This window comes from Mirounga angustirostris, unplaced genomic scaffold (assembly GCF_029215605.1).
Source record: "Mirounga angustirostris isolate CCGP_5_RB_7025 unplaced genomic scaffold, mMirAng1.0.hap1 SCAF_5, whole genome shotgun sequence".
Classification (NCBI taxonomy): Eukaryota; Metazoa; Chordata; class Mammalia; order Carnivora; family Phocidae; genus Mirounga; species Mirounga angustirostris.
Genome location: NW_026991713.1, coordinates 25,823,114 through 26,385,000, shown reverse-complemented (window position 1 = coordinate 26,385,000; position 561,887 = coordinate 25,823,114). Strand labels below are relative to the sequence as shown.

The window sequence follows — 561,887 nt, the reverse complement described above, 5'->3', positions numbered from 1 at the left end:
ATAATGTCCTGTAGGCAATAAAATCGTAACCCTTAGGAGATGTCTTTTCCAATGGACAGAAATCATCTACATCTCTCCCAGACAAAAACCATTTGCAACTTATAAATTTCTTGCAAATTAAGATCTAAGTTTTCAAGGTCTAGACCCTAACCAGTAGTAATAGTTAGCCAAATTAAGGGTGTCAGATGGCCTTTGGGCTGACCTATTAGACAATGCTTTAGTATGACATTGAAAGGGCACACAGTCATCTTTCTGGATGATTCTTTTTTTTTTTTTTTTTTTTTTTTACCAGTAGCATGTATTGGCTATTGTAATGACTTGTTATCTTGTCCGAAATTCCAGCCAGTTGAAAACTTCTTAGAGGCCAGGAATGTGTTTTGTTCACTCTCATAGTCTCCAATCTTAGTTCAGTGCCTAGGATGTGGTAGGCACACGGATAATTATTATTGGATGAATTAAAAGGTTTTCTCTTGGAAGATTAAAGTGCCTCCTCCAAGGAGCTTTATCCATTGCTCATAGATCAGGTTCCGAGTGATGAGAAATCTGTGTGGCGATCACAGATCACAGCCCAGCTACCTCTCCCACCCCAGCCAGCCTCCCCACCCCCGGTGGCCCCAGCCCCTTGAGCATTTCTCCTGCTTCCTACTGCTGCAGGGAGCCCGAACTGTCAGCCGCAGAAAGCCAGATGAAAGAAGCTCACCTCGTCTACCGTCTCCACTTCAGAATCAGGAAGAATCAGGTGGTTCCCCCCCACCAAGGCCCCCTGCCAGCCCTCAGTCCCAGCAGGTTTCCAGCCTCTCTCGCTGGCTGCCTCACTTCTTTGTGCTGCTCTTGAGAGCACAAGGGCTCCTTCTATTCCTGGAGTCAGCTCCCCAGGGACAGCTAGGCACAAAGCTTATCACTGGAAAGGGTGTATGGGGCAGCTGGGTTTTCTCACAGATAATGGGCCTGCATAATTTAAATCAAGGCTGATCTGTGCACTTAAATACTTGTTGCCAGCATGGATAACCTGCCCGGTTGGTGGTCGGTTTGCATTGGCACAGGAGACCAGTCAAGCCTGCTCCGCTGGAAGGGGGGGTGGGGGGGGGGAGGCAGGTCTGATTTTCAGTTATTTGGGGTCAGGAAATGGGCATGAAAAGGAGGGAGCGGGGATGGCGTGCACTCTGAAGTTTTGAGGGGTCTGAAAGGTCTGGCAAAAACAGACTTGAAATAGCATGAGTGAGAGGGACTTTATCACTTCACATAACAGCTGTGTCAATCTTGTGGGGACCTTGGAAAGATTTCGGAGAAACAGGGAGTTACTGGGTTTGGACAAAAAAACACAAGCGAGAGTTCGAGACTCCTAGACTCCTTTGACAAGAGGTGGGCTCCAGTGAGCCCCTGGCGCCGGTGAAGGTGGATCGGGCTTGTGGAGAAAAAATAAAGAAAGAATAACAACATAGCAACAAAAGCTTTGTATGTTCTCAGCAGCAGAGTAGATTGCTGGAAAATGTAGGAAGTGGGTGAAGTTTGCCTTTAGAGCTCCCAGTTTCTTATTTCTGGGCCCTCTCCCCGCTCTAGGGAACCCCTTCCCCCACCCCCCCAGTCTAAAACCCTGGTGTGAGCCATTTATCCCTTTATTGTGAATGGAAAGCTAGGTGCTTGCTCTCTCCCTTGCAGTGGTATTCACACTTAATAAGCCTTTCCTCTTTGAAAAAGGAATAGAGTGGCCATATAATTTATCATCCATCCAGGAATATTTTTGGTGCTCTTTGAAGTTACACCAGAACAGGGGCACCTGGGTGCTGCAGTCAGTTAAAGTCTGCCTCTTGGTTTTGGCTCAGGTCAAGATCTCAGGGTCGTGGGATCCAGCCCCACGTCAGGATCTGCACTCAGTGCAGAGTCTGCTTAAGACTCTCTCTCTCCCTTTGCCCCTCCCTCCCACTCTCTCTCTCTGACATAAATAAATCAATCTTTAAAAAAATAAAAATAAAAAAATAAAATCCAGAACAACAGAAATAAACCAGAGCTGTCCCAGAAGAATCCCGGGCAAGCTAGACCTTAGGTCATCCTAGAAATGCAAGGTCTTGTTTTCTGTTGGAGGCACTGTGGACATCACTGAGCAGGTAGCGAGAGGTTTCTGATTCTTTCCAAAGGTGAGGGTAATGGAAGGAAGTGAACGGGAGCAGAGATGTATTAGAATGTTCCCGAGATTAAGAATTCCTCATATCAGTGAGATCATATGATACACGTCTTTCTCTGATTGACTTATTTCACTCAGCATAATACCCTCCAGTTCCATCCACGTCATTGCAAATAGCAAGATTTCATTCCTTTTGATGGCTGCATAATATTCCATGGTGTGTATGTATATGTATGTGTATATATATATATCACATCTTCTTTATCCATTCATCTGTCGATGGACATCTTGGCTCTTTCCATAGTTTGGCTATTGTGGACATTGCTGCTATAAACATCGGGGTGCACGTACCCCTTCGGATCCCTACATTTGTATCTTTGGGTGTGGGAGGGATGGGGTGGCTAGGTGATAGACACTGGGGAGGGTATGTGCTATGGTGAGTGCTGTGAATTGTGTAAGACTGTTGAATCACAGACCTGTACCCCTGAAACAAATAATACATTATATATTAAAAAAAAGAAGATAGTAGGAAGGGTAAAATGAAGGAGGGGAAATCGGAGGGGGAGATGAACCATGAGAGACTATGGACTCTGAGAAACAAACTGAGGGTTCTAGAGAGTAGGGGGGTGGGGGGATGGGTTAGCCTGGTGATGGGTATTAAAGAGGGCACATACTGCATGGAGCACTGGGTGTTATATGCAAACAATGAATCATGGAACACTACATCAAAAAAAAAAAGAAAAGAAAAGAAGAATGTTCCCAACTGCCCATAACAAAGTATCCAACTATGATGGGCTTAAATTAAAGAGATTTACTTTTCTCACATAACAAGTGGTCCACAGGGAGGTGATTCCAAGCAGGAGCAGTGGCTCAACCATGTCAGGCCTTCTCTGAGAATCTCTTGGCACTCTTCCTCATTATCACGAGATGGCTGCCAAGGCTCTGTACAACATGTCTTGACAAAAGTGCGTTCAGATGTAGGAAGAAGGAGATGCAGCTTCTCCGCTTATCTCTTTCTTTTGTCACAAAGATTATATCTGCCCAGAATTTGCCCAGGAGAGTTCCCCTCTGGTTTAATTTACACATGACATTGCCAGCTACAAAGGAAGCCATGAGAGTGAGAACCTGCATTTTCTGCCTCTGTGGTGGGTACAGGTTTTGCAAATTATTGGTCATTTTATTAGTAAATGCATTATTAGTAATTATTAAAGTTATCCCTTGCTCCTTACTCCCAAGTCCTTACAGGTCCTGTGTGATTTCTTTTCTCTTTCCATTGTCCACTTTCCCCCTCAGCCACTATGCATCAGCAATAAAGAGCTTATGTCTACTTCCTGACTGGCCCAAGCCGTGTCCTGCCTCAGGACCTTGGCACTTGCTATTTCCTCTGCCTGGAATGCTCCTGACCCAGCTCCTCTCTTTTCAAGTTTTAACTCAAAGAAGCTTTCCCTGGCCACCCTAATTAAAGTGCCCCTCTTGTTTTCTGTAACGGCACCCTAATTATTTCCCTCATTGGCTTTAACACTGACATTATCTTTTTACTTTTATGTTTCTCTTTCTCCTCCAACCCCTGCTGAAGCTTCCCCGAGGTCAGAGACTTTGTTCTTGACTTATCCCTTTTCAGCTAGAACAATGCCCAATACATAGTAGTTGCTCAATAAATTTACTAAATACTTAAGTGATTTTAAAAATTGAGGCCCAGATCCAAGGCTGAGCGGCTTCATCACCTGTGGCTGTATGACCCCCTTAGAGCACACTTGGGAAACACTGGTCTGATCTAATCCCGGCATTTAATTTTTAATTTTTTAATTTTTTATTAACATATAATGTATTATTTGTTTCAGAGGTACAGGTCTGTGATTCAACAGTCTTGCACAATTCACAGCGCTCACCATAGCACATGCCCTCCCCAGTGTCCATCACCAGCCACCCCATCCCTCCCACCCCCCTCCACTCCAGCAACCCTCAGTTTGTTTCCTGAGATTAAGAGTCTCTTATGGTTTGTCTCCCTCTCTGGTTTCATCTTGTTTCATTTTTCCCTCCCTCCCCTATGATCCTCTGTCTTGTTTCTCAAAATCCTTACATCAGTGAGATCATATGATACTTATCTTTCTCTGATCGACTTATTTCACTTAGCATAATACCCTCTAGTTCCATCCACGTTGTTGCAAATGGCAAGGTTTCATTTTTTGATGGCGGCATAATATTCCATTGTATATATATACACCACATCTTTATCCATTTATCTTTTGATGGACATCTAGGCTCTTTCCATAGTTTGGCTATTGTGGACATTGCTGCTATAAACATTGGGGTGCATGTGCCCCTTCAGATCACTACATTTGTATCTTTGGGGTAAATACCTAATAGAGCAATTGCTGGGTCATAGGGTAGCTCTATTTTTAACTTCTTGAGGAACCTCCATACTGTTTTCCAGAGTGGCTGCACCAGCTTGCATTCCCACCAACAGTGTAGGAGGGTTCCCCTTTCTCTGCATCTTCACCAACATCTATTGTTTCCTGACTTGTTAATTTTAGCCATTCTGACTGGTGTGAGGTGGTATCTCATTGAGGTTTTGATTTGGATTTCCCTGATGCCAAGCAATGTTGAACACTTTTTCATGTGTCTGTTGGCCATTTGGATGTCTTCTTTGCAGAAATGTCTGTTCATGTCTTCTGCCCATTTCTTGACTGGATTATTTGTTCTTTGGGTGTTGAATTTGAGAAGTTCTTTATAGATTTTGGATACTAGCCCTTTATCTGATATGTCATTTGCAAATATCTTCTCCCATTCTGTCGGTTGTCTTTGATTTTGTTGACTGTTTCCTTTGCTGTGCAAAAGCTTTTTATCTTGATGAAGTCCCAAGAGTTCATTTTAATCCCTGCATTTTAAACATGAACATGAGGCCAAGAATTTTTCCCTGTAAGATTATAAATTGGTAACAGAGATAAGGAAAAAACATTGGAGTTAGAGACTGAATAGTCCATGTACAGGCCAAATAGCCTTTGAGAGAAGCTCGCCTCAGTGGCCTCATGGGTAAAATATCAGTTAGACAGCCTACGTCACCAAGTGAGTTTGAGGCTTACCTGAGATCAGGCAGGCAGAGGAATCTAATATGGGCCCTAAATGACAGGGGTGCTCAGAGAAAGATAGCCTCCCTTGAATCCCAGGCTGAAGCCCTTCATTTCCACCACGTTCTCTGGCCAAGCGTCTCTTCCCACGTGACAGGTTTTGCAAGGTGGTGTTTTTGCAGACTTAGTTTCTCGTGGGAGGACTATAGGAAACCCCGACAATAAATGAGTGGGACTCTAATCGTTCGTTGTGAATCCCTATTTCAGAGCCTGGATCCCAGTGTCCTATACCCGGGGTAGGGGGGGCTTGTCTGAGGCCGGCCAACCAAGGCTGAGTTGACCCTGTACTGCAGCTGAAGCTCTGAAGGAGAAGAGGGGGACATAGTACTTTGCAGAACCCAGTAGCTCCCCAGGGAGAAAACCAGCAACCTGGTGTGTCAGGAATCAGGTGGGGTGACAGAGACCCGCAAAGGGGGAGAGGAGATGACAGCAGGTCTGGATCAGCTTATTTCAGGGGAAAGGGAGGGGTTTCCCCCAGCTGGGTGTCGTTTGCTTTCCACAGCACAGACGGCCGTGGTGGGGAACGTGGTGGGGAGGAGCACCTGGAGATTGTGTACAAACTCTCCGCTGCCCGTGTGAACAAGCAGTAGGGTACTAGGGCTACCCCTGCAGGCTCTGGGGTCACAAAGGATGGGGTTCAAAAGCTGGCTCTGTCCCTCCCTTGAACACACAACCTTAACTTCTTGGAGCCTCCATTTCCTCATCTGTGAAATGGGGATAACGGCACCTACGGCAACAAGTTGCTGGTGAGTTTCAAAAGGGAGAATGCATGGAAAGCTCCCTGCAGAGTTCTTGACATCAACCCAGGTTCAGTAAGGTCAGCAATTTATATCAGTGTAGACTGCTCTAGACAGACAAGATTTTTAAAGTCAAAGAATGAGAGAGAGGGGTACAGATCTCAAAGGTGGGTCATTTTGCGTTCTCTGCTCATCCTTTTCCATTTTGCAACTAAGGAGGCAGGCAAGATTCAGCCTGTACTCAGCCTTTATGGCCACCCCATTTTGAGATGACCTCGGGTTACAGAGTTGGACAGTATGTTTCCCAGAAACCAGACTTGTCCTTTCAGCCCATATAAATGGACCATGAGAACACCCTATGGCCTGGATTTGCTGCGTGTTTCTGTGGATGCCGGCAAAGTCAGACTTCTAGTAATCTAGTAATGGGATCAGTAACCCAAGTAAGAGAACTGAAAAAGCAAGTCTGAATTTATCCCCGCCTGTCGTGTTCCAGTAAACAAGGAAAGCCCAGTAATGGGAAACGCTGCTGTCTTACAAGTTCCAGCCAGCCCACCCCTGCTAGGTACTATTATTAGCACTGATATTAATAAATGCTTCTGACACGCAGACAAGGTTCAGAGTGCTGGAGAGCTGCAGAGCATGCCAAACACATAAACTGCTTACCTCTGGAGGCTCCCAGGCATGAAGGATATAAGACAAGGCCCAAATGGCAGAAAACATGGTGACTAGGGAGGGGTCATTGCAAGGGAGGCAGAGAGATTTTCCAGGGCTGTGCTGGAAACGAGAGCAACAAGGCTTGGCCCCTGCTGTCTGGTCACTGATCTTGTTCAAAGAGCCATTCTTGGAAAATTATTGGAGAGATGATAGAAGATGAGTGACAGTCCCCTTTGAATGTCACCTCTACCATCTTGGAGTCTTGAAGGAAGAAGTTAAGATGTCCGGCCTTATAGCTAACTAAGGTTAGGCTGGGACAGAAATTGCTAGCTGTTCCCTGGAGGCTATTCTTTCTTTCTTCTCTTTTCTTCTTTTTAAAGATTTATTTATTTATTTTAGAGAGAGAGGGAGAGAGAGAGAGAGAACAGGGGAAGGGGCAGAGGGAGAGAGAGAGAGAATCCTCAAGCAGACTCCCCACTGAGCACGGAGCCTGATGCTGGGCTCGATGCAGGGTTCGATCCCAGGACCCTGAGAGCATGACCTGAGCCGAAATCAAGAGTCAGCTGCTTAACCAACTGAGCCATCCAGGCGCCCTTCTTTCTTACCTTTAGAAACACAACTTTCCAAGTTAGCAAGGAATTCTCAAACATAGGACTCCTAGAGTGGTAGCTAGCAACCCCCCATCCTAGCAACAGGTGTAGTCACCCAGCTGAGCTCTGGCCAGGGGTGGAGAGCAGAAACCCTGTGTCCAACTTCCAAACCACATGTCTTGGTACAGAAGCTTCACACTTCCATTTTTTTCTTCCTCCTCCTGTCACTGGTTGGGGCATGGCACCGACTGGAAGAACGACCTGGGACCAGAGAAGGAAGCCATGCATTGAAAATGGCCAATTTATCTGGCAGCATCCAATTCTACCCACTCTAGACCTCTCATCTTCCTTTGCTCCATTGGATGGAAGAAAAACAAACTTTTCTCCTACTTAAGCCATGATATTTGTAAGGTCCCTTTCTTACAATAGCTTATCCAAGACCTCGTTCACTGGCCCGGCTTTGGACTCAAGTAAATGTTTACACACATCCGCTTCACCTTGCTCTCCTCTCTCTCCCTCACCCACTGGGCTCCAGCTGAATGGGCTGCTTTTGTATTCCTTGAACTCATTAGCTTCTTCCTCACCTCAAGCCCTTTCCCCTGTTTTAGTTTGCTGGGGCTGCTGTAACAAAGGCCCACAGGCTGGGTGGCTTAAGCAACAGAAATATATTGTCTAACCGTGCTGGAGGCTGGAAGTCCAAAATGAAGGTGTTGGCAGAGTTGGTTCTTTCTGAGGCTGTGATGGCAAATCTGTTCTAGGTCTTCTCCTTGGTTTGTAGATGGCTTTCTTGTCCCCGTGCCTCTTCATAATATCCTCCCTCTATGTGTGCCTCTGTCTGAATTTCCCGTTTCTAAGGACACCAGTCATATTGTTTTAGGGCCCACTCTAACAACCTCATTTGTACTTAAATACCTCTGGAAAGACTGTCTTTCTCCAAATAAGATCACATTCTGAGCTACTATGGGTTAGGACTTCAACATGAGAATGGGGGCAGGGGTGGGGACATAATCCAGACAGTAACAACATCCCCTTAGAATATAAACTTCCTTTATCTGGTACATAGAACTATTCGATCTTTACTGAATGAATCAGTATACAAATATTCATCCTTTCTATTACATCAACATCATTATCATTGTCAATTAGAAATATTTAACTGGTGTATCTCTACTTCTATACAGTTGATATTAATTGATATTGATGTGATAGGTAATAATTCATATTAATAATAATATTCTGGAATTATGGAAAGATCCTAAAATGCAATTCAAATAATTGGACAGAGATTATACTAAGTTTGATATGATTTTAATGTTGATTTTATCTTATTAATATAAAATTTGGTCATTCATAGATGAGATTTCTAATAATCACCAAATATCAAGAATGTTTGTTTTTACTCTAGTCTAAAATAACATGAGGGTTTAAGTAATGTGCCCAAAATAGGATTTCAATAAAATGAGAATAAAAACAGATGAAGTGGGATTAAGCAAAAATAAAGAATAAAGCAAATGTTCTGACCATGAGAGTCACTATAATTGCTCTACTAGAGCATAAAATTGTATTTAAAATTTTGGACAACATGGCAGCAGATACAAACAATGAGATTGTTTGAAACAATGGAACCTGAGAGGCAGATTTGAAGCAATTTTTCAGGAGACAGAAGATTTTTACCTTGTAGAAAACTCAGAGAAACTTCCATAGGGCGCAGTCTGTAGGGCATAGTTGTCCATTGGATCATTCAGTGTCTTCCACAATGGTTTCACCAAGAATTCAGACAAGGACTTTCTGCTTTTTTTTGTACCAGCATTGTAATAGTCAGGCAACAACATTAAAACATAATTTAGTGAAGGTAGTTTCTGAGGTGTGTGGTGTAGATATGAAACCTTCCACCCAAGAGCACTTAGAACATGTAGATGAATAAATAGATACCACATCCCGTCCCTTCCCCTTCCCTAAACCTCGTCTCCATCCCACTGGGCTCTTTGCAGGAATGAGCTCGAGTGCAGTGGTTAAAGGAGCCAGACATCTGGGTCTGAATTCAGGCTCCACCACTTCTGAGCTGTGTGACATCAGGTGTTACTTATGTATAAAATGAGGATGATTATAATGCTTATTTCACATGTTGGTTGTGGTAGAGTTCACATTCCCTTATGAGAATCAAAGTGCTCAAATGGTATTCCTGCTTAGATGGAAGACTGCTTAGTGGAGAGCTTCATGTTCATGTATAGGAAAAGTACAGGAGACTCTGTTCTGGTTTCACTGGAATAGCTTGATCTCTGATAGAAAACAGTGTGTTAACTCCATTGGCAACTTTCCAATAGCAATACCCTCATTGTAATCCCTTGTTTTATTTCCTGGCATTAATTCACCTGATTAAATGGAAAACAGACTTTAATTTACCCAACTCTAATTACAAACAAACAAACAAAAAAAAACCCTTTGTATAGATAACCCACCTTTTGTACAATAAATAATTTGGCTTGTCTTTGTCCCTGGTTCCTGGGAGGGAGATCCAAAGTCCTTGGAATTCCCCATGTATGAAAATGTCTTTGTTACTCATGAGCCTCTTGGATCACACCTGAGTTTGAACTGAAAGATAAGATTATTCAGAATGGGAGCTGGTCACCAGAAAGATCAACTGTGTAATTAGAAGTTTGGGGCTATGAACCAGTCCAGCCTCTGGGGAGAGGAGGAAAGCTAGAGATTGAGTTTAATCCCATGGCCAATGATTTAATCAATCATGGCCATATACTGAAACCCCAATAGAAACTCTGAACATGGATCCTTGGTGGAGCTTCCAGTGTGCTTGATGAATGCACTGATATGTCAAAAGGATGATGTGCCCTGATGCTACAGGGAGAAGGCACAAAAGATCTCTCAGAGATTGCTCTATGTGTCTCTTCTTTTGATGGGTCCTGACTCGCATCCTTTATAATAAAACTAAAATTGTAAGTACACTACTTTCCTGAGTTCTGTGAGTCATTCTAGCAAACAATCAAAGGTGAGGGGTTCTGAGAACCCCCAGATTTGTATTTTTAAAAATATTTATGTATTTATTGAGAGAGAACAGGGGGGAGGGGCAGGGAGAAAGGGAAAGAGAGAATCTCAAGCAGACTCTGCTCTGAGCACGGAGCCCAATGTGGGGCTCGATCTCACGACCCTGAGATCATGACCTGAGCCAAAACCAGGAGTGGGATGCTTAACCAACTGTGCCACCCAGGTGCCCCTCTAGTTTATTGATTAGAAGTGCAGATGGTCTTGAAACTGAAGTGGGGGCATCTTTCTGGGGACTGTGCCCTGAAACCTGTGGTGTCTGATGCTAATTCCTCAAGGTAGTAACAGAATTGAATTTCAATGTAGTACCACCTGATGTCCACATACCATCTAAAAGCCCTTGGGTCTTCAGAACCCCTGGTCCTGCCTGTGGAATAAAAACCATGAGAGAAGCCTCAGGATGTTTGGGGTCCTAAGAAAGTCCATTAACAATCCCTTGCTGCTCCCCCAGCAAAGGGATCAGTAGGGCATGGAGGGCAAACACTCCCAACAGCATTGCTTCTGAGCCCTTGGAGCAGGTCTTCTGTTTATTCTAAGACAGAATCCTTCCCTTAAGAGGGAACTTGAGAAAGCTTATAAGACTGATGAAACTATCATTCAGATCGTGGGCTCAAATTAAGCCCCTATTTATGATGATGCAACATTGCAAACGTTTTATTAGTGGTAATAAATCACAAAATAGTTACTAATTGTTGTAGATTATACTAGTTATTTCCTTGTTCATTTATCATATTTCCTACATGTTTCTTCTCTCCCCTTCCTTCTGGTAACAGATTCTGCCTGTTTTCCATTGTGTCACAAGAATGGGCTTGAGGCCAGGCCAGGCCAATCACAGTACTTGTTTTAGTTAGGGTAGGTCAATTGTTATAACAGGCCCCAAAATGTATAATGGCTCAACTACCATAGAAGTTTTCTTTTTGCTCACATAAACAGTCCAGAGCCGTCAGGATCAGATTGGGAAAGGAGGTGGTTTTACTCCACACAGTCATTCAGGGATCAACGGTCAGTGTCTCCTTCAACAAATATTCCCAAGATATCCCTAGGCATTAATATCTACTGATTGAAGGGGACCAAAGGGGTGGAAAAGGTGCAGTGTTTCATAACCTCCATGGCTGGGGAGTTACACGTATTAGTTTTGTTCACATTCCTCTGATAAGAATTAGCAAAGACGAGGCCATGTGACTAATGGGGCTAGGAAAGGAAGCCCTTGTCTGGGCTGCTGTCTTCCCCAGAAAGAGGTCTGTAATTTGGAAAAGGAACACAAATCTTGGTGGACCATTAGCCATCAGGGATTGGTCAAAGGGTAGACCTATGACATGACCTAAACTGGACCAACTGAAGAACACCTGTGGTATTGATATTTGAAAACTGGGAGAAAAGAGAGATTTTGTTGTTGTTATTTTGGGGTGGGTGGGTGGGTGGAAGATATGAATTTAGACTTCTGCAGCCATGGTCTCTTCCATGAGGTGACAGTCTGCAAATGAAGCCCGGCAGAGAGGGAAAGAAGGAGAGAGACAGAGAGACAGGGATCAAGGCACAACACAGAGAGAGAAAGAGAGTTAGCAAGTGAGTCCTGGTGACCTCAACTTCCTGCTCTGGTCCCAGAGGCCCAGGTGCTCATTCTCCCCCTTTGGTCCTCCGAGTCACCCCACTCTCCTTTCCACCTGCATGAGCCAGTGACTTCCCCTCCTTATTAGCGATAAAATTGGGTGTCTGTCACCTACATCATCCTTTGAGCCTCAGCCACATGCCAGAAGCTACAATGGGCATTTTACATACATTTCCAAATGGATCCTTAAACTGATCATACATATCATCAGGTCTATTTTATAGATAAGAAAATAATATTCGGAAATGTGAAGTACATAGAGGAGCCAGAACTAAAATCTGGATCTATGGTATAGGATAAGAGTTGACAAACTTTTCTGTAAATGGCCAGAGAGTCAAATATGTTAGGCTTTGCGGGCCTTACATCATTGTTGTAACTACTCACAAAAGCAGCAGGGCCAACAGTAAACTAAAGGGCGGGGCCGGGTTCCAATAAAACTTTATTTACAAATCAGGTGGTAGGCTGAATTTGGCCTGCAGGCTGGAGTTTGCTGACCCCGACTTTGGGGAAAAAAATGAACAATACTAACCTGAAAGTCAAGAGAACTATGGTTTTGTCAGTAACTAAATTGGTGACCTTGAACAAATTCCCTGATATCTGAGGTCCATTGATACCAGTTTCCTTATTTATTTCAGTACCTTCATCAGCCTTTTTTATTCTCGTCTCCTTTTCAATGTCCCCATGCAGAATGCACATAATTGATTCATGAGGATCCCATTTTTAAGTTGGGACCCAACTGAGACCTACAGATGCATTTTTATGTTAACTTTGCCTTCTTATTGCATGCTGTACAAACACCAATTATTCTTTTCTCCCTGTGCTCCCCGTTCATGGCGGGCATCAGTCATTCTGTGTGCTTCCCTCGCTTGGGTGCCCCTGGGATGCCTGGGGACACGGGCTCCACACTCCGTGGCCTCAGCCCACCGTGCTGTGAAGCCGGTCTGTCTGCTCTCTGGCAGCTCTGCCCACTCCCGCTGTCATTTCGCCCTGCTGCTAAGCTGCTCCCTATGAACACTCGTGGCTTAGATCAAGGTCCAAGAATGTGTCCTTGTCTGTCCCAGCTTCGAGTAAACTACAACTCTGTCCCCAGAGACCCTTTCCTCTGACTTCAAAGTGCAGTTCTAGGTGCTGGGTGGTTGGCATTCCTAGAAATATGATCCTGGAAAAGCAGGACATTATTTAAATGCCTGCCTGTTTACTATTTAGCAAAAATATGACACTCAAGTCATAAGACTAATTTTACAAACCACTCTCTCCTTAAGTGATTAGGCTTTCAGAAATCTTCAGCACCTGAAAATTTTCCATGAACCCTGAAAGCCAATGAAAAGAGAAGCAAACAGAAGCTGATGACTCCATATTCTTCATCCTCAGCAGGGGCACGGAGAGCCCCCTGGGGTTTTCGGGAGAAAGCCCACACTTAGGTGTTGTCAACAGGAGCAAAACAAGCATCAGATCTCTTGGGGGATATTTAGAAATACAGACCTGAGGGTTAGAATGTGTCAAGGAAGGTGAGATAGTAAATGCTCTCCCTCCTTGGTAAAGGACGGGTCACTGACAGACGAATTGTGTTTTGTAAGGGGCCAGACAGGAAAAATTTCAGGCACTGCACTCTACATATGGTCTTTGTTGCAAATTATTCTTCCTTTGTGTGTGTGTCTATGTGTGGGGTGGGGATTTGTTTAAACCCTTTAAAATTGTAAAAACTATTATGAGCTCCCGGGATGTACAGAAACAGGCAAGATCTGGCCCCCAGGTTGTAGTTTGCTGACCTATCTCAGAGCGCAGAGACATTGACTGGCTTTGCTGCTACCAGCTGTATGGTAAGGGATGGGCAAACTAAACTTTTAAAGCCTCACTTTGATCACCTATAAAATGAGAATAGCACCAGCTTGGGGCACGTGGGTGGCTCAGTCGGTTAAGCGTCTGACTCTTGATCTCAGCTCAGGTCTTGATCTCAGCTCAGGTCTTGATCTCAGGGTCGTGAGTTCAAGCCCCACGTTGGGCTCCACGCTGGGCATAGAGCCTACTTAAAAAAGAGAGAGAGAGAAAGAATACCACCAGCTTGTTGACTGGGATGCTTTATCACAGTACCTGGCACGTAGTGGCATGTGTCCATGAGTGGTGGCTGGCATTGCTATTTCCTGGATCATTGTGAGTCTGTTTTAATTGACATATACACACAACAGGTTATTATTCAGCCTTTAAAACGAAGGAAATTCTGGGGCGCCTGGGTGGCTCAGTTGGTTAAGCGACTGCCTTCGGCTCAGGTCAGGATCCTGGAGTCCCAGGATCGAGTCCCGCATCGGGCTCCCTGCTCGGCAGGGAGTCTGCTTCTCCCTCTGACCTTCCTCCCTCTCATGCTCTCTGTCTCTCATTCTCTCTCTCTCAAATAAATAAATAAAATCTTTAAAAAAAAAAAAAAACGAAGGAAATTCTGACCCACACTACAACATGGATGAACTCTGAGGACATTATGCTAAGTGAGAAAAGCCCGTCACAGAAAGACAAGTACCATATGATTCCACTTACAAGAGATCCCGAGTGTAGGCAAATTCATAGAGACAAAAAATACAATGGTGGTTGCCAGAGGCTGAGGGAAGGGAAAGGGCGTTTGTTTAATGAGGACTGTTTCGCTTGTGCAAGATGAAAAGCATTCTGGAGATGGAGGGTGGTGATGGTTGCACAACAGTGTGGATGCACTGAAATGACACGGAGCTCTGACTATTTAAAAATAGTCAGGTGGCGTGCTTGTTCTGCCACAGTTTTTTTTTTTTTTTTTTTTTTTTAAAGATTTTATTTTTATTATTATTATTTATTTGACAGAGAGACACAGCGAGAGAGGGAACACAAGCAGGGGGAGTGGGAGAGGGAGAAGCAGGCTTCCCGCCAAGCAGGAAGCCCGATGCGGGACTCGATCCCGGGACTCCAGGATCATGACCTGAGCCGAAGGCAGTCGCTTAACCAACTGAGCCACCCAGGCGCCCTTGCCACAGTTTTAAAAACACATAGACACATATCTGCGATCTGGAAAAATAAAATGAGGGGAGCAGGGAGTGCTGTGAGGGGGTGCAGTTTTAAACAGGGCCACTGAAGAAGACCTCCCTGAGAAGGAGATATTTGAGCAGGAGGGAGGGAGGAGACCATGAGGTTTGGTGGGTGGTGGGTGGGAGGGTGCTCTCCCCAGCAGGTGTGGTTAGATGTCTCCTTCTCGCTCTGAGGTGGGAGTGCTCCAGGGCTGTCCACCTCCCCCTCACCCCTAAGCACACACCGGAGCGGAGCGAGTGAGGGGAAGATGAAACCCAGGAAGGAAGAGGAGTGTCGGGTCATGGGGGACAAGGGCACAGAACTCGCTGGCCGCTAGGGGCACCTAACTTTTACTCTCCGTGAAATGGTGAGCTACTGCAGTTTTGAGCAGAGGAGTTCCGAAAGCCGAGCTATATTTGAACAGAAGCCCTGTGGCCACTATGTTGAGGGAAGACCACAGGGACCGAGGGTGGAGGCTGGGGGACCAGACAGGAGGTTCTAGAATCATCCAGGCCAGGGACAATGGAGGAGCGGATGGGGGTGCTGGCAAGGGGAGAATTCGTTGGATTAGGGATGTATTTTGAGGGAGAGTCAAGAGGATTTGTGGAAGGATTGGAAGTCGGGTGTGAGAGGAAGAGAAGAATCAAGGACTGCTCCCAGGTTTGGGACCTGAGCTAAAGCTGGTTAACATGGTTTATGTGACACATTCATGTTAATGATCTCATTTCCATCTCACAATCGCGGCCTCTCGGAGGTCGAAACTCCAGGGCTCGGGTGAGGTTGCTGCCAGGCCTGGGTTAGCATCCCGCTTCCGGTGCTCATTAGCAGCGTGGCCTAGGCCAAAGGCCTTGACATCTTTGCTCTGTAGAGGGGAGACACTGAGGCACAGGACATGCGTTATTGTGAGGAGCGCAGCGCCTGGTGCCCAGGAATTGGTCTGTAGTAACAACAGTTACTATTGTTTTGCTACAGCCGGAATTGCCCCCAGCGCTTTGTTCTTCCCCCCACGTTCTCTTTTCCTGCTTTCTGGACAGCGTCTGGTCAGTCGGTCGTTTTGGGGAGTAGCATTCCACTTTCAAACATTTTTTTAAAAATATTTTATTTATTTATTTGACAGAGAGATAGAGAGAAAGCACAAGCAGGCAGAGAGGCAGGCAGAGGGAGAGGGAGAAGCAGACTCCCCACCGAGCAGGGAGCAAACATTTTAATTATACTGGATCTCATTGAAGAAAAGTTTTCTTCAACCAAGAGACTCTTTCCTAAGAGCCAGAGGGAGTTCTGGAATGGGGGCACAGTTCTCTGTGGGCTTGGTGATAAGGGGCAGGCAGATCTTTGAGTGATTTTTTTTGGTATTGCCACCTTCCAGGCAGGAACAACGTGCTCTAGACCCTTCTTCTCTCCCGGCTTAAAGCATTGGGTTGGACAGACTGGACATTTGAACATTTATCAAGCACAGCTTCGCTCTGGCTAAAGATTTAATTCCTTTTTTTTTTTTTAAGATTGATTGATTGATTGATTTGACAGAGAGAGACACAGCGAGAGAGGGAACACAAGCAGGGGGAGTGGGAGAGGGAGAAGCAGGCTTCCGGCTGAGCAGGGAGCCCGATGTGGGGCTCGATCCCAGGACCCCGGGATCATGACCTGAGCCGAAGGCAGACGCTTAACGACTGAGCCACCCAGGTGCCCCGAAAGATTTAGTTCTAACATAACAGTACAGAGAACCTTTTCCTCTCCCTCCTTTCACCATTTAGTACATAGACAAAGAGATGGAAAGAAATGCTGATGCAGCACACAGCGGGCCACAAGGGCTGAAGGTCGGGGGGCAGAGCCTCACAGAAAGAGCACTGCGCGAGGAGTCTCCCCCCTTGCGTGCTTCCCAGCTGTGAATCACAAATCACAGCCGCTCTGAGCTTTAGAGTCTTTGCCATAAAATAAGAATAATATCTGCCCCTGCACCTCATAGCGAATCAGATTAGAGAAAGCGGGTGAATGTCAGATGTCAGATGTCATAGGTCATGAAATGCAATCTTCAGGTTCAGGTGCATAAACCATCATCCCAATCGTCTTCTGCTCTATCTCAAATCATGGTCTGTGGACTTCCTTCATTAGGATTGTCTGGGGTTCTTAATAAAATGCTGAATTCTGCGGCCCAGTCCAGCCCAAGCCTCCACCAACCACGCAATTCTTAAAAACAAGAAAGCTTAGACCCACTGGTCCAGGAGTTAACTTTGATGGAATAGAAAAAGGGCTAAAGGATAATTAAGCGCCCAAAGATTCTTGGCATTCAGATATAGGTGCTAACCTACAATATAAATGATGGACCTAATTCATCGTGTTTGAATCTTCTCAATGGGTGGGACATAGAGTTCTATTAAAAACAGCTGGGTGAGGGGTGCCTGGGTGGCTCAGTCGTTAAGCGTCTGCCTTCGGCTCAGGTCATGTGGGATCGAGCCCCACATCGAGCCCCACATCGGGCTCCCTGCTCCGCGGGGAGCCTGCTTCTCTCTCTCCCACTCCCCCTGCTTGTGTTCCCTCTCTCTGTGTGTCTGTCAAATAAATAAATAAAATCTTTAAAAAAAAACCAAAACAGCTGGGTGAGGCCACTTGTCAGGATTTTTAATAGGCATTGTGAATTGTTACACACTTCCCTTCTGAAGGGAAATTTTTAATGTAGAATTTTTTTTTTTTTTAAGATGAACTTCCAGTGTTCTTTCCAGATGTTTCTTATGCCCCCAGAACACTCAGCCTTGGCTTTTCTCGGTACTTTGCTAAGTATCACAAAATCAAGGACTCGCCCCTTTTATGCCAGCATTTCAGAACCGGCCCTTCTCCCGCAGCCATTCCATCATGGTGGCCAAATGAGCCATCACACCTGCGCCATGGATCTGGGCAAGTGCCCAGAGGACAGCCAGTCCCGGTTGAGGGCAGGCGCAAAAGTTCTAGCAGCACACTGACTCGGCAGGACCCAGATGCTTTCACAAGCCAGATGGGCATGGGGGTTTCTAAACCCTCCATCTTCTAACCATCTAATAGGCCCATCAATTCAGCTGCCAGTCCTGAAGTTTTCAGCTGGGCATCTCTTCATCTCCTCCGGAGACACAAGCTTTGTGGGCACCTCGATGCTGCAGAATCCATTTGGCATACATTGAGCACGTGGCAGAGGAAAAGGGCAGGCAGGTTGCAGGAAGGACCAGCAGCTCTGGGCGGGGGGTTGTTCCTTGTGTGTCAGCCACAGCTCCTTTGCTGCTCCCATCCTGTGGTCCGACGTGAGGTGACTAGGGACTTCCCTCCAGGGACTCCACACATGCATGTGCCCGTGCACGCGCCCTGCGGAGGGCTACAGGCGCATGCGCAGCACTCCGTTGCCCTGAGGCTCCGGCCTTTCATTGGCCACTAGAAGGGAGGGTGGAGCAGACACATTGCGTGCCAAAGTGGAGCCCAGAGCCTGGGGTGACTTTAGGGAGCAATCTCTGCCCAGGAGACACAGACACCTTGAGAATGGTGCCAAATGTGTGCATGTGTTGAGGTTGTCTAGATATTGGGGACCAGGATACTCCAACAGATAGCTGGTTTACATTGTTTTTGGTATTATCATCATCATAATTCCTCTGGACCCAGTGTGGGGGCCCTGGCCCATGGCATCTCCCCATCTGGAATGCCCTTCTTCTCTCCATCTAAGTTCTACCCATGATTCTCAGGGCTCACCTCTCCAGGCTGTCTTCCAGGACCACCAGAGACCTCAGTGATCCCCCACAGCTCCCCAAGGTCCTAACAGTCATCTTCCTCATGTTATTCTGTGCATGTGACTGTCACATTCCCAATTACATTCTGTGGCAGGCACCATGCCTGGGTGTCCTTGGTTATCGCCCTCACCACCTAGCATGATGTTCAGCCACAGCAGGTACTTGCTCAATGCCTGTTGACTCATTAGCAAGGGCTGGGACTTGGAAATCATCTTTAAAAACGGAGTTGGGTAACATCATGGGCTTTCTGAAAATAAGACACCACCTGAATGAATGGCAAAAGGAGCACTGTAGGATTATTCCATGATTCTGCACCTAAAGGAATGAGAGGTTGAGAGCAAATGAAGGCCCCTGGTGACATCACTTTTGGCAGTCCCCAGTGGAAAGTGACCCCGCCAGGGCCCGGCTCCCTCATTCAGTCCGGGAACGCTTTCCATTAACGCTGTTAACCCGACACAAAGGTCAGGGGCATCACGGGCCGGCCAAACAGGCTCGGTTCCAATTGCTGAGTCATCTCCATCTTGTCTGCCCTTTCTCATATCTTCAAGAATGAGAAGCAGCAGAGGAGGGGAGAGGAGCACCAGGGACTATCCCACTTTAGCAAATCCTCCGTAGGAAGCAGTCTGGCCCATTCCTTCTAGCCCTGCGAACTCTTTCCATTAAAAACATTTCCCCACCACTGCCATCTTTTCAACTTCTCATTGTATCCTCAGCCCAAAGAGAAATTCTCAGCTCTCCGCCCCCAACCACTTATAGGGAGCAATTCCCTTCGAGGGCGGAACTCACTCTTTTCAGTGTACAGCTTGCTTGCTTCACATCAACCAAGAGACGCAGGAACATCTTGACCTTGGGAAAGCAGACTGGAAGATCAAAGAAGGCTTTCCTTGCTGCCCCCCTGGACTCAGCCTCATCAAGAAATGCAAAAAGCCCCCAGGACTGAAGATGGAAAACAACACAAGAAGGAAATGGAAATCAGACATAACCAAAATAGGCAAATTCAGTCTTCTCTGAGCTGGGAAATTAGAGACAAGGGAGTTCTACTATTCAGAGAACCTCCTTGCAAGGCAGGAAGGGGTAGATTGCAAAGAAGGCCACACTGCCCTCTATTGGGGGCCTGCCAGCATTCAGCCAAGGGCTTTCATTCATGATCTCTGTTGTCATTGCACAACCCATGGGAGCCATTAGTATTGAAACAAACACGCTACTGAGACCAGACACGTCAAGTAATCCACCCAAGGCCATGCAGCTAAGACACAGCACAAGCAAGGATGCCAAACCAGGGATAAATGACTTCAACGTTCATTTTCTTGCCATTTATCTGCATAGATAAGCTTTCCTTCTTGGACTCAGCTTCCCACTCTGAGAGTTGGCCAGCGCTTCTTTCTACTGTGGGGGTTCTCAGGGCTCGCTACATATTAGAATCACCTGGACACAGGCTCAAGCTGGCCAAGTGCTCAAGCCCCACCTCTAGAAATTCTGATTTTAAGTGACGTGGGGTGGATCCTGGCTTAGGTAGGTTTTAAAAGTTCTCCAGGTGATTCTAGTACATAGCCAGCACTGAGAATTCCTCCTAGCTGCAGAAGAGATGCGAGCAGGAACAGGTGGCCCCTCGAAACTAGGATGCACTATGTAATAGTAAGTTGGGAGGGCTTCACTAAAGGAAAATCACTCTTGAAGGATGTAGGCTCAATAGTGGAAAGTTACAGTTATACTTTGTGACATTGTGGTAGGGTGAATAATAGACCCCCAAAGAGCTCCACATCCTAATTGCTGGATCCTATAAATAGGTTACCTGACATGGAAAAAGGGACTTTGCAGGTGCGATTAAGTTAAAGATCTTGAGATGGGGAGATTATCCTGAATTATCAGGGTCTCCCTGAGGTAATCACAAGGGTCCTATAAGGGAGGCAGGGGAGTCAGTCAGAGAAGATGTGATGACAGAATCAGAGGCTGGAATGGTGTGAGAAAGGGATCCAAGGATGTGGCAGTGTCCAGAAGAGAAAGAAGACAGAGGAAACAGATCGTCTCCTAGAGCCTCCAGAAGGAACAGTTCAGCCAATACCTTAACTCTAGCCCACTGAGACTGATTTTGGACTTCTGACTTCCAGATCTATCAGAATAAATAAATTTGTATTGTTTTAAGCCACTAGGTTTATGGTCATTTGTTAGAGCACCAATAGGAACTAATATAGATGTAGTGTAACTGACTTCACTTGTCTGAAGCTTGGTTTCCCCATCTCTAAAATGGGATCATCTTACTTACTTCTATAGGGTAGTTGTGAGGATTAAGTGCATTAACTAAAAGCAAAATGCTTGATACAGTGGCTGGCACACAGGAAGTGCTCAGTAAACAAGGCTTACTCTTATGATTATGGCCAGAGGTCTTGTGAGGCAGGAAGTGAAATCATGAAATGAGACGTGAGAAGAGAGACAGAGCTGGCTGTGCCCAAATACATTCCTACAGGGCGAGGGACTGAGGTGAGGGGAAAGCAAACTAGCAAAGGCTGGTACAGAAGGGCAGTGGCAGCAGGACTCCCTAGCCAGCTGGTCTTTGGAGGGGCCTTGCACCTGCCTGTTCTGAGCGTCTCGTCATATTCCCAGCACAATTGGGTTTACCCCCAACCCCCAAAAGTCAGCTCCACCATTGTAAGAATTCTCCCAGGGAAAGAGAAAAGGGGTAGGAATCATCAAGACACCTAAAAGGCCCAGAAATACAGGTTCCCCAACATTTCATTCACAGTCCAAATACAGGCAACAGGTCAATTTCTGAGCTTAAAGAAAATTTCAAGTTCTTACATCTTCCCAAGAATAAACATCGTTTTCTACCTATTTCATTTCTGTTGAATTATGAAAAGTGATACGCGTTCTACCACCCATTAGACTTGTGATCTTGGGCAAATGACTGTTCTTCTTCACCTATAAAATAGGGACAGGAATAGCACCTACCTGTAGGGTTGTTGTAAGCAAAAAATGCTTTATACACACAAAGAGCATAATAAAGTGCCTGGAATGTCAAGTGCTCAGCAAGTTAGCCATTAGCATTCTTATCATGGTTATTTTTATTTTGGAAAAAAAAAAGTGAGGCAAGGTGGAGGAACCACCCACTTAGAAGACTTGACATGAAGGACAGTAATTTTTAATATGCTTTCATTGTGTTATTCAGTTTAAGATATTTATTTATTTATTGAGAAAGTGCTTGAGTGGGGTGAGGGGCAGAGGGCGGTAGAGAGAATCTCAAGCAGACACCATGCCAAGTGTGGAGCCTGATGCAGGGCTCGATCCCATGACCCCGAGATCATGACTTGAACTCAAATCAAGAATCAGCCACTTAACCAACTGAGATACCCAGGTGCTCCGTGGTTTTTTCAGTTTCTTTTAAGGAGTTACAAGAGAAAGTAGCCTAAAATAAGAGCCAGATACAGTCACTGATTCACTCAACCCATAATTACTGAGTGCCTATTATGTACCAAGCCCTTTTCTAGGAACAAGGAACCTAATGGTAAACAAGATCTGTTCCCTATCCTCAGGGAATGTCCAGTCTAGTGGTGTAAAGAGACATGGTAGATTTCCATTAAAGACAGCAGGATACATACTACAATTAGGGTAGGTAGGGTGTGATGAAATGTACATAAGAGAGACCTAAATGTAGATCTAGGGGAGGGGGCACCAGGGAGGGCTTCCTGGAGAAAGTAACCTCTAAGATGGCTGAGTGGTTTCCCAGAGGAAGGGATAGGGATATGGAGAGTTTTAGGGGACACCAGCTCTTCTGAAAGTTTGCAGTCAAGAACAAGTAGTGTTTTTAGAGAACTGCAGAGACTCCTTACAAGCATAATATGTAGGGCCAGACCTGGAAGGGTGAGATGTTGAGAGGTCTGGCTGGAGATCTAAGTGCCATTCAGATCATGAGCAGCTTAAGAACCATGATAAGGAGTTAGAATTTTAGACTGGGACAGTGAGGAGCTGTTGAAAGACTTTAAGCAGGACAATTTTGTAATAAGATTTGAACTTTAGAAAGATCACTCTCTGGGGAGCAATTGAAGAGGGACAAGATAAAAATCAAAAGACAAACTAGGAGGCTACCGCAATAATTCTCACGGAAGATTATAGATGATGGAGCCAATGTACTGGCAATGGCATGATCAGGGGTGGATAGATTTAGAGATATTGGAGCAAAGAGCTGCAGGCTGTGTGGTAGGATAAGGGGAGGGGAGACAAAACCTGTCTTCCAGGTTTGCCTTCTAGGAAATACCAGAACCAGCAGTTTGAGTGGCCAGTGACATCTTACCTTTAGACACATTGACTTGAACACGTTGAAGTCCTATGGGATCTTCAAGCAGTAATGTGCAGTTGGCAGTTAGATGTGTGTCCGGAGTTCAGGAGAGAGATTTGGGATGAAAACAAAGATGTGAGAATCATCAGCCCATGGGTGGTCTACTTGAAACTATGGAAGTGATGAGATCACCTAAGGAGAGTAAAGGGCAGGAGGAGAAGATGGTCGATGACCTAAGGTCAGGCAGAGGAAGAGAGGACAGTCAAAAAAGGGAGACTGAGGCTAATCACCCCAAGAGGAGAAGGACCAGGGCAGCATGATGCCCAGAATCCAGGAAGTGAGTGCTTCGAGGATGGGACTGGCTCACGGTCCTGAATGCTTCGTTGAGGCCGAAGGAGATGAGGACATGGACTTCACAAAATGAAAGCCATTACCAACTTTGGTAAGAGCAGTTTCAGTAGAGTGTGGGGGGTGAAAAAGCCTGAGGGATATGGCAAGAAGCAGGAGATAACAGGTAGAGAGCACAAATGGGGACCTCTCTCTCAAGATGAGGACTTGACATTCTCGCAAGAACTTTGAGAAGGAGAGCAGAGAGAGACATTCCTCAAACTAAAAGGAAGTAGGAGGTTTTTTTTAACATAAGAAGAATTTGAATATTGAGATGCTGCTGAGCTGGAAGAAGGGGAGAAAGGAAGAGTTGAAAGTACCGTGGAGCTCTATAATTCTTGGATTCCAGATTTGCAAATTCTCCTGCTTCATCAGATTTATTTGTAATTCTAGAAGCAATACTTGCAGTGCTGTCCTGGTCATTCTTGAATGTGCACATGCTCAGAACAGCGAAACGTTTGAGTTCCCCAATGCACGTATTCACGTATTCCCAGCTGAGGTTGAGCAAGGCAGTGCTCAGCCTTCCTGCTTCCGTTCTCATACTGTAGATGCTCTCAGACTGTTATGGGGCTTGCATTTGTGTGCTTTTTTATTGGTTATGTCAGTGTTTAAAATTGCCCCCCTGCGTGATGCTAAAGTGGTTCCTAGGGTTCCTGAGTGCACGAAGGCTGCAATATGCCTTAGGGAGAAAACACATGTTAGATACGCTTCTTTCAGGCTTGAATTACGGTGCTGTTGGCCGTGAGTTCAATGTTAATGAATCAACAGTATATTTTAAATAAAAATTTGAACAGAAACCCATGTGAGACTGGGTTAGGTATTGATTGATTATGTATTGATTATGTATTGATGTGGCCAGAGGCTCCCGGGAACCTAACCCTGTATTTCCCCCAGAAGAAGTGGTTCAGGAGTCACTAATTCAGTGTTCACGGTGACTTTATAGAACATAACTCTTGTGAGTAATAGGAGTGGACTTGGCAAGAGAGAAGAGTCAGAAAGAGGTCTCAGAAATGAACTTAGGGGACATGCTTTTGCGTAATGGGTCACCTAGAGTCCCTGATCTTGCCATCCAATAAGTTTGCAAGACCAAATATTCCTTTCAAATAAAAACCCAGGGAGATAGCTGTCACTGGGCTTTGCTCTGAACAAGCAGTCCTGGGATATGATGAGTGGAAGGATGGGTAGTGGCAGGGAATGATATCAACAAGAAGACACTGAAACTAAGATGTGGGAAAGAGAGAGGTCTCATTTTGTTGTGCTCTCTCTACATTGTGCAATTTATTAAGTTAAAGGGGGGGCCTTTTTTGGGGACTTCCCGGGGAGGCTCAGATTTGACTTTCCTGCCTCTTCTGGTGATGCCAAACTTTGTTTTGACCCCTACTCTAAAACAGTACAGTTTAATCTTTACTTTGTTCATACCTGGATCGAGGAGGAAGTTAATTCCAGACAACTGAGACTTGGCATTACACAGTAATCTCCTTTTTATTAACTCATCTCAGCAGTTGAAAGCATTGGAAAACACTCTAAAAACATTGCAAACAAAAACCAAAAAAACTTTGCAACCAAGCATGTATCCTGTGGGAAACACTTAAGAACTTTTCCTTCCCACTGCCTTTTCCCTATATTAGAAAAGCAAAGCTTCTCTACTCCCAAAGTGAGTTCAAATAACGGGGAAAAACTACTTTGGTTTAAATGGTGCTGTGCATGTTCTGAAGATTAGAAGCAGGATTTCAGACAGGAGGAAAAGCAAGTTCTCAGATATTCCCTTGCTAGTCTAGGTGAAATTACCAGGAAGTTCTGATAGTGGGAGAAACTGACAACTATGTAGTTCCATGTCAGGTCACAAAAGGTGGGTGCCTTCTGTTGGCAAGTATAGGGGATCACACTTACCTGACCCCAGTGATGTGTGATCTATGATTTATCAGGGAGGCTGGACCAAAGCTCGCTTTTGTTCTATCTGAAAAAAGTCTTCTCTTAGCAGACTAACAGGGTAAACAAGTTCAGTTTAGTCTTTAACAAAATACACCTTTCCTTGGCAGATTATAAATTTAACAGACTGGTGATACTAAGGAATTTTTTGATCTTTTTTTAATGCACGGACCCAGTTTTTTTAGAGCATTTCTAGGTTTACAGAAAACTTGAGCAGAAAGTACTCAGAGTTCCCATATTTTCCTCTCCCCCTCTTCACACACAATTTTCCCTGTTATTAGCATCTTGCATATCCAAAGGCATTTGTTACAACTGACAAACTAATATTGACACATTATTATTAACTCTGGTCTATAGTTTACGTTGATTCACTCTTTGTATCCAAAATATCCTTTTAATACGTTTTAGAAGCATGGAATTCATAATAATAAAGTTAACCAGATACAGAGGCATTTCTAGGGCACTATTGGTTACATCATTAACTCACCCTAACAGTCTTGAAAGATAGGCTGAGACTCTTGCTTAAAGAAAAGGAGCTGAGGTTCAGGGAGGCAAGTGACCTGCCGAAGCTCACACGGTTATTAAGTAGGAGAGACAAGAACCTAGGTCTTCTTACTTCTTTTTCAGTTATGCTAATGCTAATTTTTAAGAGGTCACTCTTAGCCTCATTTCTCAAATCCATGTTTACATTTCTAAGCAGAGGATTATGATGCACACCTGCTAGTATTTCCACTGAGAAGCAAACTGTGACAAAGTGAACAAGATAATACTTAGTCAAATACTTGGCAGGTGAGCGTGTGTAAATGCTAATTCATCTTTTGGACTTCGATATTTAAGGTCTATACTTTCCTGCTAATTTATGTGTCTGTTTCCTCCACCATACAGGAAGTTTTGGGAGAAAAGGAACCATGTCTGTCTTGCTTACTGTTGTCTCTCTGTTGCTTATGTATTACCTGGATCATAATAGTGTCCAAACAGCAGTTATTTAGCAAATGAATGGAAGGATGGTATGTTAGCATGTATGTGTGTGTGTGTGTGTATTATATATATATATATAATACACACACACACACAGATTGATTTATTATGATATGAGGAATTGACCCACGTGATTACAGAGGCTGAGAAGTCCCATGATCCGCTATCTATAAGCTGGAGGCCCGGGAAAGCTGGGGGTATTGTTCTGGCTCAAACCTGAAATGCCAGAGAACCAGGGGAACCAATGGTGTAACTCCCAGACCAAGTCCAAGGGCCTGAGAACCAGGTGTGAGGGCAGGATAAGATGGACGTCTCAGCTCAGGCAGATATCAAATTCACCCTTCCTCCACCTTTTTGTTCTATTCAGGCCCTCAGCCATTTGGAAGGTGCCTACCTAATTGGGGTGGGCAATCTTCTTTACTCAGTCTACTGATTCAAATGCTCATCTTCTCCAGAAACACCCTTACAGACATGCCTAGAAGTAGTATTACCAGCTATCTGGGCATCCCTTGGCCCAGTCAAGTGGACACATAAGATGAACCCATTCAGATATTGTCATCTGTGAGTAATAATAACCATACATAATCACCTCTGAAATCCCTTTTGATATCTTTGCTTTTGCTTTTCTGGTCGTTTTCCAATTACTATTTCATATGACCTTTTCTACTTCTTCTGATATTTTGGTCCTCACAATTTCAACCACATCCTGTAATTACAAGATAACTTGAATGAACACCAAATTTCTCAATCATTTTCATTTCCTGCTACATAACAAGGTTCAGATGCAACCTACCACTGCTCTTAAGATAATATTTATACCTTTGGGCTGCTTCCAGTACTGCAATCCACATGCATGTGGACATGTTGATGCACATAGCTTTTGCCTGGTAACTTCTCCTCAGTATGAATGACAGAAGGAGGTAATGGAAGGAACACCAGGTAGAGTCAGGAAATCTAAGTCTTAAATCTAAATTGTGCTTGCAGCTCTTTCAAATAATGGAAACTTGTTTCCTTTTGGTTTCTTAACCACAAGAGGGAGATAATATCATGTGTTCTTAAGACACCCCCTAAAATAATTTTTTTCCCCATATAAATGAGCAAACAAGGGATGTTAAAATGCTGGGGTATTTCATTAGCTGTTTATTAGTTTTAGTAAACAATGACTCCAAGGTCCTAAAGCAAAGATTATAAATGGGTATCTCGAGGGACCATATCGAGTAAAAGAAGTGTTTTGTTGGTCCAGCAGTGTTGTTTTTTAAATTGTAATTCAGTTACTAAAATGTTTAGACTTTGAGAGACTTCACATTAAAATCCTGGCTTCCTTTGAAAAATCTGGGGATTTGGCACTCCAGGCCCATTGCCGTTTAGCAACAATGGCCAGAGCTGAGCAAGATTGCCTCCCGGTAAGGACAAAGGGACCCTCTCATTTCCCACAGCCCCCACGTCCCCCAAGTTAACACACCCAGTCTTTGCCATGGCCCCCACCACTCCTCTTTTATCATACCCAGTGTGTTTGACTTACTTATGTTACTCTCTGGTTCCTGAAGGCATTTGAATTTGGCAATTCCCGTTTTGAAGGGATATTATACAGCCTGTAGTTGACTCCGTAAGCTGCATCTTGATTGACCCTATTCACATAGTTCCAAAGAGAAAAGCCATATTACTTGATAAGCCACTAGAACATTACAACCTCTCTCTTCCATCCAGCAAATTTTCCTCACTGTAAATAAACCATCTAGAGCTAGATGACATCTTATAGCCCATCTGGTCCAACCCCCCCTTATGTAACAGATGAGAAAACTAAAGTACCAGATGGTGAAGATGCCTGCTTACAGCCCAACGGCCCAACAGAACTGTAACCAAGAGGCAGAACTAAAAGCAGAACCAGCCTCCCGGTGGAAAGCTTGCCAAGCAGCCTCCTCCCATTCTTTCCAGTGTAGGCACAGGAAGCAGCTGCTTACTTTCCTTTACGAAAAGCACGTCAAGCTTGGACTCAAGGACAAAAAGTGGGTTTTTGTCCTCTGGTTCTAGGCTTTAGATTCTCAGACAGCTTGTCTTCCTAATCTTAATGACCATGAAGATTCTTTTGAATCTCGTACTCACTTCGTAGAGCTGCCATCACCCAATGCCATAAACCATGTGGCTTCATTCAACAGAAATTCATTCTCTCACAGTTCTAGGGGCTACAACTGTGACCTCAAGAGGTCAACAGGGCAGGGCTCCCTTTGAATTCTCCCAGGGATAATCTTTCCTTGCCCCTTCCTAGCTTCTGGTGTCCCCTGGAAATCCTTGCCTTCCCAGGCTTGTAGTGGCACGGCTGTCATCTCTGCCTCCTTCTCCTCCCCATATCTGTAGACACCAGTCATTGGACTTAAGCTCCCCCCCCCAAATTCAGTACAACTTCATTTTAGGTAATTAATTACATCTGCAAAGACTTTAGTCCCAAGTAAGGTCACATGCCGAGATTCCAGATGGACCTAAGTTGGTTGGTGGGAGAGGCGGAGAAGGGGAAAGGACACTATTCAAGCCACTACAGCCCCTCTCCAAATGTTCCTAAAACTGTAGGCCAGTCCACTGAGGCTGATGATCCCATGTCTCCCACGTGCTCTAGCCCCACTCCTATAGGCCATCACAATGCTAGCTGTTAGAGATGATCTATATGGACCTTTGTTACCTGTCAGGTTCTTGAGGCATTTACCTGCCATTCTTACAGTGAGCAACGATAGATTGTAATAGTCAACACTTGGGCTTTGGTGTTGGGTGGGACCTGAGTTACCAGCTATTTGGCTTTAATGCTCAGCTCGCCACCTCATGGTAGTAAGACAGGCTGTCTCAACTACAAGAAGACCACTCCAGTCCATATAGACTTTTCTCAGGTCCTACTGGCCAAGATGGAATCACATGACAATGTCCTGACTCAGGGTTCTCAAACTTTTTTTGTCTCAGGACCCTTTTACAATATTAAAAAATATCAAAGACCCTAAAGAGTTTTTGTTTTTGTGTTGTATCTACCAATGGTTACCATATTAGAAATTAAAACTATGACATTTTAAAAAGCATTCACTTAAGAATAATAATAGTAAGTTCATTATAGGTGAAAAAGAAATATTTTTATGAAAAATAACTATAATTTCCAAAGAAAAATTTAGTGGGAAGAACTGCATCATTTTCCATTTTGCAAATCTCTTCAATGTCTAGCCTAAGAAAACTAATAGAGGAAAGCTATATTCTCAAACCTGCTTCTGCACTCAGTCTCTCGTGATATGTTCTTTTAGTTGAAGAATGTATAGAAAATCCAGCTCATACAGATATATAGTTTGGAAAGGGAAAATTATGTTAACAACTTTTTCAGATAATTGTGAATATTTTTCTTTGATATTGCTCCAAAATTTGACAAGTAGCAGTTTCTTAAAGGTTAGTTGCAATGTGGAATCTGACTACATATCAAGGAATTTTCCATACTTGACTACATTAAAATCTTGTACTTCAAACTTTGTAACCTATGCATTAGTCATTTGGAAAATATGAGTTCACTGAGTTATGTAGATCTTCCACGTGTTGACACATTTCATTGTACAATATAAAAATATCACATTTATTAATATCACTACCAATCTCATTCTAATTCCTTTTGAAAGCTTAAATTTTATTATTAGCAGCAAATACAGCCAGTTGTTTTCCTAGATATGCTTAACTCACTTCATTTTTTGAAAATATTTCTATCAAATACCTAAGCCTGGATGAGTATAGTTCGTTCATCACTTGTTGTTTTAAGTAACAGTGGTGGTGTACCAAAGAACTGGCTAGTTCAGCTTGCAACTCAAACAGTTGAACAGATGCTTTTCCTTGGGACAACCAGCATCTGCTATGCAGTAGAAATGCTTCTTGCATACTTCCCAAGTCAAGGGGCGAGAAGTAATAAAATTAGTAACTTTTACCACTTCAGGGACATTCTTTTTTTTTTTTTTTTTAAGATTTTATTTATTTATTTGAGAGAGAGAATGAGAGTGAGAGAGCATGAGAGGGGGAGGATCAGAGGGAGAAGCAGACTCCCTGCTGAGCAGGGAGCCCGATGCGGGACTCGATCCCTGGACTCCAGGATCATGACCTGAGCCGAAGTCAGTCGCCCAACCAACTGAGCCACCCAGGCACCCCGCTTCAGGGACACTCTTAAGTAAAATGCTTTTGTATTACTCTGTGTGGTGGTGAAGAAAACAGGGAGTACTTTTGGTACCATGATTCATGCTAAGCCACCAGCAATCTACCCACCATTGCTTTTGCAACATCAGTGTAAAAATGACGTGGGGAAAAAGGCAAATAATATCTTGAAATAATTATATATGTATACTTTGTTGGATCTGTATGTTCACTGGAGATATGTATGTTATATATTAATATTAATATAATATATATATATATGCTTGGCGCAGAGAAAAACACTCCTTGATGGTGGATGTTGTTGTAATAAGTATTATATTGTATACGAGCAGTTTGATTTTCCTTCCTACTCCCTCCTTTCACCAAGTTTTTCTAGGTAACTAATTTATTTGATCTTTTCAATACCCTATGAGATATAATAGGTATTTTTTCAGAGAAATAGTTAAGTAATCTAAGATCCCACACAAATTAGGGGGGAATGACAACATCCCCCAGCATGATTTAGGGCCCCACACCTAGTCCTGTGGCCAACCCTATAATCCTCTGGGCCCAAGAATCATAGCTGGTGAAATCATGTCAACTCAGACCTCTAGAAGCTTCTTCAGAGAGTTTGATCCAGAGCTAGGTATAGTATTCCCAGATTTTTGTTTTTTTTGTTTTTTTTCTCTGTGGTGCTAAATATCTCTTCCTAGTTGGCGGAATGTCTCAAACGAACATTCTTTAAATTCTACCTCAGTGTTATATTATGTCATGAGAGAGCCTACATTCTTTATTATATTACTTTATCTCCTTGAAGAAACGTATTCATTAAGTGGGTACCATATATGACTGGTATTAAGATGTACTTTTTTTGGGCGCCTGGGTGGCTCAGTTGGTTAAGCGACTGCCTTCGGCTCAGGTCATGATCCCGGGGTCCTGGGACCGAGCCCCGCATCGGGCTCCCTGCTCGGCGGGAAGCCTGCTTCTCCCTCTCCCACTCCCCCTGCTTGTGTTCCCTCTCTCACTGTGTCTTTCTCTGTCAAATAAATAAATAAAATCTTTAAAAAAAAAAAAAGATGTACTTTTTTCACATTTTAACATCTTGTAAATTAGAATGCATCTTATATTCTATGGGAAGCCATTATTTGGCAGTGTTTTCCCTTTCTTAGTGATACATAAAATAGTGGTGTAGCTGTTAACAATGGTGTCTTAGAGCCAACAAAACTTGGTGTTGAAAAATCTAACTCTAGACTTTTCCAGACCTGATATAAGACATAACTATCTGAACACCACCTCCACACTTTCTGCAGAATTATTATTATGCATCATATGTTTTAGGATTTGATGTCTCTAACACAAATCTGCCCCAATAAATCTCAGAGTTCCATGCTGAGGAAAGCCCTTGTTTCTCTTACTGAACTGCCAGTCCTCTCTTGCTAGATAGTCACGGGAATGGAACCGTGTACACTTTCTTTTTGATGAAGACAGCCAAGAAGCTCAGAGCTAAGTTTTGTGTTAAGTTGCAATAGTCTTCTTCAACCGAGATTCTCTCTTCTGAACTTCCATTTACCATCTTTACCCTCGTTTGATCACAGTGAAGAAGGTTCTGCTTTGTTCTTTTTCAGCAGTGGGGCACAACTCGCCAAATAGGATATGCAGGTTTTCTAAAATACACGAGCTGTGACAGAAATGCCCTCTTAGATCTGGGATTCTCAATCTTTGTTTTTGCATCTACACATGTGTGACACCGTCATTACTCACAGTGAATCAGCCGGAGGGTCGAGGGAAGAGGAAACACAGTGTATCTGCCTAGAGACGCACACTCGAGTTCCTGAGGTCTGTGCCAAGAGCCCCTTGTGATTCTAACCGATCCCCATCCCTGCGTTTGGTCATCTTTCTATACCTGGGATAGTGATGTACGCACAGTAATGGCTTCATAAATCATACCTGAAGATGACTGAAAATAATACGAAGTTAGAGATACAACTTGGGCATTAACATTGGAAAGAGATCCTAGCAATGAATGGCTCTCAGGTTTAAGCTTTATTAGCCTCTCGGTGAGGTCGTGTGCGCTTTTTGTTCTAGCCAATGGGAAGAGAACAGAAGTGCTGTGTGACACCTCCCAGAAATCTCCCTAAAGGGAAGAAGGAAGCTTCTCTTCTTTGCTGCCTCCATTCTGCTGCCTGGAACTCACCTAAGATGGTTCGGGCTCCAACAACCATCTTGAACCAAGAAAACGAAGGTCATAGTTCAGAGAGTGGGGAACAAAGTTGAAAGAATCCAAGTCTTTGGTGACTTTGTAAAGCTGCCCACACCCCCAGGCTGCTTCCCTCCCAGACCTCCTTTTTTGTGAAAGCATAAAGCTTTGGGTGTTCAAACCACCATCCTGGGGATCTCTTTTACTGTCAGCCAAACGTAGTTCCTCACTGATACATCATAAAATGAGCCATACAAGGTCATAGAGCAGGGCAGGGATGAAGGTCATCAAATGAGGCCAGGCCTGGAGCTCAGAAACCCTCTTTCTGGTCTTCGCCGTGATAGTTATGCCTTTAGCTTGCTTCATTAATTTAAGTAACCCACTTAACCTCTATTTACTTACGTTTCCTCATTTAAAAAAAAAAATAGAATTTCCTCCCACAGAGTTATGATGGCTAAATGATATGCCCATGGGAAAGTCCTTTGAGATGGTGAAACCATTCATCTTTATTATGGTTAGTTGTAGTAATGATGCACTATGGAATAATCCCTCTGTTATCCCATTACCTGCCAAATGGGTTCAATTCTAGATTCCTGTGTCCTGGGCAGTGGTGTTGACATTAAGATGAAACCATGGTGGTTAACAGAGCTAGAATTGTTTAACTGGGGAATAGAGGTGGGAGAGAAGCCGGCATTGACAAAGTCTTGAGAAGGAGAGGTAGTTGCAAAGAGTGATCAGCTGTTTTCTATAACCCCCAAGGATAGCCTGTGATTAGGAGAATAAGAATTTCCTAGTGGGTACTGTTTTGGAGCTGGGTCCCTAGAAGCAGAGACTGGTATTCTTATGTGAGAGATTTCAGGAGAAGGATGTAAGGAAGTTAGGGAAGCAGGTGAGAGCCAGGGAAGAAGACAAAGATGTGGGCTCAGAGCAAGTCTAGCCTCACCCTGACCCCAGAGGGAGCTGTGGAGCCTGAATAACATCAAGGAATATGCCACTTCAAGGCCAGGGGCCCAGGCTTGTTATCAGTCTGTCACTGGTGCAGACCACCCCTGAAAAAGAGAGGAAACTATCATCTTCCAAGTGATTCTGAGTGAGGAGGGTCTCGCTGGCCAAGGACAATTCTTGAGAAAGGGTGCAGCTGACATTGGATAGCAGCTAACCCTTGCAGCTGCTGAGGGATGGATGCACTGGCCCAGTGAAGGGGAGCTGGTGGTGCACCCCAGCGTCTACTGTGGGAACACAACACTGAAACAGTAGACTGGGTCATGGAGGAAGCATCTGACCGCCTCTCTAGGGACACTGAAAAATAGAACCAACTTGGTGAGCCTGCGTGGCTCAGTAGGTTAAGCATCTGAATCTTGATTTCAGCTCAGGTCACGATCTCGGGGTTGTGGGATCAAACCCCACGTAGGGCTCCCCGCTCAGCAGGGTGTCTGCTTGGATTCTCTCTCTCCCTCTCCCTCTGCCTCTCCCTGCCCTCTCAAATAAATAAATAAATAAGTAAATAAGTAAATAAATAAATAAATAAATCTTTAAAAAAAAAAAAAAGAACCAACTCACCTGTCTGGCAGAATCAAAATAAATGGGCTTGCCATGAAGCAATAGCGGATGAGACACCTTCACAATAGATTATGGAGTGCTGCAGGTCTGTTTTTCTGCATCCTGGGAATTCAACGGCAAACCTGACAGAAATGCGAATGTGTGGCACTCAGAGCTCCATCTGGCGAGTGCCCACAAACAGGAGAGAGAAGAGCCAGAGGGACATTTTCTCCTAATTCCTTCTCTTCTTTCCCCCATTGTCAGTGCCTGCTGTCTGAAGCAGTTTGGAATGATCATTAAAATGGCAAGCTCTACAGTTAACCCCCCCAGTTGGTTCTGCCCTTGGACTAGTTAGTTAAGCTCGCTAACTCAGTTTCTCCAGCTGTGAATAGGGACAATTCTTGTGGCAGAGGCCGCTGGCTGGGCGCCCATCCCCGGTCGAGGCACCTGGCTGCCCAGCAGTAGGAAACTGCGTTTCCAGTCCCCTTGTGGCCACACGTGTCTCCTGCTCACCAGTGGAATGTGAGTGGGACTGATCAGAGCAGGGGAGGAGTAGGTAACCCCCCCACCCCCCGACCAACTCCTTCCCCAACCAGCAGCTGAAAGGAGAAAATTTTTAAGCCCTTAGAGGAGGGTCAAAGCTTAGGTAAAAGGAACTTCAGTTCCTGTGTTACACAGATGGCTGCCCACCCAGGATTACTCAGAATAGACTGAAGTGAGGGAGAAATCAACTTCTTGTTAGGTTAAAGCACGGTGATGGAGATGATCTCTGTAAAGAATTTTAGGCCCCTCAATATTCTCCATCGTCTTCTCTCACAAAGTACCCCAAAATGAACATAGAGTCTGTGTAAGGGCAGCGTGCTGATGTTTCTCAATATTTGGCTAAATATGGAAATGGGGCTGAAAGACAAATTCCCTAGCCCCTCTTAAAATCTGATATATGGAAACCCAGGAGTCACTGTTGCTTAGCAACCTAGCAGATAATCAGCACTTACAATTGTCAGTTACGAGTATTAATGGAGAAGGGATATAATTTTTTACGGAAACAATAATAAGAAATAGTTAATTGAATGCTTATTGTGTACTAGACACTGTACTAAGAACTTGGGTATGTTATTCATTTGATTCTAATCATAAACTGATTAAGGTATGGATATTCTTATCCCCATTTTACAGACAAGAAAACTGATGTTCAAAAAGTTTAAGTAATTTGCTGAGTTAGTAAGTGGTAAACCTGGACTTGAATCCAGGTCTGTTCAGCCCCAAAGCCTGTGTCCTTTCCTCTCTATGGCATAACTGGTTCCAAAGCTGCCCCTCAAAGCTAAGGGCTCCAGTCACTTGGGGTAATTAAATCACCACAAAGCCATAGCCAGATCCCTGTCCCTTGGTAGATTTTTTTTTTTTAAATCTCCCTAAAGTCAACAGACCATCCAAGATGGAAAGCTTTTTTTTAAAAGCCATAACTTATATAGCTCATCTCACTGTGACATTTTTCAGTCTTGTCTTCATTTCAGCCCCTCCCCACAGATTGGCACATCATGGGGAAAAAGGACCAGAAAACTTATAATGGGAGAGCTAGGAGGGGTGAGTGATTTTTGCCCCAAGATTAAAGATGCTGTCCTCAGAGGTTCCCTCTGACTTCCCACGTGAGCTCTTGGCGTCTGTGATTTTCAGGATAACCCTTCAGAGCTGGGGGCTCTGACTGCCAGACATCCCTACACAGGAGGGTGACCCGGACAGGCCCTTGGCCCAGCCCAATAAACCAGGTGAAGACAATGCTCTGCGTCACTCTGGGCAAGGTAAAGGCCTCTCAGACCATGAGTGCCCCTGTCCCGGGGGGCCCCAGTGTGAGAGACCACTGCTAACAGTAAGTGATGGGGGTGGGGGGTAGGGGGCTAAAGCACTGTCTCTTCCTAAAGAATGAGGGGGCGCTGTTCTCTCCAGAGCCGACTGGACTTGCCTTAAGTCCACCAGGCTTCCCTATTCCCAGGACGTTCATACGTTCATACATTGTAAGCCTTCCCAGCCTGCTCCGCTGCACAACCTTGTGTCAAGAACAGGTGCTCTCAGTGCTACATTCTGATCTGGCTCTTTAATAGCAACTCAAGGCAAGAGAAACAAAGAAGATGTAATTGACACTCACACTTAGAGTTTCACTGCCCGGATTTCTCCATGGCACTGGGGATTTGCGGGTGTTATTGAATCACTTTTCTCCTCCCTTCTGGGTTCAGAACCAATGGAGAAATAATCCATGAGAATCAAATATCGCATGAATGGTGTTCTTGCTGAGAAGGCTGGTTTGAAGACTCGGCTGGGCTCCAAGGGCAACAGGACCGGCTTCCCTTCCCCCTGAACTGAAATGGTGAACTGGTCCCAGAGTGCACAACAGTGTGGCCGTCAGGTGCAGGACTCTGGCAGAGTGGCAGGGAGGACCCTGCGTGGAGCCTGCGGGCAGGCAGGAGGTGCTCAGCAAGATCAGCTTCATGCACTCTCCCCATCTTCCCAAGGAAAACAAGAAAGAAGGGTCTCAGCCCTTTGGGGAGGGGTCCCCTATTCTGTAGGAATCACGAGCAGTGGAGCACGCAAGCTTCCCTCCCAACAGACTGCCGAAGACAAAGAGAAAGAATCTAATTTTGGAGGCCATGTGGAAGACCCTGAGGAGGAAAGCCCAATCTGGACCTCCTGCATCCACCACACCATCTCCATCTGTCAGCGGCCCCGGGTCTCCTTTTTTACACCAAGAAGCTGACCAGCTTTGTAACTCTTGGTTGAATAGCTGGGACACATCAGCGTCTACTGATCCAAATTGCCTCTGTCAGAGTCCCCCAGCCTGTGCCCAAGGGCTGTTTTTCCGCGTCCCCTCTCCTGAAAGCATCATGCAGCCTGGAGTAGAGGTTGACATTTTGAAGGATTGCTTTTCCTGAATTTGCTGCATTTTCCCTTCTTGGGGTAAGAGACGGGCTGCAGACAGCTCTGTGGTCGCCATAGCTCCAGAATGCATTAGCGGATTAGGCAGGGTGAAAATGACAGCATCCTGGGCTCCACATGCTTTCCTGATTGGCGTGGTGTTTGCCAATCTGCTAGCATTTCACAAACAAAACATTATTTTAATTACTTTTGGCTATACTGGTGGGTCGTATTTTGCTCTGCCTTTTCTCCTCCTTGGCCCCAAATCCCCATGCCTGTCACCGCGCCGTCCCCTGTAACGACACACCTGCAGTTATGAGTGCCAGAGGAGGCCAAGGACGGGGCCCTTCTGGTGCCTCTCCCAGGCCCTCGGGATCTTAAGAAACTGGTTCCAGCCCAGTGTTGCCCCGGGGTGGGTTTGTTTGGGTGCCTGAAGTGTCAAAGATTTCTAAAACAGGTGTGACTCACAGGTTTGGTTGATTTGGTTTTCTACCCACCATAAATGATCTTTTACTTAAAATACTTGTGCATTTCAAACTGTCCAGCTGCCCAGGCAGGGTAGAATGTGCCAGAAGAAGCCACAAAAGTGCAGAGGTTTAACGCAGTGGGTTCTGCCTGGTTGTGCAACGCTGTCTTCCTGACAGGCCAGGCTGCTGCCGGGGAGTCAAGGAGATCTAGATCCCGCAGGAGCCAACAAGAATTGTAGGCAAATATCCTCAGGCCGCGATGCTATCTTGACTTTGTCTTGCTTCCAGAAACTCCATAAGACCAGGGGGGATTTTCATATACGTAATCTCTGCTTCATGGGGTTTTTTTTCTTTTGTCTTCATTTTGATGAAAAAAAAAATCCTGTGAAGAGTCTCTAAAACACCGCCTTAGCCCACCCAAGTTCAGGCCATTGCCGTCTGTCACCCGGATTGGCCTCAGGTCTTCCACCCTGGCTCCTGAGCTCCAGCTCTCTCCCCCACGCCTGCCAGCTTCAGTCTCCCAGTGCCCAGTTTTAATCTTGTTTGTCTCTTGGTTGAAACTTGTCGGAGGCTTGCCTTACTGAATGGAGTATTAGTGCCCCAGTGCTGGTCCGAGGCCCTCTGTGAAGTGGTATTGACTGAACTTTCTGAGCTTCACCTGCCCCCAGGCACTTACCCTCTGCGCGGAGATTAGGCTGCATCTGTTCTCCAAACACACGTCTCTCTCCTCTGCCAGGACAGCCCCCCCCCCTCCTTCTCGCAGAATCCTACCCACCCTTCTAGGCCACCCCTAAATGCTACCTTCTTCCCAAACCTCCCCTGTCGCTCCAGGCAGACACACTTTCTTTGGGTGTTCACGTGGAAACACCATTTCCCGTTCTGTTCTCTATCCATCTGTGTGCTTGTCTTACCCTTCTCTCTGAGGGCAGTTTCTCCATTTATCTTGTATTCCCCTCAGCATGTAGCACAGTGTCTTACATTTAGGAATGGCTCAATAAATTAAATTGATTCGGAGTCGGAGTACTTTACTAATCATGTGTACTGATACACTATCTTCCCAAATATTTTCTTTCTTTCTTTCTTTCTTTCTTTCTTTCTTTCTTTCTTTCTTTCTTTCTTTCTTTCTTTCTTTCTTTCTTTCTTTCTTTCTTTCTTTCTTTCTTTCTTTTTAAAGATTTTATTTATTTAAGAGAGAGAGAGAGAGAACGAGTGGAGGGGAGCGGCAGAGGGAGAGGGAGAAGCAGGCTCCCCGCTGAGCAGGGAGCCGGATGACGCAGGACTTGATCCCAGGACCCCGAGATCATGACCTGAGCCAAAGGGAGATGTTTAACTGACTGACCCACCCAGGCGCCCCTTCCCAAATATTTTCTATCCTATGTTCAGAAATTAAAATATCCATTCCAAATGACATCAAGGGAGAAAATTTCTGCTCTGCAATTTTTAGAACAGTTTCTGGTTTTTTCATCAGATTTTAGAAAGCGTAGAGGCATGTGGGGGCTGGGGGCTGGGGAACAGAGCTTAGCAACTGAGTGGGTATTTCAAGAGCTTTGAAGTTAGGTTGGAATCCTTATTCCATCACTGACCACTTGTGTGACATTGAGGAAGTTCCTCATCTCTCTGAACCTCAGTTTCTCATCTCTAAATTGACAAAACTACCTATTTTAAAAGCTTATTTGTAAGACTATTAAATCAGAAAATTTCTATTAAGCCCTAATTCAGTGCCTAGTATATAGACGGTATAAATCATAGTTGTCATAATCATCCTTATCCTAGTAGAAAATCAGCTTCCGGGGCGCCTGGGTGGCTCAGTTGGTTAAGCAACTACCTTCAGCTCAGGTCATGATCCTGGAGTCCCAGGATCGAGTCCCGCATCGGGCTCCCTGCTCAGCAGAGAGTCTGCTTCTCCGTCTCCCACTCCCCTGTCTTGTGCTCTGTCTCTAAAATAAATAAATAAAATCTTTAAAAAAAAAAAAAAGAAAAGAAAATCAGCTTTCATAATCATCCTATGCTACCTATATTTTGCTCGAGAATCAATTACTGAATCTTTTAATGAGTATATATTGAGTACCTGTATATTTACCCAGCATGCTACTGACTGTGGGGGTGAGTAGAGATGGAGATCCAAAAATCAAATACTACAAGATTCTAATCTGTTTGAATGGACAATAACAGCATAAGAACGTTTACTGAACTGTGCTATGGACAGGTGTTCAAGTTCATGTTAAAAGGTAAAGGTGAGGGGCGCCTGGGTGGCTCAGTCGTTAAGCGTCTGCCTTCGGCTCAGGTCATGATCCCGGGGTCCTGGGATCGAGCCCCGCATCGGGCTCCCTGCTCCGCGGGAAGCCTGCTTCTCCCTCTCCCCCTCCCCCTGCTTGTGTTCCCTCTCTCGCTGTCTCTCTCTCTCTGTCAAATAAATAAAAAATAAAATAAATAAATTTTAAAAAATCTTTAAAAAAAAGGTAAAGGAGATTTACTGAAACCAAAGTGAGGTGCAATGTAACACGACAATGAGAAGCCCCTATTCTCAGGGCCTTGCTGATGCTGTCCACAGACTGACCCCTGTTACCCTGTGGCCGCATGAGACCCAGCCCTCTGCAGGTGGCTGACCCTTCCCCACCCCCACTCCTGCGCCTGGAAGAACCCCATGCTTGGCTTAGTGCTCTCCTGTCATCACCTTGAAATTCTTCATACTGTTCTAACAGGCTCTGCTTTTGCATTTTGTGCTGGGCCCCACAAATTATGGAGCCATTCCTGCTTATAGGAATGTGAAGGGTTATGCTGAATACATTTTCTGTCCCCAGAGCCTGACACATCATGTGCTCATAAATATTTCTGAAATGAATGAATTCACTTCCACAGTCATCTGGGTGACAAATGCTCATACCTCTGCTTTTACCTTTAGACTTGAAACTTATAAAGTTATGTACATCTATGCCTTAGACTTTGAATTTTGTGAAATAGGACATGTACCATTTTCTACAAAATCTCTATTCAGGGGAAGCAAAGAGAGAAGCCAGCAGCTGGGTGACTTCTCCACCTCAGTTTCTAACACCTCGGTTCTTTCTATACACACAGTTATGACCTAGATCCCCTCACACTCAACACACACACACACACACACACACATTCATGTGCACATACATACCTCTTCCTGAGCTTGTTTTGGGACCGACTGGACCTCTGAAGTAAACAAATTCATAGCATATATTTAAAAAGCAGTTCCAGGGGCGCCTGGGTGGCTCAGTCAGTTAAGCGTCTGCCTTCGGCTCAGGTCATGATCCCAGGGTCCTGGGATCGAGTGCCATGTTGGGCTCCCTGCTCAGCAGGGAGTCTGCTTCTCTCTCTCCCTCTGCCTCCTCCTCCCTGCTCTGTCTCTCACTCTTTCTGTAAGATAAATAAATAAAATCTTTTAAAAAATAAAATGAAAAGCAATTCAAGTACAATTTCTGAAATCTGTTGGAGTAACAGTAGACAAGTCAAAGACACATTGAAAAACATATTTTGACATACATTTTTTTGTGGTGGTAAAATATACATAACATAAAATTTACCATTTTAACCATTTTAAAGTTACAGCTTTGTAGCATTAAGTACATTCATGCTGTCATGCTCCCAGCACCAGCATCGGTCTCCAGGCCTTCCCATCACCCCCAACTCAACATCCAACAATAAGCTCCCATTTCCCACTGTCCCCCAGCCCCTGGTAACCACTCTCTACTTTCTGTCTCTATGAACTTGACCATTCTGAGCACCTCACATAAGCAGAATTGTGCAATATTTATTCTTTTGTATCTGTCTTGTTTTACCTAGTGTAATGTCTTCAAAGTTTACCCATGCCATAGTGTGTGTGAGAACTTTATTCTTCTTAAAGGCCGAATAATATTCCTCTAGGAGTACATGCCATGTTTTGTTTATTCATTCCTCTGTCAATGGACATTTCAGTTGTTTCAGATATATTTTTTTAAATTTTTATTTTATTATGTTATGTTAATCATCATACATTACATCATTAGTTTTTGAGGTAGTGTTCCATGATTCATTGTTTGCATATAACACCCAGTGCTCCATTTAATTCGTGCCCTCTTTAATACGCATCACCAGGCTAACCCATCCCCCTGTACCTCTGAAACAAATAATACATTATATGTTAAAAAAAAGAAAGAGAGAGAAGATAGTAGGAAGGGAAAAATGAAGTGGGGGGAAATCAGATATATTTTTAAAAGAAAACTTCCCTGAGAGTTTTTAAATTTTACAACATGCAACATAAAGTCTTGAGGATGATGGGGGCCAATTTCTCTCAGCGCCAGTGAGCTAGCCAGTGCTTCTTGCCCATATAGCCTGGGAGATCTTCTGCGATCACAAAGAGAAAACTGCCAGAAAGAAAGAAGGAAAGGTAACCTCTCTGGAGGTAAACTTTGGTCAAACCTGGGTTTATCAGCAGTGTTTCAGAAATGTCCATTGAACACCCACATACCCAGCAGGAACACGAGCCTTATACAAAGGACACAGATGCACTCATCAACAGTTTTACACCCTTAGAGATAATTTCCATATAACCCAAATCAGCCCCAAATCATGACAGCAGGTTTGCCTTGAAGCTGATTCAGGCAAGTGAGATATGGAGACTCTCTCAAGAAAAGTTGATTTTTCATTCCCGGAGCATGTGGTGTATGTGGGATGAGGCGTGGGTTCCAAGAGTTGATGTAAATACTTGCATTTATGGCCTATCTGTTATGGAACATGCCAACCTTGTTGCCATATTATATTTACCCAAGTCAGTAAAAGGCCTTGATAAACCAAACAACAATCCATTGAATAACAGTGTCTGGTGGAGTTTGGTGATAGTTCTCCTTCTTTCCTATTTTCACTCATTTATCACATATTTGTAGAGAACCCACTATACGGGGGCCAGGCAGCCTTGTAGTCACTACAAAAGTGAGCAAGGTGGGGAAGGAGGTTATACACTTAGGAACAGTAAACAAGCAAATAAACAAGATAACTTTGGAGCATGCAAGTCCTACCAGGGACATAATGGAGGAGATGTGACAGGGAGTGGCTAGGGGCCAGGAGTGGGAGAGTCACTGTTGACCAGGCCATCGGGGAAGGCTGCTCTTAGGAGGAGAGCCTGGAGCAGAGATCCACAGCTAACGGGAGCAAGCCATAGGGAGCCGCAGGGAGGGCCTTCCAGGAAGAGGAAACTGCAAATGGGCAGGTCTACATCTAGAAAGAGCTTGCTGTGTTCAAGCAGTGGAAGGAAGGCAGACAACTGTGGCAGACACGATGGTGGAGGAAGGAGGACCGTGCAGGCTTGAGGAAGGATTCTGACCAGGTACAGGAAGCTGGAGGTAGATGATGAGCAGGAAAATGACCTGAATTACAAATTACATATTTAAAGGAGTACTCAGAGGGCAGCGGCTGTGTGGAGAAAGCGGCGTGTAAGTCTCCCCTTTCTCCCTTCTTTCTTCTGGGAAGATCACAGGCTGCAGAAAGCTCAGCCTCGCCTCTCCTTCACTCAGCAGGACCTCCATCAAAGCCTGAAACCCAATGCTCTCCTGTGGCAGGAGCCCTGCTGGAGGTGGCAGCCCGGGGGGACATCTGGATGCCTTTATCCGGAGCTGTCCCTGACTTGCTGACAGGTCTTCTGTCCTGAGTATTCTGTTGCTTCACACTTCCCTTGGGGAAAAAGGAGGAGGAAGGTTTCTGTCTCCAAGAAAGCTCTTGAGGGAAATTACATGAAGCCCTGAGACTAGATGTGCTGAGAGGGAAAATCTTGGCTGGTGGCCCTTTCTAGATGGGGTGCACACCCTGCACCAAGGGGCAAGCAAAGGCAGAGGGTCATCTTCCAGACTCCTGGCCTGCAGTAGGCAATGATACTTTGGGGTGCGGGTGGGGCTAGGGGTGGGAGGGTGAAGCTGCATCACTTCCTTTTTGGGAAATGCCCCTCCCTAATCCATGTCTTCAGTAGATAGTTTGACATTCACGTCCAAAGCTCCGAAGAGAAATCTAATTTGGAAATCGAGATTTAGAACTCGATGGGTGGCACGTGAAGTCATAAAGGGGAATGAAGAATCTTGGGGAATGTCTGTGGAATAAGAAGAGAAGACCAAAACCCTATCTCTAGACACATCAACATTTCAGGGTGAGCAGAATAAGAAGAAACAGAGAGAAAGGGCATGGAGGGCCAGGGGAGAGGCATGACCAAGGAGAGGGAGAGTCTTTCAAGGGAGGGTGTGGCCAACATGCCAACCAGAAATCCACGACCAGAAGCCCCACTGCAAATGTGGCTGGTGCTTCAACCATTGGATGGTACTCACTGTTACCCAGGCAACAGCATCCAGTTCTTCGACTAGGTCTGGCTTTGTGCGTGGAGGTAAGGGGTGGGGGAGGAGGGAGGAGGAGATGTCAGAGGCGTGGGACACAGACTTGGCAAAGGTTTGTTTCCCAATGAGGATTAACCTCAGCCAAGTTCTGTAGAAACTGGCCAGATGCCAAGATTGGAGGAGAAACTATTCCAAGCAGAGGAGGTAGCAAGGGAACATCCTGGCCACTGCCTCTCATCTAGTATGCCCGGACTGTTGGGTGTACGTGGGGAAGTTGTGAGAGATCCGGCTACAGAAGACAACGGTGGGACAACAGGGCTTTCGGTCTTATTAAAGAGTTTACATTTTCTTTCAAGGCAATAGGGATCCACCAAGACATTTTAAGCAGACGGCTGATATGATTAAATTTACATCTTGGACTGATCACCCTGGCAACAGAGAGAGGCTGTTGCATTAATGCAAGGTGAGAAATTACAAAAGCCTGTGGCTTTGAGGGTGGATTTGTGATATATTGCAGAAGAAGATTTGTCAGGGCATTTCATATTTACTGGCAAAATTAGATGTTGACACCCTAAGTCAGGCTTGATGGCAAAGGCTGCCAGTAGCAGAATTTCCAGTTATTAGCTGGGCACACAGCTCCGCAAAATAAGAACTGCATATCCACCTTCCTTGCAACTGTAAGGGCCATGTGACTAAGTTCCGTCCAATAACTTGTAAAGTGCATGAGTCTTAACCTGGGAGCCTTCTTTGTAAATGACCCATTCCCTACCCTCTGCCTCTCTTATCTTTTCCTCCTTCCTACTGGAAGTGATGACTGGAACTGGGGCAACCATTTTGGACCTTGAGAGGACCATGACCTTAAGGATAGAGGTCAAACACAGCAGAGAAATAAGGCAGAAAGAGTCTCTGCGTCCCTGAGGCCTTCTTGGAGCAGAGCATCCTTATCAACGAAGGAGCACCTACCTCCAGCACCTACCTATCCTGGTAGAGATAAACTTTTTTTTTTTTTTAATCTTATTTAAGACACTGTTATCTTAGACCTCTTTTAACCTTTTAACTAAGAGAGCTCTCTTTTTCAGCTGTTGATAAAATCCCAAACTCTGAGGGCCATGATTCGGTACCACCCCTCAGCTTTTAGCATATTCCTCCTTTTGTCTCTAGTGTTGTTTTGGATCCTTGGCACTGAATGCACAGCCCTATACCTAGTAGGTGCTCAGTAAACACTGAAGAGGAGGAGGAGGATGCAGTACCCAGAACTGTTTTCTTGTTTTCAGACCTAGTTAATCATCAGGTCACAGAAGAAATTTGCAATGTGAATTTCATCATGCACAATAGTTAATGCCTTGCCAAGCGCATTCATCCCAGGAGTGTAAATGAGTAGGGAGGCGACTCCAGGAAGACTGACTCTGTTTACCTCACCTGGAGACATGCAGCCTTGAAAACACTGACTCATGCACTCCTGGGGGGCCCTGATTTGCATCCATTTACAGCAGGAACAGAAGGGAATTCAGCATCAGGGTGAACTTGGAGGAAAGCTGTGGCTAAGATTCAGGTGAGGACATTGGCTGACTCCAGGCTGGCCCCTCTCCCAGCAGCCTCTGCTTCTTCTTTGTAGCATACAACCCCTTTACAACAAATTCATGTTTCCTGCACTTCTTTGCTCAATATGTCTCCTCTACTAGAGCACTAGCTCCACCAAAATCAGGACCCAAGCCTGTCTTCCTCACCCTGACACCTGAAGCACTTCAGTGCTCAATAAAATCCTGGTTGAGAAATAAACGAATCAACCTTTTCAGGCAAAGAGGAAAGAGATTCACCGACAAAATCAGTCAAGCTGTACGTGGGAAAACCTTTGCAAGTTGTAAGGAAATTATTGTATTGATACATAAGATTATTCACTCTATGGGTGAGCCCTGGTGGGAGTCTGCATCCCGAGTCAGCTTCCTGAGCTCAACTCCTATCCAGACACATAAGCTTTCTTACCCAGTACTCCAGGAAATGCGAATGATTTTCAATATTCACTTAAAATAAAAATGAACAGTAAATCAGTTGGGGACAAAAGGAACAGGACAATCAAAGGCTGTGCCCGAAGTCAGACCGAAATGACTGTGAGATTATCCCCGCGCCCGGGCTTAGGAGCCGGGCCTGGGCGCGGCGGAGCCGGGGCTGAGCCCGGTGGGGAGCAGAGCGCGTTTGCCCGGGGGGAGCGGGTGCGGGGGGAGGGCGCCCTCTGCCGGGGGTGAAGGAAGAGGCGTCCGCACGCGCGGCGCGCGGGTCCGCGCTCCGTCCCGGACCTGGGAGTGAACACCAGCTTCTTCCAGGGGGAAAGGTAAAGGGGAAGAAAAACCCACTCCAAGTCCCGCCGAGGAGGTGTTCTTCACAGATCTTTTTCGTCCCCCGCCTTTACAGCCCCAAACTTCCCCCGGCTCAAGGGGAAGGACCGCGGTTCCCTGCAGTTACTGATCGCCCTGGTCCCAGAAAGCTGGGGTGCGCCCCACTTCCCATCCCTGAAGTCCAAAGAATGAAGAGATTGCTTGAAACGATCAGAAATGGCAGGTCTTAAAGGACCCGCAGGACCCTCTTTTGACCACGTTCCCTTCCCCTCCCCGGGTTGTGAAGCGCAGGGGCCGGAGACCCTCGGGCTGGATCTCCGCGTGGGAAAGGGGACCGAGTGGGGCCTGAGCGCCTGGAACTGGTTGGTCCTGGGGGTCCCGGGGGACCGCCTCCGGGAGGTTGCCCGAAGGCAAGGGAGAGGCGCGCCGGACCCACGTGGGGGCCGAAGCCGGGCTCTGTTCCCGCCTCACCAGCCCCCCACTCTGCTTGCTCATCTACAGAATCGGGAGGCCGGATGCGATGGTCAGGTGGCCCCAGCCCTGTAACCCCTGAGCGGTTGTCTGCCCTATTTTAGACCCAGACTGTGGCAGTGAGGGGAGCTGAAGAACAGGATGGTTTGGAGTGTGACCCAGAAGAAAACAAGGGGTGGGACCAAGTCACCAGCTCCCTTCACAAGGAAGGCATAAAAGGCCCTCCTTAAGGACCCGGTCTCTCTTTATTGAATCGGGGGTGACACCTAGTGGCTCATCCGCCTCACCGTCACGGTGGTGCTGGTTCTCGGGTACTGGGTACTCGTTCTCGGGTACTGGGTACTCTCTGCTGAAAGCTTTGGAAGCACCGGTGGCTACGGGACTTCCGGGGCTCTGGCCACAGCCTTTTTCCCGCCGGGTATGCAACTCGAAGTTAAATGCTCTTCTGTCTGTCGAGCTGGCTTGGACACATCCCTCCCTCTCAGGCAGCAAGTAGGTAGTGAGCGATACAAAGATAGCTAAAGCTTGGTCCCTGCCCTCAAGTAACTCACAGCCCAGCTTGGGGAGAATGGAGCTGTAAACAAATATGATATTACATTGGACAAATGTTGAGTGTTTGTTGGATGCTGTGGGGGTCACAGAGGGGGACTTTAACTCTGCCTAGAGGCATGGAGGAAGGCAATAATCCTTGAGCTAAGTGGTTTTCCACCCCAATTTTATTTAAATTCAAGTTAGTTAACATCTAGCATATTATTCGTTTCAAGGGTAGAATTCAGTGATTCATCAGTTGTATATATATTAGATGATGTGGTAGGAAGAAGTCTATGGTGACCCCCAAGGTTCCCAGCCCCCAATGTACACACACCTTCTTCCAGTTATTCAAACACCTGATTTAGGTTCAGCTGTAAGAGATTTTGCAGATGCAATGAAGATTCCCAAATCAGCTGACTAAAATCTGGAAATTATCCTTGGTGGTCCTGACCTAATCAGGCAACTTTTAAAAGAGACTAGGCTTGTCCTGGCAAAGCAGATTTAAAGCATGAAAAGAATGTATCCTGGGCGAGATTCTCAACTGCTAGCTCTAGAGATGAAGGGGGACACATGGCAAAGAATGTGGGCAGCCTTTAGGAGCTGAGAACAACCCCTAGCTGACAGCCAGCAGAGAAAGAGGAGAAACTGAATTCTGCCAACAACCAATGAGCTTGGAAGAGAACCCTGAGCTCTACATGAGAACACAGCCCCAGCTAACACCGTGATTTTAGCTTGTGGGAACCTGAGCAAAGAACCAGCCATATTGTGCCCAGCTGCTAACTTCGTGGTAATTTGTTACACAGCCATAGAAAATAGTACAGATGGCAATTTGAAAGAGAGGAACAGCATGGACGAAGGCTCAGAGGCATAAAGCAGCAAGATGCATTTGGAAAACGGAAGTCATTCGGGATAGGTGAATGGGAAGCAAGGGAGGTGGTAAAATGTAATGCTGAGAACTTGGCTTTGAGTCAGAGAGACTGTGCCCTTGGGTTAGTTAACTTAGTTTTCTGTGCCTCAGTTTTCTCAAAGGTAAAATGGGGCTCATACTAGTAGTTAAAACAAAGCATTGTTTAGTGGGGCATATGCATTTGGAAGGTTCAACACAGTCTTGAGATATGATAAGTGTTTGAAAAATAGTGGGTAGTCATAGCTGTAGCAATTAATCATGTGCAGAATGGACGAGACTAAGGAGAGGCTAAGTGATGTGGTTTCCTACAGTGCAGTTGGAGACCCCCTTACTGGGATGGGCTGGAGAGCTTATTAAAAATGCAGATGACTGAATCCTACCTTGAGGCCAGACTACATCAGACTCCTGGGACGGGGACAGAATCTGCAATTTCAGAAACTTCCCAGGTGACCTTTATGAGAACTAGGCCTTGGTAATAGTGCGGGTGAGAGCCAGTGACTGACAGAATCAAGCAGGGCATCGGCAGTGAGAACGGGAAGAGGGTGGCAGACTCTGAGGTAGTTAAGATCTGCAGAACGGGATAACTGAGCAGGAGGGACGGTGAAAGAGGCCAGGCAAAGGATTAGCTACGGACAATTGGGGGGGGGGGTAGGTGGAGGCAGGGACATTGACTCAGGTTGAGTCCTGAGAGTCCAGGCATCCATGGACATCCTGCTGGAAAGTCATGTAGACGGATGGAAGGACTAAAATTTAGGAAGTAAGTTGGGGCTGGAAATAAAATTTTGAGTGTCTGCGAGGATAAGAGGCCATGGGACGGTGCCTGCAGAATGAGAAGGTGCTCCGGAACTGAACATCACATGGGCCCGTCAGAAGGGCTGGCTGCGTGCTGTGTGGGGAGGGGTCCAGGAAGGTGGCCATGACAGTGTCGCTGGCCTTGGAGCAATCCAGATGGAGAAAGTGTGAACGCAGCCCAAGACCTAGCGACCAGCCGCTTATTGGCAGGATGGGTGAGGCCCATTTCGGTGGGGTGAGGAAGGAGGAGGCAGACCTCCTCAGCAGCAAGTAGGGCTTGCGCTTCAGAATCATGGCTATGAGGAGGAGAGAAATCAGGTGGGGCCTTGAGGAGTACACGGCCTTCCCCTCATACCCGTTGGTGTGAACCCAGACACATGGTGAACAACACAGTGGCTCTGGCTGGGACCCCCTGTGCCCGTCGGCCCGGACTCAGGCTCTCAAGAAGGGGTGCCTAGGTGCCCGAGGCTGAGGGTGCAGATACGTTTATAGGTATGGGGCTGGGCCCATGACGCAGGAAAGAAGAGTGGGATCGAGTCAGGCTTCTCCCTGGAGAGAGGAAGGCAGGGAAAAGAGGAGGGCCCACAGGCCGAAGGGTCGCTGAGCTCTGTTGAGGGCCCAGCTGGGATTAAGTACAAGAATCCCACACTGGTGATGCTTACCTGACACTTACCCGGATTCTCCGGGATGACACCCATAGTGATCGGCCTCGGAAGCACTAAGAAGTGGCAGCTATCCCAGGGTTACCATTGTTGTTATTTGATAAGCCAGGCAATGGCACCTCTCTGCCCAGAACCTTCTGATTGCTTCCTACCTCACACAGAGTGAGAGCCGAGGTCCTAAACTAGGAGCTGAGCCTTCCTCTGCCGGCCCCCCACCCCACCCCCCGCCCCAGTCCTCTCTGCACCAACCACACGGGTCTCGGTGCTGTTCATCCAGCACAGCAGGCTAGCTCCCACCTCCACGCCTTTGTCCCTGATGTCCCTTCTCCCTGCGACACTCTTGTTGCGGTCATCCCATGGTTTGTTCCGTCCCTCCTTTGGAACTTTGCTCAAACGTCACCCTCAGTAAGACCTGCCTTGATCTGCCTGATCCCAGCTTGCCACACCCTTGTCTGGGTCCCAGACCTCCCCACCTGCCTTTCTGCTTTATTTGGTCCCACAGTGCTTTCTACCAGGGCCAGGCTCCAGGGCTTATTCTTCTGTCTGTTGCCTCTGTCTCCTCACTAGAACACCTGTCTTTGGTTCACCAGAGTGCCCCCGGAGCCTACATCCGTGCCCGGCATGGAGTTGGCGCTCAGCAAATATCTGTCATGCAGGAATGAATGATCCCTTCACTAAGGTCTTGGATCAAATGCCACATCTTCAGAGAGCCCCACTGCCACCACCTAAAGTAGCCCTCCTGTTCTCTCCCTCTCTATCCTCACTCAGATTTTTTTTAAAGAGTTTATTTATTTATTTGAGAGAGAGAGAGAGTGCAAGCAGTGTGAGGGGCAGAGGGAGAAGCAGACTCCCCACTGAGCAGGGAGCCCTATCCTTATTCTGCTTTGCTTTTCTTCCACAAACTTACCCACAGCTGGTGGATATATTTGTCTATTTGCTTATTGTCGACCTCCCCAGCTAGATAACAGCTCCTGGAGGGCAAGGGCATAGTTTAGTTCACTGTATATCCCAAATGCCCATAATGGCACCAGGCTTAAAGTAAGCACAGGATACATATTTACTGAAAGTCCGTGTTATCGTCATTGTTTCCTATCATTATTAATGGTGGTATTGGAAAGCAGAAGGTAAGGAGGAATTGCCCTGTGGGGAATTGATGAGGGCAGGAGGAAGGTCTTCAGGCAGGACATCCTAAATGCATTTCCAGTGGAAACTACAAGAGGGAACAAGGATCCTCACCGCCCCCCCCCCCCCCCGAGCCTGGACTATTCACTACCCCCAGCACTCTGGGCACCAGAAGCATGGACTCCAGCACAAGCAGTGCCCAGAGAGTTTTCTTTTCTCTCCTCCCGAAGCCCCTGGGGCAGCACACACTGGTGCTCTTTAAATACTTGTGAACTGAATGTGCGGGGACTTCCTGGAGCTTTAGAAGGAGCAGTATTAACACCAACATCCGGTCCGTCTGTTCCTGGACATGTAACAAGCAACACTTTATTTTCAAAGTGGATCTCAGCAGCTGGGGCAAGCTCTGGGGTCTTCCGCCCAAGAGAGGAGAGCAAAGAAGCAGAGATCAGATACCAGAACCACATTGCCTGGTCCAAACCCGAGATCCACTGCCTACTTGGGTAACCTCTCTGCCTCAGTTTCCTCATCTGTAAAATAAGGATAATTATAATAATTCATAAGGTTGTTATGTGAGAATATATATAATATACATACATATTTAACACATATATAATAGATAAATATTTCTGTGTGTATGTGTGTATACACACACACATACATTTTTTTAACAGTTCCTGGTATATGCCAAAAACTGGGAAGGTTTGAGAATTTACCCTACTTGTAAGCTCATAAGTTACCCCACCACCCTTTCGTAAATGTTGGCAGATGACGCAAGATTCTGGTCAGAGGCAAAGGATGAAGGACTTTATTGCTCTCATCAATAGCAACGGCCAGAGTATCAGCATTTGTGCCAGTTTCCTGAGCCCGATTCTCATGGATCCAGGCAAAGATGATGCCCTCACGTACAGTGGGTTGTATTATAGGAGCTGAGCCCTGAGCTTAGGGAGCCAAATATTTTATCATGGGCAGTAAGCATTGCTCTTTGCTTCAGTGGGAGATACTATCTCTATCCTTCAAGGATCTTTGCTAACCAACATCTCTGAAAAGATAATCTGGAACAAAGAGTCAGGACCCCTGCTTATGGGATGTACGGCAATATAAGAGATCCCTGAGAACTGTCTCCCAAGAGCATGTGGTCAGAACTACTAGAATTACTAATAGTAAGAATACTATGGAAAAATGGAAAATGTAACTTCATTTCTTTTGGTGACTCTGAGATGGATAGAAATTATAACAAAGCAAACCAAGACAGGGACTAAAGAAAAGTTACAAAGACTAATGGCAAGTCATGGCATATGAGTTAACATTCAGTGACTAGACTACCAAATGCTCTTCACAAATGGATTTCTGGGGGGGGAAAAAAACTGCTGTCAGCAATTGATTGTGATCTTGGGCAAATGAGTTTGCAATTTCATGCTGAATAATCTATCACTCCGTATCTTGGAAACTCAGGCACTCAATCTTTTTTGACAGGCAGCATGTATATTCTATTGCCAGGAAGGAAGGCGGTTGTCAAATTCCTAATTTTTCTCTGTGAAAAATTAACATTTAACTCAAATATAAGATCTGGAGGAGCACATAAGACCTTAATTACATAGCACAATCCATGATTTGTGCTAATTAATAAGCTGATGAAAATTTCATTGGAATTCAGAGAAGAATCAAGGGGAAAAAATTGGCCAGTGTGAACACTGAGTTTCTATAAAATGTTTAAGTCTTTCCAAATGGGCAGCCACTCCTCTGTCATAATTATAATTTAATCATTCACATGATTATTTCATTTCGTCAGACTTTACACATCAAAATCTATGCAGAGAGAGTATTTCTTTAAACTTTGTGATTTCGAACAGTTATAAGAGCATGTTAGAGATTTTTGAAGAAGGCCGGCTCGTCTACCTGAAATATGAATTTTTTTAAAGATGTGAGAGAGGACATCTGTTTGAATCCTGGCTTTGCCATTCACTAGCTGTGACCTCCAGCAAGTTCTGTGAGCTCTTTGAGCCTGTTCCCCCTATGCAAATGGAGATGATAATGAGGCATGGGGTTGTGGTGAAGGTGAATGGTTATTGCTGTGAATTAATCATATGCCTCCTCCCCTCCAGAATCTTAACCAAACCAGACCAGGAACCAGATGGAGATTGAAATGCAGCAACTGGCTTGTTATCAGTACAGCTGGACTGGTTGATGAGATAGTACTTAGGCAGAAAATGGGCTCCCTGCATCCACCCTCCCCACCCTGGGACCTGGCTCTGAGTGACACCAGGCAGCCGCAGGGAGGATGCCAGGCTGTCCCACATCCTTTGAAGAGCAGGAAAGAGAGCAGCCAGCGAGAGGCCTGCTGTTTTCTGTCCTTCATGTGGTATGTTCTGGCTTCTTAAACACTGCTTGATGCGTTCAATTACATCCACTTATCCATTTATCCCACAAGTAATTATAGAGAGTGTATGACTTGTCAAGGGTACTTTTTGCAAACTATTTGCAAACTAAATCATGAGCCAGGCTTTCGCGCCTGCCTTCATGCAGCTTATAATCTTGAGTGCAGATGGACATGGGATCAAACCACTGCAGTTTTTCTTCAGGAATGAGGAGTGGATATTATACAAGAAAAATATTTGTAAAACATTTACCAAAAGTACCTGGCCCATACTAAGCAATCTTAACTACTGGTGGCTACTACTATCACTGCTTACTATTATGAACCAACTTTGCGATTTTGCATATCACAATACCGCTTGGTCTATTAATAATTATTTCTGAAAATCAGCTTCACCAGCCCCCCAAGCAAGTGTCTGTGAAATGACAGGGCGGAAGGGCTAGTTCTGTTTCTATAATACACATGAAAATAAAATATGCAATTATTCAGATAAAACCTGATCATCTGAAGACCTGCCACAATCATTTCCTCTCCTAGCACACCTGGAGGGACGCTGTTTCATGAAAGGCTTCAGTCTCCTTCCGTCTGCCGGCAGAAGTTAAACTGCACGAAGGCAGGCATCAAAGCCTGGTTTATTTTTTAGTGTTGCAAATCGTTTGCAAGTACCCTCGACAAGCAGTACGCCCTCAATAATTGTTTGTGGGGAATGAATGAATGGATGTAACTGAATGCATCATCCGATGTTCAGGAAGCCAGAACATTCTAGGTGAAGGACAGAAAATAAGAGGCAAATTAAGAATCGCAGTGAGCTGCCTTCTGCTTCTCCTAGCCTCTGCCTCTCGGATAACTGACCTGACCTGCCCTCCCAATTTTCTCTCTCCCCTTTCAACAAACCAACCTCCTGGCTTATTTGACAGCAAGGTGGAACGGGGTTTAGGATGGAATGAATCTTGTAGTTGTAATGAATCAGAAACTGGGCACAAAAATCAGATCTCAGAAACAGCAGAATCCTCTCACTGTTTAAAAAGCTCTCGTCCCTTAGGCTTGAACAGATTAGAAGCTAATAATTTATGTTGAAATCCCACGAAGCCCTCCACAAAGTCCTATTGCTGGTCCCTGCCTTTTGACTGGCGGATATGAAAACAGGGACTGATTTGAAAACCTAAGGCTATTTAGGTAGAGCAGCATTAATTTCTCCATTAGAAACTGAGAAATGAGAGGGTAGGGAGGCCCCAGACAACCACAAAGAAACAGATGTTGCCAGTGGTAGGCCACGCCTTTTTCCAAATAGGAAACTCACACCAGCTCTTGCAGCTTGAGTTAGCTCTCTGAGCCTCCCCGACCTCAAATTGGCAACAATAATTTTTTTCCGTGCTAGTTAAAATGCCCTTAAGCTACAGTCATTAGATTTGCTGGACAGCGGCATCATTCTGATGTTATCGGCTCTGTCTTCCTGTTTTCATGAATAATGTATAAGAAGGAGCTGTTAGAAATGAACTCTTCCTCCATGGCTGACGGTATCGCCACCAGACAGGTCCCTGAATCCTCAGTCATTTCATCTGCAGCACGAACAGATCTCCCTCGTCTGCCGGCTAACCCCTCGGCTGCCTGCCATGCTTGGAGAGCCTTCCAAAGACACCCTTTTGCCCCTTCTAATCTCGATAGTAAGGAAACAGGCAGCAGGGAGACAAGAAGAGGTGCCCACCACCTTCCTTCCTTTTCATTTTTGCTCCATGTCAGAGGAGCGGTGTGGGGGCTGCTGATTGCCAAGTTCATGGGTTTGATTCCTGGTCCTGCCTGATGTGGGCCAGCCCGCCTTGCTCTGTCTGTATCCAGGTGCCTTCAGAGAAAGCGCTTCTCCTGGGGCGTGGGTGAGGGCTGGGGAGGCTAAGCTCTTTGCCTTTTCTTTTGTTTTCTTCTCTATTTCTCTGGGCTCGCATCTATCATATCTTTACAAAGAAAAGGCACATCTTTCAGCCGTGCACCTTCACTCATTCATTCAACATATTTTTATTATCTGCGAGGCTCCAGTGGAGGAGGCATGCAGTAATCAAGGATTATAGAAATGAATAGCAAATGTGTACAAAGAAGAGCATCCATTGTGGGTGTATAATAGAGGGAAGCAGCCGAGTCAGGGAAGGCGGTGAAGGGATGTGAGAGTGAACTAAGAGCTGAAAGACAGGGACCATAAGTCAGTGGATGTCATCCAGGCAACAAGGACGGCATGTACAAAGTCCCTGTGGCAGGAGGGGGCAGGGCTCCCATCAGAGGAAGTAGAAGGTGACCAAGGGGCCACAGGATAGTTTGTAAATAAGAGCCAACACTTCTCCGCCGCCTTTGACATCTTATCCACTCATCTACTTTCTCCTTCCCGACAGTCTCCCTCTCCCTTGGAGTCCAAGAATTGCTCAGTTCTGGCTCTTCCCTGCCATCCTGGCTGTTCCTACCCTTCCAGATTCGTCTATGATTGCCTCTTGAACCGCAGGCGTTAACTTAGAACTTTCCTACGCCTCTGTCCCCTGGTGTCAGGTGCAGTGCCTGTCATCTAGAGGGATCCCAATGAATGCAATGGTCATTTATTGTTCTGAGTCACAACGGAGAACTGGAAGGCATTCTGAATACCCAGCATGGGAGTGGATAAACTGTTACACCCACACGCTGGAGGGTCGCACAGTCATTAAAAGTGATGTTTTGGGAAATGAATGATCTTGGACATTTCTCACGATATAACATGAACTTAAAAACAGAATATAAAATTCATCCTAAAGTATGATCTCAATTTATGTGGGAAAAAAAAGACCAGAAACAAATTCATCAACATATTGATAGGATATCTCTGTGGGTAGAATTATTCGTGGTTTTAATTTCCTTTTTTATACTGCTCCATCTTCCCCTTAAATGGGTTAACTAATTTAGTTCATAAATCATTTCAATCAGTTAATTTAATTGAACTAATAGTCAAGCACTTATTACATGCTAGGCATCACTAACAATTCAACGATGGGCAGAACACAAACATGGTCTCTGTCCTAGAGAATTGCTTTTATAAATTAAAAAAAAATTTTTTCAAAAAACAAGATGACTTAAAAACATCACTCTGAGAAAACCACTCAAAAGTGCTTTCTCCTGTGGATGTCAGTGGGGAAACTCCATTCAGCAGGACGTTGATATTACCAGCTCAGGGTGCCAAGGACTGAACCTTGATGAATGTCCATTTGTCATTGTGCCTGAGGCAAGATGCTGGGAACAAGGACTCCCTCCTGTCAACACCTATTACTCTGGAGTGGAAAACTCTGTACCACCGTCTTATAAAATTTAGCAACCCCTCCCTGGATGCTTGCAGTCACTTCATTCCAGCCCTCCCATGGGGACGTTTCCAGGGATTTTCCTCCGTTGCCATCAGGCCTCGAAGATTCGAGATGAAAATGCTGCCTCCTCCCACGTCTGAAGCCTGGCTCCACTACCTGATGCTTCCTAACCATACCCAAAGCAGGGGCTTGCGATCAAACCACAGCAAATGCTGCAGCCTGAGTGAGCAAGAAGACGGCAGGAGCCCAAAGGCTCCTGTAAACTGAGTCTGACCGTTTTCAGTAGAAGGGAGATAACCGGCAAATGAGATATGGAAGACAGAGGCTTCCCTGAACCAAGGAAGAGCTTTTTAGGGGTGAAGAGTTCTTTAATAAAAGCACAGCACCTGTATGAACCATTAAACTATCAAGTTCCATGTTTCTTGTCAAGTGGGATAAGATTTCTCTCTCCTGTGTTTCTCCTGCTCCTCTTCCAGCCCAGCAGTCTTGTCTCTTCCTGCTTCTCCAATATTCCATCTTAGTCTTGTCTGAAAGACAATTGTAGCTGAATTCCTGGGTCCAGACAAAATTTAGGTTTCCTACCCCTCCACCATCTTGCTCCTCCCTCCCATTTGCTCTCCTTCTGGATCCTCCATAAGCCTTTCCAGTTCTGGCGCCCTGGGCCTACACCCCTGCATGGTGACAATCAGGTGACCACAGGCCCCGGGCGTCGCTGTTCTCTGACACAAGGTCCTATGGGCGCACTTCTGTTCCTGGGGCTGCCCTGGGACTAAGGGGGAAGAGCGGGTTCACCTTCTGTAAGGTTTCTCTTCCCCTGCTTCTCATCCTTCTCCCTCTTCTCTCACCTCTGTTCCCTAGCAATCCCTCCCCACCCACCCACCCACACACTCATACATACATCTCCAGGAAATGGCTGCGAGAGTAAAACTTCTCTCTCCTCCCACGGATGCCCATGGCTCTCCTTGCCTGAATGATGGCCCAGATTCACTGATGAGTCCCAGCTTGATGACTGATTGCCTTTTAGCCACTTGACTGGCACAGGATCATTTGAAACTGCCTTATGTGTTATTTTTGGGTAGGCTGTGTGGTGGGTGTAAAAATTCCATTTTCTTCCTACTACAGTATTGTAAGGGAAAGGACCCATGATTTAGAGCCAGAGTGTCTGAGTTCAAATCCTGACTCCCTCATTCCCGGGCTATGTGATCTTGGGAAAGTCATGTAACTTCTCTGCTCCTCAGTTTCCTTATCTGTAAAATGGGGATCGTAGCACAGGATTTGTATGAAGATGAAATGAACATATATAAAGTGCTTGGAGTAGAGCCTGGCACATGGTAAGGGTTGTAAAAATGTGGGCCTATTTTATGAGTAATAAATAGTCTTCCCTTCTATGAACTGCCATTGGGGGAAGTTCTAACCCTGTACCCTGGATCTGATAATATTAGTCATATTCCTTTTATCCACTCCTTATTACTCTCACGTAAGTGCTAGGCACTCCACTGAGCCTTAGAGACACAAGAAAATAAGAAAGTGACTTTTCAAAAGTCACCTTTCAAAAAGCTTCCTATCCCTGGTTGATTTGGAATTTAAGGTTAGATTAAATAAATATCATATGACAATTGTTTAAATAATTACAAGGTTAAATTAAGCAAACATCATATGATAATTGTTTAAATAAGCAGGAGGCTTATGGAGAAAAAAGCATTGCATTATCCTAGATTCAGTCCACCAGATTCAGTCTCCCAAAGAGTTAGAGACAAACTGCCATCTTGAAAGGTACCCCTACTATGGGAACTTATGACCAGAAGAGTGGGAGCCAGCAGAGACTAGCGGAGGCTATCACAAGAAGATAATCAAGAGTATGTGGGTCACGCACACACACCCCCACCCTGTTTGAGGGAACACAGGCTGGGGTTGGGACTGGGGGTGGGGAGGAATAGGTCCTGGATTCAGAGCAGTGGGGATCTATGCATTTCTGTTTCTTTGTGTGATTTAAAGTTAATTGAATTCACTGTGCCTCAGTTTCCCTATTATAATGGAAGCATGCTACGCCTTCTCTCATTTGTACTGAAGTACTTTATAATGATCAGGGTGACATGCCGTATCTGTTAGGTGGTCATGCTGCTTGAATGCAGAATCTGAGGGGGGTCTACTAGAATTATAGCAGGGCTTGCCAGCTCCAGGGGCAGCTGCGAATCCTTCTGCAATCGATATCTCCACCAACAACCAGGGATGTGTTAATTAGCATATTGAATATCAGAATTTGTTTTTTATTGCTGAAATTAGTGACTTATTAATTTGCATAATGCATGTTAGAAACAACTCTCAGCAAAGACAGTCAAGGCGTGTGATTGGGCTAAAATGGTTCAGAGACAGCCCCAGCCCCATCCCCCACTCCCCCCACACACCTGGAACAATTAGGGAGTGAGAATCCAGCCAGGCCCTAAGACCTATACAGTTGGGATAGCAACTGAGGCTTGACCCCGAGTCAGTTTCTGGCCAGTGGCAGAGGGGATTTCTGATGGCACCGAGCCTGCTGGGGGTCCAGCATCGTGCCTCAGAAACCAAAAAGGATGGGGAGCTGGAATTTCATCAGGATTATGTCGTCAAGGTTTTATGCCTGGGTGGCTAAAGAAATTCTGTCTAAAAGTGGAAGCGTGGCAGAATTTTGCTTGAAGCTTGCCTCAGTTCAGCCAGGACGTGGGGTTTGGGGGAAGAGCCAACATCACCACCTGGGGCTCTCTCTCGTGGCTGCTAGTCACTGTCCAGAGAAGACACGAGTGCTGTGCCTGACCAAATTGGCCTAGGTCTGTTCCCAAGAAGGGGGTGGGGTGGGCTACGTGGGCTCCAGGGCCCTGCCCAGATAACCTCTTTGATTTTCCGGGGATTCTCTCCCCAGCCATCCTTGACGGGTGGGTCCTGAAAGGCTGATGGGTGGGTCAGCACTTGGCAGCGGCGGCTGGAGTGTCTAGAGGGCTGGTGGTGAAGGAAGGCTCTCAGTGGTTTTCATCAGGTGTACATATGCTTTCCACTTCCTCCTGGCTGTTCCCAAGGGTCCAAGGAAGGGCCTCACTCTCCTTGCTACCATGAGTAGGTCCCCTCCAGCACTTCCCTACTCCAGCTTTACCTAGAGAGCGGCTCCCATCAGTGTTTCCCAGTCTCCAGGCTGAATCAGAGGGAGGGGGTGGGGCAGGCCAGAAAGAATACAGACATATCTGAGTTTCCCGGGCCTTCCGGCGCAAATGCTGTTCTCAGACTGAAATCCGGCCACAGAACGGAAACGGTCAACCTCTGTCGACTGCTCAGAAGGCCTGGAACAGAGCTGTCGACAGAACTTTCTACAGCAATGAGCACGTTCTCTATCAGACGGGCCAATATGGCAGCCGCTCCCCACCCGTAGCTGTTGAGCATTAGAAATGTGACTAGTGTGGCCAAGGAACTGAATTTCAAATTTTATTTCATTGTAATTAAACTAAATAGCCACATGTGGCCAATGGCTACTGTATTGGATAGCACAAGCCTGGAGCCTGGCCGCCCTCCCCAGCCCTCAGGACTTTGTCTCAGGCCTGAATCAGTCTGATCTACCGCCAGCCTCATTCTCCTAATCTCTTGTCACGAGCGGACTCGCCTGGCTCTCTCCCCGTACTTCAACTCTCCAGAGTGTTCTGGTTTGGATACTTAAAAGGAAGGAACCCGGTGCTTTCCGAACATTCTCACAGCAGGGACAGACAAGAGATTAGGCGTCCAGGACATGGAAGAGTTAAGGATATACGGGACTAACAGAATGCACTATTTGGCACCAATGAATCTCGTGGTGGGTGTTATTAGAGTAATAGCTGCAACGCATTGCACCCCACTCGTATATACGTATGAGTGTGTCATTACAGTGCATCCTGCATGCAAGGCAAGGAGAGCAAGAATTAGACTCCCCATTTCAAAGATAAGAAAACTGAAGGTCAGTTCAGCTGAGGGGATCACACAGCAGGTAATGAGAGAGCTGCGACCAGAACCAGCTGTTTCGACTCATAACTCCTCACCACTAGGATATCTGCATCAGCCCTGCTTAGAGACGGAACATGGACGGGAGAAGAGAGAAGACAATCACCCCAACAGAATGACAGTGTCTTAAATGGGGCCCTTTTGTTTTACACCCAAAGAGAGCCACACTGGATACCCCATATATTGTTTCATTCTCTAGCACTGTAGAAGCCCACATGAGTTCAGGCAATTTAGGTGGGGATCTGCTTTCCAGAGCCCCAAGAGAGTCGTCTTGATCCCTCTTGCATTCTTACTGTTTTCTTAGGGATCTTATTAATGAATCTCTTCCTAGCAGATTCTCTCCCCTTTGCACAACTCCAGAGGGTGCCTTCATATAAGATACAATATGCAACACAGTCATTTTGCTCTAATGGACTTTATTCCTGCATTGGACAAACTAGGTTTCTTTCCTTCCACTTCAGTTCATTTTCCCATTATTTTTCTTGGGTGTTTTAATGAAGCACGTATTAGGCTAAGGGTTCACAACCTTGGCTGTTTATCTGAATTTGTGGTGCTTTTTTAAAAAACACAAGGTTTCACCCCTTGAGAAGCTGGGGTTGGGTTGGGCATCTGCTTTTTCTCAAAGTTCCCCCAGATGATCCCAATGCTGAGAACTGAGACTCTTAGAACACTGGACTGGTAATCAGGACACTCAAATTTCCCACACGCTAGCCTCCCTGAGCCTGTTTCCTATTCTGTAAAATGAAGAGGTCTGTCCTACTTTTATTAGCTTTAAGCCTGAGAGCTTGTACGAAAGAATTTTGATAAGTAATCTGCGTATTTACTCTGGTAGGGAGCTCGTGGCCAGCAGTCAGGCCCCACCTGCAAAGAGGCCAGGCGTTCAGTCAACTGGTGACATTTCCACATGGGTGCTCATGGCTTGCTTGCCTCCATCACACCATGCTAAAATTGGGCAGAGGGTGGGTGGAGCTCAAAATACTTTAACTAGAGTGTAATTGTGTGGGCAGCTTCCACTTTCGCTAGGTAATTCTGGACAAATGGAAGCTCGCCTGCAGGAAGCTATATTTATTTCCAAAATAGCTGGTGAGAGCCCCCAGGAATTTTAGACATTCATTTCAGTTTTATCTGTTTTGAGACCTTTAGGCCATAGGATTAGAAAGCTCCAGGCATGAATCAGAAGGCAGAAATACACAGTTATTTACACCCAACCTCAGAGCTAATGCTCAGGGTAAACCCACAGCCATTTGATGTGGGAACATTTTAATCTGAGAAATCAAATACAGGACAGATACTACCCCCTTACTCTTCATTTCCAGTAACACACACACACACACACACTAAATGCCCAGAATTAGGCTGCTATTAAAACCCTAGCTATATACAAATTACAGATTACATAATACTCAAAAACGCTGACAGTACTTTCTTTTGAAACTTCATGGTTTTACCTCTGACAAACAGATCTGAGTCATTTCCATTAATTACATTTTGTGTATTCAGTGTATCACAAATTATCCATAGCAGGAAAAGAAATGCATTAAGGATTTTGCATTGATAAAGATACTGGGAAGAGGAAGTCAACTTTTGATGGTCCTGACGCAACTCTCAAACTTCTTATGTAGCAAATTCAGATTCTCTCCGCTAAGACAGACATTTTCAAACTATAGCTTCTACCAAAATTACTATGAGAAATAGTTGTCAGGATCCTATCCCAGACCTAGAGAACCAGAAACTATTGGATGGGGGCTGAGTCATCTGCATTTTAAACAAGTGTTAAAACCCAGTCACCCAGTATGCCTGCAGGGGGCTGTTCAGAAGTATCAAAGTAAGATAGGGTAAATAAACCATGAGAAGTCACAATCCCCATCTGAGCACCTCTGGAACACCTTTTGCTAAAGACTGCTGGCATGAGAGGGACCCCAGAGATCATCTCCCTGTCTTCCTGATAGATCATAGGTTGGGCACCACTGAAGCACATTAGAACTCTGGATTTCTGACAGGATTGCCCAATACAGTTGTTCAAGTTGAGCGCTGCACAAGAGGACCACATCTAGCAGACCATCATTTATAACAAAGGCATTTGATTTGTATATTTATTACTACACTTTTCTGGCAGATGGCACTATGTGTCCTGTTCCAACAAATCAGCCCATAACAATTTTCCAGCAGGTATAAGCAAAGTGTCTTGGAGAAAAGGAGGGGGTTGTGCTTTTGTAATTCATACATATGTGCAGTTTGGGCTAGCCCCAACCCAGTTCTAGTTCCTGTCCAACTGGCTTCTTCCCTGAGCATCCCTGGCCTGGGGGGAAAGGCCGCTTCTGCCTCTGGGAGGGCGAAGTTAGCGGCAGCCTGGCTTTCACACCCCGGGAGCCCCTCCACCCGCTCCCAGGGCAGGCTCCCTGAGCACTGCTGGCCAGAGCATAAAAGCGAAGCAAGCAGTCTGGCTTCTTACTGGTCAGTCTCCAGGTGTGGCCAGTTTTTCTCGAGCTACCCTGCAAGAGCAGAAGACCTCACCTCTTATCTTTCCTTCCTTCCCTGAGTTCTGCTTGGGTTATGCCTGTGATATAAAAAGACCCATTCTTGGACCCTTTTTCAGTTTTTCCTTTCCTTCACATCTGGCCTTTACCTTCAAGACATCCAGGCCATTCCTGTATCTTACCTGGGTGTCCAAACCCTCCCTGTTCAGGGATTTTTAGGGTACTGTTGATTACCCCAAAACTCTGAGGTTTGGGCCTATACTTCCCGCCTCCCAAGGATGTATCAAAAAGGCAGTTTTGTTCTTTTTTAAGACTTATTTATTTATTTTAGAGAGAGAGAGCACACACTCGTGTGAGTGGGCAGGGGGAAGATCTTCAAGCAGACTCCCCGCTGAGCGAGGATCTGCACACGAGGCTCAATCTCATGACCCATGTGATCATGACCTGAGCCAAAACCAAGAGTCAGGCCCTTAACTGACTGAGCCACCCAGATGCCCCAAAAAGGAAGTGTTTCTTAGTGAGAAGTTGATGGACCCTCAAATTCTATCTTGCCCCTGCCCCTGCACTTTCACACGCCAACTGCCGTCAGGGTAACCTCCCTTTCCGTCTCATCTTCACACCTCTCTTTGTAAGCCAGAGCAGAATGAGGAAGTACATGCTGGTAGGGCTAGTTGAAAATTCTCTGAAGGGGGGACACACAACTCCTGGGATCCACGTGGATGCCATGCTGGCTGGAGGGAAACTTGCCTACAACAGGAACCCTGCTACACTCATTTATTCCATGTGTGCACAACAGGGACACTGATCATTCATTCACTGAGCATCTCTATGTGCAGGGCATTCGGCTAGGAGTCAAGGATAAATCGGTAACACAACCGGTCCCTGCCTGCAGGTAGTGAACAGTCTAGAGGTAGAGACACTCCACAGACGGGTAAACGAAGAATGCCACAAGCAATTACACACTGCATGAAATGCTCTAAAGGGAACAAACCCTGTGCTGGAAGAGGGGATCATAGGAGGGGACCTACTTTAGACTGAGCAAGGGAAGGCTTGTCTGAGCAGAGGCTGGGAGATCTGAAGAATGAGAGAACCAGGAAGCTTGTTCCAGCACCAAGGACAGTAATACAGAGACTGAGAACGGAGCACCTCCAGGACATAAGTTTCTGTCCTTTTTTCCCTCCTCGGGTTTCTCTCCATCCTGGCTCCTTTGTGATTTCTTCTTCTTCTTTTTTTTTTAAGATTTAATTTACTTATTTGATAGAGAGAGACACAAGGAGAGAGGGAACACAAGCAGAGGGAGTGGGAGAGGGAGAAGCAGGCTTCCCGCGGATCAGGGAGCCTGATGCGGGGCTTGATCCCAGGACCTTGGGATCATGACCTGAGCCAAAGGCAGACGCTTAACGACTGAGCCACCCAGGTGCCCTGTGACTTCTAGTAAAGCATGAAAGCGCCATTCTCGGCAAATATAATAATGAACACCTGTTACGGGCCCGTGGCGATTCTAAGCGTGTTCCATGCGTTAACTCAGTTAATCCTCTCAACAACCCCATGATGGAGGTGCTGTGCATGTCCCCACTTTACAGATGAGGAAACTACATGAGTCAGTACGCAAGAATTGTCAGTATTAATATTAGAATTAGTAATTTATTCAACCATGACATATTGAGCATTGTCAGGTTCCTGGAAGACTTCATTTTATTCATTTCTGACCTTTTCGCTGCCCAGTTAGATCCTCCCTCCTGGGCTCTCTTCTGTGTGACTTGCAAATTTCAAGCTTGTTTTTAAAATCCATTGTTCAAGTTATTGGTGGGAAATCTTTTTACACATTGCTGATCAGGTTTTACAGAAAAAAATCATTTGCTGGATCCTCCCTAGCCAATTCTGTAAATGCTTTTTGAGAACCTATAATTGTCCAGCATGACCCTGGATGCCAGGATCAGATCTAGAAATTTTAAACCAAGGAAAGAAACACACACACACACACAAATAGCTGTAATAGAATAAGATCTATGCCCTCCTTGTCTTATCATTGAAAACCAAATACAAATAAGGAAGTGACTCTGTGGCTGCTGACTGGGAAAAATATGACCGACGGTCAAGTAGACAACTGCCCAGCAGGTATGTTCTCAATCTTAGTTCACTTTCTTGTTGTATAAATACTAAATATGTAGCTGGTCAAAAGACTTTTCAACATGAAGAGGTAACAACTCCATATTTTGGAATGTGTTGCCCTTATTAATCTGATTTGTCTGAGAATTGCTCCCCACCCCCAAGCCACCTCGTTTTCTCCTAATATCTACTGTGTAGATATAGATTCAGATGTCAAATAGTTTTACCTTTTAAAAAAAAATCACAGGTACAGAAGCTAAACTTTGAAGACACACCGAATAAGTGAAATAGTAATTGTTGAAGAATTGGTGCCTGGTGGGCTTCTTTCTAAGTTGAGAAGGAACTTCATTTTTGCAACAATAAAATAGTGATCTGCCCTTCCCAACAGTGTTGGGACACTTCCCCTTGAGCTCCCCTCCCCTCTCATTTAGGTAAGTCCTGAAATAAACAGGAAAGAGGAACTATGAATCAGCCCAGGCAATTATTACAGTTTTTTTATTTGCAAAAAAAAAAAAAAAGAGAGAGAGAGAGAGAGAAAGAAAAATTACAGGAGTTTCTCATTTGTATTGTAATGGGCACAAAATTCCCCTTCCAAGGGGACCTGGGCTCCTTCTGGATCCATTTTCAGAGTGACCTCATGCAACGGGCAAACTCTTCTCTAGGGGGATAGCGTGAATGTCTGCTCCCTGAGCCATTTTCTATCTCTGAAATGTCCACATTTGATGAGGCAAGAATACCACAGAGGATGTAAAGGACCGAACAGCTACTAAATCAGCAGAAAACACAGTAACCCTCGCATTAGAGAACCACATTCCAAGGACAGTTCATGGGGGTGGATTTTAAAAAGTCTTTTCCAACTAGCATCCTGATAGGGCCATATCCCCCTTTCTGTTGTTGAATCACTCTATCTAAGAACCTAATTTTTTTTAAGGAGCAGAATACAAATTATAATGTAATGACTCGAATAGGCGGGAAATGACATCTTAGACCCGTGTCCACGGATGGCAGGGAAACACATGCTGACCCTGGTTTTCGGTTTGGTCACCCTGTGGTAGAGGGACCTTGGGACAATAGTGTTTAATCCAGATCTGTGAACTTGGATGGTAAAACAAAATTACATCTTCATTTTCCCTAACTGCAATGTAACGTTTCCTTTCATTATGAATGTAGGCAAAAATTAGAATAGTAAAGGAGCACCTATGACTGTCACCAAGAGAAACCACAGATTTTTTTTTCAAATCCCATGACAACTGTTGCAGATCTCTGGATTTAGACTTATCCCTACTTCAGGTCATGATTAAATATTAGAGCTGCTATTAGGTCTGTTATTTAAAATATTACTAAAGAAGCACATCTGTTACCATGTCATAATGTTATTATTTTGTAACAGTATTTCAACATAGTCAGCTTCCTTTGTAATTCTATGTATTTTGTTTCTTTTAACTTTTTAGAAAAGTATTTAAAAATTGGGGTGCCTGGGTGTCTCAGTTGGTTAAGCCTCAGACACTTGATTTTGGCTCAGGTCATGGTCTCATGGGTCATGAGATCAAGCCCTACATGGAGCTCTGTGCTGGGCATGGAGCCTACTTGATTTTTCTCTCCCTCTCCGTCTCCCCCCCACCCCACTCCCATGTGCTTTCTCTCTAAAAAAAAAGAAGTTTAAAAATTGGAGCACCTGGGTGGCTCAGTCGTTGAGTGTCTGCCTTTGGCTCAGGTCATGGTCCCAGGGTCCTGGGATCGAGCCCCGCATTGGGCTCCCTGCTCTGCGGGAGGCCTGCTTCTCCCTCTCCCACTCCCTCTGCTTGTGTTCCCTCTCTCGCTGTGTCTCTCTCTGTCAAATAAATAAATAAAATCTTAAAAAAAAAAAGAAGTTTAAAAATTGAAAAACATTCTGAGACGTATCTATAGATTTCAGCAGACTGTCAAAGAAGTCCATGCCCCCATGCCCCTCCCTGCCAAAAAAAAAAGTTAAGAACCTCTTAGGAGACTCTCAGTATTGTCCCCATTGCTTTAGGAGACTTCATATTGCCCCATTGCAAAAACCCAGCTTCCATGCAGCGAGGGGCCTATAAAATCAATCATTTAGTGCATTTCACTGTGCCTTTCACATGGTTTTGGCTACCACTTCTCCAATAACACACCTCAACAAAACCCTCAAATGCAGTACCGTTGTGAAATACAGAACCATGTGATCTTCAAATCACTGGTTAAAACTGCATCAGCTTTCAGCTATTCAAGAGCTGACTGTCTGAGCTGTGAATGACCGAGGCCCCCTTTTCTCCCTGGTTTCCTCTTTGGCTGTTTACCATGTGGTTCTTTTACGATGGGTCACAGGTGCACTGGCAGATAGGCATGCACCCAGGGGAAATGGTGTTCAAATATGACAATTTTCCTACATCCCTAAGAAGTTGTGGATGGGTGGAGGTTGAAAGTGTTGATTAAATTAAGATTTGGGGTTACCTGCGGATTTTAATTCCTATGCCATTCCTGTCCCAGGGCCCTCTGTCTCTCCCCACCACCACCACCACTGCCCTCCTGTAGCTCTAATGAGACACTTATCAGATGCTGTTTTGTATTGTTAGTTATCTTTGCAGTGCACATGCTCTCTGAGATCACAGAGCCTATGTTATCCTCTTGGGTTGCCCTGGTGCTTGGCAGACAATAGACCTGCTGGAAATAGGTGTGGCTGAATTGAATGGCTGTCTACTGCGCACATTTAGTGGGCCATCAGGCTTGAAGATGCCAGAGCTAAGATGATTATTTTCTACCTTGGATTTGTTTATGCAACATCTATTCCGCAAATACTGAACACTTACTATGTGCCAGACATCATGCTAGACATTAGAGACAAAGATGAATATGATCTAACCACTTCCTCCAAGGAGGCTACGGCCATAGGGACACTCCATTGCAACGGAGTGTAATGACAGCAGAGATAAGGGTGTGAACCCGGTAGTGTTGGTGGCACCGAGGGGGCAGTGGTGAGTTCTGAAGAATGAAAGTCCGAGAACGTGCTAGACTGGGAATCCCATGAGTAGGACTTAGCTGCTAAGAAGAGGGGGCTGGAGACCTTCCTGGAACGGAGAACCACACATCTTTGAATGCTAGAGGAACAGACATCATTCTTTACCTATCCATCCCCCATTTCCTCCCCTTCCATCCTTCTTCCCCGCTAACGGAACTTTAGTTCTGTATCTGGAATGATCTGGGATGACCTCAAAGGAGGCAAGTTCCTCCCCTCCCCCAGGCTCCTGAGCCAGTCGGGAACCAGTCATGGCCATTCCTTTCCGCGTTGCCAGTGATTGGTCTAGAGCAGGCATGTGACCACATTCTGGTCAATGAGAAGTAAAGGGAAGTCAAAGCAGGTCCTTGCTTTGGATATAAAAAGACAGAGTCATGCCAGGAGAAAGCTAGCTTTCCCCTTCTTGGCTTGATATTTGCAAACGCGGTAGCTGCCATGTGACAGCAGAAAGATAATAAGAGCCTCGGGGTTCTTTGATTTTAACACTGAACAGCAACCAATACTGGCAACTGGACTCCTTGTGTGCAAAAATTTAACCCCTCTTTGTCTATGCTACAAGTAGCTAGATTTTTTTTCCCTTCTAGCAAAACACCTCACAACAGATTTACACAGCTCTCCTTAACTACTTTTCACAGGTCTCCCTGATAGAGAACAATGAGATCACATGACTAATACTCCTGAGTTTTATTGGCTGATTATCCCCCACCTGCATAGCTCTAGGACTCCTTCTTCAGTCTCTCCAGTCATTGTAGGGAGACCCCAGCCAAGGATCTTTGAGAATGTGGCTTCCTCCCTGCTACTCTGTATCACCACCACCAACCCCCCCCCCCCCCCCCGCCCCCCATGCTGAAGCAGTGTTCTATGCAAAGGCAGGAAGGAAGCCCTACTCTCTGTCTCTGTGTTCACTATGTCACTGACTCCATGATGGTGTGAATGCCTTGAAGATCATAAGCCTTGGTCAAGGTACACCTTCCAGCCCCTGCCTACCCCTGCTCTTTGTTGGGGAATGTCTACTTTTCTTTGTGTCTTTCCTCAGAAGCCTAGCATTAACCCCCTCCTTTAGACAGAACAAAACAACACACCCTGAGGCATATCAACCCATACCAACAGATGCCTCAGCGTTCAGGTTCACTGGCCCTGCACAATTACTCTCCAATAAGCTCAGCCCAGAGTGTGGTTACATGTGTCTATGAAGGAATGGGAACGTAATATTTCAAAGATAGGTAGGCAGGGAACTTGTATATCAAGCTAAGAAGTGTAAGCTGTAATTTCTAAGCCAGAGATTCCCAACAAGTACGTTATATGGCATGTTGAGATACTACCCTACTCTCTCAGCCCTTGGGACGGCTGGGCAGAGCCTGGCAGCCAGAACCCCTAGTCCAGTTACCGCCGGCAACAAGTGGCCTTGTGTGGGTCTAGGAGGGTGGGGGGAGGCAGAGAGGAGCCTGATGGGGCCATGACATAAAAAAACATTGTAAAACAATGAGGAGTCACTGAAGGATTTTTAAAAAGAAGCAATCTGATGAACTTGCCATTTTGGAAGAAGATGAGAGGGCAATGGATAGGAGGGGTGGACAGGGAGCCTGGAACCAGGAATACCAATCTCACCTAAAAGAGCCCAGGTCTGAAGTGAGGACAGACCAAATTATGGAGTAGAAATGAGAGCACAGAAGGGATCTGGGATATGAGGAATCTTAAGTAGATAACTAATGGACTTGCTGGCTGATTAGATATAAAGAGGGAGGGAAGTGTCCAAGATGACTTTCCAGCTTTTGGACTGAGAACATGGGCGGACAATGGTATCATCAATATTGGGAACATGGTGGGGGGGCGGGGGGAGGTGTGGACGAAAACTGGTTTGAGATGCGTGTGGAATGTCAAGAGAGATGACCAGTAGGCATTTAGACACATGGATCTAACACTCAAGAGATCACACTGGTGTAGAGATTTTAGAGTTTTCAGCAGCTAAGTAATAGCAGAAGCTCAGGAGCATTGGTGATACTGACCAGGGAGACTAGAGTAGTGACAGGAGAATGCCAAAGACAGAGCAGGTGATAAAAGCCCTAACCAGCTAGTCAAAGGGCCAGTCCTAGTGGGCCTCAGTCTATGCCTCTGTCTGTCTCTCTCTCTCTGTGACTGTCTTCATCTGTACTTCTCTTGGAGTGTTGGCCTCATTGTCTGCTATTTCAGACAGGATTTTCTACTAGGCAGAGAACAAAGTCACTGGTAGCCCCAGATTAGCCACGTCAGTAAGAGACATTTTTCCTCCTACCATCTGTATAGCAATCCTAGAAAGAACTCTGATTGGTTTTGCTTGGATGACATGACCTAGGCTTAGACCAAACACAATTGGATTGACCAGACTGGGTCATGTGTCCACATCTGGTTGGGGGTGGGACATAAGGGCGGGTTCAATTAGCAGCCAAAGGGGGATGGTAAAGCTTTCTGGGCAGATAAATATAGTTACCATAATCCCTTCCACATCAACATTTAAAGAGGTAGGTAGAAGAAGCGGAACCAGTAAAGGAGACAGAAAATTGACATGTCAGAGTAGATTATCCGCTTTACAAAGCCCAAGAACTGTGTCTTCCTTGTATCTGTTTCCTCCTTCCACCCATCCTCTGGTACCTAGTGCTATGCCTGTAATCAACAAGTGTGTATAGACTGAATTTACAAACACTCCACATGATAAGTAGTAGGGATTTGTTAGAAGACATAACAAAGACTAACACCCAGAAATCAGATTTGGACAATATACAAAAGTACATTTTTAGAAGTGGCTGGCCATCACTGACATAGTTATTACCAGATTCTCTGGAAAGAGCTGACTTTTTCCATGATTTGGATGGAGGTACCATATCAGTTTGGGCCAAAATAGTTACAGTTGAGAATTTGATCTGGGGAGTATCTTATGGAAATCAGGTGGCATTGTTTTAAAGAATGTTCATTTTACTGCTCTGTTCTGGGGCTGACTGTAATTTCATGCTGCATTTGCAAGCCTGCAGGCAGGCACCTTAATTACAGCAGAAGCCACATTGAAAGAGGAGTGCTAATAAAACTTTTATTAATCAGTGACATACTTCCACTTTTGGGGAACAGATGCTAGGAAAGAATGGAAGCTTGAAACCATAGTACCCAACAACTCAAGTCCCTCAGGTAGTGGTGAAGGGGTCTTCATTTTTATCAAGTACCTTTTATATCCACTAGGGGGAACCCTAGTGCACATCAAAAGTTGGCTGTTTCTGTGTGTAATGGAATGAGACACCCATGAAAACTTGCTTGTCTGTCCGTGGGTGTGTCCTCGACAGGGTTCAGAGATCTGGCATGTTGTCATATTTTTCCAACATATGAGAGAATATCATTCAAGGTATGTTCAAGAAAATCAATTGTTTAAATTCTTACTGGATTTAGAGGGGATCCACTAACCATCTTAGATGAAAGTTTTTATTGTGAACAGAAATTTCTACCATGAAAAGGAGGGTTTTTATTTGTTAGATAGAATCTTTGCTTATTAAAAAATAGAAAATGCTGACTCTGTGTCCTTTCAATTTGAAAGAGCTTAATTTTAAATACCTGTTAGGCACTAGTGTGATCTTAATGCTCAGTGGGGTTCTTAAAGTATTATTGGCACTCAGTTGATAATTATTATAAGCGTGTCTAACAAAATTACAGTATAAGACTCTTCCCTTTTCAACACAAAGCCATTTTCAAACAAAGTTTGAAAGGTGCTGCAAATTAACAAATAATCCAAATGCAATGCTCAGAATTAGAGTCAGTGGTTCTTCCTCCATATTGTCAATAATATTTTTATGGGATATTGTTTATCTCCTTTTGTCTTCCCTGTCTCTAACAGAGATAATCAATTCACAAATTGATACATATGTATTGTGCATTTGCCGGTTAAGTCATTGTATCTGGGGCTGTGGGTACCCCCAAAGAATGACCCCCTGCCCCTAAAGAATTTAGTCTTTATGTTCATCAACAGATGGATAAAGAAGATGTGGTATATATATACAATGGAATATTATGCAGCCATCAAAAAACCCCCGAAATCTTGCCATTTGCAACGACGTGGATGGAACTAGAAGGTATTATGCTAAGTGAAATAAGCCAATCAGAGAGAGACAATTATCATATGATCTCAATGATATGAGGAATTTGAGAAACAAGACAGAGGATCATAGGGGAAGGGAGGGACTAAGACGAAACCAGAGAGGGAAACAAACCATGAGAGACTCTTAATCTCAGGAAACAAACTGAGGGTTGCTGGAGTGGAGGGGGGTGGGAGGGATGGGGTGGCTGGTGATGGACACTGGGGAGGGTATGTGCTATGGTGAGCGCCGTGAATTGTGTAAGACTGATGAATCACGGACTTGTACTCCTGAAGCAAATAATACATTAAATGTTAATAAAAAAAGAAAACAAAACAAAAAAAGAATTTAGTCTTTAGCGTACAATTCAACCGATGTTTCTTGAACATTGAGTCTGTCCAAGGCCCAGTAAGCTGCATAGAGATAGAACCATCAGTCCAGCTCACTGCCCCAAGCCCCCAGCTCTCAGCACGTGTTTGGTGCCCGGTAGGTTCTCAGAAGGTATTTGTTAAAGAAATGAGAAGGTAAATGAACAAAAAGTTTGAAGCATACAAGAAATTATGGAGAGAAACTGCATGAGACACCATCCCCTGACCTCAAGGAATCTACAATCGAGTAAAAGATAGGTACATGATTAATGTATAGTGTATAATGTAACTTGCAAGATGTAAATGCTATCATAGACTGGTAAATAAGGTGCTATTCAATGTCAGAGGAGGGAATTTGGAACCAAATGGAGGAATCAGTTCAGTTAAACAAATTTAACAGGCAAGTTTGAGTACAATACTAGAATGGAGCCTGACAAGCAAGAGATACTCATTATCATTCTGGAATAAATGAATCAACACTTACTATACACCAGGCCCTGTGCTCATTCCTGGTGGCACAAAGATGAATCAGAACTTGATTTCTCTTTTAATCTTTTAAGGGACTCGTAGTCTGGTAGAGAACTTCTAGTATATTTTCAAGAAAGACTCCCAGAAGGAAGTGGCTTTTAAACTAAGCCTTGACGAATGAATAGGAGGTTGCAAGGTGGAAAAGAGGGGTAGGATATGCTGGATAATGTAGAGCATATGCAAGAGCATGGAGGCATGAAAGGCTTGGCTTGTTTAAAGAATATCCCACTGCTAAGAATGAAAGACAGTACGTGGTATGTCCCTAGCTCTTAGTATAAAGCCCTATAAATGGGAGTCCCTTAGTAAATACTTGTTGTTTTTTATAATAGTGATGGTAAGAGCCAATAGATGAGCATAAGTCATAAGTGCTGGTCAAACCCAAGTAAGATGCTCAGTGCTGGGCATGTGCCCCAGAAATGCTAGTTAAAATTCCTTCTTAAGGATGAGATTTGAAATGGTATTATGGGCTACTTTGTGTCTCTCCTCTCCCCTATTCATATGTTGAAGTCCTAACCTCCAGTACCTCAACATGTGACTGTATTTGGAGATGGGGTCTTTGATGAAGTAAAATGAAGTCGGTCATTGTGGGTCCCCATCCAGTATGACTGGTGCCCTTAGAAGAAGAGGAGATTTGGACACAGATGTGTACAGAGGGAAGACCATGTGAAGACATGGGGAGAAAAGAAGGCCATGTACAAGCCAAGGAGAGAAGCCTCAGAAGAAACTCTGCTGATACCTTGGTCTCAGACCTGGAGGCCCCAGAACTGTGAAGAAATAGATTCTTGTTGTATCAGCCACGCAGTCTGTGGTGTTTGGTTTTGGTAGCCCTAGCAAACTCCTACAATGGGTTAACATAGCCCTGGAGCCCCCTGGTATCTAATAATGGTGTTAATAATAATGAGGTTATTATTTATTGAGCATTTCCTGTGTGCCGGGCATTGTACTAAATGACATGCCCATATTATCTCATTTAATATGTTTGGAAACCCCATGAGATAGAAGCTCAGAGAGCCCAAGCCTGCATCATTATTGAGTGGTGGCACTGGGTCTGGAACCTAGGCCTGCCTAGGGCCACAGCTAGCCTACAGAGTCTTTATACATGGAAAAGTCATCTCTTCCTTTGGACATACCCAGCCCCATGCCAGGGATCAGGGCATGGTGAGCAGAAGGCAGGCTGGATTTCAGTCCTAGTGGGTGGGCTTCCTGGGATTCTATAACCACAAGGGGGGTCTTGATCCAGCCTTATTCTAATTGGCCTCAGAACAGCTGTCTTTAGTCCTCATTCAGCAAGAAAATCAACTTGCTGGGATCACACACCTGCCCTGTCACCAACATCTCCCCCTCACCCCCAATTAAAGAGACTGACAAATGCGTCTTTGATTATTTTGACTATGAATGTAAGTGTGCCTTTCTTGACAATTAAAGCTCCTGAATGTTCCAAATGTGCAGCTTTCATGTTGGGGAAAAAAAAAGGCCACTGACAGTGTAAATATTTAATCACCATTAAGAATGTCCAATAAATGAGGGGAGGTGGGTTTCAGATTTGCTGGTTCAGATGATTAAAGCACAGAAATCATAGCAGGGTAAAAATAAAGTACCCTCAAAAAAAGTACCGTCTTTAGAACTCAAGATGATTTCTATTTCTACTCCACAGAATGCTGTGTGGGTCACCTGTCCTTGAGCCATGAGGGAACCAAGAATATCCAATTTATCTTTAAAGGTTAGTGGGGGGTGGGATGGGGAAAGGTCTGGAGATGAGGAAATTTGGCAATCTCTTAATAATCCTGTGTCAGTAATAATGAATAAAAATGGAATTTCTCAACTGAATTGAAGGGACAGCTGAAGCTCACTCTTAAGGAGAAATGTCGAAAAAGGAAAAAGCAGTATGTTCAGTTTCGTGTCTTATTTGAAAATATACTTCAAACGTTCAGCAGTGTTTTAGAGATCATAACCACCCCCGTCCCTGCATCACCTTCTGAACCCTTAGCTCCCAGTAGTTCCTGGTTTACTTTTAAGGTAAAGCTTTCAGTTTTATGATTTAGCTGGAAAAAAAATATAATCCTACCCAGTCGAGTTTCCATTTCTCTGTATCACCAGGTTGAACTTAGTGTAGGAAAGTCTGTGCCAAGAGAAGAAAAGTAGAGCTTTTCCATTGCCAGATTTTGGGAGAACCAAACATTTGGAAAGACTAGGAGTTCCACTGTGCCTGCCTGTTTCTTGTGTTTTCCATCGATGGACAAAGAGAACATCTGGATTTAGACATCATGCTAAGTCATTTCTCTATCCATGTTTGGATGGAGGTGGAGATATGGTTCTGACAGGAAACGGGGGACACATGCAAATGGATACATTAATGAAGGGACCATGGCAGACATGTGTGCAGGATGAAGGGAGAACAGCAAGGGCTAGTGACCGAGGAAGAGACTGGCGGTCACAGGCCTGAGGGTGAGGGAGTGGTTGTAAGCCAGAGAAGGCTCGGGGAGAAGGCTGCCCACAGGATCCATGGCCTTCAGAGGGACACAGCCACCGCCCATAAACAGAGCAGCTGGGAGGGAGCTAGGAGAAGAACTATCTGGATGTCACCCCTAGCCATCTACCTCTGGATCTCCTGCTGGCACCTCTCATTGGCTGAATCCAACCAGAAGCCAAAAGGCAAGGGAGATGTCCATAAATGTCAAACCTCTGGGCAGAAAGCAGGATGGGGAAGAGTGGGAAATGGGATGTGGAGAGAAATGGAGACTATCCAGCACAGATGGGGGAAGAACACAGAAATAGGAAGCATTAGAAAGAGCGCAGAAGGCGAGGTGAATGTTTGGTCTTCCATGGGATCTGCAGGTGGGATTGTGTGCACGAGGCTGCCGGTGTCCAAGAGAGGCTGTCTGGACCTCCATGCTCCCAGTGCCTTCCTCAGATGGGGGATGAGCAGGGATGTCCTTCCCATGGAGACCAAATGCTGAGCTTCCTGACAGCCACGAGCCATGCTCAAAGCTAATGCCAGTTGCTTCTGGACCACCTTGGTGGAACTATTTTCTAGGGAGTGGCAAGGGCACTAGAATCAGAGGGGCTGCCAGTTAGGGGGTGAGCAGCAGGCCGCTCACCACCAAGTTCAGAAACTTTATTGTCAGCTCAGAGCATCTCCCCCTGTCAGGATCTCAAGGAAATGGAAGTATGAGTGACTGTGAAGTTATCTGTGTGTTTATCTTATCTTCTGTTATTCATTTCAAGAGTTTGAGTTATTATTAATATGAGGGCCTGGTTTCTGGCAGCTCTTCTCTTTGAATGGGTTTATGCCACGCTGCCAGTTATCAAAGGATTCGGGGCCTAGGATTATACTGGCAGGGAGCCTTGGAGCTGTGACGGCAGAACAGAGATGCAGGAAAACACACCATATTAAAGGGGGATCAGCATTTTGTGTCTAGTCCTTGATACCCTTTTGGCTCCATATTTCAAAAGAATAGCAAGGAAAGTATGAGCAGGGGCAGACTTGAATCTTGTAAAAATCAGACAAAAGCTGGTGACCAAGAGACTGCTCAGCAAATTGCAGAGATTCCCCAAATTGGAAGAAATAATTAACCAATGATTTTGTGTACTTCATGCAAGGTGAACTCCAGCTGGTCTGGGAAAACACTGTGATGATTTACCCTATTTTGCTCTCAACCAGCAAGGGTCTCAGACTCTTAACCACTGATGGTTTTGGTGAATGTTTTGGAGAAAGGGCTCAAGAGAAACTTCATGACACCGAGTGTACTACCTGAGAAGGGAGGTACTAGGGGCCAGGATGATGTCCTAGACACCAGTCTCTTAAAAACAACCGACAGTTGACATCCCCACTATAGGAAATAACTCATTGGTCCCTAAAGCTGACTGAAGGCTCTTATTTAGTTTAAAGGAAGTGTTTGGACCTTGAGTCAAAAATTGTTTATTTGTACCTCCAACTCATTCTCCCATCTACAACTGTAACTCTGCTGGTGAATGACCATGAGCTAGTAAGCCATGACCCAGGAAAGAGGACAACAGTGATGCCTCCCTACCGAAGGAACACCACGGGGCCTTCATCACTTTAACCAAAGGCATGGGGCAGTATCGCCAAGCATAAAAATGCTCAACAACTGTCTGGGGCCATGTTGGGCGGGCAAGAAGATGAAGCATTGTGTTCCTTCAGCCACATCTTAACTGTGCGGCATTTGACTGACTTTTCATGTTGATTGAATTGCATTCAACTCGCCTCTCAGCATCAATTCAAACTTATTAAATGGCTCTTCATCTTATCTGCTTTCAACCATCTACTCATCAGCAGACTAGAAAGGAGGCTGGCTCATTTCTTTTTCCTGTCAGTCACCAAAAGGGGTTGGGAGCTTTGATAAGGGCCTGGATGTGGAAGACCACATAGACTTGAGCCAAGCTGTGAAGAAGGAAGTGTCCTGTCTTAAGTCTTAGGAGGACAACGCTGGTACTATTCGACCCACTGGCATTTCCCAAATGCTGCCTAAGGGGTTGTAATTCCTTAGAAAAAGGCAGAGAATTCGCTGACCATCAGAACCAATATCTCCGTTGCTTTCTATCTCTACCAGCCCAGTCATCCTACAGATCACTGTCAGATTTGTTTTTTTTAAGTCAGAAAGAAAACTGAAAACACCAATGATAGCTATCTTGTGACTGTGACCAATTGCCTACTGAACAGTCCTTAATGTCCTGAGCCTCAGCAGGAAACCACTGAATCTATAAAGTCCTGTCCGGCAGAAACGAGTCTGATTGTGGATGGTCTGGTTAACCCAGATTGCCTTAGATGCCTGAGGGAGTTGATATTTTCTCATTATGAAGACTTGCCCATCTAGTGAATGCTACAAATAAAACTGCTCGGAATCAGTCTGAACTGCCTGTTTCCGTGGTAGCAGGCCTCTGTCTGGAGAATAAATCTGCACCATCTTCTTTTTCTTTGGGTTTCAGCCAGTTGTGTGACAAGGAGTTCCGAATGTGCAGTGAGTGACACCCACCAGAATGGGCTCCATCAGTGCGAGAAGGAAGCTGTGTCACCAATGGGACTCGCACCCCTGGCTAGACACCAGCGTCCGGGAGAAAGCGAGCCGAGACAGAATCCACATGCCCAAATATTGATTTCTGTTGTTCATATTTCCCACACTTTTCAAATGTGAACTTGTGTCCTGAAGGTGGAGCTTTAGTACACAGGAAAATTGGAAAGGGGCAAACATGTTTGTACAAAATGGGGTAGACTCAGCACAGAATACATTTATACGCTTCCTAGTCTCCTGCATTTTTCGTGCCAAAAAGCAGGCACAGCTTCTGATTTCCTTCACCATAGGCGCCTGCAGACAATTACATGGGAAGAAAAAGAAGCGTGCTTTCAAGAGTGGGGCTTGCGGTCCTAGATTCTAGAATGGTGAGAAACTGTAGCCATCAGAGCCGTTTATACTTCTTGCTGGTGGTATTTTTAAGATGTTTCTGTCTCAGAATGAGGCGGCAATGAATTGAGTAGTGATCAAAATGCTGCACCATAGAGTGTGTTTAATCCAAATAGCTCCCAAGATGGTCTGCTATTCGTTGTCGCAGCTCCGCAGGACTTAGAGAAATTATGTGGTTACCAGTGAAGTAAAACTATCTCCAGAATGGAATTGGACTGTTGCTTCTCAGCACATAACAGCCCTGTCACGGCAGGTTCACGGCGGCGGCGAAGACCCTTGTGTTCTTCATCATTCACAGGGAAAATTGCCAACATGTCCACAGCGGAAATCCCCTCCTAGGCTGTGAGGGCTTCGGTGAGTTTCTGCAGATGTTTCGCAGGTACTACTTTTCCCATTTCCAGCAGGGCGGAAGTTCTTAAAACATTTCAGGTGGGCAGGGAAGGGGGGAATGAGGCCTGATTATCTCGGAGCAGAGAGAGCATCTGATGTGTGCATCTGATGTGCCTTAGGGACAGTCTCCTGACTAATGTCAGCCTGGGGTCCCAGGCCTTTTCCCTCACTCCTTCACTCTCCCCAGCACCCCGGCTGCCACCACCACCTCCGCACAGCTCATGGGAAAGTATTTCCAGCCCACTGGCAGGCAGAGATAATGTCATCCAATTTCAGACAAGGAAATTATGAATGGGACAACGACCACTCTGAATTCAGAATATGAAAGCCACCGCTGGGATGATAGGATCCTTTAACTGCACAGCAAGGCCAGAAAGTTTTGTTTCTCTTCTGCTTCCTGCCTCACCCCACCCTCTCTTCCTTCAGCCTCCCCGAGCTCCTTCTCCTGCCTCATCCGCCAGCACTGGGGAGAACCTGAAGCGCAATCGCAGAAGCTGGAAACCTACAGCAGCAGCTCCTTCAAGAGGGTTCAGCATCTGGAGGAAGCCTACTCGCCCCATTCCCCACTGCAAATAGAGTCCATCTAGACTTGGGGAGCCAAGAGGGGAAGGAATAAAGGCGATGCAACCAGCTACTCTCCCTGGGCCCCCTGTGGCCTGGAAGTAGCCAGGGAAGGGACAGAGATCTTTTTGCAAGGATGCATCGGGGTCCTCAGGAGCGCCCCTGGCATATCCCCTGGGTCATCTGCCAGACTCGAAGTGTGCTGGTGGTGCCATCAGGTGCCTCAGGAAGCTGGGAGGCATTTGTGCATCCTCTGAGAAATCATGAACCTACACCCAGGTGTGCGGTAATTCGGAAATTCATTGTGCTCCAGAAATTCTTGGTGGCTTTGGGGCACCCCTGGGTGAGTTGGTGAGACCTCAGAGGGTCCAAAGAAAAGAAGTAGGAAAGGATGAGACAGAGGGAGAGACTCTAGGGAATGAAGGGTACCTGGCTCTAAAATTAGAAGGCTGGGCTGGGGAGCATTTAACTTGGGGAACTTCGCAGTCCCACCTGCTGAAAATCATCTCGCAGCCTTATCCGATCGGCCACAGGTGGCACCTGGCTAGAGCGGGATGTGTAAGCGGCCCGGCAGCTAGATACGGATTGGAATCTCACCTCTACTGTTAACCAGCAGTAGGACCCCGGTGAGTTCCATAACCTCACCATGATCATTCTCACTACTAAATGGGGATGATGATAATAACAGTCACTAATTAAAAGCGTTATTAGGGTATTAAATGAGTCTTAATCCACGGGGCAAATTTGGAACAGTACCCGGCACGTAGTAAATGCTCAATAAATGTTAGCCAGGATCATTAAGGCTAGATGGTGAGTAGAACTTTCTAAGCTCCAGGTCTGGGAGCCTGGGACTCCGTTGCCAAGGGAGATTAGAGAACCTTTTCAAATATGGGAGCTCTGGCCCCGGGGATTGTCCAGAACCGGAGTCTCGGCGCCTGTCTTTCCCCCACCTCACTCCTCTGACCCGGGGAAACTCAGGCCCTGTGGCAGGGACGCCTCGGTCCCCCGAGCCTCCGGCTCGTCCACGTCTCCCGCGCGCCTCCCCAGGGCCTCCCTCCCGCCGCTCCACACCTGTCAGCCGCCCTGCAGCCTCCCTCTGGCCTGAGCCCTGGGCCTCAGCTGCAAACCCTCGGCGCCCTGGGTCCTCGCTCCCCCGTGCCTGGCGCACCCCCCGGCTGCTCTCATAAACAAAACCCGAGCGTTGGAGCGGCCCCGCGGGCAGACGGGCGCGGGAGCCCGCTCGGCGTACTGCTAGCGCGCCCCGGGAGCCCGGGGAGAACCAAGGGGCGATGGTGGCGGCCGCGGCGGCAACAGCAGGCGGCTCAGCTTTGTTATGAATAGATGAAAGAGGCCACCTACACAGTAACCCAAATTACGAGACCTTCCTCCTCCCTATCTCGCCGAATCAAGAGGGGAGGGGAGATGGGCGTGGAGGGCGGGCGGGCGGGCGGGCAGGAGGCGGAGGGCGGAGGAGGAAGAGGATGAGGAAGGGGCCAGTTGCATCCCACTTTCACAATGGGAAAGTGAAACGCACAAGCGCACCCAACCTCTCCAGCCCTCCCCGCCTGCCGCGCTCCCCTCCGCGCGTCCCCTCCCTCACCCTCCGCGCCTCCCCGCGAGCGCCAGCGCTGCACAGAGGAACTCTCCGGAGAAGCAGGGCGAGGAGGAAGCGGCGCCGGAGCGCGCAGGGCTTGCCGCCGCCGCCACAGCCGCCGCACAGGCTGCCGGAGCGACCCCGCCGCGTGCCGCCCTCCCCGCTCTCCTTCCCGGGCGAGCCGCGGGGATGGGGCGGCCGCGGGAGCCCGAGCGCGCGCAGGAGCCGCCGCCGCCGCCGCCCGCGTCTCCGTCGCCGCGCGCCTGAGCCGCCGTCGCCGCCGCGCGCCCTGCCTGGGGGCGGCCCCCCCAGCCCCATGGAGGTCTCCCGGAGGAAGGCACCGCCGCGCCCCCCGCGCCCCGCCGCGCCGCTGCCCCTGCTCGCCTATCTGCTGGCGCTGGCGGCGCCAAGCCGGGGCGCGGACGAGCCCGTGTGGCGGTCGGAGCAAGCCATCGGAGCCATCGCGGCGAGCCGGGAGGACGGCGTGTTCGTGGCGAGCGGCAGCTGCCTGGACCAGCTGGACTACAGCCTGGAGCACAGGCTCTCGCGCCTGTACCGGGACCAAGCGGGCAACTGCACGGAGCCCGTCTCGCTGGCGCCCCCCGCGCGGCCCCGGCCGGGGAGCAGCTTCAGCAAGCTGCTGCTGCCCTACAGCGAGGGGGCGGGCGACCTCCAGGGGCTGCTGCTCACCGGCTGGACCTTCGACCGGGGCGCCTGCGAGGTGCGGCTCCTGGGCAACCTGAGCCACAGCTCCCTGCGCAACGGCACCGAGGTGGTGTCGTGTCACCCGCAGGGCTCGACGGCCGGCGTGGTGTACCGCGCGGGGGACCAGAACCGCTGGTACCTGGCCGTGGCCGCCACCTACGTGCTGCCGGAGCCCGAGACGGCGAGCCGCTGCAACCCGGCGGCGTCCGACCGCGACACCGCCATCGCCCTCAAGGACACGGAGGGACGCAGCTTGGCCACGGAGGAGCTGGGCCGCCTCAAGCTGCGCGGGGGCGCGGGCAGCCTGCACTTCGTGGACGCCTTTCTCTGGAACGGCAGCGTCTACTTCCCCTACTATCCCTACAACTACACGAGCGGCGCCGCCACCGGCTGGCCCAGCATGGTGCGCATCGCGCAGAGCGCCAAGGTGCTGCAGTTCCAGGGCCAGGCGGCCCTCGACTGCGGCCACGGGCACCCCGACGGCCGGCGCCTGCTCCTCTCCTCCAGCCTGGTGGAGGCCCTGGGCGTCTGGGCGGGCGTGTTCAGCGCGGCCACCGGGGAGGGCCAGGAGAGGCGCTCCCCCGCCACCACGGCGCTCTGCCTCTTCAGGATGAGTGAGATCCAGGAGCGCGCCAAGAGCTGCCCCTGGGACTTCCAGACGGCCGAGCACAACTGCGTAAGTCCTGCCCCCGGGACGCGGCGGGGGGTGCTTGTGTTGGGGAGCCGCCGCCGAGGCCGAGCGGGAGGGAGACCCGTTGCCATTTACCAGGTCCCGGATCCACACAGCCCGGTGGCTGCCGAAGAGCCGTGCTTTACGGTCTCCGAGACCTCGGGCTACCCTAAAGCACAGCCAGAGGTCCCCAAAGGGAGTGTAAAAAGGGAGACGGAGAGGGTAGGAGTTTGGCTCAAAACTCCAGTGATTGCATCCCAGTGCCATCCTTCTCTGTCCAAACGACGCTTGTTTGGGGCTGAGCCTCTGCAGGCAGCCTCCTCCCACCCACCCCTTCCCTAACCGCTTCCCCAGGTGTATGGTCTTAGCAGGCGTGGGGGTTTGACCCTTCTCTACAGGGTCACCAAATACGGCGCCCTGGGCAGAGAAGCCTGTGAACCTAAAGGGCGCGCTGCCACACCCCAGCCTTTGCGCCCCCCCTCCCCAAACCGGCAACACACGTAATGTGGTCAGAAGAGTTACTAGCCTGCTCAACATGGGTCAGAGCGAGCCTAGCAGAGGGGCTCACGCTTGGTGGAACAGAATCCTCAGCGTGACCCGGTGTGAGGGGGCGGGGCTGTGGCCCCTCCGGGAGTGCTCTGTGGTCTCGGGGGGGGAGAGGCAGGGGAGGTTGAGGTGGCTTTGTGGATAAAAGCTTCAGCCTGGAGGGGAGAGCAAGATAAGATGTTGGGATGCCACACAGTTTCTGGGCTCCACATTGCCGCACTCGGCTGGGGGGCTCAGAGACACCACCCTTGGGTTGTGCCCCACCAGCAAGAGCACAGGCTTCCCTGGGTTCCCAGGGCAGCCACAGCTTGACTCTCAGAGTGGCGGTTCTTTGACTGGACAATAAAGCGGCGGTTCAAGAGGGTCCAGTGGATGGGGATTATGGAGCCATTGTGCGCTTCTCAGAGGCCGTTTTCCTTCCAAGGCTGCTGGCAAATCGACTCCACATATGGCTCCTGAGAGGGGAGCCTGCTGAGAGCCTCCTTTATAACTGGACAGAAACCAAAGAGCAGAAATTAACGGCTACAGGTGTTGCCATTGTTTTGGTATAAAATGCATCAGAGAGGAAGGCGAGAAGTCTCCACTTGGAAAACGTGCTGTAGTGATACATTGTTGTGTAGGCATACAGGGGACCATTGGCTCTAAGGTATGGTAATATGTGTACAGAAAGACCCTCCCACCTCCACCCACCCCTTTCTCTGCAAAGCACATCCTACCAAATATTCGCCCTGTTATCCAGGGAGAAAAAAAACCGAGGTCTTTTGCAAGGTTCCTTAGATGGTCATTTGCTTCTCCCTCCTTGCCTATCAGTTAGTTGTGTGCTGGGACACACACCTAATGCCTTCATTTAGTTACTGGTATAATTTTTTAAAGCATAAATAATCTCCCTAAATGCTTTCATCTTGCCGTACATGTATAATATTTAATATGTGTTTATTGGATCTTTATCATCTAAGAGTTCAAGTTGGGCAGAAACCATTGCCTTCTACTCCTCTGTTGAAAGACTTGAATGTACCCCCAAATGTTACTTCGTGCCGGGCTTTAGGCATACTTGGTTTCTGGGATTAATGACAAGAGAGCTCAGAGGCCCACAGCAGGTAATAACAGCGGAGGTCCAGGCTCTGCCATCTGACAGCTGTGTAGATGTGCGGAGCCAAAACATTTCCCTTGACTGCATCTCTCTGCCCGTTTGGTCCTGGAGGACTTAGTTCCCTTCCAAACCCAGCAGGCACCCTGAGTGTGCTCTGAATCCCCTTTTTGGCTCGATCAGGTGTTTCTACTTGCTCTGGGATGAGGAGGGGGAAGGGGCGGCCAGAGAGCTGTTTATCCATCTTCACGGGAGCTTCTGGGAGAGAGCTGTCCTTTGGAAATCAAGCCAGGTATAAATACATGCTGCCAAAAATCTGGAATTGGAAAAATAAATAATTAAAAGAGGTCCCTCCACAGCCTTTCTTGCTGCTGTTATTTATCAAGAATTCCCAGTGTGCTCAGAGCTGTGTATTCTGAAAGACAGGGTCCCTACCTCCTGAGCTTGTCATCCAAGTTAAATAATATACTCTGGTTCAAACAATAGCATGTCATGGCTGCACAGGTGGGAGCTTGGAGTTTTGCTTTTTTTTCTTTCATTTAAGTAAATTCCTTGCTGCTAGTACGCATTAAAAAGCCTTAATGGAAGTGAATTTCAAGAGGGGTTTGAATGAAGAAAAAAAAAAGGTGGTAGTTTTGATGAAAAAGCTGACAATTTTTCTAACCTATTAAATAGGTAGATAAGATACTTAACATATTTGTTTGATGCGTGCCTATGTAAGCAATGCTCTGTGCTGGGTGCTACTAATTTTGCCACGGAAAGGACAATAGCAGGTTGCAGCCCCATTTAATGGGGTCACGGGATCAGAGTGCCCCTGGTTGTCACTCAGAACAATGATGTCATTTGATTGCATTTGTTCTGCATTTTATTTTCAGGTTTTGAACGCATTTTGGAAAAGGCATGCTGAATTACAGGTGCCTAAAACAAGAGACTGACTTGAAACGCTCTAGAGGGAGTCTCAATAGATTCCAACAGCGATTCCTTCAGAGCAGACACAGGAATCTTAACAGCAGTCCATAGGCAGTGAGACACAGCAGTTGGATTTGCTTGCCTTCTCCTTTCCTACTAGATGGCTCTCTCTTCTTGTCCATCTTCAATCAACCACAGGTAGCAAAGTGACAGGAGTGACTGGGTTGTGTTTTCTCCTTTCTTGGCTCTCATAGGTCAGTTGCTTCTGCTGAGGATTAATTTACGAGGTGCTTGTGCAATGAGTGTGTACCCAGCCATTTACACGCTGGGTCGTTACTTTTTCTGCCTTGCCACCAACTTTGAATCACTTTCATAACTAGAGCAGGTTACCTTCAGCACCCATGCCAAGGCAGCTGATTTTCATAGACCCTTTCTCTGATGATCCTAATAAGTATTTGTACAGCACTTCCCCGTACATTGTTTCTTCTGAGCCCCTGATCAAGTCTAAAGTTGATTCCATGAGGAACATTCCCATTTACCTATGAGAAAACTCAAGTAACTTGCTCAAGATAGTAAGCGCCTGAGCCTTCCAGCTTAAACTCAAATCTTGAAATGTCTACTTTTGTATTCTTTCCACCATTCTACTGCTTTTCAAACTTTCCCTTGGATGTCCTAATTAAAGAGGCAGCAGCCAACCTCTCCTACAACGTGGGGGTGAGGCTGGAGGGTGCCCCTTGAAGTGCTTTAAAACTTCATGTGATTTTTCCCCCCCATTCTGTTCCATAACCTATCTGTGTGCTTGGGTTAATATAAAAAAATGCTTTAAATTATGTACAAGTTCATTGACTTCCTCCCCCTCTGAACTCCTGCTATCCTTGGCACACCAATGCACTCAGAGAAAAGTGGACCCAAGTTTCAAAGTCTTGTTGTTCCACAGTGGTTTGGCTGCCATAGTTGGGTCCTGGGGTTGCTTGTGGTCTAAATATGGCGTCCACCCCCTCTGTAGACACTGAGGGTGGTGTGTTTTTAATAACTGTCGGCTAATAGGATGGACGCTGTAGTTCATTCTACCCCTTGTGGGGAGACACACCCCCTTCCACACTCGCATAATTCCCCTGCCTGATAGAATTCAACTGTCAGGCAGACAACCACAAAAACACTCACATGCTCTCCAGCAGACAGTAACCCAAGATACTTCTAGCTGTTGTGTGCAGAAGTGATGTCCCAGGATCACTCAGCAATGCAGCCTTGTGCATTGCCTCTTGACCTCAAAATCCACAGTCTTCCTGTGATGTTTATTCCTCCTTTAGTTTCTGTTATGATCCTGTCTAGCCATTTTGCCATCTAAAGACTAGATGGTGAATTTTCCCCCTCTACATGCATCTGAAAAGCAAGGGTAGATCTAAAAAAACCCCAACACCCAATTAGAGGGAAAAAGCAATCATAACTACTATCTACTGGGTAGTTATAATGGCCAGGCTTTGGGCTAAGCACTTGACATGCCTTATTGTCGGTTGATTCTCACAGTCCTCTGGGGCAAGGACTGTAGTTGCTACTATGATTTTAGAAGTGAGAAAATTGAGGCCTGGAGAACTTTGATTAGGTTCCACAGCTGCTGATTTAGAACCTGGGTGGTCTGACTTGTGGTCCTGAGCTTTTACACCACCGCTGCGGACAGTCCAGCATGTGGATGTTGGGTTCTGGTGTCAGTCCTACCTTGTGTGGAGCAACTCAGGCGCTTGCAACTGCTCTGATAAGATCAGCTGTTTGTGGACAGTAGACATGATAGAGCAGAGAATCCATGACTGTGAACGGAGTTTCTTGATTTGCAGACTGTACAACCGAAAGTTCAGACTCTAAGAGGGTTTTAGCTCCTCAGCTGTCAACTTTTGGACTGTTTTGACATTCTTTATATTAAGGCTCACAAAGGACCTCAGGGAGACCAACAAGGCCTCAAGGGGCTGCTCCCAGTCTTTCTTCTTGGACACAACCTAGCTCATGTCCTGAATCCGGAGGTCTCAGCCTGTTAAGTCTGGGTTATAGGCCCTCTTGTCTTTGTTAGCAGCAACAATTAAAAGGCAAGCCCCAGAAGGTCAGGAACCAATAACATTTTGTTCTTTGTTGAATGCAGAGTACCTAGTACGGTACCTGGTGCGTAGTTGGGACTTGAGAAATATTTGTGGAATGAATAAATGCAAGGTCTTAGAGCATCACGTTGGAAATGTTTCCTGTGCTTAACGGCAACATTTTCCTGAGTCTGGCCACTTCATACCCCCTTAACCATTGGCTTTTTCTTAATGTCTGATGTGCCAGGACCTCTTTCTTCCTGAGTCCCAGGCTATCAGGTATCCTCCATCCCTCCAGCTCTTCCCAGGAATCCCCATTTATTGGAAGAATCAGGCTTCTTGTCTTACCAATCTGGGAGTTAACTTTGGCCATAGAAACCCAGCATGGTTGGAATTTCCATGGTATAATTTCATAACATGCATGATCATGCTTTTCAGTGACAGGAGGAAAGGGCTTTATGCTGTAGGCCAATGGTTCTCAAAGCATAGTCTCTGGACCAACAGCATCAGATCAGCATCGCTTGGGAACTTGTAAGAAAGGCACATTCTTAGGCCCCACATCAGACTTACTAAATCAGAAACTGAGTGGGTAGTATTTTCATTTTCTTTGGGTAAATACCCAGTATTCCAATGGAATTACTGGATTCTATGGCAATTCTATTTTTAACTTTTTGAGGGACCTCCATACTGTTTTCCAGAGTGGCTGCACCAATTTGCATTCCCACCAACAGTGTAGGAGGGTTCCTTTTTCTCCACATCCTCACCAACACCTGTTGTTTCTTGTGTTGATTTTAGCCATTCTGACAGGTGTGAGGTGATACCTCATTGTGGTTTTGATTTGCATTTCCCTGATGGCTGATGTTGAGCATCTTTTCATATGTCTGCTATATTCCTTATACTCTTCTAATTGCTCAAAGCAAATACCTAGAAAACCTTCTAAAGCCTTTCCATTTTTGAGCTTGTAGTCTGAGTCTCAAGAACCTAAAGGTCACAGTTTAATTAGCTCTTCCACTCTTGTATACAGCAGTCTATTTGCAATTCATTCCAGGATTTGGGGGGGGGGATTTCCAGAGTCTTCTACCTTCCTGTACATCAGAACCAGCTCCACACATTGAAATTCTCTGAGGATCTACTCTTTAGAGCATCAGTCCTCATCCGAATTTCTATCTTAGGCACAGTTGGTTACATGAAACAAACATCTACTGGAGCAAGCTCAAATCAGGGGGTGGAGGTCTTAGTGGAAAGAACTAGGTGGAATTCCATGGAAATCTGGGAATAGGAGCAGGACTGTGTAGTGGTTACAGGACAGACTCCAGAGCCAGGTCAACTGGGACCAAAGCTGCCATGTACGAGTTGTGGGACCTTGAGCAAATTACTTAACCTTTCTGTGTCTCAGTTTCTTCATCTATAAATAGGCATCCTATTTGCTTCATAGGATTATTGTCTGGATTAAGGAGTTAATGTGTCTTGGGTAAACACTACCTGACCCATAGTAAATGCTATGTATGTATTTATTATTCTCACCATCAGGATTATTAATAGTAATAGGATGAAGCTTCCTTGATATAGAATTGGAAGGAGGTTCTGGACCCAAGGCAGCTGGAAGCAGCAGGAAGTAATAGATACTCATTCTAAGGTTTCACTGTCAACATGACTTAACATGGCTACTTCCCCTCTGTCCTGCCATCCAATGGCCTCTTCTTCCTCAAACATCTGCCCCTCAAACCCTCCACCTGAATACTGCAGTCTGCTTTGATATCCACTCTGCCTTTCAACAGCGTTTAACCTTCTGTATTGGCTATCCACTGGCAACAACAATTTGTATTATTTATTCAAATTACCAAGAAAGAGATAGCATTGGGTCCAACTCACCTTTTCACACCAGATTAGAGCCCTAGTTCAGGGTAGGGATTTCTTGTCCTTGGGGCAGGTTGCCTGGCCCATCAGAAGAAGGGGGGGGTCAACATGGCCCCCAGAAGGTGCAGTGGGCAGTTTCCCTGAGAATGGAATGGTGAAGAGCCCCACTGTGACCACCATGTTGACTACAGTAGCATGGAACCATCTCTACCTCCCTTTAAGCTGCTTGATGTTCTCTGTGTGCCCTGAACATGTGGTGGTACGTGGGTGATAAAGACTGAGGCCTGTTCTGAGGAATCCCAAAGTCTGCTTGTTGCCGGGGGTGGGGGGGCAATTTGCAGGCGTTATGGGTCTAACCTGTTTGTAGGAGTGTAGTAGTATTAAGTTTTTTGTTTTGCTTTTTATGAAATGTGCTCATAGTGGGGTTCTTTTAGTCTTAATTTTCTGTTTGGGTGAAAATGCTGATTTTTATACTGTCACAAAACTAAATTGAATTGTGACCATTTACCTCACAGTCTGTGGTTGCATTTTATATTGGTTTGTCTACCTAATCGTTATAGATACTGTTTTCCTTGGAGGAGTTATGATGAGGATTTGACCCCAGGAATCCCAGTCTCACTCCCCTGGCCAATGCTCTCATGCAGATGTCACCAGACCTCTCCTGTAAAGGTCAGATCATCGATATCTTAGGCTATGCATGCCATTTACAGTCTCTGTTGCATTTGCTCAGCTCTGCTGCTATAGTGGGAAAGCAACTGTAGACGATACATAAATGAGCAAATGGGACAGTGTTCTAATAAAACCTTATGTGCACTGAAATCTGAATTTCACATAATTTCCACTTATGAAATATCCTTTTCATTTTTCTTCCCAGCCATTTAAAAATGTAAAAACTATTCTTAGCTCCTGGGCCATTCAAAAAAAAAAAAAGACAAAACCCAAACAGGCGGCAGCCAGATTTGGCCCACAGGTGGGAGTCGCCCATCCTGCCCTGATGGCAAGAGGGACAGTAAAGCAAGCCCATACAATGCCAGGAGACATGATGAGAGGTAGCAAAAAGACGCTGTGGAAGCCCTTAGGTGGAGTGTCAGACTCAGCCTGGAAAGATCTCGGAGGCTTCGGGGAGGTGATGCTGGAGCTGTGGAGGTGTGTCTCGAAGCCATGTGGAGGAGGCAAGGAAGGGAGTTCCAGAGAGAGGGGACAGCTTGCACACAGGCGGGACGTTGAATAAGCTTGTGAACCGCAGGTAGCTCACCCTGGCTGGGAAGCGTCCAGAAATGAGCATGCAGGGCCAGATGGCCACAGGCTTAATGAGACAGGCAAAGGCGGCTGGATTTTATCCTGATGGTCAGTCGCTTTCAGATCTTCCAAACCTGGTCCTTACAATCAGTCTTAACCAGGAGCTCCATATGAGAGAAAGGTTAATAGATCACCATTGACCTGCTGCTCTGGGTGAGACCACGGCCAAGCGCTGGGACACAGAGGGCAACAGGGGTTAGGAGGTTCCCAGAACCCTGTGGCATGGCCCTCCCCACCCCTGCCTGTCCCTGAGGCATCTCAGAGGAACTTCTAGGATTCTGCCAAACAGGGTGTGAAAACCATAGCCATGGCTGATGGAGGACAAGAGCAGGGCGATATGCAGACGCGATCTGATGTTGTTCTAGAGCGATGGCTCAGAAGAATGGAGAGGCAAAACAGCTGATTAGAAGGATGCTCACCAGTTCAAACGAACAATTTCTCGAGTTTCTATTACATGCCGAGCACTGTACAAAAATATTTCTGTCAGTGGTAAATAGAGACAACATGTAGCGCATAAAGAAGCTATTTTGATATTGAAATGATAGCTAGCATTTATGGAGCACCTACTGTGTACCAAGTGGTGTTCTAAGCACTTTACCAACATTAACTCATTTAATCCTCACCGCACTTTATGAGGTGGGTAATACTGCTACTTCCATTTCACAGATGGGGAACCAGAGGCACAGGCTGAGGTTGGGACTGCAAATGAGCTTAGTAGGTGCTGGGGAAGGCTCTCTTTAAGAAGGTTGAGTTGACACCGGGAAGAGGAGAAAGGATGGTTGTAGATGTCCCCATGGGGGACGGGGACATGAGCACTCCTCGCACACTGCACAAGGGCAGGGGCTCACAGGGGAACGAGGTAAGCGTGGCTGGGCACCGGGGAGGTGGTGAAGGCAGAGCGTTGGGCGAGGAGGTTGGAGAATGCAGCAATAGCCAGATCCTGTGGGCCTTGCAGGCTGTGGGAAGGAGCGGATGTTTTACTCCTAAAGCACAGAGGAGCCTTGGAAGGGAAGTGAAATGATGGGCATTGCGTCCCTGATAATGAGGTTCTGTGGGGAATGGGTGGGAGGTGGGCCCTGGAGGAAGCAGGAGAAAAGCTGGATGTGCCTTGAGGGGAGTGGCCAGGTCTGTCGTCATAAGACGGTCTCACGCCTAGTGGGCCCTCAATAAACATTTGTCAAATGGAAAAGGTGTTCTCCATTTCGTGGAGAAGATTGGGATTCTAGCACAGCGATCTGAGAGCTTCCAAGAAGGGGCGACACTGGAGCTATGTTGATAGGAAGCCAGGTAGCCCAGAGGGAAGGGCATTTCCCTGTGAGGGAATGAAGCCCGATTCCTTGTTGTTCCTCTATCACTGCCCCCCCGCCCCCGACCCCCACCTGGTCTTGGAAGAGTCCGCTTGAGAAGCAGTTTCTCAGACACACCAGCTGTTCCTAATCATTGCTCATTGACATCTTCCTGAGGCTCCTTTTTCATCAGTGACCAGTCTTAAGAATTGGATTCCAAGTGCTGAGCCTTGCTTCTCTGAGGCAACAGGAGGGGTACATGGCCTGCGAGCAGCCCAAGGTTGTAGGTCAGACTAATGTGGGCAGCAATATCTCTGTGTCCTCTACCCCCAGGGCTCCAACCCCCGTGGAGCCCTTGTGCTGTGGACTTCTGTGAAGCCTGTAGATCCTTCTCAGAATAATGGTTTTAGATGCACAAAATAAAAACAGAATTATAAAATGAACCAGTGATGTGGGTGCAAAGATCTATCAAATTGCTTTTCAATTTGAGATATAGTAAAAAGATGGATTTATTTGAGAGAGAAAGAGAGCATGCATGCGTGAGTGGGGGGAGGGGCCGAGGGAGAGAATCTCCAAGCAGTCTCCCCGCTGAGCTAGAAGCCAGTTGTGGGACTCGATCTCATGACCCATAAGATCATGACCCATGAGATCGTGACCTAAGCCAAAACCAAGAGTTGGACGTTCAACCGACTGAGCCACCCAGGTGCCCTGAGATGGAGTAATTATCTTAGCACGTTACATTGCAGGATCTAACAGCAGGAACTCCCGTAATTTCAAAGTAGAGATGAGCATAAATGATATTTTGAGATATCTGAACAACTATAAAATGATATATCTGATTTCTTTTGGTGACAAAGTCACAGGTTCAGTTAATACTACTGTGTCCTGCATTTATAATTAAAGAAAATGCTAAATTTCCATTGAAGTTAGCTAAAATATAGTTGACCCTTTAACAACACGGGTTTGAACTGTGCAGGTCCACTTGGATTTTTTTGATAAATACAGTACTGTCAATGTATTTTCCTTATGATTTTCTTAATAACATTTTCTTTGCTCTAGCTTACTTTATCTTAATACAGTATATAATACATACAACATACAAAATCTGTGTTAATTGGTAAGGCTTTGGGTCAACAGGTTATTAGTTAAGTTTGGGGGGAGTCAAAAGTTATACACAGATTTTCATTGGCACAAGGGGTTGGCTCCCCAACACCTGTGCTGTTCAAGGCTCAGCTGTAAGTTTATTTTTTTTTTATCCCTGAATTCTATCCATGAACTGTGGATGCCAATGGAACCCCTACTCAAACCATTCATTTCAGGATGGAGAGAAGGCTCAGACACGTTAAATGATCTGCCTAAAGACTCATAACTCATAAGTGATAGAGCTTGAACTTGAACCCACATTTTTAAACTCTAAATCTCTTGTTCTTTCTATTCTTCCACGCTACTATTATGCTATTTTTATTTTAAAGAGTTAACCCAATGCGAGGCCATGTTCATAAATTATGCTATTCTAATCATGAAAAACCAGTCCAATTATTATTACTATTATCTCTTTTTTTTGGTCAGAGAACAACCTAAAGTACTTTGTTCACATGGTAGGGCCATATTTTCAGTAAACTGACTCTGTTGACTGCCTATGGACTGAGAAGGCAAGAGACCCAGAAACTTTCTCTTACAACTTGTGCATGAACTATTGATATAAAATTTGGAGAAGGCCAAGATGCATGGTAGTAAGAGGTGTGGGGTAATTTAGTATTGCTCCCTAAGGCAGAACCAAGGTCCAGAGTTTACAAGGACAAATTTTGGCTCAACTGCAGAACTCGGTATTGATTAGATCTACTTAGCAATGTACCAAGGTTGCTTGATAAGATATTGACTGAAAGAATTCAAACATTGATCCACGTATTTATTCATGCATTCAATAAACATTTATTGACAACCTAGTACATATCAGATGCCTAGGTGTATGCTGCCTTCAAAGTGCAGAATCAGATAAATGATTGTTAGAGCTTGGAGTCTACCAGGAGACAGAGAATAAATAAAATTGTAAAACAATCTTGAAGGGAAAAGTGGAGTGCTATGATTCATAATAACTGGAATAGGGATGGAAAGGTCTCTAGTTACATGTCTGCGAGGAGGTGACATTGAATTCGAGACCTGAAAGATTAGAAAGATCCAGCCTACGAGGGGAACTAGAAATAGCATGTGCAAAGGCCCTGAGGCAGAAATATGGTAACATGTTAAAAAGTCTGAAAGACAGTCACTGTGGGAACTGAAGTGGAATGGAAGAGAGGAGTGGTGGGAATAAATGTGAAGAAGTCAGCAGGGATGAGCTCAAGTAGGATTTGGGGAGACATTTGGATTTAGTTCGAAGTGTGAGGGGAAGGTGGTAAAGAACTTTAGGCAAGGGAGTAACATCACTTGTTTTATATTTTAAAGGCTCACTCTGACTGCTAGTTGGAGAAAGATTGTAGGTTGAAAGGGAGAGATCAGGAGGCTCTTGCAGTAGATCAGGAGAGAGATGGAGGGTGCTTAGCCTGGATGCTGGCTATGGAGATGGAGAAGACAGGCAAGATTTTTGGCAAATCCAGCTGAGATTTTTCATATATGGCTGTGGGGAGTGACAGAAAGAGAGGAGCTAGGGTGATTGGTGGTACCTTTCATCATGATGGGGAAGACGAGGGAGGAACAGGGTTGGAGGCAAGAAACATCTAGATAATCGTTTTCCAGCAATTCTGAAACCTTGTGATAGATTCCAGTGGTTCTCAAGGAGGAGGAGGCCATTTACTTGGTATATAGAGATGTGGAGGAAGGAGCTTTCATACTTAATCAAATGACAGGATGGGGCACTACTGACATTTTATGGACAGGGGTCAGGATGCTAAAAGTCCTGTATCACGCAGGACAGCTCCCATGATAAAGAAATATCCCATCTAGAATGCAAGCAGCTTCCTCATGGGAAAATATTGGTGGACTGAGAGCTTTTCAACTGTAAGAATGTAGAAAAATGTGTTGGTTTTTTTTTTCTCCCCACACTGTCAGCCATTCATCTTTTTGTGGATTATTTGAGTCAGGTTCTTTTCATAACTAATTGACTGAAATTAGCCTCAAGGAGCGAGATGGAGATTTTGATGGGGGAAAGGGTGTAAAGCCGGAAGAAGGAAGGATAAATCTTGGAGAGTGGGACTTTGGTGGTGGGTAGGGCTTCGAGGCTGAAGGACACTGAGGGGTTTGGAGGGAGGAGAGAAGGTAGAAGAGCAAGTGGGAACAGGCAACATTCAAACTTTACTCTGTTTCCTGTGATTTCACTGCAAGCTGCCTGATGCCTGCCGGGGTATATGCTGCCCAGCCATGTCCCTGAACTTCACTTCTCCACCCCTTGTGCACACTTTGAGCTTTTCCTTTTGATCATTTGAGTCCCCAGGGTAAATTCTTCCTTCAGATGATCAGAGAGATGCCATAAACTTAGAACCCAAGCAATGCTGTATACTCCAGAAGAATAAAGAGAAGCAACAGGAGTCTTACTGGCTAATGAAATCACTAACTTGGGTGAAAAATTGTTCTTTCCATCTCTCTAGCTTAATAAAGATAGTTTTCTACTCATTTTCACACACATAGTTTCATTTGAGCCTCACAACAATGCTAATAAGCAGGGCATATATATTATTATGTCCATTTTATAGATTTATAGTCCATTGAGGTTCAGAGACTTATCAAAATCAAGCAGCCTGTAGGGGACAGAATGGGTGTGTGTGTGTACATGTTCGCAGACAGGTCTTGAGTGTAGGGCTCCAACTGAGGTTTCCCAGCTGCACGTGGACCCCTGGCAAGTCATAGGAAATGGTGAAGAAACTGTTTCAAAATAAGTATATGCCAAAGGAGAGCAGAATACAAAAGTAATTGCCCAAGAGGCATTTCATCAAGGTGTCCGTAGTTAATAGGCCCCCGGTTGGTACCTTTCCTGGAAAAACCAAATGAGGGAGTCTTTTTAGCACCTTGGGAGTAGAAGACTTGACTCTTGCTGGGTCCCCACCACTTAAGGTCCCACTGTTGTGCACGTTTCCTCCTGCTGTTCCCATAATAGCCAAAGCGGGGCTGTGAACACCCTGCATAAGGCCTTGATGAGCCAGGCCATCTTTTGCATGGCGGGAGCAGGGCCACAGTGCTACTCAGCTCCAGAGGGTGCCATTCACCCTAGAATACATGACCGGAGCCCCCTGGAGTTGTGCACTGGGGGTGTTTGTTGTCGATGAAAGGTCGTATAAGGGTGCTGGAAGGAGGTCAAGCTGTTTCCCCTTGCGATAGGCCACCACTCCCTGTACGCACTCCCACCCACACACGCACACCAGCGCTCACCCTTCTCAGTAGCCTTAGTTCCACTTTGGTGTGTCGAGCCCAAGGCTCTCTCTTTTTGAGCCCAAACATTGTTTGAGACCAGGTGGCTTTTTCCCTCAAACTGAGAAAACTTTCCCTCTTAGGGCTAAAGTGTAGGTGTGACGCTATGGTTAGACATGGCAGGCAGGAGAAGCAGAATGACAACTCTGAGGGAACCAAGAAAGCCCAAAGGGGAGACAAGGTTTAGAGCTAAATCAAGATTGGATTTTGTCATGAAAGGCAGAACTGGCAAAAGCATCATTACAAGGCATTAACCTTGTTATACGCAGACGAACAAGCAGAGGCTGGGATTCAGAAATAAATTACACATAATAAACTAGACAGAATAGGCTGAGAGCAACATTAGCGATTATGCCCTAAGGGGAGAGAAGGGCAAGAGAGGAAAATAGGCCAAAAAAGAAAGAGTAAGAATAATCTCTGGACACAGGGGGCCGACTGCCCACTTCACCCCTTTTTCGGCTTGACTCCCTAGGTATTAACTTCACTTTTGTGAGGAGGTTTCTCTGAAGGCTGTCTTTCTTTTGTTTTCATTTGCTGAAATGAGCGTAAGAAAGCCACTCAGAGGGCCCCTTTTTCCATTCACAGGGACTTGTCCATTTCTGTGTGTTTCTAGCACAAAAGAATCCATTTCCATTCAGCCAGAGCAGCCCTTAGAGTTTACGTGAGGTCCAGAACGGCTCTTTCCTATTTTCTTCCAGGCTCGCTGTTGTAATTGGCTATACAATCCTGACTGTGGCCAAGGTCCTCCACGGTGAGAGGAACAAGCGCTTAGCCAGTTCTTGGTCCCTCGTAGCTGAGGAAAAGCGAGTCTGGTGTCATGTCCAACATGACTCTCATTTCTTGCAGCGACTTGCTTTTGGTTGCAAGTAACAGAAAACCCATTCAACAGCAACTTAAATCATAACATCTGTTGTTAGTAAACGTTTAAAGGTTGGAAGCTGTGCTCCATGGTGTCCTCAAGAACCTAGAGCCTTTCTTTTCCCGTGCACCGATTTTAGCATGTTGCTTTTCATCCTCCATCTTGAATTTCATGGGAGGAAAATGGCCACCACCTCTCTGTGCATGGTAGCCTCACACAGCGGATTTCAAAGGGAGCAAGTGAGCGGAGAGGGCAGACAGGCTCCTCCCAAGAGCCACTTCTTATCTTGGAGGAGATTTATTCTCAGAAGCCCCTCCAGTGAATTTCCATCTCACTGGTCCAAACTGGACCACATGGCCACCCAGAGCTCAAAGGAGCAGGAAAGCAAATACCTGGCAGTGGGGAATGGGATTACTGTGTGGCTTAGACCAATCATGGTTTCCCAGGTTACCTGGACAAAATCAGGGTTCTCGTGGCAAAGAAGGTGGGAATAACTGCCACAAGTATGGCAGCAACTGTTGGTGTTTTAAAATGAGGTAATGAAAACAAATATGGATCGTGTATTTCTGTGCGCCAAACACTGTTCTAAGCTTCACTGGGGCTTGCCTACTCAGTCGTTGTCATCACTTCCATTGTGTAGGGGAGTCACAGAGAGGTTAAATAATGTGCACAAAGTGGAAGTGACAGAGCCAGGATTAGGTAAGGTGATAAAATACTGCAAGTAGCACACAGAAGTACCAGCTCGCATGTATCAGCATGTTAGTGTTACTATCACTACAGTCTCTTCTTCATAACCCTCCTACCAATCAGGCTTACTCATGAGCCTTATTCATGAATGAGGAAGCCAACCCCCGACAGGGTTACATAAATTGCCCCCGTCAGCCAGTGGGCGAGAACTGAACTTGAATGCAGACCTAAGCTGTCTGACCGCCTAGATCCAGGAGGTTTGTTTATGCCGCCAGCTCCCAAGTTCAGGGCTGTTGATTTCACAGCTCTGCTACTTACCTGAGCTACTGATCCAGGACTTAATCTGGAAAACTACAATTAAGGAATGGTCAAAAGTCAGGGAAGGATGCTGAAAAAGATGGCATGGTAATTTGGAAGCAATTTTTGTCCTTGTACTATAGCTTTTGAGACACTTCTGGGGTTTTTTGGTTTCTTTTGTTTGGGGTTTCTTTTGTTTTGTTTTTGTTTTTGCTCTAAGCAGAATATCACAAACAGAATATCTCATCCAGCCTCAGCAAAGGCTCCCTGTGATGTCATAGTTCTTGGCTAATCAGAATGGCAACACTTATTAAGCACCTATTGTATGCCAGAGGTAGGCGTACACTGTCCCATTTGGTCCTCGCGGATGAATAATCAACCATCTATAGCCATAACTTTTTCTGTGCCGTGAGATGAGGGAGAATGGAGTCTTCCAGTCAAAGATAGCAGTATTAGAACATTCCAGATGCCCAGACAGATGACACCCAATTCTCTGAGTTAGCCTCTCTGTAATGCTCAAATATTTAATAAGAGTAGTAGGCATGGTCAGCTGATCTTAAGTTTGAACAATTCTGGTTTTATTTTAAAGCAAGATGTGTGGTGTGGTTTTATTATTTTTTTCAGTCTAAAGGTCACCCGATTTTTCTCTTTCTGCTCATAGTCATGAGGCATCCTTATCTAAACAGTGATCTATTGTTCTGGTTCTAAGACCCACAGAGATTTTTACTTCCTTTTTTTTTTTTTTTTTTAAAGATTTTATTTATTTGACAGAGAGAGATAGCGAGAGCAGGAACACAAGCAGGGGGAGTGGGAGAGGGAGAAGCAGGCTTCCAGCCTAGCACGGAGCCCGATGCGGGGCTTGATCCCATGACCCTGGGATCATGACCTGAGCCGAACACAGACGCTTAACAACTGAGCCACCCAGGCGCCCCAGATTTTTTCTTCTTAACTTCAATTTTAACAGGACAGTTCGTCATTTTCCCCGACTGCATGTAAAGTATTTAACAGGAAAAAAAATAGTCTCTAATGGGCTTTCCAAAAATTTTCTTAAACTGAGTTCACTATGGAATATTTTATGCAAAAAGTCACTTTCTCTTAGGTTACAACATCTTTCCCTTGAAAAGTGATCATGGCATTGGAGAAGTCCTTGCTAGCTTATCTTTTCTTCCCTGCGCAACCTCAACAAAGAAATACAGACGGCACTTTAAAGGCTTCAGAAGTCGATTTAGTCCATGAATCCATTTACTTCAGATGTTAATGAAACTTGGTGGGTTTAAAAATAATGAATGTTTAATAAGACATAAATTGAAAGACATAAACACTGTCAGCAATAATATAATGAAGTTAATAAGTCTTAGCCTCCGCCTGCACACCTCCCCTGTCCCCAGACAGGACAATTGTAAGAGTTCCAGTGAGGCTTACTGGAGTTTACCAGCTCTCCCATTGGCTAAGACTTAAATGTGAGTTTGGAAACCTGAGTACGATTGGGAACTGAGCTCTGGCAGATGAAGTATGCTATCACACTGTACTGAACAGCCACAGACGGCAATGGCTCTCTCTAGCTCCATATCTTCCAGAGATTTGTGTAACAAACTCAGTTTCCTGTTGTTGAAGGCAGGAAGCAGCGTGAAGCTCTTCGTGCCTTGAACCAAGAAAGACCAGGACATTTTGGTCGACACTCGCTCTGCCCTGGGTTTAAGAGGGGCTTTTATCTAACGATCGGGAGCAAGCATGTGATTATATGTGCTCAATACTGCCGACCATTGAAATGCCTTTGGGTTGGAAGTTGAGCTTTGTGTTTCTTCTTCAAGAGCATCAGCACCACATCCAGGCCTTGTGCTTAGTTCCTCTTTAGCTCTGTGGTTCTGTCCTAACCCACCAGCCATGACTATATCTTTCCCTTTTTACCTCTGAATTAATGACCCTGTCTTTGGGCTTTGCATTGCATCAGTCTGGTAAATCCGCAGTCCCTCCTCTCTGCCATCACACCCAATAGGACGGTCTGCCTCACATCTTGGGAAGTGGCTTGTTTAACCTCACAGGAGCCAGTCCCAGCTAAAATAATTTGCAGCAGGATCGTGCAAACCGCCAAGCATGAGATTGTCTCCCTCCCAATTCAGCGGTGGGCTCTTTCTTGGCAATAAAGTGGAACTCGGTTTCATATATCAGCTGGGGGAGTGTTAAATGGATGGCTAGCTCACTGCTGGCAATCAATACATGTTAATACATAGTAAACAAATGGCTTTTCATGGGTTGGGCAAGTGTGGTGATCCTGCAGATAAAGGGGCTAAGCGGTTGCTCCTCGGGATCTTGTCTAAGAAAATGTATTTGGGGCTCAAGGAGGATCCTTCCTAGGTGGGCATGAGCGATTACTGTTGTTAAAAATGATCTTTTTTCCATTTGTGCGTTTGTGTGCATGTTCAGAAAGAAGGGGAGCAACCTGAGAGAGTCCAACCAATCGCCTCATCTACCTTGATCCATTCCGACCTGACATCCGTTTATGGCACCGTGGTAATGAACAGGACTGTTTTGTTCTTGGGGACAGGAGATGGCCAGTTACTTAAGGTTGGTTTTCTGTGCCTTCTTCAATGTCAATTTTCATAGTGATCCATTTTGTGCTTTTAAATTTATTTTTTTCTATTGTTTCTGGGTTATACACGAGATCATACCAACTGCTTTGTGAACTGCTCAGAGACCCTCAGAAATGACCACAAAGAGGTTTCTGGAAATCTGTATGTGATGGCCTCCTTAACTGTGTAATGAAACTCCAGCCGTCTCGCTTCCCAGGAGCGTGCAAGTTATCCTCCCTCCCTTACTCATGAGCTGCCTCAGGGAGGTAAATGGGGGTCTGGCCCTCCCCGTCCCTCAGACCACCTTCTTAAGACATTTAACCTTTCGGTTCATATCTCCTTTGTAATGGAAAGGTACAATGCACCTGATTTCTCACAACTTGAAACAGATGAGGGATCATAAGGCTTGAAAAGTAGGAAAAAACAGGTGTTCCTTCCCTCCAGCCTACTTGCCACCCACGGAGGGGTTTTGTTTTCTGCCTTTTGTGCCCACACCATGGAGAGGTTAGAGACCTGAAATCCTCTGAGACTCCCCCTGACTTTTGTCTCGGACGACTATTTTTTTCCCCACTGTATGGGTATACCACTGGTCAAGTTGGGATTTTTATTCACTGGGGGGCGGGGAGGCAGTGGGAGGGGGAGAAAATAAACTCAGGGATACCTAATGACTTGTCTGAAGTGATAGAGCGGCCAGCCTCTCAATTTCATCAGCAAGTGTTTATTGAACACCTCCTGTGGCCTCCATCAACATGCGTGGCTGGGAACGGCGCAGTTTCTGTCACCTTAGGCTGATGTTCCTCTGCCTTCCGGTGGCCAGTTGATTTACTGTCAGCTCAGATTCTAAATTGAGTACAAATAGATTTGATTTCTCAACTGATCTCCCATCGACCACTAGCTGTGTGACTGTAGGTGAATTGCCTAACCTCTCTGAGCTTCCCTGTCCTCATCTGTAAAAGGAGATTGTGCTAGACAGCCCAGAAAACCCCTTTCTCTCCTGAAGGTCTCTAATTCCATCTGCCGTGCACTTAGCCCCCACTCCAGCCAAAACCTATTTGCTTGTCCCCCTGATGTGCCTTGTGTAGTCCAGGCCCCCCCAATTTGTTCACCCTGTGCCCCATTCCGGGATGGCTTTTTTTCCTCTACTGAATCCTATGTACCTGTGCTTTGGCTCAGCTCACGCTCCCCCTCGTCTTTGAGGCCTCCGAAGCCCAGAGTGATCATGTTTTCCCCTCCTCTGAAATACTCATTAGCTGTCTCATTCTTTTGGCTCATTACAAATGTCTTGTTTTGATGCCCAACCTTTTCACTCATGTTTGTCTTGTCTCCCCAACTTGATTTTTTAAGCTTCTCGAGAAGGGGGTCCTGAATCCCCACAGCCTAATACAACGCTCCGTGTCTGGTAGGCATTTGATTTAATCTGTTTTCTTTGGAGGAAACCCAGTAACATATGGGAGGGAGTTTGTTTGTATACACGTTCTTTTAAAATATACATTGATCGTCTTTCCTGTTGCATTAGCCTGATTTCCCGGGGAAAGGTGAACCCTCGTCAGTCATTCTACACAAGTCGCTTGGAGTCATGCGGTGACATCCGTGGCTCAGGCAGATTGGGCCCATTTCACCTGACCGAGGAAGTGGCCACCAATCCTTCCCGGGCCTCCTCGCCAATTATCTCTTCAGATTGAGGATATTTCTCATGAGTTTTGTGACAAGAACACAGTTTCCCCAAAGCTGAGCCAAACAAATGGCTACATGGTAAATTGGAGGTGAAGGCACCTCGGCTGTCGATCGTCCCCTGGGGGAACGGCCTGGTCTCGCCTGTCCTGTTGGCTCCCCTCAGGAGGTGGTGTGTAGCTGGCCAGTTTGCAGTGACGGTTTGGGGCCCAGACGGCTGGGGCCCTCGAGCTGCCGAGAGAGAGGTAGCTGACTGAAGCGTGGCTTTCCTCAGCGTCTGTGTGGGCTATGCCTTCCTAAGCTGTCCCTGCCACCTTGTTTTCAGAATCCAAATAACATGGGCAGGTTGGTTTTTGGGTTTATTTTGTGACTGCGGACATTTGTGCATCGTTTCCCTTGTGCCTGTCACTCTACGTGTTCTAGCTAATTCCGTCCAATCCACGACGCTGGGAGATAGTTATAGACTGGGCCCATTTTACAGATAAGGGAAGGGAGGCCCAGAGAACACGGGTGTTTTGCCCAAGGTACACAGGGCAGAGCAGAGATTTGAACCTGGTGTGGCTCCAGAGTCTGCACTAATATCCCCCGAGCTACACTGAGTTTGTAATCTCTGCCCCAACCACTGTCTGAGGGTTCCCTGGGGAGAATGGGAAGCATGTTGACAGGGATCCATGGAGGGGCGGTGGCAGTGGAACCCATGCTCCTAGGCTGTCAGTCAGGGTTTTTAGAAGCTCTGGGAAGAATCCCAGCTCTAGAAGGAGGCAGACCATCTGACTGAATGGATACCTGAATGGCATGAAAACTTCCTGGGAGCTAAGCCCTGCTCCCGGCTTCACTCAGGAAGGTCCCTTCCCTCAGGAGGAAGTTGTGAGGGACAAATCTGAACTGACTTGGCCCCACCAGGCTCCCTAGACCAGCCCAGTAATTCCCAAGGCTTCCCCATGTATCCTGTGTGCAGATTCTTGGAGGCAGCCTGTGAAATTACCCAGAGCCCCAAGCCCCAGGATTGTGTCGATGATTGGGAAGGCACAGATAATCCCCGAATCCCTTTATTCAAATACTTCAAGCTTCTCCCTTGCCAGACTCGTCACCAGAACTGTTAGAAAAGATGAACATTGATAGACACAAGCTTGGCTTCTTAAGCCACAGAGTGGAGGTACTAATGAGCAACGAGAAACAAAACCCAACCCGAGGCAGCCTGTGGGAGCAGGAGAAGAAAGAAGGCTTGGATCACCCACAGCCTGACTCATCAGTATCCCAGTGATCAAGAGTTGGCAGCATTTTGACAGACGCCAGGCACTGTAGTATATGCCTGGTTGGATGAGGGGCAGGAAAACAGCAGTTGGGGGCCAATTGCTGGTGTTTTTTTTTTTTTACCACCACACACACACACACACTCACACTCACACTCACACTCACACACACTCTGACTTAAGTCTCTGAAAAACCTCACGGAATTTTAGCATAGTTTGGTGCAGTTTTAAACCTCAGGTTATTTAAATAATTTTTTCTTATCACAAAAGTAATATATGTTCCTAGAGAAAGTTACAAGTAACAGGGGGTGAGGAGAAAACAGAAAAAAACCCACCCCTAGTTCTGTTATGCAGAGGCAACTGATGACAGCATTTTAGAGTTTTGTTTTTTTTTTTTTGCACAGTTGAGGTCAGACTCTATCCAGTTCTGCACCCATTTTTTTCCTTTAGTTAATGAGGGGGAAATGCCTGTATTAAAATGTTATGGCAAACCCTTTGTAAACAGTATTTTTAAATAGCTGGATCATATTCTGTAATGTGGAAACGTGACGTTGGGCTTAGGCAGGGATACTGGGTCGCTTTGCCAGTGACCTTAAAGCCCCGTGCAGCCTCCAGGATATCTGGGCCACCTCCAAAGGGAAGATTTACTGAGGACAAGTGAAGAGCCTGAAGACTTGACGATATGCCGATGCCTTCACCGCACTCTTGCTCCTGCCTTTATTCTTAGGTCCCCTTGTAAGATTTTTAGAAAAACGGAAGGAATTTAGAACTTGCAAGGGTCCTTTTCACAGTGTAATCCCCCCTTGCTTTATTGAAGCGTGATCCTAGTGGCCGGGAGTTGGGTTGTGTCATCACTCTCCCACCCACCCCCCACCCCCGCCTCGGGGTTATTTCCTCATTTTACTTCCTTTCTGGAGAAGATTGCTTGCTGTACTTTCTCAGTTGTCAGCGTCTCCACCGGGATCAGCTGAGCGAGGATGGGCACGCTGAAGTCAGCTTTTGGGGCTTCACGGCTCACGTGCTGCAAGCCCACACAGAGCAGAACGCACCCGGGTTTATACACACGAGCCGAGTCTTTGTCCGGATTGTGGTACAGCCTATCATGGGGCTTGGATTCTTTGAGCTGACTGTCGCATCTAGAAAATTGTCCTTACTTCAAGGGCAGAATTGAATATTTTGAGCTTTTCCAGGTGGTAAAATAAGTAATAATGGAATATGCATGAAATTTGAAATTTGTAACTTTATGCATGCCCATTAACCTTTCTTGTAAGCGTAAAAGATAAGGCAGTAGGCGAGGCGTAATAATAGCTGACATTTCTGAGCTCTAACTTCTGTGCCGGGCATTAGGACCAGTGTCTGCCTGGTTTAACTTGTTTCATTCTCATGAGTCAATAGTGTTACCATCCCTAACCTTATGAATGAAAAAGACCTTGCTCAGAGCAAGTTACCTCACTTGCTCAAAGTGATTGGAACTAAAGCAACTCATCCCTCAACCAAACTGCACTGCTAATTAAAAATGCAGTCTGCAGAGCTTGGTGGAATTTGTGGAACTGTTTTTGTTTTGTTTTTAAAATTTTCTTTCACATATTAGAGTATCTGGGTTAATACCAAGATGCAAGCATTTGAGGTTTCATGAGAAGGGGCTCTGGCTTCTGTGGGTTTCATTTGTTCCTATTTGGGGACGGCATCTGGCAGCCCAGCAGAGTGTAGACATCTGTATTAGAAGAAGGCAGAGGCTCTTCCTCTGAGCTGCAAGTAGCTCATGGGAGTCTCTGAATCCCCTGTGGGACAGCTTTTCCTCTGTGGGCTCTTGGAGAACAAAGGTAGGAAATCTGTGTTCAAGTTGATTTTTGGAGTGGCTCTCGTGGTAGGAGGCTAGTGTTGGGTTTCTCAAACGTCCCTAGGACTGAAGTAGGTTTCAGGGTTCAGAAGCCCTATCATGCGTGTCCCTTCCCTGTGTTGAGCAGAGAAGCACCGCTCACGCTGCTTAGAGTGAGGACTGATTATCTATGTGGCCCTCAAAGCTCTATTCCCACAGGTGGATTTCATTTATCCAAGCCATGGAGCAAAATTCAGACCAGTTCCAGAAAGTTCTTCTGTATCCTCGCAGAAGGCAAAGTGTGTGATACCTGAAGTCAGCCTTGATTCTGGTTTTAAAGTTGTCAAATGAAAATAAGACATAACAAAAATAATAAAATATCAGGACAAGCTCTCTTTATATTCCCATAGAATGTTCAAATAAAGGAAAGGAGGGCATGCAGAACCCAGGACAGGACCTGGGCCCGGAAGTAGGGGTAGTGCGGATGGCTGAGCTGAGGTAACAGACCAAAAAGCCAAAACAGCAGGAAGTGCCAAAACTTGGAAATGGCCTCCATGATTGGCTGCTTAGAGTGGCATGTGAAGCTAGTGCAAGTTCACCTCCATCTCATTCTTTCTAGTTCGTAAGTTTGCAAGGACTCCCCAGTTTAGAACTATTACTGCCCTGTAATCCACAAATTGAGAATTTGTGGCTCAAGCTGTACTCTTCTCTTACTTACTATTACACTGAAATAAGTAGATTGGAAATAAAAGAGGAATTTGCCTTAATCTTTATATTTCACCTTTGTTACTCCTAACTACGGAAGCCCATTAAACACTGTTGGATAATTGCCTTGCTTTCTCGCGTGTGTGTATGTGTGGTTTCTGTCCCCTTTGCAGCATTTCTTAGAAATTATTTATTTAAAAAAAAATGAGAAGATTGGCTTGGTTGCCCTTTAACTGGTTAGCCCCACAGAGTAAGGCATAAGGAAAGAAATTTGGAGTATGTATTTTAGCTTTTTGAACACCCATGGCTTTTCCTGTCATGGTAATGGTAAAGAGAAAAGAAATAGTCTTTTGTTTAATTTTTCTCTCCTACACCACCTCCCCCCGCCCCCCCACCATTTTCCTCAGCAGGCTATCTTTTCCGTGGGTGGTGTTGAACTTGAAATGTAACTGTCTGGTATAGAAGTCTCACACACCACACATTTTGGGACTGGAGTTGGGAGGTTTTTTTTGCATGCAACAAAAATTCTAAGGCTAGTTAATAGCCTACCGTGAGGCTTCAGGAAGATGTCAACAGAAACAATATGTTGACCCAAACTGAAATTCTCTATTAGGGAAAATTTGTTTTCTACACAGGCTTCAGCTGGAAAAAATCTGAAGAGTCTTATAAAAATCTCAAATACTAATAGAATTTTTTTCATTTAATAAATATTTATTGGGCACCTTTTATGTGCCAGACACTATCCTGGGTGCCGAGGATACAAAAATGAATAAAACAGGCAACCCCCTTGCTCTCGTGATGGGAAGAAGAAGACAGAAAATACATAACTGAATTCATCAGCAATAAAGCCATTTCAGACAGTAGTAAGTGGTCTGAAGGAAATGGACTGATGGGTAGACAACGACAGTGGGGTAAGGTAGAAAGGCAACCAGGGAAAGCTTCTCAGAGGAAGTGATATCTGAGACTCAAAGGATGAAGGGATAAATGAGAATATGCCTGGCAGAGGCTCAGGTTGACTTCAGATCAGAGCTATATTGAAGGGGAATTCTGGAAGCAAAAGATAAAAATCCACATCATGCCCAAGGAACGCGTATGAATTGGATGAGTTGCTTTTATACAAAACTATACCCATTTTGGGTTTCTGTGACTCATTGTTACTTCCTGCGTCACTTCACGGATCGAGTTCTTTCTCCAAAGCTGCCCAGCTAAACTGAGCTTAGGAAGGAACATTTCCCATGCTCCAGTCTTGCTGGCTTTCTTCTCTGTGTTGATGTTGACATGAATTTTGCAGTTAGAAGATCCAAGTGTTGCTTTGATGCCCCTGGGATGGGCTGTGTGGATGGGAGGGGGAGGAGGTGATATTAATAGAAATCTAGAGGGGAAAGAAAGCCATGTCTCTCCTGACCTGGAGTCACCTGAGGGAGAACCACAGCAGCAGAGACCCCGACCCCTCCATGTAGCATGTTTGGGCCCCCTTGTGATGTAAATGAGAAGCTCCTATTGTCCTGTCCTTGGGGTTATGGAGATCCTTCTCCGCAGAATCTAGCAAAAAGAAAAACAATTTGGGGGGCGCCTGGGTGGCTCAGTTGGTTAAGCGACTGCCTTCGGCTCAGGTCATGATCCCAGGGTCCTGGGATCGAGTCCCGCATCGGGCTCCCTGCTCTGCCGGGAGCCTGCTTCTCCCTCTCCCACTCCCCCTGCTTGTGTTCCCTCTCTCGCTGTGTCTCTCTCTGTCAAATAAATAAATAAAATCTTTAAAAAAAAAAAAAAAAGAAAAAAGAAAAACAATTTGGTCCACTCACCCTCACTTTTCAAATTTAAATCTTATGTATTTATTTTCTGAGATAATACATTGGCATTGTTCCAAATTCAAAAGAACCAGGAGAATAGACAGTGAAAGTCACACGTTCCTGACGTGTGGAGCAAACAGGGATATGGGTTTCTTGGATATATCCTCCCAGAGATATTTTATAGATGTCTGCAAGCAAAAGGGGGAAGATAGTCTTTCTCCCATTTTGTCAATTATACAATGTATTAAACATGCTATATATGTATATAAACATGTTTATGCTGTGTATATATATACATACACACGCACACATAATATAATGTGTTAAACATATACACAAAGAGCTTCCTAATTATTTTTATGGCTAAATAGTACTATACTGTTTATACTATATTTAATCAGCTCCCTATGATTGGACCTTTAGGTTGTTTCAATCTTTTGCTTATAATGTGTGATGCATTAAATCTCCATGTACATATGTCATTCAACATACGTATGAGGGGCTGTGGGGTCTAAGGGTATGTGCTTTATAATTTTGATAGATAATGCCCAGTTACCTTTCAGGGAAGTCTCACTCCCACCATCAATGAAACATAATCAATTTCAGCCCAGCATCCATAGTTATCAGGACAAGGTTTCAGTGTAAACCACTCTAGGAAGCTCATTTAGGAAACTGGTTGGTAAAGCCTGGTACACGGTACCGCAGAAAGGCTTTCCTGCCATAATTCGGAGTTCCAGAGAAAATCCTGGTGCCTCATCTGCAGGTGAATCAAAGCTCCCCCAAACTAGATTTTGCCAGCCCTTACCCATCTGCATCAACCATGCTCCAAAGTCCCGATAAAAACTGCAACGTAGCTCCTAACTCACTTAAAATGGATGAGTGGTGGTGTTTTGTAAATTATGTTTTTATTTTGAAGCAAATCCCGGACTGTGGCATTTCACCCCCCTGTGTTGCATTACACATCTCTAAAAAACGATGGGCAGTTTAAGTAACCATTCCCATGATGCTATTAAAACAAAGTTATCAGTCGTTCTTTAGAGTTACCTAATGTTGCGTTTGCATAGCTGAATTTTCTTCATTAGCTCAAGAATATCTTCTGAAAGCTATTTTTGTTCAAACTGGTATCCAGACAGGATCCTCAAATCACACGTGGCTGCCCTGTCTCTCTCAGTCTAGAGTGGCCCCCTCCCATCCTTTAGCCACCACCATTGACTGACTGGGGAAATGAAGTCTGTTGTCTTGTCCAATGTCTCACATTGTAGATTTGGCTGTTTGTTTCCCTGTGGTGTCACTCAGCGGCTTCCTCCCCTTTCTGCTTCCTAATACTAAATGAAAGTTTGCACTGAAGGCTTGATTAGATTCAGGTTTGGTTTTATTGGCACGAATCATAGGTGGTTCTGCCCAATGATGCCTTTGACGTGATGAATTCCTCCTGGACGGCAACCTGTCTTCTCTTGAGCTGCACTTGAGAACATTTTTATCAATTTTTTTTTTAACTGGTTTCCTGTTTCCTCTCTTCTCTATGACCACTTTCTAGAGCCTGATCAATTGTTTGTCTCTGAGCTGATTAATAAGGACTATGAATTAGAGACGGGAAGACAAGAAACTGGCAGGCCCACACTTGGGCAGTGCCTGCCCAATGTTTCCCTACATTCATTGTTCTCGGTAGGCTGATGTTGTCCAATAGAACTTTCCATGATGATGGCAATGTTCTGTATCTGTACTTTCAGTATGGTAGTCACTAGCCAGATGTGGCTAGCGAGCACTTGAAATGTGGCTAGTGTAACGGAAGTTATACATTCTCAATTAAATTTAAATTTAAATAGCCATATGTGGCTGGTGGCTACCGGACTGAATGGCGCAGCTATTGTCATTTTTAGAAGACTTGAGGTGCAGACCTTTTCCACCTCCCTTGGGACCTAACTGCTGCTACTTTTTTTTTTTAAAGTCCTATTTTAGTTATTGAGATTGACTCTTGCAGAGCTGCTCCTGCATTTAATGGCAGTTCATGGGCTCCTAGTGAGCTACCAGTTGTACCAAATCCAAATGGACTTGACCCAGAGCAGATGATTGGAAGGAAGTCACCACTGCAAGACAAACTCAGGGCCAGGTCCTGGGAGCAGGGACACATGCAGGAAGATGCTCCATGTGCCCAAAATGATAAGGAGTCTTTGATAAAATAGCAAATATGTAATTACCATCAGGATATGTGGTACAGGATTGTTCTTGCTCAGTAGATGCATGAATGTAGACTTTGTCTGAAAAGAGTCTCAGGTGCCAGTTTTTCTTTTACAACCATGTGCCCAACATCACTGCTGTTCTCAGTGATAGAGACACAAATGTGGATATCATATATGGATGTGTTCAAACTGATGAAGTAATCAAACACCTTCGACTTTGAAAGTATTGCATTGGGCAAGGGGAGGGTATAAAGAACATTAAGACATGGTGTCTACTCAAGAGGAGCTTGCAGTCTACTAACATTAACATCCACTGTATATTTATTACGTGCTAAGCATCTTTCATAATTCTCCTTTGATCCTTAACAGTTGTATATAAGAAAGGCATTCTTAGCCCCATTTTGGAGATAAGAAAGTTGAGGCCCAGGAAGGTTAAGTAAGTTACTAGTTCAAGGTAGCACATCGTACTCAAAGCATAGAGCCAGGACATACACCTGAGCTCAAGCTACCATTCTGTTTCTCCAGGACTGTGGTAATGGTCTCCTGACACATCTTCACACCCATGCTTCCAGCCTGCCCCCAACCATGTCAGTGCTCTGCTCAAACCCTGCAGTGGTTCCCTCTCTCTCACCTGGAGTAAGAGTAAGGTCTTTATACGGGCCTACAAGAACTTATGTTCCATACCTCTTACCTCACTGCCCACTGCGCTCTGCCTCACTTGTTCTGCTCAAGCCACACTGGCCACCTCAGGTTTTAGGGCCTCAGGACCAGTGGGTTGCTTGTCCAAGATGTCACCCAGACATCCAAATGACCCACTCCATCATCTCCTGCAAGTAGCTACCTAAATATCACCTTTCAATGAGACCTACCCTGAACATGCCTCCTTATGTCTTTACCCACTTTATTTTGACCTACATCACCTTCTAATAGAGTTTATAATTTCCTTATTGTTGGCCACCACTCCCCTACACACACACCCAAGTTCTATGAGGGTAGGATTCTACTCCCCCACCCTCCACTCATTTGTTCAATGCCATTTTCCAAACATCTAGAACATGCCAGATACATTGGGGCTATTCAGTAGACATTTATTGACTGAGGTGAGTGAAACTCAGGTGTGTCCAATTTCAAAGCCACACTTAGCTATTTTTATATATAAACACATACCTACCTGTTTGGGCCTGTTCAGTTGTCCTGGTTACTTTAAAATGTGTAAGTATGTAGAATTGTATAGGAGAATCAGAGTCTATGTCAAGCCGACTTCCTTTGGTTTTAAAATCACCTGGCATAGTATTTTTTTTTTTTTAAGATTTTATTTATTTGACAGAGAGAGACACAGTGAGAGAGGGAACACAAGCAGGGGGAGTGGGAGAGGGAGAGGCAGGCTTCCTGCCGAGCAGGGAGCCCGATGCGGGGCTCGATCCCAGGACCCTGGAATCATGACCTGAGCCGAAGGCAGATGCTTAACAACTGAGCCACCCAGGTGCCCCCACCTGGCATAGTATTAAGGGAGCTGTCTCTTGTAGCTTCTTGTAAAGCCAGAAGGGGTAGGGAATTGTGGACTTCGAGCTTCTACCTGTGAGGATACTGACCCAGCACCTAAGTTTGGGGTGTGTGGGTGCGTGTGCTCGCGCATGACTGTGCTTGTTCTTACCAGCCTTGTGGAAGACTGAGACAGCAGATGCTTAAGGACTTGGTACCTCAGCCCATATATGTAGTGAGTAAAAGAGCACGTGGTCTTAGAATTAAACTACAAGTCTTGCCACCCCGCTGTTTGATGTATTTAATAGAAATCGTATTTCTCTTTTTGAAAAAAAAATAGGTTATTCTTGGTGAGAATTTGACTTCAAATTGTCCAGAGGTTATTTATGAAATTAAAGAAGAAACACCTGTTTTCTACAAACTGGTTCCTCATCCTAAGAAGAATATCTACATCTATCTAACAGCCGGGAAAGAGGTAGGTAAAAATGCTAACTATTGCTTCTGACTTCTGAGTAAAAAGTGTTTAATTAATGTCATTATCTAGTAGTGAAGCTTTTACTTTGAACTATCGAGTTTAAACCCTGCTGCAGGCTTCAGGAAGACCCGCAGTGGCTCACAGACATGGAATTAAAAACCTTACTATCAGCAAGTAAGCAAGAAATATTACCTATTTAGACAATTTTATTATTGGCTGTATTTCCAATGCCAAGTTTTTCAGAAGAGGATGTGCTTGCAAATGGGCGCATAATCAGCAAGGTAACTGAATTTACCCATTTATTGTGTGGGCACTGAACGGTTAGATGCATTTATGAATATACCGAATGGGATTGGCTTTGGAATTTGGGGTTAATATCAGGCCACAGTCTCATACACATTCATGAACCAGGAAATGTATGGCACTCACCCTCCTCTCTTAATTTATCTGGCTGTTCTAGTTTTTCTTCTTGCTTCTGCTTACTGAAATAAAGAGAATATCTTTTTCCATTTTCTTCATTTTTACAAAGTGCTTTCACCAAGGGAAGGAAAGAAAACGAATTTGTATTCAATCCCTACTGACCATGTACTAGTTACTATTCTAAATATGGTCTCTCTGTGTGCATACCGTGTGCTTGTTCACCCCCATAAAAACAATGTTGGTGAAATAGGTTAATAATTTAATGAGATAAAATTACCCTTGTTTTATATATGAAGAGCCTAAGACTTGGAGAGGTTAAATAACTCACCCGGGGTGTGTGTGTGTGTGTGTGTGTGTGTGTGTGTGTGTGTGTGTTAGACCTTGTCAGGGCTGGGATTTAAACTCTGGCCAGACATTAAAGCCCGTGATAAATGAGACCAGATCCCAAACTTGTGCAAACTAGCAGCCTATTCTGGCACAGTAATTTGGACCCATGGCCACCAGAACATACAAAGTGCAAAGGAAATCATTGAGACTTACGGAATGATATAATGGGATAACAGCGGCCCTTGGCCCATCCCCACTTTCCATTCTTTGTCTCTCATTCTAAGGGGAATGGCAGTGATAGCAAGCTACATGTGCTGTTAGAGTCACAAGGTAGGTACACAAGCACTTTGTAGTCTCCAGAATTCCTAGAAAGGCCATATTGCCTTTTGCATGTTGCAAAGTCAGTTATGTCAGAATGACCACGTTGGGAGGGACAGTGGACCTGGTCTACGTTGGTAAACCAGTTGTTCACCCTATAGACTCTTCTTGAGTGGCTTGTTTCACCACTCAACGCTCTCCATTCTATTTCTTCCCTGGGCTTCCTGCACTTGAAAGATTTTTGTCTGCTCCACAAACTGCATGTATCAAGTAACTATTCCCATTCCCAGGCTTTATTTATCAAGGGCATCTGAAAACTGCCAGCCAGGGAACGGACTGTGCTACCACATGGAGCTGATAAAATTCCAGCCCAAAGCAGAGACTCTTGAAGTCTTGCTTGGCCCGTGCATGTTTTTTCCATTCAACTTTTTGAAACATTGTGAATAGCTCATAAATTCTCATTACTACTTTCCTAGGAACTCAAGACTCTAATCTGGGAAGCACTGGGAGAGCCACAGATAGCTGACAGGTCCTCACTTTCAGGAAGGTAAAAACTGCTTAGCCTCTGGTCACTCAAAGCCTGAAGTCCTAGGGAGGGTTTTTGACTGGGCATCAAAGCCAGTTATTTGTACATTCTTCACTTAGGTTTACTGCTGGGGATCCTATTAGTAAGATTCTGGTTGAGCCAGTATAATCCCTAGAGAGGCAAAACCTAAGGAAGGTTCTTTCCCAGACTCTTGGGGAGATAGTAACAGCCAAACTAATATGCCCTGGTACATCCATAGAATATGTGGCCATTGAAAATAACCACATGAAGATTTATGCATTGCTGTGGAATAGTCACTAGAATGTGTTATTAAGTTAGAGAAGCAGATCCAATGTAAGTACTTACAGTGTTCTCTCTTTTACATAGAGTTATGTTGTTTGTTTAAGTACACTGTATAATGGTTCTCACAGAATGTTCTAGAGACTCATATTCCACTAAGTGTTCTGGGCAAAAGTGGCCCTTGGAGGAGATGTTATTGACTATATCCCTCCTGGAGTATCATGAGCATATTCAAAGGCTCTCAGAAGCCTGTTCTAAGGAAATCTATTTGCCTTTTCAGTATAAGGTTTCACATGTTTGTTGGACTGTGGGACTTTTCTTCACACAATAGCAATAGCCAACATTTATTGAGCACTTAGTATGTGCCAGACAGTGTAATAACCCCATGAAGTCAGCAGCACCATCACCATTTCACAGATGAGAAAACAAGGTTAGAGAGATTACATATTTATGAACACCCCCCCCCCCCAGCATTAAAAAGATGTGGTGTGAGCTACAAGGAAATAGCCACATTCTGGTCAACTCTGGCTCAGGCTGGTGGTCTGCCCCCACATCTTTCAGCAACACTGAGGATGTGAGAAATGGACAAGTGTATCCTCCATGAAGTCAACTTAGAATTGAGGAGTACTCCTCAGGATAGCCTATTTTCCTCACGAACCCTTTCTAGAACTCTCTGTTTCTCTAACCTTTTAAAGAAGTTACTTCTACCTTCTAGCATGTAGCGCTTCCTGGCTTAATGAGTTCTGCAAGTTCCTTACTACCTGCTGTGGGATTTTGCCTGCAGAAAATGTGCCATGCGACACTGGGGTCCTCTCTGCCTCCTGCCACCCCACTTCCAGGCTCTGACTGACTGTCTCAGATGCCTGGGTGTGCCCAGCATGGGCACCTGCTCTGTGGGGTTGCTGTTTCCTGACAACTAGAAGAGGCAGCTCGAGGGGCAGGCAGTGATTTCTTTTCTTTTCAACTCCAGTGGAGAGAATGCGAGCAAGCGAGCCAGGAGCTGAAGCGATGGAGTTACCCTGGAGGGGGTGTGGGATTCTCCTCATGTCCATGTCCAGCACCAGCCTTGTGCGGACACTCCTGGGTCAGAGCCTTTGCCATCCCCAGGTGCTCATTTCCAAAGCACCACTGACCGTAGGTCAACTGTCTCTGTGTGAGGACCAGGTGACCTGATTCCATGGCCCCTTTGGAAATCATTATTAGCCGGTCAGAAACCTGACTGCGTATCAGACTCACCTGGGAGAGCACCGGAGAATACAGACCCCTCGGCTGGGTCCCAGACCTACCAGCAGGAGTCTCTGCAGCGGGGGCAGCAGGGTATCCGGGGATCTGCACTTTCAAAAGCTTCCCCAGGGGATTCTGAGGACTGCTGCCCCATGTCATTACAGAGTCATTCCGAGTTCAAGTTGATAAATGTGCTCTTTGTGGCCCTACATCAGATAAGGTGTTGCCGTTTTTCTGGTGTTGCTTATGATTCCGTCTGAAGCGCTGTGGTATTTATTTTTAGGTGAGGAGAATTCGTGTTGCCAACTGCAGTAAGCATCAATCCTGCACCGAGTGTTTAACGGCAGCAGACCCTCACTGCGGTTGGTGCCGTTTGCTACAAAGGTATTTCCTGATTCCTTCTCACCAACTCACTTTTTTGGGGCGGGGGGCCGGGGAAGGGTTATGCGGCAGAACACTTGTTGCCCTGCTCTGACGACCCGTTCCAGTGACCTGGGGGCACCGAGCGCTTGGCCACCGACTGAGCTACCCTGGGGTAATCCTCCCCATTCTCAGCGATGTTCCCAGCTGTGCCAGGGCCGCGAGACGGTTGGACCCGAGCACTCAGGGGTGCCCAGCCTGGGGGTGCGCGCGGGCCGGGCGGCGACAGGAGGAAGGAGAGGCTGGAGATGTCAGCTCTGCTTGTACTTTCTACAGAGCTCTCCAAGACTCTGGGGAGACAGGCAAAAGGTTTTCCCTCCGAGGAGATAAAAGAACAGGGATGTTTGAAAATTTTCAACGGGATCCTCATAATGTGTCGCCTGCGGTTGGCTCGGGGGAAGCCTCGTTATTGATGGTGCTGTCTCCGAATGCGTGGTTCGGCTGGCGGGCCTGCTGTACAGCCTGAGTCTCGGGGCAGAATGGGCCGGGCCTGGTCTTGAATTGCGATGGTCACGACCCACCCAGGCTCTGGGGCGACTTGTAGTGGCTTCCTCCCTGCCTCGGCAGCTCCTGGTCGCTGGGACCGGCCTGGTTGGGTTCGCTGTTGCCGTGGCAACCGAGTACTCGGGCTCCCACTACAGAAGCGAGGAGGAGAGTGAGCGCCTGAGCTGTAGCTTGGTCGGGGAAAGAAAGAAAGAACAAACCAAACCAAACCAAACCATAACAGTGTCTGTCAGTTTGGTGCTTTCAGTTTTTAAAGGTGAAAAAGGATAAGGAGGAGTAGAACAGGTGCAGAGAAGCCGAAGGCTGAACAAGGGGGCAGTTTGGGGAAAGAAGAGAGGACTGGGAAGAGAACCGGGGAGCCTCTGGGGATGGAAGCCCAGGGCAATGAAGGGAGAGGGCGAGAATGCAGTATAAGCAAGAGGTTCCGGAAACAAACTAAAAACGTGGGGACAGAATTAATTAGGAGTTCCCGGAGGAAGTCGAAAGCTGCGATGCAGCAAGACCAGCAAGACGCATACTTGCCCTTGCCTTTTGCTGCGCTTCCTCATGGGACTGTTGCCCTCAGAATCACTGGCAGACAGAAGAAGCAGGGCCGGGAAGATGCTCATGCATCATTGTAATTGGGTAGGAATGTTTCCTTCGTGTCGCTTGCCGAGTCTAGAGTTTAAAGAAATTAACTGATCCTGAACAGCATTTCATCGTCACACGCCCACTACACAGTTTGCCGTGTTCTTTCCCACCCGTTCCATTTAGGTAGGTTCCCTGTCTATACTTGCAGAGCTCCCTGCAGGGGTTAATTAGAGCAGTGGCCAGGATTCATCAGCCACGCAGAGCTAGTGGCTACTATTTTGGCAAACATAGGTCTGGAGCTCGTGGGCGAGGTGTCCGGGCTGGTGAGATGAATTTTGGGGGTTAGATGTGTCTAGATGGGGTGTAAAGAAGCCTGAAGACCAGACAAGGGAGGCCATGTTGATTGAGGGGAGCAGTAGTTGGGGAACTGAGCACAGAGGTGGTGCAGTGGCTGGGGGTCAGGGAGATGAAGAGGGGGAGGGAACATCCAGAAAGGGAGGAGGAAAGACTGAAGAAGGTGGCTTCCATTATGCCAAGGCAAGAAAGGAGGGAGCAGTCCGCTGTGCCAGATGGTGCTGAGGGTTTGGGCAAGAGAAGGGAACTGATCCACTGGACTTAGCAGGTGATGGTTGGTGACCATGACAGGGGCCGTTGTGGCAAGTGGTGCTAACGCAGCAAGAGAAACTAAGGAGAGAGCAGAGCAGAGACAACTCTTCAGAGGAGCTTTGCTCAGGAAAACAGCAGAAAGATGGAGCAGACACTGGAGGAGAAAGTAAAATCCAGAGGGTCTTGTTGTTTTTAAGATGCATGAAAGCACACTGTGCTTTGGGGCTATTGGGGAAGTTCCAGTAGAGAAGGGGAAACTGATGGTGCAAGAAAGAGAAAGGGTTGCACAGTGTCGTGTCTCAGAAGATGAAAGAAAATGCGATCTAGCGTGAGCGTGGGGAGGCAAGCCTCGGGCAGGAGGTGCGCAAGTCATCCTTGGTCACAGGAGGGAAGGTGCAGAATGTGGGTCCTGGGGCAGGTGGGTGGGGGAGGTGTGTGCAGCGTCAGTTTGTATTGCTTATGTCATGTTCAGTGACTTCGGACCAGTGAGAGTGAGGTGGGGGAGGAAGTGCTGGAGGTTTGAAGGGAGAGGAGAGAGAAGATAGGAAAGAGAGCTGGACGGAGAATGGAGATGGGAAATACAGAATGATTGCCAGGTAGCAGGAGGGTCCCATTGAGGACAGTCGTCTTGCCTTTGAAGCGAGAACACTCAGCGTGGTTTTGCTTCCGAAGGCTGCATTCAGCTCTGCTGGTGTAGTCATAGAGTTGGGGAGAGCTAGATTTAGCAAGGTAGGGCTTTGCAGGAAATACATCAAGAGAGGGGAGAGGGGCCTAGGAACTGAGGGTGTATCCAAGGGATGGATGATGGTATTGACGTGGATATTTTTACTTAAAGTAGTGGACTCTGGGCTCTCAGCTGGACGTGAACTCCAAGGAGGGGAGTGGGGTATGGGAAGAGGGGGCAGGATCTGTGCATGGAAGGTTGCGGTTGGATTTAAGATTTGTTGGAACTGGGGAACTGGAAAGGGTAGTAGTTGGACTGCAGGGAGGTCGTGGATGGGGGTGGTGCTATTGGTAATGACAAGGTCTAGGGTACGGTCGTGCACTTGAAGTAGGATGGAAGACAAGATCGTTGGTAGGGAGAGGGTCAAGGAACTGAGGTAGCAGAGTGTTAGATCAGTCATCTGTTTGGAAATTACAGTCCCCAAGACTGACTGTGGAAACAGTGTCAGAGCAAAATAGTCCAGAAGAGGAAGGAATTGGCAGGGGTGGGGGTGAGCTGTAGAAGGTTGCAACACGGAGGGCTTCGGGGTGGTGTGGGCTGATGGTGTGACTGCCTGAGCTTCCAAGCTGGGGTGCATTGGGGGGCAGGCTTGGAAAAGGGGAGGAAAGAAGAAGCATCCAGAAAAGGCAGCAGGACACAAGCAGGACACTTAGGACGAGTGAGAGGAAGCAGCCAGCCCCTGAGCTGGCTTCGAGGAAACTGTATCCCCAGGGGAGAGGCTGGTTTCGTAAGCACAAGAAAGTAAGAGGTATGGTCAGAGAAGAGGTTGGAGACACCAGGGCATTTATTGACGACGGGCTAGGAGTTCTAGCCTTCTGTAAAACTAGGACTCAGGCTTCCCCTGGTTCTCCTCTTGCTCCCTCACCCCTGTCCCAGTACTTTCCGAGAGGAAGGGTGCTTTTAAAATCTAAACCAGGTCATGTCATTCCCCGGTTTAAAACTTGCCCTGGCTTTCTCTCTTAGAATCCAGTCTAACTCTCTTACTACAGGACCTACATACATTGTCTGACCGTTCTGTGCCTCCCATGCCTCCCTCCCTTCTGTTCACTCCACCCCCCCACACTGGCTTTCTTTCTGACTTAGGACTATACCAGGCTTGTTCCTGCCTCTGGTACTTTGCCCTTGTTGTTGCCTTAGTCTAGAATATTCTCCCCCAGATCTTTCCGTGGCTGGCGCTTTCCTGATCTCCCAGTCTGAAGTGGCCTCACCTCACTCATAATCACCTCACTGTTTTATTTTCATCACCGCCCCATCACTGGTCTGAAACGATCTTATTTCTCTGCCTCTCTTGTTAAAATGTAAGTTCCACGAACAGAGGGTCCTTGTCTGTCTTGTTCACTACTATATCCCCAGAGTCTAGAACAGTGCCTGACACAGAGTAGATGCTCAAAAAATATACGTTAAGTGAATGAAGTAGATTGAGTGATTGAGAAACTCTATCAGTTGTGGGTTGAAACTTGTGCATAGAACATTCTAGACTGATGGCCCTTCCCAGCCACATCAGATCACTTGGTTTCAAACTGGCTTGATTGTGGCCTAAGACGAAATAAAACTAAGCCTCAGATCTGTGACTCATATTGAGTTCCAGTACCATTCAAAATTAGGAATTCTAAAGGGGAATGTTTTCTTATAACTGTAGAGCATCCTACTGTGTTTATTTTAAATGTCACAGATTTATTTAGAAAAATAATTTATTTTCCCTTTCGAGAAGGTTGAGCTTTCTTGCATATGTGTCTAGAAAATGGATTTGTTGGGAGTGGGGGGTGGGCAAGAAAACTATCTTAACTTCCTTTTGATTGGGTGTTAAGAATAGGCATCTAGTATAAGCAGATAAAAAGCAATTAGATAAACAATGAGCTCTAAAATGTCTAGTATTTTATTGTTAGAACCTCAAATCCAACCTGTGCTGAATTTGTCTGTGTGGGTGGAAAGCGAATTTTTGCAGGCTGAATATCTTGGGTTTGGAAGCAGTTTCTCAGTTTTTCCCATATTGCAAAGCATAGCACATGTGTTCAGTTATGGATTTCCACAAAACTGGCAATCCTGAACCAATGAACGGGTGAGGTTCCAAAAGTTCATTTGCAAGTTTGTTTGGCACTCAGAATACATTTTCCCATAGAAACAATGTCATAAATTAAGGACTCAGTCCCAAGCCAGCCCACAAAATCCCATTTATTTGGTTTTAACAAATATTTATCGAGTATCTACCAAGAACCCAGTGTGGGAAATGAGACAGCTAGGTGTTGCTGAGAGAAATCAGATGCCATTCTTGGCCTGAAGGAATTCACATGCTAGCTAGGGAGACAGACATGTCAATAGCCCACATGCATTCATTCAGTCATACATCCAACTGACCAATATTTATTGAGCACCTGCGATGTGATGAGGCCTACGCTGGGTGCTCGGCTCAGAGTTGTTTCTTGCCTTCATAGAGCCTGCAATCTAGTGAGGAATGTAGGCCAGTGTATCAGTCAGGTTTCTGGTCCAGTGATACTGTGTTAACAAACTCTTAGTGGCTTAAAATAAAAAACATTTATTCCTCTTGTTCATGGGTCCGCTCCAGTGGGAGAGGATGGGGTTGGGGGTAGGGATGTCCTCTGCCTCAAGATGCTGGTGGAGAGGCTGATTCGGGTCGTCTTCACACATCTCTCATCCTGCACATACCGTTGCCCAGGCAGACAGCAAGCAGAAGTACGAGAGGCGTGCTCAACTGGGCAGCACATGCAAAGACTCTGCTCATGTCATGTCTGCTGGTACTCCACTGGTGAGCACAGCCCAAGGCCAAGCCCAGCATCAGTGGGGTGGGGAATATGCTCTGCCTACTCTAGTAGGAGACCATGGAAATGGGGCCAAGGGTAGGGACGGGTCATTCCAGTACAGGAGAGAGTGAAGAGCTGGGCACACAGTCCAGTCTACCTTAACAAGTAAAAGAGCTCCCAATCTACCAATAAGTACATAGTGTATATAATAAGGGTTTGCACAGAGGCAGTGGAGGATTCCATGGGGGCACATAAAAAACGTCTAGCCCACCTTCACAGTAAGGTGGGCATTTGCTGCAAGAAGAAATGTCTCAGCTGAACCTGAGGCGTGAGCATGTATCAGCCAGATAAAGCCGAGGCAGGTGACAGGTGAGGGAACAGGTGGGCCGGAAGCTGTAGGAGCACCTGGCCCGATGCTCAGTGTGGATGGAGCATACAGCCTTGGGGTGCGGGGTGGAGGGGGGAGCCGTTGAGAAAGTGGCATGGTAGGCAGGAGCAGTGGAGGACTGGCCTTATAAGCTGTGTTAAAGAATTTCCATTTTGTTGGAAGGACTTTGGGGAGCTATTGCAGAGCTTAATTAGAAGAGTGACCAGTTCAGATGTGTGTTTTAGAATAAGCATTCTGGTGAAGATAGACTAGAGGGGCTCTGCTGGATGCTGGCAGACCACTTAGAAAGTGGTTTTAAAACAGCAAGAGATGGGGAACTGGTTAGAGGGATGATAGTAGCAATGGGAAGAAATGGATGGACTCAAGAGCTATTTGGGAGATTGGATTGACAGGACTTGGTGATTAATTAGATTCCCCCTTGAGTCTGACACACTCAGAATAGGGTTATAAAATGAAAAATAAAATATCAAGGTGGCCATGGCCACTGTTTTCCTGGAAGATGTATTCTTTCTCCCTGATCTAAGTCCTCATAAAGACAATGAAGAAGTGATACCCAAACATATGATGTATTCTTAGTGTGTCCCAGGCATTGGACTAGGCACTAGATTGGAGCCCAATGGATGAGAACTTGTCCCAGGGGCAAGGACTTGGGAGTGATGTCAGAGCTGAGTCTCAGAGGGTGCAGTGGGGTGAGTTCCTGTTCTTTTCCCAGCAACACAGTGACCTTGATGTTGAGATGGTAGAGGAAGGAGTGCGGGTGTCTGGCTTGGGTGACCAGAACGACAAGGGTGTCATTACTGAGCAGGAATGTAGGGGGGGGGAGTGGCCTGTTTGGGATGCACAGCAATGCCGGGGGTGACTTCCACTCTGGCAGTCCAGGCGAGGAGGAAGAGTGCAGGGCCTGGAGTCGGCTTGCTTGGGATTGAATCCAGGTTTCTTTGTGACTTGCAGATTCCTTATCTTCACTGTGCCAATCTCCTCTTCCATAAAGTAGGGCTAATAATACCTTAGAGGGTGGCTGAGAAGATTAAATCAGATCATGTGCATAAATCGTTAGTTGTAACCAAGGTTGGGAAAGGCTTCAGAGAGGAGGTGGCATTAAAATTAGGTCTTGACTAAAATTAGCACAAGAGACAACAGGTGTTTGTGAGGATGCAGAGAAAGGGGAACCCTCTTGCACTGTTGGTGGGAATGCAAACTGGTGTAGCCACTCTGGGGGACAGTATGGAGGTTCCTCAAAAAGCTAAAAATAGAACTACCCTATGATCCAGCAATCGCACTGCTAGGTATTTACCCAAAGGAAACAAAAATACAGATCCAAAGGAGTGCATGTACCCTGGTGTTTATAGCAGCATTATCAAAAATAGCCAAACTATGGAGAGAGCCCAAATGTCCCTTGACTGCTGAATGGATAAAGATGTGGTATATATATATTTAAACACACACACACACACACACACACTGGAATATTACTCAGCCATCAAAAAAATGAAATCTTGCCATTTGCAACGACATGGACAGAGCTAGAATGTATTTTGCTAAGCAAAATAAGTCAATCAGAGAAAGATGAACCATATGATTTCACTCATATGTGGAATTTAAGAAAGAAAATGGATGAACATTCAGCAAGGGGATAAAAAGAAGGAAACAAATCATGAGAGTCTCTTAACAATAGAGAATGAACAGGGTTGATGGAAGGGGAGGTTGGGGTGGGATAGGTGGGGGATGGGGATTAAGGGCACTTGTTGTGATGAGCACTGGGTATTATGTGTAAATGACGAACCACTCAACTCTACTCCTGAACCAACACTGAACTGTATGTCAATTAACTAGAATGTAAATTAAAAAAAGATTAAAAAAAAAAAATCAGGCCTTGAAGCCTGAGTAGACTTTCCGGAGGGGAAGGCATTTTAGAGGATCCATCATAGTGAGTGGTCTTCTGAGGGAGCGGCAGATTGGATCGAAGCCCTAGAGCGCAGTGGCTCTAGAAAGAAGGACGGGCATGGGGGCTTGGGTGGGACCAGGATGTGAAGGGCTCTGAGTTTGGACTTCATATCAGTGGGTGCTGGAAACCCACTAAAGGATTTTCAGCAGAGGACACGATCATATTTGTGTTTTAAAAAGATCATCCTGATGGCAGGGTCCAGCACGAACCGCACTAACCCGAGCACCAGCTTTATCAGACTTCCCAACCATCCACCTTCCAGGCTCCACTGTCTTTTGGTATATCTCGTAACGAACGAGCTTATCTCCTGTCTCGTCCTGAGTCATCTACTTGGCCACTCTTCCTCCAGCCTTCATATACCTCCCCGCCTCTCCCAGCGCCACCATGGGGCTCCGCTTGCTCTGGTCCTAGTCACGTAATGGAACCGGGGTTGGGTCCTCTTGAGAAAACGGGTCGTGCAGGAAAGACCAAGCTTCTTTACCGTCCCTCGCTGTCATGCCTCACTCTGCACAGGGAGTATATAGGGTAAGGCTGTACTAATCATAATCAGCAGGCATGTGAACTAGACGGTGTCTGCGGTTCCCCTTGATGATTTGTATAAACCTGACACTTGCCCATAGTCTTTTCCAGGTTTCTTCCATGTAGACACATGGAAAACCTTCAAGCAGCCCCAGCCAGCAGCAGCTGGTAGATCATTCCTTGACCCGGCCTGACGACAGGGCTCTGGCCAGTCCTACTGTCAGCCTTCCTGAAAGGGTGGGGGTAACAGAAGGGGATTTTGAATACAAGAGAGAAAAACCGAAATGTGACTGCTAAACATATTTGTCCCCAGCACTCCAGAGTAACCAACAACAACAACAACAACAACAAAAGGAGTTAAATGATTTGCTTATGGCCACATCCAGTTCCTTACACTGCTCTCCTGTGCCGGGGTCTGCCTCCCCTCTCTCCTCCAAGAGACACTCCCTCCTCAAGCCTCCGCGGCCATTTTTTAGCTCTAAGGGCCCTAGGCTGTGACTGCCCAAAAACTTGGCCAAGGCAACCCCTGGGGAATGGTAAGCCGTAACCACACTCTCGTGAGGTCGGCGTTCCTGCGGCCCGGTCTGTCCTCCTGAGGGGTGGGCGGTATGCAGCAGAGACGCCCACTGAGGGCTTCTCGGTAGAGGAGCCCCCTGGGGTGTGCCCACCGACCCTTCAGGACACAGTTGCAGTGCACCTCCCCCGAGAAGCCTGCCCCAACCCCAGGCCCACTCTGCGTGGGGGGGTGGGGGTGGGAACATGCTTACCCTACACCGGACGCTGTGCCCTGCGTGCCATGCCCTGTTCCAGGTAGGCCCCCTGCTGCCCTGTGAAGTCAGCACTAGGACAATGCCCACATTCGGGATGAGGAAACAGCCTTAGGTTGTGTATTGCTCTCCCACTGCTGCTGTAACAGATGGTCACAACCTTAGGGGCTTAAAACAGCATATGTTTAGTATCTTACAGTTCGGGAAGCCGGAGTCTGTAGTGGGTCTCACTGGGCTACGGTCAAGGTGTTGAAGGGGCAGTGTTTCTTCGCGAGGCTGCAGGGAGACTGCATGTCCTTGTCTTTTCTAGCCTCCGGAGGCAGCCTGCCTGCCTTAGCTCGTGCCTCCTCGAGGTCGGCATCCTCGAAGTTGGCAGTGGGGCACCTTCTTGCATCCTCGAAGTCGGCAGTGGGGCACCTTTACATCTCTTGGGCTCTGAATTCTGTTTCCATTGTCAGGTCCCCTTCTCTGACTCTGACCTTCCTGCCTCCTCTTGATCCCCATGTGATTACTGTGGGCCCACACAGATCATCTACGACCGTTTCCCCATCTTGAGATCCTTAATCACATCTGCAAGGTCTTTTAGCCGTGCAAGAGAACATAAGCCCAGGTCCCAGGGATGGAGATGTGGGTATCTTTGGGGGCCGTTACTCTGCCGACATCGGGTTGCACAGGTAGTGGAATCTAGCTTGAACTCTCAAGCCAGCGCCTTCACCCCCCACCATAGGGAAAGGGAAGAGGAATGAGGAAGAGATATCATCCCTTGTGGCAGGGGCAATAAAGAGAAGAGCCTGGTCTAAATGGACCCTTGGTGGATGCCTGGCTATGCCTAAGAAAGATGATGGGACTCGGAGCCAACCTGACTTGTAGAAAGCCTTCCACCTTGAAAGTGTAAGCATCCATGCTTTCAGTTAACAAGTATCTATCGAGACCCTAGGGTGTGGCTGGCGCTGTTCTAAGCACTAGGATTCTGCAGCAGTGAACAGCACTGCCCTAAATCTTTACCCTCGTGGAGGTCCTTCTAACGGGGTGTTCAGTTCCTAAGGCTGCCCTAGCCAATGACCACAGCGTCAGTGGCTTACAACAACACAGATGTATTCCCTCACAGTTCTGGAGGCTAGAAATCCACAACCGAAGGCTCTAGGGGAGAGTGCTCCCTCTCTTCTTCCAGCTTTAGGGGCTCCTGGTGTTCCTGGCTTGTAGCAGCAGAACTGTGAGCCCCGCCTCTCTCACGACATGGGCTTTTCCTCTTTGTGTCTCCAAATCTCCTTCTCCTTTCTCTTTTCCAGACACCAGGCATTGGATACCTTAAATCCAGGAGGATCTCCTCTTGAGATCCTTGCATTACATCTGCACAGACCCTCTTTCCAAACAAGGTCACCTTCTGAGGTTCTGGGTGGACATGAATGTTGAGGGAGCATTGTTCAACTCACCACATGGGGGAAGAGGGACCATGTAAGCATAAAGAAAGAAACAGCATGTCAGATGGTGATCAGTGTTCTGAAGAAAAATACAGCCAAGGACGGGGGTAAGGGGTGCTGGCTGGAGGCCCCAGAGGTTGCAGTTTGAACCGGAGTGGTTCCCGAAGGCCTCACAGAGCACGTCTGAGCCAAGACCTGAAGGAGCACATTCAGCTCTGGAGATGTCCCCCTTCGTGGGTTATGGCCAGCCCTAACTGAGTGGCCAGAAAGACAGTTTGAGACAGAAAATGGTTCTCATTCTGCCTTCATTCCTCCTTTCTTTCCAATCCGGGATGTGTCCTCGTGCTTGCAGCCTGGACAGTGACCCTCCTTGATGGTCCAGTGTGGTTCCAATGACAGCGATCATGGTAATCATGGGATTTGGCGGGGGGGCCCTCCTTCTTGGATGAGGACCCCACTGTGCCGACTAATTGTGTAGAAGCAAGTAGGACAACTGTCTGTGGGGAGGAAGCAATGGGGAGCAAAGAGGAATACACTATTCGGACCTCAGGGCATTCCTGAATTACCCTGGCCAAAGCCCAGCCCATGCACGCGGGTTAGCCAGAATGCTGAAAGGGGTTTGGGGGCCTTCTAACAGTGGAGACAGGTTTTGGGTGAACCGAGATCCCCTGGGTTGTTCTGCATTTGTATCCACTGTTAGGAGCTGTGAACAAATCCTACTCTTTCGAAGCAGAAGGAAGAGAGGGGGTGAAATCATGGAGGGGCAGAGCTCTTGGTACCCTGAGAGCTGATAGAGGTCGACACAGGGAAAAGGCTCACCTTACTCAGAAGCCAGTTTTGTTTGGAAGCTCTGGCCGCCAAGGTCCTCCGAGCGCAGCATCCAAACTGCTTACCCACACCATCTTGTTAATTGATGTTCCCTGACTCGGAACAAGTACCATTAGGAACGCCCCTTTTAGTAAATACATGTTTTAATGGAATAGATTTTTTTGAAATGACCTTATCTCAGGCAGCAGGCACTTTCATAAGTATGTATTGATTGGCTTTTAAAAATTCCTCAAATGTTTTCACTTGTCTTTGTGACCTAGAAGATGTCTTGTTCCCAGCACCTTCTCCACCTTCAAGCACAACGTTCCCATCTTCTTTGGAAGCCTTCCAGGCAGGCTTTCATGTTTTTGCTTTTGTAACATTTGTAACATTTTGTAAAGCTTGGGTGCTTATGTTCTGCTATATAGAGAGGGGACCGTTTCTGATAGGACAAGCGGGGCATTCAGTATTGCTCTCAGGTGGGGAAATGGAGGCCCAGAGAGGGGAAGGTATGTGCCCCCAGCTGCACAGGGCATGTGGAGAAGAGCAGCTTTGAATCCAGATCTTCTTGACTCAAAAGGCATCATTTTCCCATGTTTATTTCCATCTTATGTATTTTAAAAACACCTCCCTTAAGTTCTTCAGCTCATGGTTTATGTTTGGAAGCAAAAACCACCAGCTTCAGTAAGCTCATCACCCACAAAAGAACCACATGGGGTGAAGGCTACAAATCCCTTTTGTGTGAGTGTTTCAGTCTGCAAATGTGTTTTATGTGTGCTAAATAGCTCTGAGTTTCAAGACAAAGGCTGGTTTTCTACCATGCCAGTTAACAGGCCAGCCCAGTGAACAAAAATCAATGAAACAACTTATGCTGGTATCATGGAGACGTAGTCAAGAATTTTAGTCGCTTTAAAATTGAATTCTTTTTTTTTTTTTTTAAAGATTTTATTTATTTTTTAGAGAGTGAGAGAGAAACAGCATGAGAGGGGCAAGGGTCAGAGGGAGAAGCAGGCTCCCCGCCGAGCCAGGAGCCCAACGTGGGACTCGATCCCAGGACCCTGGGATCATGACCCGAGCCAAAGGCAGACGCTTAACCATCTGAGCCACCCAGGCGCCCTAAAATTGAATTCTTAATCCAATTCAGCTAACGCTTGTTGGATACGGGCTGTGGGTCAGGCCCTGAACTAGGCCCTTGGGGAAGAGAGATGAATGAGGCTCTGCCCTGGAGAATCTCACAGGTTACGGTGTGAAGCATACACCAAGCAAATACTGTCCATACACCATGGAAAGTGTGCCTAGCTGGTGCTCAAGGCATGGGGAGACCCCAGAGAGCCCTTTAGTCTTGGGAGGAAGGCATGTTGTGATTGAGCATCCTCCAAGAAGCCTTGCACTTGGTCTGCCTCCTTACGGAGGAAAGGTACACTGCATGTTGCCCCCGTGTGTGTGAGCAATGCCCGTGGACAGTCTGATGCGCCTTATTGCCCGGATCCCTGTCTCATCACTACCATTTTGTGTGTGTGTGGCTTATGTCACCCAAATTTTTCCCTAAAGTCTGTTTCACTTGCCTGAGGAATAAGTATCACAACAACCACTACTATTTACTGAGGCATTACTGTAAGCCTCAGTTAAATAGATGCACATTTTGCTAACAACTCCATGCGGTAGAAACCATTCATATCTGCATTTCTGCAGATGGACAGCCTGAGACACAGAGAGGGCACGTGACTTGGCCAATGTCGCAGGCTTATAATTGACAGAAGCGCTCTTCCCTTTGTTTACTAGCCAGTCTGGTCTTCAGTCAGTTCCTTGCAGAGAACAGAGTTCCAAGCTTTAAGTGAACTCAGGGTCCTCGCACGTGCTGCCCCTTCTCCCTAGAATGCTGTTCTGGTTATTCTTGATGTGGCTCAATGGTTTTCATCCTAGAACTCTGAGCTGAAATGTCACCTTTCTTGACCAATCTAAAGTAACTCCTCCGTGTTACATTTTTGGGTTCTGCAGAAGACTTACCTTAATTTGAAATTATTTTAAATTATTGTTTATTTGGTTTATGTCTGTGTGTCTCACTGGAATGTAAGCTTATTAACAGGGGGGACTTTAACTGGTTTATATGTTGATATGTCCACAGTGCCTACTATGGTCTTTGGTGTTTGGTGGCACTCAGTAAATATTTGTGGTGTGAATGCCAAATACGGCACTCGGTCCTGGGGTTTGCCAAGGTGAATAAGGGGTATTCCCTTGGGGGACCTGCAGTCTGCTGGGAGAGACAGGCAATCAGCAACTAATGCGATATGCTGTATACACCTGGAGCACGTGTAAGGTGCCACAGGGACACAAAGGAGGGAGCTACTGTTTTGCCTGGAGCTTGGGCAGACATCATGGAGGAAGTGACATTGAACTCGCCTTAACCAAGGAACATAATTTCACCAAGTATACTGCAGGCCCAAGGGCCCTCTGGGTGCCGTGGGAACAGCATATGCTAGGAAGAGCCAGGCAGGTTTGCACTGCATGTGTTAATCAAATAGACTCATCAATCCACAGTTGCCTAGGGATGAGTTTGTAGAAGAAGGCAGGAGCTATATCATAGTGCCAGGATAGAGACATGACCATGGAAACTTGTGTTCTAGGCTTCTGGTCATAAAAGACACATAGGTAGAGGAGTTTGGTGCAGGCAAAAGGGTGCCATTGAAGGTTTTTAAGTGGGAAGTGCTATGAGCAGCTCTGTGTTTGAGAATAACCTAGATGTCTGTATGGAGGCACTGGAGGTGGGAAGGCAGGAGCCCAGCTACAAGGTGATGGATGAGGGTAGGATGCAGATAACGTAGAGGATGCTTAGAATTAATAGGTCATTATCAACTGAATATGAGAGTTGAGAAAAGAAGCCAAGGAAGGCCCAAAGTTTTCTAATTTGATCCACTATTTGAATTACTGCTCATTAGCCAAGTTCAGGCAGTGTTTCCCAGTGTGCATGACTAGAATGTCTAAAAATTTTGGAAGATGTTGCATCATTCATTCCTGTCTTGGAAAGTTGCAAGGTACTCCAGCATAGTCAAGGTTCTGAGAAGTCCTGCAGCAGAGAAATTAGTTTAATTTTATTTGCCCAGTGTCTCCCAAACCTCTTCACAACAGAACCCTACTTTAACACTAACACCCCCCCCCAAAAAAAACAACCCAAAGAACATGTTTTCTGAGAAGTGACTAAAACCTATATTTTCCTATATGAGCCATGCTCAGGGAGGACCTGCTGACTTTTATCTTGGCATTTATGATGCCACTCTCCTGGCAAGCCTTTGGAAACTTTGAGGAATTTGGCACAGGAGTAAAGACCGCCGAGGTTCATGCTGTGCCACCTGATCGCTCTGCCTCACAGTTTCCTCATCCTTGCAGTGGAGCTGATAATAATAATGTCTATTTCCTGAGGTGGTTGTGAGGATCAATGAGTTAATTTCCAGAAAGCCCGAGGAGCAGTGGCTGGCCTGTGGGAAGGGCTCAGTAAGCGTTAGCTTTTGTGTGAGGCCATAGAGCTGCAGAAATGTGAGCTACACTGCCTGGTTTTTGTGTCCCGGGCCCTCCACTTGCTAACTCTGTGACCTTGGGAAAGCAATATGGTACCTTTCCCCACCTCAGTTTCCCCAATCTGTAAAGGAGAGACAACGATCATTCTTACTTCATAGGTTTGTTATGAAGAACAAATGAATCTCATCATGTGAAAGAAGGTGGCCCTGGCATGTGAGATGGTTTCATTTTTTAAAAAAAAAGTCCTCTAAATTGCCTCTGGAATTAGCATAATTTTATCACATAGATTGACTTTTGGCTCCAGTGACGAAGGTCCAATTTTTCAGCTTCCCTAGCATGTTATTTTGATCTGGTATTTTGGCATCCCCCCTTCCTGACCCCGGAGCCCTTGGATTCAGGGTGTAGTTTGCCATAGGGGCATCCTATTCTCTTCTATTCGGTCGAGTTTGGTTTCTTCATCTCTTGGACTGACAATGTCAATAAAAGCCCCCCCGCCCTTTCCTAAAAATGCAGGCATTTGCTTGAAATCCCTTAGCAGAAGACCTTGGGATGCTCTTACAGTGACACCTTTCCCCCCGGTATGGACACAGCCTCCTGTGCCCTGAGAGAGAGGCTGGATCGTTTCCTTGTTAAAAGTTTTCTGATATTATATCAGTATAGAATCTTTGGAATAGGTCACACCGACCCCATGTTCAAGCCAATTACCTGATATTTAGTTATCAGTTTCCTTCAGGGACTATCTGCTCTTGGTGAACAATGAGATTAGGGGATGCTGATGAAATTTGAGCGGCAGGAAGTAGAAGTGTTATTTCTGAGCTCAGAGTTTCTATTTCAAGTTTGAGTAAATGGGCTTTTTGAGGATGGAGGCAGGGAGGATGCCTCCTCCCCCTGCACTGCCCCTTCTGGAACCTGCCAGGCGCCTGTGGGTTCTGAATGTGAAGTTTGAGGTCTACTCGATTTCCCTGGGCGCTGCAGGTGGCAGGACAGAGTCCTAGGCTGTCTCCAGAGGAAGGGCCATGACACCGTGTTCTAGATTTTGACCTTCGGAGTGGCTGCCAGGGATCCAGCAGAGACATCAGGTGTAGTAGGTTCCTTAGGGACAGGCAGAAGTCCTCCAGGGGCTTACGTGCTTTTTGCCAACGTTCCTATTAGCAGCTTCCGTTTTAGATCAGCCAGAGGCCTGATCTATGGGCTGCTTTATGGGTTAGTTTACATGTTGATGTGGGATTTTTTTTTTCTTTTTTTAATTGGAAGGAGGCCAAAATCAGAGAAAAGAGATCACCCTAGGGAGGGGCTCCCGGCAAGGAGTCTAGTTGGCCCCATCCGAGCCTAGGGGCCTCTCTGACCTCAGGCCAGGACACTGGGCCCTGCGGGGCACAAGAAAAACTTCCCTCCTAAATTCTGTTAGGATTTTGGACAATTTTTGCACAGTAATAAGCACTGAGTTGCTCTTTGGGCTTCTCAAAAGGGAAAAGTTATGGGCGCCTGGGTGGCTCAGTTGGTTAAGCGACTGCCTTCGGCTCAGGTCATGATCCTGGAGTCCCTGGATCGAGTCCCGCATCGGGCTCCCTGCTTGGCAGAGAGTCTGCTTCTCCCTCTGACCCTAACCCCTCTCATATGCTCTCTCTCATTCTCTCTCTCTCAAATAAATAAATAAAATCTTAAAAAAAAAGAAAAGGGAAAAATTAACTCAAAGATTGTAAACTTAAGTATTCCAGCATGTTGCTGACCTAGGTGGATAGTCATACCTCAAGAAGTAGGTGAGAAAGGGCTTCCATTGTCCCAGGCTGTCAAATACTAATGACAGAAGAGCTCACTTATGTGCCAAAATTCACTTTTATCCTAGTTTTTCAGTGCTTTAATATCTGTCACTTAAATTTTAAAACTCATATTTACGAACACTACTCTAATTTCAGTGACACTGAATTGTGGGATTGAAGCTTTTTGCTTATTGTAGCATTTATTGCACTACTTAATTCAGTAAATATATAAAAGTAGCCTTCAATATATTTTTATATTATTTTACATGTTTTTACCTGCAGTCGTGTATGTGAAATTTACCTTGGTAACTGAGATGTCATTCTAAGGACCAATAAAGTCTCACTGAACAAGAGAAAAAAAAAAAGAGAGAGATCCTGGCCTAATAGAGTCAGATTCCAAGGTCCCCTAGCCCAGCCTACAGGCATTTTACCTGCCTGGGAACTTCAGCTCCTTTTCAGAGGTGGGTCTCCCTATTCTTTATGTTGGCATGAAAACAATTAATAATTTAAATCCTGCCCATTAAAAAACCAGAAATACTGTATAAATATAATAGTGTAGTAATAAATTTAAAAGTCGATCCAGCTGGGCACTGTTCCCAGACTACCAGCTGAACAGAAAAACAAATAAGTAAAATAGAAGAAAAACTGCTATATAATGCAAATGGCTGTAATCTCATTGTTTCTTGCTACTCTTTATTGCAAATATATAGCATTGAAGTTACATTACGGGTAAATAGGTTTTGTGGGCTAAACTGGAGACCTAATCACTGTTCATAACATTATTTCTATGGGGAGAAAAGTGTATTCCATATTACAAACAGATGGGTAGCAAGCAAATTGGGGGGTGCGTAATAGGTTTGTGAATTGGGAACCTCCTGGGATTTTAACCTGCAGATGGATGTTTTGTATTCAGGGCTAGCGATAGTTGAAAATCAGAGGCCTCTCAGAATCCCCCCTCTCCCTCAAGTCCTTGCTGTCCTTTCAACCTCGAGAGACTCTGTCCTGGGGTGCTCATCCTGGCCCAGCCCCACCCTCCCCAACCCCTGTTGAGGCCCCAGGAAGCCAGGAGGAACCCTGAATGTCTTCACCCTTTCACACCTTATTAAGTGAGTAGTTAGGGTTCATAGGAGGCCGTGCGGCAGGGTGGCCAAGTGGGTGGCTCTGTAGGCAGACTTCTGTCACTTGTGGCTGCGTGACGTTGGCATGTTATTGCACTTCTCTGAGCCTCTGTTTCGTGCCTATAGAATGAGGTGGTTGGGAGGACTAACGTGGGAGTGCCACCTGTAAGCACGCAGACCAGGGCCTGGGATGGGGCAGTGCTCCCTCCTTGCAGGTGCATGCTGAGCTAGTTATTCGGGGATATTTGGGTTTAGCCAGATTTCCATGAACTCGGGAAGCAAACCCATACCGTGAAAATACTTTCTGAACTCCAAACAGCAAACTTAGAAACAAGGGTCTGGAACCTTTCTGTTCAAGAGTTCAAGCCTGGATAGGTTTTGAACATACTTTTTTGTGAGCTGGGGGTGAGGCGAGGGGGTGGTCCATGTACTTACATAGTTGAATGGACAGCATCAAAGTCTGTTCTTGTTTTGAATAGATTAGGCTTTACAGCAGATTTCATAGAAACTAATAAGAACAAGCCTTCTTAACTAGTTTTTTTCACTAAAGTATTTCCACATACTGTGTTTTTCACCTAAGGAAAATGGTTTTGTTTTTTGTTTTATTTTTGGTTTGGGTTTGTGTTCTTCAGACAGTCTTTTCTTTGCATTTGAGCAGGTTCTATTTCCTGATTTGCAAATAGGCGAGTGCCTACATATTGGCCTTATGGTGTAGGCATGAGATCAGCTGGAAATAAGGACTTGGAAAAAGAAAATAGTGATTGGGGGCACCTGGGTGGCTCAGTCATGAAGCGTCTGCCTTCGGCTCAGGTCATGATCCCAGGGTCCTGGGATCGAGCCCCGCATCGGGCTCCCTGCTCGGCGGGAAGTCTGCTTCTCCCTCTCCCTCGCTCCCCCTGCTTGTGTTCCCTCTCACTGTCTCTCTCTCTCTGTCAAATAAATAAATAAAATCTTAAAAAAAAAAAAAAGAAAATAGTGATTGGATGTCTGAGGGCTTTTGGGTAGACCGTCAGTAGAAGTTGGGGTCGTAGCCATATCACAGAGAAAGGGAAGCAAATCTGTCGCTTGCTGTTCTCTCCAGAATGTGCTCATTCTAATCTGAATCCAATTTTCCCCTTATCTGTGGCCTGAAGAAATTGAAATGAAGCCACTTAAGAGATCAGCCTACCTGAGAGCACCTCACTGAGGATCGCCTCACTGAGAGTTGTGTCCGACCATGAGATTTTAATTTCATTTGGACAAAGGTTTAAGTATCTTTGCCACCTGACCATTGATTTTGTGATACATAGGATTAAGAACGATAGCTTTCGGAAGGGATAATTTCAAAATAACTGCTTTTATTTTACTAAAATGCGGGGGCTCTAAGATCTGCTCCCCCTCCTTAGGAAATCTGAATGTGTGGGTAACATGCTGTCATGAAGACTTTATAATCTGCAATATTGGAGAAGTAATAAGATGCTGTTGTTGGTTGACCATCTGGTTGCACATTCTTGGTGTCAAGGTTTGCTGTGTTATTTTTTTAAATTAATTATTTTTACTGGTGAAAAGCAAGAAATGGGAGTTCAGCAATTTCAGAGGTGTTTTAGAAGTGAGAAATATATGTTTAGTTGCTTAACATGGTTAGATTTTGTTTCTACCTTGTACAAAATAGGAAGTAAAAGGTTCGCTATATGTTTTCTTTTTTTTTCCCTAAAAGATAAACTGAAAACTTCTAATCGGCTCCCTCTCTGGCCCCAGATTTGAACTTTTAGCTTACATTAAAAACAGTCTCTTTATCATAAGTAGGAATTAGACTTACATTAGAAGAAAACTTTAGAAAGAAAAATCACCCACAGAAAGGACCTATAGAGATTTCATATTTCATCCATCCATTCAAAAATATTTATTGAAACCCTAGTATTCGCCTATCATGCTGCCAGACACTGAGAGATTTGCTGAAGAAACCTTAAAGACGTTCTCCCTGGGGCGCCTGGGTGGCTCAGTTGGTTAAGCGACTGCCTTCGGCTCAGGTCATGATCCTGGAGTCCCTGGATCGAGTCCCGCGTCGGGCTCCCTGCTCGGCGGGGGGTCTGCTTCGTCCTCTGACCCTATCCCCTCTCATGTGTTCTTTCTCTCTCATTCTCTCTCTCTCAAATAAATAAATAAAATCTTAAAAAAAAAAAAGACATTCTCCCTTCCTTCGAGGAGCTTAGAGCTTCCTTGGGGGGCGGGGGGGGAGAAATGACACCAACATATGAAACAGTTAAGTTGTAATTCAACACAGCATATGATTAAATACCAAAATGTGTGGTTCCGACAAGAAAAGCTAGAGGAGTTCAGCAAAGGGGGTGATAACTCGGTGGCACTACTGTGTTCTGCCTACAAATTGGCAAATTGCAGCAGTTTTTGTGTGAAATATTTTACACTTGTTTTTTTGGCAGCCTTAGGCCTTGACTTCCAGGCAGCATTAGGAGCCTACGACAATATTTGTACTCCATTCGCTCTAGAACTGGCTTTGTTGTTGTTTTGTTTTTCAAATAGAGGGAGCGTCTTATTCGAACCAGAGTGCCCAAGAGAGGCCGGTAGTTTTGACAGTCGTAATCTCTTTCAAATCCAGAATAAGGAACCAACTTCGTCATCCTGTTTTTCAATCCAGCCGCACTCGTCCCTCTGTGGCCAACTCTCCCTGACACCAAAAGGCGGTTTAATTTGAACTTAATGTCCGTGACGGACGAGCTAGCCATCAAGGGTCGGATGAATTGATGGCTTTGGAAAACTGCTGATGAAAATCCCAACGGTCAGGACGTTGGAGAAGGAGCCCACACAGATGTAGGGGAGTTCGGACACAGATGTGCTCCTAGCAAACAGGGTTCCCCAACACTTGCTCAAAGCACTGTGCCCGAGGATGATGTTTAATGAAACTCACCAGCTTCCTGTTCTATTTTGGTCATATTCAAATTAGCACAGAGCTCAAAAACGAAGGCTTGGGGCCTACATTCTTACAAATTGAAAAAAGGAGAGAAGAGGAAGAAGAGGAAGTAAAAATGTCTGTGAAGTCAGATACTCTTTCAGGGACCACATCCCGCCCCACTCTGACCCTTTGAGGGACTCCCCACAGACGAATGCCTTTATCACTTCGTTGCTTTTCAATCTTGTGATTCATGAATTTTCCACTTCTTTTCAAACTTACTGTCACTCGTTCTCCTCTACCCCTCCATTTTAACCTCAGGCCTTGAGGAGGCATAGGTAACAGGGATGTTTTGGTCTCTTCTTGATATCATCCAGTGGAATGTTTGTGGAGTTCAACACCTTTGAGAATACCATGGCCCTTGCTGTTCATTCTTTTTGTCGGTTTGCTGGCCCTTCCAGTGAGGCAGGAGTTCCCAAGTTAGCGTGACCTAAAGTGGCTGAGACATCCAGCAGAGGAGTGCTCTCCCCCTTTAGCTCCTGGTCATGTTTACTAGAGGAATTGGCCCAGGCCACAGTTTAAGATTTATTCGGGACATCTTCTGTGCTGACAGACTTGGGAAGGTGGCCCTGGAAAGTGTTGCACCCATATCTTTTGATATAATTGGGTGTCTGTCTAAATAAATGTTATGTAGCAGATGGTTATGAAATGGCTTATCACATTCTTGGGAAGACTCTGCCCTTGAAATATTTATATTTAATTATCAGACTACAAAGCACAAGACAGCTTTATTTTTTTCTTAATAACGAAAAGATTTCCACAGTAGGCTGATATTCTGGGAATGAACCACAAACCTAAAATTTATACAGTATGTAAACCCTTTCTTGGGCTGTCCTTTGCACCAGGTTTTTCTCGAAGGGAGCTCTTTAATTTTAGAATCCACTAGAGGATGTGCTTTGGGTGTATTTGGTGACGTCATCCTGAGAGAGGCCACGGGAGCCGAAGTCCAGCGTGTTGTCTACATTTGTTTTCTGCTCATAGACATGATGGAAAAAACGCCCTGCAGTTGTCCTGTTGCTTTTCATGGTTTTAGCATCACGTTCCCATTGTCGCTCAAAATCAATAACCCTCTGCCCAAAGCCTGGCATTCTGTACTCAAGCCAAGTGTGAGAAGTTTTAACTAATGCATGTGTGGGGTTGCTGTTTTGTTGCCTTTTCCATTTTTTGATAGGTGTACTTTTAAAGAAGATTGTGTACATCCAGAGAACTATGAAAACTGGCTGGATATTTCATCGGGAGCCAAAAGATGCCCTCAAATTAACCTATTTCGAAGCAGTAAAGATGAGGTAAGAGGAAAGATTTTAATTTGTCTCTAATGTCTCATTTTGCACAACTGATGCTAACTTCCTTCCGTGTGTGAAATATCTACTAGCATTAAAGAAGCTTAGTTAGGAGAGTCCATTCATTTAGTTACTGATATTGAGTGGTGGCAGATGCCATACACTCTACGAGACGCTAAGGAAATAGCAGAGAACAAGACATACGGCGAGCCTGCCCTCGTGGAGTCTGTCATCTCGTAGACCTCGTTCATTGAATTTAAAGAAAAAAATGGACTATTAATGTAGTAGGAAAATGTATTGATAAAAAAAAGGAAGAAAAAAGTTCAGATTCATGGTCAACAAGATTCCTTAAATGTGACTTAAGTGTAGAATTTTATTTTAGGGTTGTTTCCCTAATTTGTGCAGGCTTCTCCTGATAACTTTCTTATATACATGGCTTTAAGCACTACTGGGAGAGAGGGCAAGAAACCACTACAGGCAGTGACTATCACGAGTGGGGTTCCTTGGCAAGCCAGGGGGCTCTTGTTCTGGCCGTACCACCATGGGTAGCTCTTCAGCCCTATCACTGGATGAGAGAGAGGACACGATGAACAGCATATGATTGGAGCATCTTCTGATTCACACACCATCCATACCCTATGGGAATATGGAATTCCTGCCTTGTAATCTCAGTGGTGCTGTAAGGAGACATTTTCTCCCTAATTATAGTTCTTGTATTATGAATAATTGTACAGAATCCCCATCAGCAGCCAGTTGACTTGTCTGTTGAGCTCACTCTGTTTTATTTGAATGCCACATTAACAAGGAAATGGACCACTTTCTCTTTTCCTGTACACTTTACCATTTCAAATAGCAAGAACCATACCACTTAAGATGATTTAACATTTAATAAAGGAGAGCCAGAGCATTTAATGAGCGATAAATAATAAAAGAATAAAGCTTTCAAGTCATAACTGATCAGAACTTAAGGATTTAAAGTTCTTTGGCTGTTGTCACTTTCTACTGTGTTCCGGCAGGTTGAGGGGGGAGGCGGTGAAGAAAGAACTTTCAAAGCCTTCATCCAAACCTCCACCAGCCCTGAGTCAGAGTGAAAAAAATGTGTGAAGAGAGGCTTAGGTATCTCAGCATAGGTGTGGTCAAATTTTTCTCTTATCAGTCTGAAAAATAGCTAACTTTGGTCCTGATAGAGAATGATAAAAAAGAAATACCATGATGTTTGAATATACCCAGGACTCTGATAAATGGTTAAGATTACCCAAGATTTTTTTTTAATCATTTTGAAAATTTTAAGGGTGATACTTCAGCTAAATGTAGTAAGAGAAAGTCACTTGTTCATTATATGAAAGATGCTGTCTACACAATTTGCTTACCAGTCTTTGGGTTCACTTGTATAAATTAATCACCATTTCTATCTGGTTTGGAACGTTGCAAAAAATATTTACCACCCAAACAACCACCAGTGCTTTCTTCTCTACCCTGAGTCCCACTGTGGTTTACCCAAATCCCTGTAGAACCTTCCCACACAACCATTACCTTGCTCTCCAGCTACCATCACTCTCAAGGTAAAGGAGATAAGAATTTAGTAAGCTTTGAAGCCAACTTTAGACTGATTATTTTGATAACGTTGATAAAACATGTGATGCCATCTCTTAGTCATATTGTTTCAAAATATTTCCTACTCTTATGGTCATCTGTGACTTACCTGAAAGTTCCAGATCTTTGTTGATTTAAATAATACCTGACCCTGATCTACAGAGATGGTAGTCTATGGCTCGGGTCAAAGAGTGTTGGCTACCTGCCCGTCATATGCCTAGTAACATTCTAGTAACTTTCTGAGTACAGAAAGACCCTGATATAATGCAGAGCCTCTGCTTCCAAGAATCATCATCTCTTTACACAAAACAATTAGAAGATTGTATATCCTCATCCTCATTACAGAATCGTCATTAACAAGAAATAATTGGAACAATTCCAGTTGGCTTGGAGGGATTTCGTGAGGTTTTGTTGAGCAAAAACAGCAAGATGCAGAAAAGTATGTGTAGCATGATCTTGTATTGATCGAAAACTCAATATATGCTATTGATATATATAGCATATATGATATGCTATTGATATAGCATGATCTGTATATGTTTATGTCTCTATATAATTATTTGCGCATGAAGAAAAATATGAGAGAATTCTTACTAGGTCGTAAACATGGGCTCTCCTGATGGTGTGACTGATGATGTGGTGAGAGGGAAGGCTGAGACAGGTAGGAAAAAAAAAAGAAGAAAAATGAAATTCTCATATACACAAACACAAAAAAAGGATGTGTGACATCCCATTTTTGCATTATGCAAAATTGTTTGTATACTTATAAAGAGATTGTGACAATCAGTGAAAATGGCTAATACTGATAAAAACAGAAAAGACAGAAATAGAAGTATTTCCTACAAACAGCAGGACTCTTAAGGCAGACACACTAGAAACATTCTTTTACAAATCCGAATGAAAACAAGGAATTCCACCATCACTGGTACAACCGGCATTGTTTTTAAAGTTGTGTCTAGTGCAGTAATACAAGAGACAAGTAATATAAATAACTATGGGAAAGGAATAGATTAAAAAATATCACTATTTGCTCATCTTAAGTGGTTGTGTATCTTCCAAATCTAAATATATTAGCTTTTAAAACTATTCAAATTAGAAGTAAAAGTGCTAAATGTTCAGTAAACATTCAAGGATCAATAACGTTAGGTGAGCTAAAGGAGTTGAGGTCAATTAGGAAAAGATCCCATTCATTAAAAACAACCAAACACTCAGGCATAAACTTAAAGGGTGAGGTGTATACCCTATATTTTAAAATCACTTTTACTAGAAGATACATGTTAAAGACAGCTACCACAAATAGTAATTTGGGCTATGCAATAGCTTGCTTTAAGCAATTCTTTCTAACAGTAATTAGTGGGGCAGTGGTCTATTGAGGCTGTTTATAACTCATGATAGGGAAACCTTACCAATTAGAAACATAAGCATAAATAAAAATAAAAATAAAAACACACAAAGTATTTTCTTGGAAGGTAGGAAAAACATCTTGAATATATCCAGATACATACTACATTTCTGGGCAGGAAGATACCATAAAAATGTCATTTCTTCCTCAACCTATTTTCTAGATTGCATGTCATCCCAGTGAAGATTTGAATAGACTTCTTCTTAAAAGTAATTTAAAATCAGCTGGAATAATGCGAACTGGTCAAGAATATCCAAAATGTATTTTGAAAAAACAGAAATGTACTTAAGCTAGACCATTTCCATATGATTATAAACTTGTAGATAGTGACAATAACTCAATCCATGATTCCGTTTAAAAGTAAGAACATAGATCGTGGAAATAGGCTAGAAAGCTCAGAAAGAAATGTAAAAATTGTAAAGATCAGATATCATAAAATAAGAGGAAACAAAATTATTTCATAAAAGGTGCTGAGATAACAGACTTACAATATGGAAACATAACTTAATTCACATTTTACATTAAATACAAAAATTTAAGCTGATTAAGAAATAATAAAAAGCTAACACGTAAAAACAGAAAATAGAAATAGGTACCAGATAATTGGAAATATAATTTTCTTAGCTCTGAACCAATGTAGTATGTAATAACAAAGGAAAAATATTCATATACTTGACATTTAAAAATATACAACAAAAAAGATAACTATAGCACAATTCAGGAAAACATTTGCAACAGGAAAGATATTCATTGCAAGATATTAAAACGAGGAGAAATTGAAAAGAGAAATAGCAGGACACCAAAGAGTGGGCAAAAGCATACATTCTCACAAGAGGAGGTTTAGAGAGTTAGACATAGTTAGTGGAATATGTTCACTTCACTAATTATCTAATAAATACAAATTAAAGTGAAAAGAATATGCTAACACCTGGCATTGGCAATGCCAATTAGCATAGCCTTTTTGGAGAGCGATTTGATGTTCTGTTTCAAAAGTCATAAGTAAATTCATTCTATCTGAAACACTAATTCCACTAATCTTTGAATTCTGAAGAAGTAACTTGAAAGAAGCAAAACTGTAAGCATGCAGACGCCACTTCAGTAGCTTTGTAGACTGAGAAACCTAGAAATAAAAAAACTGTTTGGCAATAAGCAGAATGGTTAAGTAAAATAAGGTCTGCTACCTGCTAGAATGTTACGCAGCAAGCTCTCTGGCGCCGTGGACATGACTAGCTAATTGACACTCAAACTTTCTATCTCATCTGATTCTTTGTGTCTTCACTCCCTCTCTATCCAGCTTAGTTGGAGAAGGAACTATATTCTAAGTTGAAGAACCTGGTAAGGATTCCCAGGTTGGATTTATTAAGCCAAGGCGTCAGCTTTTTATCTATACTTGCCTGGAACCCATACCCACACAAAAATACCTTCGGCTCCCTGGCTACACTCTCCTTCCATTGCACTTGAAAAAACTTGCTATTTTCAGATCAACTCCAACCTGGCTTCTGCCCCAGGGTTCCCCTGTAACTGTTCTTGCTGAGGTCACTAGCAAACTCCTCGTATCCATTCCAGCAGACACTATAAGTCCTCCTCTTACTTGGTCTGTTGTCTGCGTTCTTGAAAGCCCCTCTCCCGTCGCCCTCCCTCCCTTGGCACACCCTGTCCGTGCTTACTTCCTTCTCTCTGGCCATGCCTCAGCCTCCCTTGCTGGCTTCATCTCTCCCTGACTCTAAATACTGGAGTTGTTGTAGACCCAGTTTAGGCTCTTCTTGTCTTTAGCTCTCTAGTTTGTCTATAGACCATTTTACCCACTCCTTTGTTTTTATATCTCATCTCTGTGTTCATGTCTCCTTTATCTCTAGCCCAGATTGCTCCTCTGAGTTCCGGGCCCATATCTAACTTGACCTATCTCTTGATTATTACACAAGTATCTTGAACTAAACACAACCAAAATTGAAATCTTGCATTTTTCCACCCAAAGTCTACCTCTCCCTCTGTGTGTCACATTTCAGTAGACGGTACTTCCATCCATCCATTTTTCTTACCAAAATTCTCCATATCAACATGCCCTACTTCTGGTCTCACCCCATGCTACTTCTAAAGGGTATCCTGAATCTGTCAGTTCTTTCTGTCTCTACTGTACCATCCTAGTCCAGGCTTCTATCCCCTCTTGAAGATCTCTTCATACTGTATGGCCTCCAGTTTCCAAAAGGTGACATCCCCATGTTTCTACTAGACAATAAGCTCTTTGAGGGCAGGGACCATAGCTATTTGGTTCACTAAAGCATTTAACACCTTGCACAGCACTCGGCACATGTTAAGAGCTTGATAAATAGGGAACAAATAAATGCAATGATTACAGTTACGTAAAAGCTATGTGAGAACTGGAAGGACATATGGAAAATTTAAAACTGGTGAAAAAAGGATTTCAAAAAAAATTTCTGATTCTGTTGTTGTAGTGTTTGAGTAATGAAATAAATTTAAGACCTGTATGTACACAGGATAATATGTGATCATGTGCTGAGATGTATGTGAAGTTATAAGTGCTGGGTCAAAGAAGGCAGTGTGAATGAGAGCTCAGCCATTTGTTGGAGGTGAGTTAGTGGGAGCAGTTTGGGCTTCGTTGCTATGCTCAAGTCTGCTACAGATGGTTGGACTTCAGTCCAGTTAAAGCTGGATTATAAGAACTTGCCTTCTCTGGCAAGATTTATGGCTGAGAAACAGAATGTTTTGAAAATGGAAAGATGGAACTGACCCCAGGACTAGATTAGACATAGCAAGCTGATTTGAGGACAAGAGACAACAGAGTTTGAGGCTGGGTTAAAGTTTGGGTTAAAGTCAGATGTATAACAGAAGATGGACACCTCCCAGGTTGTCTGGGACTATAGCTCTTCATCATAGTTGGCAGGTTACCACTTCCTCTGCTCCCATCTTCCTAATGCTTAGCCCACCTTCCCACCAGATACCCTTTGTGCACCTGCCACCAAAGGGGTCGACCATTGGCATATTAATTCTTTTAGTTTCCTTTTTTTTCTAACCTTCATTTTCTTTTTTTAACTGAAATACAATCACATCGAACATTGTGCAAGTTTAAGATGCACAGTGGGTTGGTTTGATACATTGATATATTGCCATATGATTACCACCGTAACATTAGCTAACACCTCTATCCCATCACATTGCATTTCCTTTTTTGTGGTGGGATAATTTCCCTCTTTCAACATGAGAACTGGCTGCCTTGTTTCTTTAGATAATTCATTTGGGAAAAAGTTGCTTTAGGGGAGATTTCAAGATTTTCTCTTGGTATCCAGTTCTGTACACACACAGCCTCCCGCTCCAAAACTCCGATCGTATGTTTGCCCACAAACAAAACCTTAATTTTAAGCAGACTTCATAGGTCACCTTCTTTAAAACTATAATCTAATAACAGTACCAGTAAGAAATAAAGAAATGAAAAATGTATCTTAGCACCCGGGAAGTGAACGTACATCTTCTTAAATAAACCCCGGCCCAAACAGAAACAAATGAAAAAAAAAAAAAATCATGTGTTTGGATGGGAATACTTAATATCACAAATATATAAGATCTCCTAAAACTAATGCATATATTTAATACAATTGCAATTAAACTCATGGTCTCCTCACCCCATTTGGGTAAGATAATCTTAAAATTTATATGGAAGAGCAATGTTAGGAGATGCTAAGAAGATTATGAAAATAAAGATAGAGTTTGCCTTTTTAGATGTTAAATATATTTAAAATCACAGTAGTAAAAGCTTGACATTGGAATAGAAGTAAATCAATAGATAATTGGAACAGAGCAGAATTCAGACTTAGATTCCAGATACACGGTCACTTAATATATGACAAAAGCGGTATTTCAGTTCAGTGGGAAAAGGAAGGTATTTTTTAAGTAAATGGTTATGACATAGCTGATTAGTCATCTGGATAAAAATAAAGTTGGACCCTTATACATAATATAAATATAATATAAATATATAAATATAATATAATATATAAATATATAAATAAATATAAATATAAATTCCAGATAGATTACAGATAGAAGTTTAAAAAACAAAACAAAGATCACAATTTTGTATTTGTCTATAAGCTAAAGTTTGGGAATAACTTTATAACAAAACGCAAAGCAAAAACACGACGACATAAAACACATTGTGTGGGGTAAAAGATACCACACATACAAGTTGCAAGATAAACAGATTAGGAGAAAACATGTGTCAGAAATATGACAGATAAGGATTAATATCTATACAGAGCGCTCTTAAAAACTGATAAGAAAAATACAGAGCAGAAAAATGGTCCAAGAATATGAATATGTGATTGACAAAAGGGCAAATAAAGTAGTCAAAACATCTCTTTCTTTACATCAGCAGTCTGAGAAGTTCTCCTTCTCTGGCATGTCAAAGGGTGAGTTCACTTAAGGCTCGAGGATGGATGGAGAGAGTACCAAAACAATGACATGGTTCCTGAATCTTCTTCTTCCCCACACAGACTACAGTCACTGTGGTGGGAAGCTTCCCTCCCAGACGCTCGGAGTGGGAGTGTGTGGTGAAGAACCTGGACACAGGCAGGCAGCTCTGCAGGGGTAAAAGTCCGCCAGGCAAGACCTGCACGTGCAGCATCCCCACCAGAGCGACCTACAAAGGTAGGCGGACTCTTTGCTAGTTTTTTGTTTGAAAGTGAAGAAGGCAGGAGAACCTCCTGAGTCCAGATGGCTCAGGAAGCGAGTTGAATGTGAGGGAGTCTGTATAGTCCCACCCTATAGATTCAGTCTCTGCCTACCTCCTGCTCTCCCTCCTCCCAGGACTCCAGCATCCCACTCTTACGTGTGAGTGGAGAATGACAGAGGAGGGGATGCTCGAGACGACAGTGGGGTAAAGCTAGAGATCATTGGGCTTCCCCTACCCAAAGGGTTCAGATAATTCAGAGATCAGAAAAGCTGGGAATGCCCTTGATGGGATGAGAAAATAGAACAGCTAATGTTCTATCATCTTAAGATCATTGCATTCATTCAGAAAGGAAGTGTTTATTGAATATCTACTATGTGTTGGGCACTGTGCTAGGTGCTAGGGATACAGTGACCAAAAAAGACAGACCTGGTTCTTGCTCGCAGTATTTATAGCTTCTTGGGGTAGAGACAAGTAGATGGCTTGTTATAATGAAGCATGTAAATGCATAGAGAGCCATGGGAAGTAGAGGAAAGGGGCACCTAACCGAACCTGGGAGGTGGCTGAGGGGATGGGGAGAACTTCCTAGAAGATGAATAGAGTGGAGCCAAAGAAAAGGGGGAGGAGCATTCCAGGCAGAGACTAACTAGTGTGATGGCTAGAAAGAGAGAAAAAAGCTTTGTTTGAAAAGCCATAAGAGGTTCTATATGGTTCAGGCAAATGGGGTAGGGACAGATGGAAAGCAATAGATACCAAAGAAGGCACAGAGTATCTGGTGTAAAGAGCCATTTACAATCAATAAATTTTTGTTGAATGAATGAATGAATGAATGAATGGCTGCAGGTGGAGGATGGCTAGAAAAGGAAAGGAGTGCGCTGTGAAAAATCAGATAGAAGGAAAGCTGTTGGGGTGATCCTGGTGGGGGGTGACTGTGAGAGCGGGTGCAGAGACAGGGATGGAGAGAAGTAGGCAGATTCCAGAGAATCTGGATGGTTATGAGTTATGGTGGACGTACTGAGGATTCAGGAATCCCTGTGGGAGAGAAAGACTAGAAGTAGGGTCACAAGATTGGTGCAGGCCTCCTAAAAAGGGGGAAAATCATGATGGACCTGAGTTTCGTGGTGAGAACTGGTGTTACTCAGTTCATCCCAAATCTCTCCAAAGGGAATTTAGAGCACCAGGCCAGAGACCCAAGCTTAAAAAATGCCTCTCAGCCCCTGGGCTCTTGGTGACTTGGAAAATGATTTCAGTTCTCCACTTTTCTTTGTTTACCCTATGCAGCCTTTGTGATGGGCTTCTAGTTAATTTGCTCATTATAATGCAGATCTTACTCATGTATAAAATCTGTTTTTCGAGTATTTGAGATCACCTTGTAAAGCCCTTTGGTTGCGTTTAGAGCCTCCATCCGTTGCACCCGACCTCTGCCTGCCCTTTTCTTGGAATGCCTTGCATATTCTGAGCCAGCAAACAAACTCCCATCCCACCTCGTGCATTCAGCCAGTGGGTGGTCATTGCCAAACCTCTGTCCGTGCCCTCACCCCTTTCATCAAATCCTGTTGCCCTTCTGCTTTGAAACCGTGGAGGAAGTATCACTTCCTTCATAACGGTCCAAGCTCTTCGGGCACCCCCCACAGTCCCCACAGGCACCTCCATCTGCGTAGCCAGGTGCTACATGGAACTCAAACCACTCATGGGCTGTTTCCTTGAGTCCTGTCATTGTTGGGCTTTTCCACCTAAGCCATTTTATCTCTAGCAGAATCACTGTAAATGCTGCCAGAGCAGAGATCAAATATATTTGTTTCCTTGTGATATTTCCCAGTAGTGTTTTGTGCATGGCTGACATGAAGAAAAGTACAAATTTTCCTGGTGTTCATCACTGAACATTGTAGATTCCACTGAAGTGTGCTTTCCCTGGGAGTCTCTCTGTGCTTCCTGTCTGTATGTCCGTTCTCCTAACATTTACGAACAGCTGTGCCAATGCTCTTGCTGAGAGGTCACGCCAGCCCTCAGACCTCCTTGTCTTTACAGTTGAGGGTTATCCTTTCGTACGTAACCACTTTATGTGAGCAGAGTTGTATGTGGTATCCCGGCTTTCAGAATGAATTTTTTCACTGTAGAGAAGTATCTTAAGTTAAGGGTTCTCAGACTTTGGGAATCACACACTAATAAAATTTCGCTATAGAAAAGTAAAGGGTGCCAACAAACTTATGCCAACTTCTTATTTGGCTAAGTGAAGCCTTTCATTTTTAAAGTCTCATCCTCTGTCTCCATTAACTCATAAAAGGAAGACAGTATCCTCCCAAATGGATGACACTGAAAACCTCACCGAGGAGCACCAGTCCCTGGACACAGTGGGCTTCGAGGGGACCGCTCCAGGCTCTGTGTCCAGCCCCGGCTGCATACAATCATATCATGGGGCACGTTGCCCACCACAGAGTCCCAGAGGCTCTCCAGGTGTGTTAAGTCAGGATATCGAGGCACGTGGCTCTGGGATCTGTTTCCATCAGCTTCTCAAGTGATTCTGATACACTCCTGGGATTGGGAATCACCTCGGATAGAATATAGAAGTTGAGGACATACAGGAACAATGACATTTTTCTAATGCTGATTGAGCACGGTTTTTATCTTTCTTGTTACTTTATTCTTTTGAGGGGTTTCTACCCAGTGAGTATGTTTTCCAAAGCAAATAAGAAAACTTTTTATCATAGATTTGGCAACAGTTGACTCCAAGAGGATCATGGAACCCAGCCCACGGGAAGCACACTTAGAGTCTGTTAGGCAAATATCGGCAGTGTGGATTTTGCTGAAGCTACAGGATTTTTGTCTCCAACATTCTGGTTGTCATGTTCCAGGCAGTTCTTGCTCGGTGACTTGTTTTATTCTTAGGCTGTGGCCAATTACAAGCTGAGATAGTGATCCCGGGGAGAGTATGAGATGTAAATGGGCTGTAAAATGGCTTTTTCCTAGTGATTATCCATGGGAGGCTTGGAACGCAAGGTGGGCCTGGGTCTGTTTGGAGGCTTGTGCTTGCACTTCGGCTGCCTGACGCAAACGGCCCCCGGGAACAAACCACATGCCAGCAGCTGGGACACCGCCACCCTCTGTGCAAAGGAGGCAAAAATATTTATTTTTTGCATTTACAGCTTTGCTTGACGATAGCGGGACTCCATCGTAAATGACATTTTTTTCCCCTTTGCTCCAGATGTTTTGGTTGTCAACGTGACATTCTCCGTCGGTTCTTGGCATTTATCAAAAAGATTCAACTTTACCAACTGCTCGTCATTAAGAGAGTAAGATTTTATTTGAAATTTAAATATTCTTTCATTGGTTTTAATTTATTTGTTTGCTTTATGCCTCCATTTCCTCCTTAAAGAACTCTTTTGTGGAGTAGAACTTTCTAAAGGGCCTTTTGGAGCATGGCCCAACGGGAGATAGGAGGGCCCCTGAGCTAATAAGCTGGCTCCTTCAAGCCCTAATAAGTAAGGTGCAGCAGCTAAGGAACAAACAGCTGTGCTTAAGTGTTCCTACCAATAGGGAAATACGTTTTCCCAGACCAAGAGATGCCTTCAAGTGAGTACAGCGGGGGGTGGGGGGTGGGGTGGCTGTTATGTTCTCCCCTGATCAGAACGGCTTTGGGAATTTGAGTCAAGGGAGAGGGGGTGAGCATGAGGCAAGGGAAATCATCAAGGAGAAGGAGAAGATGAAATCTCTTCCATCGAAGGAACATGTTAATTCCCACCCAACCTACCGCTCTCCCCCCGCCAACCTTTTTGTACCACCTTTGGCCATGTTGGGCTACGTACCCCCCTGAGTTAGGGCCACACCGCACTCCTTGCTTCTAAAGCAGAGAGAAGACAGGGAGGAAACGTGTTTCTCAGATTCCTGATTTTCCAGTTGAAAGATGGGTTGGAGGTTCCCATGGAAACAATGGGAAGCTGTATTATTAGTGATTCTATAGTTCATTCAGTCGTTTGATTGACCAACTCTGTGGGTATCGAATGCGAGTTTCATTTGGCCTGGCCTGAGAACCACTGTTGCTAGGGGGAAAATGAATTCAGGCTTGAAACTGAGTTGGAGGGCCCCTCTACCGCTAGCCGAATAGAAGCCGCTGGACCCTGTCTTCACCACCGTGGCACTCTTAAAGAGGGATCAAATTCAGTTATTTCTAATAAACTGGATGCATTTTGGGAGGGAGAAGAAACCAAACTTGATACAGAAAGCCTCGGAAGTCTGTGGAAATAGGAAAAAAGGGGGAGAGTTACAAAGGATTTTATAGCTCAAAGAGAGCTGAAACATAAAGCAGGTCCTCCCTCCCCAGTGTAGAGGCCAGGCGGAAGGAAGTGACTGTCCCTGGGTCCCACAACTAGGTAATTACAAACCAGCTGCTCAGACGCACAGCTCCCCAGAGGGTGAGTGTGCCCTGTCCTTGAGTACTTACTTCCCTTAGTAAAGCACTCAGTACAGGACTCACACCGGAGGGGCATCAAATGCAGATCACAAGCCTGCTTCTAGCTCACTTAGGTGGCTGGATAAACACTTCAGTGAGCCTGCGTTTCCTCCTCCCATCAAAGCTGCAGTTTTCTCTAGATCGGAGTCACAGAATGCTTTGGCATTTCTTGAAGACTCTAAAATATGAGCGGTGTCCCCGCTCCCTGCACTGGCCCTCTTGCTGTCCCAGGCTGACCTCCCATGGCTGTGTTCCCAGACCAACCTCAGTTTCTGTTTCATTGTTCCTTCAACTCCGATTTTCCTATGACAAGCTTTTCAAGTCCTCCGCTGTTATCCTCACGTGATAGGTTATTTGATTAGTAGACACAGTTCTTCCTTAATTTGATTAAAAAGCAAACAGTGGCGCCCCCTTCCCTCTACTTGCCAGGCCATACTTTTGGTCTCGCCTCTTCCAGGCAGTTGAGGGGTGTTACTAGTCCAGCGAGGGAGGGCATGCTGATCTAGGGGTGGAGACGGGGAGGTCAGTCTCCGGAGGGAAACTTCCCTGAGGGTAGACAAATAGCAGAACCCGATTCAGAAACAGAGCCGGTGGGTTCCTGTTATCTACCAGCTCGGCAGGTGACCCCAGCTTCAGGTTTCCATGGCAACAGCCCTGCAGGTATGATGACGGTCCATCAGCCCCGGGGGCTGCCCAGAGCAGGGCACAAATTCGGTGCTCTAGCCCTAGCCTCAGAGGACTGTCCTCTCTCCCCTGGGTTCATCAGTCTGTCCAGGGCTTTGGTGGTGGTGGTGGTTGTTTTCCCATCTTCTTTTAATTGCTTGCACACCACATCACAGAGGGAAATTCTAGGATATGAACATTTTCCTAAAAATGCAGGCATTAAGTTGGTTTTCCGTTTTGCCAGATGCCCAATATGTATTGGAACTGGCTGTGCTTGGTGTAAAAGTGAGAGAAGGTGTATCCACCCCTTCACAGCTTGTGACCCTTCTGATTACAAGCAAAACCAGGTAAAGTACCATTTTTGTTATTATAAGGTTTTACCAAAAATAAATGTTTGTGGCCACCCAGTCCCAGTCTGTCTTTTGTGTTTGTTTCAAGCTCTAAATTTCCCATCTGTTTAGATGTTGTTGAAGGGCTGTTCTTCATTTCAGGAACACTGTCAGGTTGCTGTTGAGAAACGGACGCCACCCAAGACAGCAGGAGGAGGAAGATTCATGGAGAATAAGAGTAATAGGACCCATCAGGGCTTGCAGGTCAGACCCTGGTTTTGGACTCATAATGGAAAAAATTCCCCTTTTAAATGACAATAACAACTCCTCCAACTTTGGGTTCCTTTTAAAAATTCCTTGTTTTACTTTCTACCAAAATTCCCTTTTTTACCTTTGATTTTTAACCAAGTTTCACTTAATTGGCTCAATACATGAAAGGCTGCACACTCACATAAAAGAAATTAAAATTCGGTAATTATGAAAAATGGTATCGTTCCAGTAGGAGTAAAATTTTCAGGGTGACTTCACGGCTCACTCTGGAGGAGTTAGAAGGAAGCAGATAGCACCCGGCACTGAGGGGATTTCAGTTTGAACCTCGCATTGCAATGGCATTCCTGGGGGTTACGTGGGGTGAGGGGAGTCTATGCAAAGGATACAAACTCCTTCAGATTGCCTCTCTTTACTTTGTAGAGGTGATCTGACCCATAGTTAACAGTGCCAAAGCAAAGTGTTGTGTCTTATGAGATATTTATTTATTTATTTGTTTGTTTGTTTGTTTATTTATTTATTTATTTTAACTCTCCATTTCCCCAAAATTTTCTTCATGAAAAAATATTTTCTATGAAATTTCCTTGGAAATTCCTCTGATTTTCTTCATAGCACATCACCAAGTTCAACCAACAGACATGTTTGAAAAGAAAGGATATGACAACCTAAACGTTCTGGGCAAAGAATAGTGGCTGTGCTGGGAGTTGGCTGGCTCCTCCGAGCCACCGGGAGTTAATTGAGCATGTACTATGTGGTGACAAACAAGAAAGGATAGGTTCTTGCTCTTATTAATCTGGAGGTCGAGCAGGAGCAGACAAATTAAAACACAACATTTCTTTTTCTAAAAAAAGTCTCTGTTTTCTATTTCATGATTAATCTATGGTTTTGATTTATCCATTTGCTGGTATTTAAGGTCAAGTGCGAATATGGATCAGTAGCACATTTTTCATCGCTCCTGAAAAGTTGATAGTAACTTTAGGTGAATAACTAACAGGCAGAGGGAATGTGAATCAGAATGGATTATGAAGTTAATTAAAGGCATTAGAAAGGCTTGGTGGGCCGATATCTCCAGATTTGAAGTCTTCGAGGTTTTATTAAGAGATGGGCTAGTACTCTTCTCTTCCCTTAGCTTATAAAACTAAGACATAATGACAGGTATTTGGATCAAGGAGGCAGTGGCTTTTTAAAATAATCAAATTTCTCTTTTGTTGTTGTTTTAGTTGTTTCTTTTCAGTTTTAGTAAGGTACACCTAACAAAATTCACCACCTTTGCCACTTCTAAACGTACGGGTCAGGAGTGTTAAGGACATGCACGCTGTTGTGCAACCATCACCACATTCCATCTCCAGAACACATTTCGTCTTGCAAAACTGAAACTTTGTACCCATTAAAAAATAACTTCCCGTTTTCTATCCCCTCCCCTCCCTGCCAGTCCCTGGCAACCACCATTCTACTTCCTGTCTCTATGAATTTGGTTACACTAGGTACTTCATCTAAGTGGAATCATATAGGAATTGTCTTTTTGTGATTGACTTATTTCATTTAACATAATGTCCTCAAGGTTCATCCATATTATTAGCATGGAACACAATTTCCTCCCTCTTGAAGGCTGAAAAATATTCCACTATATGCACATACTACGTTTTGTTTATCCGTTCATCTGTGGATGGACACTTGGGTTGCTTCTACCTTTTGCCTATTGTAAATAATGCTACTATAAACATGGGTGTACAGATATCTCTTGAGGATCCTGTTTTCAATCCTTGTGGGTATATATCCAAAAGGGGAATTGCCAAATCATATTGTAATCCTGTTTTTAATTTGGGGGGGAATGTCATGCTGTTTTTCATAGTGTCCTGCCATGTTACATTCCCACCAACACTGGACAAGCATCCCAATTTCTCCACATCCTTCCAACTCTTGTTATTTTTGTGGTTGTCTTTATGGTAGCCATCCTAAGTGGGTGTAAGGTGGTATCTCATTATGGATTTGAGTTTCTTTTCCCTAAAGATTAGTGATATTGAGCATCTTTTATTGTGCTTGTTGGCCCTTTGTGTGTCTTCTTTGGAGAAATGTCTATTCAAGTCCTTTGCCCGTTTTTTAATCAGGTGGTTGTTTGTTGTTGATTTATAGTTCTTTATATATTCTGGATATCAACCCCTTATCAGATACATGATTTGCAAATATTTTCTCCCATTCCATAGGTTGCCTTTTCAATCTGTTGATTGTATCCTTTGATGCACAGAAATTCTTAACTTTGAAGTCCAGTTTTTCTTTTTTTTTTCTTTTGTTTCCTGTGCTTTGGTTGTCCTATCCAAGAAATCATTGCCAAATCCAATGTCATGAAGCTTTTCACCCATGTTTTCTTCTAACAGTTTTATATTTAGAACTTTAGTCCATTTTGAGTTAATCTTCATATATGGCATAAAGTAAGGGTCCAGCTTCATTCTTTTCCATGTGGATATCCAGTTTTCCCAACATCACTTGTTGAAAAGACTCTCCTTTTCCCATTTAATGGCCTTGGCACCCTTATCAAAAATCATTTGACCAGATATGCAAGGGTTTACTTCTGGCTATCTGTTCTGTTCCACTGGTCTACATGTCTGTCTTTATACCCATATCACGCTGTTTTCGTTACTATAGCTTTGTAATAAGTTTTGAAATCAGAAAGTGTGAGTCCTTTAACTTTGTTCATCTTTTTCAAGACTGGGAAAAAGTTAAACTTTTATTTTGAGGTAATTGTAGATTACATGTACTTGTCAGAAAATAAGACAGAGAGATCTTTTGCCCAGTTTCCCCCAATAGTAACATCTTGCAAAACGATCACACAATATCACAACCAAGATACTGACAGTGACAAGAGTCAAGATACAGAACAGCTCTATCACCACATCCCCTTTCCTCCTCCCTCCTACTCCCCATTTCTGACCCCTGGCATCTACTAATCTGTTCTCCATTTCTATAATTTTATAATTGCAAGGAGTCTATATAAATGGAATCATCCAGACATGCCCTTTTGGGATTGGCCTTTTTAACTCAACATAATTCTCTGGAAATTCATCCAAGTTCTTTTACAGATCAATAGTGTGTTCCTTTTTATTGCTGAGTGGTAGTCCAGGCAATGACTTTTAAAAATTTCTTTTATGTTAGTGTCTTCCTGTGCCTTTTGACCTTTGACACTGGGTGGTTAAAAGAACTGGCTGGGTTACCAAGTGGGCAGGACAAGGCTGAACATAACCAAAAGCCTAGGCCTGTCTCCAGTGCTGCTGTGTGAATGACCCTTCTTAGTTTGGAGAAAGGTATTTTGTTGATACTGGAATGTTTTCTTTAAATATGTGGCTCAGAACAGAATCTTGATTTCAGTTCATAGGGAGTGGTATAATATTACTGGTCACAGGGGGGTTTCTCATGCTCTGGCGTATACTGCTATCTTTCAGTATCATGTGGATGTGTAACTCCACGTTTCCAGTTTGGGTCCTATGTTGGCCTTGAATGAAGTACTGAACACTTTTCCTAGCAGAGAAGGCACTGAGAGCTCTCCCTCAATGCATCTTCCCACATCACCCGTGTATCGAGTGCTTCCTGCATGCCAGGGGCTGGGATGGTGCAGACATGCTGGGATAGGAATGGTGCAGACATGCTTTTAGGCTTCATGATGCTGAGCTGGAGTTGATTCTTACTACAGGTGTATATTGAGCACCTAGTCGATGCCATTATATTGAGCTTCGTGGCTACAATGAGGAGGACACAAATGAATCCGGCACATGTCTTGCCAACAGTCTCAAGAATCATGTACATGAGTACATAAGTAAGAATATAAGATAAAAAATATTAACATAGGAGAGGTACCAGAAAGTACACAATCTCAGAGAGCCTGGCTATTCCCGCAGCCTCGGCTTAGTCATTCCTGTTTATTTAAGCCCAGTGCCTGGCAGCTAAAAACACTTAATCAGTGTAGTTGGTTTAGGTTTTGATGGATGGATGGATTGATAGACAGAGATGGCATTTCAGCCAACAGTTGAGGGATGAGACTCATGGAGACAGAGGAGTGGGTATTCTGAGCAGAGGGGCTAGTATTAGCAAAAGATAGTGGGTCGCCAGAAAATTCCAGGTCATCCATACCTGAGGTCCAGGAGACCCAAGTAATTCAGTCTGGCTGGAGCAGAAGGGTACAGGAAATCCTGGGGCACAGGGCTGACATGACCCCGTAGCCGGCATCTGGGGGGCCTTACACACCAGGCCGAGGAGCTTGGGGTTTGTTCTTCAGCAGCCACAGAATGCTACTCAAGACATTTACCTTTTAAGGTGCGAATTTGCTCATCTAAGGAGGTGGCACTTAGGAGACAGAGTTTCTGGTGTCTTGGGTTGGGCGGGTTGCCCTCATGCTGTTTCATGCCCCTATCCCCAATCCCTTTATCCCAGCTACAAATATGTGTTGTCGTTTATCGGGGAGGGGGCTGCATTAAGGAAAGGCACGACCAAAACAGGGAAATGAACTCAAAACCCGATGTTTGCCCTTTGGGTGAGAAGTATTTTCAGCTGTAGAGGCCAGTTTCTCTCAGATGGTTGGCCCTGTGGCCCTGCACTCACCTCTCTTCCTTTTCTTAACAGTCTTCCACCTGCTGAGAGAACTGGCCACTCTCCCTCTCCTGTTCGCACAGAAAGGTTGTGCAGATCTCTGATATGATGTTGTTCTCGTATTTGTTATTCTTCGCCGTCTGCTTATCTTGGTGGGGTGGAAATACACCCTACAAAGCCGTGTCTCCTGCTCTCGAGGGACCTACATTCACAGTGTTCTTTCTTTGTCTTCCTCACACCCCCTCTTCTCGTCCTCCACCACTGCTGAATGTGCATCCTAATTTCTCACAGGCTATCCAAGTCGACTCCTTTGGAGACTGTGCTTTTAACAGTGAAATTAAGTTGAAGATCTACCTTGTTGAGTGGCTTCTGTGGCCCTAGCAGTGGGCTCGGTGCCATGGAATGCACTGGCAACCATTCATTTATCCGTTCATTCAAAATGTGTTTATTGAGCACTTACTATGTGCTAGACAGGTGGGCGAAGTGTGTGCCCTCATGAGCTTACACTGTGGCACTTACAATATTTTGGAGGAAGTAAAACTCATTTTCGTGAAGCAGTCGAGTGTGTACAACAGAAGACGTAAGAAGGAATGCCAGAGGGCGCCTGGGTGGCTCAGTCGGTTAAGCGACTGCCTTCGGCTCAGGTCATGATCCCAGAGTCCCAAGATCGAGTCCCACATCGGGCTCCCGGCTCGGCGGGGAGCCTGCTTCTCCCTCTGACCCTCTCCCCTCTCATGCTGTTTCTCTCTCTCTCTCTCAAATAAATAAATAAATAAATAAAATCTTAAAAAAAAAAAAAAAGAAGGAATGCCAGAATGTACTAAACTGAATCATGGTGACCCTTAGTTGCTGAGCCTGTGCTATGTCCTGAGCTCAGAGTATCTCTATGGAAGCCTCACAGTGGACCTATTTTCCCCATTTTATAGGCAAAGAGATGTTGGCTTGCAGAGGACAGGTAGGTTGTAAATGATAAGCAAGGGCTTTGAACCTAGGCAGTCTGACGCCAGAGCCCACAGTTTTAACCACTGCTCTACACTGTATGACCTCAGTGAATATAAGCCAGTATTAAATGATGTAGAGTTGCTGATACGAGTCAGTCTAGAAGGGAGAAAACTAATACTGGCTTCTCGTGGCATTAGACTGGCACGGCCTGTCCCATGTGTGGACAAACGTGGGTGGGCCGAAGACCTACAGCCGGGGCAGGTGCTTTAGTAGCCTCAGAGCCTCCAGAGAGGGGAGGGTGGGCGTGGTGAGAGTGGAGGATGCAGACCCAGGCAAGACTAGCATCTTCTCCAAGACGGGGAGAGCAAAAGAGGCCCAAGATGGGAAACTGAGGCCTGGAGGAGAGTGGAGCAGCAAGAGCTTCGTGCTGAAGTCAAAACTCAGCCGAGGGGCGGATTTGGAGTGGCTGGGTCTAATTTACAGTCAAGGGTCTCTGCCGGGGTGGAGCCACCCGCCCTGGTCATGGAGTCCCAGTCACCCAGGCCAGTTCTGAGTTGCCACACTCGGAAAGTTCAGTGGCCAAGAGTAACAACTTTGTGGAGTGGCCTTGGCAGCCCCGCCTGGGGCCAGGTCAGCCTCCCCTTAGAGTCCCTGGGTCAGAGAAGTGAGCCTTGGTCTCTTAGCACAGGACCTTGGTCTGTCATCTTCTGGTTGTCTCAGTTGCCACTCTGACTCTTGGTACGTCCTGGGACCCACCGGAGATTGGAGGTTATATCCCAAGTTTCCTGGGGTCTGTATCGGGGCCCCCATGAGAGAACATTCACCTGGGGGCTGAGCATCAGATGCATGACCATGCTGTTCTATCTAGTGCTCTTATTTTTCTTCGGCAGGATTGTATTTTCTTTCAATATCTCACCTCCTTTTATGCTTTCCCATTTCCGCTGCTGGTCACCGCTTTTTTCGATTTCTACATTTCATGAATACATTACTTCTGTCCTTCTGAGTCATTAATAAAGATGTTAAATAATTCTGAACCAAATATTCACTCCTGTAGGGCCCTACAGGACACTTTCCTTTAATTAGTTGTGCTACCTTTCATCTCTCTAATGTCCTTTGGTTTCAGATTTCCAGCTGGTTTTGAATTCATGTGACTTTTTATCCAGTTCTGTTTGAACTAATTTCACCAGTGAAACTCTGAGAGACGTTTTACTGAGCGTTGATTCAGGTCCAGGCCTACCGAGAGCTCTGCTATATTCAGATTTTTTTTTTTAAACAGATTAATAGAGTACAATTTGGTCTTAATAAATGGAGCCTTCCTAATGCACCTCTTTCCAATATTCTTTTCAATCATAGCAGTATTTTCTCTTTTAATGTCATGGTAATTTGAATTGTGTTGACGTCAGACTTCACAAAAAGTACTCTTACTGTCAGAAGTGATCCTTTTAGACCTTTTCAGAGAGAGCTATTTCTTAGTGGCTGTGCTGTTTCCAATATCTTACGGTGACTTTGTTTTAAGAAAATAAAAATAAGTGGGTGTTCTGTAATCACCTAATTAACCAGTTTCTAATGTGCTTTCATACACAAAATAGGGAGTAATTTAAACTGGTAAGCGACCAGAATTCATAGTGTTTTATTAAATAATTTAACATTGGGCAGCCATTTAAAAAGAACTCTTATGTCTTTAAAACGTAACTGGCAAGAAGTGGACTATTCTGAGGTTAATTGCTGAACAACACAGGTTGTGAAGGTTACCAGCAGTGGTATTTGGCGCATGGAAATCCTTGGACCTAAGATGAGGGTGCAATCCTACTGTATGGCTGGAAGAAGGCATCTCTTTGTATCAAAGTAGATTCTGTTTTTATTTATTTATTTTTATTTATTTTTTTTTTAAAGATTTCTATTTATTTGACAGAGGGAGCACAAACAGAAGGAGAGAGAGGGAGAAGCAGGCTCCCTGCTGAGCAAGGAGCCTGATGTGGGACTCGATCCCAGGACCCTGGGATCATGACCCAGGCCGAAGGCAGCCGCTTAACTGACTGAGCCACCCAGGCGTCCCTAGATTCTGTTTTTAAATTAACCCCTTCTGTGTGTCAGCTCAGGGAGCCCACTACTTCATACCAGGCTGTGAGATTAACTCTTGATTAAAATATAAAAATAGATCTAAAATAAGTGTGTGAAACATTTGTCGGGAGGTCATTCTTTGCCTTCTGTCTGTACGGGATTTTTAAAAACCTTTATCAGTAAAAATAGAAAATGTTATAGTTCTAAGAATTGTTGCAGCCATATGGTACAGCCATATAGCTACCCTCTCCCTCTTTTTTTTTTTTCTTGTATACCTGCACGGTATATTTGATGAGGTCCTCTTGCTAGCTCTTTAACTCACTAACATTAAGAGAAGTTCTCCAAGCAAACAAAGGGCAACTAATTTGACCCTCTTTGCAAACAGACTAGAAGCATCTGCATTCAGGAGATAGACCAGGGCTGGATTTCATCCTAGACAGTCGATGGATACTTCTCTAAACAATAAGGTTTAAAAATAAAATCCTCTTGAAGTAGCAGGGCTGTCTCTGCTCAGGAGAAATAAAAAGTTAATAAGGCAACGTGGTGGGTCCACTGATGGTGTTTATAGAACCGTTTAAGAAGCAAAATATAACCCCCTTAAAAAAAATTTTTTTTTTTTACATTAGTTATAAGGTTCTTTTTATCCTCTCCCAAGAGTAGAGAAGTAGCACTTACTTGGGGTGTGCGAGAGTCTTTCTGGAACAGATATTACAGTCTAAGTACAGGAATCCAGAAGGGCTGCCCAGAAAGAACCATGGGGATCACAGTGGACTTGGGTGTAAATGGGAGTCTTTGCTGGGATTTACATAAAACAAAACCGCAGGCTCTCTTTCCGCCCTAAGGAGGCAGAGGCCTTCTACTGCGCAGGGGTTGGCCCATTTTTCCGACAAAGAGCCAGACGGAGAATGGGCTGGGCTTCGGGAGCCCCGCGGCTCCGCCCTGCTGTGGTGTTAGCAGCCACTGGCAACACGTCCACGAATGGGTGTCCTGCGGGCCAGAAACTCTCCATTTGTGGACGCCAGGATCGGGATTTCATGTATTTTCGCATGTCATGGAATGTTGTTACTTTTTTGACGTTTCCTTCACGGGCCATACAACGCAAGCGGTGGCCTGGATTTGGCTTGGTACAGGCAAAGCCACTAGGTGGCCAGTTCCTGCTCTGGCGCGTGCATAGATCATGTGTCCCCCACACACGTGGGGCTCTTCCGGGGACCCCGTACATGCTCAGTAAACACGTGTTCACTTAGCTGTCACCGAGTCAGGGCGAAGAGCAAGCCTTCAGCTGTCTGGCACACACTTGACATCTGCAAGGGATTTACCTGGCAGTCTTCGCTGACCCCCCCATTCCAAGTACCACTCTTGCAGATAATTCCCCCCATAAAATGCAGTCAAGTATAACAGAATAATCAAAGTGACCCTTTCAGACCCTTCATGATTCTATAAATATGGGGCGAAAGTCCTCTACTGAGTGATTAAAGAAATTCTGCCCCTGAAATCCACTCTCTGTCACGTTACATCATTGCTGTGATGACACGAACGAGGGATTCACCTCCGTCGGCAGAACCAGTCCGTAGTGCTGACGGGCGACGGCGGCCGCTCCACCGTACAGCACCCGTGTTTGCCGAGGAGCGGAATCAGACCTCCCTCTCAGCGGGCGGGTCAGCCCGAACAGCCCCGAAAGTCCATCGTTGCATCCCACATACAACGGAGCGGAGAATAGTAGGCTGCTTCAGGAAGCAGGTGTAGGCTGGGGTTGGGCATGACTGATGCCCTCCCAGGGCTGTCAGAGGCTTCTGCCTAGACTTGATCCTCCACGCGGATACATTTGGCATCTATGGCGTAGCCCGATTTCACCTGGTTTTGTGTCTCTGGCCCTGGAGGTTGTTTCCAAATGTCAAGAGTGTGAGTATGAAATGCTCTCATGCTAAAGATCTGCTGTACTTTATATCGGCCAGAAGCAGAGTTTTCTGTCCTGTTTTGGTCACCATATTGTAGAAGAATACAGACATGCTGGAAATGGTCTACAGAAGAACAACAAAATGATCAAAACGATAGACGGTAACATCTGTAGAAGAAAACTGAAAGAAATCAGGATTGTCTCATCTTTGAAAGGGAAAGTGATTCTTGCCATCAAATAAAGGCCTTTTTCTTTTAAGGAGAATTTGTAATTTTTTTTTTTTTTTTTAGCTGTGTGGAATACTTGATTTGTTTTTAGATTTTATTTATTTATTTGAGAAAGAGAGAGAGAAGGAAAGCATGAGTGGCGGGGCGGGGGGGAAGGGGTTGGTAGAAAGAGAGAATCCCAAGCAGACTCTATGCTGAGTGCAGAGCCCGACGTGGGGCTCGATCCCACGACCCTGAGATCATGACCTGAGCCAAAACCAAGAGTCAGACTTTTAAGGAGATTTTGATTAGACATTGCAAACAGAGAAGTAAGGTGCATAAGCCTACATGAATGGGTACCACTGGAGAAGAAACAGTTGACCACAGTGGTTTGGCATCTGACTACTGGGTATTAGGTGGCTGACTGGGTTGATTTCTTGAAGTTTTTCCCTGCAGTATACTCCTTGATTCAAATAGCCCAACTGCGGGGTGCCTGGGTGGCTCAGTCATTAAGCATCTGCGTTCCGCTCAGGTCATGATTCCGAGGTCCTTAGATCGAGTCCCGCATCGGGCTCCCTGCTCTGCGGGAAGCCTGCTTCTCCCTCTCCCTCTCCCCCTGCTTGTGTTCCCTCTCTCACTGTGTGTCTCTCTCTGTCAAATAAATAAAATCTTTAAAAAAAAAAAACACAAAAAAAAACGAATAGCCCAACTGAGACAGACAAAAAAATAGGCACTACTTTCTAGGGAATTAAATTTATCCAGAATGATGTTTATTCCAGCTTACTGATGATGCTTGTGGGCCTAGCGCCAGCAGACTCCTTGTCCTTCCCTTCATGTTGTTGTACGGTGAGCCTCCAGAGGCTGTAAGGTAGTGAGTATTTTCGAGACTCTGTGAGATCTCACTCTTCAGACAGAATGTCAGACTCTTCAACTGTATTTTCAACTGTCTTGTGAGATGAAGACTAATTGGTTTGACCTCACGGTGTCGCATGTTGAGAGACATGAATCTTCAGCACTCTTCCTTGAATTCATTGATTTCATTAAACACTGTCTGCTTGTGTTTGCAAAATGTTGTAATTTCCCAGTGATTTCTTCGAACGGCAGCGCATAAACAGATTTTTTGGAACAATGCCATTTCTTAGCTTTGATCTTGTATGTGAATCTTTATTTCCAACAGGTCTTTTACATTAAGTCCATTGAGCCACAGAAGATATCGACTTTAGGGAAAAGTAACGTGATCGTCACGGGGGCAAACTTTACCCAGGCATCCAACATTACGATGATCCTGAAAGGAACCAGTACTTGCGAGAAGGATGTGTAAGTTGACATAATAGTAATTTATCCTTGATAATATAGTAAAAAGCTCAAACTTATGCCAGAGGCATATCATTGTGACTATAATCTTTTCAAAGTATTGCCATGGGCCAAAGTGGGCCATCGGTCTGCATATTTGATAAGACATAATTTCAAGAAGCAGAATATTTTAAACACCACATTTGAAGTTAATTGTGAGAGAATCTGTTCCCTCTTACCACCCAAAACCTCAGGGTGTTGCCTATTTGAGGTCTTGATTTATATCCATTAACAAAATCAAGTATTTTGAGTAGCAAACATCATCTTGAAGATGATCCCCTTAGAAAAATAGTTGCATACTTAGGACTTTGATGGTAAGATAGGACAGCTCTTCCAAAGTATCACTCAAGATTGGAAAAAGAAATTTCCTGATCTGTTTTATTCTTTGTAGCCTTCTCTTCATTGGATTGGTGTCAGGCTAAATAAACTAAATGGAGCATGTATTAGTAGTTAAAGAAAAAAAGACCAAACACCCCAACACAGATATCTGGTCAGTGTACCATTTGAATATCATTATTTCTATCACTTCTTTCCCCCTAACTCATCCTTTCAATGAAACTTGGAGAGAAAATAATTTTTCAGTGTCTCCCTGACATCCTTGTGCAAATGTTACCCCCAAGAGAGATGTCATAATAATAACACAATAGACAATTTGAGTTTTCTGCTTGTTAGCTTTTATAAGTTTGGGTTAATTTGAAGTAAAAGGCATCACGGTCTATATGAAATGTAACACTGAGCTCGTTCTCATCATGGAAATGCATTGGAGACAATGTGCTGAAGCGTGGTGTTTTGGTTGTTAACTACTACAACAGATTTGTACAGCATTTTAATCGGCCACACTTATTTACTGAATTTTCTGTTTTAATTCATTTGCTGCATATAACTGCCGTCCTCTTCCCCCTCCTCACAGTAAATCTGGGATGCCTGTCATCTTGATGGAGAAAGCTGTTCATGGGTGGCTCTGCTATTTACCAGAATTATCCAGCACACATCAGCAGCTATATCTTTGCAGCATGGGCATTTTTGTGCCGTTGGTCCTGGCTAAATACCTTATTGTGAAAATCTTTCATTATGTGTAGCAAAATCTGTGAAGTTCGACACCTGTGTGTTCACTGAAAGGCAATCACCTTCACCGGAAAATAAGTTGGTGTTCAGAGCATTACCCTATTTTGGACTCTCTATGCTCTCATTTCAATTCTGAATGTGTCTCAAGATACTGCAGTTATTAAATTAAATGACTCAGAGGCCTTTCTGCATGTAGCATTTCAGTAACCACATCAGAGTGGTGAACCCAAGTTCACGAGAAGTAAACATAATACCCAGTTAATCCTATATCTGAGTTCATGCCATAATCCCAAACTCTTTTCATAAGGTATTCTTCAAATGCCTTATTATTCTGAAGGGAAAAATACAAGAATAATAGCAGAACGACCCACATTTCCCCCTCTCTCCTTCCAAAATTTATAAACAAGCCTAGATTTTAATGATCAGCCATTTTACGATGAATTTCCTAGAGCGTGGCTCTGAATATAAAGTTTAGAATGTAAATCCTAGGTAGTGTGACTACACACTGACTCAGATGATTTCTGAACTTACCTTATTGTTAGGATTTATTATTACTACGTAAAGGGTATGTGCGTTAACGTTAATAATCATGCACATATCCTTTAGTAACAGTAGATTCACACGTAACATACTGAGCATTATTCAGCACAACCCAGCCTTAATGATTTTTTGCTTTAGAGGCTCATTGTAGATGTGATGTACAGAGGAAGCGCAGGTTACAGAGGGAATAATGTAGAAGGCTTTGCTTTGTCCCCTGAAGGGTGTCAAAGGCAGGTCCTGTGGATGTCAGAAGCACCCAGGATAGTCCCAACTAATTTCTCATCTGGAGTTCCTTGGGAGGCAGCTTCGCTCTGATGCTGATTGAACCCCGAGACCCCTGGATTCTTGGCATAGACTCTGGTCATGGGCTCTCTGCTCTCCGAATGGCAGGATCTTCTATCTCTGCCTGGGATGGGGTTCTACCCTTCTACCGCTCAACTGGAACTTCTCTTTTTTTAAGCTTTCCATTACAGAAATTTCCAGTCATACCCAAGAGTGAAGAGTGCATCAAACCTCTCTGTACCCATCCTCCACCTCCAAAACTTAGCAACATTTTGCCAGTCTCATTTCGTTTTTGGAGGGGAGGGACGGATGGTGCCTGGAGTAAGCATATTGCAGATGCCGTATCCTTTCCCTCACACACATCTCAGTATATGTCTCCAGCAGATGAGCATAGTGCCGTTCTCATACTCAGCAAAATTAACAGGAATTCCTTAGTACAACTTAGTACCCAGTCCATGTTCCACTTTCTGTTAGGACTTCTCCTTTCCCCATTTCTAAGGTAAATGCAAAAACATAAAAGAAACATAAAAATGCATAGAAGAAAGAGGACCCCTGCCCCAGATGATGCCCACAGTGGTCAGGGGCCTCTGATGAACCAGCAGTTGCCTCCAACTACTCTGATAGTTTGTGAACTGTTGCAGTTCAAGTAAAATTCATACACAGTCATGTTCAGAAGCCAACTATGCTAAGCGTCTGGGTCCTTTAAGAGTTGTTTTTCTGCCCTTTTCTAGGATACAGGTTAGCCATGTGCTAAATGACACCCATATGAAATTCTCTCTACCATCAAGCCGAAAAGAAATGAAGGATGTGTGTATCCAGTTTGACGGCGGGAACTGTACATCTGTGGGACCCTTGTCGTATATTGCTCTGCCACACTGTTCCCTCATATACCCTGCCACCACCTGGATCAGGTGCTTTCTGGATTCATACTTTTCTGTCTTTGTGTTTAAAGGGGTCATGATCTCAGGGTTGTGAGATTGAGCCCCACATTGGGCTCCATGCTGGGTGTGAGGCCTGCTTAAGATGATCTCTCTCTCCCTCTGCCCCCTTCCCCCCATCCTGCTCTCTCTTTCTCCCTCTCTTAAAAAAAAAAAAAAGAAGAAGAAAAGAAAAGGGTCATATGCATAAAGATCATGGATTTCACTCAGATAAATATAGAAATAATAGTCCTATGTAAATTCCTCTCACAGAAGTCCCCTTAGGATTTATTCCTAGAAAACACACACATACCTGACCAGCAGTTGTCCCCGTGAACACTGTGAGCATATCCTGCTTTCCTCTGAGCTGTGGCTGCCAGGAAGCTCACAGCTAATATGTGTGTTCATACTATGGTTTCTCGTCAGATTGTATAAGTCTTTTGCCTTTTAAAATGTTCGTTTCATTGAGGTACCTACTCTTAGCCTACGTTTCCAATACAAATATACAACATCTCACCCCTGCCTGTGACACAAAGCTTCTCTCTTACAACTTTCATTTTATAACCTTTAGAGTAAGCTGTTTTGAATAATTCGAGGAAATATTGGGAGTTATCTAAATGAAAAGCAGTATCTACATTTCAAAGATACTCCCTCAGAGAGAGATTGACATTCCAAAATAAACTCTTCCAGATGACTCCAGTATATTAAAAAAAAAAAAATTGTCTGCCTAGTTGAATTTAAATTCACATTGGATTTGGAATATAACCCTAAAGATATTTTCATAATAAGAGATTTCACCTAACACAGCATGAAGCTGATTTTCAAAGTACTGTCTAGATGAAAATGTAGATGAACCTTTGTTTTTTTTAAAAAAAAAAGAAAAAACAGGAGCAAAACACTTGTAGTCCAGTGTTCAGAGGCAGATGTTGGGGTTGGTCTCTTCCAAGGCTTCTTTTCCTAGCTTGAAGATAAATGGTTTCCTCCCTATGTCTTCACGTTGTCTTCCCTCTGTGACTGTGTCCTTATCTCCTCTTTTATGAGGGCACCAGTCATATTATTGGATTAGGGCCCACCCCAATGACCTCATTTAATCTTAATTACCGCTTTAAAGACCCTGTCTTCAGATACAGTCAAATTCCAAGGGACTGGGGGGTTGGGACTTCACCAGTTCTGCCTCTAACAGTGGCATGAGAAAACCGGAAATTTCTAAACCAAGCCTCTAGCACTGCACTCCCCGCTCGGGGTCTAAATCCTTCCTATAAATAAAAGCAAACATTGACGTGGCACTCCCCACATGCCTTGTGTGTTACATCTAGTAACTCAGTTAATGGTCACAGAAGGACTAGCAGTAGCCCCTTTAGCAGGAGAGGAAACTGAGGCATAGAGCATTCAAACGACTTGCTTGGGCGCCCAGGCTGCTGTGCTCTGAGCCACCAGCGTTCTGTTTTGCCATCAAATAAGAGGCTTCTTTATTATCTTTTTAATTGAAGTATAGTTGGCCTACAATATTATATTAGTTTCCAGTGCACAGCGTAGTGATCCGATTAGGCTTCTTCTTCTTTTTTTTTTTTTAAAGATTTTATTTATTTATTTGAGAGAGAGAGAATGAGAGAGAGCACATAAGAGGGGGGAGGGTCAGAGGGAGAAGCAGACTCCCTGCCGAGCAGGGAGCCCGATGCGGGACTCGATCCCGGGACTCCAGGATCATGACCTGAGCCGAAGGCAGTCGCTTAACCAACTGAGCCACCCAGGCGCCCCGATCCGATTAGGCTTCTTAGTGTCCAGTCATCTGTGCTATTCTCAGCCCGTGACTCTGAGTTATGCCCGGGCAAGGGCGAGGCTCTGCAGTCTGGCCGTCGGCAGAGCGTGCTCGGCTCCGCTTTCTAGTAATGGTGACAGGCTGGCAGGAGGCCAGCTTGACCCTTCCCCCTTGTGACTGGTTCGGGGCCTAATGTCTTCCTTCTGTCCTACACAAATTGGCCGCCTCATGCTCACCTCGAGGTCTTGTCATCCTGGCTGGGCCCAGCTGGCGCACAGAGCGGACATTCCCAGGCTCCTGTCCCCTGGAATGACCTACATGAACGGGGCAGGGGGTTGGGGGGGGGTCGAGGGCAGCCAGAGCTGTGGACAGCTGTTTATTTCACATCTAATGACCACTTTGCTTATATGCGATTATGTGGTGAGAATATGTGAAATCATTTGGCTTGGTTTTGGAGAGAGAGAACGTAGCTGTTATTTATATGGCCTACCAAATGGGAATTTATAGTTTTAATGTCATTTATAATTTTACCTTGTCCAAAATGTTCCCTATCTCCCTAAATAAAGTATAATTGGTAGGTTGGGAGTTTGATTTTGAAAATTGTTAGATTGAAGTATCTTAATATAGATTAAACAGCAATCAAACAAAATTCTGTTTAGTGAAACCTTTTCAGGGTATAGCCGATGATCTGATTATATGTGGCAACATGACACAGCAAAGCTCCAAATTCTGTAAAAGAACTTGGGCATTTTCCTAGAATTAAAACAGGATCTGATCTGAATTTTTATATTTATGTATCTTAAAAACTATACATTTGTGGCCAGCATCATTAAAAGACTTCTAGAATTGTCCTGCATTGGAAATTAAAATGTATTACTTGGCTCTCAAACATAACTGAGTTTAAGTGTGAATAAGGTGATAGCTTTGTTCATAAATGCAAAATGCCTGTATGTTTACTATGAAACTCCTGTTGTTGCTTTTTCTCTTTGCAGTGGTGGTCAAAATATAACTATCGTGGGCAGAAATTTTGACGTAATTGACAACTTAATCGTTTCACATGAGTTAAAAGGAAACATAAATGTAAGTCTTCAGCTACCTTGTAATAATAGTAATTTTCAAGGATGATGTTGTTTTCATCACACGAACATCTCTTGGGGAATATCTTTTATTTCTGTGCCTTTGTGATATTACAAGCTTTTACCTGTTGGGGGATATACACCATCTGGGCTATAATGGAAATAATAAGACCTTCTCCTTGCAGTGGAATATTTCCAATTGTGGTGCAGAGGAGAGAGGAATGAGGTTGGTATGACAAGGCCTCCCATTTCCGCCAGCTGGGCTTTTTAGGGAGGCACTTTAATGAGACAGCGTTTAGGAATACATGTGAAAATGCCTTGTGAGGGGCAAAGGTGAGATGTCCAGAAGAATAGCAGTTCTGTGCAGTCAGTGGTGAAGTTCCCATCGTGCCCACAGAGCTGTGGTGTGGAGGCCAAGTGACCTGCCCGAGTCCCAGAAATCTTGTCATATATTCCTCCTGCTCCTGCCATTGTCTGGCTTGGTCCCTTTCCTTCTCACCTGGCCTCCTCTTACCTTGCATGTCCCCACACAAGGGTCTGGTCCCCAGCCCTTGTCCACTTGCTAACACCCACAGGAGTCACGGGAGGGCCTCGTCACACAAAATGATGCATTTCAGATACAGGTTGGGGCCTCCAAGTACACTCCTACCCTCTTCTCGAATTCTCTCCCCATTCTCTCTTCCCCTTTCTCTCCTTCCTCAACAAGAGATGTGAAGGTACAGCCTCTCCGGGCCCCACCTGACCACTTCCTGCCAAAGCTGGCTGGTCTGCCTGTGGCCACAGACATGGCCGTGCTTGGGACCAGTGTGGGTTTGGGCCTAGGCACAGACAGCCTTCCTGAGTCACCCTTACAGCCTCGTCATACACACATCCGCCTCCTGACACACCCAGCGCCAGTTCCAGGCCTCACCTTGTATCTGATTCTAGGCCACGTCTCCACAATGTGAACACACACTGTTTTTTGGTTCTTCATATCGCCAGAAATGTGAACGAGAGATCCAGGGCTGGACAGGTGTTAAGGGGGAAGGAGGTTTTGTTTATCTCAGCCCCTTGCATCAGATCTTCCCACCTATGGCCTCTTCCTACTCTCTCTTTTCTTTTTCTTTCTTTCTTTTTTTTTTTTTAAGATTTATTTATTTATTTTATTTTAGAGAAAGAGAGCATATGGGGGTGCAGGGCAGAGAGAAAGGGAGAGAGAGAATCCCAAGCAGATCCCATGCTGAATACGGAGCCTGATGTGGGGTTCAGTCCCACAACCCCAAGATCATGACCCGAGCTGAAATCAAGTCAGACACTTAACCAACTGAGGCACCCAGGTGCTCCCCTACCCTCTCTTTTTACCACCAATATTAGAAAGTAAAAAACAGGTAAACTCCCACCTGACAAATTTTTTTTTCACAAGTTTTATTGCTATTTATTTATTTATTTATTTATTTATTTATTTATTTATTTATTTTTTGAGATTTATCTTTAAGCAAGCCATACCAAACGTGGGGCTCGAACTCCCAGCCCCATGGTCAAGAGTTGCACACTCCACAGACTGAGCCAGCCAGGCGCCCCTTATTGTTCTTCTTTAAGACCTTTGTCAACCTCTTCTTTTCCAGAGGCTTTCTGTGTCCATCTCTCTGCACCCCTAAAAATGACAGTATTTATGTTTTTGTTTTTTTTTTTTAATAAATAAAGCTGTGAAGCAGGCCACACTTTCTGTATTCTTTCCAGCCTTCATGCTCCACGTTTTCCTGGGGGCCCACATTGTCTCTTTTGCTTTTGCTTCCCTGATTTCCTGTTAGGCCTGCAAAACCTTTTCCTCACTTGGGGTCAGTGACTTCCGCTAAGCGCCAGGGGACGTTCCCCGACAAGGACGGATGCATCCGGCGGTGGTGTGCAGTTCCCTGCGGCCTCCCTGGGGGGTGCTCCCCTCCCTGCCCGCATTTCCCAACCCACCTCGAGGGCTCCAGGACACACAGACCCTGCAAAGTCTTTGGTGCCGCGTGTCCCTCTTACGCTAGGCTCTTCTCTCTGCACATCCCTTCTCCGTTGCATGACCTCTGGCTGCCCCCATTACCGCTAAGTGTGTTCGCAGTGATAGCAAGTAGGGTTCCTTGAGTGCTGACTGGGTGCCCGGCATGATTCCAAGCATTTCTGCACATGTAATCCCATGTAAATTAGCCCCCATTTAGTTGAATGAGCCCTCATTGCATTTAATTTGATTTCGGGTTCATTCAGCCCTGTGAGGGGAGGGTAGTATCACTCTCCCCATTTTACAGATGAGAAATTGGGAGCACCGAGAAGTTCAGTTGTCCGGGTTACCTCGCTCCTCCATCGCAGGGCTGGGGCTCGGTAATGAAGTTCTTAAAAATGCTCTTTTCTCCTCCCTCAGGTCTCTGAATATTGTATGGCGAATTCCTGCAGGTTTTTAGCCCCCAGTTTAAAGAGTTCAAAAGCGCGTACAAACGTCACTGTGAAGCTGAGAGTCCAGGAGACCTACTTGGACTGCGGAAGCCTGCAGTATCTTGAGGACCCCAGGTTCACAGGGTGTCGGGTCGAACCCGAGGGGGACACAGAACTGGAAGTGAAAATTCAAGTATGTTTCTCACTTCCTTCGGGTGGGACACGCCCCCCGCCTTGATGGGCAAGGTGTGCTTGTGTCTGTGGGTTCCCTCCGGCGCCCTCATTACTTCATCTCCTCTTTGTTCTTCACAGAAAGAAAACGATGAGTTCAACATCTCCAAGACAGACATTGAAATCACCCTCTTCCACGGGGAAAATGAGCAATTAAATTGCAGTTTTGAAAATATTACGAGAAATCAAGATCTCACCATCATCCTTTGCAAAATTAAGGGCATCAGTAACGCAAACAGCATTGACACCTCTTCCAAGAAAGTTCGCGTAAGTCACCTGACACTCCTACCTGTTGGTTGTACCTTATTTGGGGCACTTCTCAGTGACACTGAAGCCAGAATGGCATCTGTTATGGATCTTTAGATCTTCACTTTAAATAGCAGATAAACAAAGCTGCTGTTGCAGGCGCAAGCGTAATTCCTCCAAAAGAGCGGGTCGAATCCATCCATGTGCCCATTCGAATGTCAAAGCACTGAACACACCATTGTCTATAATACTAATGAGTCTTGATAGTTTTGTTCTAGCCATACATTTAGACCGTAGCACCTGCACACAGAATCGTCCGAGATAGCTCGGACGAACGAGCTATCATTCTTTTGCCAAATGTAGGGATGACATGTCTTAGCGGAAACCCAGCACATTCAGAGTAGCATCCAATTCTGATGGAGACCAGATGATCTCTGGGCCGGGGGCTGCTTCCTCTGTCATGGAGTCATGCCGCAATTCATCTCCTCCTGACATGTTTGAGGGTCCCATCAGAGGTATATTTATGTCCCACAATAAAGATGTGAGACCCTTGGGAACAGAACCATATTAGAAGTCTTTCTTTATGGTGTTCATGCCATATGAGGCTCTCCACAGTCTATACCCCCCCAAAATGCTTTATGATCTGTAGTCATAAATATTGAATAAAAGTCAAGAAAAAAGAACATCAGACTGTAAGACCAAAAAAAAAAAAAATGTGTTCATGTCCCAGCTGCACCAGCTAATAGCTGCATGGCCTTAGGTAAGTCGCTTGGCTTGGCTGAGCCTCCAGTGGTCCATCTGTGTGATAAAGAGGGTACTAATTATTATCAAATCAGTAACATAACTGAACTCACAAGTGCCCCCACATGTCACACCGGGTGAGGAGAGTAACGCTAGCAATCTCTAGTCGTGAAATGGTCCCTGAGGGCCTCTTCTATGATGGGAACACAGCGGAGAAGAAAACAGACCCCAGGTTCTGCCTTTGTGGGGGTTACCTAAAGACACATGGAGTGAAGAAAGTAAATGAAAATGTGTGAGGTGGTGGTGATCGCCATGGAGAAGCATGAAGCAGGGACAGGCAGTGCTGCAAGGTGTGCAAGGGTGGGCAGCCAAGATCTGTTTAGGAAGATGACATTTGAGTAAGGACCTCAAGGAGGAGAGGGAGTGAGCCATGGGCTCTCTGGGGTAGAGGGTTCTAGACCTGCAGGTTTAACATGAGGAGCAAAAAGGATGCCAGTGTGGCTAGAGCAGAGGGAGCAAGGGGGAATATTCAAGGAGGCTGGAGAGTTACCAGAGGGAGCGAGGAGCTGGGCACCTGGGTGGCTCAGTCAGTTAAGCATTTGCCTTCAGCTCAGGTCATGATCAAGTCCCACATCGAGCTCCCTGCTCAGCGGGGAGTCTGCTTCTCCCTCTGCCCCTCCCCCCTGCTTGTGATCTCTCTCTCTCTCTCTCTCTCAAATAAATAAATAAAATCTTGGGGAAAAATTTAAAAAAAAAAAAAGGAACATGTGAGCCATCACAAGGGCTTGGCTTTGAGCTCTGGGAAGCCACTGGAGAGTTTTGGGAGGACTACCATGAGCCACTCACTCAAATGATGAAGTACATTTAGTCTTCACGACAACCCTACGAAGAGGCACTATCTACATCCCACTTTAGAGATGAGGAAAGTAAGGATGGGATGGCTGAGTTAAACCCCTAGGGCAAAGAGAACTCAATTCTAAAATCTCCAGGTATAGTCCAGTGCACCTCAACTGTGACATATCTGAAAATCAAGGCACGGTGAATGTTCTCAATGTGCTCAAGTTCACAGAGCCAATCTGCCTGAGCTGGGACTTGAATTCATATATCCTACCTAGCTTGTCACCTTTTTGTATCTTGGGGAAAACAATTTGGAGGAAAAAGTGTGTACATAAATATGGCGCCCAATTCAATTGAGTCTAATGACTTTCTGTCCCATTAGGTCAAACTGGGAAACTTGGAGCTCTACGTTGAGCAGGAAACAGTTCCAACCACTTGGTATTTTCTGATTGTGCTTCCCGTCTTGCTAGTGATTGTCATCTTTGGTAAGTGCCCTGTTTGATTTTGTCAGAGAAATGATTCCCTGGGGCCTCTCGTCAGGCAGGCAGACTCTCAGCTTTCAGGGGCTGTTTGCCTCAGTTGAGTATTGATGGGTAAAAACCCAAATCACAACTTTGGGAAAGGAATCATAGGTACATGTTGAGGGCTTTCTAACCATTTTTTAGGATTCCTCATCGATACAAAGCTGGATTGCAAAGATGGCGTCTTGGTGTTTGAGAAATATAGTCCAACTCACTTCCCCAGTACTGTGAATGGCGATTACAAATCTCCCATTTACGTTATTCCTTCAGAATTCCTCTGGCATTTTGGACTTTCACAATCTGGTCATCTCCTCCTGCCTTCTCACCTCACCAAACACCACCCCCTGCTCCCACCCCAGCTCTGCTTTTCCTGGCAGAACTATGTTTTAGAAGCGTGATTTGTACCATCTATTAAAATATCGCAAGGCTCATCCGAGCACGATGATCCCAGGGTGGTTGCTCGCGGGCTGAATCTGGCCCAACAATCTGTTTTGTTTGGCCCGCACAGCATTTTTTTTTAAAACTGTGAACTAGTTGACGGCATTTTAAAATTAGGTGAGTCACCTATGTTCTACACCTGAAATCAACGTAACATTTGTGTCCGCTGTACTTCAGTTAAAAAAAAAAAAGTTGATTCACATTTTTAAAAATATCTCTTGAAAATTTGAAAGCTCTGGATCATTGGATCTCCACTTTTCCATAGCATCGGTTTCCTGGAACTGAATGACAGCCGCCCCTTGAGAGAGCATGTGGGCGCTGGGGTTTTGCTGAAGTCCCCACCACTCCCTGTTGTCTCCACCTGGGCCACGTGACTCATCTGCCTACCTGGTCCCTGTAGCCATTTAGTGTGCGACCTGGTTCTGAGCAGCTTTTCATCCAAAGTCTGGTTCCTCTTGTCCATCTCAGAAATAGAACTCCTCTCCACCAACTAAGAGAACACTTCACATACGTTGATTTAACACAGGCGTTGCCTTTCCAACGCTCTGTTACTAGTTGCTCCTGTTCCCTTCCATGCACTCCTTCATTCATCCATCCCCGCATCCACTTACCTTGTGTCTATGAACACACGTTGTGTTGCTGATAACTGCGCAAGCCTCCGGAGCTGGACAGCACGAGGGAAGGCCTGGCCCTTTCTCCTGGCGGGTTCTCAGTCCAGAGAGGGAAAGACTTCTGTGTGTGATGAACTGGCCCAATGGAATGAATTCATTTTGCAGAGGCCCTCTTTTGCCCTGCTGATGATCATTTCAGGTATTTTCTTGTGCTGCTTCTCCAGTTGACCACCCCTGCTCTATAGCTGGAATCCAGAATTGGGCTTGATATTTTAATAATGTTCTGGCTGGCACTGGCTTCGAGTAAGAAGATTACTTATAAATTCTAAGTGCTGAGCTCTATTTTGAGAATCTGCTAGTGTTAAGCATCTGTAGACACCAGTCTCCCCATAGAATCCTCTCCACTTTGTGACTTACTAGAAGTCTCTGATCTCTTCCTGTGCCGTGTGTGACTCACCCCTCCCATCCCCGCACTGTCATAGAGACTGTTTGTGCTTTTTATGGTGAGGTGGGCTCAGTTTGACCCATGGCTTTGGCTTCATTGGTAGCTGCCCTTTAAAATTCTCATCCCCTTCTTGCCATGATTCCAGGCCAGCATGTGTGACCAGAAGCTTGAGCAGGTGTAAAGTGTACAAATATTTTAACCCATCTGTCACGTCATTAGTGAAAACACGAAGCACCCTGGCCTAGGCCTGCCACCTTCTAAACATCCCCACTGTGGCTTCCCCTGGAGACGTCAGCCATCAAAAACCCACTGCTGGCTGGATGTGGCTGCCTCATTCCCTTTGCCTGCCCTGAGCCCCTGTAGCCTGAAGTGTGGCCTGAGGAACGCTAACCCCAAATCATGCTCCCGGAGAAAGGGGTTCCGTGGTCACATAAATTTGGAAATCACTGTGCGCCCCACCCTTTTTTGAAGATGCACAATGCATGTTACGGTGAAGACTGTTGACTTTGTGAAATGGTCCAGTGAAGAACCCTACTGAGTTTTGTTTCCTCCAGGATCATTCGTATCTACTGGTAGTGGGTCCTTTTATCATGAAGTTGCTGTTGAAGGAGGAAAATCTTTTCCAGAATAATAATGTAGTTGACAGTTGTTGAATATTCTTTTTAAAGAACAACTTCTGAATGCTTTCTGTGGGTTGCTTCTTGCAGTCCTCTCAACATCACAGTGAGGTGTGGGCCCTTTGACAGATAAGGCAACCGGGCACAGAGATGCTAAGGAACTTACTTGAAGTCACACAGCTCATAATTGGCAGAGTGGGGATGTGAACCGAGTACCAAGCCTGTTCAGGGCACTGTCTCAGTTAGAAGCACAGTTAGCAGCAAGACGAAGTGGGGAAAGAAGCCATGTCCCAGTTCCAAGGGTTCATTGTGGACCTCTCCCCATATCAGCCAACTTGATCTATGCAAGTTTGGCTTACAGAGCGTGGATCTGTGATTTCCTTCTGCAGTTGTGGCTCAGCTTTATTTCTCCAGGGATGTTTAGAAACATTGAAAAAAGAATGGAACAATATCAGCGGCCTGTGGCTGCAGGGAAACGTGGCTTATTTCATTACTTTTCAGCCAGCTGGGATCTTTGGTTACAAGTGGAGGTTATTTGATTTAGTTTTTACTTTAAGGTGGGTAGTTTTTTGTTTTCCTGTTGCGCTTTAGCATCTTCCTCTTTAGAGTGTCCCCTCACTGGGAATTTTTCCTTTTAGAAATTCCACCTCTTAAATGCTGTTCTTTCTCTCTCTTCCTCTGTCTCTGTAAAAGAAATGTCAAGGTTGACTTCGTTTTCCTTTTTGTTTTTGAAGTTAACATGTCAGTCTGACACTAGATCTCTGTCTCCTCAGCGGCTGTGGGGGTAACCAGGCACAAATCGAAGGAGCTGAGCCGCAAACAGAGCCAACAGCTGGAGCTCCTGGAGAGTGAGCTCCGGAAAGAGATACGTGATGGTAGGCTCCAAAATTTTATTTGTGGAAAAACAAGCCTTTTTTTTTTATCATCCCCCCCCCCCCCCCAAATGGAGCTGGCCACAGTAATGAGAACTGTTTGTATAATAGAAGACATCTGAGCGGCAGGGTCTAGGCCTGGCTCTGTGTTTATTCCAGCCCTGCTCTGCAGCCAACCAAGTAATTATCTCTTGTTTCTTCTTTAATGAAAACCAAGGTCATCCTCCATGTTAGACAAAACAGCAGAAGATCTTATCCATTGTTTGTTGAGTTAAAGTATTGCTCTTGGGATTCTGTTTTGCAGGCTTTGCTGAGCTGCAGATGGATAAATTGGATGTGGTTGATAGTTTTGGAACTGTTCCCTTCCTTGACTACAAACATTTTGCTCTGAGAACTTTCTTCCCCGAGGTAAAAGAGCATTGATCATATTCCTAAGGTTGAGTCTTGAATAATAACGAAGGTGCTTGTTGCTGTCGTCAGAACAGGTGTTTGCTTCCAAGGTGGCTGTAGATAGTGTGCTTGGTGCGAAATAAGGGCTTACGTCTGAGCAGAGCTGGGAGAAGGGTAATTATTAATTGGATTGATTAGGGTATAAAGCAGTGATGGGTCACTGACGATTATTCTTTGTCCAGTAACAAAAACCTAGGAGGGACAGAAGTTCAGAGTGATGATTTTTGTTTTGTTTTACTACCTGTTTAGAGCTGAATTTGTAGTTGGGAAGCGAGCTAGTTCATTTAAAAATCAATAAATTGTGGGCTGGCCAATTTGTTGTGTTTATCTGCATGACTTCCATTGCAGCTACTAGATTATTCACTATTATTTCTCAGTTGGAAATGAAAAGTACTATGGGCCGAGAGGGAGGGAGGGAGACATGTATAGACTTTGAGTTGATAGCAGGCATCTTTAGCAATGTTGTGTTCTTAATGGTTCTCTGCAGCAGTTGTTCTTCTGCTGATCAGTCCATATCATCCTCATTTAGCAGAAATAGCTGCACGAAATGATTGATTAAGCCATCCTGGGACTCCGAGGAGCAGTCTCCTTTAACCCTTTGGGTTTTCGGTCTCGCTCTGTTCTGACACCTCCATCTTCTCCCCTACCCACTCAACCTTCCTCCTTTACACTCCCAAGTCTTGAGCAAAGGGCACTCATCTGCCTGTCATCACCTCCACATCCTGATGCCCCCACTTCACCATGCTGCCCTTTTTTGTCCAGAACTGGTGACCACAGAGGGGCCCAACCTCTGGAACATCAACACAGATGATCATATTTCAGTCTAGACTTCTAAGCAAAGCCAGGTCAAAACAGAGCTGGTATCACCTTACCAGAAGCTTCTCAGCTACATTTGGCCAGAAGCCTAGAGTTCAGAAACACAGACACATGCAGTAAGCAATTTCCAGGTTCTCTATAATTCTAGAAGCAGACACCATGATATGTGATGCTGTGTCTGGAGGTTGGGATACCTCCATAAAACACCCGCCATATATATACATATATTTATTTATTTATTTATTTATTTTTTGGTCCAAGCCTTACTGTTGTAAATCAAGAAGGCTATAAATAAGACTTCAGTTTTTTGTGCTTGTACAATATACTTTTTTAAACTTCTCCTCCAAGAGTACCAGGCAGCAAGACTTGTATTTGCCACCTCATCTATCCATTTCTACAGCAGAACACTACCTAGGGAGGGAGGTCAATTCCCTGAATCAGGATGACTATGCAGGACATCATGAGTCTATTTCTCAGCTATCTGAGATCCCCATTAAGAATTTAATAGCAATAAAACAACAGAGATTTCTACCATCAACATGAGGCTTGTGTGGGCTTTTACAGTTAATGATTGCCCTTGAGTGCTGAAGAGAGTAATCTGTGGCCTGAAAAAGAAATTGTCCTATATTCTAAATTCAGTAATCAAGAGCAAGGTAAGTGATGAATGCAAAAGACACTATTGCAAGTTGAGTGTTTTGAGGGAAAAAAAAAAAATCCCAGGAAAAATGCTGTATTATTTTAGAAGAGAGATATAGTTGACCCTTGAACAACACAGGTTTGAACTGCATGGGTCCACTTACACACGGATTTTTTTTTTTCAATAAAACAGTACCATCCTATAAATGTATGTCCTCTTCCCTATGATTTTATTAATAACATTTTCTTTTCTCCAGCTTACTCTATTGTAAGAGTACAGTATATAATACAGAAAACTTATAAAATATGTGTTAGTTGACATACAAAAGATGTGTTCATTGGTAAGGCTTCTGGTCAGCAGTAGGCAATATATTAGTAGTTAAGTTTTGGGGAAAAGTTACATGCCAATTTTCGACCGCACGGAGGGTCAGCGTCCCTCACCTCCCCCCCCACCCCACCACCGCATTGTTCAAGCCAAACAGACTTAACTCAGGGTTATGAATAATCTTGAACAGCAACTGAGAAAGCCAGGAAAACTGAAGTCAGTAAACAAGAGGAGTGGAAAAACAGGCGTAACTATCAGAACCCTAGCAAGACCTAAGTTAAAATTCGAATTTATAATGCAAGATATAGAGGACGGAGGAGCATAGTCTGTGATGACAGCACCAGCTGAAATCCTTTCTAGGCTGCAGATCCGTCCTTGTGTCAATTAGGCCCTTTACTGATGGATCAGGAGCCACATCCTCTAGGCCTGGAGGTCGGCTGGTAGACCAAGAACTTGAGCAGTCAACACCTACCGGATAGCAGTAGACAGAACCAGAGGAAATTGTAGGTTCACAGAGGCCAAGATATTCCCAATTCCTGGCTCTGTACCAGTTTTTGGTTCTCCAAAGCCTGCCTTTTCATTGTATTGACTGCATTGTTTTGCTGAAAATAGGAGGAGAAATAAGGGTGAGCAAGGCATCCTATCTCCTAGAAGAGGGAAATTTAAATGAAAGGAGGAAGGAGCTTCAGAAAACAGGGAGCCATGGTGGCATTTCTCTATGTAAGGTCAGGACTCAATCTGTTTAAACGGTCTGTCCATATCAAGTTGGTTCAGCAGAAAAATGTTAGGAACTAGAAAATGCAAACCCAGGGTATGATTTTTCTACATATTACTAAGGGAGAGTATGACCAAAATAGTTTGAGGTCTTCTGCTTAGGCTAACAAATTTGAAACTATAAAGCAAAAATTCTCTGCAGAAGAAATTTACTTTAACGAGGTATAAAAATAGCCTAAAGTTTCAAATATTACCCCCAAAAAAGAGGAAGAGAAAAACCTGAATGTTCAAGTTTTTATTTTCATTCTGTTGACTCATTTAAAGTGTTACTCATGCTTTTAAAATTTAATCCTTTAATTCCAAGAAGACTTATGATACATTAAAAAGGGAAACTCGAATTGAAAAGTCTATATCCAGGAGCAACATAGCATAGCACATAAAAATAATTGTAGAAGCCAGCAGGACAATAACTTTGTGATCTAGTTTGCCATAAGTTAGTGATAAAAGCAATAAACATAGCTGAGATAGAACTTACTGTGCACGTGTGCATTTTCTTTTCACACCAAGCTTAGGAGATGGGAGTCGGTGGTGTCCTCATTTTGAGGATGAGCAATGTCAGGCACAGAGAGGTTACATAACTTGCCCAAAGTCATGTGACCAGTAGGTGCTAAAACCAAGAGTGAAACCCAAGTAATTTGGCTCCAGATTTCTAACTTTTAACCACCCAGCTCACCCCGTCTCCATAACATTGTCTCTTGAGACAGTGGATACTACTAAGCTAAGGCTTGTAAAAACTTACGGACACAACTCAGTATTTATCCCGAGAGGGCAAACTGCTTAAGGAGGGGTCTGCACATTCGCATAATCTTCTTTACCACTTCTTTCACTTTTGAGTCTGTTCTTTGAAAGTGTGAGATGCCTTCCTCCACTAAAAATGGGACTGATGCAGTGATAATGATTCTTCTTAGAGGCTTTCAGAATTCACCGGTGCTTCTTGAGAGCTGAATAATTATTTATTATGTATTAGAGGATATAAAATGAACATAAGCCCAGGGGCCCTTCAGATTAGCAAACAGTGTCTCTACTTTATTAAAACGGACTTGGGTATTGTAACAAAAATACACTATTCATTTCCTTTGGATGTTATGAATAATAAAAGTGTCTCCTTCCTCTCAGTCAGGTGGCTTCACACACATCTTCACTGAAGATATGCATGTAAGTCTATAAGTTTTCATTTTTAGCCCATGACTGCCTGACTTTCATAGTGTCCTCATTGTCATCATCATCTTCATTATTGAATTTTTGTGAGTTTTTTTGGAATCATGGATTCAGTATTAAATCATTGTCTTGGAAAACCCATTGTGGATCTACCTCCTAACTTTAAGTTTCTAATATTATATCATGTCATATTGTATCATATCATATTCATTTTTTTTTTTCCAGAACAGAGATGCCACTGACAAGAATGAAAGTCTCACAGCTTTGGATGCCCTGATTTGTAATAAAAGTTTCCTTGTTACTGTCATCCACACCCTTGAGAAGCAGAAGAACTTTTCAGTGAAGGACAGGTATTAGTCAATTTATTTATATTTTGAAAGTCTTTAAATAGAGAAAATAAAAACATGTGCTCCTTATTTCCAAACTGCAACCTGAACCTGGTATCTACATCCCTTGAAAACGTGGATTTATCCAGAGGCCGTCTGGTCGGGGTCATGAGGCCACGATAACTCTACTTCGGATCACACGACCCCAACACATATTCTGTTTTGAAGACACACACATACCCTCCTCCCCCACAAAAAAAGCCCTGAAAAACCCCAACACCAAGAAAAAACATGAGTCCTGAATCAAAAAAGCAGAAGTGCTATTTTCTGTCTTTAAAACACCTAAAAATTTGGGAAAGACATTCACTTCTTGTTTACCACTCTAGTTTAAAGTCTAAGAGCTGAAAACACATAAAATGTCCTGGGGTGAACACTGGTGCATGGTTTTTATGAATTGAGGACAAAGGTGGTTGACCTAAGACATTAAAAAAACACACATGCCCACAGGAGAGCACCCCACTGCCCCTCAGTTTCCGTGGAAACTCCCATCAGCATCAACTTAGCCATGGCTGATAGTTAACCTCATTAACCGAGGGTCTTTTTTTATGTGCTTCTTTGTCATCTGTATATCTTCTTTTTTTTCCTCTCTCTCCGTTTTATTAAGATGGAATTGGCATATAGCACTGTAGAAGTTTAAGGTGTACGGCATAATGATCTTCCTTACACCTAGTGCAAAATGATGACCATAATGAGTTTAGTTAGCATCCATCATCTCATACAGCTACAAAAAAAAAAAAAGGAAAAAAATGAACTTTTAAGATTTACTCTCTTGGAACTTTCAAATTATGCAGCAGTGTTAACTGTAGTCACCATGTTATACATTATATCCCTAGCATTTACTTCTCTTTTAATTGGAAGTTTTTGTATTTTGTCCACCTTCCTCCAACTCCCCCTCCATTCTCCACCTCTGGTAACCACAGATCTGATCTCTTTTTTCCATGAGTTTGGTTATTTTTCTTTTTTCTTTTTTTTTTTAGATTCCACATATAAGTGAGATCATACGGTATTTGTCTTTGTCTGACTTAATTTAACATACTGCCTGCAAGATCCATCCATGTTGTCACAAATGGCAAGATTTCATTCTCTTGTGTGGCGGAACAGTATTCTGGTGTGTGTATGTGTGTGTGTGTGTGTGTGTGTGTGTGTGTGAACACACATATACCACATTTTCTTTATCTGGCCATCTGCTAATGGACAGTTGGGTTGTTTTGATGTCTTGACTATTGTAACCAAGGCTCTATTTTTCAACAGGTGTCTGTTCGCCTCCTTCTTGACCATTGCACTGCAAACCAAGCTGGTCTACCTGACCAGCATCCTGGAGGTGCTGACCAGGGACTTGATGGAACAGTCCAGTAACATGCAGCCTAAACTCATGCTAAGACGCACGGAGTCTGTGGTAGAAAAACTCCTCACAAACTGGATGTCTGTCTGCCTTTCTGGTTTTCTGCGGGTAAGTGTCACCTCCCTTGGTAGTGTCAGAGGTAAGACAATAGGTGGTTATTTTTAGCAGATGCTGATGTCTTTGCCAGGATAAGTCCTGAGCACTCCATGGTGTCAGCATTTAACCTCTTTTAGACATGGTCCTTCCTAGGAGCACGTGGAGGGGAAAATAAAATTGTTTTTGCTGTAACTGGCCTATGCAAATGCAGTTCATTTAGATGTTTTTCTCTTTTAAACAACTTTATTGCAAACAAAACAAGAACAATTAACATGAAACCTCCCCTCTTACCAGATTTTTAAAGGGTGCAAAACAGCGTTGTTATCTGTAGGCACAATGTTGTACAACAGATTTCTAGAACTTATTTATCTTGCATAACTGAAATTTTATACCATTGACTTTTGAGCCCACCTTGACATCATTAATTGACAACCAGAGCCCAGGAAATGTGCTGAGTGGAAGGGGTATTTCAGATATTGAAGAGAACGCAATGCTTGCAGGGTCTCTGAAGCATCTTGGAAATACCCATTTACCTACTAATACTGGAAGCTAATTAAACTCAGTTCTAACTAGTCATTCCACATTATTCCGTTTGTTTAGCAAGTCCCCAAAGAGCCACCCATCCCTCGAGTTTCCTTTGTTGCGGTTATTGCATGAATGTGGTTGTAGTCTGATTGAATCTTAAAATTATTTTTGAATGCCAACTTGGCGTGGGTCCAGCGGGTAAGGAAGTGGGTCTTGGAGTCCACGGCCTGGTCTGCATCTGGACCCCGTCACTCACTAGAGGAGGCTTCCGCACCTATCTGAGCCTTGGGTTTATAGCCTGGAGCACTGGAAGAAGACTATCTTAGGGCCGCTCTGAAGCCTAGAGGAGAAAATGGAGGCAGTGGCTTAGCACCAAGTAAACACTCCATAAATGTTGACCGGTACTGTTCTAAAATATTAATAGGACAAGAAGAGTGTTCTGTTGAACCCGATCTTCGTTCAGCCCCTCTGAGGCCCCTGGTACAGAAGGTTCTTATCCTTCTTTAATTTCACCAGCCATCCAGATTCCAGCAAAACTGCCTAATTGTGTGTTTGTAGCTAGTTCCAAAATCTAATTAAGCTTTGAATAAGATACACTGCTATATGCCACAGGTTTTAACAGTGCTACTTAAGTTTAGATCCAAGAGCAGCACTTTAAATAGACTGTGCTTAGTTTAATGTTTAATGCAATCTTACAAGTAGATGCACAACATTTTTTTTTTTTTTTTACCAACACCTTCCTCTCCCAAGGCACTACCCATTTATTAAGATTAATGAAATCTGCCTTATTTTCTGTTTACTTGGTATAAATCATCATACGCTTTGGGGAGGTGTTGAGCAGTTATTTCTGGGGCGAATATTTTCGCTTCCCACCATCCTTGCTTCAGCCACAACTGCATCTAAACAGAGGCGGCAGGACCCACACCCAGTTCTGGGTCTTAGTCTTGGAAGTCAGATTCCTGCCCTACCAATGCCACTGAATCAGAAGCCCGGGCCGTGGGGCCCGAAAATGCACGTTTGCCAAGCTCCTCCGGGTAATTGTATGTGCCTTACATTTGAGAATCCTGGGGTAGTAGAAAGAGCACTGGACTAGGAGTGTTGGTTAGAAGCAGCAGGTTCAGGCTCTAAAGTCATCTCAGCCCCAGTTAGCTGTGTGTCTCTGGCCCTTTTCCTCTGGGCAACTGTTATCTACTCATGGAATGAAGAGCCTAGTCACCGGTTTTAAATTTCTTCCCAGCTCTTTCTTGGGGGATCTTGTGGTTGGAGACTTGCCCTTGCTGCCCTTGAGCCTTAAATGGGTGAGATGTTCCAAAAATCTGGGCCCTGAGCCCAAACGGCTCCTCAAGCAGAGGATTCTGGGTCAAGCTTTTGCAGTGCTGATTCAAGAGTATCTTGAGCACTTGAGATGGTGAGGGGTGGCACGCTTACCAGGAGGAAGTGACTGTGAGCCGGCCAGAGATGCTTTCAGTTTCTGTGGAAAAATCCCCTCTGGTGCAGGGGGTCTGACTTCCCACACCGGGTGCCCAAGGAGATGTGGGACTCGGACAGCCTTGGTCCTCCTGCCCTGTCCCACAGACATTTGCCTAGATGCCACTAGCTCTGTGACCCCCAGGTAACCTCCTCCTCAGAGCTTCCAGGGCTCTGTGAGTGAAGTAATAATACCAACTGTCTTTACTGAGCATGCCAGATATTATGTGAAGAGTTTTGCTTACTTTTCTCACTGAATCCTCTCATTTGATCCTGTGAGGTAAGGATCGTTATGACCATTTTGCACTTGGGGGATTGGGAGCACGCAGAATGGATGTGCCTTCCGCCAGATCCCACAGCGGGCATGGGATGGCACCAGGGTTTGAGAGCTCCTAGCTACTACCTCCCCAGTGAGGCAGGCACCTTCTTATGGGCTTAGGGAGGATTTAGGGATGGATCGAGATCACAGGCATGAAGGCCTCTGGCTGAGCCAGGGCCAGAGTCTGGTCTCACAAAGGAAAGGAAGGTGAAGGGGCCGAGCTTAGTTCCCATCCCAGGAGAGGGAGGGTAGGCGTGGTCCGGTCAGGTGCACTTGGCCACAGCCAGCCACCCGAGGAGCTGAGTGTTCCCTGCTCTGTAAGACACCTAAGCCCCCAGCAGGTATGACTGAGGACTCGTGTTCCATAGTGACAGAGAAACTTCATGGTTTTCGAAGCTGGCCCCATATCAGAATCCCCTGGGAAGGTGTTCAAACCACAGATGCCCAGGCCTCGGTTCCAGACGTTCCGGCTCTGTGGGTCTAATGGAGGGTCCAGGCATCTGAATTTTTTATGGGAGCCCCAGGGAATTCTGGTAATGATCACCCAGGGTTAGAACCGTGGGTGCGGGTAACAGTATAAGACAAAATATCACTTCTCTCAGTCTGGCTGCACTCTGGAGAATTCTGGGGAATTCCTGACTACAGAGCCAGTGAGTCTGTAGCTGCCCTTCCACACAGCCCGGCAGAGTCCACCTGGCCCCCAACTGCACCCTTGGTGGCCCATCCAGCCCACAAGGCTCACAAGGACACTCACCCCTGTCTCTGATGTGTGCTGGAGGGAAAAGGAGAAGTAGAAGTTCTGGGTTTGCAGTCGGGACATTACCCCAGAGGGCAGAGGGAAAGAGAAGAGAGCAGTGTGGTTGTGAACCACTAAATAAAGGATATTTCCCATAAGAATTAAAATGTCAGGTGCTGGTCCCAATGCTCTCCCCACCTGGGAAATTTTCGAACATTCCACCTCTGTCCTACACTAAGGAAGAGACTCAAGGATATGTCAGCAGGGAAGAGAAAAGTGGTGACTATCCCACGCCAGCTGTGGGATCAGGGGAAAATCACAGCTATTCCGTGTGCCCCAGCTCCCCCTCTGTGCAAAATGGTCATAACGATACTTACCTCACAGGATTAAATGAGAGGATTCAATGAGAAAAGGTAATGGGAAAAGTGACGGGAAGCCAGTGGAGAGTGGGGTGGCAGAAGGGGGCCGAAGGGAGCCCTGGGACTGGGGAGAGCACATGTTCCTGCAGGGAGGGGATGGGACAGGCGGTGGGGAGGGGGGATGCCAGGAGTCTTACATGAGGTCTCCATTTACTTGGTCAGGGCAAAGCAGGGGAGAGAGCTAACGGAACCCTCCTTTGCAAGCTAGGCCGTGAAGCTTGGCTGGAAACGGTGCTTCCAGCCTCAGTCGCTTGGCTGGCCTCTTCATCACGGAGGGTTTGGCTTCTGGCCCTAGCTCTCCCTCTTCCACATATTTGGTTAATGTCCGTTGATTGTAGACACGGATTACCTGGCACGTGTGCTGTGGCCGACCCAGGGCTGCATGCTCTGGGCGGCTTCCATGGCAGCAGAACACCCAAGCCTCCCCCGGGAGCCGCTCAGAGTCCACGCAAGTGCAGTGTGGCTACAGGTTTGAGGCATCTCATGAACCATGAGCGGGCGAGCCCCGGTCGAGGAGTAAGTGCCCACGGCAGAAGTTTGGAGACAGACGCCATCGGGATGGGCCGAATCCTGGGGACAAGCCTTCAAGCAGTGGACTTGGCTCTGGTCCAGGGAAGGGAGTTCAAGTGCATCAGTGGCCGCGTACCAGCCAAGGTGCACAGACGAGGTGCCCAGGGGTGTCTGGGCACGCCCAGCTCTGCAAACCACAGCGAGCTGGCCGGGATGGCTGCAGGTTGTGGTCACTAAAGGCCACTTCCTTCATTAGAACCTCTTAACACCAAAAAGCATCCTCCTTGGCAAGTCTACAAAATGTTCTGACATTTATTCTGGTTACCAAGGCTAATTGTTGTGTATTTTTTTAAATGCCATTTATTTTTGGTTTGCTCAAAAAGGCAATTAAATAGGAATATAAACGAAGGTTAAACCTCCGCATCTACTCTAGGCATTAGCCAGCTGATGAGCATCAGTCTGCCATATAGAAGCTGAAACATAAAAGAACCATCCGCTGAGGATTTCTTGTTGCTGTGGACTGTAAATGCTGGGAGTCTATGCGCGGGCACGGGCGCGCGTGCATGTGTGCGCGGGCGTGTGCGCGGGCGCGCGCCTGCGCAGCTGGCGGGAGAGGCCACGTCTCCTGAGTTTTGCGCCCGATCCTGAGCGGAGCAGTGTGTATTTTCTTGGGAGTCTCATGTTGATTGTTAGAAAACATTGCCTCCTGCCTCCTGTCGCACTGCCATAAACTGAAACTTTAACTCTTCGGAAAGTACAGTGGCTTCCGCAGACAGCTGACTTTCCCTTTTGTGTCTCTTCCAAGGAAACTGTTGGAGAGCCGTTCTATTTGCTGGTGACGACTTTGAACCAGAAAATAAACAAGGGTCCCGTGGATGTAATCACCTGCAAAGCCCTGTACACCCTGAACGAAGACTGGCTGCTGTGGCAGGTTCCAGAGTTCAGTACTGTGGTATGTGCGCGATGAAGCCTCCCCCCAGCCCCGGAAAGAAGCCTGGCTGGGAGCTCGGTGGCGGGGTGGGGGCAGGGGGGTCACTTAAAACAAAGCGATGTCATTCCTACTGCGGGAGGCCTCAGACGATGAGTTAATTAAAAACAGTAGTTGATAAAATATTAACACGTGTTCACATAATAGATTTTAATTACTTGGTTGGGGGGAGAGCATTGTAATGATGCCTGGGGTACTCATCAATTTCCAAAGATTTTAATATCAGGATAGCTTATAGCTTTTCAGCATCGTCAAAGGAAATGCAAAGCACTCCCTATTCAGCACTTATAATTGCAATCAGAATTTCTCAAACGGCTCTGCTTTGGAAGACAATGTGTGAAGATATATTTCAACCAAATTGAGGCCGTCTTATTTTAGAACGATAACACAAGACAAATTCCACTGTGTTCCCCGTGCAATATGACACCCTTACTTTATTTTCATGGATTAGTTACAAATGTTTGGTGTCACGCACTTAATGTTCTGTGATCTCATAGATATTTTTAGAGGAACGCTGTAAATCACTACAGGAAGATGATTGCCTGGCTGCCGGAGGGTTTCACCCATTCGAGAACTTCTTTTCACCCATCCCCATCCCACCCCCACCCCCTTCCCTTCCTAAAGGAAGAGAGACCAATTTCTTGCACATTCACGAATTGTAGAGAGAGGGCCAAGCGTGACAAGTGTCTCCAAAATTACTTAGGCATTTTCTGTGCTTTTCCGTTCATAGAGACTGGGGAAAAAGATCGCTGTCATTTGGTTTGATCCTTAGCCTTATGGAGACTTGGGGCTTCTTCACAATCTTGTTAGTGGAGGAGGAGGGAAAAAAGACAGTGGGGTTTTGGGATTACTCAGTAAGGGGGCTGAGTCTCCTGTGGCTTAGCTCTGGACGGCGAAACCCTTGGTATCATCCTAGAGGAATTCATTCCCTAATTGGAGAAGGCACCATGTCGCTGTGGGCTGTGTTATGGTTATGTGCTCTGGTGGGAGAATAGTCCACAGCAGCTGTTTCCAGTTCTAGGTCACTGCCAGATGTAGTTTACCCTCCGCTGAAGACAGTACCCTGCTCAGCGGCCATCCACAAGCCAGGAGCCTGAGTAGAAAGTTAACATTTCTTATGTTCTGATTTCTGTGTATATAACTGTCTATGGCCGAGCTGGTGAGGAGCAGTGGTTCTCAAACTAGCATGCAGCGGTGAAGAGCACAGACTCTGGCCGGGCACACTTGCAATCCACCCCTGCCCATCTGTGTGACATGGGGCAAGTTTCCAAACCTCCCTGTGCCTCAGGCTCCTCGCCTGTAAAATGGGGAGGATGATCACTGTGCGGGTTTCATGGCGGCCTCACAGCGGTTAAGAGCATTGACTGCCGGGCGCCTGGGTGGCTCAGTCGTTAAACGTCTGCCTTCGGCTCGGGTCATGATCCCAGGGGCCTGGGATTGAGCCCCACATCGGGCTCCCTGCTCAGTGGAGAGTCTGCTTCTCCCTCTCCCTCTGCCTGTCCTCGTTTTGGCTCAGGTCATGATCTCAGGGTTGTGGGATCGAGTCCTGCATCGGGCTCCATGCTGGGCATGGAACCTGCTTGGGATTTTCTCTCTCTCTCTCTGCCTCTGCCCCTCCCCCTGCTCTCATGCCCGCACATGCTGTCTCTCGCTCTCTTTTTCTCTCTCTCAAAGAAATAAATCTTTTAAAAAAAGGAAAAAGAAATGCAGATCCAGACAAACCAATGCCTGGGTCTTCCATCGGGACTGATGAAATCAGAACTGCTGGGGACGAAGGCCAGGCATAGACAGACATTTCTTAAACACCCCAGGTAGTACCGAGGATGTACAGCGTGCGTGGAGAGGGCCCCTGGGTATCTTGGAGAATGAAAGACAAGCTTTGCATCAGGGCCTGTTGATACCTTTCCCTACGATTGTTGGAGGACAAATGCAGGGCCTTGGTCCCACTCCAAAGATGTGTATGCTTTTACTTTGAAACATTTTGGAAGCCCCACAGATTCCCAAAGAGAGACGTTGGCGAGTGTCTGTAGGTTGGGGGAATCACGTTCATGAAAATGTGAACCCCGACAGGAAGGAGAGGAAAGGAGAGGACCAGACTGGGAGTGGGGCAAGAAGTCAAATGCCTGAAGCCGCTTTTGAGGTTTGAGTCCTTTTTAATGCTTTACATGGCAACACTTTTTCTGCCTTTCATTTTGAAACATTATTTCACAGTCAATTAAGACCATGTGTTTCAGATTTGTTAACTCTCAACTGTCATCAAAATGTTTCTTGATGTTGAAGGAATTCATGTTGACTCTTGGCGTCTTTTTTACTTCATAGCCCCTGGGGAAAAGGCTAACGGGAAATTATGATTTTAGAAATCCAGATAAATCTTGCTTTTCAAATGCAGATTTGCCAGTAGACAGAGACTAGAAAAGGGGTGGGCCACTGGTTTCTAGGGGCCTTGCTTTAAAAATGATTTTTAATGCCTTTTATTGTACCTGTCCCAACCTGTTTCATGGTAGATGGTTATATTAGAAGCTCCAGAGGAGGCACATGATCTGGGCCATGCTTGTGTGACAAAATGTTAGCAGAAGGTCAATATAAAAAATTTAAGGTTTTTCATTTCCTTTCAGGCAAGTTCCCCCAGTCTTAACCATCATATTACAATTTGCTTCCTTCCTCCCCCCTTCCCTCTCCCCCTTTCTCCCTCCTCCCTCCTCCTCCTCTCTCCTCCCCCTTTCCTCTCCCTCCTCCTTTCCTCTCCCTCCTCCTTTCCTCCCTGCTTCTCCCTCTCCTTCCTCCCCTTCACCTCTCCCTCCCCTCCCCTTCTCCTCCCTCCTCCCCTCCCCCCTTTCTCCTCCCTCTCCCCCTTTCTCCTCCCCCTCCCCCTTTCTCCTCCCTCTCCCCCTTTCTCCTCCCTCTCCCCCTTTCTCCTCCCTCTCCCCCTCTCTCCTCCCTCTTTCTCTCTTACCTCCCTCCAAACCCCCCACCCCAGTCATGTATACCCAGTGGTTTACAATCCTGATTTTCTAAGTTTGCCTGAGGTGGTTTATGTAATTGAAAACCAAGGTATGCTGAACAAACTCAATTCTGTGTGTGTGTGTGTGTGTGTGTAAATTCTTTCAAGGAAAGAAAAAAAATCAAGAGCAGCCACATTTAGTAACTTGAAATGCCAGACCCTGGTGCCATGGCAGGGACACATTTAAAAGAGGCCCCAAACTCCTGTGTGGCTCGGTTCTCAGAAACATAGCACCTCACATAACAGCCTGAAAGTTAGGTTTCACACCTCTAAGATTAGGATATGTTCTCCCTGAGGTATGGGGTGTTTTCTAGAACATGAAGACATGAAGAACATGTAAGGAATGTACAATTCCTTATACATGAAATCATTATACTGACAAATGGGCTCGGAGAAGTAACCCTTCCGTGCCTCCTGGGGGGAAAATTCCTCTGTCTTTCCTCAAATCTGAGCAAAGCTCCATACAGTCACACTTGCTCTACTATGGCAAGAACCCTCCTCCATCACGGCGCTGCAGGCTGGCGGTCGGTGAAGAGCCTGCCCTGACGTGATCAACCCCCTGAATGCCTGCATAAGGGAGGGCCTACGCACACGCAGGACTCTGTCTTCCTCCAACATCAGGGGATTTAGATTTGACAGCTGGCCCAGGAATAAGCCTGATTGCTCCGTGGTTTTTCTCCCTTTGCAGCATTTTAGGCAATGTTCGATTTCATTGCTGGAGAATCTCGGGCCAGCCTCATGTGCACCCTGTCTTGTGTTGCGAGGGTGATTTCAGAGCAGATGGCCTGAAACTTTGGGAGAGCTAAGGAAGGCATGAGCATTTCAGTTCCAGGAAAGTACACCACACGCTAGAAGGGACGGGAGAAGGGACATGGGCTTCACTTTCAAGAGGAGATGAGAAAACCCAATAACTCGGAGAAGGGAGAAGGGACATGGGCTTCACTTTCAAGAGGAGATGAGAAAACCCAATAACTCGTAGCAAGTGTGCTGAATTAGCAAGAGAAGGTTGACTTATAATCAAAGTTAAGCGAGAAATGGTTTTTTGAACTCTTAAACCCAGGAAATGAGCCTGCCAATCTGCTGTATCTGAGAGATAGCATCTTGGCACCCTGGGAAACAGTGTTCTGACAAACATATTATTGCCCTCCTTCTCATATCTATAAGAAAGTCTTTAAGATTATTAGAAATTCTTAGAAAAAGCGCAGATACATGCCTGTAGAAATCTTTACGCCTGCACTATGGTCTGTTGACGATTTCTGCCAGCCTGCCCCACTGGGTCTTTTTGCACCCAGTCGTTACATTTCGGGGACAGTCCTGTTGTTTAATATTTCCTCGGTAACAGAGTGCTCACTACCTCTCATGAGAGTTTCACGTCTCCACGCTTCCTCGAACACAGCGGCTCTCCCCACCACTCCCCAGCTCCTTCTGTTCCATTTAGTTTGTCCCTTTCAGAAGATCCATTATCCCCATAATTAAACAACCCACTGTCCCGATTAAGTCATTCTCTGTTACTTCAATTACATCCCATTGTTCATTAAATCCTGATGTTTGCACTTCAGCAACCTTGTTTTTAATACTCCTAGCATTTGTGGAGAAACAGTGAAGTTAATTAACAATTCTTAGGATTTTTTTTTTCTTTTTCTCTCTACCATAGTGCAAATCATTTCCATTATGACTTGCAATAATACCGAAACCATTACTAACTTCATAGTTACTGTTCTGAGCTTCCTGATCAAAGAAGTGAAACCATTTTTTTATAATCATTTAGGTAAGTCATTCCCTAGTTGATGGCAAGCAGTGGAAAATGAAAAATTAACATTAAATGAGTGCTTGAAATGACTTTCCTCTTCATACCCTTTCTTCTCATACCCATAATCTTGGGATTAGAAAATAATTTAGTTACCTAAATACAAAGGTATTTAATTTCCTTCTTTATAGCTCAAATGTGACTTTATTATTTCATTGTTAAGGATCCTTATTTATACTTCTACTCCTCAGAGAATGGTAACTTGTATAGCAAATCGTGGTGGAGATAAAAGGCATTTTTTTCCCTTTTTTTTTTTTTTTTTTTGACATTGTCAAAGTCAGCATTCCATTTGAAGTCACCATTGTCTAGAGCAGGGATCACCAAACAAGAACCTGTGGGCCAAATGTGGCCATGCGGTCTATTGTTATAAATAAAGTTTTATTGAAATGCAGCCATGCACATTCATTGACTGTTGTCTATGGCTGTTTTCCTGCTACAACTGCAGAGTCGAGTAGAGGTAACAGAGACCGTATAGGCTGCAGAGTCTTAAATAGTTACTATCTGGCTTTTTACAGAAAGTTTGCCAGCTCTTAATCTAGAGCCTGACAAAATAAGAAAAAGAACTAGAATCTGCCCTCCCCCTAAACCCTAAAACCCCAAAAGCCTTGGCCCTCTTTCCTCTTTTTCTGGAGACACACCAGTGGAAATGCCTCATCACTCTACATCAGTCTGAAACTCATGGGCGTGCTTTGCCAAAAAACAAACTGTGACATATTCATATTAAGCCGAAAGTACTGAAACCAGTCATTTTGGGCTAAATAAGACAGATTCTTACTTGACTCTATCATGAACAAATGTTAGCAAATGCTAGCAAGTATAGAAATTTTATGACAGAAACTTACATTTGAGGAAATTCTCTCCATTAACTTAATTTTCTTCTTCAAGATGGAAAAGGCCTTCCTTCCTCATTATTCTGCGGGGGGGGCAAGCAAAATTCCTTGATCCAGGAATCTTTGGGCTCTCTGTCTTTGCGGGAAGGAAAAAGAGGGGAGAGGGGATGTAGGGCAGCCAAGAGCAGCATTGCAGGGGGCATCCAGTAGCCGTCCCAGGGCTGCCAACTCCAGCTTAAGGAAAACCTCAGCTCAGAAGCTTCTGAGCCTTGCACTTGCAGCTCTGGGCTCAGGCTGCTTCTACGAACCTCTGGAAGCAGTGTTCTTCTCTCTTACTTCAAACCCCCTCTAAATCCACTTGGGTATAAGAACCAGATTTTTTCTCTCTCTCTCTCTTTTTTTAAAAAATTTTATTTATTTGACAGAGAGCAAGAGAGCACAAGCCAGCGCGGGGGGGTGAGGAGGTCTCAGAGAGGCAGAGGGAGAGGGGGACACAGGCTCTCTACTGAGTAGGACCCTGGGATCATGGCCTGAGCCGAAGGCAGACGCTTCACTGAAGGAGCCACCCAGGTTCCCCCAGACTTTTCTCTTGACCTTCATTTGGCTCTAATATGAAATTAGAAAAATATATTTTATAGGTTTTATATAATGAAAGCAATTATTGGCCTAAGACCTTTTGTGATAAAGTGGCTGGCTTGTAATACATTCTTTTAAAATTACTTTCTAGGTATTATAAGACACCACAGAAAGGATGCAGCAACATCTCTGCCCTTACAAGCCAAGAAGGTGGTTGAGGAGTTAATAAGGTAGCTGGATCAGCCTCTCCCCACCAAAGTGTGCAAAACGTATGGGGAAATGCCTCTTCCCCTGCCTTTGAGTCACCTTGCCAGCTCCCCACTCCCCCGCCCACGGCCTTATTTTTTTCTATCTCCTTGATACCTTAAACCACCAAGCTGTGTGAAGGAGTGGTGGGCAAAGCCGCTAGTGAATCTGCATACTTGTACGTCTTGTACGTCTAGCTACTGTGTAGCTTAGTGCACGAGAGGTGTGGGGTTAGAGTCAGACAGTCGTGGGTGTGAATCCGAGCTCAACCCCTTTACTAATGGGCTGTTAGTGACCTTGGGCAAGTCACCAAGCCTCTCTAAACCTGTTTCTTCATATAGAAACAGGTGATCATAAATCCTAAACTTGTATGCTTGTTATGAGGTCAGAAAATAATCTGTGTCAGATGGCTAGAGAAGTTCTCATCATTTATTTATAATCGTTTTTCTTGTCTGAGCAGTTTTTGTCATCAACTGTAAGATCTACTAAGCACAGTGTCCTCTCACCATTCTTCCTGGTTGGTGATTCACTGACGATGGGTGATACGGGGAGTTGATTAGCTGAATCCAGTGTCATTAAAAGCTCATGTTACTATTAGAAATGTTACCCATAATCCCTCCATCTGTGTGTTTACAATCTGCACACAGCATCCCACCAGACAGATGTGAACAGAAGACCACAGTGATAAATCTGAGCAACGACCTACCTAAAGGGCTGGTTTGTGACCTGCTTACAGAAGAACCAGGTCCTTCCCATCTGGTCCTTTCTCTGGGTTCTGGGCCATGCATCTTCCAAATACCCTTCCAAGAACCCTTCTGGGTAATAGGCACATTACTGAATCCATTAGGATTCAGTTTTGCTGCAGGAAACAGACGCAAGCTACCTGGGGCTCAAGCAACAGGCAAGTTGATTTCTGTCCCACATGAAGTTCTGCGGTGGGCAGTCTGCTGCTGGTGGGTGCCTCTGCTCTGGGACATCCTCACAGACCCAGGCCCCCAGTCTCTTGTCCTCAGGCCACCTCATGGTCTAAAGTGTTTTCTCACCCCTCACGCAGCCTTCTTCCACATTCCAGCCAGCAGGACATCAGTAGGGCTGTAGGAAATGGGACAGATGGTCACCAGCTGTCTTTTGAGGAAGTTTCCCAGAGGCTGCCACAGAACACATCTGCTTAATCTCATTGGCCAGAGTGTAGTCACGTGGCCACAGCAGGCTGTGGTAGAGGCTGGGAAAGGTCCTCTTTCCTCTGGGTGAATGTGAGCTCCATAAAAATGCCAGTGGGTGGTACTTGCACCAGCCCACGGGGTCCTCCAGACTGAGTGCGTTCCACGGGGTTCCGTGCCAAGCCAAGCCAGGGAGGTTCAGCCTCCTCTTCGAGGCTGTCTGCATCCACTCTGTCTGCTCTAAGAGCATTTATCAAGAATCTCAGGCAGACTGGGACTGCCGTTGGATGTTTATCACCTTGATTGGCCTTTTGGGTTTGCTAAAAGTATGGACACATCCTAGTGATGACCCTCAGCAGTTCTGTGATCTCAGACACATTTCTGAATCTCCTTCTGTCTCAGTTTCTTCATCTGTTAAGTGAGGCTAATAATAGTGTCCACTTCACTGAGCAGTTATTAAATGCACAGAGCAAGATTAAATGAATTAGCACAGCATGTAAGACAACTCCTAGTAAATGGTAAGTGTTCAACATGCTGTATGTGAGAGCTATGATTATTAGAAACCTAAAACAGTGTTCTCGTCTTCAGTTTTTGTTTCCATAAATAGTAATGGAAACCCTCAGACGGCAGATGGTGATTTTGGAAGGGCAAGCACGGTTCTTCAAGTCCTCCAACCTCCATTCTACCCAAAGGAAGTGGGATTCTTTTTATCTAGATTTCCTGACCTAGTAGCCTGAATAAAAGATTAAGCTTGTTATTCACCAGTTAGAATTGAAGCCAAGTATGTCATGGTCCAGAGGCCTCCTCATGTATTGCTGCTCATGCAGCTCCTTTCCAGACCCAATTCAAATGTCCCTTCCTCCATGCAGCCTTCTCTGATTTCTCTCGCTTTGAAAAACTTCCTCTAAGCTAGAAGTAATCTCTCTCTGAACCCCTAAAGCATTCTACCTAACCTACTATTTTCTACCTGGTATTAGAATTCTTTGTATACATCCCACAGTTGTTCTATCAGTCTTCAAATACTTCCCAGTCAGAATCCGGGCTAGCTTTCTACTTTGTATATTCTACAATGCCCTGTTCACAACAGGTGCAAAGTAGATGGGTATCACTGAGTGAAGTTAGCTACCTTAGCATCAACAAAGTGAGCTCTGTCAGGTTGGGTACATTCAGCTGTAAGTAAGAGAAAAACCAGAATGATGGTGCTTGAAATAGTAAGAACATGGAATTGCATTCTAGAGCAGAAAGTTGGGAGGTGAGCAGCCCAAGGCTGGTCCATCTGCTCATCTGGGTCACCATCGTTGTGCTCTTCTTCAGCCTCCCACCTAGTCACAAAATAGCTGCCACAGCTCCTAGCACTACACTTCCCTTCTGTTAGAGTAGAAACCCTTTCCCTTTCTATCTCATTGGCCAGAACTGGGTTACATGGCCATATACCACTAACCATATCTGTTGTCCCAGCTTTGTTGATACATTTATGCCAAAGAAATAGGGAAAGCCAGAGTTATTCAGGGACAGATTTCTGGAGAAAAGATCAGTATAGATTTTTGAGCACTTTAGCCTTTTGTGGGTATTGAAGACTAATTGCCATCCTATAGATTTGGACGTGCTTAGTTTACAAAACATTTTCATATTTTAAAAGGCAGGATCACCAAAGGTTTAAGAACATGGAGCTAGAGTGCCACTTCTACCATTTTCTTGCTGGGTGATCTTGTGCAATTTCTATAACTTCTCTGTGCCTCAGTTTGTCATCTGTAAAATGGGAATAATAGAATCTATGAGATAAGGTTTCTGAGATTCTTACATACAAATACACAGACATACTTTACAATAGTGCTTGGCACACAGGAAGCACTCCTTAATTTGCTATTATTATGTCATTATTCAGTAACCTTGTCACTCCTTTTAAATAGAAACAGAGTGTAGGAGTGCCTGGCTGGCTCAGTCGGTAGAGCATGTGACTCAATCTTAGGGTTGTGAATTTGAGCCCCACATTGGGTGTAGAGTTTATAAGAAAAAGGAAAGGAAGGGAAGGGAAGGGAGGGAAGGGGGAGGGGAGGGGGGAGGGGAGGGGGGGAGGGGAGGGGGGAGGGGAGGGGAGGGGGGAAGGGGGAGGGGAAGGGGGATGGGAGAGGAGAAGGGGGATGGGAGAGGGGAAAGGGGAGGGCAAGGGGAAGGAAAGGAAGTGTTAAGGCTCAGAGAAATGAGATAACTTACCCACACTCTCACAGCTAAGTACCAGAAGGGGATGATCCAGATGGTCTGATGCCTGTGCTCAGAGCTCTCAGCTCTCCCGTCCTTCCTTCTTGAATTTTCTGTCAACACTGACTGAGGGGGATGCTGTTGCACCTGGGGGCTAAATACTGTTTCAAAGACGATGCTTTAGTGTGTCAAACGTATTGTGAATTATCCAAAAACAACGACTATGTCTTTTTTTTTTTTTTAAGATTTTATTTATTTATTTGAGAGAGAGAGTGAGAGAGAGAAAGAGCACAAGAGGAGGAGGGTCAGAGGGAGGAGCAGACTCCCTGCCGAGCAGGGAGCCCGATGCGGGACTCGATCCCGGGACTCGATTCCGGGACTCCAGGATCATGACCTGAGCCGAAGGCAGTCGCTCAACCAACTGAGCCACCCAGGCGCCCAACAACGACTATGTCTTAAGGTCTACCCTATACCCCAGCCCCTAACACTGAGTAGGTCACAGGGAAGATTCTGGCTAAATGGGTTTGTAAGGGGAGAGACGGCGCTTCCATGGGGGATCTTCCCCAGTGGCGGACGAAGCCCAGTGTGTGCTCTCGGAGCCTGGGGTGGGGTGAAGAGCTAGGGCCCACTCTGGGAGCCCCTGACCCCACTTACACTTTAGGAAATTGCTGGTGGAGCACTAAGCGTTAGCAGCATACAGAATCAATTGGTGTCTGGATTGACTCTCAGAATCCCCTGTGGCCTCTATCAAACACCATTTTACTGTTTCCACCCATCTAGCTGTGGTGGCAGTGGCAGATTTACATTATTTTACATCCAGTTAAGGTTTTTTTTTTCTCCTTTTGGTTATGTTTTTAAGTAGAACATTTATTGCCTATAAAGAGGTGTTTTTGTTAAAGACAGTGGTGCCCTATAGGTAGTCACAGAGTGCGATTTCACAAATACCTATCAAGCTATTAAACAAGCTGGGATCACTGGAGCTCCGATTAAAAGGTGCTTTCCAGTTGTCTTTATCTTTGGACGCCCCGTGAAATAGCGTAACCACCCCCATCCCCCCTGTGCGGCACCAGCTCGCAGACGTATGTGGGAAGACACGGGCAGGTCTACACAGACTGTGAGGGCAGGACCCGCGTTTACGCCTCCAGAACCCCCGTTTGTGCCGGGAGTCTCGCTCAGGACTTGGCTTGCAGCCTGACCTAAAACAGGGCTCCTGGAGGCCCAGGGTTCCTGGGCTGTGGGTGGGAGCAGGAATGGGGGGGAGAACCCCGTCACTGAGTGGTTTGCGGTGCCCACTGGCCTCCCCGGTGCAGGTTATTTGGCCCCTCTGTGCCTCCATTTCCTCACTCAAAAATGGGGATAATACTACTTAATAAAGTAGGGGGTGCCTGGTGGCTCAGTTAGTTAAGCGTCTGACTCTTGATCTCAGTTCAGGTCTTGATCTCAGGGCCGCGAGTTCAAGCCCCGCGATGGCCTTGGAGCCTACTTAAAAAAAAAAAGGGGGGGGGATAATAAGAGCACAGCCCCCAAGCCAGGATGTTGGGAAGGTTAAAATAGGTGTGCCTGGAAGTGAAGTTGGCAGGGTGTCGATAAATGTGCTGAACCAAGAAGGTGGAGGGAGAGGACTCTGGTTCCTTCTAGACGGTCCGCCCAGCGCATGCCCTCCTGCCAACACTCCCGGCCTTCTGTCCTGTCCTGTGTGTCTGGGTTTGTGCACGGAGGGGCCCTCGGCCTCCCTTCCTGGCTGTGACTGGCCCCGATCCGCAGTGTGCCCAGACTGCAGGCGAGGGAGGGACCCTCTCGGGAAGAAGGGAACTGCGGGGCTGAGATCCCCGCTTAACCCCAGAGTTCAGACTCCACGGCCTCAGAGTGTTAATCGTTTAATTGGGACTGGACCAAAGTTTACTGCATGTAATTGTAAGCAGGAGTGCGGGAGCAAGGTGTAAAGGCCATGACAAGAAGACATGCCTCTGAGACCCTCCCAGAGTTTGCAATCCCCTCTCCCATGTCCCTAGTCCTTCTGTCATCCTATCTCCTGAGGGCTCGCCAGCTGGACCCTGTGCTCCGCACCCTGAGGTTAATTCAGTTCATCAGCACCGGAGCCCAGGGGCAGTTGCCATTGTGACTCCCACTGTGCGGCAGAGGAAACTGAGGGGTTGGCCCCCAGAACGGCTGCTCGCCCCACTGGGTACAGGGCGTGGAGTCTGAGCCCTGGCTGCTCAGCTTCGGCGGGCTCTCGCAGTCTCCTAAGGAAGGCACACAACACTAGCCACAGTAAGGATTCTGAAAAGTTACAGGAAACCGTCACTTACCACTTTGATCATCACCATCCTCATCATCAGCATCGAGCCCTTCCCAGCAGTCCAGCCCCGTGCCAAGCCTGTGACGTGCATCATCTCATTTAATCTCTGTAACAACACTAGAAGGCACGTACTGTTACTATACCCATTTGAAAGTTGAATGAATCCTAAGGATCCCCAATCTCCCCTTAATTGTGTTTCCATTTTTAAAAAACATTTCCAGTAATCATTTTACATCCCCTCATGGTAGCCAGGTTCACTGTGCATTTCACACCCGACCCTTGATTCTGCGATCACCGCGGTGCCTTCACATCCAAACTGTGTGCTATGCTAATTACAGAATACTCTTAGCCTTTCCCTGAGTCGGTTCCCCCGAGGAGCTGTAGTAGGTAAACTTTGTTGTGTTAGGGTGTGTGTGTGCCCGTGTGCGTGCGCACGTTCTCAGAGTAAACCCGAAATGGCTTTTCAGTTTGTTCTGAAATACTCCCTTGTTCTGTCTTTTCACACATTCACGAAAGCCTTCCTTCCTTCCCCCATCCATCCGATTCTGAGGGTTTGCTGCACTGGGAGAGTGTTAACTGATGAAACATTAAATAACAGCACTGAAATGTAAAGTAATTCATGCAAGAATAATAGCACAGGGTGGGGACCTCGGGGTCTTAATGAGGGCTTGGGAAGCTGTCTGAGGATGTCGAAGTGGAGGGGGGAGATAAATGTTCTCATCATTAATACTGCACAATAAAAAGTGACCTCCTTCAGCAGGATCAATACAGGGACCCCCTGACCTTTCTTGTCACCTGGAACTTCACTTCTGGGACACTGTGGTCCTGTTAATAAAACAGATAATCACCAGCCTGCCCTCATCTGCTGTGGAAGCTTTTCCAATTTTTTTTTTTTTTTGAGGATGAAATTAGAAGTCACCACTTCTAGAATATTTATGTGTATATATGTTTTACTCTCATATATTTATTCAGTGCTTGCTCTGTAATGAGAGTTTTCACTTTTCTGTTTTCCTTTCCATTATCCCTGAAAAGAATGGATTATCGAGAAAAGATTAAAGTAGTATAATGCGACACAGTGTTTGCTAATGTGCTGTCAGGTATTAGTAGGACTCGCCAAGGTTTGTGTCTTTTATGAATGCCTTTCAGATCGCAATTATCTAATAGACTTGGAAACCTGTTTGTATTCTTTCAGGCATTAAACGTCATCTTTGAAAAGATCCCGGAAAATGAGAGTGCAGATGTCTGTCGGAACATTTCAGTCAATGTTCTTGATTGTGACACCATAGGCCAAGCGAAAGAAAAGATTTTCCAGGCTTTCCTAAGCAAAAATGGCTCTCCTTATGGACTTCAGCTGAATGAAATTGGTCTCGGTAAGGCAATGAAGGAGCTATTTCATCCCAGTCCCCGGTGAATGTCTCTCCCACCATCTCTCCCTTTCTCCCTGCCCACGGCATGTAAGTCTCTGCTTGTTGAAGCTCCCAGGGGGCACGTCTGGGGGCCCAGAGCCTGCACGGCTCTCCCACGAGCAGCATGATTCTTCCTAGGAAGCATTATCCTTCAAAGACACTGGTTTTTTTTTAAAAAAATATTATGTTTGTAAATCAGATTCATGAGATTGCTCACCCTGAGACTGAATGGATTCACCTTGCATCACGAAGTACAAGAAGGCGTAAACCCCGCGCCCTCTCTGTGTGTTGCATTTCGCGTTGGCATTTGATTTGTTTGTTGTGATACGGAGTGTGTCATTAGCGGGTGGCTCAGACTCTGGGTGTTAACTCCAGCACACTAGAAAGGTCATCTTCCTCGCTGCTAATCGCATCCTGCATTAAGTATGGTCTCCATCCTTCCTCCCACCCCAAAGCAGCATCTGCTCTGAATTCGTTCTCGGGCATTGTTGGTATCTGCAAAGGAGAGCATATGCCTGAGCGAGCTAACGGAGTTCCACTCCACTCAAATGTTCATCACTGTTTTAAAGTTGAGCTCCCTGCAGCCCTCCCCAGAGACTGTCGTGGGATTTTATAGCAGATAATGGGACAGGAAAGAAGAGTAAAATCACAGCAGTGACAGACAAGCGTAACAAGGCTCATCTCCCCTCAATGTAGACTTGCGGCCCGACTGAGCAGGCAATTAAAATCCTCCCACCTGGCCCTCCAAGGCCAAAGCTCCCGCTAAACGGCCATTTAGAGAAGCCTGGGGGCAGGGCCTGGCAGCTGCGGGAAGCCAGGCAGAGGTGCCGCAAACTATGTGACTGGGCTTCAAAGAGAGGGCCGCCAGGCCCCTCTCCTGGCCTCTCTTCTGTTTCCTTCTGTTGGGTGGACTGTCGGACGCTTGAAGGCCGAGGTAGCTGACTCGGTTAGAGGCGGGGTCGCAGAGGCAGCCCCAGACGGGAGGCCGTTGTCACCTGACCCAGAACCATCACCTTCCTTGCCGTGAGGCTGCCTCCCGCCAGTGTGGCTCTGGCTGCCAGGAGCTGGGCACAGGGGGCCCACAGCCCGGGGGCCTCCGTCCTGCCAGGCGGAGTAAGCAGGAGCATCCTCTTGCCATTCCTGAGCTTGAGCCCATCAGTTCCTCGTGATAGGGGAAGGCAGGCAGCAGAACAAGTCTCCTAGAGGCTTCACGTTGTAGTCTGATGGGAAATGGGAGCAGAGCATCCCAGCCTGTCAGGCTTCTGCTGCCGTGATCATCTTGCAAACGATCTCCAAGGCTGGCCTCGGAAAACCAAGGCAAACCCTCGAAGCCAGCCTTAGGTCGTATTGAAATCCTATCCCAGAGCCGCTGTGGGAGACCTCCTCTAGCAGAGGCTCACGAACTTGGAGGCCCGGAGGGGCAGCGACTGTCAAAAATAAGGGGTGCTGGCCCACCTAGGACACCAGGAAATGGTGGGGCCCAACTTCACTGGGGCAGGACACCTCATCTAACGGGGTAGTGCCCCGTAGCTTCAGCCAATGGTTGCATGCAGGCCGCTGGGGTCAGTGATATCGGATGATCCCATTTTTTAGAAGAGAACTCAGTCTGAATTTTTCTGATCTTTGACTGTTGGTGCTGAATTGACATTAGTTATAAGCAAAACACTGTGAAGGTTCACACACACACACAAAAAATACACATTGGTGGGCCACATTCTGGCCCTAGGGCACAAGTTGGCAACCTCCATAAAAGAGCTTGAGGCGTGTGGTTTGGAATATGAGCCCACCAGCGCACTCCCACACAGGGACCTACAGGAGACCGTTCACAGTGCACCTGCTTGGGAACATACAAATTTGTTGTTGGAATTTTCTGCAGAGCTTCGTCCCTCTAAGGATACATTATTTTGTTCTCATTGGCTTTACTTCCAGGCTTAGCCTCAGAGTATAAGCTTCAGGGAAACATAGTCTTAAAAGTCAAAGCCCTAAACACAAAACAAAAACAAAACAAAACTCAGGCTACCTGTCTGGCTGAGATATCTCCAAATCTTCAAACAAATATTAACCACTTTATTTAAGCTGTATCCCTAAATAATAATTGCTACTGTTATTACAGAGTAGCATTTAAACTTTCTCACTATAATGTCAGAGGAGAACAAAATACACTCTCTCTCTCTTTTTTTTTTTTCCTTCCCAGAGCTGCAAGTGGGGACACGACAAAAAGAACTGCTGGATATTGACAGTTCATCTGTGATTCTCGAAGATGGAATAACTAAGCTAAATACCATCGGCCATTACGAGGTAAGAGCGGGGCTGAGCCCTCGACGTCTTCTTCCCCGAGCCCCATCCTGACTCAATTAGATCATCTCCAGGTAAACCAGGACAATTCTTTTAAAAAAATTACACAACTCCCACCGTTTTCTGGCATAGTTGGTAGATTGCTTTCTCAGTTGCTCATTTGGAAGAGCCCAGGAATCCCTGTCTGTCGTGGTGTGTGGTCCCCCTGGGTCCTCCTCTGCGAGGCCTTTGTTTTCATGCGACTGATTGCTCTCCGTCCTGCAGTTTGGGTGGGAAACGTCACCTCACGGCTCTCCACGGTGTTCACAGAACCACGTAGCCTTTGTGTAGGGTCCTTTTTTTTTTTTTTTTTCTGAAGAAGTTCTACATTTCCTGTTTGTTTACGGTATTCAGTCATACCTCCTGTGGCCCCTGACCCACATGCTGGCTGAGTGCCGAGGTGGGTACAGGGCGCCCGTGTCCGAGATCTGTGTGCCGGAGAAGCCTGCACAGAACAGGAGAAAGGAGGCAGGGAAGGTTCCTGAACATGCTGGGATCGTGGGAGTCATTCAGCAACATTGTCCAAATCTTTGTTGAATATCTGCTCTGTGCCGAGTGCTGGGGTTGCATGCAAGAGCAAGAGAGACCTAGCTCCTGCCTTCAGGGAGCCTACCGCCTCAGGAAGGGGGGGGGAGGGCAGGGGAGACGAGGACGGAGGCAGCACCTACGGCATAGCAGTGCTGTGGCTCAGAGCAGCCGAGAAGCTTCCTGGAGGACGCTGGGACTAAGCGGAGACCTGAAGAGCGAGGAGAACTTAACCGGGCCGGGATGGGGCGCCGGCACACCCCACATGTTCTTGCACAGAAAGACTTGTCAGCCGGCTAAAACTCGAGAGGCGCGGGCGTGGCAGTGAGGGCCAGCAATCCAACAACAGCCAACGTGATGGAGGCCTCACCCTGCCAGACGCTGTCCTCGGCACTGCGCCCTCTTTGGGCTTATTCCATCCTTTATACAGCAGACCTCTGAGGTAGGCGCCGTTATTAACCCTCTTTATAGATGGGTACACTGAGGCGCGGGGAGGTGTACTAGCAGCTAGCCAGCGGCAGAGCCAAGATCTGGACCCAGACAGTTGGGCCCCAGGGTCTGTGGCCTAACCAGCATCCCCCACGGCCTGTCAGGGAGGACGGCAGAGAAGCGGGGAGGGAGGCGAGAAGGGGAGGCACACATTGGGCAGCCCTGTCAGCTTCGTCGGGAGTTTGACTTTGGTCCCCACAATAGGCCCAAGAAGCCATTGGAGGATCTTGAGGGATTTGTGTCTCAGAAATGCCCATGGTGGGTATGGACCATGGATGGAAGAGGAGCAAACCTGGTAATAGGGGGGCCCTTGGAAGCTGTCACTAGAAGCAGTTCAGGTGAGGCCCGATGTTGGCCAGAAATGACGTCGTGGCTCTTGAGACGGAGACGAGCAGAGGGACTCAGGGACGGGCAGGAGTTGGGCGCCGCAAGCCACGCCGATGGGAGAGTTTCTGGGTGAAGGAGGGTCAAGATGGCGCTCGGGGATGGGGCGCAGATGCACAGATGCGGGTGCCCTTCCGGGTAGCGGAGCCGCAGGAGCAGCTGCCCAGGCCACCTGGAAAGTCGGCGCCGCCTGTCTTTCACGCCTGTGGAGTCCCAGGAAAATGTGTTTGCACAAGAAGGCCTTCGGACCCTGCAGGCTCTCCCCTCAAAGCAGAGACTATCCTTGAGGAACAGAGGACAGGGGACGCCTCTTCCTTGGGCTCTTTGGCTGAGCGGTTCCCCGAGCCAGTTTGGGCACAGCTGCTTCGGGTGACACCTGGCTGGGTGCGTCCCTGGAGCCCTTGCTGGAGAGCAGCCAGCAGAGAAAGCTACGGAGAAAGGACTCGCCTCCGTGCTCACCCTCCTGCAGCGCAGACTTTGCAGCCCTGGAGTCATCTCGCCAAGAGCTGTTGGAGTTTGTAAAACTCCTCGGGGGACCTTGCTGTTTGTGCGCCACACTCCGAGATGAGCCGCACTGCCGTAGAGGGAATTTAATGGAGGGGAGGAGGGTTAGGGTCGGGGATGCTGCCCTGCGTGTGTAGGTCCTTAGGGGGGGGCTTAGCGTGGCTTCAGTTTGAAGTTCAGGGTTGCCACCTGGCAGCCATCTCCTTCCCCCCCTGCGTCTGGGGAGCGAGTTTGTCTCAGCAAGTCTGGAAGGAACACCACCACAGACGCCCTCCTTGGGTGCTCTTGACTGACGTGCTTGCCTTGCTCGGCTGTGCGGAGACGGCGGGGCCACCCTGGTCAGGCTTCTTGGAGTCCCCCAGCAACCGCGGGGCGCGAGGTGGGCCACAAAGGAAGGGGGTGTGTCCACGCACTGCCCTTCACAGGAAAAGGCAGGACAGGCCCCTCCAGCAGGGAAAGGGAAGAACCACCGTAGCTGTCCGCGAGGCCAGGGGAAGGCTGTCAGGACAGAGAACATCAGTCCTCACTGGAGACATCGGCCGTGCTAGACACCTATCTGCTTAAGGATGATAATGAAATTAATCCGGCCTGGAGTCACTTCCCATCCAAATGATTTATTGGCTTCATACCCTAGCATTGCCACATGGTGGTAATAAATGACAAGACTAGGACACAAGGGCTTAAAGGATTCTCCTTATGTTTAAAAAGCTAAGCCGTGAGGCAAATAAACTCAGAGAGCTTGAAGGAAACTGGGGAGGTCACCGGCCGTGTGCTCTCTATGCCTGGACCATCTCAAATGCCCTGTTTTTCAAAGACTGCTCAGAAAAAAGTATCCACCAGCACCCTCAGCCACCTAAATCTATACTCAGTTTAGTAGATCCCCCGCAGATTTAAAATCTGGAGTAATTTGACAGGGGTAGGCTGAAGCTTACTTTTGCCCTTTCGTTAAAAAATTTTCTCCTGGAGCTTGCGTTTCTCTCCAAAGAGACAAGATGCTAATTACCACTCTTATTCATTTACTAAAGCACGCTAGTTTGAGTCACTGTAAGTGCTTGAAAGCAAAAAACTATATTTCATTTAAAAATAGGGTCTAACTCAGAATTTTAAGTGATTTAGACTCATCTCCCTCCAATTAGCCCAAATTAGTTAGGTTTTAAAGTTAATCTTTAGTGACGGCCAGTTCCTCCTACTATCTAAACAAAGTCCTGTTGCTGGAGTGGGAGGCTCTTTCTTCTTGCCTGTTCTGTCCTTAGGGCAAATAGAGTGTAGCTGGTCTCCTCTGAATGATTTACTGTCCAAATATTTGAAGAACAGGTTTCTAGAGGGGATCTGAAGGCACAGCAAAAATATAGAATCTCATGGGCCAGATGCAACCTCCATAGCCCCCAGTTGCTGGCCATGCTCTGTCCTCTATGGGATGGCATCCTCGCCAAACCTGGGCATGGGCAAGACTGCTTTCTACCATGACCACAGCGCCGTTCGTGTGCATAAGCGCAGTTCACATTCACAACGATCTTATGAAGGTGCTCTTCTTGCCTTCCTTTTCCATCAGATGAGTGCAGAGGAGGGTAAATTTCTGCTACAGTCTCCTGTCCCATGCAAACAAGGGGTAAAATCAGCGTCTCTACAAACACATGAGGCCAGAGGCATCTTTCTCCCCTATGATTACATCCTCCCCAAACGCTTCCTTAACTGACCGTCGCTGTGTGTCATTTACTATGAAGGAAACTGCAGTGTGTTCTGGAGCTGATGAGATCAGTTGTGTGTGTGTGTGTGTTGGATGGGGCGGGAGGGGGGGTGTCTCTGGGTCCAGGCTCTCTTCTCCTCCCCTGCACCCCCGTGTGACCCTTCGCTGGATGGTGTTACCGCCCTCACACCTTGCTAGAGAGTGGCATCGGGTGGGCGGAACAGGTGTTGTGTCCGGCAGGAAATGTCCTCTGCAGATTGCACCTCTCCTTCTGAGCTGCGAGAGTCTGAGGGGCAGAAAAGACGGCTAACCACTGTGGTGTTGAAGAATATTCTCGTAACAGGCCTGGGCTAATGCCACAGTGGTCCCCGCTAATGCCAAAGCTGTCATTCAGATGACATTTAAAGCTCATAAGAATGTTCCAAAGTGTCTGCTAGGTGAAGTCAGGGGTCCTTCCAATCAGGTGTGTCATCCGTGACACTACAGTGAAGGGATTTGACTATCTCTAAAGGTCTCTCACAGCGTGGGTGATTTATTTAACACGCAGGGAGTGCTTCTTGTCCACTGGGCACTGTTCCAGGGGCTCTTACAAACAGCCACCACTTTAGTCCTCGCTACAGCCCGGCAAGGTAGAGCCTGTCATTATTCCCATTCTAGGGCGCAGGGAGGCTGGGAAACTTGCCCGAGTCCACGTGGCTCTTCTCACTGAGGCTCCAAGGCTCGAAGCAGATGCAAAAGGAATCGTGCTAGAGACAGTGGCCCCGCTCGTTGCTTGGAGCCCGGCCTGGAGCCCACGGCCCTGGCCTCAAAGGCAGCCTTGGCTAGGGAACCGGACCATGTCGTGAGAAACCCTGGTGGTTACATTCTCTGAGGTCCAATTCGAAAAGGTAATGTCTCTTAAAATCTTCTGATGAACCTCATGTCTGTGAGTTTATCAAAATGCTTCCTTCCTTCCAATTCTGCTTTAACGTCATTGACATCCAGTATTCCTTGAACACGACGGTGGTTGCCCTTGTCAGATAGGAGGCCTCTTTCAGCATCCAAGAGCCCAAGAAGAAGCAGGGGAGCGCTTAGGTTCCCAATTTCAGGCATACTCCTGGAGGCCAGACTCGCTCCCAGGGGACAAGGTTAGGGTTCTCTCTAATGGTCCTCAGAGGGAGTCTGCTACTGGCCCAGGCTTAATTCCAAGTACCCAAAGAAGCAGCAGGAGCCCTACTGGCATTTTAACTAGTTTCAAGAATCCTTTGGGGTTCTGTCTTGGGTGTCAAAAACCGCACGTGTGATTTGTGTGTTGAGAATGTTCTGATGGGTCCCTTCCAAACGCTCTGATGAGCCCTGAGCCTCCTTTGCTAATGGACTGAGCAAGGGTATCCCTCTGGCCCGGCGAAATAAGATTCTTTTTCATTTGCCTCCAGCTTTGGCGTGTCAGTGAGAAGAGCTAAGGGGATAGGCGGGGAGAGCAGAATTGCTGAGTGGTCGCAGGGACAACGCTAGTTGAATAAAGTTCTGTGTTTTTTTTTTGTTTTTTTTTTTAAGATTTTATTTATTTGTCAGAGAGAGAGAGCACAAGCAGGGAGAGCGGCAGGCAGAGGGAGAAGCAGGCTCCCCGCGGAGCAGGGAGCCCGATGCGGGGCTCGATCCCAGGACCCTGGGATCATGACCTGAGCCGAAGGCAAGACGCTCAATGACTGAGCCACCCAGGCACCCGAATCTTTTTTTTTTTTTTTAAGATTTTATTTATTTATTTGACAGAGAGAGACACAGCAAGAGAGGGAACACAAGCAGGGCGAGTGGGAGAGGGAGAAGCAGGCTTCCCGCCGAGCAGGGAGCCCGATGTGGGTCTCGATCCCAGGACCTGGGATCATGACCTGAGCCGAAGGCAGACGCTTAACTGACTGAGCCACCCAGGCGCCCTAAATTTCTGTTTTCATATAATACGTTTTAGGAATGAGAGATACTGGTAAGGGTTTCCACATGGTGATTTGTATTGGTTACTCTGTTTTCCTTTTTTTTGAGAAAAAAAGTATCACAGTATTTCATAATTTTCCATAGAATTCTTAGGCTCAAATTCCAGCTTTTCTCTTAGGCTAAACAATATGAAATTACCAATATTAGACCATTTTAATATACAAAAATGGCAGTTTTGTAAGGTTAAATAGAAGTTCCATCTTATATATGTAGAAAATCTATTTTTATGGAATTTTCTTCAACCTATGCCACAGAAATCCCACCTTCACTTGCACATTGGAGGATATGTACCTTCTGTTTATTTCAGGAGTGATTTACATTGTTGACATGAGTCCTTTTCGCCCTGTGTGGTCACAGTTCCTAATGCTGGTAATGGAGGAGTCTACAGTTTTCTCCACCCTGTTCCAACATGGGCCAGTCATCATTGAAGGGGTATAGCCTTCTTGTCTCCTTGAATCGTGGAGCACTGTGAGACTGGAAGGAATTTAATTTGAAATTGCCCTGTGTTACCAGTTCTGCTCTGGCTGGAGAAACATTCCTGCCGCAGATCCATCTAGTGACATTAATCTTTCTTTGATTTAATTTGGTTTTCATTCCTAAAGTAGGGGTCCAGAGGATGCTCCCTGCCTCACAGGAGTACAGGAGGATTAATGAGTCCCTCTTAGGAAAGCATTTAGAGCTCCTCAGATGGAACAAACAGCATCATACTTTTAACACTTTAGGTTCTGTGGCACTTTTCAAAAAGGCATTTCTGTCCTTAACTGGGCAGGAGCTGACTTATGCAAAATAGAAAATGGAAACCTTCCCCCCCACCCTGTCCCCAACATCTGTAAATAAACTAGTTTCTGTCTTACAACGGAGTTAGTGTCACGTGGCGGGGGGTGGGTGTTCCAGCCGGAGAGCAGCTGTGAAAGTTAGAAATACACTTCACACACAGGCTCAGACACACACACAGCTCACCCACTAATAAAATGCTTTTGCACTTGCTCTTGGGAGATAATTTCAGAGTAGAATTTCCTTGGTACAAGCTGCGTCTGCGCTCTCCCAGTGCCTGAGCTCAGCGCCAGCAGTGAGTCGTTGCCAGCTCTTGAAAAGACATTTGAACTTTTGGCAGCACTCCTTATCGGGAAGGCCCATCCGTGGTGGTTGTGATTATAGAGTAAGGGTGAGCACGTTTAGCAAAACAAAGCATCTGACAGTAGTGGAGTATTGGCTCAACACTCAACAGGATCCATTTGGGATTCATTCTTTGACAATTACCCAGAATGAATCACCAGCTTCCTTTTATAAAAAGATACTTATTGGCTTAGAAACCGAGCATATCCAGCTCTTCATGGGGAGGGACTTCGTAACGCTGTTCAAACATTCTCATAAACTTGGTGTCTGAATGTTGCTAAGGGAGTGCCTGTGCTGAGTGTTTACTTGCATCCAATATGGAGGAGAATGGAAAAATCAACCAGAAAACAACGAATGGCTCAAGGGGAAAGGAAAGGATGTTTGGCAATCACAGCAGAACAGAATTCAGTGAGAGTTCAGAATCCACGCTGGAGACACTTGTCGGAGGCCTGATGGCCCAGCCAGCCCCCGCCCAGTACTCCCGCTCCCTCCGAGATGTCATGAACCCCAGCGGTTGGGGGCCTCTGGCCTCAAGGTAGCAGGTGGCTAGACACAGCTGGCTGGACCGCTTCGCTCGGGGCGTCTCTGCAGGGTTGGCTCTCCTCTGTGTTCCTTCCTCTGTGGGTGCAACCTGAAGGAGATTCGGCTTTAATCCTTTGGTGCTTGCTAGGCAGGTTTGTACATTCTGATAACAAAATGTGCAGCAGGCCAGAGGAGAAACTCTAGGTTTCTACTTTTTTCCCAGCTGGGGAAGGCTGGGTCCAAAGTAGTATTAGAACTTGAGAATGGAGGGGAAAAGCACTGAGCTGACAGTGTTCTAAAGCGAAGGCGTTAATCCTCCCTCCACAATCCCAGAATGAAGGCAAGGATTTGTGTATCCCTGACCTGCCTCTTCCTCAAGGCCCCTTTGTCTTAAATTTTTGTGGACTTAGCCCCTCAGAACAGTGAGGGCTGCCCTCTGCATCTTAGCATCTAGTCCCCTTGGCCTGAAGGGTGCTTCTTCTCCTGGTTGGTTGTAGGGGAGGGCTGCACTGGAGGGCCATTTGGCACTGGGTTCCACAGTCTTTCCAAAAGGCCTCAGGTGAGAACTCTTGACTTTATTGACAAAAGAGGGTATGCATGGGCATTGCAATAGTGTGTCAGTGTGGTAAAAGCATTTATTTGTCAAATGTGTGAATTTAAAATCTGTGGCAATTTTTTTTAGCAGCTCTATTGAGATATAATTTATATACCATAAAGGTCACCTTTTAAAATGTACAATTCAATGGTTTTCGGTGCATTTACAGAGTTGTGCAATCATCACCACAATCTAATTTTAGAACATTTTCATCACCCCAAAGAGAAACTTGAACTCATTAGCAGTCACTCCTCATTCTTCCGACCCCTGCTTTAGGCAACTAGTAATCTTTCTGTATGTATAAATCTGTCTATTCTGGACATTTTATATAAATAGGATCATACAATATGTGGTCTTTTGTGACTGGCTTCTTTCACTTAGCATATTGTTTTTGAGGTTCCTGTTGTAGCATGTATCAATACTTCCTTTTTACTGTATGGCAGTTTTTTTGTATATTCATACAATGCAATGATACAAAGTAATTTTAAAAGAAAGAACTACTGGTAGCTGCAACAATATGGATAAACATCACAGACCTTATGTTGACCCTAAGAAGCCAGACATAAGAATATATTTATACAGTTTGACCCTTGAACAATGCGGGTTTGAACTGTGCAGGTCCACTTACATGCAGATTTTTTTCAATAAATAAAATACATAAGATACTATAAATGTATCTTATGATTTTAATATTTTTTCTCTAGCTTTATTGCAAGAATACAGTATATAATACACAAACATACAAAATATGTGTTAACTGTTCTTGGTAAGGCTTCCTATCGGGCTATTAGCAGTTAAGTTTTAGGGGAATCAAAAGTTCTATGTAGAGTTTCAAATGTGCGGGGGGGGGGGGGGAGTACCACCTACCCCCCATGTTGTTCAAGTGTCAGCTGTATTATATGATTCCATTTATAAATGAAGTTCAAGAACAGATGGAAGTCAGACCAGTGATTACCTCTGGCTGAGGATGCAGTGGTTACTGACTGGGAGGAGATAACGGGGTACTTCTTGGGACCTTGAAATATTTTATATCTTGATGTGGGTAGTGCTTATATAGGTATTTATTTAAATGAACATTGAGCTGCACACTTAATATTAGTGAACATTAAGTGCCTTCCTGTAAGTTATACTTAAATTTTAAAGTTTTTATTTAAAAGTATATGCAATTCTTATTATTTCAAAAGCTCCTTTTTAAAAATATGATATAGCTGCAGAAAAGAGAAGAAATCATAAGTGTACCGCTGGATGAATGATCACAAAGTGAGCACGTCCTGTTAACTACCACTCAGGTCAAGAAGTAGAACGTTATGGGTACTTTAGAAGTCCCCTCCTGGTCCCTAACCCCTCTCTCTCCTGCAAATATCTAACATTGTAGTTTGACTGTTTTTGTGTTCACTTAGGTTTTTTTTAGCTTTATGTGAATGGAATCACACAGTATACATTCCTTTGTGTGGCTTCTTTTGCTCGGTATTATCATTATGAGGTTTACCCATGTAGTGTGTAGAAATAATTTGCTCACTTCCATTGTTCTATATTCTGTGGTATGGACATACTCCCAGTTATTTATTCATTGATGATATTTGGTTGTTTCCAATATGGGGCAATTACAAATAGTTAACTATCAGGATATGTACTTCTTTCTGTTGGGCATATATCTAGATGTGAAATTGCTCTGTCATAGGATTAGACACCTGCTCTAGATAACAGTTTTTGAACACCTGTTTCAGCATTTCTTAATATAGTAGGAACCTCAAAAAGTTAGTGGCCCAAGCCTCTCTTGACCTCTGAGAGGCTGGGGTACATCCTAGCCCAGCCTCATCTTCCCCTCCTCCAGGGCTGGCCCACCTCCCATTGGCCCCAAGACCCTGGCCTCCCTCTCCCAGCCTCACTACACCTCACTGCCTTGTCCATCTCCTCCACAGGACTGTGAGCTCCTTGAGGGTGGAGATAGTGTCTTGGTCATCATTACAGCCCCAGCCTCCAGCACATGCCCAGAACACAGAATTTCTTGATAAATATTTAATAAGTGAGAGAATGTAAGATCCATCCAGCGATCTAATTCCTGGATGAAGTTGAGAAATACATTAAATTTTGAAAACTCATATATTTTTTATCTTTGCTTTCAGATATCAAATGGATCCACTATAAAGGTCTTTAAGAAGATAGCAAATTTTCCTTCAGGTAACCAATATAATGTTAACCTTTTGATCTCACCCACCTTTCTAAAGTATCGCTTTTTGCCTCTCTCAGGTGTATTGTCACAAAGGTGAGACTGAGTTGTTGCTATGTAATTCTCTGAAATCGGAGAAAAGCCATTTGATCTGTTTCTGTTCCTAAAAATGTAAGCCTTGCAAGGAGGCAGACAGGAAACAGTAAAGAGCAGTTGGCCGGGACTGCCCAGTACTAAGGAAGTTGCTGCCTCTTGACAGCCCTAAACTCAGGACAGAATCTCAGCCTTCCTCGCTCTGTGACAACTCCTCAGTAGAATGGGGGCTAATAGAGGAGACCCCTCTGGCAAACTAAGAGGAAAGTTTGTAGATAGTCACACAGCCCTGCAAGTGCTGAACAAACAAGATAATCTACTTAGAAATCCAAATCTCCTTTGATAGCATCTGCAAAATTCCCAGAAAGTGATCGAGACAAACCAAATGGGGAGCTTTTATGGGAAAGTCTATAAGCTAGTCTCTAAACTCTCTACCACCTCCCTGATAGCCTCAGGACAAGAAAACATTGTGATGGTGCCTTGAGAAAAACCCTAGATCCTGGTTCAGGTTGGTCTCCAGAGAAATCATACCCCAGCCAAGACAATCAGTCCTCAGCCCTTAGAAGGGTTCTGGGCCTCACCGACAGGACTTCTCACACACACAACCGGAGGGGAGGCTTCCTGATTCCTGGATTCAATACTAAGGGCAGCCTGGTAGGTCCCAAGACCTAGTCAGTGCAAACAGGGAATGCAGGGACTCCAGTTAAATGGAAAGGATAATTTGGCAGGTTGTAGGACACCCTTTTGGGGACCCCCCCAGTCCATCATTACATCTGGCTATAGTGAGAGAAGGCATCTTGCAGAGGGTGATGGTCATTCTGGCATAGGGGAATTGGTGTCCTTGTGTTATAAAAAGTGGAAGAGCTTTGTATTTTAAGCTTCAAAGATCAGGCCTTTGGCAGAGCTTGCTCTTTGGGGATCTTGCATTTGGATTTCTTCATGGGACCTTAGGGCAGTCAATGCCTCTGCTTCTTCCCTGTCCAGTTCAGCTGAGAACCATCATTTTGATCACTCCCCTGCTAACCCTTCAAACCTCCTGCCCCTGTTCCCTTTCACTACTGTCTCAGTCACAACCCCAGCCCTAGATGAACCCAACTACTGGCCTTTTCTGAACTATACCCAGGCAGCCACTGGAGGAAAGTACGATTGGAGTTATTATAAATTCATGGTGCCCACATGACGGGGGACCCTCAATGCAGCCTACACCCACTATTTCTCTAGGTAACTCATTCTGTGTTCTCCAGAATTCTACCTTCTCTCCTCAGAGCTCTCTGACCCACACAGCTCTATCAGCAGCTGATTTGATCCTGCACCTCACAGAGAAAACAGGAGTCACAACTCCCTCAACGTCCAGCACCAAACCTCCCACCCCACCTGTGTCTGCCCATTTCTTCCTCTGTGGCTCCCCTGGCATTCCAGGGTTTTCCTTCCTCATGTCCAAGGCCAGTCTCTCATTCTTTCCAACCTTCCACACATTCTTACACCACAGATAATCTTCTCTCCCCTAAACTTTCTATAGCTCCCTGCCTACTGCAGTTTTTTCCTTAGTGTTTCAAGGTGTTCTAGTCTCCCTCATCTTCAATACAAAAAACCTAGTGCCTTAATCCCTCTTTTCCTCCCATTTACTGCCACATTGCTTTCAGGGCTGTCCTCACTCTGTGCTACTCTCGCACTTGCTCTGGGAGCTCCAACTCATTGCCCTTCTTTTGGATCCCAGGAGGGCGTCAGTTCTTCCCGCCTTAGGGTCTCCTCCATTTGCCTGGCTAACTCCAGTCATTAAGTTCAGCTCCAACATCCCTTCCTCTGAGAAACCTCCCAGAGTAGGTTGGACCCTCGTTAGTTACTTTCTTAGCATATACTTCTTCATAAGCCTTATCACAATTCCAGGTAAATAACTGTATAATTAGTCATAGAAAGTTTCTCATCGGCTAGGATGTAAACGCCATTGAAGGGAACTAGGTCTGTCTTATCACTACCTTTTGCCTGGGAGCCCCTGGCACTCAATAGGTGCCCCGGGTGCATTTGTTAATAAGGCTTGAACCTCTCCTACCCCACCCCCAGCAAACCTGCTTCCTACTCCAGGCCCTGGCCCATTCTGTCTTCACGTTGTTAAGATCTTAACACGCAGCAGGGTGAAAAAAAAATGTAGCTATGAAGAGCTCAAGTGGAAGAGCTCGAGTAACCTCTTCTGTTCATAGCACAAATGGGGCATTTTATGAGAAGGCCAATTAGCCCGTGGTTGTTTTTTTAATAGACTGTTTTCTCTCCCTTTCTCTGGTGTTCAGATGTGGAATACTCAGAAGACCACTGCCATTTGGTGAGTTCAGGCTTTCTTGTGCTTGCCCCTGAATTGGATGCCTTCTGTAGCCCGAACGGTCTCCGTGGGTAACGCTTCTACTGTCTTCCCGTTAGATTTTACCAGATTCCGAAGCATTCCAAGATGTGCAAGGAAAAAGACATCGAGGAAAACACAAGTTCAAAGTAAAAGAAATGTATCTGACAAAGCTGCTGTCGACCAAGGTACACTTACTGTTCTGGGAGTGCTTTTATGGCTACCTTGGGGGTGTATGATGTGTTTGACTTAATTTCCACTGAAGTGTGAAAATGTTACAAATCCCTTGTGCCTTCTAGCAAAGCAAAATGAAAGTTTAAATTGTAAACACTTCCTACCCTCTTTTTATAAATGACGAAGATAACAGTACTTTACAAATTTTGACTGTTGTGTCTTCAATCAGGGATTTAATATTGTTCCCAATCCCTTTACCTACCATTTCACTATTGTTATTTTTTAGGTTGATGGCATAATTACTTTTTTGTTTACTTGTTATTATAGATGAGCAATAAAACTCCCTCTGAATTGCAAATAAATGAAGGGTGGGGTCAGTGACTATAAACCTAGTAAATCTTTTTTTTTTTCCCCATTTTAAAGTTAAGGATGCTGTTCATCTGTAAAAATGTCAGATGTAAAAGCCGATGGAATACCAAATCAGAAGCAAATTTTACTTTATCTGGCTTGTAGTGGGATTAACAGAAGTCTGTGGTGATACTTTTTTTTTTCCTGAAATGACTAGCAATATAAATGCTATTATCTACACCTGGCCCTGGTCTCCTGATGGGCATGCATCTTCAGATTATAGCAGAGGGTATGCTTAGAGCTCAGTAGATTTGTTTAGTGTACAGGGGCCAGCCAGAGCTCTTGATTTTCTCCTCTGTCCCAGAGAGCTCTGACTATTTGGCTTTTGTAAAAGACTCAAATATTTTGGAAAGTACATAATAAAAACCTATAATGGAAATACATGCAACGAAAAAATTCAGGGAACTGAGCAACGTTGAGTTTTTCCATGCTGAACATAACCAATAAAAGCTAAACATCCGTGGCATCTTGGTTTCTGTATACAGCCCTACAATTGACATTTCAACTGCTAGAGATTTTTCTAAGATATCCTCTCTGTTGACTAAACAGTCTTGTTATCAGCAAGAAGCTGATGAACCAAATGTAAACCTGGGCATAGATTTTCAGGGCCCTTGTCCCATACTGTGAGTGTTGGCCTCATTTGATAATTTGACATATTTTCTCTTATATACATCATTTTCTCTGAACTGGGATTTCATTTTCCATTGTATTCAAAAAAAAAATTTTTTTTTAAATCTCCCAAGTCTGATGTTCTCTTTCAGGTGGCAATTCATTCTGTGCTTGAGAAACTTTTTAGAAGCATTTGGAGTTTACCCAACAGCAAAGCCCCATTTGCTATAAAATACTTTTTTGACTTTTTGGATGCCCAAGCTGAAAACAAAAAAATCACAGATCCTGATGTCGTACATATTTGGAAAACAAACAGGTAGGAACAAACAGTAGGTGATTACTATTTTCAGAATCTGGGACAGAATCTTAACTGAAAGGAGGGCATGGATAGTCACAGGATTCATTATCCCTAGATCAGAATCTTTTGGCGTGGTAAGCTATCAGGTCAGAGCAGATTCTTCCTCTGTTACTATTTTTAAATAAGAAACAAACCCTTCCTATGCTGAGATCCTATTCTTTAGGATAAAATAAACAAACTTTATTATCTTTAATGCGTGAAAAATACCTTATGTGGAATGTTAAATTTAGCTTGACCAGCAAAAGAAATCAGTATTTTGTGGTTTTATTATACAGTTTTCCATTACAGAGTACTTAATCATTTTGCAGTTACCAAGCTGTCTATACTCTGATTCTGCATGGACATTTCTGTTTTTATGTGATCAAGTGCAGTGTTTAGATACCATGAGAATTTGCCAAAGGACTGTGTTTTGTTTTCTAACATTTTATCTAAAGCTAAGGCAAGGCATCTGGGTCTCTTCTCAACTTCTTCTCAGTAAAGAAACATGGCTCATTACCTCTATTTGAAATACTTTGTGCGTGAGCTGTGAATAAGACTCGGTGTTAAGGTGTAATAGAAGTTTCCAATGCAATCTCAAGCCCTCCTGAGCACTGAGGGTGGGCAGACCAATTTAAATAAATATTAAAAGCTGAAGTTCCAGAGCTCTAGGTCTCATCTTCTCCCATTTAATCCAGGTCTGTCCCAACTATCTACACAGGCCTCACTGCCATCCTGTGCTCTAGGCTCTGATTCCCTGGTCCTGCTACTCCCACACCAAGCTTGGGTGCTGCAAGCACCCATTTCACTGGGAAGATTGTGGCATCTGACCAGGGGCAGTAGTCAGGAGAGTAGAGCTATGGAGAGGCCCAACGGCTTTATGATGCAGGTAGTTTGCTAGGCCAGAGCTGAGAAAGAGATAATAATGGAAGGGCTCTGAATGATTCCCAAGTTCATATTCAAATATTTGAGTACCTACTCTGTGCCAAGCACTGTTAGGTAGTGGAAATATAGCAATGAACTGAATAGACAAAAATCCATGTTCACACAGAGCTTGCATTCTAATGGGTGGAAGAGATCATAAATAGGTGATTTATAGGATATTAGGTTAGTACAGCAGACAAGGTGGGAAAGGAGGATAGAGAGTAATAGGGCAGAGTGGTCAGAGGAGGCCTCACGGAGAGGATATTCAAGTCAGGTCTTGAAAGAGGTGAGGGCATAAACCATGAGACTGTCTGGTTGAAGATAATGTCTGGAAGATGGACAACAAAATCAAAAGTCCTCTGAGGCACACACTTGCCTGGTATGCATGAACAGTGAAGAGGCCAATGGTGGAGTTAGAAGGAATAAGGGGAAAAGTAGCAGATGGGGGCCTGGGCCCAGACCATGCAGTGGCTTTATCCCCAGGCGGAGGGAGAACACAGAGGGTTTTGAGTAGAGGAGAGACATGATCTGACACCAGGTTAAGAAGATTGCTGGTAGTTGTGGGAGAATTAACTGTGGGGACCTAGGGAGCTAATAACCCAGGTGAGAGGCGACGGTGCCTTACGCCAGGATGTAGCACTTAGAGGGGGTGAGAAGAGGTGAAGGTCTGGAGACATGATGAAATGTTTTCATGGGTAGCCATCATCTAACACAATTGAAAACTATGTGGAGAAAATTCTCGTCAGTGGTCACTTTCGCGTTTCTCCTCTTCTAGTCCTCCCATCCAGCAGCGCTTGTCTGTTTAACCCTTTCTTGTTCTGAGTGATGCTGCCATCTGTCACTTGGTATATTTGGCAAAGCAGACTTGCATACTTCAATAACAAGGGCAAAAACACCCATTTACAAACTGTGATAAAGAGAGCATCTGCCTCCTACGAAGGGCTGTATCTGAAAAGAGATTTCTCTTCAACAGCCTTCCTCTTCGCTTCTGGGTAAACATCCTGAAGAACCCTCAGTTTGTCTTTGACATTAAGAAGACACCACACATAGACGGCTGTTTATCTGTGATTGCCCAGGCATTCATGGACGCATTTTCTCTCACAGAGCAGCAACTCGGGAAGGTAAGGCCTAGCTTTAGTATTTCTTCTATGTACTCCTGTGAGTCTGAAGCATTCTTTCTTGTAAACATCCAAACAAAAAACCATAGCAGCTAAAAAGAAATAGTCAGTGGTAGTAACTGAAAATTTGCTTTTCTTTAAAAGCTCTCATTTATTTTTCATCTAGTTAAAAAAATTATTCTCCCCATCCTACTGCAGAACTCTGCCTGTGATACCTTTACCACAAAAAGTATAAATTTTGTTTCCTAGAAAAACATTCTGCAGGCAGTACTAAACTATGAAACTACTGAAATTTGCTTAGCAAATTAATCCCATCTGAATATAGTTGACCCTTGAATAATGGGGGATGATGGGCACCAATCCTTCATGTAGTCGAAATTACCCTGTAACTTTTGGCTTTCCCAACACTTAACTATTAATAGCCTACTGCTGACTGGAAGCTTTGCTGTTAGTATAAATAGTCCATTAATACATACTTTATATATGTTATATATATTATACACTGTATTCTTAAAGCTAGAGAAAACATCAAGGAAATCATAAGAGAAAATGTATTTACAGTACTATGTCGAAAAAACTCCACAAAGAGTAAAACAGACCCACATAGTTCAAAAACATGTTGTTCAAGGGTCAACTGTACACCTAAGAGTCTATCTGAATATAACAAGTTGCTCATGGGGAAGAAAATCTTGCCTGAGATTTCTATCACCACCAGTTTATCAATTCATAATCAAAACATCGATATTGTTTTTCTTTTGGCTTTCTTTGCTGAGCAAAAGCCCCAGGAAATCAAAGAAAGATAAAAATACAGAGCAGACTTTGAAAGGGATGTTTTGGTCTTATTCAAGCACTCCAAAATGTATTAAACTGAGGAGTAGCTGTACCTAATGGATTTCAAAAAATCTTTTAATACTGAGTAGTGTCCCTTTGGTGTAAGGATTGAGAGAGTGCATGGAATGAAATGTGGTTGATGTTTCATAGATGCCTCAGCATCCTAGTCTGAATCTATTAATATCACCACTATTTCTGCAAAACAAACCTGTCTTTACTTTTGTCTTCCTAGCATCACCTTGTCTCTCAAGGTAAAATCCTTTGGGTTATCTTTGACTCCTTCTTCTTCCTCCCTTACCCTAATTGGTTAGTACTCATTGCCATCTCCAAAATGTCTTTTTTTTTCTCATTCTATCCTATCCCCTCATCCCCTCTCCCCTACCTTTTCCTTTTCACTGTGTCTCATGTTGTCATTCTAAAACAAAAATCTGATCTTTTCAGTCTCCTGTTTAAATATTGTAAATACTTCCCATTACCTACCAGGTAAAATCTTCACAGTGCCACGTGGCCCTTCCTGATTGGGTGTCAAGTCTCTTTTCTGGCAAAGTCCATATACCTTCTATGCTACAGCTTTTACTTTTCCCAAATTTACCATGAACTTGTTTTCATATCCCTTTCCTGTCTCATAACCCCTCTGTCTTGTAAAACCATTCATTCATTCACTCCACAAACACAACTTCCTAATGTGTACCAGAAACTGTAGGAGGCTATGATCAGTCTAAATATACCTACTCCGTGAACTTTTTCCCTATACATTGCCCACCCCGGTTCTTCATTTGACCCATGCAATGAAACACTAAAATGCTTCCTTATTCACAGTAAAAAAATTACTGTTAACTCATTACTGTGTGTTCTTGGTATATTTCACTTAATCATCACAAGAACCACATAAGGTAGTTATTATTACCTTCATTTTATAGATGAAGAAATTGATTTTCTGAGAAGTTACAAGTCTTGGTTAAGATCCCTCAAAGTTGTTAGGATCCCTGATTTGTCCAATTCCACGGTGCTTTTCTTTACACCCTGCTACTAATTATTGGTGTCATAGTAACCACTATGTAAGTTTGTCTTCTGAACTAGATTATAAGCTTCTCAAAGGCAGGTACTGGTCTTTACCTTTTTACATTCAATGTCTGCCACACTGCCAAGCTAAATAAATTTTATTAATGCATGATCACATGATTTGTGGATTCTACTTAAACTTGACAAAGAATCTCAGTAATATCTCCATGTAGGCATCCTTCAGAATGATGCAGCCACTGATATGGCTATTCGTGTCCTCAATACATTGAAAAATGTACTGGGACATTAGCCCTATCATTAACTCACCCATTTTCCCTGAGTAGGAATTCCAAAAATTTTGTGAAAAATGGTTTTTAAAAATAAAATCTTAATTTTTAGTATTATCACTATTATAATTACATAAAAACATTCAAGCTGACAGGGAACTTTTGTGAAATCAGACATTAGAGCCCCCAATACTAATGACCATGTACTTCCTTGAGAACAGTAGAAGATCTTTATAATCTAATAAAAGGGACAAGCAGAAAAATCCACCACTGCCAATTACTTACCACTTTCATGGTTATATAAAGGGCTCAATCAGACCTACAATCAAGTCTTTCATAAATGCCAAAATTCACTGGTGGGTGAGGATGAGAGCAAATGTTTTAATTCAGGCTTTTTACAACCATTAGTAATGAACTATGATTGAAGTAAGTTCCATTGTTACAGTAACTCAAAATCATGCAAAAATAATTTTAGTTCTTTTATGAGGAAGGCAGAATGTATTAGCATTTAATCCGCCTGAAAAGAATAGTGACTCACCAGAACTATCTATATAGCAGTCAGTCATTCAGTCAACAACATTTATGAAGGCCCACTGCATGAAAAAGCTTTGTTACTAGGAGGTAATAATGGAGGTTCAGCTACACTAGTACTGTTATAAATGCCCCATGGCTGTTCTATTTTTCAGGAAGCACCAACTAATAAACTTCTCTATGCCAAGGATATCCCAACCTACAAAGAGGAAGTAAAATCGTATTACAAAGCAATCAGGGATTTGCCTCCATTGTCATCTTCAGAAATGGAAGAATTCTTAACTCAGGAATCTAAGGTATTGTTAGAAAGTAGAAATAAGAGGGGTGCCTGGGTGGCTCAGTTGGTTCAGCTTTTGACTTTTTTTTTTTTAAAAGATTTTATTTATTTATTTGACAGAGAGATAGCACAGATAGAGTGGCAGGCAGAGGGAGAGGGAGAAGCAGGCTTCCTGCTGTGCAGTGAGCCCAATGCGGGGCTCGATCCCAGGGCCCTGGGATCATGACCTGAGCTGAAAGCAGACACTTAACCGACTGAGCCACCCAGGCGCCCCCAGCTTTTGACTCTTGATTTTGGCTCGGGTCATGATCTCAGGGTCCTGGGATCAGACTCCGCGCTGGATGTGGAGCCTGCTTAAGATTCTCTCCCTCTCTTAAAAAAAAAAAAAAAAAAGTAGAAATAAGATAATATTTGGTTACTTCTTTTTTAAAAAGTCATTTCAGAATCTCTAAACAAGACTCTCTTTCTTTAAGAAACATGAAAATGAATTTAATGAAGAAGTGGCCTTGACAGAAATCTACAAATACATCGTAAAATATTTTGATGAGGTAAGATTTTAAATAACATTTTAAAAAATTGATATGAGTCAGTCACCAGGATTTGGTTGTCAAGCGTTCTATAGGTCTCAGGACAGCTCTGGCATCCCTAATGGCCAGAAAGGGAAGCCAGGAAGCCTGTCTGAGATGGGGGATCCTGGCACCAAGCCAGACCCTGCCTGTGGCTGCCCCTCTTCTAGTTTTATCATGCTGCCCACCTTTGGACCAGCCTGAATTTACATTGGTGTTAATGGGGTCTGTAGCCACACTGACTCAGGATAACTTTGATGAATAAGTAGTGGTCCTATTAAATAGGGCCAGCTTATGCTTGATTGTAATCTGCTAAAATGAAAGCTAAGCTTGTTAAATTGCCTAGATTCTGTATTCGATAGGTATATGAAAGTATAACATTATTTCTAACTTAAGCAACTATTTCAATAAACCATTCTCCTTTATGATTAATTCTCCTTAATCTGGATTTTTTTCTTTGGGAATTCACACAGACTCAGTCATCAGATGCGCTGTTTCCAAATATATGTTAATTCCCCTTCCCTGATTCCCCCCCACTCAGTCATGCTGGGACAGGCTATCCATGTCAATGGTGAGAATAGCTCACCAATTCCATTTGCTACTTGAAGATCAAGTGAAGCGCTAAGGTAGGGTAGAGGCAATGAGTTCCTTAAACATGATAAGCATCCCTCTTTCCAGGGGCCAGGGGTTAGAAGGGAAACACTGGGGAGGGCAGGGGAGGGGAGAGGAGGCACTACACTGCCCAGGAGGGGAGGGGAGGGCAATATTCAACTCTGACCAGGATGCCCCTGCCTGCTGCATTTAAGAAGAAATACTTGCCTGCATGTTGGCTGCTCAGAATGCTTGCTGTGCTTGGAATGGCTGTGACATAATGCATAAAATAGGGCCTTGGAAGTCTGGCCCCATATTTGTAAGCAAATAGTTGGTATTTCTTGCTAGCTTCTATTTTAAGCCAAAGTGTTGTTGATCCTGTGATAATGACTTAGCAAAACAACTTGCAAAGTGAGTATGTAAATGATTGAAGAAAACGTTGGCATCTGTTTCATACAGATTTTACCACTCACAGCATCAGGAATGCAAAAAAACCCCCAGAATTGTAATGCTAAAACCACAATATCTAAAATAACTGTTCTAATTGTCAACAGATTCTAAATAAACTAGAAAGAGAACGAGGGCTGGAAGAAGCTCAGAAACAACTCTTGCATGTAAAAGTCTTATTTGATGAAAAGAAGAAATGCAAGTGGATGTAAGCACTCTGGGGACTGGCTTAATCTGGCAAAATTCTTCAGACAACTTGGGAGCAAAATGGCTGCTTGAGCTACTCTGTGTCGTTAATTTTTAAAGTTTGCACATAGGTTCCACTTTGAGCACTGTCTTTTAGAGACCAAGGCACATGCACAGCTTTTAGAAAGCATACCAACCACTGTGCCTGTGCATATACTGTGGGAACCTTTCTGTAAATAGAGTCGAAGTGGTTGTTGCAAACAGCCTCCTTGTTTACAGAGAATACAGGGCCAGTAAGCAAGTGTCAGTTAACTACAGTCTTCACTTAAGCACAATGACAGCAGTGGTTTTGTGTCTGAAAACTACAGTTATGTAGCACTTGTGACTACACTGCACCTCTGCAGAAAAGGGACACTGCCAGTGATCACAAGAAAATGTGAAATGAGTCATTTGGAAACAAGGTGGGAGTGTTAGGGCAACCTCGAGGATTTGCAGCATTGAAACTTTCCCCAGTAGTTCTTGGAAAAGCTGACCACAGAATTTGGTAGTGTGTACACTTAGCATTCGTGAGTGTGTGTGTGTGTGTGTTTTTAAACCAAAAACTGACAGTGTTGCAACATTGTTGAAAGGGCTCGTGTTTTTCAGTGGTCGCCAACTGCACTCCATCAACTCACCTCCATCTCACGAAGGAGCTCTAAAGCAAGGAGAGTGAGGAGGCTTTATTTAAATGCAACAGCATTTTACCCACTTTGTCCTGATGTGTTCCTTTTTTTCATTTTTTCATACTAAATGTATTTGATAGTGGACATGTTGGCTATTGTAAAACAAAACAAAACATCATTAGTTTATTTCTGTCTAAAAACTTTGATCAGAACTATCTGTAGAAGAGTAACTCCCTCCCCTAATCCTACATTTCTATACTTGGTGTCTCCTTGCTTTAGATTTCTGGTGAACCCTGTGGTTATAAATACTTGTGTGTGATTTAAAAAAAAAAAAAATACATTTTACATTTCATGAAATTGCTGTTCACACTGGAGTACTATATATGAATATATATATTTGAGGCCCAAGGCCTGAAAAATATTAGTATACAACTTGGTATCTTAGTCTTACTATGTACTTTTTGAAAGTATTCCTCACAAGAGAAAGAATTCAAAATACCCATTTTATTCATACCTTTCTTTTTAAAGAATTCCCTATCCAGTTATATTGTAACTGTAGTCTTTTTATTGATTTTTTTATTCCTGAATTTTTGCTGCTCATGACCAATTTTAATACCACTGTGTTTTCCTTCTATTAAATCAAAAGTAAAAAATGTAATTGGCAACTCTCAACCTTCCTTGTGGCACCTTTTACCCTTGGTGTTCCAAATCCCAGATTAAGGAAAGACATTTTTTCAAGTAGCAAATAAAACATTGATCATATATTCCTTAAAATCTTTTTACCAACGTTGTATGGGATATCAGGATTTAAATGTGAATTTGTCTTCGAAAATGAAATTCTTTTTGCTCCTCAGTATCTGGCAAAGAGTAAGAGGTGATACCTCAACAAAATGATCAAATAAGCAGTTATTACCCTGATAGGCACCTTCCCAATCCTGTCACTTTTGACCACTGTCTGTCCAATGGACACACCTCAAAAATACTACCAAATAGGTTACTTACAAGTATAAAGGTGAGAGGTCTGGTCCCCATCTAAGGCTGCTACAGTCTTGATGTGAAGGCATTCATAAGAGAGTAACAGGAGGACAGTTGAGAGCCAAGGGTAGGAGAGTTGCCCAAAAAACTTCCCCTTCTTTAGGGTACAGAAATGCTAAGAAAAGGATCAGCTACAGCTTTAAGTATTCAGTAAATGCTACATGAGGGTGTCCCTGTCCAGCTCTCTGGCACATGAGTCCCATGTGGAGCCTTACCTCCTCTTGCAGGGACGATGCTGCTGGGAACTTTGGGCAAGTCACTTACCTCTTTGTGCCTCAATTTCTAATATTTCTAACCTACCTCATTGAGGTGGTGTGAAGATTCACTAATGTATGTAGCGTGTTTGTCAATCCTCCAGTGAAAAGCACTATCTAGATCACATTTTGGATCACATTAGCCAAATGCAGTAATGGCCAAATTAGATGTGTGCTGAAGACAATCAGTCACTGGGTCTATATTAAACTGCAACCAGAGAAATAAATGGCAAACAATTTCTATTTTCAAGTTTCTTTGCATATTTTTTTGGTGCAAACCATTTATAAACTTTTTTTTCTAACACTAGTGTCTACAGCAGCATTTAAAAATTAATTCTGTTACCTTTTCCGTATTAGGGATTTAAAGTCTATTTCTTACTGTATACCTGATTGAAGTTGTACTTGGAGATGAATGTTTTAAATGTCTATATCCAAAAATAAACATTTTGATGTAAATGTGGACTGTCTTTTTTTTTCCTTCAAATGTTCTAGTTATAATAGATTTTTTATTCTAAGTAGCTCCACGGAAATTATCTAGGTGCCAACGCGAATGTGAGTAAGCAGCTCTGTATGTAGTAAGTACATCTAGTTTCTTCTAAATGATGCTAAGGAATGCTCATTTACATCCCTGGCCTCCACTATCTACCTGGACTTTTTGATCCTGAAGACTTCTGGATAATGAACATTCCACTTAGTTTGGCAGACTTGAGCTGTGCCTTGTTGACGTGAAGTTATTCCAGCAGAATTCCTTTAAAAGAGGTTAGGGATACACAGAAATAAAACATTTATAATAATTTGGTTAGATCCAAAACAGTGGGAGGCAACATTAAATACCAACAATATTTCTAAGGGACCCCATGGGGTTCAAGTTTTACAACGAATGGCCCTTGTTTTATACGGTCACGGGTTTATTTGTACTTTGTGGTTTTGGGTTAGAATAGAAAATAACAATGAGACTGTGACATTGCTAAATACACAATGTATGGTCAAGATTAAGACAATAAAGAAAAATATTTATTAAGCTCTTTAATTATTTGACAGAGAGATAGACAGAAGAGCACAAGCAGAGGGAATGGCAGAGGGAGAGGGAGAAGCAGGCTCCGCACTGAGCAGGGAGCCTGATGCGGGACTCGATCCTAGGACCCTGGGATCATGACCTGAGCCGAAGGCAGATGCTTAACCATCTGTGCCACCCAGGCGCTCTGCACACAGCTTTTAGAACGGTAGCATTTGATAATATTTATATATCTTCAAGTTTTGTTTTTTAATGCTTTTAAGTCATCTTTTTTCAAGAACTAGAGAACTCTTGTATATAATAAACCGGAAAATGTTTACTGACCCTATTACTGCCAACTATCTCAAAGAGGCAGAACGAATTCAACATAGGCATATTTCAGGCAAAATGCCAAAAAAAAAAAAGCCAAAAAATTTCAAAGTGAAAATAATTTAAAAACTTGATTCCCTAATTCACTCATCCTTTTTTTTTTTAACATTCTCAAAGGATTGTCAATAAATATTCTAAATATCTCTGGAGCTGTTTTAATGCTTCACTTGTCATTAGCATAACCCTAAAATCCTGACACTGATGCAATATATAGCATGTAGCCAGTACCTTTACTTGAGGCACAAATGTCCTGGCAAACGGTAATACAATATCTAAATGCCACATATGTTAAAACTTCAAGCTTTATTGAGTCACAATGATTTCATCCCTTTTGATCTGCTTTTTCTCCAAGAACATCATTCCCCAGGAGATCCAAGTTCCTCTAGCTGTTTCCTTTGTGTTGTTTCTAGTTCTTCTAGTCTTTTGCGAAGTAGAGAGAGTTCCCTTTGATGCTGTTCCTCCTTAAAAGCACAGAAAAAGAATAAAATAAAAATAAAAAGAATAAAATAAAATAAACTCAGAAAAATGGCTGGAAAAATACAGCCTGAGCGGCTCTTTCACTCGGGCCTGCAACATCTGGCACGGAAAGGATGACCATTTTAGCAGTGAGAAGACAGCAGTGCAGGCCAGCTACTAACTAGTCCTCGCTTCTCTCCTGCCTCAGGCACTAGCCTTCAGCAAATCCCAAAGTCTGTTCTATCTAGGTATAAAACTCACCAGGGAGTGAATCAGAAAATACTAATGCTTACAGGCCAACGTTCTAACAAGGCTGGAGTTTAATAGCAGTTTAATATAAACAAAGCACTTGGTCAGATTCAATTCAGTGACTAAAATCTTTGGTGCTTATAACATTATAAAATGTAATTACTTATTAAGAGTTCATCTTTTGGAAAATCATCCCATCAATTTGATTCCTTCAACATCTCAGGGAACTAATACAATACAGTAGAACGAGCCCAGGATTTGGAATCAGATTTAGGTTTGACACTCAGTTCTGTCACTTATTAACTATGACCTTAGGCAAGTCACTCCACCTCTGACTCAGCTTCCTCATCTGTAAATTGGAATAACAACACCTTCCCTCAAAGTATTTTCCATTAGGATTAAATATTGTATGGAAAATGCATAATGCAGAGCATTAGTAAATGCTCAGTAGTAGTTAGTAATCGAGTGAGCTGTAAACTCTAGGTTACTCAAAGACTCATCAATCAAGTTTCTTCTTTTCAATTGCCCAGGAGATTTCACTCCTAGCACCATCACTAAGGGAAAGAATAGATTCAAATCCACTTTGCTTCCACCAGCAAATTTCTATGGTAAAGAAAGATTTGAGTTTTTAACTCTGAATTTAAACAGGTAAAAACTTACAGAAATGTGCCTTTTTTTTTTTTAAACATAAATGCTCATACCTGCATATGAGGAGGAAAGGATAGGTCCATGCCTGGAACCATGGCTGATGACTGAAAGCTAACAGGATTGACAGATGCTGTTGGAGGTATGTTAGGAACCAAAATTAAACTTCGAAATTCATTATGTCTTCTCTGTATGTCCTTTAGTCTTTTTTGAAGCCTTGTATATTCTTCAAATGGAACGTTTTGTCTTAAAAAAGAAAAAAAGTGTTTCTATTCTTTAATAGTTATACTGTTTTGTACAACAGTATGATTCACAGAATTCCAAACTGGAAGAAAACGGACTTCAAAATTGTAAGATTTATCTGTATATGATATATACATAAAACTCTATCTAGAAAAATAAACAGAAATATGACATCTTAATCATATTACCGTTAGCACTGCAAGCTTTCAACTCATTTTTATTTTTTTTTTAAAGATTTATTTATTTTAGGGTGCCTGGGTGGCTCAGTCTGTTAAACGTCTGCCTTTGGCTCAGGTCATGATCCCAGGGGCTCCCTGCTCAGTGTCTGCTTCTCCCTCTGCCCCTCCCCCTGCTCGTGCTCCCTCTCCCTCAAATAAATTAAATCAAATCTTTAAAAAAAAAAAAGACTTATTTGAGAGAGAGAGGGTGAGAGAGCGCATGCATGCGCGTGCACGCATGCAGGGAGGGGGAGGGAGAGAGGGAGAGAGAATCTCCAGCAGACCCCAATAAGCGGGAAGCACAACTCAGGGCCTTGATCTCATGACCCTGAGATCATGACCTGAGCCAAAATCAAGAGGTGGATGCTTCACCAACTGAGCCACCCAGGCAGCCCAACTATCAACTCATTTTAAAGTTTTATTTGCCGATTAATCAAAGACTAAAAATCTTTCAATACTTTTATTTCCATTCCACTCTACCAACGCATGAATCCTGAAACTAAAGACTCCTTAAACCAAAAGGGTGCCTTATTTTATAGAAAGAATCAAGTAGAAAATAGAGAAAATAGTAGGTTGAGTCTTATGAAATTATCATTTTTATAGGTAAAATATAGTCCAATATAGGGAATTACATGTTGTTCAACCTAATTATTAAAAATGTAGCTAATGGGGGTGCCTAGGTGGCACTTAAGCCAACTCTTGGTTTCGGCTCAGGTCATAATCTCAGGGTTGGGAGATCAAGCCCACATGGGACTCTGAGCTGAGCAGAAGCCTGCTAAAGTTTCTTTCTCCCTCTCCCCGCCCCAACCCACCCACACGCACACACACTCCCTATCTCTCTCTCTCAAATAATTCTTAAAAAAGAAATGTAACTAATGACAAAGGTGAAGCTACCCACCAACTTTAGGGGAAAATTTTCAGGCCTTTACATACCATCACCTTTTTGGACATGAATTTCCTGACCATCAACCACACCACTAATTAAATACAGTTTTCAAAACCACTCAGAGTTCTAGATGATCAGTGCCATGGCTGCCCATTCTTGATAATATTGATAATATTTCAAAATTAATGGTTATAGAAGAGGTAGGAAATTGAATTTTGATTTAAAAGAAATTTGGTGGCTTCTTACTTTGGAACAGAGTATTATAAAGCTGGCATGAATTTGGGACCCCTGGATAGCTCAGTCAGTTAAGCATCTGACTCTTGATTTTGACTCAGGTCACAATCTCAGGGTTGTGAGACTGAGCCCCATCTGCTTAAGATTTTCTCTCTCCCTCTGCTCTCCCCCCGACTCTCCCGTTCGGAAAGGAAAGGAAAGGAAAGAAAGAAAAGAAAAAAGAAAAGAAAGGGCATGAATTCCATAGTCTATAAACTTCAGGTGTTCCAGAAAAACAACTTTCACATTTTGGTAACAATCACATCCAAGGAAGACAGGTGCACATTCTAAATAAAACATCACTGCTTGGTATTATAGGCAATTTCAGAAAAGTCTGACACTCTCTCATGCTGAAGGCTACCACTGAAATTAGCTGAATTTAAAAAGTCTGTATTAACTAGAATCAAATAGGTCATACAATGCCACTACCACTAAGTTAATATGGCAAATCATCTCTGCTCAAACATGCTCATCATGCAGATTAGCTATGTTTGTATGTAAATGAAAAACCAGAAGCTTTGGGCCAATAATATTTTTCCACAACAAGAAATCAAAAATCTTGATTCAAAATTCCAGACACATTTTTGGAACTATGCAATGCTACAACTCTCTTGTCTCAGTAGCAAGAACTCACACCACTCCTGGCTACCAAAGCCAGTGACCTTTCCTGTCAGTCCCAACCATAACACAAATGCCTGGCATGTGTTAAAGACCTTCTGGTTTGAAGAAACATTCAGCCAGAAAAAAAAAAATAAGGATAATGAATTAGGAGTACAACAGTTTTAGAATTCTTTTAAACATAAAAGAAAACAAGTGCATTATAGAGGAAACAATGAAAAAGTACATTTTAAAAGAAAACAAAGTGCATTGTACTCAGTATCAAAGTTCTATAATGTCACTATGTGGGAGATGTATTTATACAATTACCTATTTAACACCTGATTTTCTGTTTCTAATTCTTCTCTCTTTGCCTCTAAGACTTCTACTTTCTCCTGCAGTCTCTTCAATTTGTTTTCATGAAGAGATTTTCTCTAGAAAAAAAACAATGTGAGCAGATACATTAATACAAAATCTCCTCTTTGAACAAAATATAGAGAGAATATTTTACTCAACAAGAGAAATTTTACTTAGAGGTAAGTATTTTCAGTGAATACTAGGAGGAAAGATTAGTAGATATGATTCTTATTGAAAACTGCAAAGATAATAAGCCACAAATGTACCTCATATCCTCATTGTGACAAATAACTATTATGAATGCCAAACCAGAAAATGGGTATCAATAACTAAATTGCTGCAAGTAAAATACTTAAAAAAGGAAGGAGTCAAATTTTACTAATGAGTTTACCTGTCACCTGATAAGGAATCACAAGCTATTTTCCCAAAAGATACATGTTTTATGAAAGAACTAAAACTTTAAAATTAAAAGCATGCTTACAATTGATAAATTGTTACCAAAGCAATAAAGGATCAGAAAGCTAAGACAGATTATGGATGCATCTCAGTTTGAAAGTATGCCTTTCTAAATATTAAAAAGAAAAAATTTAAACTTTACAAAGGGAAAATTTTCCAATATGGAAAAATCAGCGTATAATGCAAAAGTGGTATATAAACAAAGGTAATTAGTTTTTCATTTTTATATGAGGTTTTGTTTTTTTATAGAAAAATATATATAAATGTTGCAATTGATTTAGTAGCTACAGACCTTTCAGGTATTTGTTTTGTAACTCTTTTACTGAAGTGTATCAGGCTTATAGAAAAATGCACAAAATGTAAATGTAAAGCAAAATGTAAAAGCACAAAGCAAATGCTGACCCTCTTACCTCATGGGTCAAGAGCACTGCCATACCAGAAGTGCCCCGACCCCTCCTCTTTTCAGTCTCTACCCCCTTCTGTTCTCTGAAAAGGCAACCAACTAATTTACTTCCAAAGCCAGAGCACAGTTTTGCTGATTTTCATATGACCAGAATCATAGTCTATTAGAAATTCTTTTACAAATGGCTTTTTTCACTCAAGATTATGAGATGTATTCGTGTTCTTGCTTACAGGAATAGTACCTTACCACATGTTGTCCTGTACTTACGAATATCACATAGTTTAATATATCTACCTGGTCCACCACTGGGGGTCATCTTTGGTTATTTCCAATTGGGAAATAACACTGCTTTGGGCATTCTTTCTCATGCTTCCCATCACTTCCCATCCTCCAGCACCCCAAAAGGTTGCCTTGTGCCTCCTCCCCTCTACCCTGGCAAAGGAACCATTCTTCTGTCCTTAATCACCATAAGTATATATTTATATGTTTACAGGTAATTTAGAACTCTATCTACCAATCTACCCGAATTTAAAGAATCATACACTATATACTCTTCAGTCTCTGGGGTTTTTTGTTGTTGTTAAATATGTTGTCCATATGACTAAGCCATGTTACTGTATGGCAGTTCTTTTCCATTGTTATGTTGTCATCCATTTTATAAATATACATCTTACCCATTCTCATAATGAAAACCAGAACTGTTTCAATGTTGAGGTTATTATGAATACAGTTTCTATGAACATTCCTTAACATGTTTTTGGTTGATATATGCACTCATTTCTCTTGAGTATATACTCAGGAGTGAGTCACAGCTTTAATAAATACCACCAGTTTTCTAAAGTGGTTCCATTAATTACATGCTCACCAGCAATCTGTGAGTGCAGCCACTATGGAAAACAGTACGCTGGTTCCTAAAAAAATTAAAAATGGAACTACCATATAATCCAGCAATTACATACACAATGGAATATGATTCGGTCATAAAAAAGAAGGAAATCTTGTCATTTGTGGCAACATGGATGGACCCTGAGGGCGTTATGGCAGGCAAAGAAAGAAAAAATACTGTATAACCTCACTTATCTGGAGAATCTAAACAAATGAAACAAGCGCACAGATACAAACAACAAATTGGTGGTTGCCAGAGGCAGGCGGTGAGGGATGGGCAAAATGGGTGAAGGGAGTCAAAAGATACAAATCTTATGTTATAAAGTAAGTCCCAGGGACGTAATACAGCATGATAACTATACTGTATCACATATTTGGAAGTTGCTACAAGAGTAAACCGTAAAAGTTCTCATCAGAAGAAAAAAATTTTTTTATTTATGTATGGTGATGGATATTAACTAGACTCATTTATTGTGATCATTTCACAATATATAAAAATATCAAATCATTATGTTGTCTACCTGAAACTGACATGTTAATGTCAATTATCTCTCAAAAAAAAAAAAAAAAGACTGTTGAACTCTGTAATAGCCTAAGAAGGCAAACACAACAAAATGATTCATATGAGTACTTAAATTTAGTTATTATTCATAGAATTGCTAGAAATAGTAAAACAGGATAACAAAAAAATCCATTTGTTACTTGACCTTTTTCCAGCAATTTTAAATTGTACATAACAGCTTGATGTTTGCATTTTTATTCATATACAATCATGTCATGTGTGAATGACAATTTTACTTCCTCCTTTCCACTCTTTATAAATCTTTTATTTCTTTTTCTTATTATACTAGCTAGGACCTCCAATGAAATGTTAAACAAAATGGTGATAGTTCACATACTTGTCTTGTTCCTGGACTTGGGTGGGTAGAGGGACACATTCAATATTTAATCAGTAAGTATGATGTTAGATGTAGGATTTCTGTAGTTACAAAATCCCTTCTATTCCTATTTTAATGAGTTTACTGTGAAAGGATGTTAAATTTTGTCAGATTTTTATGTCTATTAAGATGATCACAATAGTTTTTCTTCTTTGTTCTGTTACAGTGTTGAATTATACTAATCAATTTTGAATGTTAAGCTACTTTATATTCCTAGAATAAACCCTACATGTTCATGGTATATTATTTTTATATATCACCAGATTCAGTTTACTAGTATTTAAGACTTTTACATCTGTTTATGATGTCATAAACCCAACAATGTTGGGTTCTAACCTTATATAAGCAGTGGGGATGTTTTCCTTTCTTTTCTATTTCCTGAGAAAGTCTGTGTTAAGAATGGTATTATTTCTTAAGTATTTGGTAGAATTTATCAGTGAAGCCAAATGAGCCAGGCATTTTCTCTATGGAAGGTTTTAAATTATGGATTCCATTTACTTAACAGATACAGGACTATTCAGATTACCTAATTCTTCCTGTATTAGTTTTGTTAAGATGTTCCTCAAAGAATTTGTTCATTTCATCTAAACTGCATAATTACCACAGTTGTTTATATAATATTCTTACTGTTTTAATATCTATAATAGGGCCACCTGACTGGCTTGGTCGGTAGAGCAAGCAACTCTTGATCTCAGAGTTGTAATTTGAGCCCCATGTTGGGTGTAGAGATTACTTAGAATCTTGGGAAAAAAAAGAAAGAAAGAAATATAGTGATACCCCTTTTTCATTCATGATATTGTTCGTCTGTGTTTACTTCCTACCTATTTTGTGGGGAGTTAGGAAAAAATGAGTCTAAGGCTTTATCAATTTTATTAATCTTTTAAAAGCTGATTTAAAAAAAAAATTAGCCCTTGGTATTTAAAATTTCTCTAGCGTATATTTTGTTTCATTGATTTCTGGTCATATCTTGAGAATGATGATGGTGTCTGCAGTTAAATCTATCCACTAAGTTCATAATTCAGTTATTGTGTATTTTAGTTCTAAACTTGCTATTTATTTTAATGGTTTTGTTTTCTGGAGCCATTCTCAAGCTTTTATTTTCTAAGCCTATAACAATATGTTAGTTTTAAATTCTATATCTGATAATTTCATTACCTGGATCCTCTACTGGGGAGTCTGTTTTTATTGGTTATCATTTCTCTTGCTTTTCAGTGTTATTTCCTCATGTGGTTGGGATGATGATGATGATGATGACAATTATTCTTTATTAACAGTTAAGGTAGTTTTGGGTTTGCACAGAAAAATGTAACAGTAGAGAGTTCCCATATACTATCCCCTTCAGTTTCCCCTATTATTAACATCTTACATGGATGTGGTACGTTTACTAATGAATCAATACTGAAATAATATTAACTAAAGTCCATAGGTGACATTAAGTTTCAATCTTTGTGTTGTACAGTTCTATAGGTTTTGACAAATGCATGATATCATGTATCCACTATTATGGTATTATACGGAATAGTTTCACAGCCCTACAAAATTCCCTTGCTCTACCTATTCATCCTTACCCCTACCCCCTCCACCCCTGGCAACCACTGGAGTTTTTTTCTGTCTCCATAGTTTTGCCTTTTCCAGAATGTCACACAGTTGAAATCATTCAGTATATAGTCTTTTCAGACTGGTTTCCTTCACACCAAGCAACATGAACTTAAGGTTCCTCCACATCTTTGCATGGGTTGACAGCTCATTTGTTTTTATTGCTAAATAAAAATATCCACTGTATGGACATAGAACAGTTCTTTTTTTTTAATCCATTTAGCTATTGAAGGACATCTTGCTTACTTCCAAGTTTTGACAAATAATGAATAAAGCTGCTATAAACGTTTATGTGTTTTTTTGTGTGTGAACATAAGTTTTCAATGCATTTGAATAAATATCTAGGAGCATGATTGCCGGATGGTCTGGTTTGACCATGTCTAACTTTGTAAGAAACTACCAAAGTGTATTCCAAAATGGCTGTACCCTGTTCCAATTCCACACAATGAATGAGAGTTTCTATTTGTTCCCTATCTTCGTCATTGTTTAGTACAGTCGATGTTTCAGATTTTAGCCATTCTAATAGGTATGCAGTGGTATTTGTGTTTATTATTTATATTTTATTTATGCTTTTTAATTTTTTATTTATTATATATTTTAAAACTATGGAAACAATTTGAAGTTTATAATGTTATTTTCCCCCAAAGTAGATTTACATTTGTTTCTTACAGGCAGCTAGAAACACTAACAATTTGGATAAATTTAATCTAATTATAAGGACTGACATTATCTGAATCTATGTTTCAATACTTGCAAGGGCTAGGCTATTTCCAGTTCATTCTTAGTCCAAGGGTATATCCTTCCCCTTCGGGGTCCCAACCCAAAGTACTAGCATACTTAGACCTGAGATCTTCTCTCTGGCAAATTCTGAACTCCAATTTTTGTTCCCCAAGCCCTGTGAAGTTGTCAAAAGCTTTGCTTCACTTCTCAGCCTCTCAGCTGTCTCTTCTAGAAACAGCAGTTTCCTCTAAGGGAAAAGCAACCTCACATGGCCATGCTCACCTCTGTTTCCTACCTCTCCAGGATCTTGGCCTCCCAATTCTTCGCTGCCCTCTGTGGAGATATTTTTTTAAATACTTTGTCCGATTCTTCTAGTTTTCATGTGGAGAGCTGATCCACATTATTTCCTAGTCTGTCATTATCAAAAGCATATGCTCCTTTTAGGAATTTTAGTCCAACTAGTAGCAGACATTTTAAAGATGGAAATGCTTAATATTTCATTACTATATGATTGTTATAAACCTGCAATCTTAAAACTTCTCCATTATATCTCCAAATAGTTATATTTCTCCATTTTTATTGCTCATTTAAACTGTAATACAAAATTTATCATCAAATCTTAAGTATACACACACACACAGAGTACACATTAACTGGGCCCTATATTAACTATGGGCAATACAAAATATAGGGATTTCTGAAGGGAATTCCAGTCTATAAGTACCAAATCATGAGAAAGGGCTTTCTGGAAAGGATAAGAAATTAATTAGGGAGAATCTGTAATACTATGGGGATGTGGATTTGCCTGAAGGTTCTCCAGCAAGGGACTGATAAGTAAAAGATATTGTTTTGAGAAGTTTGATATGGCATCAGTATATGAGATAGACTCTGAAGTTTGCCTCTTAAGAGGCAAATCTGGAGATAAAGCTTCAAGTCCGAGTTCAGGACAATGGTGTCTTCATCCTGATCACTGTAAAACAACCAACCATTTACTGAGCACTTACTAGGTGCCAGGAAATGAGCTAGAATGCAATAAAAGCACTGGTTGGTTAGTTAACTAAAAGACCCAGTGAATGCCTTAGACCCCCTCACTATAATCATTTCTTTGCAGACACCCTCAGTACCTTGACCCAAGTCTCCCTCTTCTTCAAACTCACCTGGAAAAACTTGGACTTTCATTAAATACAACTCTCTACTGACTGCGTGTCTGGACCTACACAACTGAACATAGTTGGCAAACACACATACAATTATGCACTGTGCTACCTGACACTCCTCCCTAATTTCCCTAATCCAATCACTCTCCCAAACTCTCATATTCTTTTACAACTTCTTGTCTCTCCTCAGATATCTAACACCTGCATTCTTCACAGTCTGAGCTAAAGACGTGGATTCTTTTTTGCACTAAGAAAACTGTAGCCATCAGGAGAAAATTTCCACACATCTATCAATTTACCAGAAATTTATAATCATATATTTTGCCTTTTTCCCAGTTATAATAGATACACTGTGTTTCTACGCCTTCCACCTCTCAATTGCTGCTAAAGAATATCATTTGTGCAATTGTCCCCTTTCTCCTGCATCACTGATTTTCCCCTTGCTACTGAATCATTCTGTAATTCACCCCTCCCTTAAAAGAAGTCTTTGAACTCACAACCCTCCCTAGCTACCACCCCAGTTCTCTACTTTTTACGATGAAATTCCTTAGACAAACTATCTTCCACTTCAATCTGGCAACAACTCTTGACAAGGCCACCAACAATCACTGCAAAGCCAAACGAACCCCTGGTCTTCATAGTGCTATTTTATCATCTTACTCGCAACGTCATTTGATATAGTTGATCTTTCTTGAAGCACTTTTCTTCACTTGGCATCCAGTAGCTTCTTGGTTCTACTTTTCTTTTCTTATTCCTTTTCTTCTCAACTTCTAAACTTCGGCATTCCTCAAAGCTCAATCCTCAGACCCATTCTCTTCTTAGTCTTCCTTTACTTCCTAGTTGACTTCATTCAACCCCTTTGCTTTCAATACCACTTATCTGATGAGAACTCCCAAGTCTTTATCTCTAGTCTAGTCTTCCTTCCTGAATTCCCAATTCATGTATCCACCAGACTAGTGAACATCTCCACGTGGAAGTCTAATGGGTACCTCAAAGAGCTAACATGTCCAAAAGAAGCATCTTTATTTTACTGCCAAACCCATTCCTTCTAAAGTCTTTCCCATGTCAGTAAATAGCAACTCTATTTTAACAAAGTGCTCAAGCCCAGCATCTTAGGTCATCTTTGATTTACATCTTTCATGCTCTATAACTATTGTAAACTCCACCTTTAAAATATAGACAGAATCTGACTACCACTCCACTATTTGTCCCTCTACACAACAGCCACAGATTCTTCTAATATATAATTCAGATTTTATTATTTTTCAATTTAGAACTCTCCATTGTGTTCCTACCACATTTAGAATAAAAACCAAAGAATAAAAACATCACCTGGTCTACTACTTCTCTCCATTCCAGCTACCTAGCTCTCCTTCTTTGCATTCCTTCAACATACAAAGCAGACTCCTGCCACTCTCTTTTTACTTGCTATTCTGTCTGGAATACTGTTCCCCTACATATAGAACACGGCATCTTCCCTTCAGGTCTCTGCTCAAATGTTACCTTATCAAAAAAGCCTTCCCTGACTACCTATTTAAAAAAGCACCCTCTATCCCCCTTAGTTTTCCTGTTAGCACACATCTCCACCTGACAAATATTTGTTTACTCTGTCATCCACCCACTGCAATGTAAACTCCTCAGCACAATCTTTATTTCTCTATTCCAGTGAACGAAACTACCGGATGGATACAGAAGTAGGTATTCAATAAATTTCTTGAATAAATTGGCTAAATGAATACAGAGAAACCTGGTAGTGGAGAGAGCCTGAGTTAGGATGTTAGCAACAGGAATAAAAGGAAATGAGGTGAGGGGAAAAAATGCAAGACACATTATAAAGGAAGAATTCATAGGCCTGAGTGACTGTACTGGGTTGAGTGGTGTCTCCCAAATATTCATGTCCACCGAGAACCTCAGAATGTGACCATCATATAGAAAGAAATTTATTTGGTCTTTGTCCTGCGTTTCTAGCACAGAGTTCCTAAAATCCTTGGAATTTCCTGAGTGACAGGAGTGTCTTTTGTTATTCATAGACTAACAATGGATAGTTGTCATCTTTGATTTACATCTTTCATGCTCTACAACTATTGTAAACTCCACATGACACATAGGGAGAACACCAGATGAGGACAGAGGGACAGAATGAAATGATATGCCTACAAGCCAAGGAAAACTCAGGGATTGCTAGCAACCACCAGAAGCTAGGAGAGAAGTGTGGAACAGATCCAGCCTTTGGAGGGAGCATGGCCCTACAGGCATCTTGATTTTGGACTTCTGACCTCCAAGACTATGAAGTAATACCGTTCTGATGTTTTAAGCCACACAGTTTGCAGTATTTGTTACAGCAGCCCTTGGAAACCAATACAGTGACTAGATGTGGGGGAGGGGTCAATCAAAGGTTTGAAGCATAAGTGATAGGAAGAATGACATTCTACTGAAAGAAATGAAAGTTCAGAGGGGAAATTGGCTGTAAGGAATGATTTTAATTTTGATTTTAGTGGTCCAATACAATCACAGGATTGTCAAGTGGATGCCTTAGTGTTACAAGTATTATTACAACACAAAGGAGCAATAGAAAAATCAAAAGAACACTAATACAAGAACCAAACCTGGGATTCCTCTTTTACCACCTTATTGCCAAATTCAATGAACTCTTTTCAGTAATCATGCTAAATGACCATTTATCTTTGATACCTTTCTTTTCCTGTGACTTTTACAACACCATACCATAGCTTCTACCTCTATGACCATTCCTCTACTAAATCTAGTTCCTCTTTCTAAGTCAACTTAATTCTTAGTCCTTTTATTCTTCAGTCATCTCCAAAATCTCAAGGGTCTAATTCTTTATCTTTAATCTGAATTACTGATCTCCATGCTTTACATTCCATTATTTCTAGTTACTTACATCCTAGTTAGGTGGGATGTGCCACCTTCACTTCAGTTCTGACATGTGTTTGGTGGAACTTATCTTCTCTTTCTACTCCAGTTGACATGTGTTCTCTCTCTACTCCATCATGACAACTCCATTTATATCCTCTCACAACTAAAACACTTCATATTTTTTCTTCCTTCTTATTTAGCACCATATGCTATAACTTTTAAAATAATTCTAAAATGTCACCTTTTACCTTCATTCCTATATCACAAGCCCAAATTCCACACTTCTTACCTCATTGTATTAAAATAGCTTCCTAACTGGTCTTCCTGTCTTCAGGCTTTCTTCTCCCTGAACCTGGTCTCAAACTTTAGTGTCCAAACAGATCACCTGAGAGTGACTATTAGTATTCTTTAGGTATTGCATGTATCTTATTTCTCCAACTAGATTATATGGTCATCAAAAGCAGGAATTAATCATGGCTTCTATTTTCCCCTACGTGTAGAATATAATGCTAGGCCACACAACATATTCAACGATATTTTACAACTTCAAGACTACAGTTCATTTTTTTTCCCCAAAAAACATTCATAACAATAATCTAATCAAGAATAATTTCAGAGAAATATACCTTAGAATATAAATAACAAGTTGTCATCTCAAGTGCCTCAAAAGGAAAAGTACAACCCATTGTGCTCAAACCAAGAGATCTCTCTTCATACTCACACTTCAACAATGTATAGAGAAAAATATACCCAGAAGCCAACAGTCACAGAAAGGCATTCCAACTCAAGATACCTGGTCAAGTTTTTCCAAACAAATCAACACAGCAAAATATCATTACACAAAGATCTTACCCAAAAACACTTATCAGAAATGACATAAGCTTTGTGCATAAACAAATATACTCAGATGGCAGTAAGCCATCTTTTCTAGCCTCAGGGGAAAAATAAAGCTGTTACTCCCCAGTTATAAGAATCACACACTAAAGGATTATGATTTCTGCCCTACAGTTAATATTTTCTGACTTGTTTTAAGTCTTACTGCATAACAAAGTTATGATTTTTGTCATGTAAAGAACTTAAAAAGTCTATTGCACTCTTAAGAATTATTTGTGTAATCTTACAGCCAAAATTTTCATTTAGAAGCATTATCTTTAACTTGAATGGGAAAGAGTTTGAATTAAAGAAATTAACTTTATAGTGATTATTCTACCACAAGAAATAAGACCCATATGGGTACAATGAAGAAAAAAGCAGTTAAGTATTTGGAAATCAAAGAAATTGGGAAATTAAAAGAGTAAAAGCACAGAAAGAACACAGGATTAAGAACAGAAAAATATAAATTTTAGTTATGGCAACGAATCCTACTAGTCAAGTTATCTTGGCTACCTACCACTTCAGTTGCCTAATCTATAAGAACTATCTGAATGTTAAAATCCCCCAGCCCTAAAATTATATGTACTCACAGACTTTTTATAGTATTTCCATGTAACATATATTGTCTATTTTCCCACTTTAAAGCTGTAAGCCTCTAAGGAAGTGTCCCACAAGCTCTGGGTCATAATTATTCACTGAATTGAACTTAACAATTTCCTATGACTTAAAATCATAACTCACAGATCTTATTTCTTAAAATGATATGGATATTTCCTATGTTCACACCCATAATTTGGCAGGTATTTCAGTAGAAAAAAAAAGTTCACCCCAGGTCACAATATTGATGAAAGGTTATTTTGCCAGGTTTCTTAAATTATTAGCTCTTCCCCTCTTTCTAGTATACCTATGATTAGCTGGTAATCTCTCTCACCACCGGATGTCACTTTTGCTCCAAAAGAAGTCAACCCAAACTAACCTCAGTAGTAATTAGAATCTGATCTCTAGAATACTTACCTCTAAAACCTTAACATAAACGTTTCTCTGTGAAAGATAAAATCAGCTCTTATAATTTCTACCGATTTTTGGCTAAAATCTGGCTTTAGATGCTTCTAGGCTTCAAACAGTACAAGTTACCATAAGTAAAATTTCTAAGATCATCCCAAGCCATAAAACACTTCACTGAAATCCCATTTAATACCCATAAGTACTCAGTACTTATATGGACAGAAAGAAAAAGAAATGACAGACACAGGGGGGAAAATCAAAGACAGTGTTTGTATCTGAGTATAAAACACTGAGAGTCCCAGACAGTAAATGCTGTTTTCTAATCTCAATGTTATACTACTTCCAGCATTATGGGAAGAGAGAAGCAATATTCAGAAATCAAGAAAGTGGGGAAACAATGACTTGTAGACTTCTCCTACTGTCACTCCAACTATCAGGATGCATTTGGCAGTTAGATCCAGTTACCATAAATGGGTGACTAGAAACTGTGTCTTTGGTTTCCGAATTCAGGATATGTAAATGATATACAGTTCTCTTCTCTTATGCAAATATGAAGAGCTAACCTTCCCAATAAACATACAGACTAATATTAAAGATACTGGTGTGCCTATGCCTAGAAGCGCCTTCCTCTCATCTCAGACCTTCTTGCCTCCCCAAAACAAATGCCCTTACTAATGGAACTTATCAAATGGGGGCATGTTACATCATTTATGGGATTTTTTTACTGCTACTCCCCACCCCCCACTTCCATACACATGCACCAAATCTTGTTGAAAATAAGTGCTGAATCACTGCACCATGAGTCATGGTTATTGATGGGGCCATGCTACATTCCTTGGGTTTTCTGCAATAGAAAAGAAGTTGTAAACCACTGACTTAGATGAATCATCTGATTACATTATTTCCATGATGCTCTGAACTATTTCCAAGAAAAGTTTTTAGGTTATGGAGCAAATACGCTTGCAAAGTGAAACTTAAAAAAGATCACAGCTGTGGTAACTATAACGGCTGTTTCAGAAGCCGGGGCGGGGGTGGGGGGGGCAACTTTCTCCTGGGGCAAGGAGATACTTGCTCCTTCATTTCTGAGTTGGAAACAAAAAAAGCATTTTAACCACAAAAAGGATGTTACAAACAAGTATTAGTTAAGCATAGCTAAAACGGACCCAATCGCCCTGTAATCTTATTAAGTGCAGAATGAGTTAAATAAGACTTATATGGGCTGGTCTAGAAACTTTATCAATGAAAAAACACCATGGGGAAAATGCATTTCGGCTCTGAAAAACCGACTTGGAACAAGAAATTTAGAAATAAACCTGTTGAGCAGTTTGCATTTTCCCAATTTATCTCTGCAAGGTTGACAGCAAAATGTCACGTTTAAATATCAAATTAAACATACATGAAATCTCAGTTTTAATTACATTTTATTCTCCCAGAATAGTTAATTATATTTTACTCTATAGCAATCACTTTAATAAGAACCACTTGCCTTTTTCTGGGCAATTGCAGCTCGCTGCAGTTTTTCTTTAGCTTGATTATACTTTTCTTCTCTGTCAGTGATACGTTCCTGAAGCTTATGCTTTTCTTCTAACCACTGTATCTGTTTCTCTTCCAAAGTCCTGTCAAAAGAATGTATGCAAAACAGGGAAGTTAACTCTTAAGATTAAATAGATATTATTCCAAGTATAATCAAACTCACTACCTGCTTCACTACATTGTTAAGTATCCAACTGCGGGTTCTCTTACATGGTCACGTATTTGCTAATTCTCTCATTACTGAATACCTCTTGTGAACCAGGCACTGTGCTGACAACAGTGTGTATACTACACCATTTATTCTTCACAATAACCCCTTGAGTTAGGTACTTCTATCATCTCCATTTTATAGATAAGGAAACTGAAGCCTAGAAAATAAACAAATTTGCTTAAAGACTTACACCTAGGGGGCGCCTGAGTGGCTTAGTGGATTAAGCGTCCGGCCACGGCTCAGGTCATGATCTCAGGGTCCTGGGATAGAGCCCCAGGTCGGGCTCTCTGCTCATCGAGGAGTCTGCTTAAGACTTACACCTAATTAACAGCAGGACAAACACTTGATAACCAGCTTTGAACCATGATAACCACCAAGCTATAAAAACTGAATCTAGCATGGGTGATGGGTATTAAGAAGGGCACTTGTGATGAGCACTGGGTGTTATATCTAAGTGATAAATCACTAAACTCTACTCCTGAAACTAAAACTACTATATGCCAACTAACTAGAATTTAAATAAAAACTTGAAACATTAAAAAAAAGCAAACCAACTGGGTCTAATAAAACTGGCTAAAAATCAACCCAGGATTGAAAAATCAACGCAGGATGTTTTCTGAATAAAATTCATATAAATGGTATTTTAAGATACTATAACAACTTATATATTTAAAGTTCTTCTGCACACCTTGCATAATTTTTAGTATCATTACTACATATAATACGGCAGTACAAATGAGATTTATAAAATGAGATATCAGATTTTGTGTCTAAGGTCATACAAGACTTTAAATATTTTAGCTGGGACCAAAATCATATTTGATTAACACTTACTCCAGCTATTTTCTACTACATAATCCTATGAGTAACATTCAGAAACCAATGATAAATTATTTAAATTTGCTAGGCATACTGTCATTACAATTCTTAAGTGCATTTTAATCAAACACTTGGGGATTCCAAGATATAAATTTCTATTTTTTGCAAAATATAAGCAAAATAATTTGGACCCTGTGGAATGTCACAATGTACTACAAACACCTTGCTTACTTTCTTTTCTTAAAATTTGCATGTGTGAAACTATGGAAAGCCTTAAAATATGAAATAATGAGAAACTAAAGGAAAAAAAAAGTTTTATGTGGCAAAGTAACCTTCAGAAGAGAAAATCCAAAAAGAATGTTTTGTAGAAACAAAAAAAAATACTAACATGTTATCAAGACAAAGCAAATACAAAAAAGCAGCTTTCTATCATATCTAAACAAAATTTTCCAGAGAATATAAGAGCTTGAATATCACCAAAATCACCTCCTTGCCAGTTTACTATACACTGTCTACTACTAACAAATTTCAAGGCCAAAAAATAAACAAATAAATGAACTATTAAAAGGAAAAATCCAAGAGATTATAGTTCCAATTTTAGGGAGTTTTGCAAGTCACAGAATTTCTTTTCTGTTCTCTGGCATTCAGAAGAAGAATTTAGATACTTGAAGTGAAAAATGTATTAATGTATTGGTTTACTCAATGACTAAAGAAGTGTTTCTCTGAGGTTTTGCAGAATATCGTGGTTAGGCAGAATTTTAAAAAAGTCTTCTGCCCTAAATGCCTTAAAAAAAAAAAAAATCAAGAGTCCATAAAGCTCATTCTCTAGAAACAAAGTACATTACCTAATACCATTGTACACTGTCAAAGGGTATTTGTAACTAGTTCCCAGAACACATTCAATACTGGAATCATCACTAGAGGAACTACATATAATATAGCAGAAAGAAGAAGTAGTTTGTATATAAAAAAGAGCAAACTCTACTTTTCAACTTCTAGTTGTGCTTTTTCAGCTTGGCTTCTTAAATTTCGGCATTCTTGTTTTAACCTCTCCACCATTTCCTTCAGCATTTGGTTTGAATTCAGCAACTCATTCTCTGACTGTGCAAGCGAGGTCACTTGGCTCTGCAAACTACTGATTTGCTTAAAAGAAAGGAAAGAGAAACATAAGGCCGCATATGTAATACCATATGAGAAAGGAAGAGGATAGTAAGCATCTTCCTTCACAAATGCCCCACCCAACTGATGTGTCCTTGAGGACACTCTGAAATTAAATAACAAACAGCAGCATCATAAGGATCCAATAGTATAGGATCATTTCCTAATAATAACCAGAGACTATCATGAACCAGATTCCTTAGTCTGCCACTAAGTCCTCTCCTCTTCTTCCCAAAATAAGTAGGTCGGAAGAGGTATTGGGAGTAGGAAAAGGGTTATAAGAAGGAGAGGAGAGAAGTGAGAAAGGAGAATCCAACCATTAGAGAGATTCTCCATTGAACTTCCTATAGCCTCCTAGGAAAGAAGAGATTTTAAAAGCACATCAGCTGGGAAAGCTGCTAAGGAAATCCATTCTCCCATTTCCATATACCCTATGATCAGCAACCCTTCCAGGAGTTCTGCTTTCTAAGTAGTTAGGAATCATAAACACAGAAGGGATTGCTCTTACATTGTTTTTAAGTAGTTTCAAAGCATTCCAAACATCCAGCACTGGGCAGAAGAAAGATATTCTAAGAAACTTAAAGAATGGCAAGGATTCCTTGGCCCGTACAGCTATTTATCAAACCATGAAATGTCACTCAGGTTTTTTCTCCATCCTAATTTACCTTTATCTGGGAGTGATTTTTCTCATGAAAAGTAGCTAATTATCTAGTTACAAATTAACAGGCTTTTAAGTTACATCCAAATAATCTTCACTTGGAGTACAGTTATACCTACTTCCTCCATAAGCCATTTTACCAATTAATTAACAAATACTCATTTTCTATTTTTTTAAAAGATTTTATTCATTTATTTGAGAGAGAGAGAGAGCGCACAGTTGGGGGGGGGGGAGAGGGAGAAGCAGAAGCAGACTCCCAGACGAGGAAGGAGCCCAATGTGGGGCTCAATCTTAGGACCTGGGATCATAACCTGAGCTGAAGAGAGATGCTTAACGGATTGAGCCACCCAAGTGCCCCAGCAAATACTCATTTTCTTTCACCTTGTCTTACCTCTTAGCCATTCTCTGAGAAAAGGTGGAAGGAGAGAATCAAGAAGACACAGGACCAAAAGAACCCATTATGAGACTCAAGAGTCAAAAGAAACCAGATTCTTTACTCAATAAAATGAATAAATGCAAAATAATTCCTGCATTTCCTGATGGCAGCGAAGCCAATAAGACAATTGTCATAATAAAGTAAAATGGTATGTCTCAGATTTGTACTTCAGAATAAATTTCCCCTTAAGAACGAGTCAGTCTTTATTTTTAACTGGAGTTGTAAATATTAAATCTGTATTACAGTTGACTGAACAAGCAACTTTCAAGGAGCTTAGTATCTCTCATTATCTAATAAATGACAGAAAGCCCAATGCATATGGTACTAAATAACTTCTCTCGAGTATCAAACATTATGTCCTCCTAGTTGAGACTTAGAAACCACAACTGCATATGCAAAGCAATTCCAGCTAGTTTGCAAGCATAAATCCTAAAAATGGAATCTTCACTACCTCGTAACTTTAAACAAAAAAGAAAATAGAATCAAGGAAAGAACATTCTTCCATGTTTTGCCCATATAAATTTTTCTTAAACCCAAATAACTCTTTAAATATAAATTTCTTTCCATAAATACCACCCTTAGATTTCACATTTCATAGGGATATAACAAGATGCAGCTCATGGAGTAAGAAATAAAAAGTTACAAGTCAATGCTACATGGAACTTAAAATCTAGATGATCTTTCTAATCAATTTTTTAAATCAGAATATTAAAATACTGTTCTTTAAACTACAATTTAAAAAAATTCATGTGGGTCACAGCATATAAAGACCTTAAGGAAAACAGCAGTTAGGAAAAGCAGCTTACTAACTAGAGCTTAAAGAGGTTTAAAAATTTTATCTTTATCAACCTCATCAATACATTATCAATTGTAATGATTATATTTTCAAAATGTGAAATGTGAATAGATTCAAAACACACACACACACACACACACACAAGCAACCTAAGTGTCCATCCACGGATTAACTGATACAGAAGAGGTGGTATATACATACAATAGAATATTACTCAGCCCTAAAAAAGAATTAAATCTTGCCATTTGCAAAAACATGGATGGATCTAGGGGGTATAATGCTAAGTGAAATAAGTCACACAGACAAAGACAAATACCATATGATTTCACTCATATGTGGAATTTAAGAAATAAAACAAAAGAAAAAAAGAGACAAAAAACCAGATCCTTCAATAAAGAGAACAAACTGGTGAAACAGATAAAGGGGATTAAGAGTATAGTTACCGTGATGGGAAAAAAAAAAAAGAGTATACTTATCATGATGAGCACTGAGTAATGTATAGAATTATTGAATGATTACATTGTATACCTCAATCTAATATAAAACACTGTATGTTAATTAGACTTCAATAAAAAAAATCAAAAACACATTCAAAATACAGATTTAAAGAAGCACTTAAAGAAATAAAAGCAAAATGTTTGCTAAGATCATACCTGTTTCAGGTCAGAATTTTCATTTTTTTCTTTCTCTGCATTTTCAATATTCCCAATTTGTTGTTGAAGTTTTAACCTAAATATCACAACCCAACAAAAAAATATTATTAAGAATCCATAGTTCACATATTTCAATGAATTAGATAATCACATTAGGGTACCCATACTGACACCAGACATTGTGCTTGCAAAGTGGCAGATAAAACAATAAATATTTTGACTTCAGGCAGTTAAGTGTGTTCACATATAACTAAGATGTAACAAATTTCTGCTTTTGCTATGGAAAAATCTACAAACTACTGGCATAGAGAAGATGAGAAATCAAGTATGTCTAAGAAGATGAGAGACTGTTTATATGGACATACAAATCTGATGAGTAGGATTTTGATAAACATAGAGAACAACCTGAACAGATGGCCTTTGGTGGAAGAGTGAACAATGTGTCGCTAAGGCCTCAGAAAGTTGTCCAGTGTGGGAGAAGCCATCTTTATCACCATACAATATTTCATAGCTTTCAGACACACTGCTACTCACTTGCTCCCTACAAGATTATGGAGCTCCTCAGTGTATCTTTTTTTTTTTTTTTTTAAGATTTTATTTATTTATTCATCAGAGACAGAGGCAGAGGGAGAAGCAGGCTCCCCGTGGAGCAGAGAGCGCAATGTGGGACTCGATCCCAGGACCCTGGGATCATGACCTGAGCCGAAGGCAGACGCTTAACCGACTGAGCCACCCAGGCATCCCTCCTCAGTGTATCTTTAATGCCTACTCTGATATAGCTATAGTAGAAGAGGCATTTAATTAAGGCTGATCATTTTTTAAAAATTTTATTTATTTATTTGAGAGAGAGCAGCGAGAGAGAGAGAGAGCACAGAGAGAGAGGAAGAAGCTGACTCCCCGCTGAGCATGGAGCTGACTCAGGGCTCGATCCAAGGACCCCGAGATCATGACCTGAGCTAAAGGCAGATGCTTAACCAACTGAGCCACCCAGTCGCCCCAAGGTCATTTTTTTTTTTTTTTAAAGATTTTATTCATTTATTTTGACAGAGAGAGACACAGCGAGAGAGGGAACACAAGCAGGGGGAGTGGGAGAGGGAGAAGCAGGCCTCCCGCCGAGCAGGGAGCCCAATGCGGGGCTCGATCCCAGGACCCTGGGATCATGACCTGAGCCGAAGGCAGACGCTTAATGACTGAGCCACCCAGGCGCCCCTCATTTTTAACTATAGTAATTTCTCACAATAATTCTATGAAAGTAAGCAGAGTCATTTCAATTTTATAAATAAAGAGATTGAGGCTCAGGCCCAAATCATATTGGTTACCAACCAACCAACTTGGGTCTTCTAACCCAAGTAAGTGTTCCTCTCCCATTTCATTATGCAGCAATTTTAATGATTTTAAGTTCAAAATTTACAAGAAAACTATCTAGTATAAGACACCATAGTATATTTTAAAAAATATAAGCTTTTATCCCTGAAATGAATGTTTATATAATGTGTGTCCTTTTCAAAAGGAATGATACATTTTCAACCAGAACCTTGAAATGTAGAGTATCTCTGGTAACCAAATGACTAACCATATGTGAAAGACTTTAAGCTAAAAGGATATGCCAATATGTGATAGGATATGCCCTTAACCTCTCCCTTTTTAAAATTCCTTAAACACTTATCTGAAATACAAGTCATTTGGCATTTAGTATATATAGTTTGGCATTATTAGCACTTATCAATCCAATTAGAACTGCTTATTGGAAAGACAACAGTCTCAAGAGCCTAGGGCTGTGCTTTAAACCCTAATAAGTATTCAATAAATATTTGTAGATGGACTGAATGACCCAACCCAAATCCTGGGTTAGACATTTAAATGTGTAAGGTGACTGGACAATATGACATGGCAGAAAACAAAGACCCAATGCTTCCTAAAATATTTGCATACAAATGCCAGACACAATGGATCTAAAGGAAAAGGGACGTCTTGCTCTTACTTTCACTCCTTTAACAGTACCAGTCATACTCTTACTTCATAATTCCAACTATATTATTACTCTCTCAAACTTTCTGTGCATTTTAACCTTAAATGTTTATAGATGTTATTAACTTGGTGCTTTTAGATTATGGAGTTAATAAAGGTTTCTTTCTACAAAATCATGACAATACAAACAGAGGACAAAATACTGTGGGTCCCAGCTGAGCTCCAGAGTTAGAAAGTTAGGCCCCAAGTAATTCTTAACTCTGGTCAAGATTTTGGATACACCTGGTAAATCAATTAGAAACAAAATCCTGTTAAGCAAGCAGTGTGCCTAAATGTTTTCTAAATAAGTTATATAGATAAGAAAGGAAACAATGCCCTACAAATAAAAACTGAAGCCAAAGAAACCAATGATAAAGAGTATTTGACTTTCATTAAAATATGAAAGGAGTTAGGACTATTAAAAGAGGACATACAAAGTTTTCTTCAGTTCACTTCACTAAAGCAGTGCAGGGTCAGAATCTACAACTGATATGATGGTTTTTTTAAAAAGAAAATTAGTCCATGATTTGAGATCATTACAGCTAGGCTTATAAGGATAGTGGAATTTAACATAAATAAAAATTAATAGAGCTGATTAGGGTTTAGGAATAAATTCAATGGTCTTAATCTCAGTAACAAAAGTGTTCAGAACAAATTATTTCAAAAGGCAATGCTGCACTTAGGAATAAAGTATAGTATCTCTTTTGGTGAGAAGGTTTTGAATATTTAAGGTATGTCACAACAAATCAAAAGAAAGCAAGTCTTAAAATAGACAGTACAGAATAAAGTGCAATTAACTAACTTTCATTAGGATATCAGTAAAGGCAGGGGCACCTGGGTAGTTCAGTTGGTTAAGCCTCCGACTCTTGATTTCAGCTCAGGTCATGATCTTAGGGTTGTGAGATTGAGCCCTGTGGAGCCTGCTTAAGATTCTCTCTCCCTCTCCCCCACTCCTCTCTCTCTGTCTCAAAAAAAAAAAAAAAAAAAAAAAAAAAAGGCTATCAGTACAGTAAAGGCTACATAAGACAAATGCAATTTGAGCTGGACCTTGAAGGCAAAATAAGAGTTTGGGGTAAAGAAATTAGACACAGATGAAGAAGATAATCAATGAAGTAAGACTCTAGAGAAACAAAAGGGATGGGATTCAGAACTCTTGAGAAGTAAAGGGAGAATGGATATCTTCATTAAAATAGAAAGGGAGGAGAATGGATGAGGATACAGAAATTCTCAGTGAGAAGTTAAGAGAATTTACATCCAGGAGCTTTTGCTCAGACATAAGTGAGAGCACAGCTGAATAGTGGACAAATAGATTCCAAGCTGAATGGGAAACAAGGGAGCCAGGCTGAGACTAGAAGAAGAAAGTATAAGAACTAGTTTCAATATCAATTTGAATATCAAACTGCAGTGTCTTCAGTGAGATTGAAGGGGATAAGAGAAAAAAATTTACGTCTTTGAAATGATCAGTTCTAAGGGATGACAAAGTCCAAGAAATGGCTAAGTGTAGGGTCTGTTAAAGTGGAATAAAGAAAAGAGTACCAGAGAGAAGATAAACTATAAGGCTAAGTTGTTAGATGGGTCAACAATATGAATGGTGCAGTCACAAAGAACAATGACAAAGGATAGAAAATAAAAACAAATTGAGTCAGAAGTCAAGGTCTTCAGCGACTGTTGGGGAACATCTTGTAGGTTAGTCAATGACAGAGAAGAAAATAGGAGTAAGATGGATGCAATGAGTATCAAAAGCAAAACCATTTTAACTCAAGTTAGTCAAACAATTGTCTAGAAGCAAAAGTGGGGTTCATAAACACAGATTTCCTTCTTGGTCCCTAGTTGCAGGAAAGAGGAAGGAAGACTAATTCCACTTAAAAGGGTTGCCAGGACCAGGTCAGGTTTCAGTGAGGGTGTATTTTTTTAAAATGTGGAGACTGCAAAAAAAATTATTGGTAATGGAATAGAGATTTCAGAGATACAGCAAATACTGTTGAAAAGACAGGTTTAATGGGTTGGCCACGAGGAGAAATCAAAAGGTGAAGGATGAGTAAGTTGCCAAATGAGAAACTATGAGATCAAGTACTTTATATTTTTGAAGTAATTACAGAAATAATGGAAGAAGAAATAGTTGATAGACCAGAGGGCCTAGGTACAACAGAGAATGGAACTACAGAAAAGTTTAAACAGAAACAATAGGAATAACAGTGAGATGGAGTCATTCCAAGTTCTCTTCACAGTACAGGTAGCTAATTATGATGATTATTGCCTAGGTTTTCTGTGGCAGGCAGCTCATGTGTGTCATTTCATCATTTAACAAATATTTACTGACTACCTACAAATGCTAAGCCTAGTCCTAAGTGTTACAGATATACCAGAGAATAACAAAAACTGAATTCCTATCCTTAAGAAATTTACAATCCATGGGCGCCTGGGTGGCTCAGTTAGTTAAGCGACTGCCTTCGGCTCAGGTCATGATCCTGGAGTCCCGGGATCGAGTCCCGCATCGGGCTCCCTGCTCGGCAGGGAGTCTGCTTCTCCCTCTGACCTTCCCGCCTCTCATGTGCTCTCTCTCTCTCTCACTCTCTCAAATAAATGAATAAATAAAATCTTAAAAAAAAAAAAAAAGAAATTTACAATCCAATGGTACTATGTGATTAAGTTTTTTTAATGATGGAAATGTTCTATAATTTGTAACACCCAATATGATAGCCACTAGCTAGTTATATGTAGCTACTTCAAATAGTGCACATTTCAAATAGTACAACTGAAGAACTAAATTTTTATTTTTTTAAAATTTTTATTAATTTAAAATTAGATTTAAATAGTTCTGTGTGACTAGTAATACCGTATCAGGCACCCAAGTTCTGATTCTGGCCATTATTAGCAAAAAGAGACTTTCCCGGGAAGGTACGAGACTCACTGAATTAACACCACAACCAGGCTAAAATAATTGACCAGAATCACCAGCAAGGACATACCAAAGAACCATCTGTCCTCCAAATGTTGCCACATATTCTTCTATCACTTACTTTGCAGTTCAAATTCTGGAACAGAACTTGCCCAACTGGCCAAGTATAAGTCCCTTCCTCTCCACTAAGATGATACACAACAGATAATTCATCTAAAGATGAAATATAAATAGAAAGGAGATATATTAAGTAGCAAATACTTTTTTTCAATGTTTCTGAAAAAATCACAAAGCCACAAATGGAAAATAAGAGCTCTGGCTTTAAGCAATGCAAAAAATAAGGGATTCACTACAGGATTAACTTAAATGATCAAGTTCCCTTTCCTTGAGCTGGTAATTGCTGCTATTTCCCCAACAAAGCTCCTCCTCACTTCTGATAACAAAATATACTTCCCCCACCCCCCACCACTCTGAAATAGGCATAAACCTAGGCTGAATCAGAGTGCCCCTATCCCCCTAGCCATAGTGATGGACCCAGGAATGGGCATGTGAACCAGGCCCAACTTCTTTTCTAGATTTTTCTGACTTACATCATCAAGTAAGAATCCTATCTTCTTTGATCTCAAAAATAAAGTCTTGGCTTCACAGAGAAAGCAGTAAGAGAGAAACAGACATAAGAGTTAGAAGAGAGGAGTGAGATGAAAGGAGGGAAGAATGTTTCTAGATTCAGGTGTCCATGAGACCAGCACAATCCCTGTTCTTTCCACAATTTATGTCTGCTAATAAAGACCCTTTTTTCACTTAACTTAGTTGGAGTTGTGTTACTGTCATAACCAAAAGTTGAATAAATATTTTCTTATTTAAAATCCTTTTCAAGGGATGCCTGGGTGGCTCAATTGATTAAGCATCTGCCTTCGGCTCGGGTCGTGATCCCAGGGGCCTGGGATAGAGCCCGGCATCGGAGAGCCTGTTTCTCCTTCTGCCTCTGCCCTCCCTGCTGCTTGTGCTTTCTCTTTCTCTCTCTCTCTCTCATGTTCTCTCTCAAATAAACAAAATCTTTAAAAATAAATAAAATCCTTTTAAAAATATTTTAAAATTTTAAATAATTTTTCCATGTTTTTAATTTACAGGTAACTATGAATTTTATAAACTCATTGTGGGGTGGGACAGTCTCCTGAAATACAGAATACTGTTAGAATAATACTTTTGTTATTTAGTCTAGTGAAGAAGAAACCACTTTAATGAGGACAGGAGACTGGTATATAATTAATAATTTAAAGCATCTGCCAAAGCAGTAATTAATCTTACTTATCACAGATATTTGTTGTTTGTAAATAAATGAATACTTCTGGTTTATATGACTTAGACTTTTCAGCTCCTTAAGCAAGACCTTTTTCTCTATAGGTAGTCTCTTGCTGACCTATTATAAATTCTAAATAAGACAAGCTTGCAATTACGATTATTTTAATGAATGACCAAAATAGATCTGGTTTATGTAGCTAGACTTATAAATCAGAAAATCAGACCTGCCTTGAGAAAAACAAAATTGTAGATCATTTTTTAAAAAGTCATATAGGGACGCCAGGGTGGTTCAGTTGGTTAACCGACTGCCTTCAGCTCAGGTCATGATCCCAGGGTCCTGAGATCAAGCCCTGCTTCAGGGTTCCTATTCCTTGGGGAGCCTGCTTCTCCCTCTCCCTCTGCCTGCCACTCCCCCTGCTTGTGCTCTGTCAAATAAATAAAATTTTTTTTTTTTTAGAAAAAAAAAGTCATATAAATTTTGCAAATTACTCCTTCTGCTACATTTTGTGTTAGTTACTAGGTCCTTATTTTAAAATAAGTTCGGGTCAATTATACATTATAAATGATCTGGAGAAACTGAAATAAAAAAATTATTGAAGTGACTAATGGAACAGAAAATGATTTCTGTTAAAGAAAGGCTAAAGAAATGAATGCTATTTTATATAGCAAAAAAACCCCCACAAAACCCAAGGGCCACATTCATTATTGTCTCCAAGTAACAACAGTTTGCTTGACATCTGTCACTATGTCAACAGAAGCCAAACCAGGAGAAACAGGCTTAAATTCTCACAGAAAAGATCCTAACTGGCTAAACTGTGGAACCATAGTGGGATAAAACATTTAGAGTGGGGTTTTTCTGGGGAAAGTATCTCTCTCCTTTCTAAATATTGTCAAGGAGAAATAAAATAAACAAACAAAAAAAAGCTTTACCTGTCTGGAACAGTTAAAAAAAAAGTACTCCTCTAAAAGCAAAGAATAGGACAAAATTGGCTCTCCAAATCCATTACAGATTTGTGATTCTAGAATTGTAGCAGCCAACATTTAATCATTCATAAAACCTGACATGAGTAAATAATATATCTCTGCCTGAAGTAATTTTTTCCTTAGTAATGAGATTAATATAACACTGTACATTAACTAAACTATAATTTAAATTTTAATTTAAAAAACACCTTGTCCCAAAACATAACCTATACCTTAATGAACATGATTTTAAAAAACCTCTCAACTTTAATCTATGTAATTATGAAATCATTTAAGATTTTAGAAACTTAAAAGCAGATATAGGGATTTCCAGGTAGCTGAAGACAACAGCAGATGTCTAAATCTGTGCTATCCATATGTCCTGTAAAATAATACAGAAAAGCAAAGAGAACAAATAAAGTCACACAAAACCACATTCTTTCCATAAGACAAAAAAAGCCTAAACTTCAAAGCATTTTTAAGTAAAAAGAGGAAAATAATTCTAAATCCCAGCAAGTTACTACTCATGCTCCTGCCAGAGTCTTTGCAGTGAGCATGGGCTCACTCCATGTAAATGAACTTAACTCATACATTAAAATAAAAAGATCACTAAGGGGTTCCATAGCAAGACCCAACTACATGCTACACATACAAGACACATTTAAAAAAAACCAAAATGATTCAGAAAGACTAAAAATAAGGGGATGAACAAAGGCATACCAGGCAAATGGAAACAATAAGAAAACAGGAATAATGATATCAATGTGGAACTCAAGCAAATTACATTAAATGATAAAAGAAAAGCACTTTTAAAATGCTAAAAACCACAATTCACAATTAAGATTGTAACTATTATAATCATCTATATGCCAAATAATACAGCAATCATCTTTTTGAAGAAATCCACAAGAAATGCAAGGAGTCACAGAGAGAAACGTGCTAATAATAATAATAGACTTAACGCCTACAATTGAACACTTTCTATTCTAGTGCTTACGTAGCAGTAACAAAAACTGATGCAAAGCGAAATGTAAAATTTAAAAAGACTCACTTTAGAGCTCCTTTAAAGCTCACTTTAGAGCATGTTCAGTGTTGACATACAAGAGTGTCTCCTTAAATTTTTTACCCTGGGTGTCTCAGTTGCTTAACCCTAGTCCTGGCCTTAATATATTAGGTCACACACACACACACACACACACACACACACACACACAAATCAGTGCATTCCATAAAATAGAAATAATAGAAACAATACTTTCTGATTACAATGCACTAAAACTATAAATTAACAAAATAAAAAAACAAAAAGGCCTCCTACCTGGAAAGTCAAAAACCTTCTGTTATGGATTGAGCTATGTCTCCCCAAAATTTGTATGTTGAAGTCTCAACCACAGCACTTTAGATAGGGATTGCATTTGGAGACAGGACCTTTAAAGAGGTACCTAAGGTTAAATAAAGCTATCTGGGTGAGTCCTAATCCGTATGACTGGTATCCTCACAAGAAGAGGGAAAGTTATTAGAGACACAGGCACACAGAGGAAAGACCATATGGGAACAGAGCAAGAAAGTAACCATCTACGAGCCTACGACAAAAGAGACCTCAGGAGAAACCAAATCTGACACCACCCTGAGATCTCAAACTTCTAGTGTCCAGAACTATCAGAAAATAAATTTCTATTGTTTAAACCCTCCTGACTGTGGTACTTTATTATGACAGTCCCAGCAAACTATTAATTTCATCTCTTACTAAACAACTATACCTTCTATTAATACATCTATTAATTCTTGGGTGAAAAGGAAAATATAAATTGAAATTAGAGAATCCTAAAAGATAATGATAATTAAAACACTACAGAATATACTTAATATACTTAAAACAGGGATAAGAAAAATCTCATACTAGAAACTTTACCAATAAAAATGAAACAACGAACACTTGTTGAGTTAAACTCCCAACTCAAAATATACCAAAAAAAATGAACAAAGTAAACTGAAATTAAGCATAAGGTATACAACATGATCTTAGAAAACTCAAAATCTACAAAGCAGTTAGTAGAAAATACATGACTTTAGTTAGGTCACAGGATTCAAGGTCATTACATAAAAGTCCACTAACTATATTTCCACATGCCAGCAATAAACAGAAAGTGTAATTTTTAAAAAAACACTCCCATTTATAATCACATAAAAATGCTGAGGAATAAAATGTAACATAAGATATGCATGACATATTCAATGAAAACTATAAAACTCTGATGACAGAAATTAAATATGACCTAATTAAATGAAGAGACATGCCATATTCATGGATTGGATAGGCACAATATTGTTGAGATGACAACTCTTCTCAAACTGAGCTACAATACAGATTCATTGCAATTCCAATCAAAACGCTAACAAGCCTTTTTGAAAAAGGTGACAGTCTGATTTTAAAATTTATGTGGAAAGGTAAAGGACCTAGAAAAGCCAAAACAATCTTTATAAGAAAGAACAAGGTGGAGAGGACTTGCACTACCTGCATCAAACTTACTATGAGGCCACAGTGGTCAAGACAGTGTGATAGTCATGTGAAGACGGACAAACAGGTCACTGCAATAGGACGGAGTCCAGAAACAGAAACACTTAAATGGTCAACTGATTTTCAACAAAGGAACCGAAATAATTCAATAGAGGAAAAGAGAGTGTTCAACAAATGATGCTGGAACAACAGGATACCTATATGGAAATAAAAAATGAATGTCTACCATCACCTCACACTACACAGAAATTAACATGAATTGGATCATAAAACCTAAGTGTAAGAAACAAAATATTAATCTTTTAGAAGAAAACAAAATAGAAATCTTTGTAACACAAGATTAGGCAAAGCTTTCTTTTAAAGAGAACACACAAAAGGGGTGGCTGGAGGGCTCAGTCCATAGAGCATGCAACTTGACCTCAGGGTCGTGAGTTCAAATCCCATGTGGGGCATAAAGATCACTTAAATAAGTTTTTTAAAAATTAAAAAAAAAACCCCACACACACAAAACAAACTAGAAAAAAAATGATAAAACAGACATCAAAATAAATTTGGCTTTCAATAGACACAATTAAACAAAGCAATCCACAGACAAGGGGCTTGTTGCAAAATAAAGAGCTGTTACAACTCAATATGAAAATAATTTCCCAATTTTAAATATGGGCAAAATATTTGGATGAATACTTCAAAAAATCACATTACAAGATGCTAACCAACATTAGCCATTGGGGAAAATCAAATTAAGACCACAATGATATATTACTCCACATCTTCTAGAGTTAAGTTAAAAAGACGGACAATAACAAATATCAGTTAAGATGTGTGAATCATATGGAATTGTCATGGGGAACTCTCATACGTTGCTACAGGAATGCAAAACAGCATAACTACTTTGTAAAACAGTTTTGCTATGTATGTTATAAAACAGTATTGCTATATGTCATCACTCAGAAATGTCATTCCTAGGGCGCCTGGGTGGCTCAGTTGGTTAAGCGACTGCCTTCGGCTCAGGTCATGATCCTGGAGTCCCGGGATCGAGTCCCGCATCGGGCTCCCTGCTCAGCAGGGGGTCTGCTTCTCCCTCTGACCCTCTTCCCTCTTGTGCTGTCTCTCATTCTCTCTCTCAAATAAATAAATAAAATCTTTAAAAACAAAGAAATGTCATTCCTAGACATTTAACCAAGAGAAATAAAAATGTATGCCCAAAGACTTGTACATGAATGTTCATAGCAACATTAATCATAATAGCCCCAAACTAATAACCCAAATATCTGTCCATCAAAAGGAAAATGAATAAACAAATGTTACATCCATTCAATGGAATATTAATCAGCAATAGAAAGGAATGAACTACTGATATATGCAACAACATGGATAAATCTGGGGGTGCCTAAGGCTGGGGATCAGAGGAGAGGTCAATTGCAAATAGACATGGGGAAACTTCTAGGGTAATAGAACTGTTCTATGCTTTTACTGTGGTGATGATTACAAAACTTTATACAATTACCAAAAAGCATCGAGCTGCACATTATTTAAATGGATGAATTTTATTTTATGTATGCTAAACACTAATAAAACTATAAAAACTTTTTAATGGCAGAAAAACACAGAAAGAAGAGAGTAGAAATTAATGAGGTAGGAAATAGAAAAACAATTGACTCCATAAATCAAATTCCTAATTTAAAAAATACTGAAACGTACGCTTAAAATGATTAAAATAGTGAATTCTGTAATGTATATTTTATCACAATAAAAAGAATAAAATCAACAAAGCACTAGCTGACTAGATTAACAAAGAGAGGAAGAAAGCACATATACAAATAAGAAATGGCTCCAGGGAAAGTAAGCATTGAAACAGAACAAATTGAAAAATAAAAACTATTCTGCAGATCTCTATGCAGACAAATTTGAAAACCAAGATGAAATAATTTCATATGAAAACACAGATTATAAAAATTGATCCCAATAGAGACAGAGAGCTTTAATAGATTGTTTTCTATAAAATAAACAGATAATTATTCCAGAAGTTAAGTTGGTTCAAGATTAAGAAATCCATTAACACACAATATTAACAGTATAAGAGAGGAAAAATTATGATTGTCTCCAGAGATGCTGAAAACCTTTGAAAATTTTTGACATCATGCCTATCATTTCTACTATAGTGTTTGCCAAATGATCTTTTCCTATTTCCATCATTCTTTCTACGTTTATTAGTTGGAATTCTCCTGAAAAGAGCTTTCCTTCTCTCTAAATATTATACATTATACCATCTGGACACACAGATTTTTATTTTATCCTATGGATTATAACCTTTTATTACAACTTATTTCTTTGCTCAAATTGTCTCAGATTTGGCCACTGGGTGCTAAGAGTAGTGGAAGAATGTATGATGAGAAAGTATGATGAGAAAATTTACATAGTCTCAAAGTATTTCCCCATAAGATAATTATATATCACAAAGAGAAAAAAAGTCATTTTATACCGGAAAAATCTGGCCAACACCACCTTAACCAAATGATCAAAGTGAACATCACCAGTAAGGGGACAAATAATATACCTCCTAATATAATGCACTGAGGACACATGACTTTGACTCTAGTATTATTTTTGCTAAAAATATACAACCTGAATTTAATCATAAAGAATTTAAGACAAACTCAAATTGAGGGACAAGCTACAAAAATAACTGGTCAGCACTCTTCAAGGAAAGGCAATGTATGATTCTGGACTGGATCTTGGACCAGAAAAACGGTATCAGTAGGACAACTGGTAAAATTTGAATAAAGTCTATAGGTTTGATAACACTAATATTTATTTCCTGATTATATTAATGTTAGTATCTTAGCTTTGACTATTGTAATATGGTCATGTAAGATGTCAATCTTTATAAAGATCTCGGTGAAGACCATGTGGGAATTTTACAATGTTTTGTTACCTCTGAAATTATTTCAAAATGAAGTTTAAAATATATACATGCATATATAACCTAATACTCTGAAGTTCCCTTCTGGCCAACTCTTCTGCCATCTGTGAAGCCCGCAATTTCTCTTCACACTGATCCTTTTCAGATTGCCTCCAGACATCATGTTCCACTTTCATTTTCTCTAAATCCGCTAATCTGTTCTCAAGTTCTATCCTAAAACAACAGATGATAATTATGTTACAAGAACTACAATGAGGATGATATGACAGCAAAATATTTTCATTTGCAAGGAGATTGAACACAAAATAAGGTAATTAAGTACTTACTTTTCATCTTGTAATACCACAAGTTTTTGATAACCTTCTTCCTTGGCAGCTTGTACTTTACGTATTAATTCACGATCCTTTTCTACTAGGAGAGCTTTGTGGTGTTCAACAGCCGACTTGAGAATTTCATTGTCTGACTGTAATCCTAATATTTTTTTTAAGGAAAAAGATATGCTGTATTCAGTGTTATTAAGCTGAAAAAATCTAACAGCAAGCATCCATAAACTCGTAAGACGACTAAAAAAGCGTAGAAAGTCTGGATATGTATTCTCAAAGATCTATACATTACTAATAAACCTTTCAAGAATGAAACCTACTAAAACTCAGAATTAACTATTCTGTCATTATTTTATTTAGCATACATATACAAATGCTTTAATAAAAGACTACATACATTTACTCACTTGACTCTTGAGAGCTGGGGACATCAACCCAGGTGATATCCAAAGAGATATAAATACTTACTTCACTTCTAAAAGGGTTTTATAACCTTAGCCCCACAGACAGCATCATCATAAAGCTGGCTGGAAGTAGAGTGAATAAAATCATAGAACCCATCAAAACCTATCATTCTAGCAGATGTGTTATATATTTCCAATGGAAATATAAATTGGAGGGGCGCTTGAGTGGCTCAGTCAGTTAAGTCGGGAGCCTTCAGGTCAGGTCATGATCCCAGGGTCCTGGGATCAAGCAAGCCCTGCATCAGGCTCCTTGCTCAGTGGGGAGCCTGCTTCTCCCTCTCCCTCTCTCAGCTCATGCTCTCGCTCTATTTCAAATAAATAAATAAAATCTTAAAAAAAAAAAAAAAGAAATATAAATTGGAAACTTTCAAGTTTATCCAATGAATTCACAAATTTTCCTTATATTGATATGGCAAGTATTTTGCAGATGAAATAACTAAAACAAATTCATATCTAACACAAAATTTAAAAAGAACGCATAACTAGATCATAAACTCTTTAAGTCCCTTGAAAAGTTACTCCCTAAGTCTACAGAAATTCATGAATCAACATCAAGTAGAGATTAATGATGAAAACAGTAATTCATCATAAGCTCTGTCTGAAACTACATAGGCCAGGTCAACTAAAGACCAACTTGAGGACAGTTATAGGCCAAAGGTAGCTTAAACACCTCTTAAGAAAAATCAGAAATAATATAATTCTGAGGAATCTTGATGAGAAGGACATTCTAAGACTACACTGGAGCTTAAAAATAGGCCCAATAACTAGCCTACTGTTTACATAAAAACAAAAACTGGGCTGGGGATCCACCTATCTTCCTTACTTTCTTAAGTCTTAAAATGGTCTGGGACTAATAATCACATGATCTAAATAGATTCACAACTATAAACCCAGAAAGTATGAAATCCCATTTGTAAAGTTTCACTTAATTTATGTATTAATCAAATAACTGACATAAACATAAGATTTTTTTTAAAAAGACACATCACAAAATGAACATTCAACACAAATAAAAATAATCCATATGTGCTCTCAAATTAAAATTCAATTAGGCTGAAAATCTGGAAATAAAAATTCAGTTTGATTTATTTTAATAATTTGTATGTAAAAATAATAGTAAAAAGCACGGGAAATCATATATTACCATCCAGTTCACTCTGAATCTTATTCCTTTCTCTTTCTAGCTCACTCTTAGCTCTTGCTGCCTCCAGTTTGATGTCTGTTATTTCTAGTTTGTTTGAATGTTTAAGTTCTTTTACCTGTTGATAATTAGAAATTGAAATTACTATAGGTCATTTTCTTGCCATTAACTGCTTACCCAAAAACATCAGTAGAAATGAGAAAACGTTTTGGTAGCAGAGTACACAGTGTAAGTACCTTCCAATGGGAAGGTGCTTCAGGGCCTTGAACAGTATTTGGTACCAAGAAAACAGCCTTTTCCTAACAGAATTGAGTTATTTCTTTACAAATATCTGGCTGGGATCATCTGGCTTAATCTTGCCTTAAAAGGCTTAACTGCAAGTACCTAAAATCCAATAGTCAACGACGGACACATCTTCAGAGAAAAAAACCTGAAACCTCCCTTTAAAAAAAAGTGCTGGTGACAAGAAGGCATTCTAGATATAAGGAACAGCACATAAAATGTTATAAAGGCATAACATCACACAGTATGCCTGCAAGAAACAATGAGCAATGTGTTAGAACAGAGGAAGGCAGGAAATCTGTAGACTGGCAGAGAAGAAACTTTATATGCCGTACAAAAGGGCTGCGTATCCTGTTAGCTACTGAAGGGGACACAATCAACTTTGTTTCAGAAAATTAACTCTAATTGCAAATTAAGATTAAGAAACTGAAGGTAAAGACACCAATTAAGAGGCAAAGGATTGACCAAGTGGGCAAGAAGGAAGAATCAATTGAATTGTGTGTGTGTGTGTGTGTGTGGTGGCAGTGGGAAGAATGAGCATAAAACATATGAATCTAATTTAAACTTTTACTGCCCAAACCTGATTCTTTTAAAGCCCTGAGTGAATGGAGACAATTGTCAATATTTTCCATATAATTAACCAATCACAGACTAATTTTTAGTTTTCTCTGAGACAAGTTGAATGATTCTAGTTCATGAGTAGTATTCATTCATTGGATAAATATTTACTGAGTACCTATTATGTGCCCTAGCACAGTTGTAGGAGCTGGGGTTACAGAAGCAAACAAAAAAGCTTAATCTCTCCAGTTATCTGCACTACCCTCTAATATTTTCCATTTCCTTTCCTTTTGGTAAGGTGCTTCTAAAGTTAGTCCTACAGTTAATCCTCTAATGAGGATTTAACCAATACAGATATAAAAATTAGATAAACCTGTACTCTGACATACTGATGCATAAAACGATGAAATTAGAGTAGAAAACCACAAATATATACAAGCCAAATATGTAAAATGTAAGATGATGGGAACAGGAGGGAAGAGGATAATATCCTTGAGTGCAACAGAAATCTATAAAAACTGAAGATGGGAGTTAGAAACAAATGAGAAAGAGCTCCTAGAGCCAAAGAGGGGAAGGATGAGAAACAGAAGTGTCTTACCAAAAGAGACTCCATCTATGAAAGGTCTTAAAAACATGTAAGGAAGGGTTTGGTCAAAATCCTCACTTAAAGAACAACAGAAAAGCAAGTACTCTGCTGCCTTTGTACTGCTAACCACATTTAAGATGCATGCTTTGCTTCCAAATAAACTTAGAGATTTTTAAATGACACTACAGAGGCTGCTGGGAAGATGGCGGAGTAGGACGACCCTGGGCTCACCTCTTGCCACGTGGCCACCTGGAGAGCACCCACATCGGCATAAATAACCCAGAAAACAACCGGAAAACTGGCAGAACAGACTCCCCGCAGCCCGACGTAGACAAAAGGCCATAGCAAAGCAGATCCACCCCCTCCGATCGCTCTTGGCAAGATCCCATCAAAGCGGTGCCACAAGCCTGGCAGTGTGCGCGTGGCCCAAACAAGGGCCGGCACCACTCCAAAGTGAGTCCTGCTCCAGGGAGCGGGGAAGATAACCACACGCCAGTCTGACTGTGACCCCAGCAGTGCGCTGGGGGCAGGCAGATGGTCTGATTGCAGGCCCCACCCACCAACAAAAACTTCTCAGGGGACAACACAGGGAAAGTGCCTGTAGTTTGGTGCTACTTCATCTCCGGCCAACACCTGGTCTGACTCAACTCGAGCCCAAGGCAGCCCCAGACCGGCTCACTAACACCACAGGCACCAGACTCTACTCACAACAGGCAGAGAGCCATCGCAGGCCGGACTGAAGGCAAACACATCCCAGCCACAATGGTAGGACACCTTGTAGCAACACACGTATAGGAGACACCCCGTGAAGCACCATTTTCTGATGAAAAGGAGACACTGTGCTGCAGGACCTCTTCTTCACAAAGCCACTACTTTCAAGTGCGGGAGACACAGCTGACTTTCCTAACACAGAAAAACAGACACAGCAACAGACAGAATGAGGAGACAGAGGAATATGTCCCAAATGAAAGAGTGGAACAAAATCAGAGCAGGAGATCTAAGCGAAATGGAGATAAGTAATATGTCTGATAGAGAATTTAAAGTAATGCTCATAAAGATACTCACTGGACTTGAGAAAAGAGTGCAGAACCTTCATGAGACCCTCCACCAAGAGATAGGAGACGTAAAAAAGCACCAATTAGAGCTACTGGACTCAGTAAATGGAAATAAAAATAGACCACCTGGAATAAGTAGCAAACAAGAGGAAGAACGGATCAGCCACCTGCAAGAAAGAGTAATCAAGCTGAGCAGATGAGAGGGGAAAAAAATACGCAAAATGAGAATAGACCCAGGGAACTCAGCGACACTGTCAAGCATAACAGTTGCATGACAGGGCTCCCAGAAGGAGAAGAGCAAGAAAAGAGGGCAGAAGATCTGTCTGAAGAAATAATTGAAAGTTCAAAATTTCCTGAATCTGGGGAATGAAAGAAATCCAGAATCCAGGAGGCACAGAGAGCCCCCAACAAAACCAATCCAAAGAGGTCTGCACCAAGACACAAAGTAAATAAGATGGCCAAAAGTAGTGATAAAGAGAGAATTTTAAAAGCAGCAAGAGAAAGGAAAGCAGTGACATACAAGGGAAACCCCATAACGGCTATCATGGGTTTTTCAGCAGAAACTCTGCAAGCCAGAAGACAGCGGCATGATAATTCCAACTGCTAAAAGGAAAAAAATCTACAGCCAAGAATACTCTATCCAGCAAGGCTTTCATTTAGAATAGAAGGAGAGATGGAGTGTCCCAGAAAAATAAAAGTTAAAAGCAAAACCAGCCATGTCCCTGTCACACATGATGCCATCGGCCTGTGGGTCCCAAATCCACAGTCCAGCCGCCCTCCTGCCCGAGTCAGCATGCACAGCCTGTCACCTGCTCAATGCCAAGTCAACACGCCTTCACCTCAGACTGCCAAGGGCTCAAACTGGCACTCTTCCCCTCAAATTCCAGCCCCTGTGCTCAAGTTTGTGTACAAAAGTAGGCATAATTATAACAGCAGAATGAAGCAACCCAAACAGTGACATTATTTCTGTGGAATATAGAATGGATAAAAGGAGTGTGCAAGGCTGAGAACATCACCAACAAGCACATCAAAGAACAATACATACAGCATGATTCTGGTTAGTAAAAAAACCAAACAAACCTGGGAAGAATAAAACAAGATGAAATCAGAGAGGGAGAAAAACCATAAGAGACTCTTAACTATAGGAAAGAAACTGAGGGGGGTGCCTGGGTGGCTCAGTTGGTTAAGTGACTGCCTTCGGCTCAGGTCATGATCCTGGAATCCCGGGATAGAGTCCCACATCGGGCTCCCTGCTCAGCAGGGAGTCTGCTTCTCCCTCTGACCCTCCTCCCTCTCATGCTCTCTGTTTCTCATTCTCTCTCTCGCAAATAAATAAAATCTTAAAAAAAAAAAAAAAAAAGAAAAACTGAGGGTTGCTGGAGGGGAGGTAGGTGGGGGGTATGGGGTAACTGGGTGATGGGCATGAAGGAGGGCAAGTGATGGAATGAGCACTGGGTGTTCTATGCAACTGATGAATCACTGAACTCTACCTCTGAAACTAATACACTATATGTTAATTAATTGAATTTAAATTTAAAAAAGGACCCCCCCCAAAATAAAAAAATAAATGACACTACATAAAATGAATACCTTGTGCTGACCCCAGCTTTGCAGTTTTAAACACTTCTGAAAGCAAGTCTCACAGAACAATGTTTAACTACATGAAAGCAGCTAAGAAACTGTATTTATTTTAACAACTTAACCTTTCTGTGGATTGGACTCTACTACATTATAATTTCATGGACAGACAGAATTTACACTATAAATGTTTTAAAATTTTGAAGAAATACAACTACAATGAAAATCCAATTTCTATAACAAATGAAATTATAACCTGCTATTATATACTAGCTGTAAAAGGTTAAGAATGACATAACAATTAACAAACCACACCGCAGCTTCTCTAAATATGAGGTGGAAAATTAGAGCCATCTTATTTTGCAAAAACTTGATTCAACAAGAACTACGAAATATATAAAAAACCTATTTCTTAATTCATTTCAACCTGAGAAAATATTTTTCAACTGAAATATAATTATTGAAACTGAAAGAACAGTAGACAGGAAGTCAAACAAGTAAAGTCTGACTTCAGGCCTACTTTTATTATTAAACTAGTGGTATATGCTCAAAGTGTTTGTCCTCGCTGCATTTGAATTTACTCATCTATGAACCTATAGGAGTTTCAGTTTTCCTATAGTGCCAAATTTCTATAATCCTAAAATAATGAATGCACTTATAGTAATTGTTAACTTCCTAAAAATACATTAAAAGGATTTATTAAAAATGAAAAACTTACAGGAATTTTATTACTAAACTATGACAAACAGTAGCACTTTCTATAAGTAATCTGAACCAAATCCCAACTAGTCCCAATAAACTTTTCTTTCTGACTCTAGATCCCTGGTTCTTCACCTTTTTTGTGATCAGGCCTCAAATTCCTAGGAGAACTAGAGATCATTTCCTAAACAAAATGAGTAATGTTAAAATGTTCCATGGGCCAAGGTACCCTGTTTCTCTTTTTTTTTTTCCACAATACATTTTCCATTTTGGCCTTCATGTTGCCAATTTGCTTTATGCTTTTGACATAACAGAAGCAAGTATCCAGAAAGTACTACCTAGTGCTACTAAGTTTAAGAAACAAAAAAAATAGCAATATTAGGCATTTCACAAGGGTTCAGAATCTGTTAAATTACACATACACATATACACAGACATGCAAGAAAACAATATATGTAAGCAAGAAAGGTAAAATGTATTACTCAAGAAGCTCTTGACACAAATTCTGAAGAGACAGTACTTAAACTCTGATCTTTTTCAAAGGTCTGAGATGGTATGACCTCATTAATGTAGCTAATAAGGATATCTGAGTGGGACGATTTCCTTAAACTGCATATTTTATTGGAGTTTTAAAGATCAAACACTTCCTGAGGTACCTAGAATTTATCTCATTGAATGTTAAGCATCTTTTTTTTTTTTAAAGATTTTATTTATTTATTTGACAGAGAGAGACACAGCAAGAGAGGGAACGCAAGCAGGGGAGTGGGAAAGGGAGAAGCAGGCTTCCCACTGAGCAGGGAACCCGACGCGGGGCTCGATCCCAGGACCCTGGGATCATGACCTGAGCGGAAGGCAGACACTTAACAACTGAGCCACCCTGGCAACCTGAATGTTAAGTATCTTTAAGGTCACCATTTTCAGGCAATCTTTGGTAATACTTTTTAATCCAAGACACTGCGAATCACACTGACATAATTCTGTTCAAAAACATGACATTTACAAATTTGAATAACTTAGACAATACATCCCAGGTGCTCCTTTGCATTGCAAACAACCATTTGCTAGAGCTGCAAAATATTGATGAAAATTTCAAGTTGCAAAGAAAACTGTGACAATCATGTTTGAAATATCATTTTAAAATTTATCCTTCCAATGAAACCTTTTTACATGCATGATTCCAAATGAAAACTTGGTTTGTCTAAAGCTGAAGGTGGTTTTTAATATGCCATTTATATGCAAAAAACCAAGTGTGCCCTTAAAATTAGGTAACTCTTAGCAATACCAGAATTGGAAGAAAGGCATAAGAGAACTTCCTGAATTTACTTCTTGGTATACTCTATTTCTTTGTATACTCTATCACTGTAGGAACTCAGTTTATCTCTCTCAATATGTATACATTTGAATGTATAAATAATCTACTTAGGATAATCAGGAAGCAATTAAATTATTAATTTATTTTCCAATAGGACTTATACAATCCTAGTAGGCTGGATGAGTTGCTAGGGACGAGCTAGAACAATGTTTCATTTCATCTATGAGGAAACTTGCTTAAAGTTCTACACACAGTTATTGATATAGTGAGGAATGGAACTAGTCAATGGGCTCAAAGGCCAGTGTCTTTATGTATATCATTTTCTCATTTAAGGATAACACCAGTGTAAAACTGTTGCCTTTATTTTCATCATAGGCTACTATTTACTGCATTCAATACCATCTTTTTTTTTTTTTTTAAAGATTTTTATTTTATTTATTTGACAGAGAGAGAAAGAGACAGCTAGAGAGGGAACACAAGCAGGGTGAGTGGGAGAGGGAGAAGCAGGCTCCCGGCCGAGCAGAGAGCCCGATGTGGGGCTCGATCCCAGGACCCTGGGATCATGACCTGAGCCGAAGGCAGACGCTTAACGACTGAGCCACCCAGGCGCCCCAATACCATCTTTAATCTTAGAAAAATCCTGTAAGAGATAGGCATTGTTCCCACTTAAAAGTTAAGCAAATCAGAAGTCACACAGGTAATGAGTGAGATAAATGAGTCAGGATCAAAAGACAGATTTATCTGATTCCAAGTCCATGGACTTTTCTATTGTACTTCATTACCTCCTCCAAGATGAGTTTTTAATTTCTAAATACATCTTAGTCTCAACCTATAAGCTAGACTAGAAGACATTTGAATAAAAGTATTTCAACAATTAAAAATCTTCTTGCCTAATTTTCTTTTTTTTTTTCTTTTTTTAAAGATTTTATTTATTTATTTGACAGAGAGAGACAGCGAGAGAGGGAACACAGCAAGGGGACTGGGAGAGAGAGAAGCAGGCTTCCTACCGAGCAGGGAGCCCGATGCGGGGCTCGATCCCAGGACCCTGGGATCATGACCTGAGCTGAAGGCAGACGCTTAATGACTGAGCCACCCAGGCACCCCCTTCTTGCCTAATTTTCACTTATTCTTTCTAGTGTCAGCCATGTCTAATGAATTAAATGATACACTGGCTACAAAACCACTTTGTAAACTGTAAAGTATAAAAATTCAAACAAAAATTTTTAATGTCACTAGAGACAGAATCTGCAAACATAAAAGAGTATGTGTTTGCCATGGAAAAAACTGGGTAGACTATCTCCCAAGGGTGGCATCTAATACATATAGTATTATGGCTTATGGCCTTTCTGACACAGAAATCACCACTCTTAAGGCTGCACTCACATTAATAAAGTTTACAAAGATTGGTCTATAAAATCAGAACTGTGAGAAAAAAACTATAATGGAGAATAGAACACTCTAAGTCTGAAGGACCAGTGTGCATTCTCTCCCTGTAGACAAAATTATATGGGAAGTCAAATAACAGAAAGTTGTTTGGTGATCATACAATCAGAAAAATGGAATGAAATGAAATGATAGTTTCATGCTCACCATTTAAAACAGATTGGTGTTGGGGCGCCTGGGTAGCTCAGTTGGTTAAGCGACTGCCTTCGGCTCAGGTCATGCTCCTGGAGTCCCGGGATCGAGTCCCGCATCGGACTCCCTGCTCAGCAGGGAGTCTGCTTCTCCCTCTGATCCACCCCCCTCTCATGCTCGCTCTGTCTCATTCTCTCTCTCAAATAAATAAATAAAATCTTTAAAAAAAAAAAACAACAACAGATTGGTGTATTCCTTCCCACAGTAAGAATTATCTCTCCAATGGGACAGAATACTTACATTCTACTGACTAAAACTCTATCTTCTCTCTGTCATGAACACTGCCTAAGTCCTCTCAAGTAATTCCTTGGCCAAGGAATTTATGATGACTACATTACTCCTTTAGATAAGTTCATTTCTACTATGCTACAGTAAGTTCCTTCTGGTCTGGGAGCCATTTTGTTTTTCAAGGTAATTTTACATAATTCTGCTCTGATGGAAAATAATTGATTCCACTGATTCAGAAACCAAACTTATTTCCAAGATCTTGAAGATGCCCCCAAGTACTACCATTAGTAATAGCTAATATTTGGGTAATTATCTACTAGACCTTATGCAAAGTGCTTTATGCATAATATTGCATTTAATTTTGCCATAATCTATAAGGTAGATATTAGTCTGCTTATAAAGAAAAACACTAAAATTTTCAGAGAGAAAGTAAATTGCTCAAGGTCTCACAGCTACTAAGGAAAATAAATGGAATTTGAATCTAGTCTGTCTTGACTCCAGAGAAGTTATTGTTATTCACTACAGTTTTCTACAGAATACTTTTATCATTGCTCTATTTCTGGTTACCAGATTCCTTATATATAGAGCATGTGAAGGGGAAAAACTGTAAGTTCCTGAGAAAACTTGGTATATAAAAGATGTGTACACCATTATATATATTCTTTTAAATATAACGTAGGAGCACTTGGGTAGCTTAGTCGATTAAGTTGATGGCTCTGGATTTCAGCTCAGATCGTGATCTTGGGGATCCTGGGATCAAGCCCTGTGTCGGGCTCCATGCTCAGCGGGGAGTCTGCTGGAGATTCTCTCTCTCCCTCTGCCCTCCCCCTCCTCTTTCTCACACACACTCTCTCTCTCTAAAATAAATAATCTTTCAAAAAATAACATAAAAATAACATAAATGCACACCATGCTGCTGTTATTAAAATACTCATTTAACAAGTATTTATAGAGTGCCTGTTGTGTGTCAGCACTGTTGCAGGAGATGGAGGTACAAGGAGTAATAAAAGCAATGTCCCTGTTCTTAAAGCTTCTATTTGGTTGAAGGAAAGGGGGTGGGAGAGAAGAGAAGAGACAAAAAATAAACAAATATAAATATATCAAATGCTGTTAAGAGCTATGAAGAAAAATAAAGCAGGTAAAGAAGACAGACAGTGAGGCAGGAAGAGGGAAGATGGTATTTTATATGTGTAAACAAGGAAGGCCTCTCTAAAAAAAGAGGCAAGAAAGCAAGCTATATGGATCTGAGGGAAGACCATGTCAGCAGGCAAGTGCAAAGGCCCTAGGACAGATTTAAGTAAGAGTGAGAAGAAGGCCAGTAAGGCTGAAGCAAACTGAACAGGAGGGAAAATGGACTGTGATGGCTCTGGAAAGACTGCAGAGGCCAGATCATGCAGAGCTCTGAATAGGTAGAGAGTTAGGAGGCTACTGTAAAAATTGAACCTAGAGAAATCATGGCTTGGACAAGAGTAGTCACAGTAAAGGCAGTAAAAACTCTTCAGTTTCTATATATATTTGGAAGGCAGAATGATAGGATAAAAAAAGATTTCAATATAGAGAAGTAAACAATTTGAATACAAAATTTGTCATTATGCAATATCAAGCATTCTAAAGAATGAAGTAGAAACATTAAAATGACTTACTTTACTGGTCAACGTATTTATTTCCCGCTCAGCTTTATGCAATTTACTGATTAGAACAGTATTTTGTTCACTGCTTGATTGTAGCTCTTTTTCCAAGCGTTCAGCCTGTAGTTTAGCTGACTGCTTTTCAGCCTTGTATTAAAAAAAATTTTTTATTCATAATTTTTATAATTATATAAAAATAAAATAAGCACTATTTTAAATATATGTATAATCATACTACCCCAAATTATTCAAAACCTCAACAATATTAACATGTACCAAAGCAACAAGAGTTTTCTCAAAGTAACTGGTAGAATTCAGACGAAAGATATTTGCTCCAAGAAATATGCAACAGTCTCTGGACAAACGACATATCAACAGCCACCAACAAAACAAAACATATACACGTCTCTCATGAAAGAGTACCTAATGCACTCACTTGATACCTATTTACTCTTATTGTTGACACAATTTGAAGCAAACATTTTTGGGGGTTTCAATGCATAAGAGAAATACAAAAGTATAATAGAAAGTAGAAGAAAGGGTTCATTTGTAATAATAAGTGAGAACTAAAAATGTGAAAATCAAGGCAGATTAAAAAATAAAAACAAGAGATTTAAAAATTCAAAATCCTCAACTAATCTGGAGACTCTGGAAGTATGAACAAAGAGCTCAATAGCTCTTGAACCCAACATATCAAAGATTTCTTAAGTCTTTAAATTGTCGAGAAAATTTCTGGTTGGTAACACTCATAGTACTCTTTCATTAGAAAGTGAAAACTAAATGCTTTTTAAAAATAAATTTCTACTCAAAATAGTTAAAATTAAAATGTTTGACATTTCAGAATAAGTACAGTTTTATAAGATCTCATTTCCTATATATCTTAAATATGATTAAGAATATATTCAACAAATAATTCAGAAAAAAGCTATTTTCCTCACATACAAAATGATACTCTTTGGGCACAATGACAGCCAAAAAAATCAAAGAAAGGAATGCTTCTTTTCATTTCATCTGACAAATGATAAAATTAACTACAAGCTATTTTGAAAATGTCACAAAGGAACCTCCCACCTTTTGTAATCATTCAACCTGTCCTGAAAATCATCACTCTAAATGACCTCAATGAAAAGCTTTGCATTGGGATCATATGCTATATTCAACTGCATTCATCCCACTTATTCTGTCACTATTAATACATTAAGGATGGGAGGGTAGCAACATAACAGTACCATTCTGAACTGCCTCATGTCTAAGGTCCAATGATACAACTTTACTTCAGGAAACCAGTAAATACTGTCAGAGGCTTCATCCAAAAATAAAAAGGTGACTTCTATGCTTCAAAACATATCAATGTGCTCCCTGTACCCAGTCTGTTGGCTAAAAAAAAAAAAAATCATTATTTTGCTAGGTGCCCACTAATTTCCCTACAACTCTAATCATTTCACAACTATTCTAACACACACACACACACACACACTCTTTCTTTCTCTCTCTCTGGATTGCTCAAAATAAATCAAAACAATTAAACTGGTATATCTGTTACGTGTTAGACACTAAGAACTAGGAAAAATAAGCACACCTAAACAAGATGGTTAAGGGATGCAGAATATGCCACAGTGGCATAAAAATTATTTTGAGCTGAAGGCATTTGATTCAATAGACACAGGAAAAGGTTTTTCCCTGAACTTCTCTTAGCTGCCAAAAAGCAGAGCCTCCAAAAAGAATTATAAATCCCCTCCCCTGGGGTTTCATAGCCAGGGAAGACTGACTCCTATTAAGGAAGAAATCAGTACCAGGATAAGAAATCACCTACACATTGTCACAAAACTGTCATATCTCCCATATATTTTCCTAAAGGCCCATTTATCTTTCCTAAAAGTCATTTGTGTTCCTGTAAGTGCCCTTTCTCCCCCTCTCCTTTCTCTATTAAGGTGGTATGTAAGCCCCAAATTCTAACTACCACTTGTAGCCACATTTTTCTGTGAACTCCTGTACACAAACACAAATAAATATTTTTTCTCTTGTTAATCTGTCTTTTGTCAGTTTAATTCACAACTTCCAACCTGTGAACCTAGGAGGATAAAGAAAAAGGTTTTCCTCTCCAACAATGGAAAACAAGAATTTTCAGAGAATACCTCTAGGAGTACCAGCCTACCTCTCCCAGCTCTTATCTTTCTCTAATGAACTCAGGGAAATATTTCACTAAAGGCTTATATACATTAGCACCAAGTTGAATTGTATTACTCCAGCAAGAAACTATCATAAGATATAAAAGTATGGTATTTTTATTTAAACAAGATTTATAATTTTAATATCCTGAATCCCATGAAAGGAAATAACTATCTAGGAAGAAACTGTTTTTTCTGGTTTGAGAGGACTTTAATCCTCAGAGCTCAAATTTTGAAAATTTGGCATATTCTACTTTCTGGCACTTCAAGGGTTAATTCATTCTCCCAAAGAATAAATAATCCCTTTGTAAATATGGCAGCATAGCTACTGCTTATGAATCAATAGCTTTCTTCTTTACAAAAAGAATATATATACTCTTGGGACTCTCAAATACGTCAGCATTAGATTGGTGAGCATACATTTATGGTCTAAAAATCAAAGGCTTGTCAATTGCACTTTTAAAAAAGCATGCCATACTCTACTGGGAAGCAATTAAAATCTTACCTCCAGGGATCTGACTGTAGCCTGCATCTCAGCCAACTGCCGCACCTGAATTCTTTGGGCATTTTCTACCTGAGCACCAGAATTCTCTTTTTCAGCCCTTAATTCTGCTACTTCAGCCTCTAAACCTTTTAATTTCTGACACAAATGGACATTCTCTCGAGCAAGTAGCTCCGTTCGTTTGCTTTCTCCTGGGGGATCAACCTTAATCAGTTGATTAAGTAGTTCTTCTTTATCTTTCTCCAGGCTTGCAACCTAATAATAATTTGAAAGAAAGCACAGAACCTTAAATTATTGAATTTTCAGTCGTGAATATGCTTTTGTACAAGTCAGTAAATTAAAATTAAAAATTACACAATATAAAAAAGAAAGCTCAGGTGGTGAAATCAAGTACAAAGGAAAAAAACCTAAAATGTCACGTTCTTCATTCTGCACTCAGCATGACTCAAATGTGAGGGCAGGGACCTGGCCTATTTTCCTTCTATCTCCCCATGGTGTCTAAAACAGGGCTTCATCAGTTGCTGACTAAAATCCAAAATTATAAATAATACTAGAAAAACAATTAAAAATGTGTCAAGTATTTTACAATTCATCAGAATATTATAGCGGTTTATGCAAGATCAATATGCTGATTGCTGCTAAGCTTTTCCTCATGTGACAATAATTCTTGGGCTATGTCTATACTATTAAAATTATCTATTCCAAGCCACTTAATTCACAAAAAAGCTGCTTGTCTGTGTAAATAACTACAAATGTGACTGATGAGAGTTTTTAAATGATGGCTGGGAGTTTATTAAGACCCCAGTTGCACTGATGGCCTCATTCTTACTTCTTAGATTCAAAAAGAACTAAAAATCATTACTCCAGGGTACGTGGAAGTCACGGGGGAACTTGATGAGGAGAAACACCACCAACCTTCTCATTCGTGCCAACCACCACTCCCGGATCCCACATGCCTCCAAATCAGTGAGTTTCAGACTGCTTCCTAACCTCAGGGGCACTCCGAAGGACCCTCACCCCTAGCGCCAAGTTATCAGAGTAAAATTCTTCCTTTCCCTTTCCTGATCTCCCCAACCACCACCATATCTTAGCTAACCAGGGCACCTCCTCTTGTTAGTCTCTTTTTACATATGGGGTTTCTTCATATGATTCAACTTAAAGGATTCAGCTGTTTGAAGAAAAAAAATAAAAAGAGAAAAATGAAAAAACAAAAAACAGCAACAAAACAACAAAAACCCACTGCTCTTAAAAACTAGCCAGGATGAGCTTAGAAGGATCACTCTAAGCCAAAAGGACTTTAAGTAATGCTCTGCAACCTAGGCAAAAGTGACCCAAGAGATGAATGATGGCTCATGTTACTATAAATGAATCTAAGAAGGGTGAGATCTCCACCCCAGTACAGAATCTGTTTTCCTCTTCTGTAAAATGAGAGTTTAGAATGGAAACCCTCAAAACTCTTTTTCAGTTTTAACATGTAGTGATTCCAGTTTGGTTTTAGACATGTTGAAATAAAGATGTCAATGGGAAAGGTAGAGCTATCTAGCAGGCAAATATCATTTTTTTCCAGAAAATAAAATTCATTATAGGAGGCAGCTGTAAAAGTCAGTGTCAAGCCCAACTAATTAGTGTCTCTCTCCTATTTTTCCTCCCACTCTTTACATGTAAACATTAGCCCCATATTTGGTCCCTGAATACCTTTTTCCCCTCCATATTTTGTTTCCTTCAGCTAGCTGTGTGACTTTGTGCAAGTTACTTTTTCACTTTGGCACAAATTAAAATGAAGGTCTTAGGCTGGATATCTTTAAAATACCATTTAGCTTTTTGCATGAGGTAACTCAAACACAGTTTTAATGTGCTATATCAGAGGTGTGGTGGCTCATCTAGATCAGGAGCCCATGTGTAACTCAAGTTCAGACAATGGTGCCCTGTATTGAGTACAATGGACCAAATGCTGAGCTAAGTGCACTAGACATAAAATTGCACTTACTAACAATCATTTCTCTTGTCCTCTTCATTTTACATATGGGGTCAGACAGCTAATGTTCTTCATCAGCATGTTTCCTATATTATTGCTCTCTCCAGTAGTTTTGAGAGCCATCTGTGTGACAGCTGGAGTGGTAGCTGAAACTATGGTCAGACCTGGCTAATGGCGTAGTGAGGATTAGATTCCACATTTATAACTCTCCAACTAGAGCTCACCATCAAATCATTCTTACAAAATCTGGTGATCGCTGCCTTCTAATTTCTCTGTTTACTCATTCATGTAACAAATACTGAGTACTTACTATGTACCCAGCACTGTTCTAGGTAGTAAGGATACATTGCAGAACCTAGCCGACAAGCAAATAATCACAAAACCTGTGCTATCCAAGAACTTCTATTTAACCACCACGATGACACTGCTCTCGGCCCAGTCATCAGGACACAGATCTCGGACATCCTCAGCTCTTCCCTCTTCCTCCACTCTCAGATTCACAAGCAATCTTCCTTGATACCTGTAATTTGTTGTACTCTCAATCCTTGCTCTAAATTTCCCAAAGGCTTTGTCTGAATTTCTACTTTATGACATTTAGCCAAATTTGCCTGTATTACAGTTACCTCTATATTTATTCTCTTCTTGAACATAAGCTTACTTGACAGCAAACATGATTTATTAACCAATTTTACTTTTAAAAGATTGATGAAGTAAAGGAAACAACAGAAACAAATCCAGGACTAGGAATAGTTGTTGTTTATCTTTTCAAAGGATGGGCGTACCATTCTAACTCCCCAGGCACACAAAAGGAGAAAGTGGTATATGTAATTGCTCTATCCATCTCTGTTTTTATTACCTTTAGGATGCAGCATAGAGAAATGGCTGAGAGTACAGGCTCTGGAATCAAACAGCCTAACTTGTTGTCATTGTTGCTTTTAATATTTTAAAGATATTTCTCTACTGTCTTTGGGCTTGTATTTCCAAAAGGAAATCTGTTGTCATTCTTACCTTTGTTCTTCTGCAGAAAATAACTTTTTTCTGTTTATCTTTAAGATTTGAGAGAGAGAGAGAGAGAGTGCACAAGCAGGAGGGGCAGAGGGAGAGGGAGAGAAAAATCTCAAGCAGACTCCAGCTGAGCGAGGAGGCTGACGTGGGCTCGATCTCATGACCCTGAGATCATGACCTCAGCTGAAACCAAGAGTTGGTTGCTTAACTGACTGCACCACCTAGGCGCCCCCCCCTTTTTAATTAAACTTTATTTTTCGATGATGGTAGGTTCATATGCAATTGTAAAAAATAAAGAGTTTCTGTGTACCCTTTGTCCAGTTTCCCCACCTGGTAACATCCCTCTCCTCTTCTATTTCCTGAAAGACACTGTATAGAACTGGTTTTCATTCCTCTTTAAACACTTCATAGAATTCTCCAGTGACACCATTCTTTGGTCAGTTTTTCAATATGAATTCAGTTTTCTTAATAGCTATATGGCTATTCACATGATTTATTTCATATGGGGTGAGTTACAGTAGTATCTGCCTTTTGATCCATTTCATCTATGTTTGACAAATTTGTTTGGGTAGAGTTGTTCACCAGATTTCTTTATTATCCTTTTGATGTCTGCAAGATCTGTAGTGATACTCTGTTTCATTCCTGACATAGGTAATCTGTGTCTTCCCTCTTTTTTGGCAGTCTTGCTAGAGGTTTGTCAATTTTATTAATCCTTTCAAAGAATAGCTCTTTGCTTCACTGATTCTGTTTTCAATTTCATTGTTTCTACTCTTATCTTTCTTATTTCCTTCCCTCTCCTTATTTGTGTTTATTTTGATCCTCTTTTTCTAGGTTCTTAAGGTGGGAGCTTAGAGTACTAATTTGATGTTTTTCTCCTCTTTTCTAATGAATGCATTTAATGCCATACATTTTCTCTCAGCACTGCTTTAGCTGTATCCTGAATATTTTAACATGTTACATTTTCATTCAGGCTAATGAATTTTTTAAAATTATTTTTGATTAATATGTTTTCACTGAAATTTCCTCTTTGACTCATGAATTATTTGAGGTGTGTCATTTCATTTCCAACTGTTTGAGGATTTCTCTACTATCTTTCTGATACTGATTTCTAGTTTGATTCTGTTGTGGTTAGAGAACTCACTCTGTATAATCTCAATTTTTATAAATCTGTAGAGGTTTATTTTATGGCCCAGGATATAGCCTGTTTTGGTATATATTCAGTAGCCACTTGAAAAAAATATGTTTAGGTGCTCTTGTTGGGTTGAGTGTTCTATAAATATCAATTAGATTTTTCTGGTTAATGGTGTTGTTGAGTTCTAGATCCTCCCTGATTTTCTAATTTTTCTATCAATTGTTGAAACAAGGATGTCAAATCTCCAACAATAATTATGGATTCATCTATTTCTCCTCTTAGTTCTATCAGTTTTTGCTTCACATATTTTGCAGTTCTATTTGGTTCATACACATTTAGTATTCTTGTCTTCATGATGGACTGACATTTTTTATAATTATATATAATCTTCTACCTCTGGCATTTTTCTTTGCTCTGAAGTCTACTTTATCTGATATTAATATAGCCACTTCTACTTCTTTTAACTAATATCTGAATATTTACAAGACATTTTTTTCTAACCTTTTACTAACTACCTATATTGTTATATTTGAAGTTTCCCGTGGACAGCATACAGTTGTCTTTCATTTTTAAAATCAACTCTGCAGGGGCGTCTGGGCGGCTCAGTGGGTTAAACGTCCAACTCTTGATTTTGGCTCAGGTCATGTCCCCCTATAAGTTAAGTATCATACCTCTCACTGCTTTCAAGATCTTATTCCCTATAGTTTTTATAAGTTTGAGTATGATGTTTCTTAGGTAGATTACTTTCGTTTGATCCTATTTTGATATTCACTTAGCTTCTTGAATCTATGTTTTGGGTCTATCAAATTTGGGGAGGTTTCAGCCTTTAAATACTTTTTCAACACTGCCCTCTCTTTTCCTTTCAAAAACAAAAATCTTAGATCTTTTGTGATAGTCCACAGGTATCTACGGCTCTCTGTGCTCATTTCTTTTTTTAATCCATTTTCTGTAGCTTATTAAGATTGGGTAATTTCTAATGTTCTATCTTCAAGTTCACAAATTCTTTCCTCTATGCCCTCCATTCTGCTGTTAAACCCAACAACTGAAGGTTTGTTTTGTTTTGTTTTGTTTGGGGGGTTCAATGGTCATCATATTTTTCAGTTCTAAAATTTTTATTTGGTTCTTTACATTGTCTATTTCTTTGCTAAGACTCTATTTTTTTCATTTGTTTCACGTTTGTAATTGCATATTAAAACATTTTTACCATGGCTGCTTTGAAATCTTTGTCAGATAATTCTAATAATATCTCTGTCATCTCAGTGTTAGTATCTATTGTCTTTCATTTAGTTTGAGATTTTATTTCAAATTTTTATTTAAATTCTAGTTAACAAGTATGGCAAAATTGGTTTCAGGTGTAGAATTTAGTGATTCATCACTTACATATAACACCCATTGCTCATCACAGTAAGTGCCCTCCTTAATACCCATCACCCACTTAGCCCATCCCCCACCCACCTCCCTCCACCACCTCTCAATTTTGTTCTCTATAGTTAAGTGTCTCTTATGGTTTGCTTCCGCCTCTTTTTTTCTTTTATTCTTCCCCTATGTTCATCTGTTTTGTTTCTTAAATTCCAGTTATGAGTAAAATCATACGGTAATTGTCTTTCTCTGACTTATTCACTTAGCATAATACACTCTAGCTCTATACACATCATTGCAAATGGCAAGATATCATTCTTTTTGATGGGTAATATTCCAAGATATGTGCATACACACACACACACACACACACACGCACACCACCCACATCTTCTTTATCCATTCATTGGTCAATGGACATTTGGGTTCCCTCCATGGTTTGGCTATTGTTGATAATGCTAACATCAGGGTGCATGTGCCCCTCCAAATCAGTATTTTTGTGTCCTTTGGGTAAATACCTAGTAGTGCAATTGCTGGGTCATAGGGTAATTCTATTGTTAACTTTCTGAGGAACCGCCATACTGTTTTCCATAGTGGCTGTACCAGTTTGCATTCCCACTGACAGTGCAAGAGGGTTCCCCTTTCTCCACACCTTCACCAACACATGTTGTTTCTTGTGTTAATTTTAACCATTCTGATAGGTGTGAGGTGGTATCTCTCACTGTGGTTTTGATTTGTATTTCCCTGATGATGAGTGATGTTGAACATCTTTTCATGTGTCTGTTAGCCATTTTTATGTCTTCTTTGGAAAAATGTTCATTTCTTAACTGGATTGTTTGTTTTTTTGGGTGTTGAGTTTGGTAAGTTCCTTACAGATTTTGGACACTAACCCTTTATCAGATACGTCATTTGAAAATATCTTCTCCCATTCCATAGGCTTTTAGTTTTGAGATCGTCCAGGTTCTCAGTATGACAAGTGATTTTCTACTGAAATTTAGACTTTTGGGGGTATTGTATTAGGAGACTCTGGATCTTATCTAAAGTTTGTTTTAGCTGGCTTTTTAGAACATGGCTCTGGCAGGGAAAGGATGGTGTCATCACCTCATTACTACCAGGTGGAGGTAGTAGTATAGATTCCCCACTTTAGCTCTATGACGCCCAAGATGGGAGAGGTTCCTCATGACACCCATGCTGGGTAGAATTAAGAGTTCCAGCTCCTGGGCACCTGGGTGGCTCAGTCGTTAAGCGTCTGCCTTCGGCTCAGGTCATGATCCCAGGGTCCTGGGATCGAGTCCCACATTGGGCTCCTGCTCCCTGGGAGCCTGCTTCTCCCTCTGCCTCTCTCTCTCTGTCTCTCATGAATAAATAAATAAAATCTTAAAAAAAAAAAAAAAAAAGAGTTCCAGCTCCCAACTAAGCACATAGATAGCTCCCTAAATGGCAGGGGTAGGAATGACTTGTTACTGCTCCCCATGTGACCTCAATGACACCACAGAGTCAGATGTAGCTTCCATTAACACTCCAGGGCTGGATAATAGTGAAAATCCTGATTCTGCACTAGGCCTTCTCTGCCATGACCCAAGCTGAAAGGGGAGGGGTACCTTGTTACTGCCAATGAGGCAGTGGAAATCTAGGCTCTGATGTCATCTCCAACACCATCATGGCAGAAAGGTGGAAACCCTAGTTATTGACAAGTGTGAATGAAAGTCCTGGCTCCCTACCTTGCCTTCTCTGGTAATCATCTTGGCTGAAAATTAGGGCTCCACATTACAGCCTGGGGAAGACTTAAAGTTGGGATGGGGCTGGTTTTTACTGCAGTATTTGGCTGCTCTTTTCCTAGTGCTTTAGCTGGAGAGAACAGGACTCTCCTGTCCTATAATATCCAGAGTTTTTTGTTTTCCTTAGTAAGATGAAGAGGGGAAAGTACATCTACTCCATGTTCCTGGGAGAAGTCTTCTGGGTGCTTTTTAAGATTTACTCTTTATCACTAGTTTTAACTAATATGAACCTATGTGCCCTTGGTATAGTTTTGTGTTTTCTGTCCATGTGTTTCTTTGAGAGTTTCAGATCTGTGGATTTATATTTTTCATGAAATCTGAAAAATTTAGCCATTATTTCTTCAAATATTTTTTCTGTTCTTCCCTTCTCATTTTAGAATTTGACTTATCTGACATTATCCCACTATGTATTATAACCATTTTTTTCCTATCCTTTTTCTCTATATATTCCATCTTGGATAGTTTCTACTGCAAAATCTTCAATTTAGCCATTATTTTTTCTTCTGCAGTGTCTAATCCATTTATAGTGTATTTTCCACTTAGATTGTTGACCCTTGAACAAAGCAGGGGGTAGGGGCACCAACGCCCCGTGCAGTCAAAAATCCATATATAACTTTTGCCCCCCCACCAGAAACTTAACTACTAATAATAGCCTACTGTTGACCAGAAACCTTACCAATAATACAGTCAACTGACATATTTTGTATGTTATATGTATATATAATACTGTATTCTTACAATAAAGCAACCTAGAGAAAAAAATGTTAAGAACATTATGAGAATATATTTACAGTATTATACTCTATTTATCAAAAAGAAAATCTGCTTATAAGTGGATCTGCGCAGTACTAACCCACGCTGTTCAAGGGTTAGCTGTATTTTTTATCACAAGAATCTTTTCTTTTTTTTTTTTTTAAAGATTTTTATTTATTTATTTGAGAGAGAGAATGAGCTAGAGAGAGCGAGCACATGAGAGGGGGAGGGTCAGAGGGAGAAGCAGACTCCCTGCCGAGCAGGGTGCCCGATGCGGGACTCGATCCCGGGACTCCAGGATCATGACCTGAGCCGAAGGCCGTCGCTTAACCAACTGAGCCACCCAGGCGCCCCTCACAAGAATCTTTTCTTAAAAATGTGTTCCATGTGTCTCATTATGTTCAAGGTTTCCTTTAACTTTTTGAACTTATGGAGTATATCTATATGGTTTAATGACCCTGTCTACTAATTCTGTAATTTACAGGTCTGTTTCTGTCGACTTTTTCTCCATTATGAAATAAATTCTCCTGTTTCTCTGCATGCCCAGTCAATTTAAAAAAAAAAAAAATAGCCTTTATTCCATGCTCATGGATTGGGAGAACAAATGTTGCTGAAATGTTGATACTACCCATAGCCATCTACAGATTTCATGCAATCCCTATCAAAATACCAACAGCATTTTTCACCAAACTAGAACAAATAATCCTAAAAATTTTATGGAACCACAAAAGACCCTGAATAGCCAAAGCAATCCTGAAGAAAAGAACAAAACAGAAGAGATCCCAATCCCAGATTTCAAGATATACTACAAAGCTGTAGTAATCAAAATAGTACAGTACTGGCATAAAAACAGACACACAGATCAAGAGAACAGAAATAGCCCAGAAATAAACCCATGATTATATGGTCAATTAATCTTCAATGAAGGAGGAAAGAATATCCAATAAGAAAAAGACAGTCTCTTCAATGAATGGTGTTGGGAAAACTGGAAAGCTATATGCAAAAGAATGAAACTGGACCACTTTCTTATACCATACACAAAAATAAACTCAAACTGGATTAAAGACCTAAATGTGAGACCTAAAACCATAAAAATCCTGTAAGAGAGCACAAGCAGTAATTTCTTTGACATCAGCTGTAGCAACATTTTTCTAGATAAGTCTCCTGAGGCAAGAGAAACAAAAGCAAAAATAAACTATTGGAACTACATCAAAATAAAAGCTTCTGCACCGCTAAGGAAACCACAAAACTTAAAAGGCGACCTACAGAATGGGAGAAAATATTTGCAAATGATGTATCTGATAAAGGGTTAGTATCCAAAATATAGAAAGAACTTCTACAACGCAGCAGAAAAAAAACCACAAATAATTCAATTAAAAATGGGCAGAAGGCATGAACAGATATTTCTCCAAAGAAGACATACAGATAGCCAACAGACACATGAAAAGATGCTCAACATCACTCATCATCAGGGAAATGAAAATCAAAACTACAATGAGATATCACCTCACACCTGTCAGAATGGCTAAAATAACAAACACAAGAACCAAGTGTTGACGAGGTTGTAGAAAAAAAGGACCTCTCTTGCACTGTCAGTGGGAATGCAAACTGGTACAGCCACTGTGGAAAACAGTATGGAGGTGCCTCAGAAAGCTAAAAATTGAATTACCCTACAATCCAGTAATTGCACTACTGGGTATTTACCCAAAGAAAATGAAAACGCTAATTTGAAAAGATATGCAACCCTATGTTTTTTGCAGCATTATTTACAATAGCGAAATTATGGAAGCAATCCAAGTGTCCACTGATAGATGAATGGATAAAGACAATGTGCTATGTATAAATACAATGAAGTATTACTCAGCCATAAAAAAGAATGAAATCTTGCCATTTGCAACAACATGGATGGATCTAAAGGGTTTAATCTAAGTGAAGTAAGTCAAAGAAAGACAAATGCCATATGAGTTCACTCTTATGTAGAAGAAACAAAACAAATGAACAAAGAAAAAAAGAGACAAACAAAAAATAAACTCTTAACTATATAGAACAAGCTGGTGGTTACCAGAGGGGAGATGGGTGGGGAAATGGGTGAAACAGGTAAAGGGGATTAAGAGACACTTATCATGATAAGCACTGAGTAATGTATAGAACTGCTAAATCACTATATTGTACATCTAAAACTACCATAACACTGTACTTTAATTATATTGGAATTCAAAAACTTAAGTCTTTATTTATTTATTTAGTTTTATTTATTTGACAGAGAGAGACACAGTGAGAGAGGGAACACAAGCAGGGGGAGGGGGAGAGGGAGAAGCAGGCTCCCTGCTGAGCAGGGAGCCCAACACGGGGCTGGAGCCCAACGCGGGGCTCAATCCCAGGACCCTGGGATCATGACCTGAGCCGAAGGCAGACGCTTAACGACTGAGCCACCCAGGCGCCCCAAAAACTAAGTCTTTATTTTTTAAAAAGGCTTTACATTTTAGAGCAGTTTTAGGTTCACATCAAAACTGAGCAGAAAGTACAGAATTCCCTTATGTCCCTACCCTTACCTGCCCACAGCCTCCCCCACTAATCAGCATCACACACCAGAGGGGTATATTTGCTACAACTCATGAACATATAACAACGTATCATATGACCAAAAGTCTGTAGTTTATATGAGGGTTCACTCCTGGTAATTGGTAAGTTAGACTTTATTAAATTTATATAATGGATGGATATTGATGGATATATACTGACATGGATATTGATGGATATATACTGACATGTAGCCACCACTTTAGTATCACACAGAATAGTGTCACTGCTCTAAAAATCCTCTGTGTTCCACCTATTCACCCCCCCTCTCCCCTAATCCCTGGCAACCACTGATATTTTCAATGTCTCCATAGCATTGCCTCTTCCTGAAGGTCATGTAGTTGGAATTCTACAGTATACAGCCTTTCCAGATTGGCTTCTTTCACTTAGTAATATGTAATAAAGGTTCCACCATGTCTTTTCATGTCTACATGTAACACAGTTCATTTAACTACTCACCTACTGAAGGACATATTGGTTAAGTTTTGGCAATTAGGAATAAAGGTGCTAAAAATAACTGCACAAGTTGTTAGGCAGACATAAATTCTCAGTTCTTTTAAGTAAATATCAAGAAGTATGACTGCTGCATCTTATGGTAAGATTATGTTTAAGATTATGTTTAGTTTTGTAAGAAACTGTCACACTGTCTTCCAAAGTTGCTGTACCATTTTGCATTCCCACCATTACTGGTGGGAAGTCCTGTTGCTCCACATCCTCACTGGCAATTAGTATCAGGTGTTTTGGATCTGGCCATTCTCAATATGTGTGTTGTAGTATCTTGTTCTAATTTGCAATTCCCTAATAACGTATAATGTTGAACATATTTTCATAAGCTGATTTGCCATGTGTATATCTTCTTTGGTGAGATATCTGTTCAAGTCCGTGGCCCATTTTTAAACTTTAAATAAGGCTGTTTTCTTATCATCGAGTTTCATAGTTCTTTGTATAATCTGAGTAACAATCCTTTATCATATGTCCCTGTAGTAAATATTCTCTACCAGTCAATGGCTTCTCTTCTCATTCTCTTTACAATGTCTTTCACAGTGGTTTTTAATTTTAATAAAGTCTAACTTACCAATTACTTCTTTTGCGTATCATGTTTTTGGTGTTGCATCTAAAAAGTCATCGCTAAAGCCAAGGTCATCTAGGTTTTCCCCTGTTATTTTCTAGGAGTTTGATAATTTTAAGTTTTACATTTAGGTCTATGTTCTACTTTTAACTTTTTGTGAAAGGTGTATGGTCTGTGTCTAGATTCATTTTTTCTTGCATGTGCATATCCAGTTGTTTTAGCACCATTTGTTGAAAAGGCTTTTTCTCCATTCTGCCTTTTCTCTTTGTCAAAGACCAAATGGCTATATTTGTATAAGTCTATTTCTAGACTCTCTGGTCTGTTCTTTCAATCTATTTGTCTATTCTTTTGCCAATAGCAAAGCTGGTTACAACAGCTTTATAGCAAATCCCGACATTAGACAGTATCAGTCATCTGACTTTGTTCTTTAATATTGTGTTGGCTATTCTGGGTCTTTTGTTTCTCTACATAAACTTTAGATGTAGTCTGACAACATCAACAAAATAACTTGCTGGCATTTTGATTGGGATTGCACTGAAACTACAGATCAAGTTGGGAAGAACAGACATGTTGACAACATTGAGTCTTCCTATCCACAAACATGGACTAGTACTCCATTTATTTAGTTAATTTTGTTCATCAGTTTTGCAGTTTTTTCATACAGATCTCCCTTTTTTTTTTTTTTTTTCAGATTTATATCTCAGTATTTCATTTGGGGGGATGCCAACATAAGTCATATTATGTTTTTAATTTCAAATTCCACCTGTTCATTCCTATTACACAGGGAAGTGTCTTTTGTACATTAACCTTGTATCCTGCAATTTCACTGTAACTGATTATTAATTTCAAGAGTTTTTTGTTCACTGTTTCAGATTTTCTACATAGACAATCATGTATCTGCAAGCAAAATGTTTTATTTCTCCCTACCAAATCTGTATGTCTTTTATCTCCTTTTCTTGTCTTACAATATTGAATAAGACTCCCAGCATGATGTTGAAAAGGCATGGTAAAAGGATATCCATGCACTGTTCCTGATCTTAGTGGGAAAGCCCTAAGTTTCTCATCATTAAGTATGATGTTAGCTATAGGTTTTTTGTAGATGTTCTTTAACAAGCTAAGGTAGTTTCCCCCTCTATTCTTAGTCTGCTGAGAGTTTCTATCAAGAATGGATATTGGAGGGGCACCTGGGTGGCTCACAGTTGTTAAGCATCTGCCTTTGGCTCAGGTCATGATCCCAGGGTCCTGGGATCGAGACCCACATTGGGCTCTCTGCTCAGCGGGAAGCCTGCTTCTCCCTCTCCCACTCCCCTTGCTTGTGTTCCTTCTCTCGCTGTGTCTCTGTCAAATAAATAAATAAAATCTTTAAAACAAAAGAATGGATATTGGATTCTCTCAAATGATTCTTCTGCATCTACTGATATGATCATGTGATTTTTCTTTTTTGGCCTGTGGGGTGATGGATTACATTAATTCATTTCCTAATGTTGAACCAGGTTTGCATGCCTGACATAAATCCTACTTGTTCATGGTGTATTATTCTTTTTATACACTGTTGGATTTGATTTGCTAATATTTTGTTCAGGATTCTTGAATCTTTGTTCATGAGAGGCAGTGGTCTATAGTTGTTTCTTTTTTTTTTTTTTTTCCTTATAATGTCTATTTGGTTTAGGTATTAAGTATCTGGCTTCTTAGAATGAGTTACGAAATATTACCTCTCATTCTATTTTCTGAAAAAGACTGTAGAGACCTAAATGTTTTGTAGAGTTCACTTATGAACCCATCTGGGCTGCCCAGTCATTTTTTATTGGATGTCTGACATTGTGAATTTTATGGTTTGCTTTTTTTTTCCATTGCTGGATTCTTCTGGATTCCTTTACATACTTTTAAATCTTCATTCTGTTATGCTTTTAAATTACTTAGAAATAGTTCGATCCTTTCAAATCTTGCTTTTACACTTGTTAGGGAGAACCAGAGTAGCCTTTAGTGTAGGGCTAATTTGGCTGTACTACTGAAGTAAAACCCTTCTGAGTCTTGCACTCAATGCACCATGCACTGTAAAGCCTTTCCACTCTGATGGACATAATATGGGGCAATCGTAGGGCTTACTTCATTTGTTTTCCTTCCTTCAGGGATCACTGCACCTCATACTACCTGTTTTCCAGTGTCTGAACACCACGGTTTCCTATATCTTGTCTCAGTTTTTAGGCGAGGCCTTAGGAAAATTCAGTCCCTATTACTCCATCATGGCCAGAAACAGAAACTCCCAGACAAGGTGAATCATGGTTCTATCACCTACCACCTTTACAACCTTGAACTAATCTCTCAGTGCTTCATGAGTGTTTTTTCATGAGTGTTTTCTCATTTATAAAATGGGAATAATGACTAATTCCCACAGCTGACAGAATTCAAATAAGTATATATAAAGTGATTCTCTCAATAAACTAAGTATGAATTTGTGCCCCAGCTCTATGTATTTTACTTTTTCAACTTCTGCAGCTTGTCATTTATAAATCTGAAATCTAGAAAATATCAGCTATGTGTATTATGATAATTAGTACTATGACTAATGCTGTCAAGTACTAACAGTAGTAACACCATTAATGTGAACATTTACTATGTGTCAGGCATTATGGTAACTATTTTGCACATGAAGTTCCACGTTCTGAGATCTCAGTTTTTAAAATCAAATTAGTTGACCTTTTTTATGTTTCTACTAAGTTTCCCCTCTTCCCCTATATGCACTAGAATTAATTTTTCCTAAATTAATGATGGAATACAAAAACACTGTCATTTGTTTATATTGAGGAGAAAGTGGCACTTAAATTATTTACAAATCTAAAGTGCATATTTTAATCTAGTTTTGGATGTTATAATTTCCTTTCCTTATACCCTTATTTTCTCCTAGTAAAAGAAAGATAGTCACAGGGAGAAAGCAATTCCCAGAACTACGTACTTGCCCCCCAGACATAGTTACAGAAAGATTAGGGAATGGAATACAAGAAATATTGGGAAACGAGCTGATGTTCACTGTGTCTTAAAAAGAATTGTATTGAGACGGAACAAGAGAATAAGGATAATAAAACATATGCCACCAGGGCACAGAGCACCTGAAAGCAGAGCAGTCCAAATGCTGGAGTGAGATGAAGGTGGGGGCAGAGGAACTGAAATGAGAGATGCCCTGGAACTATTTAGATCATCTAGAGAACAAACCTGACACTGAAGACTCCAGCATGCTAAACAACAGGATCATACACTCCAAAATTTTGGTATGTGCTAACATTTACTGAATATTTACTATGTGCTAGGTACTTATATAAGTACTTTACACATACTAATTTATTAAATCTCACAGATCCATGAGATAGATATTATTAACACCATTTTACAAATAAGGACACTGAGGCACAGAGAAGTTCAGTTCTCAATGTCACATTAAATAAACATCTTCAACATTTTAAAATTTACATGTAAAAAGTTTAGTTTTTGAGGCAGTCTAAACTGTATCCATACAGAGAATTATTATTTTTTTATTCATTTTTGAGAGAGAGCAAGTGAGAGCATGAGTGGGGGAGGGGTCAGAGGGAGAGGGAGAAGGAGACTCCCCGCTGAGCAGGGAGCCTGATGCAGGGCTCGATCCTAGGACTCTGGGATCATGACCTGAGCCAAAGGCAGATGCTTAACCGACTGAGCCACCCAGACGCCCCATACAGAGAATTTTAATGAGTAAGATTCCACAGAGCCCTTCTAAAAGGTTTGCCAAAATCCATTCCAGAGAATTCCCATTGGGAGGTACCTTAGTTTTAATTTGGGAGACTTTTGCCTATTATAATATGGTTTATAATATCTGAGAAGGGTGCTAGTCAGAGAACTTGGAATATTTTAGATAAAGGAGCCTTACAGGCCACCTAGAGGTTCAGAACATACCAGGACAAATTTAGGATGTGTTTTAAGAGGTTTCATGATATGTGTGTCAGAATAAAGACCAAAACTTGAAAATGATTATCAGTTTTGTGCTACCAGTGTTGTAAGAAAAAATAGCATGTGGTAACAAGGACCCAGAAAAGTTCTCCTTTCTGCCACAGGAATTCTGCCTTCTCACCAGCCCCATAAAAACCAAGGTACAGGGGTACCTGGGTGGCTCAGTCAGTTGAGTATCAGCAGGGAGTCTGCTTTTGTCTCAGACTCTCACCCGGGTCGTACGCACATGCTCGCTCGCTCTCTCTCGCTTGCTCTCTCTCTCAAATAAATAAAAAGGGCACCTACGCAGCTCAGTTGGTTAAGCGTCTGCCTTCGGCTCAGGTCATGATCCCAGAATCCTGGGATCGAATCCCAGAGTCCTGGGATCGAATCCCAGAGTCCTGGGATCGAATCCCGAGTTGGGCTCCCTGCTCCATGGGGAGTCGGGGAGTCTGCTTCTCCCTCTACCCCTCCCTCCACTCGTTCTCTCTCTCTCTCTCAAATAAATGAAATCTTAAAAACAACAACAACAAAACAAACAAACAAAAAAACCAAGGTACAGCTCAGTTTGGAAAGCCAGACGGAATAATCTCAGGCACTTGTCATTATAATATTGTCATTCTAAAGTTTTTCATATGATTCAGTACTCACTGCCCCTCTCTCAAAATCTACATACTTCCCCACTGAATTACTCCTGCTTCTTGCACTCATTCAGTTGACCAGTATAATCACCTATACCTATAACTCTTTGTATTGTTCATTACTATTTGCAGAATATAAAATTAGACACCAAATAACATAGTAAAACACAACAGTACCACTTTGAATAATGCTTATATATACAACTTCAGAATTTCATCTGTATGAAGTCCCAGACTTAATATGTTCTTATAGCTGAATGCATTGAGAAACCATGACATTATCTTACTTATAAAGACATCTACTTTCATATATTCCTTTTAATTCAGAGTATCATGAGGAAAATGTGAATCACTAGAGTGCTTCTCATGAAAACACTAACAAAATCTTCCTGAAGTATTCACCTAAGAACACAGTAAAGAATATTCAGTTACTTCTTTTATCTGTAGAAGTGAAAATGCGGGGCACCTGGGTGGCTCAGTCGTTAAGCGTCTGCCTTCAGCTCAAGTCATGATCCCAGGGTCCTGGGATGGAGCCCTGCATCGGGCTCCCTGCTCAGCGGGAAGCCTGCTTCTCCCTCTCCCACTCCCCCTGCTTGTGTTCCCTCTCTGTGTTTCTCTGTCTAATAAATAAAGTCTTAAAAAAAAAAAAGTGAAAATGCACAAGTATTGTGTGAATCCTTAATGCAAGAAAAGTCAATTATTTTTAGTACAAACTAAAATATTTTATACCAGTTTAAATTGTAAAATTGGCAGATGGCAAGAGTAGGCTTTTCTTTGAAGTTTCAATGCTGTTTCATGATCCACAATCATATCACTAAGATAACTGATGGAATGAAAGAACAATTACCGATTATCCACTAATTAATACTGTTCCTGCATACTCAGTCAGGAAGTAGAAAGAAAAGAACTTTGGTCTTATCAGAAAGTTTTATTTTTCTAGTCTCTACAAATTATGGCTTCTTAGCTACCTGTTTATCTTCAGATTTCTGCATAAGACATTTAAATTAGGAAAACTAATGATGCCAGTAACCCCTTAAAAATTTTTATAAATATTATTTGGCCTCTCATGGGTGAAAAATAGATTAGTCATCAGATTTCAGATGCAAGTTTCATTCTTTAGAAAAACAATAAAACTAAGAAACTAGAGAACACAAATAATCATTACCAGATAAACATCATTAGGTTTTAAATGCAAAATATAAACTAAAGCACCAGTATCCTTAACCTCAGTGGTTGGTTACTCTTTAATACACTAAACCAATTTTTAGGCTGGAAATCTTTATCATTCCTATTTTCCACAAGAAAATTTTTAAATGTAATTCCTTTAAGTCTGTCATGATTACAGATTCAAAACCTTTCATCATCATTAGTTTAAACTGACAGATCTCTTGAACAAAATTGGTTTTTGGATGGCTCCTAAATGAAATTACCAATGATTGGGGCGCCTGGGTGGCTCAGTTGGTTAAACGACTGCCTTCGGCTCAGGTCATGATCCTGGAGTCCCGGGATCGAGTCCCGCATCGGGCTCCCTGCTCAGCGGGGAGTCTGCTTCTCCCTCTGACCCTCCCCGCTCTCATGTGCTCTCTCTCTCTCTCTCTCTCTTTCAAATAAATAAATAAAATCTTTAAAAAAAAAAAAAAAGAAATTACCAATGATTTGAAATTGCCACACCAAACTAAAAACTTTGGGCTGGTAGTTGGGGCACCTGAGTTCTATGGTAAACTTGGCTGCTGACTTTTTGTGAGACTCTGGGCAAGGTGCTTACCTTATGCTTCAAGTGTCCTCATTTTAAAACGGATAAAATAATACAGTGTGCTTCACTGCAGTGACTATTATAACAAGACATCATATGTGAATAGAGCTGTAAAGAAGTTTTTAATAAAAAAGGCTATTATAAATATTTATAGTTTTCTAGTACTGTATTACCAATGGACTCAAATGTTCCAATGTTCATCTAGCTTCTTACTTATCAATCATGAAGCAGTCTGCTCAGTAATTAAACATAAATATTGTTAAAAATCGATGCTACCCAGAGCAATCTACACACTGAATGCAATCCCTATCAAAATACCAACGACATATTTCACAGAGATGGAACAAATACTCCTAAAATTTGTATGGAACCAGAAAAGACCCCAAACAGCCAGAGGAATGTTGAAAAAGAAAAGCAAAGCTGGTGGCATCACAATGCCGGACTTCAAACTCTATTACAAAGCTGTCATCAGCAAGACAGTATGGTACTGGCACAAAAACAGACACATAGATCAATGGAACAGAATAGAGAATCCAGAAATGGACCCTCCACTCTATGGTCAATTAATCTTCAACAAAGCAGGAAAGAATATCCAATGGAAAAAAGACAGTCTCTTCAACAAATGGTGTTGGGAAAATTGGACAGCCACATGCAGAAGAATGAAACTGGACCATTTTCTTACACCATATACAAAAATAGACTCAGAATGGATGAAAGACCTAAACGTGAGACAGGAATCCATCAAAATCCTAGAGGAGAACACAGGCAGCAAGCTCTTCGACCTTGGCTGCAGCAACTTCTTGTTAGACACATCTCCATAGGCATGGGAAGCAAGGGCAAAAATGAACTATTGGGACTTCATCAAGACAAAAAGCTTTTTTTTTTTTTTTTTTAAAGATTTTATTTATTTATTCATGAGAGACAGAGACAGAGAGAGAGAGGCAGAGGGAGAAGCAGGCTCCCAAGGAGCAGGGAGCCCGATGCGGGACTCGATCCCAGGACCCTGAGATCATCATCTGAGCCACCCAGGCGCCCAAGACAAAAAGCTTTTGCACAGCAAAGGAAACAGTCAACAAAACTAAAAGGCAACCTACAGAATGGGAGAAGATATTTGCAAATGACATATGAGATAAAGGGCTAGTATCCAAGATCTATAAAGAACTTATCCAACTCAACACCCAAAAAACAAATAATCCAGTCAAGAAATGAGCAGAAGACATGAACAGACATTTCTCCAAAGAAGACATACAGATGGCCAACAGACACATGAAAAAATGCTCAACGTCACTCAGCATCAGGGAAATACAAACCAAAATTACAATGAGATACCATCTGATACCTGTCAGAATGGCTAAAATGAACAAGTCAGGAAATGACAGATGTTGGCGTGGATGTGGAGAAAGGGGAACCCTCCTACACTGTTGGTGGGAATGCAGGCTGGTACAGCCACTCTGGAAAACAGTATGGAGGTTCCTCAAAAAGTTGAAAATAGAGCTACTCTATGACCCAGCAATTGCACTACTGGGTATTTACCCCGAAGATACAAATGTAGTGATCCGAAGGGGTACGTGCACCCCAATGTTTATAGCACCAATGTCCATAATAGCCAAACTATGGAAAGAGTGGAGATGTCCACCAACAGATGAATGGATAATATACAATGAAATTATTACTCAGCCATCAGAAAGGATGAAATCTTACCATTTACACCAAAGTGGATGGAACTGGAGGGTACTATGCTGAGTGAAATAAGTCAACCAGAGAAAGACAATTATCATATGGTTTCACTCATATGAGGAATATAAGAAACAGCACAGAGGATCATAGGGGAAGGGAGAGAAAAACGGAATGGGAAGAAATCAGAGAGGGAGACAAACCATGAAAGACTCTTACCTATAGGGAAGAAATTGAGGGTTGCTGGAGGGGAGGGGAGTGGGGGGATAGGGTAATTAGGTGATGGGCATTAAGGAGGGCATGTGATGTGATGAGCACTAAGTGTTATATACAACTGATGAATTACTAAACTCTACATCTGAAACTAATAATATTCTATATGTTGGCCAACTGAATTTAAAGTTAAAAAATAATAAAAAGAATAGATCAGTTTGATCCAATTAGTAATTGATAAAGGAAGGTGAGTGTATTCTAATTCTTAATTTCAAATAAGGATGATGCAATAAATACATAATGCAGATGTGTTTGTACAAAGAATATTTCACATAACTACAGATACCAAGTTTTTTGTTGTTGTTGTTTACAAATTCCACTAGTGTTAGATTTCTTACTTGAATATAGCAGGACAAAACTGATATTTCTTTTTATCCTGAAAAATCACATATAAGTCCATAAAGAATGATAAACACAAATTTCATTTTTGGCAAAATTAGGAGATGAAACATAAAATGAGTAGAAAGGCTGTCTAAGCAGTAGAAACAGAGTAGGAGAACATGCTGCAGGCAGCAGAGAGAAAATTCTGCAATTGTAGATGTCAGAAAGAACAAGGTACACTTCTTGAATGTGATGGGCACACCCTAAAGTATAAACCCCTTATTTCTGTCAGTAGAAACAAGGTACATGGGCTGATAGCCAGAGCTCTCCTGGACGTGGTTTGGTTCCAAAAAGTAGAGGGGGAAAGTTCTACATAAAAAAAGTCATATAAAAAACTGTATTTGTAGAAAGAAGTCTGTCTCTCTATGAAAGAAAAGAGACTATCTCCATTGACTAGGGCAAAATAAAGGAGGAACAAAAGAGGAAAAGCTAACAGCCAAAAAGAATGTTCACAAAAAACAATGTTACTGTAGAACAGATGAATATCATGCCAAATACTTTACCATTAATGAATGAAACTTAATTATGCAATCAACTCTAACTTGGAATTTACAAAAAATCATAAAATTTTACAGACTAGAAGGATAATGACTCAACTAGTATAATCACTCACCTCTGATTCATATTTTATTTTTTCTTCTTCTAAAATACGTGCAAATTCTTCTTTCTGGTGTTCAAATTCTGATTTGAGAAATGTATGTTCATAGCGAAGCTTATTATATTCAGTTCTATACTTTTCCACTTCCTAAATTAAAAGGAGAGTGTAATTTATGACACGTTTATAAATGAAATTTGTACTCACTGCAAAAATCACTTTTGCAAATATAATTTTATTGAAAGCCATTCTAAAAAGCAAAAAATAAGCTTAATAGAAATATAAGTAAACCCTGGAAAATTTTTTTCTTTTTTTAAGGATTTTTTATTTATTTGACATAGAGAGACACAGCGAGAGAGAGAATTAGGCCTCCCACTGAGCAGGGAGCCCGATGTGGGGCTCAATCCCAGGACTCTGGGATCATGACCTGAGCCAAAGGCAGACGCTTAACCATCTGAGCCACCCAGGCGCCCCTAAACCCTGGAAAAATCTTATGGCAAGTATCCTACATAAAGAATCAGTACATTCTTGAGAAGGTGCCAATAGAGCAAATTACCATTCAGTTTACCTTATTTCCTCACTGATTCTCATAATAATAAAAACGAATAGCACATTAAAAGTTTTGACCTGTGGGCCTAACAGAATAATATTTAAAAATGTAGTATACCTTTCAAAATTAGTTAAATTTTAAAAATTAACTCTATAGTAAAATATAAAATAGCCTCCTAACAGTCAGGATGAATTCTAAGTAGATAAAATATTATTTGAATATTTAGTACAATAACTTAAGGTTCAATCAAGTATGACAATGATAGTTCAACACAGCAGTCTAAAGAATATATGTAGCACCAACTTTCCTGACTAACCAGAACACATGTGAATCTCTGGTATGTTCCAATTCTGCTTACTAACACTACAAAAGTTCTTGGCATTCTAAAATCAGTAAGAACTTAGGCAATAGAGAAGATGAAGGAGATGCTATTTCAACATTCATCAGGAAATTAAGTAATAAGAACACCTTCTAAAATATTCAGCTCACTGTAACTCTTCGGTTGAAAGATTTCTCCAAGCAAGTTTACAAACCAAGAAAATGGGTTTCATGATTTTACTAAAAAAAAAAAAAGCTTTTACTTAACTTGATCATTTAACTTTAGGTCTAAATGGCTTTGTTTAAATCCAAAAATTAAATCTACTCCCAAGCATAATGCTTTGGTTACCCACCAGGAGGATATTCAAAAGACGACTTTACCAAGCCAATAAGCCATTTATAAAAGTGGATTCTACAGCTATTTTGTGCCATGGCAGCATCACTAGACAACAGCTTTCCAAAGGGGTCCATTTTGAAGGGGACAATATTCATGTGTTATGTATAAGGCCCAGTCTATTCATTAAATAAGGTTACATATATAAATTGTCTGGCATAGTACTTAATATATGTCTTTTACTATTCCATTTATTAAACATTTAATCATATTATACCAACATGAAATTTCATAAGAGGAAGGAAACATTTCAGTCTGAAGGAAAACTGTAACAAATTTTAATTTTTCTGAGGTTGCATGAAATACACTCTTTCATTCCACAAATATTAACTAAGCACCTATTGCATGCTAGGAACTTAGACTATACAGTGAACCAAACAGATAAAGGTTCCTCCTCTCATGCAACTTACATTCTAGAGATGGTAATAAAGAAAATAATAAGCACAATAAATGTACAGAATATTAGAGGATAAGTACTAGAGAAAAATAAAAAGTAGAGCAGGGTAAATGGGGATCTAAAGGTCTAAGAAGTGATGGTGGAACACTACATCAAAAACTAATGATGTATGGTGATTAACATAACAATAAAAAATTTTTAAAAAGTGGTGGGAAGGGCAGGAAGCAGTATTAAATGGAGATACAGGTTGGTCACAAAGTAGGCCACACTGAGAGCAAAGTCTTTCAGCAAAGACTTAAAAGAGATGAGAAAGGGGCGCCTGGGTGGCCCAATTGCTTAAGCGTCTGACTTCAGCTCAGGTCATGATCCCAGAATCCTGGGATCAAGCGCCAAGTTGGGCTCCCTGCTCAGCGGGGAGCCTGCTTCGCCCTCTCCCTCTGCCCTCCACCCCCTGCTCATGCTCTCTCATATGCGCGCACTCTCTCTCAAATAATTTTAAAAATCTTAAAAAAAGAGAGAGAGAAATGAGGAAGTTGGCTAAGAGATATCTGGAAGGATACTGTTCATGCCAGAAGTAAGAGCTATAGCAAAGATTCTCGATCTGTTTCATTTCTGGAGTGCCAAAGAAACATCAAAGAGGCCAATATGGATGGGGGGAAGGAAGTCAGAGAGATAATGGGATCTGATCTTGTGCAGCCCTAAAAGCCCCTTGAGTTAGAAGGGGAGCTACTGCAGGGTTTCTGAATAAGAGAATGGGGCTTTTGATCAGTCATATAAAGATAAATGCACAGTTCCTTCTACATAAATTACTTACTTCATCCAGATTCCTAAAACGTTCTCTCATTGGAGTTTCTAATTCTTGTTGTATTTGGGCTTGTAACAATTCCAACTTTTGTGGAGTTAATACCTAGTATGTAGAGGAAAAAAGCATTCTAAGTATAAAATCACAAATACTAAAATCAAGAATACACCAAATTGCAATGCTTAATTATAATAAAATCCAATTCATAGAAATTTCACAATATACCTAATTCTACAGTAATCACTATATAAATAGAACTATCATTTGAAACAATACTTGAAGATCTCAATTTCAGGCTCTCAGATGTGTCAAAAATTCCATTAACATGAGATAAAGATAGTAACTGATTATTATTGATTATTATTATTATTGTGTCTGTTAGGAATAACTCTGTTGGCAGCTAAGGTTACCATGTTTTATATAATGGCTAACAGTCTATCTCCTAAAGAAATCAAAACAAAGGTGTAATAATCTGGTACACCATAGAGAATTCTTCAGACTTATTTTTGATCAGAAAAGGCTGACTTTTACTTTGAGCACCAAAACAAGGCTCCTCCCTGTTATGTTCTCTTATAGAACTCATATTTCAAAAAATGATTAAGTATTTATGTAAGCTCCTGAAGGGCAAACACAGTCTTTATTCACCATGATGTGTTCCCAACACCTCACACCACTGCCTGGGCACATAGGATCACTCAATTACAAACAAACAAAGACCTAGTATGGAGGGGCGCCTGGCTAGCTCAGTCATTGGGTGTCTGCCTTCGGCTCAGGTCATGATCCCGGGGTTCTGGGATCGAGACCCGCATCGGGCTCCCTGCTTGGCGGGAAGCCTGCTTCTCCCTCTCCCACTCCCCCTGCTTATGTTCCCTCTCTCGCTGTATCTCTTTCTGTCAAATAAATAAAATATTAAAAAAAAAAAACAAAAAAAACCCTAGCATGTACTTACATTAACCTCTGAAAGTGAAGAGTAATATTCAGTTTAATTCATTCATTTATTCATAAATACTCCAAACAGTCCAAAAACTTCACTGAATGAATACTTACTACATACAAAACATTCTGCAACATACTATATAATCTATATAACATACTGTTCTAAATATCTTCCATGCATTAACTGATTTAATCCCTGTAATGATCCTCAATGTAGCTATATTATCATCCCCCTTTTTTTTACAGAAACTGAAGCATACACAGAGTCTAACTTTGTAAAGATCACAAAAACCCACAGGAAGCATTTCTTGCCCCATAAGAAGTTCAAACTCTCATGTGAAAAATAACATACATACAAATAACTATAAAAATAACCAATATAGGCTTATCAGACAGGTAAAGACCAACAGAAAAAATATTAAGTATAGAAATAGTGGCACATCAAAGGTATGGGAAAACTAAAGCTTAAACAGAGCCGGAAACTTAAGAATGGATAACATTTTAAATTCCCTGGGGGGAAAAAAGTGCTCCTCAAAGGTATGCTAAAGGCATTTTGGATTGAACTGCACTAAGCACTACAGACAATTTAGAATCCTGGATCCTTGTGCACTGATGCTCTCTAGATACTGTGACAATCAAGGCCATGCTGAAACATTTCCAAATGCCACTTAGGAGAGCTACATCCTGGCTGGGAACAAAAGGGAAAGAGATGCGAGCTATAAGTAGAAGATTCCTAAATATCAGATTCAGACTCTTATAATTTACTCAGTATTCAACAGTACTTATTTTTTTTTTTACTTAAAATGAATAAATATAATTACATACATAATTCAAACAAAAAAAGTATTAAAAAACTAAGTCTTCTCCCTTCAGTTATCCAGTTTCCCTCTTAAGAAGCAATCATGGCTAACCTCTTATATATCCTTCTTGAAACAACATACAAATATATAAGCATAAACACCACTTTTTAATTTTTACATAAAGAAAGGCATACTATACACATTTTTCTGTACTTTGCTTATTCACTGAAGGTATTCAAGCTTAAGAATGGCATCACCATATCTATATTTTAGGAAGAAGCAAGATGGATCAAAACCTTTGGTGAGAGAAAACTGGTGACTAGGGCAGGAGTGGGGGAGGCAGTGAGTGGAGCTGGGAAATCACATAGAAAGCTCTTATTATAATCTGGTTTATGATGTCAAGAGTCTGGGTGATAGTATCAAGAGTCCAAAGTGAGAAGGGTGGTAATTAAAAGGTAAAGAATAATAGATAAACCTTTAGATCCTGTTTCAAACAAAACAACTTTAAAAATAAGCAAAACTGGGGGCACCTGGGTGGCTCAGTTGGTTACGCATCTGCCTTTGGCTCAGGGCATGATCCTGGGATCCTGGGATGGAGCCCCACGTTGGGCTCCCTGCTTAGCGGGGAGTCTGCTTCTCCCTTTGCCCCTCTCCCCTGCTCATGCTCGCTCTCTCACTCTCTCGCTCACGCTCTCTCTCGAATAAATAAATAAAATCTTTTTTTAAAAAATAAGCAGAACTGTGGGGAAATTAGGGAAATGTGAACAAAGATGCAGCATTAAAAGACATTAGGGAATAAGTACTTTTAGGTATGATAATTGTATTGTGGCTATGCTTTTAAAGGAGAGATTACCTTGATATAAAGATATATACTAAAATACTAGAGTTGAGATGATTTGCTTCAAAATAATCCAGAAGGGTTGAAAGACAGAGCAGGGATGTCAGAAGATAAAACAAGTATTGATGGGTATGTGAGGATGCAACACAACCACCCTTTCTACTTTAACCTTTAATTACAGAAATCTCAAACAAGTACCAATTAGAAATAAAAGGGCTTCCACTTCCAACAGATGTCATAATAGAGATCAGATTTATTCTCCTGCCTAAAACAAATAAAAGAATAAACAAAAATCAAACGTTTTCAAGAAAGTGGGCATAATTAAGCAACAAAGATCCCTGAGAGACAACAAAGAAAGTAAGCTTTGAGAATGCTTCCAGGCCATGCACAGGAAGGGATATCCAGGCAGAATCTGATGGGACTCTCTGACTTAAAAGCAAATGGAACAAAAATCCAGGGAGAGCAGTGTGGCTAGAATCACAAGCAGGGTAGCAGAAAAGAGGGTGGCACAGAAACAAAATTATGAAGATCTGCAAAAGGCTCATTCAGAAGAGTACCCCGATCAGCACATGTATGTAAGGAAAATATTTAATTAAGGCCAGGAAAAGAATGAATCACATGGATGAGTAATCTGAGCTCACAGAGCTATGAATAGTTCCTTTTTCCAAAAGCCAGACTGAAAACCTTCATTTCATTGAGAAATGAGTACTCAGAAGGTTCTCAGCAGTGGCAAGTAGTGAGCACTAAATATTAATCTGCTCTCACTTAACAAATCTTTAAAAGCAAGACCCAAAAAGATGAAACTGTTTCCAAGTAACTGTCCCAGAACAAAATTCAAGAATATCAGAATACAAAAATATCTAGCACTCAACATAAAATTTACAATGTCTAGCATCCAATAAAAATTTATCAGGCATGCAAAGAAGCAGGAAAATACTACCCACAATAAACAAGAAAATCAATCAACCAAAACCAACCCAGAAGTGATACAGGCGTTAGAATTAGCAAAGACATTAAAATAGTTATTATAACTGAATTCCGTATGTTCAAAAAGCTAGAGAAAAGACTGAACATGTTAAGTAGATATAAGGAAGTTATTAAAAAGACCTAAATTGGACTTCAGTGTAAAAACTACAATTTCTGAGATGAAAAATATATACTATATGGGATTAATGGAAGATGAGATCCTGCAGAAGAAAAAAGATCAGTGAACTTGAAGACAGGACAACAGAATCTACCCAAAATCCAACAAGGAGACAAAAAAGATTGAAAATAAATAAACTGAGCATCAGTGAGTTATGGGAGAAGTTTAAGTGGCCTAATAATGGAATCCCCAAAGGAGATCAAAGAGGAGGCAGAAAAAAATATTTTCAGAAGTCACGTACAAAAATTTTCTCAAGGTGATGAAAACTGTAAACCCACAGACCCAAGAAGCTCAATAAACCCTAAGCACCGTAAATATGAAGCACAAAGTCATATCAATCAAATTGCTCAAAATCAGCAATAAAGAGAAAATCTTAAGGGCAGCCATGAAGAAAAGACTCACTGTATACACAGAACAAAGATAAAGATGACAGCAAATTTCTTATGTGAAACAACATAAGTGAGGAGACAGAAGAGCAACATCTTTAAAGTACTAGGGGGGAAAATAGTCAACCTAGAAATAAATACTCAGCAAAACTATCTTTAAAATCAATTATTTTTAGATATATAAGAGCTGAAAAAATTTCTCATATAGATCTTACTTTAGAAACATTAAAGAAAGTCCTTAAGACAGTAGGAAAATGGTACCAATGGAAATATGATCCACACAAAGGAGAAAAGAACACTGAAGTTGGTAACTACACAAGAATCTTGTAATCTATAAGGTCTCTGATTTAAAAAAAAAAAAATCTCAACAAGATCTTTTTGTTATCTCCTAAGAATCTTATAAAAAACAAGCACACACACATAAGAAAAATCTATCTTCCCTCCCAACCCTGCCAAAGCACACATACACCAAAGACACAGAATTAGAGGATTTTCTCCATGCCATTTTAGGAGAAAAGTATGCTGTGTCTTAGACTTCTAATGGAATACAGCCACCACTTGTCTCAAAAGAAACTTACAAGAATGCTTTATCATACAACAGTCCATGTGTCATTACCTATATTAAATCTATATTACATCAACACTTGTCATGTTAATAAAATAGACCACTATTTTTCAAAGAATGTTTTAATTTAAGAAGGCAGATACTGCTGTGCCAGAGATTCCTAAAAAAACTAATGACAAACTGAATAATAAATTTAGCTCTGAGCTTCCTAGCAGCCAAATAAAATGGGAAACATACTGGGTTATATAGTTTCCATTGCCTGGCACAAAGAAAGCATATAAATTTTTGGTAAAGTAACTTTTAAAATTTGTAACAGAAATATTATCAAATAACTCATAACATGGTACATAATAACACTATAACAACAGCTAACATGTTCTATCCACTTTCTGTATCAAAGCATTGTACTAACACTTTCTTTTTTTTTCTTCTAATATTTATTTGACAGAGAGACAGCAAGAGAGGGAACACAAGCAGGGGGAGTGGGAGAGGGAGAAGCAGGCTTCCCACTGAGCAGGGAGCCCGGTGCGGGGCTTGATCCCAGGACCCTGCGACCATGACCCGAGCCGAAGGCAGACGCTTAACGACTGAGCCACTCAGGCGCCCCTGTACTAACACTTTCTATGCACTAACTCATTTCGTCTTTACAATCATCATATAAGTTAGGCACTATTATTATTTCCATTCACTACAACTACACAAGTGACATAGAAATATTCTTTAATTGATTATCTTTTATATCATTTTTCTATAAAAGCCGAAGGGATATTAAATCTTAGCTCAGAAAAGGCATTTTGTAGGTAGACAAGATAATACATGTATATCTTGAAAATAATCATCTTTCATAAACATTTACTAACATATTTCTTATTGCTTCTACTTTGTTGAGTTTACTTAATTTTATTGAACTCGTACAAATTGCTAACATCCATAAAGCAAATAGCTAAATTTAGCTTCAACATGCATACATAATATAGATCTCTATTTTAGTTTATTTTTGCCAGATAAATATCATAGAGAAACCACTTACGTTTATCTTGAAAAACAGAAACTTTACCAGACAAAATATATTTGTCAGCAAACATCTGGGAAGTTATCACATGGAGAAATGTCTAAAGTTATTTTGTGTAGATCCAAGGAACAGTACAAGAAGCAAGAGAGAGGCTACAGGGAGGATGATTTCATTTCAATATGACAGGGAAAATACTTAACATACTCCAATCCATAAATGAAACTGGATCACTTTAAACATTCACTAAGTTCTCTCCCACTGAAAGCACGGAGGCAGAGAATAAAGATCCCTGTGTCACAAATGTTCCAAAAAGGAATTCGGCTTTGAATAGTGTATTAGTTTCCTAGAGCTACGACAACAAAATACCACAAACTGGCTATCTTAAAACAACAGAAATTTATTGTCTCACAGCTCTGGAGGCTAGAAGTCCGAAATCAAGTTGTCAGCAAGGCCACACTCCCTGAAGGGAAGGATCCTTCTTTGCTTCACCCTAGCTTCTGGTGGTGTGCCGTTGATCCCTGTCCTTGCTTGGCAGCTGCAGCCCTTCAATCTCTGCTTCTGTCATGACAGGACATTCGCCCCACCTCACTCCCTGCCCTTCACCCTGTGTTTCTGTCCTTGTGTCTGTTCTCCTCTTCTTAGAAGGACACCAGTCACACTGGATTAAGGGCCCATCATCCTTCGGTATGACCTCATCTTAACTAATTACATCAGCAAAGACTATTTTCAAACAAGGTCACATTCTGAGGTACTGGGCATTAGAAGTTTAACATATTTTTTGGTGGACACAAGTTAACTCATTACAGATATGAAACAATGAGAGCATCATTAACTCTAAGATGCTGAAGCTTTAGGTACATATGAGACAAGAAAGAACATTGTATTATATATGAACAGAACCTCAATTCCGAGTCATCCATTTATTCTACTTCTTCATGTCATTCATTCAACAAAAATTTGCTAACATATTATAAAATATATAAATACAAAGAGAAATCTACTTGAGCACTGAAGACACACTGAAAGAGTTCCTGCCCTTACAGAGCCTGCATTCAAATAGAATAAATGCCATCATTCATGAGTATCTACTATGTGTCAGACACTATACTAAAAATATACATGTTATTTCATCAGTCCTCACAAAAACCACTGTTAACAACTTTTATCCTCTTTACCACATGACAAAACTAAGGCATAAAAACAGATGTTTGTTGAAGGTCATCATCTCACTGGTGAACTGACCGTTTTTTTGGTTATAAAAATGACCTTTTTACCTTAAGTGACACTTTTTGTCTTGAAGTAAATTTTATCTGCTATTAATATAATTACTGTTTCTTCAAACTGACATGGAGACATGCTTATTTGTACCAAGCATGTGCAAACAATATGCTAAAGAAGACTAGAGTGTTTATATCTACAGTGCCAGAAGAATATTTGGAAGAATTCCTTGGAATCAGTGCTCACAGATTCTCATTTCTATGGCCGCTCAATTTTTGCAAAACAAATTAATCCACCAATTCTATAGGCTTAAATTACATTTGCCTATTCAACTCCTATTTGTGAGGTTTTTGTTTAAATGTCCTAAATACACCTAAGAATAAAACACCACAATAGAGGCTCCAACCCAAGCTTAGTGATGGTGTTCCCAACAATGGAAGATTTCAAAAAGATACTGAATAACCAACTTCTAACACTGCTGTCAAAGGAATCCATGAATTGGGCAATATGCCATATTAGATGACTGAAAAGGTAGCTTTTTACTCTTATCAACTTCTGACTCCAGTATTAAAAATACTTATCATTTGTACCAAGCACTAAACAGAAATACACAGCTGGTACCATTTAGAGATTAAATGAACACAGGAAAATATAATTGCTAATATCTACTAATTTGAAATTTATAGTAAGTTTAGTTTTGGTCTCCTTTCTAGGCAAATGAGAAATGAAATGATAGTACTATCCTCTGCTTTAGAAACTCCATTTACCCTGCACACATAAAATAAGTGCACATATTGTTTTTATAGTCTTTTAAGAAGTCCCTTAAAAATAACTATCAGTCTTATCAACTATACCTCAGTAATGAAAAAAATTTTTAATGTCTTTTTTAGCTCAGCTGCAGTTATAATACTTAAAAGAAAATCAGTAAAACTTTCTTTAAAAAAATATTTTTAACTCTCAATATTTATCAATTCAAACCAGCCTTTCCCGCAATTATTCTGAAGAGTGAAATATTTAAATCAGGACAGGTAATATAATACAAATTTACATGAAACAACAGTTTCATGGCTAAATCCCACATGGTAACTAACATTCCAGAATATATGAAAGAATATTAAATTATACCATGTGGACAACAGCAAAATACTCATTAAGAATGTAGGCAGAATTCACCAAATTTAGCAACATCGGACTACTTTTGTATCACAGGTGCAAAAGGCAGGCCTCCCCAGGATGGGCTGTTTTGGTATGAAGATTGTTTTGATTTAAAAGCTATCAAAACCCAGCAGATTTAGGAAAAGCTCTTTACCTCCCTCTCAACTGCCTAAGTTTAATTGGAAAGAGAGGCTATACCAAGAAGAGAGCTATTAACAGAGGTTCCTTTTTACCTAAGAAATTTATCTGCTTAACAGGGCAACTTTGTTTTCCAAAATTCTCTCACCATCCTGCTAATGATCTGCTTTCCCTTTGTATCCCCAGCTCAGGATGTCATATAAGCCTACTGTTGCCTATCTTTGGAATTTCATGTTTGTGATGTTTGTGTGGATTCTGCATACTTTTGAAACTAAATTTGATTTTCTCTTATTAATCTAATCTCATGCCAATTTGATTCTTATCCAGTTTAGAAGGACCCAGAAGGGCAGAGGAAATTTTTTCCCCAATAGTACTAACTGAAATGTATTTTCTTACCTGCAGTTTCATTTCTTCTAAGTCTTTAGTTTTCTCTACTAATTCCCCTCTTAGTTCTTCAAGCAGCAGCTGAAATTTTTCCTGGTCAGTCTTCTTTTCATTTAACAGGCGCTTTAGCTCATGTCGTGACTTTATGTACTCATCTTGCAATCTGATTTTTAAAAAAAGAAAAAATTCAACTTTAAGGATATCCTTTGCTTTATCCTAATTGCATTACTTTATGTGAAGTCAACCAACACTACAGAACAAGACCAATTTCATATATTCCATTAAGTCCATAAACCTCTTTTCTTTATAGAGTTTAATTATTAACACTATAGTTTATTAATACAATTTTACTTGGGGGAAAGGAAAAACACACTTAGCCACCTAGACATTTTATATGTCTTGCTACTTTCAAAGCAAGACTTATAAATTCATAGCACACTTGGGACCATGTTTAGTTTAGTTTTGAATAAAGTAATCTTAAAGCAAAAATTTCACTGTATTAAATGTTTTGGGTTTTTTTTAAAGATTTTATTTATTTGTTTGACAGAGAGAGACACAGCAAGAGAGGAAACACAAGCAAGGGGAGTGGGAGAGGGAGAAGCAGGCTTCCCGCGGAGCAGGCAGTCAGATGCAGAGCCCAATCCCAGGACCCTGGGATCATGACCTGAGCCGAAGGCAGACGCTTAACAACCGAGCCACCCAGGCACCCCAAGAAGTTTTAAATGTATATACTGCAAACTAACAAAATTATACTGTATGTTCCAGAGCAAACGTTCGGACAAAAATAATTTTCTTAATAAAGCCCCTTACCTCCAAATTTAAGCAATTTACCTTGTGTGTTCAGCTTTAAGAGTCTGATAGTTAGTTTTATGACGTGCACATCGTAACCTTTCATCAATTAACATTTTTTGGAACTCAGATTGAGAATCTGTCACCCCGCTGTCTCCACCAGGAGGAAAAATAGTGGGAAAAGTATCCATATTGGTAAGTGAGCAGTTGACCATGTAAAAGTAAGTCTGGCTTCCTTTTTGTCTTAGCTTTCTTTTTTTCAAGGGTATTTTCCACTTCCTTCTTCCTAAGACAGATTCTCAGGATGCCAAATTATACCTGCACAGAGAAATGCACTTAGTTAGTGATGAATTAAACTCATTCACTGTGACATTCTTTTTATCCCTTCTTGTTATTCAACTATCATTTCTATAACAAAACCCAAATTTTCCGATTTTTTAATTGTTCATAAAACAAAAAGAACAAAGTTGAATCGTACCTTAACACATTTTCTTTACTCCACACTAAGTTTCTGTGACCATCAATGTCACATCTTCAATTATTAACCTAACTAGAATTACTGACTCTTCTAGTTTAGGTACTCCCGGATTCACAAACCATGGATATTCCCTGAAGCTACTACGGTAAACTTCATAGAATGATCCTACTACAAAATCCATACTCTGAAATCAGAGAAAAGCCACTTAGAACTTGACAAATGGTTAGAGAAAATTATAATCTTCACAAAGATGACCTTCAGCAAGTAACTATGTGATTAATGCTACAAAGGGTCTTTTATCTGACACAAGGTGAACTGTACTCATGCTGCAGACTCATGAGAAATCAGTCAACACAAAAATGTTAATCACCTATGTGTTATGCACTAAGAACAGGAAAGTAAATCACTTCAGCTATCCCCAAAAGCACTGATCCAGGATTATGAAAGTAACTGTTTGTTGTATTTAGAAGTAAAAAAAAAATGATGACAGTGTTCTTATTGTAAATAATTAAAAACAAAAGTTTTCATCAAAATAATTCTCTCCCCTTTAGCTTCATGAATCTTTGTGAAGATTATATGTATTTTTTTCTAATAGCATCTCCCTCAGTCATGAGTCATCATGAAATACCTTTTCCTACTACAAGATCTTTAGCACATAAAACCAACCATCAAATTACTTAGTCTTTCTTTTAATATACCATTTCTGATAAATTAATGTGATGTCTGCATATTACCTAAGACTTTTAAACTAAAATTGAAGTTACTTTGGTTTCCTGTCAAATCACATTTTAATAGAAGGGACAAAGTCCTCCAAGAAAAGTTCTTACTCATGTTAAACGTGCAACAATGCACTGTAACAGCTGCCACAACATTATCCTATCGAAAGTAAGTTATTTGTCAGGGAATTAATTAACTGGATCATAAAACTGGCATGTAATTTTGACCTGCTTTTTGATCCAAATAATTTTTAAAAGATAGAAACATATAATAAACTTACCTCATACTTTGTAATAATAGCACCAAAAAGTATTATAAGGTCTTTTTTTTTTAAGATTTTATTTATTCATTCACGAGAGACCGGGGTGGGGGGCAGAGGCAGAGGGAGAAACAGGCTCCCCATGAAGCAGGGAGCCCAATGCAGGACTCGATCCCAGGACCCCAGATCATGACCTGAGCGGAAGGCAGACACTTAACTAACTGAGCCATCCAGGTGTCCCAGGTTTTAATTTTAATTAGCTAAAAGCTTAAACTACATAAGAAAAACCAAGACCTATTCTTCAATCCCACTACCAATGAAACAAAGATTTCTAAGATAAAATGAGTAATTTTTTTTTCTTATTCCAGTTGACAGTAAATATTCTAACTCCTACTTTAAAATGGAAGTTCAGTCCCATCGCACATAAAATTCACAAAGACCTGAACATTTTAGGAAAACAGGGTTAAAATTATTTAAATCCTTCCCTTTTGGCACTAAAATCTACTACAAGTGCTTTTCAGGACTAATTGCAGGATATCCATTTCTCAGTCACCACCACCATTACCTTATTAACCTTAAAAAAAAAAAAGTTTCTTCCTCCAGTTGGGATTGTAAAGGAGCAACCAGGTGCAAAATCAAGTACATATCTTCCTGTTGGGTCTACAACTGACTATGAGTGGTAGGGAGTGAGAGCTCCCCTTGCTGAATCTCCCATCTCCATTTTAATGAGGTTTCCCATTATTAATTTTCACAGCCTCATCTCCAACTCTAGTTCCATTGCAAACATGTGTACTGCCCTCTGGGATCTTCTTGACTCAAAGTTATGAACTCCTGGGCTGCATCTGCCAATAGTCATTTTCAGACTTTTCTCCTCTAGGAATATTTCAGAATCACAGAAAACTGTCCATTTGCACAAGTCTTACCAAGGTCAGAATAAATTTTATATCTGTTTTTAGTGTTTTGAACATATATTCAGCTCTCCAGTCCAGTAATAATCAACTTATCAATGATAATCTTGGAAAATATGGTATCCTCCAAATAGATATCTAGTAATATAGACGGAAAGTCCTCATAAAACATTAATTCTTTCTCTGACCTTCAAAAGTGGTTCCACAATTCTATATTCCAAGTTTACAAAGAACTTGTACCTTTTATGCTAATTATATAAAAATGCTTTTAGCTAAAAACAAAAACCCCAACTACCTCAAACACCGTGGGAAATGTATTACCAATCTCTTACACCAAGAAATCTGAAGATAGTCTTCACTTCCAGTACTAGAGGAAAAGGTAATTTAGATCAAGCCTCCTGCTTAGGACAAGAAAAGCTGGACATGTATTTTAATAATCTGAAGACAATGGAAACTAACAAAAGAATAAATATTTACTGAAATGGGAACAGAAGAGAATGTGGATGCAGGAAGATGAGACTGGCAGTTGGGGCCACTCTTCCCATAGAGGCATCTGCCAGTTCCAGAGAGGTGGCTGGGAGACTGAATGCCTGCTGACAGTCTTCAAATTCAAAGATACACAGATTACACCAGCAAAGAGTGGAGAAGCCCTGGTGAACACCCCCTTCATTTTGGATACAGACTTTAAAGGTTTGCCCTTATTATTCCTAACAAAGGTAATTTAGATGAATGATATTAGAATAGGCTGCAACTTGCTCTAAAAAACAATTTCACAAATAAATGTGACACAATAAAGAATTTTTTTTAATTTTAAAGCTCAAGTACCTGGGAAGATAAGGTGACATGAATTAAAGTCACAAGAAGCAAAAAGACAATAGACAAAAGGGCCTCACTATTAGAATTATTAAACAACGATTCTAAAAGAAATTTTCTTACATTATTGTGTATAAGACAATAGAAAACAAGGCTGAGAATTTTGTGAGAATAAGAAACCATAAAAAGAAACCAAGGGAAATCTCTAAAACTGAAAAATTCTACAACCAAAAGTAAAAACTCAATGAGCAAGCATAACAGCCTAGATAAGACATAGCTTAAAGTAGTAATTAGAAGGGGTGCCTGGGTGGCTCAGATGGTTAAGCGTCTGCCTTCAGCTCAGGTCATGGTCTCCAGGTCCTGGGATAGAGCCCCGCATCAGGCTCCCTGCTCCACGGGGAGCCTGCTTCTCCCTCTTCCTCTGCCTTCCCCCCTGCTTATGTGCACTCTCTCTCTAATGATTAAATAAAATCTTTAAAAACAAAAATAAGTAATTAAAAGATAAGTTAAAAGAATATAAGAGAAATAAGGATGAAAAAAAAAAAAAAAAAGGAGGACCCACAACCGTATGGCCAACTAATCTTCAACAAAGCAGGAAAGAATATCCAGTGGAGGGACGCCTGGGTGGCTCAGTCAGTTGAGCACTGACTCTTGGTTTTGGCCCACGTCATGATCTCCTAGGTCGTGAATCAAGCCCCACTTCAGGCTCCATGCTCAGTGGGGAGTCTGCTTCTCTCCTTCTCCCTCTACCCCTCTATGAGCATACATGTGTGCTCTCCCTCTCAAATAAATAAATAAATCTTAAAAAAATCTTCAAAAAAATATATCCAATGGAAAAAAGACAGTCTCTTCAAGGTGTTGGGCAAACTGGACAGCAACATGCAGAAAAATGAAACTAGACCATTTTCTTACACCGTACACAAAAATAAATTCGAAATGGATGAAACACCTAAACGTAAAACAGGAAACCATCAGAATTCTAGAGCAGAAAGCAGGAGAAATTCTCTGACTTTGGCAACACCTACTTCTTACTAGGCATGTCTCTAGAGGCATGGGAAACAAAAGCAAAAATGAACTATTGGGACCTCATCAAGATAAAAACCTTCTGCACAGTGAAGGAAACAATCAACAAAACTAAAAGGCAACCAATGGAATGAGAGAAGATATTTGCAAATGACATAACAGATAAAGGGCTAGTGTCCAAAATCTGTAAAGAACTTACAAACTCAACACCCAACAAATAATCCAGTTAAGAAATGGGCAGAAGACATGAATAGACACTTTCTGAAAGAAGACATCCAGATGGCTAACAGACACGTGAAAAGATACTCAACATCACTCATCATCACGGAAAAATAAATCAAAACCACAATCAGACACCACCTCACACCTGTCATAATGACTAAAATTAATAACTCAGGAAACAACAGACATTGGTGAGGATGTGGAGAAAGGGGAACCCTTTTACACTGTTCGTAGGAATGCAAACTGGTGCAGTCACTTTGGAAAACAGTATGGCGTTTCCTCAAAAAGTTAAAAATAGAACTATCCTATGACCCAGCAATTGCACTTCTAGGTATTTATCCAAAGGATACAAAAATGTTGATTCAAAGGGGCACATGCACCCCATTGTTTACAGCTGTACTATCAAAAATAGCCAAATTATAAAAAGAGCCCAAATGTCCATCGACTAATGAACGGATAAAGAAGACATGGGGGGGGGGGGGATGTGTGTGTATGATAGAGTATTACTCCCCATCAAAAAGAATGAAATCTTGACATTTGCTATGACATGGATGGAACTAGAGTATTATGCTAGATGAAAAATGTCGTTCAGAGAAAGACAAGTATATGGTTTCACTCATATGTGGAATTTAAGAAACAAAACAGATAAACATAGGGGAAGGGAAGGAAAAATAAAAACAGAGAGGCAGGCAAACCATAAGAGACTCTTAAATATAGAGAACTGAGGGTTGCTAGAGGGGAGGTAGGTGGCAGGACTGGCTAAATGGGTCATGGACATTAAGGAGGACACTTGTTGGCATGAGCACTGGGTGTTACATGTAAGTGATGAATCACTAAATTCTCCTAAAACCAATGCTACACTATATGTTAACTAACTTGAATTTAAATAAAAATAAGTAAGAAAAATACAAAAAAGGAAAGAAATACAGAGAATAAAGTTAAAATGTTATTGTAACAGATATGCCACTGGAGTCCCAGAAGGAGAGAAAATAGTACAGAAACAATAACTGCCGCCCCCAAAAAAGTTGCCAACTTCCACCAAAAATGTTCTATAACCACAAGCACATAAATAAAAAGAAATCTACATACATCCCATTAAGAAATCCACATCTAAGAACATCACCTTAAGATTTTACTAAAGAAAAAGGAAAAATCTTAAGATTAGCCAGGAAAAGAACCGAAGTGCATTGAAAAAAGGCAACAAAAGAACTGACTTGGGGCGATTGGGTGGCTCAGACAGTTAAGCATCTGCTTTCAGCTCAGGTCATGATCTCGGGGTCCTGGGATCAAGCCCCACATCAGGCCCCCTGCTCAGTAGGGAGCCTATTTCTCTCTCTCCCCCTGTTCTCTCTCTTGCTTGTTATTTTTGTCTCTCTCAAATAAATAAAATCTTAAAAAAAAAAAAGGACTTCAACAATGAATGCCAGAACACATGTAATATTACCTTTACAGTGCTGAAAGAAAATAACTGCCAAAGTTTCTATAAATATAGCAAAAATATATCTTTCAAGAATATCGGTAAAATAAAGACATTTTCAGATAAACAAAACAAATTCATCCCAGAAGATGCACAATAAAAGAAACAGTAAAGGAGTCCTTCATACACAAGGAAAATTATCTTAGATGTGGACAATACAAAAATAAAGATAAATGAAAATTGGAAATATGTGCATAATACTATTTATGACTGCATAATGCTGACTGCATAAAATAATATCTTGGGGATTTTAACATATATAGACTTAAAATATATAACTAAATGGTATATAAGTCAATAAAGGTAGAATTACAAGTGTTGTACAGCCCTTGCACTGTATGGGAAAAGGCTAAAAGTATCAACAAATATTACACTTTAATAAGTCAAGAATGCATATTGTAATCTCTAGGAAAGGGGTTGACAAACTATAACACATGAGCCAAATTTGGCCTGCAGCCTTGTTTTGAATGGCCCCAAACTATGAATGTTATCTTTTAAGAGCTTAAAAAAATTAATATAGATGCAAAAATCCTCAACAAAATATTAGCAAATTGAATTAACAATGTATAAAAAGATTTATACACCATGACCATGTAGAATTTATTCCAGGCATGCAAGGCTGGTTCAACATTAAAAAAATCAATTAATGTAATCTATTACATGAATAGACTAAAGCAAAAAAAAAAAAAAAAAAAAAATCACATGATCATATCAGTGGATGCAGAAAAAGCGTTTGACAAAATCCAACACATATCCATGAAAAAAACTCAACAAATCAGGTATGGAGGGGAACTTTCTCAACTTGATAAAGAACATCTATAAAAAATCTGCAGGTAATGTCATATTTAGGGTGAGAAAATGGAAATTTTCTCACTAAGATCAAGAACAAACAAGAATATCCCCTCTCACCACTCCTTTTCAACATCATAGTGGGAAGTCTTAGCTAATGTAGTTAAGAATAAATAAAATAAAATAAAAGGCATATAAATACAGGAGGAATAAAACCATCTTTCTTTGCAGATGACATGACAGTCTGTGTAGAAGACCCAATTAAAAAAAAATCCTCCTGGAACTGATAAGCAATTATAGCAAGGTTGCAGGATAGAGAGTTAATATACAAAAAAGTCCATCACTTTCCTATATATCAGCAATGAACAGATGGAATTTGAAATTTATAATACCATTTACATTAGTAACCCCCCAAAATGAAACAGCTCTATACTTAACAAAATGTTTTTTTAATATGAAGAAAATTACTAAACTCCGATAAAAAAAATCAAAGAATTAAATAAATGAAAAGATATTTATTCTATGTTCATGGATAGGAAGACTCAATACTGTCAAGAGGTAAGTTCTTCCAAACTTGATCTACAGATTCAATATGATCCCCAGAAGTTATTTTATGGGTATCGACAAACTAATTCAAAAATTTATGTGGGGAGGCAAAAGACCCAGAATAGCCAATACAGTATTGCAAAAGAACAAAGTCAGAAAACTGACACTATCTGACTTTGAGACTTACTATAAAAGCAACAGAAAATAAGACAGTATAATCCTGGGGCACCTGGGTGGCTCAGTCAGGTAAACCTCGACATCTGACTCTTGGTTTTGGCTCAGGTCATGACCTCAGGGTCATAAGACCAAGCCCCACATCGGACTCTGGACTCAGCAGGGAGTCTGCTTGATATTACTCCCTCTCCCTCTGCTCCTACCCCCAATTGTGTGCATATTCTCTCTGTCTCTGTCTCTCTCAAATAAATCTTTTTTTAAGATTTTATTATTTGTGAGAGAGAGAGCACACAAGCAGGGAGACAGGCAGAGGGAGAAGAAGCAGGCTCCCCGCTGAGCAGGGAGCCCGATGTGGGGCTTGACCCCAGGACTATGGGATCATGACCTGAGCCGAAGGCAGAGGCTTAATGCACTGAGCCACCCAGGTGCCCCTAAATAAAGCCTCCTTAAAAAGTGTGATATGGGCAATATAATAGACAGATCAATGAAACAAAATAGAGTCCACATATCCATTAAAACAGTCAACTGATCTTTGACACAGGAGCACATGCCAAAAAAGAAAAGTGGATCTAGGCAGACATTACGCCCTTCACAAAAATTAGCTCAAATGGGTTATGCACTTAAATGTAAAATGCAAAATTATCCAATTCCTAGAAGATAACAAACGTCTCTGATATGACAGTAACTTCACCAAAGGCAAGATCCACAAAAAAAAATAATTGGTAAGTTAGACTTCATTAAAATTTAAAACTTCTGCTCTAGGAAAGACACTGCCAAGACAATGAGAAGAGAAGTCACAGACTGGGAGGAAAGTATCTGAAAAAGACCTATCTGATAAAGGACTGTTAACCAAATATACAAAGTCAAACTCAGCAAGAAAAAAAACTGAATTAAAAACTGGCTCGGGGCGCCTGGGTGGCTCAGTCGGTTAAGCGACTGCCTTCAGCTCAGGTCATGATCCTGGAGTCCCGGAATCGAGTCCCGCATCAGGCTCCCTGCTCGGCGGGGAGTCTGCTTCTCCCTCTGACCTTCCTCCCTCTCGTGCTCTCTGTCTCTCATTCTCTCTCTCACAGATAAATAAATAAAATCTTTAAAAAAAAAAGAAAAACTGGCTCAAATACCTTAACAGACATCTCACCAAAGAAGACACACAAATGGCAAATAAGCATATGAAAAGATATGGAACATCATATGTCATTAGGGAATTGCAAACTGAAACAATGAGATACTAGTACAAACCTATTAGGATGGCCCAAATCCAAACACGGACAATACCGAATGCTGGTGAAAATGTGGAGCAATAGGAACTCTAATTCATTAGTTTTACCATACAGTCCAGCAACAGCACTCCTTGGTATTTACCCAAATTACTTGAAAAGTTACATCCACACAAAAAAACTGCACATTAATGCCTATAGCATCTTTATTCATAATTGCCAAACCCGGAAGCAACCGAGATGTACTTCAGTAGGTGAATGGATAAACTGTGGTATATCCCAATAACGAAGTATCATTCAGCCCTAAAAAGAAATGAGCCATCAAGCCATGAAAAGATATGAAGGAACCTTAAGTGTATATTACCAAATGAAAGAAAGCCATCTAAAAGTGATGTAGGACTCCAACTCTAGGACATTCTGGAAACATCAAAACTATAAAGACATTTTAAAAAGTAGTGGTTGCCAGGGATTAGGAAAGAGGCAGATGTTGCAATTAATGTAGAGCATGAAATCAGCCATAATACCTGGCTTGCTAAAATGTAACACAGAGGCTGCTGAGGGCAATGGAAGGTTTCAGAGAAGGACATGGGCCTTTGGAATGCCGAGGGCTGCGTGATCACTCTGCCATTGGAATGCCACGGGGAGTTGCCTTCCCCGAAGCTTTCTTAGCCCAAACAGCCGCCCTGTGATCTAAGAGATGTATGCATTATCTCTTAGGCTATGTTTAGCAGAACTCCCATAGAACATGCATATTAGCATAATCTGCATGTCGTATCTTTCCCATAAACAGATCCTCCTAGTTTCAGTAAGACCCCTTGTCACACATCATGTGCTTGAGAAACAGTGATAAGGATTTGTGATTATCCTGAAGGACCAATAAAAGCAGGAGCAAAGAAGAGCAAAGGGTCTTCGTCTTTGAGCGTGACCCCCTTGCCTTCTCCTCTCTTTTAGGGCAAAGTCTGGAGTAATCTTTTCATCCGTCAGTACAGGGATTGCTGGCCATTCCCAGCAGGAAGAGATGAACAGGCAGAACACAGAGGATTTTTAGAGTAGTGAAATTATTCTGTATGATACTATAATCACAGAATACATATCAACAAACATTTGTTAAAACCTACAGAATGTACAACACCAAGAGTGAACCTTAATGTAAACTATGGACTATGAGTGATAATGACATGTCAGTGTAGGTTCATCGACTGTAACAAATGTACCACTCTGCTGTGGGATGCAAAAGTGAGGGATGCTGTGCCTGTGTGGTGGCAGGGGGTATATGGGAACTCTGTACTTTCTGCTCGATTTTTATATAAACCTAAAACAACTCTAAAAACGGAAAGGTAGAGAGGGAAAGAACACATAACAAACTATACATGGCCTGAAAAATCTAAAATACTTACTATAAAATATGCTGAACCTTCCTATAGGATAACCATTAAAAATGCTCAAAGAGTGGGGAAATTTACATTATTCAAAACACTAAAAAAGGGTTTCTCAACCTTTGCACTACTGACCTTTTAGATCAGATAATTCTTTGGACAAGGTGGGGGGCCTATCTTGTACACTGTAGGATATTTAGTAACAGTTCTAGTCTCTACCCATTAGATGCCAGTAGTACCACTCCCCCCAGAAGTGAAAAACAAAAGGTCTGCACATTTTGACAAATGTACCCTAGACGGGCAAAAATCACCTCTGTCCCTCCTTTGAGAATCACCCCTCCATTAAGAATTCCATTTAAAAGAAGGTAAGCAGGGAGATAAGATAGAACATAAACAAGTAGGAAAATAGGAAAAGTAAAACAGTAGCCTTAGACACATATCAGTGATTACATTAAATTATATAGATTAATGCTTCAAATAAATGAGAAATTTAAGAGAAAAAATATAACCCAACTATATAACTTTTTTATAACATTTTTAAAACAGAAGGGCACAAAGGTTGGAAAAAAAAAAGCAAAAACTTAATTAAACATTAATCTAAAGACAGATGACAGAACTACATTAATATTAGATAAAGTAGATTTTTAAGGCCAAAAAAAAAAAAACAACCAAACAGAAACAGTCCTAGAGATGAAAAAATACATTTGTAAAGATAAAAGGTTAAATACACCAGAAAGATAGGACAATTTTAATTTATACACAGTAAGTATATAAATTAGAAGGGGTCAGAACTACAGGGAAAAATAGACAAATTCACAATCATAGGGGGATAATTTAACCACTATTCTTGGTAACTAATAGAACAAGCACAAAAAAGTAATCAGTAAGAATACAGACAATATAATTAACCCACCTGAGCTAACATATAGAAAACCACTCCCAGTAACTATAGAATACAAATTCTTTATAAACATACACATACATTTATAAATACTGACCACACACTGGGTATTTCAAAAAATCTAAAAAATGTTTAAAAACCAAAATTATACAGAATATTTTTCTGACCGAAGTCCAATTAAACTAAAACTTAATACAAAAAGGTAACTGAAAAAGCTACATATGCTTAGAAAGAAGACATTTCTAAATAACATAAATTAAAGGTCACAATAGAAATCAGAAAATATCCAGAAGTAAATGAAAACTGATAACACAACTTAAACTTTTGGAATAAGACTTCTACTTCTGGGATGATGGAGCAGAGGCACATTTCCACATTAATCCCACTAATACAAATCAAAGTCCTAAATGGTGTGTGTGTGTATACATGACATATATAACACAACTCTGAAAAATGGAGACCAGAGGCAAAACAGCTAACAACCTCAGGATATAAGAACTGACACACAGGTGGGTTCCCAGTGTTTTCTTTTAATACATGATCAAGTGTAGTATCTTTTCTTATCAGTTTAATACATGATCTCCAACCTGGAGCTGAAGAAGCTGGCAATGGGTTCAGACTGGGGGAAAAAAAAAAGGCCTTAACAAAAGCCTGCTCTCTAGCCAAAGTAACAAGAAAGTAGCAAGACAAAAATGTTCTAAACAATAACAATATCCTCCAGGAAAGTACTACAGAAAACACTGTGACTCCACCACCAACCCGCCAGCAAAGGCCAGATTGTAATGAGGTACCCTAATACCCTGATTGGATGGGATACAAGAAGGCCAACTAGAAAGCTGGTACTTTCATCCCTGCTGAGCAGTAATACAGCCCCATACTTCTGCAATATCAGGGGAGACTACATGGGACACCTGCACTTTCACCCCTACCAACAGGAAGGAAGAACACCTAAACCCTCACCCTGCTGAAGTGCCATCAGATAAGCACTAGTAGAGAGTTAGGTCTGGCACTACCACTCAGCAGTAACAAAGCTATTCTTTCTAGGGGATGACAGTGGAGACCACATAAGGAACCAGAATTCCATGCCACCCAGCAATGATGATGATCTCCCACAATTCAGGTGTCAACAGAAGCCAACTGGGGAACCTAGACTTCTACCCCCATCTGGCAATAATGAAGTAGCATTTCCCCTCTTTCTTGTGCCAGAGAGGTGTCAGGAAAAGCTAGGATTAGGAAACACAGTCTCATAACATGATACCCCAAAATGTTCAGGTTTCAACAGAAAAATCACTAGTCACACCAACAATGAGGAAGATCTCGGGGCGTTTGGGTGGCTCAGTCAGTTAAGCCTTCAGATCTTGATTTTGGCTGAGGTCATGACCTCATGGGTCGTGAGATGGAGCCCCCTGTCCGGCTCCACACTCAGCGGGGATCTGCTTCAGGATTCTCTCCCTGTGCACACACGCTCTCTCCGCTCTCTTTCTCTCCCTCTCTAATAAATAAATCTCAAAAAAAAAAAAAAAAAAAAAGAACAAGGAAGATCTCAAATTGAATGTAAAAGGACCATGATAGACGTCAACACTGAGACGACAGATAAAGTTATCCAACAAAGACTTCAAACAAGTCATGTTAAAAATATCTCAATGAGCAAGTGCAAACAAGCTTGAAATAAACAAAAAAAGAGAAAGACACAGCAAAGAAATACAAGTATCAGCAAAGAATAAAAGATATAAAAAAGAACCAAGTAGAAACTTTAGAACTGAAAAAATATAATGACCAAAATAAAAATCTAACTATGAGCTCAACAGCAGAAATAGAGAAGAATTAATGAACTGGAAGACAGAACAGAGATTACTCAACTTGAACAATAGAAAATAAACATAAAAAGTAAATAATACATGTTCAAGAACTTGTGGGACTAAAAGAAAACATTTATCATTTGTGTCATCAGAGTATGGTTCCATTTATAAGTAATATCCAAAATCCACAGAGAGAGAAAGTATATTGGTGGCTGCAAGGGGCTGGGGGAAGAGAGAAAGAGTGACTGCTTAATGGACATAGAGTTATCTTTGGAGGTGATAAAATGTTTTGGAACTAGACAGAGGTGGTAGATGTACAACACAATGAACACATGGAATGCCACCCAACTGCACACTTTAAAACATTAAATTTTATGTTATATGAATTTACCACAGGATAAAAAAAGAAACTTAGCAAACTAGGAACTGAAAAGCACATCAATTTGGTAAAAGATGTATACAAAAAGAATACAGTAGGGGCACTTGGGGGGCACAGTTGGCTGAGCATCAGACTCTTGGTTTCAGCTCGGGTCATGATCTCAGGGTCATTAGATAAAGCCCTATGTCGGACTTCATGCAGCATCTGCTTAGGACTCTCTTTCCTTCCCCACCTTCCCCCCTGCCCGCCCTGCTCAATCTCTCAGTCAATTAAATAAAACTTAAGAAAAAAAAAGAATAAACTCTTGATTCTAAATTCTTCAATGCCTTCCTTTCAAAATGTGATCAAAACAAGGATGTCCATGATCAATTTTATTTGACACTGTACAAAAAATGTGGAACAAAAGTATAAAAGGTAAAAATAATTGGAAAAGGAAAAATAAAACTTTCCTTATATATAGCTGTTCTAATTGTGTATGTAGAAAACCCAAAAGAATTTAAAGAGAAATCATTAGAAGTTAATATAATTGCGAGGTAGATGAATATATAAAAAATTAATTGCATTCTACATATCAGCAATAAAATTATTTTTTTAAAGATTTATTTATTAATTTATTTGACAGAGAGAGAGATCACAAGCAGATAGACAGGCAAGCAGAAGAAGGAGAAGCAGGCCCCCCACTGAGCAGGGAGCCCGACGTGGGGCTCGATCCCAGGACCCTGGGATCATGAGCTGAGCCGAAGGCAGATGCTTAACCAACTGAGCCACCCAGGCGCCCCAGCAACAAAATATTTTAAAGACATTCTTAACAGCATCAAAAAACATCAAATGCCTAGGCAAAAGATGTGCTAACCATTATATAGATACCATTAGAGAAACTAAAAAAGACCTAGGTAAATAGAGATACATACCATACATTGGAAAATAATGTTCTAAAGATATAAATTCTCCCCCAAACTGATCTATAGATGCAACACCAATCAATATCCTAGCAAATAGGTGTGTGTGTGTGCGTGTGAAATTTAGCACATTGATTCAGAAATTTACATGGAAATACAAAGGCCAGAAACATTTTTAAAGAACAGCAGAAACAATTTTTAAAAACAAGACAGGAGGACTTTAACTACTGGATATCAAGATATTTTAAATCTACAGTAATTAAGCTGGTATGGCACTGAATTAATTATAGACAAAGATATCAAGAGATCAGAATACAGCCCAGAAACACATCCACCCATGTAAGACATTTAAGAACACAGGCAGTTTTGCTAATCAGCGAAGAAACAGAAGTCTGCAATAAAAGGTACTGAGACAACCAGATCACCTTATATAAAAAAAGGAAACTGGGCCCAACTTTGCAATACACTCTAAAATTAACTGTAGTTGGACTGAAGCTTTAAATGTGAAAAAGCAAAAGAACAAAGTTGCTAGAGAATATTTTCAGTAACCCAGGGCAGGAAAAAAACATACCAAAGAAAGCTAAAACGCAATTTCCCTGAAAAGGAAGAAAACTGAGCAACTTTTCTTTGTCAATGGGCCATTTGGATGTCCTCTTTTGTGAAATGTTTATTTGAACCTTTTGCCCAACTATTTTTATTGAATTCTTTTTATATATTCATGTGTAGGATTTCTTTATAAAATTAAAATCACAATGAGAAAACTAAAAAGACTGACCATAACACGTTGAAAAAGATGGGAAGCAACAAGCTGTGGTGTAAAGTGGCATATCCATGTTAGAAAAAACTGAGCATTCTCTACTTAAGTTAAAGATATTTATATACTATGACTCAACAATTCCTCTACTTGAAATATACTCAACTGAAATGTGAGTACAGGTACACCAAGAGATTTCTGTTGTATTATTACTGTTCATAACAGTACTATTCCCAAATGAAACCTAGAAACAAACCAAATGTCCATTAACAGCTCTTGAAGACACAAATTGTGGCATAATGAAACTAGCACTATACAGCAATGAAAATAACCTACAGATACACTCTACACAAGTGAACATCAAACACATATTGTGCAAATGAAAGAAGCCAGGCACAAAAGCATACAAAATTTTTCTAAACATAAAGTTCAGAAAAAATTAAAAACAGGCAAAACTCTAATATTTAGTGGATACATGTTTAGGTTTGTTTAGGCTATAAAACTATAAAGAGACGGGGCGCCTGGGTGGCTCGGTCGGTTAAGCATCTGCCTTTGGCTCAGGTCATGATCCTGGAGTCCCTGGATCAAGCCCCATGTCGGGCTCCCTGCTCAGCAGGGAGTCCGCTTCTCCCTCTGCCCCTCCCCCCTCTCCTGCTCGCTCTCTCTCTCTCTCTCTCACACAATCTCCCTCTCAAATAAATAAAACTATAAAGAGAGAAAGTGATTGACATAAGAGTCAGGATAGTATTACTTGAGAAAAGACTGGCAGTGTTCTACTCTTAATACTTGTGGTTACATGGGGGGTTTGCTTTGTAAATCACTCAAAAGGACAGTTTTTGTGCACTTTTCTGCTTTTTTATAATTCAGGTGTTGTTTTTTTTTTTAAGCATTCAGAATTTTGAATTCTAAAATTCAAAGTTTTAAATTTTCATTCAAAAATTGGGCTCAGTATCATCAATGATTCTGGTCTTTTTCACTGAAAATGAGTAAAGAAAACCTCATTTAAGAGGGAAATAGGAGGCCTTCAAGGAAGAGATCTCCCTTGAAGATCTCTCCAAGATCTCTCTCAATCCCACCACTCACTGCTGTTTACAAACCCCAACAGGAAGAAGAAGCTTACTTTACTACTCCAAGCAGGAGGAAATAAGATCTTCTCCTTCCAGCAACAAACCAACCATTGAGACCTACCTCAACTCAGCCAATGAAAAGCTGCCACAACCCCAAACTCTCACTCCTCTCTGATGGACTTTCCAAACAACCCCTCTCAAATCCCTCCTTTTCTATATAAAAGAATGCTCCTCTCCTTTGTTCTTTGGACGTGCTTATGGTTTGCCATAGTTTCTATGTCCCAAACTGCATTTGGGGGTATTTCCCCTGCTATTCCTAAATAAACTCTTCTTGCTAGTGAAATAACTGGATATTTTATGTTTAAAATTGACACCATACTTCTGCCAACACATTCTGTAGGCTTACTTCTCCTTATGGTTGTGAAGCTACCACAACTTCAGCCATCACATGGATATAGAAAACAGACCATCCAATCCACCAGTTCTCTTAGGTGTAGTCTTTTTGTTTTCAAGGTAAAATTTACATTTAATAAAATGCACAAGTTTAAGTATACAATTCCATGAGCTCACAAATGAAGAATCCAAAAGTATTCTACTGTTAAGTATCATATTTTGTTTACCCATTTTCTTATTGATGGGCATTTGGACTATTTCTGGTTATTATGAATATTAATTATGAATAAATCTACTATGAGCATTCTTGTACAAAACTTTTTGTGGACATGTTTTCAGTTGGGGAGGGGGTAAATATATAAGTGTAAGTAATTGTTGGATCATGGAGTGTATGTTTAACTTTATAAGAAACTGACAAATCTTTTTCCATAGTGGTTATACTATTTTCTGTTTCAACCAAAAACATGAGAGTTGTTTGCTTCACATTTTTGCCAAAATTTGGTGTTGCCTGTTGTCAGAAGACAAACAATAAGACATCTGGGGAAGATGGCAAAATATGAAGACCCATAGCTCACCTTGTCCCACAGATACAAAAACAACTGTAAAACAGGTAACAAAATGGCAACAAGTACATACCTATCAACAATTACTTTATATATAAATGGACTAAATGCTCCAATCAAAAGACACACAGTGATGAAATGGATTAAAAAACAAGACCCATCTATATGCTGCCTACAAGAGACTCATTTCAGACCTAAAGACACCAGCAGATTTAAAGTGAAGGGATGGAGAAACATTTATCATATAAATGGATGTGAGAAGAAGTACCAGAGGAGAAATACTTACATCAGGCAAAACAGACTTTAAAACAAAGACTGTAACAAGAGACAAAGAAAAATACTATATAATCATAAAGGGGACAACCCAACAAGAAGATATAACAATTGTAAATATTTATAAGCTATTATTATAAGCAATTATAAACTATATTGATAGTAATACAGTAATAGTAGGGGACTTTAACAACCCAGTTACATCAATGGTCAGATCATCCAAACAATCAACAAGGAAATAGAGACTTTGGATGACACACTGGACCAGATGGATTTAACAGATATATTCAGAACATTCCACCCTAAAACAGCAGAATACATATTCTTTCCAAGTGCATATTCTCCAGAACAGAACATTCTCCAGAACAGGTCACATATTAGATAATAAAACAAGTCTCAACAAATTAAAAAAGATTAAAGTCATACCAGGCATCTTTTCTGCCCACAATGCTATGAAACTATAAAACAACCACAAGAAAAAAATCTGGAAAGAGCACAAATACATGGAGATTAAATAACATGCTACTAAACAATGGGTCAACCAAGAAATTAAAGAGAAAATAAAAAATACATAGAGACAAATGAAAAAGAAAACAATGATCCAAAATCTTTGGGATGCAGGAAAAGCTGTTCTAACAGGAAAGTTTATAGCAATATAGGCTTACATCAAGAAGGAAGAAAAGTCTCAAATAACATAACCTTACACCTAAAGGAATTAGAAAAAGAACAAACAAAACCCAAACCAAGTAGAAGAAAGGACAATAATAAAGATTAGAGCAGAAATAAAGAAAACAGAAACTGAAAAAAATAATAGATCAATGAAACCAGGAGCTAGTTCATTGAAAGGATCAACAAAACTGATGAACCTTTAGCGATTCTCATAAAAAAAAAAAAAAAGGAAAAAGAATCAAAGAGGACTCAAACAAAATCAAAAGTGAAAGAGGAAAAATAACAAGTGACACCACAGAAATACAACTGTAAGAGAATATTATAAAAAATTATGTGCCAACAAATGGACATACCTAGAAGAAATTGATAAATTCCTAGGAACAGGTAACCTCCTAAAACTGAACTAGGAAGAAACAGAAAATCTGAACAGACCAATTACCTAAGTTTGCACTTGTTGTGATGAGCACCAGTGATGTATGGAAGTGCTGAATCACTATACTCTATACCTGAAACTAATATCAACTGCATGTTAACTGGAATTTATATAAAACCTTTTAAAAAATTAAAAAATACTGTCCTTTTAAAAAAAATTTCACCAATTTCTTTTTACTTTCTTTAAATTCCATTGTAGTTAACATACAGTGTTATATTAGGTTCAGTATACAATATAGTGACTCAACAATTTTACATATTACTCAGTGTTCATCTAAATAAGCATACTCTTAATCCCCTTCACCTTTCACCCATTCCCCCTCAATCTCCACTCTGGTAACCATCTGTTTTCTATAGTCCAGAGTTGTTTTTTTGGTTTGCCTTTTTATATTTTTCTTTTGTTCATTTGCTTTGTTTCTTAAATTCCACATATGAGTAAAATCATATGGTATTTGTCTTTCTCTGACTTATTTAGCTTTATATCCTCTAAATTCATCTACGTCATTGCAAATGGCAAGCTTGCTTTCTTTTTATGGCTAAATATTATTCCATTGTGTATATGATCATACACACACACACACACACACACATATATATATTCCATTGTGTATATGGTTAGGTTTATTCCTAGGTACCTTACTGTGGTACAATTGTAAATGGGCTTGATTCCTTAATTTTCTTTGTGCTGCTTCATTATTGGTGTACAGAAATGTAACAGACGTCTGTACACTGATCTTGTAGCATGCAACTTTACTGAATTCATTTATCAGTTCTAGCAGTTTTTTGGTGGAGTCTTTCGGTTTTCTCTATATACCATCACGTCATCTGCAAATAATGAAAGTTTTACTGAAACTTCCTTGCCGATTTAAATGCCTTTTATTTATTTTTGTTATCTGATTTCTGTGGCTAGAACTTCCAGTACTATGTTGAATAAAAGTGGTGATAGTGGACATTCCTGTCTAAGACAAAATTTTCAAGAGTTTATTTGAGCATACACATCAATTCCAATCAGGCAGTGCCAGAGTGAAAGTGGTTAGGAGCACACCACCAAGAGGAGTAAGTGGAGTGGTTTTTATACAGAAAATATGGAAGTAAAGGAAGGAAATTATGTGATGAATATAGCTTAAAGAGTTGCCTTAATCAGGAAAGCCTACTTGGTTGTGATTAGTTGTTTCATTTTCTTGAATTCGAGTGCATGGATTCTGGCTTAGGCTCTGGTTTGCTTATATAGGCTAACAGGGCATTAGAGCCACCTCAGTCTAAGAGCCTCCTTGTTTAATTACTTTAACACAGTCTTTTTAATTTTAGCCATTCTAAGGGATGTAAAGTGATATCTCATTGTGGTTGTAATTTGCATTTCCCTGAAGCGCTACCCACCCCCCCCACTCCTATATTTAATGGCCAAAGATCTTCTTAATCTAGGAAAAGATCTGTACTTTAAAAATGTTTGCAACAAAGAACATTTACTTTGCAACTGGTAAAATGAGAGCAATTTGTATATTAGAAACAAATGCAAATTTTAAAAATTTATCTCATACACTCCTGAGCACACCCTGCTGTTTTTTACCTCCATGTCTTTGCAAATACTAATTTTCTTGTCCTGAAGGCCTTTTCTATCCCTCTGTAATCGTTCTAGTGAATTCCTCATCAGCCTTCAAAATCTTGTTCAGGAGCACATTACTTCTTCCATGAAGTACTTTCTGACTTTCCCAAACATAATTAGGTAACCATTCTGTCTTCCATCTTTTATTTTAGTATATGTAACAAATGCAGTGTAACTTTTTCCAGGGCAAGAAACAGGTCTTACTCATCTCTATAACCCCACACCTAAAACAAACACAGGCACATAATAGCTCAAAAATATCAAATAACTATGTTCACCATTCTAATACTGCTTTAGGTCTGATTCACTTTTACATCCACTTCCGTAACTGTGGCTTCCAGACTGTACTGGGCTGAATGCTGGCCCAAAGGAAGCTATGTCACTTCCTAATCTCTGTAACCTAAGGATATTATCTTATATAGCAAAACATGTGATTAAGGATTTTAAAAGGAGTTTATCCTGGATATGGGTGGGCCCTAAATGCAATCACATGTATCCTTGTAAGAGTGAGGCAGGAGAATTTTTCAGTCTGAAGAGGTAGCACCAATGGGACCAAAAAGGCAGAGATGCTGGAGCTACAGCATGCCTGGAGCCATAAGAAGCTGGAAGGAAAGATTCTTCCTTAGAGCCTTTGCAGAAAGTGCAACCCTTGATTTCAGTCTTCTGGTCTCTAAGCTGTGAAAGAATAAATTTTTATGTTCTAAGCCCAGTCAGTATGTGTTCCAATAGCTACAGGTAATTAATACACTGGCTTTCTCTTCATTCTATTACTCATAATAAATTTTACGCAAACACAAAATTTCTATCACAATTTTCAATTCATACCATAATCAGGTTTTTCTGATTTCAACCAGTCAATATACAGGTATCAATTACAGAACACAGAAATGTTATTAGGCACTCAAACCATATAATAAAAGAAGCAATTCTTATTGTACAGAGTTTACCAAATACACTTACAACGCAAATTTTTAAAAGTACATGGTTGAAACAAACTTTTAAAAAACAACAGTGAGGGCGCCTGGGTAGCTCAGTCAGTTAAGGGTCTGCCTTTGTCTCAGGTCATGATCCTGGAGTCCAGGGACAGAGTTCCCTCTAGTCGGCTAATCCCTCTGACCCTCCTCCCTATTATGCTTTCTCTCTCTCACACTTGCACTCTCTCTCTCTCAAATAAATAAAGTCGAAGGAAGGAAGGAAGGAAGGGAGGAAGGGAGGAAGGGAGGAAGTTGGTTGGTTAAACAGATTACTTTGATCAGCCTGTTAATCAGGGAGCACTTATTAGATGAACTACTCTCTGTGAAAGACAGTTTTTTTAAAGACTCAGCACAACCCCTCTCCAAATACCTCATCTTCCTCTCCTTACAGCTCTTACTACCATATAGCCATACCCAGTTGTCCTTCCTACCACTTCTTTTGACTAGTCCCAGCTCTAGAGACCTACCTATGACATTCTCTTTTGTACAGGAGCTGTATTTCTTAAGCAGTGGTACAATGTCTGCCCAAAAGGATGGAAACTCAAAATATTCTAAAAGCACAGCTGCTGATACTCATGGAAAGCTTCCAAAACACATTCCATTAAAAAGCAAATGCTATGCCTTTGAACATTTCAAAACAATGCTTTAAATACTACATGCCCCTGAAGTGAATGTTGTTTTTTAAAAACATTAAAAGTCTAAGGAGAACTGCATCAGGCATTACACTGCACTTAAAACAAAACGTTAGAAATTAATGTCTTTAAAATCCAGAGAGCATATTACAAGTCACCCAAAAAGCTTTTGGATAGCCATCCCAGGGTGTCCTGTATACAAAAAAATGTCACAACTTGACACCCTGCCAAAACCTGAAGTGCAGCTGGGAACAGACCCTTCAAAACCCTGGTAAGGTGCCAGGCCCCATAACTGTGTCTTAGAATGAAACGGGACGGCAAGGAAAGAGGAAGGGAAGAAGATATGTATTAGAGTGGTTAGCAATCAACCACCAAGCACTCTGAATTAAAATGTTATTTTATTCTTATAATTGCACTGCCTGCCTCCGCACAGCTTAATTCACACAAAAGAATTTTAGAAAATAGGATATAGTAACCAGTCAACCTCAAATACTTAGAAATAAGTTACAAAAGTCTCCAAAAAGTTGTGATCTGAAAAACAAAGATGACGGTTGCCTAAACCATACTTCAAATTCATTTTGTTTCTTAGTGTAGGCTCTCTTGCATATAACATGGGACTTGCCAAAAGATTTATGAGTACTTACTACCTCTGTGTGAGTTGTAGAGGCGTCTTTGCTCATAGGCCCATATACTTGAAATAGATAAAACTACCACATAGCTTGTAATACAAAATGAAGCCCTTCTGATCTGACAACATATGCTGGAAATTATTTGTATTTTTTTTTAATAAATCTGAATTATTTCCATGAGCTTTATGCCTTAGTATGAAAAGTTAAAAGAAAAAAAAATTGAAAAAAAATGTGTTGATGTATTCAACTGATATGTTTGCTCGAGTTTACATAAACATGCTCTTTTTCATCTTTGAGGCTCTACCAGAAAGTATAAAATTTTTCCGAACTAGAAAAAGGAAATAAATAAAAGTCATTCTCAAGGCATACAGGTTAATTTTAAAACCATATCTTACAAAAAAAAAAAAAGGCAATTAAACAACCAGTATTTATGAAGTGGCCACCACACCATATTTACTGACTGGTCCACTTATACTAAGAGAGCTCTGAGGGGCATATAGAAATAAGCAGATCACAAGGAAGAACTTGCCCATATCAAGAGTATTACAGGGGTGCATGGATGGCTCAGCCGTTAAGCACCTGCCTTTGGCTCAGGTCAAGATCCCAGGGTTCTGGGATCGAGCCCCGCATCGGGCTCCCTGCTCGGCGGGAAGCCTGCTTCTGCCTCTCCCACTCCCCCTGCTTGTGTTCCCTCTCTCACTGTGTCTCTCTCTGTCAAATAAATAAAATCTTTAAAAAAAAAGAGAGAGAGAGAGTATTACAGATGAATGCCTGCCTAGGTGGCTCAGTCAGTTGAGTGTCTGCCTTCAGCTCAGGTCACAATCCCAGGGTCCTGAGATGGAGTCCCACATAGGGCTCCTTGCTCAGCAGGGAGCCTACTTCTCCCTCTGCCTGCCACTCCCCCTGCTTGTGTGCTCTCTCTCTCTGACAAATAAATAAAATCTTTAAAAATAAATACATAAAATAAAATGCTGGTGTTGGAAAGAGTAGGGCATTGTCTTCCACCTCATTAAAAAAAAAAGTATTACAGACATTTTCCAAGTGTCTATTATATGCTAGACTCTGTTGGGTATAGGGATACAGTAATAAATAAGTGAAAATCCTTGCCCTCAATGAGTTCATGTGGGTCAGTGAAATATACATGTTAACCAACAATTGCTTACTGAACAAGGATAAGAGAAAACTTACTATTTATTAAGTCCTTTTTGTACTTAAAAATTTTTTTGCCATGTGCATATATTACCAATTCCAAGTAATATATAAATTCAAAACTTTTAAAAGTATAAAACAATGCAATATATTTATAGATAGCAGGGAATTCTTTTTTTTTTTTTTTTAAAGATTTTATTTATTTATTTGAGAGAGAGAGAATGAGAGACAGAGAGCATGAGAGGGAGGAGGGTCAGAGGGAGAAGCAGACTCCCCGCTGAGCAGGGAGCCCGATGTGGGACTCGATCCCGGGACTCCAGGATCATGACCTGAGCCGAAGGCCGTCGCTTAACCAACTGAGCCACCCAGGTGCCCCGAGAGGCCTAATTCTGCTAGAGAAGCTGTCAAGAAAGACTTCACAAAGAGGGTAATCCTGAGATAAAGAAAGAAGCAGAGAAGAAATATCCAGTAAGGAAGGCATGGAGATGGAAGACAACTCTGTGGGTAGGAGATAAAGGGGCGGGGAACAGATGAGCCTGCAGAGGTAGGGCAGGGCCTTGAAGGCAATGCAATGTGCAAGAGACTGGAGTTTATCCTGGGGTCTAGAAGAGCCAATGGAATGTTTTAAGCTTGTGGGTGGATGAGAGACAGTATAGGGTGGTTTCAGATTTGTATTTAAGAAAAATAACTAGGTTATCCAAGGTGTGTAGAATAAACTGGGGTGGAGTAGAGGGGCGATCCTAGAGAAAAGAAGATGAAAAGGCTGGGACAGTAAAGATAAAGATATGAACTAAAATAGTGGCAGCAAGTAGTCAACAGGGAATGGTCCTGAAAATAAATTTAGAGGTAGAAGTAAAAGAAATTAGTAGGGTATTTTAACATTATTAGTTAAAAGACCAACCAGAAAATCAGGAAAGAAAAAGCAAAAGCAAAATGAAATCCAGTTAAAGTAGAAGAAAGGTTGTTTCAAAGATTACAAGCACCAATTCTCCATATGAAAAAAGAATCAAGCAAGGAACCTTTGCAAAATCATCTTAGTAAATGCAAATACCATCATAGTACAACACTCAAAATATCTACCTTTCTTCCATAGGGATTTTATCAGGAGAGGGGTAAACACTAAAGCTTGCTCTGTCAAGAACAAAGACATAAAATAAGTATTTTGTTCTTTAAATGTCCACCTCCTGTAACTCCTCCTCATTCTTTCCTTCAAACAATCATCTCTATAGCAACATAGTCTTAAGAAATTCGTGGGTGGAAAGCATATGTTTTTGCAAAAATATGAGAACTGAAGAACACGACTACTCTATTTTTCCCTTTAATATAAGAGATTCACAATATACCCTAAAAGATAACTGCAAAATATGGAACAAAAAAAGAGACTTAAAAATACAAGGAAATATAGGGGTGCCTGGGTGGCTCAGATGGTTAAGCATCTGCCTTCGGCTCAGGTCATGATCCCAGGGACCTGGGATCGAGCCCCACCATCAGGCTCCCTGCTCAGTGCAGAGCCTGCTTCTCCCTCTCCCGCTGCCATTCCCTCCGCTTGTGCTCTCTAGCTCTGTCTATCTCTCTGTCAAATAAATAAAACCTTTAAAAAAAAAAAAATACAAGGAAATATAAAAATTGGTACTGCACATGTTTACATGGAAATTCTTTTTATAGGTTACAATGACACCTTGTGGTAAGGCTTTTTAAACAATAACTTACCTTGGAAAGTATTTTTACACCAGAAGTATAATAAAACTGGTTTAGAAAATAGGAAAGACCAAGATCATATGTTGAGGTGGAATGAACATGTACAATAATCCATTTGGAAAAATAAGGTAATGGAGGCTCTTCAAAAATTAAAAATAGAACTACTATATGATCCAGCAATTCCATTCTTGCTATTTATCAGAAGAAAATGAAAACGCTAACCTGAAAAGATATATGCACCCCCATACGTGCTGCAGCAATATTCACTATGGCCAAGATACAGGAACAACCTAAGTATCCATGAATGGATAAATAGAGAAGAAAATTGGGATACAGACACACAATGGAATATTATTCGGCCATTAAAAAAGAATGAAATCTTGCCATTTGTGATAACTTGGAAGGATACTGAGGGCATTACGCTAAGTGAAGTAAGTCAGACAGAGATAAACAAGTGAATAAGTAAAATAAGTGCCCTCCCCGCACACACACAAACACCCCAAGCTCATAGACTGGTGGTTGCCAAAGGCAGGAGATGAAGGGTGGGGAAAAATGAATGATCTGTTTTGATTGTTTAAATAAACTGAATTTTTAAAAAAGAAAAGAAGGGGCACCTGGCTGGCTCAGTTGGTGGAGCATGTGACTCTTGATCTCGGGGTTGTGAGTTCAAGCCCCACGTGGGGTGTAGAGACTACTTCACAAAATAAAATCTTAAAAAAAAAGAAAAGAAAATTAAAGACAAAAAAAAAACTTTAAATAGCATCATATTACATAGGCTAAAGCACCTTACAAACTATAAAGTATTATATTATTCCCTTCAATTAAGCTAAAATTAGTAGTGTAAGTTTGTTTGTTTTTTTTTAATGATGCAACAATAAACTACTTTTGAAATCTGGGGCAAAATTTCTAACAATGGCAATCCCTTTACATGAGAATACTAACTGACATATGGTTTATGAGCTATGACAATAATTTTGTCATTACTCCTTTCTTCTCAAATAGATATTACATTAAAAATTTCAATCTTGATTAACCCAATAATTAACAGAACTTATAATCATCTTTCATCAAGTTTGTTTACTAAACTATGCTAATACTAGTAAACATAAAGGTTAATAACACCCTTTGCACACAATCACCTTTATGAATCTCTGAAATATTCTTCTCACAGGACCATGATCACCTTCTCTTTGACCTCTCTCTCCCTTATTTTTTCCCTTTCTCCCAGTCACCAGAGAATCTCTGATCCACTGATGCATCTCTATAAGAAAAGTCAAGTTGCTTCTCTCACTGCTTCATTTTTTACACCTATTTGAATGACACTCAAATTTACACCCACATTCCTAACGCACCTCATAACTCCCACTCTAATCACATGTCCCATCCACAACGGAAGCTCAACATAGGAATTAAACTCATTAACTTCAAATTTCCATCTACCTCCTTTAAAAAAAAATTACCACTATCCTCTCCTTATTTCTTAGTACACAACTCATTCCCCGACTCCCGTTAGTAATAAATTATTAATCTTGCTGATTCTTCTTCATCTGTCTCTTGATTTTAATCATTCTTCTTCATTTCTAGAGCCATCACCCTCTAGGGCAAAACTGCAAATATTTTACACTTGGTTTATTTTAAGAGAAGCCTCCTAAACATGTGCCAGATTTTGGTCTTTCCTCATCCTTATATAATCTACAAATATCCACCAGGACAATCTTTCTCATACAATGTGTTCATCACTATAACTACACTTTTATAATCCTCCTATTATTTACTGGATCAAAGCTAAACTTCTCAGCCAAACTCAAAACCCTGCATCAGCCAACTCCCTATACAAAAGCAAACATTTCATTTTGCTGCCTCCCAGCACTCCTTTGCTAGAGTCAATTAAGTATGCTTTACAGTCCCTCATACATGTTGATAACTCTTGCCTTCAAAACTGTGTTCATATAGTTATGCCAAATTAAAATACCTTCTTAAACTCTTCAATTAATCCACAAATCAAGGTCAGAATCAAACCTAAAACCCTATGGTCTAAACAATCAAGAAACTACTTTCAGAGCTTACAGTTACTCTAAAAGTAAACATAAATAGCTTCTTCCCGTCTTTCTGCTCCACTGTTTTCTGCCTTCTTGGGCTTATCTCAGAATATTTACTCTATATTCTATCACATCTGCACTTTTCCCCTCTAGTGCTTTACAATTATGTAAACTATCTTTCTAAAGAAACTGTAAGTTCCTCAAAGGAAAGACTATATAATCTTCTACTTTTTGCGTCATCTTCCTAACTCCCAAGTCCAGTAAAATTAGTTATGATGGGACACCTGGGTGGCTCAGTTGGTTAAGCATCTGCCTTCGGCTCAGGTCATGATCCTGGGGTCCTGGGATCGAGTCCTGCATCGGACTCCCTGCTCAGCGGGGAATCTGCTTCTCCCTTTCCTTCTGCCTCCCCCCTCCCTCTGCTTGTGCTCTCTGTCAAATAAATATTTTTTAAAAATTAGTCAATGACAAAAGTGAACCACAAAATTTCTGTGATTATGAATCCTACTTTCCCACAGGCTTACAATGTAGTTTCAGAGAAGGGGAAGGATGCCACCAAGAACACTGTTTGCTAATCAGTTATGCATGCCTTGTAACAATTATCCATCAAGATATTTCAGCTGAAAAAAAATTCTGGAGACATTATGGTAATCAAAAGCCTTAAAAATGAACATATCCTTTGACCTAGCACTTCCGCATGTAGGAACTAACTCTAAGAAACTAATCAGAGATGTGTACCAACATTTGTGTTCAGGGATCACCTTCATTTATCATTCTGTGAATATTTACTGAGTACATCACAAGGGCCAGGTAGAAGTGGAAGGCACCGTGCCTTCATGATGCTTGTACCATCATGCTATTTATTATGGGAAAACGGGCTATTTTTCAAAAAGCATGTTTAATAGTAAGTTATACCACATGCACGGATCAGATAGTAATCTGATTGTTAAGATATTATTAAGATGTTAATTTCTCCCCAAAATCAATGCAATGCCATTCAAAATCCCAGAAAACTTTATAGAAATTAACAAGCTAATACTAAAATTCATATGTAGGGATGCCTGGGTGGCAGTCCGTTAAGCATCTGCCTTTGGCCATGATCCCAGGGTCCTGGGATCAAGCCCCACATCAGGCTCCCTGCTCAGCTGGGAGTCTGCTTCTCCCTCTCCCTCTGCTGCTCCCCCCTGCTTGTGCTGACTCTCTGTCAAATAAAATAAAATCTTAAAATAAAATAATAAAATTCATATGGAAACACAAAAGACCTGGAATAGCCAAAAGAACAAAGTTGGAGAACCTGCACTACCGGATTTCACGACTTACTAAAAGCAACAAAAATCAAAACTGCGCAGCATTCATGTCAACACAGACACATAAATCCACTAAAAAAGAGAATAAAGTTCAGAAATAGATTCAAACATATATGGCCAATTAATCTGACAAAAACACAACGTCAATTCAATGGAGCCAGGAAAGTCTTTTCAACAAATCATCCTGGGACAACTGCCTATTCATATGCAAAAAATGAATTTCAAGTTGTACCTCTCACCATAAACAAAAATTGACTCCAAATGTATACATAAACATAAAACTATAAAACTCTTAGAGAAAACATAGAAGAAAATCATTTTAATCATGGGTTAGGTAAAGATTTCTTTAAATTGGTTGTTTATTAAAATTAACAAGTTAATTTTTAAATCAAAATTAGGAACTTACATATTTAAAAGACACCATAACACAAATGAAGGTAAGCAAGATTGGAGGATTTATAAATCATATATTGATAAAGGACTTACATTCAGAATAAAGAATTAGAAAACCAAATAAGAATACAATTCAATTCAACAACAACAAAAATGGCCAAAAGATTTCGACACTTTGCCAAAGACGATACACAAATGGTAAAATAAACACTTGAAAAGACATTAAATATCATTAGTTATTAGTGAAATACAAACTAAAAACACAATGTAATACTACCATACACCTATTAAAATGTTAAAACTTAAAAGGCTGATCTTACAAAGTATGGACTAGAATGTAGAAGAATTGAAACTGTTATAAACTACTGGTGGAAATATAAAATTGGAAAATCACTTAATTTTTAAGAAACTGTCAGATACTTGCCATATAATCCAGCCATTTCATGTATAAGTATTCACCCAAGAGAAATCAGAGTATATCCATGTGAAGACTTCTACACAAATGTTTGTAGCAGCCTTTTTTCTGAGACTCAAACACAGGTTCATCAAAAAGTGAATGGCTAGGGAGAGTCCAAGATGGCGGAGGAGTAGGAGACCTTAATTTGGTCTGGTCCCAGGAATTCAGCTACATAGCTATCAAATCATTCTGAACACCCGTGAAATCAACTGGAGATATAAGAAAATAGCTGCAACACTACAAAAGGAAAAGCGACCACTTTCTGTAAGGTAGAAGGTGCAGAGAAATGAATCTGAGGCAACATACGGGAAGACAGAAGGGGGGGGGGGCGCCTCCATCAGCTGGCTACCGGCAAGTGATACAGCAGTGGAGCACAAAATCAGAACTTTTGTAAGTCTGCTCCAATGAGGGATGTTTGCTCAGGCAGCTAAGTGGGGGGTGGAGCCCTCACTTGGACAGTTATGGTCTCAGGATCCTCAGGGTCACAGAAGACCGGGGGTGCCTGAGTGCGGCAGAGCTCCCAGGCATCGGAGCAGGGAAGCCGCCTGCAGAGTGAGCCAAGGAGTGGGCTCTCGGCTGGGGGTTGTCATAAACTGCGAACCACAGCACAGTCAGGCCACTGCTCTTCAAGCAGGGGCCCAACAAGCAACAGAACCAGCGAGAATCCCCTTCTCCCTTGGGAGCACGCCGCAGGAGTCTGCAGGATTTGAAGATTCCAAATGGCTCGTATGCCAGAGATAGAAACGCTTGGCCACAGGCCAAGTGAGCAAAGAGTGAGGTCGGAGACTAGGGAGACAGGAGCAATTGACTGCTTTTCTCTGAGCGCTCACTGAGGAGTGGGGCCCCGAGCCTTTGGCTCTGGGACCAGAAATTGGGAGGCCACCATTTTCATTCTCATCCTCTAAAGCTTCGAGGAAAGCCTTCAGGGAACAAAAGCCACACTGAGCAAATGGAAGCAGATTACTTAGCTGGGCCCCTGGCAAGGGTGGTACAATTCCACCCGGGGCAAAGACACTTGAGAAACAACACCAACAGCGTCCTCCCCCAGAAGATCAGCAAGAACATCCAGCCAAGACCAAGTTCACCGATCAATGACAACTGCAGAACTCCAGCACTAGGGGAATATAGCACATAGCATTCATGGCTTTTTTCCCATGATTCTTTAGTATTTCAACTTGCATTTTTTTCTTTCCTTTTTCAACCAATTTATCAATTCCTTTTTTAAATCTTTTTTAACTTTCATTTTTACACTTACACTCTATCCCTTCATTGTATTTAATCTATAAGTTTTCCTTTCTTTACAATTTTGGGATGTAGTTTCTTCAAACAGACCAAGTATGTCCAACATCTAGTGTATGGTTCTGTTCTACTCACCTGTCCGATCATACTCACTTTTTTGTTGTTCTGTTTTTCTTTTTCTCTCTCTTTTTTTTTTTGGTTTTCTTTTTTTGTTGAAGTCTTTTTTATTTTTCATCTTTATATTATAGCCTTTCAATGTATTTAATTTTTGTATATATAAGTTTTTCCTTCTTTACAATTTTGAGATGTAGTTTCTTCTAGCAAACTGACCAAATTATATTCAAGAGATAGTGTATTGCTCTGTTCTCTTCACCTGTTTATATCCCTTCTTTTTCTTTTGTTGTTGGGCTTTTTTTCCTCTATTGTTTTTTGTCTTTTAATTTCCATTTTTAGAGTTACATTCTATCCTTTCATTGTATTTAATTTTATTTTTGTACTTAAGTTTTTCTTTCTTTACAATTTTGGGATCTAGTTTTCTAAAAAAACAAACCAAAATACACACAGAGCCCAGTGTATTACTCTATTCTGCTCATCTTTCTGATATATTCTCTTCCCCACCCCACCCCCGCCACTGGGTCTCATCTGATTTGTTTAGTGTGTATTTCTCTGGGGTAGTTGCCATTTTAGTATTTATTTTGTTCTCTCGTTCATCTATTTTCTGGGCAGAAGGACAAGACGGGAAAACTCACATCAAAAAAGAACAAAAGGGGTACCTGGGTGGCTCAGTCAGTTAAGCATCTGCCTTCAGCTGAGGTTACGATCCCAGGGTCCTGGGATGAAGCCCCACATCGGGCTCCTTGCTCAACGGGGAGCCTGCTACTCCCTCACCCTCTCCCTCTGCCTGCAGCTCCCCCTGCTTGTGCTCTCAGTCAAGTAAATGGAAAAAATAAAAGAGAGAACAAGAGGCAATACTGACTGCCAGGGACCTAATCAGTATGGGCATAAGTAAGATGTCAGAACTAGAGTTCAGAATAATGATTATAAAGATACTAGCTGGGCTTGGAAAAAAGCGTAGAAGACACTAGAGAATCCCTTTCTGGAGAAATATAAGAACTAAAATCTAACCAAGTCAAAATCAAAAAGGCTATTAATGAGATGCAATCAAAAATGTAGATTCTAACTGCTAGAATAAATGAGGCAGAAGAGAGAATTATTGATACAGAAGACCAAATGATAGAGAATAAAGAAGCAGAGAAAAAAAGAGATAAACAACTACTGGATCATGAGGGGAGAACTTAAGAGATAAGTGATACCATAAAGCTAAAGAGTATTAGAATAATTGGGATCCCAGAAGAAGAGGAAAGAGAGAGGGGGGCAGAAAGTATATTGGAGCAAATTATAGTGGAGAACTTCCCTAATCTGTTAAAGGGAACAGGCATCCAAGTCCAGGAGGCACAGAGAATCCCCCTCAAAATCATTAAAAACAGATCAACACCTAGACTTATAATAGTGAAACTCACAAATCTCAGAGACAAAGAGAAAATCCTAACTGCAGCTCCGGACAAGAGGTTGGTAACCTACAAGGATAGAAACATTAGATTGCCAGCAGACCTATCCACAGAGACCTGGCAGGCCAGAAAGGACTGGCATGATATATTCAGGGTGCTAAGTGGGAAAAATATGCAGCCAAGAATACTTTATCTAGCTAGGATGTCATTCAAAATAGGAGGGATTAAAAAGCTCCCAGGACAAACATAAACTTAAAGAATTTGTGATCACCATACCAGTCCTACAAGAAATATTAAAAAGGATCCTCTAAGCAAAGAGAGAGCCCAAAAGTAACACAGACCAGAAAGGAACAGAGACCGTATAAAGTAACACTCACTTTACAGGTAATACAATGGCATTAAAGTTGTATCTCTGGATAGTTACTCTGAATATAAATGGGCTAAATGCCCCAATTAAAAGACACAGGGTATCAGATGGGATAAAAAAGCAAGACCCATTGATATGCTGTCTGCAAGAGACTCATTTTAGACCCAAAGACACCTCCAGATTTAAAGTGAGGGGGTGGAAAACAATTTATCATGCTAACAGACATCAAAAGAAAGCTGGGGTGACGATCCTTATATGAGACAAATTAGATTTTAAACCAAAGACTGTAATAAGAGATGAGGAAGGACACTATATCATACTTAAAGGGTCTATCCAACAAGAAGATTTAAAAGTTGTAAATATTTACACCCCTAACATGGGAGCAGCCAAATACTTTTAAGCCAATTAACAACAAAATCAAAGAAACACACCGATAATAATACAGTAACAGTGGGGGCTTTAACAACCCCCTCACTGCAATGGACAGATCATCTAAGCAAAAGATCAACAAGGAAATAAGGGCTTTGAACAACACACTGGACCATATGGACTTCATAGATATATTCAGAGCATTCCATCCTAAAGCAACAGAATACACATTCTTCTCGAGTGCACGTGGAACATTGTCCAGAATAGATCACATCCTGCATCACAACTCAGGTCTCAACTGGTACAAAAAGACTGGGATCATTCCCTGCATATTTGCAGACCACAATGCTTTGAAACTGGAACTCAATCACAAGAGAAAAGTTGAAAAGAACCCAAATGCATGGAGGCTAAAGAGCATCCTACTAAAGAATGAATGGGTCAACCAGAAAATTAAAGAAGAATTTTAAAAATTCATGGAAACAAGTGAAAATGAAAACACAACTATTCAAAATCTTTGGGATGCAGCAAAGGCGGTCCTAAGAGGGAAGCATATAGCAATACAAGCCTTTCTCAAGAAACAAGAAAGGTTTCAAATACACAACCTAATCTTACACCTAAAGGAACTGGAGAAAGAACCACAAATAAAGCCTAAACCCACCAAGAGAAGAGAAGTAATAAAGATTAGAGCAGAAATCAATTAAATAGAAACCAAAAGAACAGTAGAACAGATCAACAGAACTAGGAGCTGGTTCTTTGAAAGAATTAATAAGATTGATAAACCCCTGGCCAGACTTATAAAAAAGACAAAGGACCCAAATAAATAAGATCATGAATGAAAGATCACAACCAACACCAAAGAAATACAATTATAAGAACATATTATGAGCAACTATATGCCAACAAATTAGGCAATCTGGAAGAAATGGTTGCATTCCTAGAGATGTATAAACTACCAAAACTGAACCAGGAAGAAATAAAAAATCTGAACAGACCCATAACCAGCAAGGAAAATGAAGCAGTAATCAAAATTCTCCCAATGAACAAGAACCCAGGGCCAGATGGCTTCCCAGGGGAATTCTACCGAACATTTAAAGAATTCATACCTATTCTTCTGAAGCAGTTTCAAAAAACAGAAATGGAAGGAAAACTTCCAAACTCTTTCTATGAGGTCAGCATTACCCTGATCCCAAAACCAGACAAAGACCCCACCAAAAAAGGAGAATTACAGACCAATATCCCTGATGAACATGGATGCAAAAATTCTCACCAAAATACTAGCCAATAGGATCCAACATTACATTATAAGGATTATTCACTACGACCAAGTGGGATTTATTCCTGGGCTGCAAGGCTGGCTCAACATCCACAAATCAATGTGATAAATTACATAAATAAAAGGAAAAGAACCATATGATCTTCTCAACAGATGCAGAAAAAGCATTTGACAAAGTACAGCATCCTTTCTTCATTAAAACTCGTTACAGGGGCGCCTGGGTGGCTCAGCTGGTTAAGCGACTGCCTTCGGCTCAGGTCATGATCCTGGAGTCCCGGGATAGAGTCCCGCGTCGGGCTCCCTGCTCGGCAGGGAATCTGCTTCTCCCTCTGACCTTCCTCCCTCTCGTGGTCTCTGTCTCTCATTCTCTCTCTCTCAAATAAATAAATAAATAAATCTTTAAAAAAAAACAAAAAACAAAAACTCGTTACAGTTTGGGACAGAGGGAACATACTTCAATATCATAAAAGCCATATATGAAAAGCCCACAACAAATATCATTCTCAATGGGGAAAAACTGAGATCTTTTCCCCTATGGTCAGGAACACGACAGGGATGTCCACTCTCACCACTGCTGTTCAACATAGTACTAGAAGTCCTAGCCTCAGCAATCAGACAACAAAAAGACATAAGAGGCATCAGATTTGGCAAAGAAGAAGTCAAACTCTCACTCTTTGCAGATGACATGATACTCTATGTGAAAACCCAAAAGACCACCCCAAAATTGCTAGAACTCATACAGGAATTCAGCAAAGTGGCAGGATATAAAATCAATGCACAGAAATCAGTAGCTTTCCTATATACTAACAATGAGACAGAAGAAAGAGAAATTGAGGAGTTAATGCCATTTATAATTGCACCCAAAACCAAAAGATACCTAGGAATAAACCTAACCAAAGAGGCAAATGATCTGTACTCAGAAAACTACACAACACTTATGAAAGAAATTGAGGAAGACAAAAAGAAATGGAAAAATGTTCCATGCTCATGGATTGGAAGGATAAATATTGTTAAAATGTCTATGCTACCTAGAGCAATCTACACATTCAATGCAATCCCTATCAAAATACCATCAACTTTTTTCACAGAGATGGAACAAATAATCCTAAAATTTGTATGGAACCAGAAAAGACCCCAAATAGCCAGAGGAATGTTGAAAAAGAAAACCAAAGCTGGTGGCATCACAATGCCAGACTTCAAGCTCTATTACAAAGCTGTCATCAGCAAGACAGTATGGTACTGGCACAAAAACACACTCACAGATCAATGGAACAGAATAGAGAGCCCAGAAATGGACCCTCCATTCTATGGTCAACTAATCTTGAACAAAGCAGGAAAGAATATCCAATGGGGGGGTGGAAAAAAAGCAGACTCTTCAACAAATGGTGTTGGGGAAATGGGATAGCCACATGCAGAAGAATGAAACTGCACCATTTTCTTACACCATACATAAAAACAGACTCAAAATGGATGAAAGACCTAAATATGAGACAGGAATCTATCAAAATCCTAGAGGAGAACACAGGCAGCAAGCTCTTCAACCTTGGCTGCAGCAACTTCTTGTTAGACACGCCTCCAGAGGCAAGGGAAGCAAGGGCAAAAATGAACTATTGGGACTTCATCAAGACAAAAAGCTTTTGCACAGCAAAGGAAACAATCGACAAAAACCAAAAGGCAACTGACAGAATGGGAGAAGGTATCTGCAAATGACATATCAGATAAAGCGCTAGTATCCAAAATCTATAAAGAACTTAACAAAGTTAACACCCAAAGAACAAATAATCCAATCAAGAAATGGGCAGAAGACATGAACAGACATTTCTTCAAAGAAGACATACGAATGGCCAACAGACACATGAAAAAATGCTCCACATCACTTGGCATCAGGGAAATACAAATCAAAATTACAATGAGATACCACCTCACACCAGTCAGAATGGCTAAAATTAACCAGTCAGGAAATGACAGATGCTGGCAAGGATGTGGAGAAAGGGGGACCCTCCTACACTGCTGGGAGGAATGCAAGCTGGTGCAGCCACTCTGGAAAACAGTATGGAGGTTCCTCAAAAAGTTGAAAATAGAGCTACCCTATGACCCAGCAATTGCACTACTGGGTATTTACCCCAAAGATACAAATGTGGTGATCCGAAGGGGCACCTGCACCCCAATGTTTATAGCAGCAATGTCCACAATAGCCAAACTATGGAAAGAGCCTAGATGTCCATCGACAGATGAGTGGATAAAGAATGGATAAAGAAACAGAGTATTACTCAGCCATCAAAAATGAAATCTTGCCATTTGCAATGACAGGGATGGAACTACAGGGTATTATGCTAAGTGAAATAAGTCAATCAGAGAAAGACAATTATCATATGATCTCCCTCATATGTGTAATTTAAGAAACAAAACAGAGGATCATACGGTGAGGGAGGAAAAAATAAATCAAGACAAAACCAGAGAGGGAGATAAACCATAAGGGACTCTTAATCATAGGAAACAAACTGAGGGTTGCTGGAAGGGAGGGTGGGTGGAAGGATGGCGGAACTGAATGATGGACATTAGGAGGGCATGTGATGTAATGAGCACTATGTATTATATAAAACCGATGAATCACAGACCTGTATCTCTGAAATCAATAATATATTATTTGTTAATTGAATTTAAGTAAAAAAAATTTTAAAGTTGAAAAAAAGTGAGTGGATAAACAAATTGAGATACAGCCATAAAATGGAAAACTATTCAATAAACATGAATTCCTCACCATGAATGAATCTCAAGATAATTATGCTTAGTGAAAAAAATCTAAACAAAAAAAGAGTACATGTTATATGATTTTATTTATATAAAATGCAAACCAATCAAAATGCCAGAAAGCAGATGAATGGTTGCCTGAAAATGGAAAAGAGTGAGCAGTTGGAGAGGGCAGGAGCAAAAGGGAAAGATCACAAAGGGGCATAAGAAAACTTCTGGGGGTGGGGCGCCTGGGTGGCTCAGTCGTTAAGTGTCTGCCTTCAGCTCGGGTCACGATCCCAGGGTTCTGGGACCGAGCCCCGCATCGGGCTCCCTGCTCGGGGGGAAGCCTGCTTCTCCCTCTCCCACTCCCCCTGCTTGTGTTCCCTCTCTTGCTGTCTGTCAAATAAATAAATAAAATCTTTAAAAAAAAAAAAAAAAACTTTTGGGGGTGATGGATATATTTAATATCTTGACTGTGGTGATAGTTTCATAGTGTACACATAAAACAAAACTTAATTTTAAAAATGTACAATTTGTTAATTATCAATTACATTCAATAAAGCTTTTTCAAAAATAAACATTGTAAACTATAGGAAAAAAAACTTTCCTGAAAGTGAATTCTAGGTTCAAATGTCACAGTTAAGTTTTTCTTTAAAAAAAAAAAAGGTTATGGAAGAGTATTTAATAACATCAGGAAATGTTTGTTACAGAAGTAGAAAATGCAGGGGTGCCTAAGTGGCTCAGTCAGTTAAGTATCCAACTCTTGACTTCAGCTCAGATCTTGATCTCAGGGTCATGAGTTCAAGCCCCATCCTCGGCTCTATGCTGGGCATGAAGCCTACTAAAACAAACAAATCATCAGAAGTAGAAAACACAGACTACAAAATACTGTTATATAATCCTTATTTTGTAAAATGCCTATTTACATGCCTATATATGCATAGGGAAAAAAAAACACAAAAAAGATAAGCACTAAAATATTAAGATTTTATGTGTGGACGGACAATAGGTGTGATTTTTTTATTTGTTTGCATGTTTCCTGCACATTTCTTATTTTACAACAAACATACACTATATTTATAACCAGAGGGAAAATGTCAAATCCACTTGAAGACCAAAGGAGGAGGTAAAAAGGCTTCCTTCTGTCCTTTGCACATCAGAAAACAGTGACCAAATATAAAAGAAAATGAGACTTGAAGTTAAAGCCTCCACTTCAAGAAATAACCCAGAAGTCCTCAAATTCCATTCCTCTCCATGCAAGTTTACACAATACTCAAAAATATATTCAACAAAAACAACTGGTTGTTGTCCAACCTTACTCTACAGAATTACCATCTATGACATCACTTAAAAAAGCCTCTTATCAATGTAACTCTCTTTTATCTAAAACAGCAGTATTCAGGGATGTGCCTAGGTGGCTCAGTTGTTTGAGCATCTGCCTTCAGCTTAGGTCATAATCCCAGGCTCCTGGGAGAGTCCACCATTGGCCTCCTTGCTCAGCGGGGAGCCTGCTTCTCCCTCTGCCTGCCTATCTCTCTCTCTCTCTGGCAAATAAATAAAAATAAAGAATCTCAAAAAAATAAAACTTTTAGCAAATGATCTTTTTCAAATTAAATCTTATATTAGCTTCCCTGGTGGTCTAGTGGTTAGGATTCGGCGCTCTCAAATTAAATCTTATAGAACTCCAATATTTAGAACAGACTGTGTCATTTTATTACTGTATATTAAAAAATTTTAATTCAGAATATTTTATATTAAAGACATATCAGATCTTTATTTCCATTTCAGTTACTATGCTGGAGGTCTCTGATGTTTTTAAACAGTTTACAGCACGTTCGGATATATTTATCTTTTATTGTGACTTTTAAAATAGTTGAAGATGTAGGTAAACAACATTCAAATCAAAGTTTGACGGAATCCTGAAGTACATCCCACTCAACAGTTTTGCAAAATTGGTCAATAAAGGTTAATTAAAGCTTATTAACATAGTATACAAAACCTTTCACAATCTAGGCCCTCTTTACCCTTCCATTCTCATCTCCCACAACTCTATGATATGTACTTATACGCTAACCAAACTAAACTGCTTATAGGTCATTGAACTCACAACACATTTGCTCACCTCATGCTGACCCCTCTGCATAGAATGCAATCTAATCTCAACTTTCACTCATTTTTATATTCAAATCAGTCACTACTTCCTTCTCAAAGTCCTTCTAGATGCTTCCCTTTTTCTTTTCCTCTAATGCATTCCGAGTTAACAGTCATTGTGAGCTCTTCCATAATGCCATGTATTTATCCATATCAATTTATTTACTTCACCATATTCTAATCAGCTATTTGTATTCCAATCTCCTGCACTAGGCTAAACCCTCCTTGAGAGCGAAGATTATGTTTTAGTCATCTTAATACCCCCAAAACCTTACATAATAGCTGGAACATGGCAGGTAGTCAATAAACACTTGCTGAATGAATATTAAGCAATTTCTCCCACTTATCAAAAGGACAGGAAAACCAAGAAATTGCATAGGTCTTGGGATTCCACAACCCCAAATGCTTTATAATTTGATGCTTGAGGAAAACTATGGAATTTAAGTCAACAAGCACATTTGGAGTAACTAATAAATGCCTAATATTGTGCAAAGGATTATGAGTGATATAAAAGAAGTATGGGTCGTGGTGCCTGGGTGGCTCAGTTAGTAGAATGCCTACCTTTGGCTCGGGTCATGATCTCCAGGTCCTGGGATCAAGCCCCATGGCAGGCTTCCTGCTCAGCAGGGAGTCTGTTTCTTCCTCTCCCTTTGCCCCTTCCCCCATTCATGCTCTTTCTCGCTCTCAAATAAATAAACATCTTTAAAAAAAAAAAGTACTATAGATCAAGTTTCATCCTCCTGAGAGAAGAGTTCCCCACAGAATCATGAAAACCCACCTCCTGGAGCACCTGGGTAGTTCAGTCAGTTAAGTGTCCCATGCATGATTTTGGCTCAGGCCATGGTCTCAAGACCTGAGTCGGGCTCGGGCTCTGTGCTCAGCAGGGAGTCTGCTTGAGATTCTCTCTCCCCCACTCTCTCCCTCTGCCCCTCCCCCACTCCCATTTGCTCACTCTCACTTCTTTCTCAAGAAAAAATAAATCTTTAAAAAAAAAACAAAAAACCAGACCTCTTACTTCCAGCATGAGAGAATGAGACTGATAAATCCTCTTCACGAAAGAGCCAAACAACACCATTTCAGTAATCTGGAATTCAATCAAAGGCATTCAGCAAACTGAAAAGTGTTTATTCATGAAAACAACTGGGTAAGAAGAACATGAGTCTACCTTTGGCTACTCCCATCTCCCCCCACCTCTGTCAGTGTAGGAGTTTAACAAGCGTAAGGCAAACTGTGAAGAGCAGGTTCACCACCACTATTTGAGGGTAATCTACTGATTTGATGCACCATCAGTTGAAGTGGAGATTTCTGTGATAACCTAACAGTGAGACCCAGTGGCACCTTTAGCCTAAGGCTGCAGGACTCTCTGTGGCAAGCAACAAACTGGCAGACTAGCTGGGGATTTTATAGGAGTTCTGGAAGTTGAGACAACCTGGTGGGGGGGGGGGGGGTAAACTATTTACTAGTTCAGTTAAACTAAGACTGTCACTGGAGACTGAAGCTGGTCCATGCCACTCACACATCCTTGGCCAACAAAGCTATGCATATGGCAAAAGTGGGCTGGTGCAAAGTAAAAGCCAGGGCAAACCTGAAAATGATCTGTGTCTGAATGCACTCTCTTACCCTCATATAGATCCTTCAGCAGTACTAGCCATATTAGTATTAAGCATTAACTGTATTAGTTCAAACTGTCTGAACTCAACTTCTGACCAATCCTTGGTTGAACACTAAGGTATGCAGACCCAGGAAGCCAGGTTTAAAAAAATAAATAAAACCAGCAGACATCAAGAACAACATAATCGTAGGGGCACCTGGGTGGCTCAGTCAGTTAAGCATCTGCCTTCGGCTCAGGTCATGATCCCAAGGTCCTGGGATCGAGTCCCACATCGGGCTCCCTGCTCAGTGGGGAGATTGCTTCTCCCTCCCCCTCCTCCCCCTGCTCGTGCTCTCTCTCAAATAAATAAATCTTTTAAAAAAGAGAGAGAGAAACCAAGAGTTGGACGCTCAACCAACTGTACCTCTCAGGTGCCCCAAAATTTGGTTCTTTAAAAAGATCAACAAAATTGACACACTTAGGCTAGATTTACCATAAAACAGAAAAGATACAAATCACCAAAATAAAGAATGAAAGAGAGATCGTTACCAAACTTACAGTAATTTAAAAGTTTTTAAAATATGAATTTTTTATCAACAAATTAGACAGTTAACATGAAATGGACTAATTCTAAAAGCATACAAGTTATCAAAACTCAAAAAGAAATAGAAAATCCAAATAGAACTGTAACAAATGAGGAAACTGAATTAGTAATTAAAAATCTTCCCACAAAGAAAAGTCCAGGCCCACACCGCTCCATTGGTGAATGCTATCAAATAGTTAAAGAAGTAATAGCAATTCTTAGGAAACTATTTCAGAAAAAAGAGAGCGGGAAACACCATGTAACTCCTTCAATGAGGCCAATGTTGCTCTGATACCAAAGTTGGACAAAGGCACCACAAGAAACCAATAGACTAATATTCCTCATGAACATAAACATGAAATTCCTTAACAGAATCTAAGAAAACCAAATTTAGCAACATATATGATTATACAGCATGACTAAGTGAAACTTATCCCAGGAATGAATACAGGGTTAACCTGTGAAAATCATTTAATGTCATATACCATATTAATAAAGGACAAAATCCATTATGATAATCTCATTGGATGCGGGGGGGGGGAGGAATCTGACAAAATCCAACACCCATTCATGATTAAAAACTTAACAAACTAGGACAAAATGGAATTTCCTCAATCTAATAAAGGGCATCTACAGAAAACCTACAGCTAACATTATACTTAATAGTGAAAATCTACATAATTTCCCCTGAAGACCAGGAGCAATGCAATACACTCTCAATGCTTATTCAACATCTTACTGAAGGATCTAGCTCATACAACAAAGCAAAAATGAGTAACAGAATATATTAACATTCAGATTGGAATGATCTGATCTTATCAGACATGATCATATATGTAGAAACAATATTAAAAAATCAACTGTGGGGCACCTAGGGGGCTTGGTCAGTTTAGTGACCAACTCTTGATTTTGGCTCAGGTCATGATCTCGGGGTCCTGAAATTGAGCCCTGCCTTGGGCTCTGCACTGGGTGTGGAGGCTGCTTAAGAGTCTCTCTCCCTCCCCCCTCCCCCCACCACCCTCCCCACCCCACCAAGCACTCTGTTAAAAAATTAATTGCATTTCTATACAATAATCTAAAAATTAAATTATGAAAATTCTACTCCCAATATCAAAAATTCTGAATTCTTCAGAATAAATTTAATGAAAGTACAAGAATTATATATTGAAAACTAAAAAAACACTGTTGAGAGAAATTAAAAATCTAAATAGAGACATCATATATTCATGGATTAGAAGACTCTTAAGTTAGCAATTTTTCCCACACTGATCTTGGATTCAATGCAAATCTTATCAAATCACAACAAATGTTTTTTGTAGAAATTGACAAGTGGGTCCTAAATTTTACATGTAAATGGAAAGAATCTAGGATCACTTTTGAAAAAGTTGGAAAGATTTACACTACCCATTTTATTTTTTTCTTTGAATTTTTATTTGTATTTATTTTTCTTGAGTAAATGCGGAGCTCGAACTCACAACCCCAAGATCAAGAGTCACATGCTCCACTGAGCCAGCCAGGCACCCCTATACTACCCATTTTGAAACTTACCATAACACTATGGTTATCAAGGCAGTGTGGTACTGGAGTAAAGATACGAATATAGATGAATAGAACAGGATTGAGACTCTAGAAACAAACCCTTATGTTATAAAAGCAACTGATTTTTTACAAAGGTGCCAATATAATTCAAGGGAAAAAGAAAAGCCTTTTTAACAAATAGGGCTAGGGCAACTTGGCGTCCACTTGGCATCAAAAAAAATTTAAAAACTTTGGGGGGCCTGGGTGGCTCAGTGGGTTAAGCGTCTGCCTTCGGCTCAGGTCAAGATCCCGGGGTCCTGGGATCCAGCCCCAGGTAGGGTCCCCTGCTCAGCGAGTAATCTGCTTCTTCCTCTCCCTCTGCCCCTTCCCCCTCTCGTGCGCATGCACGCATGCTTGCTCTCCCTTTCAAATAAATAAAATCTTTTAAAAAAATTTAAAAACTTAGACCATACACAAAAGTTAATTCAATATGGATCCTAGATCTAAATGAAGGAGCTAAAGGTAAACAGAGGAGAAAATCCTTGTGATCTTGGATCAGGCCAAAAGTTCTTAAACACATCATCAAAATCATAAACCATAAAAGGAAAATTATAAACTAGACTTCATCAAAAACCTTTGTACTTCAAAGACACAAGTTTAAGAAAAAGTAAGCCAAAGACTGGTGAAAAAAAATCTTCGTAAATATGTCTCTAATAAAAGACTTTAACCCAGAATATATAAAGAACTTTTACAACTCAATAATAAGACAAACCCAGCTAAAAAAAAAATGGGCAAAAGATCTGAACAGAATTCCACCAAAGATGACTTATAAAAGGCTAATAAGTACAAGGAAAATGCAACATCATTTATATTTAGGGAAATGCAAATTAAAATTACAAGTAGAGTTTGGGGAGCCCCCATCCCCCATGTTGCTCAAAGGTCAACCATAGACTCTTTCTGTTATCAGACTTGACCTATCTCCATTTGCAACTTCAGATCTTTGTAGAGTATCTTTGTATAGATGGGTTTACATTTATAGTGCTACACAATGTTTCTTGACAAACAATTTCCATTTAATCAAAAACTAAATGTGGTAAGCATTCCTCCCTTGGCTTCCAAGATTCTACCCTTCTCTGGTTTACCTCGGTACTCTCTTTCTCCACCTACCCATTACGTGCTGATGTTCACAAGCCCTCTTCTGATTCCAGACACTCTCACTAGGAATCCCATCTACAGCCAGGATCTGAACTACCACTATTTCTGACTCTCTTTCCAATTCAGAGAAACTTCTCCCCAGTTCTACTTGATTCATCAACTCCCTCCAGGCTAGGTTTAATACTTCTCTGTATACTCTCAGATTACACTTACATAATTCTAATCTGGCATTTCCTTAATTATAATGTATTCTCTCAGCAGTTCTAGGTCAGGTGTCCTTCTGACATGCCACCAAAACACACCCTCATTTATCTTTATAGCACTTTCAATTTAGATTACAAGTAACTATATATAAACTATAAATAACCATTCATTTTCTCCCACCAGGCACTGCTTGAGACGTGGCACTATGTCTTATTCACAATTTTCCCAATATCTAGTATAGTGCAAGGCCCATGACAGGCACTCAAAAATTGGCTAAACCAATGAACAGGAGAAATAAAATGTGCTTTAAATTATAAACATACAAGGCACCTTGGTGGTGCAGTCAGTTAAGCGTCCAACTCTTGGTTTTGGCTCAGGTTGTGATCTCAGGGTCATGAGATTGAGCCCCAGGTTGGGCTCTGCACTCAGCACGGAGTCTACTTAAGACTCCCTCTCCCTCTGCCACCCCTCCCCCACATGCACATGCGCTCTCTAAAATAAATAAACCTTTAAAAAATAAATGAAAAATAAATTGTAAACATACAACCTCTGAAAAAAAACCTTCAACAATTTATTTTTTCAAAAGAGAAAACAGGACAAGAAAGGTTAAGTGACTAACTCAGTCAAGTCTTCGTCTCCTGAATCACAGTTTGCTTCCCACAAAATCATAATGCCTATTAGTTCATGCTTACTGATCTAAGCTTCCCAGGAACCTCCAGAAGTAACATAAGAATATTATTTGGAGAAGAACCATTTCAAATGCATCCATCCCAGCTCTTGCTAGCTGTATCAGTTATAGAGAACTCAGATGTTAATTATTACTTAATAGTTTTTCTGCCCAATATAGACTAATCTTTAATTGAACGAATCTTTTCACATATCCTTCATATATAATTTAATATATATCACAACAGTATGTGAAAAATAATGTGCAAGTTGTAATTTGTCAGCACTCCAAAAATATGTAATTATATTGTATGCTCTTTAAGTTTAACAATATCTCAAGTGTCTGCCTTAAACCAAAATGTGATTCAGATGAGAAAAACACTGAATGTGAATGCTAAAGATAAGCACTTCAACTTAGCAGGAAAATCCCTATAGTCCATTGCTAACATTTTCAGTGGTTGCTACGTTATCCTGCAATTGTGTTACTGGGCAACAACTCAGAAGCTAGGATAGCAGCTTACTAAAAAACAAATGACTCAAACCAAGATTTATAAAAATACTGAGACTCTACTTCCTTACACCTTTAAATGAAACAATTCCTTGTCATAAGCATCAGATACAGGATTTACAGTAAGACTACAAAAATTACCCAGAATTTATTTAGAGACATATTTTGAGAGTGATAGGCACTTTCCAAAAGGAAATGGATAGGTTTAGGTTCCTCCCAACTCTATGAAATTTAATGCAAAAGAAATTTAAAGTTACAATATACAGAAACTGGGCACTTCCTGCTTTCTTAATTTCTTTACTACTGGATTACATCTCAGTTAAACTTAAAAAAAAAAAGCTAGACTAGCTATACAGCCTGTGATCTCTCCGTGACCCATAGAGGCAGCCCCAATGGAAAATTATAAAATTTAAGATAACAGCTACCTTATGAGGGCCAAATAAAAGTACTGACATAATTCATAAATAAGTCTTGACCAGGAAAAAAGTAAAATGGAACGGGGTAAAATGGAGAGATAGGGAGAGAGGGTTTATACAAGGGAGGTAGAGGGAGGAGAGAGTTGGGGGAAGTGTTTTTAAAATTAAGATTCTACTAAGGAAGAACCAGGAAATTGACCAAACTCCCCAAACCCACTTGAGAGTAATGCCAGCATTCCTGAGGGAGTCCTCACTGTTGATATTGTCTTGGGAAATTCTCAAATATCACACTTTCTAGGAATAGAATCTTTCCTTCCAATCCCAATGAATTCCCTCTCTTTAATTCCCTTTCTTATGGTTCACAGTTGCCCTTTCTCTCTCACTCTCTCAAAGATTTTCTTTTACTTCTATTACACTACGGAAGGGGGGGAAAGTACAAATGCACATTCCTCATCTCTAAGAAACATTTATTCAGCAACTTCTATTTGGAAGATACTAAGGATACAACTCATTGAGATCTGGTGTCCTGCCCTTAAGGAGCTTACAATCTAGTTAGGAAGGTGAGGCATATACAGAAATGATAAATCGCAATATAAAGTGTAAGTATCAGATGAGAATGGCTAATGAAAACATCCTACAGGATTTCAGAGAAGAAAGAGTTCAGAACATGTTACCCTAAAATATGCCACTTTGGTGTACTGATTGAGTTAAAAGCACTTAAGAAATAGCAGGTGCAAAAAGGGGCACTCTGACCCTTTTTCTTCTTGAAAACAGAAGATAAAAATCCCAGAAGAAAAAAAAAAAAAACAAAACCTGTACCAGGAGTGCAGAAGACATTCTTATCACCAGAGATGGGGGATCAAAGCCGAGAAATCTGTACAAACAAGCCTTCTTAAACTAGTCTTTAACTTCCTAGTCACTTCTCCACAATTTACTACTCAACACAAAACCTTTGTCTTTTTTACATAAATTTATTGTTTCTTTATCTAAAAGGTATAAAAGGTTTCTGCTCTGGTTACTTCAAGTCTTCATTCTCCTGTGAAGGCCCCCAAGTACATGTAAACAATTTTTTAAACTTGTACGCTTTTCTCTGTTTATCAGTTTTATGTCAATTTAACTCTTAGGCCAGCTAGAGACTCTAAGAGAGTAGAGAACTTTTCCTCCCCTGCGGAGATTATGGTGGAGTTGAACTTTATAGAAAAGGTACAACTCAGATTTTAGGAAAGAAGGGAAGAAATCAGGTCAGGTAGGCAGAATGACTCAAAGACTTGGAAGAAAGGGAGAAAGCACATAGTAGGTTTAGAGGATAGTGAGGAAATCAGTCTGGACACAACAGTTTTTCTATAAAGAACATGAACATGAAATGGCAGAGTGAGAGGAGATTTTGAAGAGTTCAGGTTAAGAAATGTGAACTTTAGTTGGTAGGAAAGAGTACTTCAGGAAATTTTTTACAGATACATACACACATGCCCTAAAAGTACACACAGATTAGACAATTTGACAGAATTACTGAACTTAATACATTATGTATGACAAAATTAAAATAAAACTCAATTACTTTAGGCAGAGACAGTACCTAGAAAACACACAAAGAATTGACAATTAACGAATCTTTCTGTTAACATTTCCTTCTTCTAAACTTCTTGAATTAGAACTTCCCATGACAAAATGCTGACTTCTGATTACTAAGAATTTTATACGAGTCATTCTTGATTTTATTCTCTGCTTGTCTTGCCCAACTCTTGAATATTTCATTACTTCAACATAGCATATGGAAAAGAGAAAGGGGGAGGGAACTAAGATGAAGTCAACAGATTTTTGCAATGTAGTAAGACATGCAACTTCAAGCTGCAATTCCCATTACCAATAGTTTGATTTCAAAGAAGTCATTCAGTCTCATAGTGTCTCAAATGTTCACTTCCTTTCTGACATACTTGAAAGGTTATAGCACTCAAAAAAATCATGAAAAAGTGCTCTGAAAACTACTTGCCATACAGTCATACAAATTATATCAATAAGGGTTTAATGGGTGGAGAAAGAGTGAGGTTATTGGCTCAAGCAAGGCTTAAAAACACTTGTGGATACTGTTTTAATCTCCCAATGCGCTATGTAACCCTAAATTGGTATTGTTCTATTATTTGAAAAATTCCTGAATATAGTCTGCACACTTCATCTGATTAGAAAATATTCGAAAGAAAGAATACAGGACATACACTGTCCTATATAACCAAAGGGTAACTGAAATCCATTTGCAACTCTCTGGAGAGTCCTGTATGACACTGAAATTCAAAACATTCTAATAATTCCACACAAAATGAGTTTGAAATCAAACTTCAGTACAGAAGGTGCGTATTAACTGTAACCACCTACAGGCTAAACCCATGAATTTACAGAATTCTGAATCCAGATAATTGTAGGATAGTTACATTTAATTATATTCTAGCTGAATATTAGACTTGTTTACGGAGATGTTGCTTGGTAACAGAAGCACTGCTTTAACAACCTACTCGGTTTTAGATCTCAAGTATTTTGTGTTCATAGTCTAAACACTATCAACTATAACACATATAAGAAATTAAGAACAAGTTTCTTGCATACTAGACATCTCTGAGATTTTACTGAAACAGCTTCATAATTACAACTCAGGTAACTTAAGGCTTTAAAAATACTTGGCAGTGGGCATTTTGAAGAGCTAAGTGCCCATTTATTACGGTCAAAAGCTGGTAAGGATTTATCAAAAGGTCCATTTAATCCAGGCATTCATTTACCTAGTCTAGACATTATCTCTGAAATGACTGCCAATATCACTATTAAAATTGTCTGCGGGGTCATAGAAAGTGGTTAGCATAGTTTTTTCATCACAAATTAAACTGGTGGTATACCACACGTTCAGCCAGTTAGTAAACTAGCTACCAAGCACCGCGCTGGAGTGCATCAAAAAACTCCAAAAAGGGGCGCCTGGCTGGCTCAGTCCGCGGAGCATGCGACTCTTAATCTCGGAGTGGTGAGTTCGAGCCCCGCACTGGGTGTAGAGATTACTTACATACATAAATTTAAAACAAAACAAAACAAAAACAACTCCATAAGAAGTTTCACGTGCACTTAACTGGCTACAGAACATGTCTCACAGCCTACGTTTCTCACACCCGCTCCAATTACTTTACAGGAAAAGTACAAAAAATTCAAGGGCAAACTGTGAAGAAAAGGGGAGCATTCCAAAACTACGGACAAAACAGCGTCCCCATAAAAAGAGATTACGTACCAGACTCGCACACCGTCCTTGCAACTTGCGCGCAAAGAACTTAAAAGCGCCCGGTGCTGTGGCCGCACTTGCCACCGGGGAACACCTGCACAGCTCCAACCAGTGGCACCCACTCAGCTCTTCTCGCACCCGCATTGGGGCTACGGGATGCAGTTCCACACGCTGGGTGCTGGCCCGGCCGGCAGCCGCGCCCGGCGCGGACTGAAGAGGAGAAGCAGGAAAAGGAGGGCCGAGCACGCCCCTCGGGCTCCCGACTCCAGGGAAATGTGAGGTTTCCCAAGAGAGCTCCGAGGACAGAAAGGGCGGCGGTGGAGAGAGAGCTTCGCTCCACCTCGGCGGACGGGCTTTCTCAAGATAGCGAAGCAGCCCAGCAGCTGCCGACCCGCCAACACGCCGCCCGCCGCCCGCCGCCCGCCGCCCGCCGCCCGCCGCCCGCCGCCCCTCAAGCCCGCCGGAGCGCCTCGGTCTGGAGTCCTAAGAGAGCGCGAGGCAGGAAGTCCCGCCCCTACGCCGACGTCACCGACGCCGCGGACGCTGGCCGCGGTCAGCAGCCGTTAGAGGCAGGAGACGAGCCGATCGGAGGCGGGAGCGGCGGCAGACAACGGCGGGAACGCCGGGTCGAGGCGGCGCTACGACGGAGCCCTGGGGGGACGCAGAGATTCCCCGAGCCGAGGACCGGTACTTGCTTCAACCAGCCAGACTGAAGTGCGTGGTTGAGCGGGAAGCCGGTCTCCCTCACCTCCTCGCAACGCTGTTTCTAGGGGATTTCCCCCCTTTTCGCGCTTCCCTCTGCCGGCTCTTCGCACACTCTTAACTCTTTGAGGGCTCCGAGGAGGTCCTGCCGCTGCCTTCGACCCCGATTGTGCATTTAATGGGTCCTGGAGTCGCCTGCCTGCCACGCAGCCTGGAGGCATCAGCCCCCGAGCGGGTAGTCAGCTCAGCTTGCCAGGAGGAACCGGCCAGGTCAGGACCGGGGTCCCGGGTGAATCCTTCCCCGCCCCTCGCGTCCTGCTCCAGAGTCAGGGCCCACTGGAGATAACATTGTGAACCATTTATTTAAGGTTGTAAACTACAGTTGGGAGAGAAGGTACTAGTTTTGTTTTTTTTTTTTTAAAGATCTTATTTATTTATTTGACAGAGAGAGAGATAGCGAGAGCAGGAACACAAGCAGGGGGAGCGAAGGAGAGGGAGAAGCAGACTTCCCGCCGAGCAGGGAGCCCGATGAGGGGCTCGATCCCAGGACCCTGGGATCATGACCTGAGCCGAAGGCAGATGCTTAACGACTGAGCCACCCAGGCGCCCGAGAAGGTACTAGTTTTTGAGAGCATCAGTTATATGCCAAGGGCTGAAATGAGGTAGAGTTTCAGCCTCTAAGAATACGTGGTAGAAGAAATAGGTACTCATCTTTCCCACGTTTGTTCAGCGTCTTGGTTCGGGGTTTCGGTTCTCATTGCATTGTGAAGCACAGCTTATTTTTACCTAGGCTGTAGCTGTGATTAGAAAGGCAACTGCGATAGGAACTTTCTTGTTGAAATGAGGAAAGAGGAGCCATTCCATGAGACAATGAGTTGGATAATGGAGTGTCAACACATGGATTACAATTATGTGGAAGATAGTATCAGTGAACAGAATGTAGAATCTAGAAACAAACTGCTGTGCCATGTACAAGTGTTTAATAATAGTAGCTCACATTTGCTGAGCATTTAGGTATCAAGTACCAGAGCACTTTTTCAGATATTATTTAACCCTAAGACAGGTGCAATTATTATCTGACTTTACAACATTACTCAGAGCCATTACTGCTAAGTGTTGAAGCCAGGAGACCTGGACTCCAGAAGTCTTAGTGGTAACCAGTAAACTATATGCTACAAATCCCTGCTAAGTGGGAAGGAGATTATCTGAGAAATAACAAGCCCATGGAGACAGACTTTCTATCTCCTTTCTCAAATACCAGATGAATCAAAAATTTAAATGTAAAGAATGAAGCCAAAAAAAACACTACAAGAAAATCAAGGAGAGTATCTTTATAGTCTTGAGCTGAGAAAGGCCTTTGCTAAGTATGAAACAAGAACCAGAAACCATAACAGAAAAAAATGGTAAAAATTAACCACATGAAGATTGTAATCTTCTTCTATATACAAGTTGTAATCTTCTATACACAAATAATGAACCAGTGGAAAATACATTTGTATTGTGGAAAAAGAAGGAAAAATATTCCTAATATACAAAGAGCTCACACGATTTTAAGGAGCCCCTGGGTGGTGCAGTCCGTTAAGCATCCCACTCTTGGTTTCTGCTCAGGTTGTGATCTCAGGGTTGTGAAATTGAGCCCTTCAGTGGGCTCTGTGCTCAGTGCAGAGTCTGCTTAAGACTCTCCCTCTCCCTCTGCCTCTTCCCCACACACACACGCGTGTGTGCGTCTCTCTCTAATCTTTAATTTTTAAAAAAGTATCAGTTTTAAAAACACCTCACTATAATTAGCAAAGGAAATCAATAGGACATTTTTAAACCAAGAAAAATGAACATCTAATTAAATGAAAGATGTTCAACATTCCAAACAGATCCTTTTTGTCCCTCAGGGTACATAGTGATATGGGGTTACAATTACTATTGTGCACTTATTGGTGTTAAGGTTGAAATTGGGACAATCTTATTTACCAAAATTTCATTAGCCTTTGCCCCAAAATCTCATTTCCTAGTCCATTCATTCTAAGGAAAATAACAAAAAGAAAACATTCGTATGGATGTTCCTCACTCCCTTTTTTGTAATAACTGTTTTTAGAAACACTGTAGGTGCCATCACTAGGATGCTAGTTAAATTACAGTGCATGTGCACAATGGAATACCCTTAACCTATTAATAATGATGAAAATCTTTATTTACATGAAAATATGTTCATAGCATATAGGTCCGCCCATAAAAGGAGAATATAGATCAGCAAGAACAGCATCATCTTGACATGAATTTTTGTGTATTTATGTGTATATAAATGTGCAAAAAGATCTGGAAGGATGTTGGCCAAAATGCAAGTGATTTTTATTTTGTCTTTTGGACTTTTTTTATCTCATTTGAATTTTTTTATAATGTCTATCATTTTTACAAAAAAACTTTCATTTTATTTGTAATTAAAGATATGCCAGTGAAAGGGGAGCAGTTGACGGTAGACACCCATAGGTTGATGACCAATGTGAAATAATTATATCTGAGAGCTAAATTCTCAGCTTTTTAAGTATCCATAAATTTGACTATATTATTTTACTTCAAGTTAGCAAATGTAATTCATCACTTGGACATCATGATTTGACTTCCTAAATTGGCCAGTGTATCCATCCTATGTGTTGTTCTCTGTGTACCTCTCATGGCATTTGTCACACTGAATCATAGTTCCCTCTTTCTGTCACTAGACTGTTTGCTCCTACAATATATATTTTATTCTGCTATATGTTATATATTTATTTTCCCCTGATTCATCATTTGTCATCTATTTTATTTTTGTATGCAGAAATTTTATTTTTAATGCTAATGAATTATACAGATATTAAAGGGATAGTTCAACAACTTTATGCCAATAAATTTGACAACTTACATCAAATGGACAAATTCCTGAAAAAATTCAAACAACTGACACAAGAAGAAAAAGAAAAGCTAAATGGACCAATATCTATTAAAGAAATGGAATTTCTAATCAAAAACTTTCCCACAAAGAAAACTCCAGGGCCAGATGGCTTCACCAGTAAATTTTATCAGACTTTTAAAGAAGATAAAATAATAATCCTATATATTTCAGAGACTAGAGCAGGAATGAACACTTCCAAACTCATTTTATGAGGCCAAATAATCCTGATATCAAAGCTTGACCAGGACATTCTACAAGAAAATTACAAACCAGTATCCCTCATGAATATAGATTTTAAAATTCTCAATGAAATATTGGCAAATTGAACCTTGCAATATAAAGGATAAGACGCTAAGGAAGGTGTGGTTTAACGTTGAAAAGTCAGTGTAATTCACCACATTAACAGAATGGAAGAGAAAAACAAAATGATGGTCTCAGTAGATGCAGAAAAAGCATCTGACAAAATTCAAACCCATTCATGTTAAAAAAAAAAAAAAAAAAAACTTAAAGCAAGTACAGAAGGGAACTTCCTTGGGGCGCCTAGGTGGCTCAGTCCTTAAGTGTCTGCCTTCGGCTCAGGTCATGATCCCAGGGTCCTGGGATCGAACCCTGCATCGGGCTCCCTGCTCCATGGGAAGCCTACTTCTCCCTCTCCCACTACCCCTGCTTGTGTTCCCTCTCTTGCTGTGTCTCTCTCTGTCAAATAAATAAATAAAATCTTCAAAAAAAAAAGGGAACTTCCTCAGTATAACAACAATCATCTTAAAAAAATGTAATGTGAAATATTAAATCTTTTCCCCCTAAGGTCAGGAACAACATAAGACAATGTTTGCTCTCACCACTTCTATTCAGGGTTATGTTGAAGGTCCCAATCAATGTAATAAAATAATAAGAATATGCATAAAGATTGGAAAAACTTAGACTTCCTGATTTCAAAACTATAGTAATCAACACAGCTGTACTGCCAAAAGCATATATAAGTGAGATGTAATTCAGAGTCCATAAATAATACCTTTATATTTATGGTCAATTGACTTTTGGCAAAGGTGCCAAGACAATTCAATAGGGGAAAGAACAGTCTTTTCAAAAAAATGATGCTGGGAAAACATGGAAAAGAATGAACTTGGACCCCTATACATATACAAATATTAAGATAAATCAAAGATCTAAATGTAAGAACTAAAGCTCAGAAAAAAAAACATAGCCATAAATCTTCATGGCATAGCAATGGTTTCTTGGATGTGATAGCAAGAGCACAAACAACCAAAGGAAAAAATAAATAAATTACACTTTATCAAAATTAAAAATTAGGGGGCTTCAAAGAACACTATCAAGAAAGTGAAAAGACCGCATCTCCTGGTGCTCCTCTCAGGCCAAGCCTTGGCCCCCCACCTGCCCCACTGCAGATGAAGTGTGAGCACCACATGTGGAAGAAGAGAGAATTCCATAAGTCGGCTGATGCCAAAATATTTGAGTAATATGGGTGTGACAGCAGTGTGACTAGTGGAGGAAGGGATCCAGGTTTCCCAGCAGAACGCCAAGGACTTCTTTTGAGTTCTGAACCTTAATAAGAAATGTGATATCTTATAGCAAAAGGTGCTGGCAGTGTCGGTGTGTCCACAGTCTCTGCCTTATTTTGCTGCTAAATTCTGCCTCAATGTGATTTATGCATCCAGAAGACTATGGCTTCCTCAAAAGTCTTGGGGTATGCACTGTCTTTAATACAACAGTAGCTGGGGATTTCAGCATCTTGGAGAGTCAGAAAGAATCTGTGTCTCGATGCCTCCAGCACAGTGAGGAAGAGCCAATGTTACCCAAGCTCACCTCCACCTGTCCAGGCTGGGTCCCATACTTGGAATATGTGCTGGGCCACCATGTCACCCCCCCACCTCTATACCATGGGCTCTCTGGTGAAGGATTACTTCGCCAGACAGGAGAACCTGTACCCAGACAAGATTTTCCACATTATTGTGACCCTGCTCTGATGATAAACTGAAGGCCTTTCGAGAGATTGTCCCACAGCTTCACATGGTTCCCGGGGTGCTGACTGACTGTGTATTAACCTCGGGTGAAATTGGTCAGATAATGGAGCAAAGTGATCTCTTGGTGAAAAGATGCTGCCATGTACGCTCTGTTTGGAGGCCTGAAGGAGAGGGTGAGGCACTGACACCATGATGGAGCCACCTCTAGCAGGTACCTGGCACAAATTTTCAGACATGCGGCCAAGCAGCTGTTTAATGAGGATGTGAGGGAGGTCACCTGCCACACCCTGAAGAACAAAGAGGTCACCCTTGAAAAGAATGGGGAGGTTCTGTTACGCTTGGCTGCTGTGTACTGCTTTCAAAACACCCAGCATGTGGTTCTGAAGCTGGAGAAGGGCACCGTACCACTTGGTGGAAGTGCTCTCCCGGACCAGTGGATGTTTAAATGACAGAGGCCAAGCCCAGACCGAGGATGGGCATGCAGACAGGTGCTGCTGCGGCAGATGGAAGGCACCGACCCTGACCTCCCCATGCAGCCCGCTAGACCAGCGCCCACATGCAGGAGCTATACCAGGAGTGGCTAAACAGGGCCGACGCCCCACGGAGTCCAGGAAGCCCTGCACACAATGTACCAGGGCCCAGGGCTCCCTGCCGTCACCTGAGACATCAAGTGGTAAAGATTGAGAAGGCTGGGAGGCAGGTCCTATCAGCTGCCCAAGGAGGGAGGAGCAGCTGAGTGTGGGCATCAGAGACACTGGAGGAAAACCGCTCAGCTTCTCAGTTATTACTTTTGTTTTCAGAATTCTCTACCCACATTTGTTGGTGGCTCCCTCAGTCAGTTTGATTTGGTGCTATCTTTGTAATAATGTGCGACTGGAATATTTTAACGTAAGAGAAGGACTGCCCCAAGTTAAGTATCCGTTTAGCCTAAGACTGAAAAATATCCTGAAGAACAAGAATGAAGATAGATTACCATCTTTTAGACTTAAAAAAAAAAAAAATCCCAAAAATGTCCTGTAAAGAGCTAAGACCGCAGAAGTTCAGATTCACGTGCCTCAGAGAGATTTGATGTGGAAATTAAGAGAGGATGCAAGCAGGCTGTAGGGTTTGTGGGGCCACAGTCCACAGTCTGCCTGATTTGGCTCTTATTTTTACCCACTTACATCATTCCTGAAAATGTTTTTGCTAGAACATGAATAAATTGCAACGTTTTGGAATCGGGGGCTCATATACAAATCTGGATTTCCAGCTTTTCTGACAACAGTGGGCCACGTTCCTCGGTCCTTTGGTTGCCAGAGTGCAGTAGCAGCCTCCTCCTGGGACCAGACCTCTAACTGGGGGACCCTGTGGGTGTTGGTGGCTTGGGCCCCAGACTCACACTTTTACATTCAGCCTTTAAGGTGAACTCACCTTGAGGCAGGGAGGTCTGACAGGGGTGACCGGTATTACCGACTGGAGGATGGAGGATGGAGATGGGCTGCCCCGTTTAGGCCAAGCTGTGGGTTCAGGAGGAAGTTACCTTAATCCCTCCCCAGTGAGGTTAGCAGCAGAAGACCCTCCTGATCCTGCTGTGCTCCTGCCTCCTCCCTGTCTGTGCTTCTCGAGGGACTCTCTCATCCTGCAGCCTACACTGCTCCTGTGAGCACACCTTAAAGAAGTAAGAGAGAAATAAGTTTATCCACAAAGAGAAGGGACTAGCAAGCAGCCAGAAATCTACAGAATCATGACACTCCACATCAGAACTCGTCCTTGAAATGAAAGACATCTGAGAATGGCCTGGTGTTAGTTTTTCAAAGGACTTGGATTTTGTTAACATAAATGATAACGTTCTTAAGCCCTCCATGCTCTAAAGCCTTAGCAGGCTCAGTTTCCTTTATCGTATTCTGTATCATATTGTACCTGTATACCTATCCGAGTTGATAGCTAAATATTGTGTGAAATTGTATATTTTTCGGGCACTTGGCTGGCTCAGTCAGAAGAGCATGAGACTCTTCATCTTGGGGTCATGAGTTCAAGCCCCACACTGGGTGTAGAGATTACTTAAATAAAAACCTTTTTAAAAAATTGTATATTTTTTTTCTTTCAATCTGTTCACAATCAGATTTCATCCTCCACAGCAACTGATATGGAATAAACAGGAAGAAGGAATAAACAGGAAAAGACAACCTATAGAATGGGAGAAAATATTTGAAAATCATATCTGATAAGAACTTGTATTCAAAATATATAAAGAATTCTTACAATTCAACAATAAAAAGACAAGCTAATTGAAAAGCGGACGAAGGATCTGAATAGAGATTTCTCCAAAGAAGATATACAAACAGCCAATAAGCACATGAGAAGATGACCAACATCATTTGTCATTAGGGAAATGAAAAATCAAAATCATGATGAGATACCATTTTATACCCGCTAGGATGGCATGGACAATAACAAGCATTAGTGAGAATGTGAAGAAATAGAATTACCTCAGTGGTGGGAATATAAAATGGTGCTTTGGGAATAACTTGGCAGTTCCTCAAGAGGTTAAAATAAAGTTACCATATGAACCAACAATTCCACTCCTAAGTACATATGGTCACGCAAAAATGTATATGTAAATATTCATAGCAACACTATTCATAATAACTAAAAGGTAGAAACAACCCAAATCTCCATCAACTAATGAATGAATAAACAAAATGTGGTGTATCTATGCAATGGAATATGATTCAGCCATAAAAATGAATGAAGTGCTGATTCATGCTACCACCTGGATAAACCTTAAACACATTATATGCTAAGTGAAAGCTACATTTATGATTCCGTTTATATGAAGTGTCCAGAATAGGCAAATCTATAGGGATTAAGAAAATAGATTAGTAGTTGTCAGGGGCTGGGGATGGGGATAATGGGGGCTAACTGTTAATGAATATAGGGTTTATATTTGGAGTGATAAAAATTTTTTGGAATTAGTGATGAGGTTGCACAGCTTTGCAAATATACTAAAAACCACTGAATTATACACTTGAAAAGTGGATTTTATGGTATATGGATTATATAAATAAATTTAGAAAGGAATAAGTAAAACTATAGTCACAGACACCATGATTATATACATAGAAAAAACCTATGTAATACACAAAAAAGCTACTAGAATTAATAATTTAGCAAGTCATTCGATACAGGGCCAATATACAAAAATCAATTCTACTTCTATACACCAGCAACAAACAATTGGGAAGTGAAACTGAAAACAATAATATTTATAATATATCCAGAAACATTGGAAACCTAGGAATAAGCATGACAAAAGATGTGCAAGACCTCTGTATTGAAAACCACAAAACCTAGCTGAGGGAAATTTTAAGTCTTAAATAAATAGAGAAATATGTCATATTCATGGATGGTAAAATGCTATCATTAAGTTCTCCTTTCTTCCTAAGTTGATTTGTAAATTCAACCCAATCCCTATCAAAATTCCAACAGGCTCTTTTTAGTTTTTTTTAGACATAAATGAAGTAATTCTAAAATTTATCTTAGAAGCTGAAGGACCTAGAATAGCCAAGACAATATGTAAAAAGAACAATGTTTGAAGTCTTATAACTACCTGATTACAAGATTTCTGGAAAGTTATAGTAAGCAAGATAGAGTATTACTACATGAGGATAGGCTAGTAAATAAACAGATCCAAGCCTACAAATAGAAGCCCACATATGCAGTCATTTCATTTTTGACTAAGGCAGTAAAGCAATTAAATGTGAAAGAAAGTTGTTGTTTTAAAAAATATTGCTAAAACAATTCAATATCTATTTGTTTTTTAAAAAAAGAACTTTAAGGCCCTATTTAACTCCATTAGGCCTAATATAAAACCTGGATCCATAAAACTTCTAGAAGAAAACATAGAAGAGCATCTTTATAACTTTGGAGTAGGCAAATATTCCTTGCATGGGACACAAGAGGCACTAATCAGAAAGAAAAATTTGACAAATTGGGCTTCATCAAAACTTAAATTTATGTCCTTCAAAGACAGCATTACACTACAGAATGGGAAATACGCACCACACATGTATTTAGCAAAGGACTTGTATCAAGAATATATAAAGAACTCCTACAAGTTAATAAAAATTAAGTTATAAACAATAACACACTGAAGATAGTATCTTAACAAAGTAGGTATAGAAGGAATGTACCGCAACATAATAAAGACCATATATGACAAACCCGTAGCTAACATCATACTCAACAGTGAAAAGCTGCTTCCAGCTTCTTTTCTTCTAAGATCGGAAACAAAACAAAGATGCCCACTCTCACCACTTTTATTCAACATAGTATTGGAAATCCAACTAGTAATCAGAAAGTCACTAAGTGCACCTATACTCAAGCAAAGGCAGATACAGATATATGATCCTGAGGGATAAATCCAAACTGCAGAAAAGCTTCCTAAGCTGTCAAACAACAAATGGGTTTGTCTACTATGGCAGATAAATGAAAGAAATAACTTATATAAAACTGAAGGCTTTGATATTATGGAGCTAACAAATTTCACATTACAAGTAAGTGGAATAAGGGGGTCCTTAGGAACCTTATAGGAAATTGTTTACAAGTTTAAATTTAAATGAGAAAAAATGAGGACATCTGTTTGGAGTATTTGAGAAAGAAAAGAATGCTCTAGGATATGGGAATTCTTTGAATAAAGAGCAGACATTCCAGTATTCCTTTTCACATTTAATGCTTTGTTGCCAGAGCTAGAACTAATGTAGAGAAATAAGCTTGTATTTCAGAATGTCAAGGAAAAAAAGCTATATGTCATATGGCTCAGTGGCAGACAAAACTATTTTTGTCTCTTAAAATTTCACATACCTTCTCCTTTTCTCATCTCCTCGTCTCCTATTTCTCTTATCATTCTACTTTTCCTTCTTGTTCTCTTTCATCGCCTTCATTTTTTCTTCTTCCTCAAGATCAGGTTTCTCAACCTTAGTTTCCTTTTTGACTCCCTAAGAAGCCAGTTTAGATACTTTTTTCCCTAAGTGCTCCCTCTGCCCCCTATGAGATCTTAAACCACGGATATCCCATATGTCTGTTTATATACTGTGGTTCTTTGGAGGGTCACAAACCGTTATAGTATCTCAGGTTTTCTGCCCATCAAGAATGCATGCTCCATATAATAAGCTCTTCGGAGGGATCATATTTGGTTTACTACTGCTGATTACTGAACAATACCTCCACATTCTAAGAATATCTTCCTGAGACTATATCCTTGTGACTTGATGGAAACTTGGAAAGCACTCTAATCACAAAAGCAGTACATTTGCGCCGGTTCCGAGGGTGGGTTACTTATACGGCTAATTTCACCTGTCATAACTGATGTTCTTTTCCTAGCTTCAGTTTCAGACACTGATCACTGCCTAAATTTTTCACTAAATTCTGATGCTATATAGCGTCTTTGGTACTTATATTCCTCAAGTTTATCAGTTTCAGTTGAGGTGCAAGAATTAGAGAATGAAAAAGAAGGTGAAGGCACTGTTGGAGAGGGAGAAAAGAAATAGAGGTCATTAAACTTTTCCGTTTCTTTTTTATCTGTAAGAGCTCTTCTAGCTCTAAAATTTTGTGATCTTGATGGTTATGCTCTGAGTGGTTCACAATAAAAGCATTTGGCAATCTGTGGAGATGTCGCTTGTTGCCTCAAGGTTAGGGGGACAGTGCTACCAGCATTTGTGGGTGAGGCCAGGGATGCTAAACATCCTGCAATACGTGGGACTTTGGTCAGTTCAGGTCCTTAGAAAAGAAGACACCGGGACAGAATCAGATGAGCAAGAGATTTATTGGGGAGAATGGCTGCTAAGAATAAAGGAGAAAGGAAGAAGTAGGCCAGGAGTGCCTTCACACTGATGTAGCTCTTCTACTCATGAGAGGAGAGAGGGAAGGAAGCAAGGTTAGGTAGGAAGAGCCTCAGGCTGCAGTACAGCTCTCAGAAAGTCTTGGTCATGCCAATAGGGAACCTCGGAGCAAAAACTGATCCCCATTTGAGGGGTTCCAATTTGGGCAGGCATGGCCTGGCTCTAGTACCCTTTCTGTGCTCAGCCACTGGTGGGTGGAAGTTCAAGGAAGGTAAGGCTGTGGCATAAAAGCATAAAATGCCAGAGTATGGCATTAGAAGACTGTCTGCTAACTACAAGCCCCACAGCAGGCGCTCAAGGGCGCTCACTCTCACTATTTCTCTCTCTCTCTCCTTTATAAAGAAAAAAAAAAAAAAACACTTTACCCAGAAATCTTTGCCTGTAAAGCATAAAAGCAAGATGAGGGTGCCTGGGTGGCTCAGTTGGTTAAGCGACTGCCTTCCGCTCAGGTCATGATCCTGGAGTCCCTGGATCGAGTCCCGCATCGGGCTCTCTGCTCGGCGGGGAGCCTGCTTCTCCCTCTGACCCTCCCCCCTCTCATGTGCTTGCTCTCTCTCATTCTCTCTCTCTCAAATAAATAAATAAAATCTTTTAAAAAAAAAGCAAGATGAAATAAACAAGAACATCATCTGAGACATATCAAGGTGATGATTTTGACACTTTTCCTTTTTTTTTTTCCAGGTTACAGTCGGACACAGAATAAATTTGGGGAGACAAGTCTTGAGAGTTGAGATCCAACACGAAAAATAAGATGAATGAACTCCCCAGGCTGCATGAGTATTCACATTTCTGATTTGCAACATGTTTATTTCTTCTTTTGACCTCAAAAGGCGTTGGGGAACTTAGGGAAAACTATATGGCATCTTTTAAGTTTTGCTTATTGTCGTCAAGAGGAATAACATCAAAATTTAAAAGAGGTGGCACCATCTGGCTTACAGTATCAATAATCTTATCACAGATCCACCCCTGTGGTTTCTGTTCAGACTCTGGGGCTCTCACTTCACTGTCAACCTCATTCGCACTCGCAGTTTTAGCATTACAGCTTATAGTTTTTTTAATTGATGGTCTGCAACCTTTTGCCTGAGCTATAGGCACAGTCACTTTGTGGGGGTTGGAATCTTCATATCATCATTAACAAATGCTTTACTAGTTTCTTTATTTGGCTAGCAGGTGCTTCTGAATAGGCTAGCTTGAGAGGAATTTTCTTGGCATTATTTTTAATTTGTATCTTGATTTTTGGAGGTAAACTAATGTCATTTTTAATTGCTGCCAGAGGCATTTTGTCAAAGGATTCCTTTTTGGTTCCTTCATCTTCGTCATCTGCTTCACTTCTTCATAAGTATCATTTCCTGATATTTCTGTAGATTTAGAAGAATTTGCATCTCTTATGTATTCTCCTCTTCATGATTTCTTCAATCCTATTTTTTCTTTCTAGTCTTTCCAGCAAGTTCTCTCTTAAAAATCTGAGCAGTGTATCCCATGACCACCATAAAAGACCCCTTGCACCACACTGATCCATTTCTCCACTCATGTTCTGGGAGCAGCTCCTCTAAAATTCTTCTAGACTTCTCTTCCTGAGCTAAAGCTTAGAAGGAGATTACTAGGACAAACTACACCCCCATCACTCAGTTGGTCTCAGTGCTACAAATGGTACTCATCCTCCTCCCTCCTATTCCAAATCCCACTGTCTTCTACCTGTCACCTCTGCAAGTCTTAGTAGCTTATGTCGGTGTGACCCAAATCCTTATTCCTAATGAGAATCCTTCTCAGGCGGGGATTGTTGCACATGTCCTTCCACAGTTCCAATTACATACCAAGAGACTTCCAAGTGAATCATCTAGGATCCGCATATATTTTTCCCTGTCCATTATGGGAAAGCAGCCCTTCCTCTTCCTGTTGATCTAGGTCATTTACCCCTACCAAGATGGGGACTCCTCTTCTTGCCTGCTGGTGGCCAGATGCAAAAAGTCCAAAGTGCCCAAACAGTAGCCATAGCTTATAGTTCAGTGGGACTCTTGTTGTGTTCCTTGACAAAAAATACCTCCTTTGGGGACCAGGAATTCTAAACCTGCAAAGCACAGAGTTGTGAGAAGAGGAAGCACAGAGTCTCCCAATGACTCATCGAGATGTTAAGTGGGGCCACTTCTGCTCCCTCCACTTTGTTCCTGGACCCACATATTCTTCCTGTTAGGAGCAGTGCCAATCAGAGGTGTCTGATTTAGTGTATATACTGCATCCTGAAGGATGGTACTCAATCCTTGCAGAATATTCCCTCTAAACTGACATTTCAGCTGTGCCTTCAGTAGGTGGTCTAGTGCTCTTATCAGGCTGGCTGCTTCTGGGTAGTGCAGTAGGTGGTACAGCCAGTAGATGCCTTGGTCATGAGCTTCATACCCACATCACCTTTACTGTGAAGTGGTTCTCCTGTTTGGATGCTCTGTTGAGTTGAATCCCATGCCAGGGGATAAGGCCTTCTGTAAGCTCCTAGATAGTGGTACAGGCTGAGGCTCTGCAGGCAAAATAGGCAAATACATACCCAGAATAGGTATTAATCCCTGTGAGGATGAACTACTGGTCACTACAGAATGGAAAGGGCTCAGTGTTGTTGACTTGCCGCCAAATGGCTCGTTTATCTCAAGTAAAATGCCTTATCAGGGACTCAGTGTTAGTCTTTGTTGCTAGCAAGTTAGACCTCCAGAGATAGAAGCAGCTAGATTGGCCCTGGTAAGTGGGAATTCATGCTGTTGGCCTCATGTGTGGCCTCTATCTCTGCAAACATGACCATCCCATTCATGTGCCCATTGTGCCAGTTTTGAGGTAGGCCATGACAAAGCTTGGGTAACATCAACTGGTAGAATCTTTTTATCTACTTGATTGTTCCAAACCCTTTCCAATGTTGGAATCAACATGTGATGCAGAAATCTTTACCCTTTGTGACCACTCTATTATGTCTGTCCACGCGCCTCTATTCCAGACCTCCCTGTCTCCCCATCTTCCAGGCTGTTCCTTCAAAATCCTGACCAGCTGGCCAGGCCATGGCCACTGTCCAGGCAACTGTATAAATTCCCAGCACAGGTACTTCTTCTTTCATACAAAGTAGATGACCAGCTGTACTGCTTGAAGCTCTGCCTACAAGGAAGATCTTTCCTCTCCTTTGTCTTTTAGGGACACCACTGAACATGCTGTAATGTACTGCCATCCATTTTTTAGTTTCCATCCACATATCAAGACAACTCATTCAGAATCAAGTTTGAACTTCTTTCTTCTCCCTCAGCTGGCCATACAGCCTGAGTCAGGGGTGCTAGTACAAGCTTAGGGGGTGTATAGGGGTGGGATTACTGGCATAGGCAGTTAACTCATGCCTTGGGATTTGATTTTGAATGCATCATTTACATATTGTGATGAACTGCTGCCGGGCCCATCAACTTTATGACAGGGCATGTCTGACAGAATTCAGCTCATGATGGCACTTTGGGACACAGGGTAACTTGGTGCCTCATGGTCAAGCTTTCTGCCTCTGCTGGGGCCCAGTACCATGCCAGCGGCTGTTTCTTGAGAGGAGTAAAATCTTCTGCTACAGATGGCCTGGCCTTGCTCCAAAATCCCAGAGGACTATATTGTGATCTCCTACTGGGTCTTGCTTTAAATTTCACACTGACTGCTGCAGAGCCCATTGCCATTCCAGGCTTCACTTAGAACTGGCAACCTCCCATGTACCCCAGGATATGGAGCCAGAGTGGTATTCCTAGGTGTGGAATTTGTGCTTTTGGAACCCAAAGAGGCCCACCAGACACTGTGCTTCATTATAGTAGGAGATGCACGATTCAGAAATTTGTCTTTTACTCTGGAGGGCATGTCTCCACATGCCACTGACTATTGGACCTCTAAAAACTTTACTGAATCTTCTTAGGGTTTATCTCCCACCCTCTGGAGGCATATATCTTACCAAGGCCTCTAGCATGCAAACCATTTCTTGCTCATCCTACCCATCAGTATATTATTGGTATTATATATCCATGTAATGTTCTACAGGATACCCAGACGGTCCAGATCTCTTCAGATTGTATTACAACAGAGGGCAGAAGAATTAACATAGTCCTTGGACAAAACTGGAAATAAATGACCTCTTCCACATGAATATGAATTGCTTCTTATCCTTATTTCTGACTGGAATGTCAAAGAATCCACCAAATCAGTGGCCACATGCCATGTACTTGAGTCCTTATTAATCTTCCCTAGCAATTACAGCATGTCAGGCACAGCTTGAATTGGGACTACTACTTGGTTAAGCTTACTGTGGTGGTTGACATTCACACTGTAGGATGCACAGTGGCACTAATCACCCCCATCAACCCTGGGACACAATATCTTTTTTTATTATGTTAACTGAGGTGGGTAACAATTTCAAAGGCTTGTTGGCCTTCCTCGCTATGTTAGTTCTTAGCTAACAGCCTAAGGACCCAATCCTTCAACTGTCAATTATGTTTATTGCAATTATATATTCAGGTACCAGGGAAACGACCAGTAGGTAGGTCTGCAGACCCATGTGAATTCTCTGTAAACCAGAGTTTAACCAGGACTCTATTAGTTGCTTCTGTAAGCCCCAGCTTATAGAACCCAGGAACCATGGCATGATGATGACACTTTGGATCTCCAGTTACTCTGCTCAGAATCTAAGTCCAAAGCTCCTTGAAATGACTGGGCATTCCCCTTTTCCCATGGTAAGTGTCCTACTCAAGTAAATGTCCCGGGTCCCTTTGGGAATGAGGGAAAATCATTACAATATATAGTTTCCACAATGTTGCAGAGTCGTTCTCCTAGGGACCCAGCCACTTATTTAGTCAGCAGACTCCAGATCTGAAAACTGGCTCAAATTCAGGAACTAAGCAACATATTATGACATTTTTATTGAGATAACTGCTCCTCCATTCTTGCCTGCTTCTGACTGTAGACGTTAAGCTGCACCCTTATTAGCTGCCTATCTATTCTGCCCCTAAGATAAGGTGACCAACTTGTCCCAGTTTTTTTTAAGTGTCAAAGAGACGTCCTCTTGCTCTCACACTTAGGCTTTAACTGTTCATAAACAGCCCCCAATTTCTCATTCTTTCTGCAGGGCATCAGTACGACTTAGTAATAACTGGCCAACTCCACTGTCTTTCTAAGCATTGCTCTCCCCGTGTCTTTCAAACACCTGAATCATTATACAGGCAAGGATGTTCCCCACACTAGGAGAAAACTGTAGCTTGTTTTGTTTGCCCTTTACCAGTTGTTTTCCCATTTTGAAAAATTACATCAGCAGCAACACTGACTTGATATTTGAATCACCAGTACAATATGCCTATATCTGAATGTGTGCCTATCTCATGTATATATATGAATATGCTTTCTTAACTCTTATTTCAAAATATAAATAAAATTGCTAACAATATCCCTTTGAATATTGTTTTCTCTAAACTCTAAAATTATTTTAAGCATGTGGAATTCTCACACTTGGTGGTGGGAATACAAACAATATAACTTCTATAGGGGGAATTTGGCAATATCTAGCAAAATTAAAAGTTCATTTACCTTTGGGGCGCCTGGGTGGCTCAGTCGTTAAGCGTCTGCCTTCGGCTCAGGTCATGATGCCAGGGTCCTGGGATCGAGCCCCGCATCGGGCTCCCTGCTCAGCGGGAAGCCTGTTTCTCCCTCTCCCACTCCCCCTGCTTGTGTTCCCTCTCTCACTGTCTCTCTCTGTCAGATAAATAAATAAAATATTTTTTTTTAAAAAGTTCATTTACCTTTGACCCAGAATCTGACTTCTAAGAATCTATCCCAAAGAAAACATGACAAAAATATCAAATTACAAAAATGCAAGGATATTCATTACAGCAGTATTGGTTTATAGTCTAAGACTTCTTTCAATCCAGATGTTCATCAGTGGGGTACTGGCTTAAATACATTGTAATACATCCACACAGTGGAATATTATGCAGTTATAAAAAGGTAATAACTATATGTATTGTTATGGAATGATCCTAGGACATGTTAAGTTTAAAAAAAAAAAAAGCAAGGTACAGAACAGTGGTATGTAGTGTTTTCCTTTTTTAAAAAAGATTTTATTTATTTTAGAGAGAGCATGAGCATGAGCAAGGAGAGGAGCAGAGGGGGAGGGAGAAGGAAGGGGGAAGAATGTCAAGCAGACTCTGCAGCGAGCATGGAGCCCAATGCAGGGCTCCAGCTCACGATTCTGAGATCATGACTTGAACCAAAACCAAGAGTTGGACGCTTAACTGACTGAGCCACCCAGGCATCCCTAGTGTATTCCTTTTATATGAGAAAGGAAGGACAAAAAATAAATGCAAGGAAATCCTAAGCTTTCTTCATTTATATTTTTATTAATAATACCAATATTGTTGTTTGGAAAATCGTTCTAGGCAAATATACAGATAAAGCAAATAAGTGATTATGTTAGTATCGTTAAAAGAACTAAGAATTTGGGGGGTGTCTGGGTTGCTCAATTGGTTAAGCATCTGACTCTTGGTTTTGGCTCAGGTCATGATCTCAGGATCATGGGATTGAGCGCCCCCATTGGGCTCTGGGCTCAGCGTGGAGTCTGCTTGAGAGTCTCTCTCCCTCTGCCCCTCCCCCCTTCTCTCTCAAATAAAATAAACAAAATCTTTTAAAAAGAACTAAGAATTTTGCTGTTAGAGGAAAGATATACAAATATAAAATCAAAGAGGAGTAAAATTTCTGTAATCCTATATTTAAATTAGAAGCATTAGTATGTTCTTAAGATGTAATTTCCTCTTTTAAAATATGTATTTCCTAGCTCTTTCTACTGAAAAAGCCTATTTCAATGAGCCCTCCCACCACCCAGGTTATGATTTAAAAACTATTTCCCTGTAAAAGGAACTGAAGAATAGCAGAATATGCCACCCAAAATATGCCACTTAAGAATAAGGATAATTTTTAGCTGAAGACAACTGTGAAAAAGGAGATATAAGAAAAGCTCTCTGCTCTTTCCCTATTTGCCTGAAAGCAGGACATAAACTTGTAAAGGTGTCCCCTCCTTCCCCTCTCTACCAGGAAAGGCATCAGTTAATCATCAGAGACAACTCCAGACCCTTATCAGCCCAAAGAAGGCACCAGAAGTGTCATATCGAACAATCCCTGCTAAAACTAGCCCTTATCTACCATTAACTTCCCCATAAATACCTTCCCATAATTTGCCACCCTTAGAAGCTCAAAGTCCTTTTCCTTTGTCTTGTCACTTCTCCATAAAATTATTGTTCTTTGCTAAGATGCTATATATAAACTCAACGTGGGGCTTGAACTCACAACCCCAAGATCAAGAGTCACATGTTCTACAGACGGAGCCAGCCAGGTACCCCAGAGAAATTTCTTTAGATTTCAAATAATAAATGCAGAAAAAAATTATAAAATTTGGATTATCACCATTTTGCAATTCTCAATGAAATAATGGATGGAAGCGATGATTGTCAGTGTCTGCTAAGACATCGGAAAAAGAGGAACAGCTAGATATTGATGTGCTTTCTACTATGATGCAATGAGAAGGGCATAGCATCACCTGTGAAATATTCCTCTCCCCCCCCCCCCGCCCACGGGGCTCCTGGGTGGCTCAGTCGGTTAAGTGTCTGCCTGTTAGCTCAGGTCATGATCCCAGAGTCCTGGGATTGAGCCCCGCATCAGGCTCCTTGCTCAGCGGGGAGCTTGCTTCTCCCTCTAACCTCTGCAGCTCCCTCTGCTTGTGTTCCCTCTGTCAAATAAATAAAATCTTTAAAAAAAAATTCCTGCCCCCCAAAAATCAAACTTGAATATCCTCAAGCCTCTAGTTCTAACATCCAGATTATAGTAAATATTACGGAGGTAAAAGGAACATGACAAAATGACAACATAGGGATATAATCAGCAAAATCCTGAATGTGAGAAATTATGTGACAAATGACCCAGTTTCTTCAACAAATAAATGGCAGGAAATAAAAAAGAGAAGAATCATTATAGATTGAGAGATTTAAGAGATTTATCAACCAAGGCAATGTTTAAACTGATTCAAACAAATCAACTATTAAAAAAAATGAAAATCTGAGAAAATTATTTAAACTCAACATTATATTCACAAGTTATAGTTAAACTTTTGTTAAGTGATATAGTGGTGTGTGACTGTTTTTTAAACTAAAATAATTATTTATGAATGAAATAATACATCTGGGTGCTACCTGGGATTTGCCTTAAAATAATCTGAGAAGGTGGGGATATTATAGAGATCAGTGGTTCTCAAACCTTAGTGAACCTACAAATCAACTGGAGAGATGGGTAAAACACAGATATCTGGGCCCTACCTCAGAGAATCTGATTCAGTAGCCTGGGGTGAGGCCAATGAATTTGCATTTCTAACAATCTCCCAGGTGACGCTGATGCTGCTTGTCCTGGGGTCACATTTCATTGGTAAGGATGAAAAAGACTGGTTATTGATAAATGGTCCCTGATAAAGTTGGGTATTAAAAATGCAGTTCATTTTTTTCTGTTTTCTTTTTCTAAGTAAACTCTGCCCAATGTGGGGCTCCCTTATAACCCTGAAATCAAGAGCCACATGCTCAACCAACTAAGCCAGCCAGGCACCCCAAGCATATAGTTCATTATACTTAATATGACTCTGAACCCAATTCCAACGTGTGTATGGTGGGGGAGGGCGGGGTCTCCCACACCACCAAGCAATTCTCCAGACACCAGCTGGGTGGCCTACAATTCAACTCGATTCTGACACTACCTGGGGACAGTATCAGATTCCACAGGTTAAGGGATCAGTCCCACAAGACTGAGTCCCCAGCCCCATCCCCTTTAGATGCCAATCACAAGCCTAGGTTATCACCTGTGCTTTGACTGACAGGCTACAGATTGGAGGGTCCCATGACTCCCTCCTCAGGTTTGATTAATTTGCAAGAGTGGCTCACAGAACTCAGAGAAACGTTTTACTTACTAGATTACTGGCTTATTATAAAAGGATATAACTCAGGAATAGCCAGATGGAAGAGGTGCACAGGGCAAGCTATGGGAAAGGAGCCCAGAGCTTCCATGCCCTCTCTAGGTGCCCCACTCTCCTTGAATCTCCACATGTTCAACACTTCAACCAACATACAAGCTCTCTAAACCCCACCCTTTTTATGGAGGCTTTATTACATTACATAGACGTGATTGATTAAATCACTGGCCATTGGCAATCAATTCAACCTCCAGCACCTCTTCGCTCCCCGGAGGTTGGGGAGGAGGGAGCAGTGGGACTGAAAGAAGTCCCAACTCTCTGATTACATAGTTCCTTTGGTGACCAGCCACCATCCTTAGGTGTTTTGCCAAAGTCACCTCATTAATGTTAACAAAAGACACCTTCGCTGCTCTCCTCCCTTAAGAAATCCCAAGGGTTTGGGGCACCTGGGTCACTCAGTTACGTGTCTGCCTTCGGCTCAGGTCATGATCCCAGAGTCCTGGGATCGAGCCCCACATTGGGCTCCCTGCTCAGCGGGAAGCCTGCTTCTCCCTCTCCCACTCGCCCTGCTTGTGTTCCTGCTCTCGCTGTCTCTCTGTCAAATAAATAAGTAAAATCTTAAAAAAAAAAAAAAAAAAATCCTAAGGGTTTTCGGAGCTCTATGCCAGAAACCAAATATGTATGTGTGTGTGTGTGTGTGTGTATATCTCATAATATCACAATACTATTCTTCCTACCTTAGCATGTGTTTAACATTTTTCATAATAAAATTTTTTATAAAATTCATATGCCAACACCTGACAACTTCATTATGTCTGCCAATTTTCCCCATGAATTTACATATTGCAATATGAATTTTTATTACAAATTAACCTCATTTTATTTATCCTTTACAATACAGCTAGGGCATTTTATATTCATACATATTAATGATATAGAGATAGGTTGCATTATATATATTTGTTTCATTTGGGGATGGTAAAGGAGTGTTAGAAATATTTATGATAAAGTGGAAATACTGAGTCCTATATAAGGGTGAAAATGGCTAGTCTAAGACAGTCTGTGGAAAAATGAAGGCTATGGAGAAAAGCAAGCCCCAGTGGCTGAAGAGGGGGCTTCAGTGGGAACCAAAGCAGAGACCCAGACCTGCCAGAATTTCCCTTTCCTAATAGAGAGGCTTAGCTAATCCGAAGCATTCCTGAGTCCTCCTAGGACATGTTCTTGCTCACTTTGGGATTTCCTGACTATTCAAGATGGGAAAATGAGTCTGAAAACAGATCGATTTTTCTCCGACCAGTAGTAGACTAGTTATTAGCACTCCGGGAACTTGTCCGAGAGCTCCATTTTCACTAAACTGCTGTCCAACGCCAGACAAGGACACAGCTGAGAATTGTTTGAGAGAGACGGCCTGACTCAGTGGCTGCACTTCGGACTCCAGAGAGGAACTTAAGAAAATACTGAATGGTCTGGGTCCCACCCTCAGTGATTCTGGTTTAATAATCAAGGGTAGGGGCGCCTGGGTGGCTCAGTCGTTAAGCGGCTGCCTTTGGCTCAGGTCATGATCCCAGGATCCTGGGATCGAGCCCCACATCAGGTTCTCCGCTCAGTGGGGAGTCTGCTTCTCCCTCTCCCTCTGCTGCTCCCCCTGCTTGTGCTCTCTCTCTCTCGCTTGTGCGCTCTCTCTGTCAAATAAATAAATAAAATCTTAAAAAAAAATGATAAAGGGTAACTAGGTGCTGGAGAGTTTAAGCTACCCAAGGGATTCTTTTTTTTTTTTTTTTAAGATTTTATTTTATTTATTTGAGAGAGAGAGTATAAGAGGGGGTAGGGTCAGAGGGAGAAGCAGACTCCCCGCCGAGCAGGGAGCCCGACGTGGGACTCGATCCCGGGACTCCGGGATCATAACCTGAGCCGAAGGCAGTCGCCCAACCAACTGAGCCACCCAGGCGCCCTGCCCAAGGGATTCTAATATGAGAACAAGACAGAACCAGTGCTGTCAGCCTGAAGCAGTGGTTCCAAAACTTTAGGGGGAATTGGAATCACCTGGGGGGCTGTAGGTCAGGAGGGGGCCCAATCAATGGTATTTCCGAACCTGTTCCCAGGTGACACTGATACCGCTGGTCCAGAGACCACCCCTGGAGAACGGAAAGCACTCTGCTGCTTACCCTAAGCACAATGGTTGCCTCAAGGAAAAGCACTTGTGCAAATGAATTGCTAAACTTGGGCACCTGGGTAGCTCGGTCAGTTGGGTGTCTGCCTTTGGCTCAGGACGTGATCCGGGAGTCCCAGGATCAAGTCCTGCATCAGGCTCCCTGCTCACTGTCCTTCACCCGACTCTCTCTCAAATAAATAAATAAATAAAATCTTAAAAAAAAAAAAAGAATTGCTAAACTTGTCACTTTTTTTATAGAACACCATTTTTACTTGAAAGAATGCTGACACAGTTGTTATTTAGACTTGGGTATTTGGGAGACATTTTCTCGAAAATAAAGTGAGCCAGTCACTTCAAGGAAAACAAGTGACAATATTAGATACCAATGATGAAATCTGAGTTTTCAAGGGAAAACTGAAATTTGGAAAACTTGTATCTACCGTAATGAGCTTGACTCCATACTAATATTTAAAGATTTCTGTGGGGCGCCTGGGTGGCTCAGTTGGTTAAGCGACTGCCTTCGGCTCAGGTCATGATCCTGGAGTCCCGGGATCGAGTCCCGCATCGGGCTCCCTGCTCGGCAGGGAGTCTGCTTCTCCCTCTGACCCTCCTCCCTCTCATGCTGTCTCTCATTCTCTCTCTCGCAAATAAATAAAATCTTAAAAAAAAAAAAAAACAAATAAAGATTTCTGTGGTAAAATTGGTAGCGATATTAATAAATGTGATTTGGGGGATATTGTATAATGAAATGCGTTAACATTTGGAGAATCTGTAGAACTCAGCCAGTACTTCCCAGATGAACAGTGCATAATATTACAAAGTCATGTATGGGTGGCAGAACCATTCAAAGAACAAGTTAGACCAACCGATTTTAATGTAACAGAGTAGTGTATGGTTTCAGATTCCACACGGCAACTAACCTGTAAAAACTACTACCCATGGGGGCACCTGGCTGGCTCAGTCAGTTGAGCGTCTGCCTTCGGCTCAGGTCATGATCCCAGGGTCCTGGGATCCCAGGGTCCTGCTCCACGGGGAGCCTGCTTCTCCTCCCTTGGTCTGCCGCTCCCCCTGCTGTGCACTCTCTCTCTCTCTCAAATAAAATCTTTTTTAAAAATTAAATTAAAAAAAGAGATTAAAAAAAGTGAAATAATGTCACTCTTCTAACTTCTTTTTGCTTTGGCAAATATTTAATTTTCATAAAGTTTGAGTTAGTAATTTTATTATTATATTAAAGTGATTTAATACGTATTTTTGTAAATTCTCAATTTTAATTTCTAATAATATAAATATTACTAGATATAGGTCATATAAGCATAAGCTCACTGAGGTCCTCAATAATTTTAAAAAAGCTTAAGGGGTTCTCGAGACCAAACATGTTGAGAATGTTCTAGAATTCCAGGAGTGTTCTATTTCTTGGCTTTATAGTGGCTATATGGATGCTTGTTTTGCAGTTATTTCTTACCATGTGTATAATTATTTTATGTACTTTTATAAATATTAATATTTCATGATTTTTAAAATTGCTATTAAGGAAGCTGCCTCCTTGTTTAGTAGAAAGAGCAAGACTTTGGAAATAAAAATTCACGATTCAAGTTCTCTTTATCTGTGTTAACCTGTTGTATGGTTTTGGAACAAAAAAAAAAGAAAAAAGAAAGACTGTTGCAACCCCAGCTTCTGTAAAGCATGAAAATGCTTTATAAACTTTCAAATGGAATGCAAGTCTCAGCCATTATTAGGGCAGAGTAGCAACATGCATCAGTTGAGAAGTTTCTCCCTCCCAGTGAACCTGCCTGTGACTTTGAAGGCGATTTTTGATTGACAATTCCTTAAACCATCATGTTTTCCCTTTCTGACTTCCAGAATACTTGGACTTAGATTCTTCTTCAGTTTTTTTGTAGGTTTGTTACAGATTACTTCTCCTCCCAATCGTACTTAATCTTCTTGATGTATCTTTGTTAAACTGCCTCAACTTATACGTGTCTCGAATATCATCAAGGACCTCCAATACTTTGTGGAAAAAGAGGAAGACAGGAAATCGCACATAAATAATAAAGGACACAGACGGTACACAGGAGAGCACGGTCCTTGCATGTCCTCCTTCTACAGGTTGTGAGGCAACGTTTGTGGCAATCACATTCCCCTCTTTCTGCAGCCCATCACCCTCGATAAATAAATAAAGCACAGGACTTGCATTTCCAGGCAGTTGTCATAGCAACTTTTGACTATCCAGAGAAGAAGAAATTCTCATATCTTAATTCCCTCCAGAAGAGCTAAAAAGACACAAAGACTAAAAGAAACATGAAAGAATGATCTGCAAGATGTGAAGAAACTGGGTATCTGTTATTCAGAATTTTCTCACTAAATACGTGTATTCTCCCTGACACAGACTTCCCCTTCTAGATTTCAGAACTCAACAGCAGTAGACTAATAATAGCTACCATTTATCATTTATTATATGCCAGACACATAGAACATTACATACATTGGGTTGTTTTTTTTTTTAATACTCCCAACAACACTTTAAGTGTGGTACTATTTTTGTCCACATTTCTGGATTTCCTCCCGCTTTACTGAGCAAATGCTTTGTCGGCTTCTCTGTTTCTGCCTGACTTGTAAATGCCGGCACATCCAGGATTAAAGCCTGGGCATTCTTTATCCCGATGATCTCTTCCAGTGCAGCAGCTTTAAATGCCTTCTGTGTGTTGGTAAGTCCCAAATGTATATATCCCACCCCAGACACCTCACATGCATTTCGGACTCATTTATGCAACTGCTTCTTTGACACTTGGAGATCTGATAAATATTTCAAAGGTAATAAGTCTTGCACAACTCCTGTCCTTCAGTATTTCCTCAGTAAATGACAGCATTGTCCACCCAGATACTCCAACCCAAATCCCTAAGAGTCCTCCTTGATTTCTCCTTTTCCCTCATCCCCCACTGCTGATGTCGAAACAAGTTAGTCACATTTATACCCAAGATCTATCTTAAATCTACTTCTTTTCATCTCCATTGCCACCATTATAATGAAGGCCACTGTCTTGTCCCTCGACTCCTAATCATGACTTTCCAACCAAGGCCCCTGCTTCTACTCTCCAGAGAACAGGCAGATTGAGCTTTGGAAGCCATACATTGGATCATGCTAGCTTCAAAGCTAGAAATGGGTTTCCCGTCACTTTGAATACAACCTGGACTCCTGGCTGTAGCCCAGAAGGCCCTACATGGTCTAGCTCCTCCTTCCCACCCAGCTTCTCCATCATTCTGCTTTCATCACAATATTCTTTCTTTCCCCTCTGTTAAACACAAAATTCAACAGAGTACATTTTAAAGAACTCACTGGCTTTATTCAGTGATTCCTGAATAAAGGAATCTTTCCTTTAGGGGCTGGATAATAAAGAACTCACTGGCTTTATTCAGTGATTCCTGAATAAAGGTCACTTTCCTTTAGGGGCTGGATGTCAGAGGTCTGTTGGGCAGATTACCTCACAAGTGCTGACCAGCTAATTCCTAACTGACTGGGTCAAGATTCCATTTGTGGGAGCAGCCAAAAGTGTAATTCAGTTAAGTTTCGGTTTGGTGACATGGGGCTCACCGTAAGTGACTCCATTTGGGACCCACTGTCTTGTTTTTAACACTTCAAACACACCAAGCTCCTTTTTGCCTCTGGGACTTCGCTGCATAAACAGTATGAACTGTCTCAAACTTCCCTCAGCTCACCTTCCTAGCTGGCTCTTTTTCATCCTTCGGATTTCAGCTCAAATACCATCTTCCTAGAGACTGCCTTATCTAAAGTGGCCTCCTGTTGGAGTTCTCAGTTTATCACATCATTTTTATTAAGAGCACTTATGGCATCAGTAATCTACTATCTTCCCCCACCCCCAACTACTGTAAGCTCCATAGGGTCAGGGATCCTAACTGTCTTTTTCATTTCTATATTCTCAAAGCTTAGAAGCATATAGGAGGTGCTTAATAAACACTCATGAATGGAGGGAAGGAAGGAAAGATAAAGAAGGAAGAAGGAATGAAGGAAGGAAGGAAAGAAGGAAGGAAGGAAGGAAGGAAGGAAGGAAGGAAGGAAGGAAGGAAGGAAGGGAGGGAGGAAGGGAGGGAGGAAGGGAGGGAGGGAGGAAAGAAATCTAGTGCCAGATTCCCATCCCAGGATTATTTTACACCAAACTTCTTTTAACTACCTCCCTATTTTTAGCTTTTCAAGGTGATTTCCAGTTAGGTTATTTCATTCTGACTCTAGACTGAAGCCTGAATCCCTCAAGACCCTAAGTCTGAGGGCAGAGGAGATGGGCTATGATCGAATGGAATTGGAAGGGCCCCTGAATAACCACAAACCTACCTTCTCCTGCAAACTCCTTTAGCTTTGGGGGGAGGACAAAAGATAGAGACCACTACCAGCACCGTGTTTAACCCCTCAGGAGTGACGGTTAAATTCCTTGAAGGAAGAAAAACACACTCCCCATCACATCCTTCCTCACCAAGTTCTCAAGTTCAGGAAGTTGTTTTAGAGCAAACATGATTCCAAAATGTTAACTTTGGGGGTAGATTTGACATTGCCTCTCATTGTCACTCGTCAATTATTGGCACTAAAATGATATCTAAATAGCTTACAAGAAAGGAGGATAGAAGGAGGCACAAGCTACTAAAACCTGAAGCATTTGGAGGGTAGCCTGAGGAAATTGTTAGATGGAGGGAAAGAAAAACATTTTTTTTTCCTGTACCCTTCTAAGTTCTTGGGGGGGGGGCAGGGCTTGTAACAAGACAGATTTATAAAAGAAAGGCATACCAATACAAGTTAAATAAGTTTTACATGACACAAGAGCCTTCATAAGGAAATGAAGACCCAACAAAGCGATTAAACCGGAGTGTTTTCATGCGAGGTTTGATGAAGCGTGGTAAGTGGGGAAAGGTGTGACAAGACAAAGGGTATGAGCAGAGGGAGACTTAGCAAAGGCTCTTCCTTCAGATTCCTCTGTGTCCCTTTGTCTTCAGAAAGGAGGATGATCCTTTCCTTATGATGATGCGGAAGGCCCCTCCCACAAGAGGGTTTTATGACCTGCTTCTGGAGAAGGTTAGAAAGTCCTTCCTGCCCAGGCTGTTTCTCACATTTCTGCCGCTTAAAATAGTCAATGAACCAAGGTGCCATATTTTGCATTAGCACGTTCTAGACCTCATCATGGATGTTTCTCACAACTGAGCCCTCCATACTGACCCAAAATTGATTGTAAATTCCAGCCATTCCTTAGAGAAGGGAATAGGAAAAAGGATGTTCTTCCACACAGAATACAGCTCTAATTTACACAAGTTTCCAAAGAGTTTGAATCTCAAATACCTCACTCTACTTCTAGCACCAGAAAGAAGCATGCCAAGACCTGAGAGAAATAATTTGTTGTAATTTGCATGTTAGTTGGCTTTCAGGAAGCTTGGCTCCTGAGCCTCTTAAATGTCAAGGATTTTAGCATTAAAACACTTAGCTTTCCACACTTTAGAAACTCTCAATGCTAATGTTTTTGTTTTCTATTTTAACTAACAATTCTTTGGCTGAAGTCTTTCATCTTCAAAGCACTTAAATTCCTAATAAGTAAAAAAAAAAAAAAAATTGCAGGGGGTTGGAATAGTTTGGGCCATAATGATAGACTGAAAATTAACTTTACCCTTGACCTTGATATTGACCTGCTGTGACCTTGCAAAGATCATTTATCTTCCTGTGGTTGCAGTTGTTTCATTATAAAACATAAAAAATAATGTGGATATTATTTTGGGATCATTGGAGAAAATGGACGAGTCTAGATTATTTGTAGATATACTCATATCAAATCCAATTATGTAAATGCTATTTTTAAATATCTTTCTAATTCTGTACTATATGATTTATAAGTTTCATACAGTGAAAACAAAATTTAATTTGATAGTTTGTAGAAATCTAGTATCTCCAGTTTCCTTTCAATTAGGGTGAGAGAGCCATAGGAAAATTGAAATAATAAAGTGTCCAGAGTTAATTTTGTGTCTTTTTCTGCTGCACAGAACCATGTCTCTTAACTCTTTGTCTGAAAAGTTCTCATTACTCAGGGGGTTCTATTCTCATGCCCCTGACCCTGGGTCTATAAACACAATTTTAAATGAAAAGATATTTCATATCACAAGAAATATGGACATCAAAAACATTAAAACTATACAATTTCTCTAGTAAACAAAGAATGCAAACTCAAATTAAGTAACTTTCTCACCTTGCCATTTGGCAAATATTAAAAAATCATAGTTTCAGCATTGGCTAAGGCATAAGGAAACAGATTTTCATATAATATAAATAATGGGAGTATAAACTGGTAAGACCTTGTTGAGGAGCAATTTAGCAATACCTATCATAAGTTTCTAATTTTTCTTTGAATAGCATGGGGGTTCATCAAGTTACAAACATACACTATCAAGCGTCATTGGGGATGCAAAGCTATGGGAACACTTTTACACCGCTGGTGGGAAGGTAAGCTGGCAGGACCACTTTTGAACACCTGATAAGGTTGAAGTAGTGCATATCTTATGACTCAGCAATTTCACTCCTGGGCACGCAGTCAAGAGAAACCTTTGTACACGTGTTCATATCCCTGCTGTAAGACCAAGAAAGCAATCCCAACTGTCAATCAACAATGGAACCGAGACATAAACACAGCAGGGGAGATGAGTGAATTACATCTGCTGACATAGGTGATCTCAGGAACAAGTTGCAGAATAATGTATACAGCACGATTCCACTTGTATAAAGTTCAGAAACATGCAAAACTCACTCATATGCTGTTTAGAGAAACATATATGTGGTGAAACTGAAAACAAGGTAATGAGACACATAAACTCGGGATAGTGGTTTCCCCTGAGGGAGGGTAGGGCAGAGGAAGGTGGAGGGAGGCACGCAGGGGCTCTAAAGGTAACAAAAATATTTACTTTTTTCCCCTTGGTGGTAAGCTAAGGGTGTTTGGTAATAAAAGGCTTCTTTTTACTTTATAAATATTTTTTTATATCTAGTCAATGGTTAATAAAAGCAAATTAGCGACGCCTGGATGGCTCAGTTGGTTAAGCATCTGCCTTTGGCTCAGGTCATGATCCCACATCAGGCTACCTGCTCAGAGCAGGGGTCTTAGGGACCCCCAAACTTGCAGTTGCTATCAGAAATGAGAGTGGTCTTGGGAAGTTGCAAACTTTGTACATAATATTACATATTATAATGGCAAAACAAACAAACAAAACTTAGAAACCACCTGTCTATCAGTAGAAAATTAGTAGAATGAACTCTGATATATCCACACTTAGAATACTATTGCCATTAAAATCCTCTAGAAGACTGTTGAGGTGGTATACTAAGGAACAAGCACAAGGTACCTGGCTGGTTCAGTTGGTGGAACGTGCAACTCTTGATCTTGGGATTGTGAGTTTGAGCCCTATGTTGGGTGTAGAGATTACTTAAAAATAAAATCTTAAAAAAAAAGGAAACAAGTACTAAGACAATAAGATTTCTTTTTTAGTGAAGAGTGGGCATGTGTGTGTGTGAGAGAGAGAGTTTCTGTGAGGGATGAATCAGACACAGATTCTGCCTCAAACAGAGTCCAATATCAGATATCCTTTCAGTGTGCACATACATTTATTCAAAATCTCCTGAGCCCTCTGTACGTGTAAATGACAGCCCCTTCTTTAGTGAACTTCTTCCCCTCTTACACCAACCACGTGGTTACAACTATATTACCAAGTTCTTCATGGTCCCGTCCCCCTGCCCTTGTTAGTCCACAGTGGGTGACTGACCTAAGTTGGGCCTGTCATGGTACCCTACCTCACTGGCCACAGCTGACTGGTGGAGGAATAGGTGAGTAAGAGTTCTACCATAGAATTCTTTATAACTGAAAGTAGGAGAAAGCTCTTGTCCTTACATTGTGAAACTTAGGAACTGCCGGGGGCAGTCATGCTAAGGAACCACTTGGCAGTGAGAGAAAATGCCCCAAAAGACATATAGTGAAGAGAATTAGAGAGTCGTGGTCATGTTTGAGGCCAGATCCAGTTTTCCCAAGACACAACTTCATCCCCTCCCTTTTGCCATTTGGTTATAGAATCCTTCAATGATCTGATCATCCTCAATATCTTCCCAATGGGTTTCCCTTTTGCTTAGGCTTTTCAAGATGGAGTTGTGTCATTTGCTTTTAAGGGTATTTATTTATAAATACACGGGCCATGTCAGAAGCATGGTATATCTTTGACTTCTCTCTCTTACCTCCCACATACAAGCAACCACTACATTTTGTTTACATTCCCACTTAATACCTCTCCAGGCCTTTTTTTTTAATTGCAGAAGCCTTCTAACTCTCTCTCTATTCATTAATTCAGTTATTCAATAAATATGTACTGAGTGCCCAGAATATACCAAGCACTTTTGTTAGGTGCTGGAGAGGTAAACAGTGAATAAAACAAAGCCCTTTCTTTCATGAAGACTCTATTGTCATAGAAGGATACAGTTAATATACAAACAAATAATGTCTAACAGTGATTAGTGCTATGAACAATCTATGGCCCAATATTGCAGTAAGGGTCCCCAATCATGCCTTAGATATTCCCCTCCCACAATGACTCTGGCTTCACTATAGGACATGTTTTAGCCAATGTGACATTACCAAAGGTGGTGCAAGTAAGAGCTTAAAAAGTGCTTGTATACTGGACTTGCTTTCTCTTGCCTCTGAGAACATTTCTGCCACTATGTCCACAAGTCCCAACTGTCTCAACCATTTCAGCTGTCCTAAGATCTTACACATGTGAATACAGTCACCTAGATGATCCAGCTGCAGTCAAGCCAGCCCTAGTCAAAAGAACTGCCAGCCAAACCACAGGATGGTTAAAAAAATAATAAACATCGGTTGTTTGAAGCCAGTAGGTTTGCGTATGTTTTGTTACATGGCAAAAGCTAACTGCAAGAGCATTACAGTTGAATAGACAGTGATGAGAAGGCCTCTTTGAAGAGATATCATCTCATCAGAGAGCTGCACAAAGAGAGGGATTAAACCAGTTGGCTATCTGAGGGAACAGAGTTTCAGGTGGAGGGAATAACATTCCAGGCAGAGGGAATAGCATGTGAAGAGCTTTGAGTCAGAATTTTTGGCAAGTTCTGTGATAGTAAGTTTGTCAGAGAAGCTTGAGTTTAGTGTTCCAGGGGAAAGAGCTATAAGAAATTAGGTCAAAGAGGTCGCTGGGGATCTGTCGTATCTTACGTAAGGTTTGCGCTTTGGTATTTTGGTAGGTATTACCAAATTGCCTTTTATTAAAGTTGTAAGAGTTACCATCCTGCTGGTAATAGGTTACTTGCAATTAGCAAACAGGGTATTATCAAGCTGTTCGTCTTCGCCAATCTGATAGGTGAAAATATGCTTTTAATTTGCCTTTTTCTTATTATGAGTGAGGTTGAGCAATTATTCATATAGTTTAAAGCCGACTGTATTTCTTTTCTTTGAACTGCCTATTTTCCTGCTCGGTTGTCAGTCCTTTTGTAGTTCTTCACCTACTAGGAAAATTAGGCTTTGTCTGTGATTGAATCATGTGTTGAAAGACTCAGTCTGGCTACTGTAAAGAACAGACTGATGGGGGCACGCAAGGCATCCGGCAGAGCTGGTCGGGGGCCACTCTAAAGCTCCAGGTGAAAGAAGATGGCGGTTGGCGTTAGAAATGGAGGGTCGGGATGGTGACAAGGAGTCAGACTCAGGATACTCTCAGAATAATATCTAATATTCATTGACAGTTTACTCTCTGTTAGGCATTGTGATAATGGCCCCGTAAGCACTTTCCCGTCCTACTTTCCTAATAATTCTGAGGGAGGTGCTATTTTTTTCCGTGGACGGAAGCAGGGTGAGTGGGTTTGCCTCTCCAGCCTGTGGTCCTACCATCTGTGCTCTTTGCAGCCATGGTGATCTTTCTAAAATGCAGGTCTGGGGGCACCTGGATGGCTCAGTCGTTAAGCGTCTGCCTTTGGCTCGGGTCATGATCCCGGGGTGCTGGGATCGAGTCCTGCATGGGGCTCCCTCCTCAGCAGGGAACCTGCTTCTCCCTCTCCCACTCCCCCTGCTTGTGTTCCTGCTCTCACTATCTCTCCCTCTGTCAAATAAATAAATAAAATCTTAATAAATAAATAAATAAATAAATAAATAAATAAATAAATACAGGTCTGTTGTTGTCATTCTCCTGCTTAAACACCCTAAAGTGGCTCCCCAAGCCCCAGGCCTCCAGAGTCTACAGAGCTGTGAAGATGTGGCCCCAGCTGACTGCTGCCACTCCTCCGCCCCGCCCTCCCCCCACCCCCCAGACCAGCCTGGAGCCCACAGCCCTGCACCCTACCTTCAGACCCAGCGTGGGGCCTCCATCAACAGCACCCTTCTCACTTCCCACTTCCTTTCCCAGACTCAGTCCCACTGGCCCCTCAGTCTCAACTTAGATGTGAACTCCTTTGGGAACTTTTTTCCTCCAAAAAATCCCGGATTAGGTGGCCCTTGTATATTTTCCCAAAGGAATCCTGATTTCTCCCCTTGACAGGATTCAGCTCACTAGCATCTATAACTCTGCCACAATCCCTCCCAACTGGACCATAAACCATTTCCAACTGTCTATAAACCAAACATAAGCAATATTTGTTTTCTCTTAAATATTTCTATACAATGATTTTAAAAGGTAAAAAAACTGACATTGCTCACAAATCAGAGTATAAAACTGTATACCTAAAAAGTCTCTCTCCCCTCCTCCCACCATTTCCTACTCCCTTAGTTTTCTTCTTCTACAAGTAGCTATTATAGTTTCTGTTTATCTCCTGGAAAATGTTTATGCATATTCAAGACTACATGTGTATTCATTTCTTCTACAATCATTTCACACAAATGGTAGCATGCTATACACATTTTTCTGTACCTTTTTTCACTTAGAATGTCTCAGGGATCTTTCTTTTTTTAAAAAAGATTTTATTTATTTATTTTGAGAGAGAGGGAGAGACAGCGGGGGTGGGGGGGAGAGGGAGAGGAAGAGGGAGAGAAGCAGACTCCTCGCTGAGTGCAAAGCCTGACATGGTGCTTGATCCCAAGACCCTGAGATCATGACCTCGAGATCATGACCTGAGCCAAAACTGAGAGTTGATCACCTAACCGACTGAGCCACCCAGGCGCCCCTCTGGGATCTTTCTATATCAATACACAAGGAGCTGCTTCTGTGTGTGTGCATGGGGGGGGGGGGGGCACGAACTACATTTTGTTCCCCGTCACGTTCCTCATTGCCTCGCAGAGGGTCTGGCACATGGCAGGAGCTTTATAAGACTGCTGAAATGACTCGAATTAAATTACAATATAGGAGAGGCACCTGGCTGGCTCAGTTGGTGGAAGCAACTGATCTCTTGATCTTGGGGTTGTAGGTTTGAGCTCCATGGTGGGTGCAGAGATTACTTAAAAAAATAAAACATCTTAAAAAAGAAATTACAATACAGGAAATTGACCATAAGTGCCGAGGATATCCAAATGACTAATAAACACATAGAAACATGCTCATCGTCATTATTCTGCAGGGACATGTGAATTCAAAGAATGGTGAGAATTCACCACCCACCCACCAGAATGGCTAAAATAAATCAAATGAATATCCGGTAACAGCAAGTGTTAGAGAAGACACGGTGCACCTGAAACTCTCACACTTGCTGCTGAAACTGTAGATCGATGCAGCCACTTTGGAAAAGTGTTGATAATAACTACTTACGTGGAGCATATGCTTAAGCTATGACACACACTCTATTCTTAGGTACACATCCAACAGAAATGCTGTATGTGTTCACCAACAGACACATACAAATAAGTGTGCAGTAAAGGATTAACCTTGCCCAAAGAAAGGTTGGGTCCTTCACCAGCTCCTGGAAGGTAACCTCTAAGCCCCTGGAATGTCCTGCCTGAGAAGAGTGTCTTTGCTCTCCTGGGGACTTTGGGCTATACCAGATTGTCTATGCCAGCAACTTCTGACTTATGGTTAGGATCTTGGGCCACCTGGTATCAGCTTGACCTCTGGAAGAGCTATAGACTAAGGACAGCCACACGGGCAGTCACCATATCTACGGAACTTATCCCCCCCCCAAAAAAAAACCCTGACACAAAGGCAGGGGTGGGTTCCCCTGGTTAGCAATATTCCATGCCTATTGCTATCCATAATTGCTGAGAGAAGTAAGTGCTGGGAGAGGACAACCGTTAGCTCCCACCTAGAACTCTCCTGGACTCTGCCCTGTAATCCTTATCCCATTGCTGATTTTAGTCTCTATTCTTTTGTTGTAATAAACCATAACTGCATATAACAGCTTTCTTTCTGAATTCTGTGAGCCCTGCCAGTGTGTTATTGAACCAGAGGATGGTCTGGGGTACCTCCCAGAGAGCAACAAGAATGTTCATAGAAGCATTATTCTATTCATAACAGATAAAAACTGGGGACAACACAAATGACCATCAACAGTAGAATATATAAACAAACTGTAGTATGTTCATACAGTGGAATACTCTACAGCAAGAACACAAACAAAAGTACAACTACATGCGACAGTATGGATGAATCTCTCAAACATAATACTGAGCAAGAGAAGTTACACAAAGGAGTACATGATTTCGTTTTTAGAGGGTTCAAAAACTAATCTATGGTGATAGAAGTCTGAATAAGGTTGCCTTCGGCATGGAGCAGAAGGAGAGGAGGCAAGCTCTCTAGCATCTCTTCTTATAGGGGCATTCATCCCACTTATGAGGGCTCCTCCCTCATGACCCGATCACTTCCCAAAGGGCCCACTTCCTAATGCCATCCCCTTAGAATTGGGATTTCAACATATCAATTTTGGGGGAGGGATACAAACATTCAGCCCATGACACTGGGAGAGAGGGCACAGGGGTCGTTCTGGGGTACTGGTAATGCTCTGGTTTCTGATCTGGGTGATGGTTACATGGGTGCATTCACTCTGTAAACGTTCATCAAGTTTGACACATGACGTGTGCACTTTTCTGCATGTATATTATACCTCAACAAAGTTTGCTCCCTGACGCACCTAGTACAGTGTCAGTGAAGGAAAGAAGGAAAAGGGGAGCGGGAGGGGGGAGGGGAAGGGGGAGGGGAGGGGTACCAGGAGTAGGAGGGGGAGAGAGGGGAGGGAGAAAGGTGGTGACTAACGTTAAGCGCTGGCAAGGATGCAGAGTAACTGGAATTCTCTGCTGGACAGGCTTGCCAAATGGTACAACCACTCTGGAGAACAGTTTGACAGATTCCTACCAAGTTAAACATACACCGACCACGTGATCCAGCGATCCCACTCCAAGGAGTTACTCAAAAGAAAGAAAAACATATTCACACAAAAATGTGCCTGCAGACGAGCAGCTTTACTCATTAGCTTATAAAAAACTGAAAGAACTTAGATGTCCTTCAACAAGCGAATGAGTAAACGAGCTGCGACACACCCACACGACAGAGCACTGCTATTCCATTCAAAACAGGAGTCCTCACCAGCTCCGATGGGTCTCAGGCACTATGCTACGTGAAAGAACTCTAACTCACAGGGCTACCCGCTAGACGATTCTGTATCTGTGACATTCTGGGAGAGGCAAAACTCCAGTGACAGAAAACAGATCCCTGGCTGCCTGGGCCTGGCGGCTGTGGGAGGGGTTGACTACAAAAGAAATTACATTCGACTCCTTACAAGGGAATTCTGTGGCACCCGGCATGTTCCCTCATGCGACTCTGCTGTCGTGTTTGTCAAAACCCAGAACTGCCTACTTAAACAGGATGAGTTTTAACCGCACCCAAAGTATACCTCCATAAACCTAAAAGGATATCTAAAAATGTTCAAAGCTTCCTTTAAAATGATGATCGGTGCCACAAGAGATGTAAGGATGAAGCCCCGAATACGGAAAATTTATTTCCAAGCGAGAATCAGGAAAGCTTGAAGGAAATGTTCCTATTGAAGCCAGGCCTGGAATGTGAATGATACCTGGGAAGTCACCATCTTGAAGAACCAATTTCTAAAAATGAATTCATAGGAGAAGATACCAGAGAGAATCCTATGTCTACACTTTTACCATTAGCACCTCTGCCAAGACACAAGCCGGCTAACTCTCAGAGTCACTTAGTCCCATCCATTGTGTGACAATATGGCGGTCACACCGCTCTGCTGAAGAAATAATTCAGGGGCTCAGAGAAGTAGGGTCCTCGGGTCGTGCAGGAACTTCCAGACTTCCTCCACAACGTTGGTCCCTTCAGAGTAAGAAAGAAGGACCCAGTGAAAACAAAAGCTAATACGTATTTTTTTTTTAAGATTTTATTTATTTATTTGACAGAGAGAGAGAGAAAGAGAGAGAGCACAAGTAGGCAGAGTAGCAGGCACAGGGAGAGGGAGAAGCAGCTCCCCGCTGAATAGAGAGCCTGACTCAGAGCTTGATCCCAGGACCCTGGGATCATGACCTGAGCGGAAGGCAACGCTTAACGACAGAGCCACCCAGGTGCCCCCAAAGCTAATACTTATATTGCACTTACAAACAATAAGGCCCTGCTCTGAATTTATATATATAAAAACATATATAAAATATAATTTTAATACAATTATATCTATATGTAAATAGATTTTGTATGTAAAATCTCTACATTTAATATATGTTTAAAATAATAAATATACAATATCTAAAATATATATCATTTTATCTATATGAAATACATACAGCTAGATATGGTCCATCCTCACAGCAGCACTATGGGAAACTAGAGAACAGCTGCTGAACGCGCTCGCTCAGGGCGCAAAATTAAGGAGGGCGGAGCCAGGATTCGGTCGGAGCAGCGTGGCCCCAGGGCCCGGGTCCCTGACCCCAACGTCGAGCCCCTCTCCCCTCTCCGTATGCAAACGCCCGTCAAGTGGGAGCCCGAGTGGGAGCCCTAACTCTGCACCCGGCGTGCAAGGAGGCGCCCGCTTCCCGATCGCCCTCCATAAGCAAGCGGGGCCAACCAGCCCGGGGGATGCTCATTTCTCCCCTGGAATTCAGCGACCTCCGGGGTGACCAGCGGAGTCTCTGTCAGGTGATAGGAAAGCCTAGTCCCCGAGCTGCAAGCGCTTGAGCAGAGCGGCTCCCGAGTGCTAACGTGAGTCAGGCAGGCTTCCTTCCCACCCTGCCTTCCCCGCTCCCGTAACTAGGAAACTGGAGCCAGTGACTTCTTAACCTCTCTCTGCTTCTGCTTCTTTATCTGTAACGGAAGAGAAGTAACACTACCTCTTGAGTAAGAGAAATTATACGCGTAAAAACTTCGAACGGGGCCAGGCACGGTCAGGACTCCAAAAGCGCTATCGTGGCGGGGCTGCTGCGTTTTGCAGACGGTTCCCCTGTAATCCTGACGTTGCGAAGGCCGTCTTTTCTTCCCCCCAGCTTTCCTGAGGTAGAACTGATATACAGCACTGTGCAAGTTTAAGGTGTACAACGCGTCGATTTGATTCACTAATATGTGCAAAATGATCGACTATAGCTGTAGCTAGCACCCCCATCCCGTCCCATAATGACTTTTTGTGTGTGTATGGTGAGAGAATTTAAGATCTACTCTTTTAGTAACTTCCAAGCATATACTACAGTGTTATTTGCCGGGGTCGCCATGCTGTACATGACAACCCCCAGAACTTGCTAATCTCACGCCTGGAAGTTTGTACCAGTCTCCCCCTCCCCCCGCCCCCCCACAAGCCCCAGGTAACATCCACTCTATTTTCTGTTTCTTTCTTTCTTTTTTTTTTTAAGAATCCACATATGCGTGAGTGAAAGTCCCTCTTGACCTTCACCTTGGCTGCTTGTCTCTCCCTTCCCTGCCTCTGTCATAGGCCTTTCCTGTCCTGCTGTCAATCTGGAGTGGCTTCTCCCCAGCCTGAGCCAGGCCAGCAGTTCTCCTGCTTACTTCCTGCTGCCAGCACGTTTTCTTTTTTTAGCTATTAGCATAGTCTCCTTCAGTTCACAAATACAGCATTAAAACGTCATTGGCTCCTCTCCTTTTCCCATCCTTCACAGCTGTAACAGGTCCCCCAGGAACAGGAGTCTAGGCCCAACTGCAAGCTGGGATAAGGAATAGGAAAATGAATTCGTTTGCAGTAACGTTTTACTTGATGCTGTTTTGGGGAGGGGAAGCCTGTGTTCTCTACTCCCGCAGCTCTGTGTCCAGGCTGGGATTTCAGGCCTTTTCAAGACTGCAAAGAGGCCTGGCCCATCTGGCAAATCTCTAAGTCAACTCCCCTATAGGGCACCACTGCTCCAAACTGGAAGTATTTAAATTCAACTTTCTCCCTGACCTGGACGAAAACAAACATCCCCGTGTTACTTTAAGTGTTCCAAGGAAGTCCCTGATGCTGCCGATGGGAAGGATGTAAACAGCAGGGGCTGGGAGAGGAGCTGTCTCTTCCCCCAGGTCATTTGCACATTGTCTACTAGAGTAGAAGGAGTAATTTGGAAGAACCCTTTGAACCTGCAAGAATGTCCCCAAAGTGGGTCTGTATTTTTAAAAACTCTGTACCTCCTCCTCATTTAAATTTTCCCTTCTCTCTGGGAGGCAGATCAAATCCTTTAGGCATCTCTGCACCTCCCCTTTTCCTCCTGGTCATCCAAATCAAACTATGGAGTCTTTATAGGGTCTGAAAATGCCATGAATGCATTTACTTCCTCAGCCTCTCTTGCAGCCGAGCGCGGACGTGTGACCTGATTCCAGGCAATGGAATGATGGGAAATCGGATAGAAGGCATCTAAGAAAGGTCTCTTTCCTGATGGAAAAAAGGAAAGAACGGTCTCCCTCCTTGTTTGTTGGACATGTGTCTGCTGGCAGGGGATGTCTTGGGTGCATCTTGTCTTCATCCCTTCCATTCATGCTTCCCCCGGGCCAGGCCTGGCTCTGTGCCCATTCTTAGAAATCTCCGTCACTCACATGGCTTCACTGGTTACTTCGGTAACTCAACAAATGTGTATTAAGCACTTAAGCTGTGCCATGTTCTAGAAGCTAGAACAAGACCGACAAGGTCCCTACGCTCATAAAACTTGCAGTGGACGGCTCCTGGCACCGTATCTTCAATGGTCTCCATTCTGTTTGTTTCTGTTTGGCGGGCCCACCATCTCTGACACAACACTTCTAAAGTCAGATTCACTCTCTTTTCTCCAAAACTGACTTCCTTATTTCTGGTAGTGAGTTGTAGGCTCAAAATTGTGACATTGTCTTTGTCTTTTTGTTCACCCTATTGCTTGTATACCCCATTTCTAGTCATTAACTCTACCTCTACTGCCAGGAGCTGGAGCTACAAAGATACACGATGAACACACAGATAATCACAATACAGTGGATGATGTGCATCAATAGAGGCATATCCAAGATGGCGGAAGAGAGTGTCCTCATTCTTCCAAGGTAGCCAAGGAAGGAGAAAATGGGAGAGTAGGAGGAGACTGAGCTGAAAATGGAACCTTGGAAAATACTAATATTTACAGGGCAGAACAGTGTCAAATGCAGCCAAGAAGTCAGCTACAAAAGGTCTTTCAGCAGTCTGGAAAGGTCTTTCGTCTTTGTAAACTAGGAGTGATCTTGGTAAGAACAGTTTCAGTGGAGTGTGGATTCGCCTGTGGTAGGTGGAAGAATGAGTGGAAGAAGGTGAAGAAGACTGGTTTTAAATTTTCAGCACCTACCCTCCCTTCTGGAAACACCATCTTGATTTTCCTTTGGGACCACCCCTCTCTCAGACCTTGCTTGGGTGGAGCTGGCCCCACCTCCAGGTCCAGAGCTTAGCCAGTCAGACCACCACATATCCATGGCCATGGAGATTTATTCAGGGATGAGCTCATGACCAAATCCCGGCCAGTGAGAAATGGGCTGCTGGAGGTCTGAGGAAAGAGGTGCTCTTGGTCTACACCAGTTCAAAACCCAGGCTCTTATCCTGCCAGAGCTGGACCACCACACTAGTCCTTTTTCTGGTCCCCTTGTCTCCTAACTCTTTGTGCTGACCAAAGCTTCCAAGCTGTTCTTCTCAGCGCTGCTTTTACATTATTCAAAAACTCTTGAGCACCCATCATTAAGTTCCTTGCACCTCTTGCTTCCTACTCCACAACGCGGATCGAATCGACCTTTCCTTGCACCTTGCTATCATCAAAGCTTTAGTTATGTTTCCTCCTCTGGGGTTGCCCACCCCGTTCCTTCCTACTATTCAAATCCTTCTCATCTTTCAATGTCCCAGCTCAACTGCCATCTTCCCTGACTCTCATTTGGTATCAATATGAATTGATGGCAATTTTTAGAAAACATGATTTATTGTCTAGTTTTATTACCTCTCATTTTACATGTTCATCTTTTCCTCTCTGAATTACCTTGGAAGGAAGTTGAAGACAAAGACTGTGTCAAAATTATTGGTACAGTGTGTGGCATCTATGACAGGGTTCTGTACAGTAGACATTCAAACATTTTCACAGAATGACTAATAGACATTTTCCAGGTTGACAGTGGGTGGCAGGAAATGGAGATGAGGGTAAAACTACAATTTAAATGATGAGAAGACATGTGGTCAGAGGCAAGAGAGGAGAAAACATTGAATGGATGTGAATAGCCAAGAAGACAGAGTTGGAGGAAGTCCAACTTGACAAGGCAAGGAGATAAACCCTCAAACCCAGGGCAGGGGCCACGAGGACAAGCTCTAAACACACTGGACAGTCTGTGATCCACAGGGTGATGGGAAGCCCGAGGAGAAGCTAAGTGACCTAGTCGAAGGAATCAATGCAACTGCTGACTTCAGCAGCAAGGTCTTGAGCGACTCAAAGCGGGTACAAGGTGGGAGGACCCTTGGAAATAGCATTCATTAGATTTAGAACACTTTCTCACCCTCTTCGACTCTCTTCGAGGATGCTGTAGGAGGATGAAGGAAAGCTCCCAAAAGGGGTTCACGAGGAATGTGGAATAGTAATGAATAACCATTCTTGATAAGGTCCCAGAAGACTTCCCCATTGTAAATCTCCCCTTACCTCTGACTCCCTTTTCCTGAAATACTCTCTTCACTGACCCTCTCTCTCATGGCTGTGCTCTTAATGGACTGTCCCTTCCCTCTCAATCTCATTTGTTGGGTCATGTCCGTCTTTGTCTACCTGGTCTCTGAGCAACAGAGGGCCCCAGGCCTCCATCCTCAGGCCTCTTCTTGTCTAGATTTGTTCTCAGGTCCCAAAGGATCTTTTCCAGATCCAGGGCTTTTATGAGCTGATGACGCCAAATTATGTATCTCTAGCCCTAACTTTTCTCTCTTCTCCCTTGACCTTTAGATTTCTATATCCATTGTCTATTCTGTAGCTCTACTTGGAGGCCTAATAATCATTCCAAACTTGGTATGTTCAGAATTAAGTTTTCTCACACACACACTACTACCACCACCACTAAATCCTACTTCCGCTGCATTCTTGGCCATTTCTGTTAATTACTACTCCATGCTATCAGTTGTCAGGCACAACTCCTTGGGTCATCCTCACCTGGACCCTTTCTCATACCTGACATCCAATCAATCAGCAAATCTGGGTAGCCCTGCCTTCAAAATAGCTTGATTCTGAAATGTCTCATCATCTCTGCCACTACAACCCCAGTCCACCATCCTTTCTCATCTAGATGATTACAACAGTCTTATAATTGATCTTTGTGTTTCCACTTTTGTTGCCTACCATCTCTTCCCGCAAAGCCCTCCAGTGAAATTCTGACCCATGCTACAACAGGAATGAACCCTAAGGACATTATGCCTAGTGAAATAAGCCAGATATACAGGACAAATATTGTAGGACTCCACTTATAGGAGGTAGCTAGACTAGTCAAACTCACAGAGACAGGAAGTAGAACAGTGGTTACCAGGGACTGGGGGGAAACATAATGGGAAGTTTTTACTTAATGGGTACAAAGTTTCAATTTGGGATGATGAAAATGTGCTAGAGATGAATAGTAATGATGGTTTCACAACAATGTGAATGTACTTAATCCCACCGAAGTGTATACTTAAAAATGGTGAGAATGGTAAATTTTATCCAAGAAATTCTAAAGCCTCCAATGGCTTCCTGTCTCATTTACAGTCAAATCCAAAGTCCTTATCGAGGCCTACAAAGCCCTACCTCCTGCTACCACTCTGACCTCCTCTGCTACCATCTCTGCCCATCACACTGACCTTCTTGCTGTTTCTCAGTCAAGACACTGACACTCCCACTCAAACATGCAAGCACTGTCCAGCAGCAGGACCTTTGTGTTTGCTATTCTTTCTGCCTAGAATCTTGCCCCTCCAAAAGTCCACGTGGCTCTCTCCTTTACTTCATCCTGTTCCTTACTCAAATGTCACCTTTAAAGCAGCAGTTCCTAACCAAAGTGCCACGCCCCCCACCTCCATTGTTCACCACCCTTCTAACCAGCTTCATTCTTTAAAGCACTTACCAAAACTGACATGTATTTTCTTATTTGTTCAGGTATTGTCTGGCTGGCCCCATTAGAATATAAGCTCTCTGAGAATAAGGATGTTTGTCTGGTCCACTGATAGATCCCATGTTCCTAGAACAGTGCCTGACATATAGTAGGCGCTCAAAATATACTTGTTGGATGCATAAATGAATGAATTTTACCTACGCCCCGCAAGTGCCAAAAGATAGTAAACCAAGAGATTATTCAGATGGCTAATTTTCAGATAAGTAAAAAGGATTCTCTTAGAGGACGTATGCCAAACTCAGTTGCTTTGTGAGGTTTGTTTTTATTTTATTTTTCTAATTGTGAAAAACATGTTCATCACTGAAACTTTGGATCACACCAAAAAGTAAAGAAGAAAATAAAAGCCACTCAATTCCCATTTACCACTACTGATATTAGAAAGTTTCATTCAAAGGGTGCCTGGCTGGCTGAGGTGGAGGAGCATGTGACTCTTGATCTCAGGGTCGTGAGTTTGAGCCCCACATTGAGTGTAGAAACTACTTAAATAAATAAAATAAAAAACGAGGGGCAGTTGGCTGGCTCTATCGGTAGAGCATGTGACTCCTGGTCTCAGGGTCATGAATCCAAGCCCCACATTGGGTATGGAGCCTACTTAAAAAAAAAAGTTTCATTCACGATCTTTTTAAATTCAATTAGCCAACATAGAGTACATCCTTAGTTTCAGATGCAGAGTTCAGTAATTCATCGGTTGTGTTTAACACCTAGTGCTCATCACATCACGTGCCCTCCTTAATGCCCATCACCCATTACCCATCCCCCCCCCAGCAACCCTCAGTTTGTTTCCTATAGTTAAGAATCTCTCGTGGTCTGTGGTTTGTCTCCCTCTCTGATGAGGTTTTCCCTCCCTTTCCCTATGATCCTCTGCACTGTTTCTTATATTCCACATATGAGTGAAACCATATGATAATTATCTTTCTCTGATTGACTTATTTCACTCAGCATAGTACCCTCCAGTTCCATCCACCTTGGTGTAAGTGGTAAGTACTCATCCTTTCTGATGGCTGAGTAATATTCCATTGTATATATATACCACATCTTCTTTATCCATTCATCTGTTGATGGACATCTTAGCTCTTTCCATAGTTTGGATATTGTGGACATTGCTGCTATAAACATTGGGGTGCATGTGCCCCTTCTGATCACTACATTTGTATCTTTGGGGTAAATACCTAATAGAGCAATTGCTGGGTCATAAGGTAGCTCTATTTTTAACTTCTTGAGGAACCTCCATACTGTTTTCCAGAGTGGCTGCACCAGCCTGCATTCCCACCAACAGTGTAAGAGGGTTCCCCTTTCTCCATATCCATGCCAACATTTGTTGTTTCCTGACTTGTTAATTTTAGCCATTCTGACTGGTGTGAGGTGGTATCTCATTGTCATTTTGATTTGTATTTCCCCGATGCCAAGTGATGCAGAGCACTTTTTCATGTGTCTGTTGCCCATTTGGATGTTTTATTTGCAGAAATGTCTGTTCATGTCTGTTCATGTCTTCTGCCCATTTCTTGACTGGATTATTTGTCCCCAAGGGGTGTTGAGTTTGAAAAGTTCTTTATAGATTTTGGATACTATCCCTTTATCTGATATGTCATTTGCAAATATCTTCTCCCATTCTGTCGGTTGTCTTTTAGTTTTGTTGACTGTTTCCTTTGCTCTGCAAAAGCTTTTTATCTTGATGAAGTCCCAATAGTTCATGTCCAGTGGAAAAAAGACAGTCTCTTCAACAAATGGTGTTGGGAAAATTGGACAGCCACATGCAGAAGAATGAAACTGGACCGTTTCCTTACACCATACACAAAGATAAACTCTAGTTTTTTAGTGTATTTTTTATGCATTTTTCTTAGCCTGAGTGCTCTGAAAAGCAGAAACAAGTATTGAAGTGCTGACACTTTATTTGGAAGGGTTGCAGGGTGAAGAGAAAAGGGAACAAGAGTGAGGCAAGGGGAGATCTAAAGTATTTCCTTGTGAGGTCTTACCATGCTGGCCACCACTTCATGACAAGCCACGATAGAGTCCCAGCATGCCACTCGGCAGATGTGTCCACCTGGCGTGAGGGACTCTGGGAGGTTTGTGAAGGTTTGCACATCGGAGTAGCCCAAGGAATGGAGAAATATGGAAAATTACTGCCTCACTCCTTTCTGTCACCTAATTCCTATTGATCAGGCTTCACCCATGTGGAACTAACTTTCTGCAACTTCCAGGTTACATCAAACAGCCTCGTAGCACGGGAAACCAGATCCTATGTCTCATGGTGTGACATTTCAACAGAGTCTGGAAGTGAAGAGGCCACTTAGTGTCACGCACCAATCAACAAAGAGAAAGAAGGTGGTGAGGAGATTTTCAGAAGTTGCACAAGATTTGTATCAAAAACAGTATTTAAAAAAAAACTGGGACCATACCACACAGGTTACTTTTATCATCAAGATATAATTCATATACCATAAAATTCACCCTTTTAAAATGCACAATTCCATGGTCTTTAGTGTATTCACAAAGTTGTACAACTAGCACCACTATCTAATTCCAAAACATTTTCATCAATTTAAAGAACTCCCATATCTATCAGCAATCACACCCCATTTTCCCTCCCCTCCAATCCCCAGAAACCACTAATCAACATTCTGTCTTTATGGATTTGCCCATTCTGGACATTTTCTATAAATGGAATCATACAATATGTGGCCTTTTGTATCTCACTTCTTTCCCTTAGGCTAATCTTTTCCAGGTTCATCCACACTGTACCATTTATCAGTACTTCGTTCCTTTGTATGGTTGGATAGTATTCCATTGTAAGGATAGACTGCATTTCATTTGTCCATTCATCAGCTGATGAAAGTTTGGGCTGTTCTAATTTTTTTGGCTATTATGAATAATACTGCAATGAACACTCATAAACAAGTTTTTCTGTGGACGTATGTTTTCATTTCTCTTGAGTATATATCTAAGAGTGCCATATTTTCTTAGGTTAGTTTTTTGCATGTTTCTCATTTTTTTTACTGAAAACCAAACCTATTTTAAAATAATATAATGAGATAACTGTGGAAATCCCAGGTTTCGTTGGTGTCATTGCTTCTGATTGTTGCTGTTTGTTTGTCTAGTGGCTTTATGACCTAATTCTGTAAAGTTTGTATTCTTTGTTGTGTGTGACCACTGCAATGTCTACTTAGCTTAATGGTCAATTTCTTTAAAAGCCTGAAACCAAGGGGCACCTGGGTGGCTCAGTGGATTAAGCATCTGCCTTTGGCTCAGGTCACGATCCCAGGACCCTGGGATTGAGCCCCGCATCGGGCTCCCTGCTCACTGGGGAGTCTGCATCTTCCTCTCCCTCTGCTCCTCCCCACTACTCATGCTCTCTCTCTCAAATAAATAAATAATCTTTACCCCCCAAAAAATGCCTGAAACCAATACATTGCCCAGTTTCTGTTGAGGGGCTCTGTGTATATATTGGGGGGAATGCTGTCAACACTCAGTGGAAAGGCAATTTACAGTTCTGCCTGAGCTTTTACTTCCTGCTTGCACAGAGCCTTAAGGTTAGCCAGAGGTGAGAGTTCAGGCCTTTCTGTGTCTTCCTGAGCATGCACACAGCCCTGGTCATATGCACAGCCACATGCATGAACACAGCCTTCTAGACTCCCAGAAATATTTGGAGCTTTTCAAAGTCCCTTATGATGATCTCGTTCTCTAGATTTTCCTTTAAGTTTTTTGGTTAGCCTATTGTTTGCCCAATGTTATCCACCAACTAAGGCACCCATGGATGTTAAGCAATTATCTCTGATTGTTCTTGACAAATGCCCCTGGGGAAAAGGCTGTTCACACTGGGTGACCTCTGGGTCAAGTCAAATAATGACACAGCCTTGTGAGTAGAATCTTCCAGGGAACCACCAGACAGGTCAAATAATGACATTTCTCTGGGAACAGGTCTAGGAAGTAGCTCCAATCCTGTTCTGCTCCCTCTGGTGGTTGCCAGTCTACTGGTTTTCGAAAGGATTACAGGGTGTTCATTTCTGCAGAACTGGGCAGAGGAGGATGAGAATAAGGCAAATTAGAATGCCACAAAGCTCACTATTTTTACTGCAATCCAATAGTTTTTCTTGAATTAACATTCTCTGGTTGATTTTGACAATTTTGCCAATTTTATCACTGCTTTTATGGAAGAAAAGATTTTGGACATCTTTACTCTGACATTTTCTCTAACATCACCCCATACAGTTTTATTATTTTTTCTAAGTAAACGTTATGCCCAATGTGGGGCTTAAACTCACAAACCCAAGATCAAGAGTCACATACTCTACTGCCTGAGCCAGCCAGGTGCCCCTCACCCATACAGTTTTAAATATTAATTTTTTATTATGCATGACCATTTTCCATATTCTTAAACATTCTCCAAAAACATGAATATTAACAGATGCATAATGTATCATCTTATTGATATTTTATTTATTTAATCATTCTTTTATATTGCAACTTTTAGATTGTTTTCTATTTTGCCTCTCTATAGATAATGATTTGATAAATATTTTTTTACTACATCTTGAAATCCTTTCTTAATCTAAGTTAATGGATCCAGGAATACTAGTTTAAAGACAAGAAACATTGTTAAAGCTGTCTAAGTCAGGAAGAAATAGAAAGCCAGCTGCAAGTAACAGAAAAGCTAACTAACAACCGGGATATTTATTACTTCCATAACCAAGAAGTCTGAAAGAAGGTAGAGAAACTCAATGAAATCATCAAGAAATCAAAATCTCATGTCTTTTTGCTCCAACATCCTCAGAATGTTGACATTTCGTCGGTGTGCTTGTTGCTTATGGTAGCAAGATGGCTCCAAGTCTCCCATGGTCACATAAGCAAAATTCAGGAAAGCAGAGGTGTATGAAGACAAGACAGTGAGAGCGACTCCTCATATACCACTATCCTTAATTAGGAAAGAAAATTTTCCTACAAACCTAGCAGAATTCCTTTACTGGGTTATTTCCAATATTTGTCACATAACCTTCATTAACTGTTAGGGAATCTAAGAAAACAAGGATCTGGTCCTTTCCAAAGTTCAATAATGAAATAAGAGGTTTGATATAGCTGCTGAAGATTCAATTTTATTAGATAGCAAAACTCACAATAGTGCTGGATAACAAATCACCCCAAACTTAGAGTTAAAAAACAATAAGCATTTTTTTTTTCTTGCTCACATCTTGGAACAACTGAAAACTGACTGAACTAGGCTGGGTTTCACTAGACTTACCTATGGTTGGGTTCAGGTCTGCTCTTTGCATGGTCATTTTGTTTGTTTTTGCTTTTACCTTTTGTTATGAAATAAAATATAAAGAAAATAATGCAAAACAAATATATATATATATCTTAGTGAATTATTATAAGACAAACACCCCTGTAACTACCAACCAGGTTAAGAAATAGAACTTTGCCAGTTCAATTCCTTCTATCAAACTCTCTCTAGTGATGCGTGGCTGGCTTGGTCAATAGAGCATGTGACTCTTGATCTCAGGGTCATGAGTTCAAGGCCCATGTTGGGTGTAGAGCCTACTTAAAAACAAACAAACAAACAAAAACAACTCTCTAGTCAGTCTGGTTGCTTAAAACTTGTTCTCTAATAAATTCCTCAGGAAGTACTCATAGGAATAATATTCTCTAAGTGCCTGCATGTTCATAACAGCTTGCCTATGTCCTTTATACTTGAATGTCACATTTTCTTGAGTATCCAAATGCTTTTTTTTCTGACAGAGTGTCACATCAAAAAGTCTAATGCCTACAACCCAATAATTGCACTACTAGGTATTTACCCCAAAGATACAAATGTAATGATCTGAAGGGGCACGTGCACCCCAATATTTATAGCATCAATGTCCACAATAGCCAAACTATGGAAAGAGCCCAGATGTCCATCAACAGATGAATGGATAAAGAAGATGTGATATACATACAATGGCCATCAAAAAGAAAGAAATCTTGCCATTTGTAATGACATGGATGGAACTAGAGGGTATTACACTGAGCGAAGTAAGTCAGTCAGAGAAAGACAAATATCATATGATTTCACTCATCTGTGGAATTTAAGAAATAAAACAGATGAACATAGGGGAAGAAAAAGAAAAATTAAGATAAAAACTGAGAGGGAGGCAAACCATGACAGACTCATAACTATAGGAAACAAACAGGGCTGCTGGAGGGGAGGTGGGTGGGGAGATGGGGTAATGGGTGATGGGCATTAAGGAGGGCACTTGATGTGATGAGCACTGGGTGTTATATGCAACTGATGAATCACTAAATTCTACCCCTAAAACTAATAATACACTATATGTCAACTAAATTGAATTTAAATAAAAAAATTTTTTTAAGTCTAATGATAATCTTCCTTCCTTCCTTTATAAGCCACATATTCTTTTGGCCTAGATGTCTAAAGAACTTTTTTCTTTTTCTTTAAAGTTCAGGAATTTCACTAGAATATGTCTTAGTGTTGACATTTCAGTTCAATATTTTCATATGGATAGTGTGCTCTTTTAATATGTGCTTTCAAATCTACTTTATTTCAGAAAAACCTTCTCAAATTATACCATGTAGTATTTGTTCAATTCTTTTGCTTCTGTTTGCTTATTCAGGAACTTCTGCTCACCATGTGTTGGATCTTCTTTTCCTGTATTCATTCAATAGTTGTATTGTTTTTCAAATCTTTATCTCTTTCTAATTTATCTTTTATTTTTAAAATTTCCCTTCTTGGGGTCCCTGGGTGGTTCAGTCAGTTAAGTGTCTATCTCTGGCTCAGGTCATGATCCCAGGGTCCTAGGATCGAGCCCCATATTGGTCTCCCTGCTCAGTGGGGAATCTGCTTCTCCCTCTCCCTCTCCTCCTTGCTCATGCTCTGTCTCTCTCAAATAAATAAATAAATTTTTAAAAAAAATTCCCTTCTTTTCACTTTCTATTTCTCCTAAAGCAATATCTATTTATTCACTGGATTCCTCATAGTTTATTCCCCATTTATTTTATTTCTGTATTTTTGCTGATCTCTCTCCCTTCACTTCTGAGTTTCTCTATTTCTCATTAATTTTTTCTTTCATGTTTTATATTGTTTTCTTAATGACATTCCTTTCCTGAAGATATTAGTCTTTTAGCTCATTTTGAAATAGTTCATTAATTTCATTTTTCCTTTTTCTGTCTCATTTTTTAAAGCAAGTCTTTATGCCTGCTTTCATTATCTGTGGGGATATTATTCTCCTTATTCTCATTTTTCTTCCAAAAACTTTGTATGAGATTTAGTCTCAATACATTTCTATTGATCCTTTTTGTATGAATTAAGTATGAACTTTCAGAAGGAACCTTTGTACAGGATAAGTTTTCTAACTTCATAAAGTTACCTATTCTGTTGTTTTTCACGTAGTGCAAGATTTGTGAGATTCCCTGGCTATATTCCCCTTACCCACTTTTATCTGGACCTTCTTTTCCTTCATCTCTACCGTGGCTTTTCTGCTCCCAGCAGGTTCCTCGGGGACAGGCCCTGTCCCTAAAGGCCAGCTCACCTAGCTGGTGAATTCTGAGAGCTCCTAAGGGCTAGACTGCTCCAGACTTTTCGACCTTACCCCAGGCCCCCTGCACGCACCTGCTAATCGGAGCAGGCAAAACAGGTTCAGCTGTTGTTCTAAAATGAGCCTGCTGAGCTTCCCAGGGAATGCCTCTTGGATGTTCTAGGGGGGTTTTGTTGGCAGGTTTGTTAGATGCCCCGCTGCTTTCCTCTGCTTCTTCCAGCACAGATGCTGTGACCACTAATGACTTAGCCCCACTCACCTGTATTTTAGACTTCATGGGAACCCCTTCTCACCTGGCTTTGTTGGAAATGCCTGTGGATTTTGGTTTTGCTATTTAATTGTTCTGTCTGCTTTTCTGTGGATATTAGGCAGGTGCTAAACACTATTCTGCCACTACCCCTTCGTCTTCCCAAATCCATGTGTTCACTCCGGGGCCCAGGCGGAGGGGGCAGGAATACAAAGGAGAAGCTGTTGTGGTAAAAGGAGAAATGCAAGAGAACAAACTAGAAACCAGAGGATGCTTCAACCTCTGCTTGCAGCACGCATCTATTAACATTCCTTTGGCCAAAAACAGCCACAAAGCCAAGTACGACATCAATATGCCAGAAAACATACTTTGTTTCTAGGGAAAGGAACTACAAAATCATGCAAAGAACGTGATGAAGAATTGGGAACAATACCACAATATTCCACACCAACTGTATCTGCCCCAAAGGCTTTTTCTAAATCTTGCTAAATCGCTTTCTGGAAATGGTTTAATTTGACTTCCATCCCCAGATCTGAGAGTGCCCATCACACTACCACACTCATCTTTATTGAGTATTTTTATATTGTTGCTAGTTTCATAAGTAAAAAAAAAGTATGTGTGGTTTAACGTTTGGATTACACTTCTTTTACTTCTGTGAGGTTTAATATTTTTCATTTATTAGCCATTTCTCTTTCTTAATGACTTACCTGCTCATGTCCCCTATCTATTGCTCTAAGGCAGATCTTGTTTCTCTTGTTGATTTATAAGGCCTCATTACATATTAAAGATTTTAATCTTTATCTTTCATATTTGTTACACATATTTGTTCCAATTTATCATTTTTCTTTTCTCTTTTGTATCATTTATCTAATTCTGCATAACAAATTGCCTTAAAACAGTGTTCTAAACCAAGAAAAACCTTTATTATTGCTTATGAATCTGTGTCAGCCGTACGTATCTGATGGCCTGGACCAGGCATGGCTGATCTCTGCTGGGCTCGTTCACGCGTCTGTTGTCTGCCGGTGGTATGGTTAGGGAACAGATGATCTAGGATGGTCTCACTCACACATTGGCTGTTGGCTCGCAGCCAGCTGGTGCAGTGGGGATCACTGGCTTTTGTTACTACCATACCTTTTGATTGTACTTCTATTGTCTTTTTGGTATACATTTAAACTTGTTATATATTCAAAGCTATTGTTCTTTTCCTATGTGATTTCTTTATTGTTGTCATGCTGTTAAAGTTATTCCCCGGTTCCAAGGTCTGATAAATATTCGCTTAGGTTTTCTTCTACATTTCTGTTCTTGCAATTATTATCTCTAAGTCTTTAATCCATTGGAAATTGATGAATGTGAAGGAAGAATTTAAATGGTTGTTTTTCCACATGTAGCTAACCAACTATCCACACACTATTAATGGAATATTCTTTCCTTTTCCCGTGGATTGGTGGTATCACCTTTTATCACAGTGATACAGTCCTTGGGTCTGCTTCTGGGTTCTTGTCTTTGCTTCATTGATGTGTCTGTCTGTGGGTTCTTGCACTGCCCAACTCTACATAGGCAATGGGTGGAAGGAACTCGGGGTTGGGTGAGATTATCGCCATTATGTCTGCAAATTAAGTTCATTCTACATAGCCTTTCTGAAGCCCAGGTCTCAAGATGAGCTCTGAAAGTTCAGGAGGGAGTCACGGGGGGATCGATCCAGACTTCTCAGAGGGCAGAAGCCTCTGAGCAGAGGGAGGGCACTTAAAAAGATGAGTATCCTAACCTAGCATTTGTTGTGAGAACAGAAAAAAGAGCCATAGTTACAATCCTGATAAGAAGAGAAACGCTTGGCTTTTCCCACCGTTATCTGAGGTACCCGGGGCGCTCCTGCGAGATCGGAGTCCCAGGTGGCCGCGGGACCCCATGCACGCACAGCCCCCAGCAGCGCGGTGTGAAACGGCAGGCTGCAGTCTTTCACCTGCGGCCGGATACATAATATTTATTGATTTTCCTCTGAGTAACAGGTTTACTGAAGATTGTCAATTCTCTGGGGGGGATAAACATGAAATAGATTCCCCCCCAAAATCTATCAATTATGCTCTGTGAAACCTCCCTTTCCCACTGGGTAGCAGGCTCCATTAGCTATATATATATAGATATATATCTCCCAGTCTGATTCTATAACTTTTCATCATTGTAGTTATCAAAATGGTTTCTCCCCAGTTATTAAGATTCATCTCTGTCCCATTGAAAATTTCAGTCTTCTAGTTGATTCAAAGCTTTCCTCTTTGCCTGGAATGTACGGGAGGCTGCAGGCTTTAGGAGAGTTGGGAGTGGGGAAGGGAGTGAGGACATGGCCTTCTCTCTCCCACTCTTCTCCTTCCTGCTTACCCCTCTGGCTTCTGGGAAAGAGGAAGAAAAGGGGCAAAGCTGAATATGCCCTTTTGTGATCTGTGGCAGAACTGTGGGTCCCCGTGGCTCACCAAGTGGCCCCAGGGCCTGCCTGCCCTTGGCCCTCGTGCCAGACACTTCCGGGGGTCCCTTGAGAAACGTGGCTTCCTCTTGCTGGCCCCCAGCCGACAGCCTCGTGCAGCACACCTCTCTGCCCAACGTGTGGCCATCTTCCTGCATGTCTACGGCCCCCAAACTCTAGGGCTTGTGAGCAGAAGGATCCATCCCTATTCCTAACCCACGAGCTTGAGAGGATGATCCCACATGCCTCACACCATCCTGTTACATTTTCATCCTATAGACCCTGGGGCCAGGTTCCTGCAGATCGCCGATCCCAGAGCTGCTGTAGCCCTGACTCTGCACATTCATCTGGGCTCTTGATGTCCTACGTGTCTTTATATTACATTTATTTTGACGACTTGCATTATTTAGTAACTCACTGTAAGAGCTTAAGATTTGATATAGAGGTGGAGTCACTTTCCTAAAACCACCCACCAAATCAGCACCATGCTCAGATTAGAATGTAGTGTCATTGCGCGCTCTCTCTCTCTCTCTCTCTCTCTGTCTGTCTCTAAAATAAATAAATAAATAACCTTAAGGGGGGGCGGCGCCTGGGTGGCTTGGTTGGTTAACTGTCTGACCCTTGGTTTCTGCTCAGGTCATGATCTCAGGGTCCTGGGATCAAGCCCCCATCCCCCAACCCTCGGAGTGTGGAGTCAGCTTGCCCCTCTACCTCTGCTCCTCCCCTCCCCTTGCACGTGCTCCCCCCACCCCGTCTCTAAAATAAATACATAAATAATTTTAAATTTAAAAAAAAAGGATTTAGTGTCAGAGTATAGGACCCAAGCTTTTTCCATCAGGATAGGGTTGGTCAGGCTTCCAGAAGCACCAGAACTGAGAACCCGGACTTTGCTGTCAGATCTGAGTCCTAGACGAACTACTGCGTAGCCGGGCAATCTTGGACAACTTAGTTAACTTAGTTTCAGTTTCCTCATCTGGAAAATCAGAAGAAGAATAACAGTATATAGCCTATAGGTTTATTTTGCTTCAGTGAGACCACGTTAAGCAAGGCCCAGGGCCGGGCACCTAATGAGTTCTCATTGATGGCAGCCCTTTCATTTTGGCCTTTGTTTTTGTTGTTTTTATTGAGGCTAATTGGTATATAACACAGCATCAGTTTCAGGTGTACAACTTAATGATTAGCTATTTGTATATACCGCCAAACTCTCACCACAGTAACATCTGTCACCATAGTTACGATTTAATCGTCCTGGTGAGGACTTTAAAGATTTGCTCTATTGCCAACGTTCGAATATGCAATACGGTATTATTCACTATAGTCCCATGGGAGTTACTGTTGTTCTAAATAAGAAACTATCCTTAGGCCGCTGCTAAACTCACATAGGTCCAAACGTCACTGCCTTGCAGGGGGTTGAGTCATGTATCACCGGGGTGAACTCCCACGCGGGGGACCCGGTGTGTCGCTGCAGTCCTTTCATCTCTGGCGTGACTGTTCCAAGCATGCAGTGAGACAGGGTGGGAGCAGGTGCAAGGAGGAGTGGCTATGGATTGGTACGTACGCACAATCACATTAATTTGCCAAAAAGCAATGACTTTTTATGTTTTCCACTTGCAGAGACCATGTATTAGAAAACTCGTATTATTATTTCGTGTTTCTTAATACTTAGACCTACCGCTTTATGACAAATTGCCAAGTCGTGGTCAGGAGTCAATTCACATTAAAGAAGAACAAAGATTACGGGACTATTGACCCTTTAAAAAATCATTCATGGGATGTTCATTATTCACATTGCGTTCACGCTCAACCCACCCTCTGGGTTTCCTATTTTACACTTATTTCCAGATTAATAGCCCAATTAGAAACCTATTGACTAAGGCTGTACTAAAAGGCAATGACCCTTCACGCTACAAGCCTGCCTTTTAAAACCACCCTTAAGACCAAAGGAAAAAGCGCGTTGGCTCTCCCATTCCTGGACTCGCTCCGCCCCCTAGTGCTCACTCACACACTTGGGCAACTGAGAGTCTCCTTTGTTACTTTTTTCCTCCTAGGACATGAACAGAGAAGGCCTGTTATCCCCACACCCTGTCTTTCCCAGCCCCTAGCCCCCATCAGCCTGTTCTGTGTAGATAATCGACCCAAAGGCCCAGATGTTGTTTCTGTCCCGTGTGTTTGAAATTAATTTAGCACATCCATCTTATTGTGTGTTAAAAAGTGTGTCTCAGCAGATTGGTTAGGATAAACCTCCATGTGGGAAAGCGAAGCGGGTGGGTGATTTCTCCCGGACCTCCCCCGCTCCGCCGGGAGTGGGGTCACAGCTGTACCAGGAGGTAGAGCCCTGGGCAGGCCCCTCGACCCCTTCTGAGGCCCGGTTTCCTTGAGTGTCAGAGGAAGGGACGAGGCCCCACGGTCTTGCGTCTGTTGCACAGGAGAACCAGGTGGTGACTGTGTGGGAAGAGGGATGTGGCTTTCAAGTCCTGCTCTGGGACTAGAAATTCACCTTTCTCGGCCTTGAGCTTCCCATCTTGTAAATGGACACGATGACCCTGCTCTGGCACTCGCATCATTTACTTGCGGTGCCCCCCTAAGCCCTCTCTAGCTGACCCCACTGCGGGGTCCAGGGACTTGCTGCAGATGCAGGGTCCCCGAGTGCAAGCCAGGGAAGGAAGGCATTCCTGACAGACTCCTGGCAAGAGTCTCTGTAGCCCTGAACTGGGAAGGCCGGAGGAGTGGTGGAAAGAGACCGAGGACCGGGAGGTCTGGATTCAGTCTCTGTGGCATCAGGAATAGTGTGACTTTGGCACAGTCATGTCACCTTGTTGGGCCTCAGTTTCCCCACCTGTCAAAGAAGGCAGCTGGGTGGGAGGGTGGGGTTCTCTAGGGACCCTTCTGACTGTAGCATTCTGAGAGTCTGAGAGAAAATAGCAAAGCTCATTGAAAACAGAAAAATCTGCCCAGTGTAGGTCTTACTACTTGAACCTCCTAGAAGAAAGAGACAATGTTAATTATTTGAGCAGCTAATTTTTTTACAGCACCTCTGTGTGTCAGGTCTTAGTCTAAGCTCTTCACTTACAGGAACAGCTATCTGTAGAGTTACTCCGGCACAGCAATTATTAATGTGCAATTAATAATTAAGTGCTTTGTGGGGGATGATTTCTAAACAGGAGTCTGATCAATAAGCCAGTTGGGGGGGCATCTTCAGCTAATTAAGGGGGCGACTCCCTGTCTCTGCTATGAAAAGAAAAATGTCACCAAACATTACACACAGCCTGAGGGGTACGGATAGAGGGGGAAGGGGCTGCTGTTGCCAGGCAACTAGCTCCTCATCACTAATCATGTGCATAAAAGCCCTGGGTCTTCGTTTTCTGCACAGCCAGGGGGCCTCTCCCCTTTTACCACCCCCTGCTCCCCACAGCTGGCCTTTGGGCTCTGATTCCAGACACTTGGACCTTGAAATAGGCCCGGGACCCCCTCAGTAATCCAGGGTGGACTCCTGCAAGAAAGCAAAACGAGAAAGGATTCTTTGTGTTCATCTCAGATGGGAGGAAGGCCTGGCACCAATATTCCAGAACACTCTTCCTATCCTACGGCCTTTTGAATGAGCCATCACCCCAGAGGCTTGCTCAGATTTGAGGAAAATCCCTTTCTGACCCCTGCATTCAAGGAAGGCTCTTGCTGTTTGCCATGTGGATGCTGAGCAAACATGTGGGTCCCTGGGCTGGCTCTCCACGTGCTCTGCAAACACTTCTCTCTGGATACAGGCAACTGTCCAATTAGGCAAGACGTAAGCCTTTTCCTCTGGGGATTTGTCGTCTTAAAGAGCAAGGACCCGGCGTGACCAGAGAGTTTACATAGCACGTGTCCTACAGAGAAAACGCTCCCACTGGGGACGCCGTGGTCCCGCGGGGGCCCGGTCATCTTCTGGGAGGGAAGCGCAGAAGTCTGTTGCATGTGTGGGGCGCACAGGCTCGGGAACAGCTGGCATCACACCACGTGTTTGCATCTGTTCCCTTCGAAGGCACACAGGCGTCCGAGGAGGATGGAGGGCTGCTTGCGGGCTGTGAGGGCAAATGCTAGGTTTGGCATGTGCTGCTGGAGCTGTTGAAGGGCTGCCTGGGTCTGTTCAAAAAAATCATTCCAAGCATTGACTGAAAAGACAGACTTCACCCCAGAATGTGGACTGTACCACCAACCCACTTATCTTCCACAGTCTGAGAGCTGTCCTGGTCGTCGAATGTCTCAAGTTCCAGAAGGGGAATCGTCTTCCCTGGGGATCCCTGAAGCGCTGGCACCACCCCCAGCAGGTGTCCCTGGAGAATGGCTCATGGGAGGACACATTTCAGCCACCTGTCACAGTCCCCCCCCCCCCCGCCCGCTTTGCTCACACACTGTCTTCCTTACTATTCCTCAAAACTCCCCATGTCAGGCCTTTGCACTTGTCCCCTAGACACCCCTACCCCAGATATCTGGACGACATGAGACCTTCTCTCACCCCACCCTGTCTAAAATAATAGATCGGCCACCCCTGCTTACTCTCCCCACATGCCAATTTTTTTAATATTCTTCAAAGTCCCTGAGTTTTCCTTCCTTTCCTCCCTCCCTCCTTCTTCCTTCCTCCCTCCCTCCTTCCCTCCATTCCTTCCTTCCTCTTTCTCCATATCTCCCTCCCTCCCTCTCTCTCTTTTTCTGTCCATCTGTCTGTCCACCCATATATATTTTATTTGTTTACTGCCTGTCTCATTTACTGGGGCATAAGCTCCATAAGGGCAGGACATCTGCTGCCCCCCCCCCCACACCTGCTACAGTGGGTGCCCGGGCCATGCAGCCAGCCCTCAACCCACATTTGTGGAGTCATCATGATTCCTGTGCTTCCATTCTGTTCCAGGAAGGCATGAGGCTCTTATATCCGCATCCCCCAGGCACCCAGAGCTTCTCTCTGGAGGAGCTGATGTAGGAGTTTCTGGTGTATCTTTAAGGACATTTTATGTTTATTCAAACAAACACACATACAGAGCTATATTCCTCCCAACTGTCCTTTACAAAACAGTAATAGTAGAGTACTTTCTATTTCTTCTACATCTTGCTTTTTTCGGTTTGTATATCTTGAAGATCATTTCGTATCAGTTCAAATTAAACTTCTCCTTTTTTTCTACCACTGAGCAATATTCCAATGTATGGAATATTCTGATGTACAGGAATTTATGCATTTGGTCCCCCACAGATGGATACGTAGGCTGCCTCTCAGCTTTTCTTGCTGCAGAGTATTGCAAATAATCTTGTATATAAGATGCATTGTGCATATGTGGTCACATCTACAGGATAGATCCTTAGGAATCAAATTGCTGAGTCAAAGGGTATGTGCACCTATAATTTGGATAGGTATTAACAAACTGCTCTCTACAGAAACTCTATCTACATTCCTGCCAACAATTTACGAGGGAACTTATTTCCCCACACCTTCACCGAACTTTCTTTTATCTTTGCCAACTGGATAGTTGAAAAGAGATATCGCAGTGTAATCTTATTTTGCATTTTCTTCTTGTGAGTAAGGGTCACTATTTCTCCATCTATCTGAGAGGCATCTGTATTTTCTTTCTCATGAACTGCCCATTTTTTTATTAGAAGGCTGGTCTTAGAAAAAAATTCAATCAATAGGAGCTCTGACATATTAGAAAAATTAATGTTGGCCGTGATATAAGACACAAATATTTTCCCCTAGATGCCATTTGCCTTCGGATAAAGCCATTGTTTTCTGCCTTACAGAGTATTTGTGGTCTACTGCGTTCATGTGCGTGTGTATTTAAGACCGCCACCTTCTAGTTTACTTTTTAAATACTTGATTGTATGTTATTCTGTGTTTAGCTGTTTTCTTGGAAGCTGCATCTTTTATCAGTTACATTGAAATTGGTGCTTCCCGGATGGGGTTTTAGGATTCACTCTCAACTCTTGACAAATTGAGAGACTACCCTATATCTTGAAGAATCTTGAGATTTGGGGGAAGTACCCAAACTGTGATAACCCTCATCTGTTTGATGTTGGCTTTTATAAATCTCTGTTTCAGAGAGTGACATTTTTTTTTGACTCTTTTTCAGGATTCCAGAATGTACCACCTGCTTTGGTCTTTAATCATCTCTCCACTCGTTACAGGTGCAGAAGTTTGAAGCAGCTGGAGAGCATCTGTTCCCAGAGAAAAGGATCCCCTCCCTCACGTCACTCTCCTTGACACACCATGCAAGGCACCCACCACGTACCCACTGTCACCTCAATGGGCCTGCTCTCACCACACCTGGCATTCCACGGCCTCCATCATCGGTGTCCCCCACTCCCTCCCTCTCTCCCTGCTGCGACTCCTCATTTCTTGGCCTCTGCCCTTGGCAGGCTGGCCATTCCCATCTCCTCACTGTAGCCTGTGCATGGGGGTTCACCCAGGTTGGCTGGGGCCTGGGTCGTGTTCGCTCTTTTAAAGAAGGTGAATACAAAATTACCAGTACAAAATTTAATATGAAAATACATAGATGGAGAATACAACAAAAACCATAAAGTTTTGAAAGCTGGAAAAGACCACAAAAACACCAAATACAGAAAAATTACGTATTAGTTTGTGCTGGTTGTCTGACATGCTTCTAAAATACTTTCCCCTCCTTTTTGGCTGAGACTCTTCCTATGACAATGACAGTAAGTTTGAGATACCATTATCCATAGGAAGCGTAGAAAAAGACTTCAGGCTTTTTCCTAGCATGGTTGATCATTTAGAAGAGTGTGCTTTAGCTTCATGACCTGGTCCTGGTAACGTCTTGCTAAGACATAGTCCAGTACGATAGGATGCATGAGTCATGCACCTGCACATGCACACACGCTCACTGTTGTTTTAATCTTGTAGGATTAGATCCACAGGAATAAATTCCATTTTTCCACGGTTTCCATCAAAAAAGAAAAGCATGTATAGTGTGTTTATATAGCTTTATCTGGTATATTCCTGATAGGGGAGAATTTAAATTTTGACCAGAAGTCAAGAATTCAATCCCCCATTTTACGATTCTTTTTCAAGGGACCAACATTTGGCTATGTATGTTTCCAACTCGTTTCTCCTCCCTGCCCCACGTATTTCCAGTGGCAATCACCATCGGACATGTTGGTATCATGAGGCCACCCCTAGCCCTGCTCCTTGTCACCAGGCTGGGGGAGTCAGGGCTGTGGGAATATTCCTAAAAACCATTCCTACACCCGGCCAGCAAGCAAACTTAAAACAACTGGAGGCCATATAAATATATTGCAATATATAACACACAGTAAATGTATCCTCATCTCAACCTCCCCTGCGTTGGTTTTCAAAAATGCCATGGTCACAGCAAAGCTAAGGAGAGGGAGGATTTACTAGAGGGAAAGTGGAAATGGAGACTGACATGGTCCTCCCAATTGCAGCTAACGTATCTCCTAAAAACGGTGCAGAAACATATGAACTTGAGTTCCAGCCAGGGCTGTGGAGGGTCTCCCCTGAGTGAGTGGCCTTGAAGTTTACACTTCATTCGCTTCCAGAGATGCACTTCTGCCCCTGCTGTCCCCATCCCCCACTGTCTGGCCCTCATTCAAAATAACTTGTGTACAAGTAGAGACGGTTTTGATTTCCAGGGACAGAAACCCAACCAAAACCAACTGAACAGAGGATATACCGATTCATAACCTGTCAGCCTCGGGAACAACTGGAACCAGTGACTATAGGCTCCCAGGACTCTCTCCACATCTCAGTCTCCATCTCCACCAGCACAGACTAATGCCTCGCCCTTACAGGAGGCTTGATCTCCAGCAACCCCAGAGCGTGGCCACTCAAGGGAAACCGTCAAGGGACTCAGACTGGGCCAGCATGGATCACGTGGCCACTCCAGCACCTTGAGGGGTAGCTCCCCACTAGACGTTCAAGGTTGGAGTAGGGAAGAAGGGAGGGGTGCTGTGGTAGACAGAACAACCATCTCCCAAAGATGTCCAAGCCCTAATCCCTGGAACAAAGAATGTGTTACCCTACATGGCAAAGGGACTTTGTGAACGTGATTAAGTTAATGATCTTGAAATGGGGAGATTATCCTGGATTATCCAGATGGGCCCAATATAATCAGAAGGTCTTTTTTTTTTTTTTTTAAGATTTTATTTATTTGAGAGAGAAAGAGCATGAGCAGGGGGAGAGGGAGAAGCAGGCTCCCCACTGAGCAGGACCCCAGGATCATGACCCAAGCCAAAGGCAGATGCCCAACAGCCTGAGCCACCCAGGCGCCCCCAGGAGGTGTTTATAAGAAGGAGGAAGGGGAGTCAGAGAAAGAGGAGATGTGCTGATATAGGCAGAGGTCAGAGTAATAGGGCCATGAGCCAAGGAATGCTGGCAGCCACCATGACCTGGAAAAAGCCAGGGAACAGATTCTCCCCAATTGTCTGCAGAAGGATTGTAGCCCTGCCAACATGTGGTTTTATGATTTCCAGAACTGTAAGAAAATGAATGCATGTCAGTTAAGCTAGTAAGTTTGTGGCAATTTGTTAAAGCAGCAGAAAGAAACTAATACAGGTGCTGAGCAGATGATAAAATGCATGCCCACTGAGCCCCCTCTCTGCTCCCTGCTAGTCCTACCCATCTGCTACGGGCTGAATTGTGTCCCCCAAACTCATGGGTTGGAGTTCTAACCCTTGGCCTCTCGGAGTGTTGTATTTGGAGTATTTGGGTTGTATTGGGAGGTTGGATCTCTAAAGAGGCGATGAAGATAAAATGAGGTCATAGGGGTGGCCCCTAGTGCCAGACTGGTGTCCTTACAATGAGAGGAGATTAGGACACAGCCACATACAAAGGGAAGGTGATATGAAGACATAGGTAGAAGACAGCCATCTATAAGCCAAGGAGAGAGGCTTCAGAAGAAACCAGCCCTGCAGACACCTCGATCTCTGACTTCCAGCCTCCAGAACAGTGCGAGATGATGTTTCTGTTGTTGAAGTCACCCAGTCTGGGGTATTTGTTACGGCAGCAAAAGGATACACCATCCTTCAAGGCAGCGATGAAATTCTACCTCCTTTCACAAACTGCCTTTGGTGAGCCCAGCCCACAGTGCAATCTTTGTCTCAGAAAACCTGGTGGCTGAGAGTCACCCCAGTTTAACACTAGGATCACAAACCCTAATGCCTAGAGGGGCCGGGAAGAGAACAGACAGGAGTGAAGGGGCCAAGTATAAGAAACACGGTGCTTGCACTGCTTGCACATCGCACCCCCGTGACACACACTGTCACAAGAAGTAGCTCGCTCCCGGCCATCCTGTCTGCCTTTAGTTTCCTCACCTCGCACTGAGGATGGGTACAAGACACATTCTTCTCCCTTCCTGGCAGTGCTGTGGGTTAAGTGGCAAGGCTAGGGGAGCGAGGCACCTGCCCTCATCCTGCGGGTGCAGGGGCCCATGGGGAGGGCTGGGGTGAGCTGGGCACAGGGGCAGGCGCTGCTCAGCTCCAGCCAGTTGTCACCAGGGCTGCTAGAATTTTCCAATTTTTCAAAAGAAGCTAGAAATCTCCATTAAAAAAAAAACAACACAGGAAATCTGATTTTTTAAAATATTGACAACTTATTCAAAAACTTTAAAAATGGTGCTGGCTACTTCACACCTATTCGGATGGCTACTACCAAAAAACAAAGGTGTTGACAAAGATGTGGAGAATTCAGGACTCTGGTGCCTGTTGGTGGGAATGTAAAATGGTGCAGCCACTGAGGAAAAGAGCATGGGGCTTCCTCAAAAAATTAAAAATAAGACTGCCATATAATCCAGCAATTCCATTTCTGGGTATATACTCAAAAGAATTGAGAGCACCGTCTCGAAGAGAGATTTGTACACCCATATTCATAGCCAAAAGGTGGAAGGAACCCAGTGTCCATTGACAGATGAATGGATAAGTGAAATGTGGTATATACATACAATGGAATATTCTTCAGCCTTAAAAAAGAAGGAGATGGATGAACACAACATGCATGAACCTGGAAGACATTATGCTCAGTGAAACGAGCCACGCTTGTTATTTTATTTCACAAGAAGACAAATACTACATGATTCAATTTATATGAGATCCTTAGAGTAATCAAAATTATGGAGGCAGGAAGGAGAATTGTGATTGCCAGGGGCTGGGGGAGGGAGGAAAGGATGGGGAGTTAGTGTTTAATGGGCAGAGTTATAGTTCTGTAAGATGAGAAAAGTTCTGGAGATAGATGGTGGTGATGGTTGCACATTACAAATGTACTTAATAGCACTGAAGTGTACACTTAAAAATGGTTAAGATAGTAAACTATATGGTATGCATATTTTACTGGAATAAAAAAACTGGAGGGGGGGAAACCTTTGCTGGCTACAATTGTTATTGCCAAACAAGACACATTTAAGGGCTAGGTTCAGCCCACAGGCTACCAGTTTGCCATCTCTGGTTTCACACTTAATTTTTTCTAGTTGCCTCATGTGTTCATGCCTTATTTAGCCAACCAGAAGGTGAAATTCTATGGAAGTAGGAGCCATATCTTAAACTCCTTTTGGGGGCGCCCGGGTGGCTCAGTGGGTTAAGCATCTGCCTTCGGCTCAGGTCATGATCCCGGGGTCCTGGGACCGAGCCCCACGGCGGGCGCCTGTCCGGTGGGGAGCCTGCTTCTCCCTCTCCCCTTCCCCTGCAGTACGCGGAGCTGTGAGCCAAGGGGACTGTGTTGCAGAGGCTCGGGAGTGGAGACCCCACAGCCTTTGAAGCACCGAAAAGACATGCCCCAGCTCGGAGGTGGAGATGGTGTCAGGAGAGGTGAGGCCCAGAGGGCAGGTGAGTCGGGAAAGTGGGCCTTGGAAGTCACACTGAGGAGCCTCACTGCCATCGCAGTGGGAGGGGACAGCCCCGAAGGCCCTTAGGCGCCGAGTGACGGGACCGGATTTGATTCTGAGATAAATCATAAAAACCGGAGCCCGGAACTGACGCTCAGGACACAGCTCAACGCCGCTCAGCTCCGGCTCTCCAGAGCCTCGCCCACTTGGGTCTGGAGAATGAGGAGGTCGGGACCCTGGGGGTGCCTGGGGAAGCCTGAGGGGCCTCCATGAGAGCGGTGATACTTGAATGTGTGCCGCCTTCAGCGCAGGCTGCTGTGTGCGCATGCGTGTGCGTGCCCGTGTGCGTGCCCGTGTGCGTGCGCGGTCGCATACGTGCTTGTGTATCTGCGTGTCCGGGGGTGGGGGGGCACGTGCGCATGTATTCGGAGTAACTCTTCGGTGGATCTCGGCAAGCTGACTCCTCGGTTCTGCCTGTTTCCTTCCTTTAAACCCTCGCTAACCTGGTGCAGGCCCGGTCAGGGAATGGAGGTGGTGCTGAGGTCCCGCCGTGGGATCATCTCCGCCCCTGGGGAAACCCGGAGGACCTCCTGATTGACCTCTTGCTTTAAACAGATCCAAGACCCCAGTCGCAAGCACTCAGTAACCCGTGGCAACCCCTAGAGGCTGCTGCAAGCTCAGCTATGAGGATGGCTGGGCCCAGGGAACCTGCTGGTTCCCCAGACACGGACATGGCTGAGCCGGGGCGAGATAGGACCGGTCTCCGCATGCATGGGATGCTCGGACAGATGAGGTCTGAAGGGGGAAATGCCCAGTCCCCTAACACCCCTTCTCTGCGGGAAAGATAAATACTAGAGGAAGTGATATGAACAAATAGGATACTTCTCCAGTGGCCAATATTTATTAACGGTACAACGTTTAATAACTGAACATTTATTAAGTGTATTTCTCTCCGTTTGCTCAAGGGCAGTTCTTCCACACTGGGACTTCAAACAGTTTCTTCAGCAATAACTAACCAGCCACCATTAGTGGGGCCTCAGAAAGCCTGGAAAATACTGTGGCCACAACAGCCACGTGGCAGGGGCAGTTTGGGGAGTGGTGAAGTGTGGGGACAGGGACCATTGTCTTCGGGGGTCTCGTGATTAGGAACCAGGTGTCTGCTGGCCTGCTGGCCCCGGGGGTTTTGTACTTTGTGATGGGGGCTTCCCTCTCTCTTCCCAGGCTTGACCGTCGGTAAAGTTGCCAGGATGGCCCACCATCATCATAACACACACTCAAATCAATCTACGCTTCCGAATATGAGCAGGGATCCTCCAAAGGAGCCCAGAGTTCTGCACTGTCCGCATCGGCCTCGGCTTCTTCTGTTCTCTCCATGCGCTGCATCTCAGCTTTGCATCCCCTCAGCCTGTGGCGCGATAGGGATTCTGCTTGATGCCTTCCCTAAGCAAACAACAGCAGCCACCGGAAGCATCCATAGCTTCAAGACAAGTCTCCTCAGCCCTGCTTCCAACCAGATCGTCACTCCTACACCCCAAGCTGGACTTTAGACCCCGGTGCAGGAGATGATCGTGGCCCCTGCGTGACACAGGGACAGCCACATTATGGATGTCCCATGGGTGACCTGACAGAAGTCACCTCAGAGGTACACTGAGGACAGAGGGGTTAAATGAGATGGAGCCCAAGAATGGCACCCCACTTGGGAACAAAGGGTTCTATCTTTCCCAAGCCCAGCATTCCACACAGTTTATTCCCAGCCTACTCTCAAATCACCCATTCTCGGAGTTCAACCAGAACCCCCTGACCCCACCCACCCTCCAGGCTCAGGGCCTGCACACTTGGCCGAAGGGGACAACTTGTACAGCCTTAACCGCCTCTACACATTTCTGCCTCCACACGTCTTTACCTTAAAGGCACATTTGATGGAGGCCTGTTGCATGGGACCATTCTGACCCAGGAGATGTTTCATGTGACCACTTTAAAACACCCTCTACGGGGACGCCTGGGTGGCTCAGTCGGTTAAGCGTCTGCCTTCAGCTCAGGTCGTGATCCCAGGGTCCTGGGATCGAGTCCCGCATCGGGCTCCCTGCTCCGCGGGGAGCCTGCTTCTCCCTCTGCCTCTGTCTCTCTGTCTCTCATGAATAAATAAATAAAATCTTAAAAAAAATAAAACACCCTGTACGAAATTACTCAAAATGCTGCATTATCTTAAAACTTAAAAGCGATTCTTTTTTTTTTTTTTTAAGATTTTATTTATTTATTTGAGAGAGAGAGAGAGCACATGAGAGGGGGAGGGCCAGAGGGAGAAGCAGACTCCCCGCTGAGCAGGGAGCCCGATGCGGGACTCGATCCCGGGACTCCAGGATCATGACCTGAGCTGAAGGCAGTCGCTTAACCAACTGAGCCACCCAGGCGCCCTTAAAAGCAATTCTAAGTGAAAGGGACAAATGAGGGATTGGGTGAAGAGAGGTGGATATAGAGAGATGGATATGTTATCTCTTGAACACATTACTCAGCAACAACAACAACAAAAATTTCAATATTTAATCATTTGGTTTTTTTCTCCCAGCTACCTAAAAAATATCCTTCATGCTAGAATAGCTACTTCAAGATTGATAAGTTAACATGCCACAAGTTTGCTCATACTGGATCCTTCAGCTTCCCACTCCTGGAGTCAGTTAGAAATGCCTTATGATTTAATTAGTGGCCACCAACAGGAACTTAAGCAAGACAGACATTTATGACTTCATGTCACATGAAGTCTGCAGGTGGATGATTCCTGGCATTGATTCAGCTACTCAGCAGAGTGAGCTGACAGGGTCCCAGCCTCTTTCCATTTTTCTGCTGCCATCCTTAGCACACTTGCTCTTAGTTCTCACTCTTGTCACCTCATGGTTACAAGATGGCTACCATAGTTCCAGGTATCATATCTTCATACAAGGCAGGGGAAAACGGGGAAGGAGCAACAGAAGGAGATTGTTATACCTGCCCTGGGACAAACTGAATCAGACCCAAGCTAGTGGTGGTGGAGATGGAAAGATGACACAATTGAGATATTTAGAAGGCAGAATTGGCACGGTTTGATGGTGGCAAAGATGAGGAAGATCGATTTGAGGTTTCTAGCTTGGGTGACAAGGTAGAGAGTGGTGCTGGTGGTGGCTTTAATGGAAATGGAGTGCAGAAAGAACAGATTTGGTGTAAGAAGAAAACAGTGATCCTGGTTTTTTAGTTTAGTTTGGTTTTTTAGTTCGAGGTGCTCTAACCTCCATGTACAGATATTTTACAGAAAACTGAAAATGAATCCTAAGTCAGAAAAGAGGTAGGCACTGAACACACCGCTGGTAGCCTCTGTCAAGCTGGTGAGAGTTGAAACCATACAGAGAGCGTGGAGGAAGGAGGTGGGATGGAGATCATGGAGCCACAGACCCCTGACGTGTGCAGAAGTAAAGGGAGACCCAGAAGCAGAGTGTCAAGGATACCCCCTGAACGATGTTGGAGATTCAACAAGCAGGGAGAGATCTGCAGTGCCGAGTGACCTCGAAATCAAGGAAGACCAGGGCTGCGAAATAGAGGCCCGGACTTTGGCTCTTAGATAACAGATGGCCTCACTGAACGCAGTTTATGGGAGGGAGGGACTGATTCTACTTTCTAGTGGTTTGAGACGTCTGAGGAAATGGGGTAGTAGAGCCTATTCCTTCAGGAAACATGAGAGGTGTGGTCACATGAGCCATTCTGGCCCAGGGGTTGTAAGGTTGGTCTTGTTGAGGGTCTTATAGAAGAGAGCTTCCTCCCTGTAAAAGGCAAGGAGTAAGGAGAGCCTGCAGCTCCTATTGTGTTTTTCTATGTGAGGATGTGATGGCTGGATCTGGGGCAGCTATCTTGTGACCAGGAGGGGAGACATCATTGATACACTGAGGCTAGCAGAGCAGAAAGATGACATGAGCTTGGTCTTTGGTCTTGACTGAGCTGATAAACTAACCCTGCAGCCACCTACCTCCCAACCTCCTCTTAAGTGAGAAAAATAAGCCCCTGTTGCTTAAGCCACTTTTACTCTGCTTATAAATGGTGTGTTGGGCGTCCTGTTCCTGAGATGGGATAAAAATGAACTTTATAGTTGTTTCTTACCATCCCTGGAAACTACTCAGAGAGGATCATATCTCCATACTCCTAGATGAAAAATCTGGCAGACCCTTAGGTGACAGTCTGAAGTCACTTTCAATAGCAAATGCACTCACAATTCTGGAATTCACATGGTTCAAGATTAATTAAAATTTTTTTTAAAAAACCCTGAACATGATTTTGCATCAAGTCTCCCCTCCACCACCAGGCCTGTGTCAGGCCCAAAGCCTGAGGTGAAAAGGGGTACATAGCTGGCTTCTCTCTTTTTCTACCTCATGTTTCTCCTCTTTACACCCAACTCTTGCCTCCACCAGCCTTCTCGCATTTGATCCCTTAGGGTATGGGAGGGTATTTCTTGAACAGGTCCTGCCATTAGCCGGCTGAGGCTCTCTGGTCAAGGCAGATGTGAAAGCTGATTTTCTTGCAGGTGCTTCTGTGGGCTTCTAGAATATTCCCATCTCTGAGGGTTCTTCTCTGAAGTTCCCTTGACCTGAGACGATGCATGTGTCCTGGGGGTCTCCTTCCTCGGCCCCACAGGGAGGCTGTGCCCACTTCTAGCTTCCTTCTGCTGTAATTCCGCCCCCGCTTCCCACCCTGGCCCAGTCCGATTCATCCCATGCCAGCTGCCCTCCTGGGGGGCCCATGTCAGACTGAGGGGAAGCACTGGGCATCCTGAGGCTGACCCCAACCCAACCCCCTCTCTCTACCAGCCACAGACCCCTTTAACTTTCTCACTTGTCAGTCAAGACTCGCTTTAAGGGGGAGACCTGCTTTAAGGGGTGAATGGTAGAACCCCTACCCCAGCCACCCAGAAGACATTGGAAGGAAGAACCGTTCGAGAATGCTCTGTCACTCCCCTCTCAATCCTTCTGTGCTCTCCATTCAGGGAGTGGTTCAAGAGCTTCTGGAGAGGTCCTCAATCACCCTCTTTGGAAGCTCCGCACCTGACAGCCTAGGTCTGGCATTTGACGTTCTGTTTTCTTGCCCAAAACTTCGGCTTACCCACCCACCTCTGAAATGCTTATTAGCGAGAAAAATAAACCTCTATTGCCTTAGCTCGAGTCTACTCCCCGGCGGCATGGAAAGCAGCCAAACACTTTGCCGCGTGGACCGGCTGCACGACTGTCGTGACCCAGTCAAGTCAAAGCTGCTAACCTGTAAGAGGAAAACATGGCCAATGTCCAACAAGAGATGAAACAAACGACACATGTATCTGATGGAAAATTCGGCAGCCATTTACAACAGTACTTTGGAAGTATCCAAATACAGCAACCTAGGACAATGTTCACATTTTGTGAAATTACACATAGGCAGAGGAAAAAGGCTAATGGGAAATATGTACCAAAAAAAAGCTCAAAGTCCAGTTTGGTGGCAAGTGTAACACACGTGTTTTCTATATGCACAGGAAGTAGCAGGCGGCTGCCTGCCACGCCCACGCAGTGCTGGCCTCCAGGAGGGGCCGTCCACGTCGCGGGCCACCAAACCAGGGTGCCTTCGAGCCCAGCTGGATGGGAGGGTGAGCCAGCGGAAGGCAGCTTGGCCAGGAGCGCCAGCACCCAAAACCACCCCCGTGGGGGAGGTGTGGGCAGCAGAGACGGAAATCAGAGACACACAGGGGGGTGGGCAAACGGGCAAGGAGAGGAGAGGCAATGGAAGCCGGTGTCTCACTGTTGAGAAGAGAGCTGCAAACAGGAAAAGGAAGAAAAGGAGAATGAATTCAGAGGTGCTGGATGGGGATCAGAGGTGTGGGTGTGCACTCACAGTTTTCAATATACAGATAGATGCAGACACAAGCTTAGAACTCAATGTGGATCTGTATGAATTTGTGTTTAAGCAAATAGAGCTGTTGTCTCAACTTGGGATGGGATAATAAAATATCACAGACTAGGCGACTTAACCAGCAGCCATTTACTTCTCAGTTCCAGAGGCTGGGAAGTCCAAGAGTGAGGTGCGGCCGACCTCACTCCTGGGGAGGGCGCTCTTCCTGGTTTGCAGACAGCCACCTTCTCACTCTGCTCACCTCGCTTTTCCTCAGCACACTCATGTGCGGACAGGCAGATCTCTCTCTCCTCTTTAGATAAGGCCACTAATCCTGAGGGCTCCACTCTACGATCTCATCTAACCCTAATTACCTCCCAAAGGCCCCATCTCTAAACACCATCACATTGGAGGGTAGGGCTTCAACATATGAATTTGGGGGGACACAAACATTCAGTCCATAGCAGATGTATACGCACGAACATATATTGTATTACATATTACACACACATGCATCTATCCATATATAAACACCACATGGATTCCTTACCTCTGGCCAGTGAGTGGGCCTGACAGGGGTGACACCTCAATAGCAAAGAGCAAAGCTAGAACCCAAATCTTGGCTTTTACATACTTATTTTCCACTAAAAGAAACTCGGATTCCTTGCAAAAAATGGCCATTTCCAGCTCTAGGAAGGGGAAGCACAAAATGAGCTTGGAGCGAAAAGCAAGGTGTGGTCAAAAGGACTGTCAGAAGGACACAAAAGACAACTTGAGCGAGTTCTCACCAGCTGAACAGGGGACAAGGGGCCATTGTAATGAAGACTAATAATCATGGGTCTTAACCCTTTGAATCAAAGAGAAAGTCATGACTTTATGCTGATATAAGAAGTGAATAAATTGGAAGTTTGATAAAGACTAGGAGCAACATACTACCTACCCACACAAATAATTACTAATTACCAAGGGGGAAAATGTCTTTACAGTGAAGAAGCCTGGAAGACGCCACCTTAATCCAGGGATCAAAGTGAAATCATCAGTAATGGGACAAACCAAAACTGCGGCCCATCTGAGAGGATACAATAACACGGTACCACTTCTGGGATGTTCCTGCCAAAGATGGATAACCTGAATCTAGTCATAAGGAAACCCCACTGGAAAGGACACTACCCAAAATAATTGGCCTATAATCTTCAAAAGTGCCAAGATCACAAAAGTCAAGGATAGGCAGAGGAACTGTTTCAGATAGAAGGAGACAAAAGTGACAACCAAATGCAACTCATAATTCTGAATGGGACCTTTTGGCTATGAAGGACATTGTTGGGACAAGTGGTAGAACTTGAATGAGGTCTGAGGGTTGGATGTCAGTAATATCTGCATCTAATTTCCTGACTTTTGATGGTTATATTGTATGTACGAAGGAGAGTGTCTTTATCTTTAGGAGTTACACACGAAAGTATTTGCAGGTGATTGGACATCAGGTTGGCAACTTATTCTCAAGTGGTTTAGGAAATATATAATTCTTTGTAGTAAATATCCAACTTATTCTAAGTTTGTGATCCTTTCACAATTTAAAAATATTTTTTAAAAAACAGTAAATTCAGGGGGTACCTGGGTGGCTCAGCTGTTAAGCGTCTGCCTTCAGCTCAGGTCATGATCCCAGGGTCCTGGGATGGAGCCCCGCGTCAGGGTCCCTGCTCAGTGGGAAGCCTGCTTCCTCCTCCACTCCCCCTGCTTGTGTTCCCTCTCTCGCTGTGTCTCTCTCTGTCAAATAAATGAATAAATAATCTTAAAAAAAAAAAAACAGTAAATTCAGGGTGCCTGGGTGGCTCAGTCCTTAAGCATCTGCTTTCCGCTCAGGTCATGATCCCAGGGTCCTGGGATCGAGCCCCGCATTGGGCTCCCTGCTCAGCTGGGACTCTGCTTCTCCTTCTGCCCCTCCCCCTGCTCGTGCTTTCTCTCTCTCTCAAATAACTAAATAAAAAAAAAGAACCTTATCAAAAAAACAGTAAATTCTATTTACATATTTGAATTAAATATCCCTAAATATGTAATATATGTGATTATATATACATATTAATGCACTGACAGCATATGAATATGCTACACGTGTAAACATATGGTTCTGGGGCCTGGAAACAGACTTGGACCTCCTTGTGGGAAAACAGCGGCGGCAAACCCCTGCGTTCCAGGGGTTCCAAAGCTCTAGAGAGGTGGGCCAGCCTCGGGAGGGCCGTGTAACCACAGCCGGACGCTGGGCCCCTCCTGTAGCACCTAGCCACCCACTTCTGAGATCCAGGCTTTCAAAAATCCTAGAAAACTCAGAACTATCAGAAATTCAAGTTTCCAACATTCTGTCCCACCGTCCTCAGAAATCATTGAAATCCCAGAGATTCTCCTATTTCAGGATCCCCAGTGCATGACACAGACAGCCTCGTGCTCTCATGGTGGCCTGAGGGGTCGGAGGCAGACAGTGGAGGTTTGAGTCCCAGCTCCACCCCATCTGGGCTGTGCCTTGGTCCCTTCTCCCAGGGCTGTCGGGGGGCTGAAGTGACATAATTCAGGTTTGAGTCCCAGCTCCACCCCGTCTGGGCTTGTCCCTTGGCCACTTCTCCCAGGGCCATGGGGGGGGCTGAAGTGACGTAACCCGAAAGCCCCCACCCCCTGAGCCTGGTAGATGACAAGGTCCATGAACAGGAACTGTTTTTCTTTATCAGTTAAAAGTTCATGTTTCCTTGTTTTAAGTCCAGAAATGTGGCTCACCATTGAGATAACAGTGAAAAGCCTGGGCCTGGGCTCTCAGGTGTGCTCTCTTTTTAGCCAGGGTCGACTTCTGACCCCAGCAAGGTTTTATGAGACCTGCTTTATGGTCCCAGACTTTCTTCTGGGACAGGGTGAGGTCCAGCCAGGGTAAGGTAAAGGTCAGTATCAGGGAAAGTGAATCTGAAGGAAAGCATTTAAGAAGTGCCATTGTTCTGGGGCATGTAGGTGGCTCAGTCGGCTGGGTGGCAGACTCTTGGTTTCAGCTCAGGTCATGATCTCAGGGTCATGGATCGAGCTCTGTGCATTGGACTCCGCGCTCAGCGGGGAGTCTGCTTGAGATTCTCTCTCTCCCTGTCCCTCTGCCCGCCCCCCCCCCCCCCCGTGTGTCTGTCTCTCTGGGATAAATAAATAAATCTTAAAAAAAAAAAAAGAAAGAAGTGTCATCGTTCTAGTGAGATATCCTTATCCCTTTGCATTGGGAAGAGTTTCTGGTAGAAAGTTTGAGTAAACCCAGTCCATGTTCAATAATGGTTACTGAACACTGTCTAGGAATGGCAGATAAAGAAGGAAGAGACACAGTCCCAGCCAGAGTGCTCATAGAATAGAGGGGAGGGAAGGCGGCCCCACTTGCAGCTCCTGTTCATTGCATCTTTGAACACCACCCATGTGCCTGGCACTTGGTGAGGTCCTAGGGGGAGAACCAGATGGGTAGGATGTGGCTCGGCCACAAAGAGCTCAGTTTACTACAGGAGGGAGACAGAACACAGACATGTCCCAAGCCCTAGGATAAAGGTATTCTACCAGAGCATTCCCTTACAGGAAACCGTGAGGAGGGGAAACCGTGAGAGGGTCTGGAAGACCAATAATCAGAAGTGTGACCACAGGCAGAAGGAGGCACTCGGGAGTGACATTGCAAGCTGGATTCAGGGGGCTTGTGTGGAGCATGGGGCAGGAGGACGGGATGAGACCGGGGAGCTGGGTTGGCTCTGGTACCTCAAGGACCTTGGGGGTCTCACTCGGAAATTCAGACTTGACGCTGTGGGTGGTGGGGAACCACGGAAGGGTTTCAGGAGTGGAACAAGGTGGTCTGATTTGTATTCTAGAAAGCACACTGGCAGGCACACAGGGGATGGATTGGGTGTTACGACTGTCCTGGGGAGAAATAATGGTGCCCAGAGCCACGGTAGTGGCAGGTGGAGTAGAGTGAGGTGGGTGATTCGGGGGTTTATTTGGAAGGCTGATGCAGGTGAGGAGGATGGCAGGTGAAAGGGAAGAGGAGAGATGAGGAGAGGCAGGATCCAGTGGCTTTGGGGTAGCAGCAGTGTGGCTCCGGGACTTGGTGACTCAGGAGCAAGCTCTCAAAAGAGGCAGGAGGAGGGCTCACGATGGCAGCAAGTGAAGAAGGGGAGCAGGAGGGAGCCGCTGAGGGAGGTTGGGCCCGAGGAGTGGGGCTCCCAGGCCTCTGTGGAGGGAGAGCTAGTAGGGAAGGGAGCTCCAGATGGGAGTGTTGTCCTTGGCACTTGCTGGGGGGAAGAGGCTCAGGGCTCCCAGGTATCCCTCCTTCAGAGGCCTGGGCTCAGGTGCAGGGAGCAGGTGGCCTGAGCCGGGGCTGTGTCTGGGTGCAGTGCGGGGTTGGCCCGGGGCAGGGCGCGGGGTGTCTCGGGCACGGGCCGGGGTGGGGGTGCTGCAGCTCCTCCGGGATTCAGAGGAGCCTGCAGGGGAGGCCGAGTATGCTCAGGGCTCAGCATCCCGCCAAGGGGGTTACTCACTGCTGACTCAGACCCAGGTGCTCATTTGCATGTTATTCATTTCAAGCCAAAATGAGCAGGAATACCAGGAGCATCTCATCCCCTTTCCAAACAGAACCGCCCCAGACCTTCCGAGGGCTCAGGCTGTTGTGCTGAGTCCCTCTGACTTAGACGTGTGTCCTTTTTAAAGGGCTCTGTTCAGTCATGCCCATTCGGCTGTCTGTGAAATTGAGCTGCGAAAGACAGGAAAAAAACATTCAGGAAGTTCATTTCCTCTCTAAGAATATAGAGGTAAATTTTAACTCTAGGTTAGGTGCTCTGGGCACAGCCCTTCCTCCTGTCAAATACTGTGTTTTTGCTTATCGGCCATCTCCTCCCCGCAGAAGGTACCGCACGAGGACAGGAGCGCTGCGTTGTATGCCTGTACCTCAAACGGAGCCTGACACACAGCAGCTGCTTCACAAACACATGAGGTGATGACAAGTCCCCTCCCGAGCACTTTCTCTAGGCCTTGCAGCCCTCGGCCGTCACAGCGGAGGGAAGGGGGACCGTGAGAGGCGGAACACTTCCCTAGCTTAATCAGATCGCAGGGGAGGGGAAAGCCTACTTAGGAGTTTATCGGGGGGCTCCTCCCGTGAAACCGATTCATGCTAACCCGACCCTGACCAGGACATCCCGGACAAGAAAAGGCAAATGTACTGATTTCCACTCAAATATAAACAGCTTCCAAGGAGCTGAAATGCTCGGGCCAGCTGGCCAGCTCAGTCTGTCCCCAGTAGGACAGGGCTACTAAGGAAGCCCAATGCCCCCGAGGGTGGCTGGGAGCCCGCGCAGAGTCCAGTACTCTCAGGGAGGCCATGAACCAGCTCCACGATCTGGACACACGCAAGACCTGTTGCCGTTGGCCTGTCGGGGTCCCTGCCGCCCACCCTCCAGCTCACCAGGACAGCCAGCCACCAGCCTTCGGCCTCCTTCGGCCCTTCCGACTCTTCCTTTCAGGAACAATACTTGAGCGCCTGAATGGAGCTCCTTCATTCCCACTCCACACACGGTTCTCATCAACTCTCTCAGGTAATTGCACCTTGTTGACAAGGGGAAACCCTACACATGGCAGGAAGTCACCTTGCAATAATCCTGACCACAGCATCCGGGGAAGGCCACCTCTCTGTGAATCTGGCCCTGTGTTTGGGTCGCTGCTGGCTTGAGCCACTGGGTAAGGGGGTATACCTGCCCTGCCTGTGACCTAAATTTTGGGTGTCTGTGTTATACTTCTGTTGCCCACAGCTAGAGGGCTTGGACTTCAAGCCCCGGGGGAAGTATGATGAGCGAAAAGTAGTCAAAACCACTCTGGGGAGGAAAGAGCCCCATGGCTCAGTCAGCATCCCTGCTTGTAAGTGGACCGTCCAAGAATCAGAGGAGAATCCAGGTGCCCGAGAGTTTCTTTGCTAACTAGAGTCCCTTAATTGTTCATACAGAACAAGGCATGACTTTGTTTTTTTGCTACTACTCAGTAACTTATTTTTAAGCAGAACAGGAAAAAAAAAAATCCAATTCCCAGGGCCTGGGCCAGAGCAGAATAACCACCAACAAAACAGCTGTTCACATGGCCGATGCTCATTCCTGTTAACTGTTTTAGTTAAAGGACTGGCAGGAGAGGAATTCTGGCTGGCCCTACAGGGAAACCATTGCGAGGTGGTCCCCGAAGGCAGCGGCCGATGCGATGGAGCGCAGAGCAGAAGCTACCGGGGGCTTGGCCGTCTGAAAGCAGAGCAAGAAGGCGGACCCTCAGCCGAGCCAACCGCCCATATTACATCTAAAGCAGCTCAGGAAGCCAGAGAGGCGTACCAGTTTCTTTAATTAGCAGTTTTCCATTCTCTTAATCCACAAATCCGTGAGCCCAGGTCTCTTCAAAGATGTTAGATGCCGACCAGGCGAACGTGTAAATGCGCCATCTGCAACGTGAGTACGGACTGCTCAGTCCTAGGACTACAGTGACTCCCACAGATTGCAGGAGCTGCGAGCTAGTGGTGACTACGAGCAGCAGTTCGATCCCTTCGATCACAGCGCCGGGCAGCGGCTCCCAGGATCGGCTGGAGGGTCACGCGAGCTTGGGGCTGAAGAGACAGTTATTGGGCCCCTCTGGACCTGTTTCCCCATCTGCTCAGCAGGGGTAATAGTGCTTATCGGGTGTTGGAAAAATGACATGTGATATTACACGCAAAGCATGTGGTACATAGCACTGTACATGGTAAATGCTCAGAGAATGTGAGCTTTCGTCCCAGGTCTGTGAAAGCCCAGGAAGGTGCTGTTTGGTCTCGCCACGTTGTCCTATAAATCTCTACATCTCATGGTCATACCTATGAGAAAGTAACTTTGTGGGGCGCCTGGGTGTCTCAGCCGGTTCAGTGTCCAACTCTTGGTTCCAGCTTAGGTCATGATGTCGGGGGGGTGGGATGGAGCTCCGCATTGGGCTCCATGCTCAGCAGGGAGTGTGCTTGAGGTTCTCTCTCCCTCTCCCCCTGCCCTCCCCCTGCTCGTGTGTGCTCCTTCTCTCTAAAATAAATAAAATCTTTAAAAAAAAGTAACTTTGTAAGTAGGACTTTCAGAAAAGAAAAGCTATTATGAAATGTTATTAGGCTTTAAATAACTGTCAAGTTTTGACTCTCAGCATCCTCAGGCATCCCAGATTTTTGGTTAGGAGTCCGTATGTTACTCAACATTAGAAAGCACTGCTTTATTCCATAGCATTATTTTTATTATTAGCTAGAACCCACTAATTAAACCTTTTCTCAATCTCTTTTTTGAGGACATACAGACTTGCTGTTTTCCCTAGAGCAACATTTGGGAATATGCTGGGCTGGACACACATTTAATGCAATCACCTCCATTTCCTGTCTCTACATCTTCGATTTCAATATCAACAGCTGGGCAAAAGAACAGTGGATCCTGTAAGATTTCCAGAGATTCAAATGTACTGTTTTCTGGGGCAGGGAATGGGCTGATCTGTTATGGGTTTTTCTATCATCTAAGCATTCTATTTTGTTTGTAGAAGGTGGGTACTGGATGACCAGGAGAAAACTGCTCCAAACCTGGAGCTGACTGGAGGCACAGGGCTGGCCAGGCAGGATCAGAAGCAAAAGCAAGGAGAATCCTGACCCTTTCACTAGCTATGACCTCGGGAAAAGCACGTGTCTGAGCTTCAGTTTCATTCATATAATGGGGATGATGGTGCTCACATCATAGGACTGGTTCAGATGAGGGCAACACACAAATGAGAAACCCCACTAACCAGGCTGCTTCAGCCAGAGGGGCGCTCACTCCTCTACCACCTGCTGGGTACACGCCTGTCTGAGCATTGCCCCACTCTTTCTTACTCCAGCTCGCGAAGGCTTCTGCCTTGTCCTCAGCACCCTTCTATGCTCCCCATGTCCATGACACCGGGACACATTTCCTAGCATTCCAAGCACTGTGAAGAAACCATCCTTCTTCCTCCCACCCAGGGACTGAGGAACGGGCCATACATCACACCCCAATAACTTTCCATGAAACAGAATTGAAGTTAGTTTAAAAACGGATTAGTGGGGCAGTGGGCCTGGTGGGGTGGCGGGGGGGATGAACAGGTGGAACACAGAAGAATTTGTGTGGTACCAATGGCATGGGGGACACAAGCCATTATACACTGGCCCAATCCCAGAGAATGCACAAGAGTGAACCCTTGTATAAACCACGGACTTTGGGTGACAATGATGTGTCAGCGTAGGTTGTAGTCAGCACTTTAACAAATGTACCCTCTCGGGGGGGTGGTGTTGATAGCAGGGAGGTTATGCAGGTGGGGGGACAGGGGTAATGGGAAATCTCTGTACCCTCTCTATCTTTTTTTAAAAAGATTTATTTATTTCAGAGGAGGGGGGAGGGACAGAGGAAGAGAGGGAGAGAATCTCCAGCAGACTCGCCACTAAGCACGGAGCCCAAGGCAGGGTGTGATCTCATGACCCTGAGATTATGACCTGAGCAGAAATCAAGAGTAGGATGCTTAACCAACTGAGCCACCCAGACGCCCTGGATATCTCTGTACCTTCTGATCAAGTTTGCTGTGAACCTTAAACTGTTGTAAAAAATAAAGCCCATTAAAAAATTGATTTTACACACACTCTTCTACTGAGATGCGCTGACAAATACGACAATTTAAGAAACCTAACTCTTTATTTAACATCAAAGCTAACATCAAACGTTTATTTAAAAAAATAATGGCACCAGCTTTGAAGACGGTGACAATCTACAGAGAATTTACAATTGTAGGCTGACGTGGAACTACATAGTATCTCACAAAATGGAAATTCTGCAAAAGACCTCACAATGAACATTTCTAGTTTCCATTTTCAGAACTGCCAACTACTGCCTAAACATATCTTAAACACAGAGCACGTTCTGTTGAAATATTTCTCTTAGGACAAAGACAGGAGACACGTTTTAAATAAATTAAAATTGCAACATATACATTATTCCTAAAACAATCAAGGTACATTACTTTCCAGCTTCTTATAAACAGAGAATTGCACGGACTTTAGAAAATTATAGGTTAGATCTGCTTTGTATCTTCTGGGTTACCAAACTCGTGTTAACTGTACCTTTTAGTTTCTTAACCACTTTTGATGTAAATAGGCCAATATCATTCTTTTCGGTGATTTATCTCTTTAGACCAACTCCTTCCTTAGCACATGGGCTAAACTTTTTGAAACACCTCTCTCCAGATAAAGCTCTGAATTTTAAATAATGCCATTTCGCTCTTCCCCTGGCTCACTCCTCAAAATTATAGAAATATGCAAAATAGGTTGTTTAATTACACATGTTCATATTAACAAGCATCTTGAAATGCTTTTCCAAACCAATACAACTATACTTAGATTCAACACAAAGATGTTCCTGTTTGATGCAAAACATTCTGGTATTTAAAATCCAACCCAAAAGGACACAAATAATCAGGTGCCTGAGGGAATCCAATTCCCGTCACTGTTACCGATCCCATAATTAAACCTGATATGTTGGAGAAATAGCAGGGCAATCAACATACCTAGCAGGGCAATATTTCAATGAAAACAAGAGTGACACAGCAGAAGGGCTGAGGTCCCATGGATGCTAACTGACGGAAAGGGATGACTGCATTATGGGAGAAGGGGCGGGGAGTTTCCGAAAATCTCAGTCTATCAATAGTTCATCGTGATCACAGAAGCAAAACCACTAATGGTACATGCTAGAAACTTGGGACTGATCCTACTCTCCATACAAAACCAGCAGTGGAGGACTTTTATTTACTGCTTCATTGTGGTTTGAATTTGGGGGGTGGGGATGGGTAGGATGTTTTGTTCTGGCTTCATCATACTCAAAACGTAAGCTGCAATAACTAACTTAAAGCCCACAGAAGAGTATTTTTGGGTTTTTGTTTTGTCCCCAGCAAACTATCATTATCTTGGTGATCATGAAAATAGTATGTCACAAAAAAATCCTGTGCTAGAATGCAACGTCCAGTTTGCTAAGTGAGCAGGTGCCTGCCCATCTCACAAGTGACTGTGTCTTCAGGTATGTACAAAATGTTTCCTACCGATGAAAGGTGGGGAAAAAGGATTCGTTGACTTAAATATAAACAATTCCAGGATATGTCCTAGCTGGATCACAATTTTTTAATTGAATAATTTATAAAATTGGATTTAATCCCCTTACACAGGAAAGAAAACACGTAATGGGAAGGTTTATTCCTTAAGAAGAGAACAGTAAACTACAGAGAGTAAAGGTCTCCTTGGAGTATATCAGCTTATTAAAAAGCTTCATGAACTTTCAAGAAGACTCTAAAATAAGTATGCCATGTAGGTTGAGCACATCCAAGTGAAAATAAGGTTATTTGACATCTAATGAGAATCACTGGAAATACAAATTCTGTGCAAAGAAGTAATGATCAGGTGGGATGATTTAGACCCTGGAATATTTCAGAACAGAGCCAGTTTCTAGCAGCTTCTGTTAACAGCTCCAGACTGGAGGGGTTGGCGTGTGCTGTTTTCCATTTTCTTCCCTCCTCTCAGTGGGGAGCAGGCCTGGGAAGCGTCAAAGCCAAGGCTGAGTGGAGCGTGGTGGCCTGTGGGTTAGACTTCTCACTCACTCTCTCTAAACTAACAGCAGCAGCTACGTCACCGCAACCCCTGGCATCTCCAAAGTGCCTCAGAAAGATTCACAGACATCGAGAGGCGCCCACCAGGATCCAACTTGACCCAAGGGAAGTTACATCCAGCCCTCGGCCAAATGGAGCCTGATGCCCACAGGTAAAGGGAATATAGAAGCAAAAGGAAGCACACCATTCTCTCTCCTTCTCTTCCCTGATCTGGAACTCTTTTCTGTCCCCTGTATGTGATGGATCACAGTGTATTTACAGCCAACTGGGCAGAACAAGGGAGAGTCTGACAGCGGAAGGGGACACAGCCACGAGATGGGGGTGGGGCTGGTAGCTCCTTCGTCCCTGAATCCAAAATCCGTACGGGCAAAGATGTCACGTAATGATGCTTACCATTTTATAAAGCTCGAGTCTGGAATTAGATAGTGGGCATAGTTGCATAAGTTTGTGAATTTACTAAGAACACTGAACTGTAAAGTTAAAAAAAGAAGAAGAAAGCTTGAGTTGTCTGAGTCTCACACACACTGGACTTGTACCAAATGCTTGACTATTCCATTCTCTCAAACCATGGCACACTGTCACATTTTTTCAGGAGGTTTCCCTAAGAGCAGCTGTTCGCAAAATATTGCACTTAATTTAAATCCAGGCAATTCGATGTTTTCTGGAAGAAAATGTACACTAACATACATCTTTACGCCTTCAGATAACAGAGCGGATGGTGGGAGGAAGGACCGAACAGCAGTTTCCATTAAAATCTTCTATCTTCGTCTTCGTTAGGTACAGAGAGAAAAAGATTTAAAGGGAAGTATCGTCTGAGAGAAAAAGATTTAAAGGGAAATATCATCTGGGTTGGGAGTAGTGAGCGCATTGCCCCAACAGGCAGAAGCTGTTCACCTTTGAAGGGTTTCACCTCAGGGGAAGAAGCGTGGCCACTCCATTCCCGTGGCACTTCAGTGAGATCCTAAGAGACAATGGACAACCAGACACCAGGTCTAATTTATCGGATTGCGGCTGGTCTTAACGGGGTCCTCAGAGGACCCTCTCAGTCTTCATCCGACTGCCACCCCCTTAGACCACATGCCCTGTCTTCCTCCTGCTTCCAGTGCCCCTACCTCAGTGGACTTTCACCTCACACAGTACAATTCTGTTGTCCTTCTTAAAGAAAAAAAAAAAACCCACAGCATGAGCATCATTTGTTTTCACATGTGCAGTTAAGCTTTACAATCCCTCCCAAGACCATGAATAAAGTAAATCACATCCTCACAGGGGGTTTATCACAATTAAGATTTGCTGCAATGCAAACCTCCAGAGTGGTGCTTACGGGAGCCTACACTCATGTTTGAGCCATAGTTTGACATGGGATTTGGAAGCATTTCGACGTGCCTGAAGGTGAGGCGTTCGAGAGCCACTTAAGATAGAATCGGACATGTGGCTCCCTGGGTGTGAGAAGGCAAAAGCCTCACTCATAGATCTTCCTGTCTTACCATTTAAAGTGCAAGAGAACATCTAAGTTAGACTTCTATGGATAAACAGGTGTGCTGTAAGATTTCCACGTTATGGCGAGTCCCACACAATGGACCACCGTACACAAGGGGACACATGGGACCTAGTAGTGTCCTGTGTGGACCAGCGGAATGGGTTACACAGGATTTACTGTACTTCCATAGGCCCCAAGTGTCCACCGTGGCCAACAGCTGCATTTCGTCCCTTGCCCAAGTCCTGCCACATCCTTGCTGCATACAGGACTCAGGCAAAATGCCGCCACCAGCCACTGTGAAGTTCAATTTTGATGGAAACTTAAGGGAGACAGAGACTTAACACCCTGTTTCGTGTGGGTCATTAATTACGCCAAACGCTCGATGACCAGAGGTTTACCAGGCTGGGCTAGTCAGGTGGGCAGGAAATCTGGTCTGATTAAGGCAGTGAGCAACGTGGGGCGAGCTCTGCAACAGGTCCACACTCACCGGGTACAGGGGCGGACCTGGCAGCTACCACGGCGTGAGGGGACAGAGATATTTACAACGCACAGCCCAGGCCTGGTCGGCTCGAGTCAGCACAAGTGTTCGCTTTAAAATTTGGTAGTATGCACAGAGTTGTCTTTAACACAGAAACGTGAAAGAACGTGAAGACAAGAGCCGGTGGCTTCATCTGGGTATTATGATCCTTTCTATGGCACACACGATATGGTCCCAGTTTTTACAAAATATTGCAAGAAGCGTCACAGCGAAGAAGGTGCCAAGGATGTGGAGGCGGCTCCTCATCATGGGCGAGACAAACTTGGCGATGGTAGACACGCACACGAGAACGACTGTCATGAAGGCCAGGATCACGTTGATGCACTTCCCCAGGAGGACCTTGGCGTTCACGGCGTCTGTCTGCAGAGCCTGCTGCTCTTGCTGGTGCAGCTCCAGCTTAGAGACGCGCGTCTGGCAGGACTCCAGGGCTTCCTGGGGGCAAGAGGGACAGCGAGGGTCAGACGCTGCGGAGACCAGGGGCAACATGTGAGCGCGTGCTTAGACATGCGTGAAGGCCCCCAGCTCAGGATGCTCGATGCCAAGGCAGCTGCCAACAGCCAAGCGGACAGTGATGATGATGAGGATGATGATGATGATGATGACAAACAAGTAAAACGAGAATCCCCAGGCTCATTTATTCTGTTGTTCTTGACAGAATGGGCATGTGTATGCAACCATAAACTACCATCAACGGGGGCTTACAGCTAAGTGTGTTGAGCCTATTTGTATTTGAAATAAAGTACATAAAATATTGGCATGGTATCCTTGGGGACAAACGAGAGGAGTGGTGGGGTTCCATTTTGGGACAGTGGACGACCTCCGGCCGCACAGCAGGTGGTGTCTCCAACTGCTAGTCCTTATTTCCACTGCTCAGACTGCGTGTGCAGCCACTTACAGACTCTGGAGGACGAAGGGAGAAGGGATGGGGACAGGACAGACGGTGGGCAACTCTGCTTTCATCTGCTCTGCGAATGCACTGTCCAAGGCTACACATTCTCCCTAGTTCTCATTCTTTCTTAACACTTCAATTACTAAGTCACAGCTGACTCCAAGTATCTCTCTGGCCCAGTCGTCTCTTGTGAGATTGACTCACATATCTACATGCCTCCTTGATATTCCATTTGAGAGAGAGAGTGAACGAGAGAGAGAGAGAGAGCGAGCGAGCGAGCATGCATGGGCGGGGGGAGGGGGCGGGGAGCGGAGGGAGAGGGAGAAGCAGGCTTCCCGCCGAGCAGGGAGCCCGATGCGGGGCTCGATCCCAGGACCCTGGGATCATGACCTGAGCCCAAGGCAGACGCTTAACTGAGCCACCCAGGCGCCCCTCTCCATCTGAGCTTTTTTATTTTTTAAAGATTTTATTTATTTATTTGAGAGAGAGAATGAGATAGAGAGAGAAAGCATGAGAGGGGGGAGGGTCAGAGGGAGAAGCAGACTCCCTACTGAGCAGGGAGCCCGATGCGGGACTCGATCCTGGGACTCCAGGATCATGACCTGAGCCGAAGACAGTCATTTAACCAACTGAGCCACCCAGGCATCCCCGACCATCTGAGCTTCTTAAAAGCACCTCAAACGCAGCACGGGCAAACGTGGCTTCGTGTCCTGCACCTTCTCCTGTACCTGCCATCAGCGCTGTTCCCCTTCTGGTGTTCCTTTCCTCAGAAAACAGCACCTGACCCGCCTGGTTCCTCCTACCAGACACCGCTCTCCTCTAATCTGTCACCCAAGCCCATCGATGCACAGCCGGTATCTGCCTTCTGGTCCGTTTCTCTCCCCTCAGTCTCCCTACTCTCTCCTGCCTCACGTAATGCCAGCCCCCTGCCCCGCTCACCATGCTCTGGCCAGACAGGCTTTTTCAAGTTCGAAAAAGAATCGTGTTGGGGGCCTTGGTACTGTGCCTGAAATGTCTGCCTCCCCACTCCCTCCCCTCTTCACCGGTGGATGTCCCTCCCCTTTCAGGTCCCACCTCCTCCACTGTCCTGTCCCGAGAGCAGCCCTCCCGGCCCCATCAGAGGCGGTGAAGTGTCCCCTGACCGACAGCCCACAGCTGCGGGAGGACAGGGTGGCCATCAGCCAGGTGCAGGCTGCGTGCCAGGAAGGACCCACTGTGTCTCGGGAGAAACGGACCCGACGAGAGGCAATACGGGGAGCCCCTCGGAGCTCTCTGGCCTACCGTCGGACTCATTTACCAAGACGTGTTTGCTCCATTACAGCACCGCTGTCTTCTCAGGTTGGAAAGAACCCTAAGAGCTGGGACACTGGTTTGCTTTTCTTCTGCTGACTACACTCTGTGCCAAAGATCAGCGTTCTCTGTCACCACAGTGACTTCCATTACATGGGTCAGCAACAGAGGAGGCAAAACTTCCTCAGATCTTCACATCCGAAGCGGGGCTAGCTCTCTAGGATAGGCACGTGCCCCGGAAACCCTGCATTCTTTTCAACTGCTCGAGCCCAACGTGTCCTCCATTTTAGACACGCCACGGAGAAGGTGACAGGCGAGACAGGAGATCAACATTTTAGCAAGCTCATCCATCTTTAGTTGGGTACACAAATTACATATATAAATAGGCTGATCTAAGAATTGAATCACCTTAGAACTGCTATTCGTTTTTTATCAAAAAAAAAAAAAAAAAGAAAAATCCAAGAAAATTTAGTGAACTGCAAGGAATTTTAGTTACAGCCCCCGCTAAGAGAGATGCGGCCCCACGATCTTTAGTACTTCCTCGGATCCAGTATGTCACATACGGGGGATAAGGATGGATGACAGACTGAATTACCCTTAAGCCTTTTTTAATTGGGAATTCAAGGGTGATAAAAAACAAAACTCGATTTCTTAACACAGAAAAACCCTGGTGTCCCAGTGGCAAGAGGCACCCTCACCCAGGCCGGCTCGTGCGCTGTGGAGCCCTGCCCGTGAGAACAGAACACCGAGAACGAACGAGGAAGCTGAGCGGGCCCGACCGCCAAGAGCCCCGAGGAACATGGCTTCTCCCCAGTATAAGAATTCTCTTCTGGCTGCCTATTATCAGGCAAAGATTTAAGGACTTTCTGTGTATTATCCCATCTAATCCTCCTGACAACCTTTCGAGGTGAAGCTCATTGCTATTTCCATTTTACACACTGAGGCAAAGGGAAACTGAGGCAGAGGGAGCCAGCTTGTCCAGGGTCACACCGTAAGTGCAGAGCCAGGATTCTCACTTCCTTTTTTTTTTTTTTTGAGATTTTATTTCTTTATTTGACAGTGAGAGAGAGAGAGAGATCACAAGTAGGCAGGCAGAGGGAGAGGGAGAAGCAGGCTCCCCACTGAGCAGGGAGCCCGATGTGGGGCTCGATCCCAGGACCCTGGATCATGACCTGAGCCGAAGGCAGACGCATAACCGACTGAGCCACCCAGGTGCCCCAGGGTTCTCACTGTCTTAACAAAGACGACTGTCAAGTTGCTCACACAGATGTCCTCCTTGCCCTTCTGAGTTAGAGATGAAACCCGAAAAAAGTTCAAATGAACTCTTCTAAATCGTGAAGCCCCCTCTGTGACGTCCCTCCCTTTATCCTTCCCGTGCATCCCTAAAGCAGGTTCCCTTAAAAAAGAACAATATTAACCCAAACTTTCCCCTAAATAAGAAAACCACATATTTAGACATAATCCAGTGGCATCCCAGACATGTTCTAAAAACAGAATGTTCTAATAAAACCGACTGCACTGTTCACCTTGCAACACTTAACATTTAAATGGGTCACACTCCTTCAACCGGTCCATGGTGAAGGAGAGTGTCCTAACCCAGAACAGGGGCAAAATCTCCACCACGCTCCTCAGAGGCCAGTGTCTGCCACCAGCTCTGTCGGACGCTCCGGCTCCCAGAACCGTCCAAGTAGATGCCTGGGATTGGCACAGACTCACAGCCCACGACACAGAGTAGAACAGAACGTGGGCAGCTGAGACTCCAGCTCACACACTGCGGGGGGGAGGGAATTTCCCTTTATGTTTCAGTGTTCTCCCTCGCAGAGTGGAGAAAATAACCACTGCCTACAAAGGAAAGTTGTAAAAACGGAGCTGAGCGCTATGTGGAGAGTATACTTTTTTGCTTTTTTTAAAAAAGGATCAATGGGATGTAAATTGCGGCCGTCGCTATGGAAAACATCACGGAAGTTCTTTAAAAAATTAAAAATAGAACTGCTGTACGATTCAGCAATTCCACTTTTGAGTATATACCCGAAGAAAATGGAGTCAGTTCCTAGAAGAGAGATCCCCACCCCCATGTTCACTGCATTACTGACAACAGGGAAGACACGGAAACAACCCAAGAGTCCATCAACAGATGAATAAAGAAAATGTGGTATCCATACACACAACACACCATGGAATATTATGCGGCCATGAGAAAGAAGGCAATGCTGTCGTGTGCGACAACATGGATGGACCTTGAGGGCAGGTGCTGAGTGCGATGAGTCAGACAGAGGAAGACAAACAGGCTCTGTGATCTCACTTATATGTGGAATCTAACAAAACCAAACTCACAGAAACAGATGGGTGATTGCCGAGCGTGGGGGGGGGGGGGGCGCGCGGTGACAGGGGAGGGGAAATCGGGGAAAGTGGCAAAAGGTACAGACTTGTAGTTATAAGACAATGTAATGTGCAGCATGGTGACTAGCTAACCTTTCTGTCTTACATATTTGACAGCTGCCAGGAGAGTAGGTCTTAAAAGTTCTCATCGCAAGAAAAAAATGAGTTAACCACGTGAGGTGACGGCTGTTAAATAGACTAACTGTGGTGATCACTGTGCACTATATATATTATATGCATCAAATCATTATGTTGTAACACTTTAATGCAAAGGGATACGTCAATCATAGCTCAGTAAAGCTGGAAGAAAAGAAAGAAACCCTCTGGTAGCAGGAAAAAAAAAAGCATTCCAGAAGCCTAGGTTGTTTCGCTACCGTGCTACCATCATATTAATACTGAAACGTGCCTTCATTTTTTTTTTTAAAGATTTTATTTATCTGAGAGAGAGAATGAGAGAGAGAGAGCACATGAGAGTGGGGGAGGGTCAGAGGGAGAAGCAGACTCCCCGCCGAGCAGGGAGCCCGATGTGGGACTCGATCCCGGGTCTCCAGGATCATGACCTGAGCCGAAGGCAGTCGCTCAACCACCTGAGCCACCCAGGCGCCTGAAACGTGCCTTCGTTTATAGTGACGCAGCAAGCCCTTCCGTCCCTCCATCCAGATCCGACCAGCCCTGCAAGTCCCACTCTCTCGGGACATTCTTTCACACTCCTTACTCAAGGACTGTTGGCAAGACCTCGGTCCACGTCACTGAACCTCTCTGCCTTAGTCTCCACATCTGAGGAATGGGGAAAACAGTAGAATTGCTTGAAAGCAATTGTTGTTGTGAGGAGTAGATGGGGAGGGAAAAGGCATGTATAGTGTTCGGCTAGCATATGGCGCATGGTATGCACTCAAGTCCTTGAAATTCTTACAGCTATCAAATCTACTCTCGTGCAGATGAGTAAACAGATTGAAGGCTTGCTCAGGGTTACCCAACTGGTAAATGCCAGCCTTGAGACTGAAATGCAAGATTTCACCACAGAACGACCGACTGCCCCACCAGTTCCTAGCTTGTTGGCCACTGTGTGTCTGAATCCTGTGGCTTTCACCGTCTGCACCATGGCACTTGGCCCCTGCTCATGTTTTCTTGAGCTGCTTGGCAGCTGACCTAATCCTGACTTCCCCCCACCCCCACTCAAGTAAGCTTCTTGAAGGCAAGGTCTGCCTCATGTTTAGAAAGTTTTAGCAGTTTTGGTGGGGGGGGGGGGGGGAGGAGAGGTTATAGGCAATGGTCTTGGGTAGATAATAAATATTTGTTAACCCAAAAAGGTACACAGAGAATAGCCTCTTTACTCAGTGACACTTCTGACATGAGCTAATGGGGCTAATAAGGTGGAAGATGATGGTGCAGAGAAACCATTTTGCTCCCCGTGCCAGAAATCCTTTAGGGCTTACGGGTAATGCGTTTACAGTTTGTTATATGAATCTGAGGCTGGGACGAGCCCGCGTGAGCGTGTAGTGACGAGAGGAATGGTACCTGAATGTCCCGTGAGCGCTCGTAGGCCTGGTAAGCCACCTTCTCCTCGATGCTGGCAAGGCCCTGCTTCAGGTTGGCGGTCTCGTGCTGATGCAGGTCTGTCAGGTCATGGAGCTGGTCTTCCAGGTGCTCATACCTTTGCAAAGAGAGGAGCTGATTCTGAGTGTGACACTCCAAATGCCTCCTTGTTCTCAGTCCCTGAAAGACTATGTTTCCGAAAGAATACGTCTAGGGGTGCCAGGGTGGCTCAGTCGTCAAGCGTCTGCCTTCGGCTCGGGTCATGGTCCCGGGGTCCTGGGATCGAGCCCTGCATCGGGCTCCCTGCTTGGCGAGCCTGCTTCTCCCTCACCCTCTCCCTCTGCCTCCTGCCCCCATGCTGTGCTCTCTGTCAAACAAATAAATAAAATTAAAAAAAAAAGACTACGTCTAGCTGTGGGGAACACGCTTTTGGAGAACACTGAATTCCAGCTCTAGGAAGGTGGTCTCTGCCATCTTAACTTCTCTGTCCTCACTCCTGAGGTGACACGCACGCCAAATTCGGCATTTCCACCCACATCGGACAAGCACCTTCACTGGTTGCAGTTGATGACAGAACAGACCTGACATGTTCACCAAGGCTGGTCAAGAGACAGGGCTGCCTGGCACCCCAGGGCTCCCCCCTCTCCTGCCTGCACAGAGCCTTCTGGTTCACGGGCACGGCTCTCACACACCAGAGCCCACGAGGAAAGAACCAACTTCTCTACTAGAGCCAATTCCACCATTTCCCAATGTAACCTCTAATTCTGAAAACATGTTTCAGTTCTTGGAACTTAAGTGCCGATGAAAAATTAAGCTCATTACAAATTATAAATAGCTTATCGGGTGGCATTTCCAGAAGTCCAAATCTTAAGTAACAGAAGAACAAAGATTTCCATTCCCACCTCCCATTTTCCTCACAGAAGAGGGACTGGTCTTATTATATTCAAAAACTTATAATGTTTATTTGAAAACAGGAAGCACTGTTTGGGGAATGCCTTAGTCTGAAATGACTTCTCTCAATGTCAGCGTTAGGGGCTAACAGAGGTCACCTGATAGAGTCATCAAAGGGCGAGAGAGAGAAAGAGGGAAGGAGGGAGGGAGAGAGATTGTGAGATCATATGTCAATTATACCTCAGGAAAAAAAGTAAGACCAAAAAAATTTAATGCAGATTTAATGATTATTCTCAGCTAGGACTTCATAGGTATCCAATGTTGGTGTAAAAGCCTTTTAAAGATCTCTTAGAGCAAGCAATACAGTGGCTAACTCCGAAAGATCACAAACATAGCTATATGACAAACAAGAATAAAAACTGTCCTACATTTATGTAAATGGTTATTTGTGACAGGATAAAATTTGGATCCAAAGAGTACTGTATGCCAAACTCTTCAGATGGAATTAAAGTCAATATTCTCTGGAAAACTTGTGACTCAATAATAGTTATGTGACAAAGAAACCAGAGTCAAAGATGTATGCTGAAAGTTTTAAAAAACTGCTGAATAAAACATAAGAGCTGGAAAAAAAAGCCACATTTCTAAATTAATACCATCTAGGAGATATAAAATGTGTAAGTAAAATTTAAAGTTTAATCTTACAATATGTAATGGGCATTGAATTTTTTTAATCTACATTTTTACAAGTTAACATATTCATTTTGTCCAAAAAAAAGAAATTAACTTTTGGGGGCACCTGGCTGGCTTGGTCAGTGGAATGTACGACTCTTGATCTCAAGAGTTGTGGGTTCAAGCCTCACGTTGGTGTAGAGATAACTTAAAAAAGAAAGAAAGTCTTAAAAAAAACTTTGGGGAATCTTTTCACTGGGGAAATGGTGGAAAATCACTTTTTATTAATATTTTTATTAATAAGTTAGAAGCACACAGAAGCCAGCCTACAAAATACCTTTTAAAATCGGCTAATATAATTCTCAAGATTTGAATTTACATTCTACTCTGAGTATTTCTTTTGAAGACTCTTCATTTAAGGAGAAAAGTTCAATGTGCAAAATATAGTATATAAAAAAATGTGTACTACATGAAGACTTTAAGATTGATGTAGCAAAGAAAATCGACCTTGTTGAACAATGCAGTGGGGTTTTTTACTTGACAGTTACTACAGAGGAAAATAAAATACAGATCTGTGAATTAGTGTAATGAAACTGCATCCCAGAAGTCTACTGAGTCAGGAGCTCAGCGTGCACGAATCATAGACCACACAGTGACATTTTAAAAGATTCACACAACTTTCTCTAAAGCGTCAAACTATAAGTCACGAGTTATAAAGCTTAGCACCATGAGGTAGGATAAAAACTACTGATTCTTAACTTTTTTGATCCATATCCACATTCGTGGAAAATGCAACCATCAGTATATCACTTTCAAGAAGGCAATCTGGCCGCAGTAAGTCATGCTTCTGAAAGAACCGCAAGAGAATAAGCTGAAATACCTGTATCTTTCCTCTTGCAGCGTCTGAGAAATAAAACCGTATTCTCTCTTGAACTGCACTTTGAGCGCTTCGATGTCCTCAGCCAGCTGAGCCTGCGTGTCCTTGATCTCCCTCAGCTCCTCCAGGACCATGGTCAGCTTGCCCTGGCTGTCCAGCGCGCCGGCTCCACTGGCCCCGAAGGACTGGTTCCCGTTACTGTCCGCGGAGCCCGACGTGCCGCTTGAACACTCGTCGTCGCTGCCGTACTTGGGTTTGTGCACGATGGTGGCGCTGCCCCCGTAGGCCCGGGGACTCCCCTCGGGCCGAAACTCCTCCAAGGAGTTCTTCAAGTGCGCGATGTTGTCGGCGCTGCCGAACTTATTCCGGATCAGGTTGGCGAACTCTCTGGACTTGTTGAAGACGAACACGGGCGGAGTGAGGGACACGCCTGGCATGCCTGACTTCCCGCACTCCGGGCCGGGGGGAGCAGTTCGAGACTTCGCGGAGGCATCTCTCAGAGAGTGGAGGTTGTCTTTGGAAATGTCCTTGGAGCTTCTGGAGGCTCCGTTCTGCTCGAGCTCCCTGAGCTTTCTGTGATACTGCTCTAACTTCTTCTGGAGCTGGGCGATGGAGTGAGCGGACTTCTGATTCTTCTTCTCGAAGACCTGTTTGATGCGGCCGGCCTGCTGCTTATCCGCACTGCTGACCAGTTTCAGATACTCCGCAACATTCCCATCGCGGGACGTCTGCTCAATTTTTATCTGCTCTGTCACCTTCAGGATTTTTTGTTTCAGGCTATCTGCACTGAGTTTGACCTTGTGGAAGTCCAGGATGCCATCTGGTACATCAAAGTTGAGGTTGGTGTCTGACCCCCCTCGGCGAATGTTCGGGGGCAGGCTTAAGGTATTCATGTCATGACGTTCTACCTGCAAGAGACAGGGAAGAAGCACTTTAAGGTTGGAAGTCAAAGGCATAGTTTTTGTGAGAGAATCTGTGCACACACAACAGACATACTTCAGGTCCCAGATTTTTAAACTGCAAGTATTCAGGGGCACCTGGGGGGCTCAGGCGGTTGAACGTCGGCCTCTTGGTTTCGGCTTGGGTCATGATCTCAGGGTCATGAGATCAAGCCCTATGTGGGCCCCGCAATCAACAGGGAGTCTGCTTGAGATTTTCTCTCCCTCTCCCCACTTGTGTGTGCGCGCACTCTCTCTCTCAAATAAATACATAAATCTTTAAACTGCAAGTATTCATGAGATAAAAACTCCCTATACTATCCTCCCCAGTTGAATAGAAGGCAGTCTAACTCCGTCCTGCATCCATGTGTACTAACTGTGAGATGCTGGTCTCCCAGGGTGTCCGATGCTTTGTCTGATTAGATGACAACTGCCAGTTGCCAGGGTAGAAAATGCATAATGGCACGAGGTTACCAATCAGTGCTAGTTTCCCAAAATGCCCAGGTAACTGGGGGGTCTGCCACGCCCCATTCACTGTGAACTGCAGCACTGTGGGAAATGCGCCCAATTCAGAACCCAATCATGTAACAGAAGAATGAGAAAATAGTTTCAGCAGGTACATTCATCAACACAAGAAATTATTTTCTTTTTAATGGAATCATTAAACAGATGTGATAGGAGATTAATTTTACTGAGTAATACAACTGTATTTAGATGTGGAAATGAATAACCCCCCAACCACAACTGAAGTGATTTAAAAACAAGGACAAGTGGTAATACGAAGTGAAGTGGCTTTCTCACTGAAGTGCCACCACCTGGGGAAGAAGTGCAAAGTATCACTGAGCACCGTGGCGAGGAGCGTTAACTAGTTTGTACTCCAAAAGGGAAAGGCAAAGGTAGTCTGGGCGCTAGGTACTATGGATGTTTGTATGTGTCATCCTGTTCAATCCTCACTACCGTGCCAGGTAGAGACTACATTAAACCCATGTACGTACAAACTGAGATGGCAAGAGGCAGGATTTGAACCCAAGTCACCCTAACTGGGTTCTCTTTCTACGTCAGGACACCCTATCAAGATGTCCCCAAAGGACTAAAGACAAGCCTTTGTAGGGTCTGAATGCAATCTCTAAACAAAGGTTCATAACATCTCAACCAAAGCAGCTTACTTGTCAAGTTAACTGCCCTTTGATTAAAATAATGCCTTGACACAGAGTCTCACCGGAGACCAAACAGGAGACAATATTAGGCACAAGTTATCTTGAGTTTCAGGGAAGAGTAGGCAGAAACGGCAAAATATTAATAAGATACTAACACATCTTCCCCTGCCCAAGTGACCCAGACTTGAATGCATTCATTTCCAACAATGAAGTATTAACACTTTGTCCCACGAAAAATCCTACCCGGTGCTTTTTCCCAGAGAAAGGAGCCCAGTGGCATGGTGGGACACAATCCCAGGTTGGTGAGTCAGTCCTCCTACACAACTCACAAAAGTCTGTTAACATTATTTCTTGGCCCCTCTCCTCCAACACACAATTTTGCTACAAATAAGAAACACTGGGTGTTTTTATCTGGCAGAAGAGCATCACGTAGGAAAGGCTGGAAGGAAATAAATACCAAATCACTTGTAAGACTAGAAAAAAGGATAAAAAAATTGTGATGTCACCTGGTCAAAATGGAAGGATGGGTGTAGGGAATAAAGAAAGTATAGGATCATCATCTTCAAGTCCCAGAGAGATGACCATGGGGAGCTCAAGGAAACTAGGTACATGGCTCGCTAGTGAACCCAAACAGGAATGGGTTCAAACACAGTAACACAGAATGCACAAAATCTAGAAAATGATTATTTGGGGCACATAGGGCAATCTGTGGTAACTGTACAATCAAGAAGCTACAAATGTGATTTCACTGGAGATATTCACTGATCTAATTACGCTATTCTACTTCTCAGAAACTTTCTTCGGCTCCCCAGAGCCTCCCAAATTAAATAATACAACCCGGCCACTATAAGGCCTCGCTTACCTGTCAGGCCTAATGGATGCCATTCATCTTAAGTGAACCATACAACCCAAAGTTCCCAGGATGTATGTGAATTATCTATGGATTTTCTCATATGAAGGGTGCCTACCACCCATCCACTTCTGCTTATCAAAATCTCACATATTCTGGAAGAGCCTCTTAAAATCCCACTTATGCCACGAAGCTGTTTCCAGTCCATCAGAAAGCTGCCTATTCTTTCTGTGACCTTCCATGTTGCTTTTGTGGCACCACCTGAAGCATCCTGTATCCCTCATCCGTGGATTCGATCCCCCACAGAGTACAGGCTCCTTCAGGTGAGAGACGTGCCATACCATACCCAGTTTGTAGTGTTAGTTCTGTCCCTATTCACACGAGGCTGTCGATAATGTTTGCTGAACTCAAATGACATCATTCTTTATTCTAGGAGAGTCACACTGAAATCACTTAAGATATATTTTAATAGAATCAAGAAAATGACCTTGGACGTTCTGCCCATATGGACCTGGTAATTTCAGGCAGAGCTGTTTTCCCAATAGCTGGGTAATAAGTTCTATATCATTTCACACTGTTTCAACTAAACGGAGATTTTTCTGAGGATCAGTGTGCAACGAGATAACACAGACTTTTAAACTTTAACTGAAGTATAATTTACACACAGAAAAGAGCACACATAAGAAGAATAAAGCTCAATGAACTTTCACAAACTGGATATACTGTATAACCAGGACCCAGTAAAACAAAACAAACAAACAAAAACAAAGGGGCGCCTGGGTGGCTCAGTCAGTCAAGCCTCTGGCTCTTGATTTCAGCTCAGGTCGGGATCTCAGGCTTGTGAGATCCAGCCCCGAGTTAGGCTCTGTGCTGGGCACGGAGCCTGCTTAAGATTCTCTCTCTCTCCCTCTCCCTCAGCCCTTCTCCCTCCCTCCCTCCCTAAAAAACAAACAAAAAAACCAACCCAATAAAACAAAACTGAAGCTCCCCGTACCCCCTTCAATCATAAGTACCTCACCCCCATCTCCGGGGGTAACCACGAGCCTCACCTCTAACAGCATGCCACTCACTCTTCTTGTCTTTTTTGCTCCACTTTGTCTATGAGAGTCCGAAGACCTTGTTTTTACCCTCTGGAGCTCAAAGATCAGATTAAGTTATTTTAAGAAAAAACACCCAAACCTGCTTGGTACTGAGAAGTCCACCGTGTTGGAAGATGCAGAGGCTTTTACACTTACCTTCCCAAAAGCAGCAATAAGTCACCACCTGTTCCTCCTTTAATCCTCGACCCCACCTCAGCTGGCCACCCCGCAGTGGCGACCCGATGGGTCAGGACAGCCTCGGACACTCAGGAATGTTGGCGCACACAGAGTTGCCTAACTTCTGGCTCACTTTAAAGTTGTAACAATGCTTGGCATGTCCTCGAGAATCCAGGTTCCGAAAGTGACAGCATTCAAAGCTCAAATCAATCAATCTTACTGCTCGTCAGCAAATCTCAGTTAAAAATGTTTGATGAGGGTAGAAGGTTGAAACTATTGTTGGGCCGCACCTTTTTATAGCCTTTTACAGCCCTAGCTCTGCAGGGTAATTAAGAGTCAGCTGCACACATCACTACCAGATGCCCATAGTTCCCTAAATTCGGAGGGAAATTTCCTCTATGAGCTGGGGAGAAGGCTGTGGGCGTCCTCCGTCCTCCACTTAACCTGGAGCCGGCCCTGCGGGTACCTGCGCTCAGTACAGCTTGTTTCAGGGTGGGACCCACGGAGGACAAAGCTTCCCGGCTGACCTGGCGCCAACGTGCACGTGAACTGTGTGCATCAGGAGATGCACGTTCCAGCTTGGGCACTGACAGCAACTGGTTATGTGCTCTTAGCTAAATCAGGTCACTTCTGTAGGCTGCAACTTCCTCATCTATAAGGAGATCAAGCCAGACTACTCAGAGCTAACACTGCAAAATTCCATGAAATTTAATCCAAGCTATCTTTACTGTGACACGTTATCATGAAATAGTCAAGACCCTGGGCTCTGGAGACAAGAGTGCTTTTGGTTTCAGTCTTGACACCACTCTTATGAGCTGTGTGACTTCAGAAAAATGACCTCGTCTTTCTGTGTCTCAGTTTCCTCTTCTGTCAAATAGAGATAGTCCTTCTTCAAAGAGTTGTGAGGAATAAATGAGACAAGGCACATAAAGTACTTAAAGAGTTCCTGGCACAGAGGATGATTTCAAAAAAAGGTTTGCTATTGTTGTCATTCTAATCTGGTTTAAAAATGTACCTGTATGTAAAAACGGAAAGGAAAACAAGCTCCACACAATGGTTATCTTTGCACGGTGGGGTTAAGGGGAGCCATTCTTCTTATTATGTTTCCGTATTTTCCAATTCAAAGAAGATAATGAACACAAATTACCATTTTGGCAGAAGAGATACTATTTTTAAAAAATGACTGCTAGCCCCTTTCAGTACGCTTGGAATTACCTGGTTATTCCTCGTGTAGGAGGAAGGCAGACCACCAGCATCCTAGTGAAAAGCCATTCCTAATATTTTCCTTCCAGCAGCAGAAACATTTCCCCTGTCACCTCAATGTTCTGGAACAAAGGCTACAGAAAAGCCTAAGCCCTGGACTAACGTCAAAAACGGACACTGAGTCATCTCTGCAACAATGCAAGCTTCCAGCCCAGCGTAAGTGAGCTCACCTTGCTCACCGGGAAGCCAGGCCCAGCTCAGTCACTGACAGTACAGGGCTGCTCGAACACTGTGCAGGCTTCCAAAGAGGGCTCTCTCCATGACGTTGCACATTTAACCCCTAAAAGCTCCCGAGGAAAATGAACGAAAGGGAAGGATAACCCGGGCAGAGGCACACCACGCAAAACCCCACCCAAGAGAACTGGGAAAGGGAAAGCGAAGAACAGGGGTGGATGCCTGGAGAGAACAGGGGTGGATGCCTGGAGAGAACAGGGGTGGATGCCTGGAGGGCACAGGCTGAGGCTCCAGGGCTCACTGAGGGGCCGGAACATGCAGACGCACGGAGAGGTCAGAACTAGGGAGACAGAACAGCTGAGGCCTGAGACGATGAACCTCTGGTGTTAAGGAAAGCTGCTCGAGCTCATCAGTCGTACAAGGAAAGAGTCAGGTCCTTCAAACCGGCTGTCATTTCCCAAGCAACAGGTACTTCCCAGCACACAGGAGGGTGCTTGCAAGGCCCCCAAAGGAGCTGCAAGTATCCAAAGGCGCTCACAAGTCCTCGTGGCCAGGTGTCCGAGCCAACACAGCTGACATTCTGTCCTCTCACTCATTTTGGCCAGAATCTAACTTCAAGTCCAGAGGCAGGGCTGTTCCTGTGGCTTGCCCATCATAATGTGCTAGGCTTCGCTGTGGCAATAATGCCAAAATCTCAGTGGCTAAAAAAAAAAAAAAGAAAGAAAGAAAGAAAGGAAAAGAAGAAAAAGTTCCTTTCTTGCCCGTACTAACAAGACGGCTGGCAATCAGCCAAGGGCCCGGGGCTGTGAGGGAGCATGCCATGTTGCTGGTGGCCGTGGACTTGGCAGGGGACTTGGCGAATCATTCGCTGGGGCCTAAAGACTCCCACCAGAAGAGACACCTGTGGTTTCCCCTGTTCACCGCACTGGGCTTAGCTGATCTCAAGGGACATACACGACAGGGAAGTAAAATCCTGCCACATGCCCAGGAGGAAAAATGTCATGTTAGGGACACGAGTGGCATCTCATTTGTTAAAAATTCTGAGGTATCTTCTACTGTTATTACTATTTTACAAATGAAAAAACCAGGCCCAGAGAAGTTGCCTAGCAGCACACAACTAGTAAGTGGTAGAGTGAGGACTGAAACCCAGACGGTCTGTCTCCAGAGCCTGCCTCCCTAACAATGACTGAGTACTTGTGGGATGAGTCACGCATTGTGCTACACAGTTTTTTTAGTATTCACATATTCTTCATGCTAACTCTGTCTGATGAGAAAAGCAAGGCTTATAAGGAATGTATCTGTGGGGTGCCTGGGTGGCTCAGTCGGTTAAAGTGGCTGCCTTCGGCTCAGGTCATGATCCCAGGGTCCTGGAATCGAACCCTGCACAGGGCTCTCTGCTCAGCAGACAGCCTGCTTCTCCCTCTCCCTCTGCCTGCCCCTCTGCCTATTTGTGCTCTCTCTCTCTGTCTCTGTCAAATAAATAAATCTTTAAAAAAAAATAAAAGAATATATATGTTTTTTGATGTCCTCCACAGATAATAAATAGCTTAGCTGGGGCTTAACTCTGATACATGAAACACGCAAGATACAGAACCTAAGCTCAGCCGCCAACTGTGTGAGAACCCATTCCGCAGTGTCCCTTCCACGGGCACCCGGACTTGTGGGAAAGCTCTGCGTTTGGTTTAGACCGCTCTGTCAGCACCCTCTCCCTCCCACAGGCCAACCCTGAAATCACCCCCCATGCCGCTGGCTGCCACCACACCAATCTCAGGTCGGGTACGGCCTGTCCATCCATTCTCCTTCGTCCATGCTGCGAAACAGGCACAGTGGTTTAGGCAGAGTAATTCTGAGGATTAAAAAAAAAAAAGCTTACTGTTTTCTTGAAATCACGGGCAAGCATTTACAGTCACTAAGACAAGAAAGAGAATGAGAGAAACAAGGCAAAAACCAGAGAAGTGAGATAAGAGACCCATGGAGAAGAGGCAAGCCGCATCTAACTAAGGGCCTAACAACTGAGGGGTTCAGTTCTGGACGCACATGGGGAAAGGCACTCAGGAGATAAGCCATGGCTCTGCCTGCAGAGAAGAGAAGACCACCCTTCCAGAGGCTGGGTGATATGGCACAGAGAACAAGGTGCTGCCCAGCATGGCCCTTTAGGGGATACGTTTTTTATGTTCTACCAAAAAAAGTGAGCTTTGTAGCACTTTGCTGCTAGTAATACACACAACGCTACTAAGCCATCTTCTGTCCTGCTACTCTGTGATAACTGGGTATGTGCTTGCAAAACATCGTGCCACTCAAGAAACATGAAACCAGGGAAGCCAAGCAAATCCCTGGATGCTAGCAACGTTCTTGCTAAATGAGCTAATCTGCACTGGACAAGTAAGTCTGAAGGGCGTCCTTATCAGGACACAATGAATACATTCATGTGGATACATATACAGAATATCCAGTGCCTACAGTTTAGAAGAATGCCCCTTTCCCTGCCACTACCTGCTAGAAGGGAAAAACCGTAAAGCTCTCCATATAGTACCCAAAAGGATATTTTATGGGTAAAGTGTCTTCATAAAATGTTTGTTCTAATTAGTTTAGACAAAGAACAGTTCTTTCTTCTGTAGTTCAACTCTGACAAGAGTACACTGTGAACTTCTTTTAAGTGTATGTCAGTAAAACCTTCCCAGGAAAAGGACTAAACTTCTTTAAAGTTCACGGTGTCCAGGACAGGAACTGAGTCACTAGTTTTACCATGCAGGTTTTATTTTCTCCTGCCTCTTCCTCTCTTAGCATCACTGACAAAAGAAACTCGACAGCATCACAAGTTCTAGTTCTTGCCTGCAGGTAACGTTCATCTCATTACTCTGGGATTAAGGATCGTTAGGAACAGGGGCTGGAGTACACATCCCTTTGCTGGACCAATCCTTCATCCAGATACTGCAAATTAACAGACGAAAGGCGATTAGACAAAGTATTTAAGGCTCTCAAAAACAAATTCTTCAAGCATCTTCAAGCACTTACAAACACCCAATACTGTAATTAGAAATAATTAGCTTCTCATTAAGCCTCTACCAGGCAGCAGTGATAACCTACTTTGAGTTACATGCACTAGAAAATGTAGATGTCTTCAAAATAGCTTAAAACTCACACTTTTGATTGATACAAACTCATCCCTTACAAAATGAGTCTGACCTGGTAAATTTCCTGGATGCTTCTGTATAATCTACAGAAGAATTAAATGAAAGAGGGGAAAAGGCCAGATGGGGAAGGCTAGGGTAATGAAAATCAAGCAACGTACGCCGAATACCAACTGCAGGTAAAGGACAGCCACGGTCCGTTGGGGCAGACCACATAGGCACGTGAAGCGACACCAAAAGGGGGCTATTTCCAAGAAAAAGGAGTTTCTGGGCATCACCTGTACCTCAAAAAAAGGCAAGTTTGGGTAAGGGAAGCGAGCCCCTACCACCTGCCCCTCACCCCTACAGGCCAGGCAGTAAGAACGCAACCTTCTAGAAGGAAGGGCTCACAGTTCCTTCTGGTGGGGAGATGTGGGATGGTGCGTTCTAAAGAAGGGGAAGCAGGAAACTCCAATTTTAGGACTAAATGCAGAATAAACATCATTGTGGCTTTTAGTTCCTACACTTAGAAGAAACTGAGGGGTGTGAGAACCCCTGGGCCCTGACCACTTCCGGGGGGCAGGCTGCAATCCTCCCTGCCAGGGAGCTACTCCCCACCAGTTTCTGGCAGTGTGTGTGGGTAAAACCTGCGCAGGAAGAGGACTGAGCGCTTGCCCTGAGGGCTGGGGAAGAGGTGGAAATAACCACATGATGGTACTCCAGGAGAACCACCCCAGGAACCGAGGCAGGAGAGGCAGCTCTGAAGGAGGGGAAAAGGATGGGTCTGCAAGCCCTTAGCCGGTGAGCAGGAGAAGGGCATTTACTCACTGCTTCCCTGACCCCCAAAAGGCAGAGGGTGGGGGTTTTTGGGAAGAAAGTGCGCTTAACCTCAGCTTCTCAATAACCCTGAAGCCAGCACTGCCCTTCAGTCTTTCAGCATCTCCTATCCAAACGAGGTCTCAGAGGACTTCTTAGCACCCTCTCAGACACACATGACAATGACTAACTTCACATGAGGGGGACTGACCACAGAAGTTAGACTCGCAGCACTGGGAGAATCCTTGCATTAAGCCTCACTTGGCTTAATGCCCGTTTTAAAAAATAGCAGCTTGACTATGAACCCTAGTGACTCATTTCAATCCACATTCTGTTTGTCAGAGGTACCTTCCCCAGAAAATGTAATTGTCCCTACAAGGGAAAGTAAAGTACAGCTTCTTAGACAAATACGTAAAGTGAATATAATAGTCAACACGCTAGGGGTGTCTATCAGATAACAATCATCATGTTGCCCGTTGTGCCTTGGGTGCTAGGAAGTTAGAACCAAATGAGTAACTGTTAGACCTGGTGATTAGCCTTCCCCTCTTTTTAAATTTTTTTATTTTTTGACATTATTGCTACTCTATTTCCCATGTGCCTTATCATAACCTCTTAGGAGAAAGAAGTAGGTGAACCATACTCTATAGATGCTAGGTATGTCATCCTGCCTGGAGGTGAGCGCTATACCCTCATTCCCATATGTAATAGGGGGAATGTGGTCAAACATACCCAGCTCATAATTGGAACAGCTACTTCTGTCCCCCATTGCCAGGGCACCCAGAGAAAGCCACACTAGAGGTCACAGCTTGGTTTGTGTCCTTCAAAAAGTTGCTTAATAAGACTGAGCCAGGGGGGCACCTGAGTGGCTCAGTCGTTAAGCGTCTGCCTTCGGCTCAGGTCATGATCCCAGGGTCCTGGGATCGAGCCCCGCATCAGGCTCCCTGCTCCGCAGGAAGCCTGCTTCTCCCTCTCCCACTCCTTCTGCTTGTGTTCCCCCGTTCACTTTGTCTCTGTCAAATAAATAAAATCTTTAAAAAAAATTAAAAAAAAAAAAAAGACTGAGCCAGGAAACAGAACTTGATACTCAGGCCCCAAAGTACATTCCCAAAGCAAACCTAAGCCTCATCATTAAGTTATTCTCTGCAGGTCAGGGTTTAATTTGTTTTGGGTACTATAAAAAAAAATTGCATATGTACTAGATAATCTGTAGTATAGAATTTTGTTATAAATAGGTCAGAACACAACTAGCCATCAGATAGGGCTTAGAAATAATATACTTAACTTTGAAGTAGAAAAAAAACTGATCCTTAATAGTTTCTTTCCCTTTTGCAATATGGAACTTATTTCCTTTATGCAATTTTATTTTTTCTAATATAAGCCAGCAGTATTATCACCAAATAGCAATTAGAAATAAAAATCTCCCTTTCGGGGCGCCTGGGTGGCTCAGTTGGTTAAGCGACTGCCTTCGGCTCAGGTCGTGATCCTGGAGTCCCGGGATCAAATCCCGCATCGGGCTCCCTGCTCGGCAGGGAGTCTGCTTCTCCCTCTGACCCTCCCCCCTCTCATGCTCTCTCTAGCTCATTCTCTCTCAAATAAATGAATAAAATCTTTAAAAAAAAAAATCTCCCTTTCATTCTCCTAAAATCATAAACAGCATCATATTCAAGGAAAAAAATGTTAGCGTCCATGAAAAGCACATTCAGTCAACATTCTAGTATTTATTTTTCGTATGGAAGTTGTGTTAGGCTTCAAATGAGGCCAAGCAATATAAAAACTCTCATTGCCTTGGGCCAAATAAAACTATGTTTTTAAAAGATAAACCAGATCATGTCCTGTGTTCCTTCTGAAAACATTTAAAATTCCCCAGATGAGGGATGCCTGGCTGGCTCAGTTAGTAGAGCATGTGACTCTTGATCTCAGGGTCATGAGTTCAAGCTCCATGTTGGGTATGAAGCCTAATAAAAAAGAAAGAAAGAAAGAAAGAAAAGTAATAAAAAAATTCCCTAAAGAGTGAAATCCTTAGCAAAGAATTTACAACTCTCTTGATCAGGGCCCTACCTTAGCCATAGTCCAGGAGACTCGTCCATAATGATAGTTTGAGCACACGTATGCACAAGGCACCAGAGAAAGGCTAGAGCTTTATATACACTCATTTAATCCCCACAGCTCCACAAAGTGTCAAGAGCTGTCCTTTCCAAATTTGGAATGGGGAGGCATCAAATAAGTTGTGATTATAGCTACTAAGGAACGAGGACTTGTACCAAAGTCTTTTAGCCTTTATCTTTTTTTTTTTTTTTTAAAGATTTTTATTTATTTGACAGAGAGAGATACAGCGAGAGAGGGAACACAAGCAGGGGGAGTGGAGAGGGAGAAACAGGCCTCCCGCCGAGCAGGGAGCCCGATGCAGGGCTCCATCCCAGGACCCCGAGACCATGACCCGAGCCAAAGGCAGACGCCCAACGACTGAGCCACCCAGGCGCCCCTAGCCTTTATCTTATTCCATTACTCCAATAAGCCCCTGAATGCTTCATGCACTTTCCTATTTCAGTGTGTTAAATGCCTGTTAGTTCTTCACCCCTAATGTGGCCTCGCATGCCTCCACCCTGATTTACCTTTCAAGGACCAGTTCAAACACTGCCTCTTCCACAAAGCTACCCCTACTCCCATGCTCAGCTAGAACTGATTGCTTCCTTTTTGCTCTCTACAAAGTTTGCTTTTATCCCTTTAACAGTGCTTATTCTGCTAAGTATCTAATATGTAGAACATTTGGCCCCCCACTATACTGCAGCCTTGAAGGGACGCAATGTCTAATAAGCCACCTGTGTCCTGCCCCACATTCCTTCCTCAATAGGACCTTAGTCTCCGTTGCTCAGTCAGTGGTAGACAAACAGCCAACTGGAGCAGGCCGCTGTCCCACAGGTTCACAATCTCTCAGCTGCTAGCGATGAGATCAAGGAGAACCTGCAGCTGAGTTTATTCAGGATTATCTTCCAGACAGACTGGACTGCAGGCGGTTAATGGCTCATGATTCATGCAAAAGATCAAATATTCAAAAACTGACGTGTTGCATGGTTTTCTGTTGTTCCAAACAGAATCCAACAGGTGACCAATTAACAAATGACAAATATTGGGGTGCCTGGGTGGCTCAGTCATTAAGTGGCTGCCTTCGGCTCAGGTCATGTTCCCAGGGCCCTGGGATCAAGTCCCACATCGGGCTCCCTGCTCAGCGGAAAGCCTGCTTCTCCCTCTCCCACTTCCTCTGCTTGTGTTCCCTCTCTCGCTGTGTCTCTGTCAAATAAATAAATAAAATCTTAAAAAAAATGACAAATATTAAGATCCACAACGTACAGAATATGCAGGTGTACTATTCCCTTGCTCCCTGACATTTCCCTGCAGTCACCATCATAACTGTTAATGAGAATCCACGTGCTTGCTCCCTCTAACACACTGATCCATTACTTGTGATGGCATAAGGATGCATGCAGTCTTTCACTGCATTAAATGAAAAACTTGAAACAGGGGCGCCTGGGTGGCTCAGTTGGTTAGGCGACTGCCTTCAGCTCAGGTCATAATCCTGGAGTCCCGGGATCGAGTCCCGCATCGGGCTCCCTGCTCGGCGGGGGGTCTGCTTCTCCCTCTGACCCTCCTCCCTCTCATGCTCTCTGTCTCTCATTCTCTCTGTCTCAAATAAATAAATAAAATCTTTAAAAAAAAAAAAAAAAGAAAGAAAAACTTGAAACAATAAGAGATCTACTGCCCCAGCAACAGTAACAAGTGTAGTTCTCTGTCCCTTAGGAAATTATAATAGAAGGTGAACACAAAAATAAAGGAGTCCTTTTATCCTCCAAAGTCTAAGAAGGCAATGATTTCTTTTAAAGGACAAAAGCAGGCCTCAAGAAGAATGGTCCGAGAAAGGACAGGATCTTGGCAAAATAGTACAAATTAATTTCAAAAAGAGAAGCTACCAGTTAAAGACTTCAAGCGTCATATAATTTTCTACATGCTTCACATACATTATTTAGTTTTCCTTTCAAGAATATGAGATTAGAATAATTACTCCTACTTTACAGATGGAAAAAGCAAGTGGCTTGTCTGAAGTCAGAAAGCCAGTACGTGGCAGAGCGGTGATTCCAGCAGGCTCCACGGTCTGTGCTGATGTCCCACCTGCCACCGAGAGCCTGCTGCGATATGCCAGACCCTTTACTAGACACAAACATGTTTCCCACACCCTGACAACCCCTAACATTTAGTTTACTTAAATCGCTGTGTATCCTTTAAATATTGCACAGTGAAAAATACGTATGGGGGAGAAACCAGAAGAGCAAATACTAACAAACAGCTTTAGGCAGTTCTTGGGGCCGCAAGGCAATTACTAGAGACGTTCCCAATTTGATTTTAAGAAGTTAGAGAAGAAACTAGCTTAAACCCCAAGATATCTTTAATAAAATATGTAGGCTGCTTCTGTTTGAACCACTAATGGCGATTCTCAACGCCTGCAAATCAAGTCTGTCTTCTGGATAAAGCCCTGGTAGTATATAATCGTTAGAGGCTCTGCTACCAAGATGAAGGTAAGAGGAGGCTTCCTCCTCCCAGAGTCACAGCAGTTTAAAAGCACTGAAGATTTGTATTTCGGATAGAGGACAGTCCTCTAGGAGCACATTGTTTTATACTCTGGAAAAAAGGAAACTCAAAGAAATAAATCGGATTTTGGAGTGTGATTTTTAAGATAAACACTATCCCGTGACTTTCTTAGCTCCCAGGCCTATATCTGAGCTGACAGTATTTCCAAACAGAGGGCACAGCCTTCCAGGGCCTACTCAAAACACCTGCAAGTAACCAGCCAGCTGAGATTCACAAGGAAGCCCCAATTCCAAAGCCATGTGTCCTAAACAGAGGCTAATTATATCCCAGTGGTAGCATACACGTTAGTGGTTAAAAGCAGATTCAGAGCCAGACTGCGTAGGTTCAAATCCCAGCTCTGCCACAGTAAATATATCATCGTAGGCAAGTTGTTTATTCTATGCCTCAGTTTCCTCATCTGTAAAGTGGGGACAGCAGCACCTACTTCACAGGGCAATCGTGAAGAGTAAATGAATGAATATTTGTGAAGTGCTTGGAACAGGGCCTCATGCAGAGTTAGGTGCTCTAAGTGCAGGCTATCGTTTATCCAACACAATGTACCCCAAGTAAGAGGGAACTTCAGAAAAGTCCAAAGCCAGGAGCCACAATGCTGCTGTCACCATGAATAAGCTCTTCCAGTGGAAGATGGTAATTCCCTCACCGCCCTGCTTCAGGGAACTGGTTGTGTGTGCATGTGCATCTTGCAGGGGAGAGGTAGGAGGAGAAAAGAAAAGCAGGGTCTCAAAGCACACAGGAGGCCCCCTCAGAATCAAGTTTCAATGAACCTGAACTGAACAGTAAAGAGAATTTTTTCAAAAGATGCCCATTTACCCAAAAGCAGAACACCTAGTATCTGAGTGATTAAATCTAACTTTTGAAAAGGTACAAGACCTCAAATGACTAAAATTTAAAATCTCAGTATTTGGTCCTCAAGTTTTTAAATAGAGCTCATAGTCTTCTATACATTGCTACTTAGTGAAACTAGGACTCTAAACTAAGGCCCTAAAGAGAGATGTCTAACGTTTCCCCAAGGCATTAAGCAAAACAAGGAAAAATTGTATTAGAAAAACTTACCTAATGACTGTAACTTGCTACTTCCTGTAAAAAGCCTCCCAAACTAATTCTTGAGAGCGTTATGTCCTGGAAGCTTGTTTTTACAGATACGTGGGGTTTTTCGAACTGGGCTAGAGTGAATTCCGTGAGCTTCTCTCTCAAGGGCATCATGTTCTGATTTTACCCAGGTTCCCTCTCCATCCCTGACTCAAGCTGTCACCAAATCCTCTTACTTCTTTGTCCAATAATTTCTCCCTAGATCGACCCTTCCCTGCTATCTCCAGATCTGCCTACCTGAATCCACACCCCCACTTCCTACCTCATCCAGGGAAAGGGCAAGAGTTTAAACAGGTTTCACTACCATGTTTTACTTCTTCAATGCGGCCAGGGAGAGTCATTACACTCATCTTCTCCACTTACGCTCGACATGGGAGCACTGAACAAGCTGTACAACAGCTCTTCCTTTAATAAAGGAACTGGGTTCTTCCTCCTGCTGGTACTTCGTCCCTGAGTAACGTTTCCTATTCCAACCACCCGAGGTCTTCCTCCGTCCTTCTACCACTTCCCTGACAAACCTCAGCACCGCAGTGCACTGAACACATTTCTGCACCTCCTTTCCACCTCAGCACTTACGTCATTCCCTTCTGGGCGTACCCTTTCCGAGACCTCTGTCTGATCCAAATCCTACCATCCCCTCAAGATTTCTTCCATGAACTCCTGCCCATGTTACTTCCTCTCCTTTCCCCTCCATTCTAGTTCTTATTAAGACTGTCGAGGGGGACCCTACTTGTTTTACCTTCCTTGCTGGATTTTTAGGTTACTGAAAGTACTCACTCTTTTAGATGCCATATGACACTCAGAACAGAACTAGCCGTACCACTGAGCAGCGAACACGTATTTACGTTTCCAACTTCTCTATACTGCTATATTACCGCTATAAAGCCCTAATTCCAAATTCTGAAGGAGACCCACGGTAAGAGATATGTACTTATCAATACATACATATATGTGTGCATGGATACACACATATGTAACTGAAACAAGTTTTATGGAACAATACTTATCTTTACTACATGCAAGCCAACTACAAGCATATTTTTTAAAATTGAGTTAGCTCATTTTTTGGACTGCTGCATATTAGGAAATTATAATTAATTTTATTAGGGTATGTTAATTTTATTATGTAGAAAAACTTGGTTTTGTATACATGTCAGAAACAAAGTACCCTGACTTTTTTGAAACAGATTACATACACACTACATTAAGTAAATATGAAAAATTTAATTGTTGAATCTGGATAAGGTAGATGGGCATTTGCTGTACTCTTTCTTCTACTTTTCCATATAAAAATATGATAGTTGTTATGCATTAAATTCATTCCATGACCAATAAATGGGATTCAATCCTGTCTGAAAAACAGTGCTTTATAATTTGGAAAAAGACAAGCCCCATGTTTCTGTGATAATTATATTTAAGGAGGCGCTAATATACTGAAGAATGTTCTATGGTTACTTCCTGGCCAGTGGGAGTCAATAAACTTTCCATTGCTGAGTCCACTCATCTCTCCTACAACATTCTTTCTATGAAATTTTCTGTGAATCATTACTTCCTTAGCAGTAAAGATATCTGGTCAAGGCAGTTTTTTACTTGCAAAGTGAAACTGTGGACTTGGAATTTACACTAAGACTTCTTTTTTTTTTTTTTTAATTTAAATTCAATTAGCCAACATAGAGTACATCATTAGTTCTTGATGTAGTGTGCAATGATTCATTAATTGCATATAACACCCAGTGCTCATCAATACCCTAAGACTTCTCATCCTAGGAAAAAGCTTTGTGGTTTTCATCAAGGCTTTAAAACGACTACACCTGGGAACAGCAAACAAGGCAATGCACTGAAACTGCAAAAGTCATAATAAGCATGTGCACGGATTAAAACTTTCCCCTTCCTTCTCCTTTAAGAATTGATTCTCATAAAAGAATAAATTCTAAGAACAGAGTAACACCTCATTTAATTGAAATAAACAGGGAAGTGTTATAGAAATCTTTAGATAATTGACATCCTTACCATTTAAGGGCCAACATTTTTAAGTCCTACTGATGATGGATTTCTAAATTCCCAAGACTGCCTTCCTGTTGACTGGCATCATCCATATGACCAGGTTTGAACTATGACAGAGCACAGTCATAGTTTCTTCCTGACCACAGGAAGAAAGCTGGACTAGGTGAGTCGGGCACCTGGAGGTCTAGTGAACTCTCCAGTATCAGGTCCCTCATTTGAGAAAACAAGGTGGCTGAACTCTGCAACCTCTAAGGCCCGTTCTGCTATTACTAGGTCTGGGAAGCTGGCAGCCCCCAGCACATACCAAGTAATATACATTGAATATATACTCTTCCTTATAACGAATCTTACTCACCAAAATGAACATGAAGCAAAAAGCAGTTAACAACCATATGCAGCAACTGACAAGAATGAACAGCTGGGGTGCCTGGGTGGCTCAGTCAGTTGAGCGTCTGACTCTTGATTTCGGCTCAGGTCATGATCTCGGGATTGTGGGATCGAGCCCTGCTCAGCAGGGAGTCTGCTTGGGATTCTCTCCTTCCCTCTCCCTTTATCCACCCCTGCTCTCTAAAATAAATAAATAAATCTTTAAAGAATGAATAGCTATTAACACAGCACAGATGTATCTCTTTGTCACACTTAATAAAAGAAACCACACACAAAAACGTACAGGCTATAGGATTCTCCTGATCTGGTAGGTTGGAACTGTGGTCAGTTACCCTTGCTGGGAAGCAGTGGTAGGGAGAAGGATTTGCCAGAAGGTGGCACAGGGAGCGCTGGGGTGCCAACAATGTTGATGCAGGTGGTAGCGATGCAGTGCATACACAGGTAAAATCATCCAACTGTACATTTCAGATGTATGCACTTCACTGCAAGTTATCCCTCAAAAAAGTAAAAAATAAAATGCAAAGGCACAAAACACAGAGAAAGCCCAGAAATCTGTATGGCATACTAGCAAAACACTAATATCTGGGGCATAATTAAACGTATCAGATTTAGATGCAAAGATATTTAATCCCAAATTCTGCAAAATGCAGCAACATCCAAAACGCCATTGTTGATGCAGATTGCAAATGCCCTGGTTCATTACATAATAGTTATTTAGAAAGCCAATGTTTCTCAAATTTAACTAAAAGCACACAAAGTACAATTAGAGCTTATTCACTTACTTAAGCCAAATGTTTTTATGATAGTTAATGGAATTGACTAATTTAGGTTAATGGAACTGAGTGACAGTTAATGGAATGGATTCATTTAGGTTCCAACCCAATCCCCCAGTATGTATTTTCCACTCAAAAAAAAGTTTTTCCGGATATCTTCTGTGAGCCAGGTGGTAGGCTGAAAGTACCAGAGTCAGAAAGGTGAATATGACAAACTCAGCCCCTGGAGCTCCTGCTTGGACAAGGAGACATACAGACCCACACAACTGCAGAAGAATGTAATGAGTACTATAAGAAATCAAGAGGCAGAAATAAGTAACCAGAAGCCTTCGGTGAGACAGCTTCTAAGAGGATGATACTTGATTTGGACACAGAAGAGGCAGCTCAAAAATCAGCCAAAAGAACCGAGCAAGGAGCACAATGTGCCCACAGAGGCAAAAAGTAGAATATTTGGGAAACTAATGGTTTCTTGAGGTGTTTGGAATTTAGAAGGACTGAATGGGTTGTTCTAAATCAGGGTACAGTTGCAGGCTGGGGCAAAAAAGAGGGCAGGGCAAGTATTTCTGAAAGGCAGAGGCACGAGACAGAAAACAGACTACAGCTGGCCACGCAAGACTTAACACTTGCCCATGTAGGCAAGGGGAAGCCAGGGTTTTAAAAGTAAGTGGGGATTTTTTTAAATCATAAAAATATTGAAAAATAGGGGCCCCTGGGTGACTCAGTGGGTTGAGCGTCCGACTCTTGGTTTCGGCTCAGGTCCTGATCTCAGGGTCGTGGGACTGAGGCCTCCACTGGGCTCTGTGCTCAGCATGGAGTCTGCTTGTCCCTCTCCCTCTGCCCCTCCCCTTGTGTGAGCACCACATATGCTTTCTCTCTCAAATAAATAAAATCCTTTAAAAATATACTGAGAAATAGAGATTTTGAGATATCAAAAAACCATAGGGGGGAAAAATCACCCATAAAACCCTCCCTTAAATACAGACACTTTACATTCTTAACTTTTTAACAACACAGAAATGTGGTTATACTGTACATAGGGATTTCAGATACAGTTCAAGCGCTGTGTACACAGTGACATAAGAAGGACCCATTAATGTGTAGGATTTGGTCAGTACATGCCCGTACGCTCACTGCATCACACAGCAACACTAAGTGGGCCTCTGTGTGAGGTGCAGAGATCCTATAACCAAACCCACTCTTTAAAAAAAAAAAAAAGTCATCTGAGGCTAAGGACAGCTGAGTTCTCACCTAAAATAATAATATCCACGCCATGATGAGAAATCAGGCATTTTGCCTCACAAATACATGAGATAATTCATCCCATCTCTACTCCTCTCTCTTCTGGAGATATGAGAGCCTAAATACATTCCAGTGATCACAGCCCTGGTGCTTTTTATCAGAGGGCTCCACAGATTACAAAGGACAAAATTTTTACATAAAATGAAAGAAAAGGCAGGAGCTAAAGATGACTTCCCTGAAGGCTATGATTCCTTTTGTCTCTTATTTATGGATTGAAAAGTGAAATCCTTCAATGTATGCCGAAATTATATTCTGCTCACTCTAAGCCATAGTTGGAAAATATCCCAGATTCTCCTGACTGTAGGAAAGCACCACAATATACCTAACCACATTGTAGAATATGAATCAAACTCCATCTGAAAAATTTTTTTAATCCAAATTAGATTAGTAAAGGGGGAAAAAAGGCATGTGAAGGAAAGAAAGCTATCTGGAAAAGTTTCAATGCCAAATGCTTTTTTTCTCTTCACTGGCAACTGTAATGAACAAAATCCTGGGTCCGTACCTGGCCAAGAGGCCTAACTTCCCAATGAGACCACAAGAACTCTCAGGACACTTGTTATGAGCTGCCTATGAACTGCCTATGTGCAGAATTACAGTTGGAAAACTCACTTTATTGCTCAGTTGGAAGACTTCCTTTCTTAAGAGGCTTCACTCATGCCTGGTTCCCTAAGATATATGAATGATGGGGTTTTCTTTTTGCCTAACATTGGGAAAGCTGATGGCCTTACTTAGACTCCAAGGGCTGCTAACGATACAACAGTATTCCAAGGTGGTGTACTTTATTAATTCAACTGAGTCCACCTACCTTATTCAGCATTTCAAAATGTTAAAGAACCATCTGTTCAAGATTCACTAACCAAGAACATTATGAAACCTCATTCAGCTCAAGATATTACCCTGAATTTGATGAACTGAAATGTCTTTGATTTCTATACTTGATGATGCTTCTGATGTCATTCATTATTTTAGATGTTGTTATGACTGGTGTTCTATTAATAAAGCATCGTAAATATGTATCTGTAAGTACCACAATCCCTGTGTCAGAGAAAAAAATGCTCAACTGCTTTTCATCCTGGATAAACATGTAGTCAACAATCAGTGAATATACACTTCATATTACAGGACTGACTCAAAGTGTTCAATCATATCTCATCAGAGGCAAGGGTATGTTTATCTTATTAACAGGCATATTTTTCAAAGGAACAAAACTTTATATAAACAGTGGGAAAGTGACAAACATAATTAGGCAAAATTAAACAACAAGCAGATTTGGGCACCATCATTTATTTTCCACTTATATAACATCTTTCATCAAAAATCTCAATAAACCTTGCCAAGTAGTCTTATTCCAACCTGGAGATACGATTATCTGAAAGTGTTTCAAGTCTACTTTGAATTTCACACTAAGCAACTGACAGGCATTCAGTCTTTAGGACTCCTTGCTAATTCTTCCCTCCCCCCTTGCCTCACATCACTCATTTCTCTTTCTTGATAATCTCTCCAACTCCTAACCCCTCCCTTCTCTCCAACACTTGATACCTGCCACACCCCTGGACCACTGCAACCACCTCCTAAAGCATCTCACAGCCTCAGGCTGCCCCTCCCCATGGCAGCACACAGGTTGTCTACAGGATGTGGTCTAAATTCACTTCACTGGAAATCAAAGCCCTCCATGTCTTGACCCAAACCGGTCTCTCGTATCTGCACTCTGTTACCTAGACCAACTGGCCTGATCCAGGTGAATTTTGACCCGATCAAAAAAGACGTGCCCACATTGTTTCTACTGGTACATCTCCTCTTTCCTCACGCGTTCCCCCCACGCATGGTCTCAGCACCCCTTCCTTCCACCTCTACCATCTACTTGGTGCCTCCCTTTCAGCAGGACAGGTATCTGACATAGTTTGTCTCCAATGCTTGCCCCAATTCTACAGGTTATGTTTAGTTTCTCATGATGAGTAGCAAGGAAGTCAAGGACTTTAACAAGGTCACAAACCAGCCAGTGATGAGCCAGAGTTCCAACTCAGGTCTGGGCCCACAGCCTGTGTTTGTTCCAAACCCTCAGGCTTCCTCAACTGCCATCCCCAACTTTTTACCTACCAAAACCATGGGGTTCCCTCTGTCTGGCTCATGTTAACCTTTCCACACAAAGTTGCTTCTTATCACCTCCAGCCTAGAAATCCGTGCTCACTCAACTCCTGCTGCTCTGAGTTCCTCCCTGCAGCAATAAATCCTTCACCGCCTCATATAATTACTCATTCTTTCCCCCCCTTTTTTGCAGTCCTGGAGCCTCCCAATGTCTTTTGAACATAGTAGGCACTCAGCTGTCTTATAATAGAGTTGTTTTATACTTTGATATTATTTCCTATGGGTGAAATCCCTATCAGGGATGATAATTTCAGTAACTGAACAAAAGAAGTTCAATAATAAGGGCCCTTCTGAGCTCACAAACTAAAAAGATCAGATGAAAGGGCCAATTTTGGTGGCTTAAATATGTTATCAAAGACCCAAGCTCTTTCCATTTTTTCCTTCCACTACCCCCTAGGATGTCTGCTTATTTCCTCACGGAGGTGAAAGAGATACTGTGGTTCTAAGAATCACAGGTAGACAATTTCTGGCGACAGACAAGTGTACTGCTTTTTCTTTCACATTTTATTAGGGAGGAAAACATTTTCCAGAAACTCCCCAGCAGATTTCCCCTTAGGTCCCTTTGGTCAGGACTGAGTCATACGTCCATGCATTAGTTGCAAGGAGTCTGTGAAGAAGGATCTGACATTTCCAGCCTCTACTCAGGAGCTGACTCAGCCAGCCAGAGAGAAATGGAAAGAAAGGGTGCTTGCATAGGCAACCGAATGTTCGCAAATAATACTGTTAGAGAAATATTAATGCAATGATAAGCTCTGTACAATGAGACCCCTCAATATCCAAACAGATGAATTATAAGAAAAGCTTGCTAATCGGGGGGCGCCTGGACGGCTCAGTTGGATGAGCGTCTGACTCTTAGTTTTGACTCAGGTCATGATCTCCAGGTCTTTCCACTGAGCCCCACGTCAGGCTCTGCACTCAGAGGGGAGTCTGCTTCAGATTCTCTCCCTCCCTAGGCCCCTCCCCCTGCTTGCATGCTCTCAAATAAATGAAATCTTAAAAAACTGCTTGCTAATTGGGTTTAACACTCCCATTATAAGCCATGCTGACTGCACTAGAGGTGGTTCTAGAGAACATTGCTGGAGTCCCCCAGTCCTTTAGGCAGGAACTTGTAAATACATTCCTTTCCCTCAGAAATTTAAATACCACAACCTTTTCCATCACCATGACCACCACAAGGAAGAAAGGGCAAGGAGGAAAAAGAACCTAGCCCTTCTGAGTTTCCATACAGTTCTCCAAAGAACTACAATAGGCAAAGAAAAAAAAAAAAATTCAGGAGATTTAAAGAACAGAAGTGAAATCCAATATTGACAGGTCTTTGCCTCTTTTTCCTATTCTTTGCTGCTCCTAACAGGACAATCTCCTTGCATCACCACCACCATCATCTATTTCCAGTTCTGGAATCAAGACAGATACCTATCAATGTGGAGCCACCTAAGAAAATTCTAGTACAATGGAAAAAATGCAGACACTAAAATGGAGGTGAATGTGAACGGGCTACCATGGAAAGCTATCCAAGCTGAACTGTTAAGGGAGAAAAGCAAGATGCAGAGCTATGTCTCTACACATTCATTTGTGCTTTAAAAGAGGTACAGTGTTGGGGTTTATATAAAGTGTACTCTACTTGTATGGAAATTCCTAGAAGGATATCTTAGGAACTGTGAATGGTAGTTACCTCTGGAGAACAGGGTTGGGAATCTGGGGATAGAGATCCGTTTGGTTTTATATTCTTTTTTGGTAGAATTTGTTTTTACTCACTTTGTTATTTTCAGCTCTTTAACAAAGTTCCCAGGGCTTGAGACTAATATGCAAATACTTTTAAAATTTCATTAGCACACTCAAGATACTTCCTTATCTCCTCTTAGGCCCTATGACTTTACTAATAAGAGCAAAAATAACATATTTTTTTTTAAAACAGCAAAATTGGAGCACATGGGTGGCTCAGTCGGTTGAATGGCTGCCTTTGGCTCAGGTCATGAACCCAGGGTCCTGGGACCAAGCTCTGAATCGGGCTCCCTGCTCAGTGGGGAGCCTGCTTCTCTCCCTGCCTGCCACTCTCCCTGCTTGTGCTCTCTCTTTCTCTCACACAAACAAACAAAATCTAAATAAATAAATAAGTAAATAAAAGCAGAATAACTGGCCCAAGTATTCAAGATGGTAAGCCAAAGAGTGTCACAGAATGACTATCTCGTGATTGTTTGCATATAGATCATGTGACTCCTGAAGGCTAGACTCTTTTATTTGTGATTCTCAGGTTTTAAAGTCTGGTTTTACCCTTCAAAAATGGTTTCCGTAACAACTACAAAAAACACTAAGGCTATCTCCTTAAGGTTAAAGTTTCTCAGGAGCCAAAAAAGGATAGGACTACTTCAATGTAAAAACATTTTTTTGACGGTTCTAGGATTTAAACAAAGAAATGCTGAAATCAGATTACAAGATATATTTAAAATGTTTACATTTAATGAATTCTTAAAACATTAAATATTCTTTGGCACACACCCTAGAGACCCACAAATCTCATTTCTAGGAACAAGTGGCCATGTTAAGAAAGTGTATTAGGGGCGCCTGGGTGGCTCAGTCGTTAAGCGTCTGCCTTCGGCTCAGGTCATGATCCCAGGGTCCTGGGATCGAGCCCCGCATCGGGCTCCCTGCTCCACGGGAAGCCTGCTTCTCCCTCTCCCAATCCCCCTACTTGTGTTCCCTCTCTCGCTGTGTCTCTCTCTGTCAAATAAATAAATAAAATCTTAAAAAAAAAAAAAGTGTATTAAACATATTCATAACAGCAATGTTCACAACAGAAAACCACCACCACAACCCAGAAATAACCCAAAGGTCTACAGGCAATAGAATGAAGATATATACACTGGGTGCATTTGTGAGTGGAATGAGATGAACCATAGCTACAAGAATTAAATAGATAAATCTTTTTAAAAGAAACAATTCAAAGAAAACCACATGAAGTATGAATTCCACTTACTAAAGATCAAACACAGACAAACTCTTATTTAGGTAAAAACACATACGTGGTGAAATTACAGAGAAAATATAAGAGAATGGTTAACACATACCTTAGGACAGCGTGACCTCTTGGAGGAGGGGCATGCAATCAGGGAAAAAGTCATAGGGTCAAGTTCAATTTCTTACCCTGGGTTTTAGGTGCAGGAGTGTTTCGTGTTATTTTTTAAATGAAATACCTTTTATGTGTAATATTTCACAATTTACAAACATTTAAACATAAAAACCATGGAATAAGTTACACAGTATAATAAACTGTGTGTATGTGTGTTTAAGTTACATGATGAATAAGATCTATCTTTTAAACCTACTAGCCTATTTCTGGCTCTATACTTAACTCTTGGGTAATAATGTTAAAGTCTACATTTGAGGACTTACTTAACTTGTGATCTGGACTTGAAGGCCTCTGGGCCACCCCCTGCAATGGGGCCTGACTTGGTCTTTCTGGGTCACACCCAGGAGTGTAAAGGATGTAGTCTAAAGAGAAAGAGCCCCCCAGTTTCCCCCAGGTTATAGATGAACCCCCAGGCAGCCTGCAAACCACCCCTGTTTGCACTGAAGACAACCCACTCTTCCTGGGCCAGCTGCAGGACTCGAACCAGGAGGAGGAAGAGCTGGGGTGGGGGGACTGCCCACATTGAGAAGGCTTCTCCAGAAAAGCTTGTCAACCAGCAGCTGGCAAGAAGAGACTCCTTCCTTCTGAACAGCCTCTCACAGAAGGCAGCAGTTTTATAAGCAGTTCTCCAGAGGTCTGGGTGGCAATTTCCCCCTTTCATTCCAGCCCAAACTGTACACGCCCACTGCACTCACAACGCTGGAAGGCTACTAAGATGCTCTGTTGTTAGAACAACAGGCCCTCCAATTGTTTAAGGAACAGAAATCTATTCTCCAAGATGCAAAAAAAATCGAACGATAAGCAGAAAACTCTTCCAACTTGCCACACCTCTCTTCCATCCCCAATTATTTGCTCCTAAAGGCTGGGGATCATTACCAACAGTAAGCCTACCTTTGCAGTGTTCTAGATCAACCTTTGATACGGAACTCATTGGAAACAAATTACTTGAAGACACGCACTCAAGTATTTTCATGTCCGGGAAATGAAAGAAAGATTGTATGTGTTTTGTAGCAATGCTCCGAAACCTTCCGAGGCACAGGCACGCACACACACAGTCACAACTGAACACACTTTCCCATGAGATCAGGGAGCTCCCAGGAGCAGAACGGGGGCGAGACGGAACCCGCGCCACCCCGCAGGGAGCCCTGGCTCGGTCAGCACGGGCGGTGTCCCGGGATGGCGGGAGGAGCCCTGGCTGGTACAGATGTCCACTTCCCCGCGCCTCTTCTCGCAGCCCGGGCTCGGGGGCAGCCACCACGCCCGTCTTTCTCACGGTGGAGACAAAGTGGCTGACACTGTCCCACCCAGTCTGTGCTGCCGAGGCCCAAGCTTCCAGGAAAGGGAGGGTTCGAGGATCTGCACCTGTCAGAAGACTCGGTGTGAGAGTGCAAAGTCTGGTTAGAGGCGGGACAGCTTCCCAAGGCCAGGGCAGTGGGCGGAGAGCCAGCTCGACCTCCAGCCAGGAGCTGGCCGCTCCAACCCAGGTAGTTGCTCGTCTCCCAAATCCCACACGCTGCATCCCCATTTTTAAAGGACCTAGCAATACAGGCTTTGGTGGTGCATGAGTTTAGGCCATTTAAATACCTAGAAACCCACGGGGCGATGAGAGGATTTGGGGCAAGCATGAAAATCATCTGTATTTCTTTCAAGCACCTCATAAACTATGAATGACTACAAAGCTCTACAGTACATATTTGGAGAGGCCGGCTGAAACGGGAGAGCGGGTGGAGAGACTTACCACACACCACACGACAAATCAGAGAGCAGCCCGGGACCGGCAACCAGCACACCTTCCTGCCGGAGAGGCATTGGAGACTGCAGGGCAGGCAGGCTGGATATTTCGACAGCACCTACTGTATGACTCACCCCGGGCTCTGGAGATACTGCCCACATATCTCTGGGTATTCCTGTGTTTGCCTCAGAGAAACTCCACGCCCTGCACCGTGACCAACACGACGGCCAGCAATCAGATACTGCGTTCAACCCACCCCTGGACAAACGGGCTCTTTGTGCTGCCAGAAGATGCACATTCTTTATCCGGGCGGGGGGGGGGGGGCGCGGACTAGAAGGGGGTCCTGCTATCCCACAACTCTGGGATGGCAAGAAGACCCCAGAAGACACTTAGTCTGGCACTCCTGGTTTGCTGATGAGGAAATGGGTTCAATTCAACAAACTCTGGCTGGGCAGAGTCCGTGCAAAGCAGTGAACTGAGCAAGGAAACACCAACACGAATGATGGCAGAGGGAGCAGGAAAGGGCCCCAATGCCTCGGGAAGGGCAACGGCTCAGAAGAAGGGAGAGGAGTCAGGAGACTCCTCTGGGGCCTCATTCACGAGGCAGAGGCTCATTGGTGCCTCTGCATGTCAGGCGCAGCGAGGCGTGCTGGTGTCAGAGGGGGCACAGTCCCCCTACCCCCCCCCCCCCCCCCCCCCCGCCCCGGCCCTCAGTCCAGCGGCCGGGGAAACAATGGCAGCCTCTGAGGAGAGCCCTGAGTGTACTTGGTGCTGTCCGGCAGCACCTGGGAGGGGCAGCCCGGGGGCAGTGAGGAGGGATGGGGGAGAGGGACGACGGTGATGCGAGGCAGGAAGGAAGAGACTTGTCACTCAGAAGGTGCTTCAGGTAAAGGGAGTTCTGAACTGGTCAGCCAGACAGCAGGTAAGGACTTGGAGGACTCAACGCAATGTCAAGAAGGCAGAACTGGAGGGACGCCTGGGAGGCTCAGTTGGTTAAGCGACTGCCTTCGGCTCAGGTCATGATCCTGGAGTCCCGGGATCGAGTCCCACATCGGGCTCCCTGCTCAGCGGGGAGTCTGCTTCTCCCTCTGACTCTCCCCCTTGTCATGTGCTCTCTCTCTCATTCTCGCTCTCTCAAATAAAATCTTTTTTTTTTTTTAAAGATTTTATTTATTTATGTGACAGACACAGCGAGAGAGGGAACACAAGCGGGGGGAGCGGGAGAGGGAGAAGCAGGCTTCCCGCGGAGCAGGGAGCCCGATGCGGGGCTCGATCCCAGGACCCTGGGATTAAAAGGGAGAGTCAAGGAAAACCCCATTTCTCCTTCATTCCTTCTGGTGGCCACTAAGATCATTCACAAGGCAGAAAACTGGGGAGAGGCAGGAGGAGGAGACTGGGGGTAGAGGAGGATTCAGCTTCAGACGTGGATGGATTTGAGGTTCCTGAGGGACATCCAAGTAACTACAGGTGTCCAGATGAACGCTTGGAGAGAGGAAGGGGCTGAGAACTGGAGCCTGCCGGTGACAGTGCCTGGGGGCAACTTACTGAGGGGATACGCATGGACTTGAAAGGTCAGGCAGATCTGATCAAATCCCCGCTGCCATTTAGTAGCTATATGACCTTGGGCAAATAAATTAATCTTTTTGAGACTCCAATCTCATCTGAGGAAATTCCTCCTAGAAATTATGGAATCAGAAAAGGACCTGCTGTCATACCACACACAAGATATTTCATATTTTTTCCTGCCCTTTTGTGATCGTATACTGCTTCATGTTATAATAATTCAAGTACTAACCCTGCAACAGATTACAAGCTTTCCTGCTGTCATTTATCTTTAAATCCCTTTTGACCTCCCTTGTATGAACAGATTCTCAAATATGTGAATTGCCGTAAGTCACATGAAAAAAATCAGGCCAGGGTGCCTGGGTAGCTTAGTCGGTTAAGTGTCTGCCTTCGGCTCAGGTCATGATCCCAGGGTCCTGGGATCAAGTCCCGCATAGGCTCAGCAGGGAGCCTGCTTCTCCCTCTCCCTCTGCCTCTCCCCCTGCTCATGCTCTCTCTCTCTCTCTCCCTCTCTCAAATAAATAAAATCTTTCAAAAAAATCAGGCCAGAATGGTCAGAGAACCAGGGGTTTCCTGCCCTTCACATTAAGTAACAGATGCAAAGATTTCAAGACTGTTGTGTGGTTTTAGTGGTATCGATTTAATTCCGTGTTGGGGGGTGTGATGGAAGAGAGAAGGGCACTGGGGTTTGGAAACGAGAATACTGTCATTATAATAAAGCCTAGTCTATAGAACTTTACTCTTTACATAAAACTATACTGTAGTATTTAAGAGGAAGAGTGTCTACCAAAGTTAATATTGCATAGCCTCTATCCTCTTGCTCAGTTCAAATAAAGGTCTTAAACAAATATTAAAAATAAATCTAGCAAATGGATCTTGCCTTAAACTAAATGTTAAATCAATATCATACTTTTTATAAAAGAAAAATATATTTTCTCTGCTGGACTCATTTTGCTTATTCTATTTATAACTCTTAAAATGAACATTTTAAAACTACAGCAAGAATTAAAAATCAGACTGCCCACTAAGGCATACAGAATTCAATTCCACATAGCCAAGCTCATTCATTTTTCTTCTGGTTTTGCCTTCAAATTTGGGCTCCAATTTGTCTTACCTCTTTATATGGCTGCCGTCCTAGTCTGAAAATACCTTGGTCACTGGACGTTTTCTGTTATCTCCAACTTACTTGCTAAAACACATTCACAATCACCTCTTCCTTCCCGGTCCTTCCCTGGTAGCTTCGGACACTCACGCTTTCATCCACAGCCCAGCTCTGCATACCCACTTCATGGCTGTGTCCCGGTCATAAATATCTCAAAATAATTCACTCAAGTTCCTAATATAAAATTACTTGACAATCACCTCCAGGCTCTCCAGCAGTTGGCTCATTTAATAAGTTTGATTAAACACAGAGAATGATTCAATTCAGAGCTATCTTCAGAACTTGTTTGATTCCTGGCTGTCTTCCACCTGACCACATGTGGTTTGGCTCAAGCATGACGAGTTTGAGAGGGCACTTTGGTCCCTGAGTGCCGAGACAGAGCATGTACCCACTCCTCAACACGCCAACTCTAACCTGAGGTTCCTATTGCTCCCAGACTGTCTGGACTCTGGATGGTTCCCTTTAAACTCACAATACACCTGGCCTCCCTCTTAGCCAGCCTCTAAGATTTCTACTCTTACAGACCTATAGATCCAGGGTATCTCCTAGTTCTTTGCCTTGAATAGACCTGAACTTCCCAGACTGAACAGATTCACCTCATCTTCTGTGTGTCTCAAAGATCCTCTCCTAGCTCGCTGCCGGTAGGAGGCACAATGAAGGAGGTGGAGCTAGATAAGAGGGCCTCTGCCACGAAGCTGAGCCGCCCCAGGGCATAGAGCTCCTGATCTGCGTTAGGTATCTCTCAGACACTAGGAGATGCACGCAGTCTGGATCAGAAGACTGAGAAGGAATTCTTTCAATTTAAATGCTACTTTACTCCTAACTAGACCATGACTCTCGCATTAGAGGTCATGAATAACGAAGAGCATCTCATCACCACGAGGCCTCACTCACAACCGTCCTACTGCATCTGCCAAAGGAGCTGCTCATATTCAGGGAACAGTGTACCATAATCTAGAGCATCATTTTCTCACTATCACATTATGCTCCAAGACTGTCGTACTTTCTTCAGAACCCAATTCAGGTTCTGTGCTCTCATGTGACCCAAAGAATTCTACTGGCAAATTCAGGGTTAATTACTTGCTTTACCTAAGCTCTTTCTCCATTCTATTCTCCCTCCCTCCCTCCCTTAGATACCTTTTAAATTCTTCTTATTTATGAAATATCTTTATTAATTCCTTCGACCAGCGGCCCTGGGGTAAGTCTCAGGTTTTGTGTAAGTAGACAAGGATAGTTAGCTGCTCACCTGCTGGATCAAAATAAACTGGGGCAGGAAAGTCTTTTGAAAATAAGACTTCACCAGTTAAATTGGTAAAACTTTGGAAAGACATTCTGTTCCCATCTTTCCATATTTAAAAGACACATACCCCATGACCTAACAATTTCACTTTTAGAAATTTAACTGTATATGGTTACAGAAAAAAGATGTACAAAAATATTCAGTACAGTATTACAAAGCAAATAAACATGGGGGAAAAAATCACCCTAGAAGGAACTTAAGTTGTGTATCAATAGGAGATTGGTTAAATAAATAATGGATAGATTCATTTTGTGCAGAAAACATTTCTGTAAGGATACATAAGAAACAACAGTTTTTATCTGTGGGTATAAAGATTGTAAGTTAGAACATTTTCCACCTTATGTCCTTTATTGGATTTTTTTCAATAAACTTGCACTCTTTAAATTACCTAGTTAATAGGAAAAAAAGTGAACCTTCATAATTTAGGCTTAAAGTGCTACATTCTTCATTTAACAATGTTATTCAATCTTTGTTAAACAGGAAATAGAACAAACAAGGCACAAATAGAAACTCAAGAGATCAGATACACGTTAAAATGTGTTTGCTCCAGCAGCTAATGATTTCATTGTTCAACTGCAGGAACTCTTATTAAGAGTCTCAGATCAGTTTGTTTTTTCCTCAAGCACCTGCTATATGTTATGTTATAGACTCTTCTATAATCTAAATGGCTTGATTAAACCATGAACCTTGTGCTAAACATGTGTTTACACTTAAAATCAGTTTTACTCTGGAAATTGGGGTGATATTGGGAAGAGAGAGAAGCCTGCCTTTGTCAAACCTTAAAAAGAATTACACACACACCCTCAAATTAAAAAAAGAAAAGACTAAAGCCCAGGGCCTTTATAGGACTTACTGAATCTCTGGGTCTGGGAGTCCAATCTCTGTATTTTTTTTAAAAGATTTTATTTATTTATTTTGACAGAGAGAGAGAGAGCGAGAGAGGGAACACAAGCAGGGGGAGTGGGAGAGGGAGAAGCAGGCTTCCCGCGGAGCAGGGAGCCCGATGTGGGGCTCGATCCCAGAACCCTGGGATCATGACCCGAGCCGAAGGCAGACGCTTAACGACCGAGCCACCCAGGTGCCCCAATCTCTGTATTTTGAACAAGCTCCCCAGCTAAGTCCTGTGTTGCTGGTACTGCCTCGTGCACACCGGAGGTAACTACGCTTAGCAAACACTATGTCTTATCCAAAGGAAACAACACAGCATAGAGTAGAAAATTCTGTGAACAAAGGTGTTCACTATTACACAACTCCAAGATTTTTTAAAAAATAACTTTTTAAAAAAAAAGATTTTTATTTATTTATTTAGAGAGCATGAGCAACAAGGAGCAGAGGGAGAGGGAGAGAGAGAACCTCAAACAGGCTCCATGCTCAGCACAGAGCCCAATGCAGAGCTCAGTCTCACTACCCGGAGATCATGACCTGAGCTGAAATCAAGAGTAGGATGCTTGCTTAACCGACTGAGCCACCCAGGTGCCCCTAAAACAAACAACTTTTTAGAAAAGTGATATGGTGTTTGGAGCTAGCACTGGGTGTATGCAGAACCCTCCAGGCCCGGCCATCAACCCAACTCTTCCGGCTCATTTGCGGTTGTCAGGGGCAACATGGGGAAGAGCCATCTTTGGGGCTGGAGGGAGTTCAAATGGTGTAGACCAGTGTTTTTCAAATTATGGCTGCAACCAACCACCTGATTCCTGGGCCCTGCCTGACCAACAGTGCAGGGGCCAAACCTGCCGATGTGCATTAGACAGCCTTTCTCCCTCCCACCTCTGCCCCATTCTCATACCCAGTAAAGTTTCATAACTACTAAGCTAGTCTGGTATTTCCTGAACATCCCATTGTAAGATCACCTCAGGCCCCTGCTATCCTAGCCCCACCCCAGACTTACTGAATCAAAATCTCTAATAGAGGTTTCATGTTTAACGTTAAACCAGTGCCCCAAGTTATTCTTAAAAACAGGGAGGTTTGGGACACACCAATTCAGGTCAAACTCATTTTAAAATAAAGAAACCAAGGCCCCATAAAGTTAAATTATTTCCCCAAGGACTTAATACCTGATTAATGATAGCTGGGACACCAAAAACCTGGTGAGCTAATTCTTTCCTCTTATACCAACAGTACTTATTAATGTTTATCACGAGTACCTGTGCAGTTTCTGATTCACCATGAGGAGGCTGTAAGTAAGTGACTAATGAAGTCTGAACCCAGAGGGCATGTCAGAACATCTACCTTCCCCTTGGAGTTTTTCCACTTTCAATATCAGGATGAGGAGAAATATAAAAACTGCACATCTGATAGAAAAGTAAAGACGGGGCGCCTGGGTGGCTCAGTCGTTAAGCGTCTGCCTTCGGCTCAGGTCATGATCCCAGGGTCCTGGGATCAAGCCCCGCATCAGGGTCTCTGCTCAGCGGGAAGGCTGCTTCTCCCTCTCCCCCTGCTTGTGTTCCCTCTCTCGCTGTGTCTATCAAATAAATAAATAAAACCCTTAAAAAAAAAAAGTAAAGACAGCCCTACACATTTATAACAAGATGAGGAGGATTCGAAATTCTCGCTATTCTCCAAATATTAGAACCTTTAGCAAAAAGGACTCTAATAAATCATACACTTCCGGTTAGAGCACCAGCCTGCACCTTGCTGTGGGAGAGAGGAGAGGACGTCTCCTACAGAGACTACAACCTCATTCTGGAACCACTATCTCCTCACCCATCAACGAACGACAAGAGAAACAAAACCCCCCCCAGCTTGGAATGCACACAGCAAATTTTCATTCAGGGGGAGTTCAATCGAGTTATAATTGCCTCTAATCGGCCCTCCCACGAGCTCTCACAATTTACAGCTGTAATCAGTTCCACAAAGAATGAGCTAAATTTCTTTTCTACCTTTGAAATCAGAATCATCTCCGGTTAGGCTCTTAACCATTACTGTTTTGATTTCTTTTTTAATATACCAAGGTATAAGAAAAGGATGAATGAATGAATAAAAGCAAAGATTCAGGCAGATCCTTTGGAAATAAGCACTGATCCCTATGACCTAATGATAACTCAGTGGGAGTTCAAATTCGTAACAGGGACCGATGCCAACTCGGGGAACCATTCCAGGGCGCGCCATCCAAAAAACACATTCATCTGGTCAGACATTTTCCATACTCCGATTTTTATCTTTCTTGGCATGCTCGACTCTTCTCTAATAAAGTCACAACCCTCTGTTGCCATGGAACCCAATCAGACACGGAGCCTGTTACTATGACTTCCCTGCGAGTCTAAAAAAAGACCCAGTGACCAAAAGAACAGCCCTTACTTAAAAAAAAAAAAAATCCAAGGCAAAGAGGCTCCAAAAAAGGACCCAATCCTTTTACATCCACTGAAGTTTAAGCTTTCACGCAGGCTAACTTGAACTCTGGAGACAAAGCTAGCCAGGGTTTTGTAAAAATTTTTCAGCTGGGACATCCCACAGAAGACAATTTTATAAATAAGTACCTGGCAAAGAGTGTAAAACTGTTTTTAGGATTTCTTCTTTTAATTCTAGGCCAGCTTCCTTAAATTTGAGTAGCTGTTTAGCAAACATATGTCAATCAGCAGCTACCAAATTGCAATATTCATTTCCACCAATACTTAATTTTTGCCAAAAAGCTCAGTATTTCTCTGAAAAGAAAAGATAAGCAAAACGGTATAATCGACCCTGTGTTCTGTCATATCCGGAGCTGGACTAAACTTGGAGAGAAGAATAGGAGACTCCCAGCAGAGGGAGTGAAAGAGAATTAACAGGTGCGGAGTGCCGCCCATGAGCCGGGCACTTTTATGTCATCGTGGGAACCCTGCAACAGAGGCACTTCTGTGTCCCTCTCACAGGGAAGGTACCAAGGCTCCGGGAGCCTAAGAGCTTGCTCAAGCTGCCATGCTAGAACGGTGTCTGTCTTCCAAAGCCAAAGCTATCCATTCGTTCAACCAACATTCATTTCTGGCCTCACGGGTACTATGCATTTTGTTCGGCTTCTTGTTCTTTACGACAGAACTTGCAGCCCGTATAGCTTGTCTGTGAAGACGGCGTGGAGTCTATCTGCACCGGCCCAAGGGGCCAGTTGGGGCCGCACCCCTTTATGACTGGCACCGTATCTGCACAGCAGCAGCCAGCCCTTGGGAGAGTCATCACTAAGTGCCCTGGCCACTTAAATAAGATGACAAGGGGCCAGACACCCTCTACCATCCCTCAAAAGCCTGGCTGCTGACGAGGCCTTCCAGCCGCGGACTCTGCGGTGGGGAGGACCCCGAAGCTCCAGTGCCTGGTCTTGTGCAATTTTAGTAATGAAGTAAAAGCCACGCCACGCAAACTCACGAGTTATTCTACCCAACACTGGTCTGGGAGAACTGGTTCAAGAAATGACTAGTAAGAAAGGAATATGGAGGCGCCTGGCTGGCTTAGTTGGAAGCGCATGGGATTCTTGATCTCAGGGCCATGAGATCAAGCCCCATGCTGGGTCCAGAGCTTACTTGAAAAGAGAGAGAGAGATTTAAAGAAGGGATATATAAAAGCATGGAAATTAATTTAGAAGTTATATTATTATAATCACACCAGCCTTTTCAGCTAGGGGCATTCCACCTATTTCATCATATAATGAATACAACTACTTGCATTAAAAGAAATTTCAAAAACCAACACAAGACCACAAAGAGATGCCACTTCCCACCCACCGGAAGGGCTATAATCACAAGACAGTAGTAAGAAGCACTGGCGAAGATGTGGAGAAACTGGAGCGCTGGTCCACTGCTGGCGGGGACGCGGTGGGGACGCAGACCGGTACAGCTGCTGGGGAGACACTCTGGCAGATCCTCAAAAGGTGGAGCACAGAACTCCCAGGCGGGCCAGCGTTTCTACTCCTCGGCACGGACCCAAGACAAAAGCAAGCCTAAGCCCACCCAGACACTCGTACACGGATGTTTAGGGCAATACAGCAATCCTAACAGCCCCAAACCGGAAACAACCAACCCAAGTGTGCGGCAGCTGATGAGTGGATCAACAAAATGCGGGACGGCCGTGCAATGGAAAGTTATTTGGCAATAAAAAGGACTGAAGTGCTGACACATGCTGCAACAAGGATGAATCTTGGAAACTTTGCGCTGACTGAGGGAAGCCAGGCACAAAAGACCACATTGCATCTGATTCCATTTATGGAAAATGCCCAGGACAGGCAAATCCAGAGGAACAGAAGGTAAATTAGTGGCTGGCGCAGCCTGGGGGCTTGGGAGGGAGGAAATGGAGAGTGATTGCTAATGGGTCTGGAGTCTGTTTTGGGGGGGTGATGAAAATGTTCCGAAATGGATTGTAGTGGTGATTGCACAACTCTGCAGATATACTCAAATCCATGAAATCATACACTTTTAAATGAGGGAATTGTATGGTATGTGCACCGTAGCTCAATAAAGCTGTTATTTAAAAGAACAAAAAAGGGGAAAAAACAACACAACCAGTTCTTTGTTTTGTTTTTTGTTGCCCTATTAAATAAGAAAACAGCCCAAGCGAGGAGACTGCATGACCTTGGGACAAGTTACTTTTCTCTGGGGGTCTCTGTGCCTCGTTAAGGAAACAAGGCTCATGTCTGAACCAGAAGCTCTCTTCTAGCTGCCTCGAGGTGGAAAAACCACTTGGATGAAAACCTCTCAGTGTTCAAACAAGGGGAGTCAGACCACCTACTCTAGCGGAATCTTTCCAAGCTTCCCTGGTCCGATTCTTCCCTTCACCCCCATGTTTCCATTCCTCAACCGATTTCTGAGCATCTGCTACGTGTAAGTCTTGATGCTAGACCATTTTCATGACCTCTAGTTCTCAAGCCCACAGTCCACAGGGGAGGGAAGTATCATTCTCATTGTACAGGTGTGGAACAGACTCAAAGATTATGCAGGTGGCCATGTGGCAGAGAGAGGATTTGAACTCAGAACCAAAATCTGCTTGTTTCTCTTCCTCTTACACCTGGGTTTTTCAAACTGGCCCCACAGGCATATTCTTGGAACTTCCATGGGTTTGCTACAAGCAATTTTAAATGATGTATTTATTTGGATGGCAAAGAATATTAACATAACCGTATTGGGAGATCACAGAGATAACCAGCTGTTAATCAGTTACTATGCTGAGATTTCAAGACCTTCTGTATGTTTATTCACGCTGGGCTCAGGTATTAGTACTTCTTTAGTCAGTAGGAAACACGATGGCTGACTATCAGTTTCCTGGGACTGCACCATAAATTGGGTGGCTTAAAACAACAGAAATTTATTGTCTCAGTTCTGGAAGCCTGAAATCAAGGTGTCAGCAAGGCCAGGCTCCCTCTGAAGGTGCTAGGGAAGGAACCATTCCAGGCATCTCCCCCAGCTTCCGACAACCTCATCAGGTATTCCTTGGCCTGTAGTTAAATCACACCAATCCTCAGTCAGTCCTCACATTGTACGTGCTCTCCCAGGGTCTTCACATGGTCTTTCTTCTGTGCAAGCCTGTCTCCAAATCCCCTCTTTTTAGAGACCAGTCATACTGGGTTACAGCCCATCCTAATGACCTCATTTTGACTTGGTTCCTTCTGTAGAGACCCTATTTCCCAGCAAGGTCATATTCTGAGGTCCTGGGGGTGAGGGCTTTGTAAAGGGCAAACTCACTCCTGTGTCTTCTCTCACCCTACTACCACACTGCTGGTCACCACACAAACCTCCAACACCAGCTGGGTATCCTACAATTCAACTCGATTCTGACACTATCCACCTGCAGAGAGTGTCCGATCACACAGGTTAAGGGATCAGTACTACAAGTCTGCCAACCCCTGCTTCAGCCACCAATCCCCAGTCCAGGCGGTCACCTGTATTTTCTGACCCACTGGCTACAAACTAGAGGCTCCCATGACCCTCTCCCCGGTTCCATTAATTTCCTAGAGTGGCTCACAGACTCAGGAAGACGTTTACTCAATTACCAGTTTATTACAAAAGGATGTAACTCAGGAATAGCCAAACGGAAGAGATGCACAGGGCGAGGTCCAGGGAAAAGACGCAGAGCTTCCATGCCCTCTCTCAGAGCCACTCTCCCTGCATCTCCATGTGTTCATCAACCTGGAAGCTCTCTGCACCCCAACCTTTCGGGCTTTCATGGAGGCTTCATTATGAAGCCATGCTAGATTAAACCATTGGCCACTGGCGATTACATCAACCTCCAGCCCCTCTCCCCTCCCCAGAGGTGGGAGGTGGGACTGAAAATTTCATTCTACTACTCAAGGTTGGTTCCCCCGGCAACCAGCCCCATCCTTAGGGGCTTCCCAAAAGTCGCTTAATTAGCAAACTCCACCGCGTTTGAAAGGGGCTTGCTATATAAACAAAGACACCCATTTCACTTTTATCATTATAATCACTTAGGAAATTCCAAAGATTTTAGGAGCTTTGTGTCAGAGATGGAAACAAAGACCAAATATATACAGTTGATCCTTGAACAATAGGAGTTGGAATAACACAAGTCCACTTACACGTGGATTTTTTACAGTGCAGTACCGTGTATGTTTTCTCTTCCTTATGATTTTCTTAGTAACATTTTCCCTAATGTATTTATTTTAAGAATACAATATGTGATATATACATATGACCTATAAAGTATGTGTTAATCAACTGTTTAGGTTATCAGTAAGGCTCCCGGTCAACAGTGGGGTACCTGTAGTTATTTTTGTGGGAGGGGGGAACCAAAGTTACACACGGATTTTCCACTGTGGGAAGGGGGGTGTCGATGCCCCTAACCCTGCACTGTTCAAGAGTCAACTGTATTTCTTATTGTAGATCACAGTATCACAGACTTCAACATCTCTTTTTGAGGGGACACAGTTCAACCCATAACCCTGACTTTAAATGTAAATGATGCAGCATTTCCAGATGAAGGACAAAGGGTCTCACAGTGAAAGAAGGTGTCATACACAGAATTTTTCCAACAGGAGAGTTAACGGATTGAGCCTTTCCACATCATAACAGGTGAAAGAAGCATTTCAAATGCAAAAGAAAACCTGCCTGTATGGATTTAGATTATCTGTATATTAAGAGAGTGTGAACTTAAATTGTTATTATCTTTGTATTTTTTATTCATTTGAAAGTTTTCATAATAAAATGTTCAGGGAAAATGTCCTTAGACTGTTGAGGAAATCTGCTAATGAAATCTTTATTCTTAACATCTAAGTAAAAACACCAATTAGTATCTCTGAACAAACACTTCTCTATAAGCCAAGGGCAAGGAAAAGATAAATTTTAAAATACGAAAATAAGTGTACACGTCTTCCTAATTAGACTTATTTAAATAACAAATGTAGCCAATGCCTTAACTTGTCATCTGATGTCCTTAAACAATGAACTCTGAAAAGAAAGTCCTGCTATCTGCTGGGAGTGTATAATCTCAAAGATCACACTAGTATCTATGCATGAAATTCTTAATGCATTCTTTTCTTCCCTGTCTCCTTCCATTTCTCTATGCATCCAAACATTTTTTGTGCATTCTGTGCCAAGCACAGAAGATGCAGTCCCTGCCCACTTTCTGGTGGGGGGAGAGACAAGTGACAAGAGTATCAAAGTTCACAACAGACTTGGGCTCAGGTTGGGTGGGGAGAACCCAAGTCAGGTGGGAGAGGAGAACGGGAGTCAGGGAAGACGCTTTCAGTACTTTATCTTAGAAGCCTCCAACACCCTTCTAAAGAAAGAATTATGCTTATTTTTACATGAGGAAACTGGCTCAAACTGGTTGGGGAAACGGTCCAAGATGAGCTCACACAGCGTGGAAGAATTTAAAACCCAGGCCTAGCCTCCCCAGGGCACTGGTACCACACTGCCTCCTCCGAGCTCTAAGCACCCTGAAGGAGGGCTTGAAAATGGCCTGCATTTAGAAGATCTGACCACTTCTCATCACCTCCACTGCTGGCATCCTCATCCAAGGCACTGTCACCATGCCCCACACGTCCCTCGACACCAGCTCACACCTACCTTTAATCCGGGAGCCCAGGCAAACTTGGAAAACATAAATCAGCCTCCCACTACCCCCAGGACCCCGTGTCCTCACTCTGCTCCTGCCACATGGCCCCACTGATGCGCCTCACATACAACAGGCATACCCCTGTCCCAGGGAGTCCCTGCTTACTGTTCCCTCTCCCTGGACCCCTTACAGAGCTGCATGGCTTACTTCCTCAGGTCCTCCCTCAGTGACACCTCTGGGAAGAGCTTTCCTTGAGTTTCCTATTTACAACTGCTTTTTACTCCCACCCCTTGGGTCTCCCTGGCCCCCTTGCCATGATTTATGTTTGAACACTGTACTTACCACCATTTAACATACTGTATATTTTACCTATTGGTCTGGTCCATCTACCTTGCCTTACCAGAATATGAGCTTGATGAGGGCGATTTTTGTTTTGGTTCCTGGGATGCCTGGCACATACACAGTAGGTGCTCAATACGTATTTGTTGAATTAGGCTGAAAGCAGAATGGTTATGAGCACGATTCATACCTGGGCTGCTTATGAGTGGGCTCTCGCACATACCACATTCCCAACCTGGTGAAAGGGAGTCATCAGGAGACACCTGCAGTATGGGGTGGGAAGAAGCCAACCCAAGGTTTGCGAGGGACGTCATTCTTCAATCCAGTGCCGTGAAAAGGTGCCCGAGTGACGCCTTTTCCGTGCCACAGGCTGTGGGGACACAGGTACCATCAATCCTGATGCTACCGTCCAAGGAAGCCCATTAGGACCAGTGGTCCCAGAGCTATCAATCTCACCCAGAGCTGTCCTGGGTGACAGGGGCTCCTCAGACAAAGAAATTAGGGGAAGTAAAGGGGAACCTACAATTTTGCCTCCTCTCTGAGCGCTAATCAACGACAAGAAAACTCTGCTGGGGTGTTCAAGAAAGTCCTTATGACCCCAGGCTGAGCTCCACCTGTTCACATAAGGGGTATTTTCTTACACTGGCCTGTTGTACCCCAGGTCCACGAAAGCTCACCAGAGCTACTAAAAGAAAACCACAGGGGTTCAAGTCTCCAGGAGTTCTCAGACAGCAAAGGGCGGACTCCAAACTTGCCTACACAGTGGCCGCAGGAGTGAGACAGTCTAAGCATCTCAGCATCTGCTGAGTCTACAGACTGATGGACGGTGAAGAAGCAAGCACGACAGGATCACACAGGAGCAAACAGCAGAAGCTTTCAAAGGATGGCAAATGGAATACTCTCCCCTGGGGAGGAGCCCCTGTCACAGAGGGCGTGTCTGCCAGATTCCAAACTCGTCCTCATTCTAGTCCCTTGTAAAAATCCTGGCCACGTGCATTAGCCCGGGTGGGGGGCAGGAGTGGAAATGGGGTGACACATAGTAATAGGAAATCCATAAGCACCGGACTTCATAAAGTTCTATAAGGCACCAGGGTGCCTTTCAGCTCTGAAATTCTATGAAGGAACTAAAGTCATTGCAAGGCTGTTTCTGAGAAGCAAATAAAACCCCGCTGAGAAATGGGACTATAATTTCTTGAGTTTGCGTCAGTCTGTTTTCTTCAGTGAGCAAAAAGGTGACTGGTTTCGGTTACAAAGGCAATGTTCCACTATGAAAACCTGCTGGTTGCCATGACAATTAACATCTCTGTTCCTCCCTTTTCTGCAGCATCCTTCTTCCATCTGAGTCAAATCAAAGAAGCTCTCTGTGACGCCCATGATTTAGTATTTCCTCTGCACGAGGACAGCATACATACACACATACACAAAATACATACCAAAGGGCTCATCGGAGGCGAACCAAAACCTTCAAAATTGCTACCATCTGTCCTCCTCTGCCAACTGTGTCCTATAAACAACTATCAGGAACAACAGCAAGGAGGATGGGCCAGAAAGGCTTAACCGCTGACACCTACTCCTCCTCAGAGTGGGCTCTGGATCGATTCTTCCCAGAAGGGTCCGTGGGAGGCCAGGGCTCCCTGCAGCACTGTCCTTCTCTGTCTGCAGGCTGTCCTCCCCAGCCTGAGCTCCTCAAGAGCGGCGCACGTCTCACAGACCTCGGGGCCCAGAGTAGCGCTGGGCGCGCAAGGCAGCACTGAGGACAATGGCGGGGCTCTGGGATAAGGCAACCTGCTGCTCCTTATATTTTGCACTGAGTTTGGGCCTAACTTGCTTCAAATAGGCCCTGTGTGAGAAACAAGCCAGGGCAGAAGTTCTAGATCTACACTCTAGGGTGTGTCGCTTGGGATATCTACGGCGCAGCCCTGCTCCTGGTTTCCATCACTGTGCTCGTGAGCCTTCCCCAGATCCAGGACAAAACAAAGGAGTAAATCAGAAAGTCAGAGCATCGATGTGATTTATCTTCTCAGGATAAAGGTTCTCTCTCATAAGGTAGCTACCTTTCACTGCAAACGTGTTTGTTTAGAGAAGTTATGAAAATGATATAAGGAATTTGAGAAACAAGACAGAGGATCCTAGGGGAAGGAAGGGAAAAAATGAAACAAGACGAAACCAGAGAGGGAGACAAACCATAAGAGACTCTTAATCTCAGGAAACAAACTGAGGGTTGCTGGAGTGGAGGGGGGGTGGGAGGGATGGGGTGGCTGGTGATGGACACTGGGGAGGGTATGTGCTATGGTGAGCGCTGTGAATTGTGCAAGACTGTTGAATCCCAGACCTGTACCCCTGAAACAAACAATACATTATATGTTAATGAAAAAATTGAAAAAAAGTTATGAAAATACTGAAAAGCCAGAGGAAGGAAAATAAAGCACCCATCAAGCGTCTACACCTGGGGTCTGTGTCACTATCCCTTCAGATGTGGAAGCAGTCTGCCCAGTGGTCAGCGGCGAAGGCTCAGGGACGCAGACCAAGCTGGGGTATGACCCTGCACAAGTCATCTACCTGTCCGAGCCTCTGTACCCAGTCGGTAAGGCGAGGAGGGCCGCTCCTCCTCTCCGGCACTGCGGGAAGACGGCGGTAACCTCGGGAAAGCCTTCGTCACAGCACAGGGAGGACGCGGACTTACACTCGCTCTAGCAATACTCTATCCGTACGTGCCACGTGATAAACCAAAACGAGTTCTCTGTGCCAGCATCTGGCGAACTTTTTCAATCAACATAAAAGCACGAGCCACTGACATGTCAATAAATATACTTCTATAAATTGAAGTTTTTAATTCGGAAACGAGAGCTTACATTAGACCGGTGGTTCTTCATCTTTTTTAAAAGGTCATCTGCCACCACTGAGAACCATTCCAAAGAAAGTACAAATATACAAAAACCACAGACCCTAGGTTAAGACACGGAACACTGGCTCTAATTTCATGCATGTTTTTTAATACTCTGAAGTAATAGAACATTCGAGAAGGAACAGGATTACAAATTAATGTACTTTCTAACTGGAAATTGATGTTCTAAACTGTTCCTAATGCTGTGGTAGTGACATGAGAAAAACAGATAAATTCAGTCACACAAGAAGCATGGGATTTAAGTCATTTTGCATCTCTGTTCATACTCACATACTTCAGTACTCTTAAAAACATACTGATACTACTTATCACTAATTAGGAATAAAGCCCTGACAAAGGCAACATCGGGGAATCTTAAAAGCATTATGCTAAGTGAAAGAAGCCACACTGGAGCAGGCTACACACTATCTGATCCCATCCATAGTGCATTCTGGAAAAGACAAAATCACAAAAACAGAAATCAGACCAATGACTGCTGGGGACAGCACAGTAATGACGAAAAAGGAACAAAAGGGAATTTTCTGGGGTGATGGAAATATTTTGTATCTTATTTGGATGGTGGTTACAAGACTGTGTCATCATATAACTGTACACTTAAGGGGGGGTTATTTATTTATTTATTTATTTATTTATTTATTTATTTATTTAAGATTTTATTTATTTGAGAGAGAGAGAATGAGAGACAGAGAGCATGAGAGGGGGAGGGTCAGAGGGAGAAGCAGACTCCCCACCGAGCAGGGAGCCCGATGCGGGACTCGATCCCGGGACTCCAGGATCATGACCTGAGCCGAAGACAGTCGCTTAACGGACTGAGCCACCCAGGCGCCCCAAGGGGGGGTTATTGTATGTAAATAATCTCTCAATAAATAAAATATTGACACATCAACTTTTATAGACATGAACAAGAGTAGAATGCTAAATTCTTGACAAGGTGTAAAAAAACTGCCTGCCGGCAAATTCAAAATAACTTTATATTTCCTTTCAGGCAAAATTAAAATGCGCACAAACTTGAAACAAATACTATTTAAACACCTACACAAAATCTAGCATCATTATGAAAATTTCCTGTGACATATATTAAAATGTGGCTTTAACAAATCACTCTTATAAGTACAAGTACTTGGCAAAGCTACTTAAGAACAGATGGTAAAGGTGAAGATACTTTTTCCTCTGCCCCAGTGATGTCACTTCCAGGCATCTTCCTCAGAGAAACTCTCCCACAAGCATACAGACCTCTGACTCAACCTGCCTGTCTACCACTAGGAGAATGGCTATAAACACACGCTGGTTTATTCATATACTGAAATAACATACTGCAATAAAAAATAAAGATGGGAACGAAGTAGGATAGATTTTTAAAACACCATGCTGGGGGGTGGGGGCGGAACCTGGCTGACTCTGTTGGAACAGCATGCAACTCTTGATCTCAGGGTCATGAGTTCAAGCCCCATGATGGGTGTAAAGATTACTTAAATAAATAAAACTTAAAAATACCCAAACACCTAAAAGCTTGAAGAAATAAAATAAAAACACCATGCTAAATAAAATAGCAAATCACAAAAGAGATGCCATTTATATAAATATTTAATACAAGAAACAGTACTATATATTGCTTATGAGTTCATTCAACGTATAAAAGCAAGCAAAGGAATGAAACCCAACGTCAGGTTATGGAGACCTCTGAGGGCATAGGAAGGGAGAAAGCATCCAGAGAGCTGCATTTGGGGCCATTTATTTCTTAAAAACAAGTGGCAGAAATCTGATGCAAATATGGCAAAATGTTACCACCTGTTAATCTAGGACGTAGGTATATGGGTATCATATTTTTTAAATGTTTTTTTCCAGGTCTGACGCATTTAGTAATTAAAAATAAATTTGTCTACTATTTAACCAGAACTATGTGGTTAATGATTTGATACGGGTTTTCCTCATGCTCAGAAACATCCTTCCCTCTGCAAATCTGGTTTTACTTTTTTAAATATGGTATAAATTGTGGTTTCTGATGGACCATTTCATTACCTTATAAGCTTGGAATCTGATGTCACTGCATTTACTTGCAGAGAACATTAACTTCAACCTTAATTAAACAATCAAAGCAAGCATAAACTTCAGAAAATTAAAATCCACTGAGAATTTAATAAGCTAGCCGTCCTAGAAAAACATCCAGGCTCATTTCAGGCTATTGTGTAAATAAACTAAGGAGCAATTATTTTTTTTTTCTTTTTTAAAGATTTATTCATTTGAGAGGGGGAGGGAGGGTCCAAGGGAGAGAGAATCTCAAGTATACTCCCCACTAAGTGCAGAGCCTAACGACACAGGGCTCCATCTCATGATCCTGAGATCAGACCTGAGTGGAAACCAAGAGTCGGAAGCTGTAACCGACTACGCCACCCAGACACCCCAGGAGCAGTTAAAGAATCATTTACTAACAAAGCAACCATGATTTCTGAAATGTCCAAAGTATCAGAAAATATAAAATAATCTTTGTATATGGATTTAGTGTCTCTGTCTTTCAGAATTCAGAAGTATATTATTCTTATTTAGCAAATCTGTTACCATTAAAATTACCCCATATGTGCAACAAATTATTTCAAAAAGGAAGGTTGAGAAGGCATGAATATCTAAAGACAGCCATAAAAACACGAAACTAGGCTGCCTGGAGACGGCGGGAGCTGTTTCGCCATGGCGGCCGGGCCGATCTCCAAGCAGAACCAGGATGCCACTATCTACGTCGGGGGCCTGGACGAGAAGGTGAGCGAACCACTGCTGTGGGAGCTATTTCTCCAGGCAGGGCCAGTAGTCAACACCCACATGCCAAAGGATAGAGTCACAGGTCAGCACCAAGGCTATGGCTTTGTGGAATTCTTGAGTGAGGAAGATGCTGACTATGCCATTAAGATCATGAACATGATCAAACTCTACGGGAAACCAATACGGGTGAACAAAGCATCAGCTCACAAGAACCTGGACGTGGGGGCCAACATTTTCATTGGCAGTCTAGACCCGGAGACTGATGAGAAGCTGCTTTATGATACTTTCAGCGCCTTTGGGGTCATCTTACAAACCCCGAAGATTATGTGGGGCCCTGACACAGGCAACTCCAAAGGTTATGCCTTTATTAATTTCGCTTCATTTGATGCTTCAGATGCAGCTACTGAGGCCATGAATGGGCAGTATCTCTGTAACCACCCTATCACTGTGTCCTGTGCCTTCAAGAAGGACTCCAAGGGTGAGCGCCATGGCTCAGCAGCTGAATGACTTCTGGCAGCCCAGAACCCACTCTCCCAGGCTGACCGCCCTCATCAGCTGTTTGCAGATGCACCCCCTCCACCCTCAGCCCCCAATCCTGTGGTATCAACATTGGGGTCCGGGCTTCCTCCACCAGGCATGCCTCCTCCTCGGTCCTTCCCACCCCCAGTGCCGCCTCCTGGAGCCCTTTCACCTGGGATACCCCCAGCCATGCCCCCACCACCTATACCTCCTGGGGCTGGAGGACATGGCCCCTCACATCCTCACCCATTCCCACCAGGTGGGATGCCCCATCCAGGGATGTCTCAGATGCAGCTGGCCGACCAAGGTCCTCATGGCTTAGGACACCCCCATGCTGGGCCCCCAGGCTCTGGGGACAGCCACCACCCAGACCGCCACCCAGAATGCCTCATCCTGGACCTCCTCCAATGGGCATGCCCCCTCGAGGGCCTCCATTTGGATCTCCCATGGGTCACCCAGGTCCTATGCCTCCACAGGGGATGCGTGGACCTCCTCATGGATACACTGGGCCTCCACGACCCCCACCCTATGGCTACCAGTGGGGGCCCCTCCCTCCACCCCGGCCCACCCCCGGCCTCCAGTTCCCCCTCGTGGCCCACTTCGAGGCCCTCTTCCTCAGTAATTTCTCGTTCTTTTGCCTCCTGTTCTATCTTCCCAGTATCTTTTCAATTCCACGGACCAATCAGAGTTGCTGTAGCTCCCTGTGGCTAAGGCACTAATCCCTCTCAGGCCTTTTGTTTCTTTTTCTTAAGTGTAATGTTTTTCACAGGAGGTTTTATTTTTTTTCTATGTTGGTCCTAAGTGTTTTACAAATGCACAGAGAAAATAAAACTAAACTCCTTGTTTAAAAAAAAACAAAAACAAAAAAACCCCGCAAAACTGTATCATTCATTTCCCATTTGCCCAAAGAAATAAAAGCACTAAACAATGACTGTTGGAATGGTGGGCTCAGTTTGCAAAACTGTCCCTCAAACATCAACAAGGCTGAAGAGCTCTCATTTTAACTCTAAGTCTTGCTTTAAAAATAAGAGCGTAGGGGCACCCGTCTGGCTCAGTCTGTGGAGCATGCAGCTCTTGATCTCAGGGTGGTGAGTTCAAGCCCCAGACTGGGTGGAGAGGTTACTTAATAAACAAACAAACAGAGATGTTAGTAAGTAAGTAAAAATAAGAGCTTAATTTGAGCCGTATGTAAAAAAACTCTCTTGCCATCAGATCATTTTAAGTGGCCAGACTCCTAGTCAAATTTCTCAGCAGTAGAATTTAATATGCTCCCACTCACCCAAATAGCAGAGCATTTCTGAGGGCTGGAAACAGATAATGATTGGGTATAAGAGCCCTCACGGCTTCCTGGTGGTAGGGGGACAAGAATGAATGAAAGAAGACTCTTGCTTTAATTTTGCTGTCCACTTACCCAACAGATGCCAATTCAGTGAGTAGCTCTAAATTGCTCAGTACAGGAGGTAAACTTTATACAACAAATATTACTTGATAATTGCTTAAGTCAGGAGGTTTTTACAAGCATGATGCCTTTCTCAAATGAAATAAATAAAAGCACTGAGCCTGGGTGGCTCAGTCGTTAAGCGTCTGCCTTCGGCTCAGGTCATGATCCCGGGGTCCTGGGATCGAGCCCCGCATCGGGCTCCCTGCTCCGTGGAAAGCCTGCTTCCCCCTCTCCCACTCCCCCTGCTAATGTTCCTGCTCTCGCTGTGTCTCTCTCTGTCAAATAAATAAAATATTAAAAAAATAAATAAATAAAAGTACATTCATTCCACCTTTAATATGCTCTTGGGTCAGGTTACGAAATGTTAAGTGTTAGTTTCTGGACACAGACAACAGGTTTAACCTCCCTCTGTGTCAAATGCAAAGATTATAAGGTGAGCCGCTCAATCATTAACACAGGTGCACATAACAACCCCTTAGCAAGCCACAGGGGTAACTTAACAAATTAGGATAATCAAGCCAAAGAGAGAAACAGCTTATAACCTACAAATACAAAATCTGGTTGTATTCACTATCCTAACATGAGTGACGAATCCACTTCAATGTCCTAGGACGAAGACAGCACAGGGCACAAAATCTATTTACTGAGTGAGAGGGGGATAAGCTGGAAAGAGGTCTCTGCCCCGCAGAGCACAAAGTTAGGCGATGTAAGTATGTAAGTATGTAAAATACCTGCTCTTCCATCTCCCTAGCTGGGATGGTGGACTACAGGTGATTAAGGCAGCAAAGCCGGATGAGGAAACAACAACACACATTCTTCATACTTTAACAGCTTCTGCAAACATGTGGAAGGTCAGGTTTCTACACTAAATAGAACTTGCTGACAGGCAACATCTAGTTCAAAAGAAAGAACTGAAAGCAAAATTTTTAAAAAACAACGAACTTCACCATCTCTTCCCCTCTACCTTTTGGCCTTTCCTTACTGTAAAGAACACTGTAATCGTGCCTATTTGAAAGTTTATAAATGCATGAGCTAGAGTTCTCAAAATGCTCATTCCAAATCCTGGTTTGGGGGGGCGGAGGTGGATATCAATCCAGAATAAATGTACTAAGACTATAACCTTTGATTCAATAGTTTAAAAAAAAAGTTTTAAAACCCAGAGAAAAAGTAGAAATTTATAAAAATGAAACTATAAATGTGGACAGCAGTGTATTTTTAAAGGCAGCTAACTGTGCAAAGGGAACCAAATTCTAAATAGGCCAAAGACTGGGGCACCTGGCTGGCTCAGTCAGTAAAGCATGACTCTTGATCTTAGGGTTGTGAGTTCGAGCCCCATGCTGGGGGTGGAATTTACTTAAATTTTTAAAAAGTGAGCCAAAGATAAAATTTATTAAATCATAAAATGTATTAGAAGAACATGGTGTTTGGGTTTTTAAAAGAATCTCAAAGGCCACTGTAAGAATGACACAAATCCTATAAGCCCTGAAATTTTTAAATTTCTTCATGGCAAAGTCTGGTTAATATTTATTCAGTGTTTGCTAGATGTAAGGCTCCATGCTCAGCATACACACAACGTATCATTAAAACAGTGTAGTAGGGGGCGCCTGGGTGGCTCAGTCATTAAGCATCTGCCTTCGGCTCAGGTCATGATCCCAGGATCCTGGGATCGAGCCCCGCACAGGGCTCCCTGCTCAGCGGAAAGCCTGCTTCTCCCTCTCCCACTCCCCCTGCTTATGTGCCTTCTCTCGCTGTGTCTCTGTCTGTCAAATAAATAAAAATCTTAAAACAAAACAAAACAGTGTAGTAGGTAGAATTCTAAGATGGTTCCCAAGATTCCCACCTGCTGGTGTACATACCCTGTATGATACCCTCCCCTCGTGCACGAGCAAGACTTCTGAATGTGATAGGGTTTCACTCCCATGATTAGGTTATGTTATACAGCAAAAGTGAAAATATTTTGCAGATATAATTAAGGTTCCTAATCGGTTGACTTGGGTTAATCTGCGTGCACCTGGCCTAATCAGATAAACCCTTTAAGAGAGGGTCTAGAAGAAGAGACAAAATGCAACAGAGTTGGGGGCTCTCCTGTTGGCCTTGAAGAAACAACCACATTATGAGAGAGCCAAGTGGCAGGGAACAGTGGGCAGCTTCTGAGCTGAGGGGCTCAGTCTTACAGCTGCAACGATCTTAATTCCGTAAACAACCAGTGAGTTTGGAAAAGGACTGCAAGCCTCAGACTAGACTGTAGTCCTGGCTGACACCTTGATTTCAGGCTGATGAAACTCTGAGCAGAGGATGCATACAGCAAACACTGAATAAATACGAACCAGATCCTGCCGCAGGTAAGCTGTACCTGGATCCCCAACCCATGGAAACCATGAGATTAGATAAACGGGGGTGTTTCACGTTGCTAATCTATGGCAATTTCTTACATAACAGTAGAAAATACAGTGAGAAATGATGAACTGGAGAAGATGTATGTGCAATACAACTTATTTAATAAGTAAAAAGCTTCTACAAAACAACTTAAAAGATTAATAACCCACTAGACAAATGGCCAGAATATATTAACAGTTCACAACCCAAATGTTTAAGTATGTGAACATATGATTAACCTTTTGTACTAAGTTACATAAGATGTAACCACTGGGAGAATCTGGGGGAGGGATACATGGACATCTCTAAACCATTTTTTGCAACTTTCTGGGGGTCCGTGATTATTTCAAGATAAAAACTTTAAAATATGATTAACCTCATTTGTATCAGGAAAAGTATTAATTAAAATGAGCTACCAGTTTTCACCTATCAGATGGGCAAGAATCAAAAAGTTTTATAATACACTGTGTCAGAAAGATGTGAGTGGAGGCATGTTCATATATTGATGGTTATATAAACAGTATCAGTTTATATATATTCACTGCTGCACCCCGCCTCCTAGTGTTGGACAGAGTAGGTATAGTGTTTAATTTGGCAATATCGTAACTTAACATACACACACTCTTAAGGAGCAATTCCGCTTTTAAGAATTTAGCCTACTAACATATTCTTCACATGTGCAAAAAGAAGCATGTCCAAGGGCAGTCACTGAAGTGCCTGTAAAACCAAAAGTCTAGAAGCAATATATGTGTCCTTTAATAAGGTAATAATTAGATAGATTATGGAATACCCATAACCTGGAATCCTGTACAGCAATTTTAAAATAAGGTAGGTTAATCTGCACTGATATGGCTCAAGAGTAGAATATGTCTTCCAGCTTCTCAAGAAAGTGCAATTTTACAACATACCCACGTTCCCTCATTCTGTCAGTATTTACAAAGCCCCAACCATGTACCAGGATCCACGTGTAGATAAATGAACACAATCATCCCCTCCCATGTGAAAGAATGGAGCAGGTGCCCACAGGCATAGAGGGGAGCCAGGGGAAACCACAAAGAAGGAAGCCAGAGTTTGAGGGCTGAGAATGGGTGAAAGACAAAGGTCAGATGAGAGACTCTGGGTGTCAGGGGAAGAAACTGGGATTCTGTCCTTTGGAAGGATGAAGGATTTAAAGCAAGATATTCACAAGACATCCTGCAAAGCACACATTTACTGTTAAAAAAAAAAAAAAGGAGTGGTGCAGTTGAAGAAGTTCATAATCTGGAGACCATCTCTGATTTCATTAGCGGTATTTCGAAGTATCTCAACTTGAGTGCTTGTGGTAAGCTGACTCACTCTAGCACACCCCTTCAGCTCATGCCTGAAGACGTGCTAGTTCTTATAAAAACATGAGGACTGCATCAAGTCCTCTTCAACCCTGCCATTTTGTGGGATGGATTCAAAGGAGATACTTCAGACACTGTCTTCATCTGGAGAAATACTTATCAGCAGCCTTCTCAAGCATCTGGACATGCTTCACTCCGCCATGTTCCCGACTAGCTCTACACCCAACAGTTAAGAATGGAATCGAAGCAGCAAACTATTAAGCTCCATTTCTTCGATCTTCCTTTCAGCCTTCTGTGCTTTTAATGGTTGAAGCTTTCAAGCACTTGCCTGATGCCAATACACAGCCTTACTGAATGGGCCTCAGATTTCCAGATAAATTAAAATCTATGCCAACGAGAGATTCGGTCTCAAATACAGGCCACCTGTTCCAATTAGTGAGATTAAAATAGTACCACTGACTATCTGAAATTGAGTTCCACACCTTCTGGATTATCACAGTATCTTCACAAAGATGGGAAAAAGGGACTACTGGCCCCAACACACAGATGCACACACTGAAGTAAATATGTTGAAGTGCTAAAGCGTAGCTTTCACTAAGGGCATACTTTATTTTTGGACAAGAACTTATCTCAAAATTTCTGTGGAAGGCTGCAGCTCAAGGCACCATTTAATTTCCTTACAACAAGCCTACATACTCATCTTAATTAAATTCAAGTTTACTTCAGAACAACACAGAGCTGAAATTTCTTTTCCACCCACTTTGTCCTTGCCTGAAATTCCCAGAGTCCTTATAATTCCTGACATTGCACTCTTTCGCCCAAGGCCTTCCATGGCCTCAGTTTCTCTCAGGTCATGAGAAGATGGGAGATCTGGCCAAGAACAAGTCCCCCTTTTCCCAACCTCTTCCACATATTCCCACCTGGACAGGCTGCCTTCAGATCACCAGAGTGGAGCTTCTGTTCATCTCCACACACTCAAATTTTCACAATCCATGAAAAAAATACTTCCAAGCATCTTCTAAGTCGTGGTTCTAAAAGAAGTATTTCTAAAAGGATGAGGAGAGATGATACAATACAAACACCCAGTGTTTTCCAAAATGATTCTGAATTATTTTCAGTGGCATAAAACGAAAGCAGTAACAGAGAATCACAGTGAGCCAGTGATTCCCTTGAAAACCACCCGCAAGACCATCCAGGTGACTGGGCGGGAAGAAAAGTCTCTGTTCAGGGCTAGCAGCTCGCTGCTGATGGTCCAACAGAGGCTCATCCTTGTAATCTCGCACTGCAAGCCCTCAGGGGGCACAGGCAATATTAACTACATGGGAACATTGATACCTTAAAAATAAATTTAATTTTGAAGGAGTGAATGGCTTTGGAAATATTAAGTAAATCACCATACAGGTGGTAAGAAGCTATGTGTAGGTGTGGGAATGACTGAAGTTTGGGGAATTCTGTGGCGGACACAAGTGACTCAATGTCAGAACAACAGCTGCTGCAATGGGGTTCCTCACACCACTTCTCACACTTGTTCCCAGGGCTGCTAAGTGGAGGAGCGGACAATCAAGTCTGACTCCAGAGTCCATACTCTGAACCCTTCGTCGTCTTCAAATCCAGAAGTAAACTAAGAAAGTGAGGCTGGGGATAGAGAGGCAAAGGTGGTGGAGGAACGGTAAGAGGTAAACCACCGGATGTGGTGGGTAAGGGATGGGGGGCGCTGAGGGAGCTTCCCGGACCTCCGATTTGGGAATATGCTGGACAGGGAAAGTATTCCAGGCTCCAGGCAGGGGGGTGGGGGGATCTGAGAGAACGAATGAAGTCTGGCATGTAGACTTTGAGGTGCCTGCGGAACATCTAAGTAGAAATGCCTTTTATTATGTGCTAAAGCCACACCTTACTCCCTGGCTGTGGAAGTTTCCTTCAGGGAGGCACGTCACTGGGGACTGGCACTGACGTGCCAATGGATCCTATCCCTGTCTTCACCCCAGCGCTGGGGCAGATGATTGTTTCTGTGGCGAAGAACCAGATGATGTTTCTGGGGTGTTGCATGAAAATTACATATGCTAAAAACACTTGGTGCTGGAAGATGCCCTCAATGAGAGTCTCACAGGAACAGAAAGCTTTGGGGGCAACAAACACCAGGTTTGAATTCTAAGTTATAATGTGTGTGTGTGTGTGTGTGTGTGTGTGTAACGTACTCCATGACTGATGCATCTGGCTCATGTTTTTTCCCCAATATCCTATCCCAACATGTAGAAGGTAAAGACAGAGACGAACTCATTTTGCAAAACTTTATTTCGGGGAAAAAAAACAACAATAAAAAAAGAAAAGATCATCTTTAGTAGTGGCAACAGATCTCCTGCAGCTAAGCAGTCTAATACAGGAAATGTCACACCCTCTTCACCCTAGTCCCACCAAAAATCTGCAAACAAATTAATAAGGATGATGATGTAACACTGAATCACTCAAATTCACTTTTTCTCCACCTAGAAAACTCATAAAATGTAAAATCTGTCCATCAATTAATTCTCTACAGCAAATAATTTCAAATTCTCATTCTACTTAAATTTTGAGATATGTATCCTATATAACTTAGCAATTAGCTTGGTATCTAAAAATATTTAAAACCGTTTTCTGTTAAGGAATTCTCATTTTAGAAGCTGGTGGGCGCCTGGGTGGCTCAGTTGGTTGGGCGACTGCCTTCGGCTCAGGTCATGATCCTGGAGTCCCGGGATCGAGTCCCACATCGGGCTCCCTGCTCAGCGGGGAGTCTGCTTCTCCCTCTGACCCTCTTCCCTCTCGTGCTCTCTGTCTCTCATTCTCTCTCTCTCTCAAATAAATAAAGTCTTTTTAAAAAAAAGATAGAGGGCGCCTGGGTGGCTCAGTTGGTTAAGCGACTGCCTTCGGCTCAGGTCATGATCCTGGAGTCCCGGGATCGAGTCCCGCATCGGGCTCCCTGCTCGGCAGGGAGTCTGCTTCTCCCTCTGACCCTCCCCTCTCTCTCCTGTGCTCTCTCTCATTCTCTCTCTCTCAAATAAATAAATAAAATCTTTAAAAAAAAAAAGATAGAAGCTGGTATAATGGTTATATATTATTAGTTACCTCATTAGTTACCTGTATTAATTACCTCATTTCACTGGTTACAGTCTGCCTAATTGTCACTTTTCTACTTCTACAAATGGAATGTTCTGGAGTTTATGTCTACATTCCCCTTTCAGTTCTAACATGGTTCAAACCTTTGAGTCTACTTTCCAGGACTGTGCCCTACACATTGAGAAGCACAGGCCCTCGGTCCAGGGAAGCTGAAGTCCTACCAGGTGATCTGCTGAGGCAGACTGTGACTCGGACTGTCACAGGAAGAACCAGCCTTGTTGTGTTCTTCAACTGTTCATGCTCTAGAGACCAAATACCAGGCTGGAAGATGGTTCTTCACTGATGTTCTTTAATCATGAGCTTATTTAACAGCCTTTAAGACTTCTCCAAACTACTGGCAACAATCTTGTATCACAGGCACTGTAAAAAGTTCATAAATTATCACTCTAAACCATTCTTCATCAAAAGTTCATTGGGTACAGAAGACGATACACAAAGGACCGGCAAAGCGCTGTGTTTCTAAGACTCCCGAACACACCATTTGGCTAGGCACCCTGCAGAAGCTGACCACACCCGTGTTCAAGGCCTCGACAGGTTTACGAAGACTGAGCTGCTCTCCAGTATTCATCTCAGAGGCAGAAGCCAGCAAAGTGGGTAAAATGCAAGGTCTGCAATTAGATCTAGGCTCACCAGATCCTAGCTCGACCATTTCCTAACAGCCACAAGACCTTGGACAAATAAACTGCCCGGGCCTCAACTCCCTCATCTGTAAAAATCAAGCTATAATAGGATATTATGAGGATTAAGGAGATAGTGCATCTGAAGCGCTTAGCATTGCACCTGGGTTATAGTAAGGAATTAGCACAGGTTAGCTGTTAACACTGTTACTGCATTCTTCTTTTCATCTATGTTCTGTCTGCCTCCTTACAGAGGAATAATCATTAAATACACTGTTTTCCTTCAAGCAGCAACCCCCTCCCCCCAATGGAAGCAGTTGGATCATGCATGGATCATATATCCTGATGTTCCTTTTCTAAGGCATGTAAAGTCCTCGTTCTGATTCACAGTACAGTGATTCATGGTTCTCTCCCTTCTCTCTCAACCAGCAGCCCCCCCCCCCCCACTGAAAACATAAAAACACAAAAAAGAAACAGCAGGGCTGAAAGCTGCAGCCTGTCCTAAGTCAAGACATGGGCAATTTCCATCCAGAAAGATCAGGATGATTTCTGACCTTAAGAGCAGCCCTGGAAATTCAGGCCGTGGGTCTTACAGTCCAACTTGGTAGCAGCTGTCCTGGTATTCAAGAGCGGATGTGACAGGCGCGTGTGCTGGCGGCGGGGGGCAGTTTGTTCTCCTCTGAAGGGAGAGCCCGTGAGCCTGTAGCAAAGCACAGCTCAAAATACACCCCATCAATCTATCCAACCGGAATTTAACAAAAATCGGACTTGAGACACTCATCATTATTCACCGTGCTTTTAAAGAACTCTTTAGAATAAAACAGATCACTGATTCAAAGTGTACTCACACAGCCCTCCACTCACTGCTCCACCAGGTCAGGGGCCCCCGGGACAGAGGTCTGTGCCCGCTCACTCTTGTGCCTGCCCAGGAAGTGAGCAGGCGATCGTCAACTTATTACATCACTGCCCAACCATTTCCACTCTGAGAAGGGCTATGACATCCTCTTCTCCCTGACTGCTTTTGGCCATTACTCATCATGTAATTCAAAGTCTATTTCCAAACCACAGAACACTTAACGAGGAACTACAGGTAGCCACCATGCCCAGATGTTAGAGACCTCTGTACTTATTACCATTTCCTCCTATAAAATAGGAGGGTATTTCCTGGGGCCACAAGTATAAATAAAATACAATCACCAGATATTAAGCCTCCAGAGAGACCAGGCTGTCTGTTCCATTCACTGTTATATTCCTGATGCCTACAGTGGTCGCGAGCATACAGAAGGTGCTCAGCAAGTATTTGTTGCATGAATGAAACCTCTTGTTCTCAAAGTGCCAGTGTCCACAGTTTATAAACACGTAAGTGACAAATATGTAAACAGTCAATGTGATAAGGAACATATGATGGAAGAGGGACAAAATGCTAAAAATGCCCAAGCAAGTCTATTCTGGTCACAAAATTAGCAATCTGCCCATTTTCAAGCTTATGACCACTTCTTATATAGTAGCAGCAAAAACAGCTACCATCTATTGAGTTCTTTCTGGGTACGTGTTATTTTATAGATGTTACTGCATTTGGTCCTTCTAACACCCCTGGAGTGGAGAAGAGGAAACTAAGACTTCGAATGATTACGGGGTCCGTGGGGGCACTAGTACAAGATCTGTCGTCTGGGGGCTAGCGCATTGAAAGTGGTCCTCTGGGTGGAATACTCTGGTCCTTGCGGGGAGGATCGATTGGGGCTGATGAAATCCGAGAGCAACGAGGAAGCTAGTGCGCCGTTACCAATTCCGGAGGTCAGACGTGGCTAAACTGAGGTGGGAGATGACTGGGGCACACGGGGAGTAAGGTACCAAGTCCCGAGAAAAGTCCCAGAAAGACCCAGCGGAACGGCCGACAGATGAGAGATGAGGAGGAGGGAAGCACTCAGGATGACTAGCGATTCTGATTAGCAGCGGTACCAATAGAATAAGAAAAAAAGTATTCACCTTACACAGGGATAAAAACATCTAACCTTGAGTGCACAGGACCGCTTTTTGTTTTGGGGTTTTTTTTTTTTTTAAACAAATGCTCTCTCGAGATCACTCCCAGAAGCAGGGACTATTATCACCTCTGTTACAGACAGGGAACTGGAGGCTCAGGAAGGTTAGACCTTGCCCCAGTGCTCACTCGGCTGGGAAATGTGAAGAGCCAGAATATGATCCAGGTCACCTGATTGGAGAGCCCCAGCTGCTGACCATTATCCACAGGTGGCTGAAGGTGCCATTTTAGAACATTTAAAATTAGAACAGAAATTTAATTCACTAATTAATAAAAACCAGTTAATATATAGGAAGCGGACTGCCTGTATTCTTAAAAAGATGACAGGCTTTAACTATTTAGGGCATGAAAAAAAAAGTAGGATTCGAACTATGCATGCTCTTCCTTTTAAAGTAGGGGATATTATTCTGTGTGTCGAGTTAGGATGCACCATTTCTGAGTTTTACCCTGACAAAGTTTAAAAATATGAATGATCCTGACTTGTCAGCTTAGAGATAATCACAGAATTCATTAGTTATATTACATTTTCACTGAGGGGAGGGAATCTAGGTTAATCCACCTGGCTGTAAAAATAGACTCCTGCAACGTTAAAATAGTACACTGCCTCATTATTATTCTAGTCTCAAAGGCTTAACCAAACTCAGCAAGAGAGATGTATATTTTTCCTGTTATCTCAACAGGTATCAATTTTGAACTTAAAAAATGACCATTCAGTAAGCAAGAATTTGGAGTCTTAGCCCCTTCCTGGGAGGAAACTGCACAGCACCTCCAGTTCTCATTAGAGTATTTTTAGGTGAGCTAATTTACCACACGAGTCCACAAAAGTGTTCTTTTAAAATCCTATACTAGAGGGGCGCCTGGGTGGCTCAGTTGGTTAAGCGACTGCCATCGGCTCAGGTCATGATCCTGGAGTCCCAGGATCGAGTCCCGCATCGGGCTCCCTGCTCGGCGAGGAGCCTGCTTCTCGAATCTAAAACCCTCCCCCCTCTCGTGTACTCTCTCTCTCTCTCTCATTCTCGCTCTCTCAAATAAATAAATAAATCTTTAAAAAAAAATCCTATACTAGATGGTTTATTGCCAAAGGGAGGCAACAAACCCCCCTTTGGCAATAAACCACCAAATAACACATCAAGAAATTAAACCCTAATACTGCCTGATGTTCTCCTTCTGCATCACATTCTCTGAGTGTAGGAGAAAGCACGTCTTTATAGCTAGATCTAAGAGTTCCACAAAACAGGAGCTAGGATCATCTGAAGGGAGAAATACTTTCTGCACAGGAAAATTGTTGGTGATTTTCCCTTCATTACAGCAGGCTTACTGCAGCCTTAAGAACAGACTCAAAATTACATCGGCCTCACTTGAGAAAAGTTCCAAGTTTACAAAATTTCCTCCAGTTCTATTCCTTGCCATCTGAACAGTAAAATCCTAAAAGCAGACAGTCAAGAAGTTTAAACAGGGATCTCAGCATCATTGCTACAAAACATGTAGTCACTGTCTGCTAAAGTTCTAGCCCTCCTTGGTCTAAGTTTGTCTAGTCCTCACTAGATTTCATTTGTCCAATAAGCTAATTTAGAATAATCAGTACATACAATGTCTAACTCAGGTTTAATACACAGTCTATTTAAAAAATCAGGTGTCTCGGGGCACCTAGGTGGCTCAGTCAGTTAAGCATCCGACTCTTGATTTCAGCTCAGGTCATGATCTCAGGGTCGTGAGACCCAGCCCCAGGTCAGGCTCCACGATGGACATGAAGTCTGCTTAAGATGCTCTCTCTCCCTCTCCCTCTGCCCTACCCCACCCCCAAAATCAGGTATTTCCATGCTAATAATACAAGGTAGTACGTGTAACATCATCGGTAGAACTTTAAAGAAAATAAGCAACTCCCTTCACGTAAGGTTGTGGTAGAAAAGGGATATGTAGCAATGGACCATTAGCAGAACCAGCAGAGACAAACTAAATCTACAGTTTCAATTACGTGTTTGCTTTGCCACTTTCCACCTAGGTAGCTGAGGTATGAACTCTATCACTACCATTTCACAGATTATGAAGAGTGAGTTTTGCAAAGTTCCATGAGTCTTGCCAAATCACCTAAATGAGCTCACAATGAGCCACCCATCCTTCAAAGATTACTAATCTTGTTGTTTACACAAAGATTATCACAGTTGTGACAAGAGAAACCAAGCTTCCACATTTTCAAGTCTGAAATTTCTTCTGTCAACTGCAACATTAATAGACTCCTCCAATTACAAATGCATTAGAAAACGATCTTCACCTTTCCTCCTCGTTAACTCTGTGTTAACCAGCAGTCATCCTTCCAATAATTTCTAACTTAGGTAACCAAAGATCTTTCGCCCATATTTTCTTCCAAATGGCAGTTTATGGTTATTTTCATAACAAACTGTTACGAAACTTTTAAAGAAAATGCAGAACTTATCATGGTGAGCACTCTGTAATGTATATATTTGTGGAATCACTATTCTGCACCCCTGAAACTAAATATAACATTGTATGTCAAGTATACGTCAATAAAAAAATAAAGTGCAAAAAAGAATTCTTCTGGGGAGTAGAGGAGAGTGGAGTGGATGCAGTAACCTCCACCAAATAAGTTTAATCTGTAAAAATTTACACCATTCTGTTAATTCAGTTAACAGATACTAAAGGAAAAAGAGATAACAGGGACTAGTTACTTCACTTCTGGGATAACTGATTAGTTCTCCGAATTATGACTAAACTCCCAAATCCCGCACTAGGGGCTGAGCTGCATTGGTCGCTCTTGCCACTTTTCCCATCCAGTGGTCTCTGGATCTTGGGGGATGGCAGGCCAGAATCTGCGCAAAACTCTAGCTGTGAACTTTACACCGGGAGGCTGACGCTCAAATACTGAGATCTCGAACAAGCGAGTAGTTAGCAAAGAGCACCTCCAGGTAGCTTTGCCAGAACAAGTGCCAGGGTGGAGGACGTCCTGTTTCTCAACGGCACTTCAATCCGCCGAGGGACTGAACGGCCCAGGAAGGCAAAGGGACCCCCGAGCCGGCGGGGGCCTCCGCTGCCGGGAGGGACCGGCGCCCAGGCTGCGGCCTCCGTCTTTATTTTGAAGCACTACAAGGCTCGTCTCTGCTGCTTGCTCTGAAGAGCTATTTTCGCCCACAGCCAAAATCAGCAACAGCAAATTACACTGCAAACAATGGAGAGGACGCCCGCTCGGCACGGCTCGGAACTCCGGGGCTGCCGCGGCGAAGGCTGACTTTCCGCTCGGGCAGAGCCGGGGCGGCCGCCGCGCCAGACCGGGAAGCCCGTCCGCCGCCGCCGCCGCCGCCGCCGCCGCCGCCGGCCCGCGCCCGAAACCCCGAGGGCCGCGGAGGCGCGGGCAGCACGCGAGGTCGGGAGGGCGGGCGCGCCGTCCCACCGGGGCCGCGGCTGGCGGGATCCCCTCGCGTCCGGGCACCGCGCGGCGGGCGCTCCCTGGCGGTGGGTGGCGGAGCGCGGGGCCGTCGGGCACCCCGGGCGCCCGGGTCCGGCAGGCGCGCTGGGAACCCAGCGGCGACGGAGGGCGGGGTCGGCGGGCTGGGCTCGGCTCTGCCCCCGACGCCCCCACCCCTTCCCCAGCCCCTTCGGCGCGGACCCGTGGCGGGAGGGAGCCGGGGAGGGAGCGAGGCAGGCGGCGAGAGGCGGGCAGCGAGAGCTGGCGAGCACCGGCGCCAAAGCCCACCCGGCCTCGCCCCTCGGCCCGGCGGCCCCCCCACCGCCGCCCCGCCCGCGCCTCTCACCCGGCTCTTGCAGCGGTGGTGCCGACCCGGGTCGGAGTAGGTCCGGTCCACGGTGAGCGCCGTGTCGCTGCCCGGCATGTCTGCGCTCGCGCCGGCAACTTTCCCGTCTCCCCCGGCCGCCGCGCCGCGAGCCGCCGACCGTGCTCGGGCTCGCCCCGGGGGCCGCGGCCGAGGGGGCGGCGCGGGCCGCTGCAGCTGTTGCCGACTCCCGCGCGGCTGCCCTGCGCCGCCGCCGCCGCCGCCGCCGCCGCCGGGGGTGGGGTGGGGGTGGGGTGGGGGAGGCGGAGCAGGGACGCCAGAGTCTCCTCCCCCTTCCCCTCTCCCCGCCGGGGCCCAAGACCCTGCCCCAGGTGCAACTTCTCTTCCTCCCTCGCTGAAACTTGAATCCACACTCTCCCACACTGGCTTCGTTTGCCTCAAAATTTGATTGACATCTACCCTATCTGTGGGCTTATTTGTATGTTTAGGATAAAAGATGGATTTCTGGCAAGATGTTGAGGCTTGCCTTAAATGCTTTCTTTTATGTTATTTTTTTTATTCAACATGCACTTATTGGGCATCTACCATGGGCCACACCCTGGGGCGGGGACCAGAGGTTTTTGGGGTTTTTTTTAAGCCCATGTTTTTCTTATGATCCCGCTGAGCACAGAGCACATTTCCATTTAAACAAAGGTCTATGGAGGTGTGTGTTTTAATTTTGTATACGTGGTTCCTACTTGGAAGTCAATATATATATCTTTTCCTTTTAGTATTCTCTGTTCCCAGTGAATAGTCCCTGCCCACAAGAAATCTGGGGTCTAGGGGCTCCTGGGTGGCTCAGTCGGTTGAGCATGTCCAACTGAGGTGATGATCTCAGGCTTGTGAGATCAAGCCCCCGACTGGGGGCTACACACTAGACGTGGAGCCTGCATAGGATTCTCTCTCTCCCCTTCCCTTGGCCCCTCCTACCCTCCCCCACACCTCAAAAACAAATTTGGAGTCTACAGAACAAAAGACTGACCAATGAACAATTAAATATGTTACCTAAGCCAACATTCAGAACACCTGGTCTGGTTATGAAGGGTGTACTGGTGGGAGACTGAGTTAAAAATCTTGAAACTGCAGCTGCCCCAAAGAGAACTTGAGTTAGAGGGCCAAGTAACAAGCCTAGAAGGAAGGGAGCGTATGATTCTCCCCTTCAAAGCGTTGAGGGGGAGGGTCTTGCAGGCAGAAGGAAAATACTGAGCATAAAACCAAAGGTCGGTTTGGAAAACTTACCAGTTTAGGGGGTAACAGGAACAGGAGGACACAAGAGGAAAAGTATATGGAGACCACGTGGTTGCCTGGCTCTACTTTCAGGGAGAGGAAGTTCAGCATTATTGTGTGGGTGCTGGGCAGCTGCTAGCGATTTCTGAATGGGGAAATGACAATATCAGGATGGAAGTTGAAGGACATCTATCTGATAGCTGTGTGAAATCCTGATTAAAGATGTGTAAAGGACACTGGTTAGAAGACCACTGCAAAAAGAGAACCACCTAAATGTCCTTCAGAAGGAGACTAAATAAGTAAAATATGATCCATCCATCCAGTAGAGGATTAAGTAACTGTAAGATATAGCTACAGAAATATCTCCAGCATACATGGTTAAGAGAAAAAAGTAATGTGCAGAATAACATATATAGTATCCCACCATGTATGTAAAAACAATATATGTATATCCTTATATATGCATAGCATATTTTTTCCGAGAGGATAAATGAGAAATGAGGGGCATAGACAAGAAACTGTTGGCAGGAGAGGGCCACATACTAGGTGCTTGAATTTATACCTGTGAATGGATGAACAAGTCACTCCCATGAGCAGCCCTCTGGAGTTCAAGCCTGACTCTTGGGGAGGGGAGCCACAGTCATAAGTGAGCAAAGCAATAAGAACCATTCCAATAAAGTCAGAGAAAGCCACTGACCACGGAGAAATTCCCTAGGGACTCTGAGATGCAACTAAAGGTAATATAAAGGAGTGGATGTCCCCAAAGAACCAAAGAAAAGCTACTGGACTGTAAAGACAGGTGTCTAAGTTCATCTAGAAAACACGGGCTCTGCTGAGATTGGGGAAGACTCTGACTGCGGCAGAATCCCCACAAACAGACTTGAATATCAAAGGAGAACAGAACAGTTGCTGCCAGGTGGTTGGACCAAACTGACCTTGTTCATGTGTTACTATATTTAAACCTGGGATGGGGGTGCCTGGCTCACTTAGTAGATCATGTGACTCTTGATCTTGGGGTTATAAGTTCGAGCCCCACGTTGGGTGTAGAGATTAGTTAAAAATAAAATCTTTAAAATTTTTTTAAAAAAATAAATTTGGGATAAAATGGAAGCCACATGCCTACCTAGGTAGCTAGAAGAAAGGAATGGGAGATTTATTTTTCACTGTATATGCTTTTTAAACTTGAATGCTTTAATTGTGAACATGTATTAACTATTCAAAAAGTAAAATAAAAAATATATTTTTAAATAAAGAGGGTAAAGTCATTAAAATTTAAGAATAGAAAACTCCATATAAAACCATTCAAGAAATGAAATCAACAGTTTAAAACACACCCCCCCTAACATGCCCTGCCCCCCAGCTCCCAAAAGAAAACATAACTATAACTATCCAGAGAGTTTTTCAGGCAAGTCCTTCCAAAGCAGAGCAGAGAGATACCAAGTGTGTGTGTGTGTGTGTGTGTGTGTGTGTGTGTGTGTGTGTGAGAGAGAGAATTAGAGTGGCCAGAGAAGACCTCCCTGATAAGGTGACATATAAGCAGAGACCTGAGAATTAAGGAAGCTAATATGTAGATAAGTGAAAATTTCAGACAGAAGGAATAGCAAGTACAAAGGCCCTAAAACAGGAACATTTTGGGAGTGTTCCCCCAAAAAAGTGAGGAGCCCAGTAATCACTGGAAAGACAGTAGATGAAGTCAGAGACATTTCAGAGACCTGATCCTATAGGAAAATTATTTAGGCCATTTTAAGAACTTTGACTTTAATTCTGAGGTACACGGGAAGATTTAGACAATTTTAAGCCAAGTAGTGGAGTGGCATGCTCTGCCTTTTCACTTGGGGAAAAAAAAAAATCCATACCTCATAGCATACACAAAAATCAATGAAAGACCTGAAGTAGAAAAAACACAGCTTTTAAAACTGCCAGAAGAAAATGGGATAATATCACTATGATCTTAAGTCATCAGAAGCAGGTCACAAAGAACATAAACCATAAAGATATGACATTAAATTTTTGAACTTCTGCTTATGAAAAGAAATAATAATAAAATAAAGATAAGCCACAAACAGAACTAGAGTTAAAAAATCAGTATGGATGAATTTCACAGTCAATTACTAAGAAACAAACAAATAAAAAAAAACCAAGCTGCATGAAAGTACATGAAGATTCCACTTGTGTAAAGTTAAAAAAACATGAAGAATAAATGCCATTTTTATGAGAACAAAGATTTATAACTGAAACTATTAAGAAAAGCAAGAGCTTGGGGCGCCTGGGTGGCTCAGTCGTTAAGCGTCTGCCTTCAGCTCAGGTCATGATCCCAGGGTCCTGGGATCGAGTCCCACATCGGGCTCCCTGATCGGCAGGAAGCCTGCTTCTCGCTCTCCCACTCCCCCTGCTTGTGTTCCTGCTCTCGCTATCTCTCTCTCTCTGTCAAATAAATAAATAAAATCTTTAAAAAAAAAAGAAAAGCAAGAGCTTGAAAAACAAATTTCAGGATAGTATTTATCTCTGGTGGGGGGATGAACGATTCAATGGGAGAGAGGTAGAAGATGATAAATAAGGCTCTATTTAACAAATGACTATTGGTACACTGACTGTGTATTCATTCACACACACAATGTTTCCAAATAATTTAAAATTTTAAAGGCAACAAAGACTCAGGGGACAGATGTGATAATGGCATCTTTAATCCTGATATGTAAATCACCAGTTGGGGTATCTGCTCAAATAAACAAATACAATAGCACATTTATAAGTGTTAAAGCTTAGTATAAAAGCAAGATAGTCTGTTACTATTAAGTCATTATGCCAACTTAATCTTACAAAGATCCATTCTGAAAATCTATCAAAGTCCATCTCTGGGCTTTCCCCCCTCATTTACCTGAGACCCATTTTTTTCCAGCTATTTAAGGCTGCAGCAAGTATGCTACTCAGGTGTGTTTGTGTTTATAATATGTGTGCACACAACTTTAGAGAGGCCACACCTAAGTGGAGTCCCTGACAAAGCAAGGTTGGGCTTTAGAAGGTGTGTCAGTGGGCACATACTTTCCATTTCTATACTGTCTTAGTGTTCCCTAGTACTCCGTCCTGGAAATACTGACCCTCAATGAGAACGATCAATTAAAACTTCATTAGGCTCACTTAAATGTCAATTAGCTGAGGATGTCCTTTTTTAGGTCACTTATTTCATAAACTAGTTAACCAAAAGCTGCTCTATGGGACATTCATACAAAATAATATTTTTAAAAACACAAATTAAATAGCACAAGAGCAAGCTCCCCCCAGAAGAAAGATAACAAGCAGAGCCGATCACCATTTGGCTCTCCCACTGGGAAGCAGGACCCAAGTAGACCCTGTCTCTACCTTTGTCAGTCCCTGAGAGAGAAAACACAAATGTTTCCTGTCAAGTTAAGAATTGTCTGTGCCTCGGGGCACGTGGGTGGCTCATGGGTTAAGCGTCTGCCTTTGGCTCAGGTCATGACCCCAGGGTCCTGGGATCGAGCCCCACATGGGGCTCCCTGCTTGGCAGGGAGTCTGCTTCTTCCTCTCCTTCTGCTGCTCCCCCTGCTTGTGCTCTCTCGCTCTCTCTCTCAAATAAATAAATATCACGCTTTAAAAGTCACAAATGCCACCTTATCAATAAGGAATACAAAGGTACAAAATCTAGGGTGTAAAGGAAGGATTTACTTCCAAAGTGTACGCAGCCCAGTAAGGCAGCCTATGCTAATAAGCACCAAAGAATTAGATCTGGCCATCTGAGCTGCAGTAGTTTAAAGTTTGGGATGACAAGAAAAGGCTTAATAAAAGAGGTAGGGTTACACTTGACTTCTGTCGCACATATTTGTTGTTTTTGCCTGCCCAGCATGCAGCCCTTTAGTCTCAACAACCAGTGGCTGGATTTTTCTTTCGGGCCCTATCCGACAGCCAGCCTCCACTTAAGAGGTTCAGGTAAGGCAGACCACACCCCACATCTGCCTACAGGGAGAGGCACTCGATCCGGCCTTGGCCAATCAGAGGGAGTCGCTGTGGCTTGTGCCCGACAGGCACCTGCCCCAGTCGGAGCCCACAGGAGTCACCCCTGAGGCCTGCCGCAACCACTGGGAAAGAGCTGTGCCCTTGCGTAGGCCTTGCTAAGCTGGTGCAACATAAGCCTGCTGCGGGGGTGGGCCCCCTGGCCACCACACAAAGACGGCCCCCCAGGAAGAAAGCAGAGCGATGCAAGCGGAAAGATTCATTACTGAATTATGAGAGGACTAGATCCAGCTCTTCCCATTATCTGTTTCTGCATGACAAATCACCCTGAAGTGTATTAGCTTACAACAGCTCCCATTCATCTGCCAGGGATTTTGCAAATCTGAGCGGGCCTCCAAGGGGAGTGGCTTTTCTCTGCTCCCCATGATGCTGCCGGGGGCTGGAGAATGCAGGATGGCTTCACTCATTGGGCAGGGGTGGGAGGGGTGGGGGGTTGGGGCTGGAATGCCTGGTTCTGGCCAGCTCTGTGTCTGTATTTTCTTTTTTTTTAAGATTTTTTATTTATTTGACAGAGAGAGACACAGCGAGAGAGGGAACACAAGCAGAGGGAGTGGGAGAGGGAGAAGCAGGCTTCCCGCCGAGCAGGGAGCCCGATGCGGGGCTCGATCCCAGGACCCCGGGATCATGACCTGAGCCGAAGGCAGACGCCTAACGACTGAGCCACCCAGGCGCCCCTGTATTTTTTTAATAAAATATTTTTATAGTCTTGTGTTTTCCAGGGTTCCCCTCTCTCCATCAGGGTAGCTGAACTTCTTCACATGGGGCCTGGCTTCCAAGAGAGCCAAAACTAAAGCTGCCAAGCCTCCTAAGGCCCAGCCTAGAACTGGCAGGTATCACTTCCATCACACTGTATTGGTCAACATGAGTCAAAAGTCCAGCCCCAGAGGTGCCTGGGTGGCTCAGTCGGTTAAGTGTCTGAGTGTTGGTTTCAGCTGAGGTCGTGATCTCCGGGTCGTGAGATAGAGCCCTGCATCAGGCTCTGAGCTGGGCATGGAGCCTGCTTAAGATTCTCTCTCTCCCTCTCCCTAGGCCCCCCCTCCCCACCTTGCCAATCTCTCTCTCATAAAAAAAAAAAAAAAAAAAAGTCCAGCCAGCTCAGAGAGGAGAAATTGTACCCACCTCTAGATAGAAGGAGTGGTGTGCACATACAGATATGAGAGAAACCGCTGGTTACTATTTTGGTGGTAGATCCATCACACCAGACGTAGCTAGACCCCCTTTCCAGTTATATGAAGAAATGCTTTGTTTTTTTTGCTTTAAGCCAGTTTCAAGAATCCTGACTAACACAGCATTCAATGCTGGCTATGAGTAGAAAGAAGATAAACAGAAGGGTGGCATTTCAAGAGAAGGCAACAAGTGTGGATAGCCTGAATAGAGGGGAGTGAGCAGAGAACCCCAGGGAGGGCACAGAGTTTCATCAGGTCACTAGCTGGACAGCCTTCCTTGGTCAGTCCATGCCAGATGACCTTGTGGACTATTAATCTTAGTCTGTATTTCTCATTTTAAAACAAAAGCTATTAATATCTTATCATGTAATGTGAATATTTTATGGGATAATTTATATGGGCACTCCCCAACCACTAGATTACAGGTTACCAGAAGAAAAGGACTATGCCTCTTAGGTAAATGTATTTTCCTGATGGTCCCTAACACAGTATCATGTATTCAATACATACTTGCTGGATGATGGATGAACTCAACATTCATTAAATGTCTACTTATTTTCCAAGCACTGGGGTTTAAAAAATGAGTAAGACACAGCAAAAGGTAGCTTCTGCCCTCAAGGATGAATAATATACAAGAATGAAATTTGCTGAATAATGAATGTTACCAATTTTCAGATACTGACTAGTTACTGAAGTTTGTGAATTCTCCAATGACTTACTGCGTGCTGATGGTGTGACAGGCTCTGTCTGTTCTTGGTGCTGGGAATATAAAAATGAGTAAGACATGGTCCAATCCTGAATCCATCTAGACAGGGAGACAGACAGTAAAAAAAAAAAAAAAAAAAAAAAAGTTGCTATAGATATAAAGATAGCTATGTCCCTGGCTATAAAACGGGCCATGGCTCTTGATGAATCTCACCTCCTTAGGTGTTACAGGCTTATCACATCATTACAGCAGGGAGAAGGAAACAGACATAAAACAAGTCTGACTTTAAAAAGGGATAAAAATGTAAGCCTCTTACAAAGTAAAGGAAAATATATTTCCTTTCATATTCTATTTTGATTTAATAGTACAGGAAAGTGTTCCCTCTGGGAGAAACATACAGTAAGCTTTTTTATTTTTTTTTCCTGAGGATTTAAGGACAGAGAGAAAAGAAAAGAATAAATCAGTATTTAAAAATTTATACAACTAGCTTGAGGTGAATGCATGCTGATCATATATATATAAACATAAATACACACATATATATGTGTGTATATATATATATATATGTTTGAGGATCAGAAGCTTCCAGGCCTGATGCATTTCCAATTGGAAATGACCACTTTTTTTCTTTTTTTAAAAGATTTTATCTTTGAGTAATCTCTACACCCAACGTGGGGCTTGGACTCATAACCCCAAGATCAAGAGTCACATGTTCCACCAATTGAGCCAGCCAGGCACCCCTGGAAATGACCACTCTTAACATTTATATTTAATTTTTAACATAGCATGTTCTATATGACTATAAGAAAACAATCACTGTCATTTATTTAGCATTAGCAACCATCTGGCAGAGAAGCCCAAAACTTCTAAGATTTTCTTAAAAAAACAAGGAAAGCAGTAAGATTCAACTCAAGCTCTACAGGCTGGTGAACTTGCCTTCTGATTTTCCCTTGTTCAGCAAATGCAACAATTCCATGCTAGTGATTTCTCAAAAGCAATGAATCTTAAAGAAGATTCTACAGGGGGCACCTGGGTGGCTCAGTTGGTTAAGCGACTGCCTTTGGCTCAGGTCATGATCCTGGAGTCCCGGGATCGAGTCCCGCATCGGGCTCCCTGCTCAGCGGGGAGTCTGCTTCTCCCTCTGACCCTCCCCCCTCTCATGTGCTCTCTCTCTCAAATAAATAAATAAAATCTTTAAAAAAATAAAATAAAATAAAAAAAAGAAGATTCTACAGGGAGGCTTCAACTGTTCTGGAAACTGGTCTCTAACATTGTCTTCCCTATAGAATTGAGGCTACATAAACAAGTCCAAAAAATGCATTTTACCTCATCAAAATAAAAAACTTTTGCTTTGTTTTTCTTTTTAAGAGGATGAAAAGACAAGACATAAATGGGGAGAAAATATTTGCAAAACCATATAGCCAACAAATTAGTTGGATTAGTATCTAGAATACAAAAGAACTCTCAAAACTCAACAATAAAAAAAAAAAATAAACAATCCAACCAAAAATGGACAAAAGACATGAAAAGACATTTCACCAAAGATGATACACAGATGGCAAATAAACACATGAAAAGTTGTTCAGTGTCATTGGCCATCAGGGAAATGCAAACGAAAACTACCCCTATACACCTACCAGAATGGTTAAAATACAGCGATAGCACTAAATGCTGGCAAGGACACAGAAAAAGTCAATACTTCATATGCTGGCAGGAGTGTAAAATGGTACAGTCTATGGAAAACAATCTGGCATTCTCCTACAAAACTAAGCATGCAGGGGCGCCTGGCTGCCTCAGTTGGAAGAGCATGAGACTCTTGGTCTCTGGGTTGTGAGTCCAAGCCCTATGCTGGATGCAGAGATTACTAAAAACAAAAAAAAGAAATCAAACAAACAAAAAAGCTAAACATGCAAATACCATATGACCCAGAAACTGTACTCTTAGGCATTTATCTTGGAGCAAAGAAAACAAATGTTGACATAAAAACCTATACACAAATGTTCATATTAGCTTTCTTCATAAAAGCCCCAAACTGGAAACACCTCCGCTCTTTTTCAGCAGGTGAACAGTTAAGACTGTGTGGGGCATTCATTCTATGGACTATGGCTCAACAGTAAAAAAGGAACAAGCTACCGCTAGACAATGACTTGGGTGAGTATCAAGGGAGTTATGTTAAGTGAAAAAGCCAGTCCCCAAGGCTACGTACTGTATGATTTCATTTAGATAGCATTCTTGAAATGATCAAACCATAGAAATGTTGAAGAAATTGGTGGTTGCCAAGAATGGGAAACTAGGTGGGGAGGGGAGGGTACTATAGGAAGGGGTGTTTGTGGCTATAAAAGAGTGACACCAGGGGGGTGCCTGGGTGCCTTAGTCGACTGGGTGTCCAGATCTTGATTTAGGCCCCAGTCATGATCTCAGGGTCCTGGAATCCAGCCCTGTGTGAGGCTCTGCGCACAGCAGGGAGTCTGCTTGAGATTCTCTCCCTCTCCCTTTGCTCCTCCCCTCACTTGCGTGCCTATGCGCTCTCTAAAATCAATCAATCAATCTTTAAAAAATAAAAATAAAATTAGGGGCGCCTGGGTGGCTCAGTCGTTAAGCGTCTGCCTTCGGCTCAGGTCATGATCCCGGGGTCCTGGGATCGAGCCCCACATCAGGCTCCCTGCTCGGGGAGGGGGAGCCTGCTTCTCCCTCTCCCACTCCCCCTGCTTGTGTTCCTTCTCTCGCTGTGTCTCTCTCTGTCAAATAAATAAATAAAATCTTTAAATAAAAATAAATAAAAAATAAAATTAAAATTTTAAAAAATAGAAATCTATTTTCAATGTAGGTGCAGTTGTGGTAACTTTCACAGGAAAAACTTGGGGTTTTGGAAGGAGGAACAAGTAAAAGGAGGTAGTACAGGGATTTTTGCCTCTGCATATATCATGTACAGAACAGAGTTCTTCCAGGTCCGGGCCCCTTGTTACATCACAGGAGGGGACCAGCTGTAGAAACGGAAGGGCAAAGGAGAGACTGCGGGTGGTGCTCATTGAAGCATATAGTGTGTCAGGAGCTCAAGTCAACTATGAAGAACTTGAGGGCCAAGGACAGTGTCCTTTATCCTCGGCCACCACTACACTGGCACAAAGCTGTGATTCTGTAAGGTTTTTGTTGAATAAACGACTGACAATTCAGTCCTGGTTTGGCTGGAAGAATATATCACAAGTTTGCAGATTTGGTTCAGGCTCATTACATATTGAGTTGTTCACTAAAAATGTACATTATAAGTGGAGTAGAGAATTCCACAAATTTGGGTGCTTTGTTCTGTTGTGGGGTTCCCATATTGGTCTGAGTCTTCGTTTTTGATCATGTACACACAGATTATAACATGAAGGCTTTGTAATTTCTAACCTCTGGACCCTACCATTCACTAGGAAAGGATTTCACCGTCTGATGACTGCATAAGACTCTTGGCTGTCTGTCACTGCATTTTTTCCAGAAGTCCCTAACAGTGACAGAAATTGCCTTACTTTGCATGAGGCACATTCAGTTAAGTCATTTACTGGAGTTGCGATGCTGAGAGTTCCCTACTTCACTTGACCTCAGGGGAAGTGGCTCTCTGGAGATCTCTACTCCATTCTGTGCATGGCCAGCCCAGGAGAATTTTTTCATTAAGCACATACGGATTCTGAAGGATGAGCTAGCTACACCTCAGGAACACACCGTCCGGGAATTCACTTTGTGTTTTATCAGTTCACTTTGCAAGCTAAGGATGGTGGGAGGTGAAACTGCCAGAGAAATCTGATGGGATGTCTAAAAACAGCCTGAGTTACAGTTCTATCAAAAAGGGAAGCTGCTTGCTGAAGCCTTCCGTGGCCACTCGGGTCCACACTCACTTCTCCCTCCTTCCAGTTGTGACGGTATCTGCTGCTTGTATCACTCACATAAACGCTTAAGTATGAGCCATCCTGCACTGTTCCAGGGAGGCGCTATGGTGTATGGGAGACTGCCGGCCTAGATTCCGATCTCGGTGCCACCACCTCCCAGCCTTGGTTGTCTCCCTCATAAGCTGAGGATGATCAGAAGCCCCCTCGTGCGACTACTGAGGATTAAAGGAGGTCGTCGTCTAAAGCACTTCCAAACAGGAGCTCGATAAATGTCTGCAGAAAACAAAACGAAACCTAAAATCTGGCCTCGTGTGTTATCTTCTTCTCCTTACCAGTAAGACGTCAAGGATTTATGCTGTTATTCTGGAAAAGACTGCTTTCCAATTCCACACCTCATTATCACAAATTTTGGTCATAGAACTAGGAAGAAAGTAGGAGCCTCTGGCTAAGTTCTGGGCCCTGACTTTGGCCCCTTCCCTCTGGCTTCTGCAGCTGCTGTTGCTACCACCTGGGAAGGCAAACCAGCAGGACCTAAAAGGCAAACTTCCTCCCTTTACACTAATCTTCAGTTCCCTTCATCCCCAAGGCAAGTGTTCCCACAGTTTCTTTTTACCTGTAAACTGTGACCAAATAATTCTACTCTAGAAACCTACCCTAAAGAGGGGGGCGCCTGGGTGGTTCAGCTGGTTAAGGTTTGGAACCTTGATTTTGGCTCAGGTCATGATCTCAGGGTCTGGGGTGGAGCCCCATGTGGAGCTCTGTGCTTAGCGGGGAGTCTGCTTGGGATTCTCTCTCTCTTCCTCTGCCCCTCCCCCTGCTCTCTCTCTCTCTCTAATAAATAAAGAAATCTTAAAAAATAAAGAAATCTACCCTAAAGAAATAATACAATACAGGAACAATTTTATAGAAAAAGATTGTCCATCACAGTGTTTTATCATTCTGAAAAGTGTGAAACAATCTAAAGGATTGTTTATGAAACAACTGTTCATGCAAATTAAGGGGCTGATTATATAAATTATGAGATACAAAAAATACTGTACATATATTGCAAGTTATACTTAGAATTTATAATCATATGGAGAAATGTTTATGCAATGATGATATACCAGAAAAAAAAGCAGAATGACAAAAATTAAAAAGTACTGCAACACTCAGCACTGGCAATAATCTGGAGTAAGCAGGAATTCTCACACATCGGAGGCAAGCACATAAACAGGAACAACCCCTTGGAAGCACAATCTGGCATTATCTCCCAAAGCGGAAGCTATGCATGCCCTATGGCCCAGCCACTCCACTCTTCAGTATATACCCTAGAGGACACAAGTCTCCAGAACAAGGGTGTTCATAGTGGTAACAGTCCCCATCTGGAAACAATTCAATTGTCATCAACAGCAGAATGGATAAATAAATTGTAGTACAGTTATTTCCCAATTAACTTTAGTAGTCTGTTGCTGAAAATCAATTGTTCTGCATAAAAATGCTAACCAGAGCCCTTTTCCCATTATCTTAATTTGTTCTAGAAGGTAGGGTTTTTCTCTTATAGAGGAAGGCAAATCTAATATGACAGGGCCTAACAAAATACCTAATATGAAGTATCACAAATGTTGACACTTCCTGCCTCACCCTACCCCACCCCTCAAACGTTTAGGGCAAATGATTAAGAGAAGCCCAAAATACTGTGCTACATAAGAATAAGAAAACTACCTTTCTCCATACTTTTGTGTCTCCCTATAGCATCTCTACAGCATCCTGTGCAGAGTCAGCAAGTGATAATAGCTATTATTTATTTAGCCTACTCTATCCGTACCAGGAACTTGAAATATCAACTCTGAGTGACTGCCAACCCCCTTCCCCGCCCCGGCTTCTGTGATGATAGGTGCTATCATTTTCCCATCTTACTGAGCAGCAATCAGAACCTCTGAATAGATTATATGATTTGACCAAGGGTATCCAGCTGCCATATGCCAAAAGGAGAGTCCAAATTCCAGGCTTATCTGACTCCAAAATTCATTTACTAGATGTGTATTCTTGGATGATTTATTTGACCTTCCCAGGCTTCAGTTTCCTCCCCTATGGAATGGGATAATTGCATCCGTTAAACAAAAACTCTTTTTTTTAACTTTTTTATTGTTATGTTAATCACCATACATTACATCATTAGTTTCTGATGTAGTGTTCCATGATTCATTGTTTGTGCATAACACCCAGTGCTCCAGGCAGAACATGCCCTCTTTAATACCCATCACCAGGCTAACCCATCCTCCCACCCCCCCCTCCCCTCTAGAATCCTCAGTTTGTTTCTCAGAGTCCATCGTCTCTCATGGTTCGTCTCCCCCTCCGATTTCCTCCCCTTCATTCTTCCCCTCCTGCTATCTTCTTTTTTTTTCTTAACATATATTGCATTATTTGTTTCAGAGGTACAGATCTGTGATTCAACAGTCTTGCACACTTCACAGTGCTCACCATAGCACATATCCTCCCCAGTGTCTATCACCCAGCCACCCCATCCCTCCCACCCCACCCCCCACTCCAGCAACCCTCAGTTTGTTTCCTGAGATTAAGAATTCCTCATATCAGTGAGGTCATATGATACATGTCTTTCTCTGATTGACTTATTTCGCTCAGCATAACACCCTCCAGTCCCATCCACATCGGTGCAAATGGCAAGATCTCATTCCTTTTGATGGCTGCATAATATTCCATTGCATATATATATATATATACCACATCTTCTTTATCCATTCATCTGTCGATGGACATCTTGGCTCTTTCCAGAGTTTGGCTATTGTGGACATTGCTGCTATAAACATCGGGGTGCACGTACCCCTTCGGATCCCTACATTTGTATCTTTGGGGTAAATACCCAGTAGTGCAATTGCTGGATCATAGGGTAGCTCTATTTTCAACTTTTTGAGGAACCTCCACACTGTTTTCCAGAGTGGTTGCACCAGCTTGCATTCCCACCAACAGTGTAGGAGGGTTCCCCTTTCTCCGCATCCCCGCCAACATCTGTCGTTTCCTGACTTGTTAATTTTAGCCATTCTGACTGGTGTGAGGTGGTATCTCATTGAGGTTTTGATTTGGATTTCCCTGATGCTGAGCAATGTTGAACACTTTCTCATGTGTCTGTTGGCCATTTGGATGTCTTCTTTGGAAAAATGTCTATTCATGTCTTCTGCCCATTTCTTGATTGGATTCTTTGTTCTTTGGGTGTTGAGTTTGATAAGTTCTTTATAGAGAAAAACTGTGTCTTAACCAAAGGCCTATGTTGGCACTACTGAATACGAATGGGAAAGAACTTCACTGCGTCTGAAAACTCCAGTTCCATGTCTCCTCACATAACATTTAACGGATATGAATTTGACTTGCCCCCACCCCTTGCTCAACCTTTCCCTGCTTCTCCCAAACAGTTGAATGAACATCCCGCATTCCTGATAACCTCATGAAGATGATCTCTATATTCTAAGCCTTTTGTTTCCTGTTCTTTCCCTGAAGAAAGAAAACAAACAGGGCTTTTGAAATTCAAAATGACATCATTATGACTTTATCCCCCATCTGAAGGCTCCTTGTCTTTTTTTTTTATCATTTCCAGATTTTCAGTTTTGCATTTCAAGTTTCACAAAATGAGAAATTAATTCTTATATCATTTTGGAAGTGACGGTTATCTTTCTTACAAGTATTTAGAAGTACTCGCCATCCTAGCTGACAGTTTCTAAAGGTATTGTTCTATTATTTCTCATTGCTTCATCCCAGATCAGCTGTGGCTGATACACTCCCAGTTAATATTTCTGACATTCCATTGATTTTTCCATCCATTAGACTGTCTTTCATAAAAGGAGAAAAGTGCCATACCACGGACAAGATTTGAAGTGTCTGATATAATCTCATGATGTACACAGAGTACCCAACAGACAGGCACACCCGTTCACACACATGAGCTTGCCCTTAACACACATATATACAGGAATTATCACAAATTACCAGGAATGCAACAGGTAGATTTTTCAAAATATTAGCAGGGTTTGGTCATTTGGAGTTAAAAACAATATTCCTTTAAACTGCTAAAAGGGACAAGTGGGGGTAATAAGCTGAAAAACAAACAAATAAAAGATCTGATAAGAGACTAAATAGCTTATAAAGCTCAATTTTGAGTTTCCGCTCCACCAAGAGGCAGAAAATCCATAAATTTCACTGTAGCCTCCCAACACTTCTAACTGCAAAACTATTCTCTAGACAGCGCTCTGCTGAGCGATGAGGCTCTTCCCATTCTTGATTACTTCCATCTGATCCTTTTGCAAACGAAATTGCATTTAAAAAAAAAAATTTTTTTTTAAGATTTTATTTGACAGTGAGAGAGAGAAAGAGAGAGCACAAGCAGGGGGAGCTGCAGGCAGAGGGAGAGGGAGAAGCAGACTCCCCATCAAGCAAGGAGCCCAATGTGGGGCTCGATCCCAGGACCCTGGGATCATGATCTGAGCCAAAGGCAGAAGCTGCTCTGACTGAGCCACCCAGGAGCCCCTGAAATTGCATTTTCTTCAATCCAAAAATATCAGAATATTTTAGATATCATCAATTAGAATACAAATTATGAATTAGAATATGTATTACTCATAAAACCCCAGCCTAGAAACACCTATTTTAATGACCACAACTTTAGGGGCACTTAGCTGGCTCAGTCGGTGGAATATGTGACTCTTGATCTCAGCTTGTGAGTTCAAGCCTTACAGTGGATATGGAGATTACTTAAAAATAAAAATCTTAAAAAAAAAAATGACTGCACTTTAAATGTGTTCCCTCATTTATTTTTTTTAACATTTATTTATTTGAGAGAGAGAGAGAGAGAAAGAGAATGGGGGGAGAGGGGAGGGAGAGAATCCCAAGGAGACTCCCACTGAACACAGAGCCCGACATGGGGCTCAGTCCCATGACCCTGAGATCATGACCTGAGCTGAAATCACAAGTTAGAGGCTTAACCGACTGAGCCACCCAGACACCCCTATTTTCCCTCATTTAGATAACAAGACTAATTATGTAATAAATGATTCTCTAAAGCTGCACTATCCTGTACAGAAGACACTAGCCACATATGGCCAATGAACACTTGAAATGTGCCTACTAGGAATGGGGAACTGTAGGCTTTGCACCCAGCATGGGGCTTGAACTCAGAACCCTAAGATCAACAGTCACGTGTTCTACTAACTGAGCCAGCCAGGTGCCCATGACAGTCTAATTTATATTAAATAGTGTATTTGTCTCCCAAACTCCTTCCTCCCTACTAGACTGTGATCCTTTTAAAATAGAAGACAACCTTGCTCATTTTAAAAATCCATCAAAGCCCAAACAGTTCTTGCAATGGAAATCCTTCCATAAATATCTGAGGTTTGAATATAGTGTACACGAGTAGTTTTTTTAAAAATTCATTGTTCTGTAAAAGAAAGCCTAAAACTAATATTGAGGTATCCCATGCTCAAGGAGGGAAAGATGCAGTATTGACCAGGTATCAATTTTCCCTAAATCAATTGATAAATGAAACAGAACCCAATCAGAAAGGGTTTTTCCTACACTTGACAAGCATATTTTAAAATTTAGTGGAAGAAAACATGTAACTTTGGAGGGAAATCTGGTGAGTGAGGGCAAGGCAGGCAAGTTCTCTGTTCCAGATCAAAACATTTTCCAAGCAGCAGTCATCCAGTGAGCATGACTAAGAACAGGCATGTAGGCCAATGAGTAGAAAGCTCAGAAGGAGACCCATGCACATCTGGAAGCATGATCTCTGACAGAGGCACTGTTATCAATCACTGGGGGAAGGAAAAAATGGTAGTTCACATGGAAAAAAGTAAAACCGCAGTAGCTCCTTATCTCACACCAAAATTAAAAATTCAGGTGCAGTTCACCTCTGAAAATTGTCATATTTTCTGTTATTGATGATTTAGTGAGAATTCCAGGAGGACTATGCAATACATGAATGACACATTTCTATCCAGTAGAAATAAAAAGAACAGAAATGATAGTTTTTAAGAACTTAAAGACGCCCACATAACAGGGTACATAAAACACATTTTTTTTTCTTCTTTGATATACTGAATCAAGCCCAAAGTCACTGGGGCTTTATGAAGGTCAGAATTTTAGAACTGAGGTGGAGGCCAATAAATCCATGGAGAGACTCAGTTACTGTACAAAGGACTTCTAAAGACTTCTTTGAAGCTAACTCCATAAAGATGAAACCCCAATCCAGCTGAACAGTAACAGTGCTCTCACGCTATCAAACAGCACATGTCGACTCACCTCCACCTGGTTGTTGTTAACAGAGGCCGAGCCGGGTTCTATCCTCACTTACCTAGACGTGAGCCAGTTACTGGCAAGGTAAGCCCGCACATCAGACACTCAGCGTCAGCCCGCAGACAGCTAGCTCTCTCTGGACGTACGGGGGTTTGCTTGCCCTTCTGCAGTCCTGAGCCGGGGGTGAAATTTCTCCCCTGACTTCCAGGAAGGCCACAAACCCAAAACTGGGCTTTGATAGATTTTCAAACGTGTTCCCTGTCGTGTGTGTTCCAGATGGTCTTCAGAGTGAGTTTATTTCCTTCTTGGGCTCTGTGTCACCGTCTTCTAGATCCCGTACCTTGGATTCTCCTGTTTGATCCTGTGGCTATCTCAACCCACAGATGTAGTATAGCCATGACTATGTGGACGAGTCCGCTCCACAGTGGCCATCATGAACTATCACAGATTGGAGGGCTGCAATCCCGGAGGCCGGACATGCAGGATGAAGGTGCCGGTGGGGCTGGTCTCCTCTGGGACCTCCCTCCTCGGTTTGCTGACAGCCACCCCTCTCTGCAGGCACGGCCCTGGGTCTCCTGTGCTCAAACCTCCTCTTTTTAGGAGGACACCAGCCAGACTGGATGAGACCCAACCTAATGGCCTCATTTTAACTTAATCACATCCTTAAAGAGCCCATCTCCAAATATGGTCACAATGGAGGTGCAGCTTCGACGTGCGAATTTTAGAGGAACACATTTCAGCCCATAGACAATGGATGTGATGACTTTGACAAACGCTGGATGTGATGATGACTTTGACAAACGCATGCAAGCAGCCGTGCTGTGGGGTGAGGAGGCTGCAGCAGCTGGGGAGCAAAGCAAAGGGATCTCTAAACTCACGGAGAAACTCCACATCCCCGGGAAAATGAAACCCTGATTTCTCTTGCTGAGAACGACTCCTGTTGATTAGGTACTCTCTTAAACTCCTACTTTAATTTCATGTAGAGAGACAGTTACATAAAGAATTTCACCAAAAGAGATCACTAGAGGGGTAATGATCCATTAAATGTCTTTTAACAACTCCTGCAAAATAGCCAGTCTTTTCTCCTCCGGAGTAGCTACAGCTCTCAATATGCCACCCCTCTGTGCAAAACGTACGTGCAGGGCCTGGTGGTAAATGGACAGAAAGTGAGAGTGTGGGGAGAGGAACAGAACCGATGGGAGGAAAGAGAAATCCGCGAGTGGGGATTTTAAGGCAAGAAGTGCAGTAAGAAAAACAGACACACTATTAAAAGTAAGAACAAACTGCAGTGGTTCTCTGAGTGAAACACAAGGACAGGACTGTGAAAAAAGGTAACAGGAAGGAAAAAGGAACATCAAGTTTTTATCAGAGTCAGTGATTCATTTTTGAAATGAGATACAATCTACTGAAGAGGACTCTCCACCCCAGAAAGCATGGAGTTATGGCGGAGGCGGGGAACAACGCCACAGCAGCTTGGCAGCAAGAGGAAGTTCTGCCCCTGCCGGGTCAAATGAGGAGTTGGGTTTTCAGGTCAAATAAACAGTGTCCTGAAGACGTGAACCTGAGATTAGCAAAGGACTCTACCGTCCCAGATTCTAGTGTTAAAAGTCTATACAATGCCTAAATAAATAAATCTAACGAACTGTGGCCAAAGAGGGGATTTTATAACTACATATTGATTTATATTGGTTTTCTTGGTCTACTGCAGAGTATGGAATCTCTCCAGGATTACCTCCCTGCCAATTTCTAGGTAGCTTACAGCAATTGTAAAGTACCTCCGAATATACATTTTCAACAGATGGGATTATTAAATGCTTAGTGCAAACAATGATCCATAGATGTGTTACCACCCACCAGTACACAAAGCAGATCTTCTCTCTGTTCCACTCTCATTCCAATAAATATTTACATCCTTCCATTTACTCATTTCAAGACTGCAGAAGATGGAATATCATTGCTCTTTTGAGATGAATGTAAAAAATTGTGCTTTCTGGATTTTTCAATTAACTTGCTCTCAGAAGAATTTATTTTTAGCATAAAGAATAGACATTTCATGGTCTGTAGATATTTTCACTTACATATCATACTTTTTTAAAATTTATTTATTTGAGAGGTAGAGAGCATGAGTGGGGGGAGAGGCAGAGGGAGAGAGAATCTTGCAAGCAGACTCCACGCCGAGCTCAAACCTGACACTGGGCTTGATCCCAAGACCCTGAGATCATGACCTGAGCCAAAACCAAGAGTTGGACACTTAACCAACTAAGCCACCCAGGCGCCCCATCAGTCATACTTCTAACCATGGTGCCCATATTTTTTTTCAAGTAGGAACCATTTTTTTTAAAAAGCATTTATACTTTTAAAGCCCAGAATTGTAGAATTTTTCAGAACCTTCAAGAGTGTATAGTCCAGCCTTCTTTTTAATATGAGGAAACTGAGGCACAGATATGTAAAATAACTTGCTAATCAGTGGGAGGGCCAGAGGAAGAGGTGGGAGAAGAGGGAGGAGAGAGACTCCACAGTTACTGTGGGCATCTGTTGGGGAGCCAGGTCCCCAAAGCCTCTCCATCACAGTCCTAGGACAGTGGTGCTGAGACCCACAGGGTAGGTCACTGTCACTCAGAACAATGGATTTAAACCCAAATCTGCCTGATACCACACACCAGCTTTTTCCCATTTCCCTATGCTTTCAAAGAAAATACATGGAACCAAGTTATATTATATTATTAAGTCCAGGGCTGATATTTATAATGGCATTATACAAAATTGGATTTAATAGCTTCTCAAAACCTTGGGTATATTTCCTACTATTCGATCTCTGCATTATTAGTGGTTTCTATTTGACAACGTAATTGACATTTACTTAAGAAACTATGTATTCAAACATATTTAAGTGGAAATCAAGTTAAATTCTGGCTGTTTGACCTTAATAAATCAGGGATGAAAAATTCCTCAATCTTCTCAGTGCTCTTATTTTGAATGCAATTATTTGAATAAAAATGCAGTGCAATAGGGGTACCTGGCTGGCTCAGTCAGTAGAACATGGACTCTTGATCTCAGGGTCATGAGTTCAAGCCCCCCACTGGGAACTTATCTTGGGGTTGTGAGTTTGAGCCCCATGTTGGGTGTAGAGATTACTTAGAAATAAAAAATATGAAGGAAGGGAGGAAGGAGGGAGGGAGGGAAGGAAGGAAAGAATCCTCTTTTTGGCACACAGAATAAATAATTCCTATTTATTTGATATAGTTTAACTACTTGTCCACAACTAAACTTGCTGCTGGACACCAATAAACCAGAGAGCTAATGAGACCTGATACTTCATACCTATTGCCTCAAAGTTCTATAAACACAAAGGTCATCCTTAACTGATCCCCAAATGGTAAATGTGAATTGCATGAGCAATTAGATTAGAGTGTGACCTATCACCACTGCCATGAAAACAGCTCACAGGGCATGTACTATTACTTTCTGTTGGAGTCCAGGGGCATATTAGTTTTCGACAGACCAGCAAGTAACATTCATTGGCAGACCTTTTGTGTCCTTCTGCTCACATGTAATGAATGAGGTTAGAATATCAGCTGTTTTTCCCTAATATTACTCCATTTTCTTCTGGGTCACTTTGAAAATCTCAGTCTGCCCTTAAGTCACTCTCAGTAGAATGGAAACTGGAAAGGGAATGAGCTGCTTTTGTTTTTTATGTCATCACATCCATAATTAGGCAGTGTTTTTAAAAGAAAACAACCAGAAAGTTCCAGGCAAAATAACCTGTTAACCTTGTGCAGTTTTGTAATCCAAAGTGGTATACTGACAGCCCTGGTTATTATTCTGTTTTAATCTTCGATAGCCTTCTCTCAGTTGCCACGAGTATGTTCAGCAAATCAAATCAACTTCCTTCAGTATTTTAAATCTCATTTGTACCCTGTAGAGACACACATTTCCTGAAGAAAAGGAGCCATGTCTTCAAAAAAGAAGTTGAAGTCCTTAAGCTTGAGATAAGTCTTTTCAAAAGAGAAGAAAACTTTTGGCAGGACTTGAGTGCATCCTACACCAGTGGACAGTGGAAACCTGTCTCTTATTTAATGGACATCACTATACAAATTATAGAATATACTGGTACCCCAGCAACCAACCCCACAGAATGTATTCGCAGCTCCAAAGAGCAACCTCACTCGAAGGGGGGAAGAAGGTGAGGGGCGAAAGTAACTTAATTTTGGATGTGGGACTTTGTGAAGATTCTTTCTATCTTCACTATCCCTGACTCCCCTCAACCCCCAACTCAGGGAGAGCACACTGTGAATATTCACTCAAGTCTACATTGTAAAGTACCCCATTCTACCGGATTTAGCACATGAGCGCCTTAGTTTATGAAGCAGGGCCAAGTAAAACGAAAGCCATAAAAAGCTGATAAAATAGTCACAGAATTACCTCAGCTTTTCTGCTCTCTCAGTTCACCATCCCCGCCAAAAACATTTATTTCCGTTTTTTTAAGAGGTGTGGTTCCTACAACTACTGTACCTCTCTCCTGTTAATAAAATGGATCCACTGAATGAGTGGCGACTCAGTTTCAACCCTCACTTGGAAACCATTTTGTTTTATGAAATACCCTGAGACTTAAAGCAAAACCCGAGCAAACCAGTCAGTTGATATTTACTGAGGGCCCACCGTATGTCAGGCTTTGGCCAGGTGGTCGGGGACAGCAACTGAATGACACTACCAGGGGGACCCGGCCGGATGGAGCAAAGCACTGATCAGGGAAGACAGACGCTAACCAAGTGAAGTGCTCTGACGAACAAACACAGGGTGCACGTGACAGAGAGACCTAACCAGATCTGCAGGTTGGGAAGGATGCCCTGATAAAGAGACTGTTAAGTTGAAGCCTAAAGGAAGAAGAGTTGTTTTGTTTTGTTTTGTTTTTTAAGATTTTATTTATTTATTTGATAGAGAGTGTGTGTGTAAGTATGTGGCAGGCAGGGCGCAGAGGGAGAAGCAGACTCCCCGCTCAGCAGGGAGCCCAACTTGGGGCTCAATCCCGGACCCTGCGATCGTGACCTGAGCTGAAGGCAGATGCTTAACCGACTGAGCCACCCAGGTACCCCTGGAAGAACAGTTTTTAAGTGGGTGCAGAAGGGACAGAGAAAGACAGCTGAGGGGAGAGTGGTGTGCAGATCTTCCTGGACCTACAAAGGGGTTATGTCCTGACAAACCCATTGTGACTTGGAAATATCGTGAAGTCAAAAATGCTCTCAATACACCTACCCTACAGAACATCAGAGCTTAGCCTCGCCTACGTTGACCATGCTCAGAACACATACATTAGCCTACAGCTGGGCAAGATCTTCTCACACAAAGCCTATTTTATAAGAAAGAGTTGAATATCTCACGTAATGTATGGAATACTGTACTGAAAGGGAGACACAGAAGCGTTGCAAGCGTATTGGCTCGAGACTGGGTGGCTGAGTGGGAGCTGAGGCTGCTCCCACTGCCCAGGGTCACCACAGTGTCACACCCCATATTACTAGCCAGGGAAACAACCAAACGCAAAATTTGAAGTATGGTTTCTACTGAATGCATATTGTTTTCACATCATTTGTAAAGTGACAAAATCGTGAGTCAAACCATCGTAAGTTGGGACAGTCTATCTACTTGAGAAATGGAGATCTAGCCTAGTGTAGCTGGAAAGAGTAAGGGACGAAGCTGAAGAGAAGGCCAGTACCAGGCCATGTAGGGCCTGGTGGGCAGATGAGGGCATCCAGAATGTATCGCCAGGAAAACTGGAAACCATGAATCAGTTCTAAGCAGACGGGTCATATGATCAGACTGTTATTATTATTTGTGGTTGTCTTAGATCACTCTGGCTGCAGCTGGGGTGGAACTGAAGAATAAGTTAAGAAGGAAACACTCATAGATACCACACCTACCCCCTCTTTTTTAATTAAAAAAGTCCCTATTATGTAGTGGGATGCTCTGAGTAGCAGGATGTGTGGACAAAACTATTACTCAAACCCAGACCATTAGTAAGCTTCCCGTGGCCAAGGGAAGATGCTGGGGCAAGAGCGTTCTTCATGCTGGGAAGGCGCATTCAGGCAAGCAAATGTGAGGGAGGCCTACCATCCTTGGGTAGCTCTGCACCCCAGGGCTACAATCCAAAAGCAAACAGTCCAGATGTTAAGTGTCCCTGTTACTAACTTGAAAGGCTGCTCCCCTGTGAGAAAGGCACACCTTTACAGAAAGACATTTTTCCACTGCTCCTCACAGAGCTGTACTTTTTTGTGGAAAATACCATTTGACAAGCCAATTTGCAGCTGGAGGGGCAAGTGGGTACCGAGAAGCTAAGCGGCCACTGCTCCAGTGCCCACAGGAGGTCAAGGAGGCTCGGTGTGCAGTGTTGTGAGGACACCCGAGAGCTGGTGGTGTGACAGAAACAACAGGCCCTGGGGAGTCCCCAGATGTGATATGCTGAAGGGAGGGACACTCCCATGAGGACTCTTGAGCGACTAGTCGGGTGGTGGTGCCATTTCCTGAGCCACGGGACCACAGAGGAGCCACAGGGGGGCAAGGAGGAGCATGGGCATTGTCAAATGACAAAACTAAAGCAATTTAGTAACAAGTTTGATGCTTTGATTGAAGGGAAAACAGTCCGTGGGCTGGAGGAGTTCAGCACCTCACAAGCAGTGGGGCACTCTTCCTGAGGGATTTGGGGCGGGAGCGAGTTCTGTTGAAAGTTAGAAGAGGCAGCATGGAAGCTGGGCATGATTGGCTAGGGGGTTGGGGATTTTGTTTCAGGGTCCTACGTTTTAGGGTAGGGTGAGCTGGCTAAAGCTGAGTAGGAGGTTTGTGATTGGTGCTAGATTTTCTTGATAGTGAGATATTTCTTAGTGCAGGGCTCGTTAAGGTTTAGATTTGTGACATGGACCGGTCCCTGGGGCAGCCTCCATTCTGTGAATCCCTTTATCAGTACATTTGTGCATACTGAAGGGCCACCAAATATAGACTGAAGTAGAGAGACTGATAAATAAGGCTGGAAGTCAGAGGAGATACAGGAGCAGGAGAGTCCGGTTTGGGAGTGTGGGCACATAGATACTATCTGATACCAAGTGTGGGCTGGGAGAAAGAGCAAGGTCTGAGACAGACCGCAAGGAATGCTGGAGGATTTCAACAGCCTCCTATCTTGCTCCCTGGTTCCACCCCTGCCCCCCAATAGTCTATTCTCTATCCAGAAACCCTGGGTTATTTTAAAACTAATGTCACTGTTTTCCTCAAAACCCTACAATGGCCTCTAATTTCACTTAGAGTGAAGCAAAGTCCTTACTGTGTCTGGAAAAGGCCACATGATCTGCCCTGCCCCTCTCCTAACCCTAGACTACTTCTCTAACCTCATCTCCACCTCTACTACCTTCCCACTGGGCTCACTCTGTTCTAGCCATACTGGCTTTTTGCTGTTCCTCAAATGTACCAACTACTCGTAAACCTCAGGGCCTTTGCACTTGCTGCTTCCTTTGCCTAGAATGGTCTTCTTCTAGATATTCTACATATATTACTCTCTCACTTCCCTGAGGTCTCTAGTTGAGTATCAGCCAATCAGCAGAAGATATGAATAAACATATCTTATCATCAGGGAAATGCAAATCAAAACCATCATGAGAGGGCGCCTGGGTGGCTCAGTTGGTTAAGTGACTGCCTTCAGCTCAGGTCATGATCCCAGGGTCCTGGGATTGAGTCCCGCATCGGGCTCCCTGCTCTGCGGGGAGCCTGCTTCTCCCTCTCCCACTCCCCCTGCTTGTGTTCCCTCTCTTGCTGTGTCTCTCTCTGTCAAATAAATAAATAAAATCTTTGAAAAAAAAAAAAAAACCATCATGAGATATCATTTCACACCTGTCAGGATGGCTAAAATCAACAACACAAGAAACAACAGGTGTTGGTAAGGATGTGAGGAAAGGGGAACACTTTTGCACTATTGGTGGGAATGCAAACTGGTACAGCTACTCTGGAAAAGAATATAGAGTTTCACAAAAAGTTAAAATAGAACTACCCTACAATCCGGCAATTGCACTAGTAGGTATTTACCCAAAGAATACAAAAATACTAATTCAAAGACATACCTGTACCTTGATACAGCAGCATTATTTACAATAGCCAAATTACGGAAACAGCCCAAGGGTCAATCGATTGATGAATGGATAAAGAAGATACACACACACACACACACACACACAGGAATATTACTCGGCTACAAAAAAGGAATGAAATTTTGCCATTTACAACGACGTGGGGGTGCCTGGGTGGCTCAGTTGGTTAAGGGTCTGACTCTCAGTTTCTGCTCAGGTCATGATCTTGGGGTCATGAGATCGAGCCCAGAGCCAGGCTCAGTGAGGAGTCTGCTTCAGATTCTCTCTCCCTCTCCCTACCCCTCTGCTTCTCCCACTGCTCGCACTCTCTCTCTCAAATAAATAAAAATAAAATCCTCACAACAACATGGATGGAGCTAGGGAATATTATGCTAAGTAAACGAAGTCAGTCAGGGAAAGACAAATACCATATGATCTCACTCATATGTGGAATTTAAGAAGGAAAACAAACGATCCAAGGGGAAAAAAAAAAAAGAGAGGGAGAGAGAGAGACAAACCAAGAAACACATTCTTACCTAGAGAGAACAAACTGATGGTTACCAGAGGCGAGATGGGTGGGGGGATGGGTGAAACAGGTGATGGGGATGAAGGAGTGCGCTTGTTGTGAATAGCACCAGGTGAGGAATGGAAGTGCTGAATCACAATACTGTACACCTGAAACTAATGTTACACGGTATGTTAACTAACTGGAATTTAAATAGAAACTTAAATAAATATCAGCCAATCAGTGAGGACTTCCCTGAGGACCTAGTCAAAATTGCAACATCCATCCATTCCCCCTTTCCCTGCTTTCTGAAACTTATTTTTTAAAGACTTTATTTATTTATTTGAGAGAGAGAGAGAACGAGTGGGAAGAGGGACAGAGGGAGGGGGAAAACCAGGCTCCCTGCTGAGCAAGGAGCCCATCTGTCTGTCAGTGGAGCTCAATCCCAGGACCCTGGGATCATGACCTGAGCCGAAGGCAGACACTTAACCGATGAGTCACCCAGGCACCCCTCTGAAACTTATTAATGTCTGATATATGTCCACTTGACATGTAGTTTATAATATAGTAAGTGTTATATACTACATTTATATTTAACATACGTCAATCATCTGGTATATTAATTTTTATAATTTCCCACCCCAAAATGTAGCTCCGTGAAGACAGCAATTTGATTTTGTTCACTGCTATATGCATACCTAAAGCCAAGAAAATTTCCAGGTATGAAATATGCACCTGCTACATTATTTGTGGAATAAATTCCAACATTTCATGATACCACAGAAGAGTAAAAGGACCAAAGGTGTAGGAGGAAAACAAGGAAACACAGTGTCACAGAAACCAAGGGAAGAACACACTGACACAAGGGTTGGCATTTATTGGTGCTTACCACTGTAACAGATACTGTGCTCACCATTTCCCACAAAATACCTCATTTAGGTACCTCATTGCTACAGTCTTACCAGGAAGGTGCTACCCTCACCCTCTAAACAATTTGGAGAAGCTAAGTCACTTTCCCAAGGTCACGATATACACTAAATGCTGCTAATAGAGGCATTAAATGGAATCCTAAAAACGGTCCACTGAATTGGTTCACAGGAAGACCTCAATATTAGTGACCTTAACAAAAACCTCGGCAGTGTCCAGGCTGAAGAAAAGTGAGATACGGAAGGGAGGGGAGAAAATGAGGACAGGCAGGCAGCCAGCTCTCTCCAAAGTTGGCTTGAGAAGAGGATGGACAGCTAGACCAGCAGTTCAAGGGAAAGAACGTTCTATTTTAGGTGACAAGGAAATAATTTGAATTTCTAAAACCTAACTCTTTTTCAGAGTTTTGGTTAGCATATCTATATGAGCAATCAGCATAGGTAAAGTATTTGTTTTCCCTGTTTCCTATTCCAAAGAAATTCAGATTTTGTGGAGGGGTAGACAAACCATGAGAGACGATGGACTCTGAAAAACAAACTGAGGGTTCTAGAGGGGAGGGGGGTGGGAGGATGGGTTGGCCTGGTGGTGGGTATTGAGGAGGGCACATTCTGCATGGAGCACAGGGTGTTATGCACAAACAATGAATCATGGAACACTACATCTAAAACTAATGATGTAATGTATGGGGATTAACATAAGAATAAAAAAAAGAAACAAAGAAAAAAAAGAAATTCAGATTTTGCTTATCATTTTGGTTAAAAAAAAAAAATCCTTAGTTACGCATAAAATTTGCTTTCCACATCCCAGAGAATGGAGAAACCTACAGAAAAGAAGATGTGTAACTGGGTCAACATGACAAAGAAACAAAAAGATGACCTACTCCGGTTCTCCTGGGAAGCTGAATCAGGGCTTTGGAAAAATCAATCAAGCCACACTATTCTGTGACAATGTGTGACTATTCTGTGACAAGATGCCCACACTGAGTCTGGAGGCAGAAAAGCTAGCTGGCTGCTCAGTCTGGGCTCGCCACTGTTGGGTCACCCTGTGCAAGTCGCCTTGTGCCCAACCTCAGTGTCAGCGTAATATTTATAATGCCTCTCTTGGTTCTGGGCCACTCAGATGAGATGGAGCAAAGAAAAGTACTTTAAGGTATTCCCAGTACTTCCTGGGATTGAAGGGAAGCATTCAAAGACACCAATAACATACACAGCCAAGACGCAATCTGTTTGGATATGTATACAAACATTCACCAACTGATTCAAGGGGGAAAAAAGACTCGGCGATTGCTTAACAATTCCACGTGTCATATATTTAGAAACACCTGCATGTTTGCTTTTCATTCCTACAGCTGGTGCTGTTGAAGCAGACTCCCTGTGAATCAGGTTAAGCCACGCCTAAGCTCGGGGCAGTGTCTACTCTGAAAAGTGACTTATTTTCAGTTCGTTCTGGATCTGACCATGTAACAACTCTGTACCCAAGTCCTGCCACATCGTAAATGCTTGTGCATTTACTAACCAAAGAAAAACCTGTACGGCCAGTCTAATTACAGACCTGCCAAGCTCTTGCTTGACTCTTGCTTAAACACTTCAGAAGCCAGGCCTCACTTAGGGCAAGATCACACATGACACCAACCCTGCACCCATTCCCCAGCTGAGCTCATTTCTCACAGAGACAAGGCTATGGCCATAACCAAATAGAGGGACAAAGAAGAGAACCTTTAGGACTTTACTTTTAATTTTTTTAATGTTAAAACGTTCAAGTCCTGCCCTTTAGCTATCACTGTATATTACAAATACTGAAAATGTTGGAACAGGGGTGGAGGTGATGGATTATGTGTTCCAGAGACCAAATGCATCAGGCGTCTCACTTATGTAACATTCTGGGCTCCAGGAACCTCTCTGAGTGGGAGTGAATCAATCCCACATCCAGGCAGCCAGCCACCAAAATCACCACCGCAGCACAATTCTGGGCACCCTCCTTCACCGCTGCACACCGAGCCTGGGTCCCCTTCCTCCCCTGACTCCCTGGGCCTGAGGGCCGGGGCTGCCCAATGACAGTAACACTGCGCACTGTCCTCGGCTGCGCAGACCCCCGTCGATGAGGGGACAGGGGAGCTCTCATGGCCTATGAAAGGGTTGAGAGTCACATGGCTTCAGGAATAATCCTTGTAGCCTCCATGGCTTGCAGCCTGCGCGGTTCAGATGGTTAAGCGTCTGCCTTTGGCTCACGTCACCATCTCCAGGTCCTGGGATGGATCCCCACATAGGGCTTCTGGCTCAGCGGGGAGTCTGCTTCTCCCCCTCCCTCGGCCCCCTGCTCATGCTGTCTCTCTCTCTCTCTCTCTCAGATGAATAAATAAAATCTTTAAAAAAAACAAAAAAGGGGGGGCGCCTGGGTGGCTCAGTCGTTAAGCATCTGCCTTCGGCTCAGGTCATGGTCCCGGGGTCCTGGGATCGAGCCCCGCATCGGGCTCCCTGCTTGGCCGGGAAGCCTGCTTCTCCCTCTCCCACTCCCCCTGCTTGTGTTCCCTCTCTAGCTGTCTCTCTCTCTGTCAAATAATAAAATAAAATCTTTAAAAAATAAAAAAATTTAAAAAAAATAAAATAAAAATTAAAAAAAACAAAAAAGGAGTAATCCTTGTAGCCGCCTAAGTCAGCCCTGGCCAGGATCGTATTACAGATGGAAAAACAAAAACAATGGAGAAAACAACGCAGTTCTTCTTTATACTGGGTATTAGCCCCCAAGACTGAGGTGTGGATGAGCATCATGATCACCACTGGAGACCTTCTATGAACAGACTCTCCCTCCTCCCTTTCCGCAGCTCACCCCAGCCTCTGTTCCTCAGCCATGCCGCATTACCCACCATTCCCTACACACGCCTGGCCTGCCCCCTCTCTGCTTGGCAGCTTATGTTCCTGCTGGATGGAATCACCACTCCTGTCGCACAGAAATTCCTCCCTCCTGGGCCCAGATCGAATGCCCCTCCTCAGAGAAGTCCTCCTCAATTACCAGAAGCAGTATCTCCTTCCTCTTGCCACAAATAATATCATGGTGACAGCAGTGATAAGAGCTGGTAATAAGATTACTGAACACATAGGGACGGGAATTGTGTGAAGCACTTTATAAACTTTATTTCATGTAATGCTCCTGATGACTTCCATGCGAACTTGCTACTGTTACTCCCTTTTGTAGGTGAGCAAACCAGTGTGGAGAGAGGGGAACTACTGTAAAAGGCAGTGGGATCGCTGGGCTGGGGCCAGAGCTCACTAGACCATGCGTGGCCTTCTCTTCTAATGACTTGTGCACGGGGCCCCTCTGCTCGATGAATTTCTGAAGTCGTATATCCTTGGAAATCCCGTTATATTAACTGTGGACTTAGCTCAAAGTGGGTCCTTGAATTGAAGCAAAAGTAACGTGGTGTGGTTTTATACATTTCTAGACAGATCACTGGGGCTGATTTTTCCAGGCTTGCTATCGCTCTCTACTCTATCCTTAATCCAGAAAAAAAGGCTTTACAACAGGTCAAGAGCAGCAACTATAACTGGTCTTCCAAAGCCGAGAATCCAAGACCCAGGGAAGAAGGAGAAATCTGACCTACTTTCTAGAAGCACAGAAGGGGCCCACGGAGCATGGGCACCACTGTCTCCTAATTTTGGTGCCCAGGTGTCTAAGACATAAAAGAACTGCCTCTGTGCACATCAGGTCTCTTAGAATGATGAGTTCAGTTTGCAGGGGAGGAAGGTGTCTTGCTTTTTAGGTAAGCTTATTATAAAGTTATGTGTGTTACAGTCAGCGTTTCTTCAGATTCCCTGAATTTTAGTCTGCTGGAGCATAACGACTCTTGTTGAGAGAATAAGGCAGGATGGCTCAAAGGTTAAAAGCAGATGGGCTCTGATGTTAAATGGACTTGGTCAGAACGAGTCCTACAGGGAAGGGAAAAATTTTCCTCGGCCCTCTTAAGGTCCCTGGCTGGATCTGAAAAGTAAACTGACGAAGCAGTGAAATCTGAGTACTTCTAACGCTAGGCTTGATGAAGAGACGACAGTCATGGAGCAACGGGATAGGTTATGGAGGAGAAGGTCAGTGTAGTAACCTGAGGGAAACTCAGCAAGACCTGTTTGTTAGGATTCTTCCAGGCGTCCCCTTGTCTTCAGAGATAAAGATGCTTCTTTCCTCCAGGTATAGGGAGGGCATCTCTCACAGAAAGTTTTATGACCTGTTTGGGGGTGGGGGTTATTGTTCAGAGTAACCTTCCCGCTTCTCCCATATTCTCAAACCCCTTCAGCTTAAAATAATCAATATGCCAAGGTGTCATATTCGGGGGTAATGTGTCCTGAACCCCATCAGCTCCAACCCTGCCTCCACCTTTGTCATGTAGGGTAAGTTACTTAAAGTCTGCGTGTCATTCTCCTTGTCTGATAATGAAGATAACACCAGCACTTACTCATTTGTAAGGTGACTGAAAGGACAGAATGGGATAATGCATATAAAGTGCTTCATACAGTGCGTTTGGTAAACGTTCGCTCTTCTTATTTAACAATTACTGTTATTAATATTAATTGCTATTGTTGATAGTCATAGTGTGTACAGCTTACAGGAGCAATGTTTTCATCTGAAAAATTCTTTACTGAAGGATACTGGTTTGTGCTATTGTTTTCCGCTCTGCAGAGCCAGAATATAGGCACCCACACCTCTGAACATAAGGGGTGAGGAGATGCGAACTACAGAGCTACTAACAATTAAAGCTGCTTGGACCTGGGGTTGTGAGCTTCCCCCTTTCCCTACCCGCCGCAACTGTCCTATGGTTGTTGCCTTGGGTTCAACTTGAGACCCCTAAGGTCCTACGTCTAAGATCTTAGCCAGTTTTCCCCAGCCACTTGCAAGGATGACTCTCAAACTTGAGCCAACTTAAGAATCACTGAGGGTGTCTAACAAATGCATATTCTTGGGCCCACAGCAGGAAATGATGATTGAAGAAAAAACATCCCAGGTGATTCCAATACCAGTGGTCCTGGGAACCACGCTCTGAGAAACATGGGCAGTAATCGACATGCTAGAAATACTGATCCTGCATAAGTTTATTTCCTGAATCAGAAAAAGACCAAAAAACTTCTTCTAATTTTCTAAGTCTACATCTGCATTTTTAAAAACTAACGTTCTATTTTAAGCTTAATCCTGGGATTCCACAGTAACGGGTGTATACTGCCATCATTTTTTTTACTTTTCAGTTACTTCTCCGCCCAACGCGGGACTTAAACTTACAACCCTGAGACCAAGAGTCACCTGCTCCACAGACTGAGCCAGCCAGGAGCCCCTGGCGTAATTTTCTTTAGACAGGCCAGGATCTGGACATAGCTCAAATTCTAGCAAGAAGGCCCAAGGCTTCATTTCCAAATGGCTACAGTCAGGGTGATGTTGGTGATTAGGGAGAACGAGACACAGACATGGCTGCAGTCTCTGAAATGGAGGGTATTTACAGACTCTTCTAAAATTCTTTAGCATCTGATATATGTCCGACATCTTCAAAGGCTTAGAACACAGGCTGTCAGGAAAGAATGCAATTGCAAATATGGGATCTGCTCCAGGACTAGCCAGTCAGGACATTCTCTTCAGTTCACTCTCGAGACTGGAAGTAGCATTGCATTTAAGACCAGTAAGATCACAAACTCCAGGGGCAGACTACCTGAGTTTCAAATCCCAGTTCCTATACTCCCTACCACGTGATCCTGAGCAAGTTACTGAACCTCCCTGTGCCTTGATTTCTTCATCTATAAAATGCGATGTTGTAAGAATAAAGTTGGTTCATAGTAAATATTATATGAGTGTTATTATTGAATGGTTATGTGACCCAAACCACGCCAATGACGTGTAATCCCCCAACTTTCACTGGAGATGTTTCTGCTGGAGTTGCTAACATGGTAAAAATGTAAGCTGAGAAATGCCACAGCCACATCCCGTGAGGAAATCTTCCTGAGAGTGAAGTCACCACAGAGGAGAGAGAGCTGAGAGATGGAGAGAGAGCATCTCTAGTTCCATGCTATTGTTTGAGACTGGGATCTAGTCATGCTTGGACGTCTAGTGTGGGATTTTCCAATGACATGGGCTATTAACTCCCCCTTTATTTTTATTTTTTTAAAGATTTTATTTATTTATTTGACAGAGATACACAGCAAGAGAAGGAACACAAGCAGGGGGAGTGGGAGAGGGAGAAGCAGGCTTCCCGCAGAGCGGGGAGCCCGATGCGGGACTCAATCCCAGGACCCCAGGATCATGACCTGAGCCAAAGGCAAACGCTTAACGACTGAGCCACCCAGGAGCCCCTAACTCCCCCTTTTAATGCTTGAGTCAGTTTAAGTTGGTTTCTGTCACCCGCAAACAAAAGAATTCTGACCTTTTTAAAGATATAATTCATATACCATACAATTCACCCATTTAAAGTGTACAATTCAAAGGTTTTTAGTATAGAGAGTTGTGCAACCAACAGTATAATGCAGGATTTTGATCCAAAACTCTTGAGAAATGGCTCAGTAGGTTTGGCATGTGGATGGTGGTGGGGATGGGCAGGGGCAAATCTGCTTCCAAAGCCACCACTACTTTGAAACTACTTCTAAAGTTAGAATCACCAAATTTATCGATTTCGAAGTAGCTTAAAGTACAGCACAGTACAACGGTAAAGGAACGAGCTAGGTGTTAGAACCCCCGGTTTCTTTTGAGGGAAATTAAAGAATCCCTATGATCCCTTCATACATTACAAATTTAGTCAAATTCCCTCATTTTTCATGATAAATCTGAGGACCGAAGAGGCTAAGCCAATGGCCCAACTTGACAGAGGTGCTTACTTGTCAGACACTTTTGAAAATACAATTCAGTCTTCTGTGCTGTTAGTTTCAAGCAATTCTTACTTTTCCTGCAGGATTTCAGTCTCAAGGTCCAGGCCAATCTCTTGAAACGGTTGGAGGTAAAGAGAGTCTTTAAAATACTAATCGAATATCCACTCATTCATTCAAGAAGTGCACTGTGATTAAGGGTCTTCTCTATATTTGTGTTCAATTCCAGTGTGTCCTTCTTTAGATAAGATAGTGTTCTGTCTACGACCTAGAGGAAAGTGGTATAGTTTCCTTGAAGTGGCATATGATGGGGAATTTCAAAAATATTCTATGGTGTTTCATGTGTTAGGTAGATAATAACAGATTTGCAAGTTTCAATACATTTGTGCAAGAACCTCGGTTTGCTGAATCAGGAGCTTTAATTACAAAGAACGACTGCTAGGGATAAGATGAATGATGGTTAAGGGAATAACTGTGCTCTTTAATAAAAAGAGATTTGATAACCAAACTGGAAATTTAGAATAATTTCACTTCCAACAGCCCTCGAGGCTTCGGATGGTTTAGCGAAGACATAAAGAACAGCTCTTATTAATTTTAGCTCTTATTAATTACAAATCTGTGTATCTGGGCACATAAGAACTCTCTACACAGGCTTTGGAAATTTTTAGAAACACATTTCCTGGAAGAACCTGAGAGGTTTGGATCTGGCCATCAAAATGTAACACAGTCCGGGGCAGGATGCATTGTACTTAGCCGAATTCAAGGACAGAATGACCTTTGCTTTATCTGGGAAATCCTGTGAAAACACATTAAGAACACCCAGGGAAATATCATCAGCAGGGATATTATTTGTGGTCATTGTTTTTTTTTAATACATGGTTTTTCCTCTGGACAAAATAAGCTGAACCTTGTAAAAGAGTACTGGGTGTCTTATTTAAATTACAAGAAAGAGGTGGTAGAATTTTTTTAAAGATTTTATTTTTTTAAGTAATCTCTACACCCAACATGGAACTCAAACTCACAACCCTGAGATCAAGAGTCAGCGTGCTCTTCCAACTGAGCCAGGCAGGTGCCCCAAAAGGTGGGAGAATTTTTAAACTGAGTTTAGTCATGAGGTCCTTGGATGGACTTCAAGGGGAAAATAGTGAAAAAGAGAAGAAAAACTGTTCACAATGATACAACTACTATGACGACTTTGATGGATTTTCGTTTACTTTTCTCGGTGACCTGTGATCGTGAGGCCGACCAACCCCTTTCCTCCTGCTCTACATCCCAACCAGCCTTCCTTTTTCAAGTGCCTCCTGCCAGCAATTCTCCCCTCTCCTTCCTCCATCATCACATTTTCTCTCTCGGGATTATTTCCAGTAGCACAGCAACGTGCTATTAATTTTCCCCATCCTTAAAAATCCCTCTCTTGACCCTGTTAACCTCTGTTACAAGTAAATCAAATCTTGTCAGTCATGCTCAAAACCCTTTAATGGCCAAACTCCTACAGGGACCTACAGTCAGACCTCACCTCCTACCTTCCCCTCTGTGCTCCAGTTAAACCGGAGTGACCTTCCCTAGAATACACACCAGGCATACTTTCTCAGGGCTTCGTACTTGCTGTTCCCTCTGACTGGAATGCTCTCCCTCAGAATATCTGAATGCTCATTCCATCTGTTCACATCTTTAACCAAATATCACCTTTTCGGTGAGGCTTTCCTCGGGCTCCCAGAGTAAAGCTGCATTGCAACCACATCCTGATTCTCCCTCTTTCTCTACCTTGCTTTATTTTACTTCTTAGAACTTATCACTTTGTAACATACCATACAATTTACTTACTTGTTAGGCTTATTGTTTGTTTCCCCCAGTCAGTATTCACAGTTCAGTAAAAAGCAAGACTTTTTTTTTCTGCTTTGCTTACTGATGAATGTATCCCCAGCACTGCAGTGTTTGGTACATAGTAGGTGCTCAGTAATTATCAGTTCAATAAATGAATGATTAAAGACACGCAGAATGTCTTATGATTTTAAAGTTTTCACAATTACGCTTATTTGTGATTCTTCTATAACCCTTGCATTAGGGTTCTCTGAATCAAACATGGACCTTTGTTTTATCATGTTCTAACTGTAAACACATCTGTCTTTCAAATAGAATTTGACTTCAGAATGAAAACAGTTAAAATCCTGGAGTACCATTAGCAACTCACTGACTCTTTCCTTGCTTCCAATTTGGTTTATACTAAATTTGGTTGGGAGGGAGGCGGCCTTTGTGTCTGTCCTGGGGAGGGAGCAGAAATCTTGGGAGGACTTCAGAAAAGAGTATTTGGCAACAGTTGGAGCTTAGACTTGATACCTATTCAAAAGCTAAGGGGGAAAATTAGGAGCTGGAGAGAAAAGGCAGAATCAGTCATATTGCCTGAGACTATGGTTCTCTAGGTCACAAGGACATCGCGGCCCAAGACAGCTTTCAAGGATCAGAGGAAAAGTGGCAATCCACAACAGAAATAAAGATTTTAGCAGTGATTAAAAGTCAAAACAAAAGCAAAACCACAACAGGATAGAGATTCCAAAACAATAGGGAGAGAGTCAGCTCGGGAATAAGAAAGACCCCAGTTTGAGGTTGGCCCCACGCCCTTCTAGCACGTGGTTCTCAGGGTTGTGGGGGATTCAACACAAAGCCCAAAGCACCATCTGGCAAAGGTAGGGGCTTTGTGGACATGAGTTGCTCCCCAGCCCAACCTCCACTGCGTCCCCCAGAGTCCTGCACAATGTGAGACACAGAATGGGTGCTGAGCAAATACCCCTTTAATGAACACATGCGTGACTCAGGAGCTGTCTCTGCCCTCGTGCCAGACTTCAAGAATTGGCTTGTTTCCTCTCACTGAACCGTACCCTCTCACCTCTGTTTACCCTACTGCCCAAATCATCTTCCCATTTATTGTTGGTGTCCCCAGTCCACAATGGAGCGGGAGCCTGTGACGTCAATCCCTGCCTGAGCCGCCAAACACTAATTTCCATTTAAAAACACAGCCTGTCGGCAGAGACAGGGAGCAAAGAGGCACCGTGCAGACTGCAGTCTCCATTTAGTGCTACAGGCTGACAGAATTTTTTAACAGGTTCTTGTTTTTCTCCTCCGGAGGAAAGCTTGTTTCCAAGAAGGATTTCCCCTCTTTGTGTTCACTCTTTGTTCACGGTTTAGTGTTTACTTTTGCTTTTATCTTTGCATAATCCTTGCCATTTCAAGAATCTGAAGAGATTCTGGACTAGAATCCCTTACCCTTCCCCGAAAATATCTCTGGTTCATGCCAGTGGGGGCTGACACATTTTCCTCGTTTTCCTTTCACATCTCTGGGATCACAAAGATGTGAAAGGATGCTGGGAAATCAAATGAACAAACCTGGTATTTGTTTAAGGAATTTTTTTTTTAAAGTCTTCAGTCAAGATTGCGTGCAACACAAAGTTCAATGGAATTCTTGGAGAGAAGGTTCTGGATCAGCACGGGCTATAGGACCACTGACCCATTTAGAAGCCCAGCAAGGTTAAGGAGGTAGAGGGGCCCTTTGCTTGGAAATCAGGCAAGCCCCACGCTCGGAGAACGGCTGTGCCCACTAAAGCAGGTGGCTGACCTCCAGGACTAGCTCATAAGCAACAGGAGGATGGTGGCTGAGAATTCCAGGATAAAACTGGCACAGCAGAGGAAGTGACACATGGAGGGCCCCCCAGCAGGATATGATCTCAATGAATGAAGAAGGACACCTCTTCGTTTTGTTCACAATGTCCTCAGCACCTAGTTGCATGTGCAAGTTATGCTAGTATTTGGTAAATATTTGTGGAATGAATGAATGAATGAATGAGGTAGAAAAACAGGGTATGACAAGAATTCTCTTAAATAAAAAGTAAAGTTTTGGGGTGCCTGGGTGGTTCTGATGGTTCAGTGTCTGCCTTCAGCTCAGGTCATGATTCCTGCTCAGAGGGAGGGTGGGGAGGGGAGAGCCTGCTTCGCCCTCTCCCTCTCCCCCTGCTTGTGCTTTCTTGCTTTCTCTCTCAAATTAATAAATAAAATCTTAAAAAATAAAATAAAATAAAAAGGAAAGTTTTGAAAAAGTTTAAAACCTGCTGTTGTCATGTTTAATCTTACCAGAAAATATTTGTAATTCTATGGAAACCCCGGGTTGGTGTGGCCTGGAGAATAAAACATGACACCAAAGCTTTTTTTTTTTTTTCCTTGTCATATATGACAAATCAAAAAAAGGGACTTCAGGCAAAAATCATGAGGCCTAGTGTGAGCCAAATACGGCACTAGGTAGGAGGTGAAACACCAACAGGATAATGAGTACACAGGGGCCCTGGCTGGCTCAGTCAGAAGAGTGGGAGACTCCTGATCTCAGGGTTGTGAGTTCGAGCCCCAGGTGAGGTAGAGAGATCACTTTAAAAAAAGATGAGTACATAGAGCTATATCTATGTGAATTATTATGCATGTGTACATAGAGATATACAGAGTTACAATTTACTTGCCTCCTGTCAGACATATTCTTTTTTTTTAATTTTTTTTTAAAGATTTTATTTATTTGACAGAGAGAGACACAGCGAGAGAGGGAACACAAGCAGGGGGAGTGGGAGAGAGAGAGAAGCAGGCTTCCCGCGGAGCAGGGAGCCCGATGCGGGGCTCGATCCCAGGACCCTGGGATCATGACCTGAGCTGAAGGCAGATGCTTAACGACTGAGCCACCCAGGCGCCCCTAGACATATTCTCTTAATTGAACTACAGTTGACATACAATGTTGTATTACTTTCAGGTGTGTGAGAAACTAATTCATCCAATACCACTAGGATGTAGCATTGTTATTTCCATTTTACAGATGCAGAAATTGAGGCCCTGAGAAGTTAAAAAAAAATGACTGAATATAAGGCAACCTTGAAAATAAGATGATTCTTCCTTTGCCCAATGAAAAAATTACTTCCTTCCAAATATATATACACACACACACCACATCTTCTTTATTCATTCTGTTGATGGACACTGAAATTGCTTCCATATCTTGGCTATTATAAATAATGCTGCAATTAACAGAAGGGTGCATCTATTTTTTCCAATTAGTGCTTTTATTTTCTTTAAATACCCAGTAGTGTGATTATTGGATCATAGGGTACTTCTATTTTTAATTTTTTGAGGAACCTCCATACTGTTTTCCACAGTGGTTGCACCAGCTTGCATTCCCACCAACAGTGTGCGAGGGCTCCTTTTTCTCCACATCCTCACCAACATCCGTTATTTCTTATCTTTTTGCTTTCACCCATTCTGACAAGTGTGAGGTGATACCTCATTGTGGTTTTGATTTGCATTTCCATGATGGTTAGTGATGTTGAGCATCTTTTCATGTGTCTGCTGGCCATGCATATGTCTATTCAGATCCTCTGCCTTTTTAAAAATCAGATTGTTTTTTTTTGGCGTTGAGTTGTAAAGTTCTTTATATATTTTGGACATTAATCCCTTATCAGACATATCATTTGTGAATTTCTTCTCCATTTGGTAGGTTACCTTTTCATTTCATTGACAGTTTCCTTTGCTGTGAAAAAGCTTTTTATTTTAGTTTCTTTTTGCTTTTGTTTCCTTTGCCTCAGGAGACAGATTCATAAATATGCTGCTCTGGCCAATGTCAGAAAAATTACTGCTTGTGATTTCTTTTAGGCATTTTATGGTTTCAGGACTCATATTTAGGTCTTTAATCCATTTTTAGTTTATTTTTGTGTCTGGTGTAAGAAAGTGGTCCAGTTTCATTCTTTTGCAGACAGCTGTCCAGTTTTCCCAACACCATTTGTTGAAGAGACTGTCTTCCCATTGCATATTCTTGCCTCTTTTGTCTAGATTGATTGACCATATAGGTGTGGGTTTGTTTCTGGACTCTATTCTGTTCCATTGATACATGAGTCTGTTTTGTGCTTGTACCATACTGTTTTGATTACTAAAGCTTTGTAGTATAGCTTGAAATCTGGGAATGTAATACCTCCAGACTTTTGTGTCCCTGCCCCCCCCCCCCCCCCCCGGCCTAGAGTTACTTTAACCAGCAATGGCTAGATAGGAAAATTGCAGTTTTAGGCCACAGATGAGATTTCATTTGCTGAATCTGAGTCAGAAACACAGACACTGAATCTAAGGCTAAACCAAAGAATATGAGAATAAATAGATTAAAGGAAGAAATAGAAGACCTATAATATTTTTCTTCCAGGGAGATGAATAATGTATAATCAGATATCTATTAATACTTTTCTATTTGATTCAATATACATATATCAAATGTCTTCATCATCACTTGAGCTAAACTAACACAGTTTTCTGGAGTCTATTTACTATGTCTGTCTTGTTTCCTCAGTAGAAAGACATGTGAATACAAACATAGCCCCTTTTCCCACCATGTTGTTTAAATGGCTGCATATTTCACGGCACATTTACCCATTCTCAAAACTGAACACTGAATTGTTTCCAAATGCTCAGTATTAAAAAGGGCACTGAAATGAACACCCTTATGGACAAACCTGTACATATGTTCTTAATGATTTCTATAGGATATTGCTATGTCAAAAGTGTCAAAGGTCAAAACCTTATTCCTAAAATGGTTTTTTTTAAGGATTAAAAAAAAATTTTAAGTACAATCTAGTCCCCAACATGGGGCTCGAGCTCACCACCCCAAGATTAAGAGTTGCATGCTCGGGGCGCCTGGGTGGCTCAGTTGTTAAGCGTCTGCCTTTGGCTCAGGTCATGATCCCAGGGTCCTGGGATCGAGCCCCACATCGGGCTCCCTGCTCAGCGGGAAGCCTGCTTCTCCCTCTCCCACTCCCCCTGCTTGTGTTCCTGCTCTCACTATGTCTCTCTCTGTCAAATAAATAAATAAAATCTTTAAAAAAAAAAAAAAAAAGAGTTGCATGCTCTACTGACTGAGCCAGCCAGGTGCCCCCCCACCAAGGTTTTTTAATCCACATTGACAAACTCTCCAGAAAGATTGTATCTATGCATACTCTGTAGTAAGGTAAATGTTTCATTATGTTTTCCTGGTATTATCATTGCTACGTGTGTCAGGGTTTGGCTTTAATACTCAATACTTTCTAAAACAAACATTTTTAGTTAAGCATAATATATAGGAAGCTAAGTAGGTAAAGTTCATAATCTAAAGTACGCAATCTGAACAATTTTTATATAGGTGTATCTCTGTAACACCATCCACATTAAAATATAAGATATTTTCAACTCCCAGGGCGCCTGGGTGTCTCAGTCAGTTGAGTACCTGACTCATGGTTTCGGCTCAGGTCGTGATCTCAGGGTTGTAGGATCGAGCCCCACATCAGTCTCTGCGCTCAGCGTGGAATCTACTTGAGATTCTCTCTCCCTCTACCTGTCCCTCCCACTCATGCTTGCTCTCTCTCGTTCTCCCTAAAATAAATAAATCTTTAAAACAACAAAAATAAAGAAATTTTCAACTCCCCAGGTTTCATTATGAGTCTTCTAAATCAATACCTCCCACCCCCATCTCAGCATAAAAGACATAATTTTTTTTTTTTAAACTTCTATCACCAAAAGTTCATTTTACCTGTCCCTGAACTTCATACAGGTACACTTTTTGTGTCTGGCTTCTTTTACCGAACATAGTATCTTTGAGATTCATCCACAGTTTCGCCCATGTCATTAGCTCACTATTTTATTTTATCTTTATTTGAGAGAGTGCGTGAGTAGGGGGGAGAGGCAGAGAGAGGGACAAGCAGACTCTGTGCCGAGGGCAGAGCCTGATGTGGGGCTCAATCCCACCACCTGGACGGAGATCATGATTCCAGCCGAAACCAAGAATCGGCCACTCGACCAAATAAGCCACCCAGGCGCCCCTAGCTCATTATTTTAATAATCAGTTCACTGTTTTTATTGCTGTGAAGTATGTCACTGTATGAACGAACCACAACTTATTTTATCCATTTCCCTGTTGATGCTTATTTGGGTTATTAGTTTGGAGCTTTTATGAATAAGAGTGCTATAAATACTCTTGTGCATGTCTTTTTGGTAGATATATGTATACCTTCATTTCTCTTGCATATATACCTAAGAACTGCTGTTTGTGGGATAGGTATTTGTATGACCTTTGTGGAAACTGCCAGTTATTCAAAATCACTAACCTAATTTACATTCTCAAGAGTAAAGTGTGAGTTCCACTTATTTTACATAGTTACCAATACATTGTCTAAACCTTAAGGTACTTGGTAGATATGTCACGACAGAGTCTTTACATGTTCAATTTATATTTCAGTAATTTATTCTGGGTTTCACCTGTAGTACACAGAGTACAGTAACAAAGGAGGACAGTTGATTCATGTGGTTGATTCTTAGTACAAAGTGTCCCAATTATCCTGGTCAGCATGTTTGAGACCATCTGACATGCAAAAAGATTAGAGAAAAATCCGTATGACCTTTCAAGTCAAGCTATTTACCTCCAAGATGAACCCCTTAGATGGGCAGTCCACAATATGCCACAGAGTCAGCAATCTAAAGTCAAGGGCACTTTTGGGGTACCCAGCTGGCTCAGTTGGCAGAGTAGGTGACTCCTGATCTTGGGGTGGTGAGTTTGAGCCCCAGGCTGGATACAGAGATTACTTAAAATCTTTTTTTAAAAAGTCAAGGGCACTTTTATCTCAAATCTAAATAACTTAAGAGATTCGTATCTAATTACTAATGCATATTATACTCATCATAATAAGACTTTTCATCTCCATGAGAAATCTCAAAAAATGTACAGACCGACTAATAGAAGCCACATCTGTCTCTGAGAAGGATGTATTATTATGTTCATTTTACATATGTGAACTGAGACTTTTAAGAGGTATGGCTAATGCAATAGTGAATCAGCCTCAAAAGCTACATGAAGTGCCAACTCCAACTCTTTGTCCTCCAACAAATCACTGTCAGACTTTTTCCACATGTGCATTTATAAAAAGTAATATGTAACTGTCTACCTGGTGGATCTAGCCATCTGTTAAACAGCTGGAGCCAAGAATGTCTGAATCTGCACAACCACCAAGAAGTGTGATCTTGGTGTGCAATGCAGTTGTCTCGCCATTTCCTACTCATGCCCAAGGATCACAGCAGCACTGATTATCTTCCACCTGTCCCTCAGGATTGCTCTACCTTCTCTGGGAACCCTTAGAGATGCACTGCATCTAGGGACTTCCAGCTGGGCTCACCCCTGGAGAGCACTGGTGGGAGAAGGGAGAAAGGAGTGAGGCTGAGTATTCATTTCTCATTTTCCTTGTCCATGTCTTGCCATGGGCTGGCTGCGTCCGTTAACCAGAAGTCACAGATCTGGTTAGGCAACCCCTCCACATTGCCTCTTACCCCTGGGTTCTCGTAACCACTCCCTCCCTCTTCTGGTCTGGGGCTGGAGGGGGCACTTCTGCTACCAGCCTGAAGTGGCCCTGCTCTGTCACCTGCATTTTCTCTCCCCCTTTGTAAGGAGTTTCTTTATATATATATTTTTAAAGCAGGCTCCATGCCCAGTGTGGAGCCCAACACTGGGCTTGAACTCACAACCCTGAGATCAAGACCTGAGCTGAGATCAAGAGTCAGATGCTTAACCAACTGAGCCACCCAGGTGTCCCAAGGAGTTTCCTTATTAATTCTCTTTATATTATCAGATTTTGTGTATCATGCAGTTTCTCTTTGGGCTTTAAAAGATATTGTAGTTTTGTTAAAGGACCAAGGTGAAGCCCCATAATAAGTGAAAAGAAAGGCATCATGAGAAACATCCTAGGGACATACCTAATCTTAGGAGGCCTGGAAGACGAAAAAGGAACAAATGGGCTTTCCCTACCAACCCATAGACAAATTACCTATAATGAGCTGATGGTCCCCTTTACATCTGCTGCTATGCAGGATATGGTGGGGGTGGGGGGGTGCAAACGGACTTCATGTATAAAGTTCACATGTGGTGAGCACCTGTTATGTGCCAGGCCTGATGTAGGGATCTTCATATACGTGGTGTCATCATGTGTTGTGAAACCCTGAGCAGACTTGTAATCTCTCTTCATCTCAGCTTTTTACCTGCAAAATGGGAATAATAGGACCTACCTTGTGTTATTGAGAGAATTAAATAGGATAATACATGTAAAGTGCCTAAAACAGGACATAATATATGTTGAATAAATGTTAGCTACTAATAATAATGACACTAATTATAGTGATAGCTATAAGAATAATTAACCCTTGGGGTGCCTGGGTGGTTCAGTCGGTTAAGTGTCCCACTCTTGGTTTCAGCTCAGGTCACTATCTCAGGGTTGTGAGATCGAGCCCTGCAAGTAATATCTACACTCAGCAGGGAGTCTGCTTGAAGATTCTCTCCCTCTGCCCCGCCCCACTCGCACGCACGCACGATCTCTCAAATAAATAAATCCTTAAAAAAAGAATAATTAACCCTTATAACAGTCTTCTGAAGTAGGTATCATTTACCCCATTTTAAAGATGAGAAAACTGAGGCCTCATGAGCTGTGTCACAAAGAAGCAGAAGGGAAATTAGTTCTTGATGGCAGGGAAAGAAAAGACCATAGTGGGGCCCCAATGGCCCTCTGGGGCGCGGAGCGGGATGAACTCGGCCGCAGCGGCGGCGGCGGGTACGGGGACGGAGACAGCACTGGGGCCACAGAGCGGTCCCGAAGGGGCAGTCCCGGAGAGGATGGCTTTGCCCCGTCAGCGCTGGGGACCCGAGAGCATTGGGATGCTGTCTATGAGAGACAGCTGCAAACTTTTCAAGAATATGGAGATACAGGAGAAATCTGGTTTGGAGAAGAGAGTATGAATCGGCTAATAAGGTGGATGCAAAAACGCAAGATTCCATTGATGCTTCAGTGCTTGATATTGGAATTGGAAATGGTGTTTTCTTGGTTGAACTTGTTGGTACTTTTAGTATTCATGTATTAAAGCCAAATTTTGAAAAGAAATTAAAAAAAAACTTGGAAATGAGGATACTGACCATGTTAATCTACAGTAGAAGAGCAAAAAAAAGGTAGTAGAGCAATTATACCGCTTACTTTGAGAAGTCACCTAGTCCAAAAGGGAGGCTGCGTGGATTGTGAGAAAGCATTCAATGAGAAGCCAGGGGATCTGAGTCCTAGTCTTGGCCCTTTGGGCCACTTAATTCCTCTGGGGGTAGTGTAGGTTCTTTCCTAAAGCTTTCGACAAGGTGATCTTAATTGGCTTCTTTAGCTCAAAACTCTGGAAAAGTGTGTGTATGAAAGAAAGATGACTTCTTACACTTCTGGTAGGACATAAATACTTTACCTTAGGTGAGCGTATGGTTTGAAGAGAGTATTTTGTCTGTGGAACTGAGTTTTGGCACAGGTTCTACTAACTAAACCATCACTGTTATGTGCTCATTGCTGTGGCATGTACGTACTGCGGAGAAAATGAAACACTTAGGCTGCCTCCTAAAAAAAAAAAAAAAAAAAAAAGACCATAGTGATCTGCTGATTGTGCTTTCTATGTAAGTGAAAATTCTTCTATGAGCCATAATTACCAAAAGACAACTAACCTGTTGGTCAACTGAAATATAAATGCACACATGTATATGCATACACAACACATCATATACATACTAAAAACCAAAATAAAAACCATGGTATCTTTTAACTAAGTACCCTTGGTTTTTTTGAGTCCTTGATTAACAAAAAACCCAAATACCCTATGCTTACCGAATTTGACTACTGAGTGTACTTGCACAAAAAGATTTGGTTGATGCCTTCTTAAAATATTCTGTGATGAGCTATGGCACCACACATCTTAGATCTTTAATTGAGGAAAATCCTTGGGGAATTACAGGGAGCCAAAATTTTATGACCATGTAAGATAGAAAAAACACTTATGTAAAAAGTAATGCCATTCTTTAAAATTGATCAACATCTTGTCATTGTTCAATACAACATTTAATTAACCCTAAAGAAGTTTGACTACTTCCCTGTTTTGCATATTATACACCATATACATTTAGAATCTTAAAATCTCCTGTCACTTTACAGATGCCTTATGTCTACTAAAGGCCAATAATAAGACATTTCAGAATCTTCTGCTATCCTTCTTTAAATAAAAGTAAATTAATTTTGGTCCTGGGATCAAGCCCCGCATTGAGCTCCCTGCTCGGCGGGAAGCCTGCTTCTCCCTCTCCCACTTCCCCTGCTTGTGTTCCCTTTCTCGCTGTGTCTCTCTCTGTCAAATAAATAAATAAAATCTTAAAAAAAAAAAAGTAAATTAATTTTTTTAAAGGAAAGAATTGGGGCACCTGAGTGGCTCAGTTGGTTGAGCATCCGACCCTTGATTGCAGCTCAGGTCATGATCTCGGGGATATGGTATGGAGCCCCGTGTTGGGCTCTGTGCTCAGCCCAGAGTCTTGTCCCTCTCCCTCTGTTCCTCCCCCCGCTCGCATGTACACTCTCTTGCTCGCTCTCTAATAAATAAATAAAAATCTTAAAAAAAAAAAAAAAGGAAAGAAATTAATCTGAATCCCGTCTGACACCAGATCTGTATTTATTCTACCATCACCAGGTCATACTCCCCTGCAGTTGCTTACCCTGGGCCAGGATTCACAAGCCACATAAGATATACCACATATGTGACCATCTGCTCTCACCCCCTTCTTCTCCCCAGCTGAATGACAGAAGAGTCCTCTTTCTAGTTGATTCTCAGAATGCCTCTTAACATGCTACCTCAAGCAGCCACTAACAGCCAATCGGAGTAGACTTGTGAGGTGAAACTTCTTTGCCAGCCCTGCAGGAAAACATTACTTCAGATGAACAGGACAAAATCAGATTTAACAAAGAATGTGTGCTCCATAGATAGGGAACTTTGCTTGGTTCGCTCGTCTTCAGGGCCTAGAAAAATGCCTGGTACATAGGAAGCGCTCAGTAAATATTTGTGGAAGGAAGGGAAAGGAAAAGGGAAAGGGAAAGGAAGTAAAGAGAGAGCAAGCAAGCAAGCAAGCTGTGATCTACAGAACCAGTGCCACGCCTTCAGGAAAAAGACAAAAAGAAGAATATAATGCAAAGATAGGTACCATAAAAGCCTTCTGGGTAAAATGAGAAAAGAGAGTAGTCTGAATTGGTCTGAGTAACACAGCATTTAAAAGGAAATATGGTAATGCTTTCAAGCATCTATATCCAGGCAGATATTCTTTTTTTTTTTTTAAGATTTTATTTATTTGTTTGAGAAAGAGAGAGAGAGAGCACATGAGAGGGGGGAGGGTCAGAGGGAGAAGCAGACTCCCCGCCGAGCAGGGAGCCTGATGCGGGACTCGATCCCAGGACTCCAAGATCATGACCTGAGCCGAAGGCAGTCGCTTAACCAACTGAGCCATCCAGGCGCCCTCCAGGCAGATATTCTAATGGGCCTCCTTTAATAAGCAAATGAAAATATTTATAATTAGTAAGACTATTTGCCTCATACTGTTTATAATTCAAGTTAATAAATAAATCTCTTCTTGGGGCACCTGAGTGGCTCAGTTGGTTAAGTGACTGCCTTCAGCTCAGGTCATGATCTCAGGGTCCTGGGACTGAGCCCCATATTGGGCTCCCTGTTCATCAGGGAGTCTGTTTGTCCCTCTCCCTCTGCCTCTACCCCTCCCCCCTGCTCCTGTGTGCACGCACGCACACCCTCTCTCAAGTAAATAAAATCTTAAATAAATAAACAAACAAATCTCTTCTTTTTGGAGTGAGCAAATAGGACCTTCAACTCAAATTCTGAGTGGGTGAGTCTGAATGAATGAGATCTTGAAGTATTTGAACATGAGCCCCAAGGGATCCCATGTCCCCTTCTAACTGAAACCCAGCAAAGCCCTTGTATACACTTTTTTTTCCCTTGGACTCTAATACGGGCATATCTTTAATTTTCTTATTGTAAAACTCATATATATATACTTGTTCTAACAAGTTCCAAAAATACAAAAGTCCAGAAACTAGAGGGCACAGGGCACCTGGCTGGCTCAATCAGAAGAGCATGGGGTTGAGTTTGAGCCCCATGCTGGGTACAGAGACTACTTAAATAAATAAATAAAATTAAGAAAAAAAAAAAGAAAGTAGAGGACGGAAAGCAAGCCATTTCCTACGCCCCCCCCCCCCCCATTCAACTCTTCCCCCACCCACATGACAACAGGGTCAGCAAACTATGGCCTGCGGGCCAGATCTGGCCTGTTGCTTGTTTTTGTATAGCCTGAGAGCTAAAAATGGTTTTTATATTTTTAAATGGTCGGAAAAAAAAAAATCCAAAGAAAAATATTTTGTGGCATGTGAAAATTACATGAAATTCAGTTTTCAATGTCCATAAATAAAGTTTTATTGGCACATGGCCATGTCCATTTGTTTATGCGTTATCCAGCTGCGTTCTCACCAGAGCTGCAGACTACAGAGCAACCTGGCTCTAACAGAGTAGATCCTGTCAGCCTTTCTGAAAAATCCTCTTTCTAACTCACTACCTTTTATCCGTCCACGTATATATCAAATTATTCAACATAATACCTCCTGTTTTTCATAAACTCATCAACCTTCTAATAGGTATCTCCCCACCAGCCATAACCCTATTAAGTTTCTCAAAAGCATTTTGCCACCAGCCACACATTCAAAGGCATTTCTTCCCCTCCTTGCTTATTTTATAGGGAGTACGAGCACATCCATACAAATCGGAAAGGACTCAGAAGCAATGGGAGCGATAATCCCATGATTTCCAGTCACAGTAAACACACCACCCTAGTAATCAATCACTCTCCAACTTGGCCTGTCAGGCCTGGTGGAACACACCCTATGTAATTGTGCTGTCTTGTTGCGAGAATATTTGCCAAGCAAATGTCTTGAGTGGGGAGCAGCACCCCCAAAATGTTAGATGTTATTCTTCTGCCCTTTTAGCTAATGTGAGAAACTAACTTTAGACTGTGTAGCTCTTGTACCTAATTTCCAGTGACTCACAGATTCATATACAGTCTGATTTTACATTGATTCAGCTTCTGCAATTATTCTGATGGCACTTTGTTGACACTCTACTAGCAAATGTGTTTTTTCTTAGAAGACTCCCAGTTTCTCAGTAAATGCATGCTAATGTGGGTGGTCTTTGGTATTTGCTTTAGTGAGGACAGAGGAAAAAAACATTCTTAACTACGCAAAAATAGTTTCTGGGACTGATTTTCGGGGATGGTTTGAATTAAGAGTTACGTTTTTCCTAATGGACACTTCCTGTGATACACTAATGTTAAAGGAAATGAAATTTTTGAGGTCACATTCAATCTAACTTATACTGGTTCAGCAAAGCTGACGTGTTCTTATCTACTGCTGCATAACATAGTATCCCCAAATTTAGTGGCTTAAACAGTAAAAGCCATTTCTTTTCTTTGTGAAATCGGCAATTTGGGCAGTGCTCAGTGGAGACAGCGCATCTCTGCTCCACGTGGCCCTACTGGGGTCACTCAACTGAGGCTGGAGGACCCACCCACAAAGCTCACTCACGTGGCTGGAAAGTTGGTGCTGGGAGCTCAGCAGGGGCTGTCGGCCAACATCCTTATTTCCTTTCCCTATGGGCCTCTTGACGGGGCTCCTTGGGCTTCCTCACATCATGGCAGGTGGATTCTAAGAGTCAGTGGTCAAGGAAGCCATGGCAGATGCTGTAAATCTTATTACAGTTCACCTCGTATGTCACAGTGTTATTTTCATTGCATCCAACCAATTAAGCAAAGTCAAAGTCAGCTCAAATTCAAAAGGAGGGGAATTGGAGCTCACATCCAAATAGGAGGAGTTATAAAAAATTTACGGCCATTTTTAATCTATCATAGCACGTAAAAGAAATCATGTAAATACGTCTCTGAAATTCATGTGCTGGATACTGAAGTGGCAGCACAGAGAAGCCAAGAATAGAATTAGAGAGCCCCATGACTGAACAAATTCTCCTGGGATGAAGCGAGCACAGGCCGCCTGCGTGTGATTCGAGTTTGGTCATGGACCAGCTGTATGACCATGGACAAACTGCTTGACCTTTCCATGTCCGCATATCTTCATCTACAAAGAAGGGAAAATAATGAGGTCTACTGCGTAAGGTCTGTCTGGGGAAATCAATTTTTAATCAACTAGAAAACTTAAAAAAACCAATGAACAACATGCATAGAAAAATAGTAAGTACTCTATGAATTTTCACAAACTGAATACACTCATTTGATCACCACCCAGACCAAGAAATGGACCACAGCCAAGTTTGGGAAAACACTAGGGAGTGGTAGGGTCTTTGCTCCCTCTAATGGAGAAAGGAGACTCCTGGAGCTTGCCAGTGGAGGCCACAAAGGGATAAAAGTGGCATGGCAGCTGAAGAAAACATGGCAGAGGGCCAGACTTAGCCCACAGGCATCTACCTGGAACTTTGCAGGAGAGTCTGGAACAGTGGAAAGGGGATGGGAAGATGGGAGGGGGCAGGAGCCCAGTAAGGGGATGTCAACACACGAGAGGTCAACATTTTAGGTGTAGCTAAGCATGGCAGGGATAATGGGAATGGAATGGGCTCAAGGTTCCAGAAGGAACCTTGGCTTGAAGTTGTCCTAAAATAGGAAGAAGTTTCCCCGATTCTCGGGAAGACTCAGAGACAAACTCGCCACAAAGCCAAGTGCTCACCCTTCACACGCGCCACCTATTTCAATCACTAAACATCTTAAGGAGCTCCACCCCCTTAACCAACTGTCCTAAATCTTTCTTCCCCATGCACCCCCTTTTCTCCTTTCCGATCAGAGGGAGACTTCAACTTTCTCTCCTTTCCTCACTGTCTTATCTTGCTTTTTTATACATTGCCCTACTCTGTGGAATTCTTATGGTTCTCTCCCTCTTTTGAAACATCTCATGGCACACATCCTGCTGGAAGATTTGGGCACTTCAAACCCTTTTTTGGAAAGAGACAGATACAGTTAGTGAAATGAGAACAGTCCTGCTCACAACTCTGTCTCTGAAGTTGGAGGCATCTGGTAGATCTCTTCAAATAATCCCAAGTCCTCCTCACCCCGGCTATGGTACATGGTTTAAGCCGGGGCTGACCAAACATTGAGCAGTGGTAGGAGGGGAAATCTGGAATTGATAGCAACTAACTGCATAACTGGCAGACTGAGGGAACCCACAGGACGCAGCTGCTAAGAGCAACATCGGGAAGAGGCTGGATTAATTCAGAAATATTTAGACAGAACTACCACCTGAACATTATACACATGCTTGCAGCTTACTAAATAAGAGTTAAGCTGAGAGCCTGGCAAAGAGCAGGGGAGCTATAAACCTTCTTCCCTCTCCCCACCGCTCTTCCTCTCTTTTCTTCCTCTATCAGGCTGTACGTGGTTACATGGTTACGTGAAGCTTCATTTAACGTACGAATCCTGTTACAGTCAGCTCTTTTTCTCAAGCTCTCTCACTGATCTCAACTGCATGGCCATGCTGGTTTTTTGTGGACCTGGGAAGAAAGGTGATTGTGAATCATTTCACTCACATGTTAAGGTGAAGTCTCTCATTCAAGGATGTTGAGTGTTTTTGGAAATATGTTTTGTCATAAATCATCACCACCTTGGAGGCAGTAAATTGGTACAGCTGGTTTGCACATGTGTGTCAACACATTTTTAGGCTCAGCACACATTTTATTGGGACATTTAGGTACTTTAAGTACATTTGGAAAGAGGCAAGGCATAAATTAATAAAATCAAAGTGAAGAGATTTTTTTTTTTTCTTCCTGAAATCTCATTTTTTTTCACCCAGTTTCCTCACATAGAATGCTTTTTACCAAACACTGGCTTGAGTATTTTAACAATTGTAGCATAAAATAAAACTAAAAAGTTAACTATGTATGGGCTTCTCATTGGTTAAGAGAGTACTAGATTCTTCACACTGAGAATAAAAATCCTTACTCAATAGTTTAGGATGAGCTGTAACTTTTATTTAAGAAAGTCAGGCTTATTTAGGAGAAGGAGAGTATGAGTGATGATGGGAACATGTTTTAGGTTCTACAAATAGTAGTAACTTATGAGATAAAGATAGTTTATGCCACTCAGAATTGGCATCGAGAGTCTACATTTTGGCTTAGACTTTAAAATATTTTTATTTGCATCTACATTTTAAAGGCATTTAAGTGTTAGTATGTTATTCTAGAAACATAAATGCACACACGTTTTTAAATAAACTGGACTACAAATTCATTTTGAAATGTTTTTTCAAAAATTTAATAATGCAATGCAAGTCTTTATAATAGCTATATCTACAATGTTAAAATTATTAACTCTATGGTTAGATATTATGTCCAGTGTTTCACTATATTAGATGATCATCATTTACAGGTATCTTTACATGCCTGTCCCAGTATTTCCTTAGGATAGCCTCTCTTAGAAGTGGAATATACTGGAACAAAGAATATACATATTTGAAAACTTGGAATGTAGACTTCAAACTTTCTTCCCAAAAGATCGTATCAATTTATATTTCCACCAGAGTGCTCTTCCCCATACCCTTGCCAGCACAGGAATCTCCATTTCCTTACTATCTTTACCATCTCATTGGCATATAAATAATTTTTAAAATTTTATTTTTTAAGCAATCTCCACACCAGTGTGGGGCTCGAACTTACAACCCCAAGATCAAGAGTCGCAAGCGCCACCAACTGAGCCAGCCAGGCGTCCTTTATCGGCATATATTTTTAACATATATATAAAATATTAATTTTTAAATTTGTAATTACATATCTTTGATTATTTGGGAGGCTTATTTTTCTCATAGATTTCCTGCCATCTGAATTTCTTCGGTTGGGAACTGCCTATTCATGACCTACACAGGTATGGGGTCCTGGCCATGGTTTTACCAGACACGTTGTTAACGTGCCGCCAACATCACAGGACTCCAAAGCCCGTGTGCACTTCTGAAACAACTCTGGCTGTAAAATATAAACAGGGCGAGACAGAAAAAGGAATGATTCAAACAAAGCTCTTAACTCCTTGTCCGAAGTGAACAAAACATGCTCTCCAGTGCAGGTCAGCACAATGAACACTTCTTGCTACAGAAAAAGGGCTGCTTCCAGCAGCTAAGTCAAATAAATAATGTTCCACTTGGCAGCATGAGTTTAATTCCTTTTGCAAATGAAAGGGGCGTATAGCGACTCCAAGCTTGAGCAATGCATTAATGACAATAGGATAAACATATCCATATGCAGACATATATATGTGAGCAGGAGTCCAGTTTTTTTACAGAGTCCAATAACTATTTTATTATTTAATCCAGTTAATCTTTCTTTCTTAAACTGGGACTTAAATGTCAAATAGAGCCAGGATGAAGATCCTTTTATTTATTTATTTATTTATTTATTTATTTTTAAGATTTTATTTTTATTTATTTGACAGAGAGAGAGACAGCCAGAGAGGGAACACAAGCAGGGGGAGCGGGAGAGGGAGAAGCAGGCTTCCCGCAGAGCTGGGAGCCCAATGTGGGGCTCGATCCCAGGACCCTGGGATCATGACCTGAGCCGAAGGCAGACGCTTAACGACTGAGCCACCCAGGCACCCAGGATGAAGATCCTTTTAAACAAAATGTCTGAAATCCAAAAGCCCTTTCCAAATATTTTATCACTTTAAGTGTTAAACAGTATCTCATACTCAAGGTTGTGTCCCTGGTCCTGCAAGTTCACTCTTTCCTTTTCCTGATTTGCCTCCTCTATTTATTATTTCTGTCCAATAGTGTGGCTATCTTCCCTGGTAGCAGGCTGGAGACTTCGACATAAACTTTATTTCTCCTCCCCTGCCCTCTGCACCTAATCAACTGCCAAAGTGTGGAGATTTCTCTTAGGATATACATATATATCAGCTTTTCATCTCAGAAGAGTTTTGTATTTACAGAAAAATTGTGAAGATAGTTCAGGGTCGCTGTATCCTGCCAACCTAGATCCCCCTAACGTCTGTGACAGTTCTTCACATTTTCTCTCTCTGTGTGTGTATGTGTTTCCCCACATTTTCCTTGTTTTTGATAACCTGCACAATTCTGAGGAATGCTGGTCAGGTATTTTGGAGAATGTCCCTCAGTGTGGGTTTGGTCTGATGTTTTTCTCATGTTCAGGCTGAGGTAATGGTTTTTTGGAGGACGGCCACAGGAGTGAAGTGCCACTATCATCATGAATCAGGGGTCCATGCTACCACCATGACTCGCCACCGATGTTAACCCTGATCACCTGGCCAAGGTAACGTTTGCCAGGCTTCTCCATTCTAAAGTTACTCCCCCCACCTTTCCATACCCATTTTGCAGATGAGGAAATGGAGGTCAGTCGTTAAATGACTATGTCAGGGCTAAAAAGTAAAACTGAAATTGGAATGTAAGGCTTCTCACTCCTGGTTTGGCATTTCTTCCTCAGCGCCAAGGGTTGGCAAACTACCACGGTCTGTGGGCCAAATCTAACCTACTGCCAGTTTTTATAAGGCCCACAAGCAAAGCATGGTTTTTCTATTTTCAAATGGTTAAAAAAAAATCAAAAGAATAATATCTTAGGACATGTAAAACTAACATGAGACTCAAATTTCAAACAGTGATTACGCTCCTTGTTCGTGTATTGCCCGTAGCCACTTTCACAACACAACGGCCAAGTTCAGTAGTTGTGACAGAGATTGTGTGGCCCAGAAAGCTTAAAATAATTACCATCTGGCCCTTTACAGAAAACTCCGGCTAACCCTGTACAATACCATGATGCTCACTACCCAGCCTCTTTTTTTGTCAGAGAATGGAGAAAAGCAGCAGCCCTTCTATTAAGTGCATAATTTACAAAGTGTAAAACCAGACCCTCTAAAATGCTTCTTTAGGGGCCCAGGTTTGAAGTTTGCTGTGCCTTTGCACTCAGTGATGAAATCACGCACGTGGGATAGAGGGGTCAGGGAGGTGGGAGAAAGCAGAGATGCCGAGATAGGGACACAGACCAGAGGGAGACAGAGAAACATGTATTATCCTGGACATCAGAACTGGACACTGGAGGAGAGACTCCCTCAATTAAGAGATGATACATAAAATTCCTGCAAAGAGCCAAAATGTTATACCCCAGGAGACTATGTGACTGAACAGTGGTCTTTAAATGCAAGCAGTGAGATCCTCCTCCTACATGTACCGCAAAGAAAGGCTTTCTTAGAAACCTTCCCCTCATGTTTCCAAGGCTCAGCTGCTCCAGCATGATCCAGAGAAAGCCCCTCCCAGCCTGCTCCCTCATGCAGAGAATGACCCCCATCATTCCTATCCACAAACAACAGAGCTGGCTCCTCGCCCAACTCCAAGATTGTTCTCTTCTTCTAACTCCAGGAAATGACAGAGATGTCTCATGATAACTGTATTCTGGGGTGTTATTTTAAGTATCTGATTTTTTATTGTATATATAATACA

General features: G+C 42.8%; 3 protein-coding genes, 1 long non-coding RNA gene and 2 pseudogenes across 13 annotated transcripts; 3 read left to right on the top strand and 3 right to left on the bottom strand.

Annotated features, from left to right (window-relative positions):
- Positions 1–81,076: 81,076 nt before the first annotated feature.
- Positions 81,077–225,528, top strand: PLXNC1 (plexin C1). Of its 2 annotated transcripts, XM_045872845.3 has the most exons (31): positions 81,077–82,232; positions 99,942–100,082; positions 111,328–111,462; positions 114,861–114,961; positions 136,517–136,631; positions 144,129–144,282; positions 147,507–147,594; positions 149,659–149,761; positions 149,906–150,007; positions 160,872–161,011; positions 163,666–163,845; positions 166,603–166,690; positions 169,067–169,270; positions 169,390–169,575; positions 171,515–171,617; positions 174,538–174,639; positions 174,941–175,044; positions 178,754–178,792; positions 179,021–179,145; positions 180,433–180,631; positions 185,401–185,547; positions 198,894–199,071; positions 201,302–201,405; positions 211,358–211,412; positions 213,780–213,811; positions 213,907–214,014; positions 215,170–215,333; positions 217,249–217,396; positions 220,200–220,340; positions 220,795–220,869; positions 222,033–225,528. In XM_045872845.3, exons 1-31 carry the CDS (start codon positions 81,168–81,170, stop codon positions 222,135–222,137), a joined length of 4,731 nt encoding a protein of 1,576 aa, XP_045728801.1. In that variant the 5' UTR covers positions 81,077–81,167; the 3' UTR covers positions 222,138–225,528. The 2 variants fall into 2 exon arrangements, with proteins under 2 accessions (XP_045728801.1, XP_045728802.1); XM_045872846.3 differs by lacking the exon at positions 178,754–178,792.
- On the bottom strand, positions 190,941–198,899 carry LOC135364401 (uncharacterized). Its single transcript, XR_010411392.1, has 3 exons — positions 197,712–198,899; positions 195,418–195,563; positions 190,941–193,135 (listed from the first exon to the last, which is right to left on the bottom strand). It is a non-coding gene; the product is annotated as an uncharacterized LOC135364401 (long non-coding RNA).
- Positions 206,566–355,088, bottom strand: CEP83 (centrosomal protein 83). Of its 7 annotated transcripts, none has more exons than XM_064590783.1 (17): positions 354,619–355,085; positions 345,724–345,799; positions 306,109–306,384; positions 305,290–305,440; positions 296,714–296,806; positions 294,259–294,390; positions 273,319–273,570; positions 270,661–270,792; positions 261,088–261,202; positions 259,483–259,627; positions 259,220–259,369; positions 246,545–246,620; positions 243,829–243,986; positions 241,767–241,896; positions 229,344–229,447; positions 226,853–227,042; positions 225,072–225,907 (listed from the first exon to the last, which is right to left on the bottom strand). In XM_064590783.1, the coding sequence occupies exons 3-17, from the start codon at positions 306,279–306,281 to the stop codon at positions 225,803–225,805; spliced, it is 2,106 nt and encodes a 701-aa protein (XP_064446853.1). In that variant the 5' UTR covers positions 306,282–306,384; positions 345,724–345,799; positions 354,619–355,085; the 3' UTR covers positions 225,072–225,802. The 7 variants fall into 7 exon arrangements, with proteins under 7 accessions (XP_045728804.1, XP_064446854.1, XP_054362858.1 ...); XM_054506882.2 differs by lacking the exon at positions 345,724–345,799 and adding an exon at positions 331,494–331,589; XM_045872848.3 differs by lacking the exons at positions 225,072–225,907; positions 226,853–227,042; positions 345,724–345,799 and adding exons at positions 206,566–208,745; positions 224,709–224,810 and having other exon boundaries at positions 354,619–355,088.
- A 4,570-nt stretch (positions 355,089–359,658) lies between these two features.
- On the top strand, positions 359,659–362,450 carry LOC123837343 (nuclear prelamin A recognition factor-like; annotated as a pseudogene).
- Positions 362,451–435,242: 72,792 nt separating this feature from the next.
- Positions 435,243–507,079, bottom strand: TMCC3 (transmembrane and coiled-coil domain family 3). 3 transcript variants are annotated; one of them, XM_045872843.3, is made up of 4 exons: positions 506,844–507,079; positions 445,866–446,770; positions 443,408–443,543; positions 435,243–437,763 (listed from the first exon to the last, which is right to left on the bottom strand). In XM_045872843.3, the coding sequence occupies exons 1-4, from the start codon at positions 506,919–506,921 to the stop codon at positions 437,461–437,463; spliced, it is 1,422 nt and encodes a 473-aa protein (XP_045728799.1). In that variant the 5' UTR covers positions 506,922–507,079; the 3' UTR covers positions 435,243–437,460. The 3 variants fall into 3 exon arrangements, with proteins under 3 accessions (XP_045728799.1, XP_064446851.1, XP_064446850.1); XM_064590781.1 differs by lacking the exon at positions 506,844–507,079 and adding an exon at positions 501,887–504,150; XM_064590780.1 differs by lacking the exon at positions 506,844–507,079 and adding an exon at positions 501,593–501,880.
- Positions 491,517–492,766, top strand: LOC123843426 (splicing factor 3B subunit 4-like; annotated as a pseudogene).
- Positions 507,080–561,887: the final 54,808 nt, after the last annotated feature.

Coding starts and splice junctions, on each gene's coding strand:
- PLXNC1 (XM_045872845.3), top strand. CDS start 81,168: ATGGAGGTCTCCCGGAGGAAGGCACCGCCGCGCCCCCCGCGCCCCGCC. Junction 163,846..166,602: donor CCTGCCACCACCTGGATCAG/GTGCTTTCTGGA, acceptor TTCTCTTTGCAG/TGGTGGTCAAAATATAACTA. Junction 169,576..171,514: donor CCTCTTCCAAGAAAGTTCGC/GTAAGTCACCTG, acceptor CTGTCCCATTAG/GTCAAACTGGGAAACTTGGA.
- CEP83 (XM_064590783.1), bottom strand. CDS start 306,281: ATGGTCAACTGCTCACTTACCAATATGGATACTTTTCCCACTATTTTT. Junction 261,203..270,660: donor TAAATACGTTGACCAGTAAA/GTAAGTCATTTT, acceptor AATTATCAACAG/GTAAAAGAACTTAAACATTC. Junction 243,987..246,544: donor AAAATTCTGACCTGAAACAG/GTATGATCTTAG, acceptor CTTTCTTTTAAG/CAAATCAGTAGTTTGCAGAG.
- TMCC3 (XM_045872843.3), bottom strand. CDS start 506,921: ATGCCGGGCAGCGACACGGCGCTCACCGTGGACCGGACCTACTCCGAC. Junction 446,771..506,843: donor ACCACCGCTGCAAGAGCCGG/GTGAGAGGCGCG, acceptor TGTCTCTTGCAG/GTAGAACGTCATGACATGAA. Junction 443,544..445,865: donor CTGCAAGAGGAAAGATACAG/GTATTTCAGCTT, acceptor CTCTTTGCAAAG/GTATGAGCACCTGGAAGACC.